The sequence below is a fragment of the Calliphora vicina genome, chromosome 5 (assembly GCF_958450345.1).
Source record: "Calliphora vicina chromosome 5, idCalVici1.1, whole genome shotgun sequence".
Lineage (NCBI taxonomy): Eukaryota > Metazoa > Arthropoda > Insecta > Diptera > Calliphoridae > Calliphora > Calliphora vicina.
In genome coordinates, this window is record NC_088784.1 from 99593851 (window position 1) to 100152469 (window position 558619).

At 29.7% G+C, this 558619-nt stretch overlaps 20 protein-coding genes and 1 long non-coding RNA gene across 34 annotated transcripts; 8 read left to right on the forward strand and 13 right to left on the reverse strand.

The window, feature by feature from the left end:
• The first annotated feature begins 3176 nt into the window (after nucleotides 1–3176).
• On the forward strand, nucleotides 3177–7933 carry GstE13 (Glutathione S transferase E13). The gene is made up of 5 exons (XM_065514336.1): nucleotides 3177–3329; nucleotides 3434–3482; nucleotides 5742–5803; nucleotides 7284–7425; nucleotides 7562–7933. The coding sequence occupies exons 1-5, from the start codon at nucleotides 3235–3237 to the stop codon at nucleotides 7892–7894; spliced, it is 681 nt and encodes a 226-aa protein (XP_065370408.1). The 5' UTR covers nucleotides 3177–3234; the 3' UTR covers nucleotides 7895–7933.
• Nucleotides 7934–10482: 2549 nt separating this feature from the next.
• On the reverse strand, nucleotides 10483–46354 carry LOC135959596 (DENN domain-containing protein 1B). Of its 3 annotated transcripts, XM_065510556.1 has the most exons (10): nucleotides 45866–46353; nucleotides 45337–45549; nucleotides 24985–25255; nucleotides 24860–24913; nucleotides 24525–24785; nucleotides 24008–24457; nucleotides 19707–19739; nucleotides 18940–19467; nucleotides 14257–15078; nucleotides 10483–11768 (listed from the first exon to the last, which is right to left on the reverse strand). In XM_065510556.1, the coding sequence occupies exons 1-10, from the start codon at nucleotides 45880–45882 to the stop codon at nucleotides 11190–11192; spliced, it is 3228 nt and encodes a 1075-aa protein (XP_065366628.1). In that variant the 5' UTR covers nucleotides 45883–46353; the 3' UTR covers nucleotides 10483–11189. The 3 variants fall into 3 exon arrangements, with proteins under 3 accessions (XP_065366628.1, XP_065366629.1, XP_065366630.1); XM_065510557.1 differs by lacking the exon at nucleotides 19707–19739 and having other exon boundaries at nucleotides 45866–46354; XM_065510558.1 differs by lacking the exon at nucleotides 14257–15078 and having other exon boundaries at nucleotides 45866–46350.
• A 1078-nt stretch (nucleotides 46355–47432) lies between these two features.
• Nucleotides 47433–102160, forward strand: Mtmr6 (Myotubularin related protein 6). 2 transcript variants are annotated; one of them, XM_065513146.1, is made up of 12 exons: nucleotides 47433–47591; nucleotides 54768–54884; nucleotides 95849–96011; nucleotides 96089–96372; nucleotides 97959–98093; nucleotides 99107–99336; nucleotides 99417–99552; nucleotides 99621–99997; nucleotides 100072–100198; nucleotides 100278–100393; nucleotides 100459–100594; nucleotides 101135–102160. In XM_065513146.1, the coding sequence occupies exons 1-12, from the start codon at nucleotides 47568–47570 to the stop codon at nucleotides 101396–101398; spliced, it is 2109 nt and encodes a 702-aa protein (XP_065369218.1). In that variant the 5' UTR covers nucleotides 47433–47567; the 3' UTR covers nucleotides 101399–102160. The 2 variants fall into 2 exon arrangements, with proteins under 2 accessions (XP_065369218.1, XP_065369219.1); XM_065513147.1 differs by lacking the exon at nucleotides 47433–47591 and adding an exon at nucleotides 52084–52351.
• A 7802-nt stretch (nucleotides 102161–109962) lies between these two features.
• On the reverse strand, nucleotides 109963–113123 carry eIF2Bdelta (eukaryotic translation initiation factor 2B subunit delta). Of its 2 annotated transcripts, none has more exons than XM_065513157.1 (6): nucleotides 112970–113123; nucleotides 112034–112666; nucleotides 111176–111613; nucleotides 110929–111108; nucleotides 110734–110861; nucleotides 109963–110666 (listed from the first exon to the last, which is right to left on the reverse strand). In XM_065513157.1, exons 2-6 carry the CDS (start codon nucleotides 112613–112615, stop codon nucleotides 110111–110113), a joined length of 1884 nt encoding a protein of 627 aa, XP_065369229.1. In that variant the 5' UTR covers nucleotides 112616–112666; nucleotides 112970–113123; the 3' UTR covers nucleotides 109963–110110. The 2 variants fall into 2 exon arrangements, with proteins under 2 accessions (XP_065369229.1, XP_065369228.1); XM_065513156.1 differs by lacking the exon at nucleotides 112970–113123 and adding an exon at nucleotides 112752–112891.
• Nucleotides 113124–113800: 677 nt separating this feature from the next.
• Nucleotides 113801–114483, forward strand: levy. Its single transcript, XM_065511612.1, has 2 exons — nucleotides 113801–113981; nucleotides 114169–114483. The coding sequence occupies exons 1-2, from the start codon at nucleotides 113891–113893 to the stop codon at nucleotides 114399–114401; spliced, it is 324 nt and encodes a 107-aa protein (XP_065367684.1). The 5' UTR covers nucleotides 113801–113890; the 3' UTR covers nucleotides 114402–114483.
• A 2629-nt stretch (nucleotides 114484–117112) lies between these two features.
• Nucleotides 117113–135395, forward strand: LOC135960560 (uncharacterized). 4 transcript variants are annotated; one of them, XM_065511877.1, is made up of 3 exons: nucleotides 117113–117254; nucleotides 121350–121714; nucleotides 135121–135395. In XM_065511877.1, the coding sequence occupies exons 2-3, from the start codon at nucleotides 121396–121398 to the stop codon at nucleotides 135222–135224; spliced, it is 423 nt and encodes a 140-aa protein (XP_065367949.1). In that variant the 5' UTR covers nucleotides 117113–117254; nucleotides 121350–121395; the 3' UTR covers nucleotides 135225–135395. The 4 variants fall into 4 exon arrangements, with proteins under 4 accessions (XP_065367949.1, XP_065367950.1, XP_065367951.1 ...); XM_065511878.1 differs by having other exon boundaries at nucleotides 117115–117254; nucleotides 121381–121714; XM_065511879.1 differs by lacking the exon at nucleotides 117113–117254 and adding an exon at nucleotides 119425–119613 and having other exon boundaries at nucleotides 121381–121714.
• On the reverse strand, nucleotides 117125–117560 carry LOC135960561 (uncharacterized). Its single transcript, XR_010576582.1, has 2 exons — nucleotides 117402–117560; nucleotides 117125–117312 (listed from the first exon to the last, which is right to left on the reverse strand). It is a non-coding gene; the product is annotated as an uncharacterized LOC135960561 (long non-coding RNA).
• On the reverse strand, nucleotides 128536–131549 carry LOC135959764 (uncharacterized). Its single transcript, XM_065510821.1, has 7 exons — nucleotides 131429–131549; nucleotides 131221–131342; nucleotides 131049–131162; nucleotides 130780–130992; nucleotides 129274–129624; nucleotides 129074–129221; nucleotides 128536–129008 (listed from the first exon to the last, which is right to left on the reverse strand). The coding sequence occupies exons 1-7, from the start codon at nucleotides 131547–131549 to the stop codon at nucleotides 128536–128538; spliced, it is 1542 nt and encodes a 513-aa protein (XP_065366893.1).
• A 1801-nt stretch (nucleotides 135396–137196) lies between the features above and the next one.
• Nucleotides 137197–142075, reverse strand: LOC135961971 (zinc finger protein 600). Its single transcript, XM_065513631.1, has 12 exons — nucleotides 140588–142075; nucleotides 140359–140468; nucleotides 140115–140287; nucleotides 139898–140050; nucleotides 139682–139825; nucleotides 139479–139611; nucleotides 139251–139421; nucleotides 138695–138985; nucleotides 138444–138618; nucleotides 137983–138218; nucleotides 137718–137902; nucleotides 137197–137655 (listed from the first exon to the last, which is right to left on the reverse strand). The coding sequence occupies exons 1-12, from the start codon at nucleotides 141918–141920 to the stop codon at nucleotides 137310–137312; spliced, it is 3450 nt and encodes a 1149-aa protein (XP_065369703.1). The 5' UTR covers nucleotides 141921–142075; the 3' UTR covers nucleotides 137197–137309.
• Nucleotides 142076–142951: 876 nt separating this feature from the next.
• LOC135961974 (odorant receptor 46a) lies at nucleotides 142952–144655 on the reverse strand. Its single transcript, XM_065513633.1, has 3 exons — nucleotides 143786–144655; nucleotides 143454–143723; nucleotides 142952–143005 (listed from the first exon to the last, which is right to left on the reverse strand). Exons 1-3 carry the CDS (start codon nucleotides 144638–144640, stop codon nucleotides 142952–142954), a joined length of 1179 nt encoding a protein of 392 aa, XP_065369705.1. The 5' UTR covers nucleotides 144641–144655.
• Nucleotides 144656–145266: 611 nt separating this feature from the next.
• On the reverse strand, nucleotides 145267–146986 carry LOC135961973 (odorant receptor 46a-like). The gene is made up of 3 exons (XM_065513632.1): nucleotides 146516–146986; nucleotides 145426–145695; nucleotides 145267–145362 (listed from the first exon to the last, which is right to left on the reverse strand). Exons 1-3 carry the CDS (start codon nucleotides 146912–146914, stop codon nucleotides 145309–145311), a joined length of 723 nt encoding a protein of 240 aa, XP_065369704.1. The 5' UTR covers nucleotides 146915–146986; the 3' UTR covers nucleotides 145267–145308.
• Nucleotides 146987–150230: 3244 nt separating this feature from the next.
• Nucleotides 150231–180059, reverse strand: gem (gemini). 3 transcript variants are annotated; one of them, XM_065514332.1, is made up of 13 exons: nucleotides 179709–180059; nucleotides 174227–174347; nucleotides 173941–174156; nucleotides 164907–164979; nucleotides 163627–163916; nucleotides 162500–162620; nucleotides 162290–162434; nucleotides 161337–161828; nucleotides 159082–159272; nucleotides 154177–154375; nucleotides 153998–154116; nucleotides 151633–151707; nucleotides 150231–151535 (listed from the first exon to the last, which is right to left on the reverse strand). In XM_065514332.1, exons 1-13 carry the CDS (start codon nucleotides 180036–180038, stop codon nucleotides 151100–151102), a joined length of 2808 nt encoding a protein of 935 aa, XP_065370404.1. In that variant the 5' UTR covers nucleotides 180039–180059; the 3' UTR covers nucleotides 150231–151099. The 3 variants fall into 3 exon arrangements, with proteins under 3 accessions (XP_065370404.1, XP_065370405.1, XP_065370407.1); XM_065514333.1 differs by lacking the exons at nucleotides 173941–174156; nucleotides 174227–174347; nucleotides 179709–180059 and adding an exon at nucleotides 166696–167013; XM_065514335.1 differs by lacking the exons at nucleotides 164907–164979; nucleotides 173941–174156; nucleotides 174227–174347; nucleotides 179709–180059 and having other exon boundaries at nucleotides 162500–162648; nucleotides 163627–163768.
• A 311-nt stretch (nucleotides 180060–180370) lies between these two features.
• LOC135962418 (uncharacterized) lies at nucleotides 180371–182119 on the reverse strand. Its single transcript, XM_065514337.1, has one exon. The coding sequence runs from the start codon at nucleotides 180648–180650 to the stop codon at nucleotides 180465–180467; it is 186 nt and encodes a 61-aa protein (XP_065370409.1). The 5' UTR covers nucleotides 180651–182119; the 3' UTR covers nucleotides 180371–180464.
• Nucleotides 182120–185010: 2891 nt separating this feature from the next.
• MED9 (mediator complex subunit 9) lies at nucleotides 185011–185780 on the forward strand. Its single transcript, XM_065511954.1, has 3 exons — nucleotides 185011–185255; nucleotides 185450–185513; nucleotides 185613–185780. Exons 1-3 carry the CDS (start codon nucleotides 185077–185079, stop codon nucleotides 185778–185780), a joined length of 411 nt encoding a protein of 136 aa, XP_065368026.1. The 5' UTR covers nucleotides 185011–185076.
• A 40-nt stretch (nucleotides 185781–185820) lies between these two features.
• On the forward strand, nucleotides 185821–186229 carry LOC135960623 (protein NCBP2AS2 homolog). The gene is made up of 2 exons (XM_065511955.1): nucleotides 185821–185993; nucleotides 186066–186229. The coding sequence occupies exons 1-2, from the start codon at nucleotides 185821–185823 to the stop codon at nucleotides 186145–186147; spliced, it is 255 nt and encodes an 84-aa protein (XP_065368027.1). The 3' UTR covers nucleotides 186148–186229.
• A 2357-nt stretch (nucleotides 186230–188586) lies between these two features.
• On the reverse strand, nucleotides 188587–193298 carry GTPBP1 (GTP-binding protein 1). Its single transcript, XM_065510602.1, has 6 exons — nucleotides 193113–193298; nucleotides 191097–191476; nucleotides 190842–191022; nucleotides 190622–190785; nucleotides 190379–190557; nucleotides 188587–190322 (listed from the first exon to the last, which is right to left on the reverse strand). Exons 2-6 carry the CDS (start codon nucleotides 191329–191331, stop codon nucleotides 189081–189083), a joined length of 2001 nt encoding a protein of 666 aa, XP_065366674.1. The 5' UTR covers nucleotides 191332–191476; nucleotides 193113–193298; the 3' UTR covers nucleotides 188587–189080.
• Nucleotides 193299–194482: 1184 nt separating this feature from the next.
• LOC135960833 (proteasome subunit alpha type-6-like) lies at nucleotides 194483–195675 on the forward strand. The gene is made up of 4 exons (XM_065512231.1): nucleotides 194483–194696; nucleotides 194774–194950; nucleotides 195007–195162; nucleotides 195220–195675. The coding sequence occupies exons 1-4, from the start codon at nucleotides 194621–194623 to the stop codon at nucleotides 195543–195545; spliced, it is 735 nt and encodes a 244-aa protein (XP_065368303.1). The 5' UTR covers nucleotides 194483–194620; the 3' UTR covers nucleotides 195546–195675.
• A 477-nt stretch (nucleotides 195676–196152) lies between these two features.
• Nucleotides 196153–198068, reverse strand: phr (photorepair). The gene is made up of 3 exons (XM_065511311.1): nucleotides 197930–198068; nucleotides 196435–197870; nucleotides 196153–196370 (listed from the first exon to the last, which is right to left on the reverse strand). The coding sequence occupies exons 1-3, from the start codon at nucleotides 197983–197985 to the stop codon at nucleotides 196213–196215; spliced, it is 1650 nt and encodes a 549-aa protein (XP_065367383.1). The 5' UTR covers nucleotides 197986–198068; the 3' UTR covers nucleotides 196153–196212.
• A 963-nt stretch (nucleotides 198069–199031) lies between these two features.
• Syx6 (Syntaxin 6) lies at nucleotides 199032–205706 on the reverse strand. Of its 2 annotated transcripts, none has more exons than XM_065513681.1 (5): nucleotides 205595–205706; nucleotides 203220–203380; nucleotides 201456–202083; nucleotides 201281–201375; nucleotides 199032–199784 (listed from the first exon to the last, which is right to left on the reverse strand). In XM_065513681.1, exons 3-5 carry the CDS (start codon nucleotides 201983–201985, stop codon nucleotides 199708–199710), a joined length of 702 nt encoding a protein of 233 aa, XP_065369753.1. In that variant the 5' UTR covers nucleotides 201986–202083; nucleotides 203220–203380; nucleotides 205595–205706; the 3' UTR covers nucleotides 199032–199707. The 2 variants fall into 2 exon arrangements, with proteins under 2 accessions (XP_065369753.1, XP_065369752.1); XM_065513680.1 differs by lacking the exon at nucleotides 205595–205706 and adding an exon at nucleotides 203506–203808.
• A 1874-nt stretch (nucleotides 205707–207580) lies between these two features.
• On the forward strand, nucleotides 207581–211704 carry LOC135962040 (phospholipid scramblase 3). Of its 2 annotated transcripts, XM_065513768.1 has the most exons (6): nucleotides 207587–207800; nucleotides 208380–208418; nucleotides 208485–208625; nucleotides 209989–210380; nucleotides 210585–210728; nucleotides 211024–211704. In XM_065513768.1, the coding sequence occupies exons 1-6, from the start codon at nucleotides 207719–207721 to the stop codon at nucleotides 211051–211053; spliced, it is 828 nt and encodes a 275-aa protein (XP_065369840.1). In that variant the 5' UTR covers nucleotides 207587–207718; the 3' UTR covers nucleotides 211054–211704. The 2 variants fall into 2 exon arrangements, with proteins under 2 accessions (XP_065369841.1, XP_065369840.1); XM_065513769.1 differs by lacking the exons at nucleotides 208380–208418; nucleotides 208485–208625 and having other exon boundaries at nucleotides 207581–207800.
• A 3418-nt stretch (nucleotides 211705–215122) lies between these two features.
• Nucleotides 215123–377287, reverse strand: shn (schnurri). 3 transcript variants are annotated; one of them, XM_065513595.1, is made up of 6 exons: nucleotides 375081–377287; nucleotides 301175–301231; nucleotides 224357–225809; nucleotides 223281–223392; nucleotides 221826–223208; nucleotides 215125–221753 (listed from the first exon to the last, which is right to left on the reverse strand). In XM_065513595.1, exons 1-6 carry the CDS (start codon nucleotides 375109–375111, stop codon nucleotides 215931–215933), a joined length of 8859 nt encoding a protein of 2952 aa, XP_065369667.1. In that variant the 5' UTR covers nucleotides 375112–377287; the 3' UTR covers nucleotides 215125–215930. The 3 variants fall into 3 exon arrangements, with proteins under 3 accessions (XP_065369668.1, XP_065369669.1, XP_065369667.1); XM_065513596.1 differs by lacking the exons at nucleotides 301175–301231; nucleotides 375081–377287 and adding an exon at nucleotides 254783–254978 and having other exon boundaries at nucleotides 215123–221753; XM_065513597.1 differs by lacking the exons at nucleotides 301175–301231; nucleotides 375081–377287 and adding an exon at nucleotides 234696–234781 and having other exon boundaries at nucleotides 215123–221753.
• Nucleotides 377288–558619: the final 181332 nt, after the last annotated feature.

A 558619-nucleotide genomic window follows, 5' to 3' on the forward strand; every position in this document is an offset into this window, starting at 1 on the left:
TACATATTACATATGTATGTATTTAGTTTAAAAAATATGTATATTTGAATCCTTAGAGGTTAATTTTATGAATATTTTTCATTGACTTTATAGTATTCTTATTTTTATTTCATTGATGTTATAGTGAAAGATAGTATGCATCTCTTTAATGCATTCACCATAGATGACAACAAGGTAACTTAAAACAAGTTTTCAACAGAATTTCCTGCCCTTTATCAATATCGAATCCGACTAACATATTCGATTTTAAACGAATTCATATGTTATGGTGTTCTGTAAATCGAATCTCGATTTACTTGTTTTATTTTCGAGTAAACAAACCGGTTTCAATTTTAAAAAATCGGGCGATTTGCATAATATCTATTTGAAATTCACTGGTTTTACTGTTGTAATTTGTGATAATAACTCATAACAAAATATGTGAATATGGTGAATGTTTGAACCGGAATAACTCTAAATATAAAAAGTTATATTTTTGTTTTTTGCAACTTTATATAAATAAAATGTGAATAGTTATTGTATTTAATTTTAATATGTGCATTTAATGATATCATTTCATAAATCTTTTCTTGCAGAACATGACCAAAATATTTTTTAACGTTGAGTCAATTGATTTTTTTTTGTTATCATACAAACAGTTATTGTTATACATATTTTTTTATTTTAAAAGAAAGTAATTACATCAACTGTATTTACATATATACCCCTTAAGTATTTTTAAGTCATCATTTATATTACTCCATTATTTATCTGTAAACAACTGAATTAATATATTTGTTTAAAGATTAAATTATTTTTAAGTTTTTTCTATTAAGAAGTGTACAAGGAATGGTACAAATTTATTTTGAAATACATACATATAATAAAAATTATGTATAAATTTAAAATTTGTTTTCTTTTTAAACTAAATGGTAATTGGCCAGTTAATATAAACAAAAAAAGAATTATGGTAAACTTGGCATACCGAACGCGACAAAAAATAGAAGTCGTATTCGTTTGTTTCTAGAAAAATGCAAAAAATCATCAAATTGGAACATAATTTATTTAAGATTTTTTTATATATTTTATCAGGCCTGCCACAGAATTCCATTCCAATCGAAAGTGGAATTCCGTATTTCGCTTCTTTAGAAAAAGTAAAACGAAAATTTCATTCGTAATGAAACTTTTTTCAAATATCAATGTTTGTAATTATTTGATTTTCTGTTCACCCAACTGAGAAATTCGGAATTAATGAAGACAAATTAAGTAAAAATTAACCTTTTTAAAAATATTTAACTCGAAATAGGTTTTTTAAAAAAAAAAACAAAGTTTTGTTACACCTTTCACCTTTACAATAAAGGAATTAATTAGTAACAATGTCAAATCCGTCACAAAGGAATTATTTCTAAAAAGTACTTTTTCAGGTTTTGTACTATGTATTTAAAAGCTTAATTTTGCATCTCTACGTATTATGTACATTAGGTTGGCCCCGTTTGTATGGAGCAAAAATAAGTTGTCGATGTTCCCAATTAAATGAATGTTTAGTCACAAGATCTTGTGACAATCTCTGAATCTCAAATATCCACAAACACTACTCCCACTAGTAGGGGTCAACGCTTGAGTAGTTAAACAAGCTAAAAAAAATAAATGTTTTACGACTTTTTAGATATTTTACGTAAACATTTTGAGTCTGGAACTAAAATCAGATCGGGAAGTAAGACAGCCCAATTATGAATAAAAATACCCCGGGAGTTTTTCCCTTTTCTCATTTTTCCTATTTAAATTCAATGGGAAAAAACTCCCGGGGAATTTTTTATTCATAATTGGGCTGAATATGTTTCAAAAATTCAAACTAGATTGAATTTCGAAAAACAGAAAGAACAGTTTCGGTGAATTTCTAATAATTTAAACAAATTAATTTGAATAATTCTATTTAAAAAAGGCTGACTTCATAAACGCATTTTGCAAAGCAACACTGCAATGTATAGTGTTCATAAACGCAATAGATTTTGACATGCGCAGCATCTGTCAAATTTGTGAACTGTTTATACCCTTCAGCTTCGTGAGAAGGGTATATATAAGTTTGTCATTCCGTTTGTAATTTCTACATTTTTCATTTCCGACCCTATAAAGTATATATATTCTGGATCCTTATAGATAGCGGAGTCGATTAAGCCATGTCCGTCTGTCTGTCTGTCTGTTGAAATCAATTTTCTGAAGGCCCCAGATATATCCGGGATCCAAATCTTCAACAATTCTGTCAGACATACTTTCGAGAATTTTGCTATTTAAAATCAGCAAAATCCGTCCATAAATAACGGAGATATGAGCAAAAATCCGAGACAACCTCTGAAAATTTCATCAAAAAACACATGCTTTGACAAAAAAGCAACAAAACGTATGGTTGGATGGCAAGCTTTGCGTATTTTGTTTTTTTTTTTGGTGTTTTGTTTCTTTTGGCGTTGTTGTTGTTTTTTATACAACTAAACGTTTGTTTGGTTGTGTGTTGGTTTTTTTGACAAAAAAACAACAAAACGTATGGTTGGATGGCAAGCTTTGCGTATTTTGTTTTTTTTTGGTGTTTTGTTTCTTTTGGCGTTGTTGTTGTTTTTTATACAATTAAACGTATGTTTGGATGTTGGTTTCATTGCCTTGCGTATTTTGTTTTTGTTTTTTCTTTTGGTGTTCTGTTTCGTTTGGCGTTGTTGTTGTTTTTTGTGTTCTTGATAAATTTAGGATGCTGTACGCTGAAAGTGGGCAATGTACATACATACCTATATACTAATTATAAAAAATAATAATGCATCCACAACAAAGGTGAAGGGTATATAAGATTCGGCATAGCCGAATATAGCACTCTTACTTGTTTTATTTCAAATATTTTTGAAAAAAAATAAAAACCTTATCCTTCGATCCAGCCCACCAAATACTGACATCAGGACAAACATTTTAAGAAACGGTATCTTAGAATGAATTAAGCTTTTATTTTTGTTGGGAACATCCGCAACTTTTTTTTTGGGGCCCCTCTATTATACATACATACATATACTTACTACATATATTTATATAAAGCTTTTATAACAAACATAATGTCTTCAACTAAATTTACATGGGCCTTGTTGTTAGTTTCTTACAAATCCGTAAACAAATAAATACTCTCGCTATTTTAAACGGACGGACTATTTGATTAAAGCACAACCAGAAAATATTCTAAAATTGTTTATAATAAATAATTGAACAAATAAATTTGTGGCAATGAGTAAACCCACATTATATTATGCCCTATTTAGTCCGCCAGCCAGAACCTGTATGATTACGGCCAAATTAATTGGTCTTGATGTGGATTTAAAGTAAGTTTTATAGGTAATTTTTTGCACAATAAATATTAAATTCATTATGATTGTTTGCTAACTTACATAATTAAACAATAATCTACATATTTTCATTTAAACAGATTTGTTGATTTTGCACAAAAGCAACATTTGAGTGAGGAATTTTTAAAGGTAAGTTAATTATGTTCATTATTTATGGTGTAATAGTGATTGTAGATTGCACTAAAAAACCGGTGGAAACTTCTATTGCGAGTGGGAAAAATTTTTCTTGAGTTTGTGATTAAAATCATTGATGGCAAATAAGTACATATTTGGGTACATTTAAATGTACCAAAATTTAATATTTATTAAGATATTTTCAGAGCATTAGTACTTGTCAAAAAATCGTTATCATTTTTTTTGGTGATACAAATTTTTCTTATTTCTTTCATGGTATACGTTGTATAAATTATAATGGTATCATCTTTTGAATAGCTCCAAGTGAGCTGCTTGAAGAGTGGCATTTGAAATACATATTTCTAATATACAGAACTTAGTATCCGAGATATAGGCCTAAATATATGAACAAAATCGTAGTTTACGCTGCAGGTCTCCTTACATGCCTTCAACGGAAGGCCTTCTAATATGCCTTCTTAACGGAAGACCTTCTATTATGCCTTCTTAAGTAGGCCTTCAACCACCGCTCTAACAGAATCGAGTATGCAAGGCTTGGTAGTGTAAAATTTAAATGATTTTGCAACAAGTAAGAAAGTATGGTCGGTCAAGCCCGACTATGTTGAATTTTGTGTGTTTACCAACATTTTTAAGCGATTTATGCACGTTAAAGTGATTTTCTGAAGCTATGACTAATTATGGACCGATCGTAACAAAATTTGGTGACATGAATTTTGTGTATATAAAACTTATTTGTAGCGGAATTTGTGGAGATACATATATAAATTAAACATTTATGACCGATAAAGTCCAATTTCGGGAGGACATTTGTATGGGGGCTAGGTGAAATAGTGGACCGATTTCAGCCAGTTTTAACAGGCTTGGTCCTTGAGCCGAAAAAATAATATGTACCAAATTTGATCGAAATATCTTCAAAATTGCGACCTGTACTCTGCGCACAAGGTTTACATGGACAGCCAGCCAGCCGACCAGACGGACGTACGGACATCGCTTAATCGACTCAGAAAGTGATTCTAAGTCGATCGGTATACTTTAAGATGGGTGTTAGACTAATATTTTTGGGCGTTACAAACATCTGCACAAACCCATAATACCCTCCCCACTATGGTGGTGTAGGGTATAATAAGGCTGGGCGTGCTTGTGTCTGCAAAACAAGTCCTTTAGGAAGGCCTATTTACAGCATGTTTTTCCCGCTGGGTACTTATTGTATTAGTACTTAGTAATATATTTTACCAATTCAAAGTTCCGCAGTTGTACAACAAATTTCAACACTATGCCATCGAAGAGAAAGGCAGAAAAAAATAATAATATGTAGAAAATAGCTTTTAAAAACGCTGATAAATAAAAGCTTTTTTTCATTGTTTTGGTGCATTTAAACAATTACCGTTAAATATTTTTTTTTAATTTGAAATGAATAAGTCGAAAATTCAAAATACTTATTAATTTTCAATCGCTTACGGTTTGAAAAATGCATTTCAACATGTTCTTAAAACCGCGCGATTTTCTATTCATTTCAGTATACACTTGCGGTTTGAAAACGCCAAATGTCAGAACACCTGTTTGGTGTTTTCAAATCGAAAACGCAAATTTTAAGCGATATGCGCTTTTCAGAACATGGGCGTATATCTGGATTACTAATAATAGATATTTTAAAGTTCATTACAACGATAAGGCTATAGTAAGTTGGACCTACAATGGGTCAAAATCGGGAAAAATATTTTTTAACCCTATTTTTTTTTCATCGAAAACATGTCATAAATTTTTTTTCAAAAAAATTTTAAAAATTAAAAAAAAATATTGAAAAAACCTTTTAAAAAACAATTTCGAAAAAAAAAATTTTAAAAACAATTTAAAAAAATAGAAGAAAATTTAAATTTTATTTATCTGAAAATATTTTAAAGTATAATTTGGTGTAGGGTCATGTTTCTGAAAGCTGAAATTAAGGATTATAGCACAAAATATACAGAGGCGACACGGCAAAAAAAATATATTTGTCTCTTTCGCTCGAAACAATTTCAACTGGTTTGGTTTTGTGCTTATTTGTATAGTTGTTTGTTTTAACGCACTGACTGTATTAAACCGCAAATTTGTTTTCTCTTTCTATCGAAACAATTTAAAAAAAGCTGATTTTAGTGTTTTTGAACTGTCAAATTTGACGCCTCTGTATACTTTGTGATTATAGTTTCCATTGTATTGTCACTCACTGTATATGATAAGAATTTATAGTTATTGATTTACACATTGTCTTACTTTCAGCTAAATCCCCAACATCAAATACCAGTTTTTGTCGATACAGATGGAGAAGTCTATATAGACAGGTACTTTTTATATAGATACTTTTATATAGATGGGGGTAGTGCACTAATTTTGTAGTTTGCACTAATACTTAGTGATAGTGCAAAATTAGTGGAATCATTTTGATCATATTTAGTGATGAGTTGAAAATTAGCAGCCTCACTAAACATTAGTGATAGTGATTTAAAAAATTTTGCACTCAAAATTAAATTAGTTGATTTGAAAAAATGCAATCTTCAGTTTATTGCAACTTTTTTGTATGCACTAATTTGAGTGCAACTTCAAATTGTGCACTAAATTTTTAAGTTCAAAATGGTTTAAGTTTATTTCTGTACACTAATTTAAAACTTAAGACTAATATTTCATTAAAAATAACAAAACTATTTAAAATTTTTATTTTTCGATTTTGGATTTAACAATTTCATGACTATTCATTTTTGAAAATTTAGTGATAGTATATTTAATGCATCTTTTTTTGATTGCAGGTTAAAATTTTGCACTAATTGTAGTGCAGATTTTTGCACTAAATCTTCGTTTAGTGATAGTTAAAGAATTATCACTATCACTATTTTTGTTTAGTGCTAGTTAAGAAATAAGCATTCAGGGTTATTCCTGTTCTCACTTTCACCATTCACCTTATTTTTGGAAGCATAATTACAACAATAGTATCTAATTTTCTCAGCATTTCTAATTATAAATTTTTACAAGAGATTTTTTTAACCTTAATTATATAATTTTCGAACTCTTATTTTATATTATATTGTTGTATTGTTGCTTTCAAAAATAGGGTGAATGGTGAAAGTGAGAACAGGAATAGCCATGATTATCACTAAATCTGATAAAAAATAGTGCAAACTAAACTTTTTGCAATTTGAGTAAGTGATAGTGCAATGCTGATTTCAATCAACATTTAGTGCACTACCCCCAACCATGATACTTATTAAGACATGCTCGTGCATGATGTACAGTGAATGTCACTTAAAATCGTACACCATCGTAGTCAAATTTTATTCATAAACAAATTGGTTAAGACTGTCAGTGCCCAGAATATCAACGCTTCATTTAAAATCGTAAAGGCACTAAAAAATAGCAAATGATACCCTACAAAGTATTAGGATTATTTAATATTAAAATTTTTTTTTAATTTTTAACGTTTTAATTATAATTTAATATAATTGTACGAATTTAAGTGAAATATGAATTTTGTGATGTTCTTTAATTTTCATCGATATTTTTTTAACGAATTAAGGTTTTGTTAACTTTTTTGTTGAAATACATATTTTTTGTTCCAATTAATAAAATTACTTTTAATTTTTTATATAATCACCTATTATTGCCTGTATAATTTCATAATATTTAAAAAAAAAATATGTTGTACGATTTTGAGTGACACTCACTGTATGTAGGTTTACTTCTGAGATAAATTAGACCACACAGAACAGGCGTTAAAAAATTAGTTTCGACGATTTCGAATATCTATAAAAATAGTATTTTTTCTTTTAGCCATGCCATAATTTGTTTTATGGTTTCAAAATATGCCAAGGACGATAAATTATATCCCAAGGATTTAAGCAAAAGGGCTCGAGTTGATCATCGTTTACATTATGAAAATGGCGTTTTGTTCCAGGTTATCAAAGACATGGTTGTGAGTATTATCAACATTTTACAATTATATAGTTGCATGCACTTCTGCTAAAATTATAAGATTTACCCTTACATATAATATTAACAAAATGTATTGGTTCACTATTCGAAATCACAATCTTTGCATTATCTTCTAGGCCCGTAATATTTATGGTGGTGAGGGAGATTTTAATCCCAAAACTATTGAAATGTGCCAGAATGCATACAGTTTTCTAGAGGCATTTCTTAAACAGGGTCAATATGTTGTGGGCAATGAAATGACCGTAGCTGATGTATCGATTAATACGACACTCATCACATTGCACAAGCTATTGCCGGTCGATGCTGTGAAATATCCCCTTATTACTGCTTGGATGGAACGTATGAAGTCATTGCCAGATTATGAAGATGTTAATGTTAAGGGTGCCGATGCCTTATGTGCACGCATCAATGGTGTTATGGCTGAAAATAAAGCTAAAAGTGGAAATTGATTTCGAAAAGTAAATGGTGTAAAATAAATTAATTGTAAAATAAAATAAATAAATAATTGTTTTTTCTTTTCTCACTTACACACTACAGTTTGTGTCGGTAAGAAACCTACCAATTGTAGTAAGGAAATGTAAGAAAAGATAAATCACGGTTTATTGTTGGTGTTTTGTTTAAGCTTTGATATTTTTACAAATAAAGCTTGAGTCTCTGTAATTCTCAAACACTCTATAGTTTTATTTGTATAATATCTTTAGTTTTTCTAAAGCCTTTTGGGAAAAGGTTTCCTGATGATCTGGCCTAAGCAACCAGTGAAATGCGCATAGGAACTAGCTTATCCCCCAACAATAAATTTCAGTGAATTTATTAAACTAAAAATTGGGAATTTAGCATAAAAACAATTTTACTAAAATACACGAATAATTGACAACCCTAAATCATACATACCTTTTTTCTTTATTCGCGTTAAAAAAGTTTGAAATTTAGACTTACCGTTTAGAACAACTACCTTTAAGGTAGGATCACACGATTTCCGCAATGCACTAATTTAATACAATTTTTATTGTGCTGAATTGGGGCTCAATAAAGAAATTGTCCCAATCAAATTCTCTGCAGTCACATGATTGCCTCATTTTATATAAATTTGATTGTCGTAAATTGTCGCAAAGTGATTTAGTGGCAATAATTGTCGCATTCCAGTCACACGATTGTTCTAGTTTACGACAACTCAGAGAAACAGCTAGATGTTAAATTTTGTTTTGTTTACATAAATGTAAAAAAATATCTATTTGTGAAAAAATTATTTGTTAATAGGGCCCATACACAACACCATCGTTATTGAGCAATCAAGTGATTGTGCAATTAAGCTTGAAGCACACAATACACCAGCATGCTGGTACAAAATTAATTTTTTTTTAAATTGTGTGGTGAGCAAAAAAATCGTATTTGGATAAAGAAATGGATAGAAAACAAAGGGGAACTAGAACATATTAAACTTCTAAAAGAATTGACAATCAGCGCAGAAGGTGTTGATGGTACATTTTCCTTCTCTGAAATTGAGTTTATCGTAATACCACAACGAAGACTCAAAAACATCATCTGTTCCAGCAGCAGATTTTTCACTTTTTTGGTCGAAAAACTTGTAATTAGTTCGAAATTTGTTCTTTTTACCACTTTTTCTCTATCTGCTTCTTGGTCCACCTGTTTTAATTGTTCTACCATTCCGTACTTTTAACATTCCATAGGCTAGGCATTGTTTACGTTCGAGAAATGCTCCCCAAAATATTTTTTCTTTGGCATTCATATTTAATTTTTTTTATTTTTTTGATGCTAATTTTACAACACACGATTCAATCATGCTGATACAATCAAAAAAACATCATACTATTTTTGATAAAGCACCAGCAGCTGGTACAATCACACCACAAGCTCATACACGGTCAATCAGCTGGCACAAGCACTTGATTGCACAATTATATGGTGCTGTGTATGGGCCCTATAAAAAAGAAAATTGCGTCGGCCTTAATTATCGTATAAAAAAATTAATAAAGAAATGTTAAAATATGTATGTGTCTCACAATTGTCTTCTTTGATTACCGCACTAGAACACAATAAATATTGGTGTATTTTTAACTTTTTTATTGGTGCATGTTGCCTATCAAGCATTCACATGATTGCCGCACGATTGACGTATAAAATAGACCAATAATTGGCGCAATCGTGTGATCCTACCTTAAGTTCGAATTCTAAAGGCCTTATTCATAATAAATTTTTAAATTTTAACGAATTTTGTGTGGAAATTTTGTTTAATAAAATTAAAAATTTATTATGAATATAAGGGGGAAAGGAATTAAATACAAAACAATATTTAAGGAGCCGCATAACAAAAGGTACTTTCTTGAAAATTTAAAAATTTTGGGAAATTAAGGGTCCTCATGTAAGCGCTTAAATGTCTCGCAAACTGTGCAATCTGTGCATTTTTACACTCTCGCAAATGAACTGTCAAAAAATGTATGGAAATTCGTTTGCACAACTCCGATAAGTTTGCGCGTCAATTTAGACTCGCAAACTTGAATTTATTGTGCATTTGATGAATCAGCTGCTTTTGTTTACTTTTATTTATAAGAAATAAAAATCAAATTAAATATAAAAATTTTGTGCATGTGAAAACTGTGTAACTTTGGAACAGAATGATTGGATTTAATGGCATTGTGTCTCAAAACATAAACCAACAGCTAGAACATAAACAAAATCTTCCAAACCATGTATAGCACCATTTGTTCCAAAGTTTTTTTAAATTAAAATTTATACAATTTGAAAATTTTTTTTAAAGCTTTTGTTGAATTTATTTTATTTGACATTTTTATCAAATATAAATTTTCTGTATAAACTTGCACAAAATTGAAAAGGTGGGTTCATGAAACACGTCGCGCAAATTTGAACATTTGCACAAATGAGAAACTTAAGCGTTTAAATGAGTACCCTTATTGATTTTCTCTAGAAGATTTCAACCCAAATATTATAAAAATACAAAAAAACTAATTTGTAAAAAAAATCCAAAAAGTACCTTTTGTTCTGCGGCTCCTCATTTAACTTTATTTTTTTTTTTAATATATTTTAAAATAATTTATTAAAGAAAATTTCTAGTTAATTTCGAAGTACATACGTCTTTTATGTGTTTTATGTGTGTATAATATTCTAATATTGTATTTTTATTTCAAATTTGTTTTCAAATTGGAATATTTAAAGTGAGTGTGACATAATAATAATAATAAAAAAGAAATAATCATTGTAAAACAAAGGAAAATCTTGTAAAAGCATTTAATAAACTAACATTTATACAAACTATACAATTACATAATGTGAATGTGTATATGGTGTGGTTGTATGTGTGAGTGTATATAAATTTAACATACAAACATAAATACTAATCACATAATTAAGACTTAAATTAGAGATACATACATACATCATACATCTTTTGATTTTTATAATTTTCTTTTTTTTTAAATATAGATTTATTATTTTTAAATTTTTTATATAAATTTAATTTAATATTTTTTCATACAATAGATAGATATACATATAATAATATATTCTCTGGCTATATATCTAACAAAATAATATTTTACATTACATTACTAGAATAAACTTAATTTGTTTACTTGCTTTTTTAAGTATTTACATGACAAATAAAATAAAAACAAATTGGAAACTAAACGGATTTCTTTTATAGGCGCAAAATCTATATATTTTATAGTATAAAAAAAAAGAATTGTTGATGATGCCACTTGTGGAAGTTCAATCAAATGTTGTCCAATTGCTCATGCCAGTGGTGGTTATAGTTGAACTGTTGGTAGTCGATGTAACCGTTGTTGTGATCAAGGTAAATTGATCGAGACCATATTTACGTAGCAATTCAAAATCTTCATCTGGTGGTGGCATGGGAGGTGGTACTGTTTTGGGTAAAGGTGGAGGTTTCTCGGTAGGAGGTTTCAAAGCAGTTGGCGGCAAATGCTGTGGTGTATAATAGGTATACAAGGGATTACTTATGCTGGATGTAGTCATTAGAGCCGAGGGATTTTTAGCATTTGTAGGCAAGGTTGTTGATTTCTTTTGAGTTATTCTACTACTAGTAGTAGTTTTAGTACCGCCAACAGTATGTGTTGGTAAAGGACGAGCATTTTGATTTAAAGGATCGAAATCTTCTAAATCAAAACTACTATTATGACTATCGTCCAGCGATATTAAATCTTTCATAGAATCTTCAGAAGCATGGGAATTAGTAGTAGCAGCTGTTGTTGTAGCGTTTGAGGAAGCTGTATTATTAATACCATTCATACCCATTGTCATATGTTGGGGCTGTAGAGAACGTAAGGACTGTTTTAGAGAGAGAGAGAGAGAAAGAAAAAAAGAGTTGGGCAAAAACAAAGCAAACAAATACAAATCAATGTTAGTTAACTTTAAACATAAGTTATTTTTAAGAAAAACAAAAACATTTCTTTTTAGTAGTTTTATTCAAATTTTAGGGAACACACTATATAATACAAAGATTATAAAATTATAAAACTAAAAATCAAGCAAATTTAAAAGAGGAAATAATGACAAGGACGGACATTTACCAACAAGACACTACAAAAATTTACTACTACAAATATGTATGTTTCAATGCAAGTTAATAGTTATGAAATGAGCTACCATGATTGTAAATGTGTTAAGTGTATAATACTACTACAGCTAAAATAATGATGTATTAAATATTGTTTTTTTTTTTTTAAATTATGTAGTTAATTCAATACTAAGTGGATATTTGATGAATACATAGGGTGAGTTTTAAAGTTTAGGTTCGAAAGGTTGTTGTTTTTTATTCGACTACACGCAGGTATGACATCAGTAATGTTAACAGATCACATCCATTATATACATAAATACATTTATATTATTGACATATACATATGTATGAATATGTATTATAATATGGTTATCAGTTATCAGATAGTAATAATAAATAGGTCATGTAATGTCTTCATTTATAAATATATTGTTACAAAGTTGTATTTGAATTTAAACATAACGATTTCTAACGACTGGTTTCAAGTTGCATTATGTTTCGCAACATTTCTATTGTGGACAATGATGTTTACCGGCCGATTAAGAGCAGTTAACATAACTGTGCAACATACAACATTGAATAAAAGCTTTGAGTTGATCATTGTAGAATTAGAACTTTCAAGAAGCATCGGTAGATGGTACTGGAAACATCTGGATGGTAATGTATTGTATATAAGGTGGCCGTGAGAACATCAACGATTCAGTCTAATTTGAAGCATCGTTAGGTAAAGATAAATTAACTGCCTTACTGTGTGCTGTATAAGTTGTGAATTATAAACGTGTATTTATATAAATAAATAGTAGTTACAATTTTTAAACTACTAAACTCCATTTATTTGCAATCTCCACTGCTTTTAAAAGATAAAAACTTAACAATATGTTTAAGAAAGGAAATAAACCACCGTTTTTAAAATCTAAAAACGTAACAATATGTTTAGAATTTTAACAGACAAAAATACAAATTTGAATTTCGATTTTGAGTTTGGGTTTCATTCGTAATCATAGAGAATAGACATAGAGTGGAAACTCTCCCGTCAAAGACCTAACTCAGTTGTCAAAAACCTAAGTGATGAGAATGTATTAGTAGAAAAAACTATGTGAAAACAAAAACAACACTCGTATGTGTGAATATTTTGAGTAATTTTTTTGTTTGAGTTTTTTTCTAGTTTCCGCTCTATGTTCTCTATGTTCGTAATTATGGAATAATACTACTCGTATAATACTTGAAACGTTATATTAAATAATTAACAAATTTCCTCTTGAATTTTAGATTTAGAAGAATACAAAGGGCTAATTCTCGTTTGAAAAAAAAATGCTCTGTATTAAATTACTTATTTACCCAGCTGTTCTACAAATATTCAGTATCCGCTGTCTAAAAGAGATTCAATTTATATACTGACACGTATGTATGTGCTCTTTGTAGTGCATATATAATGCTGGGCGTATTATTATCGGGTGCCCGATAGACTACGCGATAGTGTGCTGGACTATCAATCTGAGGGTTGCGGGTTCTATTCCCGCCATAGACTCTGAGTGTATCTGCAGACAAGCTTCGCAGTTTGTGTTTGTTTAAAAAAAAAAAATCATAATATTATCTAGAGTATATTATTTAATTATTACAATACTAATTTTTATTAAAAGGAATAATAAAATAAGTTATAAACTTTTATTCATAGACTATTTGATGTCGGTTATTTGACTGTCCTATTGTAACTGGTTTATGAAATATTGGTCTCATTGTGGTAACTATAAGGTAGTTGGAGGAAGTTTTGTTTACAAGCAATCGGGTGTTGGACTGGCTATGAGATTTCTTCTAAACTGAATATTTTATGTGAATTATTTTTCACTTAGAACACATTATAATGACTAGTTATGTAGTTAGTCAAGTAAACACTGACTCTATGGGATCGTTGACTACTTTGGACCAGCTATCAGACAGTCGCTATGTAATCTATATAGGGTCAAGCTATTTATGTAACTAGTGGTGATCCTAAATGATAGAAAAAATCACTAGTTCGGGACAGTAACCCAGAACTTCTGGGTAGTTGTAATTGAATCGTTAACAAGTTTTATATACATTTAAATTCTGTATTAAAAAAATTTCTCATATGTTCTCTGAAGCATGACGTGATTTAAGAAATCAGTTTTTTTTAAGACAAATACATTTCCCCATTTAAAAATACTACTGACAGTAGGGACGGACTATTTATCGGAAAACATTACTGTGATGAAGAAGAGTTTTGTTTGGAAAGTATACCTCTTTGTCTTTATCTTTTTTTAAACGTGGAGCTGGTACGGGCGGTTCACAGCCGGGCGGCGATGACTGATACAGTGAAAAGCGAGAAGCCGCCGTTACAAAAGACGCACTAGATGATGATGAATTTGATGTATTTGAATTGTTCGATGATGAGGAAGCGGAACTGCGTAAAGAATCATTTTGTAATAGTTGGGTCTCCGCATAATCCTGCCAGCAGTTACGCTCAAGTCGTGTAATACCAGCTGTAACGGCGGCAGCAGTTGCTGCCACAGCATTCGACAAGATATTGACACCACCACCTCCATTACAAGGCGTAGGTGTTGGAGGAGTGGCGGAGGATTGACGTCTTGGTGGCACGGGTGGTGATTGCATATCGGGCGGTGTATCGTATGAGGATTCAGTTGTTTGTATTAATTTATTATGGGGACTTGATGTGTATGAAGTTTGTGATTGTTGCTGTAGTACTAGTTGTTGCTGTTGTTGATGTGTTAAATGATTACTAGTGGTAGTGGCGGTGGTGGTGATAGTAGTAATGGTGGAAGTATTAAGAGTTTGTGATTTTGATTTTGGAATGTAAAGTGGTGCCGGTCTGGGTATAAATGGTGGTTTTCCTTCTACTCGAGGATGTGAACCGTATGGGTGATTATAATATGTCGGACCATAGAGTTGCTGCTGTTGCTGAAGTAATTGCTGTTGCTGCGGCTGTTGTTGATAAAGCTGTAATAAATGAGGTGCTGGTGGTGGTGGCCTTGCCGGGGGTGGCCCCCCTGTACGCGAGGCCGTTATGCGATGATTTGGCTCTAAACTGTGACATGGTTTAAGCTGTTTTTTGTTTAGATTTTTATTAAATATTTTATTTTAATTTATTTTATTTATTTTTTAAATTTGTTTATTTTTTTTTTTATTGTATGAAGTTCATGTTTATGAAAGAGGACGACCGCACAAAGTTATGCAACATTAGACGTACAAAATAACCATAGAAAAGAAAAGAATAATTCAAAAAATAAAATAAATTAAAAACAAAACAAAAAACAATAACAAATAAGTATGTGAGGACGTATCGTACATAAATACATATATGTATATGATATATGTATATAGTACAATTAAAGCGATAGTAATAACATATATTTTAAAACATAAAGCTTTATTGTTTATTAAACAGGCAATTTGTATAACGAATAATTAAGCAAAAAACAAAACGAACATTAAACGACCAAGAGAAACTGTGGCACATTGTAAGGCGGAGTACTAGTTAAACACAAAATCATTAAATTTATATAAAAACTAAAAAAACGCAGTTAAAACTAAAGTCTAAACTTAGTTAACTACACTATGTAGAAACTATTATGGTGGTTTTAAAGTTTAAATTGCATGAACTACACTATAATAGTTTCAAAATCAATTGCAGCTAAAGGAAAACATAAAACTGAAATACATGATGAAAATAAACTGTTTAATGCAATACATTTTTTATCTTCTATCGTTGTCGAAGTCGTTGTAGTATTTTATAAAGTCGTTTTCGAATATCGTAATAAAACGTCAAGTTTTCGACTACAACAATGAATACAGGAAATAAATAAAAATACTGATTAACTAAACCGTTCTGAGATTCAATCTAAAACTAATACCAACTATTATATTTGATAAATCACTCCACTTTGAAATTTTTTATATATATTAAATTCCATGATATATGGCATATTTGTTACATATTGGGGCACATACATTCTTTATAAAGTTATTTATATATTTACATTTTCAAACTGCAAACATTGGTCAGAGTATCTAATTTAAACTATTCATATCTTCTTAAACCGAAGACGGAATTGATTGATAAATGCGATATTTGAAAAGAGATTATATCCTTCAGCTTAAATATATAGCCATACCCAGCAAAAAAAGTGAGGAAGAAGATGCAGAATTTTCACAACAAATAGCATGCTTGATGTACTTCCAATTTTGGTGAAAAAGCTATGAATTTTACATTAGCTTGTCATTGGAGGGATGTTGTTCATTTTTGACAACTTTTTACTTAATAAATTCGATGCTTTCGATGCGATTAAATTTCGATTTTAAGGTGTTATTTTAATGTAGGTAGTGGATACCTATATTTTTTGGCATCTTGGATGGAAATATAAATAATAGAAAAAAAGTGATGTAATTGAACATTTATGAATTGATTTTAATGTAGTTATAAAATTTATGAAACAATGGTTGAATAATTTTAATGATTAAAAAATGTAAAAATTGTTTGTATACCAATTTTTACAGGTTTTAATAAATTTTATAAAATTCAAAAAATGTAGAAAACAATTACATCAACGAAATATGTATAATTCAGTGTCAAATACCCATATTTAAAATCACATCTTCAGAGGTAGAAAAGATTCATTTGCAACTTTAGATGTGATTAAAATGTCATATGTAAAGATGCACTTCCATTATTTTTGCTGGGTACTTAAACCATAGAGAATTATACATTAAAACAAATCATATGTCTGATACAACAACATACATAATACATTGACTAAAATGTATTTTGTTGCTGCAAGAGTTAAGTGTTTGATAACTATGTTTGTTACCTTATGACTTTAACACTTTAACAAATATTTTAAGTCAAACTAATAACCCCCAGTAACACGAAGTCTGGTTATGTTTTAACTAATAGTTATACTGACAGATTTCATATAAAAATAATTTTAACCGACAGTACAACTATTAGTTAAGGCTTAACAAGACTTCGTGTTAATGGGGGTAAGTGCTATATTTTGGTGAAAAATAGGTAAAACAAATCGAGTTATTTCTTTTCCTATATCTCGATATTAAATAGCAATCCGAACCAGGACTATACCTCATATATTGATGTACAATCATGGTGAGGGTACCCTCATGTTGAAGCTATATTCGGTTGTGCCGAATCTTATATACCCTTCACCAAATTAGACTTCAAAATAAACATTTTAAATATTTTTAGGTAAACTAAATTTTAAATTGATTTTTAAATTTATTAGTGAAAAAATATGTATGACAAAAAAAATTTTTTTGGTTAAAAAAAGGTTCCCCGATTTGATCCATTGTATACTTAATATAGCCTTATATATATCGTTGCAATGGACTTTGAAATATCTATCATTAGATATCCATATTGTAATCCAGATATAGATCAAAAATAGGCCAAAAATCGAGGTTGTCCCCGTTTTTTCCTTATACCTCAGTGGGACGATTTTCTCGATTTTGATGTATGTATCAATCACGTTTGTAAGTTATTTGCTGAACATCATCATCACGTTCAAATCACTCGATTTGCAGAACAGGATCTTATAGGTTCAAAAATAAAAATCGTTCAAGGTAAAAAATCAATGTGGAGAGACTTATTAATCTGGGCCCTAAATTAATTATTAAATGCACAACAAATTTTGAAAGTAAAAATATGTTGATCCGACAAAATAGTGCACGAAATGTTCTATATGAGTCCCGTAGAAATAGCAGAATATAACTGAAACAATGGGTATTGATGTGCAGAATTAGGTCATCAATTCCCTACCAGAATTTAATTTTATTTCATCGCCAATATTATAGGAAAACTGCATCTCAGGACGATCGAAATATAAAAATCATCAAATGAAATCCATTTAATCTTTCAAGCAAATTAAAACAGAATTAAAGTTAATGTTAGCGATATGATAAGGAGAAGATATCTAGAACAAAGTCCAAGGAAAAATCCACTATTAACAAAAAATACGTTTTGGAGTACGCTGGATGCCGACAGTTTTGGAAGCAAATAGCGCATATTTTGTAAACTGACGGATCTAAACTGGTTTTATTTGGAAGTTTAGGTTTTAGTTTCTGCTTGTCAAACACAGTACACTGCGAATACAGTTAAAAAAATTACAAATTTAGTGGTACTGCTATTATAATGTTCACAACTGTGTATGTGTGAAAAGAGCGTAATTATTTTCATTGACATTTCTATCTCCTTCCATTATATGTGTTTGTTTTAAGCTATAAACTCTCTTTTATTCAAAAAAGTCCAAAAGCCTTAAATTCGTTTTAATTTAAAAACATTGGAAAACATTTTGGGCAAGATAGTTGGATGCTTTTTTTTTTTTTTTAATTTTTGATGTTTCTTAAAATATTAATTAAAATTGACGGTCAAATCAAATTCTAAAAAAGTCCAAATAAGCATTTTGCAGCAGATTGATTGAGAGCCGTAGAATATTTTTGGAAAACTATTTATGCTCCAAATTCTACATTTTATCAATAATATCTTCCCCTCAATAAAACAATAGCGTTTAAGCATATACACCATTATTTTTTATTGCATAATAAGAATCTACATAACATATTCTATATGTGGTCAAAATTTGGTGAAATTCTACTTCCACAAAGTGGGACAAAAGATCAATTGAAATATAACTATTGTTCTAGATGTCTACTAACACAAAAATTTTAAACTCAACTATTGTACTATTTTTTTAATATAAGCTAAAATTTGATATTCTACAAATATCAGTGTTTAGTGTTTAGACATTTTTATTTCAATGCTTTAAACTAACTCATTAAACTTTAACTCCGCCATAGCAAATTCAAAAAAAAAAAAAAAGGTAACAAACAACAACAAAAAAATGTACAAATAACATTTATACAAAGTTTTTAAACTCTAAAAATCTTACTACTTACACTTCTATCCACAATGGGTGTCTTAAATAGAGGATGGTTTTGTAATTCTTGTGATAAATTCATTTCAGACGAGCATAACGAACTTGCCGGACTGACCGTAGGAGAAGAAGCCACATTATTATTAAGATTATAAGAACCAGTTGCAGATTTCGCAAAACCATTTGACTGTATGTGCGTACTCGAGCTAGACATGGCCAAAGGAGTTGGAGCGCGGCGTAAATGTAGAGAGGCACTTGTAATTTGTTCTTTGGACGCATACTGAAAGCCCACAGACGAAGGCCCGGCAACACCATTAACACGTTTACCGAATATAGGAGAACTGGGAGCCGAATGACGTCCCATATAGGATTTTATGGGAATTTCTTTGCCATAGACAACACCATCAATACGATCATGCTGCGAATTCGATGTTAAATGAGAACGGAAATGTGTGGTATTGTGTGCCGTGGTATGCGGTGGTGTTATATCACGCAATTTCGATTTGAAGTTTTTATAAGCATGTATAGCCGTCTGAGAACTTCCTTTCACCTGCAAAAATGTTTGTAATTAAAAATGTTAGTTAGAAGCAAACATTACAAAACAAGTAAAACTAGACAGAATACAATTGTATGTTTAATTTAAAATTAAATAAAGCCTTGTGTAAAACTACTTTATGTTGTTATGTTTTTACTAGATTAGTTTGTAACTAAATACTTAAGGACTAATGTTAATATAAGTATGTTTAAATTAAAAACATTCCTTTTAGTTATTTTTATTTTACCACTCACCGATTTAACAGCGGACTTAACAGCAGGATTAGTCTGCAAAATGTGATTTTTTTTGGATTTTGTTTGTTTTTAAATCAACATTTAAATTAGGATGATTTTGTTTTTATTTATTTTTTTTTGTAAGGAATGGACAGAGTAGTATGCAAGCAATAAAGGACAAACGTTTTAATGTTTTTTTTTGTTTTGTTTTTAAATATATTAAGTTGACGTTGTTGTTTCCGCGTAGGTACATTTCAATATGAAAAGAATACAAAAAAGTACGAGAAAAAATATATATTTGGTTTTAAAATAATTGTCTAAAAACTATAAAGCATTAATTATTTAATGATTATTTGATGTTTGAAAATGATAAAAATAAAAAGTGTAATTAAAAACAAAAAAATATCATATTAAACTAAATAAATAAACAAAAATAAACAAATTAGAAATGATCAATGCAATTAATAGAGCATAAAAACTACAATCAAAATATATTTTACGGTGCATTTGATAAAAGAATTACTGTGCTTCCAACCCAAAAGTTAGTAGAGTTACTGGATAGAAAACTAATTTAGTTTGTAAGAGTTGTATATTTGGAATTTTACGAACTTTTTCTTTATTATTTTTAAGTATATTTAACGGTAGATAAGGTATTTTGCTGATCACAGTAGAGTTGTATATAGTAATTGTTTTTTGTTTTATTAAAATATTAAATTGATTTTAGGCAAAAGTACGAGAAAATATTTAAGTAGCATTAATAGTGTAGGTTTTCTTATTGAAAACTTTATTTAAACCATGTTTTCCCAAATAATACTGGAAAAAAATTAACGAAAAATCATATTAAACAAAATTAAATAAAAGGAGGGGGAAAAAATAAAGAAGAAACATATGTGCAAAAAAAACAAATAACTAGAGAACTGAAAAGCATTAATAAAAAAAATAAAACATTTTTTAAAAGATAAATTTTCTATACACATTTTTTAAATGAAAACGATTAAAAGAAATATTTTCTTTTATGAAACTGAATACTTTTTAATTTGTATGTTTTTTATAAACCGATTTTGATAATTTGAAATATCAAGTCCCAAGTCCGTTGGTTAATTGGGAGTTTCGGAAACCCTATTACAATAACATAGTTTTGTAATACTAAAATACTAATGACTAAATGCTTGTAAATTTAAATAATAAACAAGTAAGTGTTATATTCAGCTGTGTCGAATATGCCCACCACCAATGGGCACCGATTTCTGTGCATTTCGTATAAAAACATTTATTTTGGGTGAACCGATTTGATTCATTTTATATTTTCTATTACAACAAAATATCAGTGGTAAATTTCACTATGCTAGATTCAGTAACAAAATATGTATATCTCTTCTTAATTATTTTTAGTCTTCCGACATTTTGTTCTAAATCATTTTCTATAACAAATATTTCTGATCAATAGAGAATAATTGGGGCACCATTTCATACCCCTCTAGGTCATATAGCTACATAAATCGTCTTAGAATTTTATAAGAATATACTTTTGTGGGTCTATGACCAATATTTATATTTGTTACAAACGGAATGACAAAATCAATATATTTCATTTGCAAATTGAAATTCACATTCGAAAAATAATTGAGAATAAAATATTTCTCAATATGTATTTCCTTTTTCGTAAATAATACTGTTTTTATTCTTAAATGTTTATCAAATCGTGCTCAAATATACTTAAAAATAACCAATATGCAAAATGATTCGAAGTTATCTCGAAAATTACTATTACGTTTTATTAAAGTTTGTTGTTGTTGTTGTAGCAACAGTGATTGCTGAGTTGACAGCCCTTGGCCGAGTGAACTCGTGTCATTCCGGTAGAACCGGCTGTCGTGGGAATGATTATACATATTAAAGTTTGTTCGATATATTGAGTGTATGTATAACTTAAAAAGAGGGATTTTTTTCAAATGTGAAAAATTTGTACAATATAAAATTATTCAAAGTATAGGCCATTGTTAGCTATGACCTTTTCCCATCTTTCTGCCAACATATGGATTCCACGAATCAAGCCAATTTCGGACACTCTGTTCTGAAATAAAGCGTATCACAGAGAGAGCGTTCTGCATAGATCAAAACAAATAGTACTTGGACGGGACAAGGTCTGGACTATAAGGCGGATGAGGCAAAGCTTCCTAAACCACTTCTTTTTAAATAGTTTTAACAGGTATTGCAACATGTGGCCGAGCGTTGTCATGATGGAATATTACGGTTTCATGTCTGACCGCATATTCTGGGCGTTTTTCTTACAATGATCGCTTCAAAAGAATCAGTTATCTTCATGGTTGTCAAACTTTTTTTGGCTGGCCTGGGTGATCTTTGTCTAACGTGTCAAAATCACCACTTATGAACCGCGCAAACCATGTCTCGCATGTTGTAACCAATGGAACACATTCACAATAAGCTTCGGTGAGAAAACGGTGTGCTTCAGCGGCACTTTTTTTCAAATTAATGAAGTAAAGCAAAACTTCCCGCATATGCCGATTTGTTGACACAAAATTCGACACAAAACGTTATTGTTTATACTATAATGTTCAATAACTTAATGAGAATAAATGACAGATATGTACCTTTCAAAATGACATATAATATCATAATGTGAGTGTTTTCCTATGTAGAGTTCAGAACGGACCATCAAGCAATTTCATCTTGAAATTATTCATTTTTTAAGAACTGGATATCAAACATTATTCTCCTTTTCCATTAAATATTAAAATACGATATACTAAAAAATAGAGGGTTGAAGAGCATAATAAATCCATATTTTCAATTTTAATTCGAAATAAGTTGGATAAAAAGTGCTGCCTCGAAACGTTGTATACTGGCATTACTCAGACGTGTAAAAAATTAAAACAAATAAAAGAGTTATACTCGGCTGTGCCGAATCTTATATACCCTTCATCAAAGTATGTTGAAAAATAATTTTGGTAAAAAAATATTTTTGATGAAAAAAATTATTTAGTAAAAAAAAATTATTTTTTTTAGAAGAATGTTTTTGGTGAAAAAAAAATTATTTGGCAAAAAAAAATATTTTTGATGAAAAAAAATTTATTAAATATTTTTTTTTTAAATTTTAAAAAATCTTATTAAAAAAGTTGTCGTGGTTTTTGATTATATCTCCGATTTTCCCGAATTTAAATAGAAACCGAACCAGGACTATAGCGGATATATTGATTAATAAATCATGCATTTAAGTTATCTGGGGGCTTCGAAAGCTTCAATAAACAGACGGACATGACTATATCGACTTCGCTAGATTCTGTACTGCCGAATAAGTCACTCTCAGTTGTTGAAATAAAGAATAGTAGTAGTTTTGGTTTCCTACACTCAATCAATTTGAAGTATTTTTGAAATTAAATTAAAGCATTAAATTAATTCCTTAGCACTACAACCGTATTGACTTCATTTCTTTAGAAATTCATTCTTTACACAAATAATATCTTCTTGAATCATTAAAATTTTCTTGAATTCAAATCTTTTACAAAATAGCTTAACATTTATTGAATGATTAAATTTTTCTTCAATTCAAATCTATATAATTTTTCAAATTTTTCAATTCATTTTGTAATTATATAAAAGCAAAACAAAACTTTATGAAGAAAAGATATTTTAATTCAATCTGTATTAGATTTAGATTAACAAAGGTTGAATGAATTCAGTTATGAATTAATTCAACGAATAATGAATTCTATTTAAATAAAAGCCTTTGAATGAAGCTAAAGAAATTGATTTATGAACTGAATGGCTAAAATGTCTTAATTCCGATTTATGACTTTATTGAAATTCAATTAATTAATACGATGCTCTGAATCTAATTCATTCAGCATATTTTCTATTCGATTGCAACAACTTTATTTACATTAATTTTGCTATCTCTTTTGTATAGTGTAGTGTTTTTTTCCATCTAACCACCATGTAAATTGTGAAAATGCATTTGCTTTGCCAACTCACTATGAAGCATTGTAAAGCATGTGCGGACTAAATATGTATAGAAACGAAACAAAAACACAAATATGGCTAAATAATGACAAATCAAAAGAATTACTGGAAACAAAAACATGAATTTCCTAAAATAGCTGCAAATTAAATATTAAGGCAATTCACGTCACCGTTATTTACCCTTGCTAACATTTGCGCAATCTCAACAACCATAGGTGGTATCATGTATGTTGTGATTGTGCGAAAGTTCGCATTTTCGCAAAAGTAAGAAATGGTGACATCAATAGCTTCATTATACAAAGCGAAAAGCATTTATTAGACGGGGGCAAGAAATTATTTCTTACCTTCTCCTTAAATTGATAGAAACGACCATGTTTTTTGCGCTTTTCCGCATAACGTACAGTTTCCTGTTCAAACTCATCGGAAAATCCTAAACCGGTATTCATCATTTCCAAACGTTCGTCAATAAATTGACGAAATATTTGCAATTCCATCATTTTCCGAAGAAAAGGTCTTAAATGCGATGGTCGTGAATCAATAAATTTGTCACTATTAAATGTTTTGCCAGTATCACGAAATTCTACAGCATCCCTATAACCGCCAATGAGCTGTACCAAAACGCCTAGAAATATTTTTGAAACGCGATCGTTCATATGTTCATTGGTGCGACTTAATTCTTTCTTTAAGTGGGCAACAATTTCGGGAGGCATCGAGTGGACATCATCAAAGGGACTTTCGAAAATATTTGTATCACAGTTTAAAATCACAACATCGCCTAATTCCTCCGGCATCATCTGAATGAGAAAAATATTGTCAGTAATAGAAGTTAAAAAAAGAAATGTGGAAATTTATGATAAATACCGTATTTAATACCATTGAAGGTACACCTATTAAATAAGGCATGGGTGCACTTAAATAATCTTTTAGCTTCATGGGCATCATAGGTATAAATATATGCTGCCATACCATGGGATATAGAAATGCATTGGCCGCTAATATGCACGAAGATAAACGATCTAAACGTTTAGAAGTAAAAATAATACGTCTTTCAGCTAACATGGCCGCAAATACAGCAATCATATTCTTTGGATAAACAAAATTGTAATATAGATTCAAATTGTGCTGGAAGGGAAAAAAAGAGAAAAAAACTACAGTTTCAATATGAATCTTAGTCAAACATTTTTATAGTTTCTCACATTTTGTGGTATACTGGGCAGCTGAAACTGTTTGGGATGTTCAAATATAAAAAGCTAAAAAGATAAAACATAATTATTTAATATAATTTCTATTTATTTTAGAATTCGTTTTTATCTCAACTTACACTTTGTCCTTGACTGTGTGGCAATTTCAATTGACTGCCCACATCTGGTACACCACTATTGTAAGCATCGGTTAAAAATTTATGAAAGTCTTTTGGATCAGTCCTTCTCAGCTCAGCAAGTAGGGATAATAATTTTAAAAATGTATCATGCCATGGCAAGAGTGTGATAATGACCATTGTGGTGGCTGTCTTGGGATCGTGTCGACAAAATCCAAAACGCCATTTTGAATCGTCTGTGGTTAGTACAAAGGAATATATTTGCACGGAATCACTGTAAAAATAATTGAAAAATAAAATGTTTATTTTAAAGCTTTAAAATGTTTTGTATGTTATGTTTTGAAGATCAGAGGCATAGAGAATTATACATATAGACAAGACACTCCGATTTGTCAAACAAAAATACAACAAATAATATTTCTGATACAATAACAAAATACATTGACTAGCATGTATTTTGTTTTTGCAAGAGTTAGGTTTTTGACAACAGACTTAGGTTTTTGACAATTACGTCTCGTCTCTATGTTACCCTATGACCAGAGGTGTTTAAATTTGACACCCTGTATCTCAATTTATGTTCAAACAGTGTGAAAGCTTGTGTCTTCCTGAACGATTTGTTTGTACTTCATATTGCAATCAGACTCTGACATTTTACATCGCATGAAGCTAGAGTACATACAAACATGTAGTATAAACTTATATATGTAAATGTTAGTGTTGAACTTAATTATTGTCTTAAGTAATTTATTAATTAAAACCACAGAAGCATAAATGTTTACTGCAAATTGACGAAAGTTACAAAAACCCATTTCAAAGTCATTTTAAATGCCATAAGTTAAATTTTTTGTAGCCTTGAAAGCTAAATACAGAGTGATTTTCAAAAAAAAAAAAAATACAGTGGTCGACATAAGTCTACGTACGACCACAATTTTTGCCAATTTATTAGAGAAAACCCGGTAAATAAAAAAATAAGAATACAGTTTTGTTTGAAATCTATTTTTATTGCTATGCACTAAAAAAAATTTTGTTGCAATGTAAACATGCAAAATTATTCATAAAAAAAATAAAAAAAAAACATTGACAAAAGTCTACATACGACCACCGCATGTCCTGGTTTATTTTGAATACAATTTATTAAGTCTACAGTTCAAACAATATTCAGTAACTTTGAAAACACTGGTAGAGTTAAAAACAAGCTGCGAAGTGGTCGCCCAAAGAAACTACATCGTAGAGATGTAATCTTCATTTTAAAAGAAGTCAACAAAAACTCAAAAGTAAATACCACAAAATTGGTCAAAGAACTCGCAACAAGATCAAAAGTTATTGTTCATTCACGAACAATTCAAAGAACCTTAAATAATAATGGTAATTAAAGCAGAACTCCTCGTAAATTAGCGAAAGAATCGCAAACTTAGTTTGGAATTCGCCCAAAAGCACTTTGAAAAGGAAATGGAATTCTGGAAGCGTGTTTTGTTTACTGATGAGTTGAAGTATAACATATTTGGAAGTGATGGGAGAGATAAAGTATGGCGCAAAACAAATACAGCAATGGATCCGAAAAATTTACTCGCTACAGTTAAGCATGGTGTTGGCAGTGTGATGGTTTGGGGTACTGTCGCTGCTTCTGGAGTGGGAAAGTTAGTGTTTATTGAGGATAATATGGATCGTTATCAGTACAAATCCATTTTGGAACAAAATTTGAGAGCACCGGTTGATATTTGGATTTTTCAGCAAGATAACGATCCGAAACATTGGTCTCAAATTGTCAAAGATTGGCTACTTTATCATGCCCCATGACAATTGTACACACCACCTCAAAGCCCGGACTTAAATGTTATTGTTATGTTATTACTTGTGAACAAATGTTAAAGGAAATTTTAGTTGCTTCGATGACCAGACGCTTGTAGATGCCCGTGGTGGCCCAAAGAAATATTGAATTTAATGAAAAATGTTTATTTAGTGTACAGATCGTCTGCGAGTTACGAAAATAATGGTCGTATGTAGACTTTTGTCGGTCACTGTTTATATATATTAGGGCAATGTAAAAAATATCTATGTGGATGATTAAAAAAAATCATCTATAGACATCTATATATTAATTAACAGGGAAACCAAAATATGCAAATGCATGTTTTTTCTGGTGAGTCTAATGAGCACATGGATAAGATATTTAAACGTTTCAGAACTATTTAAGAATTTTGGCATCGTTTTGTTAGTGCATATTTTTGCATATTTTACCCTTAAATGCATATTTTTGCATATATTTGTTTTAAGAGCATATTTATGTCATATTTTTGCGTTTTTAGAGCATATTTTACTGTTTAATAGGATATTTTGACTTTAACAAACAAATTTTGTCTTACTTATTTTTCGGTATTGTGTTACAGGTTTTTACTTGCTTTGTTTAAAATTCAAAATTGAAAAATAGATGGCTGTTCATCAAAAAAAAAAAAATTTAAAAAACAAAATATTTTTTTTTAAAATTAAAAAAAAACAATTCGAACATTTTTTTTTCCAAAAAATAAAAAAACTGAAAAAAAATTTTGTTTAGCTAAAAATATTTAAATTTTTTATTTTGAAGAATAATTTGGTGAAGGGTATATAAGATTGGCACAGCCGAATATAGCTCTCTTGCTTGTTTTAATATAAAACAAGCACTATTTTAATAATAGCGCCATCTAAATATCAAATTTTAGTTCTAATTCAAACTTAACCGTTCTAAGTGTTAAAGAAATATTGTCTTTTAAATTTGCTCCTATAACATCAGTTGATGTCGAAAGAACATTTTCTATGTATACAAATGTTTTCAGATCCAATAGACATCGATTTATGTTACTTTATTGTGCTCTTTTTTGAATACCGCTCTACATTGTGAATACCGCTATTGATTTTTTTTAAATAAAAGTATATTTTTTGGGTAAAAATTATATAAAAGTTTGTATTTTTAAGAGCATATTTTTTAAATTTTAAGAGCATATTTTATAGTTTTTACTGCATATTTAAAACGCTTAAAACCCTTTTTTTAGAGCATATTTCTGGTTTCCCTGTTAATTAATAATAACCAAAAATAAAACAAATCTTATATTGTATATAAGGACTGAGATCGAAAAATTCTTATATTTAAAATTATCTAAATTATAATATTCTAAACAGATTTTATTTTAAATCTATGACAGTAATGAAATTGAGTTTTTTCTCTCAAAAAACTTTGAAAGATATTGAAGAAGTATATCCTCAATATTGTTTTCAGGCTTACAATCTTGGAGCAGTCTAATGTACAAGTCTTTTACATGAATTGTATTTACATATTACAATTCATTTAAAATTGTTTACATACAAAAACGAATTATCAACCAATCTCTAAAAATATTGATTTTTACTTACTTCCTTTTGGCTTTTAATCAAGAATATTTTCTATTTAAATTGACTCCAATTATACCCACCCATTACTATTTACTATGCGATTACATTTAACCTCAAAAAAACCATATATAGAAACCAAATAATTGCCCATGTACACGTGCCAAGAAAATGTTGTAGCAAAACGTCTGAAATAAGTCAGTTTTTTTGTTTGTTTTAAGTACAAGTACAACATACAGCGGAACACAATATTTGAATTATTGAAAGTAATTTATTCTTTGTTTCTATAATATGTACAAGCGAATGCAGTCAGTCAAAGGTGAATGCCTCTTGAATTCTAGTACAAACAAACTTAAATAATGGAAATAAAATATTAAATACCTACATACATACAAACATATCTACGTTCAATGCGTTCAATTATAAAATTACAACAGCAACAATAATTTTGTACATTTATTTTGGTGTACTGCATAGATACAACAACAAATAATTTCAATTCTATTTACCACCGAGTTTTATTTACTTTATAATGAGTTTAAAAAAGTCATTCTGTGGTTTAGACTGACGTGAAAATATTTCAAAATCAGTTTGTTTATTTCTTAATGCCGGTATAAAATCATTATAATACCGTTTTTTTAGTTTTTGTTTTTACATTTTGAGTTAACACGAGTGGGCGTTACTAATATTATGTGTTTGGCATAATAAAACATTACGATAGTTAAAAAATTTGAATTTGAAATATAAAATTATATTTGTATCCTAAAATAGAAGAGGAAAAATTTGCAATATAGCAAATAAATACAACACGTTATTATATAATTTTAATAGTCTGAACTTACATTTATTAGGCATCAACATAATTTTGAATAAAACAAAAATATTTTTATGAACTTTGGTCATATCTAAATTAAAATTTTTATCTACATAAATATTTGCTTAGTACTTTTAAAAATTAATGTTGTGTTTTTAAGATAACAAATATGGGCAAGTCCCAGAAACAGTCTACCAACAAAAAAATTAAATTAAATGAATCAAACTTGTAATTTTTTAATTGTAATATTAGATTAGATATGTACATTAGGGTGGCCCCAAAATTTAAGTTGCGGATGTTCCCACCTAAAATGAAAATTTAATTCATTCTAAGACTACGTTTTGAATTTTTTTCGTCCTGGGGTCAATATTTGGCGAGCTGGATCGAAGGATAAAAAGGTCCTTTTTTGAGGTTTTTTACATTTTTTCCATATTTCTTCCAAAGGAAGTATATGTAAATTTGGTATCATATGAAAGGTCTTTGAGAGACGCATTCAATTGGTTAAAAGAAATTTAAAAAAAAAAAATTTTAATTAAAAAATTTTAAAAATTTTCGCCAAAATTTTAGTTTTTTTTAATTTTTTCATAGAATTTATTCAAATACATAGATGAAATTTCTTGATCATAAACATCATGTAATTTCACCGAAATGGTTTTTCTCGTTTTTTAAAATTCAGTCCAGTTCAATGTTTATTCAAATTTGTTTAAACCCAATTTCATCCCTATCTGTTAAGCAGTTTTTCACATGTTACTTAAAATTAACAACAACATTCCAAAGGAATAACATTAAAATAATCATTACAGCGCGATGTATAGTAAATGTTTTAGCTTAAATTTAAATATTCGTAGTGTAACAAAAGAAAAGTATAAGAATTTATACATCGATGGAAAGCTTATAAAATTTGAGTTATTTTGATGCCCATACATATACTATGAATTGAGTACAGAGATTGTCAGATAGGGATGAAATTAGGTTTAAACAAATTTGAATAAACATTGAACTGGATTGAATTTTAAAAAACGAGAAAAACCATTTCGGTGAAATTACATGATGTTTATGATCAAGAAATTTCATCTATGTATTTGAATAAATTCTATGAAAAAATTAAAAAAAACTAAAATTTTGGCGAAAATTTTTAAAATTTTTTAATTAAAATTTTTTTTTTTAAATTTCTTTTAACTAATTCAATGCGTCTCTCAAAGACCTTTCATATGATACCAAATTTACATATACTTCCTTTGGAAGAAATATGGAAAAAATGTAAAAAACCTCAAAAAAGGACCTTTTTATCCTTTGATCTAGCTCGCCAAATATTGACCCCAGGACGAAAAAATTTCAAAACGTAGTCTTAGAATGAATCAAATTTTCATTTTAGGCGGGAACATCGATACCTTATTTTTTCTCCATACAAACGGGGCCACCCTAATGTACATATATTATATTTTAAATATAAACAAAATGTATTTCGATGGTCATTCATACAAAAATTATTACCAAATCCAACTCTAGCTCAGATTTCTTAATTTTATACAAACAAAAATTTAATTTTTTTGACCATTCAATTTAAATACAAATTTATTTCACTTTGAATGGAATTTTTCACAACTTCTCACGGAAAAGGAGATAATTTTCAAGCATCTGGATAATTTGTAACGAGCGTCACGTCTTTCTTTTAGGAATAAGATTTTGTGTGCTTTATTATCCAAAATTCGATAAAATTACGAAAAAAAAACCAGGGGCCGAAAATAACGGGTTCACTTTAATTTAAATGAATTGAATTCAATGGTAAATTCTCATTCGCAGCCATTTAAAAGTAATTTTTTGTGATATATCACTGAGAGAGTGATTTATTCGAGAACAAATAATCTGGATGAGTGATTTATAATTTATTTTTTTCGTAAAGGTCAGCTTGTGACATTTATTTGCGAACATGAAAAATAAATGACAAAAATGCATTTGATGCAAATCAACGCTTAAATATATAAAATTTATCAAAAGATTAAAAACAAATTAAAAAAATTCTCATTTCTGTTACTCAGACTTCATTACTTCATAATTATCATATTATTGCCATATTTTTTTAAAAATTACTAACAATATGTTATTGTATGTAAATAAAAGAGAAAATAACAGGTATTAAGAACTAGAACAAATTAATTGTTTATCTCACATCAAACCATTAAAAAACAACAAAACCAAATAAAAGACATACCAAACCATTTGAATAAAAATCATTTTATGACTGTTATTTTCAGTGATCTATTTTTATCACAAAAATATAAATCACAATTTAGGTTTTTTGGTATTTGGACGAGTTATTTTCGATCTCTGGTATAAACATATCAGAGCTGTATATGAATCATTCTTTTTTGATTTTAATTGCATCATTGCAAATGCAAAATTGTAAATGTTTTTGTGTGTATTTTGTTATTGGATTACGGTAAAATTTTGCATTTGCAATGATGCTAGACCATTCGCACTTAACAGTGAATACCGCTATTATGAATTAGCTAAATTTTGAATTAATTCATTTTACAACAAAATCTTGATTACCCACCATAAATTTGTGGACAAATGTTGGCCGATTTTCGTCATACTTTACTGTATAATTTCAGAGTAATTAGAACTAACGGAGCAAATAATTAATCGAGGTTTAGATTTATTCTATAATATCTATTTTAATTTTAAATTGAAAATACAACCACAATATATAATTTTAATTTGTAATTGAATTGAATTGGAAAAAAATATCTTTTGATATTTTGGGTTTGTGGATAAGAGGGGTGGGAGGAGGGGAGAATTAAGAAAAAACGACGTCTTAAAAGTCATGGTGTTAATCGGCACAAAGTGCAAAAAAAGGAATTTCGGTTAATCGAAAAAAATTAATCGGTTTATTTGTTATTTGAAAATCGGCAATTTTAAATTATTCGAACAGTTAACCGTCCAAAATTAATCGGTTAACCGATTAACGGTTAATCGATTGAATACCCTAATAGCTACCAATGGCCAATACTTTTAATAAATTTATAAATTACCGTTAACGCTAAGCTACCGTTGACGAAATAACAGCAAATACCGTTACCGTTTCGAATCGGTAGCCATCATTTATTTCAACAAATTTTAAATAACTACTTCAACACCTCACGTTTCAATAAAATTTTCCATTCAGTTTTTCTATACATTTATAGAGCTTTTTAATGATTTCATGTTTGAGGTATTTTAAAATTGTACATTATTTAATTACAAATAATTATATACATTTACACTTTTAATACGTTGATAAAAATATATATCGTCACCTAAAATGCAAAAGGGCCTATCAACATTTTTTTTTTAAATTTTACAGGAGAGACAAAAAAACATGATAAAATTTAAAGTGTTGTGGTTACAAATATGATTTGCTTTTTTCAATAAAGTTGTGAAGACGTATGCCTTGATGCACCGTACCAATATCACTTAATGCATTTCAGGTGACGATACGTATTGTATATTTTACTATAAAGGGGTACTCAAACGGTTTATTATTTTCCTTAAAATGAAAATCGCATAATAACGATGTAAAAGTTAAAGAGTCACAAGATAAAAACAAGTAAGAAAGTATGGTCGGTCAAGCCCGACCATATAATACCCTACACTAAGTAAAAGAGCAAAAATATTTTTCTTTTAAAATTTCAATAATTTATATTTTTGAGTGATTTTCGGAAGTGGGCCTTATATGGGGGCTATGACCAATTATGGACCGATCACCGTGAAATTAGGTCGTGTGATTTATGTCTATATGAAAGTTTACTATGTTGAATTTTGTGTGTATACCAACATTTTTAAGCGATTTATGCACGTTAAAGTGATTTTCGGAAGCGGGTTTATATGGGAGCTATGACTAATTATGGACCGATCGTAACAAAATTTGGTGACATGAATTTTGTATATATAAAACTTATTTGGAGCGCAATTTGTGGAGATACAGCCAGCCAGCCAACCAGACGGACGGACTCGACTCAGAAAGTGATTCTAAGTCGATCGGTATACTTTAAGGTGGGTGTTAGACTAATATTTTTGGGCTTTACAAACATCTGCACAAACGCATAATACCCTCCCCACTATGGTGGTGTAGGGTATAATTATGTAAAATTAAAATTTACATATCGTTAGATTAGTGTGCAAACGTGCTAAGTCGCTTTTCACAAATTTTACAAAGGAGACCAAAAAAACGGTCAAAATCATTTGTTTTAAATATTTTTGAAATCTGTTAATGCAGTTTTCTTACTTATTTGATAAGATTAATACAACTATAATAAATGAGTAGCCGCAGAACTAAAGTCACTTTTTTGAAAATTTTAAAATTTTGGGAAATTGATTTTTTCTAGAAGATTTCAACCCAAATATAAAAATACCATAAGATCAATTTGTAAAAAAATTCGAAAAAGTACCTTTTCTTCTGGGGCTCCTCAAATACAGTTTAGAAGACTTATATGTAGATACTTTTTAACATTTAACACCTTTTCTTACTTTGTTATTTGATATGATAATAAATTTCTAAATGATCCAATACATAGAATAAACGCATAGAACGGAAGGAGAGAGTAAAAAATTACTCTCTTATCACACATACGGGTGATACAAAAACAAAATACATGCAATACATTCTCATGAATTAGGTTTCTGACAACAGACTTAGGTTTTTGGCTCTCAGTTACCTATCTAGTTGTTGTCTATGATCCAATATTTCCTTTAAAAAATTTATGATTCATTTTTTTATTGAAATTAAAAAAATTAATAAACCAATAATTAAAAAAAGTTTGACGCTATTATACATATATTTAATAACATAGTTACACTCAATTTCATTTGACTGCGACAATCAGCCCAATTATGAATAAAAATTCCCCGGGAGTTTTTTCGCTTTTTTCATTTTTCCTATTCAAATTCAATGGGAAAAAACTCCAGAGGAACAAACTCCCGCGGAATTTTTAATTCATAATTGGACTGAATAATTTTTTAATTTTTATTTTTTTTCTAGATGTTTCAGATTTTCATAAAAAACATTTTATTTTACTACATATCATAAAAGTATTCCAGTACATTTAGTTAGACATCATACCACCCACATAATTTAAATAAAATATACATACTTTTCTATCTATCTATTTTAATATTATTTATGATATGTTTAAAATTACTTAAAAATCAATAGACAAATCAATCTTTATTTGGAATGTGAACAAAATTAAAAAAAAAGAATTGTTTTTCAATTAGTATTTCATATACGAACATTTTAAACTGGCACACATACTACATATGTATAATTTATGAAAATCTCTCCATACACAACAATAAAAATTAATTCGTTAAATTATAATTAATTAGTTTTGGTTTTGTTTACTGCCTCCTTCGCCTCCTCCTGCTATACCTCTGCTCCCTTCAAAGTTAAGACTGACTCAATTATAACAGTTTGAAATTTAATGCTTCACTTAACCCAACCATATTAAAATTACATGCCCAGAGGTCTGACTTAAAAAAAAATAAATAAAAAAAAACAACAATAACAAATTTCTCAATAACGTTTTATGCAAAAATATTTCATTAGTGAAAATAAACAAATCGAAAACACACATACAGTTTATGTACATATGTACGACTTCATAAGTACCCAGTAGCTCTGGTGAATGATCACATAGCATTTAGGGTCAACACTGGCCAAGATAGAAGTCCGGGAATTCCCGCTCGGGAAATTATTATTTTAACATGCTTATTTAAATTGGCAAAACGTATACCATAATATAGAGGGAAGCAACAATGCGAAAAAGGAAAAAAAATATTGAATAAGGTGGAAAAAAAGTTGTGGTATAGAAAGTAAAAAAGAAAAGTTTGTGCCTTATTCGGCAAGCAAATATTGGGAATATCCGCAGTTAAAGATGATATTATTGAAAAAAATAAAAAAAATATTAAATAAGAAGTTTTGTTGAAATTAATTAAACTAGTACTTATTACAAATGTGACGGAAAAATATGTTAAGCTACAAATGTCGCGTGCTAAATCATTTATTCCAATACACCGATTTTTCTAGAAGCAGTAGAAATTGATTTCTATTTTTTGTATCGTTCGGGATCCCATGTTTATTGCTAATGGTAACAACTAATCGACAAAATATATGTTTTACAAAAAAAATGCGTACCAATGTCGCGTTCCGAATCGTGGAAATTCCAATATATAAATTCAGGCGTGGATTCAGGTTGTGGGGGTAAACAGGAAGTTCCCCCGCCCCCCAAAACCGAAAAATTTTAATATAAAACAGAAAAAAATGTAAAATAAATTTTATTCTATTTTTCCACACCAAATGTTTGAACTGGATCCGTGCCTAAATAAATTGTAATCAGTCAACATTTACAAAAAATACTGTTCTAAAGAGCATACATTGTCCCTATCAAAACTGAAGGGTACATTAACAAATATTAGAGTGTCTGTATTACTTATAAGTATTTTGAAGAAGACGAAAACATTAACAACAAACTAAAATGAAAATTGAATAACACTTTGTCTGATTTTCAAACAACAACGAGTGTTTACGAGTATTAAGTAGCAAGTAGTGATTACTCATTCATTCACTCCTTACTCACTGTAGATATATGTACGAGTAAATATACAGCAGCTGTCAGTTAATTAGAAACCATGAGCAGATTGCTACGATTCAGAAGTCAGTTGTGCCAAAATGAATTCCTGATCTTGATGTATATTCAGAGCATAGTTATATATGAAGTAAAAATAGTTGATAATTTTGTAGACTTATATAAAGGTATTTTACAACGTAGATATCTATTTGTTAAAATTGCAAGCATAAGTTACAAGAATATACGATTTGGTCTATAAATGACAAATGAATAAGCGAAACCTGATTTTACGACAAATCCGATTCTTAGGTTCTTGAGAAATGTTTCTGATCGCATTCATAATTTCATCCCTAATAAAGTTTTTAATTGTATTGGGTGTATGACTTAAAAATGCCTGATTTTCAAAATATTGGCCATTGTTAGCTATGACCTTTTCTCAAAATGAAGCGTATCCCTGAAAGAGCGTTCTGCATCCATCGAAACAAATATTAGTAGGACGGGGCACGGCCTGAACTATAAATCGGGTGAAGCAAAACTTCCCAACCACTTCATTGAAAATAATTTTTAATAGGTATTGCAACATGTGGACGATCGTTGTCATGATGAAGTATTACGGTTTTATGCCCGGCCGTATATTCTGGGCGTTTTTGCGACAAAGCTTGCTTAAAACGAATCAGTTGCGTTCGGCACAGGTACCCTGTGATAAGCTTTTGTGAGCAATTGGTGTGCTTCAGCGGTCTAATTATTTAACATCAACTATATAATAGTGCATTTATGCATTCATATATACATATACACATATATTTATTTGTAAATATATTTGGTGTCAGTAAATGAGTTGTATTAACTAAACAAAATATTTGCAACACTTTATAATACATGTATAGGTATTATTTTTACTGTTGGCCATTTCTAAGCCAAATATGTACAAATTAAATGTGTAAGTTTTATTTTTTCTTTTAATATTTTTTGTATTTCACACTTTTATTAAATTTAATCATCACAATTAGTGTTGCCAGTTTAGCAACTTACTGAAGCCTATAAATAACTTGCAAATAAGATTGTTACATTAATATAGCAGTGGTGGTCCAGGTTCGGTTGCTATTTAAAATCGGGGAACTAAGCAAAATACCAGGACTGCTTCGATTTTGTTTGTAACTATTTTCAACCCGAATTTTTTACCAATTAATTTTTATAAACAATAGGCATATCAAACATCAATGATTGTTGTGAAATTCAACAAGAGCTTGCAAAATCATTGGGAGCTATTCAAGCAGCAATTTCAAAACGCTTGCGAGCAACAGGATTAATCCAAAAGCAGGGAAATTGTGTAACATACTGTTAAGTTTTAACCTTTTCAAAACGTTTGTTTATTTCCTTTAAATAAACCGGATACTTTTGATTGCAAATAAAAGCCGTTTAGTAGTTTAAAAATTGTAAAAATTCTTTATTTATTCAAAATGTACAACAACCACAGAATTAAATAGCCACTCAATGTTTTTTATACACGTTTATAAATTCTCAGAAATACAAACACAATTTATAATGTACACGAATTTACTTGAAAAAACACAACATACTTTAAGGCACTCAGTTGATGTTTATTCGAAAAGCGTCTCTGATAAACTGATTCACGACTGCAACCTCTGCCAATATTTATAACACTGCCATCTGCACTCTAGATTGCTTTTTAACTGTCAAAGTTCGAATATTCTAGATCATACGCCGTCTGTGGTGTACTTTCTACAATGTTCTTTAACTGCGTTGCCATTTGAATTCGAATATTCAGTTACGATTAATGGTCAACTGAAAGCTTTTATTTAATAATGCCCACAGATATGGTACAGTTTGCTATTGCAGCACTGTTATTTGAAAGCATTATGCTACTTTTAAATCAGCCCTTAAAATCGTTATATTTGAATTCAAGTACATGTCCGTCTGTCTGTTGAAATCAATTTTCTGAAGACCCCAGATATCTTCGGGATCCAAATCTTCAATAATTCTGTCAGACATGTTTTCGAGAAGTTTCCTATTTAAAATCAGCAAAATAGGTCCACAAATAGCTGAGATAAACCAGGACAACCTCGACCTTGACCTATTTTTGACCAATATCTGGATTACTAAGTCATTAATATAGACAATATGGATATCTAATGATAGATATTTCAAAGACGGAAAAAATCGGAAAAATATTTTTTAACCCGAATTTTTTTCACCAAAGAAAACTATTTAAAAACCAAAATTTTTTTTAAATTAAAAAAAAATTTAAATTTTAAAAACAATTAAAAAATTTAAAAAAATATAAAATACCAATTCGAAAAATTTTTTTTCCAAAAAATTAAAAAAACAACTTTGGAAAAAAAAATTTTTGTTTACCTAAAAATATTTAAAATTTGAATTTTGAAGTATAATTTGGTGAAGGGTATATAAAATTCGACACAGCCGAATATAGCTCTCTTACTTCTTATACCCTTCACCAGTCGATATAGCCATTTCCGTCTGTCCGTCTGTGTGTTGAAATCAACTTTCTGAAGCCCCCAAATAACTTACATACACGAATGATACATCAATATCTCCGAAATTCTTCCGGCTCGGTTGCTATCGAGAAAATCGGTCCACAAATGACTGAGATATAAGGAAAAAACCAGGACAACCTCGAATTTTTACCTATTTTTGACCCATATCTGGATTACTAAATCATTAATATAAACAATATGGATATCTAATGATAGATATTTCAAAGACCTGTGCAACGACGTATATAAGACCATAGTAAGTTGGACCTACAATGGGTCAAAATCGGAAAAAATATTTTTAACACAATTTTTTTTTCACTAAATATTAAAAAAAAAAAATTTTAAAATTAAAAAAAAAAAATTTTTAAAAATTAAAAAAAAAAATTTTAAAAATTAAAAAAAAATTATTAACTTTAAAAAAAAAATTTTAAAATTTTTAAAAAAAATAAAAAACAATTTCGAAAAAACAACTGGAAAAAAATTAAATTTTGTTTACCTAAAAATATTTAAAAATTTTATTTTAAAGTATATTTTGGTGAATGGTATATAAAATTCGGCACAGCCGAATATAGCTCTCTTACTTGTTTTTTTACTGAATCTGTCTACAAACATTTTTTCATGTAGATAATCGGTATGAAATCTTCTGTACGATTGTGGAAATCAGTAACGACTGCCAATAATATGATAAATGTTAACTAATCATTCTCAGTTCTTTAAAAATATTGAATATCAATTTTAACAATAACTTTGTATTGCTTTAGATAATGTACTGGTTAAATTCTTTCAATACTTTATCAAAAGGTGTTTAAAACAAATTTTATGCGCATAAAACTTTAATAGAGCATATTTCCGGTTTCCCTGTTGATCACTCTTACTTCAAATTTTAGCCAACGGCAATTTTTTTGTACTGTTTTGATCAAACATTTTTACTAATAATATTTCTCAATTTTCTTTCAAATTTATTTTTTTATAATCTGTCCTCGAGGTAAACAATTGTAAGTTTTTTCATATGCGCGTCATATGTTTATGAACTGTAATGTAGGCAGGGGCGTAAATAGAAATTGTACAGAGGAGTGAAATATGATGTATTTCATATACACTCTGTAATTTTTAGGGCGAATTTTATAGTATTTTTGAGATATAAAAAAGGTTGTGAATATGCATAAATCTTCATTAGTTGATTTCAAAAAACTTTTCACATATAGAGTAAAAGATAATCTGATATATTATATGGTTTTTGGAGACTAAAATATAGATCAATATTTAGGTTTGCAACATCCTGATAAATGCTATTATAATGATTACCAACTCTTGACATATTTAGGCTTAAAATTGTTTCATTTCTCAACAACTCACAACTGAAAATTCATTTAATTTATTTTTCATCTAAGATTTTTCACCAGATCGGCTAATCGTCTAGTAATTGATTATTACCATAAAAACGAAAAGAAATTGTACAACTGCTATCCCTGACCTAGACTAATACGTACAAGGTGAAACATAAATTTTCTCGTTGTTGCAACGCCTCTGTACGGAATGTTTAAAAAGTATTTATTTTATTATATTAATGTTTTTCTTTGCTGCCTTGCCCAGTCAGTCATACAATTGTATATAAAGATATTGTTTTTGTTGTATTGTGTGCTCATTATCTTATTAAAAATATGTCTTGATTTGGCCTACAGTGTGACACTTCATTTGTGTTTTGAATTATATTCGAATACATATGTACACAAAAACAAACATACATACATATATCTAATTATATTTATTTGCCAACATTTTTTTAATAAACAAAATGGCCAGATAGCTATTAAATAAATCATATGAACTGTGTTCTATATACTTGTTTTGATTTGGGTGTTATTATTAATTCATTCGCCAGATAACAATTGAATTCAATATTTTGTATGTGTTTAATTCTTTAAATATATCAAGCAATAACAAAAAAAAGTGTTTAAATATTGAGTACGTAAATATTTGTGATGGGAGTTAATCAAATTTGAGAATAGGAAATGCAATGTGGTTTTCCTTAGCATTATGATGAATATTTATTACTTAGGATTTATCCACAATTCTGGCGAAGAGAGCTGTATTCGACTATGATCAATCTTATATACCCTTCACCAAATTATACTTTAAAATAAAATTTTTAAATATTTTTAAGTAAACCATGATACAACAACATAAGGTACACCCAGTAGAAAATAAATTCTCAATTATACAATTCTTGTAACGTCAAACAAAAGAAAATATAAAAAAAAATATGAAAAAAATCAAAGTTTGACGTTATAGGGCTAAATATTGAAAACTCTCCCTAGTGATTCTACCTTCTACAATTATTGTATCATGAGGTAAACAAAATTTGTTTTTAATTTTTTTTTTAAATTTTCGAAGGTTTTTTACAAATTTTTTTGTTAATTATTTTTTTAAATTTATTGAAAAAAATAACAATTTCTGACAAAACAATTTTTTCGTGAAAAAAAAATTCGGGTTAATATTTTTCCCGATTTTGACCCATTATAGTTCCAACTTACTATAGTACTATGTACATCGTTGAAAGTACTTTAAAATATCTATCATTGGATATCCATATTGTCTATATTAATGACTTAGTAATCCAGATATAGATCAAAAATAGGCCAAAAATCGAGGTTATCCCGGTTTCTTCCATATATCTCAGCCATTTATGGACCGATTTTTTCGATTTTAAATAGCAAACGAGCCGGAAGAATTCCCGATATATTGATGTATGAATCATGTATGTAAGTTATTTGGGGGCTATGAAAAGATGATTTCAACATACAGATGGACATGGCTATATCGACTTCGCTATCTATAATGATCCAGAATATATATACATTGTGGGATCACAAATGAAAAATGTAGAAATTACAAACGTAATGACAAACTTATATACATATAACCTGCCACTTTTGGTAAAAAAAATATTTTCCCGATTTTGTCCCTCCGAATTTCTATAGCCTTATATACGTCTCTGGAAAGGTATTTGAAATATCTATCATTAGATATTCATATTGTCTATGTTAATGGCTTAATAATCCAGATATAGGTTAAAAATCGAGGTATTCGTGGCTTTTGCTTATATCTTAGCAATTTGTGTGTCGATTTTCCCGAATTTAAATAGCAACCGAACAGGGACTGTAGCCAATATATTTATGTATCAATCATGTAAATTATTTTTATATAATGAACCCTTTATTCATAAAAAGAATATCAATTTAAATAATGTTTTAAAGCAAAATTTTCATATAAAATTTGATTTTAAAATGTTTAAATTTAAAAATTTGTTATAAATATGTCCTTAAATATTTTATTTATTTATCTTGAAATTATATAACCAAGCCTTAGGGGCCATTAATGGCTAATAAAAGCTACTAAATATATTAACTTTTATGAATGTTATTTAGAGGCTTTGGACAGTTGATTTCAACAGACATAAGGACATGACTATATCGATTCCGTTATCTGTAAGGGGTCGCAAATGAAAAATGTAGAAATAACATATTAAAAACTTATATATAATCGTATCACTCATGGCGAAGGGTATAAAAATAAACTAATTGTATTACTGAAGAGGGTATTGAATTGTCGGTTTGTGGTTAATAGGTGTATTGTCAGATAATTAGTTAACTAAGAACAGATTATTGTACTCATTGTAGCTGGTGTTCACATAGCTAATTATACATGCGCTTCTTTGACGCATCTAACAGGCTGACGAATTAAAATCTATGTTGTACTAATTGTATTTCTCTTAGGATACGCATATAGCTAATTCGATAACCAGAGGAATTGACCCGCCAAATCTCTTGTTACCGTAATCTATTTCGACGCTCAAACCACTTAGTTGGTTTTTAAGGGCAATGCTACACGTTCAATATATATTGACCGCGATCCAGTATCGCGATATTTATTAAACGTGTAGCATACTGTATTGATGGATCGCGATCCAAATCGCAGAATAACCTCATTTTGCGTGATCCATTTAAATGGATCGCGATCCAGATATCACAATATATATTGAACGTGTAGCAGTGCCCTAACAGTCATAACGATGGATGTTTGTTTAAATATTGTTCTAATAACATTCCAAGAAGTTGCTGAAAAAAATCGAAAAGTCAAAATTGATTACGTGATTCCAAAACGTCGAAAAGTCGCCTAAATCCGTTTTTCTTATTAATAAATCTAGGAACTATGTATATATTATATAACGTTAAAAATCGAAAAGTCGAATTTTCATATTCGAAAATTAATACTTTTTGTTTCAACTATACAACTCTACCAAGGAGCTAGTCTGATATTAACAATAAAACAATTTCTATTGCTATAAAAATTGTTTTTATCATGTTTATCTATGACACAGTGTGATCTAAACAATTATAAACAAATATACACACTCACTTCAAATGAGTAATTATAGTAAATAAAACTAAATTTTAAAAATAAACAATAAACAAACAATTTCGAAACTTAATATGTAGATGGCAAAAATACAGAGGCTAATAATAATATGAAAGAAAAACTTAAAATATACTTGAGATACTTGAAGCTAGAATAAATGACGTTAAACGCATAAACAAACAAACAAAAAATTAAAAAAAACAAGTAAGAGTGCTATATTCGGCTGTGCCGAATCTTATATACCCTTCACCAAATTATACTTCAAAATTTTAAATATTTTTAGGTAAACAAAATTTAGTTTTTTTTTCCAGTTTTTTAATTTTTTGGGAAAAAAAAAATTTTCGATTGTTATTTTAATTTTTTTTTTTTAAATTTAAAAAATTTTTTTTTTTTAAATTTAAAATTTTTTTTTTTTAAATTTTAAAAATTTTTTTTGTTGTTTTTTAATTTTTTTTTTTTTTTAAAAAAAAATTCGGGTTAAAATTTTTTCCCGATTTTGACCCATTGTGGGTCCAACTTACTATGGTCTTATATACGTCGTTGCAAATGTCTTTGAAATATCTATTATTAGATATCCATATTGTCTATATTAATGTCTTAGTAATCCAGATATAGGTAAAAAAATAGGTAAAAAATCGAGGTTGTCTTGGTTTTTTACTCATATCTCAGCCATTTGTGGACCGATTTTGCTGATTTTAAATAGCAAAATTCTCGAAAGCATGTCTGACAGAATTATTGAAGATTTGGATCCCGAAGATATCTGGGGTCTTCAGAAAACTGATTTCAACAGACAGACAGACAGACAGACAGACGGACAGACAGACAGACAGACGGACATGGCTTAATCGACTCCGCTATCTATAAGGATCCAGAATATATATACTTTATAGGGTCGGAAATGAAAAATGTAGAAATTACAAACGGAATGACAAACTTATATATACCCTTCTCACGAAGCTGAAGGGTATAAAAATCCAGCTAAAACGATTCAATAAATGTATGAATGAATGAATCATCAGCCACAAATAAGAGTATAAACATAAAAACAAGAAAAAAAGCAAGTAAAAAATTAATAGACCTTAAGAAAAATATAAGAGTTATATATGTAGTTGATATCAAATTTAGTTGCGAAAAAAATAACCCAAGATGTGTAGAAGGTCTTGGTAACTTGTTAATAGGAAAATCAACAGTAAACAGTGAGACAGACAACAACCTGACTTGTATATTGAGAAAAAAAAAGTAAAAGGAGGGAATCATAAACTATAAGAAACACACACAGAAAATAACAAACATTTCAGCTTAAGAAAACAAGATCTTTTGTTTTAATGTTGTTTTGTAGAGCAGCGTGCCACCAATTAAACAGTTTCGGCTGTACTACAAAAAATACAGATTTATTAAGCATTTCGAAAGTGTTTTTAGTTTAACCAACAGAGATCAGTTAAGTTTTTAAAAGTCAGTGTAAAAATTATATTAAAAATAGCAAAACATTTTTATATTTAAAAAAATAAAGCTTCTCTATATTATTAAATTTATAAAATTTGAATCCAAATTAAGATTTTATTTGTTATAATATCAATAGTAGTTTTTACACTATAGTTTCAGAACTATCTTAAGATCTATTCCTAATCTACAATATTTTAGCATTATTTCAAATATTCCTGGTACGAAATGAAACATTTCGATAAAAAATTATGAATTTTTGAAGGTTTCTCTTTTGAATTCCATGAGTTGCAAGTGTATATGTATATAAGTTTGTCATTCCGTTTGTAAATTTTACATTTTTCATTTGCGACCACACATTCTGGATCATTATAGATACGTATCGTTATATAATTTTTTTCACTCAAAAAATTTTTTCTCATATTTTTTCACTAATAAATTAATTTTTTTTTTTAAATAAGTTATAAGACTAATGTGCTGTTTTTCTATAGCGAATGAACGTTTTGAGTGAACGTTTTACATGTATTTTGTTTTTGTTACAATAACAAAACACATGTTAAATTTCCACTCAAAGTACTCGTTCGCTATAGAAAAACAGCACATAAGCCCCATTTTCTCAATCTCTGGTTATTTTTTATCGTGACCAGATATTGAGAAAATGTGACTAATGGTCCAACTCTGATAAGCATACAATTGCTTATAATTGAGTATAATCTTTAGAAAATCGAAAATACATTTTTTGAGATAGCCTTTGTTCAAGGACAATTTTTTAGTTCACTATTTAGGAAAATATATTGAAAGTATCATCATTATTATGAGACCAATATTGTAAAAATTTAATAAGCGATTCTGTTTTAAAATTTGAACTTTGAACATCGATAAAAGACAAAACAAAGCGAGTTTAAAATATTTGTTAAACTGAGTTTTTGTTTCCTTTATCCTACAATATTTAAAAAGATTTATAGATTGTTAAAATTACATAAAGTTGAATCAAAAAAATATATTCTCGGCATTTGCCAAAGAATTCGGTTGGTCAGTTTAGTTTCTTTCGTTTCATTTTGATTTGTTTTTTTTTTAATTACCGGAAGTTGTTGTTATGTTTAGAGAGAAGGGGCATCTTTATTAAATGTTTTTGTTATTGTAAACATGTGCATGTATAGTTGTTATACTTGTTGTAGTAGTTAGTAATCTTACTCACCATTCAAATTCACAGGGAAATGCAAAGGCGGGTATATTGGCAATGGTTTTTTCATCACGAAAATTTTCTGGAAAACTTTCAGTGATTACACCTTCAGGTGTTGAAGAGCTGTTACCAACATCATCGTGACCATTTAGACGCGATGAAGTATGATCAATGCCATGAGTTCGGGATACTTCGCACCAATATTCAAATAATTTCTTAACATCGGTTCTGAAAACATATAAATAAACAATTCAAAATTAGATAATAACAAACTCTAAAATTGGACTTTACATTCAAGCATATTAAGCATTCCATAAGGGAGTAGGGGGGAATCAAATTAAAAAAAAAACACACTCATAATTATAAAGTGGACAGTTTAAAGAGTTATAACACAGAACAAAAAAGACAAATAAGCATAAGCAGTAAAGCAGAACGAACGCCCACATTAATATGTAGTTAGAAATTCCCACAGTAACATGACAATACGGATTAACAAATACTGTCTACGGGTTCCTTGGAAAAATTACTTAAATCAATTACTCACTTGTTACGGGAGCTCATGGTAGTTTGAAGAAAATATATTCTTTACTTTACTATGTTAATTTATTACTGCGATTTTTTAAAACATTTTTATTATTTGCTCACTAAATTTCATTATATTTCACAAATTATCTGTGCAAATTTTGTTAATTTTTCATTACTTTATCTTAATTTTCATATCACTTTACTTTTTTTTTGTTGTATTATATTCTTTTCTTTATGTTGTTTCTTCGTTGTCAATACTTTGCAAAAAAAATTTTAATTCTCTTTCTTCCACTTATTCTCGTAATTTCTTGTTTTACATATTCCTATAAAGGAAAACACTTTGAAACTTTTATATCAAAATATAATTGCGTTTTGCTGTAAAATTTGTTTGGAATTTTTATCAATTATATTTTTTTTTGCTGAATTTCAACTATTTTCATATTTTCACAATTTTATTCGTACTACGTCTCATTAAACACAAAAACGTCTGCTCCAAAATGTTCAATGATGATGCCATAAGAATCATTTTCTGCTAACAGTTGGGGTGGCAACGTAAGCACAGCTGTTTGAGAACAATGATGCCACAAAGTAAAACAAGGCGAATTGAATAAGGTGGCATTGCGAGAGCACAGCTGATTATTGTTTATAACAGAGTGGCATCACCGCGGCTGACATGAGCGGCTGACACAAGGTGCATTTAATAAGGTGCCATCGGCAGCACAGCTGATTATAGAAATAGCACGCACAAATGTCAAACTACATATATAAAAAATATTCGCCCGTACGTCCGTATGTCAAACTCTATATATAAAAAATAAGTGAATTCGCCTGTATTTATTTCAATTCGCCACTGCTGTCACCTTGTTAAATACGCCTTGGGCTGACACAAGGCGAATTTATACTAGGTGGAGTCTATCAGCTGTAACTATCTACATATTCTAATCGTATTAACAAAATATTTATTTTTTACATAAATAAAGTTTTAATACATATTTGTTTAATTTTAGTTTTTTGACATTTGTTAAGACCAATTGTTGTATTTGTAGATCTGATAGCACCTTGTATGAATTCGCCTTGGGCTGACATTAGCTACTCTATTTTTTTTTATATTAAGTTTTCACGAGCTTGATTTGGGGGGTCATGAGCCAATCAGTCGCCATAAGAAATGCACGGTGTGTGTGTACTCATGTTGGTGTCATCGGAGAGTGGCCGGATCTGTTCAACGAACAGATAATAAAGTACTGTGTACTTCTTTTATATACAACCACTGTTACTGTAATATTTGACAGCTGTTCCATTTAGTGCAATTATTGACAGTTGGCATTTTGCACAAGTTTGTTTTGATTTTGAAATTCGTTAATTGTGGTTGTTTTTTTCGTCTGCCGTCTCTTGAAAGAAAAATTTTCTTTTTGTTTCTTGTGAGGCGGAGAAATTGAAGCAAATTTAAGTTTTGTTTAAATATTAAAACAGAATTTAAATCTATAAATTGTTCTAATAAATAAATAATCAAATAAAAACATGAAAAGTCTTACAGTTTAAAAATAAACAAATAGATTGAAAAGAAATTGCTTAAAAAAGGTGTTGCAAAAATTATTATTGTTTTTTTATATTAGCAATAAAACAGCTTGTTATTGTTGTTTTTACATTGTTTAATTAAAGATAATTAAGACGACAAATTGAAATAAAGTGAAAAATATAAAAAGAAATATAAAACCAACAATATGGATCATATAAAATTAGCAAAGGTAAGTTGAGTCTAAAACAAATGTGTCTCATGGTTAACAAAAGGGCCGTTCGTGTATTTTCCACAGCCATATATATACACAAATAAATGTATGTAGCTGCAATGAAAATTAGTTTCTTTTCTTTTTAATGTGTTCCGTATATGAGTAATTGCATTTCTATGTAATTTATAAACTATTTTACTTGTGGAATTAATTTAATGCAGATTTTATTTAGTACAAGGCCATATTAACCATCGGAACATAAGTGCTGCTCTGTTTGTGGAATCTTTCTTATTTAGTGGCAAAAGGAGATGCTGCTTTATATTGTGTTCTTGTGTGTTGCAGTAGTTTAAGGCCATTTTGGTGTATCTACAGGTGTTGTTATGGAATTTTATCGATTTTGCCAAAGTTTTAGTAAATGCATTTATCACCCTGAAAAAGTAACAAAATCTAAATGTACACCAAGATTCGGATTTCTTTTATTGTATAGGTATAAAAAGACTTAAACATTTTGTTATTTATAAAATTATGTATTGTTTCTCTATGAAATTGTGCGAGAATACTTGGTGTTGGGACATTGCGCAAGTTTGCTATAATAAGGGAAATTTTTCGTGTCAGAGTTTTAAGTTATTTTTTAAAATTATAGAAAGCTAAGCTTTTCAATGACTGCTACATACCATCTGCATTACTTATATGTAGTAAAATAATGATTTATTTATTTTCGTATCAGAATTTTAAGTTAATTTTCAAAATTGTAATCTCTAGCGAAATAAATGAATCATAATTTATATTCATATCAGCTAAAACTTGCTAATGACTTGTAATTTCTGAATAACATAGTTTTCAATGATACTACATACTTTGTGCATTACTTAGAATTAGTCGTATAATGTATGACCACTCTCTGTAATTACTGATTACAGTCATTACTTGTAAGTATTTTTAGTGATTTTCCTGGATTGATTACTATTTTTACTATTGATTTGTATTCAGAACTATGAAATTAGCTTCGTCTACGAATGATGATATTTTTACTGTAACTTTTAAATAAATCCCACAAAATCAGTTTGAAAAATATGTTTATACATTACACCTCCATAGTGCAGAAGATATAAATATTACGTTTGTGATGATGTTTGTAACGCCCAAAAATATTAGTCCGTCCTGTGCCTAAAGTACAGATCTCATTTTTGAAGATTATTTCACATATCCTCCATATAATTTTCTTACCGAAATAGGACTATTTTGTCATAAGGGTCTAATTTATATAGGTATCCTCTTAAATTCCTCCACAAATAAATTTTATATCACGGAATTCCCATTTAAAATTTCGGAAAATAATTTTATTTTTTTTTTTCATTTTAAAAGAAACTTGTTTTTGTCGGTCAAGCCCGACTATACTTTCATTCTGGTTTTCATTTAAAAATAATAAAAGTCATTGAACGATTTCAGTTCTGTGTATATTAAAATGAATTTTTATTTTTAGACCGATACAATAGAAATCAAAATTAGTTGATTGTTAAACTTTTATCATATAAATAAAAAAATAGCACAATGGCGATTACAATCATATGGTTTATATGTATTTACTAGGGTATTCAATCGAATAATGATTGTTCGATTAATCTAAAAATTTCTTACGAATAATTATTCGAACAATTTAAAAATTACCATTTTCGAATAACGAATAATTTGAACAGTTTTAGGTAGAATAATCGAATAAATGTTCATGTATAATTAAATTTATTAAATTGCTTAAAATTTTTTTATAATTTCGAATTTAAATTAGTAATAATGACTTACAAAAATTGTATTGTTTCTGAAATTCGAAAAATAACTAAAGACAAGGGGAGTCTTTCGATAGCTTTTTCTATAAATATATAAATATTACTGCAAGAAGTTACAATTCTAAAAATTTAGGACGGAATAAAATATTTATTATTTAGTAAAAAAAGGCTGAATAATTTTAGAATTGACAAAATATTAGCAGAATCGCAATTAATAATCAAAATATTAACTTAGATTAAAGTGGTGTTGAAAATGATGGCGAATTGTGATTTGAGGATGACATTTATAATGATTACGTTGAAATAGACGAAGGCCTTATCTTAAAATATATATAAGAGATGTTATTAATCGCATACGTAAGTGTTGCAAAAAATATTTAAATTATTCGATTAATTTTCAACGTGTGATCGAATTATTCGAACAAGTTAAAATCTCTTATTCGATTTATTCGTTTTATTCGAACAAGAGAAAAACTGAATAATTTGAATACCCTTGTACAGACATGTTTGTACACTGTAGCCTTTGTTTTTGATAAAAGCTTCGCATCTGCGACCCATATTTTCCACTGTTTTGCTGTATCAACTTTGACTTTTTTCCAAAGATCGTCCATAGGATTTAAGTCGGAGCTCTGAGCTGACCAATCCAAAACTAAAATTTTCTCTGTACAAAACCACATCTTTTACTACTTTAGACGAGTGTTTGGGGTCAATATCTTGCATTAATTGGCATGGAATCGATGGCATATGGCTCTATATGGTTTATTATAATATCTAAGTACTGAATTTTTATAAGGGGTCCTACGTCATGCCAAGAAAATACACTGTATGGTGCATCCGGGATATGGGCCTCCAAATATGTTGCTTTTATCCGATTTGATCAATATAAACGAAATTGGATAGCTTTCAAAAATACCTTTTATATCTTTATATATAAAAATTAAATGGTCCATGTATGTAATGGCATCACGTGAGAACGGCTGGAGCGATTTGGCTGATTTTTTTTTATTCGATTCGAAATTTTCAGGAGATGGTTTATAAAGAAAAAAAATTAGATATTTTATTTGCAAATAAATAAGAACAGGCAGGTTTATGATAGATATTTCAAAGACCTTTTGCAATAGCTTATATAAGGTCATAGAAAGTCGGACTTACAATGGGGCAAAATCCGGAAAACATTTTTTGTAAAATTTGCTTCACTAATAAATTTCCAAAAAAAAAAATTAAAAAAAAAATAAAAAAATTTAAAACAAAAACTTATAAAAAAAAATAAATTTAAAAAAAATATTACACTAACCCCCATTAACACGAAGTCTGGTTATGCCTTAACTAATAGTTATATTGTCGGTTAAAATAATTTTTGTATGAAAACTGTCAGTATAACTATTAGTTAAAACATAACCAGACTTCGTGTTACTGGGGGTAATAAGTTTAAAAGATTTTTTTAAAAAAAATAAATTAAATTTTGTTTACAAAAGTATTTACAATTTTTATTTTAAAGTATAATTTGGTGAAGGGTATATAATATTCGGCACATCAGAATATATGTAGCTCTCTTACTTGTTTTTTTATTTTTATCAGCAAATGTGTTAAAATATTTTGAATTTATTTTTTCCAAAATCGTCTACTATCCTTTTTAAAATTATTTTAAAATATAATTTGGTGAAGGGTACATAAATACGTTAAAAAAATACTTTCGATCAAGAATCGAAAATCCGGAATTGAGTCAAATAATGTGTTAAAATATTTTGAATTTTTTTTTCCAAAATCACCTACTATCCTCTATTTCAAGTTTTTGTTTTCATTTGCGCCCATAAACTAGATTTGTTCCTTTATATCAAATTTAATCTCGAATATTTTTTGGTATCAAATACATTTTGTACTACTGAATTTTCCATACCAGCAAAATTTTAATTTAATTTCTATTCTTTCACTCTCTTAATTTACAGAAAGAGAGGAATACATTTGACGATAATTTCCCTTTGTTGTAGAAATAAATTTCCCTTTTAATTTACATGGTGGGAAAACCTTAGACACTTAAATTAACAATGAGATACAAGTGAAAACAATAAGTTTCTAGTTGAACCTCGGACAAGACGGTTTTGTATTCAACGGCAAATTGTGCACGGAAAGTTTTGTATACTACAGTAATTATATTTTTTACAACTTATTTTGTATCCTCACAACAACAACCACAAATACGAAACGAAAAGGATAGCAATATATTGAATAACATACACTTAAACTTGTGAACGACGTCATAACCTAGAGACATCCTTTTTGTTGCTGTCATTTCCTTGTTGATGCTCCTGGTTCAATATCAATGTAAAGAAAACATAGAGTTTCGTTGTATGATTTGGGAGTGTTGTACTTTCATGTGTGAGGGAGTAGTGAATTTTTCTTGTGTTGTCGATGATATCGAGTGAAAGTGTTTTTGTATTTTTGTTGATGATGATGAAGATTTTCGAATGTGTTATCTGTGTAAATTAATGTTCTATATTTCATTAAATTGATACAGAAGCAAGTGAAAGAGATACAAATAATATTAAAATAAAAATCACAAAGTTTTTCAATTCACGTGACTCGTTTTTATTCCCTGGCCGTTACACATTTTTATTGATGGCTAGTCATACTTGAAAAACATAAATCACTAAATCAATATTTACACCTTCTATTAGTGGTGGTCTAAAAGTGAAAACTCAAAAAAAAAAAACAAAATCAAAACAAATTTTTATTTGTTTTTTCGTTAGTGCTTTTGATAAAATGGATTTTACCAAATTTATGAATAAATTTAATGAAATCGAGCGACAATTGTCGCCTACTTCTGCTTTACGCTTAAGTTTCGACAATATTTCACCGGAAACGGAAGAACCCGAAAATAAACGCCTTTGGGGTGTACCAGTACCACCGTTTGTCTCCGATAAAGTTGTTTCCTGGATTGAAGAGGAATTTACTGATCCACCTATATTTTTTAATGATGTTTTAGTATTGAAGAAAGTGAGTATAAATGAAAATTCTAATAATATTATGTGATATAACAAATAAATATGTTGAACAGTTGTATTTAATTGCTAATTTATTAATAATTAAATACAATACAACAATATAAGCCATAACCTTAGATAACACTGGGAAATATGAAAATATATCCGCAAAGAGAGAAATAAAAGTAGGACACCAGAAGACCGAAACCACTAATGGGATTTAAAACCTGTTGTTTTTATAGTCATTAGAAAATGTAAAATATTAAAAACGAAAAGTTCAGTTTAGCTTTTAATTTTATTAATTTTCACAAATATTTTCTATAAAACTTTTGTCTGTAACGGTATTTTCTTTAGAAATGTTTATACCAGTATTTTCAATAAAACATTTTGTGTTTAACAATATTTTCTATATTAAAATTTTTGTATAATAGTTTTTTTTTATAGAAATTCTTGTGTATAACAGTATTTCTTTGGAAAATCTTGTGTATAACAGTATTTTCTATAGAAAATCTTGTGTATAACAGTATTTTCTATAGGAAATCTTGTGTATAACAGTATTTTCTATAGGAAATCTTGTGTATAACAGTATTTTCTATAGGAAATCTTGTGTATAACAGTATTTTCTATAGAAAATCTTGTGTATAACAGTATTTTCTATAGAAAATCTTGTGTATAACAGTATTTTCTATAGGAAATCTTGTGTATAACAGTATTTTCTATAGGAAATCTTGTGTATAACAGTATTTTCTATAGGAAATCTTGTGTATAACAGTATTTTCTATAGGAAATCTTGTGTATAACAGTATTTTCTATAGAAAATCTTGTGTATAACAGTATTTTCTATAGAAAATCTTGTGTATAACAGTATTTTCTATAGAACATGATGAATGTGTGCCATCGGTTTCAACGTGCGAGAGATGATTTGTGTGGTTCAGAAGTGGTGATTTTGACACGGAAGACAAATGTCGCCTAGGTCAGCCAAAATAATTTAAAGACCAAGAATTGGAGGCATTACACCATGAAGATTGTTGTAAAACTCAACAAGAGCTTGAAAAATCATTGGGAGCTACTAAATCAGCAATTTCAAAACGTTTGCGAAATTAGGTACCATACGAATTGAAGCCGAGAGACCTCGAAAGACCTTCGATGCGAATCGTTACTTGCTTAAAATGGATCCATTACGATAGGTAGTCCTATCCTGTACTGAATTCAACTGATTCGTTTAAAGAGAACATTGACCGAAAACGCCCAGAATACTCGGACAGACTAGGGTTTTTATCCCGGGAATTCCCGGTACAAATTTCCCGGGAATTTTGCCAATTTTTCACTACCCGATTCCCGGGATTTTTAGTCGGGAATCCCGGGAATTAAAAACTGACGAAAATACATAGAAAACAAATTAGAACTCTGTTTTTTCACCAAAAACAGTGAAACGTTTTTTGCTTATATCATGACAATAATAGACCGCTTATTATTATTATTATTATTATTTATCTGGGGTTTTTCGTATGAAAATTTAAAAAGAGATTTCATTATTTATAGAATTTATTTCTTATTGAATCATTCTAATTTCTTTAAATTTCTTCTTCAAATCCATAACAAAATAGCTTCAAAAATTTATTAAATGATTAAATTTTTCTTCAATTAAAATCTAGTACAAAAAGGTTTAAGACAATTTTATCAATTAATTTTGGAAATGAGTTGATTTAACAAAAATTTAATCAATCAAAGTTTGAATAAATTCTGTTATTACTTTACTTTAAAATTAATCAATGTTGTTACTTTAAAATTAATTCAGTTTAAAAAAAGGCTTTGGAATGAATCTAAAAAATTAAATATTAGGAAGGGATTTATGGAATGAAACGCTGACATTTTTTAATTACGGATTAAGATTTCAGTGAATTAAGCTCAAATTTTATTAATTAATTCGAAGATCTGAAATTTAATAATTATAACACTAAGTTTTTATACAAAAATTTGGCCATAATATTCCTAATTTACAGTATCATTATATATTTTGGGAATAGCCGGGTACCCGGGAATGTAGAAAAAAAAATTCCAGATTCCCGGGAATCAAAAAAGGTCGGGAAATTAAAAACCCTAGGCCAGATATTTGGTTAAAACATTATTTGGTATTTGGTTAAAACATTAAAACAGGATTTGTCGAGGTCTTATAAATAAGAAATAGTCACTCGAGAGAGTAACTCGTCCACAAATCTAAGGGTTAGATTATACCAATTTTTATAATTTGTAAAAATAACTTTAAATGTGCAAGGAAACATATTCATAGGTAAAACTGAAGACACATGAATTAAATTAAGAAAAATCAAATTTGGATTTATTTAATTCTTGGAATAAACTTAAAGAAAAATATTTATAGAAATTGCTAGATTTAAAAATAAAACAAAAATGTCTTTTTTTTCTTTCAGGTCGAAAATGTTCGCATGATTGATCGTTACAATACGAAAAATCCAATTGTTGGAACTTTATATTTGACAGCAACACATTTAATATTTGTTGAACCGGATAGCAATAAAGAGACATGGGTAAGTAACGAATTATATAACATCTATACATATTTTGATTTTGCTCAATTCCGCTAGCTAATGAATGAATCAATGCAAATTTGTCCTTTACCACAAAAGTATCACATAAAGTGATTTAAAAAATTTAAAACAAGCGAGTTCATTTGCCTCTATTAAAAATAAATTGTTTACAATTGTTTAAATCGTATAAGTAAATGTATAAATTGTTTCCTTTAAACAGGCGCATACTATATCGTTTCAATGTTTAGTAGAAAATAGAGTGAGCAGCAAAAACATATTCAAATTATATAGTTTATATTACATTACATTACTTAAAAGAGTTTTTAATGTTTTAATTGATTTTATTGTTCTCATTTGTACGCATAGTTTGTCTTTAAATATACATAATCTGTATTTAATGTATTTGGAATATTTTAAAATTTCTGCGTCGCCTACTTCAAAAATTTGGCAAAAGCTAGACTAAATTTGTTTGGATATTCAATTAATAAAAACAAACCAGAATTTTTTGGCATTAAAGAACATATTTTTAGTCTTAAGTAAGTGTTTGTTTGGTGGGAGTCTATAAATTCTTATTTGTATTTTTTTTTTTAAAACATTTAATATAATTTACAACATTGAGAGAATATATATGTATGACACATACAGTGGTTGAAAATACAATGAAACCTTTTTAAAATATTTAATTATTAGGTCAAAGTCCAACAAAATTTTTAAGAAATTTTCATTTATTTATATAAGTACACAGAAAGAAAAAAGCACTTCTAAATTTAAGTTTATTTTACTCAAATTTAGTCAGAATTGTACTTAAAAATTTAAGTACGATTCATACTCATTTGTACTTAGAACAAGTATAAACGGGATTGATTAAAAAAATCAAGCGGAGATTTTCTTAAAACAAGAACGAAATTCTTGAGTTAAGTAAGAAAATTTAGTTTTAAGTACAATTGAGAAGTTAAATCAAGTTTAGAATTCTTGAAGCAAACTCATTTTAAGATTAATTTAATCTCGGCCGTACTTAGGGAGAGCTAAAATTAAGATTTTTGGGATTGATGAATCCGTACTTGAATCAAGTATTTTGTACTCGATTTAAGAAAATCCGTACTTACCCTACTATTGACACCGCTCCGGTTTGATTTAAGTATGGATTACTCAATTTTTTTTATGAGTGTATATACTTAAAAATGCAGGATTTACAAAAATGGCGTATCCTCTAAACACGGTTTTTGTTTTTAATAACTTATATGTCATTTTGAAGGGTACATATCTGTCATTTATTCTCATTTATTTATTGAATATTATAGTGAAAACAACAAAGTTTTTTTTTGATTTGAAAATGTCAAATTTTGTGCCAACAAAGCTTCATATGCGGCAAGTTTTGCTTTACTTCTTTAATTTGAAAAAAACGTGCCACTGAAGCACACCGATTAAACAATATTGTGTGTATAACAGTATTTTCTATGGAAATTTTGTGTATAACAGTAATTCTTTAGAAAATCTTGTGTATTTTCTATTGAAAATCTTGTATATAAATAGTATTTGGTATAGAAAATTGTGTGTATAACAGTATTTCTTTGGAAAGTCTTGTGTATAACAGTATTTTCTATTGATCACCGAAGATTATGGTAAATGTGTTTCAGCGGTTTCAACGTGCAAGAGATGTTTCAGAGAGTTTGAAGAACAAGAATTGGAGGCATTACTCCATTAAGATTGTTGTCGAACTCAACAAGAGCTTGAGCAAAATGATTGGGAGCTACTCAATCAGAAATTTCAAAACATTTGCAAGCAGCAGGGTTCATCCAAAAGCAGGAAATTGGGTACCATACGAATTGATGCGCATAGAACTAGAAATAATATGTTCTATGTCTGAAATGCTGCTTGAAAGCTGTAAAAGTAAATCTTTTTTTTCACCGAATCATTACTTGCGATTATAAATGGATCCATTATGATAACCTGAAGCATAAGAGATCGTATGTGAAAGCCAAATATACATGGCGCTAAGGTAATTCCCTGTATTTAGTGGGACCAAAAGGATCTCATCTATTATGGGCTGCTGAAATCTGGCCAGTAAAAGGCCTTAATAAATGCCTCATTTTGCAGATACGAGGACTTCTAGCCGCATGGCAAAATCATTTAATTGCGTCATTGCGAGCCAAGGCCTTGCATACTCACTGCTGTTAGAGGGCTGAGAGAAGGCCTACTTATGATGGGCTGCTGGTAGCCAACAAGCAATTTATTTTTGTAAATTTGTAAAGAGAGTTAATCAAAGAGATGCAGAGTATTTTATTTTTTGATGTAGACCATTGTAGAATTAGCAAGGTACAATTATTAGAAAGTATGTTCTCAATTATACATTCCCTATAACGTCAAACAAAAGAAAATTAAAAAATATAAAAAGGAAATGCCAAAAAAAATAATTGAATTAAAATTTTTATTACAAAAATTTACTAGCAATTGAAGAAAAACTATATTTTTTTTAATAAGTGTTTATAATTTCAGTTAAAACTTAACATTTTTAAAAATATCGCGGTAACAAATTAAAAAAAGTTAAGTGATTAAATACATAGTTTGACGTTTTAAGGGTGAACATTGGAAACTCTCTCTAATAATTGTACCTGGTAACTGATTGTACCATGATGTAGACTATTTTCATTTACTCACTTGTTATTAGAAGGGGATTCATAGGGCTTCTTGAACACCTTCTAAGAGCAGACAGTGTGGAATGAGTATCGAAGCTTTTAGAATGAGTAAGTATGCTTTTTAGAAGGTCTAGAAACTGAAGTCCTATTATTTTTTCACGCTGGGATCACATGAAACCTGTTCCGAAAGCAACGAAAAAAGCCCAAAATATGCGGACAGACATGAAACTGTAATATTCCATCATGACAACACTCGGTTACATGTCGTAATACCTGTTAAAAACTATTTAGAAAGAAAGTGGTTGGGAAGTTTTGCCTCACCCGCCTTATAGTCCAGACCTTGCACCGTCCGACTACTATTTGTTTCGATCGATGCATAACGATCCCTCTGGGATACGCTTCAGAACAGAGTATCCGAAATTGACTTAATTCGTTCTTGGCTTGAAAAGAGGGGCAGTTGTTTTTGTCGCGGAATCCATATGTTGTCAGAAAGTTGGGAAAATGAAATTTATTGTACAAATGTAAAGCTAACAATTTAAAGAAATCCCGCAGTTTTAAGAATACCGCCAATAGTATTGAGAAAACATTGGAAACTTAGGTTTCATTTTTGCAATTATTATCTGACCCCAAAGATAAAGATTCAGTATTTTGTTGGATAGCCCTCGATTTTTATTACTTGCTCACTGCAAAAATGCATTGAACAAATTCGATTGTGTCCTTTGAATTAGTTTGGATTGTAACCGGATGGTTACAAGATGTGTGTTTGGGGTAATTTTCGTGCTGGAATCTCCAAACTAGGACATAGTTTTCTCATCGTATGGATACATAATACAGTCCCACACCATTAATCTCCGCCAATCTTGACTGTGTACTTGGATCCAGTCTTACAAATGTTTGTATATTATCGTCATTTGTTTATTCGTTTGAAGGGCCAATCGACGCCATTATGTATAGAATATAACATTGTGCAAATGTCCGCTGCGGCTTCCCTCGGTGACGCGCATCTCAAACGTTTGATTTTAAATGACTCTGGCGCATAAATCAGGCTGAATTTGATCAATGACATGGGTTATTTTGACTTTGAATGTCGCTGTGGTTTATTAAGAAAAACCTAAAGGTTGCCAGTTCCTCCACGTGAGATGACCATGCCCTCAAATCATTCGTGTCCAATGTGGCATGAGCTGTGTAGCACGTAGCTCCGTCTTGTTGAAACTACATCTCGTTGGTGTCCATTTCATTTAATTCAGGTTAAAATAAGTTGAAAACTATCGACCTATAGCGCCCGTCGTTGACAGTGATGGGCTGTCCAATGTCGGTCTCAAAGAAATATGGACGATTGACGCCGCCAGCCCAAAATCCAAACCAAATAGTGACTTTTTCGGACTATTGACTATTGCTCTTGGATCTCATGCGGATTGGTATCGTCCCAAATTCAACAATTTTGTATGTTGACGTAACCATTCATCTAGCAATGGGCCTCATTGCCCGAACAGAACACCCATTTTTATTAAACAATTTTATCATTTGCAAGTGTTGTTCAACACTATATCCGTCCATAGTGATTTGGCAAAACCAACTGAATAAATGACAGCCAATTCGACAGATGTAGCTTCAATAATATGACCGCTATCAACTGTCAAAGTACGGAAGTCCCTATTTTTAAAGACACTTTATATTTTGCAAATGAAAGTTTGGAACACCCTTACATGTACTACACATATTTATCTATGGCTATAATCAGTAGCTTGTTTAAATACATAGTAGCAGTATAGCATTTATAGTATTGGTTACGACGCCACATATAAAAACATTGTCTAAGGATAAATAAATGAGTCATAAAAAACCGTCATTATATAATTTTAACCTTCAGTTAGTACGTATTCCTTTCAGCTCGTAAGAAGCAGCAGATTGTTTATGTTTTTATACTCGATGTTCAACGATTTTGCTCCCTTTCGTGTATAGCCATCATCAACTTGTCGCCACCAACACCACAATCGAGTAGTTTTATGGCGAGGACATGCAATATATGTTGATATATACGAGTAAGAATGTAACTTTGTAACCAACACCTCTGTGAAAAGTAACTATAACAGACATTAAATGTTTGTTTGTTATGTATTTTAGTGTTTTCAACTGGGGTTAATGGAACAAGTAATATTTTCAATAAGAAATTTACGAACTTTATGTAAGAGCAAGTTACGACTGGGGTTAATGGAACAAGAAATACTTTCAATAAGAAAAATAGGAATTTTATGCAAGTTTGCAAGACTTTAAAATATTAGTTGCAAAAAATCAAAACTGGGCATAAAAACCAAAACTGGCCACATCTTCATGATCTGAGCAAATTGACTGAGATCGAAAAAACTGAAAATAAAAAAGAAACCACTAAACCTACAGTTTTGATTTTATGTTTATTCGATTCAAATTATTATTACAAAAATATTATTTTAATAGTTCTAATCAATAGTGATGAATTTATGAACCTTTTCCCGAAACCCTTATATTAAGGTTTTTATAGAGCTTTCTGTCACTTTGTTCGAACAGGTAGTTCATCTCGGTTTAAAATTTACCACACATTTGGACACCAATTCTTTTTTAACAAGAGCCCAATATCTCTCCACTGGGATTAGCTCCAGGCAGTTTGGAGGAATTGCCTCTCTTGGTACAAAATACCACATTACAGTGCACTCGCGATAATATGAACACCCCAATATATTAACACTTTTTACTTCCATAGGGTACTCTAAAATATGAACTTAGTGAACTAAGCTGTTCGTATTTTAAAGCTTTTTAAAATATGTACAGCTTATTTTTGTTTTTTTTTCAACGTATTTTATCTATCTACAGTGAAGATTCTACACAGAGTTCAAATTTAAATCAACAGGTTAGCCACTACCCTGCTTAATCATTTTTGGACTTCCCTAGCTGTCATTCGCAAATATGAACAATCTTGCAAAAGTGAACTGGCCTGGTTTTAATTAGTTCATATTATCGCGAGTGTACTGTATTAGTCTTTAACCACTCAAGACCTTGCTTACCATAGTGACAAGATGCCAAATCAGGCCAAAAATAAGTGGACACATTAAGAAGTCTTATGAGTGAAAGTATGCCCTTTTGAAAACATTCCTTAATGTAAATTTCAGTATTTTTAGAGCCCTTTGTAACAAATGTTTGGCTTCTTTTGCCGCAACTGCATACTGCTTGCCATAACAATAACTTTTTGGGAAAATTTTCTGCTTTTGGGTGCTAAGCTTTTCTTCAACATTCCCTCGAGCATCAGCAACATAAAAATATTGACCCGGAAGCTGCGAAAAATTTTCCAGAACATATATTTCGTCATCCATTATGCAGGAGGTATATTTTATTTTTATAAAATTTGACTTCAATTTCCGTGCTCTGTCTTAGACCTCTAAATTTTTAGCAGTGCCTGTCAGGAACTTTTTGAGCCTTGTATGTTTTTAAACCAGCATTCGCTTTAACTTTTCGTATCAAATAGTCCGAGTACTGAGCTAACCGAACAGCTTTCCTACTGGATGTATTGGGGGCTCTTTTGAAAATGCTTTCTATTTATTGGCTTTCGAAATATTATGTAGACCATTCCTTCTACCTGAACCAGGTTTTCTATTAAAGGTAAAGTTCTTCCGATACTGTTTAATAACATTGGAATCAGTTTGAACTTTGATTGTTTGGCCAACAAAATTGGTTTTTGTTGATAATATTTAATAATTTTAGTACGCACTTTTTTCTCGTCACTCATTTTAATCAGATCAACAACAAATGAACCTAATTGTCATTAAACATAATAACTGACATATTTTTCCAAGGTAACTTGATAAAAAAAATATCAAATAATAAATACTTGGTTTAAAAGTTTTAAGGAAAAACGTGTGTTACGGTTTTTTCGATCTCAGTCCTTATTTGAAATCTAACGCTTTCTGCAATATCAACCGTTTAAGATTGATTGCATAAACTCCCTTCTAAAAACAAGTTTATATTAACTTTCTATGAAAAAATCTCAAATCATGAAAAATATGACCTTTGACCCCCTTACTTTTTTAAACATTGGGATTTTGTCTAAAAAAGCTAATGAATTATTTCATAATTATTAGCTTATTTTGATAAAATTTCAGAGAATTATTCCCTAAAGTCTGAAAATTCAATTGAATAACCAATTTTATTTAAATAAATTCTTTAACAAATTTATCTTGGGGTAAACAATGTCACTTTCCAGTTCCGCCATTGAAGAAGGTAAAACGTCCTTTTAAGCAGAACAAATTTTGTTAAGAAAAAAGTGCTGAAATTATACATAGATTGCTAAAATACTGTTACGAATTAGAAATAGCGATTTGAATTTAACGGTCAGTAACGACTGCCTTTACAATTCATCATGTTTACCCAGGTCTCCACGTAGCAATTTTTATTGCTAAGCACAAGCAATAACGTCGGCAGAACAACAGCAGAGCGATTGCTGATTGCTTTAGGTGGAGAAAATGTTCGTCACAAATACAAAATTTTCAACACGAGAAGTTCTATGAAAAACTGAGGTGTATTTTGCTTATATTTTGTGTTGAATGTTTTTTTTCACAAATTTTTTATTTTTTTTTATTTTTGGTACTTAAATAAATTAAATATGTATGAAAATTAATCGCACCGAATCATACAAAAAAGAAATTTTACATTAATGACAACTGAACTGACAGCTTATTGCTTAGCAATATGGATTGCTACATATGGCAATTTGCGGTCTACACTCGCAAATTTCATTGACGCAATCAAATTTGACAATTGCAGCAATAAATATTGCTACGTGGAGACCTAGGGTTAAAAACATGTCCATCAGTAGAAGCTTCTACTTATCAACAATGTTAATAGCATGCGGTTGTTTAGCGTTGTTTTTAAGTATGGCAACATTAAATGTTGAAGCTGCTAACATTAACATCGAAAGTTTTAGAATTCGAATATACGAGTTTTGACTGTTAAAAACAATCTATGCGGTTACAGTAGGGGATGAGTATAATTTGATGCATCGTTAAGTAAAGACATCAACTGCATTGCCAGTGTATACTTGCACATTATAAAGTGTGTGTATTTCTGCGAATTTATAAACGTGTATAAAAACACTGAGTGACTATTTGAATTGTTGTTGTTGAACATTTTAAATAAATAAAGTGATTTTAAACTACTAAACTGCTTTTATTTGCAATCAAATGTATCCAGATTATTTAAAGGAAATAAACCACCGTTTTTAAAAGGTAAAATCGTAACAATACCTATAGAAATGTTCCAAAATCGTACCGCCCTCGTAGAATTAAATATTTAATGCGTATGTAAATAAAGTAAAATATTTACATACAAATAAATCATAAAAATACACAACTTTCACAAACAAAAACATGCATATATACTAGGTGTATTTTATGTTCCCCCACTCCCTCAATTAAGGAAGACATCAAAAGAATACTTAAAATATTTTAGCAGGTTGGCAAGTGTGCATGCACGACTTTGTTTACATGGGTAGTTGCCACTTCGAAGTAATATGGCTTATTTTCAAAACGATTTTCTCATACCACTTTTCAGGATTTTCTCTTTCCTGTCTCGTCCTTTTATTGTTATTTGTATATACATATTTCTGTAAGTATTTTTTTATGATAAAAATATTATTGATAACATAGAGAGTGTATGAAGAAAAGGCTTTTTCATTTAGAAATTTATGTGTAAAAATGGAGAATTTGTATTTGTTTCAACATGGAGAAATTTTATTTTTCCGAATATAGAAGAAATATCAACCAGATACAAATTTTATTAAGTTAGCTTTATTTAAATTTAAAAAAATACCGGGTATTTTATTAATTCGCTTTGATTTCAGCCAATTTTTTTTTTTTACTTTTTGAAACAAAAGAAAATCTTTGGAATTTTGTTGAAGAATTATGTCAACAATTACAATAAAGTCCTCCAGTCCTCAATAAGGAGTGAGATCGAAAAAACCTTACCACACGTTTATCCTTAAATCTTTTTTTTAACCCAAGTATTATTTGATTTTTTTTTTTGATGAAGTTACCTTTGAAACGTATGTTCATTTATTGTTAATCTGATTAAAATGAGTGACGAGAAAAAAGTGCGTACTAAAATTATTAAATATTTTCAACAAAACCCAACTTAGTCCTACAAAAAGTTGGCCAAACAGTCAAAGGTCTGCCGTCAAACTGATTCCAAAGTTATTAAACAGTATCGGGAGAACTTGTTCGTTGATAGAAAACCTGGTACAGGTAGAGGAATCGTCCACATGATGTTTCTAAAGCCAATAAATAGAAAGCATTTCAAAAGAGCTCCCAACACATCCGGCAGGAAAGCAGTCTGCTCAGTACTCTGACTATTTGGTACGAAAATTTAAATCCAATGCAGGTTTAAAAACATACAAAGCTCAGGAACTCTGCTAAAAATTTAGCGACCAAAGACAGAGTAGGGAAATTGAAGTCAAATTGTATTTAAAAAAATATACCTGCTGCATAATGGTCAATATTTTTATGTTGCTGATGCTCGAGGAATGTTGTAGAAAAGTTTAGCATCCAAAAGCAGAAAATTCTCCCAAACATTTCTTTGGTAAGGCAAGTAATATGCAGTTGCGCCAAAAAAGAAGCCAAACATTTGATACAAAGTGCTCTATAAATATCGAAATTTACAGCAAGGAATGTTTACAAAAGAGAATGCTTCCATTCATAAGACTTCTTATGTATGTAAGACTTACAACAGATGGCGTATCTTTTGAACGCGGTTTTAGTTTTTAATAAAATTATATATCATTTTGAAGGGTACATATCAGTCATTTATTCTCATTTATTTATTGAACATTATAGTGTAAACAACAAATTTTGTTTTGCCTCGAAAATGTCGAATTTTGTACCAACAAAGCGTCATATGCGGAGTGTTTTGCTTTACTTCTTTAATTTGATAAAAGCACACCGATTTCTCAACGAAGCTTATGTTGAATGTGTTTCATCAGTTTCAACGTGCAATAGATGGTTTATGTGGTTCAGAAGTGGTTTGACACGGAAGACAAATATCGATCAGGTCAGTCAAAAAAGTTTCAAGACCAAGAATTGGAGGCATTACTCCATGAAAATTGTTGTAGAACTCAACAAGAGCTTGCAAAATCAATGGGAGCTACTCAATTAATAATTTCAAAACGTTTCCGATCAGCAAGATTTATCCAAATGCAGGGAAATTGGGTGTCATACGAATTGAAGCTGAAAGACCTTGAAAGACGATTTTGCATGTCTGAAATGATGTGTGAACGCTTTAAAAGAAAATAATTTTTTCACCGGCTCATTACTTGTGATGAAAAATGGATTTATTACGTTAACCGAAAATCCTTCGGATTTAGAATATTGGGGCGGGGTCATAAGGCCCCAAATGCAAAAAATCCGATCGGAACGAAAACAAAAAACTGGGATTATTTTAAATTTTGCATACACCCGAGGGGACTCATTTGGAGCCGCTTTCCGATATTCTAAAGTCAAAACTTAAACCCGACTGTACCTATTCTATAGCCATGGGACATTTTATTATAATCGGACTATTTCTTTAGAAAGTTAGATTTATTTCCAAGGTTTTTGGTTTTATATCTTTAAACATTCAAGGAAACTTTGGATGCTTTTCTAAGTTTGGAAAAAATATCCAAAAAGAAAAATGATTATGCCGAAATAAGTGGTTTCCACAGCTATGTGAATGTAAAATAAAAAAATGAGCTCATTATTTTCCATCTCCGACAACAATTAACCCATAATTACTCACTCATGTGAAACAATTGAACAATTCTCACGTAGGCGTCATTAAAGTTTTGTAAAAATACTCACACATTTCAATGAGATTACAACAACTTTGACATTTACAAAATACCCCTAACCGTTATTAAAAACAATAAAACCACATCAAGTCCTGCTTCCATTAGGATTCAGTATTAAAAGATTTTTTTTTCGAATGCTGTTGCATAATCGTTTGTTTTATTTGTTAAATAAACTTCTATTGAAATCGTTATATTATTCTTAACGAGTTTTAACATCACATGCATGCGATGACTGTCATTCCCTCAGCCACTTCAATAACATAAGATTTTGATTTGTTGCAATAGAAGATATTTCTATGAAATTCAATATGTTGCATGTTGTGTATGTGTGTTGCATACTTGATAAATTGCTTACAGCCAATAAATAATAAACAATAGCTCCTTATAAATATGTGTACAGACCTCCTTCCTCCATATAGAAGAAGATATAGCATGTTTGGACATGTCTAAGCATGAACAATAGTATGTCAAGTAGAAAATCTTACATAAAAATACTATTTATGTAATAAAATGTTAGTTTAATAGCAAAAAAAAAATGATGGAAATCCAAGATTTTATTTCCTTGTACAAATATAAAACATTTAGTCATAGAAGATAAAAGCTTTTTATACAAAACAACATATTCATTGTGACAACCAAAGTTATCGATTATATCATCAAAAATAATGCAATTTGTATAACTATTCATCAAATTCTCATAAACATTTATATTAAAATAGAGATATAGAGAATTTCAGTTGTAACCCCTTGTCTATACTTGACAAATATTTATCATAACAATTAATGACGTTTGTTGTCAAGACAAAGTTGTCTGAGCAAAAGCACTAACACACAGCAAGTTTACTTGAAGCAAGTCTCTTCGATTCTCTTTTAAACTTGCTCGTCTGTTTACACACAGCAAGTCTGTGTTCAATTTTGTATGTCAAAACCTAATAGCCGCCATAGTGAAAATACGAAAACAAAAGAAAATTGAAGAGACTTGCCAGTCCAAGCAAGTGTGTACCCCTCTTCTTCTTGCCTTTCTCTACTATAAACTCAGACTTGCGGCAAGAAAACTTGGTTGTCCATCTCCGTTTAAAATCTATCACACATCTGGACACCTTTTTTGTGCTCTTCAATTCTCTTTTAACAAAAGCCCAATATCTCTCCACTGGCCTTAGCTCCAGGCAGTTTGAAGGATATGCCTCTCTTGGTACAAATACCATATTATTGTTCTTGTAACACTCAAGACCTTGCATACCATAGTGACAGAATGCCAAATCAGCCCAAAAATAAGTGGACACATTCAGAAGTCTTATGAATGGAAGCATACTCTTTTGTAAACATTTCTTGATGTAAATTTCGGTATTTATAGACACATTGCATATTGCTTGCCATAACAAGAACCTTTTGGGAAAATTTTCTGTTTTTGGGTCTTAAACTTTTCTACAACATTCCCTCGAGCATCAGCAACATTAAAATATTGACCCGGAACATACCTTTCGTCATCCATTGCAGCATGTTTTTTTTTTTAAATATGATTTTAATTTCTGTGCTCTGTCTTTGACCTCTAAATTCTAGCAGAGTTCCTGTCAGGAACTTTTTGAGCCTTGTATGTTTTTAAACCAGTACTAAGCTAACCGGACTGCTTTCCTACTGGATGTGTTGGGGGCACTTTTGAAAATGCTTTCTATTTATTGGCTTTGGAAACATTATTTGGTCCTTTCCTTCTACCAGAACCAGATTTTCTATCAACGGACAAGTTCTCCCGATACTGTTTAATAACATTGGAATTAGTTTGACGGCAGACCTTTGATTGCTTGGCCCACTTTTTGTAAGACCAAGTTGGGTTTTGTGGAAAATATTTAATAATTTTAGTACGCACTTTTTTCTCGTCATTCATTTTAATCCAATTAACAACAAATGAACATAATTGACATTAAAGTGACATCTGTGGTTTCAGTTAGATGACGTCACAAGCCACACAACCATCCAAACAATTCAGTGTTGCATGAGAAATTTCCCGGTTGAGTAATTTCTGGATTTGACAATGCTAATTTGCCGCCTAGTTCTTCTGATTTAACGACACTGAAATATTTTCTCTGGATTCATTTGAAAGACTGGATTGAACAAACCATAAAATCAACCGATGTTGTGAACAGGTTTGTGACAAGGTTTATTATAAAGGTCTAATACTCAAGATAAAATGCCTACTGCCTTGTAGTACACACAAAATGCTAGAGACTTAGCTAACAGATCGCTTGTTTAGGATAAAGTGCGTCGTTTATGTGACAAGCGATTATGCGATCAATGCTGGTGTTCCTCAGGGAACTGATCTAGGACCAACGCTGTACCTATTATACACCTCTGATTTTCCTGTTCCAAATAATTAATCATTTCCACCTTTAGAGATGACACTGCAATTCTTAGTTCTCATGTGGACTCAAATGTAACATCTAGAAACCTAGACGTGGAGAATAAAAGTCCTGCTGTGACATGTTCAGCGATAAGGCAGAGTGGAATGAGTATCCCATCTTTTAGAATGTGTTATCACCACAAACAATATTTTCCACACATACAAGTGAATATTTACTCATACATTCGTTTGGTTTAGCCTAAACGGAAATTGAGGTTGATACACTAGTGATACGGAACTAGAAAATTAATTTCAAAAACTTCAAACAATTTTCCTGCGTAACAAGTGGACAATAGAAACTAAAACCATAAAGTGTTCTAGTTTTTTAAGTGTGGGGTACTTTTTTTTGTGTTCTATTTTCAATTTCCGTTTCCGCATGAGTCGAACGAAGTACATACATACAATTTTTCAGAAAAACTGAGCTAAAGGCTGTTTTTTTTTGCAACGATTTATTATTTGCCGCCACTACTTTTAACATTGTTTTTTTGCATTTAAATTAGTTGAAATATATACACTGAACAAAATATTCATATAAATTTTCATAAGGAAAAGTAAACCAATTTCGAACCAAAGGTTCAAAAGATTGAATTCATAATCCAATTTTCAAAATCAAATTAAATATTAATTCTTTGTCTTAATTCCTTAGTAACTCAAACTTATTGACTTTATTCCTTTAAGAATTTATTCTTGAATCACGCAATTAAAATCCATTAAAAAAGGCTTTAGTGAGTTTTTTTTATTCATTTTGTAAATGATTAAAAGCAAAACAAAAACAAAAATGAATGACGAAAAAATCAATTTGGAATAGATTTGAATTAACAATAATTTAATCATTTAATGGGTGAATGATGAATGAATACTGTTACGAAATTGCGTTATCAATTTGAATTCAATGGTCTGTAACGGCTGCTTGCAACGTTTATGTTTATCAACATTTCAATCGCTATAAACTTCTACTTATAAACAATGTTGATAGCACGCTGTTATTGTTTATAAATTAACTGTGAAACAGATATAAAAGCTGCTCGAATTTTCTAGAAGATGTCGCGGTGTATATAAATAGTAACGGCGAGTTGCTTGAAAAGTTGTCAAATATTTGACATATTCTATAGACCGGTTTTCGAATAATTCGAAAAAGCGTAATTTTTCGGTTTTTTCTATCAAAAACCGGTTCGAATAACCGGTTTTTAGCCATTTTTGTCAATTTAAGAATTGCGGTATATTAAATTATTTTTTTATTAAAACAAATTAAAAAATCCTTCAATCAAATAACACAGAACTTGAAATCAAAAGAAAGGATGTATATTAATAGATAATTTTATATAAAATTGTATTTTTTTCCTTAAATTGTTATACCCTTCACCATCGTGAGAAGGGTATATATAAGTTTGTCATTCCGTTTGTAATTTCTACATTTTTCATTTCCGACCATATAAAGTATATATATTCTGGATCCTTATAGATAGCGGAATCGATTAAGCCATGTCCGTCTGTCTGTCCGTTTGTCTGTTGAAATCAATTTTCTGAAGACCCCAGATATCTTCGGGATCCAAATCTTCAATAATTCTGTCAGACATGCTTTCGAGAAGTTTGCTATTTATAATCAGCAAAATCGGTCCATAAATAACGGAGATATGAGCAAAAAACCGGGACAACCTCGATTTTTGACCTATTTTTGATCTATATCTGGATTACTAAGTCATTAATATAGACAATATGGATATCTAATGATAGATATTTCAAAGTCCATTGCAACGATGTAGATAAGGCTATAGTAATTTGGACCTTCAATGGGTCAAAATCGGGAAAAATATTTTTTAACCCGAATTTTTTTTTCATCAAACAATTTTTTTGTCATAAATTTTTTTTAAAAAAAAAATATTTTTTTAAAAAATTTGTAAAAAAACTTTTTTCAAAAAAAAAATTAAATAAAAATTTAAAAAAAAAATTTGGAAAACCAATTAAAAAAAAAAATAAATTTTGTTTACCTAAAAATATTTAAACAAATTTATTTTAAAGTATAATTTGGTGAAGGGAATATAAGATTCGGCACAGCCGAATATAGCTCTCTTACTTGTTTTTTATTAAAGAAGAAACATGGATTATCTGTTAAAATTGCATTGTCTAAAATATTTAATTCGGTATTTTTGAAAATTTTTCCAAATAATTAAAATCTTGTTTTATTAAGTCGCTCGTTGTTGCAATATTAGTTCTTTTGTGTAGATTTTGAACTTCTTTTAATGTTAAACTGAGCTGAGCTTCTAAATTTTGCGAGTCATTTTCAATATATTCTAAATAAGAGCTTGATGAACTTACATTTAGTTCTGACCAAAAAATCTATTAAAAGTGAACTTATTACAGGTGATGTTAAAAAGCTATCTGATTATATTTTGCTCCATATGTTTTCTGACTTCTATCTGTTAAAGTTAGCTTACATTGGTTTGTTAATTTATATATAACATTTTTGTATTAAAATTTGTTTAAAATTAAAAAAGGGCAATGGGAATTATTAAAAGTAATCGCATAAAATCTTAAAATAAGTTTTAAAAAATATTCGATTTTGTCGAATAATTCGAGACAAAAAAACCGGTTTAAAAAAACCGGAAAATTGAAAAAAACCCGGTTTTCCGAAAAATTCGAAAACCGGTTTGGCAACTTTAGTTGCTGGTGATTGAGTTGAATTTTAGTTGTTCTTGTTACAATTTTAAAACTACTAAGGGATTAAACCACCATTTTTAAAAGGTAAAAACGTTAAAATACTATTTGAAGCCTTTGAATGAAGCTAAAGAATTAGAAATTGGGAAAGAATGAAATTTGTTAATTCCGAATAAAGATTTTAGTGAACTAAGCTTAAAATGAATTCTGTATGTTTAAATCAACTTCCCGATGCCCTCAAATATGTAAGATGAGGGCATCGGTATAGTCCCGGTTAGGTTGGTATTTAAGTTCGAGAATATCGGCCACAAATGGCTCATATATAAGTAAAAAAAAAACCAGACTACAATAATTTTTGACCTATTTTTTTTATCTATATATGAATTACTAAGTCATTAACATATACAATATGGATATCTATTGATATGCATTCTAAAGACCTTCCAAACGATGTATATAACGCAGTAATAATTCCGACCAACAATGGGTTGAAATCGGGAATAAATTGTTTTTCAATTTTTATCATAAAGTATATTTTGGTGAAGGGTATAAAAGATTCCGCACAGCTCTCTTATATGTTCATTTTAAATACAACTGGGTTTATGTTGAAAGTCATTTGCAGATTATTTTTTCTGTGTAGTTGGGGTTTACAGAAATTATTACCAACATTAAAAACCATCATATTTATTCTTTCTTTTGCATACCTCCCTATAACAACCATAAACCTACATTTATGGAATTTTATGTTTTCAGTATTTACTTTGAATGAGTAGAATGTGACGTGCTGAACATATACTGTGTAGAATATCTTATAAGTGTACAGGGTATTTAAATATTTTCGTTTTTAAATATGCATGTATGTAGATATATCTTTGATTATGGTTTAAAACATTATCAGCCTAACCACAAAAGCAAATTTTAAAGTTAATTTTTGATATATTTTGTGTCTGCTCTTTGTAGTGTAGATAGAAGTCAATTGGTTACTTTATACAACCCAGGTAATTTAGCGTAAAGTCAATTGTCACTTATGTGTCTCTAACTAATCAAGGGTGTAGTCACTTTAAACGTTTATTTTCTACAATTCTTTTGTGTTGAAATTATTCTCATACAGTTTATTTTATTAGTGCTTAAGTATGCTGAAATCATATCTGACCTAGCGTGAAGTCAATTATCACTTTTGTGTCTCTAAGTAAACGTTTATTTTTCAAATATATGCATATAATGATAGCTCTTACAGAGATACCCTGTACACTTAAATGTATGCACATATTTGTTCTTATTCTAATTAGTAGCAGAGAAAAGACATTTCCACAAATGCGAATAAGCTGTGGTACTTAAAATGTTCATAAAATCTTTTTCTTTATGGTTAATTACAAATGCATATTTATTGTTTGTTTAAAAAATTTCGTTGTGTTTAAATTTTAAAAACTCGACCTCTGAGCTATAGATATTATTTCTTTACCCTCATTCTAAAACATGCTAAATTGACTTAATCTTTTTAGTGTATAAAGAAAGCATTTCGTCCACACGATTTTAGGGGTCTTTAACCATATCGACATTAACTGATGATATGTGGACTTAATTAAATCAAAAGCCCAGAAATAACTGAATTTTTTTGGTTTGTTCTAAATTTTTAACAACAAAGAATTGTCCAAGATTTTCATCTAAATTGTAGTGTTTCTAGTGAAAACATTCGATATGGATTGAATACGAAACTTTTTTGAATTTTCGTAAATTAGTTTTAGTAATAAGCTTAATATGTTTTTAAATAATTATTTTAGTATAACAAACATTTAAACCCTTCCATTATTGATTTTAAAGTGCTTTCTTTCACTTTGTTCGAACAGGTTGTCCGTTTAAAATCTACCACACTTTTGTACCCCTTTTTTGTGCTCTTCAATTCTCTTTTAACAAGAGCCCAATATCTCTCCAATGGCCTTAGCCATTTGGATTTGCATCTCTTGGTACAAATACCACATTATTGTTTTTTATACCATTCAGGACCTTTCTTACCATAGTGACCACGTTTTCTATCAACGGACAAGTTCCGCTACTGTTTAATAACATTAGAATCAGTTTGACGTTTAGATGCCAAACGGGGAATCCCGTTCCCGGGATTTAAGAAATCCCGAAACCCGGGATTTCTTAATTTTAAATCCTGGGATTTTCGGGATTTTCCAAATCCCGTTTTTCTTTATTAAATAAAGGAAATTTTAATTTTTCTGTGCCTTTTTCATGTATTTTGACATTCTACATGCCCGAATATAGCAAAATGATGTTTAGAAAAGTTGTTAAGCTCAACGCCTGCGACAACATAGTTAATAAAGGGAAGCGGTATTTTTGGTTTTCGTTGAGTGGGGCTCCGGAAAATCAATTCTTCACTTTTTTTTGTAAGTTATCTAACAAAACCCAATTTAAATCCTCTTCAAACGAAATAATACCATGATACCAATAATACAGTTTGAGAGGCACTGCTGTTTGCGAAGCATTATACAACTTTAAACCAGCCGTTAAAACAGTTACATATATTTAAATTCAAGTACAGTTTCGTAACAATATTTATCCAAAAAGTCTCGACTTAAAAAAACACGAGTTTAGGGCCTTTCTATATTAAGGTAGCGATATACATATTGTTCTATAGAAATAAGGAAGTAATGCAAACAACACATTGTATAGGTTAACTGACTGATTTAAGAATTAAATATAAAATAGCAGTGAATTGAAATAAAGCAAAATAACGATGAAATTAAAGAAACGAAACGAAAACGTTAAATTGCGTAATAATGTTGTTAAACATCCATGATTATATAAACGTTACACCACCACGTTTCAATTGAATACACACGATACACCTGGTGGTATGAGTAACATTTCTAATGAGTTTATTGATCAATTAAATATCGCTTATACGTCATGTTGTTCCACTAAACAAAAACGGAAAATTAAATACAAACAATACTGCTGTAAGAATGTACAAATAATTATGATGTATTATGTTGTAAAACAATGGAAATAATTATTAAGCGAAAATTAAATGAAATGTAAAATGTAGAAAATTTCCAAAACTATAAAGAATGAATGTATGCATTAAATTTCAACATGACATTAAGTTATTTTTATTTTTTAATTATATAATTAATTTCCAGTAGTATGTTCATTTATTATATACATATTTATATAAACAATAAAACCTTCTGTTGCTGCTGTTTTAATAGTTTTTATTTTATTATTTTTAATTAAATGAAATCCTTTCAAATTGATGCCATTAAAATAATATTTAAGCCAATGCCAAAAAAAAATAAAACAGAATTTATAATGAGGATAATAGAATGCTTTCTGTTGGTAATCCCAAATATTATACACATAAAATATGTACATATGCACGACTTTTTTAATCTTTGACATTTAACAAATAAGTGTAAATAAAAAATGTAAATTGAAAACATTTTAAATCATGTTTTTCTCTGAATTGAAAACTTAAATTTGTTTTTCTTTTGAAATAGTTATATAGTAAATAGTTAAATCTATTTATATAAAAATGAAATGGTTCATGTATGTAATGGCATCACGTGAGAACGGCTGGAGCGATTTGGCTGATTTTTTTTTATTCGATTCGAAATTTTCAGGAGATATTTTATTTGCAAATAAATAATAACAGACAGGTTTATGTGGGTTGGAGAAACTTGAAGAACTAACATTAGTAAATGTTACCGGGTCGTATCCCAGAGAAAGTAAAAAATAAATTTAAGTTTTTCATTCAGAGAGGTCAAAAACGAATCAAGCCAATTTCGAATACTCTGTTCTAAGATGAAGCGTATCCCAGAGAGAGCGTTTTGCATCGATCAAAACAAATAGTAATCGGACAGGTCAAGGTCTGAAATTGAAGTCAAATTTTATACAAAAAAATATACGTTTCGCAGCTTCCGGGTCAATATTTGTATGTTGCTGATGCTCGAGGGAATGTTGTAGAAAAGTTTAGGACCCAAACGCAGAACATTTTCCCAAAAAGTTCTTGGTATGGCATGCAATATGCAGTTGCGGCAAAAGAAGCCATACATTTTTTACAACGGGCTCTATAAATACCAAAATTTACATCAAGGAATGTTTACAAAAAAGGATGCATCCATTCATAGATTTCTTAATGTGTTCACTTATTTTTGGGCTGACTGGCATCCTGTCACCATGGTAAGAAAGGTCCTGAGTCGTAAATTGTAGCAAGAGGTATTTGTAGCAAGATAGACAAATCCTCCAAATTGCCTGGAGCTAAGGCCAGTGATATTGGGCTCTTGTTAAAAGAGAATTGAAGAGTAATGCCTCGAATTTGGCAGGCCTGGGCGATCTTTGTCTTCGGTGTGAAAATCACCACTTCTGAACCGCACAAACTATCGCACGTTGAAACAGATGGAACACATTCAGCATAAGCTTTGTGAACATTCAGTGAGCATATGACGCTTTGTTGGTACAAAATTCGACATTTTCGAAGCAAAAAAAACTTTGTTGTTTACACTTTAATGTTTAATAACTAAGTGAGATTAGATGACAGATATGTACCCTTCAAAATGACATATAAGTTATTATAAACAAAAACTGCCATCTATTGTAAATCTCGCCCAATATAAACATAAAATAGGAGATATCTCGAAAACGCTTTATATTTCAATTAAATCTTTGTCAAAATCTATATTATTTACACCGCTGTTTCCTGACATTTAGCAAGATTTCATTTAATATCAAAAATAGCTGGCTAAAAAAACCCGCAGATTTTGTTTTTATTATAATTTGTATTTTCCTATGTATCACTTAACTTTTATTCATATTTGCATTCATTGATTACTATTCCGCACTTTTTATATTATTTTGTTATTTTTTTTATTGGCATCTGTCAAAATTTACGCACAGTGCTGTATTTTTTAGTATTTTATTAAGAAATTCACGGTTGAATCACTTGGTACTGAGTAGATTTGTAGATTAGATGTAGATGATGAAGTAGATTTCATTTTGTATTAGTGGAAATAGAAAACTTATTTTGAAAGTGAAAATTATACAAAATATTTGAATTAAAAGGGAGAAATTTCCATGAAATTGCAAAAAATGGTGGTCCTGTTTGTCGAATATTTTGGCATTAACAGCCTATTTTCCTAAGAATATTGAATATAGTCCCTCGATATGCTATTTCACAATAAATTAAAAACTATTTAAAACTAATTTTGAAAAACTGTTTTATCAACAAACACTTTTCTGTTCAAAATAATGAGGATGAAAGAAGGAATTGTTTTCCAAATCTGAGAGCTTAGTTGGTCACAATTTTTATTGCAGCCTATGGCATAATTTTTATCATTTGTTTTTCTTTTTTTATTTGTTTGTATTTCTTTTTTAAGTTGTCAGCAAATTGTTCTTTATTGCAGACACATAAATGCTTATGAGTTTATCACAACATTTGGACAGTTTCCAAAGATTCGGGCAGCAGTGTACAATCATGAATTTAATTCATGTCCTGTGAATAGATACAGAATGCAATCAATAAATCATAGAAAGAAACATTTAATTGCAAAGAAAAGCAAAAAATAAATTTATATGGCTTTTTTAATTTTCTTTTCAATTTAGACAAAATAGTTAAATATAATTGCATTCCCATTTCATATGCAATATGTTGAAATGTGTGTAATTACTGACAATATTTTTTCTTATTCAATTCATTATTAGGTTTCTTTTGAATTTAATGTTAACTTGTGTAATTCAAAATACTGTGTTAAAATGTTGTTTCGATGTTTCTAAATTCCAGAAAGAATTCATAGTGTGCCATTGCAACTAGAGATGGTTTAGTGCTACAAATCTTATTAGTTCTATAATCACAGGTTTTTGTTGGAAATTCCCACTCACTCATATCTACTTGAATATTTTTTTCTTATTTTAAAGTTTCCCAAGTAAATTAAAAACCCGAAAATATTTAGTTCGATTGCACAGTAAAATAAATAAAAACTTTGGTAGTGAGGGAGGGAAACTTTTGAAAAATAAATCGATAGTTTTACTTTTTAAAAGTATGTAAAATTAATTTAACATACGTTTCACATCTCATACATGCTAAGGATTATTTCGAATGGATGCACATAATTGTATTTAATACCTACCAAACATTTATTCTCTACCTACAGCCTACATATCCACACAAACATCTATTTTGGTATTCTTTTTTCCCAATACAGATATTCGATTATATATTGTAGTAATATGTACAACATGTACATTAATCGAAATTGAAATTACTACCAGGAGCTTAAAATGAAATGTAAAATATTATACATGTTTACACAAAAGAAAAAAAAATAATTGAAATAACCCAGCAGTTTTTCAAACAGTCATTTTATACGGAATAATTGCCGAATTTTTAATCATTTGATGCTCCCTGGTAGTCCAGCGTGAAGTCAATTGTCACTTTAGCCTCTCTAAGTAATCTAGAGTATAGTCTCTTTAAACTTTTTTATACAGCACTTTAGAAAGTAGTTATTTTACCCACCAAATATAAGCTATTGGAGAGTTAGTTGTCACTTAGTGTCCCTTTGTAATCTAAAGTGTAGTCTGTTTCCTTAAAATCGCAGTATTTACGAAGTTATTAACGATTTAAGATATTTGAGTTTTTTTATACTAAAACTCGATTTTTGGTATCAAATATGAGTGATCACAGATTGAGCTTAGTTTCATTAAAATCGCAGTATTTATCAAGTTATTAGCGATTTAAGATACTTGAGTTGTTTTGTACTAAAAATCGATTTTTGGTATGAAATATGAGTGATCACAGATTGAGCTTAGATTCCTTAAAATCGCAGTATTTACCAAGTTATTAACGATTTAAGATATTTGAGTTTTTTTGTACTAATAATCGATTTTTGGTATAAAATATGAGTGATCACAGATTGAGCTTAGATTCCTTAAAATCGCAGTATTTACCAAGTTATTAACGATTTAAGATATTTGAGTTTTTTTGTACTAATAATCGATTTTTGGTATAAAATATGAGTGATCACAGATTGAGCTTAGTTTCCTTAAAATCGCAATATTTACCAAGTTATTAACGATTTAAGATATTTGAGTTTTTTTGTACCAAAAATCGATTTTTGGTATAAAATATGAGTGATCACAGATTGAGCTTAGTTTCCTTAAAATCGCAGTATTTACCAAGTTATTAACGATTTAAGATATTTGAGTTTTTTTGTACTAAAAATCGATTTTTGGTATAAAATATGAGTGATCACAGATTGAGCTTAGATTCCTTAAAATCGCAGTATTTACCAAGTTATTAACGATTTAAGATATTTGAGTTTTTTTGTATTAAAAATCGATTTTTGGTATAAAATATGAGTGATCACAGATTGAGCTTAGTTTCCTTAAAATCGCAGTATTTACCAAGTTATTAACGATTTAAGATATTTGAGTTTTTTTGTATTAAAAATCGATTTTTGGTATAAAATATGAGTGATCACAGATTGAGCTTAGTTTCCTTAAAATCGCAATATTTACCAAGTTATTAACGATTTAAGATATTTGAGTTTTTTTGTACCAAAAATCGATTTTTGGTATAAAATATGAGTGATCACAGATTGAGCTTAGTTTCCTTAAAATCGCAGTATTTACCAAGTTATTAACGATTTAAGATATTTGAGTTTTTTTGTACTAAAAATCGATTTTTGGTATAAAATATGAGTGATCACAGATTGAGCTTAGATTCCTTAAAATCGCAGTATTTACCAAGTTATTAACGATTTAAGATATTTGAGTTTTTTTGTATTAAAAATCGATTTTTGGTATAAAATATGAGTGATCACAGATTGAGCTTAGTTTCCTTAAAATCGCAGTATTTACCAAGTTATTAACGATTTAAGATATTTGAGTTTTTTTGTATTAAAAATCGATTTTTGGTATAAAATATGAGTGATCACAGATTGAGCTTAGATTCCTTAAAATCGCAGTATTTACCAAGTTATTAACGATTTAAGATATTTGATTTGTTTTGTATTAAAAATCGATTTTTGGTATCAAATATGAGTGATCACAGATTGAGCTTAGTTTCCTTAAAATCGCAGTATTTACCAAGTTATTAACGATTTAAGATATTTGAGTTTTTATACTAATAATCGATTTTTGGTATGAAATATGAGTGATCACAGATTGAGCTTAGTTTCCTTAAAATCGCAGTATTTACCAAGTTATTAACGATTTAAGATATTTGAGTTTTTTTGTACTAAAAATCGATTTTTGGTATGAAATATGAGTGATCACAGATTGAGCATGGTTTCCTTACAATCGCAGTATTTACTAAGTTATTAACGATTTAAGATATTTGAGTTTTTTTGTACTAAAAATCGATTTTTGGTATGAAATATGAGTGATCACAGATTGAGCTTAGTTTCCTTAAAATCGCAGTATTTACCAAGTTATTAACGATTTAAGATATTTGAGTTTTTTGTACTAAAAATCGATTTTTGGTATAAAATATGAGTGATCACAGATTGAGCTTAGATTCCTTAAAATCGCAGTATTTACCAAGTTATTAACGATTTAAGATATTTGATTTGTTTTGTATTAAAAATCGATTTTTGGTATAAAATATGAGTGATCACAGATTGAGCTTAGATTCCTTAAAATCGCAGTATTTACCAAGTTATTAACGATTTAAGATATTTGAGTTTTTTTGTATTAAAAATCGATTTTTGGTATAAAATATGAGTGATCACAGATTGAGCTTAGATTCCTTAAAATCGCAGTATTTACCAAGTTATTAACGATTTAAGATATTTGATTTGTTTTGTATTAAAAATCGATTTTTGGTATCAAATATGAGTGATCACAGATTGAGCTTAGTTTCCTTAAAATCGCAGTATTTACCAAGTTATTAACGATTTAAGATATTTGAGTTTTTTTGTACTAAAAATCGATTTTTGGTATGAAATATGAGTGATCACAGATTGAGCTTAGTTTCCTTAAAATCGCAGTATTTACCAAGTTATTAACGATTTAAGATATTTGAGTTTTTTTGTACTAATAATCGATTTTTGGTATTAAATATGAGTGATCACATATTGAGCTTAGTTTCCTTAAAATCGCAGTATTTACCAAGTTATTAACGATTTAAGATATTTGATTTTTTTTGTACCAAAAATCGATTTTTGGTATAAAATATGAGTGATCACAGATTGAGCTTAGTTTCCTTAAAATCGCAGTATTTACCAAGTTATTAACGATTTAAGATATTTGAGTTTTTTTGTACCAAGAATCGATTTTTGGTATTAAATATGAGTGATCACAGATGGAGCTTAGTTTCCTTAAAATCGCAGTATTTACCAAGTTATTAACGATTTAAGATATTTGAGTTTTTATACTAAAAATCGAATTTTTGGTATAAAATATGAGTGATCACAGATTGAGCTTAGTTTCCTTAAAATCGCATTATTTACCAAGTTATTAACGATTTAAGATATTTGAGTTTTTATACTAAAAATCGAATTTTTGGTATAAAATATGAGTGATCACAGATTGAGCTTAGTTTCCTTAAAATCGCAGTATTTACCAAGTTATTAACGATTTAAGATATTTGAGTTTTTTTTGTACTAATAATCGATTTTTGGTATTAAATATGAGTGATCACAGATTGAGCTTAGTTTCCTTAAAATCGCAGTATTTACCAAGTTATTAACGATTTAAGATATTTGAGTTTTTTTGTATTAAAAATCGATTTTTGGTATAAAATATGAGTGATCACAGATTGAGCTTAGTTTCCTTAAAATCGCAGTATTTACCAAGTTATTAACGATTTAAGATATTTGCGTTTTTTTGTACCAAAAATCGATTTTTGGTATAAAATATGAGTGATCACAGATTGAGCTTAGTTTCCTTAAAATCGCAGTATTTACCAAGTTATTAACGATTTAAGATATTTGAGTTTTGTTGTACTAATAATCGATTTTTGGTATTAAATATGAGTGATCACAGATTGAGCTTAGTTTCCTTAAAATCGCAGTATTTACCAAGTTATTAACGATTTAAGATATTTGAGTTTTTTTGTATTAAAAATCGATTTTTGGTATAAAATATGAGTGATCACAGATTGAGCTTAGTTTCCTTAAAATCGCAGTATTTACCAAGTTATTAACGATTTAAGATATTTGCGTTTTTTTGTACCAAAAATCGATTTTTGGTATAAAATATGAGTGATCACAGATTGAGCTTAGTTTCCTTAAAATCGCAGTATTTACCAAGTTATTAACGATTTAAGATATTTGAGTTTTGTTGTACTAATAATCGATTTTTGGTATTAAATATGAGTGATCACAGATTGAGCTTAGTTTCCTTAAAATCGCAGTATTTACCAAGTTATTAACGATTTAAGATATTTGAGTTTTTTTGTACCAAAAATCGATTTTTGGTATAAAATATGAGTGATCACAGATTGAGCTTAGTTTCCTTAAAATCGCAGTATTTACCAAGTTATTAACGATTTAAGATATTTGAGTTTTTTTGTACTAATAATCGATTTTTGGTATTAAATATGAGTGATCACAGATTGAGCTTAGTTTCCTTAAAATCGCAGTATTTACCAAGTTATTAACGATTTAAGATATTTGAGTTTTTTTGTACCAAAAATCGATTTTTGGTATAAAATATGAGTGATCACAGATTGAGCTTAGTTTCCTTAAAATCGCAGTATTTACCAAGTTATTAACGATTTAAGATATTTGAGTTTTTTTGTACTAAAAATCGATTTTTGGTATGAAATATGAGTGATCACAGATTGAGCTTAGTTTCCTTAAAATCGCAGTATTTAACGATTTAAGATATTTGAGTTTTTTTGTACTAAAAATCGATTTTTGGTATAAAATATGAGTGATCACAGATTGAGCTTGGTTTCCTTAAAATCGCAGTATTTACCAAGTTATTAACGATTTAAGATATTTGAGTTTTTTTGTACTAATAATCGATTTTTGGTATAAAATATGAGTGATCACAGATTGAGCTTAGATTCCTTAAAATCGCAGTATTTACCAAGTTATTAACGATTTAAGATATTTGAGTTTTTTTGTACTAAAAATCGATTTTTGCTATAAAATATGAGTGATCACAGATTGAGCTTAGTTTCCTTAAAATCGCAGTATTTACCAAGTTATTAACGATTTAAGATATTTGAGTTTTTTTGTACTGAAAATCGATTTTTGGTTTAAAATATGAGTGATCACAGATTGAGCTTAGTTTCCTTAAAATCGCAGTATTTACCAAGTTATTAACGATTTAAGATATTTGAGTTTTTTTGTACTAATAATCGATTTTTGGTATTAAATATGAGTGATCACAGATTGAGCTTAGTTTCCTTAAAATCGCAGTATTTACCAAGTTATTAACGATTTAAGATATTTGAGTTTTTTTGTACTGAAAATCGATTTTTGCTATAAAATATGAGTGATCACAGATTGAGCTTAGATTCCTTAAAATCGCAGTATTTACCAAGTTATTAACGATTTAAGATATTTGAGTTTTTTTGTACTGAAAATCGATTTTTGGTATAAAATATGAGTGATCACAGATTGAGCTTAGATTCCTTAAAATCGCAGTATTTACGAAGTTATTAACGATTTAAGATATTTGAGTTTTTTTGTACTAAAAATCGATTTTTGGTATAAAATATGAGTGATCACAGATTGAGCTTAGAATCCTTAAAATCGCAGTATTTACCAAGTTATTAACGATTTAAGATATTTGAGTTTTTATACTAAAAATCGAATTTTTGGTATAAAATATGAGTGATCACAGATTGAGCTTAGATTCCTTAAAATCGCAGTATTTACCAAGTTATTAACGATTTAAGATATTTGAGTTTTTATACTAAAAATCGAATTTTTGGTATAAAATATGAGTGATCACAGATTGAGCTTAGTTTCCTTAAAATCGCAGTATTTACCAAGTTATTAACGATTTAAGATATTTGAGTTTTTTTGTACTGAAAATCGATTTTTGGTATAAAATATGAGTGATCACAGATTGAGCTTAGATTCCTTAAAATCGCAGTATTTACGAAGTTATTAACGATTTAAGATATTTGAGTTTTTTTGTACTAAAAATCGATTTTTGGTATAAAATATGAGTGATCACAGATTGAGCTTAGAATCCTTAAAATCGCAGTATTTACCAAGTTATTAACGATTTAAGATATTTGAGTTTTTATACTAAAAATCGAATTTTTGGTATAAAATATGAGTGATCACAGATTGAGCTTAGATTCCTTAAAATCGCAGTATTTACCAAGTTATTAACGATTTAAGATATTTGAGTTTTTTTGTACTAAAAATCGAATTTTTGGTATAAAATATGAGTGATCACAGATTGAGCTTAGTTTCCTTAAAATCGCAGTATTTACCAAGTTATTAACGATTTAAGATATTTGAGTTTTTTTGTATTAAAAATCGATTTTTGGTATAAAATATGAGTGATCACAGATTGAGCTTAGTTTCCTTAAAATCGCAATATTTACCAAGTTATTAACGATTTAAGATATTTGAGTTTTTTTGTACTAAAAATCGATTTTTGGTATAAAATATGAGTGATCACAGATTGAGCTTAGTTTCCTTAAAATCGCAGTATTTACCAAGTAAATATAGAAAATGTTCTTTCGACATCAACTGATGTTACAGGAGCAAATTTAAAAGACAACATTTCTTTAACACTTAGAACGGTTAAGTTTGAATTAGAACTAAAATTTGATATTTAGATGGAGCTATTATTAAAATAGTGCTTATTTTATATTAAAACAAGTAAGAGAGCTATATTCGGCTGTGCCGAATCTTATATACCCTTCACCTAATTATACTTCAAAATAAAAAATTTAAATATTTTTAGGTGAACAAAAATTTTGATATTTGAGTTTTTTTGTACTAAAAATCGATTTTTGGTATAAAATATGAGTGATCACAGATTGAGCTTAGTTTCCTTAAAATCGCAGTATTTACCAAGTTATTAACGATTTAAGATATTTGAGTTTATAAAAATCGAATTTTTGGTATAAAATATGAGTGATCACAGATTGAGCTTAGATTCCTTAAAATCGCAGTATTTACCAAGTTATTAACGATTTAAGATATTTGAGTTTTCGTTGTCTATTGGATCTGAAAACATTTTTAAATATAGAAAATGTTCTTTCGACATCAACTGATGTTACAGGAGCAAATTTAAAAGACAACATTTCTTTAACACTTAGAACGGTTAAGTTTGAATTAGAACTAAAATTTGATATTTAGATGGAGCTATTATTAAAATAGTGCTTATTTTATATTAAAACAAGTAAGAGAGCTATATTCGGCTGTGCCGAATCTTATATACCCTTCACCTAATTATACTTCAAAATAAAAAATTTAAATATTTTTAGGTGAACAAAAATTTTTTTTCAATTTTTTCATTTTTTGGATAAAAAAATTTTTCGAATTGTTATTTTAAATTTTAAAAAAAATTTCTGTTTTTTAAATTTTTTTTTTGGTGAAAAGCCATCTATTTTTCAATTTTGAATTTTAAACAAAGGAAGTAAAAACCTGTAACACAACAGCGAAAAATAAGTAAGACAAAATTTGTTTTTGATAAACTCAAAATATGCTATTAAACAGTAAAATATGCTCTAAAAACACAAAATATGACATAAATATTCTCTTAAAACAAATATATGCAAAAGGGTAAAATATTAAGGGTAAAATATGCAAAAATATGCACTAACAAATCGATCCCAAAATTCTTAAATAGTTCTGAAACGTGTAAATATCTTATCCATGTGCTCATTCGACTCACCAGAAAAAACATGCATTTGCATATTTTGGTTTCCCTGGTGATCACAGATTGAGCTTAGTTTCCTTAAAATCGCAGTATTTACCAAGTTATTAACGATTTAAGATATTTGAGTTTTTTTTGTACTAATAATCGATTTTTGGTATAAAATATGAGTGATCACAGATTGAGCTTTGTTTCCTTAAAATCGCAGTATTTACCAAGTTATTAACGATTTAAGATATTTGAGTTTTTATACTAAAAATCGAATTTTTGGTATAAAATATGAGTGATCACAGATTGAGCTTAGATTCCTTAAAATCGCAGTATTTACCAAGTTATTAACGATTTAAGATATTTGAGTTTTTTTGTACTAAAAATCGATTTTTGGTATAAAATATGAGTGATCACAGATTGAGCTTAGTTTCCTTAAAATCGCAGTATTTACCAAGTTATTAACGATTTAAGATATTTGAGTTTTTATACTAAAAATCGAATTTTTGGTATAAAATATGAGTGATCACAGATTGAGCTTAGATTCCTTAAAATCGCAGTATTTACCAAGTTATTAACGATTTAAGATATTTGAGTTTTTTTGTACTAAAAATCGATTTTTGGTATAAAATATGAGTGATCACAGATTGAGCTTAGTTTCCTTAAAATCGCAGTATTTACCAAGTTATTAACGATTTAAGATATTTGAGTTTTTATACTAAAAATCGAATTTTTGGTATAAAATATGAGTGATCACAGATTGAGCTTAGATTCCTTAAAATCGCAGTATTTACCAAGTTATTAACGATTTAAGATATTTGAGTTTTTTTTGTATTAAAAATCGATTTTTGGTATAAAATATGAGTGATCACAGATTGAGCTTAGATTCCTTAAAATCGCAGTATTTACCAAGTTATTAACGATTTAAGATATTTGAGTTTTTTTGTATTAAAAATCGATTTTTGGTATAAAATATGAGTGATCACAGATTGAGCTTAGTTTCCTTAAAATCGCAGTATTTACCAAGTTATTAACGATTTAAGATATTTGAGTTTTTTTGTACTAAAAATCGATTTTTGGTATGAAATATGAGTGATCACAGATTGAGCTTAGATTCCTTAAAATCGCAGTATTTACCAAGTTATTAACGATTTAAGATATTTGAGTTTTTTTGTACTAAAAATCGATTTTTGGTATGAAATATGAGTGATCACAGATTGAGCTTAGATTCCTTAAAATCGCAGTATTTACCAAGTTATTAACGATTTAAGATATTTGAGTTTTTTTGTATTAAAAATCGATTTTTGGTATAAAATATGAGTGATCACAGATTGAGCTTAGTTTCCTTAAAATCGCAGTATTTACCAAGTTATTAACGATTTAAGATATTTGAGTTTTTATACTAAAAATCGAATTTTTGGTATAAAATATGAGTGATCACAGATTGAGCTTAGATTCCTTAAAATCGCAGTATTTACCAAGTTATTAACGATTTAAGATATTTGAGTTTTTTTGTACTAAAAATCGATTTTTGGTATAAAATATGAGTGATCACAGATTGAGCTTGGTTTCCTTAAAATCGCAGTATTTACCAAGTTATTAACGATTTAAGATATTTGAGTTTTTTTGTACTAAAAATCGATTTTTGGTATAAAATATGAGTGATCACAGATTGAGCTTAGTTTCCTTAAAATCGCAGTATTTACCAAGTTATTAACGATTTAAGATATTTGAGTTTTTATACTAAAAATCGAATTTTTGGTATAAAATATGAGTGATCACAGATTGAGCTTAGATTCCTTAAAATCGCAGTATTTACCAAGTTATTAACGATTTAAGATATTTGAGTTTTTTTGTACTAAAAATCGATTTTTGGTATAAAATATGAGTGATCACAGATTGAGCTTGGTTTCCTTAAAATCGCAGTATTTACCAAGTTATTAACGATTTAAGATATTTGAGTTTTTATACTAAAAATCGAATTTTTGGTATAAAATATGAGTGATCACAGATTGAGCTTAGATTCCTTAAAATCGCAGTATTTACCAGTTATTAACGATTTAAGATATTTGAGTTTTTTTGTATTAAAAATCGATTTTTGGTATAAAATATGAGTGATCACAGATTGAGTTTAGTTTCCTTAAAATCGCAGTATTTACCAAGTTATTAACGATTTAAGATATTTGAGTTTTTTTTGTACTAAAAATCGATTTTTGGTATAAAATATGAGTGATCACAGATTGAGCTTAGTTTCCTTAAAATCGCAGTATTTACCAAGTTATTAACGATTTAAGATATTTGAGTTTTTTTGTACTAATAATCGATTTTTGGTATGAAATATGAGTGATCACAGATTGAGCTTAGTTTCCTTAAAATCGCAGTATTTACCAAGTTATTAACGATTTAAGATATTTGATTTTTTTTGTACTAAAAATCGATTTTTGGTATAAAATATGAGTGATCACAGATTGAGCTTAGTTTCCTTAAAATCGCAGTATTTACCAAGTTATTAACGATTTAAGATATTTGAGTTTTTATACTAAAAATCGAATTTTTGGTATAAAATATGAGTGATCACAGATTGAGCTTAGATTCCTTAAAATCGCAGTATTTACCAAGTTATTAACGATTTAAGATATTTGAGTTTTTTTTGTATTAAAAATCGATTTTTGGTATAAAATATGAGTGATCACAGATTGAGCTTAGTTTCCTTAAAATCGCAGTATTTACCAAGTTATTAACGATTTAAGATATTTGAGTTTTTTTGTATTAAAAATCGATTTTTGGTATAAAATATGAGTGATCACAGATTGAGCTTAGTTTCCTTAAAATCGCAGTATTTACCAAGTTATTAACGATTTAAGATATTTGAGTTTTTTTGTACTAAAAATCGATTTTTGGTATAAAATATGAGTGATCACAAATTGAGCTTGAATTCCTTAAAATCGCAGTATTTACCAAGTTATTAACGATTTAAGATATTTGAGTTTTTATACTAAAAATCGAATTTTTGGTATAAAATATGAGTGATCACAGATTGAGCTTAGTTTCCTTAAAATCGCAGTATTTACCAAGTTATTAACGATTTAAGATATTTGAGTTTTTATACTAAAAATCGAATTTTTGGTATAAAATATGAGTGATCACAGATTGAGCTTAGATTCCTTAAAATCGCAGTATTTACCAAGTTATTAACGATTTAAGATATTTGAGTTTTTTTGTATTAAAAATCGATTTTTGGTATAAAATATGAGTGATCACAGATTGAGCTTAGTTTCCTTAAAATCGCAGTATTTACCAAGTTATTAACGATTTAAGATATTTGATTTTTTTTGTACTAATAATCGATTTTTGGTATAAAATATGAGTGATCACAGATTGAGCTTGGTTTCCTTAAAATCGCAGTATTTACCAAGTTATTAACGATTTAAGATATTTGAGTTTTTTTGTATTAAAAATCGATTTTTGGTATAAAATATGAGTGATCACAGATTGAGCTTAGTTTCCTTAAAATCGCAGTATTTACCAAGTTATTAACGATTTAAGATATTTGAGTTTTTATACTAAAAATCGAATTTTTGGTATAAAATATGAGTGATCACAGATTGAGCTTAGATTCCTTAAAATCGCAGTATTTACCAAGTTATTAACGATTTAAGATATTTGAGTTTTTTTGTATTAAAAATCGATTTTTGGTATAAAATATGAGTGATCACAGATTGAGCTTAGTTTCCTTAAAATCGCAGTATTTACCAAGTTATTAACGATTTAAGATATTTGAGTTTTTTTGTACTAAAAATCGATTTTTGGTATAAAATATGAGTGATCACAGATTGAGCTTAGTTTCCTTAAAATCGCAGTATTTACCTAGTTATTAACGATTTAAGATATTTGAGTTTATAAAAATCGAATTTTTGGTATAAAATATGAGTGATCACAGATTGAGCTTAGATTCCTTAAAATCGCAGTATTTACCAAGTTATTAACGATTTAAGATATTTGAGTTTTTTTGTACTAATAATCGATTTTTGGTATAAAATATGAATGATCACAGATTGAGCTTAGATTCCTTAAAATCGCAGTATTTACCAAGTTATTAACGATTTAAGATATTTGAGTTTTTTTGTACTAAAAATCGATTTTTGGTATAAAATATGAGTGATCACAGATTGAGCTTAGTTTCCTTAAAATCGCAGTATTTACCAAGTTATTAACGATTTAAGATATTTGAGTTTATAAAAATCGAATTTTTGGTATAAAATATGAGTGATCACAGATTGAGCTTAGATTCCTTAAAATCGCAGTATTTACCAAGTTATTAACGATTTAAGATATTTGAGTTTTTTTGTACTAATAATCGATTTTTGGTATAAAATATGAGTGATCACAGATTGAGCTTAGATTCCTTAAAATCGCAGTATTTACCAAGTTATTAACGATTTAAGATATTTGAGTTTTTTTGTACTAAAAATCGATTTTTGGTATAAAATATGAGTGATCACAGATTGAGCTTAGTTTCCTTAAAATCGCAGTATTTACCAAGTTATTAACGATTTAAGATATTTGAGTTTTTTTGTATTAAAAATCGATTTTTGGTATAAAATATGAGTGATCACAGATTGAGCTTAGTTTCCTTAAAATCGCAGTATTTACCAAGTTATTAACGATTTAAGATATTTGAGTTTTTTTGTACTAATAATCGATTTTTGGTATAAAATATGAGTGATCACAGATTGAGCTTAGATTCCTTAAAATCGCAGTATTTACCAAGTTATTAACGATTTAAGATATTTGAGTTTTTTTGTACTAAAAATCGATTTTTGGTATAAAATATGAGTGATCACAGATTGAGCTTAGTTTCCTTAAAATCGCAGTATTTACCAAGTTATTAACGATTTAAGATATTTGAGTTTTTTTGTATTAAAAATCGATTTTTGGTATAAAATATGAGTGATCACAGATTGAGCTTAGTTTCCTTAAAATCGCAGTATTTACCATGTTATTAACGATTTAAGATATTTGAGTTTTTTTGTACTAAAAATCGATTTTTGGTATAAAATATGAGTGATCACAGATTGAGCTTAGTTTCCTTAAAATCGCAGTATTTACCAAGTTATTAACGATTTAAGATATTTGAGTTTTTTTGTACTAAAAATCGATTTTTGGTATAAAATATGAGTGATCACAGATTGAGCTTAGTTTCCTTAAAATCGCAGTATTTACCAAGTTATTAACGATTTAAGATATTTGAGTTTTTTTGTACTAAAAATCGATTTTTGGTATAAAATATGAGTGATCACAGATTGAGCTTAGTTTCCTTAAAATCGCAGTATTTACCTAGTTATTAACGATTTAAGATATTTGAGTTTATAAAAATCGAATTTTTGGTATAAAATATGAGTGATCACAGATTGAGCTTAGATTCCTTAAAATCGCAGTATTTACCAAGTTATTAACGATTTAAGATATTTGAGTTTTTTTGTACTAATAATCGATTTTTGGTATAAAATATGAATGATCACAGATTGAGCTTAGATTCCTTAAAATCGCAGTATTTACCAAGTTATTAACGATTTAAGATATTTGAGTTTTTTTGTACTAAAAATCGATTTTTGGTATAAAATATGAGTGATCACAGATTGAGCTTAGTTTCCTTAAAATCGCAGTATTTACCAAGTTATTAACGATTTAAGATATTTGAGTTTATAAAAATCGAATTTTTGGTATAAAATATGAGTGATCACAGATTGAGCTTAGATTCCTTAAAATCGCAGTATTTACCAAGTTATTAACGATTTAAGATATTTGAGTTTTTTTGTACTAATAATCGATTTTTGGTATAAAATATGAGTGATCACAGATTGAGCTTAGATTCCTTAAAATCGCAGTATTTACCAAGTTATTAACGATTTAAGATATTTGAGTTTTTTTGTACTAAAAATCGATTTTTGGTATAAAATATGAGTGATCACAGATTGAGCTTAGTTTCCTTAAAATCGCAGTATTTACCAAGTTATTAACGATTTAAGATATTTGAGTTTTTTTGTATTAAAAATCGATTTTTGGTATAAAATATGAGTGATCACAGATTGAGCTTAGTTTCCTTAAAATCGCAGTATTTACCAAGTTATTAACGATTTAAGATATTTGAGTTTTTTTGTACTAATAATCGATTTTTGGTATAAAATATGAGTGATCACAGATTGAGCTTAGATTCCTTAAAATCGCAGTATTTACCAAGTTATTAACGATTTAAGATATTTGAGTTTTTTTGTACTAAAAATCGATTTTTGGTATAAAATATGAGTGATCACAGATTGAGCTTAGTTTCCTTAAAATCGCAGTATTTACCAAGTTATTAACGATTTAAGATATTTGAGTTTTTTTGTATTAAAAATCGATTTTTGGTATAAAATATGAGTGATCACAGATTGAGCTTAGTTTCCTTAAAATCGCAGTATTTACCATGTTATTAACGATTTAAGATATTTGAGTTTTTTTGTACTAAAAATCGATTTTTGGTATAAAATATGAGTGATCACAGATTGAGCTTAGTTTCCTTAAAATCGCAGTATTTACCAAGTTATTAACGATTTAAGATATTTGAGTTTTTTTGTACTAAAAATCGATTTTTGGTATAAAATATGAGTGATCACAGATTGAGCTTAGATTCCTTAAAATCGCAGTATTTACCAAGTTATTAACGATTTAAGATATTTGAGTTTTTTTGTACTAAAAATCGATTTTTGGTATAAAATATGAGTGATCACAGATTGAGCTTAGTTTCCTTAAAATCGCAGTATTTACCAAGTTATTAACGATTTAAGATATTTGAGTTTTTTTGTATTAAAAATCGATTTTTGGTATAAAATATGAGTGATCACAGATTGAGCTTAGTTTCCTTAAAATCGCAGTATTTACCATGTTATTAACGATTTAAGATATTTGAGTTTTTTTGTACTAAAAATCGATTTTTGGTATAAAATATGAGTGATCACAGATTGAGCTTAGTTTCCTTAAAATCGCAGTATTTACCAAGTTATTAACGATTTAAGATATTTGAGTTTTTTTGTATTAAAAATCGATTTTTGGTATAAAATATGAGTGATCACAGATTGAGCTTAGTTTCCTTAAAATCGCAGTATTTACCATGTTATTAACGATTTAAGATATTTGAGTTTTTTTGTACTAAAAATCGATTTTTGGTATAAAATATGAGTGATCACAGATTGAGCTTAGTTTCCTTAAAATCGCAGTATTTACCAAGTTATTAACGATTTAAGATATTTGAGTTTTTTTGTATTAAAAATCGATTTTTGGTATAAAATATGAGTGATCACAGATTGAGCTTAGTTTCCTTAAAATCGCAGTATTTACCAAGTTATTAACGATTTAAGATATTTGAGTTTTTTTGTACTAAAAATCGATTTTTGGTATAAAATATGAGTGATCACAGATTGAGCTTAGATTCCTTAAAATCGCAGTATTTACCAAGTTATTAACGATTTAAGATATTTGAGTTTTTTTGTACTAAAAATCGATTTTTGGTATAAAATATGAGTGATCACAGATTGAGCTTAGTTTCCTTAAAATCGCAGTATTTACCAAGTTATTAACGATTTAAGATATTTGAGTTTTTTTGTATTAAAAATCGATTTTTGGTATAAAATATGAGTGATCACAGATTGAGCTTAGTTTCCTTAAAATCGCAGTATTTACCATGTTATTAACGATTTAAGATATTTGAGTTTTTTTGTACTAAAAATCGATTTTTGGTATAAAATATGAGTGATCACAGATTGAGCTTAGTTTCCTTAAAATCGCAGTATTTACCAAGTTATTAACGATTTAAGATATTTGAGTTTATAAAAATCGAATTTTTGGTATAAAATATGAGTGATCACAGATTGAGCTTAGATTCCTTAAAATCGCAGTATTTACCAAGTTATTAACGATTTAAGATATTTGAGTTTTTTTGTACTAAAAATCGATTTTTGGTATAAAATATGAGTGATCACAGATTGAGCTTAGTTTCCTTAAAATCGCAGTATTTACCAAGTTATTAACGATTTAAGATATTTGAGTTTATAAAAATCGAATTTTTGGTATAAAATATGAGTGATCACAGATTGAGCTTAGATTCCTTAAAATCGCAGTATTTACCAAGTTATTAACGATTTAAGATATTTGAGTTTTTTTGTACTAATAATCGATTTTTGGTATAAAATATGAGTGATCACAGATTGAGCTTAGATTCCTTAAAATCGCAGTATTTACCAAGTTATTAACGATTTAAGATATTTGAGTTTTTTTGTACTAAAAATCGATTTTTGGTATAAAATATGAGTGATCACAGATTGAGCTTAGTTTCCTTAAAATCGCAGTATTTACCAAGTTATTAACGATTTAAGATATTTGAGTTTATAAAAATCGAATTTTTGGTATAAAATATGAGTGATCACAGATTGAGCTTAGATTCCTTAAAATCGCAGTATTTACCAAGTTATTAACGATTTAAGATATTTGAGTTTTTTTGTACTAAAAATCGATTTTTGGTATAAAATATGAGTGATCACAGATTGAGCTTAGTTTCCTTAAAATCGCAGTATTTACCAAGTTATTAACGATTTAAGATATTTGAGTTTATAAAAATCGAATTTTTGGTATAAAATATGAGTGATCACAGATTGAGCTTAGATTCCTTAAAATCGCAGTATTTACCAAGTTATTAACGATTTAAGATATTTGAGTTTTTTTGTACTAATAATCGATTTTTGGTATAAAATATGAGTGATCACAGATTGAGCTTAGAATCCTTAAAATCGCAGTATTTACCAAGTTATTAACGATTTAAGATATTTGAGTTTTTTTGTACTAAAAATCGATTTTTGGTATAAGATATGAGTGATCACAGATTGAGCTTAGTTTCCTTAAAATCGCAGTATTTACCAAGTTATTAACGATTTAAGATATTTGAGTTTATAAAAATCGAATTTTTGGTATAAAATATGAGTGATCACAGATTGAGCTTAGATTCCTTAAAATCGCAGTATTTACCAAGTTATTAACGATTTAAGATATTTGAGTTTTTTTTGTACTAAAAATAGATTTTTGGTATAAAATATGAGTGATCACAGATTGAGCTTAGTTTCCTTAAAATCGCAGTATTTACCAAGTTATTAACGATTTAAGATATTTGAGTTTTTTTGTATTAAAAATCGATTTTTGGTATAAAATATGAGTGATCACAGATTGAGCTTAGTTTCCTTAAAATCGCAGTATTTACCAAGTTATTAACGATTTAAGATATTTGAGTTTTTTTGTACTAAAAATCGATTTTTGGTATAAAATATGAGTGATCACAGATTGAGCTTGGTTTCCTTAAAATCGCAGTATTTACCAAGTTATTAACGATTTAAGATATTTGAGTTTTTTTGTATTAAAAATCGATTTTTGGTATAAAATATGAGTGATCACAGATTGAGCTTATGTGCTGTTTTTCTATAGCGAACGAGTACTTTGAGTGGAAATTTAACATGTGTTTTGTTATTGTAACAAAAACAAAATACATGTAAATCGTCCACTCTAAGCACTCGTTCGCTATAGAAAAACAGCACATTAGTTTCCTTAAAATCGCAGTATTTACCAAGTTATTAACGATTTAAGATATTTGAGTTTATAAAAATCGAATTTTTGGTATAAAATATGAGTGATCACAGATTGAGCTTAGATTCCTTAAAATCGCAGTATTTACCAAGTTATTAACGATTTAAGATATTTGAGTTTTTTTGTACTAAAAATCGATTTTTGGTATAAAATATGAGTGATCACAGATTGAGCTTGGTTTCCTTAAAATCGCAGTATTTACCAAGTTATTAACGATTTAAGATATTTGAGTTTTTTTGTATTAAAAATCGATTTTTGGTATAAAATATGAGTGATCACAGATTGAGCTTATGTGCTGTTTTTCTATAGCGAACGAGTACTTTGAGTGGAAATTTAACATGTGTTTTGTTATTGTAACAAAAACAAAATACATGTAAATCGTCCACTCTAAGCACTCGTTCGCTATAGAAAAACAGCACATTAGTTTCCTTAAAATCGCAGTATTTACCAAGTTATTAACGATTTAAGATATTTGAGTTTTTTTTGTACTAATAATCGATTTTTGGTATAAAATATGAGTGATCACAGATTGAGCTTAGTTTCCTTAAAATCGCAGTATTTACCAAGTTATTAACGATTTAAGATATTTGAGTTTATTTTTTACTAAAAATGGAATTTTTGGTATAAAATATGAGTGATCACAGATTGAGCTTAGTTTCCTTAAAATATTTACCAAGTTATTAACGATTTAAGATATTTGAGTTTTTTTGTACTAATAATCGATTTTTGGTATGAAATATGAGTGATCACAGATTGAGCTTAGATTCCTTAAAATCGCAGTATTTACCAAGTTATTAACGATTTAAGATATTTGAGTTTTTTTGTACCAAAAATCGATTTTTGGTATAAAATATGAGTGATCACAGATTGAGCTTAGATTCCTTAAAATCGCAGTATTTACCAAGTTATTAACGATTTAAGATATTTGAGTTTTTTTGTACTAATAATCGATTTTTGGTATTAAATATGAGTGATCACAGATTGAGCTTAGTTTCCTTAAAATCGCAGTATTTACCAAGTTATTAACGATTTAAGATATTTGAGTTTTTATACTAAAAATTGAATTTTTGGTATAAAATATGAGTGATTACAGATTGAGCTTAGTTTTCTTAAAATCGCAGTATTTACGAAGATATTAGCTATTTAAGATATTTCAGTTTTTTATACTAAATATCGATTTTTTGTAGATTTTTAGTATAATCGATATGATCGATTTGGCTTTGAAGGCCTTTGTGGTTTGTTGCCACTATCAACTGGCCTTATTGGAAGACCCTTTAGATAATGTGTTTGTTAAGAGCATTAACTTTGGCCAAACGTTATTGCTAACTGCTAAATTACTGCTAATAAATCTCCATAAAATTTCATGTTGAAAGAAATAGAAAATAAATTAACATTTTAAATTGCCTAAAACAAATAATGTTTTTTCAAATTATTTTTTTTCTGTTGCTAAATGATGTGTTTTTATATCGATGGTTTGATTTTTATAGCCTGGGAACTCCCAGGAGTATATTAAGTCAGAGTATTGGCATTTATGTGCTCTATTGAAACAGTACCAGAAATTTAAAGCATCAATATTAAAATTTTTCAATTTATACTAAATGAAAACATAGTAATAAATAAAAAAGGAAATCGCAATAAAGAGGAAGACCATTGTGAATCCCGCTTTAACAAAAATAAACATCATTGAACATTTCATACAAATTGTATTTGAAGATGATTCACTTATTACGTAGAAGTTGTGTTGAATTTTTGTGGACTTTAGTAACTAAAATAATGAAATTTCGAAGAAAAAATATGTGAAAATTAAAAATTTTCAATTTAGAAGTAATGAAAAATATCATCATTATTAATGTAATTAACAGAGAGTATTTTTCGAATACTGTTTGCAGGAATTGACCTATGTTGTCGTAGTAAACCTAGTTTTAAATAAAACAAATAATTATTTTATTTAACCTTCATTTAATTATTATTTCCTTTTTTGCAGATACCACACATGCATATTGCAAACATTGAAAAGTTACCATTAACCACCACTGGATCACCATTACTGATACGCTGCAAAACTTTTCTCTCGGTTACTTTTGTCATACCTAAAGATTCGGAATGTCATGATGTCTACACATCCCTATTAAAACTCTATCAACCAGGTACTTTTTTTGTATTTCTTCTAAATGTTAAAATAAACCGTGTGACTAATAATTTTTTTTAATATTTTTGCTTTCAGTTTCCATTAATAAGTTGTATTGTTTTAATTATCAACCCGCCAAAGATGATTTTCCCAAAAATGCTGGCTGGGAATATTTCAAGTTGGAAAATGAATTTAAACGTATGCGTGTTCCCAATGATACCTGGACTTTGTGTAATCTGAATACGAATTATGAATTATGTGATACCTATCCCAGACAAATCTATGTACCGCAGGAGGCCAACACCGCTATGCTAATTGGTAGTTCACGTTTTCGTTCCAAAGGAAGATTGCCAGCCTTAACATATTTACATTCCAATAAGGTGAGAGTTTGAGGTGATATATTTTGTTATGAAGGTATTTGCACACACTCTGAGTTGTCGCCGTTGTCATGATGGAATATTACGGTTTCATGTCTGTCCGAATATTCTGGGCGTTTTTCGGTAAATGGTCGCTTCAAACGAATCAGTTACGTTCGATACAGGTTCCATTTGCTGGTCTGGCCAGATTTCATCAGCTCATAATAAATAGGACCTTTTTGCTCCCACCAAATACAGAGCATTACCTGATCGTTATGGATATTTGGCTTTGGTGTCGATTAGGCTGGTCGGCCGGGCTTCACATACGATATTTTACGCGTCGGGTTATTGTAATGAATCCATTTTTCATCACAAGTAATAATTCAGAGCAAAAATGCTTTTCTTTTATTGGGATCACACATCATTTCGGACATTCAAAATCATCTTTCAATGAATTCAGCTATTTGATGAATCCTGCTGCCCGAAAACGTTTTAAAATTGCTGCTTGAGTAGTTCCAAATGATTTTGCAAGCTCTTGTTGAGTTTGACAATAATCTTCATGGAGTAATGCCTCCAATTATTGGTCTACAAACTTTTTGGCTGGCCTGGATGATCACTGTTATCCTTGTCAAAATTACCACTTTTGATCCGAACATACCATCCTTCACACGTTGAAACCGATGGAAGACATTCACCATAAGCTTTGGTGAGCAGTCGGTGTGCTTCAGCGGCACTTTATTTTCAAAATTAAAGAAGTAAAGTAAAACTTCCCGCATATGACGCTTTGTTGGCACAAAATTGGACATTTTCGAAGTAAAAAAAACTTTGTTGTTTACACTAGTGAGAATAAATGACAGATATGTACCCTTCAAAATGACATATAAGTTATAAAAAACAAAAGCCGCATTCAAAAGATTCGCCATCTATCGTAAATCCCTCATTTTTAAGTCATACACTCAATATATTGATTACTAAGTCATTAACGTAGAAAATATGGATATCTAAGACATTTCCAATGAAGTGTATAACGCCTTAGAAATTCAGACCGACAATGGGTCACCAAAAAGGGTATATAAGATTCGTTACAGCTGAATATAGCTCTCTTACTTGTTTTACATGAGGAAAGGATTATTTTCGAAAATAAATTTTGAATGAAAAGCATTTGGGTGGACAAAACAGAATAATAATAAACCAGAATATTAGTAATGTGGTTTTCGGAAATTTAGATATAACGAATATCTCGTCATTTGGGTCTTTACCAACTCAGCGACAGCTGTGTCTAATCTACATTTTTTCATTGGGTACGATCTGTGGAACTGTAGTATATTAATCCAGATTTATGGACATGTGGCCTGATAAATAAACAACACCGAAGTAGTGCTTCCGTGCTCTTAAAATTATTTAATGGGCAAACTAAAACATGCTTATATCATTTTTTATTCAAAAAATTTATTCAACTTTAAAAGAACTCCTTTTATAGAGCTATAAATCTTAAATATAAATATTCAAATTTTATTACAAACTGTACTCTTTATGAGTTTTTGTTTTAATAGTTTTATTAAGGTCTCTCATACAATAAATTTTCTATTTTTATTTCCTTTTCTCCACAGGCTTCCATTTGTCGTTGCAGTCAGCCGTTGTCGGGTTTTAGTGCACGTTGCTTAGAGGATGAACAGATGCTTGAAGCTATACGCAAAACAAATCCAAATACTGACTACATGTATGTGGTGGATACAAGACCCAGAGTAAGTTAAATCATATAGAACAAAACGCAACAGAACACAACAGTATATGAAATCAATGCACTAAAATAAAAAATAAAATAAAAAAAACTATAAAATATTGGAGTCCAACCGAAACTGTATTTTCAGTCGGAAAAAAAATCATTATTCGGCCTAATCCGTAACAAACCGAAACTTTTTAAATGTACAATTAATTTTCGAAAAAAGCTTTTTTTATGTGCACCCACTTATATTATGGACTGCATTAATGTTGGTTTTTATCATGAACTGAATAATGTTGTAGGTATTGCCCCAGTCTATAAGTCTGGTGGTTGCGGGTTCGATTTCCGAAAGTGACTCTGGGGGGTTACTCTCTATTGCGATGCGAAAGGTAAATGCGATAAGAATACAATTTAGTACTCTGTATCGTCTACGAAAACGCTTTCGCAAAATAAGTTGAAAAATAAGCAACACTGGCATCACAAAATAAACAATAGCGAAATGAAATGTCAAAACTTGTAAATAAAAACATTTTAAACATATTTTTTGTGCGATGCGAAAACGCAATAAAGGGTACCAATTGTTTAGTTTTTCTTTCGCATCGCAATAGAGTGTAACCGTCCTGGTCTTTTTAACAATTAATTCCATAATCTGTCTTTCCTTTATAAAAGTTTCGGTATTCGTCCAAATTTTGAGCGAATATTTCTATTAACCCGATGCCGAATATTCGGTTGGACTCTATAAAATATGCAAAACATGCATACAAGAAAGAGAATGTATATAAATTTAAGAAATATGTACTACAAACCTACAACATTCAAACTTAACAAATAATATAACCTCCTCACTTGGGTTGTGGATTTGGGACCATCCTTTTTAATTTGAGTTGCTTTAGATTCTTGAACTTGTTTCTGTGTGGGTTCTTTGTAAAACATTTTTAGGTTGTTATTTTCTATAAGCTAAAAGTTTTTTTCTTTGAACTTTAAAATATTTCCTTATTTTTTTTTTTTTTGTTATTGTTTACATTTTAATTTTAGATAAATGCTTTAGCTAATCGTGCTGCTGGCAAAGGTTATGAAAATGAGGCATTTTATGAGAATATTAAATTCCATTTTCTGGGTATTGAAAATATTCACACACAAAGAGCCAGCTTGCAAAAGTTAATCGAAGCTTGCGAACAGAAGACACCAACTATGAGCGCTTTTTTGAATGCTTTGGAATCATCTGGTTGGCTTAAGCATATACGTTCAATTTTGGATACATCAAGGTAATTAATTTATGCATATTAGTAAAAGAGAAGGTCCAGCTTGTTTTGAATTGTTTAATAAAACCTTAAATTTATTGCAGTTTCATTTCAAATGTTGTTGATAAAGGCGTATCAGTGGTTGTACATTGTTCGGACGGTTGGGATCGTACAGCACAAGTATGCTCATTGGCTTCATTAATGCTGGATCCTTACTATCGGACCATTAAAGGTTTTCAGGTAAGTTTTTTTACTTGTAGATTAAAGATATTTACTGACTGTTCTATTAAAAATTCTTTAAATTTCAGGCTCTTATTGAGAAAGACTGGTTGGCTTTTGGTCACAAATTCAGCGATCGTTGCGGTCATGTACAAAATGATGCTCGCGAAGTATCACCCATATTCACACAATTTCTCGATTGCACTTGGCAACTGATGTCACAACGTACGGATGCTTTTGAATTCAATGAACGTTTTCTGTTAATACTGCACGATCATGTGCACTCGTGTCAGTACGGTACGTTTGTGGGTAATTGTGAAAAGGATCGTTTGGACTTGAAATTGGCCGAAAGAACATTTTCTCTATGGGGCCATATGGCCAATCATATGAATGAGTATATCAATCCATTGTACAAGCCCAATATTGATGAAACGATTAAGGCTAATTTGGCACCGCAGTGTATTAAGTGAGTTCTATTTGATCTATTTTAAATTATTGTTCTATAATTTGCAATGTAATGTTATGTTTGTCTTTTTTAAGATTCTGGCGAGGCATGTATAGTCGCTTTGAAAGCGGTGTACATCCAAGAGAACCTTTAGGCGACTTGCTATTAGCCAGTAAAGATCATACAACCTCTTTAGAAGATCATGTTCAGCATTTAACAAAGGTCTGTTTTAGTTATTTAAATTATTTATACAATATTTTATAAACATGTGAGTTTTGTTGTTGTTTGTTTGTATTATTAGCGCATTGCAAGTTTTAAAAATTATATCTCGAAATCTGCTAAAAAATTACAAGATGCTACTTCTACTAAGTCAACAACCAAAGAACCTACTAATGCCACAGATACTAATGATAACAAGTAGGTTTTGCTTTATCCGTTTTTATTATTTCTTTAGATTTAATTAGAGTTTTTTCTTCATTTAGATATAATTACGATAAAAAGATGAGTGAATTATCCTCAGCCGATGATGATCATCCTTTAAAACTTTCCGGTGGAGGTGGAGAAAGTGTTAGTGGCAGCGGTGGCGGTGGTAGCGGCATGTCGTTTGCTAGTTTGTCGGTAAGTGATTGGAATTTGACTACAGGGAAGAAACAAGAATGTTCGGCAAGTCATCGGACCTTAACCGTTCCAAATTTGTTAAAACTTCGTACACAGATTTTATGATTTTTCAAAGTTTAAGTTTTGTATGTCGATGGAAAATAACACAGATTACACAGATATGAATCAGCTGGTTATAGTAATATGGCAATAGAAAACAAACAAAAGAAAATGTCAAAATGTCTATGGTTTGGAAAGAGGGACAAATATTGAACATTGTATTTTTTCTCTCGCTCTGCAAACCATTGAAAAGTGGTTGTAAAAAGTCAAAATGTGGACTGTCTTTTGTTTCATATCTGTAATAATCTGTGGAAAATAATATCGAATTCGGAAGAGTAAAGGTTCAAAAATTCATTTCATTGATCGACATTTTTCGATTCGTCCCTATAAAATTATTTTAGTTGTTGAATTCAGTTTATTTTATTGGTAATTTGGAGGCCTTATTGTACAATTAATAAATTTGTTTCTGCTTTTAAATCAATAAATTTCTTTTGCTTACAGCTCTCCGATGAAGTTGATCCCAGTACCATAAATGAGGAAATCAATTCGGTGGCCGTCGATTGGAAGTCAATGCGCAACGTAACCGCTTGTTCCTGCTCAACACCATTCGATCAGTTTAGCAAGAAAACACATTGTTGGAAATGTGGCGATATATTCTGTGAACGTTGCATCGATAAGAGCATAGCCTTGCCTGGACAGGATAGCGGTAAACCGGTGCCAGTGTGCCGCACATGTTTTCGTTTGGTACAAAAGATTAGCCCATAAATTCATGATGAAACAAAAATTATTCGGTCAAACGGAATTCCTTTATCGCTTGTTTACTAAGCGTAAATCTGCTGTGTTAAATGTATGGGATATGTGACAATGGAGTTGGTTGTTTTGATGGCGAGGATAACGGCGATGCTAATGCTTACAAAGAACCCTTACTTACCATATATATTAATTAATAGCGCGTATCTTTATGTGTGTGTGTGTGTGAATGTCTGTGCCTGTGTGAATGTCTCAAGTGAAAGGATACTAAAGAAGAAGAAAATCAAATAAATTATTCAAATCAAATCTCAAAAATAAGTGTGTTTGGAAGATGCTGCATGAATGTTTATTTTTCTTTATTGTATAAAATCAATACAAGCTAATACGATGCGTCATAATTATTATAATAATATATGTATTATTAAACAGTTAAATTAAACAAATATAAACAAATGCATTTTAATCTGAATTATTATGAAAATTTAATTATGTAGAACATGATCTTAGAAAAAATTATTTAATATATCTTAACCATACCTATAATTTTTTTATGTTCATATTTAAATACACATATTTTTAAATACAGTTTTGTTGTTATTATCCCCCTACCCCATATATATTATGTAAAATATTAAGAAAGTTTGATGTATTTTAATCTCATTAGTTTAACAATATTGAAAACAAATTATGTTATTTTGTAGCACAAATTATAATCTGAAAATGAAACAATTATATTCCCAAAACAGTCTCGTATCAATAAAGTGTTATTATTAAAAACAGGATCAAAGACATGAAATACTTAAGAAAGTAAAGACATCTAAAAAACGAATGGGGTCAGGCACTTTTATTTGAACACTTTGATGATGAGTTTAATTGAGTTTTGCTACATAACTTACGAAAAAAAAATTATGAAAAACTGGGGCCGAATTACCGCATTCGATATCGAGTAAAATCGATCGTAACTTATTTGAGATTATGGCATTCGATATCGAGCATGAAATTTAGTACATTTTGTTATAATTACGATATCGAAACTATTTTTCGATGCGATAGTTCATTCGATCACGAGTGCGGTAATTCGGCCCCTGAATTTCCAGGGTCCCATTCAAGGAAAACCTAAAATATCGCTTTCCTTTATTGTCTATGTTGTAGCCGGAGATGGCCTTAACAACTTTGCTGAACACTACGGAAATTACCATTTAACTTAACATCGATATATCCCCCTTCCTAGACATGACCCAACGAAATACCGGGACTATATAATTTTTTTTGACCGATACAACTATTTCCGGTAAGCAGAAACACCGCCGATCACTGACCCCTACCATTTGACGCTCTGTATTATTTGACAAATGATATTAGTTTGATATTATCTGGCAGTCATAATTCAATTTGAGGTTTACTTGTTATGTGAGATGTTAATGAATTGAAAACATTATTCAATGGAAGGTTTCCAAATATGGATTAAAAGGATTATGGATCATTAGAAGCATTATAATATTCTAATGGCAATTTCTGAAATACTATTGAAAAAATCGGAAATACAATTAGAAATTTCTGGAATACAAATGGAAACTTCTGAAATATAATTGGAAATTTCTGAAATACAATTAGAAATTTATGAAATTCAATTAGAAATTTCTGAAATACAATTGGAAATGGTGTAGTTTCTTTTCCAGTACAAAATTTGGAATTTTTCTAAAAAAAAGTAGTTTAAAAAATACCGATAATCGAAGAATAATTGTCGGTTTTCGATTTTGACCCATGAAAGTTTCGTGTATAAATAACTAGCAAAAACCAAGTAATAAGTAATCGCTAAAACTAGTTACAAGTAATGACTTAAATAACTCACAAAAGCTGTTATCAGTACAAATAGAATGTGCTCATACAAATGGCAATGCCGAATCTTATATACCCTTCACCAAAGTTGAAGGTTGTTGAAAAAATATTTTTTGGTGAAAAAAACTTATTTTTTACCGATTTTTAAACATTTTTGGTCCGAATTTCTATGACGTTATTTGGATTTTTTAAATGTGTTTCATTTGATATCCATATTGTCAATTTGTCACCCATGTTCTAAAAAACCCAGCGTTTTCAAATCGCTTACGGTTAGGTTAGGTTCCATTTGCTGCTGCTCCTCAAGCAGTTCACTTTGGTCCATTCAAATCTGATCCCATTGTGATACCCAAGGGGTAGACAGCAGGGTATTTACAATACTTCCGTTGCCTCCAAATTAAACCAGTCAGATTCCCGGATGAAGGAGTAGATTCGTCTAAGATTCATCCTTGATAGCTCGTCCAAGCATGATGGAAATCCGAGGATGCGTTCCCTCAGGTTTGTAAGAGCCGGGCATTGGCAGAAAAGGTGATACACAGTCTCTTCATCTTATTCATTATGACAGATTCTACAGTAATCATTGTACCGTAGGCCCAATCTTGTAGCATGTGTCCCGATTAAACAGTGTCCTGTAATAAAGGAGACAATTAGCCTTATTTGCTCAAGACGGTATTCTATAAGTAGATTCGTCCTGTTGGCATCATATACGGACCAAGTCCACCTCGCTGTAATCGTTTACGGTTTGAAAAACGCATTTCAGCATGTTGTGAAAACCATGCGATTTGCTATTCGTTTCAGTTATACTAGCGGTTTGAAAACGCCAAATTTCTAGTGTTTTCAGTTGTCAGAACACCTGTAAAATTTTAAGAGCTTTTCAGAACATGGGCGTGTATTAGGGTAGCCCTTATTTTGTGCTTATGCTATGTTTTAATGGCCTAAAATTGTTCTCCGCCACACAGTGGGATCAATCACAAAAAAATTTTAACAAATCTGAATCTTCTAAACTACTAGCCCGATGATGTCGTAGAGGGCATTGTGGAATTAAATTTGTGGCCACCTCTTGTTAGGAAAATTTTGTACAGTTTGTAACTTGTTCAAATATGGACAGATTTTAAGGAAAGAATGAAATAAAATAATAAAGCAAGTGAGAAGGTAAAGAAATTCCTGCTTATTTCACTAAGTTATCTTTTATGGTTTAAAATGTATTTAAAATTTTCGTTTTTTTCCGGTTTTTAGCAAATATTTTCGTCAATCGTTTTCTAAAACATCCTTTTACTTCTAATAAATTCCAAAGTAACAGTTGAAAAGATTTCTGGCAATACTCAATCCTACTAGTCGTGTTTGTGTGTTTGAAAAATTGCTTAATTCTGACAAAAAGATTTTTTAAAAAAATTTGTGGTAATATTTTTAAATATTTGATTAGAACTGACCTCCAAAATAACTAATAAGGAATTTTTAAATCGATATACATATGTAGATTTTTTTTTAAATAATTATAAGTTTATCATTAAATTCAAAAAATATCTCATATAGTTTTTTTTTAGATGACACCACAAGATAAATCGGTAAAGGTTATATATGCTTAGTGCTTTTTCTTGCAATTTAAATATTCCCAATAACAGACACAGATATGTATGTACATTAGGGAGTACCCAAAATAAAATGATTGTTATCAACTAAAATTAAAGTTTCTTAATTTGTCAATATTTTTTCCAACTGTTTGCAGCTGATGAGTGATCAATTCGATAAATTTTACTTAAATTATCACTAGAACAGTGGGAATATAAGCTAATAAAAATTGTTCATTTAATTTTGTAAAGGTCTTTCTTAGGCTTAGGCTACTTGTTTAAAACAATAATCATTAAACCTGAAAGGTTCAAAGATTTTATGAAGTTGTATTTAAAAATTAATTAAACTTTCAGTATATAAAAGGAACCAACCTAATGTACATTTAAATGTAATCAAATATAATTATTTTTAGTGGCAAATAATTAAAATTAAAACAATATCTATAGATACATACATAATACCATAGATAAATACACATAGATCGGAAACTTTGCTGCCAAAGACCTATCTTAGTTGTCAAAAACCTAAATGGTGAGTAATTATTAGTAAAAAAAAACTATGTGAAAACAAAAACAACAGTCGTATGTGTGATAATTTTGGGTAATTTTTTTGTTTGAGTTTTTTTTATAGATTCCTTTCTATGTGTATTCATCTATGCATAACCTGCAGTTCTAGGAGACTGTCCTGAACTAGTGATTTTACCTATCATTTAGGGTGACAACTAGTCACATAACTTGCTACGTTACCAGTTATTTTAACACTTACATGTCATAAGCATTGACCATTTTGGAATACAATCGGGGTTGTCATACAATCCAATCATTGTCGGAATCGGTGTAATTTTTTGTTTAATCGATGAACAATTTAATTCTAGATTGAATATAAAACAGATAATTTTCTATGTCACGAGACCAATGTACCTTTTCTGTCGATTTCTGTCAAACCGATTCCGACAATAATTAGATTCTATGACAACCCCGAATGAGACTGTCTGATAGCTGGTTCAAAGTAGTCAACGCATTGTATTCACATACTGGTTACATTGATTTAGATACCTTACCAGCTACCTAACTGAGTATATGATCAGCTATATAACAAGTTATTTTAACATATACGAGTGCTAATTGACCTAAATTTGTAAGTTAAAAAAAAACATCTCATAGACAGTCCAATAACCGATTGTTTGTAAACAAACCTTCCTCCGACAACTCTCCAGTAGATTGCTTCTGGTGGGTAACTTTTTAAAGTGCTCTACAAAATAAGCTTTAAAGTGACTACACTCTTGGTTACTTAAAGACACTGGAGTGACAATTGTTTTCAAGCTAGATTACATGGGATGTATAAAGTAACCAATTGACTTCTCTTTGCACTGTAAAATGTCCCAAATATATAGAAATTAGAGTGAGCCAAGTGTTCGGACATTAGCGACAATTACTGTCTTTAGGGGATGCATTGTCTACTTGCTTAACTGTTGGGATAACATATAAATACTTTTTGATTAGATTTCCGTATAAAATACAAACAAATACGTGTTCAAGCTTCAGAAGCAATTGTAGTTTTCATTAGTCAAAACTTCTAAAATGTTATTTTCTTTTATTCACAACCGAAAAGTTCAAATGATTTTAGGATTTATTGTGGATTTTCTTAAGCATAATCCTATACATTGTACATCGTATTTGGCAAATAGATATATTCATTGGTCTGAATTGTAAGTATGTGAAATTCTACTCCTGAAAATAACTTCTACAGGCGTACTTTGATGTAAATTGATGTGTCAACTTCAAATGTCTAGCTTCAGTAGAAAGTTCTTTAAGATTTTTAACGGTTTTATGTCTACTATAGGTTTTAAATATTAAACCGATATTAATATTGAATTTTTAAGCCAGAAGTTGCGAATTACAATTTTCTTTGTATTTAGAGTGTTGTTTTTCAAGCACTGATAGCCCCTACAAACGTTGGATGGACAATCAAGCAACATTATTTATTGATTACAAGTATTCAATTTTGTATTTAATTTATATTTACAGAATGTATTGGATTTTATCACTTATAATATTTCTTATTATTGGATTCATAAGTGGTATGGATTTAATTGAAGAATTTATATCCAGAAATGCAGCTATTACAAGTAATATTGACAATGTGGATATGACAACATTATTTCCCTCATTAACGTTATGTCCACATGATATATTGGATCAAACGAAGGTTGAGGAGTTTAAAAGGTATCATTAAGTATAATTTTGGTAAAAATTTAAAATTTAGAAACAAATTTAATAATTAATTAATTATATGTACAATAAGGGTGATTAACAATTCTTTGAAAAGTTAATATTCGTTTATCGCGGTTCCATAAATATAGAAATATTTTCTACGAAAGAAGAAGAAAAAAGAATTCTAAATTTTTGAACATTTATTTGGTCAATAAAGTACAATTTATCTTTTTTTTAATTATTTTTTTTTTTAGAAAAAATATGCGATATCTACTAAATAATTTAACGTTGTTCAAGGAAAATAATAATGTGAACGGATTTCTACAAAACCTATCGAAAACAACTGCCAAAACTGCATACCAATATCCAATACCTATTAATATAATTCCACATGAGCAGTATATGCAGCTGATCTTTAAGTATAAAAAATATAATTTAAAGCTTTTAATTATTCCAAATTGCAGTGAAACACCACATAATTGATTCCAGTTGACTCACAAAAATATGTAAGGGCGGGTCAATAGTCCGTGAATTTTTGAATAAATCACAGTTTTTTGGAAAAAAATCTTTTTTCAACATAGTCTCCTTTCCGATCGGCCAACACCATATCGTGATTTTTTTGCATAGTTTCGGGTGTACAGACCTCAACTGGGTGTCCAGAACGTTCGGCATGTTCCTTGCCACAACGAAATTCAGTAAACCAATTGTTTACCATTGAAATTGATGGTACCGAGTTCCCATAGTATCAATGGCTGTCAAACAAAAACTAATTGACGCAGCTTGTTCAAATTTTGACAGGAGTCAACAGACAGAAGCAGTGTTGACCTTTCAGTTATGAGCCGAGATATTTAAAATGTCGTGGACTTATTGACCCACCCTCTTAGCTAACTTATGTGTCTAAAAAAAATATATAATAGTTGACAATTCTAATTGGAATCAAGGGAAAAAAACGAAAATAATTTAAACTATTTTTAAGTTTTAATTTGATTAAAATGTTTTTTTTTCAGTAACAAAAACCTAGGCCAAAATCTGTTACAAATTTTTAATACATTATTTTAATATATCTTATAGCTTATCGCGAAACTATGATATCAGGGTAGAAAATACAAATGTGGTGAAAATAATGACGGAAGTTGGGATTTGTTATACAGTTAACAATATTCTGAGTAAAGCACTATATACTAAGTAAATTAAATAGATAAAAAAAAAAAAATTAATTAAATATAAATTGATTTCCTTATTCGTAGATATTGGCGGGACTTAAATCCATATCCGACAAATTTTACTGATCGTTTTGAATTGAAAATTAAAACTTTTAATTTTAGCACTCGATTTCCCTTTTCCCTTGATCTAAAACATAATATTGCTGGTAATATAACAGTTTACATTCACTCTCCCTACGAAATACCTACAGTTTGGACACGACCAGCTTTAATAATAGATGACCATAATACTGAATACACCATAAAAGCAATTGTTCAAGAAATAACATACAATAGTAAACGATTTGTTGAGTAAGTAGTGGTAGTAGATTAAAAGGTTCTAGAGAGCTAATTTAAAACATTTTTAATTACACTACTTGACAGCCAAAAACTACAATATGATAACGTAAAAACTTAAATATTTTTATTTACTTTTGCAGTGAAACTACAGTTGAAAATAGACGTTGCCGGAATAGCAATGAATCAAGTTTAAAACTATTCCCATCCACATATTCGCGTAATCTGTGTCTTATGGAATGCCGTGCTCTTTACATTATGAGATTATGTGATTGCGTACCACACATTTATGCCCATACAAGTTGGAAAGATATAAATATTTGCAGCATAAAAGGATTGAATTGTTTTAACCATTTTATTGATCTCTTTCGTTCAATAAATAGCAACACTAGGTCATCGATATTTAAGTGTGGCCACTGTCAACCAAATTGTATTGAACAAATTGTTGTGGTAGGTTTTATGGGTTATTGAAAACATAAAATTATAGATTGTCAAGACCAACCTTATGATATGACTACACCAGCTATGAGCATACGTCAATTATTTTTGTATACAAATTAAATTTATTTTTAAACCGACAGCTTTAAATGTTAAGATTTACATTGATAATATTTGTATAATAAGAGTTACAGTGATTTTCAGGACCCCCAGAATTTAGTAAAGAGTTTGATATCGATATCAATATTTATGTTAAAATGGTAATCAATAGAAGGCCTGTTTATCTAAAGGAGATCGATCCTCACAGAATTTTAATGTATTAAGAAATTCATATTGGGGGATATGGACAATTAAGTGTCAACTATAGTTTTCTTAATTAGAATAATTTTCCCGGGAATATTTTTTTTTAGAAATTCACGGAAAATTTTTACAGGAAATTTCGGGAATTTCTATATAAATTTTCATCACAAAATTACAATATTATTTCTGCTCAGATAAAACAGATTCGTTGTAATTTCTTGAAAATTTGTATTAATTCGTAATAGTTCTTTGTTATTAAACAGACCAGAATCTTAATAGAAATAACAAAAATATTTAATATTTTTTTTAGAGTTCTATCCACAGAGAAACATCAAATAATACATCAACCATACTTTTTGAAATTGAATATCCACCATTCCAATCATACATAAGAAGTGTCATGTACACCAGATTAGATTATATCGGTAGGTAGACAAAACATTCATTAAAAAGCGTAGGTATTTAACAATTTATAATTATAATTTCAGTTTCATTGTCGGGAGCTTTGTCGTCGTTCTTTGGATTTACTTTATATGGCTTTTTTGATTTCTTATATTTCTTTACTGTACGAATATATTGGTTTCGTAAAGGTTTTCGAGGTACCGTCGATTTTAATTAATTTATTTTAAATGAGATTTTTAATTAAGTACTAGAAATTTAATAAAAATTGTATGTGTATTTTAAACTAGAAACCTAGTTGATTCATTACAAAAAATAATAAAAATTTTAATAAAGACGATGTTGTTTCTTTATTATTCAACAATACTTATCTTCTTAATAAGTTACATAAAAATGTTTGCAAAATATTACATATTTTGTTTATACAGCGGAATCAAGTCAAATTTTATCAATTAAGAAATATTAAATTCTTACTACACAAGCCAGTCTGGTTTCATACGCAATATAACAGGAACACTGGTGCATGGTAACACGGAGACTTCTGTAACTACAGCGGTTACTAGTTCGGGTGGTGTTATATCGTAATTTAAATTTAATGGTGACATTTTATGTTTGGCCTGCCAATTCGAAAGACAACACTTATCGTCGACCACAATATCATCGGGATTGCCTAATTCATTGTAAACTATGGCATCCGTCTGGAAACGTTCACTGAACTTGTGCGTCTCACAGCATACTAAAACGGGAACATTAAACGAACGTGCCACTAACGCCACTTGCGCTGTGCCCGTACGAGCCATAACATAACCATTGGCCAAGAGAGCATGGGCTCCCAACAGAACTTTTGTAACTTCTGGCATCACAAAACTGACGGCATTAATTAAAACATACGAGCATGGTATCTCTTTGGCAGTGAGACGTCTTAGCAACTCCTGACCTTCGCAGAAGGGACGTGAGTCAACCACAATGACACGAAAATCGACCTTACGGGCTTGAGCTTCTTCGCAGATGTAATTTATAAGAGAAGAACTAAAATGATAAATATAAATTTTGTTACTTTTATATAGTCATGAAATTTTTTTAGAGAAAATCTTACCAGCCAAAAGTCAATATAACATCACCATTATTGATTTTCTTTTGCATCATGGAGTTAATCGCCTCAGCAGCTTTGCCAATTTGATTTTCAATATAAGTGTCAATAAATGTAAAAAGTCGATCTTTTAACTGTAATGAAAATAAATACATTCATATAAAATAATAGTTTAATTAAATTAGTATAAAAATAATTTACCTCTGATTCTGGTTCATCTTTTGGTAACTGCATTAGAACTTGTTTAAGACTTTTGTGGGCATTTATAACTGATACGGCTAATGTACGACATTTTTGTAAATAGTCAACACAGTTGGCTATAAACGATTCTAAACTACGATTGAACTCTTTTTTAGGTGGTGTCTCGTAATCTTGTATGACCTTTTGGTGTAAAATTAAATCTATTAAGTAGATGCAATAAATATATTCAAAATCGTAGAAAACTTACCATTTTAATGGCATTCAAAAATGCCATACATCTGGCATTCGAACCCACAACAGTACGCTTGGCATATTGTTCACCTAAACGTGCTATGCTGGGATGTATGTGAGTGTTATTGACAAATAAATTAGCATTTGTATTGGGTTTTTCCAAGTGACTGAAAAGTTTGACATTGCCATCGTTAAAGCGTACAGTTTTAATGGGAGAATTGCTTGTGGCTCTTTTAGCAGACTTTGTTTCCGATTGCGGTGATGGCGATGATGATTTTACGGGAATTTTTAGAGATGTGTTGACAGAGGTTTTCTTTGCTGGTGCCGCCGCCTGTGTGGTTTTAACAACGGCTGATTTACCCTTGGATAGTGTGGCAGTTTGCGCTTGAGCCTTAGCTGCTCTTTGAGCTTCTTGAATTGCTCTTCTTTCGGCTTTTGTTAGTGCTGGTTTTTTCTTTAAAAAAATAAAAATTTATTGAAAGTATTATTATAATTCTATTAAATTAAATGAATCAAATCAAGATCCCTAGCACACACAAAAATAGGCGTTATTATAGACCTCTCATATATCCTGAAAGGTAAATGTGCCTTATTTTGCAATAAAATTATGAAACTTGGAAGTGTGAATAATTAGACATGTAATTTTTATCATTAATTGGAGCATGGACTTATTTAAATTATTCATTATATTTTTCACTTGTTTAGAGGCGAGAGCTGTCCAATTCCATACTACAACAAAGGTAAAAGCAATAAATACAACAGGCAGACTTTGACAGTTCCAGAAAACAATAACAAATTGCAGGTGGTTTTTGAAAATGTTGTACTATTGTAGAATCAAGACCTCCCTATTTTTTAAAAATAAATTAAAACTTACCGTATCTTCAGAAGGAGCATCGGTACTATTCACGGCATCACTTGAATTTTTGGCATTTGTTTCATTGATTTTGACTTGATTCAATTGTTCAGTTACAGCTGCAATACCACCACCACCGGCTTTTGTAGTCTTTGCTGCCTGCTTAGCCAATTTTTTAGCTTCACGCTCTGCCTTAATTTGTTCACGAGTTTTATCACTTCCATCCGCTAAATTCGGAGATGCATCATTATTAGCAATCTCAGCCTTGGCATTTGTGGGTATTTGAGGAGAATTAACATTTTCAGCCTTGGCGTTTGTGGGTACTTGAGGAGAATTATCAGCTGAACTAACACCACCAGATTTTGACTTTTTAGCTTGTTTGGCTAATTTTTTAGCTTCACGTTCAGCTTTGATTTCTTCTCGAGTCTTTTCCTTTTCACAATCTTGTTTGTTCGGCATTTCTATTGCTAAATGTGAAGGGTCTGAATTTTCAATGCTGTTTTTGGCCTTTGTTTCCACTTTGATAATAGATGCTGTTTCCAATTGTACTTCTACTTTAATTTCTGTATTAATTTCTGTTGTAATTATTTCGCCAGGATTCATTGTTTGCCGATTTCTAGATTTTCGCTTCCTCTTCGATTTTATAACACAGGGCTAAATGGAAAATGAAAATATTAATTTGGGCAACATACTTTTTAATGTATATTTAATTTGATTTTGCTAAATTTTGTTTATGTACCTTCATCTTAATATCCTTGTATTAGCATATATTAAAGTTAAGAAAATTTATTACAAAATAAACACATAAATTAACTAAGTTTTAGTTGGATGTGCCTATGAGACCCTTAAGTCTAGGCAAATTCCCAGCTTGTGGGATTTGTAATTGTAATATTTTCAAACAATACATTTATTATTACATGAATGCCAATAATATAATCATTGATTTGGTTTACTTACCTTTAATTTAAAAGCTTATTTTAATAAATTTATTGTAAATTATTTAAAGTTTGCACACGAAGACAGATTTATTCCCCAATAATATGATGAAATCGGTGATGAGATATATGGGACAATTGTTCCATTTTTAATACTTTTGCACTGTGGGTCACTCAACATTTTTTGACACTTTCTTTAGATTAGAAAACATTTTAGTTGCTTTTGATATGTTACAAGGTGGAATACCCTCTCGAACTACAACAAATTTTATATAAACTTTAAGTTTTTATAAAATTATAACCATTAAATACATGGAATTACGCAAAAGTACTATTTATAGTACATTTTTTCCGCCGCACTATACACTTCACAGGATGAAATGTGTTTAAAAAGAGAAAAATGTAAATAACAGTGTTGCTATATTTTGTACTAAAATCAATTAACCCATTACAGAATTCCGGGTGAATTGATACAAGGTGAAGTCAGTCAAACGAGCTGATTATTTTTTTGTCTTATTTGGCTATGTCAAGTATGTTTTTATATTTCAATATCTACATATTTTAAAGAAATTTAAAATGCTCCTTTTTTAATAATATTATATAGTTTTATAATAAAATAAAACCTTTTTTAAATTATTTCACTGCCCTCTTTTGATTTAGATGTTATATAGAAAAATTTAACAATAATAAATAAAAATTTAACAGACAATTATTGTCTGTTGTACAAAATAATATAAGAAATTATATATGTATAGTAATTGAATCTCCCACCACTAATTCACTGTATACTCTCATTCACAATAGTTTAATGTCATGTACAGCGACTTGGTAACCCTTGTTGCATGACAGTTCTGTGTGTTGTCAAAATCGATTTCGTAGTGCTTAGGCCTTGGAAGGAATTTATTTCATTTAATCAAAACGTAAAGCCATTGGTGTCCTAAAAATGTCTGCTATCCTGTCTCAGATTCTTCGCCGCAAGATTGCCACCTCCGCCCCAAGGTTCGCCACAGCAGCCACTGCTGGTGAACACTCAGGTAATATGAAAAAGAAGAGAAATCTCTAAAAAAAAAAACTATATGAGGTTGGGTTAAGAGATGGAGGTTATGTAATGTAAAAAAAGAAATGAAAAAAAAACAATATTCCTCCAAAACCTTGCTAAATATTACACAATAAAATCTTAACGAACTCCTTAGGCTAATGTTTTGTTTTATTATTTTCTAGGTGGCTATAAGATGTGGAAGCGTTTGACCTTCTTCGTTGCCTTCCCATCTGTTGGTTTGTGCATGTTGAACGCTTATTTGGCTCACCAAGAACACGCACATCATGCCCGTCCTGAATTTGTTAAATACGAATACTTGGCCAAGCGCGACAAACGTTTCCCCTGGGGTGAAGGTAACAAATCTTTGTTCCACAACCCCCATGTCAACGCTTTGCCCGATGGTTATGAAGCCTAAGGTGTTTTAAACATTCTGAACAGTTGAATGAAGTATTTAAAATTAATAAAAAATATTAAAAATACCAAAATAATTGTAAAAATCTTGTGATAATTGTTTGTGTCTGAATGTTAAATTCAAGGGTCAGTTCCCTGTCTTCATATTATTTTTAATGCAACTTTTCAAACTAAATCGTAATAATAATAGTGAATGCAAATTCAAGAGATTAGTAGTTTCAAAGATTTTATTCATTATCAAATTTATATGAATTACAATTTTGGCTACCGATTCGAAACGTTTATTTGGTAACTGTAGTTTAACGGTAACGATATTTTGACATATTCCAACGTACTCAATTATTGAAGTAATCATAGAGAGAGTTTCGGTAGTCGGGCTGAAAGGGTATTTTAGGTTAACGGTAGCCAACCTGGATTATAACAAAATTAGTCATTACCACGACAGCCGGTTCTACGCACCGGAATGACCCGAGTTCATTCGGCCAAGGGCTGTCAACTCAGCAATCACTGCTGCTACAACATAACAAAATAAGTGTAAATCCAACCTTGAGTCCAGTATCAAGCAATTGAAATTTGTTATTTTAAACTTACATTTTATAAAAAAGGGAATGGAAATAAACATTTTTAGGGGAAAATTTATTTTTTCAAGTTTAAAACAATTACATTTGCATTCAAGTTAAATTCCAACAAAAAGTGCTTGAATATTTTGATATTTTATGCTTTTTTAATTTTTACTCTGAGATGTATCGAAGGCCGGTTATGCTAAAAATACGATTTCTTTATATAAAAATTGTCTGAAGTACTGTTGTATAAATTCAAAAAGTATTTGGTTTACAATTTTAATAAATTGTATCATATTGTATAGGTATAAGATGAAAGGTATTTTGAGGCACCACACAATGATACCCATATTATTCAGATAAATTATGATATATGATCGGACCATTTATCGAAATAAACGAAAATCTGGACTTACAAAAAAACACGGGTTAGATCGATGCCTTTTTATATTTAGGCATCGATATTTACTTATATAAATATCAAAACTTTAAAGACCTATTATTTCTAAACTAGGATACAATTTTAAAATTATAATTAAGATAGCAAAAACTTAGTAGTTTGTCGATGCACATTTCAATTTGATTATCAATACCAAGTTTCAATACATTTTCGTATGATATATGGGCAGTTTTGTTTAAACTTGAGTAAATTTTTTAATTCACTTTACTTCACATATTACTAAAGTTACGAAAATAAATTTTTTAAAATCTCTGAAAATACCGCTAAACTCCAATACACAAATTTTTCGCGATTGAAATATATACATAAAACGCTATATTAACAACACTGAAAATAATAATAATCTGGCATTAATAGAGTTACCCAAAGCAAAGCTGTGCCGATACGAAATTTCCCAGGTTGGTGCAAAAAAATATTTGAAAGTAGGCAGTCATACTCTCAATATACATTTTCCTTAAAGCGCACCATACACTATCAAAATACTCATCAAGCACTATGGTAGTATTAGTGAAAATGTGTTTGTATGTGTGACACCGACAACGCTTGATGGAAAATCAAAAACATTTTGATTTCTACCAAAGTAAATTAATAAAGTAGACTCAGTAGAACAGCTGACTATTTTTTTTACTTTGGTCTGAACTGTCAATTCACTTGTGGTTGTTGTGGCGAAAAATACAACAAGCCCAAAAGCAAAAACAACAACAGGCAACTTTGACAGCTCAGACCTTAAACCAAAAACAAAATTGCTTGTGGTTTTTGTAAATGTTGTATTTGTTGTAGTACTGTCGCTACTTTATTAATTTACTTTGATTTCTACCATGCTTGATGTCACTTTTTGATAGTGTATGGTGTTTTCTCATCAATCACGAAGTCATTTACAAAAATATTTCAAGGCGTGAGGTTGATGAGCGTGTCGGATGAAGAGAATAATTTTTTATATTACATATTTCGCTTATTATTTTGGTTTTTTTTCTTTATTCTCAACATGTTCTCGTTATTGCAATTAAAGTTGCATCCGATATTGACATTTTTAAATACATGTTAGTGCAAATAAAAATTAAATATAATTCCCGCTATTGGTGTTAACACCACAAAATCAAAAATAAAATGCAGATTGACGAGTCATCAATCAAGTGTACATCAAAGCATCAAATTACACGTACACGAAAGTGACATCAAGCATTTTGATAGTGTATGGTGCCCTTAAGAGTTTTGAAATTGCAATAAGATAGGACTTTAAACTGTTTTTAAACACATACGAAATACATGAATTTGTATTTTGGTGGAAAACCTACTCAGCAAAATTAAAATGGTTGCTTTTCAAAATTTATCATAATTCCAGTTTTTGCGAAAACACATAATGCCACTGATTGGAGCAGGTCTGCTAGCTTTTATTAAGTTTTCATTATTGATTTTATAATTTGTCTTGAAAAGACACTTATTAACATTTAATTTAATTAGATTTTATTTAAATGTTTGATTAAAATACATATAAATTTTATGACTCCACAATTTGTTCTAGTAACATGTTGTTGGGGATTTTTGGGGATACAAAAACGTTAGTCGTGGTTGAGGACTGAAAAAATACTGACAGCACTGGTTGTATCTTTCAGATAGATTTTATTTTTCACAGACTCCATATTCAGGTTACTTTGTGTAGCATTAATTGTTCGTGCAAAAAGTATATTTTCAGTTTTTTCCTTAATATTTTACAAGTTTTCAAATTAATTAAATAACCACAAAATGGTAGAATTAACTGGCAGCTCTTCACCCTTTCAACAAAGTATTTCCAATTTGGTGTTCTATGTCCCTGCCGCAGTCGTTTTTGGTTTGGCTGGTAAGTGTTATTTTCATTTCCTTACTTTTTACATTCTTTTTTTTTTGTAGCAAATTTTCTTTGGTGATGTGGAACGAATTAGAAAGCATTTCATTGTAGTACTACTGATAAATCTTTCAACAATTAATTACATACATAAATACTTACATACACTTATGTACTATAAGTAATAAATCATGTCGTACACGCAATATTGATAATGCAGAGCATCCCACAAAAATGAGCATGTTTGTTTTCCAATAAATTATTTGTAGTTTTCATATCCACCACCAAAAAGATGGGGGTATATTGATTTTGTCATTCCGTTTGTAACACGAAATTTTCTAAATATTGGTCGTAGGCCCAAAAAATTATATATATTCGGGTTCCCTGTAATATTCTAAGACCATCTATGCTATGTCCGTCCGTCTGGGGACCTCGGCAGATAAAATTTGTCCCAAATATTCTATTGAAAATGTCAAAATTATTCAAGTAGAACCGGATTTATGTATCAAAATGTGAGACGAATTTCCAAAATAGTTGATATTTTCTTTACACATTGCTTTTTTACCTCTTAAAAATGGTGGTTTATTTCCTTTAAATAAATCATATTCTTTTAATTGCAAATAAAAGCGATCAGTAATTAAAGATTTGTAACAACTTCTTAAATTAAAAAAGTCACTCTCTTTTAATAAACAAACTTATATTTCACCCTTTAAAAAACACACTGGTAATACTGTTAAGTCTAACAGCGTCTACGATATACCAGCTCCTCTGCAACTCGCTGTTTCTATTTATATACTTCTAGTAGTTTCATAAATTATCTAACGGACAAAACTAGAATGTTTTATTTCTAGAGCTTTTAGCAGCTTTAATGTTAGCAGTTAATGTTGTCATACTTATAAACAATGTTATTAACTGCATGTTATCAACATTGTTGATAAGTAGAAGTTTCTATTTATATAGATGTTTATAAACATAATGAATGTTGCATGCAGTCGTTACAGACCGGTAAATTCAAATTTATAATGCAATTTCGTAACAATATATTGCAAATATGTATTAATCAAGTAATTTTGCAAACATTTTTCTTTTAATAAAAATACAAGGTCTGTTGAAAATGTTAAGAATCAGTGCATGATTTTTCCCAGCCCACATAAAAATTTCCTCTCGGAATTAGAATAGCAGTATCAGTACAAAATCCCTTAAATGTGCATAAATCTCTTACAAATATCGATATCAGGTTGAATATCGACAAAAATAATTCTAATAACTATATATATTTTTTTTGAAGATCGGCCAATAATTGGTCATAGTCCCTATGATTAAAGTTTTTATATAAAACGCACAAACGTAAATGGCCCTAATATATTGGTGGTGGGTACATAAGATTCGGCAATGCCGAATATAACACTCTTACTTGATTTTACTTTTTTTATGTATGTATGTGTTATAAGTAAGACTTTATTTATCACTCCGTTATGTGTTATAAAACTTTAACATTGTTTTTGAAACCTACAAAATAAAACATTTACATGTAATTATAGGTTTTTAAATAATTTTAAGTTTCACAAAACTGAAGTAAATGAAATCTATAGTTTAGAACAAAGTAATTAAAATATAGTAGTAGTTATTCAAGAATAATCTGAATTACATTCCCTTTTTTATTTTCACCTTATTCGAATATTTTGGAATTTGTAATCAAAAGAAATTACAACAAATTATGCTTGAAAATTCTTAAAAACGAATTAGATTTTTGAATTATGATGGTATTGTAGCAAATGTATCTCGAAATTGTATAAATAATATGGACCCAAATATAAATGTAGTGTTAGTCCACTTATTATAAACTAAATACTTTGTTGGGGTCTTAAATTCAACATACAATTTAAATTTGTCTGCATTTCCCTCCCTATTGATATACCTGCTAATATTTCCAAGTATTAGTAAACGTAGATAATACCAATTCATATGTACCTATGTCAGATTGTTTTGAAAAATCTTATCAAAGCTCAATATTGCTCTATACATTGTATATATTAGTATTTAATTGATAAACCACCTTGGTCATATCATCTCTTTCCTCCCCCTGCTATTTACCTAGAAATTTTCGTAAAACAAGAAAAAAATATTTATATGACGACGAAGTGACTGAAATTTTTGCTGACGTTGTCACATAACGAAGGTGTATTTTTGTTTTTAATTTTTTTTAGTTGGAATGCAATCATTTTAAAGAATTTTTATTTGACCACACTTTGATTTAAAATCATATCAAACATACAGTAGTAGTTAAGGTTGTCTGAGACCAAAATATTAAACAATAGTTTAGTCGAAAAAGTAAACCATCGCGGGCTACATTCAAAAATAAATTGATTGATTGGTATGTTAAATAGATTCAAAACAAAAGAAGAAAATTCTATTCTATTGGCTTTGGAAAATTAAGATTTAAAATAAATTTTTTAAAAAATTTTAAGTAAAAATTACTGTGTTTTGTTTTTTAATTTTGTTTATACATTTAAAAAAATAATATGTATTTCCCAATATTGATAACAATGTGATAAGAAATTGTGTATTAACAAAATTATTTGTTGTTTTCTTTTTGGAAAGAAAACATACTTAAATATTTATAGCCACGTATGCTTGATTTTTGCATGTTTGTTGAAAATAGTTAACAAATTTTATTTCAAATTACAGTGTGACAAAAAATAGTACTTCATATTTATGTATGTTTTGTATAGGCTCATGAACATATTTATAAATTTGCTTTATTAACCTGGTAAGGTCATAACAGAATGTGCAATGTTAACGTTACTAAATTATTCACACTCCAAACGAAATCTGTTACCACTTAAAATCATTATGAACTCAAAAATCAAATCAAAAACAGAAATGTGTTAGATTGATGCAGATCTCAACTTTTACAGTTAACTTGTTTCCACATTATTCATTTGCGACCCCATAAAGTATATATATTATGGATCGTTATAAATTACGGAGTCTAATATAGCCATGTCCGTCTGTTGAAATGAACTTACCGAAGCCTCCAAATAACTTACAAACATGATGGATACATCAATACATCAGGTCCTGGTTCAGTTGCTATTTAAAATGTACGGACTTATTGTAAATACCCTACTGTTTACTATTTGGGTATCACAATGATATCAGTTTTGAATGGACCCAAATAAGCTGCTTGACGAGTGGCTGCCCATTGAACCTAATCTAACCTAAGAAGGATTAAATGGGAATTTAAAATCCAAATTCTAACGGTTAATGTGGAACCGATTCTTTTTTGTTTTTGGTCAAAATTTTTTCAAAAATATCTGGGGTCAAAAATTTCCAAAATGAAATGTATTTGAAATACATTTCCAAAGGCAGACCGAAATTCGGACCGAAGATGGTCAAAATCTGGATAACTATTTTTATTTCAATTATTTTCCAGCAACACTTTTTTCACCAAAAAAATTTTATCAACAATTTAAAAAAAAATATTTTCAAAACAATTTTTTCAACAAAATTTGTTTGGTTTTCTGTATTTTTAGCACATTTATCTGTTTTTTTTTTTTAGTTAAAAAAAAATATTTGAAAACATCTTGAAAACACTATTTTATGTCATACAAAGTTTGAAAATAAAAACTCCCTTATACTCCTAAATAGATGAAATCATTACAATCAACTCCAGTTTACATGAATTATATTGTATATTTTAATATAATATAATACATATACATATGTATACAATTATCAATATATTTTATTTAATTTTTTATTCTATTTGTGCTGCTCAATTTTTAAATGTTGTAAACAAACAAAATATTTGCCTTACAAATTTTCTTACTAAGGAAATGCAGTTTATTGAACTACTTAAAAAAAATTTAACAACATCATAAACAAGCAAGTTTGTATAGAGTTCACCTTAATAAACCAAAAAATAATAATAATACCAAAAATACAATAATTTATTTAAATAAAATCAAAAACAACAGCATAAATTAACACAACACATAAATACAACACGTTAAAATACCAATAAAACACCAATTTCTACTTAAATCTCCAAAGAAAAAGTCAATAAAATCGTTTCTTTTGAATCACTTTTTTCCGATCAACAATTAGTTAAAACTTCATCTATTTCAAAATCATAAAGTTCTTATAACCGACAATGGCTGATGATCCAATAAATCAACAACAATTTGAGGAGGATGTCCTTGCTGCTGCCGGTCCAGATGGAGCCATGAATTTAGGTGACCCCGATGGCAATTTCAAATTACCCAGTGTAGAGGAGGTATGGAAGCTCATCGAACAAATGGATGGTATTAGCGATGAGGAACGTGCTAGCATTAGAGAAAATTTATATAATCCACAAGATGGTAGTGCACAGGATTTCTTAAAACGTTATACCCAACCATCAGCTGTGGCCCATTCATCGTGGGACTATATGATATTCATTGCAATGATGGTTATAATTTTGCTGATATTTGGTAAGAATTTATAAAATTAATGACTAAAAATAGTGAGTGATTTTTTTTTTAAAAATTTTGCTCTGTTACTTTGGTACGTACACAAAGATGGTATTTTTAGGTTTAATAAATTTTGATAAGCAAAAAACAGCAAAACAAAATACATATTGCAAATTTTGTTCATCGTTATAGATAATACATTTTTTATGAACTAGGGTTAATTGCAAGAAAATTATTCCATTATTTTGGCATACATACATAGGAGATCAGGGATGGTAATTTTAGTAATATGGTTTATTGCTGTATAATAATCAGAGATCGAAAATAACTCGTCCATATATCAAAAAACCCAAATTTTGATTTATATTTTTGTGATAAAAATAAATCACTGAAAATAACAGTTATAAAATGATTTTTATTTACACAAGCTGACCTTTACGAAAAAAATTAATTATAAATCACTCATCCAGATTATTTGAGTTTGTTTCTTTTCTGTTTCTCTCAACCCCAAACCTAAAATGTTCTCGAATAAATCACTCTCTCAGTGATATATCACAAAAAATTATTTTTAAATGGCTGCGAATGAGAATTTACCATTAAAATGAAATTGAACCCGTTATTTTCGGTCTCTGATAATAATAATTTGAGATATAATTCAGGAAATCTTTCAGGACCAACAGCCGCCGGAACTTTTTTCAATTGGGGAATATCTATATTTATGGTTGTTAATCATAAAATAAAACAAAATATCTCAATTAACAGTTACAAAACATCTGCTAATGTGATTTTTGTGATTTTTTTTTTACCGAATTACATTAATAAATTAGAGAACTTCTAAAATAAAAAAACATTTGGAATTAAAAACAAAATACCATCTCTGCTTAGATTAATTTTTTGTGTATTTTTGTACATATGTATGTATTTATAATTCATATTATTAAACTGACATTAATTATTGGGGCAAATTCTTAAAAAAAAAGTATTCAATTATTCTACAGTTTATAACGTTGTTGAAAAGTTTACTATAATTTGTTTAATTAAAAAAAAATATTTTGTGAAATAGCGTTACGTACAAAAGCTAATCAATCATTAACACGAAACTACTAGCTGAAATCAACAGTATTACTTTAAACTACGATAAATAACAATCAAAAATATATTTTTTTACTATAGACATTTTCCGAAAAATTTTAAATTTACTTGAAAATTTAGTGTTGTTTTTTTTTTTTTTTTTTGAGAAAAAGCTTAATGTGAATTTGTGAAATTATCTCTTGAAATATAAACAGTGGTGGCCAGCTATTTAACACAAATACTTGAATTTTTTTCATCAACTGAATTTTATGTGCGATTGAGCCAAAACAAAAGGACCTAGGGTATGAAATGGAAAAATCTGTACAACATATATGGACAAAGATATTAATAACAGCGAACATCGCCTGTTAATAACATGATATGACCGAAACTAATGGAACTAAAAATACGAAATTTGGTCCGAATATGTTATAGTAATAAAAATATAATGATATAAATGTTAGAAAATATGTTTATTTAAAAAAAAAATTTTGTTGGTCAAGTTGTAGAAAAATCTTATGTGTTCGTGGTGAATATGTATGAATTGACACAGTTGAATAAAACACACTTGTGTGTTAAAACAGTCCTCATGCATTCATATTTATGGAAATATTTGAAAAAAATAATTGAGAATCACATGGAATTTAGCAAACAATTTTTGTCTTAATTACCTGGCCACCACTGTACATATCGCACTTGATCAACAACAGGTTAATAATACAACTGAAAATTTTTAAATTTTCAGTAGAGGTAAAAAACTGTTTATGGTTACATTTTAAGAGAATGGCAATAGATGTTGTCATTCCCAATTTTATGGTGATTTGTTTGGCATTTTCTTGAACAAGAGTTCCAGACATAGGAATGTTTTGTGATCAAATATGTAGTTGCTTCAGATTTTTAAAATGAATAATATTTGAAATCAAATCAAAAATATGCAAAAACGATTCCAGATTCGCGAAATTAAACAAAAATTATGTGTGATTTTATGAAGATGTCTACATAATCAAACATGAAAATTATTATTTGCTGTTAGGTTTCAGAGTTTTTGTCCATTAAAGGGAGGTGTCCGCTATAAGGAATTTTCCCTTAATTAATTTTTTATGAAAATATACGATGCATTTCTATTACAACTTTTGTATTAACTCAAAATAATACCTTTTTGTTGAAAATGGTATCAAATGTGGTTTTCGAGATGAAAGAGTTATCGGAATATGTTGCAATTTTTACAATAGATAGATATTGATGGTAAAAAGTGAAATTTTAATATTTTTGAGTTAATACCTTTTCTTGAACAAGTGCGATACGTACATACGTATTTTTTTAAGGATTTTTTTTGTGAAATTAACAATTTTTGGAAGGTATATTATTGGAATTAGCTTTTTTGTAAAAATAAAATTGGCAAGTTTTTGTAAAATTAACGTTGTTTTGTAAAATCATTTTCGGAATTTTCAAGAGTAATATTGAATAACTATACTTCATGTTAAGGAGGGGTGAAATATTCGAGTTTTATTTTAATCGAATAAAAGTCTATAATTTGTTAATTTTTGATAATATTCGAATAATTTAATAAAATATATATATTTAAAACCAGAACAGTTTTAATAATTGTGTTAACAATGAATAAAAATACAAAATTTGCATTTTAATTACAAAAGACTCGTTAAATATTTTATGAAATACACAAAAAAACTTATACTTGAAACAAAAAAAACATATTACTCGGTATTTATAAATTTATCTACATTTTCCGGAAATCCCCCCATTGAAGATTTTATAGTTCCTTCCGTTAAAATCGAACATGTCCTGTGATAGCTTTCCTGTGTTCTTTAATTATGTTTTTGCAACATCCCAATACTTTTCCACTGGCCGAAGTTCTGGAAATTTTTTGTCAAATCTCATTTTCATGAAAATGAAAGAGATGTTGTAGGGTGAATGCACCAGTAGTCGGCAGTTTAATTTTTTTTCAGTTTTTAAAGTGATACCATTATGAGTGCGAACATGGTATTGGATGTAAATGGGTTATTGTTGTTTAGTAATTTGTATAGTTTTAGACTCAATTAATTCTTTTCAAGCAGTTTTTATTAAATTTGAGCAATTTACGTTTTTTTGAAAAAACACGATTTGTGCCCGAAGTCGGCACCCTTGATCCTAATGTCGGCAATTTGTGACCCAATTGTCGGCATATCATTTTTTATTAAGAAAATAATAAAATCTTAAAAGAATTCAAGTTATTTTTTATTTAAAATATCAGCCATTTAAATAAATACTAATAAAAAACATAAATTAGTGCATTTGAGGTGAAACCACTGTGGGCAAATATCATATCCTACGTTTTTAGACCATCATCCTCAGGATCTGTGTCCAAATCCTCTTCACATGTGCCCCTAACTCATTTTATCTTCCTTTTTTAATTTGTTTTGGTTTATTTTATTTTTCTATTATGGTCACTGTAATTATGTATATGTTTGCGGTAACCATTTATGTTTATTTTATGTTTAAGTTACCATTCACATCATTGTAGCAATCATATATACATACACCCAGAGAAAAAATGAACACATCCGTGTTCATATTTCACCATTCGGTGTCAATAGTGTATCAACCCCGTATGTGTACAAATTGTACACATACGGTGTCAATTTGACAACGATAAAATGACACCATTCCGTTGCAGAATTGACACCATCCGTTGTCGATTTGACACCGTTCGTGTACGATTTTATAACAGACCGTTGGTAATTTGATACCGCACCGTTGACCATTTGACACCATACGTTGTCGATTTGTTACCGTTCGTGTACAATTTGACACCGTTCGTGTACGATTTGTCACCAATCCGTTGGCAATTTCTCACCATACGTTGTCGATTTTATACCGTTCGTGTACGATTTGACACCAATCCGTTGACAATTTGACACCATATGTTGTCGATTTTATACCGTTCGTGTACGATTTGATACCAGATCGTTGTCAATTTTTCATTTTTGAATAACCCACTTATTATTGTATGGCGATTAAAAGAAATAATATTTTTTAAATTTTTTTACATTTATTTTACAAAAAAAATTTTATACAAAAATACTTAAATATACTTAAGTCTAAAATAAATTTTGCCGTTATTTATTGGATATAAATGAAAAGGGGGTGTTATAAATTCAGAAATATGTATTAAATAAATATTATTGTTCAATGAACCAATTTCATATGATTGAAAATGAGAATCAAAATTTTTAATATTAATTTGATTACATAAAACATAAATATCTTCATTTTGAATAATAAAACTTTTAATTTTGAAAAGTTCAATAAACGTTATATTCATTGCTAAGTAATAGTTTGCTCGATATCGTGTACCCTTAAATACAATTTCATCAGAAACTTCGCAACTCTCCAAATTTAAGTTGGGCTTATTTGATTTGTATAATAAAACCTCTCTTGATAAATTTACAGTTTTAGACGAATTTACAATTAAAATAGATTCCATGTTATCTTCATGTTTGAGTAAAAAGTTGGAAAATTTAAGTCCAGCTTTTATAGATAATGACTGACAAGGATTTACTCTTGATGTAGAGTTATTGAAATAAATTTTTGCCTCCTTATGCTTGGCTTCAAATCGCATAGTCCAAAGATACCTAAGTGGTCCACATTTCTTGATAGCAGTTGGGTAGTGGACAAGAAAATGGTGCTTTGGCTTTAAAAAACCATATAAATTCAAATAAAGTATATGGTGATTTTTAATAAGATCTTGTAATTTAATCAAATCTTCTTCATAGTACTTTGGCTTCGAAAGTAAATCAATTATTTGCAATAAAATTGTAAAAACTTCCCAATGGCGGTTACCATGAGGAATTAAATCGCCAATCATTAGTGGCAAAAAATGAATAAAGCAAATGGTTTCACTAGCACTCATTTTTAAATTATAGTTTTTTAATCTGTTGTAGTCCAATGAAATAGAATTGTTTCCAACTTCAATTTCTCCAAATTGAAATAGGGACTTTCTGCTGTTAATACAATTTAAGGTTATAATTTTGTCATTTATTAATGCAAGTAATATGTTACATACGTCGTAAACACAAACTCCTTCATAAATGTCATGCATAATATCGAAACAAAAATTTTCCGTCACATGAAAATTTGGTATAGATTCAAAAATACAATTATTTTTAACTCCTGTTTCCTGGAAATTGTTTTCTAATAAATGTTGTTGATAATTTGTTTCATTCCTCAAATAATCTAAACACTCCGATGCATCACTTTGCATTTGGTATTTAGTTCTTGTACATACACGACAAAATCGTTTAGAATTAAATGATTGAACGAAACCTAATATACTGTTTACGGCTAGATTGTCTCCAACCACTAAACCCAAAATAAAATGTACTTTACGCAATTTACCCTCAATTACAATTTCTATGCCATCTTCTAAAGTTTTTAACTCTTCTACTAAGTGGTAAAAGGCTTTTACATTTCCTTGCATTTTTAAGTCCGTAGACGATATGAAAGCTGCCGTAAATATATATTCTAGTTTAGACAATAAATGCTGTGGCATTGAGGGAAAATTAAAGTAACAACCGCATATAGAAAAAGTGTGACTTCCAAGGGGGTTATTTATTTGAAAATCATCAAAATAGATAACATAAGGAATAATTAAATCAAAATTATAATTCCGAACTTTGGTTTTAAACAATTCACCGCTCGTAAAATTAAGTAAAATATTTGAGTTCAAATTTTTTTTGGAATTTTCCAATGTGTAATCTAAGATATTAGGAATTTTAAAAATAGCTTCAATCATGAATTTCAAAGGCATTATGTAAATGTTGGCTAATTTAGGTCCCAAATTTGGATTGCCGTTAACAACGATTTCAGAAATCTGGTTGTTTATTAAAAATATTTTTGGTGCCTCATATAACCCTAGTTCTTTTAAAATTTTGAAAAGTCTATATTCAGTTTTAATTTCTTCAAACGGATTTTTACAAAAATGGAATAGACATTTCAAATCTTCATGCATTTCATCATTATTTATATATTGTTCTATTGTAGTTGATATAGATGAGATTAATATCGCTGCAGAATTTTGAATTTCTAAAACCCGATTTCTAGGCATGTAGTTTTCTTGATATAATTGCAAAGATAGACATAACGCTTTTTTTCAAATTTTCTAAAGATTGCTTGTAATTTTCTGTTCTTCTGTTATCAATAAATTCCACGTTTAATTGTGGCAAATCATTGGTGATAATTGTAGAGGTTTCTGCATGTGAAATTGCGTTAGTTTTTCTGACAGCTTGGTGTTGTTTTTCTAAATGAATTCGAAATGAAGTAAACCTAGTAAATGTTTGATTACAATCAAGGCGTATTAACAAGGTGAGTGCGTCCCGGCAACAAATACAACAATGCAAAAACAACAGGCAATTTGTTTTTGTTAAAATGTACGGTAAATGTCAAAATCAAGGCGAATTAAAATATTACTATGTTATTTACAATAACAAATGTAAACATAAACAAAGTTTGACATATAGTGTACATAAAACCACAGCGAATTAAGAAACAGCTGATTTTATGCACTCACCTTGTTAATACGCCTTGATTACAATTATTCTGAACACATTGAACTTTTAGCAGTTTTGTTGACATCAAATGATCGACTTTAAAATGTACTATCAAAATATTTGCTTTATCAAATTGTTTGCGGCACCGAAAACATATGTATATACATATTGAAATTAAATATTAAGTATTGCTATAAAAATTAATTAATTTGTTGGAATAAGATATTAATTACTGCCACAGAAATTAAAGAGAGATGTTATGTTAACTGACTTTAAATCGTATACTAAATTAATTTCATAGAAAAACTTTTGAATAAAAATCCATGGAAGTTGGCATGCTTCTGGATATTTTAAAGATAACGTTTGAAAAATTTTAAAACATGTATCCAAGCATTCAATAAATGAATTGAGTTTAAGCAAATTGTTATTAAAAAATATATAAAAACCTTTTATATCTATATCAGACAAACCTTCTACAATTATAAATGGCTGTATTGTCAAACCAGCACAATAGTATTTTTCCACGGCTGCATCAATTTGACGTTTATAATCATTGATAGTCGGCAAACGCAAAACGAAACTCTCCTGTGAATCCACTATCGTTACTTTCTTATTACGTTTTCCACTTCCGCATTCAAATCTAGCTGGTGATGGTAATACAGCGTTAAGCAATATAGTATATATATAGTCTTGTGTATCTGTAGGAGAAGTAGATATAATGTAATTGACATTCAAACAATTAATTACAATCAAGGTTACTAACCTATATTTGTCGCCGATGAAAGTTGCTTGCAATATTCGTTATGGATGTTATTTGCATAAAAGTTACGAACCTTATCCTTAAATTTATCCCATTTGGAATGTAGAAGATGTCCTTTTGATGGGTACATAATATCAAAATCAATATTAATCTAAAAAAGAAATAGTTAGCAAAGGTAAATATTAAGATTAATTAATACTCACCAATTCTGGAGCCCTTGAATCTGATAATTTAGGCCATTCCTGAAGAAACTCATGGCTGTTAAATTTCTTTAATTCTTTTTGGCGCATATGGAAAGTTCTTTTCCACTTTTCACATACCGCATCCCAATTAGCACAGTCTCTTAATAATGAAGTTTTTAATGCAACAGCAATTGATTCATCAATTTCAACAGATTCTTTCTCAGCAGATTGCAACGACCCAGTGCTTTCAGCGTTGCTTGAAGTTGGTAATGAGTCCAAGAGTCTTCTTCTTTTTAGGTTCTTGCTTCTGTATTTTGAATAAAGTTTTCCACTTGCATTATTCTTTCCTTCTCTTGAAATGTAATAGTAATCCTAAAGAATTTGGAATGTACATAAAAACATGTAAAATTATCATATATAAAATAAATGTTAGCTTTTAAAAATATGTGTCCAGAATTAGTTTTAGTTCTTTAAGTTTATGTGTGACTTCGTTTTTTTAAGTTTTTGGCTATTTTCTTTTAACTAAAACAATTTTATATATTTATATCCTTGAGAGTTTAAATAATTTGAAACGTATCAGATTTATGACTTTTGTGAGCTTGATATGTCGTTCCTATTTTTAAATATGGTTCAAACAGTGAAATAATTTCTGACAAAAAAGTAAGTAGTTTTTGTTAAGTTTACAAAAAATTATGTGTAATTAATTTCTGTTTGAAAATATACACAAAAACAAAACAAAATCATTTGTTATGTACCAGAAAATGTTTTTGATAAACTAAATTATCATTATTGCTCCAAATGAATATAAACAATTATAACCAATTATCAAAAATGTTTAACGTTTCTATTACAATGGGAATGTTTCATTAAACTATTTGCAAAGGCCTTTTGTTTATGTACATTGTATGTCAATCTCATAATTTAATAAAATTCGTTTTTAGGAAATAGTTACTTATTCTAGAATGGTCGATTCGTTAACATAAATTAAAACAATACACATGAAATGAAATCCATATTTTAATTAATGTATGTATATAATTTTTTTTAAACAAATTTTTGATTTCTTTTTTTCTGATGGCTAAAACGACTTCCATATATTATTAGAGTTGTGTCGCTATGAACTAAAATGAACTAAAACGCTCTTTTTTAGTGATTCAGTTAAAAGGTTATACTACGCCTACAAAACAATTACAAAAAAAAGAACAGCCAAATTCTTATTTTGATTGTGCTACACTAAAACAATGTGTCTGTTGTTTTTGTAATTGTTTGGTAGGCGTAGTATAACCTTTTAACTGAATCACTAAAATAGAGCGTTTTAGTTCATTTTAGTTCAAAGCGACACAACTCTAATATATATTAGAATTCATAATATATACATTTGATATTGTCGTAAATGAATATTGTATAAATTGTAAACGAAAAAATACTTGCAAATGTTATATTTTTGATACCGTCATAAAATTCACAATAATAAACTCTTCATAAATATATTGATGCAAAATATCCTTAGGTCTATATTAAACATACCTTCATAGCCTTTTCAAATGGAAAAACAGAACAAATATCATCCAACAAACGTTTAAAATCTTGTGTACATAACACAACGTCTTTGCTAAAAATTTCTTCTATTATTATATTAATTAAATCGTCTCTTTGCTCACACGTTAATTTATGATTCCTTTTAGAATAATCTAGGACTGCTTTCCCTTTCGAAGTCTGGTTTAATATTGTCTTCAAATCCTACATTAAATTGTATATAAATTAAACTATAATATTACATATAGAATATATTTTACCTGTGATAAACATCGGCCGACTTTCGACACCGGAGTGGTGGTAATAATGTCATTGTTTTTCAGCCACTCTTCCACTTTTGACGGCACTGACATTGTTTCATCATCCACCCCAAACTAAATGTAAATAAACATTAATATATGTTGCGTTTTTTAAATTGCAAAAGATAATTACCTCCTTTTTCTTCCAAGCTAAGAGTTTTTCTCGAAACTCCACTCGTAGCCCTAATGGTGGCACTGCTTCCTTCAGATCCTCTTTCTTTAAATAGCGCAAGCTCCTAAACGTTACTTGGGATTCTAAAAAATAAAACAAATAATTATTGTATTGTAGATTATATATTATCGTTAATTTGTTAATTATATATACATGTATCTCTACTTACCTTTTAAATATACAAAAATTGAAGACATGTCTATTGTTTTCAAAAAATTTTTGAGTAGCATGTCGTCACTGGATTCTGCTATCTCATTTGTTTCGTTGCCGGAATTATCATCTGCATCCATTACCAAATCGCTGTCAAACACTAACTTCACTTATATTTCGGTTTGGAAACCATTTCTTAATTTCACTTTGATTTTCCATTTTTTTTTTGTTAAAATATTTTTACTTCTAACTTGTTACTGAAACATAAACACACTTATAATTACAAAGTGAAACAAAAAGTTTCGCCGCAACACTTTGACAATAACTTGTCGGCGTTGGTTTACCTTAATCATAATAATTATAGCTTCAGCTTATAACAATGGCGGCGGCGCGACTTTAAAGAAGTAATTCAGTAGCGGCGCCCGTCGTTTAAAATACAACTAAAGTTGGGATGCGCCGGCGTTTAACTTAACAACATTGCGTTGTCGATTTGTAACCATATGTTTACAAATTGTAAACGTATGGTGTCGAAAAAAATTGACAACGTATGGTTACAAAATGACACCAACCGTTGTCGATTTTGTAACGTCGTTTTTCCCTCTGTGTATGATTGTAGTAAATATTTATGTGTTTGTGGCAACCATGTTTATGATGTAATACTTCAACATATTGTGTTGTTCTAGGATTATGGTTATCATATTCTGAGAGCAACATATTATGATAAATCATTATCATGAAAATCATTGCCATAAATATATATTTATTTACAATCATGTTAATGGTAACGTAAACATATTATGGTTACCGCAATCATATACAATATCCCAGTGACCATAATATTATTAAAAAACTTTGAAAAAATTTGAAATGTACAACTACAACTTGTTGGGATTGGACTTGAACAGTTAAAAGGCTGAAACCAATTATTTGAATAATTATTTGATAAAGTTGGAGATGAGTAGTGAACAGGTTTCAACGTTTCATTGTGATTTTCTGCAGCTAAAGTTGGCGATACTACCTTATTTTCAACTTTTCCTTGTTAATTATGAATGTGCCTGCCTCTATGGTAAGATTACTCACAATTTCAATAGTTTGATAATTTATTTTTAAGTTATTGTTCTCTTCGATAATGTCATAGGAATCAATTCTACGCTCATATTAGGAGCTAGTCGGTTGACTATTTCAAAAGCTAGATCCAAATCCGTTTCTTTTCTCATTTTCAGGCCGATCACCTACTAATAACTCCAACTGATTTAGTAAAGAGCCTGTTTATTAAGGTACCTTACATGATTATTTTAGAGAGAACGGTTTAAAAACCCCTTTATACCATTTCTTTCCGGGTAGATCATATACAAATGGTGTGGTTTGCTGCTCTTCCTTCACGATTGATTGAACCGTGTTAAGTTAATCCTCACTTTATTTGGAATTAAATAACACTGTTTGCGGCCCCATTCTCATAGGACCTTCGGAACCGTATAATTTGTCCTATATTTTTGAACGCGGAACTCCATATTGTTTACTGGCACCTAATACAGAAATCGGGCCTTCTCTCGCATAGAAAATATTTTAAGGCTTTTTCAGGATATTGGTGCATGGGTTTTTTTCTGGAGTGTCCATATTTGGAATTCTAAGATGTTAGAATTAATAATACCTACTGAATCTCTAAATATTACTCTGTTTAACGATCTCCAGTCAAATAAAAAGCTGCTGCCGAGTTCAGGATGCTTGGTCTCCTATACTCGGCAGTTCTTAAAATGCTCAATTAAAACTGTGCCGACTATTGGGTAAACTCATTTCAAACTCATTTTCTTCAAATCTATTGTCAAGAGAGATGAGTAATAAACAAATTTGTAGAATTTGAGCTTAATACAAAAAATTAGCAATTTTCCTGAAGTCGGCATCACTATGCCGACTATTGAAAATCATAGAAATTTTTGTTCCTAATGACGGCATCAATTAAAATAACCAAAAAAAATATTTTTTGTGAAAACTTTCACATTGTAGGTAATATTTAAACAAAGTTTTATCTGTTAACACCACTCTGGTAAAAATATTACTTAAATTGATATGGTTACTAACTTGTTTTAGTTGGCCTTGCCACTAAAAAATTTCTTAAAAAACAGGCACTTCCGCACCAGTTGAAAGATGGTCACTTAATGAGGACAAAAATAGATGAAAATACTCATCTCACCCAAATTTAAACATTACATAAAGATAAATGAGTGTATGTTTAATTAAAGTTAAATCTTACTTTTGTATAAAATTATCGTCATTCTTATTTATTAAGCTTTTAAGTCAAAAATGCCGACTACTGGGTCATGCCGACTATAGGAGCGTTTACCCTATTCCTTTTAATTTTTTTAGTTTTAATTTAATCTCTAATGTTAATTTTATTGTTAATGAAATATTAGTAATTAATTTCGCATTTAGAATTTATACGTTTTTAGAATACAAAAAATAATTTTCTCCTAAAAAATAACTTGTACTTTTTCGAAATAACAGTTCTTATTGAAATACCTAATGTACATGTTAATTATTTTAAACTCGAATTTTGCACACTTCATTAAACTACTGAATATTATATATATATATTATATAAAAGTAAACAAACATTTTCTGAGCACAGAAAAATAAATGAAAATAAATTAACGGCTTTAACAAATACGTGTGTAAAAAACAAACAAACATTTCCCCACACGAAAGGGAACACTAGAATTATTTACTTAATTTTCTAAGCTCTCATCGGCTTCTTTAATATTAAACAAACAAAACGTTTTAAACCCGTTTTGCTTCTTTTATTATTATTTTTTGAAAACATATGTTTAACACACATTAATTTTATTTGTGGTTGGTTCTGGAAATTAAAACGTTATAAGGGAAACGAATAATACAAGACAGATAGCAGTACATTTATTTATTATTTGTTTTATCGTCATCAATGATAAGAATTTGATAGTTATTGTAGACATGTTTCACTACACACAGCTTTACATAAACTAACATAAAGATAAGATTAAACCTAGTAAAATTGCGCGAAAAGAAAGCTTTTTTTCTTATTCGTAAACCAGAAACATGAGAGTAATAACTCACTTAAAGCTTTTAATAGTTAGTAGTACACATTCAAACTTTGTAACCAAACGTTAGCGGATGATAAATGTTTACTCGCTCATATATTCTTTCAAAGTAGAGAGTTTTACTACGAAAATCAAATATATTTAAGTTTATTAAACCAAAAATCCAATAGATACAACAATAACACCAATACAAACAACAACAACTAAAAACACACAAACATGACAGATACTAATAATGATGGCGAACATGTAATAGAACAATTAAAACAATCTGTGAAATCAATTATTGAAAAAACCGGTTCACACAAATTTGCCCACGAACTAATCGACAAGATCCATAACTTACAAATGCAATTGGAAGAATTATCGAATTCGGATAAAGCACAATTTATACATGAAATGAAAGATTCTTTTCGTGCTACCATCGATAAGATCGAAACGAAACTAATGCAACATGCTCAATTCGAAAGGGTTTATAATTATTCAATATTTGCTGCCATCATATTTTTAATATTATTTATATTTGGTGGGTTGAACATATTTTATATTGTTTTTTTTTTTATTATTAAATTGAATTGATTAATTCTATGAACTGTTTTAATGAAATGTTTATTTTAATATTTGTTTTTATTTCTAGCTCTCTTTGGTTATAAATTATATAAATCTTTAATGGAGAAGGAATTGAAGAAGCAAGAGAAACTTAAACAAAAACAATCCAAGAAAAGTAAAAAAGCCAATTAAATGAATTTGTTTCATTTATAATGCTAAAAGAGAAGACGACAATGATGAGGCTTTGTTTTGTTTTAAGCCAGAGTTTAAAGTTTAAGTTAATAATAACAATAATATGTAATAAAAACTAACAAATGAAATTGTGTAATTTAAATATTTAAATTAAATGAGATTTTTTACTTATTTGTTTAATGTGTATTTATTGTATGGTGTTTTTCCCTTTTGTAATTAATTGTATAATGTACATTACAAGGGGTGTAATAACTATTTGCAATGTTAGTTTCATAGTAATCAAGTCAAGTTACTGCATTCGGTAGACTTAGCCAGCACCTTATCAAACATTTCTAAGTGAGCATGGATTGAAAATATATATCAACCGAAACATAAAATATATATTGGTTTACCGATACAGACGTTATATTGACTCCACTATCTATAATGATCCAGAATATGTACACTTTGCGGGGTCGCAAATCAATATAGCCGCTATATTCGGTTGCTAATGGAGAAAATCGACCCATAAATAGCTGAGATATAAGGGAAAAACCAGGACAACCTCGATTTTTGGGCTATTTTTGATCTATATCTAGATTACTAAGTCATTAATATAGACAATATGGATATCTAATGATAGATATTTCAAAATCATTTGCAACGACGTATTTAAAGCCATAGTAAGTTGGACCTACAATGGGTAACAAGCGGGAAAAATATTTTTTAACAAAAAAAATGTTTGTCAGCAACCTTTTTTCACTAATACATAATAAAATTTTAAAAAATTTAAATATTTAAAATTTGTATTTGCTTGTTTTCACTTCTTTTATTCTGAATCAAGCCCTAAGCTCCAAATTACATAGATAATAACGATATCTAATGATAGACATTTCAAAGACCTTTCGAACAACGTATATAAAGCCATAGAAAATCGGATCGACAATTGGAAAAATCGAGTAAAATATTTTTTAAAACCAATTTTTCACTTTTTTTTCTTTTCACTAAAAAATTGCGAAGGTGTTACAAGATTCGGCACAGTCGTAATAAAGATGATTTTCTATATAAAAAACGTCTATGTACAAGATTAGATGGATAATCCTGTTATTCACTAAATTTCATATAGAAAATACTGTTATATACAAGATTTTCTATGAAAATACTGTTATACACAAGATTTTCTATAGAAAATACGTTTATACACAAGATTTTCTATAGAAAATACTGTTATACACAAGGTTTTCTATAGAAAATACTGTTATACACAAGATTTTCTATAGAAAATACTGTTATACATTAGATTTTCTATAGAAAATACTGTTATACACAAGATTTTCTATAGAAAATACAGTTATACACAAGATTTTCTATAGAAAATACAGTTATACACAAGATTTTCTATAGAAAATACTGTTATACACAAGATTTTCTATAGAAAATACTGTTATACACAAGATTTTCTATAGAAAATACTGTTATACACAAGATTTTCTATAGAAAATACTGTTATACACAAGATTTTCTATAGAAAATACTGTTATACACAAGATTTTCTATAGAAAATACTGTTATACACAAGATTTTCTATAGAAAATACTGTTATACACAAGATTTTCTATAGAAAATACTGTTATACACAAGATTTTCTATAGAAAATACTGTTATACACAAGATTTTCTATAGAAAATACTGTTATACACAAGATTTTCTATAGAAAATACATTGAGGAAAAATGGAAAATTACACTCTGATTTTTTTACTTTTACATTTTTTTGAAATTAATAACCTTATTAAATTTAAATTACAATTATTTTTTTGTAAAAAATATTATTAAGTAGAAATTTATGACCGATTATGGCCAATAGGTAAGGTTATTGAAATAATAAATAAAAATAAATACTGTTATACAAAAGATTGTCTATAGAAAATACAGTAGCTTTTATATATTTATTTATTTATTTATTTGATAATATCAAGCAAAATAAACAAAAAATTAACGGAATTTCAATTCATTAGTATATATTTATTTATTACAACATAATTTCTGTAGTACATTTGTAAAAATCAATCTTAAGAAGCGATAATTACTTCGTAAATAGTATATGATCAATCACATATTGTTTCATATTCATCATCACTTTTCTGCTCTTGTGATTCCAACTCCTTTTCCAATGCCAGCTCTAAAGCGTCTTCTTCAAATTCATCATTGTTTATGCGCATTACAGAGGTGATTCTAGGGCGCTTTACTTGCGTACTACTACTGTCTTCATCAATATCAAATATTTCATAAGATTTATCTTCAATTTCTACAACATATTTTTTGGATGATAGTATTTTACGTTTGTTGTTGCTGTCTTTTTTATGTTTAGTTTGAATGTGGATTTTCAATAGGTTGTAAGTAAAGAATGCAGCGTCACAGCCGCTTTCAGTTAAATATTGGGAGCAAACGTAACTAATGGATATACAAAATATACAATAAAAAAATAGGAATTAAAAAGGAAATGCATAACTTACTCTTTCTTGTTTTGATGCCTTTTCATATGTACTTGTAATAGTTGTTTTCGTCCGAATGCCTTACTACAAATTGTACATTTAAATTTCTGCTTATTATTATGTTTGTCCATATGAATCTCTAAAGATTGGGCATAATTAGTTATAAAATCGCAAATTTCACATTTATATGCAAATTCAGGATGAACCTAAATAATAAAACAAATGTACATTAAACAATTAAATATTTTGCCAGCGTAACATGTTTTTTTTTAGTTTTAAAGCTTACTTTCTTCTCGTGTATTTCCATTTCACTTTTGTGGAAATAGCCCTTATTGCAATATCGACAAAAATACCGCTTTACATTAAGGTGTACTAAATTACTGTGAGAATCTAGGTTTCGGCGATTTTTAAAAGATTTAAAACAAATGTTACATTTTATGGATACATGGTATTTATCAATGTGGTCTTGTAACAACTTTTGAGATTTATATGTTTGTTTGCAGTGAGGACAACTAATATTAGCTGAAATGGAGAAAATTATTTTCTTTTTAGTTTGTGGTTTTATTGTTTATCATTTCGTTTGCAATCTCTACAGTATTCATTTGTTACACTATAAAGTATTGATTTTCAATAAAGGTAGCACCGATGTCTTGTAAGTTATTTGAGGATTTCACCATCGTGGGGTCAAAAATGAATATTGCATGTAAAAATATTATTTAACTTGTTTTTCATATAAAATTAACTTACAATTATTATGACTCCTAGCTACATGGACGGCCAATGACATTTTCGAAGAGCATAGCTGTTGGCAAAATTGACATTTAAATTCGGTAGGAGGCTTATCGATATTTTCCTTAGTTTTATGCGGACGTTTTTTGTGGTAATATAATGAGGTCCAAATTGGATAGAACTCTTGACAATCCTATGAAAATACATTTACACAAATATCTGCTTAATAGTTTTGTTAGACTTATTGGAATATTTATGTTTTTACTTACGCCTACATTGCAAACAAAATAACGTGTTATTGGAAATGATTGCTGCCATTTTTCGTAATCTTTATGACTAATAGAATGGTTACGCATATGACGTAGTGTCTTGAAGGCACGACGACACACACCGCAATGGAATAATTCATCACTATGTTTATCACTTAAACGATGTTGTTGAAGCTGTTTAATTGTATGAAAATCTATTGAACAGTTTTCGCATGTATAACCCAAACCCAATATTTTCTCTTCAATTTCGGAAGAATAACAAGACGATTCTTCATTTGATTCAGTGTGCTCCTAAATATAAAAGGAAAATAGATTTAAGACTTATGGACAATGTTTATTCACACAATCTCTTATCGCAGTTGGCGTATGTGTTTTAGGTCTACGACAGTTTCGTACTAGATTAAAGATAAAATGTAGCTTGTTTCTTTAGTCTAGTACGAAACTGTCGTAGGCGTAAACCACATATGCCAATCGCGATAAGGGTGATTATTTCACGAATAAGTGTTGAAAACTTGACGTTTTTAGTTGTTTAGCTTTGTAACATTTTATGCTTTACCTTAATCAATTCCGAATTACTAGTCATTAAACCACATGTAGCACAAATAAAGGCTTCTACTTGAACATCAGCGGCATGAGATTTCAAGTGATTACGATATGATGAGTTATTAACAAATTCTTTTTCACAATGATCACATTTTAAGGACTTGGATTTATTATGATAAATATCCTGCAAATATAGATAAAGAGTTTAATATAATGTTTGATTAAAATTAATAACATTTACCATGTGCAGATTTAAACCGTATTTATTAGTATACTTTTTGGGACAATATTTACAGGCAAATTGATATTTTAAATCTTCGTGTAAATCCATATGACTGTCAAACACATCTTTTTCCTTAAAGAAGCGATCACAGCTAATAGCAATAATACAAATATTAAAAAACAATATATTTAAAACTATTTTATTAGGAAAAAATTACTTACATTATGCAAGCCATATCAGCATTTGGATTATGTTCATATTGAGTATGTTCAAAGAAATCATTGGAATTATTAAATAATTTGCCACATAATAAACAAACCTTTGGCCGATGGTTTGTTAAATGAAATTGCATATGAAATACAAATCTATAAATTTTATCATAAAATAAAAATACAATTTATTAATTTCTTTAATAACAATATTGTGAAAAGAAATACCTCTTTAAAGATTGAAAGTCCAAATCACAAGATTGACAATAATTAGGTGCTCCGGTTTTTCTCTTTATAGTACGACAACAAGAGTGTTTATTAAAATCTATAAAATTCGAAAATGTTTTCTGACAATCTGGACATTTGCCATAAATGGGTATGCTAAAAATAAGAATTAAATATTAAATTTAAAAATAATTGTAATTAACTAAAACATTGTATTAACCTCTCCAATTTATCATAATGTTGTAGTATTAAATGTCTTGATAAATTCTGCAAATTGTTCATAGTTTCTCCACAATCTTTAATAATGCAGCTGAATTGTTGTTCCTCTTCGAATTGTGTTATACATTCATGATTTAATACTTCTTGAAATGTATTGTATTTGTCATGGCACAACTAATATGAATTGAAATGTGTTTTATTAATTCAGAATAACTAGCATTAGTTAATTACTATTTAGTACTTACTTTACATTCCACTTTCCAATCCAATTGTAAATCTTGAAATTTTGTTACTAAAACCTTTTCCAAGTACTCATTAACATCAACACAATCAAATTCCTGAGAGCAATTTATTTCTTAAAGAAAAAATTTATAAAATAAAAACTTATAATTTATATACCTATCAATTAATGCAGTATATTTATTTAGAGGTAAGATTAAATAACATTTGAAATTAAGAAAATTAAAAAAATACCTTCCATTAAATACTCCTCTTCTATTGAATATGTATCGTCCTGGGGATCATCCACATCTTCCTCATCATTTTCAATAATGTTAGCAACATCAATATCATCTCTATAAATGATTTTGTTTCCAGTATCATTATGATTAGAATTTAATGATTCAGTTTTTATGTCTACTGAATTTTCTGTTTCTACATCTAATGAATTCAATTCTATATTATCATTTTCTAACTCATCCAATATTTCATTTAGGCATTCTTTTTCATTGTCACATGACAAATCTTCTTCATAATATACAAGTTCATTTCCCTCAACTTGTATGTCTACAATAGGTTGCAGCTGATTCTCTTCGTTTTGAGAGTTATTTGTACTAAAATCCGATAAAGCTTCATTTTCTACTTCATCTTCATAGACATGTTCTTCGATATCACTTTGTTCAATATATATACAATTATTCTCAAATGTTTCATTTCCTATCTCAGATACTTGTTCATCTTCTATAATTGCGTGTATTTGAGTATCATTTAGTACTTCAAGTTCTTCTGCGGAAATTTGATTGCCAATTATATTTGAGTTATCATCATTTTCTATATCGGAATTAAAGTCTTCTTGATCTTCTACAAATACAATATCTTCATTGGACTCCGGTTCACTTGCGTTTGTTACACTTACAGGACTGTTACATATTATATTATTATAGCATTGGTCCAAACCGATTTCAAAATTTTCTGAGGTAAAATTTTCAGCATTATTGTTAGGAATATCTTGGTCAGTAAATATAGCTGAATTATCTTTACTAATAACACCTTCCACATCTTCTGTGTATTCATTTTCTTCAACATTTGCTGTATCATTAGGCTCAGTCACAATTTCAAGACCTGCATGATGAATAGCTTCTTTATTTTGTAAAAATATTTCTGCTTCATCTTGCTCCAGATTATTTGTACATTTTAATTTATATTGGTCATCTACCACCTCCTTGGTAAATTTCTCATAAACTTGTTTTGAGCCTTCTTCACTTTTTTCTTTATTTATACCTTCCGGCTCAACAATTGTGGCCCCGGGACTTTGCAATTCTGTAAAATCATCTACCTTGTGTTTTTCCTCTTTGGCGTGTTCTTCCAAATCATATAATTCTATTAAGCGGTTAACACAATCATCACATAGAGTATGCTTGTTATCATTTATTACATTAATGTGGAAAAACTTTTCAATCAATGTGGGCAATTGTAATTCCACTCCCACTTCATCATAGATTTCATGAAATTCCTTTTCTGCATCTTTCTCAGACGTTGTTTTGCAATATAAACAGACACTGGCAGATGTGGAAACATTAACCGCCATAATGAAAACTGTTTGAACAAAGTTTAATTATTTAGTGCTCACTTATATAGAATTTGTCATATATTTGTTAAATAAAACAAATCTTTTATATTTATTTAAAAATATTTTTATTTTTTTCCACAATAAAACTAAATTTTTGCGTTTGCTTGTCAACATGCCATGTGTCAACTGTTGCCAGATTGTTATAAAATCGTCAAATTTGGAGAAAAAAATCGTCAAACAGTTTTTGAAATCGTATAAAATAAAAATATCTATTTTTTGAGTGTAATTTTTGGTTTTATTATGAAGAAACTAATAATATAACATAAATATAACTATTTAAAGCAGTGACCGTACAGTGGGGTCAATCCCAGAAAAGTGGAAATAAATCTGAATCTTTTAAACTACAATGTTTTTGTTGGTGTAAAGCAATATGGCATCACTATTAGAAAATGGGAAATAATGATGCCACCCACATCCAAAAAGTATTTATATTAAAAAACGTTAGTTTTATTTGTATTTAATTAATAACAGTACATTATTATTAATTATATTTAATTATATCCTTTAAACATAATAAATGATACAAAAATAAATAATTGTGCAATTCTACCTTAGATAAATAATTTGATATTCAATAAATCAAATCTACACCATAGGTTTAAAAAACAAAATTAATTACCCAAAATAATTCAAGTTATAATTATTTACTATTACTTATATGAGAATATCAGTTCAAAAGTGGTGTAATCCCAACCTATTTATTTAGTGGTTGTATTCAACTTACATCACTTTTGCAACATTACTTTGATATTTTAATGTCTGTGCAAAAACTATTTTTTCTGCTTTTGAATACCAAAAGGTAGTGTAAATACTGTAAGTAACACCAGAACAGCAACAGCAAAGTGGTTACACCACTTTTGCGCTGATGGCCTCATATAGGCACGAATTTTTACTCTTTATACTCTTACCCTATTATTCATAATCTATTTTTAAATTTATAAAAGGTTTATAAAACAGAATTTCCATACAAAGTGCTTAAAGCAAATAATTTAACTATTTATACGTTTTAATAAGGCAAAATAGCTGTATGAAGAATTAACAATCTGAAAATTAACAAAAAAATAAATGAATTGTAATACTAAATCTAATATATTAGTCTTACGCTACGTTCAGACATACATACTCGTTTAAAATCTTGATTTAAAAAAAAAATTGGTAAAAAAAATGTTTTTTTGCATATCTCTGCCATTTTTTGGCCGATTTTCTTTTAAAGTTGGACTATAGCGGATATATTGATGTATTAATCATGTATGTAAGTTATTTGGTGGCTTCGGAAAGCTGATTTCAACATAAGGACGGATAAGGTTATATCGACTCCCCTATATATACGATCCATAATATATATAATATATCGGGTCGCAAATGAAAAGTGCGGAAATTACAAACGGAATGACAAACTTATATATACCCTAACCACTCCAGGTGAAGTATATAAAAAACATGTATGACTGAAAGTAGCATTATAAGAAATAATGTTTATATAAATCTTACCGATGTAAATGCTGCCAAATCGAAAGTAAATGTAGGATTAAGTGATCTAATACGTATGGGTAGATCGAAACGAGTCATCATTAATAACGTTAATTTTCGGTTGAGTTTATTCCATTCGAACCATTTCGAACAGTATAAGTAATAAGAAATTTCTTGACTTTTAAATGTGACCTCACTGGAAAAATAACAGAGTATATAGATTTGCGATAACATGCACAATTGATAAATTAAAAACTTTATGAAGTTGGCATAATCACCCGGATCAGAGAGCTAAAATTTGTTCACATAAATGAAAATTTCAAGAAAATTAACAAATATATTTTCACACTTACAAAAGACATGGCATAGAAATTTGCCACCAATACCAAAACCGAACAAGCAATTTGTATTGTTATTGGAAAACTGACTAGATTTTCAACAATACTGGTAATTCTTACAATTTCCTCATAGAACTTAATACAGTTTTTTAATTTGAATGTAATTTTATTATCATCCACCACATTATTTTCATCTGAGCCCAAGTTCTCCAAACGATCACATAAAATATCCAATTGGCCTTTGATATGTATAAGGAATGATGCTGATATCGAATCAAATGCTATATTCATATAGCAGCATACTGACACTGCTAAATATTGATATAAATACATCAATAAATAACGCCACTTTTGATCCATATTTATGGGATTATAAATGGACAAAGGCAACTCCGTATTATCCACAAAATATTGAGTCATCAACACCACATGTAGGGCACATAATGAAATGCTGCAATAACTGTTCCTTACCGTGCGACTTAAATTTTGTGACTCTTTGAACAATTTCATTTCTCTTTTGTTAATTGGCCGAAACATTGGTCTATGTATAGTTTCCACTAATTCGTAGTATAAATTATTTTTTAATTTAATGGTAGAATATTTTGATAGTACTGCCAGAGCCGTAGCAAATATAAAAAATACTTTAATCACTTCATTCAAATCGGTTATATTCGTTATAAATTGTATAAAACAACTGGCATCGAATGAGAGCACCCAAAAAAATAATATATAGTAGAAATATATATTATGTACTTTACGAAATTGTGGAGTTACTGTATCCGGCAATTTCCAAAGAGCTAATAAGCGAAATATCCATGACTGATATTTGTAAAAGGTTTCCAAAGCTTTATGATGATCTCTAGTATTCATCGTGTATAACGTTCCGAATTCCAAAATACTTTTAAAATAAATTGCTATTGTTTGCGGTTTTTATAAGAAAAGATTGACATATTTGTTAGGATGACCAGTTCATTATAAATTTATTCTATATTTGGTTAAAGGGAGGAACAAACATGTTCGAAACTTATGCGTTCCAAATAGGATTTTAGGGTCATACGATATTTGAAGTTACTCAACAATTTTAAATTCGCTTTGGTTTGTCTTTTATCGATGTTCAAAGTTTATATAATAATACAACTTTTTAAACACTATCCAATTTTTACAATATATTTTCCTAAAAATCATTTTCCTTGAACAAAGGATATCTTCGATTTTATAAGGATTTTCCTTAATATAAGCCATCGTATGTTTAACAACATATATAAAATTCAGAATAGGACCCTGAAGGGATCTCGAGATATTACATTTTTGTAACCATAAGAACTTTTTGAAATAATATGGTCACCTCAATTTAAATTGTTTTATTTTACCCTTTAAATTATAATAAATAGACCAATTACCAAATATGTAACAACCAATAACAATGACAATGTTTGAAAATCAATTTTTATTAATAAGCCTCTATTTGAGCAAAATCTTTACAATAAAAATCCACGTTACTACAAATTATATTAAGTGTTTTCCATTCATCTCGGGCTTTAACCATTAATACGATTAAGAAGAGCAAAATAGCTATACGATGAATTTACTATCTGCAAAATTAAAAAAAATAAACTTTTAACAATTCTATTATCATACTTTTTCTGATAACTTACCGAAACAAATAAAGGCAAATTAAATGAATAACAACGATTTATGGTATTAATACGTATCGGTTCGTCGAAACGTATCATCATAAGCAAGACCAGTTTTCTATTTATCTTATTCCAATTATACCAATCTGACATATATAGATTGAGAGATAATTCAGAACTTTTTAAAGAAATCTCATTCGCCGAATAGCACAACATAAATATTTGTGTCAACATACAACTCTGATAGAGAGCGAATTTTATAAAATTAGCCAGTTCTTCAGGATCAGAAAGCTGAAATTGGAAAAAAATCTGCTATAGTTAATAAAAAAATGTGTTTGAAAAAAAGTTATTGAAAATGATAAATAAACTAAAGTGTTATTACGAAAACTCAACCAATAATGAAAATGTTTTTATCAATTCGATCAAAATTAAATAATTTTTGAACCTTTACTCTTTTGTATTCGATAATATTTTCCATGGACATAGAAAATTTAAAGTTTTCCAGAATTTCGAAATAAGTTTTAGTTTGGTTTTTATATGGTTCAAAGGTCATATTTTTTAATAGCAAAACCAGTGCTATATAAAATTTGAACCTCGACAAAAGACAAACCAAAGTGAATTTAAAATTTTGAACAACTTCAAATTTTGTATGATCATGTACCAAGTTTTAATAAAGCTGAAATGGTTAAAGTCCGATACCTTTTCCAAAATTTTTATTTCCTTTCTAAAGTGTGATTTCTGTTACGAAATTTTTAGTTTCAATAACTTTTTTATTAAAGTTCAAACCATACATAAATACACAATGATCGGAAACTCTCCTGTCGAAGACCTAACTCAGTTGTCAAAAACCTAAGTGGTGATAATGTATTAGTAAAAAAAAACTATGTCAAAACAAAAACAACACCCGTCTCCCGGGGAACAAACTCCAGGGGAATTTTTTATTCATAATTGGGCTGATACTTAGGTTTTTGACAACTGAGTTATGTCTTTGACAGGAGAGTTTCCGCTCTATGTATATTTCTCTATGGTTCAACCGATAATGATATTACCAAAATTTAGTAAAATAAAATATTAGCAAATTTAGTTTTTGAGTTTTCCGAATTCCACTTACCAATGACATGGCATAAAAATTAGCAATCAATACAAATACAGAACAGGCGATTTGCAATGAAATCGGTACACTGACCAAGTTCTCAATATCATGCGACAGCATTAAAATACGATTATAATAACGTACACAATCTTTTAATTGTTGGCATACAAAATCCTGGGAACAATTTGAGTTTTTCCCGATATTTTCCAAACGATGTCCCAACATATCCAATTGACATTTGATATGTATAAACAATGATGTCGATAATGAGTCGAATGCTACATTAACCAAACACAAGACTGCCAAGGATAAACATTCATAGATGTACATTATATTGTATTTCCAATGTCTATTCAATTCGATGGGATTGTAAATATTAACCGGTAAATCTTCCGTTGCACTTAAATATTGGGTCATAAAGAGGCCACTTAAAGCCGTCAATGAAAGACATGTATAAGAGATGCGCACTTTTGTACTTAGCTCAACATATTTTAGAAATATTTCTCTCTCATCCCAATTTGCCGGTAGAAATTTTATAGTGTGCATTAATTTAAATAAATTTTCAAATGATTGATTTTTTATTTTAATTCTTAAATATTTTCCCAGTACGGCAATGGCAGTGGCCAATATGAAAAAGACTTTAATAACTTCATCCATATTGTCGAGGTTGGTAATAACTTGCATAACCATGGTCCAATCGAAAAATAGCATCCAAAATGTTAAAAAATACCAATATATTTTATAAAAAGTTTTCAAATTATTTTTTGAGATTGGCGGCAACTCCCAGAGGCCAAAACATTTCAATAGTGCGTATTGTTTGTTATAAATCTCTTCGACTATTTCCCGATATTCTTTCATAGTTTAGGTTTAGTAGAGTAGTTTGTAAAGCAAATACTATTTGAGTTTATATTGTTATCTATTTATATACCAACACAGTTTTTAAACTGTTGTTGCAATAGCAAATCAATGAATTTCATCTTAATTAGAAAATAATTATTAAAAATTGTTAATTAAATTATAATTATTTGTAAAGCTCTTACCCTACATAATTTGAATTATATATATTTCGTTTGTCTTAGAATTGAGAATGGGATAACTCTGTTCTAACAATGTTTATTTTATGAAAATATCCTTTTTTCAAAACTCCGCTATTTATGGACAAAGTTTGCAGATTTCTTATAGAAAAATTCTTAGGATCATTCCTGAGCATTTTTCACATTTCGGTTTTATTTTTGTTTGTTTTTATATGGCTATAAACAACCGTTTAGGTCAGTAGCCTGGTGCAGAATAGCTTTCCATGTGCGTCGAAATAATGAGCTTTGCTCCAGTTTCTAGCACCAAGTTTTGCGAGCTTTTCCACAGCTTGATCCTTCCACCTGAGTTTGGGTCTTTCTCTTCGATGTCTTCCTTCGAATTCGAATGATTTTCTCGCCGGAACATTCTCATCCTTGTCCTAGCCAGAGCAACCATTGTACTTTGATGCGCTTAACAATGTTGATATCCTCTTACAACAAATATGGCTCGTGATTCATTCAATGGAGATACTCTCCGTCAACGCAGATTATTTTGCGGATAATCTTTCTCTCAAACACCCTAAGAACAGCTTCATCTGCTTGCGTAAGAATCCACGCTTCAGCTCCATATAGTAGCACGGGTAATATAAGCGTTCTATAGAGTGTAAACTGCTTGCTTAGCCCGAAATAGCACTGATGTTATTTGTTTGGTTTATGGCAATACATCGAATTTATAGTCACCAACGTTCACATATTGACTCAGTCTTGTTGCTACCTTGTTTTATCTTCATTTAATACCAGACCCACTTTCAACGACTCCTTTGCAGGAGAATGTTGCAGTTACCTCTCGCACAGTCCGTCCCATGATATCAATATCATCGGCATAAGAGAGTAGCATATGCTTTCTGTTATAAATTGTGCCTGCTCTATTAACTGCAGCATAACGCAGGATTTTATACAACAAAATGTTGAATAGATCACAGGTGATAGTAAGTATCACCTTGTCTAAAATCTCGTTTAGTATTAAACGTCTCTGAGAGGTCTTTTCCAATTTTAACCGATGATCTTGTATCAGTTAACGTCATTCTACATAAGCGTATTAGATTTCTAGGATCTGCAAAAATGTAAATATTTGATTTACCAGGTCTAACGCCACATTGCACAGTGGGTAGAATCAAATTTTTTTTTAAAAAATCTGGCATTTCTAAACGATTGGTCCGATCGGCATAAAATATGCCAATGAGTATTTGATCATAGCCAGGGAGTATTCGGGTTTAAGTTATTAAAAAGGGGAACTACAAATTCTCCAAGGGCGGCATTATGCGGGCTCAAAGTAGCATGTACATTTTTAAACACTTGCCATTTTTTATTAGTTTCCCATCCGATTTCAGAAATGATATTTTTACAATTTTGTCCATAGAGTCCACATTTCCTTCGGGGCTGGAAAAATACTTTGGGGATAAATAGGAAACACACGAAGGTTTCCAAAGCTGCTTCCGTTTTCTGATTCCAGCTTTGGAATTTTAGAACATGTGGCCCTATTTTGAAATTTTGATAAAAAATAGGTCAAATTCCGAAGGGGGTAGGGTCGACACATTCGAAAAATAGCACATGTTTTTATACCAAAATGTTCTCCGTAAAGATAACTTACAAAAAAACATAAAAATGGTATATGTCTTAAAGAAAGTTTTTGTTTTAATAAAAAAGAGTTAAGTCACATGTTCGTCCAATTTTTTTGAATTTTTAAATTGAAAATCGTTTATTTTTAGATCTGTAATTGATATTGCTCTGAAATCTTTTGTATATTATTGGAAATTTAGTTGTCTAACTAACAAAAAACATCGAGTCCATTCGGTCCAAAAGTACGCCCTATATTTTTAAAAAAGCGATGGTCCGATAATTTTTTAAATTAATTGCATAGATTTGCGACTTGTGCAAAATGTCCAATGTGGTATGAGCTGTGCGGCACATAGCGCCGTCCTGTTAATCCACATGTCGTTGGTGTTCATATTACCCAATTTAAAGAAAAATGGACCGATGAGCCGTCAGGAGAATATTCACACCAAACAGTTACTTTTTAGGAATGCATTGGACGCTGTTGGATAGTCCAAAATTCGGCAACAAATCAAGAAATGGAAATTGGATGATCCTTTATATAAAAATCAAACTAAAGAAAATTTCGAAATTCTGGAGAATTTAAAAACTTTAATTCTTCATCAAATCAAACTAAAGAAAAATTTTAAATTCTGGAGAATTTAAATTAAGTTCTATATGGCCATATAAAACATATATACCAAATATTATCGAATTCCGAAGAGTAAAGGTTCAAAATTTATTTATTTTTTAACGAAATTTTACGTTCTATGATGAAACTCTAAAATAATAGGGTTATTTAAATTTCGTCTAAGCTTATATATTAGCTATTATTAATTTGTTACATGTAAAAGCAAACATTTAATTCTACTTAACATACCTTGTATATGTTGAGTAAGTATCCCTCCTAAAAATAATTATTATAAAATAAATACCCAAAACATTATCTACCCCACAACTTAGATACCATTAAAAATTAACATAATGCAAAAATTCCACCGGTTATTAGGTAAAATGTTTCGTTAGTTAATTAGTTATGAGAAATTACGTACTAATATGTATACATACATTCATAACTACCTACCTCTTTATAGGAATGAAAAAATTCAAAGGAAACATCTGACAAAAACATTTAGCAGACCATTCGTTCTCTTTATTATTTTAAAAATGTTTAACGTTTACACTTTAGGGAAAATTTTTGTAACCCATTGGTCCTGTTAAACGTTTCGAATACCGTGTTCTGTACATATAATAAATTGAAGTTTGATGGTTTTTAAAAGACTTTTTCTTTGTGCTTTTAAATGGGGTCTGTTTTTTTTGTGTTTTTTTTTCTAATACTTAAAATAATTTACAAAAATTACATTATTACTACATAATATGTATAAGAAATAATTATAATAAAAACAAAATAAAGAATACATATAAAAAGTGTATATGTTACAATCATTTAAAACTTAAATTAATTCAATAATTCCAGCAAAACAGAATCTCAAAATTATAAATGTTCGGGCACATGCTTCATATTATGAGAGGTAAGAGAAATGTTTCAATAAATTTCTTAATTACACATTATTTTCCATTAGTATTTGAATATTAACGGTCTACTTAAAATGAGTTTATATAAATTTCCATTTTTAATTATAAAATATATTGAAATTTTAAAATTCTAAAAAAAAACCAATAACTAAAAAACTGTTTTAAATATTTACACTGTACATAATTTGAGAAAATTATATACATCTAAAGAACTATTTTATATAAAAAAATGCAAAATGTTAAATTAATTTGCATTAAAAAAGTATAATAAAAATTATTGAGTGAAATTCTTGTAGAACGACAGCAAATTTGTTTTGATTTCCTTATCTATGAAATAATATTTTAAGATTAATTTCATTACATAATATCGAAATGCAGAGTAAAATTGTTAAACAAATTAAATAAAAAATTAAATGCATTATTGCAAATGTTTATACATCTAAATTATATAACTACCTAACTAATTTTCATTTTTATTAATTAATTTCATAATAACTTTGCCATTTTGTACTTCTAGACCATATAAACTGCCGTCTCGAATTTCATTATTTAAAACCTCATCGGTTATGGCGACATGTATACCAGCTGGACCGGTAACATAAATTAAACTTTTATTATTGACATCATTAAAAATATTCGAACCACTGCCCGAATATTTCGAATGCATGCCCCAGCTATGAAATGGTGCTGAATTTTCCATCATGGAGTTGTTACCAACACCGCCAGCAGCAGAAGCGCCGCCATTGTGTGTCGAACTTTTGGCAACAATTTCATAAAAACCAGGAAGTTTAAATAGTTTTTGTACTAGTTCCTTAGATGTATTAGAGATAAGATATACAGCATTATAATTATTACCATCTAAACTAACGTAGATAGTTAAACGTGGTGTTATGACTCTGAAAGTAAAGTGAGATATATAATTAATTATAAAATCGAATACAAAATATTATTAAACACTGGCCGCAGGGGCTATCAGCTCTAAAAGAAACTTACTTGGCTCTTAAAATATTAAACATGCGTATACCATCGGCAAGACCACAGATTTGTATTAAATCTTCTTTAGACATTCTGAAAGACAATAAATAAATATTTAGATTAGAAAACAATACAACATTTTATATTAACATATATATAATAATAATAACCCAGGAAAATGTTCAGAACTTGTTCTAAAATAACTGCATAGTTCCAGAACGAGTGTAATCAGAATCATTGCAGATTCTTTAATAACATCTATACAGTTTTTAAGTAACTAATTATTTGGCACTAGTTATGCAGTTGTTTAAATTAGTCCTGAAAGAACTTTTGGAATCGGTTTATTAAAAATATAGTTCCGAAAAAACGCATAGGAACTATTTAGGTACATTTAAAAATATCGTTACTTTTTCAAAATATTTTATACGGGCATTTAAATGGGCATGACTTCGAATAAAAACATTGGTGGAAGAACTAGTTCTAGAGCTTTTCTTAAGAAAGCTTGTTAGTTACATATGTATATAACGCTTTCGTATAACTAGTTTCGAGGATGCCAATTTCAACCTTTTCCCATCATTCTGGCAACACATGGATTCCGAGCCAAACAAAACTGCTCATCTTTTGAGGCCAAGAACGAACCAAGCCAATATCGGATACTCTGTTCAAAAGTGAAGAATATCTCAGAGAGAACGTTCAACGGCATACGTGAGGCACTTCATTCTAAATACTTTTTAAAAGGTATTGTAACATGTGGCCGACCGTTGTCATGAAGGAATATTACGGCTTCATGTCTGGCCGTATATTCTGAGCGTTTTTCGAACGAATCGGTTGCATTTAGTACAGGTTCCCTGTTGTATTCTGCTGTCACCAAATATGTCCATTATGTCTGCTTAGCCATGCTTCACATAAGGTCTCCTACGCTTCGGGTTATCGTTATGTATACATTTCAAGCGTTCAAGCATAATTTTGGACATGCACAATCGTATTTCGTAGCCTCTCGGCTTCAATTCGTATGGTACCCAAATTCTCTGCTTTTGGATGAGTCCTGCTGTTCGCAAATGCATTGAAAGAACTAGTTCTAGAACAGTTTATAGGAATGTGAAACTTCTCTAGAACTAGTTCCGAGAGTGACAATTTCAAACACAAATGTTTGAGAACTGTTTATAATAAATTGTGCTAGTCTGCAACGCTTTTTTAGCACCAGTTCTGGAGGTGACAATTTCAAACAAAAATCATCGGTCGTAACTCCAAATTAAAAAGAATATTGGCTATATGCATGTATTCTAGAACTAGTTGAAGAACTAATTCAGTTTTTCCTGGGAATAATAATACAGTTCGTTTTTTTCACTTTTTGTATTAAAAATTTCCAAAGGTAGTAAAAATCCCAACAAGCATTTTTACTGGTATTCAAGTTGAAAGCAAGTGTAATTCAAGCCTTGAATTATAGTCAAGCAATTGAATTACAGTTGTATTACACTTTATTTCAATAGCATTCTCCAGTAAAAAGGAAACATAAATTCAAGCCATATGTTTTTTGTTTGAAAAATATTTAATTTTTCAAATATTTTTCAAGTTCAAAACATAGTTACATTTGCATTCAAGTCTAATTCTAATAAAATGTTAAAGTGATTGAATTTTTGGGACTTTGGTGCTTATTGGGATAAACAAGCAAGCAAACAAACGAACCAATAATATTAATTACTCCGGATCGATTTTCTAAAAATTTGGAAGTACAATTTTCATTTGAATCATATATGTATAACCTTCACCTTATTATAGTTTTTTGTGTTTTAAAAAAGTTTTGGTTAAAAGAAAATTAAAGTTAACAAATATTTTCCCCGAAATTGGGTCATTGTCGATCCTTAACTTTTAATTAAATTACAATTAAAAAAAAATTTGGTAAAAACATTTTTCCCGATTTTGACCCATTGTCGGTCTATGGTTTTATATAGTCGTTAGAAAGGTCTTTGACATGGCTTTCATTTGATATCCATATTATTTATGTACATGAATTAATAATTGAGATATATGTCAAAAATAGGTTAAAAATCGAGGTATTCGTGGTTTTTTACTTCTATCTCAGCCATTTGTGGGCCGATTTTCCTTATTTTAAATAGCAACCGAAAAAGAACTATAGCGGGGCTTCGGAAAGATGATTTCAACAGACTAACGGACATGTCTATATCGACTCCACTATCTATTGTAATGTGAAAATTACAAACGGAATGACAAAGAAACCACTCATGGTGAAGGGTTCTAGTTAAATTTTCCATATCGCATTCAAATTTCTAGTTCTAATTAAGTCTACAATTGTGAGGATCGGATTATACATATTTGCAATTTAAATTCCAGCTATAATCTTTATTGTAAAGTTAATATTTACCTCATAATATCGGCTCCGGAAAAATGGGCAAACGTGGATAAGTATGATGTTAAACGATGATACGTTAACCAGTGTGTAACTTGTGCCGGTGTAGATTCAGGCATGATAGTAATTGAATTCTAAAAAAATGAATAACATTTTAAATAATAAATAAATACATAAATCTATGAAATACTTACATATTCATCTATATCAGTAAGCATGGTTGGTGTATTGACCATATTATTTGGATCCATTATTTTAAGATTAGTTGAATTTGTTGAGGAAACACTATTTATAGCTATAGGACTAGCATTGGCATTTGGTGAGGCACTAGTAAATGGTATTATACCATCATATTTGGGCATATGTACAGGAGAATTAGGCCAAACTTTCATGCTACATTAAATTAAATAAAAATGTAAAAATAACCATTAATATATAATTTTATCTTATAAATATACTTCTTAATATTAAGAAAAACTGCAATTTTGTACTAAACTATCTGTCATTTATGGCAAAGCATGAAGTACTTCATAGTGAAGATGTCTTTTTTAAACTAATATAAGATTTAGTATAGTGGCTAGAAATATGTACATATTAATATCATACAGATATAAATCTTCTCTTTAGGAGAACTGCAGCAAATATTTAATATGTATCTGAACAAAAAAACAAGTAAATAAAACATACAACTTGTAAGTTTTTACAAAACCGGTTCAGATGTAAATAAACACTAGAGCGATTGGTTAAGAAACCAATTCACGTTTTTTAATGAAAATCAGTAAACAAAAAAAAAATACACTGAAGAAAGTATGAAATTTTATTTACAGAAAACGTGTTAAGTTCCAAAACAGGAAAGTTACGTCTTCAATGAACTTCTTTTAAATTGTGTATATTTTGTCTTTAGAAACCTTACCACCATCCAAGGAAAAAATTTAAAAATATTTAAAATAAAAGTTTTTAAACAGTCTCGTTGTTAATTTTAAGCTGTCACTTTTTTGTTTTCAATAACTTGTTGTTTTACCCAGAAGTATAGTTTTTTTTAAAGTGTACTTCAACTATAATTCATATTAAATTGTACACGTTTTTAACTTGAGAGAATTTATTAATCTTAACCCGTTTTATAATACATATGTGTAATGTATAGGGGTCATACCAAAGACATTTTGTTTATTTTGAAATATTATATAATTTTTATTGAACAGGACTGAAACTGGCAAATTAGGGTTCCTAATTTCCCGGACTTGTTCAATTCCCGGAAAGATGTTTAAATCTTTTCATTCCAGTAAATTTTTATACCCTTCACCTTCGTGAGAAGGGAATATGTATGGATTTCCGTTTGTAATTTCTACAATTTAATTTTCCGACCCTATAAAGTATATATATTCCGGATCCTTATAGATAGCGGAGTCGATTAAGTCATGTCCGTCTGTCTGTCTGTTTAAATCAATTTTCTGAAGTCCCCAGATATCTTCGGTATCCAAATCTTCTATAATTCTGTGAGACATGCTTTCGAGAAGTTTCCTATTTAAAATCAGCAACCTCGATTTTTGACCTAAATAGTATATCTGCATTACTAAGTCATTAATATAGACAATATGGTTATCTAATGATAGATATTCCAAAGACCTTTGCAACGACATATATAAGACCATAGTAAGTTGGACCTACAATGGATCAAAATCGGAAAAAATATTTTTTAATCCGAATTTTTTTTCCTCAAAAATAAAAAATTAAAAAACAAAAAATTTTTTTTAAAAATTTAAAAAAAAAATTAAAATTTTAAAATAACAATTCGAAAAAAAATTTTCCAACAAAATGAAAAAACAACTTTGGAAAACAATTTTGTTTTCCTAAAAATATTTAAAATTTGTATTTTGAAGTATAATTCGGTAATATAAGATTCGGCACAGCCGAATAAATAATTTTAAGGCCTATTTCATGTGGTTGAAAAATTGTAGTTGAGTGAAAAAATTCGGTTATTTCAACAATAATAAAGCTTCTTTATCAACTGACTATCTGTTGCTAGAACCGAAAAAATTTGGCCTTCACAACAAATCTGAATATTATAGCTTAAAGAAGAAAACATGTAAAGAAATTCCCGACAGAATTTCCCGAAAATTTAAAAAAAAAATATTCTGGAAAATATATTTTCACGAGAAGTACTCTAATATTTGTCATTGATATATATTATATTTCCGATATAAAGCCCAAATAATAATTAAAACTGACACATTTTTTAATAAAACCTGTAAGATATCCAAAGGTTGATTCTTATAAAAAATGTTCTCTAATCAGAATCAGGAAATTTGTATTGAAATATTTCCCGAGTGAACATTAGTCAAAGACTCCTCCAGTTAAAATTTTACACGCAAATTAACTTTGATTTATATTTACAGATCCACCATTCATAAGCATTTCTTTTTAAAGAACTGATACACAGTTGAAATTCAAAAAGATTTCATTTTCTTTAACTTGTTATCTACAGACTAGAAAATTTTGCAAAAATTAGTTTTAAGTACTCTGACATTACATATATGTATCAGAAAAATATTTTATTGTCAGATATCGATGGTGGTATACAAGATTCGGCACATCCGAATTGTTTACTATTACAAAAATGGGAAAACTAAATCCCAGTTCTTGCTATTTAAAAACATATGGCTTAAAGTTATCTTATTTTTATACCCTTCACCATGAGTGGCAAGGGTATATACATATAAGTTTGTCATTCCGTTTGTAATTTCTACATTTTTCATTTGCGACCCCACAAAGTATATACATATATTCTGGATCGTTATAGGTATCGGAGTTGATATCGCCATGTCCGTCTGTATGTTGAATTCAACTTTTCGCAGCCCTTAATAACATACATTATCAATATATCGAGAATTCAAATGGCTGAGATATAAGGATAAAACCAGGACAACCTCGATTTTTGATCTATATCCGGATTAATATAGACAATATGGATATCCAATAATAGATATTTCAAAGACCTTTGCCACGGCGTATATAAGGCCAAAGTAAGTCGGACATACAATGGGCCAAAATCGAGAAAAAAATATTTTTTACCCCGAATTTTTTTCACCAAAATTTTTTTTTTATAAAATTTGTTTTACTCATAATTTAAAACTTTTTTTAAATTAAAAAAATGTTTGTTGGAATTTTTTTTTAAATTTTGTTTACCAAAAATATTTAAAAGTTTTTATTTTAAAGTATAATTTGGTGAAGGGTATATAAGATAAGAATATAGCTTACTTGTTTATTATCAAATTAATATATTTTATAATTACAAGTTCCGAAATGTTTTTCACCGTCCGAACTGGTCTACTTTGGCCGACTGTTATGTTCCATCTAAGAACATTTTTAATATATTAAAATTGAGAAAGATCGGTGTAGCTGTTAGGAATTGTTATTATTTTTTTAAAAACAAAGATATTTCAAACAACTGTTACTTAACAGGTTAAACAAATATTTATTTATAGTCTTTTCGCTTCAAGTATTTTGTTACAAGCAGGTTTAGTTTGTAGGTTTATATTGTGCTGTTTTTAAATTTAGTTGATAAAGTATTTAATAAATATTTATAAAAAAAAATAAAAAACAATAGTCACGATTAATAAATTTCGTTATTTCGTAAAGGTCGTGTTATATTCCTGATGCTCAGATATCAGCAAGATATACCTTAAACAGTTGCACATTTCAACATTTTTATACCCTTCAGATATAAAGAAAAAAAACAGGATAATCTCGATTTTTTATCTATATCTGGATTACTAAGTTATTAACGTAGATATTTCGTATACTATATCATAATAGTAAGTTGGACCTACAATGGGAAAAATATTTTTTACCCGAATTTTTTTTCCCCCAAAAAAAAAATTGCCATAATTTTTTTTTCACTAATAAATTTAAAAAAAAAAATATAAAAAATCAATGAAAAAAAAAATTTAAAATTTATATACATATTAAAGTATAATTTGGTGAAGGGTATATAAGATTCGGAATATTCCGAATATAGCTCTCTTACTTGTTTGCTCTCTTTTATTTGACTAACACGATCTATTAGAAAAACTAAAATATTTTAAAAATCGATAAATTTGGGTTTAATTTTTAAATGATCATAAATTTAAGAGTTGAAACTAACCTAAGATTTTTTTAATTTCGAAACAAAATAAATTTCATGCCTGAATCAGAATCAATTTCAACGATTCTCCAAAATTTTTGATTTTCCTCATATGTGTTAAGATTATAGCAATCTCACTCCTTAATTATAATCATTATTAACGTTTAAAAAACAATATAAATATATCTGTGGCAATATGGTTAAACCGCATTGTTGAAAAACTTAGCTTTAAGAAATTAACAATTTTGTGTGATTAAAAATTAAAATTACATAAGTTAAATTTAATTCCAAAATAAACCAGTTTTATCATGTGACCTAAAATTTGTATAACACACAACAAATCTTCAAAAAACTCTTATGTCGAATTAAGCTGTTTTGCGATATAGCCATAGATATAACTTTATAATAGTATAATGAAAAGAACCTTAAACTAAAAGGGCTATTCATTATAAAATCAATTATTATTACGGCGCTATTTGTTTTCTTTAATTAAGCTGTCCGCATGACAGCTAACTATGTGCGCATTAAATGCAAAAAATTATTTAAAATAAAAAAAAATAAGAAATTCATTAATTAATCAAATATTTTTCTATATGTAAACTATGTTATAAGTTAATTTAATAATAATTATCAAATACTAGTACCTCGTATATAACTTGTAAAACAACAACTTTTCTACGCGGTATTATTTAAATTTATTGTAGTAAAATGCATGCAACACGTGCAAATCTTAAGTGATTTCACAGTATTCAAATTAAAAAACATTAGTTTATTGTAAATTAATACAAAACTCAATTGGCAGTGCAGCCTCACATGTTAAATTTAACATATAAAACTTGTCAAACTTGAAATCAAAGGTAAATTTTCTCTAGATTTATATAGGGAACGCAACTATTGTTGCATAATTTCAATAAAAAAAATATTTAAATTAAATAAATTATGGCTAGAAGTTAGTAATAAACAAATGTGTACTTACTATTCTGGACTAAAGCAACCATTTGTGTTGGCATTAGTAGTAGTAGTGGGCGTTATTAAATCCAATGGTATGTCTGTCATAATTGTACACTCGTAGCTGGGCTGGAATTTATCTTGTTCCGATTGTGGACGTTTTTGGATTTTTTCTCTGTCTTGTTTGTGTTTACGATCAGCACCTTTTAATTTGAAAACCTAAAGGTAAACAATGAAACAAACTCTTTTTTATAAATACCAAATAGTCAATATTTCTCAAGCGCCAAAAAATTAATAATTCAATGGTTAATAAATTTAATGTGGAGAATTTCTATTGATGATAAAAAAAAAATAATTTTTTAACCTTTAATTTTCTCAATTCTATAATATCAATGCCCAAGAGCATTTTTAGAACAGAATAGAGACTCTATCAGCCCAATTATGAATAAAAATTCCGCGGGAGTTTTTTCCCTTTTCTCATTTTTCCTATTCAATTTCAATGAGAAAAAACTCCCGGGGAACAAACTCCGTCGGAATTTTTTATTCATAATTGGGCTGGTTAATTCTGAAAGGGGCATATAGAGTAGATAATTTTTGTAGAATAAACTTATGGTCCAGCTGGTCTGAGTTTTTTTTTACAGTGGGTCGAAGTGAGCATTATACTAAATGAAAAGAAATGTTGTAAGTTAATGTCTGAGAGAATTCTTATTGTCAGATTTATATTATGGATAATATAATCCATATCTCCTCTCTTAAGACGTAAATTTAACCCCTTTTTCGAGAAAATCAAAAAAAGTCGTTCGAAAAGAACATTTAAAGATTAAAATATTCCACGAAAATGTTTGCCGGAGAATTTCAGATACCAAAATTGTAAATAATGCTTTTTTTCACTTAATTAGCTAAATTACACGCCACCTTGGGTCTCATATTTTTTAAAAAAATCGCCAAAAATTCAATTAAAACTATAAGTTTATTCTACAAAAATTATCTACTCAACATGTCCTTTCAGAATTATAGGATCGCTATTCTGTTCCAATCAAATATAATTTGTTGTTGTAAAAAAATTTAAAGTTCTCCAGAATTTCGAAATTCGCTTTAGTTTGTTTTTCATATAAAAAGGCCTTCCAATAAGGAGATCTGAATTTTGACAGTTGATAGCGGCCATATTGTTGAAGCTACATCTGTCGAATTGGCTGTCATTTAAGAATAAATTGTTTCATAAAAATGGGTTTTCAGTTTGGGCAACGTTCCGCACGCTTCGCCCATTTTACGGTCGCCATAATCGTTCTAGGCTATTTCTGGATGAATGTTCCACAAACAAAATTGTCAAATTTGGGACTATACCAATCTAAATAACAGAGTCCAATGCACAACGAAAAAGTCACTTTTTCGTGCTTATTTTAGGCAGGCAGCGTCATTGGTCCATATTTCTTAGAGAACAACGTTGGGCAGGCCATCATCGTCAATGGCGAGCACTATAGGTCGATGATTAACAACTTATTTTGGCCTGAATTGGATGATATGGACACCAGTTCATACAGTTCATACCTCATTGGAAATTGTACACGAGTGATTTGAGGGCATAGCCATCTCTAGTGGAGGTGATGGGAAGTGGCCACCGAGATTGACCGATTAGACCCCGTTAGACATTTTCTTGACGGTTTTCTTAAGCCACAAACCACAGCGCAAAGCAAACAAACCCATACCATCGGACAAATTCATCCAGATTTATGCCCCAGAGTCATGGAAAATTTGACATTTCGGTTGTGAGCCTCCCATTTGCACCATATTATATTCTGTAATCAGATTTGATCATTTCTGATCTCATGTTAATGCTAATCAATCGTAGATTTTAAAGTTTTTTTTAGAAATCAATATACAAACAGGATATAACATAAGAAATCGTCCTTAGTCAAATGATATATCAAAAAAGTCATCTTCCACTTTCCAAAGATGTTCTTATAGTATAATTCATTTATTATCATTTTATACCACTTTTTCTATCTTATATCTGTCTTTTGAGATCAATATTGTAAAAATTGGATAAGCAGCGAAAAAGTTATATGTAATTGAAATTAAGCGATTTTACACCATTCTTATATAAAATTTTATCTTCGAACCTCGATAAAAGACAAACCAAAGAGAATTTAAAATTAGTGAACAACTTAAAATTGTGTACCAAGTTTTTAACAAATTTGGAACGGCCAAGGTCTGAGGCCTTGTCGAACATTTTTATTTCCTCCCTATATTTGAAATTAATGAGACTTTAAAAACTACAATTACCTTTATTTGACAGGCTGCTGCATGGATCGGTTGTTTAGCTACACCTAGACTCAGCATAGAACTATTAGGTGTTAAATTACCGGCATGTGTAGGTGAAGATGCCGACTGTATGCTTAAAGGTGATTTAGTTCCCGTTGCCGTTGTATTGTTATTTATATTTATATTGTTGGTATTGTTTGAACTTTCGACATACGTTTCGATTTGTAGTCTAAAAGGTACACCTTTTTCACCGCCGTGTTTCTTCGGTGTAAACTCGGTCGATATGCAATTGACTTTAATGTAAACTCCCACCTCTTTCATGGGATCCCATAATATTTCCACGGTATTTAAGTAATTGGGATTTAAAGGCTGCGACACGTGACACAGACCATAAGATAATGGTAAATCAACTTCGATAATACGTTCACCGGGACGTGATGCTTGCCATTGTTGCATCTGCTCACGTTCCATATATTGTAGACGACGCTCGTGGAAACATATTTTAATTACGCTCTACGAACAACAAAGACAAAACAAAACAATTGAAATTAACGACCTCTTTAATCAATAAAATATATATATTTATGTATATTATACATATATGTATATAGTAACATCATGGAGTTCATAAAAGAATCATATCAAAATGCTTTTTTTTAGGTCTCATATACAAAAATGTGTTGAAAATTTATAACAACATAGATGATATGATACTCATCAGATGAGTAACATCTTATTCAACGTATGTATGACTGCAAACTTTTATTATTTTTTTATTTTCTTTATTTTCATATACACTTTAAGTTGAACAATTGTTTCTAATTAAAATCAATTTAAAACAATTGTATAACTGTTAATGGACCAATACACTTTGGTAGTAACAACAAATATTTAGCTATAATATGAAAAAATATTTTCAGTTCAATTTTGAAAATTTTCCTTAAGTTGAAATAAATAGGCAGGCCCATACATACCTTCAAAATTTTATCTCTATACAGGGATAAATCACCGATTTTCTTTAATTTTATTTCATAGCTTTGACCCTGATTCAAATAGGTAAGTGTGTCTTCATTATTTTTAGTTGCAATTGAAGTGGCAGCCCCTAATATATATTGAAATCTAAAAATGACAATAATAAACTTATTTTAACACACCAAAGTATCTAAAGAATAATAAAAACTTACTTGTAATCATCGCAGTTGGAAGTCGTCGATGTTGCTGTTGTGTCACGTCCTGTAGGTATTTGCTCTATTTTACTGGCATCAACTACTGTCAAAAGCTGATGGGTCATAGAAGTGTTGTGTGCTAAAACCAAATGATAATACGTTTCTAACTTTATTTGGATAATTATAAAAGAGAAATAAATAAATTTGTCTTAAATCTAGGTTTAGTACAACATAGAAGAGATTTAAAAAATAGGTTTTTAAAAACAAATAGACTTTCAAATACCCAATAAGTATTTTTACTGGAATTCAAGTTGAAAGCAAGTGTAATTCAAGCCTTGAATTATAGTCAAGCAATTGAATTATAATTGTGTTACACTTTATATCAGTGTAACACAATCATTCAAGACATATGAGGAGCCGCAGAACAAAAGGTACTTTTTCGATTGATTTTTTGGAATTTTTATATTTGGGTTGAAATCTTCTAGAAAAAATCAATTTTCCAAAATTTTTAAATTTTCAAAAAAGTACCTTTTGTTCTGCGGTATGTTTAATTATTTGAAAAATATTTTTTAAAAAATTTTTTCAATTATTAAACACAATTTATTTGCATTCAAGTCAAATTCCAACAAAATGTTCAAGTGCTTGAATTTCTGGAGCTTTGGAATATAAGCTGTGATTATGAAAAAATTGCGGCATAAGTTTATCGTGATCAAATTGAAACTAATGACATGTGTTATGTCATTACGTGTCAAGTATAGACTAGGTGTGATTATGCCTAAAAGACTACCCTTTGCTCGTTAATAATTTTGTTTATATAAAGGCTTTTAACCTTCCAATCCAAGCACGTATTTATTATAAACAATAAACTCCACCTTAATGCAATATTGGGAAATGTTGTAATATTTTTAATAACAAACATAATTAAATTTCAATTATTTCATTGTTTATTTAAGCGCAACAACAAGCACGTGTAGACACAGCTACATTCATAATGTTTTGACAAAACGTTATAACATTTTTGTAATATTATTATTAGACACACAAACAAATATGAGGTACATATATGATAATAAAAAATGTATTACAATTCTCTTTCGCCCGAAGCGGTGCTAAATAACAATCAGACATCTTAAAAGTTCACTTACCCTGTTCGCTATTTTGATTATTTGCCTTGTTTTCGTTAGCAGTTTGATCCAAAATGCAGTGATTGTCAATCAAATCATTTTTGCTGAGTTTTTCTGTTGCTGATGATGTCTCAATAATGTTGACGGACGTTGCTGCTGTAGTCGGTGGCTTATCATTTTTTGTTGATATACTTAGGTTACCCGGATCTTGATGAATGTTCAATGAACTTTTATTGTTTTTCAATTGATCTGTTTGGGGTTCTTGCTTAAGGGCGGTGGGTAAGCCCGATGCAAAACTCATAAAGGATTCACTTTAAAATAGAAAAAATTAAAAAAAATATATTTTTTTAATATAATTTGAATAATTGAAGAAATCATACAGTGAGTAACTGACTATACAATGAAAACTTTTCTTGAAAACTATATTCCGTTATTAACCAGTTTTTAAAAACATGATATTTTAGAAAATATTTACATATCGAGAGCCTATATTCAAAATGTGTTAACTCACATTTTGGGGAAAATGAATCGGATTTCTCATTTAAATAGGATTGAACAAATGATATCTCAAAAAAGACATGTTCCATTTTTTTCAAGATTTTCCTCAATCATAATCCATGGCTCATATTTAAGGAAAATTTTTGGAAAATGGAAGAATACAAAAATTGATATAATTAATTTTTAAACAGGAAACACTGCACTCGGGGACATCTAAATTTAGATCCTACTAACCATAAAAAAATGTCCTTTAGATACCACTATGATATATTTAACCCTATTAAGACACATTGGAGATGTTTCAATAATTAAACTGGAAAAATCTCCATTTAAAAGCATTACAAGAAGAAATTTTATAAATTTCAAGCAAGTTTCACGCCTCCTGACAGAAGTCTCAAATTCAAATTTGAGAATCTAAAATATTCAAAAACTTTACACAAATTCCAAAAAATTGACTTGTATTGGGACAAAGTTGTCATTTGGCTCATTTATTTTCCTAAATTAAATATTGCTGCCGCTTATTCAATATAAATATGAGTTGGTAACAATGATCAAAATCCTCTAGATGTTGTGAATGAACACCAACCAACAAATGAAACAAATATGATCAATTTCATCTTTGATTTTTTCTGAAATTTTATGGTAATTTTTTTCCCTATGTTGCCACAACTCTTATATTTTATATTTATCTCAGACCTATTCGTTAAATATCTGAAAAATATTCCATTGTATTATAAATCACTGTATATAATTATTAAAAAAATGTATTTCAATATTTTTCAAGACATTAAAATAAGACTTACTTATTCAAATAGGAGTTACTATTGAACTCGGCATTTAAATCAAATCCAATATCATCGCCCCATGTGCCACGACCTGAAAATAATATAAATTTTTTTAATTGGGTTACAAAAACACATGATGAAATTAAGATTAAAATTATTTACTCTTTTAATTATTCATTTATGTGCGATACAATATGCATATGACAGTTAATTAATATTTAATATGAATTGTTATTTATTTTGTTTTTGTTTGTATTATTATTTTTCAACAGAAATTGATTATAATTATTATCACTATAAAAAAATGCCAGTTGTTGACGCTATTTAGTAAACATTTATGACGTCAAAGTTATCAATATAACTTTTTTCACATCAAATAAAAATTTCTTAGTTTGTCTATAAGTATTAGGGTTGTCATTCGAATAAAAACTATTCGAATAATCAAGGAAAAAATATATGTTTTATTCGAATGAATAACATTTTTCAATTTAAGCTACGTTTCCGCATACACCGTAATCGGCACCGAAAACGAAATTCCATACATTTGCACCGAAAAAAAGTTCGTTTCAGAAATCGGCAACGACAATTTGGAACGAAAAGGCACCAATCAGTAACGAAAAACCTGTGATTTGGGGCCGAAACGAAAACAACTTCAAGTAGGTTGTTTTCGGTGCTGTAGTATCGAAATTATTTTAATTATTTTTTATTTAAAATTTAAAGAAAATCAAAATGAATAAAAAAAAAAATAAATTTTCTTTATTGGAAGATGAAAAAATAATAGATTTTGTCAAAGATAATGAAATTCTATTTAATGTGCGACATCCAAAATTAAAAAATAATTTCGTTTCTGTTTTATGCCGCAACGCACCCAACTGAAACGAAAACAATTCGGAAACGAGATGGTGAAGAACAATAACGTTTTTCAGTTTCAGTTTTCGTTATCGGCGCCGATTACGGTGAATGCGAAAACCCAGCTTTTGAATAACAAATTATTCGATCGAATTAGTTGATTAATCGAATAAATTTATTTTCAAGTTCAAATTTCAAAATAATAGTTTATAGAAATTATTATACATTTTAAAAATTGTAAAATAAAATAATGAAAATTTATTCGATTTAAATAAAACTCGAATAATTGACAGCCCTATTAGGTACGTTTTAAAGTGTTGTAGAACGTTATTTTATTTTCAAAAAAACTATTGGTCAATTCAGAAGGTCATATTGTCGTAATGTCCTAATATTTGCCGACTCGCCGGTTCGGCTTAACCGACTCTTAGGCGTTCGATGCAGGTCTCTACTGGTATTGCACATTTTTTGCTTGAAAGGCAATAACAACATTTTCAAACTATTGTGAAATATTAAGACATTATGACAATATGACATTATAGGAGACCTTGTGAATTGACCATATGTATTAAAGATATTCTATACAATTTTCTGAAATACAAATGAAAAGTTGAGAATTCTGATTTGAGCAATTGAATATAATCCAAAAATTATTTAAATACAATTGGAAATTGTGTTGAAAATAACTGGAACTAATTATACCATAAATTCATTTAAATATTCATATAATTATTTGAACAATAAGTAGTTATATATTGTCATAAGGTAGCAATTTCATTTAAACAATTTTGCCAACCCTCGTATCAGTTTTAATTTATTATTTAAACAAATAATATCGTTTTTTTGTGTTATCATTTTCGCTGTTGTATTTTTTGTTCTCTTTCATTATTTCAAATCCCCAAGTCTTCATCAAATGCTATATAAGTAGTAATACTAGTTGGAGAAACAAATTCATACCCACCCATCACTTGATTATTTTGGTAGCGGCAATATTTTCGGATGGTATTATCACAGTTTAGAAAATTGTTCATTGTTTTTAGTTTTTTTATTTTAGGTTTGTTGCTGTTATTTCAGTATTTGGCTAATCAAATGCGTCAGTAGACATGTTGATTATAAATAAACATGGAAACACTTTAGATTTAAATACATATTTGTATATTTATTTAGTTTCTAGTTGTACTATGAAAAACATTTTAAACACTTATAACATCCAAGAGATCTTTAAAATGAAAATACATAAATATTGAATTGAACGCTTTTGGAAATTAATCTAAAATTACAATATTTTGTTACTTAAAATTTCTCGGTGTTTATTAAGAAAGACGCTCACAAAACGACTAAAAGTCATGAGAAATTGATAATAAATGGAAAAAGAAAATTTTTACAAATAAAATTATATACAGTGGTGGCCAGGAATTTAAGACAAAAATTGTTTGCTAAATTCCACCTGATTGTCAATTATTTTTTCAAATATTTCTACAAATATGTATGCATGAGGACTGTTTTAACACACAAGTGTGTTTTATTCGAATGTGACAATTCATACATATTCACCACGAACACATACAATTTTTCTACAACTTGACCAAAATTTTTTTTTTTTAAATAAACATATTTTCTCACATTTATATCATTATATTTTTATTATTACAAAATATTCGGACCAAATTTCATATTTTTAGTTCCATTAGTTTCGGTCATATCATGTTATTAACAGCGGATGTTCGCTGAGGTGGGTCAACGTATTTCCACATATCTTTGTCCATATATGTTTTACCGATTTTTCCAAACATTTTTCAGAAACTAGAAACATTAATAATAAATTTCATACCCTTAGAGGTCCTTTTATTTTGGCTCTATCGCACTTACAATTCAGTTGTTGAAAAAATTCAATTATTTGTCTTAAATTGGTGGCCACCACTGTATATGTTTATATGTATATGAACTGATTACGAAATATATACATACATATGTATGTATATTCTAAATTAATAGCGAGAGATCAACCAATTATTATTCGGTATTGAGTGAGGTGTTTTATATTAGTAAAATTAATTTCGTTGTTTTTGTTTATTAGTTTACAAGTGATAATAACTTATAATCTCAATAAAAAAATACTTTCTAATGAACTGATTGTAGACAATAGAACTACATTAGTTTAGTTAAATAAATATTTGAAAAAACATGCACACAAAAACATATATATTTATGTATGAATAAATACATCAGTTAAATATTTCATTACAAAACTAGTTCTTGAGAGGTAAACAAAGTTCAATGAACTTTAGACATTTGAAGTGCGATAATTTTTACTAATTGTTTTGAGATTAATACAATATAGATTTTTCAAGTCATGAATACTACTTTTTGATAAAAGACTGCAGTGTGGTGAAATGTAATAAAGAAAAACCTCTCTCCACATCAGGAGAATTTAGTGATGCACTTTTAAATTATTTTTTTTTTTTTAATTTATATGTACGTTTATTATATTATTCCTGCCTTTAATTGCTAGGCCTTACAATGTGTAATTAAATCTTAAAACTAAACAATTATTGTTCTCTCAGTGGAGAATCATATTTGGAAAATTAGATGAGTGGTAAAGCAGCTTTACGCAGCCTTGAGCTATCTTGAGTTACTGTAAGTAGCCTTGAGAGCGGGTTTTTCTGAATTCATCTTTGACCAAGGGTACATCTAAGTCTCTGTGGATGTCCTCGTTTCTTATGTACCATGGAGCTCCCGTCATGGTTCTAAGAATTTTGGATTGTGCCTTCTGTATAAAATCTATACTGGTATTGCTTGCTGTTCCCCATAATTGAATTCGGTATGTCCACATTGGTTTTAAGACTGTCTTATACAGGATGACTTTGCAGTTAAGGCTTAATTTCGATTGGTGGTGGATTAGCCAGTGTAAATTAGAAGCTTTTAGTTTCATGTGGAGCCGCTTGGCTTCTATATGCCTACGCCAAGTAAGACGTCTATCTAAATGAATGCCGACGCCAAGTAAGACGTCTGTCTAAATGAATGCCAAGGTATGTAACGTGGTCAGACTGTGGGATGTTCACACTGTTTAGTGTCACTGGTGGGCAATTTCCTCTCCTAAGTGAAAACGTTATGTGCTTGCTTTTAATTTCGTTCACTTGTATTCTCCAATTTTTTAATTGGAGATAATTATCAAGGTTTCTAGATGCTACATTTAAGTCCACATGAGAACTAAGAATTGCAGTGTCATCTGCAAAGGTGGAAATGGTTAATTCTTCGGACTCGGGCAAGTCTGAGGTGTATAATAAGTACAGGGTTGGTCCTAGAACACTTCCCTGAGGTACACCAGCATTGATCGCATAGTCGCTTGTCACATAATAACCGCATTTTATCCTGAACAAGCGATCCGATAGGTAAGACTCTAGTATTTTGTGAGTACTAGAAGGCAATAGGCATTTAATCTTGTGTATTAGACCTTTATGCCATTTTTAAAACTTGAAGTTTAATTAACTTTAGAATCATTTAACTGACAACCAAACTTTTTTATTGTTAACAAGTTTGTTAATATTATTTGAAATAAATGCATAATTGGCTCCTACTTAAAATAAATTTGTTTTAAATTTTCGTAGAATTTGCCTCATCTTTTAAACTACTTACTACCTAATATGTATTCAAAATTTTTTTTTTAGTAATTTGAGACATAATGTTTTATAGTCCATGTGGCCCAATTTTTATACGATCAGGAAGGAAGTTCAGGTTGAATTTGTTAAAATGTTTTTACTATACATACAGCTTTAATTTATTTACCCTTCACCTTCGTGAGAAGGGTATATATAAGTTTGTCATTCCGTTTGTAATTTCCATAATATAATTTTCCTACCTACATGTCCGTCTGTCTGTCCGTCTGTTGAAATCAACTTTCCGAAGCCCCAAAATAACTTACATACACGATTCATACATCAATATCTTCCGGCTCGGTTGCTATTTAAAATCGGTGCACAAATGGCTTAGATATAAGGAAAAAAACCAGGACAACCTCGATTTTTGATCTATTTTTTACCTAAATCTGGATTACTATGTCATTAATATAGACAATATGGATATCTAATTATAGATATTTCAAAGACCTTTGCAACGACGTATATAAGACCATTAGACCTACATTGGCTCAAAATCGGAAAAAATATTTTTAACCCGTATTTTTTTTTTTTTTCAAAAAAAGTTTTTTTCGCTAAACATTAATATTAAAAAACCAAAAAAATTAAAAAAAAAGAATTCGAAAAATTTTTTTTCCAAAAAATTAAAACAACATCTTTGGAAAAAAAATTATAATTTAAAAAAATAAAATATTTAAAATTTTTATTTTGAAGTATAATTTGGTGAAAGGTATAAGATTCGGCACAGCCGAATATAGCTTGTTTTTTTAGATTTTATATTAAAGTGCCCCAATCGAGTCTAAATGTATGACCGACCCCCACTAATTTTGGAGGGCCGATCTACCCACGCTAGTGGCACACCCCTGGAACCCCCTGGCACTTTACATGAAACAATCAGCGAAATGGCTATGTTTGTTTTGTTTTGGAGTTTATTTTTTTTTAATACAACTTAATAATAGAAAAGAAAATAAAAAAAAATGTTGTTTCGCCATAACAGTGTCTACATTTTCTAGTATAACTCGTTTGGAATCGCTAGCTAGCAATTATATCGTTCCATTCCTTGTATATGTGACGGAAAGATTGAGATTTACATAACCTTTAATCCGTTTATACATATATAGCGTTTCAATCGGCTCAGTAGTTTCGGAGTTATAATAACAAATTGAAGCAAAAAATATATTTTTTACGTGATAATAGCAAAAAATAAAAAAATCATTAAAAATCGAAAACGGTAGAAATTGTTCAGATTTTTGGCTTTATCGCAAATCCACATGTAATAGGAACAAAATGAGGTATCATAAAAATCGATTGATTCTTTTCGAATTTATTCCCAATTAAGTGAATTCGCCCATTTTCACAAAATTGTATGTGTAATTAGATTAGATTGTTGGTAAACAATTTTAAACCCAAGTGTACCCCTAAAATATATTATAAGCTCGGACGCAGTTACGTCTAAAATATCGTCACCAAAATACAAGTTTATCGACACTCAAATAATCGAAAATATCATAATCTCTAAAATATGGTTACCGATTATAAAATCACAAATATTTAGAAATATCGCGGACCCTTGATTTGTGGTGAATTTTAGCATATTTTTTACAACATTAAACCCAAAGTTTACAGAATCAGCAAAAATATAAACAAAGGGCAGTTCTGAAAGAACGAGATAAATATAAAACTTTATGACAAAGATAATTCTACACCAATTTTCACTTCACTATATGTATTTCATTTCACGTAATTTGTTTTTAAGTTCACAGGAATATATATCCAAACAAATTATAAATAGTCTTGTCTTAAAAATTGTTTCATATTCAAGTCGTTCCACATTCGAGGGTAATACAAATACTTTAATATTTCAAATCAAAATTATTGAAATAACAACTGAAAAAGATCCATAATCAGTGTATTAAATTTCGTAAAAAGTTGAGAAACTAATAATCTGTACATATTTACAAATCTAATTTAAAAAACGTTTAAAATTATCATTAAAAATGCATCGTATTCAATTTTATAGAGCAAACATTTTTATGATCTAAAACTGGCGAAGCTGTGAAAATAATTTCAATACAAATGTTATATATTCGAAAAATCTCATATGAAATTTTTGCTGATTTAAATAATTAACATATATTTGTGAATAAGCATTTTTGCGCCTGTTTTCTATCAGTAAAAACTTTTTTAAATGATTTAAAAGTCATATTCGTATAAGTAATATTAACCTAATCTTTCGATTAAATAATTGATTATTTACATAAGACAATCAATCAATCCTTGAACTAAACTTATGGATGGAAATTTGCTTTGTTTTTGTTTTTTTTTTTTGCAAAAAATAAAGATTTCAGATATTTCCATAGAGCAAATACTTTCAGTTTTTTCCATGTATGATGCCCTCTAGATAATCTAGAACTGAGTGTGTGCGGTTATCGCTAAAACGCTTTAATAAAGTAAACATCTTGCGATAAGGGACCCGTCAGTCTTATAAACGTTATAATAACAACACAAATTGTTATTAAGTATGTAGTACTTATTTAGAATGGTGTAGCATTCGAAGACAGTTGTTTAAATATATCATAGGAACAAAACAGGTTAATAAATTTGCTTTTAATTTGTTTATTGTTGTTATTGATAAAAAAGCATATATGTTTTTTTTTTCAATTTCTTCTCTTTTATATCAAAAATTATTACGCGTGATTATAAAAAATAAACAAATTAGTCATAACAACAAGTCTAACCGTACGATATTCAATTAAAAATTGAATAACTTATTTAAATAATTAGTTTTATGTGAACATTTTTATTTAAAGGAATACAAATAATATAAGGGGGAATTTCCCGTAACAATTTTGAAATTCTTAAGACATTTTTAATTACACATAGCGACATCGTTACTAAAAATGTGTATCCATTATATCTGTATCTTAGAAAAATGTTAGTTACGAGTTGTCAACTTATGCAATTACTACTTTAAGCTTTTTTCTTATATCAGATTATATTGGAACGACCTATTTTTCCCATGTATTAAATAAGTCAATATATTCAGCGTTGTATTTTTATACCCTTCCCCTTCGTGAGAAGGGTATATATAAGTATGTCATTCCTTTTGTAATTTCCACAATATAATTTTCCGACTCTATAAAGTATATATATTCTGGATCCTTATAGATAGCTGAGTTGATTAAGCCATGACCTTCTGGCTGTCTGTCCGTCTGTCTGTTGAAATCAACTTTCCGAAGCCCCCAAATAACTTACATGATTTCTTTATTTAAATTCGGTCCACAAATGGCTGAGATATAAGGAAAAAATCAGGACAACCTCGATTTTTGATCTATATCTGGATTACTAAGTCATTAATATAGACAATATGGATATATCACTATATCACTTTGCAACGACGTATATAAGTCCATAGTAAGTTGGGCCTACAATGGGTCAAAATCGGAAAAAATACTTTTTAAACCAAATTTTTTTACGCTAAATATTAAAAAAAAATATTGAAAAAAAACAAAAAAAAAATAAAATTTAAAAAATTAAAAAAACAACTTTGGAAAACAACAATAAATTTTGTTTACCTAAAAATATTTAAAATTTGTATTTTGAAGTATAATTTGGTGAAGGGTATATAGCTCTCTTACTTGTTCAATATATTAAGGGGAACTTAAATAACAGAATTGAGTTTGAGAATATATTCAGCGACAAATTAATTTAAAGCAAGGTTGGCTGCAGATTTGAAACGGTTAAAGTTAACGCTAACTATTTCGGTAACGGTATTTAAGCGGTAACGTTAATTGCAATAATTTTGGTAACTGTAGCTTACCGGTAACGGTATTTTCTGCTATTTCGGTAAGGATATTTTAATGATAACTTTTTAAACAACACCAAATGAAGTAATGTAGGGTATGTTCTGGATTAGTCTCACTCCATAGTGTATAGCCAAGACATTAACCTTTAATTTAACGCATAATATGTACTCAAATTCCGGAGATATTACTCGATTTTACTCAATAAACCGGACTGCACAAAAAATTGGTTTCACTCAAAACTAATTTTCTACAAATACCTTTTTTCCTACTAATATAAGATTCGTCAACGTACAATTTAACCTCTAACTGTCTTTTTTTTAATTTCAAGCTAAATTCGTTTCTTAGAATTATCTGGAATATCTTTATAAGATTTCTTCTTAAAACTACAGTATTATTTCTGCGCAGATAAAATAGATTAGTTGTGAATTGTTACCAATCGAATGATTTAATAAAATCCATAGATTCATCAGTTGACAATGAAGGTTAACAATTAACAATAAACAAATTTTTGTCACTCCAAATAAAATTATTCAGCCATAACATAAAAATGTCGACATTTAGACTGAATATAATTTTTTTATAAAATGTCTGGGAAATTAGGAACGCTACCTATAAATTAGACGCTATAAATAAGCTAATTTCGTCATTTGCTAGACTATAAAGAATTGTAGTATTTTATTTGTTAAATTGAATTTTTCCAATCCAAATCATCTACTTATGTTTTAAAACTATGTATATTGAAATTTTACTGACACATTTACTTACCACTACTTAATCGCTCCTTTTTATATTTATCCTTTTCTAATATTTGATGTGCTGGAATTTTTGCTGGTAATTCGCCAGTTTGTGTAGAAGCAGTGCTTTCACTCTGACCAATATCCAATGGATCCCAATCCATTCGTCTTTTACGTGCACCACTATTTGAGTATATTGTCTGGACGTCAATTATTTGTGGACCTGGAGAATCTTTCGATTGATCGTCTATAAAGAATTGTTTACTAGATTAGTCTATTGTTTTAACATAAACTCTCTTTGTGTATTTGTAACTTACCCGGCCAAGACTCTTCGGAATTCGGGGGAGAGTCAACGAAGGTTATAACTGGTTCATATTCGGCACCAAAATGTTGATGATGAAAACCACTCATTAAATTCCGATTTGTTGAATTAGAAAGCTGTGGAAAAAAGTAATGAAAATCGTTCATGAACTAAATATCCTTTAAAACGTAAATTAAATTTTTTTTAATTCAAAAATTACACATTATATTTAATAAAGTTTTTTAACAAATATTCCATAATTATCACTATAATTTACAACAGTTTACTAAATAAACAAAATTGAATTTATTAATTAGTATAGACGATTTTTAAAATAAATATTTAAACTGTGACTATACAATATATCCGTCAATTTTGTCATTATTTCTATTAATTCAACGAAGAAACTAATTAGAGCAAATTAAAAACGTATAGAAATTTTCGGATATTTTTAATTTATAAAAAAAACTTGTATTTTAAAAGCATTAAAAGTTGTTGTCAGACTGAAATTATAAGAAAAAAACATTTGTAAATCTCATAATTTCATTGTGTGAAATTAAGCTCAACGAAATATGTATGTATAGTACAGTATTATTATCAATAAGGTCGGACGAGCATTTTGTATTGAATTAAGAAAAAAGAAAATAAACTCACTGATAATTATTTTATGAATATGAGATGCTCATAAATATTTTTTTAATCGTCTGCTTTAATTAACAACAAAATGCCACAGACACAATTCAAATGATTGGTAACTTCAGCTTTAGTTGTATTTATTCTTATCAAAAATAAAAAATAATCATAATATTAAAACAAAATAAATATACCTACTACATAGGAAAATTTAAAAAAAGAAAATGTTTAAATACATCACAAATCCCTCGTATAATACGAACATTGGATGATCTCGTGAGAGGTTCTTAGTTCTAGGAATAAAACAGACAATGCAATTCAAAAACAAACAAAAATATAAAATACGATTATATTCGTATTCCTATTAAGGTATTAAGCATATTTCATTATAAATAGTGAAATGTAACAGGTATGTTTGACACTCGCACGATTGTCAAATCGTATGTGTGTAGCAAATCTCCAAAGTTGTTTCTGCATGCTCTGAAACTCACGCGTATTACTTGTGATTTGCTCTCTGCATTTTTAAAATTTCCAATATTTTTATTTTGTTTGATTTGTTTAGGAAAAATAACTCAGTAATTGATTTAAATTATTTACAGCACTTACAAATCAAAGATTATTCAGATTAAATGGTCAATGCATTAAATGACAATACACTGAAAAAATAAACATAACCAAAGAAATTTTTTTTTAAATTTCATTTATTTAATAAAATTGTAAAAAAATTTACTAGTTTCGATTCAAATGAAAAAAACTTATTTAATTCAATTAATTCTTAATTTTATTGTTTCCTTTAAGTTTGGTTTAGTCTAAATACATCATTTCACTTCAGTATACTATTGCGATTTGAACTCTCCAAGAGTCTTGCGATTGCGATTAACAGAACACCTCTATTGCGAGTTCAAGTCAGAATCGTAAATGTCATACGAGTGTCAGAACATGCCCGATAAATATTTATTAGGTAGGCATGTGTAATAAATCAAATTAATAAATTTTATGATTAATATTCTTAAAATACATACATATTCATTTTCATGATTAATTGAATGATCATTGAATTAAATGAATAATTTTTTACTTTAATTTATAGTAAATAATTTGATATTTTGTATTTTGTCCCTTTTTTTAATTATTTTGACACACTTTACAAAGCTTTAAATTAATTAATTCAATTTCAGCTTTATTCGGAATTAAAAATATTTACACTTTAAAACCATTCCGAAAATATTAAGAGTTCTATACGGTTGTGACGAATCTTCACCAAATTATACTTTAAAATAAAAATTTTAAATATTTTTCAGGGACATAACTGTTATAACCAATATTGGAAAAAATCCTGAAATAATTGTTTATCAAGAATTTTTGAAAAATGGTCCCTGAATAACAGTTAAAAATAACCAATATTATTTTGGTCTTTGGTAACCATTATAAACGATTTTTATTTTATTTGGTCTTCAATAACCATTATGATAGATTTTTATTTTTTTAGGTCTTTAATAACCATTATAAAAGATTTTTATTTTTTCTGGTCTTCAATAACGATTATAAAATATTTTAATTTTTTTAGGTATTTGATAACTATTATTAAAGATTTTTATTTTTTTTTGTCTTCCGTAAACATTATGAGTACCAACAAAGTTTTTTGGTCGCATGGAACTGGTTTTCTTGAATTTTAATATAGACAGAGAAAGATAAATTGGTTCAGAATTTCATAAGAATCAAGAATATTTATGATTATAAACAGTTTTCTATTAAAATGTGCAATATGTGGGAGCTATGACTAATTATGGACCAATCGGGATAAAATTAAGTGACATGTCTTCTGTATATATGAAAGTTATTTGTGCTAAATTTTATTTGAATACCAACTTTTTTAAGAAATCTATACTCGTTGAAATGCTTTTCGGAAGTGGGCCTTTTATGGGAGTTATGACTAATTATGGATCAATCGTCACAAAATTTAGTAGTGAGAGTTCAGCTTATATAAAACTTATTTGTGCTGAATTTGGGTTGGATATCTATATAACTAAGATATTTATGAGGGATTATCTATTTTCAGATAGGACAATCGTTTGGGGGCTAGGAGAAATAATAGACCGATTTTAACCAAATTCAATAGACTTCGTCCTTGGGGCACTATACGCTATATCACTATGGTGGTGTAGGGTATAAATATTTGTAATGGCTGTAGTCTATCGAAGACCAAAAAAATAAAATTTTTTTATAATGGTTATCAAAGACCAAAAAAATAAAAATCATTCATAATGGTTATTGAAGACCAAAAAAAATAAAAATCTCTCATAATGGTTATCAGAGACCGAAATAAATAAAAATCTTTCATTATGATTATTGAAGACCAAAAAAAATAAAAATCTTTCATAATGGTTATCAAAGACCTAAAAAAATTTAAATTTTTCATAATGGTTATCATAGACTAAAACTTTTTTGAGTTATTTATAATTGTTATTACGGGACCTATTTGTTTGCAGTTATTTTTTCTATAACCAATTGCTTATTTAAAAAAAAATAACAGTTTTTTCGGGTCCCTGATATTTTTTGGTAAACACTATTTAAAAAAAATGTTCAACATTTTATTAATTTTTTTATTAGTGAAAAAAATTTATGACAAAAAAAAAATTCTGTTCAAAAAATATTTTTCCCGATTTTGACCCATTGTAAGTTCGACTTAATATATTTCAAAGACGTTGTAATGGCCTTTGAAATATCTATCATTAGATATCCATGTTGTATATATTAATGACTTAGTAATCCAGATATAGATCAAAGATAGGTCAAAAATCGAGGTTGTCCAGGTTTTTTCCTTATATCAGCGATTTGTGGGCCGATTTTAAATAGCAACCGACCGGGTCTATAGCGAATATATTGATGTATGAATCATTTATGTTAGTTATTTGGGGGCTACAGTTGATTTCAACATACAGACGGACATACATAGCTATATCGACTCCGCTATATATAACGATCTAGAATATATATATGGTCAATTCACAGGTCTCTTATCAGTCATATTGTCATAATGTCCTAATATATCACGACTCGGCGGCTCGGCTTAACCGACTCTTTGGCATTCGGCGCAGGTCTCTGCTGGTTGGTTACGATAACACAATAAACATAGTGTTACGAAATTGTACTTGAATTCAAATATAACGATTTTAAGGGCTGATTTAAAAGTAGCAAACTGTAACATAGCTGTGGGCATTATTAAATAAAAGCTTTCAGTTGACCATTGATCGTAAGTTGGCAACGCTGTATATTCGAATTCGAATATTCAGTTAAAGAACATTGTAGAAAATACACCACAGATGGCGTATGTATTAGTAAGATCTAGAATATTCGAACTTTGACAGTTAAAGAGCAATCTAGAGTGCAGATGGCAGTGTTATAAATAGTGGCAGAGGTTGCAGTCGTTAGTCAGTTTATCAGAGACGCTATTTGAATAAACATCAACTGAGTGCCTTAAAGTGTGCTGTATTTTTCAAGTGAATTCGTATACATTATAAAGTGTCTGTATTTCTGAGAATTTATAAACGTGTATAAAAAAAAACATTGAGTGACTATTTAATACTGTTGTTGTACATTTTAAATAAAGAGTTGTTACAATTTTCAAACTACTAAACGGCTTTTATTTGCAACCAAAAGTATCCGGTTTATTTAAAGGAAATAAACCAACGTTTTGAAAAGGTTAAAACGTAACAATAGCATACAAAGTAGTGTTATTTTAGGACATTTATTGCTTGAAAAACCATTGTGAAATATTAGGACATTATGACAATATGAAATGATGATACCCTTGTGAATTGACCAATAATATAATAATATACTTGTGGGGTCGCAAATGAAAAATGTAGAAATTACAATGTAGCAATTCAGTTTTGTTGCAGTCCAGAGAGTTATGGAAATACTTATAGTTTTTCTCGATCACTTCGTTTTAGTGAAATAACAGCATTATTAAAGTTACAACTTGAAAACATCATAAATAAATTATTTTGAAACTAATTCAACAAAATATTATAGCGCATATTAATATTTATGCGCTATAATGTATTTTTCAGATGTGGGGTTATATGGGAGCTATTGGGGATTGTCATACACTGTATCTTATATGGGAGCTATGACCTATTATGGACCGATCTCCATAAAATTTGGTATAGCGATTTCCATATACATTAAATAATTATAATCGATTTATGCATATTTTAGGGATTATATAGTCCAATTCCTAAAATCACTAAATCCATATATGGATCACTATGTGGACTGATCCAAACAAAATTTCGTTTTGTGATTTATTTTTACATAGAATTATTTGTTGTTGAATTTTGGATGGAAATGTAATTATATAGATATTTTTGTACCACAGAGTCATAATCCGGGATGACATTTGTATCATTGACCGATTCTTTCCATTTTCAACACAGTTTGTCTTTTTATCAAACGAACGCTGTGAGCAAAATATAAATAAGTATATTTCAAGAAAATAGCTAAACAATATTTGAAAAATATCAACTTTTTGGAGGTTGTCGCACATTTTCGTCTATAACTCTAGTTCTACTTGAACGATTTTGTCCATTTTCAATACCAAACATTTCTGATCCGCGTATATACGTTTATAATGACCCAGAATATATCTGGTTCTACGACCAATATTTCGATATGTTTTTAAATGTATTTTATTAAATTATTCGAATAATATTTTTTACTCGTTATTCGTACGAATAATCGAGGACATTTTTAAAAACTATTCAATCACTAGAATAATATAAAAGTTATGAACTTTTATTCGATTAAAATAAAATTGGAATTTGTGCGGGCGCCCTGCATAATATCATAATATTCATTCTTACCTGTGAATTATTTGCTGTAATGTGACTGTTATTCTGCAATGTTGTTGTAGGCGGTATGTTATTTGAGTTGAGACCGTTGTTACTACTGTTAAACTCCATTAAATCGGTGTTGTTGAAATTTGTCAAAAGGATTTTTGTAGGCCGCTGATGCTGCTGCTGCTGTTGTGTTGTTATACTCGTATAACTGGAATGCGTTTGTGCCTCTGGTTGAGTAGTAGTATCCAATGAATAAGGATCCAAAAAAGATTGTAAATCGAAATAACTGTATTGATGATGGTGTTGTTGTTGTTGTTGATGGTGTGGAATGGGAGCAACCAGAGATAGAGCCATTCGCCTTATAAATCCCAATCTTAGAGCACTTTAAAGGGCTCTTTAGATGTGGTGGCAGAATGTAAATTATGGTGGTTATACAAACGTTTTGTTGCTTTCGCGGCGATTTTAGTTAACAGAAATTTGCTTTTTATAATTTATTTTTTGCACAAACATACATATACTTGTTAGTTGAAATTTTCAATATTCACACAAGCGATTTTTCACAATTTTTCTAATTCAATATCGTCGTAGTTATCGAAATATTTTAGAACTTTTGTTTTGTTTTAAGTTATGCTTTTCTTGCTTTCTATTTCGTTTCGTTTTGTTTAGTTTTATTTTTTTTTTTTTGATTTTTTTTTTAATACACGTTTAAAGTTTAATACAAATAATTTATTTGACCGGCAACAAAGAGACGGATGTAAATTTGTTCATACCACAAACCAATTAAAACAATACAAAAAACGAATTGTAGAGTTTCTTAATACCGGTGGTCTCTCTCTGACGATGGCTACGCAATAGAGTATTCTCAACTTTTAACAGCATCTTGTTGATCAGGCACATAAAACTCTCAGGATACTCATGGATGAAGAAGGAAGAACTCATATGAAATTCTTGTTCAATTTTCTCCATTTATTGTAAACAATTGGTTTTGATAAAAATCAAATGTTTTGTTTTTTGTTGGGAAAAAACTAAATCCGTTATGTTTGTTATGTTAGAATGTTAAAGGAGCCGTTTTGAAGGATATTAATTTTCAAAGTTTTGTTAGCGTTTTGTTTGAGATGCGCAATGATCGCGTTTAATTTTTATTCTGTGAAATTATTTGTAATGTTTTCTTTTATATTAAGAATTTGAACAAGTTTAACTCACGTTTTTTATTATTATTTTTTTGTTTGTTTTATAGGTATTTGCATTTATTTGTATTTATTTTTTATAAATTCTGTTATAATTTTTGTAGTATGAGTATATATATTGATAACTTTTTTGTATTCTTTATCACACTTTATTTTAATAATTTGTTCACACTTTTTTTTTAAAACAAATTTGTTTTTACTTTCTTATCTAAGAATTTCTATTATTTTTTGCAAAGGCGTGTTTTTGGTTTTGTAACACTTTTTTTTGTTGAAATTTTTATAAAATTTTCTTTTTTTTAGTTTTTATTTTCCCCAAAAAAAGATGAAAACACGGTAGTCGGTAATATCACACGTTAGTGGAGCAATTTTAACACAACGAAGCAAGGCTTCGCATGACGAAAGGAGACCAACATCTTAGCAGAACCTTGGTTGAGACAACCACCAGCGAACGCGTACGACAGACCAAATAACGTACAAAACGGAACAACAGCTTCGAAACGAGTGTAAGAACGTTGAGAGCTAAACGATCAATGAATGTGCGGCCCTGCCACAATTTCCATTCGTATTAGTACAATCTATAGTAGTATAGTAGTAGTAGCAATATAATTGTTATTGCTATACAAGTATCTTGTGTGCAAAAAAAATATTTATAAAATAAATGAAATGATACTTGAAGCTGTTTTATTTGCTTGCGAGATAACTAATTTACTCCATATACATACATTCATATGTACTATACTAATAAATAATAGTAGATTTTGACGACGACATCGACGACGATCACCACATCTGATTCGTTAAGTAACGACTCGAGTCACACAAAGAAATATTCAAAATAACACAATTATTTTACAGTTTATTGGGCAGCTATAGAGCAAAGTAGCTATATTTGTTTTATTATTTTTTTGGAGAGTAAAATTAAAATACTCTTTCAATTCTGAGCTCAATATTAATTAGAATAACCACAGTTTAATGTTTATGCCAAACAAATTCATCACTTGAAACAATTTATCTGCATCAGATGCTGGTTGTTATTGTTGTTGTAGGCAGTCAGTTGCAGTTCACTTTAGAATTGTCTAGGTTTGTTTTGAAATTGAATGTCAATTAATATCTTAGTTCATAAATGACTTGAATTCTTTATTTATTATTGTTGTTTTTTTCTATTCAATTTATTTGTATTTTGCCAGACAAATTTCAATTCAAATAAATTACCCATCAATTGAATTGAACAAGAGTACATACATATTTATTTGAAATAAAAAAACTAATTATTGATGACGTTAATAACAAGTTTTCTGTTGTTTTTTTTTGTATCCACTTATACATATATTCACTCTTTAACACTATAGTTTTTGATAACACTAGGCTAAATTACAAGACGATTTTTTTGTTGGAATTAAGACGTTGTTACGTTAGCACACGGCGAGTAAGACTGATTTGAATGAAACCCTGCAAACGCAAAACAAGTCTCTGAACGTTTCACTTCTGAATGTATTCAAATAATATTAATACGAAAAAAAAAAATTAAAACTTCCCGCCTCAGAGTGTCAACACGTCAAAACCCAAACCAATACAAAAAACAAAAATAACCAGATATTCATACATGTATTCATTTATTAGCTCGTTATAATTATTGAGTATATTGGAGTATTTCTTAATATTCCGAGTTAAATGAGAATGATCGAACACAAGTCAGCCAACAAACCAACCTACTGAATGATAAAGTTAACTGTTTGACTGTTATACTATGTATACTACACTATATCTGAGTTGTTGTGTCTATCTCTGATAACAATTATTTAAAAAAAAAAACTAAAACGAAAACGAAAACAAGTTAAATCAACCTGTTGCTGCTCATGCATACTTGTACATATTTATCAATATTTATGAAAATCTATTGACAAAAATTTATTTTTTTCCTGATGTATTTAATGTTCAATTTTTATACATATTAAGAGATTTCTTGGAAAGCTTTTAACACAATTACCATAAAATATTCAAATAAAAAGAAACATGCATGATCCACAAGAAAAACATTTTGTTTACATACTAGTATTTTTCCTAAAAAAAATATAATTTATACAAATTTTAATTATTTTGTGTGGCTTAATTATATGAATCCAGCTTTCTGATTTTACGAAGTTTTTCTACAGTTACTCTGCTGAAAATGTCGCTCAAAATACAAATGGTGGATTTTATGTCAAGTGAACCAACTTTTGAAACCGATGTCTTCCGATCCGATTAAAATTTGCATAGTAATTTAGACACAAATATAATGTTACCCCCTGACTATACCAGACAAATAATTATCATAACAATTAATGACGTTTGTTGTCAAGACAAATTTGACAATTTTGTCATAACGAAGCAATAATACTAATAAGTGGAGACTATACTGGATAATTTTTTATCATGACTACGATTTTGACGTTTATCATGATAAAAATTTATCAGGTATAGACAGGGGGTATGTTTTCATCAAAAAAATAAAAAACACTTGCGTTCAAAATAAAAAATTTTATTTTCAATTCAAGAGCAATTAATAGAGCTATATTCGGCTGTGCCAAATCTTATATCAAACTTAAACATTTTATTGCAAAAATTTAAAATTTAAAAATTTTTTTTTAATTTTAAAATTTTTTTTTTTATTATTAGTGAAACAATTTTATGGCAAAACATTTTTTGAGATGAAAAAAAGTTCGGGTTAAAAATATTTTTACCGATATTGACCCATTGTAGGTCCGACTTACTATGGCCTTATATACATACGTCGTTGCTAAGGTCTTTGAAATATCTATCATTATTTATCCATACTGTCTATATTAATGATTTTCACGATTTTAAATAGCAACCGAATCGGGTTTGCGGATATATAAATGTATGAATCATATATGTTGGGGGCTACCGAAATTTGATTTCAACAGACAGTCAGACGGACATGGTTATAGCGACTCCGCTATCTATAACGAATGAAAAATGTAGAAATTACAAACGGAATCACAAACTTATGGGGGATTTCATGTCACGTGAAATTTTTAAAATTTTTGTCTTCCGATCTGGATGAAAAATCAAAAACTTTGTTGGCGTTTTTTCAAAATGGACCCTTTTTTAATTTTTTTTTTGCTCTAAAGAAATTAATTATTTTCAACTTTAGGAATATATTTTTTTGATTTTCGTACTAAGCAAGTAAAGGCGGTTTTTCGGTCCTTGATTTAATCTCTTTTGTTCGCCTTCAAACGGTGGAATGTATATAATTTCGTAAACTAACTTGTTTTGTAAATTAAATATTCTGAAACAAAACAAATAACTTTTAGGTTTGCCCTAATTTGTTTGCTTATGTTAAGCACCGTACTGTATATATTTATATTCCAATTTTTTACAGAACGCAACAATATTTTAGAAGTTCTTTGTGTATATACATACATTTATTTTGCGATCGATATATCTCTACATATCTCTTAATTTATAAATAGTAAAGTTAATATGAGTACTTACTTTGATAGAAACAGCATTAATTGATTTAAAAATGTACCTAGTTGTTGTTGTAGCAGCATAAACAATTTTACAATATTCAATCAGGGGGTTCTGCATGTTGTTCAAGTCCAAGCAATTGTGCTACTTCAACAGGATGAGTCCATAAATCCATAGTGTATGAAGTAAGGTTGGCTGAACAGTTGAATATGTGGAGGGTGTCATGAGACCCCTTTCCACATACTGGGCATAAGTTGAGGACGGCACTTAACAGGCATTAAGCCTGACTGACTATTCAATGTACATACCTAGTCATAGAAAATTAAACATAGAGACGAGACACTCCGTTTTGTCCTACTCACATTATTAAACGAACTTTACTATAAATTTTGTTTCAAATAAATTTTTTATATTTTCAATTCACATTATCTTAAGTTTTAATAATATTACATTTGTCACACAAAACTAATATGTAATATAAAATACGCGCCCTTTTTTATGTTTTGGTAACATTCATTTGTCAAAGTTATAAATATTGCTATAAAAATACAACTCTTCATTGTTATAAACTTCCGGTAGTTAGAGATGCCATATAATCCTCAATGTAAACATAACAACTGTCATTTCTATTTTTAGTCTGGCATTACTAACAAACATTCTATTTGTACACAGAACAGAAAATTGTTTTGCCAAATTTTGTATTTGTTTTGCGTAAATTATATACTTCTATTATTATGGAATTATCGCCCAATGGTGAACCTGTGGACAAAAAACCTATTTTAACTGCCGAGGGTCTAGTTCAATCTACTGCCCATACCGCAAACGCAACAAATAGCTCTTCGCCCGACAAAACTTTGACAGCTTCCAATCTTGACATCGAAATCTTACCTGTCATCTACGACATTATTCGTTGGTATGTATGGTTAAAGTGATTATCCAAAGAAAATACTTTTTTTTATTTTGATAATTTTGTTTTGCAATTTGTATTGTCATCTGTATCTTTGAGTGTAATTTTTGGTGGCAATTTAATTGCGATCTTTTATTGTAAATAGAAATTTTAGAAAATATTATGTAATTGGTTAAAATTAATTTTTAATGTTATTTTAGTGTGGAAAAAGATCCTAAAGATAATACGGCCAAGCAACGAGAATCTCAGGAGTGTAGTCAAAAGGTAAGTGGTCTTTGTTAAATTCTACTAATATTCCACTTTCAAAATTTGGTGGGTAATATAGGTATTGTTTTTGAATATACGGCTTTCCTTTTTTTATAGATTTTAGAACTACAAAAACGTTTTGAAGCAGCCAGAGCACAAATTCGTCTATTGCCCGGCATTGATTACAACAAAGAAGAACAATTGCAAAAATTAGAATTGTTAAAAAGTCAATTGAAATTGAAACAGCAACTTATACGTAAATACAAAGATAAACAATTTAATTAAAGTACTAAAATCAATCTCTGCGTTAAGCTATTTCTAAATTATGGTTCTACGTATATTAATGCGTTATTTTGCTAATAATGAACAACTTATAAATCGTTTGGCTGAAAGTTATCCAATGCGTAGGGCAGCACAAATGGTGGTATCTATAATGTATCGAGCTAAACATGTAGCGGAAGATAAGGGTTTGCACGAAATGACACCGGAACGTTTTAAGTGAGTAGTGAATATCTGAAGTACATAAACAAATTCAATATTAATCTGTTTACATAATTTTCTTTTGTTTAGATCATTTATGAATCTTTTTAAAAATAATATTAAACAGGAAATCGAAGGAGTTAAGGAGGAGTTGAAGAAAAAGAAATTTTAGTTTATTTTATTAGAGTTTAGTGCTAAAAAGAAATTATGAAATGTAGACTTTAGAAATAATAAATATTTAAGTAAAACAAAAATATTAATCAACTATTTATTTAATTGAGTAGCTTTAATACTTAAATTAAATACAATTATTTATATTAAAAATTTATTTATAAATTATCAATTTTTATTATTATTAATGAGATTAATGGTGTCTAATGTCATCCGTATAATGGAGAAATGCAACTGACCTGATTTGTGCAACATGTATTGTTAATGCTATGGATACATGTGAGGACTGTAGTGCGGCAAGTCTATTCTAAAAACCATCTGCAAAATTCGGTTAAAGAGATGAAAATTACAATTTTAAATGATTGGCGGCATATAAGACTACGAACACATTGTAAGTGTTGTCTTGGAAGAAAGTGCATTTTAATAGGGAACTTAGACTATGTTTTACTGCTCCGGGGTCACCCTAATTTACATACGTACAGTGACGGACATTACAATAGAATCACTACCAATATTTCATTTAAAACCAGGAGCAATCACAAGGATTGGTGTGGGCCAGAAAATATAAAAAAGTGGCAAAATGTGTTGTGGACAGACGAAACGACCATTAATTTAATTGGTAGTGATGATAAGACATGGGTTAGGCGTCCAAAAAATGGCAAAAACCAAAAACGTTTAAACATGGTTGAGGAAATATTATTATATTTGGATGCTTTTCTTGGTATTGCGTTGGTCCAATTTATTGGATTAAAGAAAATATGGATAAGCACTTGTATGTAAATATTTTGGAGAATGTTATAAAGCCACATGCAGAATGGAATATGCCCTTAAAATGGCTCTTCCAGCAAGATAATGACACAAAGCACACTCAGGTCTTGCCAAAAAATGGTTTTTATATAACAAAATTCATGTTATGGAATGGCCGTCTCAATAACCAGACTTAAATCCTATGGAAAATAGTAAAAGACAAACTCGGACTTGAAAAATTGAATAACAAGGAAGAACTTTGGCAGAAAATTCAGGAAATATGGTATGCAATTTCCCGATCTACATGCGAAAGTTTGTTAAATTCAATCCCCAAACGATTTGATGCTGTTATTAGAAATAATTGATATGCAACAAAATATTAAGAAAACAACGAATTCTTATGATTTTTTATTTTTAATCATTTTAAGACTGATTGATTCTATTTGAATGTCGCATATTTTATTTAGTCTTTTAGATTTGACATCGTTTTTAACATAAGAATGTGTTATTTTTTTATTTTGTTTTTTTTTTTTTTCTATTTATTGTTTACGTTATGAGCATTAATACATAATGAACAAATTTTGAAATCAAATTTTGTAGTTTTACCGCTTTAATCGAATTCATATGTAGTGATTATATTGCATTATCCGTCACTGTATATATATTTCGGTTAAAATTTAATGTTTTATATGCATTTATATAATTCAAAATAAAGATTATAAAAAATCTGAATAGTTTTGATATGAAGTGAATTAGTCGAAGATTTCATATCAAATTTTATATTTATCAAATGTTTATAAAACAAATTTTATATGGATATAAACTTATTTTACAAACCATAAATTTAAAAACTGGGGTCTTATTGTGAAATTTTATTCGAAAATCATTTGATTGAATTGAAGAATAATTTAATCATTCAAACATTTTGAAAGCTATTTTGTAATGGATTTGAATTAAAACAAGTAAGAGAGCTATATTCGGCTGTGCCGAATCTTATATACCCTTCACCAAATTATACTTCAAAATACAAATTTTAAATATTTTTAGGTAAACAAAATTAATTTTTTTTTCAAAATTTTTTAGAAAAAACATTTTTCGGATTGTTTTTTTAAAATTAATATTTTTTTTTTGTTTTTTCAATTTTTTTTAACATTTAGCGAAAAAAAAACTTTTGGTGAAAAAAAATCGGGTTAAAATATATCTTTTCCGATTTTGACCCATTGTAGGTCCAACTTACTATGGTCTTATATACTTCGTTGCAAAGGTCTTCGAAATATCTATCATTAGATATCCATATTGTCTATATTAATTACTTAGTAATCCAGATATACATACATAGGTCAGACATCTAGGTTGTCCTGGTTTTTTCCTTATATCTCAGCCATTTGTGGACCGAGCCGGAAGAATTTCGGAGATATTGATGTATAAATCGTGTATGTAAGTTATTTGGGTATAAAAATGTGATTAATTCAATAACGAATTAAACCTGTAAAAAATAAATTCAATAAATTTCAAGTACAAAGGAATTAAGCTTATAAATTAATAAATAAATAGAATTTAATTTGTTTTCAAAATTGGAATTAAGAATTAATTCCCTCGGACCTTTGTTAATAATATGGCGATAAGAATATTGAAATTCAATCAGCTTATTAATGCTATTCAAACCAAATAATTCCACAATTAAAACAATGTATTTTTCAAAAAAAAAAAATATTTTTATTTAAGTTTTTGTTTAACATTTTTTACTTCAAAATTAATTATGTATTTAAAAATAAAAGAATAACAACAAAAAAACTCTAAATTAGAAAAAAAAATTAAATACACTTCCATTCATTGTTTGAAAAATCAACAAAAAAAAAAGAAAATTTCATTTGAGTTTGTATTAAATTAATACATATTTTGTTTGTTGTATGTATATTAATTAAATGATTACATGTGTAGTAGCAAAATAGTTTTCTTTTGTTTACAGTTTGTTTAAAATGTATTTTTTTAAATTCACTGTTGTTGGTTGGTTGTTGTGAGGTTTTTTGTACATAGATTTTTTTTTCAATAAACAATAAGCAATTTATTTTGTTGTTTCGTTAGATTTTGAAAAATGTTTCTTATTTTTGGAGCTTTGCCTCATTTTTTGTTAAAATTTTAAGTAAGTTAATTTCTAATAAAACAAATTATTTGTTATTTAATTTTTTACTGGGTTTTACCAGAGATATGTTGTGAGTTTGAAGATTGTGAGGTAGCATCAGCGGCATTGGCTGTAGTTGATGGTACCGGCACTGGCCTCTTGGAATTGCGTTTGTTATTTTGCCGCGTGTTGTCGCGTTTATCCACAGTCACCTCTAAAACACCGTCATTTTTATGATTCTTCATTTCATTGTCATTATTAAGAGTTTGCTGTGTTTTATTGCTAGTGTTTGCCGCCTGTATATTGGGATTTTGGTTCTGATTCTGCGGCGGTGCATTATTATGCGAACTTCCCTGACCTTGGGTACGTGCTTGCATTTTATTAGGTTTCGGTCGATTTTGGGCCGCCACCGAGTTAGTAATGGGCTTCAAAACATTACCCACCGCTTTGGTACGTCCCTCGCGAAAGACCATTCGTTGACCCGGTCGTATGTATTCCGGGTGTTTAATGAACCTAAACTTGACATGAGCTTTGTCGCCAGTCCTTAAGCATTCCTTGGACATATTTACTATGGAGGCAGTTTGTCTTATGCTGCCACAATGTACCATAGCCTGATAACGTGATGATATGGTAGTGGGGTGATGTAAAACTAAAATTTCACCTTCGAACTCCCAACATGCTTGCGGCTTTAACTCTGGACTTACCATTACCATGCCTTTGCGGATTTGAGATCTTTTAATTTTCTTTAAAGCGAAGCTGGCGGTCTGGCCGCCCCTCACCTCTTTCACGTTCATTCTCTTGCGATGTATACTCTTTACAGCAATGGGCATAAAATTACCCAAAGGATCGGGTCCCAACATAAGAACATCGTTGAGTTTTATTAAACCCTGAAGACAAGTTCCAGATACAACTGTACCCACACCGGGCACAGAATAAGTATCATCAATTTGAAACTCTGCTGGCAAATTATCTTGACCAGTCATGCGAGTGGTCAAAAGATTTAAAAACATTTTCAAAAGATTTAAATTTTCTCCGGACACATTCGAAACTTGGAAGATGGGACACAACCTTTCAGATACGAAATTGGTGGCACTCAATACTACCTCATCGGGAGTTTTAACCATGACGGGTACTTTGCGACAGCCTTGAGACTTTAGGATTTTGAAGAGTAATTTCAGATTGTCTTGTAAAACATTTGGAGGACACATGTCAATTTTGGTGACGACCACAAATACGGGCACCGACAACGCCAATGCCAAGCCCAAATGCTCCTTTGTCATACCAACAATGCCAGCATTGGCTCCAATCTGAAAAATTTATACAAATTAACTATTTTATTTTTTTATTTATAGAATCAACATACCATTAACATGCCAAAATCAGGTGCATGTCCTGTCATACCGAATACGGTAGTCTTTAAATAACGTTCATGGCCGGCCAAATCAATAAAGGTAATAACCTTGGCAGATTTTTCACAGATTTTAACCCAATCCAAAGTGCCATGATCAGGCTTATTTACAACATTTCCAATACTATCAAATCCTAAAAATAAATAAGAATGAGCTTCAGTAGTTTTGTTTATATTATTGTTATTCTGCATATTTACCTAAAATATCATTTCCCACAGAACTGGTACGACCACTTTCCATTTCATGTTTATGACGAAATAAACGTTGGCGAGCATGACCGCGACCATTATCCAATTCGCCATGTGTTAATACACCCAATAGAGTAGATTTGCCAGCATCTACATTACCCACTACAGCAACTCTATACAAAACAATCAGTTGGAAAACCAGTTTTAAACAAATAATTGTAGTATTTACCTAATTTCCATAAAATCGGATGTATCCACACGTTTACGAATCAAATATTGCCCGGTTAAACCTTTTTCCACTTTACGCTGTCTAAGCAATACCATATCGGCATCAATGGTAGTGGCCAAAGACTGTAATGTAGCTACAGCAGCTTTATATTCTTCTTCATCTAAACCACTATCACCGCCATCTATTTATTTTTTTTTTATTTGAGACACTCATTGTATTATTTAAATCTCTACGAAGTAGTAACTGATTTCTTACCTTCTCCCACACCTATTTCATATATAGTTTCACCACGACTGTCCTCTGTTCTTTCCTCCAAACGTTTTTTTAACAACTCAAATTGTTCTTCCGTTGGACTGACCAATACTTTTTTCCCTCTTATTGAGGAATAATCAGTACGAGGCGCTTCTATGTCAGGAAAACAATTCACATTGGACGAAAATCCACCACCTCCTCCTACACCCATACTGCCATTTCCTATAGCCGGTTTCATATTTCCTTTTTTAGACCTTTGTCAATTACTATTGTATTTTATTTGCAATAGAATTTGTTGATTTATTTTCGCCTAAAGAATTTCTGATCTTCTGCAGCGCTGTTCAACATTTCCTTTGCACCAGTACTGTGTAAATTATTTCCAGCTTTAAATTAGAGCATGAATTAGAAAACAAATATATTTATGTATTTTTTAGTTTAACTTTGTATTTATAAAAATGTTTGTTGTGTTCTTTGCGGTAACTCATCGCTTGGTTAATTGCAAGTTGCAACTGAAAAATATTGTTTGTGTTTCAATGTCTTTATATACATTTTGTAGATTATGATGAAATTATTGTAATTTCCATTATATGATGATGAAACAAGTATTTAAGTAATGCAATATTACATTATAAGAACAAAATGTAAAAACCAAAGGGAAAATTTCATCATCGTGGTAATATGATAGGACATGTACAAAAAGAATATTATTTCCCTTTTAAATGTAGAATTAAAGAAGTCTAAACATACCACACACAAATTTCTTTTCCTTAAGTTTTAATTAAAGTTTTGTAAATATGTTAATGTCTATACATACTTGATAAATTGTTTTAATGATAAATTCAAAATGGTTGTCAAGAGAAAAGTTATCAGGTATAGTCTCCATTTAATAATTGACAAAATTACAAAATTGTTAATGCTTCAGCTCACACAACTTATGACTAATTGTTATGATAAACATTTATCAAGTATAGACATAGTTAAAATGGTTTAATATGGCCCCTATTTATACTTCTAAAATGTGTTAAGGAAGGGTACACATTAGGATTGCCTTTTTGTATGAAGTAAAAATATGGTGTCGGTGTTCCCAACTAAAAAGTTTAGTTCGTTCAAGGATACCATTTCTAAAAATGTTTTTCGTGGGGTTAGTATTTGCTGACCTGGATCAAAGGATAAAAAAGCCCTTTTTAATATTTTGAAGGAAGGGAACATGAAATATTGGTAGCATGTGAAAGGGGTTTGAAATAGGTTTCCAAAAATGCAACTACACATTTTAATTAGATTAAATTTCGAAAAACGGAAAAATCTGTTTCGATAGAATTATACGAATTATGTAAACAAATTTAAAAAATCTAAATTTTTACAAAAAATTTCCAAAGTTGAAATCACCTTTCAATATTTATTATTGTTTCCTCTGCGAATCATAAAAACTTAACAGATAACCTTTTTATTCTTTGATCCAGCTCACCAAATGCTGTTATTGTTAACGATATATTGACTAAAATTTATATGATGCCACGTAATATGTACTATTTTTAACTACTTTTTTCTCAGTGTATTCGCTAGGCACACAAAAACAAAGCAAAACAAATCCCGTACTTTTGATTTAATAATAAATTGCCTTAAGAATGATGTACAAAATAAAAATGGATAAACAAAATAACAAAATAAAAACAATCACAAAGTATAAAAACAAAAAACTTTGCTTCTTACTATTTTTGCTAAAAAAAATTACGAATAGAAAAAATAAACAAGAATCAAAGGAAAGTGAAAGGAAAGAGGGAACTGTTACTAAACAATGTTTGGGAAGAATTTAATCTTTGTGGGGGTTTCTGATGATTGTTAAATCGACAATTTATTATATTGTCGATTCGTACATACAAATTCGTCAATATACAAACATATGTATATATTATATTACAAAATAATGCGAAAAATATATGGCTAAAATGATACCAAAAAAAAGTGAAAGGATTTGTTGTTCCCTTTTTTTGCATTATAACATTTAACATCGAAATTTACCTTTTACAATCAGTCTCCTTTATAATTTTTTGGCGTCGTAGGCAAAATTTTTGTTTTGTATTTTATTCCAAAGACATTGAAACTTTATTTTGTTGGCCAAAACTTATAATATACACAAACGAATTTGTATTTTTACAATTTATTATTATAAAATATATTTTATATATATTAATTTTTTGCTTTTTAGAGGGGGTTTTTGTTTTCTAACACCAAAAACAGAGTACAAGAAAAATATATATTTTGACGTGTAGCACAATGTTGCCTACTCTTATTTAAAAAAATTTACTAAAAAACCGCCATTTTTTAATGAAGGAAAAAATCAAGTTTGGCTAACGATTAGAAACGGTAAAAAGTTAACGGTAAAAGTTAATTTGAATTATTTAGTAACTTTGAATTTAATGATTAATAAAGTTTAAAATAATCCGACCACATATAGTATTATATTACATATTAATTTAAATAGATTTCAATAAACTCAATTATGGAAATCTAAAATTAGTAATTACATAATTTTAAATTATTTATACAATAGCGGTAAGGGTAATTGCAGTTATTTAGGTGAGGAAAGCTTATTGGTAACTTTAGTTGAGCTGAAACGAAATTTTAGAACTAACGGTAGCTTAGCGGAACAGTGAATATCTTTGTACTTTGTGGCGTAATGGGCATTTCCACAAAAAGATCAACCGTGACCAAAAATTAAATTGTTCAAACAACTGATTTTTTCCAACATTATATTAAAAAAAATCTCTAAATTTGTGTAATGTATTTTTAGCTAAACTGAGTTATCATAAGAAAATTGGAGAAAAAACTGAAAATATATTTTCTCTAAGGTTTTAATGACATTGGCGCATATTCATAAATGAAAGTAACCAATTGTGAATAACTTAAATAGGTACTTAAAAAAGTCAACACTTGGTGATCGTTTATGAATATGCGCCATTTTCTTTAGTATTTATTTATTTCTTGTCCTCACAGAAATATGTTTCGTGTTGTAAAACAAATTCTTTAATAAATCATGTTCCAATTAGTTGATTTTTGCATTATTTTAGAGGCAGCTGAAACGAGTTCTATTTTTTGTCTCGTTCGGAATACCATGTTTATTGCTAATATATTGGAAATAACTAATTGCACAAAACATTGTGCTACAAATATGCTATCGACAAATTATTGAGATCTCTTATTTATTATTCACTTCAAAGGCATATGAATGTCGCATTCGGTACAGTGGAAATTCCTATATCAGATAGCGATGTTTGTATAAATTAGAAACAACACTGAAACACTATTGTGAATTACTTTTCTAAAATATAACCAATCAACAAAAACTTGGCATTACTAAGAGGTTGATTTATTTCCAGTGTCATTTTATTTTGACAGTCGTGACTGGTGGATTTTTGTTAGTAGAAATTGTTTGAAATCACTTTTTTGGAAGCCGCATATTTTTCGCATTTTATGCTAATAAATAAAACGTATATAAAATATTCTTATAATCATATTTGTAATTAACAATGTCTCGCGGTAGTTCAGCTGGTTTTGATAGACATATTACTATCTTCTCTCCTGAGGGTAGACTTTACCAAGTTGGTAAGAATTTGCTAAATCATGTTTTAATTTTGTGTGTGGCGAGCTTTTGCATTTATTTATATGTATAATAATTTCAGAGTATGCCTTTAAGTCTATTAATCAAGAGGGCATTACATCGGTGGCAATTAAGGGAGCTGATTGTGCAGTGGTCGCTACCCAGAAAAAGGTAACAGAAAAACTGATCGATCCAGCAACTGTTACACACTTGTTCAGAATAACCAAAAATATTGGATGCTGCATGACCGGCCGTATTGGTAAGTTTAAGTTAATTTGTTTTATAAACTTATTACTCATTCATTATTTCTTTTAGCCGATAGCCGTTCTCAAGTTCAAAAAGCTCGCTATGAAGCCGCCAACTGGCGTTATAAATATGGCTACGATATGCCCGTAGACGTTTTGTGTCGTCGTGTTGCTGATATTAACCAAGTCTACACTCAAAATGCTGAGATGCGTCCTTTGGGTTGCAGTAAGTATAAATATTTTTTCTAATTATCAATACACTAATTTACATTTTATTATATAGGTATGACTTTAATTGCACATGATGATGAGAATGGACCATGTGTGTATAAAACTGACCCGGCCGGCTACTATTGCGGCTTCCGCGCAGTTTCTGTGGGTGTTAAACAGATCGAGGCCAACAGTTATTTGGAAAAGAAATATAAGAGCAATTTAAATGAGGAAAAGGCAATACAGTTGGCCATTACCTGTTTGTCCCATGTGTTGGCTGTGGATTTCAAGCCAAATGGTATAGAAATTGGTGTTGTTAGCAAGGAGAAACCAGAATTTACAGTACTCTCAGAAAAAGAGATTGAAGAGCATCTTACTAAGATAGCAGAAAAGGATTAAATTGAAACACAGCAACGCATTTCAAATGTAAAAACTGTTTAAAAATAAAATTTCAAATTCTAAGAATTTCCTTTTGTAAACATGGTCAGGATTATACGGAAACATGATTAATTTTTTAAAATAATTGAAATTTAATTTGTTTATCTTAAACTATTGGGTGATCTATTTAGAATTTTTTTAAATAAAACACTTTAAATAGAATTTGACGTTGGATTGTTTATTATGACCCGAAAGAACAATATCTGACGTTTACTTTTTGAAGATAATTTCATTGAAATAATGGCCGAGACTATGCTGTAGGTAGACCATTGGAAAGAGGTTCCAGCATATCTGCCGATTTGTCGCGAATAACGTCTAATTTATAATTATCGGTCCTTTTTTGATAATTTCGTAGATAAGACTTTGAAGTCAACATTACACCCGTAATATACGGTGTAATTAGTTAGTTTGATACAGTCGTAGTTATTTGTTTATATATCAGTCATTTACGTATCGATATAAATGATTTTCAATACCAAAACTTTCGTCAATTGTGAATTTAAAGTTTAATTTCTGAGGTTGCAAAATACATATTTTAATTTCCTTTTACCAGAATTTATTATAAAAAAAACAATCGTTACAATTAATACTACCTACCACACTACTTCAACACAACTGCTGTATTTATTTACTTCTTTGTATGAACTTTGCCTCCATAGCGTGCCACAAATGCATTAACATCAAATTTACGTTTGCAACCCTGGTAATTCATATAACGAATTTTACCAAATATGGCCCGTTCTGCCCAACCCTGATCATGGATGCCGCCAATAGACCACATACATCCTGAAAACCAAACAACATACTTCCATATAATTTTAGTTTTTGTTAACAATTCCGATAAACTTACCTACATAACCATTGGGGTCTCTACCATCTAAGCTGTACTTATCATTAAGTAAAATGGCATATTCCAAAGCCTGCTCTGGAGTTTCCGACCATTCTAATATTTTTTTAGCCCAATACATGCGTAAAAAACCATGCATTTTTCCTTCTTTAACCAGCTGGATCTGGGCAGAATTCCATAAATCATCATGAGTTCGTGATTGTTCGAATTCTTCAAGTGTATAGCAGGGAGAACGTTTATCTTTGCGATGATCATTAAGAGTTTTTGCCGCCCAATCATGCAACCCTTTGAGATTGTCATAGTTTTTGTTATAGTAACAAAAATTGTCCGCCAATTCCCGCCTGACAATGGCTTCTTCACAAAATGCTTCTACGGACTCCTTAAATTTGGATTTGTACTCTTTAACCTCCAAGACACAGCGTTGAACTGAAATTTGACCAAAATGAAACCAGGGGGATAAACCTGACAAAACATTCTTGGTAGGGTCATTACGGCTATCATTAAATACTTTTAAACGTTTTTCACAAAAGCCTTGCAACTGTTTACATGCTGCCCTATAACCTGGTTTTGTATTAACCACTTCATCCACTGACATATCACATTCTAGCGAGGCAAACACTGCACTCCAGTCCACTGGAGCCAACTCCGTTTTAAAGTTTACATTATGTTTGATTAAGGGCGGAAATTCTGTTAGAAATTCAGGTAGCTTAGTGTTTATTTTATTGCGTATAGTTCGGGCGCCATATTCCTGTTTCTCCGAAGCCACCCATACTGGCACTACATTATGAGCATCCACCTGTATGAAAGGTACTTCATTAGGTAACACTTGTTTAACGTCATCTGTCCATTGCATAGGCACACGTAATGGCGCAAAATCACATATAACAGCGGCACAGTCATGAGTGGCAACAAATTCCGGTACGCGATCTTTGGCCGGACCCAATAGCAATTGAAAGGTAATATTTAAATCACTACAATCTTTTGCTACTTCCTCTAGGCCACCCAACATAAATTTATAGTGTCTTATGGTGGCATTAAGAAATTTTGGCACCAGACAGAAAACCACTACCAAAGGCAACTGCAATTTAAATGCCAGGCGTTGAGCATACAATAAAGCCCAATTATCCTGCACACGCATATCCCGTGACATCCAATATACAACTGGCCCCTCACAATTTTCACGTACTTCTTTTTCGGAACTTAAAATACGTACCCGTTTCTTTTTGAATGAGAAATCTGTAACACTGGCTGCGCATTTTAAACGTTTATCTTGAATTGATTGAATAAAGTTGTTCGATATGGTATCATCATTTGCGCTATCCTTGGATGTAGAAGCTTTGCTTAAAGTCTCATTTAAGTTTTTAGATTTTTTAGAAGAATCTTTAGCTTTTGAAGATTTGCTACTACTTGTCGGGGCAGCTCGTTTCATAGTATATAACCTTGAATTTATAAACTTTTTAAGATTTAATTTATTTTTTTGTCCCAGGATGTATCTTACCTTTTATTCAAGTACTCGAACCTACAACAATATAATCTATTTAAAAATATTTTCATTCAGAATTAAAAATAAATCAAAGAAAACGCTTTCAAATTATAATGCAAAATAATTGTAAATAAAACAATTTTATGATTGTTGCAATTTTCACAGAGTTGCATTTTCTGTTGTTTTGTTTGCGTTTTGGAATAAAAACACATACTGGAATGTATTTCACAACAAACAATAATTTCCATTGTGGAAAATTTCTTAAACAGTTATTTTATTTTAAACAATTCTATTGCATATTTTAAGGCATGTAAAAATTCCAGCCCTGAAAGTTTACATTATATTTTGTTTTTAATTTATTGTATTGCTGTATAAACAACATGCATTATATTTGGATATATGTCATTTATAACCTATAATTTGTCGTGGTGAAGTACCAAACAAAACTCATATTGGAGTACTGGGGGAGTACCAAACAAAACTCAAATTGGATATTGGTGGTTGGTAGAACCCAGGAGTGGAGTTTCGGTAATGCCGGCTTCCTATGCGAAGATTTAGGTCGAGTGGTTATTCCTGGACGATGCTCTTTTTTGGCGTGGCTTTATATCCATCTGGATCAGCCAACTAATTCTCCCATCCCTTGCGAATGTCAAGGGGTACGGAGTAATCTAAACTAACAAACAAAAATACAATAATTTTTGCAATTTGTAGTCAAAATGTGTTTTAGTCAGAGATCGAAAATAAGGGTTCGACTTTAATTTTAATGGTAAATTCACAGACTTAACCTTTTAAAACTCGAACTAAACTTGTGTAAATACATATCTCTTGAACGATACCTTTTTCGGTTCATCGTCTCGGTGTCGCTGAAAAAATTGGTAGAGGCTGAACAAAAACTTGTCGCTTGCAGTGAAGTGTATAAAAAATTTTCCGTTTATATATGAATCAAAATTTTTTAAAAAATTTATTTGTGAACTTATTTAAATTTTCTGTTTAAATTTTATTAATTTAAGTCTAAATTACTATTGTATGAATGATTGGCTGTTATTTATGAATTGCATTTAAATAAAACTATCGATTATGAAATTAGATTTACATACTTTTGAAATCCATCCTGAGATTAGTAAAAACAACGTTTATATATATATTTTTTTTATATTTTTTCCAACTGTTTATACATAATTTCTAATAATATATGTTATCATTTTAATTACACATTCTTTGCTTTTTTCTGTTACTTAAATTTATATAGTTTTGTTTTCAGGATTAAATTAAGGGGTTATAATCTGTTTTGTTTTTTGTTGTTATTCTTTATAATAAATATCATTTTGTCATTTATATAATCGATTAAGATGTCTTGTGTTGATATATATTTAGTTAGTAAGATCTGTTTGTTTGTTTGTGTTTGTCTCTTGTTATATAGAATAATTAATAAATACATTGTACAAGGTGATTTTTGACATGAAAAATTAATATCGATAATAGTTTTAGTGTAGAGTAAAATTATAATTAAAACTACATAAAGTAAATTTATAAGGTTTATATTAATTAGGAAATAACTATTGCAATGGAACGGTATTTAATTTCATTAACTAATATGTGTGTAGCTATAATTTAATAATAATAATAATAAAAAACAAATTACAGTAGAATGCTGGTTATTTGAAAAAAAAAAATATTTTCAAAAAATAGCGAAATTATTTATTATTTAGACTTAAAGTAAAAATTAGTAATAATCTTCTTTAGCGTAAGACAACTGAAAAATTAATTAGTTTGATTTGAAAAATAATATTAATTTACAAAACAATAAATAAAATTATCACAATTAATAAAACCGTTGTCAGAATTAAAATAGCAGCCCATTGACGTTTATCTATAAAATACAAGAATAATAGTGAAAATAGTATTTAGTAGAAAACAATTAAAAGTGTTATATTCGACTGTGACGAATTTTTTATACCCTTCACCATAGTATACATACTTTAAAATAAAAGTTTAATTTAAAAAAATGTTGTTAAAAACAATTTGGATGAACAAAATTTTTGCTGAGTACAAAATTTGGCAAAAAAAATTAAAAAAAAAACATGTAAGAGAGCTATATTCGGCTGTGCTGAATCTTATATATTCTTCACCAAATTATACTTCAAAATACAAATTTTAAATATTTTTATGTAAAAAAATATTTTTTTTTCCAAGTTGTTTTTTCATTTTTGTTAAAAAATTGTTTTTCGAATTATTTTTTTTAAAATTTTAAAATTTTTTATATTTACCCCCAGTAACACGAAGTCTGGTTATGTATTAACAAATAGTTAAACTGACAGTTTTCATACAAAAATATTTTTAACTGACAGTATAACTATTAGTTAGGCCTTTGTGTTAATGGGGGTTAGGGAAAAAAACTTTTGGAGAAAAAAAAATTTGTGGACCGATTTTCTCGATTTTAAATAGCAACCGAGCCAAAAGAATTCTGGAGATATTGATGTATGAATCGTGTATATAAGTTATTTGGGGGTTTCGGAAAGTTGATTTCAACAGACGGGCAGACAGATGGACATGGCTTAATCGACTCCTCTATCTATAAGGATTTAGAATATATATATACTTTATAGGGTCGGAAATGAAAAATGTAGAAATTATCAACGAAATGACAAACTTATATATACCCTTCTCACGATGGTGAAGGGTATAAAAATTGTCATTCCGTTTGTAATTTTTAAACATTTTAATATAGATAGCGGAGTCAAATAGCAATAAAATCAACTATCCGTTAGTCCTGGTTTGGTTGCTACTAAAATTCGGGGAAATCGGCCTATAAATGCCTGAGATATAAACAAAAAACCACGACTACCGATTATATATAAGTTTGTAATTTCAACATTTTTCATTTGCGAACCCATCAAGTATATACATATATTCTGGATCTTTATAGACAAAGGAGTTGATATAGCCATCTCAAAAAAAAAAAATTTGTTTTTCTCCAAAAATAATTTTTTCAAAAATTTTTCTTTTTTGGTTTGCTGTAATTTTTTTTTTTAAATTTGGTGGATAACAATGATTGATGAAAAAAAATTCTGGTATAAAAATTTTGGGTGAAAAAAATGTTGGTGGAAAATAGTTAACAAATCAGGACTATAACCGATATATTGACGAATCATCATGTTTGTAAGTTATTTATTTTTTATTTATTTATGAGCTTCGGAGAATTGTTTTCTACATTCAGACAGATATGGCTACATCGCTATCTATAACGATATAACGATATAGATATACTTTTTGGGGTAGCTAATGAAAAACTTGCATATACCACTCATTGAAGGATATAAAAAACAAAAATCAAAATCTTTGATACGCTACAAATCTATAACTTACCATTATTCATATGTAAAACTTTGGCCATTTTCTTCATAGTTGAATCCAATTTCGAATCAGTTGTTTCAAATTCATTACCAAAATCATCCAACATTCTGAAAATTAAAAGATACATTTTCAATTAATACTATTTAGCGAAACATTAAAATCAAATGAAAAATAAATAAAAACTTACACAGCTTGTTCATCTAATTCCACACCTATTTGACGTGATACAGTCTTCAAGGTTCCTATCGAATCACTTATCATATCCAGTTGTTCATCTTGTCCCTGTATCATGCGCTGTTGCACCGACACCGTTTCACCCACGAATCTGTGCGACGGACTATCCAAAGTATTATAATGTCCCGGGCTGTCTAATGCATTTTCCAATTTGGAATATTTTGCGCCACTGTGACGTACCGCTGCCATTGTGCCGGCTAAAGTACTTGCTACACTATTTCCACCACCTCCTCCGCCACTACCGTTACCAGCGTTATTTGCACCGCCGTTTAGCAAAGTATGCGATGTTAAATTGGAACAATCGACTAAATGTGTACGATCGTTTAAGTTGTGATGCTGATGATAGTTATAATTATTCGTTGAATTTTGATCGTTTTCTAAATTGTTTTCGTGTTGCTGCTGTTTATTGTGTTCATCCAAAAGTGGCTGATGTGCTGTTATATCCCTGTCTCGAGCACGATTCAGGCTCATTTTCTCTTTCATCTGTTTGACTTCATCGCGAGTGTTGTCGATGAAATGCCGGCGACTAGATAGTTCTCTATTATCAATACGAAATTTAGTTGGATTTTTTTCAACTATACGTAAAGGATTGAGATAAAGAATTTTCAAGTTAAAGGATACCAATTTGAATTGTTGTATGGATTTAAATAACAACAAATATTATTAGTAGTTTTCAACTGAAATTTAATGAAGAGTCGTTTAGAGCTTAGGCTTATAGTTCAGCAGAGCTAAATATTTTCCTAAAAATCCTTTTCTTTTGAACAAAGGATATTGAACCAAAAATTGTCCTTGAAAAAAATATTTATTTAAAAAATATATCTCATTTTCTAAAGATTTTCCTCAATTATAAGCCATTGTATTGATAACAGTACAAAAACAATTCAGAGTATGACCATGAAGGGATCTCAATATAATACAAATGTCCTAATATTTCTTAGAATAATAAAAAACATAAAATATATTTTTAGGCATATCTTTATAATTAGTTGTCCGATCTTATATAAATTGGTATAAGAATATCAACAAACCACCTTTTAGAGGGATTACAAAAATGTCAATATAATTTAAAAAAATAAGTTTATTTCTTTGAAATGTATACCACTAATGTGGTCTTCTTTACTGAATATTTCGTTTAGTCCCAACTAGTCTATTCTTATAGCTAAGTTGTTCATTAAGTTCTCATATTTCTACATGTCATTAATTCAAAATTTTAATTTTTAAATCGCACAAACAATACAAAACTAACACAATGAACCCATTCCTTAGTACAAATTCGAATTTTCTATTGAACAATCGGTCGAAGCCGATGTAATGAAAATAATAGAGTTGTAATGTAATAATTGAGATAATTTAAAAAGGATAAGTAGGTTCCATGTTCACTATATCCACTAAAATTTACAGTTATTGTATTAATATAAACAATATATTAAAAAAACAGTTTAAAATTTTATCACATTGAAATCTGAAAACATAGGAAAGCGAAACAAGAAATCAAAACAAAATTTGCAAAAAAAACATACAAATAGACTAATGCGAATTTACAGTTGTGATAATAAACACATATGAAAATTGATTTTTCACATATTTCCTTTTTGCCATTTTTAAAATGGCATCATTTTTAACAACCCGCAATTAAACATTATTGATATTTTGCCAAAAAGTACTTTAAACAGTATGCAATAAAATGATTTTTAGTATTTTTGTGAAAAAAGGATATTAATTGTATCTTCTAAATCTTCCAAGTCCCATTCAATGCTACGTAATGAGTTCCTTAATTCATTTGTGGTCCATTCAGCTTCAGCACTATTGCAATTTTCACCGAGTTCACGCCAACGTAAATATAGACCTCTAGTCTTGTTCAAAGCTTTAAAAACTTCACTAAAATTAAAAAAAAATAATAATAAATAGAAGAAAACACACACATACACAAACATTATATATTATTTATTAATCATTAATAGCTAAGTATTTAAAAATAAAACAATTTAAAATTTTGTACACACTCTTTCACCACAAAGAAGGGATCCTCCAACGACATGACCAACAACTAAACACAATTTTTCTACGCGTTTTTCTTTTGATTTGGTAATTTTTTAATATTTAATTTTATTTCAAAAATATTACAAGTTTTCATGGATTTTCTATTTACTGTTATTTCTATTTTTCCTTATTGGAGTGTGGTTACCAAATATCTGTCATTTGAAGGTATTTTTTTTTTATTTGTTATTTTGAGCTCTTTAAAAACAACCCTCCATTTCGTTTTGATTTGCTGTAAACAAGAGTGGAAATGGGGAGTAGATTTTTTGGAGAGTTTTTTTTTCTAGACAAAAACAAATATCGATACGTAGAAAATATTTGCAATGAAAAATCTTTATTTCTATATTTATTTATTTTATTTGATATTTATTATGCACTGTAATTAATTATTATATTTTTTAGATTATTTTCTTTTGTATTTCAATGGTTTTTATTTATTTATTTATTTATTTATTGTGCTCTTGACATGACTCTTTTTTCTCAGAAACTAAAAATACCGTTGTGGATGTTCTCAAAATAACTTTATACATTTTCCTTTATGCTGAAAATAAAATGGGGAGACACACGACGTATTGCAGTAACTCCCTCTACTTCCTGTTTCCATTCATATATTTTTATTTAACCCTCTAGTGTACATGATGTTAGCTATTTTGAAGTACTAATGATATCTGCAGATATCTGTACTCAGAATTTATTTATAATTTGTTGTATTTTTAAATAATTCAGAATAACAAAATTTTTTGTGTTTTCTAACTGCATAATATCGATGTATGAACTCATAGCCAGGGAAACCTGATTCAAGCAAATAAATGTTTTTCCTGTACGTCCTATAGAGTCCTGTATAAGTTATTTATCCGTTTCAGAACATTTTAAGAATTTTGTCTTCGATTTTTAAGAGGAAATTGAATAGAGGAAAATACGAATATGGATATCAGTAGCGACTGCCTATAATAAGTGAAATTTCAAATTACGCCATATATTCTCAGCCTTTGTAAGAAAGTGTCTGAAGATAATACCTTTAATAGTGGAATTGCTACTGAGACAGCATTGGAGATATCTAAGGCAGATCCCATTCTGGCTAATTCGTATGCCTGTTCATTACCGTAGTGGTCTCTGTGCGCAGGTATAGGCTTTCAGTAGGAAGTAGGAGAAGTGCCGCCTGACTGTCGACAAAAATACCATGATTGCAAAAATTTCCGCCTGGAAAACACAACACTCAAATATTGGATATATTGTATTATTGTTTTTTATTTATACGACTTGGTCAATAATTTGTCATTGGATAGTTGAGACAAATCTTACAATTTTTGAACACATTTGGAAAAATGTCTGCATTTTTTAATTATTTTATTCACAAGACTTCATTTAGGCATTTATTTAACGTATCATACATCCATTTTTACTTTCTTACTCCCGAGATATTTGTCATTAAACAAAAATGTTTTTTATGCGAAGCTGGAGTTCAAAATACCATACAAATTAAAACCCTTCTGACAAGTCGTAGGCCATCTATCAAGAAAACAATTTTATGAGACTCCGGAGTCCGACATACCATTGAGTTTAAAACCCATCCGCCCTTCAGGCGTAGGTCGGTAGTCAAGAAAATAGTTTTACAAATAACTACTAATAAAACCGAGATGTTAAATGTTATAGGGTTACATGATATCTAAATATAAAGCTATTAATCTTGCATACAATAATATTTAACATTATAACGGTGGGTCCGAATGTGTTAATAAATCCCTTAAGCATTCAAACGATATAAATAATGTTGCGATCCGATAACAAATATCAAAGACGAAAAATTCATCAATATTAATTTGAATTTATAAAGGAAAATTTAACTGAAATCTATATACCACTATTAACAGTAATATCCATTTAAGGGTTAAGTTTAAAATCATACCATCAACTAAACATCCCTCTCTCATTAACTTATTTCGATATAATAAAATAAGCCCATATAACGATGAGAAATCAACACTTTTCTGAATTTTATTTTCATTTATTCATATTTTTTTTTGTTAAATATTTATTTTTATTATAGCAATTTACCTTTGTCTTGTCCTAGCCCATACAACAGAAATTCCTGAAAAATTTGCTAGAAATCCGTTCGAAAGTGTTTGATATTTAGAAAATTAAATAATTTATTTTTTTAAATGTCTTTTGTTTATTATTAAAATTTTACTAATACGACTGCGTGAACAATTTTACAAATATTTAACAATTTTTTTTTGCAATTTCTATAATTGACAATTTACAATAAGATGTCAAAAAAAACGTAAGTCAGCTGTTGACATACTCAATAAAATAACAGCTTGCCAGACTTTAAATAATTTGTAATATCTACTAAACACAGCGTGAGGTAAATATTATATAAATAACGGTTCTTCATATCAATAAGTCTAAATTTAAATTATTGAAAATATATTTTTTAATAATTTATTTAAATTTAATCTAAAACAAAAATCCAATTAAACCAAAAAACCAATATATTTTTTTTGGAGTAGTGTTCTAAAATAAGTAAAAATAATAATACTTGGTTGTACAATGTTGGTGCAACCTTTTTAAGAGTTTCTAAATAAATAGTTGCATTTTATCGGTATTATCACACTCGTAGCTTTAATCGGTATAAAATCGGTTTCAAATCAGATTGTTTTAAGCAAGTTTAAACCACTGTTATTGTTATTATTTTCTCTAAATATTCATATCCTTAGAAGTTGTAATATTAGGCAACTTAATAGTTCCTTTAAGAACATAAATTTTCCATTTGATTAATTCTTAATGACCGAATTTTTCATTGTTGAGTGAACAAAATTCGGTTATTTCAATAATAAATATTCCCGGGTAAATGTTCCTGCGTAGAAACCCTAGTAATAATAACAACGTTTAAAATAAATATATATTCCAGTCACAGTATCTTTTATGATATGAATTGGCCACTACCTTGGCCTGAAAAACAGCCCCACACCAGAATATTGATATCGTAAAATTTAACTGTCTTATTTGTGTACTTGTCGTCCAGTCTCCCTTTGGCCATCTTAGAAATGGTTTCCCATGACTGCATCTTAAATTGTATGTATTTGGTTTCATCCGAAAAGAGTACATTATGCCATTTCTGTCTAGACCAGTTTAAGTTCCGTAAACAAAATGTCAATCGTTTGAAAAAAATTGTATGGACAAAATTTAAGTTTCAAACCTCTTTTTTGTGAATTTTTTAAACTCTCTTGCTATTAAATTATCTTGGCTTGGATTTACGGGTCTTTGGGTCTTCCTCCCAAATTTTGAGATTTACGAAATTTGTTTGTAATTTTTGAATCATCGGATTTGTTAAGTGAATTTTTATTTTTGTTTTTAAATTTTCTCAAACTTATTGTGCGAAAAAAAATTACAAAACGTAATCAAAAGAAAACAAATAACAGAGCTATATTCGGCTGTGCTGAATCTTATATGCCCTTCACCAAATTATACTTTAAAATAAAAATTTTAAATATTTTTAGGTAAACAAAATTTAATTTTTTTTAATTTTAATGGCAAACTTTTTTTTTAATTAAATTTATTCGTAAAAAAAAATTTTTTGGTGAAAAAAAAAAATTCCTTGTAAAAAATATATTTCAATTTCTTTTTTACAAAAAAATTTATTTTTTTTATTTTTACCAAACATTTTTTTAAGAATATTTTTTTTCACCTATAAATTCTTTCAACTATAAATTTGTTTGCTAAATATTTTTTTCACCAATAATTATTTTTAACATAGATCGGAATCTCTCCTGTCAAAGACCTAACTCAGTTGTCAAAAACATAATTGGTGAAGGGTAAATAAGATACGGCACATGCGAATATAACACTCTTACTTGTTTTATATCACTCTATCTATAGGAATTAGTGGAAAACGTTACTTTTTTTATAGATAAGAATATTTTTATTTGAGAACAAAATAATAATAAACTTAACTAGCAAAAATATTGAGCAGTAATCAATATGGCCTATAAGCAGGCCAACGGGCGTTATCAATAGTATAACAAAAATAAAATAACTGGCGCTCATAGCACTTTAGGCCCAGATAATAAATTAGTTTACCAATTGAAAACGTATAGAACACAAGCTAAACTAAACAATTTTTGAAACATATTTTCCAATCTTAAGTAAAACTATTAATAGAAATTAAAAAAAAGAAAAATGTTGCAAAATGATGCAGTACGCAATTTACATTTTGACAGTGAAATACGTGTGGCCCAACAAACGAGATCAGAACCAAGAGGTTAGTTGTCGATTCGTATAATCAACTTCTATTATATCGATAATATTTTGTTTAAGTAAAAAAGACAATAAAATTATAAATTAAATTGTTGAATCACCAAAAATAGTAGTAAATGTTTTAATAAAAGTGGAAATCTTTATCTTTATTTGTTTAACATTGAAATATTAGTACATATTACTATAATATTTTTAATTCCCTAAAATATATTCATACATATTAATATTTCTTTAATTAGATCTTTTGGATTTAAAGCTAAAGAAAAATATTATTTTTAAAATTGCTTAAAACCAACATTTACATCAATATAGTACATCTTATTGAAGTAGCTGTAGTGTAATATTAAATTGAAATTGTTATTGTTTTTAATATCAAAATATTTCAATATCTTATCATATTCTTGTTAATATAGCTAGCTATACTATAGCTATAGGTTTAAGGTTGAGTATGAATTTCATCATTATGTTTGTAACACGGCGAATTATTGAAATAGTATAACAAATATTGTACAATATTTGAAATTATTTCAAAATTTTTTAAATCACAAATAAATCTTGGCATATTGTTAATATAATTTTTTAGTTTTAGATGGACCAGTTAGTATAACATCACAGCCCAGAGGTAATTAAATTGAAAATATAGTTATAAAATTAAAACTTTTATTAATTAAAAAACAATTCTTTAAAGTTTCTACACGCATAGCTTTACCAGTTTCTACTGTGGAACAAAATGGTAGAACCGGATCCACCTATGTACCTTTAACAGGCTATAGTTTCTTAGTAGATCTACCCTCTGTACATATCGAACAAACATTTGAATTAAATGACTGTAAGTTTTCCGGAAACTACGACAAATACTGAATAAAAACATTTAAGGAGTGAGATCGAAAAATTCTTAACATACATATATGTTTATAAAAAAGAAACCACTAAACTTACAGCTTTAATTTTTTTTTTATTTGATTGAAATTATTATTACAATTTACAAAAAAAATTATTTTTATAGTTTTAATCACTAGTGATGAAATTTTGAACCTTTTTCGGAAACCCTTCCATTAACGTTTTTATAGTGCTTTCTGTCACTTTGCTCGAACATGTAGTCCATCTCCGTTTAAAATCTACCACACTTTTGGACACCTTTTTTGTACTCTTCAATTCTCTTTTAACAAGAGCCCAATATCTCTCCACTGGCCTTAGCTCCGGGCAGTTTGGAGGATTTGCCTCTCTTGGTACAAATACCACATTATTGTTCTTGTACCACTCAAGGGCTTGTTTGCCATAGTGACAGGATGCCAAGTCAGGCCAAAAATAAGTGGACACATTATGAAGTCTTATGAATGGAAGCAGCCTTTTTTGTAAACATTCCTTGATGTAAATTTCGGTATTTATAGAGCCCGTTGTAACAAATGAGTGGCTTCTTTTGCCGCAACTGCATATTGCTTGCCATACCAAGAACTTTCTGGGAAATTTTGTCTGCTTTTGGGTCCTAAACTTTTCTTCAACATTCCCTCGAGCATCAGCAACATAAAATTTTTGACCTGGAAGTTGCGAAAAATCTGCCAGAACATACGTTTCGTCATCCATTATGCAGCAAGAATATTTTTTTTATAAAACTTGACTTCAATTTCCGTGCTCTGTTTTTGGCCTCTAAATTTTTAGTAGCGTTCCTGTCAGGAACTTTTTGAGCCTTGTATGTTTTTAAACCTGCATTAGCTTTAACTTTTCGTACCAAATAGTCCGAGCACTGAGCTAACCGGGCTGCTTTCCTACCGGATGTGTTGGGAGCTCTTTTGAAAATGCGTTCTATTTTTTTGGCTTTAGAAACATCATGTGGACCATTCCTTCTACCTGAACCAGGTTTTCTATCAACTGACAAGTTCTCCCGGTACTGTTTAATAACATTGGAAACAGTTTGACGGCAGACCTTTGTATGCTTGGCCAACTTTTTGTAAGACCAAGTTGGGTTTTGTTGAAAATATTTAATAATTTCAGTACGCACTTTTTTCTGGTCACTCATTTTAATCAGATTAACAAAAAAATTAATATAATTGACATTACACATAATAACTGACATGTTTTTCAAAGGTAACTTGATCAAAAAAAAATTCAAATAATACTTGGGTTAAAAAATGTAATGAAAAACGTGTGTTAAGAATTTTTCGATCTCACTCCTTACATAAATTTATTTATAGCTCTTACATCTGTATCTTCCGATAATCGTTTTGTTGTCCGATCGCCCTTAGGCGATGCTATTTATGCTGCTTCAGAATACTCTTCAGCAAGAAATCGTTTAATATGGGGCTCTGCACGTCCATTCCAAATGCATGTGATTGACAAAACATTCCAGGAGGCAATGGTGTTTCACAAGAAATTATCTTTAGGTTTTATGTGTTGTCAACCAAAGAGTTTGGAGGTATGGATACCGCCTGGTAATATATTGGGACGTATTGTGCAATCACCGACCATAACAGTACCGGAATTTTATATTGAGGATGGTGCCACCAATTCGCCAATATTTTGCATTGAAGGACCATCAAATTCCGGATTCTGTTGCTTTTGTTTGCCCAAAGAAACGTATTTTAAGGTATCAATCAGAAATCAAATATTATTGACCTTGAATTTAATAATCAGCCTAATTATGAATAAAAAATTCCGCGGGAGTTTGTTCCCCGGGAGATTTTTCCAATTGAATTTTAATAGGAAAAATGAAAAAGGGAAAAAACTCCCGGGGAATTTTTATTCATAATTGGGCTGAATATATTCTTGATACTTGATTTTTATTTATTAGATACACTCTGGTGGCGACTTGAGGGCATCTATTGATCGCAAGTGGTTAGCTGGAAAATCTCAATATACTACAAATATATATTTTAGCGATTCCAAGCTAAATGCCAAGGAGAGAGCATTAATATTAGGAGCGGCTTTTCTTTTGGTAAGTATTATTAAAAATTATTTATACCTACATATTGTTGTTATTAGATCTAGTCATTAACAAAAATCTATTACGATATATTGCAAATTGTTAGAACTTTCATTTAAGTAAAAGCTTAAAGCGATTTGTAAGAAGTCGTAATACGAAATTAAAGATCCTTTGAAAAAATAATAAAAGTTATCCTTGATTTTATTTTTTTTTTCTTTGCACAAACATATTTTTACATTATACTTTATAAAATTAACATTTTTGTTAAAGTCGTTTTAAATTTCTAACTTTTTTCTTTTAATTTCAGGAATATATGTATTTTCAAACACGATTTTAATTGAAATGCGACTCTATTTTCACGATAATACAAACCGCAGCTTAAATATTTTAATAACATAAATTTGGTGAAATAGTTAAAAAGTTTTAAAACTGACATTGAGCTCAACAAGAATTATTTTATTTTGTTAAAAACGGAATGTTTGAAAAAATAATTACATTAATAAGTTTTAAAAATATTTAAAAATGCTTTAAAAATTAAAAATTATTGTACAAAAATATATATAAAATATACTATCAAGTATTTGAAGAATTTCGAAGAAATCTATCATAATTTTTAAACAATGCCTGTTATTTTGTAACAAAATGAAGTCGGTGACAAATATTAAATAATGAAGAAAGATAAATAAATGTGATAAACATTTATGTATTTAAAATTATCTAAATGAAATTTTAAATAATGGACAAAGCTTACATAATAAATGCATAAATATCGATATCGAATTCAATTTAAGTAAATATAGCTTAAGCTAATTGTAGCCTCAGTTTAGAAAATTTAATTAAATTGTTTTCTATTCTTTTCGATATCGTTTTCAATTTAAGTAAATATAGTTCACATCAGTAATTTTAAACAAAATTGTTAAGCTAATTCCAGCCAAAGTTTAAAAATTTTAAAATAAAGGAATAAATTTACTTAAAACTTTCAATAAAATTCCAAAGGATTTTCTTTTCATAACTTTTTAAAAATTAAATTTAAAAAAATGTCTAAAACAGGTTGATGAATATTCGATACATTCGATAATCGATATCGAAATTTTAATAAAATATACTAAATTTCTTGCCGATATCCAATGCCATATTCTAAAATAAGAAAATTACCATAAATTTAACTCCATTCGAATGTGGTAATTCGGCCTCAGGTCTGCAAAATGTTTCGACCCATTGAACATTTTTAAAAATTCCGTTAGGTGTGGATTACATATATTTAAACTGTACTGTTTCTGATTTCGATGCCCGTTTCTCCATGATTTAGGTATGTATAAAAGTAATTTGAGTCGAATATTATCTCAATATCGGTTTTTATAAGAGATTTATTCACTTTAAAGTGATTTTCGGATGTGGGCTTTATGTGGTTGCTATGGTAAATTTTGGTCAGACTAGAATTCCTACTAGGATTTCGGATCATAGGATAACGACTTTAGACTTTGGAGTTACACCACAATTGTGTTTCCCAGTAGGAACTGGTAGATTGGATCTGTTCAGCTATTTGAAGGGTGTATGGAGTTTTTACAGACGGAATCTTTCACTGGGAGGGAGATTAAAGTGTCATACAGACTTAGCGATCTGGAAAGCCAAGGATATAATAAGGACCCGTGACTATCTACAATTTATGTAGATAGTAAGGCGCACTCAGGCACAAAGTATAACTCAGGTCTTTAAAATGTCTTACAGTACATTCGAGCATAGTGATGGACTTCAAAAGAGATCTGATGGTAATGAGGTAGCAGATGAACTGACCAGACGGGGATCAGATCTGGAACTTATTAGTAGGGAATGGGAGATAAAGCCTACTATATGTCACTACTAGGCTGATCTTCGAAAGATTCCATGACTCTATAGACCAATCCTGGAACAATAGGACGGAGTGCAGGGTGTTCAAAGCTATTTGGCCAAAGTTGGATGCAAAGGCAATCAAAATACAGATTGGGTTGGATAGGAGAAGACTCAGGTCTTTAGTACGAGTGTTAACCGGTCATTGCTCAGTTGGAGCTCTCTTCTTAGTGAGATAGGACTTTTGTAGGACGTGCTAGAATATTGATGAGCTGAAGACAGTAGAATGATCAAGACAATCTATTAGGCTTTTTCAGGGGAATATGCTGGCTATTTTAAGTCACTGTCTTCGGAGAATCCCGGTCTATTCCTATTTTATTTCTTCAGATTGGGATTTGTATTATTTCACCTCAATTCTTTCTTTTCATTTCTTGTCTATACATCTAGGTCAATTCCTGAATAGCAAGACAATGGATCATATGGGTCACCGAGTTGAATTGTAATTTATAGTATACACAAAATCTAATCTATGATCAAGCATAGGCCGATCTTCACATAATTTGTTGGTGTAATTTTTACTAATATAAGACTTATTTACGTTTAATTAAGTGCCGCTGAAGCTCACCGATTGCTTACAAACGATTATGGTGAATATTTTCCATCGATTTCAAAGTGCGAGAGATGGTTTGTTCGGAACGAAAAACTAAGATCACCCAGGCCAGCCAAACAACTTTGACGACCAAGAATTGGAGGCATTGCTCTATGAAGATTGTTGTCAAACTCAACAAGAGCTTGCAAAATCATTGGGAGCTAATTAAGTAGTAATTTCAAAAACGTTTGCGAGCAGCCGGATGTTTGAACGCTATAAAAGAAAATAATTTTTGAATCGAATCATTACATGCGATAAAAAAATGAATCCATTACGATAACCCGAAGCGTAAGAGATCGTAAGTAAAGCTTTTGTAATGCTCTGTATTTGGAGGGACCAAAAGAGTTCTATCTATTATGTGTTGCTGAAATCTGGACAGACCATCACAGGAAACCTGTACCGAACGCTATTGGTTCATTTGAAGCGAGCATTGGCCAAAAATGCCCAGATTATGCGGCCAGACATGAAACTGTAATATTCCAACATGACAACACTCGGCCACTTTTTGCAATACATGTTAAAAAAAACTATTTAGAATGAAGTGGACCTTGCCCCGTCCAACTACTATTTGTTTCGATCGAAGCAGAAATCCATGTGTGGCCATAAAGATGGCAAAATGCCATAGCTAACAATAAAATAAATTTATACTGTACAAATGTTTCAAAATAAAAGCTAAAAATTTGAAAAAAAAAATCCACATTTTTAAGTTTAAATTTAAAGATAGGAAACGCTTAATGAAATCCCCTTACATCGATACCCTTATAAGTATGTTTACTAAATAAAGGAAAACAAAATAAAATTTATATATTTTTAAAAATTTTTTTATTTTATTTTTTGTTTGTTATTTCAAACATTTTTTTTCTTTTTAAATATTTTTCTCTTCACATACACAAACAATTACAAATAATGTAATTACATAATGATTTATAGTATATATATATAAATGTTAATATATACATATGTAGTATATATGTATAAACATATGTATATAGATTTTAAAATATATATACCAACTTCAGTTTTAATATAAGATATTACATTTATATTAAATATAAGTTTTAGTTTAATTTTTATTTTATACACTTAAAAATATGTATGAATATGTTTATATTGTTATACATACATATATTAATTAGTTTATATATACAATATATAGATTTGTTATTAAATTTATTGAATAAACTTAAAAAACTATAGTTTCTATGACATTTTAAATTGATTTTTTTTTATTATTATTATTACAGACACCTAAATTTGTCTGTGTGGTATTTATTTTTGTTAGGTTATTAATAAAATATATTATTATTTTATTTTCATTTTGTACAACATTTAATTTATATACATACATAATTATTGTATATTTATTTATTAATTTCTTTATATTAATATTAAAAATACAAAAGTTTTTTTTATCTATAAACTAAATTGAAATTATAATTATAATAATAATAAAAAAGCAAACAAAATTACAAATTATTTATAAGAGTCTCGTAGTCTCATTGGATTACTTAACATTATTGTAATAAAAACAAATGTTTTTCTTAAACTTAATAAAAAAAAGTTAAAAATAATATGAATTCAACAAAAAAATATTAAAAAAAAAGAATTTTTAAAAAACCCAGGAAGAACTTTGATTATTAACTAGAATTTTTGTTAGTTTTTTTTTTAATTTGCTGACAAATTTCTTTCTTTTTAATCAGTTGTTTGGCAAACCTTTTAGATTCGCCACGAAATTGTGAAAAGAAAGATACATAATTTGTTATTTTATAAAAAAATATCTTCTATTAAAAAAAAAAAACAGTACCACAGTGTTTATTACTAGAAATAAAAATGTATATAAATTAGAACGGCTTTTAAAAACTTTGCTACACCATTTCCAATTGAATTTCAAAATTTAAAATAAACGAATCAATGTAGTTTGTTATATTTTTTCCTTAGCCGTTTTAATATTCTAATTTTGTTACTTCTTTTTTTTGTAAAAGTTATAATTTCTTATGTACATATAGGTATAAAATATATTGTTTTATATATATTTGTTTTTGAAATTTGATTTACTTTTCAAAATGATATCAATTTTGTCTGTGTGTAAAAGTGTTCTTCTTTGTTTGTTTTTGGTTCATTTAAAGATTGTATATGTTCTGTTAGATTTGATATATGTATTTTTTAGTTATTTCAAATAAATAATCAAGGGCCGAATTAACATATTCGTGATCGAAAAATAATTTCGATATCGAAATTATTTAAAAAAAAAAAAAAAAATTTCTTGCACGATGTAAAGTGTAAAAAAAACCAAGCTAAAACTTGTGTACTTAACGGAATTGGAATTAAGTATTTTAAAATGAAAATAGCTTTTAGCTTACATACATGCAAATAGTCCTAATTTTTTGAAAAATGTTTTTTTATTCCGTACGATATGTGTTTTCTAAAAGGATATGATGAAAGTTTCATCGCTTTTGTTAGGTAGTTTTGGTCCTGAGGATATTTTTTTTTGTTTGTTTTGCGTACAACAAGTTTTAGCTGGTTTCTTTAAAGTTTTCATGGTTTTTGGTTTTTTAATGTTTTTTAGACGGTGGGGGTATATAGTGTTGATATTTTATATATGAGTCGGTACGCTTACAAATAGCGTTATTTTCCTGTACAACTGGTATATGTTGAGTTTTAGCGGGTCTTAGTGTGTGGTGGGCAGGCCAAGATAACATATCCATAATTCATATGTCGGGATAGGCAAAAACATAATGTCAGTTTGTGGGACTAGCCGAATTCAGGTGAGAATTATTGAGCTGTGCATCGCTGGGTCGCAAACGTTTGTCCTGATGTTGCTCTTGAAACTCTTTGTCACTCTCCTCGCCATTGCTGTAGGTGCCCGGTAAACGTCTCTTTAGATTGTTATTCAAAGCCATGGCTATGCTTTCATCCTCTGATGTGGAATTAGCTCTACGCGGTGTATTTGCTGCACTGTTGTTATCCAGCGAAGCTATAGCGTTGGCTGCAGCTCGTTCGGCTGCCGTAAAGCCATCTTCAGAGGCACTGTCTTGTGAAACTAAGCCCGTATTTGAGTTGTCTCCCGAGGGTGTGGTATAGCTGCCCAGTTTGGAGGTGGGATCCTTTTCGATTAGCTTTTGGGCCAATACACGCAACGAAATCAGCGAATTCTCACAATCACTGGTATCGATTTCGGTTAGACTAATGCCGGCTCTTTCAATTTCAGCATATGTACCGAAGGGTAATTTCTGCAAACATTCCAGCTTTTGAACGTGGGTTTTCGAACGCAAATGCTTGGCCAAATGCCCGTGTATGCGAAAGGCGATCTTACAATCGGTGCACTCGAAAGGTCGTGGATTGGAGGTCGTTGGCACGCCGAATGTCGAAGTCATTATGACTTTATTTTTGTGAGCCTCTGATCTTTCGTGTTTCTGCAAATGACCCTGGGTACGAAACGATACACCACATGGATCACATTTGTATTTACGCTCCATGTAATGTATATTCATGTGTAACACCAGCTGGGATTGTTTTTGGAAAGTTTTCGAGCATATAGAACAGACTGGTCGGCCATCGGCATTGGAAATTTGTGGTACACGTGGATGAACTGGCAGAATTTCGTTGTTATTTGTAGTAAAACCGTCTTCACCCACTATAACGGTGCGTGTTGGTTGATTGCCATTATTTGCTTGACTGCCTGAAGCACCGCCCGATAGCACACCAGAAAAGTCGGTGGTACCGGGCTGTAGTATGGCAGCCGGTAAATTGGAATTGTGTGCTGGTTTATCGTCTAGTTTGGTGGCCAATTTCTTTGCAGGTGGCTCTTCATCGGTTTCTTCACCTTCGTCGGAAGACTTTAAGGATTTCGGCACTTCAGTGACAGTCGTTACCACTGGCATTGTAACCGTCGCAGAGGTAACTGGTACTGAGGCGGGTACATCAGGCGTTTCTGGTGGTTCAACAATTTCTATTTTGGGCAATTGTAGTGGTGCTATTATTACTTCTTTCTTGGCCACAGGCGGCAGTTCAATTGGCGACGCTGAAGCGGTAGTTACAACACTGGAAACTACTACAGCATCGGAGACGGAGGTAACGCTGGTCAGGCCCAGCGAAACACATGTAGTAACCGCTGTGCTAGTGGTTGGTGTTGAGTTAGACATCACGACATTAGGATTTACCGTCATACCGCGGCTCAGTTGTGTCTGTTTGATTTTGTAGTACTGCAACGTCTGCTCTCTACGATAATCATACAGCATCATGTCTTCGTTCAGCTTGTGATGATTCTCCTCGTAATTGTCGGCATAATTGCGGCCGACTTTGGATGACACCGAAATCATAGTTTTCATAAAACCAGATTCGTTTTTATTAACTCCAAAGATGACATCGCGTATCTGAGCCTGTGTTTGTACTGGCCCGGGGTTTGACGAAAAGGTGGTTGGATTTTGTGTGGCAATTACATCCATGGCTCTGGGTTTCGTTAAATCCATGGGTGCTGCTTCAAAACTTGTGGCGCTGCTATTGTTTATTTTTGGTTTGGGTTCCTTCGGATTTGAATAGTACTGCTCTTGCTTTTGATAGTCAAATGGTGGTTTTGGCGATGTATATGATATCACACGCCGGATGGCCGGTGTAGGTGTAGAGGATACATTGAAACTGGAGCTAACGGTGGTCACAGCTATTTGGCTATTGGCCATAGAAGTTTCTAAACTTTGTGTATGTATGGGCGGTGTCATGGAGAGAGTGAGTAAACATCTGGCTGCTTCATGTTCCAAGTGAGATTTATTATCTTCGGCCGCCGAAACATTCAAAGTTTGTGTTGCATTCGATCTGGCTGAATCGGATTCGTTACTGCTTTCGGTTTCATTGTCGCTGGAGTCACCATCTGAGTCGGATTCGCCATTGCCCATGGAGGAGGTTCTGCCACCAGCCGATGTAGATGACTGCTGATCGAATTCTACGTCCGGTTCCAAGAATTCGCCGTCGGCTGGCATAGGTCCTGGATTTAAGCCTAATTCTATGCATTTCTTATAGTGGGTCTTGGATTGCATGTGCTTTGTTAGGTTGCCTTTGGTTTTGAAGCTAAAGTTACAGTGTTTGCAGGTGTAGGGCCGAACATCTGTGTGGGTGCGTATGTGTTTTTTCAGCATAGAGGGCTTCTTACATCTTATGCCGCATTCAGAGCATACGTATTTTCCTCGTCCCCTGCCTCTTACATAAGTATAATTCTCGTGAGATTCGTAACCGCCCTCTAAAGTTTGAGATACCGAAGTGGAATTCGACGATGACAGATCTTTCGATCTGGACTCCGACGAAGACTTATTATCTTTCAAAGGCGATGATGATAATGATGCATCCTTGAGGGCTATGGGCTTCAGTTGATGATGATAGAATTTATCTCGAGTGCTGATAAAAGGGGTCATAACTGTCTGCTGAGCTGTCACCAGTGTGTAAGTGATCTTTTTGCCTTTGGCCATGGTAAAGATGAGGGTCTTTTGTCTGGAATCGTAAAGGGACATAACCTCTTTGGGTTTTAGACCCAAAGGATGAGGATTATTTTCGGCACATTGTTGCCACATGCTGTACATGGACAACTTGTGCATATCTTGCACATAAGATGGCTGTGGACAGTTGAGGGTGCAGTAAAAGGTTTTGGTGCTGCATTTTAAGCCCAAATACGTGTATGAATTACCATTTAAATACAGTTGAACACATTCCTTAGAAGGTCTGGGGGTTTCTGGAGAGATCAAAGGCAATGTATTGGCAGTGGGAGTAATACCGTGGTGTCGTTTGGGTGTAAAAGTGCCTGGCCTTAAGGGCAAGCTGGTGGGGCGCAAAAATTTCGACTTAACTTTAGCCTCTGCACTTGTAGTATCATTGTCAGCACCAGCAGCAGCAGCTGCACTTAGCACGCTAGTGTCCACGTGTAAAGGAGTAAGCGTTAAATTGGTAGGAGACAAAGACTTGCTGATATTAGTGATGGGGGGCTGCTGTATAATCAATTGTTCTCTGGACATTTTATCCAAATTAAAATGTCGAGTTTCTGCATCCATTTGTGCAGATGAATTTGGAGTTTTTGCCTCACTGCCGTTGGAGTTTTTACGAGGACTTAAGTTGTCGGCCATGCGCATAAAATTAAAGGATTTCAAGGGTTTTGCGATTTCATTAATGGCGACTGCTGTTTTATTGTTACTACTGTTGTTGTTATTGTTGCTGTTGAAAGCGTTAGTATTAATGGCTAAAGTGCTAACTCCTGATGGCCAATTTCTAACATTGCGCATGTTGGTAGAGGGTGGCGCTCTATTAAATTCACTGGGCACATTTTGTACACCGCCAAAAGTAGGCTTGTTAGCATCCGGGCTGTTACCTTGTACAGATGTCGACATATTCATGGGACTTGGAGTTTGGTTTCTATTGGGACTGACATTTCTTGACAAATGTTTGCTAGTTGCTGCTGTCTGAGGCAAATTTAAAAGATGCTGTTGCTGCTGCGTCTGTTGTTGTTTTTGTTGTTGAGTAGGTGTTGGCGGTGCCTGCGGCAACTGAGGTTGTAAACTATTTGGTCCCGGTATACCAGGAACATAGGGTATTACCTTTTCGGTCAGGGCCAAGGTCAATGGATTAAAAGCTGTTATTTGGTTGATGGGAGGAAATTGAAAATGTTGTGGTCCATTAGAGGAGGGCAAACCTAAACTGAGTTTAGGAGTCAATTGATTACCCGGCATCAAGGGTAAGGGCAATTTAGTTTCTTTCTTGGGTGACACTTCTTGAAAACTGCCACCCGACAACAAGGGTGTACGTATCATTTTGGGACTTTTATCTACATCATCGCATTCCGATAAGGGTATCATACAACCACCCGAAGAAGTGAAGCGTTTAAAACGTTCGTCCTTTTTTGATAGTTCTTGGGCACTTAATAGCTGCATTTCACCTCCACTTGTTAGAGACGGCCGTTTCGTTGAGAACTTGTCTAGGTGTTCAAATTTTAAGCGTTTACTGGAGGGATGTTCAGCCATGTTGGCATGACTGTACATGGGATCATCGTGCATTTTAGTTATTATAACTTCCTCTGATTTGGACTTTGATTCATTGAGCGTATAATCCACTAGGGGCGTTTTTCCCAATAGAGGTCCCGGTGAAGGCAGAGGAGCATCCACAAAACGTATGGGTATATCATTCACTGGCAGTTGGGACTTGCTTAAAACTGAAGAACCAGAAGCTGAACTTGTATTGGCAGTTGTTGACTGGGAACTTGGTTGGGTCGATGTTGCCGATGTGGTGTGCGTACTAGAGTTTTTCGATGTATTGGTACCTGAAGCACTTAATTGATTCAAGACCAAATTGCTGGGCCTCGTCTTCAGTTGGGACCATGCCAACTTTGCCAAAGACAGGGGATTCTTTGAGAGAATTTTGAAATCCGGCATATTCAATGACATGGAATTTGAACGGAAATATTTGTGGGATGGTGAGGAGGCTGGTGAATTGGCACTACTATTGCTACCTTGACAGTAAGTACTGTTGTGTAGCTGTAACTCCTCGGCCGTTCGAAAGAATAAAGAACACAGGGGACATATGTAAACGGCATCTTCGCCTGTTCCTGTGGGCACCGCCAAACCACGAGCAGTAAGCAATAAATGTTTAATGATGGAATTATTATGTGGATTTTTTCCGGCTGAAGTGGATGGTTGTGGAGTACTCGAATTGGAATTTGATGAATTTGAGGCTTCATTAAGTGCTAAGCTGGGTGTTAATAATTGAGATTGTCCAGATTGCGTCTGTTCTATGGAGTGACGCTTTCGTGGAGTGACGGGCGGTGGAGCTTGTGGCAATGGCCCTTGGCAGGGTTTATTCAAGTCTAAACTATCCTCGGGCTGTTTTGTTTTGGCCGATAAATTTAAAGGTACATTAGCCAATGAGTGGTGTGCCGATGAAGTGTTAACTGAAATTGATGTTGATGATGCGGAATGAGGCTGCTGACGAGGCTGAGTTGGTGTGATTGTTACGATAGTACGATACTGCTGGAATTGGGCTTGATTGTTGACCGGTGGTGGAGCAACTGGATGCAGCTGTTGTTGTTGGACAAGTTGTTTGCCAACCAAATGTTTGGAAGTACCATTTAAAGGTAAACCAGTTGGAACTTCCTCTATGTTTGATTTTTCGTGATACAACTGTCTTTGTTTGTGCAATTGCTGCTGCTGTTGCTGATAGATGTAGTGCTGTTGTTGCAATTGTTGCTGCTGCTGTTGTTGGTGTTGTTGCTGCTGCTGTTGTTGTTGTTGCTGATGTTGTTGTTGCTGCTGTTGTTGCTGCTGCTGTTGCATTTGTTGCTTTTGTACAATGGCTTGTGCCAATTTGGCATTAGTCGGCGATTCACTCGGTGGGCCACCAGTTGTGGTCTGCAAAACCTGAATATTGCCGGCCGAATTTGTAGAAGTACTGGTACTGCTGCCGTTGTTAGTGAAACTTCTAGAACGGTTTAAAGTCTTTGGGTATTTTTTCTGCAACAATAGTTCCTTATTTTCAACAATGGCCTCATTCTGTGATATCAGTTTGTTAATGTGTTCATTTAATTTTTCTTTATTCTAAAAGATACAACAAATTCAAAAATATTTGATTAAAAAGATGATACTAAAATTGAGAATTTTCAGACTTACCAGGGTCACTTCCTGCATTCCAGAATTAGCGGATGTATGCAACAATGTGCTGGAATTGGAGCTGTTGCTAACATGTGTCGGTGTACGTTGACTAATAACACTTATGCCTTGCTCTATGATTTCAGCATTATTTTTGTGGTTGGATGGATTTGGTGGACTCATGGCTACGGAAGCCACAGATGCAGCATTGGCTAAGTAGTGTAAAGCATTTTGGGGAGTGGGATGTACAATTGTGCTACTGCTGGTTGGTGTGTTTGCTTTGGGATGATGGATATTTCTGGAATTGTTGGAGGACATCGAACCATGATTTGGATTTGAGAGCGGTGTGGATGGTTGTTTATGGTGACTTTGGGGTATCGATGGAGAAATTTGAGAGTGGGGAGATTGTGTCGGCGGAGGTGGTGGTGGTATCACTGCTGCTATACTGGAATGTGTTAATTGCAGTTGTTGTTGCTGTAAATGTTGTTGTTGTATTTGCAATTGGTGATGAAATTGCTGCTGTTGTTGCGGCGTCATCATATGCAGTGAAGCAAAAACCGGATTATAAAATGATTGCGGGGACATATGTTGGGAGGGATGCAACAAAGCACCGGCCGGTGTACCCGGCGGCTGTCCCAAATAATACGCAGCCGCTGCCAGTGGATGCGGTAGAGCATTAGCGGGTGGTGGCGGTCCCAATAAGTGATGAGGTGATTGCGATTGCATATGTTGCAATTGTTGTTGCTGCATCTGTTGCAGCTGGTGTGTACTGATGTGATTATTTAGTTTCATTTGTGTACTGGGCGATAACGATGGATGGTGTTGCATATGGGTGGGTGACTGCTGCGGTGGCGGTGGCAGATGGACACTTGTTGGCACCACAATCTTTTGCTCGCCAGCAGCAACTAAATGCTGATGTTGGTTTATACTGAGATGCGGAGATTCTGGTATCTTCTGTAATGTGACCACATCCTTTTGTGGTACTGGCGTAACGAGTGCTGCCGCCGCCAAACCAGTTGTACTCATTGTTGAGGATGTTACTGCTGCTGCAGCTGCTGCTTCTTTTGCCGTGGCATACAAAGAAGCATTATGGAATTTTGGCTTGTATGGCTTATAGTCAATGGACTGCTTATGGCCACTAGTCGCTGCTGTATTATTCGGGCCCACTGCAGCAGCAGCAGGAGGCAGTGTACCAGCAGCTGGCGAACCCAATGGCATTTTCTGAGGTTGTTGCTGTAAAAATGTTGGCTTCACAGCTGAAAACGGGGCAGGTGAGTCATTACATGGAGCTATTGATACTTGAGGCTCATTGTATTGCGCAAATGGTTGTTGTTCCGGTTGTGTTGGCAGTTGTGTTAATATTTGATTGCTTAGTTCCTCGATGGGAGATCCCGTACGACTAAACTGTAATTAAATAAAAGAATTTAGTTTTTAATAAAAAAAAAACTGTTTTATGGGAACAAAAGAAAAACTTACCATCTCAGAACTGCTGTTGCTTAATTCCGGATCAGCATCTTGGTCTGAGAGACCATCATCGGCATCAGGCGATACTTCAATGCCCTTTTGACGGGCTGCATGTGAACGAGATCTAAAATTAATGACAAACTTATTAGTTATCAATTGGAATTTATCTATCTATATAAATACAAGAGTAACGTTACTGAGTGACTGATAGATTCAACATAGCACTGCCCAAACCCCTACTTTGTGGCGTTTGGGGACATATATTAGTCGCAAAATGTTTTGCCAACATGGTTTACATTGAAATTTCAAACATGACTGTTGTTCAAAAGGGAAAAGGAAAATTTTTCTTCTACTTTCTTAATGTATGGAAAGAATCAATGATAGGAGGCTTAGTGGTATTAATGTTCCAAAAAGAGGAGCCTTGATGAAGGAAGATGAGATAGAATTCCTATTTCGACGTATAAACAACACTTTTGGTACCCATGCGGCAAGACTTGGACTGCCTCACTGTGATTTCTGTAGGAGTTGTCAAAATGAGGAGGAGGAAGATACCATTTTACACTTCTTTTGCAATTGTCCGGCACTGTGTGCTAGGTTTTTAGGGAACGCTACTTTAGCAACCTCTCCGAATTATCTGGGAAGGAATTAAGAAGCATAGATAGGAAAATCAGGTGGTTACTAAGACCTGCAATAGACATGCAAATAACACCCTATAGTGGACCGGTATTTGTCGCATGATGGTCTGCGCTTTTCGAATTCTTCTCTCTTCTAACTTCTATCTATAATTTCTTTTACAAACTCTACTTGACTTATCTCATTCCCTCTTCTTTTACTCCTTGCTGTATTATCTTCTTTATTTTCATATTTTTCAGGGAACAATGAAATGGACACACGTGAGCTGTACATAAGGCGGAAATCTTTGGACGGCTATCTGTGAACCTAACCTAATAGATTATATTTTTTGATATCTCTATCACAATTAACCTAGAAACATTAACAGAACATGTTATCCTGAATGTTTGATCAGCTAGTATATGATAAAATTGGCTTCACAATCTATTGCCATCCAGAATATAAGTGGAATTTACCTGCAGTGTTTGTACAAATTACTTTTCGTTTTAAAAGCAATGCCACATATTTCACATGGATAGGGACGTTCGTTGGTATGAGCTCGAATGTGTTTTTGGAGCACCGAGGGTTTTGTACAGCTTAAATCACAATATGGACATTTATAACGCCCACCACCGCCAGCAGTAGATGAGCTTGTCGTAGATGTTGCAACAATACCACCACCACTGCTACTAACAGATGAAACCGTTTGAGTTTTATTACTGTTACTAATCTCTGTAGAATTTGATGAAGCAACTGCAACATGTTGTTGTTGCTGCTGCTGTTGTTGTGGTGGTTGCTGCTGAGCTAACTGCAGCAACACTTGATTTTGTGAATAGCTCTTGTTAATGATCTCGCTTTTGTTGTTGCTGTGGGGAAGAGCTTCATTCAGCAACTGTTGTGTTTCATGTTTATTTAAGACTCCATTTGTTAAATGTTCGTCATTTTTAATAACACCACCAGCAGGAATTGTTAATGATTGTTGATGCTGCTGCTGTTGTGGTTGAGTTGTTGTTTTTGTTTGTGGGGGCGGTGGTGGTGACGACACTGATGAACTAGCTGAGGACATTGAGGTTTTACGCAACTTTTCGGCCTCTTGTAAAGCATCATTCTCCGTTGTGCTGGCTAATCTTTTGAATTTCTTATGCAAATATTTTGAATTATTCCAAGACATTGAGGAGGATGCTGCTGTATTGTTATCCGACAATTGCTGTGTTTGATTATCACTTTTGGTGCTGTTCTCCAGTTGCTGCTGCTGCTGATCTTTAATATTACTATTCATGCTATTATCACTTGTATTCATATTTGAACTATTATTATTATTATTATTTCTATTATTATTATTATTACTACTACTACTGCTATTACTAATATTATTTGCTGATGCTGCTGCTGCTGTAATACGCTGTTGCGTAGTACTTGTATTATTGGCATTAATGGCGGTGGTGTTTGATTTTGTTGTTGTGTTTGTTGTTGTTGTGGCAGGTATATTTGTTACATTTGATTTAGCTTCCTTCTCTTGTATCATCTTTTTGGAAGCTTCATTTTGTTGTTGTTGCTGCGGTTGCTGCTGCTGCTGTTGATTATTTGTATTACTTTTAGCATTTTGTTGTTGTGCTGCTAATTTTGCTGCTGCTTTAGCTTGTTTGGCTGTAAGTTTCTTTTGTGTTGTTGGTGCTGTTTCTACCATTTGTGGTGTTTGAGTTTCATTCGCCTCCCGATATGTTGTTTGTTGTGTTTTTTTATTTGTATTTGTTATTGTACTTGTTGTTTTATTTTGTTGATGGTTGTTATTATTTTGTAATTTTGTTTTATTGTAGTATTTTGTTGTTGTTGTTGTATTCGCCGTTGTTGTAGCTTCCATGTTGGTAATATTCACAGCCTGGCCTTGTTCCTTCTGCTGTTGTTGGTCTCTTGTGCCACCAGGATCATCTAAAAAAAAAGTAAAAATTTTGCAAAATTAGTTAAATGTTTCTTAAAGTTCTCGAGGTCTATATTTATCTTAAATAATAATAGTTTTTATAATTTGTTTTCAAAGATATTCAATATTATGATGAACAAATTATTTTTTTTAAATTCAGTTATTCAAATCTACATGCAGTAAGTACATGTAGCTCATTTTCAACAAAAGGGTCTAACTAGGGTTCCTAATTTCTCGGACTTCACCGGATCATTCCCGGAAAATAATAAAAGAATATGTTCATTATCGGTAATTCCAGGGATATTTTTTAATATCGCTCAAAATTGAATAATTTTATACTTTTATTAAAAGACTAGTTGACCCGCCCGGCTTCGCCCGGTAGCATTTACTAATGTTAGTTCTTCAAGTCTCTCCAACCCACATACACTTGCCTATTCTTATTTATTTGCAAATAAAATATCTAAATTTGTACTGCATACTTTAGGGAGCTTTTTTATTACAGTTGAATGGACTCAAAAAATTCCCAGTTTTACCCGGAATTTTTGAATTTTTTTTCTTTACAAACCATCTCCTCAAAATTTCGAATCGAATAAAAAAAATCAGCCAAATCGCTCCAGCCGTTCTCACGTGATGACATTACATACATGGACCATTTCATTTTTATATATAGATTGAAGAGGTCTGACTAAGATAAATCTTGAAACAAGTAAGATTTACATTAAGCTATTACGACAATATCTTATTCAGCCCAATTATGAATAAAAATTCCCCGAGAGTTTTTTCCCTTTTCTCATTTTTCCTATTCAAATTCTATGTTAAAAAAAGAAAAGGGAAAAAACTCCAGGGGAATTTTTTTTATAATTTGGTTTAAAAATTAATCGTAAAGCTGAGGTTGTGGGTTCGATTCCCACGAGAGACTCTGGCTGTATCTGCAGACAAGCAAAACGCTTCGCTGTTTGTGTTTGATTAAAGAAAAATATCTGGTTTAACGTAGTTTAACACTCAGTTAAGTTAAACATAAAACAAATTTAGCTGGGCTTTAACCAATGATTGTGTTTTTCAGTAATGGATTACGAACTGTCAATTAATATAGCATTATCAAGCTTTTCAGTCAAATCAGATATGCCTCAAATGATCGTTTATGATCGTTTTATGATCTTATAAACGTTAATTAGTTTAAGGGACGATTTATGTCAACTAATGTGTACTTTTTAAAACTACTAATTTATCCCTAATTGTCGGATTAGCTGTGTGTACCTGATTACCTGTTTCGTATTAGCTAATCGATAAAGTGATATGTAAAGCAATTAGTACAATTGTAGTCAGGTTAACAATAGCGATCAGCTGATTCGTAACAATACAGTTTAGGTACATTACCAGCGGCTAACTCGACAATTATTCTCTAATTAACAACAAAACCTTTACAAAAAGTTAGTGATATTCATAAATATTTATTATTAAGTACATACATAGTAGTTAAATAAGTAATAAAACATTTAGCTTTAATCTGATTTTAAGATTATGTTCACTATATTTATCACGAACAATTAAGTATTAAACAGGTTACAGAGCAATAGAGAGCGAGGGCGAATCCTGTATACCCTTCACCAAAGAATACTTTAAGAAAAAGATTGAAAAATTTTTTTGTTGAAAAAATTTTTATTTTGTGAGAAAATAAGGTTAAATTTATGGTAATATAAATTGTAGGGCAAAAAAAATTTTTTTTGAGAAAAAAAATTGGGTTAAAAAATATTTTTCGCGATTTTTACTTATTGTAGGTCTGAATTACTTTGGCGTTATATATGTCATTGGATAGGTCTTTAAAATATCTATCATTAGCTATACATATTGTCTATATTAAGGACTTAGAGCTAGTTTCTTACTTGTCAGTTAAACTCAGCTTAACACGCTGTTATATTAAACCTGAAGCATATTTTGCCGGGATTTAACCAATGATTGTGTTTCTCACTAATAGATTAATTTTGTTAGCATTGCCATACTTTTGAGTCAAATCACATGTTTATTCCTCAAATTTGTTTATATAAATATGGCAACACTTTAAATTTTATAAGAAAAAGCAACCGCGTACATAATTTTTTTTGTAAATTTTTACTTTGTAAAAGAAAAAGTAACATTAAAGTATATAAAATGTATATTAAAAATTATATTTATGTTAATAAAGCAAATAAAAACAATGAGCTGCTGTGCTGAATTGTTTATTTTATTTTTCATCAGTTTGTGCATTGGCATTTTATACTTAAGTTTAACTCACCAATGATGCTCAGTTAAACCTAGATTATATAGCATATAAACAATAAGTGAGAAACACAATTTTTAGTTTAATCTAGGTTTAAGCGATGAATGTAGATTATCTTTATCTCAGAAACTAGCTCTTAGTAATCTAGATATACATAAATAAAAAAATAGTTGAAAAATCGAGGTGGTCATGGTTTTTTCCTTATATCTCAGTCATTTGTGAACCGATTTTCTTGATTTTTAATAGCAACCGAACCGGCACTATATATTGATGTAAGAATCATATACATATGTACGTTATTTAAGGACAAGGGAATGTTGATTTCAACATACAGATAGGCATGGCTATTTCAACTCCTTTACCTATAACGATAAAGAATACTTTATGTAGAACTTAACAGAACGACAAACTTTTATATACCCTCGCCACCTATGCTGAAGCGTATAATAAATCACAATTGTCTAAACCTTTTGCAAAATTCATATTTGGTTTGAAAAAATTTGCAAAACCTTATCTCCAATTTGGTGTTATTTTTCTTTGTGGTCTATAAAATAAAACACAACAAGAAATTCCACATATAAAACTAATTAGCACGATTTGTCAAAATCTTTATGTATAAAAAAAATATAATCAGCAACAAAAACAAACACTATTTAATAATAAGCAGCCTGACTTTTAAACAAATAATGATTATTTTAGTAGAGTTTATGATAATGCTATACATAGTATAATTATTTATTTATTTATAAAAATATACATTTGTGTGTATGATATACAAAATAAACAAATAAATAAATATAAAAAAAAATCTTTATACATATACAATAAAATGAATATTAAAGACTCGATTATAGCAAAAATAAAATTAAAAAAAAAAATAAAATGAGCAACAACAAAAATTGATATAAATTATATGCATATGTTTGTGTTTCTGTTTCTGTTATGTATGAATAATTAAAGTATTTTATGAGCTAAGCTTATCTAGCATTTTGTCAAGTTTTTTTTTTGTTTTATAAAAGATTCAATACACCAGCTATAACTACAATACGCTCGACGAATGTTGATCAACATTTACAATATTAAAAGAAATTCAGATTATCGATTGAAATTTTCTGACCAAACACTCACTCACTTAATGTGAGACATACATATGTATATGAGATTGTTCGCGACAAATATTGGAAAAATCCAGGATGTCAAACTTTTGTCTCCTAGCATATGCTGGTCCCAAAACCCGGATAATTCCTTTCAAATCTGGCACAGTCTTGAATAGTGGTAATAAATCTTTCTAAAAATAAATTCTATTCTAAAACTAAATCTTAAAGGGGGGTCATATAAACTAATAGAAGTTATGTCACATGCAATTACATATGTACGTTTGAACGTGGAAATTATGAATCGTATATATAATGTGAATTTTGACATACACATGGAATTCCATATGTATCGAATAAATGTCCCAATACACAAGCAATACATGCCGTCTGACCCCCCTATTAGGGAAGGACATAAGCTTTCAGAAAATTAAAATACAACTGACCATTGCAGATGTAAATATCTAAATTAAATATGGTTTATTTATAGATTAACTAATCTTCAGTTCAAAATCACGCTCTAAGTTAGTAAAACATAGTTTAGTTAGTTTAAACATAGTTTAGCACCTTGTTAAGTTAAACATAAAACAAATTTAGCTGGGCTTTCACTAATGATTGTGTTTTTCACTAATGAATTTCGAACTGTCAATTTGTATACCATTGCCGAGCTTTTCAGTCAAATCAGATATGCATAACTAAAAATTTTACAATCTTATAATTAATTTTATTTTATTATTTTTCTATAAATTATCAAATATTTATTTGATTTTTATTTATTATCAGCCCAATTATGAGTTTTTTCCCATTGAATTTGAATAGGAAAAATGAAAAAAGGGAAAAAAAACTCCCGGGGAATTTTTATTCATAGGCTGTATATTTCCTATAGCTTTAATTTGATTTATAATTTCTTTAGCTGAGACTTATTGTACTCCATTTGATTTTGCTGAAGGAGAATCTGAATTAGTATCAAGCTTATATTCGTCTAAAATTAAGTGGAACTGGAATGTAGACAATTGGCAACGATATGCATTTAAGGGTTAAGGAACGATTTATTAACTTGCAAACAGAACTAATTTATCCATAATTGCCAGATTAGCCGATAATTTTTTTTGCACAATAAGTTCTGTCTGTTGAAATTCACTTTTCGAATCCTCGAAATAACATACAAAAATTATTGATACATCAATATCGGCTATAGTCATGGTTCGGTTGCTATTTAACATCGAGAAAATTGGCCCACAAATAGCTGAGATATAAGGAAAAAACAAGAACAACCTAAATTTTTGACCTATGTTTGATTTATATCTGGATTACTAAGTCATTATATAGACAATATGGATATCTAATGATAGATATTTCAAAAACCATTGCAACGGAATATATGAGGCCATAGTAAGTTGGACCTATAATGGGTTAAAATCGAAAAAATATTTTTCGATTTTAACCAATATTTTTTTTCAATAAATTTAAAAAAAAAATAAAAATTAAAAAAAATTTTAAAAAATTTGGAAAAAAAATATTTAAATAAAAAAAGTTAAAATTTGTTTGTCATATTTTTTTTTCAATAAATTTAAAAAAAAATAAAAAATTTAAAAAAAATTAAAAAAAAAAATTTGGAAAAAACTTTTAAAAAAAATTTAAAATAAAAAAAAGTTAAAATTTTGTTTACCAAAAAATATTTAAAATTTTTATTAAAGTATAATTTGGTGAAGGGTATATAAGATTCAGAACAGCCGAATATAGCTCTCTTACTTGTTAAACTCGGGATCGTTATAGATAGTGGGGGGCTTTCCGAGGCCCCGCAATAGCTTAAAAACATGATTGATACATCAATATATCGGTTATAGCATCGATAAAATTGGCCTACAAATGGCTGGGATATAAGCAAAAAACGAAGACTACCTCGATTTTTTTTTACATATTGTTTTTATTCTATTTAGGTATTGCAAATATGTACTAAATAATTACTATTATTTTTTGTTTATTTTTGTGTGAGAGTATAATTTTTTTATTATTTTGTACTTTGTTTTTTTTTATTTTATTTAGCAATAGTAGTTGCATTAATAATAGTTCCTCCCCATACATGTGTTGTCGTATGAATACAGTATTTTTTTTTAAATCGCTTTCTTGATGATAAAGCTAAAGAAATAAAAAAAAAATTTATAATTTCAACTTTATTTGAATACAGTATTGTATTGTATTTTGTTTTGTCATTTATTTGAGTGAGTGAAGTGAAGGTGTTGGTTGCCAAGTCTCAGACGTTTCGTTTTTAGCAAAATGTTGTTGCTTGTTTAGCTATTTTTTTGGTGTTGTTGTTGCTCGTATTATTTACGAGGTGTTTTTTCATTTTTACAATTATCGCTTTATTGCTGCATTACTGGCTGCTGACGTCAGTTAAAAATATTCAACAATTATTTCAATTTTTGTTCATTTTTATATACATAGATATAGTACTTATGTACGTAGTCTATTTTTTGTTTTATACTGTCAAATATATATTCAAGCTGATAATAAAATAATTGAAAAAAAAAACGAAATTATTTCTCAGACATTTAATAGAGAAAATGGCAAATGTCATTAATTTAGCTTGGGGGGGGTTTTGAAGAGAGTTTATCGGTTATAATTAGTAAACTATTTAATCGTAACAGCTTTTATTTTAGGTTCTGAATATTTATTTTAATAATTTCTGGTAGAAGCTGTGAAAAATGTCAGTAGCAAATTAATAACTTTGAGTTTATTGTAAGTCACAGAAATTATTAATTTTATAGGCTCTATAAATTATATTTTTTTATCAAGTATTTTAGGTATTAACATTTATTTATACTTTTACTTAATATTACTTTTATCATTTATTGTTTTATTATCAGAAATACCTTTGGTTTTCAAATATCTTATAAAGAGTAGTTATAATACAAAAAGTATGCCATATTCAAAACAACAACCGGTTTGGCTGCCGATTCATTTATGTGCGGACTTGGTTCTTAACTTCAAAATATTAACCATTTCATATATAATCATTTTTTAAATGTCAAGTTTTTTTTAATTTATTACATATGACATCAAATAAACTCATTAAGTATTTTTTATATATTTTTTTGCTACAATTCGTTATTATTATTGAGTACACTTAAAAACTTTAAAAAAGATTTCTGAAAATTGTGGCGGGAAATTAAAAATACATTTTATTTGTCAATAATATCTCATGCAGCTGAATAATTCAAAGGTCAAGTTTGTGCCTTCATCAATTGATTTTGATTAAAAAAATAATAAAGTAATAACAAGTAAAAGTGATATATTCGGCTGTGTCGAATCTTATGTACCCTTCAAAAAAGTATAATTAAAAAAAATTTTGTGAAAAATTGAGAAAAAATATATTCTTGGTTCGGAATACTAGGTGTTATATACCTCATTGGAAAGGTCTTTGAACTATTGCGCTTATAATTGATGTATCGATCATGAATGTAGGTTATTTGAAGGCTTTGGAAAGTTGATTTCAACAAACAGATATTTCAAAGACCTTTGCAAATATGCAAAAATATTTTTACCCCGATTTTTTTTTTTAACAAAAAAATTTCTTTCCTAATAAATTAAAAAAAAATTTAAATTCCAAAAATTTGTTCCCAATAAAAAAAAATTTTAAATTTTTTTTCTTTCCTAATAAATTAAAAAAAAAAATTTTAATTCCAAAAATTTGTTCCCAATAAAAAAAAAATTTTTAATTTCTTTTTGGAAATTTAAACAATTTAAATTTAAAAAAAAATTGTTTTTAACACAGATTACACAGATATGAAACAAATGTCATAAAAAGATGGAACCTTAGGTTATTTTGACGTTTTCAATGGTTGCGGTTTGCAGAACGTGAGAAAAAATACAAATTTCAATAGGCAACGAATGTGATATACATATAATTGTCCCTCTTTTAAACCCCAGACATTTTGACATTTTCTTTTCTTTGTTTACTATTGCCATATTACTCAAACCAGCTGATTCATATCAAGGTAATCTGTGGTTTTTAATATCAATTTGAATATGGACAAAGTTGTAAAAATTTTCAGTTTTGTTATAATTTTGTCATTGTTAGTCAAAGATTTCAGGATTACTATGAAATCTAAACAAATTTGTTTGTATTTTCCGTCATTATTCAACAATATGTTTTAATTTGAATACTTTTTAATTCAAAACGATAGCAAAGAATTATAATATCTATAGTTGACATAGGTACAAACAAATTTAAACTTTTATCAGTTATACCTATTTTTTCTACTGATTAAAAAAAATTAACTGTGTAATTTGTTTAATTGTGTTTAGAGTTTTTTCTAATGCAATCAAATTTAATTTGATTATTTTTGTTTAACAACATAAACAATTTTCATTTTGGCGCAAATAAAATAGCTATTTGGAAAGAAATATGTAGGTGCCTACGTTTAATTTAAACACTTAATATTGCATTCATACAGTCAGTCCATTATAACAATAACGATCAAAGTACAAAAGTACAACACCCAGATTATTGTGTATAGAATATTTAATTGTATATTATCAACAATTATTAAAACCAAAAAAAAATAATAACATTACGAGAGTATTGTATATGTAAATGTATGTGTTTATAAATATGGCCACTAATAATTGAATTATTATTTAAATTTTAAATAAACTAGAAAATTAGATATTAAAAACTCCTAGTTTTCTTGTTTTTTACACTTGTTAATTAATGGGGAAGAAGAAGCAGAAAACAAAACAAGTTATTTTTGTTGTTTTACAGTTTATTTTGATTTTATTTCAACAACAAACCGGCATCAATCATTTTTGTGATACAATACAATACAACAAAACTAAAATGACAAATAATAACAGCAACAACAAAAAAGAGTGCTCCCTAAATGTATACGTCATCTTTCTAAAAAAACAACAACAAAAAAAGCAAACCGGTTTTGTTGTTTCTTTTTGGGGGGTAAATTAAGATAATTATGTGAAAATAAAAAATATATTTGTTAAAGCCACGAGTTCTGGTGTGTAAAATTTTACTTTTATAATTTGCAAATTATTTTTAGTGGCTATTATTAGGTGAGTATAGGTAATTCACAAAAAGGTAATCAATATTAAAGAAAAATGATTCGAACAAATTTGTATGAAAACTAGGTAGGTACATATTCGAAAGGATTTTAAAAAGTGAGGGTTTTTAATACAAATTGTTACGACTCATTTTTCTTTCGACATCGTGGAATTGGCGGAGTATTTTGACACAAAACTTTGTATTTTTTTTAATTTTGAAATTGTTATCTTATTATTTTTAATATTATTTATTTGCAATAGCAAATTTGTTCATAAATATTCACATTTCATTAATATTTAAGTGTTTTTATTAAAAGTTTTGACTTTATATCAACATTAAAACAATTTTGTATTAAAAACTTAACCAAAAAAGGTATTAAATCTAATAAGAATTTTCATTTTAGGCACTAATCAAGTTAAACTGGCATTATGCCCTTTCATAACTTTCGAACCGTTTTAGATTTAAAAATATTCTTCTCCATTTCACTTACTTATTTCCCATTTATTTCACTTGAATATTGCCAACAATTTGTTTTAAAAAAATTTCATATTTAAACATTTTTCATATCAATATCACATTATTTTTATTTATTTTTGAAATAAGCACATCCACCACTCACTGATAATAATAATGATGTTTTTCTTTTCTTATTCATTATTATGAATTTATTTCAAATACAAGTTGTTGTACATTTTTAGCTTTGATAATTTTAAACAAATTTATTTTCAAAAAAGCATTAAATAACGTAAGAAAAATTAACTATTAACAAATAAACACATTAATGTATAGGTATGCCGCGTTTAAATTTTTCTCTTTTTTTGTATTTATTATTATATTTAGTTCTTTTGATTTTTATTTTATACGTAAAAAAGAGGAGGAATCACTGTCAAACGTCTATAACATATGACTTCACATGCGAACGAAACGCGACTAGACGTATCAAAGAAATTCATTCAATTTCCAAGTAAATTTAACAAAAAAAAACCATCATCAAAACAGGCAGAGAGGCAAGCAGGCAGGCAGGCAAAAAAAATAAGCAAGCAAGCAGACAGGCACACTAGTGCCCAAGGCGAATTAATACAAGGTGGTGTTAGTTCTACAAAAACAACGATTGGTCTTAACAAATGTCAAAAAACCAAAATGAAAAATTTAACAAATAAGTATTTAAACTTAATATAGTGTAGATAATTGAATAGTGAGGGCTTTACTTATTTATGTAAACAATAAATATTTTGTTAATAAGCTTAGAATATGTAGATATTTAAATATAAAAACAAGATTTGACAATTGTTAGAACCAAAAAGCGAAAAAAAAAATTATCAGCTGTTTGACTGACTCCACCTTGTATAAATTCGCCTTGCTAGTGCCAAAGCGAAAACAAAAACAAAATAAAACAGCTTTATAGTACAAAAATTTATGTACGAACATATTTGTACACACATGTGTATATTAATAACCTCCTCATACCTACTACATCATACATACATACTACACTCAATACTAACTAAAATGCTACTCATAAAAAGATATCGCTAGCAAAGCAAACCAAAGCACTACACAACAGAACAGACACACGAACAACAACAACAACACAAATTCAAATCAGAGGAAGAAGATGAAGAATATAATAGCAACAACTTAATGCAAAATATAAATAAAGAAAAATAAAGTAAAAACAGAAAATAAAAATATTTGCACGAATTTTATATATACATATGTACATTAATATGTATGACTGTTTGTATATACAAACAAACATGATTTGTATATAGAATTTACATGCATATATTAAAAGAGAAGAGTCAAAAGCAAACTATGAGAACAAAGTAAAAATAATTTAATATTAATCAGTAGTAGCTCCCATACAAAGTGAGAGTATATAAAGGCCAATTGGTATGGTCGTAGACGAATTCAAAGAATACTCTACAATAGCAAATTGTATGTAGTATTTGAAAACAGTTTTCAAAGATCATGACCTTTTAACATATACAGTAGCCCAATAAAGTCTATATACAGGAATTCAAATTAAATATTTAAGGCATTGAAGCAATGAGTTTTCAATATAGTTATGTACCTACTTGTAATAGCATTCCACTGCTTCTGAAATTCTAAGAAAAGTTCATCACAATAAAGGAATGCAATCATCCACATGTTCTCAATCGGGTTGAGATTAATCATTATCATGTTGGAAAGTCCAAGAAAGTGCCATTTCGCATTCAGCATATGAAAGCATTACTGAGCAAGAAGACCTCTGTAGATTGTGGCCGTCATGTTGTCTTTGGTGAATTGGACCTATCCGATGTCTGACACATAAGGTTTTTTAGTACATATGTAGTTCCTGGGACCATATTCTCGTGCTCTTCTTTTTATAGTCGAAAGACTAGCATCTATATCAGTTTTTAGCAACTCTGGGGACAGCTTTTGGATATTTCTTAAAAAAGTTCCTTATTTTTCGATCTTCTCGAATAGTTATGAACAGTATGAATATTTTCACTATTTAGTTTACGACAATATTTTATAGAAATATCTTTCTGCGATAGTTCATTTCGAATTTTTTTTTTAAATACAGAATTGTATTTATTCTCGTCCATTTTTTTTAAAAAATAGGGTCGCCTTAACACTCTCAATATGAAATTAAAGCACTTGCAAATGGAAATCTTTTAATAAAATGCAATTACCCAAAACTCTAAATATTAAAAAAAAATGTGAATACCGTTATTCTTCAAGGAATAAGGAAAGTCCCTTATCTACATACATATTTAAAAAAAGTACTAATCTATGTTACCAACATGAGGATTATCCAAATATAACCACTGAAGTATGTATATAAAAGCCAATTGTTGTTGCTGTTTGTAAGTAAATACATATGTACAATATAAAACGTCAGGCAATAATAATAATAGAATTCAAAACGTAGTTTCTTCCTAAATACGTATCTACGTATAATATAAAAATACACACACTTCCATACAGCAGAAAAAATATAATTAAACAAGTGTCGTTTACTGAAAAAAGCAAGCGAGCAATCGTGCAAACGAAGGCATTCCCCAAACAGTGGGGAGAAGGCTAAAGAATACACAACAACAACAACATCAAAACAATATCAGCCACAAAACACAATAAATACTAAACGATGTACACACGACGTCCGTCGTCTCACCCAACTAGCGAATCAAACAGCTAAACACAACAACCAACGCAGCAAGTATTAAAAAATTTACACAAACAACAACAACAAAAACATATTAAAAGGCGAATACCACAAATTTCGCACTTACTCATAGAGTGTAATACACAGCGAAGAAGACGAAGACTACAATAAAAACGAAAACACACGTCTAAAATTCAAAAACAAACAAAAACAGCAACACAAAGGCGAATCAAAAGTATAAACATACATACGAACACACAAACTAAATAACACAAATTGCAAATAAAAGCAAAATCCACTCGTAAATAAAACAACAACAAAAAGCTGACTAACGACTAAAACTGTTGAAGGTTCGGGGAGCACCATACAAAATACAACAGAGTGTGTGAGTATACTAGGCAACAACACGATGATGATTAAAGTAAACAACCAACAACAATAGACATGATATATATGTATGTTTATATATAAAATTATATACATATGTATACAGTTTTTTTTATTATTAAAACAAGAGATAAAAATAATAAAGGCAAAAATAAATGTCGAACATCGATGAAAAGAGAAGAGCAACAATTGTTTGTATCAAGTAAATATAAAAGCAACAACAAATATAAAATAACCTCTTATGACTGTTGTTATTGTTGGTTTTTTTGATTGTTGTTCATAATTCTTTTAGTCATTGATAATAATATACAGGCAGACATATTTACATACATAAAAATACACCCTGCAGCTTAAAAGTTAACTGAACTAAAATTCTTATTTAGATTTTCTTTTTCCATTCATTCATCCCCAAAACTTGTAATTAAGAATTTTGATTCATTGCAAAGTTAGTGAAGGTTATGGGTGTAAAAAACTGATAGTGGAGAGGGGGCACCTTTGAACAATGTTAAAAAAATCTCGGTTAAACATTTTTCCGACTCTTAACCGAGTTTTTCACATGGCAACCTGGCGTATTTCCTCCAAATTTAAACGACAAAAAAGAAGACATCAATGTGCTATCACATTAATCGATTTCTATATTCAGTAATCAAACAACGTATTGTTACCCTTAAGACTTGCAGGGTCATTATACTCATCACTATCATTATCATAATCGCGTTAATAAAACGAAACCAAGAAAATCTAGTTGGACATTTTAATTGTTGCTGTATAACTACACACATTCATACATACTTATTTGTACGAGTGTATTTGTTGTTATTTTAACTGCTGCGTCATTTTATACCAACCAACAAAAATGATTAAATAAACAACAATGGAAAAAATATACGAGACACTGTTTAACGTTAAAGCTGTTCACTCAATCGCACCAAAATTGTTCATACAGTAAAATGGTGTAGTGTATTTTTATTTTATTTGTTAAAGTTGTTTTTTTTTCTTTGCTCTGTCTCAATTATACAGATAAACAGTTTGTTTTAGTCGCTTATTTTTATTTGTATAAATTTACAAATAAACGAATACCTACAAGTCAGTCATTTAAAATGTGATCGTGTAAAGTCGTTTAATAAATAAAAAACCCGAGGAAACAAAATAAATGAAACAGATAATCGAACAAATGTACTTACATTCATACATACATATGTAAGTATTTTCATATGTGTGTTTGTATGTACATGCAATGAAACGTCAAACATGCCAATTCAGTTGAAATGAGGAAACCCTCATCTTACTAACGTTTTTGTTATTGTTGTTGTCGCTTTTATTAGTGTTTACTGTATTTCACTGGGTGTTGTGCTTGTTATTTATTGTTGTTGGCTTGTGATATTTTTGAATTCATTTTAGAGTGGCCAATAGTTTGTGGAAATCAAATACCTACTAAACTAAAAATGTTGATGAAAATTTAATCAGAAATCGATTATAAATTACATACAGTGAGTGACAATGAGTACAATGGAAACTTGTTTTAAAAACCACATTGGTATTCCGTAATTTCCGATTTCAAAAACATGACCTTTTACCAAATATAATCATTTAAAGGTACATATAGGTATATATTTCTAATATAAATTAAAATTTAATAGGTTTTCTAATAAAATACATTTATAGAATTTGTATATAGTCTTTAGAATTGGCAAAACACTGGAAACTTTTAAAACAAAGCTGACTAAAACAAAAATAATATGTAAGAGAACAATGTGAATCAAATTTTTGGTTCATGGAAAATATCTGAGATAGTTATGATACAAAAACCGGGAAAAGATGTCACGCAAGTGACATCATACCGTCCCATTAGCCTGTTGTCAATATTCTTAAAACTTTTTCATTATTCCTAACCATAAATTTAGTTTCAGTAGGAAGAATAGTACTGTCGAATAGTTACATCGGACTAATACACCAAATTACTAGATTACTACCTGCGAATGTATGTATATAAACTGCTTAAAAATTACATACAGATCAATAGATGTGATCTCGTTTAAAATAGACCCACCATAGGATATAAAACTCTCCAGTTTAAATTACTTTTCAAAACTATTGGATCTTCCAAATCCCCTTCCCAGGAAGTTGCTGTTATTTGAGGGTCATACTGAGGCGATTGGAAATAGATATCTATCAGTGTCTAGTTACTTATGGAGTATTTGAAATTAATTAACATTAATATGGAGTTACCTTACACCGTAGTTATCTATTTGTTGAAGTTACGGGCATAAGATAGTCAAGTTTGGCGGTGACAATATTATGATGTGGGGCTGTTTTTCAGGCCAAAGTGTGGATCCTATTCATATCATAAAATATACGATTACTGGAATCGGACACAGATCCATTTTAAACGATGTTATGTATACATACAATGTGGAAAATATTCCCTTAGTTTGGAGATTCCAGCACGTCTATGACCTCAAACATATATTTAGGGCTGTAACCAAGTTTTTACAATCCAATGAGGTACGTGTCTTGAAGTGGCCTGCCCCATCGCCAGATCTGAATCCCATAGAAAACCTATGAGAAGTTGCAGATCTCAAAATACGGACTCAAAATTATACCACGAAGGAAGCTTTATTGGATACGATTATAATCCAAAGGCAAAATATTTCAAAAGAGATGATTGATTATTTGTCATACACAAGACTTTATAAACAACGAAGTGATCTAGAAAAACTATAAGAATTTTCCTACTCCATGGACTTCAAATCTGAATTGCTATGTGATAACCCCTGCATATTTTTTTTAAACTTTTGTAGCACTGTGTTATTAATACGAATCTCTGATAATTTGTTGAAATAATTTCCAGGAATTCCTAAAACACCTAACGAAATTAAAAATAACTGATTACATTTAAGATTAATTAATAACAAAATATCTATAATTAAATTAATACCTATAAAATGCAACAGTGTTTTTTTTTTGTTTATTTTTTCTGCTGGAAAACAAGAAGAACAAGAAACAAAACAATAATAAAGAGAGTTTGGGGTGGGTGGAGGAGGAGATGTTGGTGAATAACACGCGCGATGAAAAATCTAAAACAAATTATGAATGTGTACATTGGCTAAAGTATGAGTTTGTGTGTGAGTTATAGGAGTAACAAGTAAAAATAACAAAACAAATGTAAGAAAAAAGAGAGTGTGAAAAATGTTATGTATTATGTAGGGTTTCCAATTTTCCATTATATATTTAGTATTGCCGGGAATAGATTTAAATTTCTACCACTATTTTATACTATTGCTAGGTTTTTATAAAATAAGTTCAGAATAGTATTACTTTTAAGTCTTGGGAGTATTCAGTGGTTGACAATACAATGGAAACTTTATCAAATATTCAAAATCAAAAAAAAAAAAAAATAAGAAATTTGTATTTTATTTACTTACATATAGGTATTAAGAAAAAATAAGAACAGACTAAATTTAATTACGAAAATAGAAAACAAAATAAAAAGTATTCGTTATTATGGTATTTACAAAACAATGGAAACTTTGGTTTCATTAATTTTTACAAAAATTGTCTGGTCGTTTTAGTGACTCAGTATTTCGATGGATATTCCTTGTTGTTTACTACTGCAGTATCTGATAAATGAATCTGATAAAGCTTCCTTTGAGGTATAATTTTGAGTCCGTACTATGCGATCTACAATTTCCCATGTATCTATGGAAATGTCCATAAATAGTTAAAGAATTATTTTATATTTATACTGATATAGAGACAGTTACATTATTATAAGGCGGATTAAAAAAATTATGTACAAATAGAAATACATATAAATAACTGTTGTTATTTACATATGTATATAGAAGATAATGAAAAATTGTAGGTGAAGGTGTAAGTTAAAGTAAAATAAATATGATAAATATAATGTATGTACTGTGCGATTAAAGCTGTTATAAAGTTAACTTTTATTTAAACAATGAATAGTGGAAATTAAATAAATAAATTCAAGCTAATATTACTGTAAAGGTGTTGCTATTGTTGTTGTCATAGTTATATTTAGTGGGGGCAATAACTTGATGTGGCTGCCTAATGATCTGAGAGTTTTGTAAAAAAAAGCATGACCGTGATTACAATAAACAATTTTGTATTAAACACCTTTTATTGTATGTAATAGGTGTTTATATGGAACTTAATTATTTACAATAATAAATAAATTGTTTAAAAATAAAATACAAGTGATCGGTAATTAACATGACAAATATATAATGTCTTAGTGTGAGAATATGTAATTTATAATTACTAATTATAAATATTAGAAAATTAAATTGTATAGATTATAATGCACAATGGGCCAGTGGCAATACAACTACTCCAAGACAAGATAACACTGTGTGTAATTTTTTGAGTCATGGAAATATAACCATATTCGGACACCTCTACGTGATAAAAGACCAACAAAAAAAGTCCCGTGTCTCCCAGATTTGCCACAAGTCATGCACATTTTTTATGGGCCCCCAAAGATTTGGGGCCTCGCTGTCACTTTTGCAAAAAAGTGATAATTTTCTCAGACTGATATCTTGCAAACAGTTCGGAATTTTGATTTACTCTCTGAGGCAAAGTTGTAGCCCTTGAACCTAAAGAACAAAAATTGTGAACATATTGTTACGAAATTGTACTTGCATTCAAATATAACAATTTTAACGGCGGTTTTAAAGTTGCATAATGCTATTTGAAAGCAGTGTCTCTCAAACTGTAACATATCTGTGGGCATTATTAACATTAAATACTTGAATTCAAATATAACGATTTTAACGGCTGATTTAAAGTAGCATAATGCCTCTCAAACTGTAACATATCTGTGGGCATTATTAACATTAAATAAAAGCTTTAAGTTGATCATTGATCAGATGGCGTATGCTCTAGGCTTCGAAAATACGAGCTTTGACAGTTAAAGAACAATCTAGAGTGCAGATGGCAGTGTTATAAATAGTGGCAGAGGTTGCAGTTGCAGTTAGTGAGTTTATCAGAGACGCTTTTCGAATAAACATCAACTGAGTGCCTTAAAGTGTGCTGTATTTTTCAAGTGAATTCGTGTACATTATAAAGTGTGTCTGTATTTCTGCGAATTTATAAACGTGTATAAAAAACATGAGTGACTATTTAATTCTGTTGTTGTACATTTTAAATAAATAAAGAGTGGTTACAATTTTCAAACTACTAAACGGCTTTTATTTGCAATCAAAAGTATCCGGTTTATTTAAAGGAAATAAACCAACGTTTTGAAAAGATTAAAACGTAATTAAATATCAACAGAGTTTAAGAAATTCTCAAAAAGTATCAATAATCTAAAATTGGAAATTAGTTCTCTAACTGTTAGCCGCAGGGTAAATGAGGCTGGTCATGGTCATCGCTCCGTAAAAAAAGAAAACTGAACTCCTCGTATACAATTAACCAAAGAATATTTAAACTGGCCTTTTCACTTAAATTAAAATTTAGGTTATGGGAGAACATTAGAAAGACTGCCGAAGGGAAAGACACTGGGATCCAAGTACACAAATAAGACAGTCAAGTTTGGCAGTGGCAATATTAAGGGCCTGGTCTGGGCCCAATTCATATCATAACATACGAATTGCAGCTGAGAGACCTGGAAACACCATTTAGCATGACCGATATTATACTTGAACGCACCGAATCATTACTTGCAAAGAAAAATGGATCCATTACTATATGTGAAGCCCGACTAACCAGCCTAATCGACTCCAAAGCCCAGAATGCATGGCGCTAAGGCAATGCTATGTATTTGGTGGTGACTAGACCATCACAGGGAACCTGTACCGAACACAACTGATTCGTTTGAAGCGATCATTGGCTGAAAAACGCCCAGAATATGCAGCCAGACATGAAACTGTAATATTCCATCATAACAACACTCGGCCACATGTTGCACTACCTGTTAAAAACTATTTAGAATGTTTCGATCAAAGCAGAACACTCTCTCTGGTATACGCTTCACTTTGGAACAGAGTATCCGGAATCCATATATTGCCAGAATGATTGGAAAAAGTCATATTGTACAAATGTTTAAAAATAAAAGCTAAATCTTTTTTTAAAAAAACAGCATTTTTAAGTCACACACCCAAATTGAGTTAAAATATTTTGTCTTTATTCAATTTGTTTTTAATCATTTACAAAATGAATTGAAAAAATATGACTTATGGGTCGATTATGGATTGCAATCGAACTTCAGTTGCGTTGCCAAAGCGCAGCCACAAAATTCTGGTTGGCAACTCGAATTTGCCTGAATTCGCCACTGCCACCACCTGGTATATAAATTCGCCTAGCACTGTATATTACTTTTTAGCCTGCATTTTCTGTGCAGATATCTGACGCGGTTAATACTCCTAATCATTGACATTTTATGAGGAAAACCGTGACAAATTACTCTACATTTTTGTTTTGTCACAAATTTCATAAATTTGCGCCAATTTGACGCATTTGTTTAATCCCTTTCTCGTCTGTACATACATACAGACATACATATTAAAATGACTTCACCTATTTTGTGTTTTGTTTTGAATATTGGTCGTGGGCCGGCAGGGAGGGGGCGGGCAGGCAGGCAGGCATTTAATATTTGAAATGTTTACATTATGAATACACATTTTTCCATTTGTTTTTGATGATGTTGATGATGATGATCGAATAAACAAAAAACGTAGAGTTTTGCTTGCATGTTTGTACATAGTAGTAAACTGCTGTCATGTACAATTATTTAGGGGAATGCCTGACTGACTGACTCGATGGCTGGCTGGCTGGCTAGTTGTTGGCCCCCGTTTCTCATTCTAATGAGTTTTTGTGTCGCCAGTGAGTCGTGCTTTGTCAAGTGCATGATGTGTTGGTATTATTAATATTGGTATTCACTTGTTGTTGTTTGTACTTTTGAGATTTTAATAAATATTAATTTGTTTAAAATACTGAGAAATATGCATTTGTTTATGAAAGGCATAAATACAGTACATTCCTAGTTAATGATGAAATTACTGACAGCTTCATTTATTAGAATGTTTCTTTTTGTTTTTGGTTTTAAATAATATTAATGTTTGTCATAATGTTAATATGTTTAACTTAGCGTAATAAATGTTTAAGGTTGAAAAATTGCCCAAATGATGAGTGCTGATCACCCTAATGTACATAAATATTATATTTAATTTAGCATTCAAAATTTTCTTTCAACTTTTAGATTTAATCAGTAAAAAAAAACATTTTCGTTTTTAATATTCATCTGAAAATACAAAATTTTCTTGTCTAAATTTTAACAGGAAATTCCCAAAACATGACGTAAAAGATGAACACATTTTTCTTCTAACGAAATAATAAAAAAAATATTGTGATTTTTAAAGATATAAATAATAATAATAAAAAAAAGATTCCGAAAAATAAACTCATTAATTTTAAAATTTATATACACTACACAATATGAGTTCATGCGAAAAATAAATTTTAGAAACACAATAATTTTTATAATCAAAATTTAATGCAAAATAGAAAAACCAACAGCACAAATCAAATAAATAAAACGTCAAACTTTTGAAAATTTTAAACAAAAATAAATTAGCACATTTTTCAAAACAAAAACAATCAGAATTTTTTGGTGAAAAATTAATTTTTAAGTGGGTGTAAAGGATGTTGTTCGTTCACAAAAACGAAGAAATATTTCAAATAATTTTGAAAAATTCACAACTAATCGTTAAACTTTTTTTATTTTTTTGTTTTGAATGAAACAAAGTAAAATTAGAATATTAAAAAGGTAAAAATCTGTATACAGTTTGCCACTTGTGTTTGCATTTTGTTTCGAAATTCAAATTTAAAATGAAATTATTTATTTTAAAGCTGCACGGTGTTGAAAATTAGATCATTCACAGACATTCTTATTCTTATTTTTGTTTTTTTTTTGTCTTAATAATATTTTTGTGAAAATCTGTTCAATTTAAATAGCAACGTTTTTTTTTTGTTGGCACTTAATTGCAAATAGTGTTCTTATTTGATTTTATTTTTATCTATTTGTCTACGTAGAAATGATAAGAAAAATTTAAACACATTTTCTATATATTACTCGTATCTTAAATTGATTTTTTTTAATTGTCTTGATGAGACTAAAAAAAAACTATTATAGAAATATTTTAATACCCTACATCGTGTCTTTCCTTTAGCAATTTCTAAAATATTCATGATCTGAATCATGTTATATTAAAAATAAATTATTTTTTTATCACTTAAAAAACTTAACGAAACTTTATTTTGTAAACCAACAAATTTTAACCCAATATTTAATTACTTTTGTTATATTGGGGGAAGATTTTATTGATATATGCAAATACAAATTAATTTGGACTCTACAAAAAAACTTAACGAAACTTTATTTTCTAAACCAAAAAAAAATAACTAAAGATTTAACCATATTTGTTTAACTTGGAGAATAATTTAATTTTGAGCATTTTAAAAACTTAACGAAACTTTATTTTCTAAACCAAAAATGTTTAACAAAAAAATTTACTCTTTTCGCTCAATTTGGAGCATATTTTATTAAAATCTGTAAACATAAATTATTTTTTATCATTTAAAAAACTTAACGAAACTTTATTTTCTAAACCAATATTTTTTAACGAACGATTTTACTCTAATCGTTTAACTTGAAGCATCTATTATTTAAATATGTAAAAATAAATTTGTTTTGCCCATGTAAAAAACTTAACGAAACTTTATTATTGAAACCAAAAAAATTTATCAAAAACTTTTACTATTTTTGTTTAATTTAGAGAATCTTTTACTTAAATATGAAAAAATAATTTAATTTTGAGTTTTTTAAAAACTTAACGAAACTTTATTTTCTAAACCAAAAATTTTTAACAAAAAATTTTACTCTTTTCGCTCAATTTGGAGCATATTTCATTAAAATCTGTAAACATAAATTAGTTTTTATCATTTTAAAAACTTAACGAAACTTTATTTTCTAAACCAATATTTTTTAACGAACGATTTTACTCTAATCGTTTAAATTGAAGCATCTATTATTTAAATATGTAAAAATAAATTTGTTTTGACCATGTAAAAAACTTAACGAAACTTTATTTTGTACAACAAAAAATTTTATAAAAAACTTTTACTATTTTTGTTTAATTTGGAGAATCTTTTACTTAAATATGAAAAAATAATTTAATTTTGGGTATTTTAAAAACTTAACGAAACTTTATTTTCTAAACCAAAAATTTTTAACAAAAAATGTTACTCTTTTCGTTCAATTTGGAGCATTTTTTATTAAAATCTGTACACATAAATTATTTTTTATCATTTAAAAAACTTAACGAAACTTTATTTTCTAAACCAATATTTTTTAACGAACGATTTTACTCTAATCGTTTAACTTGAAGCATCTATTATTTAAATATGTAAAAATAAATTTGTTTTGCCCATGTAAAAAACTTAACGAAACTTTATTATTGAAACCAAAAAAATGTATCAAAAACTTTTACTATTTTTGTTTAATTTGGAGAATCTTTTACTTAAATATGCAAAAATAATTTAATTTTGAGCATTTTAAAAACTTAACGAAACTTTATTTTCTAAACTAAAAATTTTTAACAAAAAATTTTACTCTTTTCGTTCAATTTGGAGCATTTTTTATTAAAATCTGTAAACATAAATTATTTTTTATCATTTAAAAAATTTAACGAAACTTTATTTTCAAAACTAAAGTCATTTAACTAAATTTGTTACCATATAAGTTTAACATAGTTAATCATTTATTTAAATCCAGTAAAATATTTTATTTCGAGAGAGTTTTAAAACTTAACGAAATTATTTCTATCTAAAAAGCTTTTAAATCATTAATTTTCAATATTTTCAATTAAAAAGTAGCGAACAAATTACAGTTATACAGAATTTTTTACCTAAAAATCATTAATTTTCAATAGGTATTTGTAAAATTACCGAAAAAATTACATTTCTACAGAATTTTCTACATAAAATGCTTTTAAATCATTAATTTGCAATATTTGTAAAAGTATAAAATAAGCGACAAAAATTACACTTTTACAGAATTTGTCATTTGTTTATTTCTTCCTCTATAGGTACAAATTAAACTAATTCCTATTAGGTATTGGCTGTATTTTTTTATTAAAATAAATACAAAATTTTAATTTATTTTTTTTTAATTTTTATTGTTACACTCAATTAAGCATATTAAGGCCTTTTTGCTAATAAAACATTCTACATTTCAAGCGTACCACATAGAATTTAAAGGAATTTCTTGTAAAAAGAAAAACAGACGCACATTCCCATACATATTGTATGTATTTACATATGTATTTAAATAAATGAACATGACGCAGTAGGGGGTCAAATCAATTTATGAACAAACACTCATAAATTAACGCGAAAAAACCTAATCAAACGGGTATTTTGTATGTTTTTGTTTGCCAAATACAAAAGAAACAAATACATATTTTTCAACAATATGTGGATAAAGGAGGAGGTCGGTCAAAAAGTGTAAGAGGAAAACCTAAACGCCTAAATGTTACTAAACAATATGCAGCTGTTTTTCTTCTATTTTAACGAACGAATACAATTTAAATGAGCGTGGGTTGTGTGAGTGTGTGTGAGTTGAGATGAGAGCATGTTTAATGTCTACAGTGGAGTAAGAGCAAATAAATAGGGGGTATTCCTAATAGAAGAATAATTAACAACAACAAAATTTACATATAGGTACTCAAAATGAAAAACAAGTTCTTTTTTAATTTACATGAATATTTACATATGAACTTAAATGTGTGTGCATGTTTATGTGTGTAATATGGGACAAAACGAAAAATTTCGATGAAATAAAATAAATTTTTGATTCATGTCATAATATAAAAGTTACAAAGATCGCCCAGGCCAGCCAAAAATGTTTGAAGACCAAGAATTGAAGGCATTACTCCATGAAGATTGTTGCAAAACTCAACAAGAGCTTGCAAAATCATTGGGATCTACTGAAGCAGCAATTTCAAAACGCTTGCGATTCATCCACAAGCAGGGAAATTGGGTACCATACGAATTGAAACCGAGAGACCTTGAAAGACGATTTTGTATGTCTGAAATGCTGCTTGAACGCTATAAAAGAAAACCTTTTTTTGCACCGTATCATTACTTGCGATGAAAAATGTATCTATTACGATAACCCGAACATTAAGAGTTTGTATGTGAAGCCCGGCCAAGCAGTCGAATCGACAACGAAGCAAAATATCCATGGCGTTAAGGCAGGTGCGGAAATAAAAATTTGTTCTACATATTTCTTTTTTTATTTCTTTATATGAAAAGTTTTGGGGGAGGGGGGAATTCCAATTTCTGGGACTTCCTATTTCTATTTGGTGGGAGTAAAAGGGTCCTTTTTTTTAAACAAACACAAACTGCGAAGCGTTTTGCTTGTCTGCAAATACACCCAGAGTCTCTGGCAGGAATCGAACCCGCAACCCTCGGATTAATAGTCCAACACGCTAGCGACTAGTCTATCGGGGCACCCTAACTATTATTAGCTGCTGAAATCTCACCAGACCATCACATAGAACCTGTACCGAACGAAACTGATTCGTTTGAAGCGCGCATTGGATGAAAAACGCACAGAATATGCAGCCATACATGAAACTATAATATTCCATCATGACAACGTTCGGCTACATATTGCAAAACCTATTAAAAACCATTTAGAAAGGAGTGATTGTGAAGTTTAGCCTCTCCCTTCTTATAGATCAGACCGTGCCCCATTCGACTATTATTAGTTTCAATCGATGCAGAACGCTCTCTCTGGGATACGTTTCTCTTTAGAACAGAGTATCCAAAATTGGCTTGATTCCTTATTGGTCTCTAAAGATGAGCAGTTCTTTTGGCTCGGAATCCATATGTTGCCAGAAAGATGGGAAAAGATCATAGCTAACAATTGCCAATACTTTGAATAAATTTATATTGTACAAAAGTTTCAAAATAAAAGCTGAAAACTTGAAAAAATCACACATTTTTATGTCATACACCCAATAAATTTGATGATTTTTGATTATTTTTCGAAATAATATGAATTGTTACTAAAAGTTTATAATCTCGAGATCCCCTCATGGTCCCTGTCTGAATTTATTATGTGTTATTCAAAAGAACTGAATATTGAAACTAACTAGGGTACATAAGCAGTACTAAGAGACCATTAATAATTAAAATTGAGCGATTTTACATCATTCGTATATGGAAAGTCCACCTAGACCTAAAAATTAAAAGTTTATCAATTCAAATAAAATTTTATGATGATCGGTACATAATTAGTCATAGCTTTCATATAACACCCGCTTCCGAAAATAATTTTAACGAGCATAAAGGTCTGTTTCACGATGTCGAAAGAAAAATAATTCGAAAAAATTTGTATGAAAACTATTCGAAAGAATTTTAAAAACTGAGTGTTTTTCATACAAATTTTTTCGGCAGAAATAAGTTTCATATAGACATAAATTACGCGACCTAATTTCATGGCGATCGGTCCATAATTGGTCATAGCTACCATATAACGCCAACTTCCAAAAATCATTTATGAAAATAAATTATTGAAATTCAATAAAAAAAAATGTTTCTCAGTGTAGGGTAATAAATATCCTGGTCATACTTTCGTACTAGTTTTCTTTTTCTTATTTCTTAACCAAAAAATATTGAAATGGAAATTCAAGTAACGTAACGTCACATCAGATACTAAGGCTAACAAATAAATTGGAAAATAAATTTATATTATTTCAAATCCTGCTACAAAATGTTTGATACAAAAAGTCTTGCCCAATTTGCAGAGTTATGCAATTTTGTAATGCAAGTCAAACCGCACTTCTGTTTTTGGTAACGTCACGCAATCGGATATTTTTGCTAATATGTATCTTCAACTCCTTAGGGTCAATTGTTGCAATATTTTTTCCGAAATGTAAAAAGGCGGCAAAAACAAATAATACATTTTTTTCGAAACTGTCTTGCAGAACTGCATTTGATTAGGGGGTCTACGGCGAATTTTGTGTTTGAGGTACGGTCTATGGTAAATACTTAATTACTTCGCAAATATTACTTTTTCATTATTTTTTTTTAACATTTTGTCATACAAATGCCACCTCATGCAATAATGGAAATGCCCATATAAAATTTGAACTTTGATCCTCGATAAAAGACAAATCAATGAGAATTTTAAATTTTCTAATTTAGTTTGACCATAAATAACCAGTGTACCAAGTTTTAACGGGTAAGTATCGATGCCTTGTCGAAAATTTCTGTTTCCCCCCATACTGTAATACAAAACAATAATAACAGAGCCATAAAATTACATGCACATGGACTGAGAGCAAAGTCAACAACACACAACAACACACCATACCATACACTCGCAGCAACATAATGTAAATAATCGTCGTATTTTCTCGTATGAAAATACCAATACGAGCATTAAGGTATTTCCTCACGAAACTGTGTAAATACGAGTACATATCACCACATATAATTTTATTGTTTTGTTTTGTTTGTTGTGTGGTTGTTGTTTTACTTAAAAAAAGTTTCATATTTGAAGTGTTATTTGTTTTTTTGTTGTTGTTTATTGATGTACATACATCTATGTATATGTATTTGTAAGTAGGTGTGTGTGTGTGAGTTTATGCGCTTGGGTTTAATTATCAAAATGACCTTCTTATTATACATTTTAATTATTATCTTTATGATACATAATTTACTTAGTATTCTTGTTTTTCTTCTTCTGCTTCTTGCTTCTAATACTCTTTTTCAGTTGTTAATCATTGTTGTTGTTGTTTTTTATGCATTTATGTTTTCAAGAGGTTTTTGAATTGAATTTTAACGGCTTTAAACGAAAATGGGATTAAAAGAGAATTCTAAACTAAAAGTTGATTGTACGAAACCATGGAAGGAGTAAAAAAATACCTAAACAAAATCCTATTGTGTATGTTAAAGTTATAATATTGTATTGTAGCGTAGCAGGTATCCTGGCGCCGTTTTAATGACCCGTACATGCAACAAGTCTTCTTAGGTAGACACCTACAGCCATACACCAGATACATTGCAGTGGTGTTTAAAATTATGGCATCGATTTGACTATGTATTTTTTTCTTGGTAGAAAAATGTAATGAAGGTGGAAATATTTATTTTTTCTTAATCTATTTACACTAGAGAAAAATTTTTTTTATCATTTTAGGCCTAGCTTCGATTAGAACATGTAGTTTGAAGAATATTGTAAATTTTGTTTAACTTTTTACACAAAATATTAATAATTAATAACCAATGTTGGTCACCGTTACCCTTAAAATAGCCTTTCAACACGACTACGGGTACCAATATAACTGTAATTATCGTTGCCGTTAGAATACCATTACCAATTAGAGCGAAAACTATAATAAAAAACTCAAATAAAAAAATTACTCAAAATAATCACATAGATCCTCATTCAGAAACACAAAAGGAAAACTATTTTCAGATTTTTGTATGAAAATCAATCAGTTTTTAAATAATTTTTGAGTGGTTTTCAGACAAAAATTTGAAAATTGTTTTCCTTTTGTGTTTATGAATCAGTCCGATAATTTTCACATAGTTTTTTTTACTAATAAATTCTTATCACTGAGTTTTTTTGACAACTGAGTTAGGTCTTTGACAGGATAGTTTCCGATGTACATATCATAGAGAAAACACATAGAGCGGAAACTCTCCTGTCAAAGACCTAACTCAGTTGTCAAAAACCTAAGTGGTGAGAATGTATTAATAAAAAAAACTATGTGAAAACAAAATCAACACTCGTATGTGTAACTTTTTTGAGTAAAATTTTTTAATTATCAAAATGAGTATTCGTTAGGGATCGAGGCAAATCTACACGAAGAACACAACCACTAAAGTTACATTGGTTCGTACTCTCATCATTACAACTTTCAATATTTATGACACTGAGGATTGCTCACCAATTCCATAACTAATGATTTTTAATCAAAGTTGTCACTCTCGGAACTAGTTCTAGTAACAGATCTAGATCAGTTCATTCATCAGTGATTTTTGTTCGAAATTTTATTGCGAAATTAGCTTTAAGTTTAAAAAACCAAATAAGGATAGCTTTGTTTCTATGATTAAAATATTGTTCCATAAATTTTGTGAAATCATTAGTTGCAAGACTATTATTAAAAAAATGTAAAGTAATTCTTATTACACACGTTCTAGAACGAAATAATTTAGAACAAGTTTTTAAAATTTTCCTAGGATTTGAAACAAATATTAAGAATGAACGTTTTGTTTAAGGAATCTAATGAGAATTAATGCTTTTTATCCTTGGAACTAGTTCTAGGGAAGCTGCACACAGCACTCACAACTTCTTAAAAACAGTTATAGAACTAGTTCTTTCATTTTCAATCTAGAATGCCAGATCATTAGTTCCAAGAATCTGAAGTAATTCTTATTACAATTGTTCTAGTATGAATTAATTTAGAACAAGTTTTAATTTTTTCCCTGGGATTGGCCTTTTTCTAGCTGATTTTTCAGGACATTTAGATTTTTCTGTCTCCTTTTTCGATTTTTGAATGATTCCTTTAAGAAAGATTTTTTAACGAAATCTTGAATCATTAACAAAATGAAAAGATTTCTTTGAAAAAAAAAAACATTAAGAATGAAAGATTTCTTTAAGGACTCCAATGAGAATTAATGCTTTTTGATCAAAAATTTAGCCCTCGGAACTAGTTCCAGGGAAGCTGTATGCAGCACTCACACCTTCTTAGGATAAGTTCTAGAAGTAGTTCTTTAATAAGTGATTTTTATTCGAAATTCTATTGTGAAACTATCTTTAAGATTAAAGAACCAAATAAGGATTTATTTGTTTCTATGATTAAAATAGTGTTCCACAAAGCTAAATCTAGAAGTGCATGCCAAATCATTAGTTCCAAGACTGTTATTAAAGAATCTGAAGTAATTGTTTTTACACTCGTTCTAGAACTACTTAATTAATTTAGGAGAAGTTTTAAAAATTTTCCTCGGTTTGTCCTTTTTTCTAGCTTATTTTTCAGGACATTAAGATTTGTCTGACTCTTTTTCGAATGATTCAATTAAGAAAGATTTTTTAACGAAATCTTGAATCATTTACAAATTTAAAAGATTTCTTTTAAAAATATTAAAAATGAACTCGGAACTAGTTCTAGAGAAGCTGTATGCTTCTTAGTTCTTTCATCAGTGATTTTTGTTTCAGCCAGAGATAAGAAATCTTGAAATGAAAAGATTTCTTTGAAAAAAATTTATTAAAAATTAACGATTTCTTTAAGGAATCTAATGAGATTTCTAAATATTTGCTCCTAACTGTAATACAATTCCTGTTCTATTGTGTCATACCGTATTGTTTTTGTTGTTTTCTCTTTTGTGAGTAATAAATAATTGACTAAGAGTGTGTATCTGTGTGTGTGTGTGAGTTTAGTAGATATGGGCGAGTGTGAGAGCGCATAAACTCGGTGTATAACTCAAGTGGTTTTCTCGATATGACGTATATTCATAAATTGTTGTTATTATTGTTGTTGTTTCGTTTCGTTTTTACTTCTATAAATTTTGTTTTTGTAGGGTATTCCTCTTGTTTGTTGTTTGTGTGTGATTTTGTATTTTCAATTCTGTGGTAATTTCGTTTTTGTTGTTGTTAGAACGCTCGTTTTTATTTTTCTTTTTGTTGAAGTTGTTTTTGTAGCAGTCAAGTGGGTTGTATGGAATTCAAAAGAAATTCTTAAAATTTTCTAAGAATAAAAACGACTCTACAGATCGTTCGTTCGTTCGCTGTATTGTTGTTGTTCTTTTTTTTTTTGTTGTTTTGACTTTTTCTGTTTGTTTTTAGTCTTAAAATTCACAGATTATTTTTAATGACGGTGTGTTTTTGTTGTTGTTGTTTTTATATTGTTGTTGATCTTTTAAATCATTTAAAAACTAAAAATAGATTCTTTTTTTTTTAAAGTCAATAAAATAAAAATTAAGAATATAACTAACTAACTAACACTCACTTGAATAATAGGGCAGATTGAAGAAATTATATTCCAGACATGATCAGCAGTAAGGAGTTTTTCTGATTTTTATTTAAACACTTTTAATTGAGTTACACATATTTTGTAATTACTTTTTAATTATTTGACTTTTTCCTGCCTTGTTTTATTTTGCATTAATTATTCTTTTTAATTATTTAATAACTTGATCAATAATTTTTTAACGTATTCAAATATACAAACGACACTGAAAATTATTATTATTTTTTGTTGTTGTCACGCTTGTATAAATTTATTTTTATTTATTATGAATTTTTTAAAATTTCTGTGTAATTTCTTATTAAAACTTTTTCTTAGAAATTCTTATTATACATTTTTTCTTATATTTTTATTATTTCATTTCATTGCCGCTTTATCTTCTCTCTTTTCTTTAATTATTTAAATTATAACACACATATTTCTTTTTCACAATAATAATAAAATTTTATAATAACAAAAAAAAAAAAACACGTCGGTCGCATTCTTACTATTCAATATTGTATATAAAAAGGCGTTTAAATTTATAATAGAAAATATTGAAAATTTTTTAAAAAAAAAATAAAAGAGCAAGCGAACGCGCGTTTTAGTTTCAAATTCAACACAGTGCCACTCAAAGTACGATCAACAACTGTTTGGATGTGCTACCGTAACAGTATTTGTTTCGATTATACTGCACACATAGATACACACACACTTATACTAACACTCGTACAAAAACATACAGATAACGTATGAACTGAAATGAATTGGTTGTCGTCGGTCTAGACGTCAGTCTGGCAGTCCCTCTTTGGCAACAACAAAATAAACCAAACAACCAACCAACAGGTCTATAAAGTTTAACTAAGCAGACAGACAGTCAGCCTTACAGACATCAGATTCGTTCATACACACACAGATACATATCCAAATATAAATAAACACAGATACCCAACAGAATCGAACAATCAAGCAGTTAAATCAAATAAACTACACTCAACTAAATTACCATAGTTGCCAGAGTTATTTTTTTTTTGGTTTTAAATCCCAAAAGAAAATTTTTTAATTAAAAAAATAAAACAATTGAGAGTGATATAATTAGCTATGCCGAATCTTATGTATTACCCTTCACTTAAGTATACTTTAAGATAAAGTTTGAAAAAAATTTTGAAGAACAAATTTTTTGGTGAAAAAAAATCTGGGGACAAATTTGTTGTCCTGATTTTCACCCACTGTCTGTCCGAATTTTTATGACGTTATAATCGCGGCTCTATAAGTCCGTGACTTTTTGAATTTCCCGCCTCTTAACTGAATGAGCACAACTGCTCCTCTCAACAGGCATATCTGTCAGTTGACTCTTGTCAAAATTTGAACAAGCTGTGTCATTTAGTTGGTGTTTGATAGCCATTGATAAGAAGAAGATGGAAAAAAGTGAATTCCGTGCTTGATCAATACTATGGGAACTCTGCACCACCAATTTCAATGGTAAAAAAGTGGTTTACTGAATTTCGTTGTGGCCGTACAAGCACGGAAGATGCCGAACGTTCTGGACGCTTAGTTAAGGACTCCACACCCGAAACAATTGAAAATAATCACAATATGGTGTTGGCCGATCGGAGATTGAAAATGGGAGAGATTGTGGAAGCCATAGGCATCTCACATGGCTCAGTGGTTTCAAATTTGAATGATTACTTGGGTATGAGAAAGCCTTCCGCAACATGGGTTTCGCGTTTGCTCACAATCGTTTGACAACTTGCCAAGGTGGGATGCAATTCTTAACAGGACAATGCAATAGTGCACACTTGTGCAGTTTCCATGACAAACATTCATTAATTGGGTTACGAATTTCTCCCTCATCCTCCCTATTCTCCGGATTTAGCCCCAAGTAACTATTTCTTGTTTCAAAACCTGTATAATTGTCTCGGCGGAAAGAGATTTGACTCCAACGTTGAAATCATCTCACAAAAAATATCTATTTTGATCTTATTTTTTTGGAAGGGATAAAAAAATTGGAGACATGTTTGGGGACAAGTTTGGGTTTGGGTAATACAAGGCAGGTTATGACAAGAGCCACTATCTAAGGTGTCGATATATCGCTACTCTTGTGTAACTGTATGTAGTCGTAAACAGAATGCTGTTCAGGCTCAGTGAGAAAGGCACCAAAGATGATGTAGTGCTCCTTATAAAAGTAAATTTATTCCAATGATAAATTAGCTCATGTCATCAGCTTTCGGCGTAGTACTATCTTCAGCCAAGGACAATTCCAAGGACTTCAGTCCTCTTTACCAGGAAATACAAACACACAGCTTTGGATGGATGGAGTCTAAGCCTTGTGGAAACATAATGCTGAGAGATGTGTTTGGAAACTTGTGCGGTGGAGATTGAAACGCACTTCTTTACTATATAAAAAGTGCTGAGACTAGCTAGTGTTGCGATCACTGAGACGATCCTCAGGTCAACCTGGAGACGATGTAGAAACACTTGTGACTGAAGCATGTCCGTACTGATAATACCACAATCCTACGTATCAAGGGCATGAATCGGATTATGTGTTAGCAACACTAAATTTTGAAGAAGAGAATACCGACCACAGAGAGATTATGCGATCTCAATATACTCCCATGATTTAAGGGTTTGAAAATTGTTTTTTAAAGATCTTAACTTTACTTTATCTTTTAGGTTTCCCAATATCTGGACCGGTTTTAAGCGAAAATTTACGCCATTGCGACAGTTATACTGGAATTCAATCTAGAGTCGTCGAGCTTTGATATCTACGAGAATAGCCGTGCAGCAATCAAGGCTGTGAGCTCAAATGTGGTGAAGTCAAAAAGTCTACATTCCTTAACCACGATGTCGATTGGTCCCGTGTGAAAAAAACGGCTGAGGAATGTTCAGTGATCGGTAGGTTTTAGGATAAATCAGGAATTTGGTTGCGATATCGAACATAATCTCAAAGACTCGGCACACTGGCGGTCTATAATTGCAATTAGTAGCAGTTTTTTCATAATCCTCTAGCAATTGAAGGCACCAATACTCTTAGTATGTACTCCATTAGACTCTTTGGCTCTTATAAGGGACTCAATTAGATTTCTTATACGTATAAGTACTGTTTGGATGAATAGGAGGAAGAATCGGTGCAACACCTTATATATGATTGCCCTGCACTACAGGAGCGCAGATTTATGGTAGACTAAGAAATCATGATCTGGAATGCTTTAGAAATGTATCACTGATGGATATAATCAGGCTAGTAGGACCCTCTTACAGATGGTTCTTACGAGAGCCACATGAATTGCAAATTAGTTCATTGGACATAAATGAAGGTTGGATCAGAACAGCCATGATCTCTTTTGTAAAATTTAAATATCATTCAAACTAAATGTCTTAGTTGGTTCAGAAAAAAAGTAGTTTACATATCATAAAATATAATTCTATAACTTACTCTAATTAAGCATCAAAAGAACATAACATACCTGTAAAGAAAAAAAATATATATCATTAATTTGTATTATTCAGTGCAATAATAAATTGGATTATATTCAAACATAAAAATAACACTAAAATAAACTAAAAATGTTTAGGGGTTCTCATTTAGCAATTCTATTTTAATGGAGAGTTCGGAAATCTTATAGTTTCTCCTCCCGAAATAGGACTTTTTGTCATAAATTTCTTTATAAATTTCCCCACAAATAAGACTCAATTCCGAAAATACTCAGGAAAAAAATTATTGAAATTTTTTAAGAAAAATATTTTGTAGGGCTTGACGAATAGACTTCCTTAACTTCCAAACAAAAACTTGTATGTTTAAAAAACATAGATGACAGTATTTCGCTTTAGTGGGATAGCATCCTAATTAGGTTAGGTTCCATGGGCAGCCACCTCACTTGTGTCCATTCAAAACTGATCCCATTGTGATATCCAAGAAGTAAACAGCAGGATACTTATTCGATATTCGTTGTTTTCAAGGTGAACCAACCAGATTCTCTGGCGAAGGAATGGATGCGTCTCAGATTCATCTTTGATAACTCATCTAAACACGAAAGGAAGTTTTATTTTGCTTCGAAAATGTCGAATTTTGTGCCAACAAAGGCTGAATGTTTTCGATCGGTTTCAACATTCGAGAGATGGTTTGTTCGTTTCAGAAGTGTTGATTTTGATACGGAAGACAAAGATCGCCCAGGCCAGCCAAAAAAAATTTAAAACCAGGAATTGGAGGCATTGCACCATGAAGATTATTGTCAAACTTAACAAGAGCTTGCAAAATCATTGAGAGCTACTCAAGCAGCAATTTCGAAACGTATGCAACCAGCTAGATTCATTCAAAAACAGGGAAATTGGGTATCATACGAATTGAAGCTGAGAGACCTTGAAAGACGATTTTGTATGTCTGAAAATCTACTTGAATGCTATAAAAGAAAATCATTATTGCACCGAATCATGAAAAATGGACCACTAAAATAATCCAAAGCTTAAGAGATCGTATGTGAAGCCCGGCCAAACAAATATCCATGGCGCTAAGGTAGTGCTCTGCATTTGCTGGGACCAAAAGGGTCTATCTATTATGAGCTTCTGAAATCTAGCCTGACCATCACAGGGATCCTGTACCAAACACAACTGATTCGTTTGAAGCGAGCATTGGCCGAAAAACAACCAGAATGAAACTGTAATATTCAATCATTACAACACTCGGACACATGTTGAAAACAATTAAAAATGAAGTTTGGTTGGGAAGTTTTGCCTCATCCGCTTTATAGTCCAGACCATGCCCCGTCCGACTTCTATTTGTTTCGATCGATGCAGAACGGATACGCTTTACTTCAGAACTGAGTATCCGAAATTGGTTTGATTCGTTCTTGACCTCAAAATGTTCTGACAAGGGAAGGAATCCATACACTTTTGGCTCTTAGTAGGAACTCGATTGGACAAGTCATTAAGCTTTGGTTTAATTAAAATTGTTTAGGTATCATGTTAATTAATTTAACCAAAGAATACCTCGATTTACCTTCGATCTGGTACCTCTGCTGCGATCAGAGACCAACTACATTTAACTAATAGATTGTGGTGTTTTGCTCTAGCTATTTAGCTGAGCACATTCAAACATATGTATGTAGAAACTAATAAATATAATTGTTGCATTAATACTCGTATTTAGTAGTTTGCGACTACGACGGCGACTACTTACTTGCGACTACGAACTTGTTATGTATTTATTTATTTTTTTTGCTCTAGACATTTAACAGTCGTTCATTGTCTTGTAGTCATTCAGTCAGTCCGTCACTCACTCACTAATTTACTCTGACAATCAGTTGTTGGCTGCTGCTGCTGCTGATGTTGTTGTAGTAGTGACTTTTAGCTATTTAATCAAACAGGCCATACAGTGATCAAACAAACAATATTATGCACATAGTATGTATGATGTCAAACACAAGTAGAGCTGCCACTCCTAAAAATATATTCCTAATTTTGCAGCAAAACTATATGATTAGCAGGATTGTATATTTTTTTAAGTACAATGAACTTTATACAGGATTTTAAATAAACCAAAATCCTACTTGCGTGAAAATGATCAACAATTTACATGCTTTAAGATAAGTCTTCAAAAGACCTTGAACCTGACACCCACCCTAGTTGTTTGTATACAGTTTTTAAATTATTTTAGAAATCTGCATAAACTTGCCAACGATTTTTTTTCTAAAGGGTCACAAAACAGTCGGGTTTGTTTGCATATTAAATACTTTCTATTTATTTAGGAATACAAAATATAGATACATGTTGTTTCCTGTATAACTAACTGTTGAATAATATGAATTGGGATTTCATACAATATTGTACATACATACATGCCTTTTATACAAACAACTTACGAGGTTTACTACTTATATTTTGAGATGAAACTTATGAAAACTTAGGTTTGAAATCTATACAGCTCATAAATCCATCAATTGTAGATTTTAAGTGCTCAAATAGGAATTCCCCCCCAAAACCGAAAAGTTTTTATATAAAAATTAAAAAAGAAATATGTAGAACAAATTTTAATTTCCCTCCCCCAAATGGTTGATCTGGATCCTCGTCTGTCCTAGGGGAATATGATTCCTCTTATGCAAATTTTCACACATATTTTGTAAATTTCCCACATCTTTGCACAAAAGTATTGACCCTCGTTCTAAATAAATAAATTTATTTATTAAACATATCAACAACGAACGAATATATCAACAGTTCAATTCTTATTGTCTTCAAACTAAATTGTCGTAAATGCTGTCGTTGTTTTCGTTCTTGCTAGTTAAGTGTCTTCGTTTTGGCTGATGTTTTATAAATTTTGTTGTTGTTGTTGATTTGTTTTGTATTCGTAATATTTTCAGTTTAACAGTTTGTTTTATATTTTTTGTTGTATGACTGGCTCTGACATGGGTATTCTTTAAAAGTAGACAGACGTATTGTCCATATGCACTAATAATAATACTGAACTTGGGGCGACATGTTGTAGACATTGTGTTGTCGCCGTTTTCTTTATACATCATCATATATACGAGTAAATATGTACATAATATTTAGTACAATACATACCCAGCAGTTCTAAAAGTAGTCATTCACTTTTAGACACTTGGCTTACACCAATTTGTATACTTCTGTGGCGGTAGGGAAAAACTAGGTAACTGCACTTTTTGAGAAAATTGAGGCAACACCAAAAATAGAAAGTGCATTTCATTTACTATGACTCAGTCAGATTGAAATTTTGATATAGTTTCTCAAGTTATTTTCATGTAAAAACCAGCATCGTGCTTTTTTTGAAAAACAAGGTAACTCCATAGTTTCTTAAAAAACAGAAAAACTAAAAGTTTAAAACGAAAACTAAGAGAGAAAGTGCAAAATAGAACAAATTCGGGTAAAATTTGGAACCTAAAAAGAAAAAAACTCGGGCCCTAACTCGTCTTTTTTTAATTCGAGATTTTTTTAACTAATTATGATATATGATCGGACCATTTATCGAAATAAACGAAAATCTGGACTTGCAAAAAAATACGAGTTAGGGCCTTTTTATATTAAGGCATTGATATAAAAGAATAAAAGGAAAAATATTTTTGGAAAGAATTGGGTAACTTCATTTTATCGTAAACCAAGTAAAAGAGCTATATTCGGCTGTTCGGAATCTTATATACCCTTCACCAAATTATACTTCAAAATAAAAATTTTAAATATTTTTAGGTAAACAAAATTTTTTTTTCAAAGTTGTTTTTTTAATTTTTTTTGAAACATTTTTTTTTCCGAACTGTTTTTTTTTTTAATTTTTTTTTGTTTTTTCAATAATTTTTTTAATATTTAGCGGAAAAAAAACTTTCGGTGAAAATAAAAAATTTGGATTAAAAAATATTTTTTCCGATTTTGACACATTGTAGGTCCAAAAAAATAGAATTAAGTGGTAGGGAAGATTAGCTAAACCCAGACCGTGCTCCGTCCGCAGAACGCACTCTCTGGGATACGCTGGAACAGAGTAACCGAAATTGGCTTGATTCGTTCTTGGCCTCAAAATATGTGCAGTCATTTTAGATCGGAATCCATATGTTGCCAGAAAGATGGGGAAAAGGTCATAGCTGACAATGAACTATACTTTGAATAAATTTATATTGTACAAATATTTTAAAATAAAAGCTAAAAATTTGAAAAAATCCCGAATTTTTAATTCATACACCCAATATTATTTAGGGACTAGTTATTTTAAGTACTTACGCCAAGTAATCTCCAGTTGGTCAATGTTATTGATTAAATCCTTAGCAGACAAAATTTAAGTAGATTTTAAAGGTTTATATATTTGATATCAGAGGACTGTTATTTGACTTATTGCAATCAATATCGCAAAGCACAGTGGTTGTATATTCTATATAGTCCCGAAGAAATTTTTTTTCTATCAAAGAAAAAATATATGGGCTTTATTGGGAAAAAATGTAAAAATACGGTCTTTTTTACAAGTTCCAACTTAGGATGCGTATAACTTTTTAGTTTTTTTTATTTTATTTAGAATTTTATCGCCAATATAACTGATATTTTAAAAAAATGTCTGCCCTCCGTAGGCCCGCCATATCTATAAAACCATAGAAAGATCGAGCAAAATAAAAAAAATAAATAAACCTGAATATCTCTTCTACTAATAGAGATAACCTACACTTGTAAGCATATTTTTTGCAGATCTTCTCAAGGACTATTTATATTCAAAACTTCAGCTCATTCGGATCATAAATGGATTTTTGGAGATTTTTTTAAAAAATATGAGACCCGAGGTGACCAACTTTGAGGGGCTACGTACTTGCCCCCATTAGCGCTAGGAAGCTGAACGAACGTAAATCAACTCGAAAACACCTCAGCTCAAACCATGTAAAATTTCGTAATAATATCTCCAATAGTTCCCAAGATATCGAATTATTTCCAAAAAAAAAGTTTCTAAACCAATGTGCAAAGTGCCAATTGGATTGGACTGTCTCTGTGTGTTCCCTTAGAATGAGTAGCAACTAAGAACAGGCTGTTAGACTGTCTCTTTGTAGATGATATCTGGTTGGTTGAAGATTACTAAAAGCTATCATTAAATGGACTGTCTCTTTCTAGATGCTTCTATGTGTTAAATTCTTTGGACTAGTCATCAGAAGGCATCGGCGGTTGGAGTTGGCGGCGGCTCAAATCCAAAAAACTATACCAGGTTATTGTTTGAATATAACAAGTAAGAAAGTATGGTCGGCCAAGCCCGACCATATAATACCCTACACTAAGTAAAAGAGAAAAAATATTTTTCTTTTAAAATTTCAATAATTTATATTTTTGAGTGATTTTCGGAAGTGGGCCTTATATGGGGGCTATGACCAATTATGGACCGATCACCATGAAATTAGGCCGTGTGATTTATGTCTATATTAAAGTTAAGTATGTTGAATTTTGTGTGTGTACCAACATTTTTAAGCGATTTATGCACGTTAGAGTGATTTTCGGAAGCGGGTCTATATGGGAGCTATGACTAATTATGGACCGATCGTAACAAAATTTGGTGACATGAATTTTGTGTATATAAAACTTATTTGGAGCGGAATTTGTGGAGATACATATATAAATTAAACATTTATGACCGATAAAGTCCAATTTCGGGAGGACATTTGTATGGGGGCTAGGTGAAATAGTGGACCGATTTCTGCCAGTTTCAATAGGCTTGGTCCTTGATCCGAAAAAATAATATGTACCAAATTTGATCGAAATATCTTCAAAATTGCGACCTGTACTCTGCGCACAAGGTTTACATGGACAGCCAGCCAGCCAACCGACCAGACGGACGGACGGATATCGTTTAATCGACTCAGAAAGTGATTCTAAGTCGATCGGTATACTTTAAGGTGGGTGTTTGACTAATATTTTTGGGCGTTACAAACAGCTGCACAAACGCATTATACCCTCCCCACTATGGTGGTGTAGGGTATAAAAAAAAACAAAAGACAAGTGCACATTCATATTTATCACAATAAGTAAATTGTTTGTCTCTTTACACATATTTACCGTTATAACGGGAGAATTAAGCAAATAATGCAGCATTACATACATTTAACATACCCCGCCTAAAGACAGCCTTGCTGGATGTAGGGGTCATTTGACGCAAATGTTAAAATAATTAGTCACAGAGCTAATTCTGCAACCAGTCAGTGGTGACCCTAAATTATATGTAAAATCGAACTAGTGATTTTACAGTCTCCCAGAACTGCTGGGCACTTACACAAAAATACACGACTTATTGGCATATGGATGGAATTGTACGAATCTATAGTAAGTAAAGAAGAGCAAGTAGTGTTACCAGTTACTTTTTGGGGCTACATTAAGGAAATTGATTTAGTTTTTTTATTCGCAGATTCTGGCATCCCAGTCTACAAACAGTTTAGGTATAAAGTAGAGTGCATTCGTATTGTTTTTTTGTGTAATTATCTACTTGAGGGTGTGTGTGTTTGTCACACTATAAATGTCTAAAGTAATTGTTGTTGCCATGCCTGGGTATAACAACCAACTAAGAGGGAATTCCTTCATATATTGTTGAGTTCAATGATAAAATATGTTTAAAATACGAACAAGACACACAGTTAAATAATAGTCATGGGAATTTTCGTTGATAATCCAACATATAATTTTCATGCGTTCTTTTTTTTTGTTGTTGTTTGTTTATTTTCACACAATTTTCCGAATTCTATTTCTCAAAATTTGTTTTGAAAACCCTACAGATTCATTGGTTTGAGAAAATGTCATTTGATTGTTATTTTTTTTGTTCCTTAAATGAGACTTATTGACGTTTATGTAGTACTTATGTACAAACAGTGGTTGACAATACAATGAAAACTTTTTCAAATATTCAATTAATAGGTTAAAATTCTAAAAAAAATTATAATTTTGAGTCCGTATTTTGCGAACTACAATTTCCCATAGGTTTTGAGATCTGCAGGACACTTTAAAACACGTAGCTCATTAAATTGTTACCACTCAGTTACAATCCTAGAAGTGTGTCATTGTCGTGCTGGAATCTCCAAGCTAAGGGCATACTTTCCTCAGCGTATATATTGGGTGTATGACTTAAAAATGTGGGATTTACAATATATGGCGTGTCTTTGTCATTTTGAAGGCTATATATCTGTCATTTATTCTCACTTAGTTATTGAACATTATAGTGTAAACAACGAATTTTGTGGCAACAAAGCGTCATATGCGGGAAGTTTTGCTTTACTTCCTTAATTTGCATTAACAAGCAGCATGGAGTTAAGCACAATGTTTGCGGCTATGATGGAAAAAATGGAAACGAAACTTCATGAAACATCTAGAGCCAACAATGAGAAGCTGTTAGCTGAAGTTCAAGATATTTCTAGAGTCAACAAAGAGTGACTTCTTGCTGAAGTTTAGGAAACTTCTAGAGTCAACAACGAGAAACTTCTTGCTGAAGTTAATGATGACACTAAAATAACGTAAATGAAATTTCAAGAAACTTCTAGTGCGATGGACGAGAAACTTCAGCAAATTTCGCAAGTTATAAACAGCAGAGTGGATTGAATTGAGAAAAAGGTGCCCGACTTAGACAGCTGTCTAGAAATACAAGCCGTAGACGTCAATAAAAAAGGTGTAGAAATACAAGTCGACACAGAACTATCTCACACTTAGAGAATGGTATCGATAGAAAACTACATGAACTTGAAATAAATGTAAATAATTCTCAATTAATCCAGAAGCATCTAGTAGAATAATGGCTCCTAGTTTTGATGGCAGAACACCATTTAATGTTTTCAAGTTCCAGTTTGATACAGTTGCCAAGAGAAACTTATGGAGTGATGAAGAAAAAACTATAGAATTGAGTTTGGCCTTGAAAGGAAATACAGCAGTAGTTCTTGAAAGTGTGTCAGCGAGCAACAGAAATTATTATGATGACATAATGTAGGCGCTACCATGTAAGTACGGTGGCGAATATAAAAAGGAATTATACCGAATGGAATTGCCTGGTATAGTGCAGAAGACCAATGAGACGCTACAGTATTTTGCGTTGGAAATCTATTTTGGACCATATCAAGATAGAGGCATTTGTTAATGGCATTCGCGATCCTATAATAAAACGTGCGGTTTGTGCCACACCTAAACCATCATTAATTCGCGCTAACAGAAACATAGCCAACGAATTAAAAGAGACAGTTTTAAAGGCTTTAAGTAAGAAACAAAGTAAAGCCAAAACTAACCTCGCAGTTTCGCACCAAGCACCAAGAAAGCTAACCAGATGTGTTTCACAACCAAGAAACAACCAGCATGCGAAGTATCAAGAATTACAAGAGCCACCTTTAAAACGAGCTAGCACTGAGAGACAAAATCTAACACCCACACCTGAAGTCCCTACCATAATGCAGCAGAAAAAGAAAAATCTTACTGCTAGTCGGTACAACAACGGTCAGAAACACATGTTTACTATAGACACAGGAGTTTCGCAGTCTATCATTAGATCAGATTTAGTAAAGCAAACAATTGAACCAATTTGCAATGTAAGTCTATGCACCGCTACTGGACAGCCTGTCACTGTCCATGGTAAAGTAAATGTGAAACTAACTATTGGTGGCATTAGCGGAAATCAAATCTTTGTTGTTGCCGATATTGTGGACGAAGTAATCATTGGTGCAGACTTCATGATTAGTCACAGCATTACTTTTGATATGGGTCAAAAAGTCATGAATTGGCAAAATGTTGAAATACCCCTTGACGTCGGATATGAGAGCAAGTCTCAAGTAAGAAAGCAGGAGGATTGTATAGACAATAGTTTGTGGGTGTTGGAACTAGCAGATGTGAAAAGTGGTGATGACAATGGAGGTCATCGTTGAACAGTGCGACGATGGAGTGGTTTCTGTGGGGCTGCTTGATCTGTATGAAGAGGTTGTCGGATCAGGTTCCAAGATGGGAGAATATGCTCCAGTAGAGGCAGTGAACAATTGTGAAGAAAATACTGCCAACGAATTCACCGAAGAACAGAAATGAATTCGTTAAGAGACGAATTAACCCTCTAACCTGCAAAAAAAAATCACACACAAAATTTCACGTGTTAAAATTCACAAAACAGCTGACATAACAAAAACTAGGTCAGAATGCATTTCAACCAAGGCGAATTTATACAAGGTGGAGTCAGTCAAACAGCTGATAATTTTTTTTCGCTTTTTGGTTCTAACAACTGTCAAAGCTTGTTTTTATATTTAAATATCTACATATTCTAAGCTTTTTAACAAAATATTTATTGTTTCCATAAATAAGTAAAGCCCTCACTATTCAATTATCTACACTATATTAAGTTTAAATACTTATTTGTTGAATTTTTCATTTTGGTTTTTTGACATTTGTTAAGACCAATCGTTGTTTTTGTAGAACTGACACCACCTTGTATGAATTCGCCTTGATTTCGACCTTGGAGAGAAATGTTATCAAAATTATAATTACTTTTTGAGATAATTGATGTTTTGTAATGAATGCCTTGAAGCACTCTTGCGGGTTAGAGGGTTAAAATGACCAACGACCAAAAGAAGGCCAGATATTATAGAGCAGCGAATTCTGAAGACCCGCTAGTACGACTATATAACCTACAATGTAATAAAGGTTTGTCTTCCAATCTACAAACTTACTGGGAAGGAGCATAGTAGATTTGAATTTATCTTAGAAATATGTATACTTTAAATATTTGGTAAATGGTTTTGAAAACTGAAATTACAGAACATAGTTTCCAAATCAAAGTTTCAGTTGTATTGTCAGCCACTGTATATTTTATGTTCATACTCTTTTATATATCAATTGAATTTAATTGAACTGGTTCAGGGGTTAATTTTTTGCTAATAAGGTAGCGAACTCAAATGAACAAAACAAAATATTAGTATGATTTTTAAAGATTTATATAACAGAAATATTGGAACTTTAAATTAAAGTACGAGAATATACTTTAAATCGAAATAATTGAGACTGGTCTCAAAGGCTTTCTGAGTTACATTATTTTTGAAAAATTAACGGTTTTAGAATCTTTTCATCATTACATCACTCATATTTATTAGCAGTTATTTTCAGTAAAAGATCAGTTCCTCTATGTGGCGCTAATTTTTTAATTTAATTTGCAATAACATTTGTTTTTTTTTGTCAAGTCATTTTGCAGATTAAAATCGAATGATATCGAAAAAGTGGAATAAATTAAATTTTAAATGGATTTTAATATTCAAAGCAAATAAAAAGAAAATTAGCATTTAATTTTTATTAAACTGTTGTATAAATTTTAAAGTACATACACATTTACCTACCTACATACATATATGCATACATGTATCTAGCTAAGTAAGTAGGTATACATACAAACTCATAAACATGTCACGACAAAAATACAAAAAAAATCAGCAACAAACGAAGAAAGAAAAACAAACAAACAAATCAACAATAGAGTGCATATTTTAAACACCGACAAAGTGACGACATTTCATGTTGAAAATGATCAGTTGATCGTGGATTTCAATGACACAGCAGCAGCAGCAGACAACCACTAACACATTAACAAAATCTCAAATACAATACAGCACAATGGCACCTTAACGCAACACCCCCTCTAGCAGATTTATACATATATATCTAGCTTTAAAACCTCCTCTCTCTCTCTGATCTTGCGTCCCTCAAATTGTTGTCTTAAGCCACAAATTGCAATACTGGCAAACCATTGATTAACTTGGCCAGAGTATATATATTTTGTTTTTATTAACATTGGCTTTCTGTCTGTATTAAACGAATAGATATGTATGAGTGTTTTAAGTTTTTTTTTGTTTGTTTTGCTCTAATGAAGATCATGAATCAATAAAAACCAGTTTTCTGTTGTGTTGTTTTTGAATCCGCGTATTTGTATGTTCAGTAGCTTAAGGCAACCACCGAACGAACGACCAGCCAGCCAAACAACCAGCCAAACCTCCATCACTATCCACCATTCAAAAACAACAATGATCATTTGATCATTAATGATGATCATCATTTAACAAAGTCATGACTAAATGAAAAAAAACAAGTAAGAGTGCTATATTCGGCTGTGCCGAATCTTATATACCCTTCACCAAATTATACTTCAAAATTTTAAATATTTTTATGTAAACAAAATTTAATTTTTTTTAGTTGTTTTTTTTACATTTTTTGGAAAAAAATTTATTTTAATTTTTTTTTTTTTAAATTTAAATTTTTTTTTTTTTTTAATTTAAAATTTTTTTTTTTTAAATTTTAAAAATTTTTTTTTGGTTTTTTAAATTTTTTTTTTTTTGAAAAAAAAAATTCGGGTTAAAATTTTTTTTCCCGATTTTGACCCATTGTAGGTCCAACTTAATATGGTCTTATATACGTCGTTGCAAATTTCTTTGAAATATCTATCATTAGATATCCATATTGTCTATATTAATGTCTTAGTAATCCAGATATAGGTCAAAAATTGGTCAAAAATCGAGGTTGTCTTGGTTTTTTCCTCATATCTCAGCCATTTGTGGACCGATTTTGCTGATTTTAAATAGCAAAATTCTCGAAAGCATGTCTGACAGAATTATTGAAGATTTGGATCCCGAAGATATCTGGGGTCTTCAGAAAACTGATTTCAACAGACAGACAGACGGACAGACAGACAGACAGACAGACAGACAGACGGACATGGCTTAATCGACTCCGCTATCTATAAGGATCCAGAATATATATACTTTATAGGGTCGGAAATGAAAAATGTAGAAATTACAAACGGAATGACAAACTTATATATACCCTTCTCACGAAGCTGAAGGGTATAAAAATATACACAACATATAAAACGGTTTGACGAACCGGCAAAATAAGAAAGAAAGACGGTATAAATGCTACAAAATAAAAGTATAAAAAAGCAGCTCACAAATGTATAAAAAAACGACCATCATCACACATAAAAAGACGTAGCAATAGACAGACAAACATACATTCATACTCATATAACTTACACGATCCTCATTGTACGTGATCAAACTTTAACAACAAACCCAAGAAGAGCCTGAAAAAACTAAAACTAACAACAACAAAAAGTGGTTCGATGACATTACACATGACACAACAATTCCGTAAGAAGCATAAGAAAATAAAAGCACAAACTACTAACATTTTTTTGCACAATGGGTCCGGAATTTTTATAAAAAATACTAATGAACTGATATCAGGGTCAGTTTAATCGTCCAACATAAATAGAAATTCAATTGCGAAAAGGCAGTTTTGAAAGTTTCGTTTAAAATTTTTGTTTTTTATAACTCAAAATTCAAGATTGGAATTTACGGCCAATCAAATTCAACAACATGGTTCGGATTTTGGGCTAAAGACATTATTTGGACCATACTTCTTTGAAAATTGTGTTGATTGTGTTCGATATCGCAACATGGTAACGGAGTTGTGAAAATAGAAAACAAACTAAACTGTATTCATTATTAACAATGGAAACTTAGGTTTCTGGACTCTTTAGTGGCTCAGTATTTTATTGAATATCTATTATTTTTTATTACTGCTTCACAGCGACGTTGCATTGGACTAATTAAGGAAAACATTGTCTTCTTTGAAATATTTTGACATTCCCCTATAACCGCATCTGGCTTCTTCTGTAGCCTTATCTTGGTATCATTCCAATGGTTTCTGTATGCTGAAACGTCCAGATGGTATGTAAACTGAACAACTACCAAAGTTCTACAAACTAATTAGTCTCTGCTCGTTTTTCTTGAAAACGATGGAGAAACTACTAGATAGTTGGTATGGTATGGTATTCAGGCAGCCGTCCAAAACTATGATTTCTTTCAGCTCACTTGGGTCCAATAAACGTTCCCTTTGTGATACCTGAAAGGAGATCACAAAGAAGAAAAAGGGAAACAGAAGTTAAAGAAAAGGGAAATCTATAGATTGAGTTATAGTGAAGTTAACAAGAGTAGAGTATAGAGAAGTGAGAAGAGGGGGGAGAGGAGAGGGGTTAAGAATTCAAAGAATTCGAAAAACGCAGACCATCATTGGATGGTTGCTGGGTCCCTAAGAGGTAAAGTTTGCGTAACCGGTCTTATCAACCATCCGCTTTACCTGATAAAGGCTATACACCTTAGTTCTTTCACAGATAACCGGGAGAGGGTACTGAAGAATCTCTCACCTAAGAGCCTAGCATGTAGATCACCCAGTGCCGGGCAGTTACATAAGAAGTGTAGGATGGTTTCCTCCTCTTCCTCGTTCTGACAACTTCTACAGAAGTCATGATAAGGTAACCCAAGTGTTGCGGCATGAGTACCGAAATGGGTGCACCGATAGATTAGTCGATAGTGTGCTGGACTATTAATCTGAGGGTTGCGGGTTCGATTCCCATCAGAGACTCTGGGTGTATCTGCAGACAAGATAAACGCTTCGCAGTTTGTGTTTGTTTTTTTTTTTTTTTAAAAAAAGTGCAGTGTCCGGTAATCATCGCCACCAGGTTGCTCAGTCGTATTCCTTGTAACCGAAGTAGATACGACGTGCGTTTACAGTCCAACGCAGGCCATATCATCCTCGTAGTGGCACAAGTGGGTTCATTACCCCACCTTGCTTGGGCTACTCGATAGTTACATAAGAGAAACCTATCTTTTGAAGTTTCCTGTTTGCTTATTAACCTGGTAAATCTATGGTGACAGCAATTCATCATGTGTCGAATCTAATCGAAAAGGCTTTTATTGACATTCAGGGAGCCTTCGACGATAGCACTGTATAGGAAAGGGGTTCCGTACATTATAACGAAATGGATATTGGAAATGCTTTCATCGAGAGTTATTATGTTGGACCAAGGAGGATCATCGCAAACCATACGCGCAACTAGGGGATGTCCACAAGGTGGTGTATTATCACATAACAACTTAGGATTCCGCAAATATGATTACGCCGACGACTTAGAAATTTATGTTACTAGGTGGGATGACGTAATGATCGGATAGGATGCAGATTGCTCTAAATATTACTATCAAGCTTGGAAAGAGGTTTGACCATGAACCCAGCCAAGACAATTCATGTACCATAGAGCCTCCATGATACACTCCTCTTGGTTGGTTTACGTAGTAGTTAACTACGTGCGAACAATCAAGTAGAGTCGAAGGTACCCCGTTTTGATAACACTCCTCTTGAGTGGCTCACATATAGGGCTTTCTAAGGAGATAAAATATCTTGGGGTTACACTTGATAAGACCCTCACTTGGAATTGTTACATATCCAAAACTATCAAAAAAGCTATTAGCCTGTCAACGACTTTTTGGTAAAACGTGGGGGTGATAAGGCCAAAAATGCCACCTTGGTATGGTGGAATAAAGTTTAACAGATCACTGCGATATCATTACTTGATAAGGTCTTTCGCCTCATCTGTATTTATATAACTGGGTCCACGAGGTTGTGTCCCTCTTGGTTCTGGGCAATCCTACACAGCCCACCTTTACATATATTGATATATCCATTATAATTCCGAGTAATCTGGTTGGCCTAGTATTGCAGTATCAGACTATATGTCACTGACTTTGTTGTTACAATAGGAAGTTTGGGGTCCTTATACCTGAAAGGGATAAGTGGATAAATGGGACATGGTGACAGGATAATGCCGATCAATTGTGGTTTACAGATGGTTCCAAACAAGCTAATGGTGACACTGGGACTGGTATTTATGGCCTGAATTTTCAAAGAGGTAAATCTCCCATCAATATTTCAGGCGGAAATTTACGCCATCCTTATATGCTCTAATGAATGTTTAAGAAGGTGATTAAGGAAAACATACTGGGATATTTGTTATGTCGGATAGCAAGGCTGCTCTAAGATGAACTCACCTTGTGCTGGGTACCTGGCCATGAAGGCCACGCTGGTAATGAAGGTGCTGATTGTTCTCTGTTCTCTGGCATCCTACGGGGTTACACTATGGAGCAAATTCATTCTTGGGTTCAATCGGAATTTGCCTTATTTAGGTGTAATTTACCAGGACTTGGACAATCCAAACGGTTCATTACTCTGTCCAAACGTAGAACTCAATTGCTGCTATTGCTCGAAAAGGATGACTTGAGAATACTTGCTGGATTATTCACTGGGCACTGTGGTTTTAGGTATCACCAATCTATTTTAGGTAATGTTGAGAATGAAGAGTGTAGGTTTTGTGAACTTCATGCTGAAACCTCTTAATATGTTCTATGCGACTGTTCAATGCTGGCAATGTGCAGAATAAAATGGCTCGGAAGGTCCTTTACGGCCCCGGGGGATGTATTTAATATCTCATCAAATAGAATATTTGGCTTCATACGCTTTGTGTCGCAGTGCGTGAAGTCTCGCTTATAATAACTATAATAAACTGTTGTATATAATTGTTACAATTTTTAAACTACTCATCGCTTTTATTTCCAATTAGAACAATCCGGATTATTTAAAGGAAATATACCACCGTTTTTAAAAGGTAAAAACGTAACAATACCTGGTAAATTTGAATTTATCTTATGTTTTTGAAAACTGAAATTACTAAAGACAGATTTCAAAAAAAAGTTTCCAATGTATTCGGCCCCACTGTAAACTATAAAACACCTTAATTTTAAGTCAATTGTTTATGTTTTCTGTGCCATAGTGCAACAATTTGGCGTCAAATTGTTATTTCTTTAACATTTTTTTTCTTGCCTCTGAACATTTTATTTTTAAATCAACCAAATACTCATTCACATGTGAATGATTGTAGTGTTGCCAAGTGCCAACCACCAAACTTTCAATATTTAAATGAAACCAGTAAGAATATTATATTCAGCTGTGATGAACCCACCAACAAACCATTAAATTTCGGTGATTTTTGGATTCTACCCGTCATTGTACAGAGCAACGGTTATGGGATGTACGGATGGTTTCTGTTTGACGGATTTTGTCTAGTTTCAAATGAACAGATAATATTTGCATCCCCCTGGCCTTATCGTAAAAACGATATGCTGATCTTTACGATAAACGTTGGCCAGGAGCCGAATTACCGCATTCGATATCGAGTAAAATTGATCGTTATCGTAAGTTGATTCGATATCGATCAAGAAATTTAATATAATTTCGATATCGAAATTCACATATTGTGAAAATTGGGCTAATTTATGTTTAGATTCCCCACTAGCCATTTAAAATAACTATAAACTGGGCAACACTGCAACGATCACTAACAGTGGTGATCACTATTTTAAATATTTAAACAACTTCAACCACAACAACAACGATGATCACAATGAATTGGAAAAAAAAACTCACTGTTGTATAAAAAAAGCACTTGCTTTATAGAAGAAAAAAAATATATAAATAAGATTCGAACTAACAACAATAAAAACAATACTCGTCGTATAATAATAACAAGTCTAGCAGTTTGATTTTTTTTTTGTTCATTTCGTTGCTACATCAAAATTGAGGGAATCTCGCCTAAGTGGCGACTTTTTCATCATACAAAAATACCAACTAAACAACCAACAGATCCAATATAACACACATAGATACAAAAATACACACATCCATCTATATGTATTAATGTGCGAGTATCTGTTGGTTTTTTACGACTGTATAAAAAAAATACAATATTGTATGTATAAATCAGTTTGTTGTTGTTGTTTTTGTTTTAACACATTCTCTTTCGTATGCACACGAAGTGACTGAGTGTGTTCGTTTGTACTGTATAACAACAACAACGACAACAACAATAATAATAATGATAATAGTACAAGTAGTAATAATGAAAACAAAAACACCAACAGCAACAACTACAAAAACGAGATTTTTATAGCAGAAGATCACTCAGACTTACGTCGCCACTAAAAGACAACAAAAACTAAAGAAGAAAAAAAAAATAAAGTTTAGCATGTTGGCCGTCCGTCCTTTCAACTGGCAAACGACAACAAGATTTATATTGTTGTATGATACATACGTACGTATTGCCTGTTATTGTTGTTAATCTATTTATCTATCTATCTAGCTATGTAGCTGGCAAGCTAGCAAACAATCTAGCTACAAAGCAAAACTGTTTAAATAGATTGGCTGTTAGCTGTACGAGTTAAATACTACATTCAAACATTCATACAATATGGATCTGTAGAAAGATATCTGTTTATTTAATATTTATTTATGTCTGTGTATGGTTTTCTGACTGACTGACTGTCTGTTTGTCAGTCAGTCAGTCTGTTTCTCTATATAGTTTTTGCTTTTTATATTTTATTCAGTAGTATTTATACAATAAATATTTTATATTCGATGAGTGTTCATGTGTATGGGTGATTAGTGATAGATAGGGGTTTCCGCCACTGATATACACTCAACAATTTATTTATTTATTTATTTAAATAGTTTGTCTTGTGCTAAACCAATTTTAATTAATCTATTTAATGATTTTTTTTCTTTTAATTAATCTTTTAAATGAAATCAAAACATTACGAATTCGATACTGTTACTAATCATCAGTATATTTTTAAAGGCCACTTGAATAAGAAATTGGCAAATTTTTAGCAACATTTCTAAATCCCATTAACTGTAAGGGTATATGAGGAAAATCAAAAATTTTGGCTAATCGTTGAAACTGAAAAACAAATTAGAGTCACTAGATTTTGGACATTTATAAATAATTATGGTAATAGGTACTGAAAATGGCTGAAAATTTCAAGATGGTTACAAATGAAATTAAAATTTAACGATTTTTAAATTTTTTTATTTTTCTATTGCTGTATGACTTAAACTTTAACTGATATCGTGGGGTCAAAATGAACCACAACATTAAAAAAATTACTTAATAACAAAAGGCTACTATGTATTTATATAAAAAAAAAATCAGTTCTGGTTCAGTTCTAGTTCAGTTCTAGTTCAGTTCTAGTTCAGTTCTAGTTCAGTTCTAGTTCAGTTCTAGTTCAGTTCTAGTTCAGTTCTAGTTCAGTTCTAGTTCAGTTCTAGTTCAGTTCTAGTTCAGTTCTAGTTCAGTTCTAGTTCAGTTCTAGTTCAGTTCTAGTTCAGTTCTAGTTCAGTTCTAGTTCAGTTCTAGTTCAGTTCTAGTTCAGTTCTAGTTCAGTTCTAGTTCAGTTCTAGTTCAGTTCTAGTTCAGTTCTAGTTCAGTTCTAGTTCAGTTCTAGTTCAGTTCTAGTTCAGTTCTAGTTCAGTTCTAGTTCAGTTCTAGTTCAGTTCTAGTTCAGTTCTAGTTCAGTTCTAGTTCAGTTCTAGTTCAGTTCTAGTTCAGTTCTAGTTCAGTTCTAGTTCAGTTCTAGTTCAGTTCTAGTTCAGTTCTAGTTCAGTTCTAGTTCAGTTCTAGTTCAGTTCTAGTTCAGTTCTAGTTCAGTTCTAGTTCAGTTCTAGTTCAGTTCTAGTTCAGTTCTAGTTCAGTTCTAGTTCAGTTCTAGTTCAGTTCTAGTTCAGTTCTAGTTCAGTTCTAGTTCAGTTCTAGTTCAGTTCTAGTTCAGTTCTAGTTCAGTTCTAGTTCAGTTCTAGTTCAGTTCTAGTTCAGTTCTAGTTCAGTTCTAGTTCAGTTCTAGTTCAGTTCTAGTTCAGTTCTAGTTCAGTTCTAGTTCAGTTCTAGTTCAGTTCTAGTTCAGTTCTAGTTCAGTTCTAGTTCAGTTCTAGTTCAGTTCTAGTTCAGTTCTAGTTCAGTTCTAGTTCAGTTCTAGTTCAGTTCTAGTTCAGTTCTAGTTCAGTTCTAGTTCAGTTCTAGTTCAGTTCTAGTTCAGTTCTAGTTCAGTTCTAGTTCAGTTCTAGTTCAGTTCTAGTTCAGTTCTAGTTCAGTTCTAGTTCAGTTCTAGTTCAGTTCTAGTTCAGTTCTAGTTCAGTTCTAGTTCAGTTCTAGTTCAGTTCTAGTTCAGTTCTAGTTCAGTTCTAGTTCAGTTCTAGTTCAGTTCTAGTTCAGTTCTAGTTCAGTTCTAGTTCAGTTCTAGTTCAGTTCTAGTTCAGTTCTAGTTCAGTTCTAGTTCAGTTCTAGTTCAGTTCTAGTTCAGTTCTAGTTCAGTTCTAGTTCAGTTCTAGTTCAGTTCTAGTTCAGTTCTAGTTCAGTTCTAGTTCAGTTCTAGTTCAGTTCTAGTTCAGTTCTAGTTCAGTTCTAGTTCAGTTCTAGTTCAGTTCTAGTTCAGTTCTAGTTCAGTTCTAGTTCAGTTCTAGTTCAGTTCTAGTTCAGTTCTAGTTCAGTTCTAGTTCAGTTCTAGTTCAGTTCTAGTTCAGTTCTAGTTCAGTTCTAGTTCAGTTCTAGTTCAGTTCTAGTTCAGTTCTAGTTCAGTTCTAGTTCAGTTCTAGTTCAGTTCTAGTTCAGTTCTAGTTCAGTTCTAGTTCGGTTCTGCTTTTTCCCTCATTGGCATGTCCGATCTTTTATAGCTTGATCGCTATAAAAGAAAATAATTTTTGCAACAAATCATTACTTGCGATGAAAAATGGAAAAAGCTTAAGAGATCGTATATGAAGCCCGGCCAACCAGCCAAATGACACCAAAGTCAAATATCAATGGCGCTAAGGTAATGCTCTGTATTTAGTAGGACTAAAATGGTCATATCTTTTATGAGTTGCTGAAATCTGGCCAGACCATCACAGAGAGGATTGGCCGAAAAATTGTTTCGATAGAATTAGCACACTCTTAATTCGTTCTTGGCCTCAAAAGCTGAGCAGTTCTTTTGGCTCGGAATCCAAATGTTGCCAGAAAGATGGGAATAGATCATAGCTAACAACGGCCAATACTTTGAATAAATTTATATTGTACGAATGTTTCAAAATAAAAGCTTAACAATTTACAAAAAAAATTAAAAATGAAAAAATATTTTTTTTAAATTTTTATTACAAAGTATAATTTGATGAATAGTATATAAGATTCGCACAACCGAATATATAAAAAAAGTAAGAGTGCTACTTTTTTCTGATATATGGGTTGTAGGGTCGATTATGGAGCGATCCTCACAAAGGTTGGTAGAAAGAATTATGTTCATTTAATCTATGTTTAATTATTATTAGACAATTATGAATATTCAAGTCGTTTACTGAGGGGGCCCTATTATGGGGACTAGGGACAAATGTTGCCCGATTTTCGCCATTCTTTTACAGTATAATTTCTGAGAAAGGTTTGCCGCATAATCAACATATTTATGACTGCCTTCCGTCTGGCATAGCTAGATCGTCATAAGGACTCGGAATATATTTGTGGATCTGTGTTACAAACGGAATGATAAAATCAATATAGTACCCCCCCATCAACTTTTTTGATGTTGGGTATAAAAATCACCAAAGATCATTGCCATCCTTCCAACCATCTTATAGTGACGTCAATAAATTAAGAAAATATTAGATATTTTCTGGTCTTTCCATTTTTATTTACAAAATTTATTTCCCCCAAAAATTCTTTAGAAGTTTTTTTTTTTATTTTTTTGATTAATAAATAATTTTTCAAATTTTCTATACTCGATCAACAACTTAATTAATTCTATTTTCACCTACACCATTACACATACCCTCAATCACACATTTGTATTGTGTATGTGTGTGTGTGCCAATCAATTCAATTCAAGTGGGTTGAAGCAATAAAAACAATCGACGAAAAAATAAAAAAAATAAACCAAAAAATAAAAAAAAATCTAAACACACATTCCAATCATTTAACTAAAAACAAAATAAATAAATAATAACAACAATTGCAACAACTACCGCAACAAATGGCGCTCACTTTTCTACCGACCAGTCAGCGGCTAACACACTAGGTACTAAATTAATAGAAGAAATAATACAAAAAAATTTGCTAAAAATAAATCCCAACACAAATCAAGCGAAAACAACACAACAAACAGCAATAAATAATAAAAAAAAAACAACAAAACGAAATAAACCCGAAACAGAACATGTTAAAACATGCCAAAATAGCAAATAACTACAACAACAACATCAATTGATATCCGCACAGCTAAACAGAATTTTAAATAGTGAAAAACACAATTTTTTAAAGAAAAATTTTTGCGCAAATGCCAGCCACAAAATCTGAAAACTGACGTATATTTTGTTGTACCACCACTACTGCCACAGATTGTACTGAAAACAAACAAACTGACCCTGCAGTTTCGTGTTTAACCCTTTTAGTATGTAATTGTCAGTAATCTCTGTTTACTTGGCTCATTTGATATGTTCATTTGAATGCATAGAGAATGCAATTGTTTACTTGCTACATAACAGGTAATCATCTAGCTTCAAGTCAATTGTCACTTTAGTGTCTCTTAGTAATCTAGAAAGTAGTCACTTAAAAATTTTATTTGTACGGCTCTTTAGAAAGTATGTATACACTAGAGTGTCCCTTAGAATTAAAGTTTTTGAAGTGTTGAAACGGTACCCGCTGAAAACTTTCGTAATGACCTAAAATACCACCAAACTAATTTTTAGCTTTTTCTAAGAAGGGCAACCCGTGCCGACTTTCGATTTAGTTTTGAGGTGCATTTACAAGGGGAAAAATGCATTTTTTTCAGTTTTTTTTTTTTAATTTTTGCCATTAAATAATTACTTTTGCAATTTAATTTAAAAGAATCTTCATCGGATATAGTTAACCTATTCGCAAGTATAACCAAAAAAAAATAATTTCTTTAACGGCAGTTTTAAAACTCCAATTTCAAACTTTTTAAAAATTTTGTTAAATAAATTTCAGAATTTTTTGATCATCAAATGGGGATTTATTGACAACATAATAGGGAATAAAAATGTGAAAAAAGTATGTCAATACCTCCTATAGTTTTTCCGTACCTGCGATATAAATTTTGCGATTTTCGAGAAAATCAAATTTTTTGGCCATATTTTGGCGAATGAGCCCAATTTCCTTACTGTTATTAATTTAAAGTAAAATCTGTTCAGAATATTATAGTCCAGGTAATTTTAAATATAGTCTGAAAGTTTTCCTAAAATTGGAAAACGTTAACCCTTAAATCGTTAAGGTCAAAGGTAAAATTTTTCAATATTTGGAATTTCTAATGGAAAGATAGCAAAAAAAAATAAAAAAATTGTTGGACCGATTTTGATGAAACTTAAGAAAAATATAACATGAAGTCAAAAATGGAAATTAACCCTTAAGAGCACTTGGGGTCAAAATTAATGTGTTTTTCGTGATCTTAAAAGTTCAGGGTCATTTGGACCCCAAGTGCTATTAAGGGTTAATTTCCATTTTTATACTGTTATTGTAAATACTAGACTTCATGTTATATTTTTCACTTTCTGAGCCGATCGATCCTTAAGATCCATTATTTTCAACAGAAATTCTGTTTTACAATTTTACATCCCAATTAAAAAGGTTCGAAAGTATTCATTTTTAATTCCAATTTCGAAATCAAAATAAATGTTCTCTTCTTACCATTTCGCTAATGGATTCATTATGCATTAATTCAAAGACTTAATTCCTATGTACTTTAAACATATTGAATTCATTCCTTTGGCAATTCATTCTTTATAGATTTATTGGAACTTTTTCTAATTTTTAGCTTTTATTTTGAATCATTTGTACAACATAAATTTATTCAAAGTATTGGTCATTGTTAGCTATGACCTTTTAGCTTCTTTCCGAGCCAAAAGAACTGCTCATTTATTGAGGCCAAGAACGATCAAGCCAATATGGGATTCTGTTCTGAAGTGAAGCCTTTCCCAAAAAGAGCATTCTGCTTCGGTGTGTCGGGCGGTACAAAACTTCCCAACCACTTCATTCTAAATACTTTTTAACAGGTATTGCAAACTGTTGCCGAGCATTGTCATAATGGAATATAACGGTTTCATGTCTGGTTTCAATGATCGTTTCAAACGAATCAGTTGCGTTCGGTACAGATATCCTGTGATGGTCTGGTCAGATTTCAGCAGCTCATAATAGATAGTACCCTTTTGCTCCCACCAAATCCATAGCATTACCTTAGTGCCATCTCTTACTCGTAGTGGTTCCCATTTTGTATCTAAAGTAATGATTCGTTGCAAAAATGATTTTCTTTTATAGCGTTCAAGCATCATTTCGGATATGCAAAATCGTCTTTCCCGGTTTCTCGACTTCAATTCGTATTGTACCCAATTTCCCAGCTTTTGGATGAATCCTGCAGCTCGAAAACATTTTGAAATTGCTGCTTGAGTGGACCCAATGATTTTGCACGCTCTTGTTGAGTTTTACAACATTCTTCATGGAGTAATGCCTCCAATTCTTGGTCTTCAAACTTTTTTGGCTGGCCTGGAGGATCTTTGTCTTCCGTATCAAAATCACCACATCTGAACCGCAAAACACATCTCTCGCACGTTTAAACTGATGGAATACATTCACCATAAGCTTTAGTGAGCAATACTTAAATAAAAGGAATGAATTTATGGAATGAATGGCTGATATTTTTGAATTCCGAATTTAAATTTTAGTGAATTCAGTTCACATTTTATTAGTTAATTAGAAGCTCTATCCAGTTCCATTTAAAATTGCGTTTAATTTAATTATTTTATTGGATTTTAGCTTTATACATATATTTTCAACATAAATGCAGTATTTTTTCAATCTGATAATTACAATTTTTGAATGTTATTAAATGAATCAAGTAATTATTAGATTTGGAAATCTAGAAAAAGCGACAATTACGATCCCTGTGAACTAACAATTAGACTGTATCTTAGCTGATATCTGATTGGTTGAGTAGTAACAAAGCTGTCCTTGAGACTGAGTATTAAGGGTCATTTAGCATCTATCTAGGACACGCATATGCCAAAATAACACGTTACACAGTTAGTCCAATAACCAATTAGATATCTAGTAAGATAACTGACTCTGTGCAATCCTTATCGGACTATGACTAACTTTAACAAGTGGTGAACTTAAATGATAGGTATATTTAAGTTTGGGACAGTCAACCAGAATAGCAGGGACTTTTTAGCTAAAGCCACAGTGTGGCAGATTGCAAAATAAACCATAATAAATATAGAATTTCTAGACTATTAGGCTCGTGCCTTATTAAACATTGTTAATACCAAAATTCAAAATCCGTTCATATTTAAAAAAGTAATAAAGTTGTTCACATCACACAGTGTTTAGATTACTTGCCAAATGTTCCGCTTTTAGTCATTTGAATCGCACGTCCCGTACGGGTATTATAATTTGGTTAGCGTAAAATTACGTTTGGTTCATCCCACAGTGCCAGTTCTACTTACCAAATGTGGCCCACTAGCCACATTATATCACAAACACAACCTTCAAACCAAAAAAAGGTGAGTTTCATAATTAGAATTTCATGGTTTCATTGCTGGAAATTTCACGATGTCATTTTTGGAAAGAGGGCTAGAGGTTGGCCCCAAAAGTTGTTCACATTACACACTGCACATAACATAAATAATTCGTTAGCTCGTGAACCATTGCGTATGAAATTTATGAAAGCTAGTTTAATTCGCATCTGCATGGTTTCGTAGTTGAAAAGGGAGCTAGTGGTGTTGCTGGCCCCCAGTTTATATTCGAAATAATTCGATAGCTCGTGAACGGTGGTGTATGAAATTTATGCAATTTTACATAGACAGAGCTGTTTATAAGTTGATTCACATTTACTTGTTTTCGAAGTTGGCAAGCGTCCAATGGGTCACCCTCAAAAGTTGTTTACATTACACAGAGGTTTACAAACATTTTATTTTAGATATAATTCGACAGCTCTTGAACTATTTATAATAATTTTTGTATGAAAATTTACACAGTCGGAGCTGAGTTGATTCACGTTTGCATGGTTTTGCAGTTGGAAAGACGGCAAAGGGTGGCCTCCAAAATATGTTAAAATTTCACATTATGTTTTGGAAATAATTTTTTGAGCAACTGCTGATATCTTTATGAAATTTTACACAGATGTGTTTATGAGATGATTCATATTTGCACGGTTTCGTAGTTGGAAATGGGTCTAATTGGTCGCCCCCAAAAGCTGTTCACATAACACAGTGAAAAAATACTTTTGGTACATATGGGCAATTCCACGAGAATCGCTACCACGACTGAAAACACAAAAACCCTTGAAACTTTATTTCAAGATGATTTGAATAGAAGAAAATAATAAAATATTACTATGTGAAATTATTTAGATCATATAACATAATTTTAATGACAAAAATAATAGTTTAAACTGACTATATTTCATTTATTAATTTAATTGGTATGTTTTAGGATAAAATTGCGGCGAAAACTAGGCTCCCAATTAGCTCGTAGTATGAAATGAATTTGACTCTGATTGTTTTTTGCTATTGTCAAATTGTTTATTGAAACCGAATGTATATTTTCTATTCATTTTTTTAGTTTTTGTATACGTATATTTACAGAATATATATTGTTTTATTATAAGAGAAAAATCTGTCACGTACGATATTAAATTGTATTTATTATAAAATCATCCAAAGATTGTTTTTATTTAAATATGACAGATTGTAAAGAACAAATATTTCATTTAGTGTAAGAAATTACCTCGAAATGAGTTCCGTTTTATGTCACGTACGATATACTCTTATTTCGCTCAATATTTTGGACAACAATATTTCGAAGGAACTTTTTATTATTTTAAAATAGAGTACCCTCTGAATGGAACATAAAGACCAAATTATTTTTCAGATACTCTTATTTTTGCAAAATCTATTCCACTCTATAGGCGTACAAATTTCACGTTTGATGATATGGAATTGCCCATATACAAAATTTTTTTTTTTTTCAAATTTTTTTTTAATTTTTTCAAAATTGTTTTTAAATTTATTAGTGACAAAAATTTATGAGAAAAAATTTTTTTGTTTAAAAAAAAAATCGGGATAAAAATTTTTTTTCCCGATTTTGACCCATTATAGTCCAACCTACTATAGCCTTATATACATCGTTGCAAAGGACTTTGAAATATCTATCATTAGATATCCATAATGTCTATATTAATGACTTAGTAATTCAGATATAGATCAGAAGTTCATATGGACTCAGAATATATATACTTTTGTGGATCTGCTATGCATATTTAGATATGTTGTAGGTCATCGCAAAAAAAACCTCATTTCTGACAGTCTAAAATTTGTGGTGGTTAACTTTGGCATGACTTCTAGTTAGAAATCATGTTTCAACCATTCGGTTTTCTAACAACATCTAACCCATTGTGCAATATAAATATCTAAATTACTCTATTCTGTTTATATTTAAACGTTTTGTGATCTCAGTCATCATTAGCTATTATAAATTGCTATTTGTAGTTGCTGTTGCGGTTTGTTCTCGTACACGAATTTCAATTAAATATTTTAGTTTCACTAATTTGTAGTTGTTTTGTTTACATTTTGTTTGCAGTCGTTTTATTTTTCATTTTAAATTCTATTAATAATAAAAGCCAACTCTACAGTACCTACTACATTCCGCCACTTTTGTAATGACAACAGTTGTGATGTTGTTTTTCAATTTGTCTTGTTATTCAGAAAAAAATTTACAGTGTAGTGTAGAAATCAATACATTACGTATGACAATAAAATTGTTAAAATGGCCAATTTTTTATTTATAGCAGCACACTTTTACATAAAAACATTTTTAAAGTAAATGTACAGATGGTCACCTACGTTTGTAACTGTTACTGCTATCTACCGTTATACCTAAAATATTCTTTCAGATCGACTATAGTTTTCACTAACATATCATCACTAATATATGAGGAGCCGCAGAACAAAAGTTATTTTTTTGAAAATTTAAAAGTTTTGGAAAATCGATTTTTTTCTAGAAGATTTAAACCCAAATATTATAAAAATACCAAAAAAATCAATTTGTAAAAAAATTCGAAAAAGTACCTATTATTCTGCTACTCCTCATATATAGCCAGACGGTGACATTCCCATTAACACTAAAATATCATTACCGAAATAACAATAAGCTGCCGTTAAAATATCAATACTGAAATAATTAACGTTACCGATATCTTTTAACCGTTTTGAATCGGTATATCGATTCAGTTATAGGAATACATACTAGTATATAGACAATATTGACAAAAGCTGTCAATTATGCCCTCACACCATTTAAAGGTTAAACATAAGAAATATAAATTGATTGCTATAATTTTCTTTATCAGCTATAAAAGTTTTTTTATTGTGTGAGTAGTACTGTCATATTCGTAAGTACAATTACTTTTATTATACCCTTCACCATGAGTGCTAAGGCTATATATAAGTTTGTCATTCCGTTTGTAATAGTCAGTATAGCCATGTCCGTCTGTATGTATAAATCAACTTACAGAAGCCCCCAGATAACCTAAAAACATGATTCATACATCAATTTATCCGCTATAGTCACGGTTCGGCTGCTATTTATATTCGGGAAAATCGGCTCACAAATGGCTGAGATATAAGCTAAAAACTACGAGTACCTCGATTTGTGACCTATATCCAGCTTACTAAGTCATTAATATAGATATCTAATGATAACGCCATAGTAAGTCGGAACTACAATGAGTCACAATTGGGGTAAATATTTTTTAACCAAATTTTCTCCATAAAAAAAAATTTTTACATTTTTTTCTAATAAAAAAAAAAAAATTAAATTTTGAAAAAAAATTTGCAATAAAACAAAAAAATTTTTAAACTTTTTTTAAAAAAATTTTGAAATGAAAAATAAAAATTTTGAATTTTATTTACAAAATTATTTTTAAGTATACTTTGGTGCAGGGTATTAAAGATTCGTTAGAGCAGAATATAGCTCTTTTACTTGTTTATTTTTAAAATTAACAATGTTAATTTTAAACATTTCAACTCTCATATATCAGTATTTTTCCGTTTAATTTCGCCCATTCGTGGGTCGTGTTAACTGTCAGTTGGTTTGGGCTGTTAAACTGAAAGTGTGCTGTAATCAATTGACATGTTGTATAGATTATCGTTACAAAACAATAAAATAAGTCAAGTCCGACCATATGATATCCTACTGTGCACAGTGGGGGAAATCGCAAAAAGTGGTAATAAATCAAAATCTTCTACTACTAATCCGATTGCAAAATGATATATTAAAGAATCGTAATGTTGAAAAAATAAATTTTCTGCTTCGAAAATGTCGAATTTCGGTAATAACGAATCGTCATATGCGGGAAGTTTTGCTTGAAAAAATGTGTTCTATCGGTTTCAATGTACAAGATGGTTTGTGCTGTTCAGAAATGGAAGATTTTGACATGGAAGGCACAGATCGCTCAGACCAGCCAAAAAAGTTTGAAGGCCAAGAATTGGAGACCTTACTCCATGAAAATTGTTGTAAAACTCAACAAGAGCTTTCAAAATCATTGGGAGCTACTCAAGCAGCAATTTCTAAACGTTTGCAAGCAGCTGGATTCATCCAAAAGCAAGGAAATTGGTTACCATACGAATTGAAGCCGAGAGAACATGAAAGACGAGTTTGCATGTCCGAAATGATGCTTGAACGATATAAAAGAAAATCATTTTGCTTGCGATGAAAAATAACCCGAAGCGCAAGGGATCGTGTGTGAAGGCCGGCCAACCAGCCGAATCGCCAAAAAAGCCAAATAACCATGGCGCTAAGGAAATTCTCTGTATTTGGTGGGAGCAAAAGTGTCCTATCTATTATGAGCTGTTGAGGGAACCTGTATCGAATCCAACTTATTCGTTTGAAGCGAAAAATGCGCAGAATATGCGGCCAGATATGAAACCGAAATATTCCTCAATCATAACAACTCTCGGCCACATGTTGCAATACCTGTTAAAAACTATTTAGATTGAAGTGGTTGGTTGGTTTTGGCTCAACCGCTTTGTAGTCCAGACAGTGTCCCGTCCGACTACTATTTGTTTTGATCGATGCAGAGCGCTCTCTCTAGGATAGGCTTCTCTTTGGAACAAGTATCCCATATTGACTTGATTCGTTCATGACCTCAAAAGATGAGCAGTTCTATTGGCTCTGAATTCATATGGTGCCAGAAATTGACAGAATATTTGGAAAAGTTTCCATGGTATTTTCAACGACTGTAATAAATGTGGCTGAATTTCGTGCAATGTACAGGTATTTGTAGGCTTAAACCTTCAATATAAACCAATTTAGGCAGAATGAATTGCAGATAAACCCTTAGATTGAAACGTCAAAGCGTTTTGCTTGTCTGCAGATACACCCTTAGATTGATAGTATATCTCCTTCCTTGATGTTATGTCTCAAGGGAAAATATAGGGGTCCCTGAGGCAAACGGACCTTATTCCTGGTAAGAATTTAATTCTTTTAAATTCGGAGCTGACTAGAGCCTTTATCTAGAACCATGGGGATCCATTGAACACCAGGACTTGTGCTGTTGGATCATTGGTGAGGCCACTTAGGTGAACATGTGGTTGCTGTGGTTTAGAAGATCGTTTTGGTTACTGATATTCAACTGATATTTGAGCTAGTGATAAATTTCGGGCCATCAATTGTAGCTTACAAGATGCAATCAACGGGGCCATTAAAATTAGCAGATAGCAGTTGGCTAAGTGCTTAGGAAATGTATTGGAGTGGTGGCATTCTCGATATACTGATCGTTGGGTTTGGTTCTCGGTCGTTGTCTATTGTGTCTGCTGTCAGAAGCACACACTTTGATTTTTATCGGCCGGGAGCTTTTGAAGTCAGAGATCTCATATCGGACTGGATTACCAGGCCGAATATTGCTGCTTTTATAAATGACCTGGGATTTGCTGATTGACTAGCTTGCTAGCTAGCTTCAATGACAGGGATTAGATATCCCAAGCTCTCGAGCAAGGGTTTGTGCATTGATTTGTGCAGTTTTTGCAAGTCACACAAAGGTGGTTGATTCTATCCAGTGTTAAGAATTCCGTCAAGGCAGGTACCCCCATTAATCCTAGTCTATCGTGGCACCAGTAATATTTACTGCTCGGCTAGCCTCATTTTCGAAAAAGTATGTTTCAATGATACACCCATCCCAAAATCCTCAATAGAAAGTGACACGTTGAGCATCCATTTGTTTTCCAACGATCATATGTGGGTTCTCTGTTAACAGTATAATATCGACCGTCACATTATGATCGCCAGTATGGTTAAAACTTATCAGATTATAATTTTGAAACTTTACGAATATTTATAAGTTCAGTGTTTAACGGAGTTTGGGAATGGGCTTACGTGTTAAATTACTGATCCGATCCGCACAAAATATAAATTAAATATACTTTATGTTCAGAATTTTAAATGGATACATATTGTTACGAAATTGTACTTGAATTCAAATATAACGATTTTAACGGCTGATTTAAAGTTGCATAATGCTTTCAAATAGCAGTGCCCAAACTTTACCATATCTGTGGGCATTATTAACATTGAATAAAAGCTTTCAGTTGACCATTGATCTTAAGTATGGCAACGCTGTTTGCTGCGACCGTATATTCGTATTCGAATATTTAGTTAAAGAACATTGTAGAAAGTACACCACAGATGGCGTATGTATTAGAAAGCTCTAGACAGTTAAAGAGCAATCTAGAGTGCAGATGACAGTGTTATAAATAGTGGTAGAGGTTGCAGTCGTTAGTCAGTTTATCAGAGACGCTTTTCGAATAAACATCAACTGAGTGCTGTGTTTTTGAAGTGAATTCGTGTACATTATAAAGTGTGTCTGTATTTCTGAGAATTTATAAACGTGTATAAAAAACATTGAGTGACTATTTAATTCTGTTGTTGTACATTTTAAATAAATAAAGACTTGTTACAATTTTCAAACTACTAAACGGCTTTTATTTGCAATCAAAAGTATCCGGTTTATTTAAAGATAATAAACCAACGTTTTGAAAAGGTTAAAACGTAACAATATTTATTTCAGAAAGTTCTGTTTCGGGAAGACACTTGTATGGGAGCTACTCGAAAACATGGATCGATTTCAACAAGATTAAATAGCAGCTGCAAATTTCGTTGAAATATCTTCAATATTTCAATCTATAGATTGATTAAAAGATTGAAAAAAATCTAAAGAAAAAAATAGATTCAGAAAGTGTTTGCAAATGAATTGATATACTTTAATGTGGTTGTTACTTATGAGCGTTACCAACATTAGCACAAAACCATAATACCCTCCTCAGCTATGGTAGGGTATAAATACAACTACGACTACAATATATTTTACTGATATACATACATACATAGTATATTTATATAAAGTATAGTACGTGTAGTAAAAGTACAATCTAGTAACTAGCTGTTGGTGTAGTCACTGTTTAAACAATTAAACAGACAATGTGGTGGTGATGATGATGACTGGTGGTGTGTTAATGTTTATTTTGTATTAAATTGTAAATTATTAATTGAACTTTATTTTATTTGTATTTTTTATTTATTCACGTACATTCGATTACATATTTACTCGTACTGGGGCAAATACTTATTGTAAATGTATTTGGTTTTACATTTAATTTTCTTGATTTGTTTAGCGATTTAAATTCAAGTATTGGATGCAATAATAAGTTTAGGTGGTTAGTAATTAGCTGTAAAGATACAGTATAATTAGGTGTAGAAATTTAATTTTAGAATAATTGATGTTAAAATTAACACCAAAACTTTTTAGTATCACCAATAATTTGAAAACTGTTTTAGATTTTAATTTTATTACTTAACAAGTTGGTTCAATGGTATCTATTGGTTTGTACTTATTTATGTTACAAGTACTACGAAGTAATTATTGTTTTTTTTATTATTAAAATTATTGTAGCAATTGTTGTTTTTTTTATTAATAAATATGATAATAAAGTATTGATTAATAGATTTCTATAAATAAAAATGAAAACTTGTTTAATATTCAAATTTATGTATTACAAATACTTATTAATAATAAATAAAACACTGTGCTTAAACAAATTAATAATATTTAACAGTTTATTAGTTTAAGCTATTCAAAAAAGCCCTGTGGATTTTGTATTTCTTCTTAACTTTATAAAAATTTCAAATCGTAAAAATTAAAATTTTCTGATTTTGGGCGAATTCACTTAATTGTGATTAAATTCGAAAAGCATCCATCGATTTTTATCATCGATATCTCATTTTGTTCCTATTATATGTGGCTTTGCGAAAAAGCAGTAAATCTGAACAATTTTTGCCGTTTTCGATTTTTCATGATTTTTATGAAACAAAAAAAATTTGTATTTTCACGTAAAAAATATATTTTTTTGCATAAATTTGTTATTATAACTCCGAAACTATTGAGCCGATTGAAACACAATGTATACATGAAAATTCGCAAATAGCAAGGGGAAAATGTGTTCAAAATTCAATCATTCAAAAGAAGAACATTAACTACTTAATTTTATGTAAATCAAACAAAAAACTAAAATTTTGTGAAATTGAGCGAATTCACTTAATTGTGAATAAATTCGAAAACAATACATGAATTTTGATGATCGATATTTCATTTTGTTGCTATTATATGTGGCTTTGCGATAACATAATAAATCTGAACAATTTTTGATGTTTTCGATTTTTCATGATTTTTTTAAAACAAAAAAAAAATTAATTTTCACGTAAAAAATATATTTTTTGCTTAAATTTGTTATTATAACTCCGAAACTACTGAGTTGATTGAAACACAATGTATATATGAAAATTCGCAAATAGCAAGGGGAAAATGTGTTCAAAATTCAATCATTCAAAAGAAGAACATTAACTACTTAATTTTATGTATATTAAACAAAAAACAAAAAAATTGTGAAAATGTGCGAATTCACTTAATCGTCAATAAATTCGAAAACAATCTATCAATTTGGATGATCGATATCTCATTTTGTTGATATTATATGTGGCTTTGCGATAAAATAATAAATCTGAACAATTTGTGCCATTTTCGATTTTTAATGATTTTTTTAAAACAAAAAAATTTGCTATTTTCACGTAAAAAATATATTTTTTAGCTTCAATTTGTTATTATAACTCCGAAACTTAAAGGTTATGTAAATCTCAAATTTGCCAAGTTTATTTTAATAATATCGAACTAACACTTTTTGAGTTATCATTAATTATGTGGAGAAATGTCTAACAAAATTTATAATTTAACTTGAAATTTTTTTTAAAAAAAATCTATCCATAGAATTGTAAAATTTGACCATTTTTGTACTTGAGTAGTAATGATGCTTCAAATCTATATAATGGTTAGTCAAGCCTTTTTTTGCTGTTGACCTGTGTAATACAATGGTAATTTTAAAGATTAATTTACCATATAAGTACATTGTTTTGCACAGTAAGTAAATATTTAATTAATAAATAAATATCGGACTTTTTTTCCAGAATTTCAATATAATTTGCTTTATATTAGTTTTATTTACATGTACATAATATGTTTGTTTACATTACAAAATTTTTCCCAAAACTGTTTTATTCTGAGTATGAATTATTAAATTAAACATGAAATGAGTTTTTGTGTGTTATTGAAATTGTTTGTTTTAAAACTTGCATTCGACAGAAATTTTGTAATTATTAATAATGTAAATGTTTTAACTACTAATTTAATATGCTATTTATTTCCTTCTGACTATCACAATTATAGTTCAGCAGATATTTAAAATTAACTATGTACTTGGTATGGGTGTGGCACCACCCATTTTTTCAATTCCGTTCATAATGTAAAAAAGTATTAAAAGTTAAAACCTGATATGTAAATTTTAAATATACTTGAAAATTTATATTGTTTACATAGTATTGACACACAGTAAATAATGTATTTTAATTAATAAATAAAATATTTCATAAAAATGTAAACTATTTTGTAATAAAATGTAAAATTTAAATATTGTTTACATAATTTACATGATGTAAACAAATGTATTTCAGTCATAAAACATAGTGTCATTAAAGTAAAAGGTGAATATTTTGTAAATTATAAAAGATTTAAATTGTTTACATACTTTACATAATGTAAAATTTATTAAAAATCCATAAAATATTCAATATAATTAAAAGCTTCAAAATGTTGAAATTTTTTTTTTACATTTTACCTAATGTAAAGAATGTACTTTACATAGGAAATAGACAAATATATAAAAAATATTTCATTAAAATTAAATTTTTCAAATAAAGTATAAAAATTTACCAGATTTTACATAATGTAAACAAATGTGTTGCAGTATTTGAACATAAGATTCTTAAAGTAAATATGTAAAATTTAAAGATACATGGAAAAATTACATTTTTTACATATTTTTGACAAAGTGTAAATAATATATTTTAGGGCAAAAAAAAAATCTAATAAAATTTAAGATTACGTAATTTACATGATGTCAAAAATGTTTTAAAGTTCTTAAAACATAATGTCATTAAAGTAAAATGTTAATTTTGTTTGTAGTATAACGAAAAATACATTGTTTACCTATTTTTCATAATGTCAAATGGGTTAAAAGTAAATAAAAAAAATGGTGTAAATTTAAACAAAAAGTTATTTTTTTAATTAATACAAAATGTTGAAATTTTTTACATATTTTACCTAATGTAAAGAATAAATTAAAATTTAACCCTTGCTTACATAATGTAAAAAATTCATTTCAGTCGTAAAACCTAATGTAAGTAAAGAAAATATGTAAAATTTAAACAAACATAGAAAAATTACATTGTTTACATATTTTTGACACATTGTGAAAAAAGGTATTTTAGTTAATAAACAAAATATTTCATGAAAATTTAAAGTTTTTTCTAATAAAATGTGAAATTTTTAATTTTTTACATAATTTACATAAACAAATGTATTTTAGTTTTAAAACATAATGTCATTTCAGTTAAATATGAATATTAGTAAATATGATGAAATAATTACATTATTTACATATTTTACATTATGTAAATTAGGTAAAAAATCCATAAAATTAATGTAAAATTGAATAAAACTCTTCTTCTTGAATATATTATAAATCTCGCATTATTTTACATATTTTACCTAATGTAAAAAATGTACTTAACGTATGAAAATTACAAATAATTAAAAAAAAGTATTTCTTTAAAATTTAAATTTTTTTCTAATAAAACACACAATTTACATAATGTAAAAAATGTATTTCAGTGTTCAAACATAATGTTATTAAAGTAAAGGTAAACATGGAAAAATTACTTGGTTTACATATTTTTGACACAGTGTAAACAATGTAATTTAATTATTTAATCAAATTAAATCATTTTCTAATAAAATGTACAATTTTTCATTGTTTACATAATTTACATTATGTAAACAAATGTATTTCAGTCCTAAAACATAATGTAATTTATGTTAAATGTGAATACTTTATATTATATTGCAAAATGAGATTATTTACATACTTTACATAATGTAAAATTGGTTAAAAATCCATAAAATTAATGTAAAATTGATTAAAACTTTTACTGTTTAATACATTATAAATCTCGGAATTTTTTTACACATTTTACCCAATGTAAACAATGTACTTAACATATGAAAATGACAAATAATTTAAAAAAACATATTTCATTAAAATTTAAAATTTTTTCTAATAAAATACACAGTTTACAAAATGTAAAAAATGTATTTCAGTGTTAAAATCTAATGTTATTAATGTAAAGATGTAAAATTTAAATATACATGAAAAAATTATATTATTTATATATTTTTGACACAGTTTAAACAATGTAATTTAATTATTAAATAAAATTTAAAAAAAATTAAACTTTTTTCTAATTAAATGTCAAATTTTGTTAATTGTTTACATAGTTTACATGATGTAAACAAATGTATTTTAGTCTTAAAACATAATGTAATTTAAGTTAAATGTAAATATTTTATAATATATTGAAAATTGAGATTGTTTACATACTTTACATAATGTAAAATTGGTTAAAAATCCATAAAATTAATGTAAAATTGAATAAAACTCTTCTTGTTTAATATATTATAGATGTTGAATTTTTTTCCATATTTTACATAATGTAAAATACGTACTTAACATATGAAAATGACAAATAATTTAAAAAAACATATTTCATTAAAATTTTAAATTTTTTCTAATAAAATACACAGTTTACAAAATGTAAAAAAAGTATTTCAGTGTTCAAACCTAATGTTATTAAAGTAAAGGTGTATAATTTAAATATACATGAGAAAATTATATTATTTACATATTTTTGACACAGTGTAAACAATGTAATTTAATTATTTAATCAAATTAAATCATTTTCTAATAAAATTTAAAATTTGTTTCATTGTTTACATAATTTACATGATGTAAACAAATGTATTTCAGTCTTAAAACATAATGTAATTTAAGTTAAATGTAAATATTTTATAATATATTGCAAATTGAGATTGTTTACATACTTTACATAATGTAAAATTGGTTAAAAATCCATTAAATTAATGTAAAATTGATTATAATTTTTATTGTTTAATACATTATAAACCTCGGAATTTTTTACACATTTAACCCAATGTAAACAATGTACTTAACATATGAAAATGACAAATAATTAAAAAAAAACATATTTTATTAAAATTTTAAATTTTTTTCTAATAAAATACACAGTTTACATAATGTAAAAAATGTATTTCAGTGTTCAAACCTAATGTTATTAAAGTAAAGATGTAAAATTTAAATATACATGAAAAAATTATATTATTTACATATTTTTGACACAGTGTAAACAATGTAATTTAATTTTTAAATAAAATTTTTAAAAAAATAAACTTTTTTCTAATAAAATGTAAAATTTTTTCATTGTTTACATAATTTACATGATGTAAACAAATGTATTTCAGTCTTAAAACCTAATGTAATTTAAGTTAAATGTGAATATTTTATAATATATTGAAAATTGAGATTGTTTACATACTTTACATAATGTAAAATTGGTTAAAAATCCATAAAATTAATGTAAAATTTATTAAAACTTTTACTGTTTAATACATTATAAATCTCGGAATTTTTTACATATTTTACCCAATGTAAAATATGTACTTAACATATGAAAATGATAATTAATTATAAACAAAATATTTCATTAAAATTTTAATTTTTTTCTAAAAAAATATACAGTTTACATAATGTAAAAAATGTATTTCAGTGTTCAAACCTAATGTTATTAAAGTAAAGATGTAAAATTTAAATATACATGAAAAAATTATATTATTTACATATTTTTGACACAGTGTAAACAATGTAATTTAATTATTTAATCAAATTAAATCATTTTCTAATAAAATGTAAAATTTTTTTCATTGTTTACATAATTTACATGATGTAAACAAATGTATTTCAGTCCTAAAACATAATGTAATTTAAGTTATATGTGAATATTTTATAATATATTGCAAATTGAGATTGTTTACATATTTTACATTATGTAAATTAGGTAAAAAATCCATAAAATTAATGTAAAATTGATTAAAACTTTTACTGTTTAATACATTATAAATCTCGGAATTTTTTTACACATTTTACCCAATGTAAACAATGTACTTAACATATGAAAATGACAAATAATTTAAAAAAACATATTTCATTAAAATTTAAATTTTTTTCTAATAAAATACACTGTTTACATAATGTAAAAAATGTATTTCAGTGTTAAAACCTAATGTTATTAAAGTAAATATGTAAAATTTAAATATACATGAAAAAATTATATTATTTACATATTTTTGACACAGTGTAAACAATGTAATTTAATTATTTAATCAAATTAAATCATTTTCTAATAAAATGTAAAATTTTTTTCATTGTTTACATAATTTACATGATGTAAACAAATGTATTTCAGTCCTAAAACATAATGTAATTTAAGTTATATGTGAATATTTTATAATATATTGCAAATTGAGATTGTTTACATACTTTACATAATGTAAAATTGGTTAAAAATCCATAAAATTAATATAAAATTCAATAAAACTCTTCTTGTTTAATATATTATAGATGTTGAATTTTTTTACATATTTTACATAATGTAAAAAATGTACTTAACATATCAAAATGACAATTAATTAAAAAAAATATTTCATTAAAATTTAACAAAATTTACATAAGGTAAAAAATGTATTTAATTGTTAAAACCTAATGTTATTAAAGTAAATATGTAAAATTTAAATGTACATGTAAACAATACATTGTTTACATATTTTTGACATTGTGTAAACAATGTAATTTAATTATTAAATAAAATTTAAACTTTTTTCCAATTAAATGTCAAATTTTGTTCATTGTTTACATAATGTAAAAAATGTATTTTAGTCTTAAAATATAATGGTATTAAAGTAAATTGCTAATTTTTTATTATAAAATGAAAAATTTTATTGTTTACATATTTTACATAATGTAAAATTCTTTACAAATTCTAAAACTTAATGTAAAACCAAAAATTTTATTGTGATTTCTCATTTCAATTCGAAATATTTGCTTATTTAACATTAAATAAAAATAGCAAGTACACAACATACGATTATAATAAGGCAGCCATGATGATTATTTCTCTTCGTGTATTAACATTGAAATATTTTCTTTGGCAGTGAAATCCCAAAACTTAACACCGTGTTTTCGCTAATTTGCAAAATATATTTTTAAAAGCTATTTTTAAAACAAATCAGATCAGCAAACATCAATGTGGTGATGATGCCAAAGTATCTTTTTTCTAAAATGACGAACTATTTTTTTTTTGTTTTGGCAAAAATCTGAAAATGACGTAAAAGCAAATGAACAACATATATATATAATACATTCATACCTGTACGATTATATATTGTCGTACGACTTCAGTAATTGAACATAATAGAATAAACACTATTATGACATGATTTTTACATTTATAATACAAATAATAAATGTATGTAAGTTGTTTGAAAACTTATTGAATATATTTACGTGTAATGAGAGATTTCTTTGACGTTTCTGTACAGATTCAGATAAGAAATGTCAGAGTTAGTGGTCTCATGGTTTTCCCCTGTCTTTATGTCTAAATTGTACTAAATTAGAATCGTGCCAGTAAAACGAAGTGAATTAAAAATGAGTTGTTATCTTTGTACAGTAAATACCTCGGTGTTGAACTTGATAACACATATTTTATGACTATACAAATACTTATATCTACATTTATACATATATTGTTCATATATGAAAAATATTATATTTGTCATTTTGTTTTTACTTTAATCAAAAAATCAAAGTTTATTTATTATCAGGTGTTGATTTTTATTTAGTAATGAAAAGAAAGTAAAGTAATGATATTAAATAAAATCACCTCATATTAACTAAATATACGATTTGCGTTCTTTATTTTTATCAGCATTTAGACGCACTTTAGGCCATATCTAAATGTGGGAGATTCTTATACAGAAATCTATTCGAATTACTCATACAAATAAGTAAAAATGTATTCAAAAGATATTAAATTGTTGTTATATTGAAAGTTATTAAGTATATTTGACATGGGGTCGATGGAAAAAGGGGTAATAAATCTAAGTCTTCTAAACTACTAGTCCGATTACAAAATAATGTTGGAATGAATCATAGAGAAGAACATAAGCTTTAAGCAAATAGGAATACAAATTTAGATACAGGGTGTCAAAGTCGACCACTTTGAGTACGAAAAAAATGTGTACAGCGTTCAAATAAAAGTTCAAATATGTTTTAAGATTAAATTTTGAAACTTTCTTTTTTCTTTGACTTTAATAATGCTAAAAATGGTTAAATTTTGAAAAAATAGAGCTTGATAGCTGGGGGATCAAATGGGGGAACTAGAACTGAACTAGAACTGAACTAGAACTGAACTAGAACTGAACTAGAACTGAACTAGAACTGAACTAGAACTGAACTAGAACTGAACTAGAACTGAACTAGAACTGAACTAGAACTGAACTAGAACTGAACTAGAACTGAACTAGAACTGAACTAGAACTGAACTAGAACTGAACTAGAACTGAACTAGAACTGAACTAGAACTGAACTAGAACTGAACTAGAACTGAACTAGAACTGAACTAGAACTGAACTAGAACTGAACTAGAACTGAACTAGAACTGAACTAGAACTGAACTAGAACTGAACTAGAACTGAACTAGAACTGAACTAGAACTGAACTAGAACTGAACTAGAACTGAACTAGAACTGAACTAGAACTGAACTAGAACTGAACTAGAACTGAACTAGAACTGAACTAGAACTGAACTAGAACTGAACTAGAACTGAACTAGAACTGAACTAGAACTGAACTAGAACTGAACTAGAACTGAACTAGAACTGAACTAGAACTGAACTAGAACTGAACTAGAACTGAACTAGAACTGAACTAGAACTGAACTAGAACTGAACTAGAACTGAACTAGAACTGAACTAGAACTGAACTAGAACTGAACTAGAACTGAACTAGAACTGAACTAGAACTGAACTAGAACTGAACTAGAACTGAACTAGAACTGAACTAGAACTGAACTAGAACTGAACTAGAACTGAACTAGAACTGAACTAGAACTGAACTAGAACTGAACTAGAACTGAACTAGAACTGAACTAGAACTGAACTAGAACTGAACTAGAACTGAACTAGAACTGAACTAGAACTGAACTAGAACTGAACTAGAACTGAACTAGAACTGAACTAGAACTGAACTAGAACTGAACTAGAACTGAACTAGAACTGAACTAGAACTGAACTAGAACTGAACTAGAACTGAACTAGAACTGAACTAGAACTGAACTAGAACTGAACTAGAACTGAACTAGAACTGAACTAGAACTGAACTAGAACTGAACTAGAACTGAACTAGAACTGAACTAGAACTGAACTAGAACTGAACTAGAACTGAACTAGAACTGAACTAGAACTGAACTAGAACTGAACTAGAACTGAACTAGAACTGAACTAGAACTGAACTAGAACTGAACTAGAACTGAACTAGAACTGAACTAGAACTGAACTAGAACTGAACTAGAACTGAACTAGAACTGAACTAGAACTGAACTAGAACTGAACTAGAACTGAACTAGAACTGAACTAGAACTGAACTAGAACTGAACTAGAACTGAACTAGAACTGAACTAGAACTGAACTAGAACTGAACTAGAACTGAACTAGAACTGAACTAGAACTGAACTAGAACTGAACTAGAACTGAACTAGAACTGAACTAGAACTGAACTAGAACTGAACTAGAACTGAACTAGAACTGAACTAGAACTGAACTAGAACTGAACTAGAACTGAACTAGAACTGAACTAGAACTGAACTAGAACTGAACTAGAACTGAACTAGAACTGAACTAGAACTGAACTAGAACTGAACTAGAACTGAACTAGAACTGAACTAGAACTGAACTAGAACTGAACTAGAACTGAACTAGAACTGAACTAGAACTGAACTAGAACTGAACTAGAACTGAACTAGAACTGAACTAGAACTGAACTAGAACTGAACTAGAACTGAACTAGAACTGAACTAGAACTGAACTAGAACTGAACTAGAACTGAACTAGAACTGAACTAGAACTGAACTAGAACTGAACTAGAACTGAACTAGAACTGAACTAGAACTGAACTAGAACTGAACTAGAACTGAACTAGAACTGAACTAGAACTGAACTAGAACTGAATTGAACTAGAACTCAACTAGAACGTAGAAACTCTTACGCTTGTGGTTATCGTAATGAATCTATTTTTCATCGCATGTAATGATTCGGTGCAAAAATAATTTTCTGTTATAGAGTTCAACAGCATTTCAGACATACAAAATCTCTCTATCAAGGTCTTTTCAGATTCAATTCGTATGGTACCCAATTTCCTTGCTTTTGGATGATTCCTGCTGCTCACAAACGTTTTGAATTTGCAGATTTGTACGATTTTTTGGTACAAAATTCGATATTTTCGAAGAAAAAAACAGTTGTTCTGTAACTAAGGGAGTAAGAAAGATGTGTTCCATCAAAAGACACTTCATCTATTATAAATCCCGCATTTTTAATATAATGTTCTGCAATCGTAAGCAGTCCTCTGTTTACATATATCACAATTCGACTACAATGTCTTTTAATTATATCTACACTTTAAACTACAAATATTTTGACGAAAAATTGTTTTCGTTTTTCAATTTAAATCCTTTTGACTTGTAAATTCTTCAAATACATGGGTAGGTGTAATAATATTTCATATTTTACAGCAGCAAAAAACATATGACATTTAAAAAGAATTTAAAACACATACAAAACCACTAGTACCTGTGCACACTATCAGTGGTATTTCCCAGAAATTAGTCAATTACCTTCCAAAAACTGTTTTACTAACTATCAATATCGCGCAGGTAGTTATAAACCACATAATGCAGCTTGTCAGCACTGATGTCATAACAAACACTAGGTGTGTTATTAAAGCGACAACAATAAAGAAAGATAAATCCTTTTTTCTGTCCTTTAACATTTAACGACCAACAAGTGTCCTTATTGATGTTTTAATGGGTTTTACCGGGAATTTCTATTTCTTTTCATAGAGTTTGCAATGAACACAAAGCTGCTAAAAGAGTTTATGGTAGGAGATTTAACTAAATTACATAATTGCATCTGGTGCATCTGTGTGCAAATCGAAAACATCCCAGCTAGTAATTGTCACTAATGTCTGATCACTCCAATATTATATATTTTGAGTCAGTTGCCATGTATGAGCTCTTTGTAATGCAGAGAGAAGTGAGTTGATTACTTTATACATCCAAGATAATCTAGCGTGCAGTCAATGGTCACTTCAGTGTCTCTAAGTAATCTAGAGTGTAATCACTTCAAGCGTTTTATGAGTTATTTGTACAAACTGGTATTATACCATACAAATTGTGTTTATATAATTCTCATACAGTTTATTTTCTTTTTGCTTAAGTATACTAACATCCCATGTAAACTAGCGTGAAGTCAATTGTCACTTAAGTGTCTCTAAGTAACCTAGAGGGTAGTCACTCTTAACGTTTATTAGATATAAATATATTTTCCATAATATTCTTACCTCTGAGTTTTTCACGGGCATTCTCTAAAGCTGTTTTACGTGCATTTACTGTAGATTCTGCAAAAATAAACAAAAGAAAAAGTGAAAAATATTCCAATTAATAAATTTTTGAAAATTTTTAGCTGTTAATAATTCATAAATATTAAAATACACAATTTTTCATAATTGGCGCCTCCCTCTCCGCACACATACAACACGTAAGTGAAATTTAGAAATAGAAATATGTGTGTGAGTGTTAAATTTGAAATAAATATTTTAGAAATGCAATAACAACAACCAAAAATAAAAAATTTTAAAACACCCACACATTGACTTTGACATCTAAAATACAAAAACCATAAATTCCGAATGAAAATAGCAATAATAGCAAACTTAAAATCATCATCATCATCTGTACAAGTTATTTCAATATTTTTTATATGAAACAAAAAGAGAAATAATAACGAAATTGTTAATACCCTTCAGCAAAAGAGTAGTAGATGTTGTGGGTATAAAGAGAACATGGTTCATGACTTTATCCTGTTGACATTCGTGTTGTTGGTACTCACTTAGATAAGCGACTTACTGGACGTCGTCATATAGAAACCGAGAGATTTCACATGAAGTTAAAAGCCTCTAGACTTCACTGGTAGATCAGTGACAAATCAAAATTAAGCCTTAACTATAAAGTCATTCCGTATAACAGGGGTTTAAAACCAATTTGGACATATGGAATCCAACTGTGGGGAACAGCGATCAATACCAGTAGTGCACCCTGGTACATAAAAAATGAGAACATAAACTGGAACTTAGTGGAGGATTAGTTTCAGAAAGTTCGTGATAACTAGAATAGATTTCTCACCCATACCCAAACGCAATCAAGGCTTCGTAGAGACGATCTACCACCCCGCTAGGATAAGGCTCATTTGTTCGCTATGCTCTTGGTAGAGAGAGAGAGCTATTAGTTTTAATTTTAGTTATAAGATTTAAATACATATTGTTAGGCTTAAGAAAATTAGTTAAATTCAATAAATAAAGTTAAATAATCAACCGTGAATGGCCCCTGGTGGTTGTAAGTTAAGCTTTAGAACATAAGAAGAAGAGGGTTTATGACTTAAAAATGCAGGATGTATCTTTTGAACGGTGTTTTTGTTTTCTAATAGCTTATATGTCATTTTGAAGGGTACATATCTGTCATTTATTCCCACTTAGTTATTGAACAATATAGTGTAAACAACAACGAGTTTTTTGGTTCGAATATACCTATTGATTGATGTGGGAAATTAGTTTTTATTCGTTTGAATGCACTAAACCGTTGACAATTAATCAGTGAATTTTAAACGATCTAATATTGCGACCAATATTATAATATTGGGGACAGAATAAGTTTGTTTAGGTTAATCAGATTCTTAAAAATTACCCAGGAAAATCGTATTAATGTCAACTACATATTGTATGAATTACTTAGAAGTAGTTAGATAATGGTTGGTTAATAATCTCATCTATATATATAAAAGAGTAACATTACTGACTGACTGACTGATTCATCATCGAACAGCCCAAAGCTAGAATCATGAAATTTTAACTGTGGGTTCCTCCATCCCCAAAACGATCCGATAAGAAGGGATTTTTGGAAATTCGAACGTTTAGGGGGTAAAAAAGGGTAAAAACGGGTAAATTCAGTAACCTTATATCTTAAAAACTAATAAAGATACAAAAAACTTAAAATAGCATGTTACTCTATTCAAAAAATAAGCTGACAGGTGTTTCGTACTTTTTCGAAATTCGAACATTTTAGGGGAGAAAACGGGTAAAAACTGTATTTTGGTACTTTTTTGGTATCCTATGTATCTTTTAAACTAATAAACATAGAAACAAATTTTATTTATCAAAAAATAAAAAATATGTGTTTGGTACTTTTTGGAAATTCGAATCCTTAAGGGATAAAAATAGTGTTTATTTTTGGTACTTTTTCATAAAATATGTTTTTCTATAATTTGACATAGACATACGAATATTTTATTATGAGCTCACACCACGATACAGAAATTTATTTGAATAAAATTTTACCACCGCAATGGGGATAGAAAAGGTACCAAAAAGGGGATAAAATCGGGAAAATACATTTTATTTGAAATTATTAAGCCAATTTTTATAATTGTTTTTAACATTGGTTCCTGGATTCATACAAAAATTAACTAACAGGGTGTTATTTTGAAGTCGAGTGAATAGGTGTATATTGGGCCAAATCCGGGTAAACATTTTGGTACTTTTTTTAAAACATATTTATTCTTGGGCACATTAACACAGATTTTAATATTTTCAGACATGCCTGTAGCATAAACAATTTTGGCAAAATGGAATATTTTTAAATTTCAAACTTGAGGGGTGTTCAAGGAAGAAAAGGGAAATTGGTACTTTTCTCCTAATGGTACTTTTTTAACATTTTAAATTAATTCAGTTATCGACATTAAAGTTAGCTGATATGTATCTGAGTAAAGTTAGTGTTAGGAATAGGGGATAATATTTAGGTACCAAAATGTGAGAACAGGTACTTTTTTATTGTTCTAATGGTACTTTTTGGTACTTTTTCTTTATTCGAATGGTACTTTTTGTAATTTTTTCACCAATGAACCAAGAAATATGAAATAAAGCTTACATGGGCCCGAGTGGGTGGTAATCCACAAGTGGCTGCTTTTTGGTACTTTTTCTATATTCTAATGGTACTTTTTGAATTTTCTATAATAATGGACCTAGAAATATAAAATTAAGCGTATATGGTCCTAAGTGAATGAAAATTCAAGCGGATACTTCATGGTACTTTTTCTTTATTATAATGGAACTTTTTTTTAATTTTCTACAAAAATGGACTTAGAAATATGAAATTAAGCATACACGGTCCTAAGTCAGTGAGAATTCTAGGAGGAGACTTTTTCGTACTTTTTCTTTATTCGAATGGTACTTTTTGTAATTTCTTCACCCGAGTGAGTGGGAAACTACAAGTGTGGGCTTTTTTTTACCTTTTCTATATTCTAATGGTACTTTTCTGAATTTTCTATAAAAATGAACTTAGAAACATGAAATTAAGCATATATGGTTCTAAGTGAGTCAAAATTCTAGGGGATACTTCATGGTACTTTTTCTTTAATGGATTTAAAATCATGAAATCAAGCATATAGGGTCCTAAGTAAGTTAGGATTCTATGGGGAGACTTTTTGGTACTTTTTCTTCATTCGAATGGTACTTTTAGTGATTTCTTCACCAATGAACCTAGAAATACGAAATAAAGCTTATATGGAAACGATTGAGTGGGAATCCACAAGTGACTGCTTTTTGGTACCTTTTCTATATTCTAATGGTACTTCCCTAATTTTCTTTAATAATGGACATAAAAATATGAAATTAAGCGTATATGGTCCCAAGTGAGTGAAAATTCAAGGGTATACTTTTTTGAATTTTCTATAATAATGAACCTAGAGTTTCCAAAAAACCGAAGAATTTAAAAGCCGCGGTTTCGGTTTTAAAAAATTGAAAACCGATCAGTTTCGGTTTTGTGATAATTTATTAAATATTAAATGTTATAGAAAAAAAAATTAGTTGATATATAGAATAGAGTTAATTTCAAAAATTTGATTTGCGGGTATCATCATTTTTCTGAAGGTTTTTGCGTAAATAAAAATAATGGCGTCCTTTTTTTTTGGAAAATTTTCACTCCTTGTGGTGGTTCAACGCACCTAAAGACGCGCATTTTGAGCACATTTTTCTGTAGAGCAAAAACGGTTGAATATATTGCAAATATGAATTCACCAGTCGATTCTACATCAAAAATTAATACAATTGGTGTTTTTTGAATCCTTTAAAATAGTTCCAAAAGCCCACAACAGGGGGCGCAAATCTCATAAAAAATATAAAAAAAATTTTAGATTTTTTGAATATGCTCGATGAATTCTGAATTTTTTAATTTTTTTTTCTATTTCGTAGCTTAGTGTTATAGTATGGCGCTGTAGTATGTATGCTGCCAGACTAACTAATCCTCTTGCCCCGACTATAGGGGCTGCTGCAATGAACATGATTCTAATAATCTATTTTTAAAAATTCTTTTTAGTTAGCGTACAATTTCTGTTTTCGTTTGCTTTCATTTAATTTAATTTTTTTTTAGAAATTTCTTTTTGGCAAATAATTGCAAATTTGTGCCAGGGAATTTCCAATGAAATAGAAATTTATTTTTAAACAAAAAATGTTTTTTCCTCTACTAATTTTCTTTAGGCAATACGTAGTATATTTGAGTATTTCGTAGTTGTTTTAGTGTTTATTGGGCTACACAAAATTTCGAAATAAATAATAATTGTATTTAATAGAATGGGGATTTATTGGGAAGCAATGGCTATATAAATACCTGGTATTGAGGTTTTTGTTTATATTAATACCTAATAGTTATTAATTTCTTTGGAAATTTAGAGTAATGTGTATTATTGTGATATTTGAAATAATAGTAAAGCTCTGAATTTTTGAGTCAAATCCGAGAAGTAGAAAATTTACTATTTTGTTTTAAAAATTTTGAATATTTGACAAAATTACATATTTCAAATGAATTTCTTTATAAACTGAATGAATTAAACATGGAATAGAGAAATTCATTCCCAAAAATTTCAAAATTTTAAGTATGAATTTGTTCATACTTGAAACATGAAATAGTTCTCTTTATGTTATTGATATTATTTAGTTTGAAATTGTTAATTTGAAAATCATAAAAAATTTACAGTTCATTATACAGGTCAACAGGCTTCACTAACCACTATAAAGATTTGATGCATCATGGTTACCTAAGTACAAAAATGGTAAAATTTTTTAATTCTTTGGATAGATTTTTTTTAAAATTTTTTTTTTTTGTAAAATAGTGAATTTTTGTTAGATGCTTCTTCACTTAATTTATGATAACCAAAAAGTGTTTTTATTATCTGATATTATTAAAATTAATTTAGAAAAGTTTAGATTTGAATAAACCTTAATCCGTTTATTTATTGCATTTTAATTGGCTCAGTAGTTTCGGAGTTATAATAACAAATTCAAGCAAAAAATATATTTTGTACGTGAAAATAGCATTTTTTTTGTTTTAAAAAACTCATGAAAAATCGAAACTGGCAGAAATTGTTTAGATTTATTACTTTATCGCAAAGCCACATATAATAGCAACAAAATGAGATACAGACCATAAAAATCGATTGATTATTTTCCAGTTTATTCACAATTAAGTAAATTAGCTCATTTTCACAAAATTTTAGTTTTTTGTTTGATATACATACAATTAAGTAGTTAATGTTCTTCTTTTGAATGATTTAATTTTAGGAACATTTTCCCCATGCTATGTACAATTTTTCATATATATATTGCTTTTCAATCGGCTCAGTAGTTTCGGAGTTATAATAACAAATTGAAGCAAAAAATATATTTTTTACGTGAAAATAAAATTTTTTTTGTATTTAAAAAATCATGAAAAATCGAAAACGGCAGAAATTGTTTATATTTATTGTTTTATAGCAAAGCCACAGGTAATAGGAATAAAATGAAATATCGATCATAAAAATCTATTAACTCATTTTGAATTAATTGACAATTAAGTGAATTCGCTCATTTTCACAAAATTTTAGTTTTTTGTTTGATATACATAAAACTAAGTAGTTAATGTACTTCTTTCGATTGATTAAATTTTGAAAATATTTTCCTCATGCCATGTACAAATTTTCACATATATATTGCATTCCAATCGGCTCAGTAGTTTCGAAGTGATAATAACAAATTGAAGCAAAAAATATATTATTACGTGAAAATAACTAATTTTTTTGTTTTAAAAAAATCATGAAAAATCGAAAGTGGCAGAAATTCTACAGATTTATTGGTTTATTGCAAAGCCACGTATAATAACAACAAAATGAGATATCGATCATAAAAATCGATGGATTCTTTTCGAATTTGTTCCTAATTAATTGAATTTGCTCATTTTCACAAAATTTTACTTTTTTCTTTGATATACATAAAATTGAGTAGTTAATGTTCTTCTTTTGAATGATTGAATTTTAAAAACATTTTCCCCATGCTATGTACAAATTTTTACATATATATTACATTCAAATCGGCTCAATAGTTTCGGAGTTATAATAACAAATTGAAGCAAAAAATAAATTTTTTATGTGAAAATAGAAAACATTTTTGTTTTAAAAAAATCATGAAAAATCGAAAACGGCAGAAATTGTTTATATTTATTGTTTTATAGCAAAGCCACAGGTAATAGGACTAAAATGAAATATCGATCATAAAAATGTATTAATTCATTTTGAATTAATTCACAATTAAGTGAATTCGCTCATTTTCACAAAATTTTAGTTTTTTGTTTGATTTACATAAAATTGTTCCTTTTTTGACTGATTGAATTTTGAAAACATTTTCCCCATGCTATGTACAAATTTTCACACATATATTGCGTTTCAATCGGCTTAGTGCTTTCGGATTTGTAATAACAAATTGAAATAAAAAATAGATTTTTTACGTGAAAATAGCAAATTTTTGTGTTTTAAAAAAATCATGAAAAATTGAGAACGGCAGAAATTGTTTATATTTATTGCTTTATCCAAAAGCCACATATAATAGCAACAAAATAAGATATCGATCATAAAAATCTATTAATTCTTTTCGAATTTATTCACAATTAAGTGAATTCGCTCATTTTCACAAAATTTTAGTTTTTTGTTTGATATACATAAAATTGAGTTGTTAATGTGAAAATAGCAAATTTTTTGTTTTAAAAAAATTATGAAAAATCGATAACGGCAGAAATCGATTTCTCATTTTGTTCCTATTATATGTGGCTTTGCAATAAAGTAATAAATCTAAACAATTTCTGACGTTTTCAATTTTTCATGATTTTTTTAAAACAAAAAATTTGCTATTTTCACATAAAAAAATATATATTTTGCTTAAATTTGTTATTATAACGCCAATTAAAACGCAATATATAAAAGGATTAAAGGATATGTAAATTCTTCTAAGTTTACTTTAATAGTATCGGCCTAACCGTTTTTGAGTAATCATTAATTATGTGGAGAAACGTCTAAAAAATCACAATTTTACTTAAACATTTTTTTTAAAAAAAAAACTCTTTATAGAATGTAAAATTTACACCATATTTGTACTACTGGAATCACAATACATCAAAATTGTGTAGTGGTTTAAAAAGCCTCTGATTTTTTTTTTCAATTTTGTTGCCCTGTGTTGATTGATTCCAAAAAAAGAGAAAATTTAAATATGTTTAAGGAAAATTTCAATTATTTTCCATTAATACGAACATATAAATGTAAATTCAAATAATAGTCTTCAAACCACAGTGGTTTTGGAATATATTGTAAGTCTTCTGAAGTAATATGTACAATTATTTGGTATTTTTGAAGACTTTAGAAGTTGAAAATTAACATTTTACAGACAAAAAATTTTCAAAATAAAATTTACCATAAAAACTTCCCAACTACTTCATTATAAATACTTTTTAACAGGACTGACCGCATATTCTGGGCGGTAGTAAAGTTTAGGACAACTTAATAAATTGCTAACATATATGAAATTATTAACCTGACATTACCTAACTAGCACTAAGTAATCTACATAGTATGTAGTCGCCATTAATACGATTTTGCTGGCTAAATATTAACAATCTGATTACAAAACTAAAACCACCTGTTCTCCATAAAATAAAGTGAATAAAATCATAAAGATTTATTTATCTTTTTCAATATTTTCATGCAAGACATGTTGCTTGCATTTGCAATACTTTTGCCACATGAGTTAAAGTTAAAGTACATAATCATACTCGTACATATACGAGTAGAATAGGTATAAATCTTTCAATACATTTAAACAATTCATAAAATATCTTTTCAAGGCAGACCCCAGCGAATGAGTATCTGCTGGTTGGTATGTCTGACTAAGACTTTAGGCGACTGCAAAACGCGATTTATAGGCGTCAGGAACAGACGACTAAGAATGATGACGACAACAGCCAACGGATGATGACGATGATGATGATGATGGGGCAAATAAACTAAACCAAGCCAAGTTAAGTCAAGTCAAAGCAACCAACAAGCAACCTTCTGGCAATAAATGACCAAGTTTAATACCTTAACCAACTGAAAATATTTTGCAACAAAAATCGAAACTAAATAACATGTACAAACGTACTTATGTATGTAGGTTCATGATGATCATTTTTATGTTGTTACAATGTTTTTTTCTTATTTTCATTTATTTGCTACGACTTAGTGTTGTAAGTCGCTATGTTGTAGATTTCTTTACCTTTTTTTTGTTGCAGGTCTTAAAACCATATAAAACAATTGCCATTAACATGAAGAACAACATAAAAATTCTAAAAAGTCTACTTAAATCAGCCACATTGTCGAGCTACAACAGCTATGTACATTTAGTTGGAGAGCGTGGCAAGAGGTGCGTGGGGCAGGGGTGTTTCTTTGCCAAGATGCATGGCGGCAATATGTTTGTAAATGTGTATCTAAAATGCATAAAGGAAAAGCCAAAACAAGTTTGTTTTGCCATGATGAAAAAATAATCGCAAAAAAAAAACAGAATGAAACACCATGCATTGGCAAATACAAAATTCTCATACATAAAAAAACAGCTTAATAATGATCATTATGCTGCTGCTCATGAAGTTGTTAGTATTTCGCTGCAAGTGGGTTCAGTTCTCTGACAGAGTTTGTACTGTATTTGTTAACCATTCAAAAAGGTAGAACCTGTTCTGGTTTTACGAATTCGGCTCTTTTGTGCAGAGCCCATAAGCATGATCGTGCATAAAGTGTTGCCAGAACTGTTTCAGAAAAATTTAATAAAATACAGTTTTTTTTTTTACTAATTTTCTCCCCTAAAAAGTTCGCATTTCTATTTTAAAATTGGCTACCGATTCGGAAAGATTTATATATCTTCTGATTTTTAATTCATCTGCTATCGACGTTTTGGTGTGTTATTTTCACGCACACTGAGAAAACAGATTCGTAATAGCAACCGAATTTGTTGCCAATCGAATGATTGGCAACCTTAGTGACCGAATTTTACAGTTGTGGCTACAAAAGTTTGGTTGCTTCAAACGAAATTCTTCTTTATCAACTGACTATCTGTTTAAAGAACCGAAAAATTTTATTGGCTACAAATTCGGTTGCTATTGTGAATAATTGTAAATAAAGTCGATTTTTATGATCAATATCTCATTTTGTTGTTATTTTATGTGGCTTTGCTATAAAGCAATAAATCTGAAAAATTTTTGACATTTTCGATTTTTCATGATTTTTTTAAAACAAAAAAATTAGCTATTTTCACGTAAAAAATATAATTTTTAGTTCAATTTGTTATTATAACTCCGAAACTACTGAGCCGATTAAAACGTAATATATATGTGAAAATTTGTACATAGCATGAAAAAAATGTTTTCAAAATTCAATCATTCAAAAGAAAAACAATTTTATGTATATCAAACATAAAACTAAAATTTTGAGAAAATGAGCGAATTTACTTAATTGTGAATAAATTCGAAAAAAATAAATCGATTTTTATGGTTTATATCTCATTTGGTTGTTATTTTATATGGTTTTGCTATAAAGAAATAAATCTGTAAGATTTTTGCCGGTTTCGATTTTTCATGATTTTTTTAAAACAAAAAAATTAGCTATTTTCACGTAAAAAATATATTTTTTGCTTAAATTTGTTATAATAACTCTGAAACTACTGAGCCGATTAAAAAGTAATATATATGTGAAAATTTGTACATAGAATAGTAAAAATGTTTTCAAAATTCAATCATTCAAAACAAGAACATTAACTACTCAATTTGATGTATATGAAATAAAAAAATAAAATTTTGTGAAAATGAGCGAATTCACTTAATTGTGAATACATTCGAAAAGAATCAAACGATTTTTATGATCGATGTCTCATTTTGTTGCTATTATATGTGGCTTTGCTATAAAATAATAAATCTGAACAATTTCTACCGTTTTCGATTTTTCGTGATTTTTTTAAAACTAAAAAATTTGCTATTTTCACATATAAAATATATTTTTTGCTTCAATTTGTTATTATAACTCCGAAACAACTGAGCCGATTGAAACACAGTATATATATGTAAATTTGTACATAGCATGGTAAAAATGTTTTCAAAATTCAATCATTCAAAAGAAGAACATTAACTACGCAATTGTATGTAAATCCAACATAAAACTAAAATTTTGAGAAAATGAGCGAATTCACTTAATTGTGAATAAATTAGAAAAGAATCAATCGATTTTTATGACTGATATCTCATTTTGTTGTTATTTTATGTGGCTTTGCGATAATGCTATAAATATAGATAATTTCTGGCGTTTTCGATTTTTCATGATTTTTTTAAAACAAACAAATTAGCTATTTTCACATAAAAAATATATTTTTTGCTTAAATTTGTTATAATAACTCTGAAACTACTGAGCCGATTAAAACGTAATACATATGTGAAAATTTGTATATAGTATAGTAAAGATGTTTTCAAAATTCAATCATTCAAAAGAAAGCATTAACTACTCAATTTGATGTATATGAAACAAAAAACTAAAATTTTGTGAAAATGAGAGAATTTACTTAATTGTGAATAAATTCGAAAAGAATCAATCGATTTTTATGATCGATATCTCATTTTGTTGCTATTTTATATGGCTTTGCTATAAAGCAATAAACCTATACAATTTCTGACGTTTTAAATTTTTCATGATTTTTTTAAAACCAAAAAATTAGCTATTTTCACGTTAAAAATATATTTGTTGCTACAATTTTTTATTATAACTCCGAAATTACTAAGCCGATTTAAACGTAATATATAATAAATTTAAATTTTTCTAAGTTTACTTTAATAATATCGGACTAACCGTTTTTGCGTAATCGTTAATTATGTGGAGAAAGGTCTAAAAAAAAATTCACAATTTTACTTAAATTTTATTTTTTTAAAAAACCTCTCCATAGAATTTAAAACCAGGTCGAAAGACCTTGCATGTCCGAAATGCTGCTTGAACGCTGTAAAATAAATAATTTTTGCACCAAATCATTGCTTTTGCCCTTTGAGCTCTATGCACTTTGTCCTATGTTTCTCCAATTTTTTTTATTCATTCCAAAAAATAAGATTTGTCGAGATTATCAAAATAGATATTTTTTGTGAAATGATTTCATTGTTGGAGTCAAATTGCTTTCCTCGGAAACAGGTTTGGAAACAAGAAATAGGCACTCGGGCCTAAATCCGGAAGAGGGAGCAATTTATAGCCTAATTCATGGATTTAATTGGCATGTAAACCCTGAGACATGTGAGCTATCTATGGCTTCCTCAATCTCTTGCACTTTCAATCGCCAATCGTCCATCACCATATAGTGATTTTTTAAATTGTTTCTGGTGTAGAAACCTCAATTAGGCGTCCAGAATGTTCGGCATCTTTCGTGATTGTACGGTCACAACGAAATTCAGTAAATCACTTTTTTACCATTGAAATTGATGGTGCAGGGTTTTCATAGTACAAGGTGGCTCAAATTCAATCATCCATTTCTGTTTTTCAATAACTTTTTTACTAAATGAAACAAATTTTCTTGGAGTGGTGGAAATTTTTATTTGGACTTTTAAAATTTTGTCTGTTAAAGTGCCAGTTTTATCGTATTTTCTACAACTTTCTGGTGATAACTGTTCGCATTCCTGTCGAATATTCTCCTTAAGGGCTGCGATTGTCTGAGGCTTGTTGGCATAAATCCGCGACTTCAAGTAGCCCCAAAGAAAGAAGTCTGAGATGCTTAAATTGGGCGATATTGCTGGACATGCCAAATAGTCAAAACGGGAGATTACGCGATTACGAGAGAACCACATGTTCTCCAAGCTCCGCTCATTCAATTCTTATTAATTCATTCAATTAATAAGACGTTTATAGCGTTCGCCAGGAAGCCAGTAACCGTATTGCCGATATCGTCCTTAAAATACGGTCCAATCACTACTCCAGCGTGAACACCGCTTCATACAGTAGCCTTGAGTGAATGTAACGGCTTTTCGTGCATTACACAAGAATTTCGAGTGCCCCAGAAAGGAAGATTTAGCTTATTGACATAAACGCTTAAATGAAAATGCACCTCGTCGCTCATGATGATTTTCAACTGAAAATCGTCCACTTCAGCTTACTGATGTTCAGCAGGCATTAACTGTTTGTATTCTACAGCTGTCTAGTTTACAAATGCTAAATATGATTGATGTACGACGCCATTTGCAAAATTTATAACATCTTTCGACAGGGTGATTAATTTAGCGCCACAAAGTATTTATCAAGCTTAGCCTTTATATACAAACTAAATGACGCAAATTTTGACGGGAGTCAACTGATAGATGCCTGTTGACAGGCGCAGTGTTACACTTTCAGTTAAGAGCCGGCAAATTCAAAAAATCGCGGACCCGTATTAAAATTCTGGATCATTAAGACAGCGGAGCCGATTTAGTCATGTCCGTCTGGGTTTTGAAATCAACTTGCCGCAATCCTCAAATAACTTACAAACATGATTAAGACATCAATATATCCGCTATAGTCCAACTTAGAACATAGGCCCACAAATGGCTGAGATATAGACAAAAAAAACAATATTTTTTTTAAAAAAATATTTGCCCACTGTGCGGCCAGGCCAAACTGCAGGGTTTTAGTTGGTTGGTCTGTTTTTTATAATTTTTGTATAGTTTTGTTGTTAGTTATGAAGTCATACATATTTCATATGAAGCTTATGATGTTGGTGTTGGTTTGTTTTGTTGTTTTTCTTCTTTGGTGTTGTTGTTGTATTTGTTGTCGTTGTTGTTGTGGTTGCTGTTGAATGTGTTTAATTGGGGGAAGCCGTTTTGTTGTCTGTGGTATTTTATATTTTATTCGATTTTTGCTGTTGGTGTTATTACTGCCAACCAGTTTTATTGTTGTAGTTGTAATTGTGTGGTTTGCTTGTTGTTGCATTTATTCACCTTTACGGTTTGGTTTTAATACACATTTTTATTCCACCTATTTAAACGGCAAAACAAAACAAAAAAATAAAATAAAATACTTTATTTCATGTGTATTTTAAGTTTTACTTGTGTGGCTGGCTGTGTGTAAAAAAAATTGCAGCTGTTTTTTCAGCCTGTTGTTGTTTGCAGAACCGGTATTAAATGTGTAAAAAATAACGTTTATTTTTTTAAAAATAATAAAAAATACAAAAAATATGTACCTACATATATTTATTAAAACAAACTCTAGCAAAAAAAAAAATAAAAAATGTTGAGCCCAACGCAGCGTATGAGTAATGGGGACAATAAAACAAACTTGTTGAGTTTTTTTGTGTCTAAATTTTGTTGTTGCAACAAATACCTAACAAAGTAAATAATATTTAAGTTGTTTAAAAGAAAATTTTTAATTGACTTGTATGAAAGTTATTTGGTGAAAACAAAGCGATCATGTATCAATGTCGCGTTCTGGAACCTAAGTTACTGTATGTTATCAGTACTCCGCTGAAAATTGAAAATCATAGCTCGAGTAATGATAAATTATACCTTTGATTTTGTTCATGTTTCAATGTCGCATTCTGGTACCTAAGTCACCGTTTGTTATTAGTACTCCGCGATCGTTCTAATCAAGTGGCTGAAAATTGTAATTCAAAGCTCGATTAATGATTAACTATTTCTTTGATTTTGTTCAAGTTTAAATGTCGCGTTCTGATATCTAAATTATCGTTTGTTATTAGTTGTCCGCTATCGTTGTTATCTTATGGCTGAAAATTGTAATTCAAAGCTCGATTATTGTTTAACTTTCCATTTGATTTTGTTCAAGTTTCAATGTCGCGTTCTGATATCTAAATCATCGTTATTTATCAGTACATACTACGAGATCGTTGTAATCAAGAGGCTGAAAATTGTAATTTAAATAAAAATTTAGTGTTTTGTGCATAATCACACAAAACATTTTATTTTAATTTCCAAACTGTGTCGCGTTCGTCATCGTAAGTGTTTATTATATCAAAAACAAATGTTTTTATTTTTTTAACTTGCTTATTTAGATGGGTAAAACCTGTGCCGAGAGAAGGAGGAAAGCAACAATGCAGTGCTTGGGAACAATTAAATAAAAACCTGAAACAAATTGAACCGATAATGCCACACATTTTCAGTGTCAGACTATTATATCAAGTGTCACAGTAATCATACCAGCAATTATCAAAATTTCATTTAAAAAATAACATACAAATTCTCTAGAACGTGACATTCTTAAAGAAAACTAAAATTTGTTTTCTTCTTTCCATATTTTGATGGTATTTTAGTAACACTGTCTTTAGTTTGGTTTCCAATATACTAGCAGTAAGAGTGGGTTCCTGAACGCGACAAAAAATAGAACTCGCTTTAGAAAATGGAAATTATTATTTAAGGCGATTTTTTTTGCAAATATTTCAACATGATAACTATCAACAATAACACAGAATAAAAATCGATTTCAAAATTTCGATTTTTTTTTCTAGATGCAGTCGAAAATGAGTTCTATTTTTTGTCGCGTTCTGGATCCCACTCTTACTGCTAGTATATTGGAAACCAAATTTTATTAAAAAATGGAATGTAGAAAAAAAATTTAGATTTGTTTAAGAATGTCGCGTTCTAGAGCATTTTTTTTGGACAGTTTGTTTATGAAGTACTCTATAAAATGAATGTCGAATCAATAAATAATAAATATGAAGCTATTATTGAAATTACTTGAACTAAACCTTGTTACAAACGTCAACAAGAAAATATGTCGCGTGCTAAATCATACTAAAGATTGTGCAAATATTTCAACATGACAATTATTAACAGAAAGTTTCAATAGAATCACTTTTGTTGAAATTACTAGAACTAATCTTTATTGCAATCTTAACGGAAAAAAATGTCGCGCGCTAAATCATACTAAAGGTTGAAGAAATGTATCAACATGACAATCATAGAATAAAATATACATAGAAACGTTACTGAGAGGGACAAAACCGAAATCTTGCAAAAAACAACAGCCTTAAAATTTGGATGAGAGTAAATATGATGACAAATATCAACAGAAAGTCACATTAGTTTAATAAAAAATCGCTTTTAATAATTATGCTTCAATTCGGAAACGATTTCTATTTTCTGTCGCGTTCTGGATCCCATTCTTACAGCTAGTATATCGGAAACCAAAAAACGACAAAGCCTACGCTTTAAACTAAAAACAGTGCTATTAAAATGCTATCAACAAATTTAAAGAAGAAACTAATTTAAGATTTCTTTAAGAATGTCGCGTTCTAGGTTTTTTATATGGAATTTTGAGAAATGCTGGTTGGATTATAGTGTGACTTGTTATAATAGTTTAAATCTGAAAATGTTTTGCCGCTTCGGCTCTAACGATTTTAAAAGGGTACAATTTGTTTCAGTTTTTTTAAATTAAATATTAAATTAATATAGTTATAACGGATTTGTAATCAATACAAAATTATCTTTCTGAAAAGTTATTGTTTATTGTAATTATCAAGTAATAATTCAAATTAATAAAACTAATACTGTTTAAGTATTTGTTTAAAATATTTATTAGCTCAATTGTAATCTAAAGAATACTCTTTTTTTATATGCTCTTAATTGCAATTAGCAAACCCCAATAAATTTTTAAACTCTTTCAAACCAAACAAATTTTCATTACTCTTTTTATTTTTCTCTTTTATAATTCTTGTTTCTCTTGTTGATTTGAATAAAGTGTGAATAAAAAAAAATACTATCAGTCATTAATGTTTGAAAAAGAAAAAAATACAACTGCGTCATTTTATATATTTTTTCTTTGTGGGGGGCCGGAGGGGTTTGAGAAAACCATATCTTTTCAGTAATGCCAACTATTTTTAAACCACCTTGGTTCATCGCCAAAAGTCTCCATCAACATAGATATAAATTTTAAAACGTATTCAAAACATTTAAGAAAAATACTAAATAGGAATTTGGTACTTTTTGGAAATACGAACACTCAAGGGGTAAAAATTGTATTTATTTTTGGTACAATACTTTTTTCATAAAATACGTTTTTGTAGACATTTTATGAACTCCCATTATGATACTAAAATTGGTTAGAATAATATTTGTATCATATCAATTTGGACAAAAAAAAGTAGAAAAAAACGAGAAAAACCCATTTTATTCAAAATTATTAAACATTGGTTCCTTTTGTCATACACAAATTTAGTAAAAGGTTGTTATTTGGAATATTCTAAAAAATGGAGTACTTTGATACTTCAAACTTGATGGAAGCTCAACAGGTTAAAAGTTGGTACCTTTCCTCCTAATGGCACTTTTTTAACTTTTAAATTATTTAACATATCAACATAAAACTTAGCTGATATGCTTCTGAGTGAAGTAAGTATAAGGATAGGGTGTTTGAAGGAATTACAGTACCATAAAGAGAGACAAAATAGTACTTTTTCGTCCCTCTAATAGTACTTTTTTGAATTTTGCTAAGACAACTTTGTCTTGACAACAAATGTCATTTATTGTTATGATAAATATTTGTCAAGTATAGACAAGGGGTTAAGCATATATGACACTGAATAAGTTAGAAACCATGGGCGTTCCTATATGGTACTTTCTCTTTATTCTAATGGTACTTTTTGAATAATTTATTGAGTGTATGACTTAAAAATGCAGGATTTTTTTTTTTTCAAATTTTTAGCTTTTATTTTGAAACGTTTGTTTCAAAATAAAAGCTTGGATACTCTGTTCCAAAGTGAACCTTCTTCATCAATCAAATATTAATCAAATATATGGCAAAACTTCCCAACCACTTCTTTCCAAATAGTTTTTATCAGATATTGCAAAATGTGGCCTAGCGTTGTCAAAATGAAATATTTCGTTTTCATGTCTGGTCGCATATTCTGGACATATTTTGGCCAATGCTCGCTTCAAACAAATATGGTTCGTTCGATACAGTATCCCTGTGATGGTTTGGCCAAATTTAAGCAGCTCATAATAGATAAGACCCTTTTGGTACCAACAAATACAGAGCATTACCTTACCGCCATGAATATTTGGCTTTGGTGTCCATTCGGCTGGTTAGCCAAGCTTCACATACGATCTCTTACGTTTCGGATTATCGTAATGGATCCATTTTTAATCACAAGTAATGATTCGGCGTAAAAATGATTTTCTTTTGTAGCGTTCAAGCAGCAGTTCAGACATACAAAATCCTCTTTCAAGGTATCTCAGCTTCAATTCTTATGGTACCCAATTTTCCTGCTGCTCGTAAAATTTTTGAAATTTCTGCTTGAGTAGCTTCCAATGCTTTAGTAAGTTTTTTTTTGAATCTGACAACAATTTTCACTGGGAGATCTTTCTCTTCAGTTTCAAAATCATCCCTTCTGAAACACACAAATTATATCTCTCACGAACCGATGGAACACATTCACCATAAGCTTCGGTGAGCAATCGGTGGCTTCTTTTTTTTTCAAATGAAAGAAGTAAAGCAAAACTTCCCGCATATGTTGCTTTCACTATAATGTTTAAGAACTAAGTAAGAATAAATGATTGATATGTACCCTTCAAAATGACATATAAGTTATTAAAAACAAAAAACGCGTTTAAAAGATCTATTGTAAAACCCAATAATTTTCTCCCGGAAAGGGAAAAAGTCCTTCAAATTAGGAACCCTAGTTACAACTAAAGCGAAATTTAATATTAAACAATTAAGAGAGCTATATTCGGCTGTGCCGAATCTTATATACCCTTCACCAAATTATACTTAAAAATATTTTTTTTTTACATATTATTATTTAAACAAAATTATTTTCTTTTTTTAAATTAAAAAAAAAAAAATTTTCTAATTTTTTTTTTTAATTTAAAAAAAAAAATTTTTGGAAAAATTATTTATGATGAAAACAAAATTTTTTGATGAAAAAAAAAATTCGGGTTAAAAAATATTTTTCCCGATTTTGACAATTTTTTTTAAATTTTTTTTAAAAAAGTTTTTTCCAATTTTCTTTTTTAAATTTTTTTTTAATTTAAAAAAAAAATTTATTGAAAAATAATTTTTGATAAAAAAAATTTTTTGATGAAAAAAAAATTCAGGTTAACAAATATTTTTCCCAATTTTGACCCATTGTAGGTCCAAGTTCCTATAACCTTATATACATCGTTTCAATGGACTTTGAAATATCTATCATTAGATATCCATATTGTCTATATTAATGACTTAGTAATCCAGATATTGTCCAGGTTTTTTTCTTATATCTCTGCCATTTGTGGGCCGATTTTGTCGATTTTAAATAGCAAACGAGCCGAAAGAATTCCCGATATATTAATGTATGTATATAAATCATATATGTAAGTTATTTGGGGGCTACGGAAAGTTGATTTCAACATACAGACGGACATGGCTATATCGACTTCGCTATCTATAACGATCCAGAGTATATATATTTTGTGGAGTCGCAAATTAAAAATATAGAAATTACAAACGGAATGACAAACTTATATGTATTCATATACCCTTGCCGCTCATGGCGAAGGGTATAATAACAGGGGACGAATAATTACCACATTCGATATCGAGTAAAATTGATGGTAATTTCCTTATTATTTTTCGATTCGATAGATAATTCGGCACCAGATTTTTTGCAGAAACTGAAATAAATTTTATTTTGTTTCCTTGAAAATTAATTTCCAAACTTCAAAACCAATGTAGCACGGATTAATATTATTATATTTGACTAGAATTTTCAGAGTTGGACAATCATAGCAAGTGTCACAACATTCCCAAACATAATCCTCGTAGTTCCTAATAAATTTTACTTCCAAAAACAAAAACGCCTTAATGTATGTACGAGTAAATAGGAAAAAATCGTTAAATAAATCGCCTAATTGTTAACCTTTCTCTCTTGTGCAGAAACTTTTTTAAAATGAGAGAGTGTTCCATGGGAGAGAGGGAATTCCCTAGCAAGAGACATAATCTTTTACTTATATATATGTAGGTACATATGTATATGTAGATAAATTATAAAAAGAACACAAACAAACCTGATGATACATTTTTATTATTGTATTTTTGTTGTTGATTCAATTGAATGCGGTATTTTTGTTGTTGCTATATTGTCGGCCGACATTTTACATTTTTTTTTGTAGTTAAACGCAAATTGTGTAAAGTAAGAATTTCAAGAGTATCGGTGACTATAATCTGGTTACGTAGTTCAGCAAGTATGGATAATGTTTGTTTGTTTTTTTTAATTGATTGATGTGTATAATTGATATAGTGTTAGCTGTGTATTTTTAATTTCATTTACTTTGATATTTTAGAACGTTGTTGTTGCAATTTTTGTTCTATTACAACATCCATACATATGTACATAATTATTTCAATTCGTTTTTTCTTTATTATTTGTATTGTTACGAAATTGTACTTGAATTCAAATATAACGATTTTAACGGCTGATTTAACAGTAGCCTAATGCTTTCAAATAACAGTGCTGTAATAGCAAACTGTAACATATCTGTGGGCATTATTAATTAACATTGACTAAAAGCTTTCAGTTGACCATTGATTCGAATTCAAATATTCAGTTAAAGAACATTGTAGAAAGTACATCACTGATGGCGTATGTATTAGAAACCTCTAGACAGTTAAAGATAAATCTAGAGTGCAGATGGCAGTGTTATAAATAGTGGCAGAGGTTGCAGTCGTTAGTCAGTTTATCAGAGACGCTATTTGAATAAACATCAACTGAGTGCCTTAAAGTGTGCTGTGTTTTTCAAGCGAATTCGTGTACATTATAAAGTGTGTCTGTATTTCTGAGAATTTATAAACGTGTATAAAAAAACATTGAGTGACTATTTAATTCTGTTGTTGTACATTTTAAATAAATAAAGAGTTGTTACAATTTTCAAACTACTAAACGGCTTTTATTTGCAATCAAAATTATCAGGTTTATTTAAAGGAAATAAACAAACGTTTTGAAAAGGTTAAAACGTAACAGTATTTATTTGACCAATTTATTAGCGTGCATTAGGTTGGGATTTTTCGATATTTTTTATGGAAATATTGCTACTTTGAGCCCCAACTCAAAATTTTAATTAATAAGTTGCTCCTCCAAACGATAATTATTGAGACATATAAGAAAATGGCCTGGAATTTTGTAAATTTCTTAAATTGGAAACAATTTTTAGTTCAATTGAATAAAAAACTTAATCAATTTACACCACCTATTGTACTAATTCACTTGGCAAGTGTTTATATTTATAGATAATTATCAGTTGTTATCTTTTAATTGATTCAATTATTACTTTATTCAACAATATTATTCAAATTAAAGAAACTTCCAAAAATGTGTTTTTTTAAAATGATATTCATAATATGTATTTGATATGCCACCTTTCATTATTTAATATTTATTAGTTTATTTAGCAATTTAGCACTTCTTTAATCTTCTTCGAACGCGTGTTAGCTAATAGCTGCTCTAATTTTTCTTTCTTTGTTCTTGTTTCTTGGAAATGACGTAAAAGAAGTTGATTTTTGTTATTTGCTTTGTTTTTATTTCAGTGAGATAAGGATTTATTGTATTTAATAAAAAGCGAATGTAGATAGTGTTTGGTTGCGTTTAAATCTTATTCTCAAAATAAAATGAACTTAGCAAGTTAAAGTGCTAATAGTCTTTACAGATTGGTTGAAATTAACTTTCCGAAGGCCTCAGATATCTTAGAGAAAGCTTGTATTAAAATATCAGATATAAGTTCGTGAATGAGGTTTTAAAAATCAACAAAATTGTTCCATTAATGTCTGAGATATGAACAATATAATACCAAGTGAAGGATAAAACAGATTCGGCATAGCCGAATAATGTTTTCTAATATTTGTTTTATTTAAGTAGTTTATGAACAATGTGTGAAGTTGATTAAATTTAAACAAATTTCAAGTTTAAGATAATTTTTTCAAACCCATTTGTTTATATACGGACAAGTGTTTGCTTGTAGTAAATGAGTGGTATAGGATCGGGGGGTAATTTCAAAATTAAGAGAGCGGGGAATAACAAAATTTAAAATATATTGGCAATATAAGAGGGTGAGTCAAAAAGTCCATGGATTTTTGAATGAAACACTGGTTTTTGGACATTTTCCAATCAGTCTCCAATTTTTTTTATCCCTTCCAAAAAATTAGATTATTCGTGGCCATCAAAATAGGTATTTCTTTGTGAGATGATTTCATTCCACCGAGCCATTTCTTCAGCTTTGGAAATAAGAAATAGTCACTCGCATAGTCACAGCATTTCGTAGACTAATTCATGGTTTTTTGCCTTGGAAACTACACCTGTGACTACAATTTTATGTGGTCATTCGTAATTGAAACAACTCAGGCATGTGAGATGCCAATGGCTTCTACAATCTCTCGCCCTTTTAAACTCCGATCGGCCAATTGTTTCGGGTGTAGAAACCTCATGTGGGCATCCAGAATGTTCGACATCTTCTGTGCTTGTTCGGCCACAAAAAAAAATCAGTAAACAACCTTTAAGTAATGTAATTTCCAATTGCTTTCCGCTTTTTCCAATTTTGTATGCCGTTTTAAAAAAAAAAATTTTAAATTTTGATAAAAAAAATATTTCTTTTGCCAAAAAAAAATTTTATTTCCAAAACGACTGCGCAGATTAAAAAAATGTTAAGCCTTATTTAAAGTAATTTTATTGTGGAATTTCGGTTTTTCAGTTTATTCAGTAAATTAAACCTTTTTTGAGTTACACGAATATAATGTTACGTTTTAACCTTTTCAAATCGCTGGTTTATTTCCTTTAAATAAACCGGATACTTTTAATTGCAAATAAAAGCCGTTTAGTAGTTTGAAAATTGTAACAACTCTTTATTTCTTTAAAATGTACAACAACAACAGAATTAAATAGCCACTCAATGTTTTTTTATAAACGTTTATAAATTCTCAGAATTACAGACACAATTTATAATGTACACGAATTTACTTGAAAAACACAACACACTTTAAGGCACTGAGATGATGTTTATTCGAAAAGCGTCTCTGATAAACTCACTCACGACTGCAACCTCTGCCACTATTTATAACACTGCATTACCATCTTGAAAGCTTTTTAACTGTCTAGAGGTTTCTAATACATACGCCATCTGTGGTGTACTTTCTACAATGTTCTTGAACTGAATATTCGAAATCGAATACAGCGTTGCCAACTTACGATCAAATCAACTGAAAGCTTTTATTTAATAATGCCCACAGATATGTTACAGTTTTACAGCACTGTTATTTGAAAGCATTATGCTACTTTTAAATCAGCCGTTAAAATCGTTATATTTGAATTCAAGTACAATTTCGTAACAAAAAGTTGTGCAACCTTCTCCATTTTCGAAATAACGGTATATCTCGAAAACAAAAGCTAACCTAAAAAAAAACGGTTAGCACCACTGGATTCAGCTTACTCGAACTAACTAACTAACTAGCGAACAAATTTTATGGCAAAATTTTTTTTTTATTTTTAAATATTTTTTTTTTAATTTTTACTGAAAAAAATTTTATTCAAAAAATAATTTTTTTTAATTTAAAAAAAATTTATAACAAACAATTTTTTTTGGTGAAGACACAAATTCGGGGTAAAAAATATTTTTACCGATTTTGACCCATTGTATGTCGGACTAACTTTGGCCTTATATACGCCGTTGCAAAGGTCTTTGATATATCTATTATTGGATATCCATATTGTCTATACTAATGACTTAGTAATCCAAATATAGATGAAAAATAGGTCAAAAACTATGGAAATTTAATTTCAACATACAGACGGACAGAAGGACATGGCTATATCGACTTCGCTATCTACAACGATCCAGAGTATATATACTTTGTGGGATCTCAAATGAAAAATGTAGAAATTACAAACGGAATGACAAACTTGCCACTCATTTTGAAGGTTATAAAAATGAACCGATTGCTCACCAAAGCTTATGCTGAATGTGTTTGATCATTTTCAACGAGCGAGAGATGACTTTTGCGGTTCAGAAGTAGTGAGTTTTAAAAGGCCCAGGCCAGCCAGAAAAGTTTGAAGACCAAGAATTGGATGCATGAAGATTCTTATCAGACTCAACAAGAGCTTTAAAATTCAGTGGGAGTACTCAAGCAACAATTTCAAAATGTTTGCGAGCAGCGAGATGTAACCAAAAGCAGGGAAATTGGGTACCATACAAATTTTGTATGTCTGAAATGCTGCTTGAACGCTACACAGTGGGGCAGAATCGAAATTTTTTGGAAATAAATCTGGCATTTCTAAACGGCTAGTCCGATCGGGATAAAATTTGAGTTGGATGTAGCCAAGGAGTATTTGAGTTTAAGTTATTAAAATGGGCCTTACAAATAATCCAGGGGCGGCGCTATGGGGGCTCAAAGTAGGGTACCTTCGACATGTAAAATTTTTAAACACGTGCCATTTTTTTGTTTCCCATGCGATTTCAAAGAATTTTATATTTTTGGAAAGCGCTTGATTGCGTGTGTATTTATCTCTTATAATTTTCTAGTTATAGGCATTTCAAAATTGAAATTTTAAAATTTTGCCATACCTTGGTCCGCTTTTTTAAAAATATAGGGCGCATTTTTGGACCGAATGGACTCGATTTTTTTTTTGTTAGTTATAAAACTAAATTACCAACAACATACAAAAGATTTCAGAGCAATATCAATTACGAAACCAAAAATAACAGATTTTCAATTTAAAAATTCAAAAAATAGTATATTTTTGCTGTTTTTTTTGACAAAAAGGTGACATAACTCTTTTTTTTATTAAAAAACAACTTTCTTTAAGAACATATAACAATTTTATGTTTTTCTATAAAGTTTCTTTACGAAGAACATTTTGGTATAAAAAACATGTCCTATTTTTCGAACATGTCGGCCCTACGCCCTTTGGAAATTGACCTATTTTTTTATCAAAATTTCAACTTTGGGCCACATGTTCTAAAATCCCAAAGCTGGGATCACAAAACGGAAAGCAGTTTTGGAAACCCTGATGTGTTCCCTATTTATCCCAAAAGTATTTTCCCAGCCCCGAAGGAAATGTGGACCCTATAGACAAAATTGTAAAAAATACCATTTTTGGGATTTTCGCTTCAATTTTTAGGAATTGCGGGATGCCCTTTGACGTTTTGACAAGTTTTTTTACACCTTGTTATTTAGAATGAGAAACTTAAAAAACGCTGAAAATTTCATTGAGTTTCGTTAATAAATAAAGATTTTATTACATATTACATATTCATTGAGTTTCTAAAACTAAAATTTATATCAAAATTTTAATAGGATTGCAAATATTAGGAACAATTTGATCCATATTTTTTCCGAGCTATATTTTTTTGTTTAGATAAGTTAATTTTTGGTCTTACAAAAAAAATTTCAAGTCAATATCTCAATTAGATTCAAAAATATGCCACTTTAAAACTCCGTCCTTCAAAAATATTGCACTTTTTTATACTAAAATTTTTTTATAAATTTTCTTAATATTTTTTTCAACACAAATCATTGGTTCTGACTCAGTCACATTAAGAAAATTTATACAAATTCTTTAGTATGAAAAAGTGCAATATTTTTGAAGGACGGAGTTTTAAAGTGGCATATTTTTGAATCTAATTGAGATATTGACTTGAAATTTTTTTTGTAAGACCAAGATCCGAAATTGGCTTGATTCGTTTTTGGCCTCAAAAGACTCGGATTTCATACATATGTTGCCAGAAAGATGGGAAAAAGGTCAATACAATAATTTGTATTGTACAAATGTTTCAAATCATAATTTTGAGTATAGAAAATTTGTCTAAAGAAAATTTTGTGTAGAACTAAGTAATTTCTATTGAAAATTCTGATAAAACTTATTTGAACATGTATTTGTGTTAATGTTTAATTATAATTTTGACTATAAAAATAAAGCATTAACCCTCTAACCAGCTAACTTTAAAAAGCTTAACAAAGCTGTCGAATAATTTTTTAGGGTAATTATGACTCAATAAATTCAGAACAGCCATCGGAAACTAATTTGCAAATTAAGTTTAGGAACCAGTTGCAAAAACGTGAAGAGTGCCTCAGGGCCAATGCCGGTTTAGGTGTAAAAAAACTATAATTCTGATTTTATTGAAAAACTAATGAAAAAGAACTAATAAAAAATATTTCGAATAGATCGGGCGACTAAAAGTTAGTAAAACATTGATTTAAAAAAAAAATGACAACCAAAATTTCATGTGCTAAAATTATGACATCACTCACAAAACAGCTGACAGAACAAAAACTAAAAGTCAGAATGCATTTGGACCTTCGAGGGAAATGTTAACAAATCTGTAACTAAAGTCACAGTTAAATTAAAAAAAAAATTATAATTACTTTTTTAATTTTTTTTGGTGTTTTGCAATGCATGCATTGAGGCATTATTGAGGGTTAGAGGGTTAAACAATTTCTTTACAAAGAAAATAGTAATAATAATAAATTCTGGATTAAGTAAAATTTAATTTGAAATTCTGATTTACAGATAGACATATGTACCTACATATATAATACAAAAGAAGAATAAATATAGATAAAATTATTCTTTAACAACTTGTAACTTATGAAAAAATTATTTTCTTGCAAAGAACATCATATCATCATCACAGCAACAGTGATCTTTTTTTTTTGTTTAATAAAGAAATGAGTCTGCTATAATATAACAGATTCACGCACAACCAAACCCTGAGCACTGTAAACGCAGCAACTTTAATTTCAAATGCCTCAACAGGAAGACACACATTTGCACTTACACTCTTGCATTAATGCAACAAATATAAAGTAAGAAATTTACGATTTTATTATGAACAGTTTTTGTATAAAAAAATAAATAATATTTTTTTTTGTTATTTACTTTGAAAACGCCGCCGTCGCCAGACAAGCAGACGTCGAAATGCTTTGGTAGCTTTTTATATATGTTTGTTTGTTTTTCTTTAAAACACAGCAAATTACATACGTTCATGGTTGAATCGAAACAACACTATGAATATATTCATACAAACATACATATGTACAAATACATACATATTAATGAACGCATCGTCATCACTAGCAACATCATTATCATCATCATCCTCGTATAACTTGATCATTATCATTTTATATCCACATACATCTATTGGGTGTGCAAGTACATACATACATACTTATGAGCAGTATCTGTGTATTAACAAGTACAACATGTCTAAAATACACAACATACTGTTGCTGGATACGCAACAACGTTAAGCAAACAAAAACTTTGCCACAAGTATTTTTGCAAGTTCATTTCATATAAAATTTACAGATGCGAACGAAGCCAGGCAGGAAGACAAACTGGCAGGCAGTAACACAGAAACATTTGCCACTTGTGACTGCATATGAATAGAAGCAGAAAAATATAATAAAATTCATCTGTATAAAAGATACCACAGACAATCCTACAACTTTATATTGTCCAATGCAGGGCAATAGCACCAACAAAACATCTACCACAATAAACACTGCTCTAACAACACAGGCAGAGGAGAAGAGAGAAAACAGAAAAAAACATTATTAACAAGAAAATGTTCTATATTTGATGAAACCGAATTTTATTAACCTTCAACGAAGTTATTTTTCCCTTATTTTGCTTAAAATATCGCTTTTTTCAGTGAAAATTAACATTTTGGAAAAAAGCTTTTTGTTATAAAAAGCTTTATTAACAAGAAAAAGTTCTATATTTGATTAAACCGAATTTTATTAACTTTCATCGAAGTTATTTTTCCCTTATTTTGCTTAACTTTTTTCAGTGAAAATCAACATTTTGGAAAAAAGCTTTTTGTTATAAAAAGCTTTAAATTAGTAAAAATTTCTATTGAAATATCTAATGAAGTTTTCATTAAAAATGCGTTTCGTTAAAGTCATTTTTTGTGAAAAAGCTTTCATAAGTGAAAAAACGCTTTTTTAAACTTTTTGTTAAAAACATTTTAAAAGCAGCTATTTTGATGAAAATATCTTATATTTTTAAAAATTTATAACCAAAATTGTCTTTCAAAATTTTTTTTTAAGATTTTTTACTGATTTGACATAGTTTTCTGGCAAAAGCTTTTATTAAAAAAGTGGATTTTTAACACAAAAAAATAATTGATTTCTACCAAAAAAAAGCAGAATAGATTTTTTAAAGAATATAAACGAAAACTAAAAATGTTCATAAAAATAGCTCCTTTTAAAATGTTTTTAACAAAAAGTTTAAAAAAAGCTTTTTTTCACTTATGAAAGCTTATTCACAAAAAATGATTTTTAACGTAATGCTATTATATAGCAGTATTTTTTTTTAAAAAGGCCTTCTTAAACATAAAAACATTTTCAGTTTTTGTTAGAAAAGTCATAATATTTCGATTATTTCGATTAAAATATCACTGTTTTGCTAAAAAAACCTCAAATGCTTTAAATTTAACTTGCTGTGCTGAATTCACACAAAATCTTGAGAGTTATTCAACGTGTAATACTTTGTTTAAGTAAAGTTTTAATTTTCAAAATAAATATGTCCTTAACTTCTAGAAAAACTTACTTTTTAGATAAACGAGCTTAGCACAATTTGCAGTTTTTGTAAGCGAATCATATGCTATACAACATTTGTTTCTAACTTAAGTCCTTGAAATCTTCACCATATATCCTTTTTATGCAAATGTTTTATATTTAACTTTTTGAGTTTAGGATTTAAATTTTTAAATAAATAGGGACCTACGTTCTTGAAAAACTTACTTTTTTTAATAAAAGAGTTTACTACAACTTGCAGTTTATATCAGAAAAAAAATAATCCAGCCCATATGTACAATGTCTGAGCTTTTACAAAACAGCCTTTGTGCTTTCCCACCGACAACAGTACAACAAGCAATCAGACAACAATGCTTTCTGTTTATTTTGCAAACAAACAACGTTACGCTATGTACTTTGTACTTTGAAAAAAAAAAGCTTTCAAAGCTGTTCAACACATACTCAAATATCGATGTATGAATGCCTGGACGTAACTCTTTTAGAATAAGCATTAATTTTCCGCAATTTTGGTTAAAATAGTTATATTTTTTGGAAAAAGCTTTGCTTAAAAAATTAGTTTGAAAAATCTATATTTTTTGCTTATATTCATTATTTTTAGGAAAAGTTTTTTTAAGCATAAAAGCTTTTTAAGGTGGAAAAGTAGTTATTTTTCGCCTATTTTTTTTTTAAATATGTATCACTTTTTCAGTGGAAACCCCCATTTTGGAAAAAAAGCTTTTTGTTTTAAAAAGCACTGAAATATCAGTTGTTGGTGAAAATGATGAAGTTTTTATTAAAAAACTTTTTCGTTAAGAAATGTTTTTGTGGAAAAGCTTTCATAGGTAAAAGCTTTTGTTAAAAGCTTTGGTGCAAAACTAATTTTTGTTTTTTTTTTGATAGACCCTTTTTATTCTGTTTTTTTGTAAGAAATTTTTTTATTTTTCTGCATTTTTTTTCATAGGTAAAAGCTTTTGTTAAAAACTTTGGTGGAAAACAATTTTTTTTTTGATAAACCCTTTTTATACTGTTTTTTTTTAAGAAAATTTTTTATTTTTCTGCATTTTTTTTAATAGAAATAAACTAGTTTTTGGCAGAAACCTCATACATAATTAATTAAAGAAAAAATTTTTTGGAATAATTTTTTTAGAATAAGCTTTACTTTTTTAAATTTTTGTTTAAAAAGCTATATTTTTTGAGAAAAATCTTTTTGTTTGAAAAATCTTAATGTTTTGCTTTGATGCCATCTTTTTGGTAAAACTATTTTTTTTGAGAAAAAGCTTTCTTAAGTTTTCGTGAGAAAAAGCGATATTTTTTGATTATTTTGGTAAAAACCTTATTTGTTTTTTTTGGTGAAAATTATGTTTTGGTTGTAGAAACCCTTTATTGGAGAATGCCTCATATTCAGGTCCATAGCTCTAGTTCTACTACACCGAACAAACTTTTGTAATAAACAACGAATATTTCGTGAGTCCATTTCGTATCATCAACAGACAGACAGAAGGACGGACATAGCTAGATCATCTTAGAATTGTATAAGGACCCAGGATATACACACAGCCTCAAAAGTGAGTAAACACCAGCGAATTTTTTGATTTTTTTAAGATCATGAAAATTATTATAGTCCGAATTGATTCTTTTTTTTCACAACAGAATCTATTATTCAACCGATTCTCCAACAAAGCGAAACTTTTAAATTTTAGTCGATAAATAAATTTTAGGATTTTCATTATCTTAAAAAAAATCATATTATTTTTGGTGTATACTCACTGTATATATTTATTTGTTCTACAACCAATGTTTTGATATGTTACAAACGGAGAGCTGAGTATAAGAACAGGAAGAAGGGTCTCAGTTGAATATTTCTAGATGTTACACACGGAATGATAGAGAGTTATATTTACTTTTTATGATAGATAGTAAAGGGTATAAGCAAGTTGAGATTGGCAGGCTAAATAATGTTTATATTTGTAAATATGTATGTTATTTTAAAGCAGATGAGGGGAAATAGAAATAAAAAATAGGTTGCACGTTATATTTTTAAGGTTTAAAGTAAACCAAGGGCAAAATATAAACAAACAAACATACTCTCATGAACACATACACATACATATATATTTACACACTAAATCAATCACCCAGTGGGCAAAAATTGCTAGGACTTCACTTTGTAGGCCTTATAAAATAACTGTTTATACATTATATAGCATCCGATACTCATTACACCATGCCTTCTCTAAGAAGATGCTCCAGAAGGGCTTTTCTTCTCCTCCTTAAAAAATTTCATAAACATTTTAAAAGGCATTACAAAATAAGGTATAACAAACCTTTATTTAAAAAAATTGAACATAATTGGTTTTGCAATTATTCATATACTAGTTGACCGCCCCTGTTTCGCCCGGTGGCATTTACTAATGTTAGTTCTTCAAGTTTTTCCAACCCACATACACCTGCCTGTTCTTATTTATTTGCAAATAAAATATCTAAATTTGTACTGCATACTTTAGGTAGCTTTTTTATTACAGTTGGCTGGACTGAAAAAACAATTCCGAATTTTAGCCCGAATTTTTGCATTTTTTTCTTTACAAACCATCTCCTGAAAATTTCGAATCGTTCTCACGAGATGCAATTACATACATGGACCATTTCATTATTATATATATAGAAGATGTTGTCTCTCTATAACAATGGTGCCCATTTCATTGAGCTTTAGCGCTGACTAACAACACACATATTCTTATTCTCTTTTGTTTAGTACATGTACATGATAAGCGGGTTTATTGCTATTTTTTATATTTTCTCATTATCACTGAAAGAAATATTTGGATTTTTTTAATATATTTCAAACTTTTAAAAAAGTGTTGTCTGGTTTCTTCCCTCAATTCAAAAAGGCATTTCTTGGCAGGCCTTCTTAAGTAGGTCTTCTGTCAGCCATCTAACATGACTAAGTATGCAACGATTTTGCAATATGGCCTTTAGAGAGGCCTTCCCTTCTGCATCTTTTTCCCACTGGGCAGAGTTAACCAAAACGTAAAGTAAAGGCTTTAAATTATAATGTATTGTTGCCTTTTTGTCATAAAGCGACACAAACATGGTTTTATTAAAAGCTAGCGTGCTACTTTGGCCGTTCGTTTTGTGTTGGTGTAAAAAGCCGATTAATGTTCGTGCCGCGTTGCTGAGTTTGTTTCTCATTGCCCTAAATGTAGAAATATGTGTAAGAAACTAGGAAAACCTAACAACAATAAAAACATAGTAAATGTTAGAGGCATTTGAAATGCCAAAGAAAGAATATGTCCAAAAGAATGTCATGACAAGGGCCGCTTAAAAAATAAATAAAGTTGTTCTTTTTTACTTTGCCAGCCACTCACTTAAGGTGAGAGCAAAAGAAAATAAAACTGGGTGTGTGTTTTATCTAAACATTCACTTTTAGTTGCAAACATACACACCTTATTTTTCCTTCATACAAACAGGGCCTACCCTAATGCATAGGGAAATGTTAGTTTATTTTCTTTTTTGTGTCGGGGTGGTTGCTTTGAATATTGAATTGAGTTGTTTAGTTCAAAATGGAATTAGAAAAATAAAAGTCCCTCAAGGGGCATTTGCCTTGTGCTTAAATGTTGCACACACACATACATATGCAAACGTACGCTTACACATTCATTGTCATTGTATTATATTTTTAATTTACCCAGCAGTTCTGGGTAACTAACCTCTATATTCATGGTTAAATATGTTTTAACAAGTGTGCGTTCTAGAAGAAAGTCTCCATAGGGAAAATAAGGTGTCGGTGATTCCAACTAAACTGAAAGCTTAGTTTTTTGGAGTAGACCATTTTAAAATCTTGGTTCTGGATCCAACGATAAAGTTTTTTTTTACGATTTTCTTTTTTTCATATTTTTTTTGGGTGAAACAGAATGACCAGTAATGTATATAATATTCTAAATAAGAACAAGTTGGTTTGGATTAGTTTTGTTTTCTATTTAATAGGTGAACATTTTGTGTTCAAAACATCCAAATTAAGGCACTGAAATCCTCATTTCCAATTTTTTTTTTTTAATTTTATAAAGAAGTAAAAATCATTGAAATATTTATTAAATATATTTGCAAAATGCGAATTTTGTAAATAAAATAATTAATTAATGAATAAATACACAATAAATTAGTACAATCATAAATATGGTGTGTGAGAGAGAGATAACCTTTTCAATTACAGTTCACTGCTGACGTCTGATATGTGCGTATATTTCAAAGCATTTGTTGTATTTTCTAATTCCAATTTTCGAGCTCTTAAAAATATATGAATATTAGCAATTTCAAAGTTAATAATGCGAATAAAATAATGTCTACAGAATAAAGTTATGTAGCTTAAATAAATATATTTAAAGATTAGAAAGACCCGATTTGTATGGAGGCAAAACAAAATATTCAATGACTATTTTCTAAAAAAAAACCTTAATAATCTACGATTCATTATTAGCTTTAATATGAAATATAAAATGATAAATTTTGACTAATAGTTCCAATTTTATTAACAGTTTTACTTTAAGAATTTTTCACTCATCAATTAAAAATTATATTATACAGTGTAACAGGAAAGTTATCCACCTTTTTTTATGGGTCCTTAAAGATTTGGTGCCTCGGTGTATTTTTTGAAAAAAAGTGATAATTTTCTCAGGCTCATATGAACATTTAAAATCAAAAAAACTTCGTCTTCAAGATCAAAATCGCAAAAAACTTTAAAAAAATATTTTTTACCTTTTTCCCCTGTTCAGGTCCATAGGCAGCAAACCGTTCGAAATTCAAGGAAACAATCAACTACAAAAATGTATCTAAGATCTCAATAAACAACTTTCTAGAACATATGAACTTTCTAGGAATGATCCTTAACACCGTTTAGGGAGGTCAATATAAGTTAGTAAGAAAAAACTAAAGGAATTAAGGCAGCTTAAACAAATTTATTTCGAATTTTTTAAAGTTTTATGCGATTTTGATCTTGAAGATGAAGTTTTTTTGATTTTATATGTTCACAATTTTTGTTCTTTATGACAAGGGCTACAACTTTGCCTCAGAGATTAAATCAAAATTCCGAACTATTTGCAAGATATGAGTCAGAGAAAATTATCACTTTTTTGCAAAAATGACACCGAGGCACTGTGGTTCCAAATCAAAATCTAGGTGGATAACATTTTTTTGGCGCTCTTTTTATATAGAATTGGTATCTCCGATTCAAAAAAAAAAAAAATTTAAAAGATCAATATAAACTTTTTTTCAAGTTACAGTAGGGTCTAGATCAGTGGTGCCCGAACACATACCATCAAAGCTTTGGTTGTGTTGGTAAAACAGCGGATAATTTGATTTGATTTTGTTCTCTGAGATGAAAACAAAGCAACAAACACATGATCATTATAAGAAAACGCACAAGTAAGCTTATAGTGTATGTGTATCAAAGTAACGTCAGCAGAATTTTCTTGCCCTATTACGCGTGCTAGGAAATTGTGATTTCGGGCACCACTGGTCTAGATATACATATAAAAAACATTAATAAAAAATTAAAAAAAATACGTTTTCATGTCTTTCTGTAACTAAATTTTTAAAAAGATCTGTATTTACTATATTTCAAGTTACAGTAGGGTCTAGATATATAAAAATCAATAATAAATAAAGTAATATTTCTAAAAATTCCATTCCGTAAAAATTAAAAAAAAGTATTTCGGCGGGTGCTGGCGGCTACAATTTTTTTACAAAGACATTCCCCAGAAGTTTCTTTAAATGATGTATATAGTCATTGGACGGGCTTCGACGGTCTTTTTTTTTTGGCAAGCTATATAACATTCTTAGAAAAAAAAATATCAGTATATTTGAGAACCAAGTTTAAAGGACTATAACAGGAAAATGGAGAGGCCCATAAATATAAGATATACATTTAATAAAAGCCTATATCAATGTTTATCTATGTTTTGAAGTATGAATTTCTATATGGTAAAACCATTGAGATAAATCTAATTTAGTAAAGCAGTAAAATATTAAAAAAAATAACGAAAATATGATTCAAAATTTGTTGAACTTCTGGCGCTTCTGTCGAGAAAACGAAATGTCCAATTGAAAAACCCATTTGTATTGGAGGAGACCAGATTGTCAGCTTCCGAAAAACTTAGTTTTTCCAAATTCTGAAGATGCCGATTTTCATAATTTTGTCCACCTAGATTTTGATTTGGAACCACAGTGCGAGGCCCCAAACCAAAAAAACTGCATGACTTTGGGCAAAACTGGGAGAAACGGGTCTTTTTATGAATAAAAATTTAAAAAAAACTTTAAATTTTTGGAAAAAATTGGAAAATTTGGAACAGCTTTGAAATAAATTTAAAATTTCTGATACAAAAATTATATATATTTTCTGTGCGTGGAATAGGTAAACAAAAAATCATAAAAACCTTAAAAAAAGGAACATTTTTATCCCCTGATCCAGCTCAATAAATACTGAGGACAGCACAAATATGTTGAGAATTTGTTTTTAGCAAATTAAGTTTTAATTGTGGTTGAAAACATTAATAATTCTTTTGGTCTTTCTTAATTTATTTAGCCTCTAAACATGCGTATGAGTGATATTATTAACGATATCTATTTAAAATTAATTATACGCAACGTTGAATGATGATAGAGGTTATGTAATTCGATTTTATTTCTAACCAAGATTGAATTTTCGTATTTTTTTATAAAACCAGCCCATATTAAATGTTCTTTATATTTTATATTCCATTTTTCAAAGGAATATAAAATATTACATTCAAAGGAATATAAATATTTGCTATTGTTGAAAACTTTAGTTAAATTAAATAACTTAGAACATTTTTCGGGAAATAAATCTGTAATTTCTAAACCCTTAGTCTAATTTAAATGAAATTTGACATGCACATAGAAGAAGTATTGCCAAGTTTAAGTTTGGAATATTAACAGCATGGGACTACCACAGGCGCAGCCAGGCGTTCCCAAATTAGGACACCTCGGTTATGTTCAATTTTTAAAACGATCCTATTTCTTCGTCTTTCTTCCGATTTTAAAAATCTCCTCGTTAAGCTTTACAGAAAACCTGGATATTCGCATTTGAAAATTAAATTTTCAATATTTTTACCCACCCTACTCAAGTTTTTTTATATCAAAAGGTTTTTATATTTCTCGATTTTCTCCACTTTTCTTTTATTGGACTTACAACAAATTAATATGTTAAACATAAAAAGAATTGTTTAAAAATTGTGACTGACTCCAAAGTTATATTCATTTGAATTTAAAATTTTTAAAAAAGCAATTTTTCGCTAAGTACTTTTTTTCTTTTTTAGTTATCTAAAAAATTTCTAAGAAGATGTATTAAAAATGTATACTTTTTGAAAAGCCAACTTTACAGTAAATATTTTAAATGAAAACAAAATTGTAAATTGTTAATACCGAGGAAACCAGGTCCACTCAAAAAACGCCTATTTTTTTATGTAAAATTCAAATTTAGGGTAAAAATTCTCAAATCGCATAATTGATATCAAAATATAGTAACCCGTTTTAGATAACCAAATATGTTCTTAATTATTTTGTAAAGGCTTCCGATAACCCCGACCCTTGGTATAGATATTATAGTCAAAAATCTAAAAAATCACATTTTTTTTAACACTTTTTTTGGGAATTTAAAGCGGGATTCAGGATTACAAATTTGAAAATTTAGTTTCATTTTTTAATTTTGAATAGAAAAATCTATAGTAGATTAAAATTTCATTAAAAAATATTCATAAATAAAAATTTTATTTCAATCTAAACTCAATGATAACCGGTTTTTTGTCATATTTTTCCAAAAAATATTCCATGAATTATTTAATTGTCAAAAGTTATATATAGTGTTGGAAAATAGACAAAATCCCCTATCCATTGATATATAACAGGTCTTTCTTGCGATTTTTATGTGGCAAATTAATTAGGGAAAACTTAACAACTCGCTGAGAATTCGAAATAATGTGGTGACCAAATTTGAGGGGTCACGCACTAGCCCCCATTACACTTAGGAAGCTGGACAACTGTAGATTAGCTCCAACCATGTTAAATTTCGTAATATCTCTAATAGTTCACGAGATACCAAATTATTTCCAAAAAAGCGTTTCTAAACTTTGAGTCGGTATTATTCTGAGAATATGCGTATAAGTGATATTAATTATGAAATTTATATAAAATTAATCATACGCATCGTTGAAAGAAAACCCTACAATTTAAGAAAAAATTAATTCTTTGCTAAATTTTCGCATATTTTTCAAATAAAAGGTGCAACTGAATAATATTAAAGATGTGTAGAAAAACTTTTATTTTGTTAAAGAGAAATACCTACTAAAAACTTTGTATAAAATTACAGCCAACCCACAGGAAATTCATATTCATAGATTCTCTTTTAAAGTTTATAAATCAAGTTAGACACATGTAAGCAAATAAAACGTTTAAGCCCCCCACCTAAACACACTAGCACAACATGGGGGTTTTTTGAAACCAAAAATATTTTCACAACATTCGGCACACACCTTCTAACTGTCAGGCATGCACATACATATACGTATAATAGGATGGCTCCGTTTGCAGACAAGAAAAATAAAGTCGTAAAGTTCTCAATTAAAATATAAGTTTAGTTTGTTTGATGAGACCACGTTACCTTAGAATGATTGAAACTTTTATTTTAGTTGGGAACATTCTTACTTTTTGTGGCCACCCTAATTTACAATACATATATGTTTGTATCTGGAAAGTTTTGTGTTTTTGCAAGGTCTTTTGAATGTGTTTGTTATAGATACACTCTTACACTCTTCTTTAGCTTGTTGTACATTTTGTTTTTATGTTTTTTTCTTCTTCTTCTTCTCTTTCAATTTATAACAAAACTTCAAGTTTGTGTGTTCAACAGCTGCTACAAAATACTGGCTGCCACACACACTGACTGACTGACATGTTATGTTGTCTTGCTAGCGGTGTTAAAACGGGAAACAGTTTTTATTTTTATCTTTTTTTTGCCAAAACAGTACCAAGAAAAGACATATACAAACTGTTTGCCGCCTTTGAAATTTTTAGAAAAGACACACACACACCTTACAAACATGGGTGTTTGTAATGTTGCAACAATAATGAAGCACAAGTTTAACAACAAACACCAGATAGTTTTTGTGTTGATTTTCTTGTTTTTTTCTTTCTTCAATTTAAATGGCATAAAAATTAACAAATTAAATAACAATGAATAAGATTCAATGGAAATTTATAAATAAATTTGTGTTTAACAGCAAATATATTGATCAAAGACAACTAGCTTAAGGTAATTTCAAAATTGACCATGTTTCAAACTCGATATAGCCATGTTGAAATCAACTTTCTGTAGACCCCAAATAACTTACATACATGATTCATATATCAATATATCCGCTATAGACCCGGTTCGGTTGCTATTTAAAGTCGTGAAAATCCACAAATGACTGAGATATAAAACCGGGGCAACCTCGATTTTCGGCCTATTTAATTAAATTAATAAATGAAATATAGTCAGCTTAAACAATTATTTTTGCCCTTAAAATGTAGTAATAAGCACTAAAGTATTTCAAATCTGTTTGAGAATAAACATTTTTTATCGTTTTATATTTTTGATATTAAAATCGGTTTAGAAATTACAGATTTATACCCAAAAAGTAAAAACTACAAAATATTACGTTGGTTGGCCACACTAACTAAGTTCACATGCTGTAAACAGAATCCGCTATACCAGTTTTTCTCATAACAACAATTTCGACAACAACACTGAGGCAAACACCAGCATTTGTTTGTTTTGTTTTTCTTCCATTGTTTACTTCTCCCCTCGTGTTTTCAACAAAACAGACAATTATTTCAACGAGTCCTCACGACTATATTTCGTACACAAGAAACCAAGTGTAAACGTTGTTGTTGTTGTTTTTTGCTTTTAGTTCAACTTATTGTTATTGTTTATTCTTTTTTTGTGTTGCTCTTTTTCTGCTGTTTTGATATGATTTCCGAAAAGAACTTGTTGTTGCTATGAATACATGCTGCTGCTGCAGAGGTTCACGATGATGGTGATGACGACGACAACGATGTGAATGATGATGTTGTTGTTTTTGCTCAATATTGATTGTTGATATGCTTTTGTTGTTATTATTGGGCTGTGTTGATGCAGTTAAACTTACTGTGGGTATGTGTATGCTTGTTTATTATTATTACACACTCGCATTACACACTAACTGTTTGTGAAGTGAGTGCGGGAACAGGCGAGTGAGTGAGTAAGTGAGAAAGTGTATAAATGTTTGTGTGTTTGAATGTTTTTAGTTGTTACTTAGAATGACTGAATGTCTGCTGCTTGTTTGTTAAATACAAAGCGACTGCATGCATGGCTTTATGAAATTATTTGTATTTGTTGGCGTAGGTACATAAATATACATACTTTTGTACGTATTATGTATATGTGTATGTATGTTTAAATGCCGTCTTTGCTGGTGTGTCTCTATATAAACTGCCCCCATTAAAGCAAACATTATAATACAAATGCACATACATAAAAACATTCATCTGTATATTTGTTTAAATGCACAGAGTGTGTATAAAATTTATATTAAAATCGAAACCGGTATGACGTGTTCATAGCTTTTGGGTGTTATTACTTGATATGAATTTTTTTGCAGTCTTTTATTTTTTATTTTTTGTTTTATTTAAATATTAAATATCTATACACACACACAGATACATACATACATATGTAAATAAATAAGTATGTTTATATGAATGTAGGGACATTACACTGCATATGGCGGGGATTTTTCTCAGTCTGTATGAGTTTGCATGTAAGAGATGGAAAAGTTCTTGCAATTGGACGTGTTTCATCCTGTAAATATTACCAACTTGAACATAAAAATTCTATATTGAATCTAGAACGCGACATTAAAGTGAAAAATAAAGATATCTTATAATTTTTGTTCTTTATATCATTTTGCGATATCATTTTACTAGGGCTGTTTCCAATATATCATCAATAAACATGGAATTCAGAATGCGACAAAAAATTTAACTCATTTTAGAGAATTGCAACATTATTTTTTTAAAACTAAAGTATAATAAAGTGAATCCATTGTATTTTGGAAGCAGTAAAAACATTTTCTATAGAAAATCTTGTGTAAGACAGCATTTTCCATAGAAAATCTTGTGTATAAGAGTATTTTCTATGGAAAATCATGTGTATAACAGTATTTGCTATAGAAAATCTTGTGTATAACAGTATTTTCTATAGAAAATCTTGTGTATAACAGTATTTTCTATAGAAAATCTTGTGTATAACAGTATTTTCTATAGAAAATCTTGTGTATAACAGTATTTTCTATAGAAAATCATGTGTATAACAGTATTTTCTATAGAAAATCATGTGTATAACAGTATTTTCTATAGAAAATCATGTGTATAACAGTATTTTCTATAGAAAATCATGTGTATAACAGTATTTTCTATAGAAAATCATGTGTATAACAGTACTTTCTATAGAAAATCATGTGTATAACAGTATTTTCTATAGAAAATCATGTGTATAACAGTATTTTCTATAGAAAATCATGTGTATAACAGTATTTTCTATAGAAAATCTTGTGTATAACTGTATTTTCTATAGAAAATCCTGTGTACAACTGTATTTTCTATAGAAAATCTTGTGTATAACAGCATTTTCCATAGAAAATCTTGTGTATAACAGTATTTTCCATAGAAAATCTTGTGTATAACAGTATTTTCTATGGAAAATCTGTGTATAACAGTATTTTCTATGGAAAATCTGTGTATAACAGTATTTTCTATGGAAAATCTGTGTATAACAGTATTTTCTATGGAAAATCTGTGTATAACTGAATTTTCTATAGGAAATCTTTGTTGAATATAAATTTATTCAAAGTGTTGACCATTGTTAGCTATGACCTTTTCACATCTTTCTGGCGACATATGGTTTCCGAGCCAAAAGAATTGCACATCTTTTGAGGCCAAGAACAAATTAACCTAATATCGAATACTCTGTTCCAAAATGAAGTCTATGAAGTCCAGAGAGAGCGTTCTTCTTCGATCGAAACAAATATAAGTCGGACGGGGCTAGGTATGGACTATAAGCATCCAAACCACATCAAGCTAAATATTTTTAACAAATATTGCAACATATGGCCGAGTGTTGTCATGATGGAATAATTCAGTTTCATGTCTGGCCGCATATTTTGGGAGTTTTGCGGTCAATGCTCGCTTCAAACGAATCAGTTGTATTCGGTACATGTTCCCTGTTATGTTCTGTCCAGATTTCAGCAGCTCATAATAGACAGGAACCTTTTAATCCCACCAAAAACAGAGCATTACCTTAGCGATATGGATTTGTGGCTTTGGTGCCGATTCGGCTGGTTGGCCGGGCTTCATGTACAATCTCATACACTTCGGGTTATCGTAATTTATACATTTTTCTTCGGAAGTAATGATTTTGTGCAAAAATTATTTGCTTTCATAGCGTTCAATCATCATTTCAAACATGCCAAATCGTATTTCAAGGTATCTCGGCTTCAATTCGTATGGTACCCAATTTCCCTGTTTTTGCATGAATCCGGGTGCTTGAGTAGCTCCCAATGATTTAGCAAGCTCTTTTTATTTTTTTACAACAATCTTTATGGAGTAATGCCTCCAATTCTTGGCCTTCAAAATTTTTGGCTGGGCTGGCCGCTTTCAAAAGATACACCATATATTGTAAATCCTGCATTTTTAAGTCATACCTCAAATATATGATGAAAATCAAAAATGTTAGAGAATATGACTAAAATAGTTTCATACGCATCGGCGTGGCGATACTTAGGCAAGCTAAAACTGTTCGCTTTAATAATTTTTCTCGTTACGCGGTAAAGTTTTGTTGGCGTAAATATGCCAAAGGAAAAAAATGTCAAAATAAAGCTTAAGCTTTATTTTGACTTTGAGATTTAAGTATGTATCGCTTTTTTAAATCTAACCAATATTTTTGATTTTCTCTGAATTTCCTATAGAAAATTCTATGTATAACAGTTTTTTTTGAAAATAAGTTATGAAAATAATGAAAAATTTAAATCTTAATACTCCGAGCCCCATTTTCTCAATGTCTGGTTATCGTTTTATAAATTTTATTTTGTTAAAGAATTTTCCATCCCTGAATGGAGGTCTTTCATTAAAATTTCTTGCTCTTTGTAGATGAGTGTGTGTGTATGAGAGTGAGTGTGCTAAATTATTAAGAGAACTATATTTTATAATATTTTTTGCGCGTTTTTACTCGTACTTTTTTATTTGTTGTTGTTATTGTACGTAACACTTGCACGACTTTATGTCGCCACATTTATTGATAAAAATTACACATTGTTGTTATTGTTGTCTCTTCTTTGTATGTGTTTTTGTTGTAGTGTTTTATTCTTGTTCTTTTCTAAAAGTTAAAAAAAAAACTTGAATATAATGGAATTGTTGCTGTATATTTGTTATTATTGTTTGTATACGAGTTTAATTCTCTTTTATAGAGCTTTGATTTCTTTGATAAAGTTTTTTTTTTTTGCCTTTTTTCATTTCATTTCCATTGTTATGTTTGGTATTTTAAGCCGTTTTGAGTACAATTTGAGTTTTCCACAATCAACAGGCTGTGCAATTTATATGGGTTTTTTTTCTTGTTGATTTTTAGTTCAAATGGTATTTTTGTTTGGGATAATCCTACAACAAGATTTTTGTTGGGTTACTGAATAAACATATCGTCTGTGTGACTTTGAAGTTGTTTAAAAATAACTTATTGAAAAATCGATTTTTTTTAATTAAACAAAAATTATACTTTGGTGAAGAGTATGTATTTATGATTAGTTACAGACGAATTGTAGCTTTTACTCTTACCACTACCTCTGTAAGATAGACAATTCATATTATTTCAGTATAATAACATTTCTTCTATGCAAGATTTTATCTCAAATTATTTTTATTTTTAATTCTAGGGGTGTACAAAAAATTAATAAATTGTTTTCCTGTGAAAGTTAAAGATAGAACAAAAAATCTGTGGTTTCTTTTTAAATACTCTGTTCGTCCAGCATTGAAGGATATTTCTTTTGTTAATTTTTTTCAACTAAAATAAAAAAGTTTTGAAATAATGAATGAAAGTGATGAAATTTAAATTTTAAGAAGAAAAAATGCAATATTTTTCACATTGACAAACTGTAGACAAACCAGTTATAACAACTTCCCATACAAAATTTGTTTTAAAAACCTGTAATAAATTTAAAAATTGATTATGAAAATATAATGCCTTTTAAATTTAAATCGTTGGCACTGGGAAATTATGCGAGCTGTTAATTTAATGAATTTTGTTTTTTTAAGGTCTTAAATTTTTAGAATTTGTTTAAGAAAATTTTTAAAAATTTGAGAATTTTTGGCCGCTGATAAGAATGTTTAAATGTTAAAATCATATCAGAACATTTATGATTCTTGTAGAGGTGAAAATGGCATTCGGCTATAAATTTTCCGAAAACCTTTACATAAGCAAGTTTCATCGTTTTCACAGTGAAACTGTAGTCTACAGTTTTGTTGGGAGGTCGTCTCACATACGTTTTTTAATCAGATTGAAACAAGTTAAACTTGGATTCGTCGATCCAGAGAACTATATTCCAATAAATTGAATTTTTTTTAAGCATTTCGTACAGCTTCTTACAACATTTTTTGAGAAATTTGTCTTTTTTGTGCATATGGATATTTTATTGTCTTTGTGGATGATATTTCTTCATTTATTTGCTGTCCAATTTCAAACTTTATTTCGCGCGAAGACAAAAATTGATATCTCTTACTGGTCCTACAAATGGTCTTTCGTTATCTAGACTTCCTGGCTGGGGTTTGACTTATTATGCAAGTGAAATGCCGCAATTACCTTTTCTTTGGAAAAACCTGACTTTTGTTCAATAGCTGACATTATCAGTTTTACATTCTGATGACGCTGCACAATTATTTGGTGTATGACTTAAAAATGTGGGATTTACAATAGATAGCGTATCTTTTGAACGCGGTCATTTATTCTCACTATGTTATTGAATTTTATAATGTAAACAAAGATTTTTTGCTTCGAAAATGTTGAATTTTGTGCCAACAAAGCGTCATATGCGGGAAGTCTTGCTTAACTTCTTTAATTTGTGAAAAAAGTGCTGCTGAAAAACATGGATTGCTTACCAAAGCTTATGGTGAATGTATTTAATGTGCGAGAGATGGTTTTTTCCAGGCAGACAGGTTTGAAGACCAAGAATTGGAGGCATTAGTCCATGACGATTGCTATCGAACTCAACAAGAGTTTGCAAAATCATTGGGAGCAATTACAAAACATTTGCAGGCTGCATAATTCATTCAAAATCAGTGAAATTTTTCCTTGAAAGACGATTTTCCATATCCGAAATGATGTTTGAACGCTATAAGGGAAATAATTTTTGCACCATATCATTACTTGCAATGAAAAATGGATCCATTACGATAATCCGAAGCATAAGAGATCTTATGTGAAATCAGGCCAACCAGCCGAATCGACACCAAAGCCAAATATCCATGGTACTAAGGAAATGATCTGTATTTGGTGCCAGTAAAAGGGTCCTATCTATTAAGAGCTGCTGAACTCTGGCCAGATCATCACATGGAAAATATACCGAAAGCAACTGATTCGCTTGAAACGATCATTGGCCGAAAAACGAGCAGAATATGCGGCCAGACATGAAACCGTAATATTCCATCATGACAACGCTAGGCCACATATTGCAATGACTGTTAAAAAGTATTAAGAATTAAGTGGTTGAGAAGTTTTGATTCAACCGCTTTATAGACCAGATCGTGCCCCATCCAACTACTATTTGTTTCGATCGATGCAGAACTCTCTCTCGAATAGGCTTTACTTTGAAATAGAGTATCTGATTGATTCGTCCTTGGCCTCAAAAGATGAGCAGTTCTTTTGGCTCGAAATCCATATGTTGCCAGAAAAATGGGAAAATTTCATAGCTAGCAATGGCCAATACTTTGAATAAATTTTCCTTCTATATATATAAAAATTAAATGGTCCATGTATGTAATGGCATCACGTGAGAACGACTGAAGCGATTTGGCTGATTTTTTTTATTCGATTCGAAATTTTCAGGAGATGGTTTGTAAAGAAACAAATTCAAAAAATTCTGGGTAAAAATCGGAGTTTTTTTTTGTTGAGTCCAGTCAATAAAAAAGCTCCCTAAAGTATGCAGTACAAATTTAGATATTTTATTTGCAAATAAATAAGAACAGGCAGGTGTATGTGGGTTGGAGAAACTTGAAGATCTAACATTAGTAAATGCTACCGGGCGAAGCAGGGGCGGTCAACTAGTATTGTATAAATATAAACGAACATACTTGATATAAAATATACGTTTTAGCAGCTAGAAATTTCTTTTTGACAATTTCGATAGCAATTCACGGCGTTTACTCAGCTACTTTATCGCAATATTCTTTATAATTTAGTGGATCTCTTGATTTTTTTCTGAAGTACTACGTTAGTGTATACCTCCTCGTTTCAAACATCTAAATATCCATGTTAAAATAATAAAAATATACTTACGATAGCGAACGCGACTTTAAAAATAAAATGCTATTATTACATGTGATTATTATAAAGCCATTCAATTTTGATAGGAATTACAAATTTCAGCCACTTGAGCACGATGGCCGAGTACTGATAACAAGCGTTGATGTAGGTACTAGAATGCGACATTAGAAAATTAACAAAATTTATTTTGAACAAACATATAAAATTAAATTAAATTTCAACAATGTTTGGCAAATATTGATAACGAGCTAAATTCAAAACAAAGAATTTGTCTATATTCTAGGAAGCTTTTAAAGGCTGCAACAATTCGTAGAACTGCCAAATATTGGTTACTTATTTAAGGCCACTTTAAAAGTTTTACAAATACAAATGTAACAATAGCAATCATCATAATTCAAAACACATTTTACTAATCAAGTTAAGAATATTATGGACATACTGAGAGAGACAGAAATACAGACAGACTGACTGACTGTTAAAGGAGGGGTTTATTTATAAATATTTCATTTAACAAACAACTTTTCACACTCCCCCTGCCACCTTAATGCTCATAGTAAGTATTTATGGTGTGTATCCTTGATTTGAAGTGTGTTAGGGGAAGGAGAAATACATATATTTTATTGCTTGGGAGTAAGTATTTGGTTGAATGTCTGTCTGTACCTTATGTAGAGCAGCAATAACAACAACCACCGCTAAAAACCCATAAACGTGCCGGTCTTATGAATTTTACAATTTTCTGTTGCTTTTTTTCTTCTTCATATTATTTCTGTTATAGCCCTGTCATTTAGGCCAGGGCTGTTGTATCTCTAAGCAATCTTAAAATAAAATCATCGTCTTCTTTGTCGTCATCATCACCACCTCCATCCAGCTCAATAATTGTAGCCATTCACTCCACTGTATCGTCTGAAGTTAAAGTTAAATTTGTTTTTTTTATTACAGTTGCTTGCTGTTCCTTGAATTGTTTCTGTCTTTTTCTTTTACATTGTGTTCTTTCTTATTTTTGTTTTTTTTTTTATAAAAGGACCTTTTTATTGTTGTTTAAAACTCAACTAAGCAACAGTGTATTTATATACACATTTGTGTTTCTTTATCTGCGGAACCATGTTGTTAGTACGCTACACACCGTCATAGCACTTGAGAGAAATGGAAGGAATCTTTAAAATCGCTTTATATGGGCCTTTGTGGCACCATCTGTGCTAGAATTCGATCATTCTAGTTTTGTCCGTTAACATCATTCATGAAGCTACTGGAAGGAAGATGGCTTTGTGTAGAAATAGTAGCAGCGATTGCAGTCGGTAATATAACCGCATTATTGTACATTATAAAGTGTAATTTAAGTGAATTATAAACGTAAATATTGTATAAAAACACACAGTGTCTATTTAAATTGTTGTTGTCCAAATTTGAATAAATATATGTAGAGTGGTTACAATTTTAAAGTACTAAACTGCTTCTATTTGCCATAAAAGTATTCGGTTTATTTAAAGGAAATAAACCATCGTTTTTAAAAGGTAAAAACGTAACAATATAATAAAATGTTTGTTATTTAACATATCGCAACAAATTTCTTGTGGAAAAATAATCCCAGAATTCCCAAAAAAATATTTAAAAAAAATCCAAAAAATGGGAATTTTCGGATTTTTTGCCCATTGCAACCACATTTGGTTCGATCACAAAGGCTTCTATGGCATATTAAAAATATAGTAAGGTACGAGGGTGGATCAATAAATCCACGACTTTTAGAATTTTTAGACTCTTGAGTTGAAAGAGCAACACTGCTCCTATCAACAGGCAGTTGACTCCTGTCAAAATTTGAACAAACTATAACATGTAGTTTGTATTTTACAGCCATTTCCAGCAGACTGTCTCGTGGTTTGATGAGAAATTGGGAAAAAAGGGAATTTCGTTTGCTCATTAAGCATTATTTATCGGGAACTCTGCATCATCAACATATGGATTTCGAGCCAAAAGAACTGCTCATCTTTTGAGGCCAAGAACGAATCAAGCGAATATCGGATCCTCTTTTCCAAAGTGAAGCGTATGCCAGAGAGACAGCCTTGTGCATCGATCGAAACAAATTGTAACTGAATGGAGCTGTTGAGGAAAAACTTCCCTACCCCTTCATTATAAATACTTTTCAACAGGTATTGCAACATTTGGCCCAGTGTTGTCATCATGGAATATTACTGCTTCATGTATGGCCGCATATTCCGAACGTTTTTCAGCAAATGCTCGCTTCAAACGAATCAGTTGCGTTCGATACAGGTTCCTTGTATTGGTCGAGTCTGATTTCATCAGCTCATAATAGATAAGACCCTTTTGCCTTCTCTGGATCCGTCACTGCCTTAGCACCATGGATATTTGGCTTTGGGGTCGATTCTGCTGGTTCACCGGGCTTCACATACGATCTCTTTCGCTTCGGATTATCGTAATGGATCGATTTTTCATCGCATGTAATGATTGGGTGCAAAAATGATTTTCTTTTTTAGCGTTCAAGCTTCTTTTCGGAGGTTTTTCAAGGTTTCTCGGCACCAATTCCTATGGTTCCCAATTTCCTTGCTTTTGGATGATCCCTGCTGTTCGCAAACATGTTGAAATTGCTGCTTGAGTAGCTACCAATGATTTTGCAAGCTCTTGTTGATCTGGGCGATCTTTGTTTTTCGTGTCAAAATCACCACTTTTGAACAGTACAAACCATATCTCGCATGTTGAAAACGATGGAACACATTCACCATAAACTTAGGTGAGCAATGGTTGTGCTGCAGCGACACTTATTTTTTCAAATTAAATAAGTAAAGCAAAACTTCTCGCATATGACGCTTTGTTGGTACAAAATTCGAAATTTTCGAAGCAAAAAAAAGCTTTGTTCTTTACACTATAATGCATTTTGATTCTGTATTGTATTTTTTAGTTTTTGTAGTTTATTGCAATTATAGCTCCTATTAAAGTCATTAATGCCGCTTTGTGTTGTTATGTAGTTATATTTTTTGTTTATAAAACATTTATCTTCTTTTAACGACTTCTCTCTCCACCTTTTCTTTCTGAGGCATGTCAGTTATGTTATATTGTAGATATACACATACGTTCTCTTACTTGTGTTTGTGTGTGTAAGGATTTGTTTTACCAGGACTACTTGCTATTTCATGGGCGCCTGGTACAATTGCTTTTGTTTGTTTGAATGTTTTTGTTTTGGTAATTTTTTTTGGGATATTTTTAAATTCAACAACAGCATTAAGTTGTGTGGTAAGGGTTTGTGTTATTTTGTTTCTATTTAATATATAAACATTTTGGTTTTAGGCAGTTAGGAAGGAGTATTAGTGTGGTTCGCCAGTTCCGAATTTGCCATCAATATATGGGTTATTCTATAGAGAGTTTTGCTATTGAATATCAGAGAAATCGACCTAAAAATGTCGGACTTATTAGAGAAGATATCAGCACAAGTTGCACAAATCTGTCGAAAATACTTTCCAGAATGTCTGTGCATAATTGGACGTGATATGAGCAAAAACGGATGATTATTTCACAAAAATTTATTTTGTAAAAAAATCAGGTTAAAAAACCAGATGTTCACTTTTTTTAAAAGTAGGCTTTGCCGTTAAATAATTGTTATAACGATAAACCGAAGCGTTAGAGATCGTACGTGAAGCCCGGCCAACCAGACGAATCGACACCAAAGCTAAATATCAATGGCGCTAAGGTAATTATATGTATTTGGTGGGAGCAAAAGGGTCCTATCTATTATGAGCTGCTGAAATCTGACCATATCATCACAGGGAACCTGTACCGAATGGAACTGATTCATTTAAAGTGAGCATTGGCCGAAAAAATGCCCAGTATATGCGGCCTGACATGAAACCGTATTATTCCATTATGACAATGCTCGACCACATGTTGCAATACCTGTTAAAAAGTATTTAGAATGAAGTGGTTGAGAAATTTTGCCTCATCCGCTTTATAGTCCAGATTGTGTTACGTCCCACTACTATATGTTTCAATCGTAGCAGAAAGTTCACTCTGGGATACTATTCATTTTGAATAGATTATCCATTATTGGTTTGATTTGTTCTTGGCTTCAAGAGATGAGCAGTTCTTTTGGCTTGGAATACATACATATGTTCAAAATAATTGAAAATAAATGCTAAATATGTTAAAAAATTTCTCGAAGTTTTAGTACAGGAGTTTGCGCCGACTGTTCAAGACAGAGGCTTCGGCCAACTGTTCCATACGGAGGTTTCGGTCGTCTGTTCAATACAGAGACGTCGGTCATCTGTTCAAGACAGAGGCTTCGACCAACTGTTCAATACAGATACTTTGGTCGTCTGTTCAATTTAGAGACTTCGGTCGTCTGCTCAGCACAGGGGCTTCCTGTTCAAGACAGAGGTTTCAGCCAATTGTTCAATACAGAGACTTCGGGCGTCTTCCGCAAAGGGGCTTCCACCGACTGTTCAAGACAGAGGATTCGGCCAACTGTTCAATACAGATACTTCGGGCGTCTTCCGCAGAGGCTTCGGACAACTGTTCAATACAGAGACTTCGGTCGTCTGTTAAGTAAAGGGACTTGGGCCGACTATTCAAGCCAACTGTTCAATACAGAGAGTTCAGTCGTCTGTTCAATTCAGAAACTTCGGTTATCTACTTAGTAGTGGGGCTTCCGCCGACTATTCAAGACGGAGGTTTCGGCCAACTGTTCAAGACAGAGGCTTCGGTCAAATGTTCTATACAGAAACTTCGGTCGTCTGCTTAATATAGAGACTTCGGTAGTCTGTTCAATACAGGGGCTTCGGTCGTCTGTTCAGTACAGTGGTTTCGGCCGACTGTTCAACAACTGTTATACACTGTAATGGAAAAACTGTTATACAAAAGTATTTATATAGTAAAACATTATCAAATTAGTCACAGGAGTACCACGTAACCTTTCCATCCCCGCTCTAAAGTATAATAAACAATTATTTAAATTGACTTGGACAGAAAATATTAGTGGTGAAAAAAGTAGCTAGTCTTTAAATAAACTTTATAATTAGACATTTTAAATGACTAGACTGGTCTAAAAAGGAACAGTGATGTTGACACACTTATCACTAAAGTGCAGTGCAACTCTCTAACTCTAACTCTCCAATAGAGTACTTATGATGCGTAAAATAACTACTTTCTAATATTCACATTTTTAAAGTGATTACACTCCACATTACTTAGAGACACTAGAGTGACAATTGACTACACGCTAGATTACCTGGGATGTATAAACTAAACAATTGACTTCTCTCTGCATTACAAGGACACATACATAACAAATGACCGAAAATATATACATAAATTGGAGTTGGACATTAGTGAAAACTAAAGTTTATAAAGGATACATTGACTGCTTGTGGAACTGCTGGGTATGTACGTAAAGTAAATAATGTGAAATCCCTTGGCTCAAACAGAAAAAAACTGAAATAAATTCCTCTGTTATAAAATGTTATATTTTATTGTTTTGTATATGAAATTCTATTGTACAAGTAATTTGGGGGAGGTAAAATACTAAAGTAGTAGCAGGAAAGTGAAGTATTATATCTGCACAACATTCTGCCAAAAGAACTTCCTTGAAGTTGTTGTTGTCATATACACCTACCTACCTACATACAGACCTTAAATTAAAATTGGTAAAATTGTATTGTGCTATTTTGTTTTATGGTATAACATTTTATTTGGTTGCTGTTGTTTGTGTTTTAAGGATTTATGTATGTTTTTCGAAGCCATCATCTATCTGTATGTGTAACCTGTTTTAGTCATAAAATAGAAAAGACTAAGACCCAAAAACCATGATCATAGAATGCGAGATATGATATAATTTTCTTATTTACCATATGGTAGGAGAAGGGAGTGGGTTTACACAAGCCATGAAATGATTTATATGTGGGTATACGTAAGTATGTATGTTACACTGTTGATGCTGTGGGTGCAGAGAGGAGTGGGGCATGTTGGAGCATGTTTCAATAATTTCCTATATACAAAATATGAACTTTTAAGGGTGGACTATTATTATAATATTTAGCTTGTGTTGAATTAAAAAAAAAATAATTAAACTTGTGTTTGGATTGGATTTTTTGTGGTTTTGTAAAAAATTATGTTTCCTAGAAAATTGGTATAAGTTTGGCAAAAGTTACAAGTTTTTAAAATGAAAATTTAATCATATTTCAAGTTAATTAATAGTTTAAATTACAAACTTCACTTCATAATTTTTAAGAACAAAGAATAAATACCAACGAATTTTAAAGAGATAATACTCATATTACGATTGAAATCTAATTTTGGCGAAAAAAAATTTAAGTTGAAAAAAAAACATTTTGGGGAAACAAATTTCCTAGAAAAATTGTGGGAAAAAAGTTTTTGATGAAAAAAAATTTGTTAAAAAGTATTTCGGTGAAAAAGTTTTGGGAAAAAAAATGTTTATTGAAACAAAATTTAGATGAAAAATTGATAAAACAAGCTGTGCCGAATCCTGTTTACCCATCATCAATATGTGACAATAAAATGTTTTTCTGATATAGGGGTTATATGGGCGTGTAGCGTCAATTATGAACCGATCTTCACAAAAGTGTCCAATTTCATCACGACGCACAGTGGCGCCAAACAAAATGTGGAAAAATCTAATTTATGGGTAGCAAAATAAAATATTTTTTAAAATTTTTTTTTATGTTTCTTTTATGATTTAAAAATTTTTATTTTTATTTTTTGTAAAATACATATTCTAATAAAGATAACATGTGGCTTTGCGATATAGCAATAAATCTGAAGAATTTCTTTAGTTTCACGTAAAAAATATATGTTTTGCTTAAATTTGTTATTATAACTCCGAAACTATTGAGCCGATTAAAACGCAATATATATGTGAAAATTTGTACATTGCAAGGGGAAAATGTTTTAAAAATTCAATCAATTGAAAGAAGAACAGCAACTACTCAATTTTATGTATATCAAACAAAAAACTAAAATTTATTGAAAATGAGCAAATTCAGTTAATTGTGAATAAATTCGAAAATAATCCATCGATTTTTATGATCGATATTTCATTTTATTGCCATTTTATATGACTTTATGGTAAAGGAATAAATCTAAATAATTTCTGCCGTTTTCTATTTTTCATGATTTTTTTAAAACACAAAAATTGGCTATTTTCACATAAAAAATATATTTTTTGCTTTAATTTGTTATTATAACTCCGAAACTACTGAGCCGATTGAAACGTAATATATCAATGAAAATGTGGGAAAATGTTTTCAAAATTTTATAAATCGAAAGAAGAACATTAACTACTCAATTTTATGTATAACCAACAAAAAACTAAAATTTTGTGAAAATGAGCGAATTCACTTAATTGTGAATACATTCGAAAAGAATTATTCGATTTTTATGATCGATATTTAATTTTATTGCTATTTTATGTGGCTTTATGATAAAGTAATAAATCTAAAAAAATTTTGCCGTTTTCGATTTTTCATGATTTTTTTAAAACAAAAAAATTTGCTATTTTCACATAAAAAATTAATTTTTTGCTTCAATTTGTTATTATAACTTCGAAACTACTGAGCCGATTGAAAAGCAATATATATGTGAAAATTTTTAAATAGCATGGGGAAAATGTTTTAAAAATTCAATGAATTGAAAGAAGAACAGTAACTACTCAATTTTATGTATATCAAACAAAAAACTAAAATTTATTGAAAATGAGCAAATTCAGTTAATTGTGAATAAATTCGAAAATAATCCATAGATTTTATGATCGATATTTCATTTTATTGCCATTTTATATGTAAAGGAATAAATCTAAAAAATTTCTGCCGTTTTCGATTTTTCATGATTTATTTAAAACAAAAAAAATTTCCTATTTTCACATAAAAAATATATTATTTTCTTTAATTTGTTATTATAACTCCGAAACTGCTGAACCGATTGAAACATAATATATACATGAAAATTTGTACATAGCATGGGGAAAATGTTTTCAAAATTTAATCAATCGAAAGAAGAACATTAACTACTCAATTGTATGTATATCAAACAAAAAGTAAAATTTTGTGAAAATGAGCGAATTCACTTAATTGTGAATAAATTCGAAAAAATTTAATCGATTTTTATGATCGATATTTAATTTTATTGCTATTTTATGTGGCTTTATGATAAAGTAATAAATCTAAAAAAATTCTGCCGTTTTCGATTTTTCATGATTTTGTTAAAACAAAAAAATTTGCTATTTTCACATAAAAAATATATTTTTTTGCTCGAATTTGTTATTATAGCTTCGAAACTACTGAGCCGATTGAAACGCAATATATATATGAAAATTTGTACATGGCATGGGGAAAATGTTTTCATATTTTTATAAATCGAAAGAAGAACATTAACTACTCAATTGTATGTATATCAAACAAAAAGTAAAATTTTGTGAAAATGAGCGAAATCACTTAATTGTGAATAAATTCGAAAAAATTTAATCGATTTTTATGATCGATATTTAATTTTATTGCTATTTTATGTGGCTTTATGATAAAGTAATAAATCTAAAAAAATTCTGCCGTTTTCGATTTTTCATGATTTTGTTAAAACAAAAAAATTTGCTATTTTCACATAAAAAATATATTTTTTTGCTCGAATTTGTTATTATAGCTTCGAAACTACTGAGCCGATTGAAACGCAATATATATATGAAAATTTGTACATGGCATGGGGAAAATGGTTTCAAAATTCAATCATTCAAAAGAAGCACACTAACTACTCAATTTTATGTATATCAAACAAAAAACTAAAATTTTGTAAAAATGAGCGAATTCACTTAATTGTGAATAAATTCGAAAAAAATCAATCGATTTTTATGATTGATATCTCATTTTATTGCCATTTTATGTGGCTTTATGATAATGTAATAAACCTAAAAAAATTCTGCCCTTTTCGATTTTTCATGATTTTTTTAAAACAAAAAAATATGCTATTTTCACATAAAAAATATATTTTTTGCTCGAATTTGTTATTATAGCTTCGAAACTACTGAGCCGATTGAAACGCAATATATATGTGAAAATTTGTACATAGCATGGGGAAAATATTTTCAAAATTCAATCAATTGAAAAAAGAACACTAACTACTCAATTTTATGTATAACAAACAAAAAACTAAAATTTTGTGAAAATGAGCGAATTCACTTAATTGTGAATAAATTCGAAGAAAAATCAATAGATTTTTATGATTGATATCTCATTTTATTGCTATTATATGTGGCTTTGCGACAAAGTAATAAATCTGACAAACTTTTTTCGGTTTCGATTTTTCATGATTTTTTAAAACAAAAAAATTAGCTATTTTCACGTAAAAAATAAATTTTTTGATTCAATTTGTTATTATAACTCTGAAACTACTGAGTTGATTGAAACGCAATATATATATGAAAATTTGTACATAACATGGGAAAAATGTTTTCAAAATTCAATCATTCAATTTCATGTATATCAAAGAAAAAAGTATAATTTTGTGAAAATGGGCGAATTCACTTAATTGTGAATAAATTCGAAAGGAATCAATAGATTTTTACGATCGATATCTCATTTTGTTGCTATTATATGTGGCTTTGCGATAAAGCCATTTTCGATTTTGCATGATTTTTTTAAAACACAAAAATCAGCTATTTTCACAACAAAAAAATATATATTTTGCTTCAATTTATTATTATAACTCCGAAACTACTGAGCCGATTAAAACTTAATATATAAACAGATTAAAGGTTACGTAAATTTGAACTTTTCTAAGTTTACTTCAATAATATCGGACTAACCCTTTTTTAGTTATCATAAATTATGTGGAGAAAAAAAATTGATTTCAACCTGCAGACTAAGGAATATCGTGAAATAGTATAGCGTACCAATTGTTTAATGTTGAATGTACACACGGTCTAACAAACTTATATCTTTAAACGGTTTCAAGATTTTCTTAATCAATTGGTGTTTTCACTTAAAAATTAAATTCATAGTTAAATTAAATATTACTCATACCACTCATAGTGCGTTCAATGGTTTAAATCAGTGGTCGGCAGAAACTATTATGCAACTTCATTCTCCGTTGTTATCTGAACAACAATTGTATGTGATTTTTATTTCTTATTTAATAATTTGTATGAACTTCGTTGACATTCATTTTATTTATAGGTAAATGATCGGCGTCTTGGATTTATCAGTGCCGACCACTGGTTTTAATACTTTTTGGTTACATAGTCACAACAATATTTAATATATTCACACTGTTTACAAAATTCATGGATTTCAAATTGCACTTGTAATTGATAATCTTATTTCTTCCTCCACAATGTTATGTAGGGTGTCATATGAGAGTGTTTGAGCAACTGTAATTTCTTACATGTTTCAATTTTATGTTGAAATGTTGTTTAAAAAAAGAAACTTTTCTTTTAAAACCAAATACCTCTTACTGCTAGTTCATAAAAACAAACATTTTCCTTTAGTCTTTGTGAAAAACCAAAAACAAAAAAAATAAAAAATAAACCCACTCGTACGTATGTACGTGCAATATTTGCAAACATACAACACACTTTGTTAAACTTTCTGCAATCATTTTTTTATTTTGTTTCTTTGTACACAAACTTTTTAACTTCACTTAGAGCTAGGGATGCCGGCAGAAATTAAAAAAAAAACAGCAGGACAGAAATTTAATTGGGAGTATAATTTAAAAATGCGGGATTTTTTTTTTAAATTTTTTTGATTTTTTTTGAAACATTTGTACAATAAAAATTTATTCAAAGTATTGCCCATTGCTAGCTACGAGATTTTCCCATCTTTATGGCAACATGTGGATTTCGCGCCCAAAGAACTACTCATATTTTGAGACCAAGAACGAATCAAGCCAATTTCTGATACTCTGATCTAAAGTCAAGCTTATCCCAGAGAGAGCATTCTGCATTGATCGAAATAAGGATCAGACTCGCAAAGGTGAGATCGTTGACATGATGGAATATTAAGGTTTCATGTGTGGACCCATATTCTGTGCGTCTTTCGGTCAATGCTCTTCAAACGAATCATTTCCATTCCGTATAGGTTCCATATAACGGTCTGGCCAGACCTTAGAAGATCATAATAGATAGGACCCTTTTGCTCCCACCAAATACGGAGCATTACCTTAGCATCGTGGAAATTGGGCTTTGGAGTCGATTCGGCTGGTTGGCCGGGCTTCACATACGATCTCTTACGCTTCGGGTTATCGTAATGGATCCATTTCGCATCGCAAGTAATGATGTGATACAAAAATGTTTTCTTTTACCGCGTTCAAGCTTAATTTCAGACGTACAAAATCGTCTTTCATTTTCCCATTTTCCCTGCTTTTGGATGAATCCTGCTAATCGCAATAGTTTTGAAATTGCTGCTTGAATAGCTCACAATGATTTTGCATGCTCTTGTTGAGTTTGGCAACAATCTTCATTAAATAAAACCTCCAATTCTTGAGCTTCAAACCTTTTTGGCTGACCTGGGCGATCTTTGCCTTCCATGACAAAGTCACCACTTCTGAACCTAACAAACCATCTCTCTCGCATTTAAACCGATGAAACACATTCACCATAAGCTTTAGTGAGCTATTGGTGTGATTCTATTTCAAATTAAAGAAGTAAAGCAAAACTTCCCGCATATGACGCTTGGTTGGCACAAAATTCGACATCTTCGGTGTAAAAAAAACGTTGTTGTTTGCACTATAATGTTTTATAACTAAAAGAGAATAAATGACAGATATGTACTCTTCAAAATGACATATAAGTTATTAAAAACAAAAATACGCCTTCGATTTTAAGACATACACCCAATATATCTGTATATAAACTGCAAATATTAAAATATTTTTGTTTGTATCTGATAGTATGTCTATTTTAAAATTAAAATTCGACTGAAAACTTACTGCTGGGTACAGTTTTCAACAAAGTACAGTTCTATGAATATTCCTACATAAGAACCTGGAATTTCCCAATTACACAGATTCAGAGAATTGGTATTGGATAAAATTGGAGAGAATTGGTATTAAATTGGAATTTGGCAACCCGACAACGAACAACTGCGTGAGAGTGAAGAGCAGTGGGGAAAACGGCAAAGGACGAAACGATAAAGTGAAATGTTGTAAGAGGTAAATTTTATTTTTTTTGTTTGAGTTTTTTTCTCTCTGTGCTGCTTTGTAATAAAGTATGTCGACATTGCTTTATATTTGTTTGTTTGCTATTGTTGGCATGCTTAAGTTCAAATTAGAATCATAAAAGTAGCAGCAACAACAACAACTACAATAATAAAAACAATATTGTAAATCCTTGCCAAAGCAGAAAAAGTACTCAAAGAATATACAAACAAATAAACAAACGAACGAACAAAAAATAAATAAATACAAAGATATTAAAAAGGAACGAACAAGAAAATAAAAATAAACTAATACAAATACAACCAAGAGCCAGGAGCAAAAACAACAACGACAACAAAAATAAAAGAAATATTATATTAAATAATATAAGGAAATATTACATGCACCCAGTGAAAATATGCACTGTGGGACTGTTTGCATTCACGAGGTCTCTTATCATGTCATATTGTCATAGTGTCCTAATATTTTACGACTCGACGGATCGGCTTAATCGACTCTTAGGCGTTCGTCTCTGCTGGTAACACAATAAATATAGCATACAGAAAAGTATTATTTTGGGAAATTTTTTTGCTTGAAAGGCATTTTCAAACCATTGTGAAATAATAGGACATTATGACAATATGACATGATAGGAGACCTTGTGAATTGACCCTTTGTATATCATTAAATAAACGTTTAGAATACTCAGTTCTAGTTAAAAAATCAAACAGTGTTTGCAAAATATCAGCAATTCCTTTGAATTTAATGTATGATAATCATTAATTAAGCAGGTCAACAGCAAAAAAAGGCTTCACTAACCACTATATAGATTTGATGCATAATGGTTACCTAAGTACAAAAATTGTATAATTTTTGAATTCTATGGATAGATTTTTTTTAAATTGTGATGTTTTTTAGATGTTCCTCCACATAATTTATGATAACTCAAAAAGGGTATGTCTGATACTATTGAAATAAACTTAGAAAAGTTCAAGTTTACATAACCTTTAATCCGTTCATATATTACGTTTTAATCGGCTTAGTAGTTTCGGAGTTATAATAACAAATTGAAGAAAAATAATATATTTTTTACGTGAAAATGGAAAATTTTTGTGTTTTAAAAAAATCAAGAAAAATCGAAAACGAAAAAATTGTCCAGATTTATTGCTTTATTACAAAGCCACATGTAATAGGAATAAAATGAGATATCGATCATAAAAATCGAAGAATTCTTTTCGAATTTATTCACAATTAACTGAATTCGCTCATTTTCACAAAATTTTACTTTTTTCTTAGATATACATAAAATTGAATAGTTAATGTTCTTCTTTCGATTGATTGAATTCCGAAAACATTTCCCCATGCTATTTACAAATTTTCACATATATATTGCGTTTCAATCGGCTCATTGGTTTCGGAGTTATAATAACAAATTGAAGCAACAAAATATTTTTTTTACGTGAAAATAGATAATTTTTTTGTTTTAAAAAAATCATGAAAAATCTAAAATGGCAGAAATTGTTCAGATCTATTACTTTATCGCAAAACCACATATAATAGCAACAAAACGAGATATCGATCATAAAAATCAATTGATTCTTTTCGAATTAATTCATTATTAAGTGAATTCGCTCATTTTCACAAAATTTTTGTTTTTTGTTTGATATACATAAAATTGAGTGTTAATGTTCTTCTTTTGAATGATTGAATTTTGAAAACATTTTCGACATGCTATGTACAAATTTTCACATATACATTTAATTTCAATCGGCTCAGTTGTTTCGGAGTTATAATAACAAATTGAAGAAAAATAATATATTTTTTAAGTGAAAATGGAAAATTTTTGTGTTTTAAAAAACTCATGAAAAATCGAAAACGGCAGAAATTGTTCAGGTTTATTGCTTTATCGGAAAGCCACATGAAATGGGAACAAAATGAGATGTCGATCATATAAATCGATGGATTCTTTTCGAATTTATTTATAATTAAATGAATTAGCATATTTTCACAAAATTTTAGTTTTTTGTTTGATATACATAAAATTGAGTAGTTAATGTTCTTCTTTTGAATGATTGAATTTTGACAACATTTTCCCCATAATATGTGCAAATTTTCACATATATATTGCGTTTCAAACGACTCAGTAGTTGCGGAGTTATAATAACAAATTGAAGAAAAAAAATATATTTTTACGTGAAAATAGTAAATTTTTTGTTTCAAAAAAATCATAAAAAATCTAAAACGGCAGAAATTGTTCAGATTTATTACTTTATCGCAAAACCACATATAATAGCAATAAAATGAGATATCGATCATAAAAATCAAATGATTCTTTTCGAATTTATTTACAATTAACTGAATTCGCTCATTTTCGCAGAATTGTGTTCGGCGATGAGGCTAATTTTTGGCTGAGTGGGTTTTGTAAGTGGCACCAATAAACAACAGACCCTACAGACTCCATTATATCCAGAAAAATTCATTTTTTGATGCAGTTTACATGCTGGTGGAATCATCGGACCTTATTTCTTCAAAAATTAAACCGGAGCTCGCGTTTTGGTCAATTTTGATCGTGACTACACCATGATCAATGATTTTTTGTTTGATAATATGCAAGACATTGATCCGGCGAAATATTGTTTAAATCAAAATTTGACGATAACTTGATTTCGAGAAAAGTAGCTGTCAATTGGCCTTCAAGGTCATGCGATTTGACACCTCTCGATTATTTCCTGTGGGGCCCACGTGAAGTCACTGGTTGATGCTGATAAATAAGCAAACAATTGACACCTTGCGTCATAATTGCTCGAAAAAGTGGCCCAAAATTGAACTTCCAGAAAGCGCTTCGTCAAACAAATTCAATGTATGAAGCTGACGAAAAACATCGTTTACAGTCAATGAGAACTAGTGTATTAGCTTGTCAATGTCAAGGACATTCTAATACAGCTGATTGAAATTTATGAAAAACTGGGATTTTAAGCTTGATTAGTATTGTTACGAAGTCCATTGAACGATTTGAATTTACGTTACAGACCGAACGGCTGTGTTTACGCCAAAACAACACTTAGCGATTTTAATCATTTCCCTGCAATCCCTATTTTCCTCAATATATATTAATGCAGAATTCTATATTTTGCGGTATACTTTCATTTGTCATTTAGTTCTAAATCAATCGTAAAGAGTCGTAAATACTTCTTTTTAGCGGAGATTCAAATCTAACTCTGAACTGTGCACTTCGTTATTCTACTCATATTGTTCCTAATTGGTAAGAATCCATTGTCCAAATAATTTAATAAATAATTAGAAAAATTCCTAATCCTTTGGTTTTATTAATTTCTTTCGATTAATTTTGTTTGTCAAATTATTTTGAGTACAAAGTCTAAACGATTTTGTTTTGGCTCAGAGAGTTTGAACAACCTTCCAATTCATCCAGCCCTTTCTAGTTTTATCCCTTAGATAGATAATTCATGAAACTACTAGAAGATGGCACTGTGTATATAAATAGTTACAAAAATAGTTACAATTAGTCAGTTTTATCATAAGCGCTGTTAGAAATAACTGCATTACCAGTGTATTCTTGTACATTATAAAGAGTGTAATCTAAGTTTGTGTATTAAAAGAAAGTGACTATTGAAATTGTTGTGTAACTTTAAATAAATAATGAGTTGTTACAAATTTACAACTACTAAACTGTTTTTATTTGCAATCAAAGTATCCGATTTATTTAATGGAAATAAACCAACGTTTTTAAAAGGTAAAAACGCAACAATATTATTAAATGTTATTGTATTCAGAAGAGTAAAGGTTCCAAATTATATTTTATTTAAGGAAATTTTTCGTTTTGCCTCTAGTATTACTCATGCACCCCTGGTATTATTCATACTGCATTTTCATAAGGTCTTTTTGTAGCTTAGTTAATTAGTATTTATATTTAAAATGTGTCCACTGTGCCTCGTATGCATAGACATCATTACGTTTATAATACACCCACTGCAAACCATAAATACTATTGCCATCTTAAAAATAAGCCATAGATTCTAGTAATTTTCAAAAAAAGAAACAAAAACTAAACATAGAAACCAGTAAAACATAACACACTCAGACACTAAAAGTTTTCTTGTTCTTTGTATGTAAGCCAGTGGATATAGAAGTTCCAGCAGTTTTGGTGACTGTCCCAGAACTAGAGATTTTAATAAACATTTAGGGTATTATGATTAACCTTCGCTTTACCAATACCCACCCGGGTGACCACTCGGTTTTTGTTAGCTTAATAATTTTTTTCATTTTGTTTCGATTTAAATAAAATTTAGACTCAATGAACAAATTTTAGAGTTCCATATAATTTAATAAAAACATTTTAAACTTTTATAAGGTTTTTATGATTTTTTAAAATGTTGTTCGTCGGATATATGTAAGTATAGAAAGAAGTGCAGTATCACCCGGTTGGGTATTGGTAAACCACGTACATAAAAAACCTTTGGTAAAGCGAAGGTTAATTAGCTTTGTGATTAGATAATTTAACATGTGGGTAACTTAGGTGGATGTCAATTGACCCTATATAGATTACAAAGAGTCATTTTGGTAGCTAGTTGTGTCAGTTGTTTCAGTCAGTCTGATCAGCCACAATACAGTGAAATAACCAGTGCCAAAATTTTTTAACATTTTTTATTCTAAGCTGAAAAACCTAATGTAATTAATAGGTTACTACAGAAGTGCATTAAAAGCAAAAAGTTTAAAGTGACTACAGTGTAGATTACTTAGAGCCAGTGAAGTGACAATTGACTCTACGCTAGATTACATGGGATGTATAAAGTTATCATTTCTTTACAATCAATTAATTAGACAATTAGTGAAATTTACCGTCTAGTACTGCTGGGAAATGTTTAGTCGTTTGAGTTTGCATGTAAGAGTGGGTGGCTAAAGAGAGCTAAACTAGGATAACGGTAAATAACCAGGGGGAAAAGAAGAGAGCAAAATAAATGAGAACAACATGCCAGCCATGCTTGGAAATTATTTTTTTGCGTATACATTCAACAATAAAAAAAACATTTGAAATAAATCTGAAAACAAAAGCAGAGAGAAAAACCCCCCTCTATAAGGAAGACAAAGGACACACAGAGATCAGGGAAGATAGCAAAACAAAGGTATGTAAGTATAAGTTTGGGTATAAAAAAGTTTATAAATTTCTGACTGTATTTATAAATATTATAAAATCATTTACCACCATCCTGGTAAAAGAAAACAGAGGACAAGAGTCTAGGCATGTCGTAGTACGTAGATGTTGTTTCTTTACTTTGGCAAGGAAGTTTTTTTTTTACTTCTTCTCATAAGAAAATAAAACTTTTACGTTTGACATGATTTAACAGAAATTGCAACAAAAATAACGAGAATATTATGTGTTATTGGTAAGAGGTGAATTTTTCTTTACCCTTTAGTTGGGTAAATATAAAAGGTTTGTGGAAACGAGATACACGTTTCATATTACATGAAATACTTTGAAATGGGGGGAATTTTATTTGTTTTTCATATGTATGAGTATTTGTTTATCGAAGACTTTGAATTTATTGGGTCATGAGATACATTGTTGTATCTGTTATACTAAATATTTCTTTAGAAAGTGATGTATACAGAAGATTTTCTATAGAAAATACTGTTATACTGATAATTTTTTAAAGTAGATTCTGTTATACTGAAGTTTTCTGCAGAAAATATTCTTATACTGAAGATTTTCTATAGCAAATAACGCTATACACAAGATCTTCTATAGAAAATGCTTTATCTATAGCAGAAAATCATTCTGAATCTATATAAATGTGTAAATTTATCCTGTTACATAAAATACTGAACATTATCAAATGAGTCGCGGGAGCAATAAGGTAATTTTGAATATGAAATATGTTATTTGACCACCCTGATAGCAAACAAAACTCTTCAAAAATTACCATTTTATCCTTTGATCCAGCTCAACAAATACTAACGACAAACATTTTGAGAAATGGTCTCCTCAAACAAACTAAACTTTAGTTGGGAACAACGACTCCTTACTTTTCCTTCACAAAAAACGGGCTACCTTAATAATGCATGTATTTATATTTCCATGTTTTTACTTTAGCCTGGCTGTAGGCAGAGAAAAGTAACAAGCAGCAGAGGAAGAAGCAGAATAAATGAATTTTATTAAACAAAAAAACAAAACAAAAACGAAAAAACAGTTCATGACGCCAACAATTGTAAGTTCCATGGCATACAAATATTGTTGCTGTTGTAGTCATTACAGTTTTTTTTTTGGAGCAAAACGAAAGCACACGAGTAAGAGCGAGAGAGTAAAAGAGTGGGTGATTGAGGGTGATGTACTTTAACGGTATTTTTACTTATTTTAGTACGAATTTATTCTATGTAGTGTTTTTTGTTGTTGCTGGTGATGTTGTTGTTTTTTAATTATTTTGGTGGCTTTGTTTTCTTTCATCTCTTACCAGTCTGCCATTTTTTTTATTTTATTTTTTACTTTAGTTTTTAATGTTATTGTTTTTGTTTGTATGATTAAATGGTTGTGTTGTGTGGTTGTTGTATTTATTAAGTATACGTGCCAGTGTTTGGGTATGTCAGGGCTGATGCAGTGCGAAAATTACTAATTGTACCAACAATGCTGACAAATTGTACTTTGTTGGGCCAAATTGTATTAATATTGTGATTAAATAATAATTGGCAATAAATAAGCACATACAAATAATAAATAATATTTAAAATAACACTCGCCAAGTGAATTATTGTAGGTTATCAATCGAATAAAAAAATTATTCGAATAATCAAAGAATATAAATTTATTTTTTATTTCCTTTATTTGTAATAAATAACACTCTGCTATAAAATGACAATTTTTGTCTGAACTTGAAAAGCCACCTAGTGGAGGTTGTAGGCCTAGGTGAGGACATACTAAAACCGTTTTCAAAGATTTTGAAACACCCTCAACATTTTTAGTTATTTTGAAAAAACTGTTTTAGGGTAGGTCGTAGTACTTTAGTACCTCTAACTCATACAGTTTTAGTCCGATTTCAAAATATTAAACAATTATAGTTAGGTAAAGAATTAAGCTTTCATATAATGTTTGTATAAGATCTATATTCCTAGAAATTGTTTAAGTTTTTATAAATAGTTTATTTTTTTCCTAATTTTTCAAATTCAACAATTGTTATTTTAAATTTTGTCTATGAAACCCTATTTTTTGCACAGTAATTTATAGACAATTTTATGTAGACAAAAACGAGATATTAGTTGTTAAAATCGGTTTATACTTGCAAAAGTTATTAAACTTTTTCGAAAAAAGTTCCACAAAATTTATCTTGTAAATTAAAAATTGTAGAAAATTTTTTTTTTATAGTTTTTTGTTTTTTTTTTTCATACATATGGGCTGGGGGCGAAAATACTAAAAAAAGGTGTTAATGAAAAGTTGAATAACTTTTACAATTTTCATCCGATTTGAATTTAGTGTTTGTTAAACACTAAATTTCATTAATACATTGGTATAAATTTGTATAAGCTTCCATATCAAAATAAGCAATGAAAAGCGATTAAAATCAAAAAAGTTGATAAATTTTGTTTTTCTTTTAGATATTCTTAACAAAAGCAATACTTATAACTAACAAATGTATAAAAAAATGCACGTCATTTTAAAGCGTAATCAGTTTTCTTTTTAAGCCCGTTAAAAAATTTAAAGTCGGACAGAGACTGACTGAGTTACAGATCGATAAGTTCACGGACATAACTGAAAATGGTTTTTTCAGAATAACTTCTGAATTTGAGGGTGTTTTGGAAATTTTTTGACACAATTTCTAATGTACTCAGCAAGCCCTATAACCTACGCTAGGTCGTTTTCCAAGTTTTTTCCATCGTAGCACCGTGTAATTGTCGAATAATCGAACAAAAAATATTTTTTAATCGAATGAATAATATTTTTCAATTTACAATAAAAAATTATTGGATTATTCAGTAATTGTCGAGTAATCAAATAAAAAGAAATTAAAGAAAAAATTCCAAAGAAACAAAACCATTAATTACTAATGTTATTAGAAACGAATTTCTAAATTTATTTTCCAAAAGATTCTAGATTAAGACATCAAGATAACAACATTATCAAAGCATTAATATCTGTTATAGAATTTGCATGATTAGAATGATGATTGTAAGTAATGATAGACAATTTATATAGAATTAATAAACTATTTTCTATTAAAATGTCTTATAAATAAACTGTGAGCCTTATAGGGATGAAAAATATCGATTTTTGTGAACTGAAAATTCGGAAAATTCTTTTCATTTGATTCTGGTTAGTTGGTTACTCCAATTTCTATATTTTTAGGTAATTTAACACTGTATATGTCCTTTGTAATACATATAAAAGTCAATTGGTTACTTTATACATCGCAAGTAATCTAGCTTAGATTAAATTGAAACAATAATGTTCCTAAGTAATTTGTACCAAGCAGCTGTACCACCATTCGTATTGAATGAGGTCTAGGGTTTTTATCCCGGGAATACCCGGTACAAATTTCCCGGTGATTTTTAGTCGGGAATCCCGGGAATTAAAAACTGTCGAAATTACATATAAACAAGTTCGAACTCTGTTTTTTTTACCAAAAAACAGTGAAAACTTTTTTACAGTTTTTTGCTTATATATTGGCAATAATAGACCGCTTATTATTTATTTGGGGTTTTTCGTATGAAAATTTAAAAATAGAATTCATTATTTATAGAATTTATGTTTTGTTGAATCATTCTAATTTCTTTAAATTTCTTCTTCAAATCCATAACAAAATAGCTTCAAAAATTTATTAAATGATTAAATTTTTCTTCAATTAAAATCTAGTGTAAAAAGGTTTAAGACAATTTTTTCAATTAATTTTGTAAATGATTTGATTTAACAAAAATTTAATCATTCAAAGTTTGAATAAATTCTGTTGTAATTAACTTTTAAATTAATTATGGAATGAAAAGCTGACATTTTTTAATTAAGGATTAAGATATTAGTGAATTAAGCTCAAATTTTATTAATTAATTTGAAGCTCTGATATTTAATAATTATAACACTAAGTTTTTATATAAAATTTGGCTATAATATTCCTAATTTACAGTATCATTATATATTTCGGGAATAGTCGGGTACCCGGGAATGTAAAAAAAAATTTCCCGATTCCCGGGAATCAAAAAAGGTCGGGAAATTAAAAACTCTAATGAGGTCATTCCATGAGTAACACTGAGAAATATTCATCTAAGACCCAACAAAGTAAAATATAGAGCCTTAAGAAATTCTATGTTGATTTAGATATGTCTGTCTGTTTGTCTGTGTAAAACACCTAATAAATAAGATATATATAGACATTTTTATCATTGTTGTAAGCTGATTTGAAAATCATTAAAATTAGTTCAGTTGAAAACAAGATATGAAGTTGTCGAATATGCCATTCTAACTTGTTTCTTGCTTTATATCGTAATTTAACAAGTACTTAGTTATTTTGTTCACGAGAAATAATCAAGTGTTGCTTAGTTTATTACAAAATGTTGAGTACTTTATACCAGCTACCAGATTGTCTCTTAGTAATCAATGTATGGTCATATGAATTACTCCTAGGTTAAGAACATGTTAAAATAACTAGACACCTATCTAATTAGGCAACCAGTGGAGAGTGTAAATGTTAAATAACTTTCACCTGAAATTCTGAGTACTTTAAGAACTGCAGGGTTGGTTTATGGGAGTATGACAGAGCTGTGTAGAATTGTGGTTTGAATATACATACATATATACCTGTGTATAACATTAATGTGTTTATTTTCATTGTGTACGTTTTTATTTGCTTAGTAGATATTACGTAAGGGAATCCCCAACATTGAGTGTGAGGTACATACATATATTTATACATACCAACACACATTGGCTGACACATTCACTCATACCATCATTGTAAGCAAATATTTTCAACATAACATTTTTGAAAAACAGAGAAGAGCAATAAAAACAACCAGAACAAAAGCAAATGAATATACCAGCATTTGCTTGGAGGGAAAATAAGGTGACGATGTTCGCAACTCAAATTAATGTTTAGTTTGTTTGGGCAGACTATTTTCCAAAATGTTTGTCTTGGTATTTAGTATTTTGTTAGCTGGATCAAAGGATAAAAAGGTCTTTTTTGAAGGTTTTTATAAATTTTTTTATATTTCTACCAAAGGAAACATATGAACTATTGGTATCATATGAATCGTCTGTGCCGTATCAGAATTCTCCAAAAATATTCGAAGTTTTGTAAATTTTTTTTAAATTTTTACATAACACAGGGCAACAAAATCGAAAAAATTTTAGAGGCTTTTTAAACCACTATACAATTTTGATGAATTGTGGTTCCAGTAGTACAAATATGGTCCAAATTTTAAATTCTATTGAGAAGTTTTCTTTTTAAATTTTTTTTTGAAAAAATTTTGAATTTTTTTAGACATTTCTACACATAATTTATGATAACTCAAAAAGGGTTGGTCCGATATTATTAAAATAAACTTAGAAACGTTTAGGTTTACATAACCTTTAATCGGCTCAGTAGGTTCGGAGTTATAATGATAAATTGAAGCAACAAAATATATTTTTCAAGTGAAAATAGCAATTTTTTTTGTTTTAAAAAATCATGAAAATCGAAAACTGCAGAAATTGTTCAGATTTATTGTTTTATAGCAAAGCCACATGTAATAGGAACAAAATGAAATATCGTTCATAAAAATCGAATGATTATTTTCGAATTTATTCACAATTAAGTGAATTCGCTCATTTTCACAAAATTTTACTTTTTTGTTTGATATACATAAAATTGAGTAGATAATGTTCTTCTTTCGATTGATTGAATTTTGAAAACATTTTCCCCATGGTATTTACAAATTTTCACATATATAGTGCGTTTCAATCGGCTCAGTAGGTTCGGAGTTATAATGATAAATTTAAGCAAAAAATATATTATTCAAGTGAAAATAGAAAATTTTTCGGTTTAAAAATATCATTAAAATTGAAAACGGCAGAAATTGTTCAGATTTATTGCTGTATCGCAAAGCCACATGTAATAGGAACAAAATGAGATATCGATCATAAAAGTCGATGGATTATTTTCGAATTTATTCATAATTAAGTGAATTCGCTCATTTTCACAAAAGTTTAGTTTTTTGTTTGATTTACATAAAATTGAGTCGTTAATGTTCTTCTTTCGATTGATTGAATTTTGAAAACATTTTCCCCATGGTATTTACAAATTTTCAGATATATAGTGCGTTTCAATCGGCTCAGTAGGTTGGGAGTTATAATGATAAATTAAAGCAAAAAATATATTTTTCAAGTGAAAATAGCAAATTTTTTTGTTTTAAAAAAATCATGAAAAATCGAAAATGGCAATAATTTTTCAGATTTATTGCTTTATCGAAAACCCACATATAATAGCAACACAATTAGATATCGATGATAAAAATCGAATGATTCTTTTCGAATTTATTCATAATTAAGTGAATTTGCTCATTTTCACAAAATTTTACTTTTTGTTTGATATACATAAAATGGAGTAGTTAATGTTCTTCTTTCGATTGATTGAATTTTGAAAACATTTTCCCCATGGTATGTATAAATTTTCACTTATATATTGCGTTACAATCGGCTCAATAGGTTCGGAATTATAATGATAAATTGAAGCAAAAAATAAATTTTCAAGTGAAAATAGTAAATTTTTTTTGTTTTAAAAAAATCATGAAAAATCGAAAACGGCAGAAATTGTTCAGATTTATTACTTTATTGCAAAGCCACATATAATAGCAACACAATTAGATATCGATCATAAAAATCGAATGATTCTTTTCGAATTTATTCATAATTAAGTGAATTCGTTCATTTTCACAAAATTTTACTTTTTTGTTTGATATACATAAAATGGAGTAGTTAATGTTCTTCTTTCGAATGATTGAATTTCGAAAACATTTTCCCCATGGTATGTACAAATTTTCACTATATATTGCGTTTCAATCGACTCAGTAGGTTCGGAGTTATAATAAATTGAAGGAAAAAATATATTTTTCAAGTGAAAATAGGTAATTTTTTTGTTTTAAAAAAATCATGAAAATCGAAAACGGCAGAAATTGTTCAGATTTATTACTTTATCGCAAAGCCACATATAATAGCAACAAAATTAGATATCGACCATAAAAATCGATTGATTATTTTCGAATTTATTCATAATTAAGTGAATTCGCTTATTTTCACAAAATTTTACTTTTTTCTTTGATATACATGAAATTGAGTAGTTAATGTTCTTCTTTCGATTGATTGAATTTTGAAAACATTTTCCCCATGGTTTGTACAAATTTTCACTTATATATTGTGTTTCAATCGGCTCAGTAGGTTCGGAGTTATAATGATAAATTGAAGCAAAAAATATATTTTCAAGTGAAAATAGCTAATTTTTTTGTTTTAAAAAATCATGAAAATTGAAAACGGCAGAAATTGGTTAGATTTATTGCTGTATCGCAAAGCCACATGTAATAGAAACAAAATGAGATATCGATCATAAAAGTCGATGGATTATTTTCGAATTTATTCACAATTAAGTGAATTCGCTCATATTGGAATGGGTAAGGTCCGATGCCTTGTTGAAAATGTATGTTTTCTCCCTATAGAAAGGTATGGAAATGGTTTTCGAAAAATTCAAAAGATGAGTAGTTATTTTTGGTTCGGAGTCCATATATTGTCAGAATGATGGGAAAAGGTCATAGCTAACAATGGCCAATACTTTGAGTAAATTTATATTGTTTCAAATGTTTCAAAATAAAAGCTAAAAATTTAAAAAATAAATCCCGCATTTTTAAGATATACTGCTTTTTCCTTGCTATTGCTGTTTTCTGTTTAGTCATTTCCTTTATCGTAGATATTATCTATATGTTCAGCAAATCATTGGGATTTTAAGAACTCACTATGATCCCTGTTATTATTTCTAGCAAGAACTGCAGGGTAGTGTGCGTCTGTGTGTATCTATGAGTACGTTTGTAGATTTTTTTTTACAAAGAACAAGTTCAGTTACGTTATTATTTTTTTCTTACATTTGTTGCTTTGTTGATGCTTTTACAATTGTGGGTTTGAGTGTCTGAACTTTTCATTTGAACATAAATGTTTTTTAACATTAAAATATGTATTTTTTTTGTTGTATTTCTTTCTCTATAATATCCTTTATTTACATAAAACTGAGTTTTTGTTATTTATGTTTTCGTGCATTTTTCAACCTAGTACTACAATATTATATAGAATTTGAGGTTTATTTTTCATCTGCTTCTTTTGTAATGTTTTGTTTGAGTCAAGTGAAATTTTTGTTTTCAACTTTTTTTTTTTTTTGGGTGAAAACAATAAATTGTGCAGTTTTTCTTTTCTTGTAATAAATTATAATTTTTCTCAGAGCTGAAGATACTTTACATTCCTATATAGGTTGGTGTGTGTATATGTACCTTAAATCCCTGTTCCTAAAAGAGAAAATATCGTGGTTTCAGGTTCTTTAGTATTTTGCACGAGTTTTTCATGCGAACATTTTAACTAACAATTAAAGAACAGGAAATTGTATACAAAATTTTAGCATGAAATTTTTTAATGAACAAAAAAATCTATGTTATTTGCCATTTCTTGTGAAAGTAAACGGACACAATTCGAAAATTTCTTCGCAAATGATTCGCTTTAAGCCAGCATTGGCCGAAAATGTAATATTCCAACATGACAACAATCGGCCACATGTAGCAATATCTAGTTAAAACTATTTAGAATAAAGTGGCTGGGAAGTTTTGCCTCACCCCCGTTCTTTTGGCTCGGAATTCATATGTTGCCAGTAAGACGGGAAAATATCATAGCTAACAATGGCCAATACTTTGGAAAAATTTATATTCAACAAATGTTTCAAAATAAAAGCTACAAATTAAAAAAAAAAACCCGCATTTTTAAGTCATAGACCCAATATGTTTTTCTCAAGTCAAATATATGTAGGTATATATTCCAAATTGACAACATACATACAGGAAATTAGATGATTCTTGTCGTTTTGTAATATAGTTTTTGTTACTGCTTTACCTTCTACGGCATTACCAACTGCGAGTTATGTACTTTGCAGCCATTAATCAGACTAATGGAAATGATAAGATTTACATATTACACCGTACGACACTCAATATTAGACACGAACCAGAAAAACTGCGTTTTCAGTTTTTCATTTCATGATTCTGTTTCCTTTTAAAAGAACTTAAAATTTTCAGAGGAGTACATTTTTAAAAAAATGTTTTAAAATACTTCTGATCATCCTACTATATCAAATTTGGTGTCAAATGATCAAGAAGAGTTGTAAAATATTTCGTATTATTTTTATTTTATCCTGTAAGGATCAAAGGATATCAAAAATGTCCTTTCAAATTTTTATCCTTGAATATCCTTTTAGATTTCAAATAAATTTTTTTAAAAAAATAGTGAGTTAAAGATCCAAATATTGAATACCACATGCCAAAATTTCATCCTTCTATCTTAACTATATTAAGTGTAAAAAATATTTTAAATTTGAATTATTTGATTTTTTATATTTTATTTTAACATTTCACTAGAAAAAAATATAACAAAATCCGTTGTGAAAAGCAACGAAGAAGCTATTTTAATAAACAAGTAAAATGGTATAGTCGGGCAAGTCCGACCTTATGATACCCTACACCGGGTATATGATTATAAAGAGTTTTCTTTTGATATGAAACATATTTGTGTTGAATCTTATTTGAATACACACATTTTCGGTAGTGGGCCTTATATGGGAGCTATGACTAATTATGGACCAATCGTTACAAAATTTGGTGGGCTGAATTGAGAATATATGAAACATATTTGTGTTGAATTTTGTTTGGATACTGACATATTTCAGAGATTTATTTATATTAATGACATTATCGAGAATTTTGCTTATATGGGAGCTATGAAATATTGTTGACCGATCGTCACGAAATTTGGTCGTGAGAGTTCGGCTTATATAAAACTTAATTGTGCTGAATTTGGTTTGAATATGTTTATAATTAAGATATTTATGAGAGCTTAACTATTTTCAAATAGGCCAATTGTATGGGGGCTAGGATAAATAATGGGCCGAGTCTAACCAAATTCAATAGCCTTTGTCCTTGGGGCAATATAAAGGTTTGTGCCAAATTTTGTCGAATTATCTTTAAAATTGATTACATGGTTTACATAGACGGACAGACGGACGGACGGACATCGCTAAATGGACTCAGAAAGTGATCCTGAGCAGATTGCATACTTTAAGGTGGGTGTTGGGACAATATTTTTGTATGTTGCAAACATCAGTGAAGTTTATAAACATGCACTTTTCTTAATAAAACTTTTTTGTATACTAATAAATTATTTTTTTATATTTTAATTTGACCTTTATATATCGAGCCCTTAGCGCCAAATTATCGTAAGCGACATTTTCTAAATTTTTTTGTATAGCAAAAATTAAAATTTTATGGACCGACTGATGTTTTAGCTTTCTCAGAATATAAAAATTGTTAATAACTTCAAAATTATAGGGGGTAAGATTTTATCGTAAGTCAATGTATACATTTTACAGTAAACGAATTTTATCGTAAGCGACACATAGTGGTATAGAAAAAAAAGAGGGAAATAAATCTGTAACTTCTAAATGGTTAGATTAGTTTGAATGAAATTTCACATGCTCAAAGAAGAAGTGTTCTCGAGTTTAGGTTCTGAACGTGGACCTCATAGGCCACGTGAGGGCCGCGACCAAGGGTCCTCAATGTATACACCTCGGGTATATTACATTTTTAAAATGATTCTATTTCTTCGTTTGTGTTCCGATTTCAAAAAACATACACACATAAAATTTTTTCATCGAGTGCTACAAAAGACCTAGTCGTAGCTATCAATTGTCTCTTATACCTTAGGAGATATTCGCAATTGAAAATTAAATTTTCAACATTTTTACACAACCTACTCCAGTTTTTTGATAACAGCGTATCCAAATATTTTCCGATTTTCCTTCATTGGACTAACAACATACGTATGTGTCAAATAAGAAAAGAACTGTTTAAAAATAATGACTAAGTCCAACGTTATATGCATTTGAATTTAAAAAATTTTGAAAAGCCGATTTTTCGCAAATTTTTTGGGAAAAAAGAACTTTTTTTCTCTTTAAGTTATCGCAAAAAATTTCTAAGAGGATGTATAAGGAATTTATACTTTCTAAAAGCTAAGTTTTCATAAAATATTTTAAATGAAAAAAAATTAAAAATTTTTGTTACCGAGGGGACCAGGTCCATTCAAAAAACACCTATTTTGTAAGTAAAATTAAACTTTAGGGCAAAAATTCTCAAATCTCATATTCGATATCAAAATATAATAACCAATTTTAGATGGCCCAATATACTTTTAATTATTTTGTAATGGATTCCTATAACTCCGACCCTGGTATGGATATTGTAGTCAAAAAACTAAAAATTTACATTTTTGGGATTTTTCAACACTTTTTTGGGAATTGCGGGATTGCTGAAAAAAAATTTCAAAATTCGTTTTTATTGTTCCATTTGAAATAGAAAATTTTACATATCAGTTAAATTTCATTAAAAACTATTCATAAATAAATATTTTATTTCAATTCGAAAAATTTGTATCTATGCAAAAATTTAATAAAAAATATTTTTTGTCATATTTTTCAATAAAGTATTCCATGAATTTTTAATTGTAAAAAGTTATAAATATTTTTGAAAAATAGACAAATAGCTTGAACGAAATTATAATATATCGCGTCATAAAATGTTTAATTCTATGTATAAATTTCAAAATAATCGAAAAAACCTTCTCCTGTAAAATTTGTGTTTTGTCGCTTACGATAATTTGGCGCTAAGGGGTCGATATATAAAGGATGAAATTTTGACATTTAGTATAGAATATGTGGGTCTTTAACGCACTATTTTTTAAAAGGAATTTATTGGCAATCTTAAAGGATATTAAAGGATAAACATTATAAAAGAACATTTTTGATCCTTACAGGATAAAATAAAGATAATACAAAATATTTTACAACTAGCTGGAGTATTTTTAAATAATTTTTGAAAAATGTGCTTTTTGAAACTTTGAAGTCTTTAAAAAAGGATACAGGATCACGAAATGAAAAACTGAAAACACAATTTTTCTCCATTAAATTTATAGTTTCAGACGTACTATATCATCCGATTCGTGTCTAACGAATTTTTTCTCTATTTGTCAGACGGTGTTATATATCAGAGTGTAGGAAATTGTGTCTTCTTTTAAAAAATTTATAAAAATTTTAAGAATTAAAAATTTATTTGTCCGACTTAAATCTTTTTGTTTTCAGAGCCAAATCTCCTACAAATCGAAACTTTTAAATTTAATAGATGGATAGATTTTAGGATTTTCATTATCTTAAAAAAAAATTAAATAATTTGTGGTGTTTACTCATATTTGAGGCTGTTTTTAGAAATTTATTTCATTTTATATTAGTAGTAAAATTAAGAAATAAAAACAATATAGACTTACTTCCTCTACTGCCTCCTTTGCGTCTTGCCATTTTGAAATATTTATCGTTGTAGCTGTAGATTTTCTAATAATAACCGCGTTACTGCTCTTCACTTAACTGCTGATCGTTTGTTTCTATAAATATGAAAATATTCCGAAAATATTTTCCTTTATATGTAAGTATTTTCGTATTTAAGGATAATTAATCAAAATTCTTGTTATAGAGATTAGCTGTTAATGGGGTTTTATTTTGGCTTTAGCTGATGATATTAGAAATGGAATTCTAGTAGGAATTTCCTGGTTTTTCTGTTGAAGTCCAAAAATAGCAGAAAATTTGTAAGTTTCCACAGCAGACAACCAACCATGCACAAATAGATTACAAACAAATGTAATTTAATGTGGAAATGGAAGTGGAAATGATGATGTAAGGAAGCAACAGTGTGTGGGTAATGATGATGATGTAGTAGAGAGTGTATGTTATTATATCCTGCACGTTACGTTACGTTTACTTTATTTTGTTTTTGTTGGCCCTTAATAGAGAGAGCGAGTATTTTTGTGTGACTATTTTAAGAACAAAAAAACAAGTGGTAGTAGCTGGGTTTTTTTTTTGTTACGGGAGTACAGGTTTAAGGAAATGTCCTTGATGGTTTGTTCATATTTGTTTTAGTTTTTTTTTTGTGTTGGGATTTAGAAATAACTTTTTATTATTTTTATTTTCTTGGATTTTCTTAAATTTTTAAAAGATTTCAAAACTTTAGCATCATTTTTTGTTTGTGTTAAAGGATTTTGTTTAATGTTCCTTGAATTCTGTTTTGTATTAATGAGTTGATACATATTTTTTGATTTGGTTTGGTTTCACAATATTGTAAATGTGATTTACAAATTTGTTAGATTTTTGATTTTTTAATTATGCTGATATGTTTAGTTGCCTAGTTTGACCCCTTTTTTGTTGTTGTAAATTTAACTTGTTGTTGCTGGATTATTCCTTTGTAAATCTTGATTTATCACATTTCTTTGCTCTTTCTCTTAAAGTTCGTTGAATTCAGTGTAAAACAATTGTTTGTTGTTTTTAGTTTTATTGTGGTCGTTGTTTTTTTTTCTTACGATTTGCGCGCGCACTTGTTTTATTTTCTTTCTAAAATACTTTATAATTTACTCTTAGATGTTTTGCTCTCTTTTGTTTTGCTAAAAGGATATGAGTGAGAGTGAATAAAGTCACTTTTTTTTTGTTGCTTAAAGCTATTTCCGTTTACGTGTATTCTCGCCCGTTATTACATGTCTGCACGTACCGTTTTGTTGTTGTTGTAGCTGGTTTTGTTTTTGTTGTTGTTGTAGTGACGTTTCAACTCTTTGTCATTTAAACTGGAGCGTGTGTAAGCCAATGTTTGTCAAAGGGATCTCCCCAAAACAAAATAAAAAAAACCATTTAGTCTTTGAGTGAGTGTGTGTTGTTTGTTTTCAACATTCATTCAACTTTTGTTGTTGTTATTTATACTCATATTGTGTGTGTGTGTGAGCAGAGAAGATGGTTTTTGCCCATAAGGCTCTCTCGCTCATTATTTGTGTGTAATTATGTTGGCACAATAGTGGGTGTGTGTGTGGATTAGGCTTCGTTTTGTGTTGTGGATTTTTTCCCTACTCTCTAGCTCTCCTTTCCTTTTACAAAAGGTATTTATTAAGGAACTAAAAATCCCCTGTGTAATTGTAATTGTATGTATAAGTATTTGTAGCTGTGTAAATGTTACAAAAACAAAGTATATGTACTTAGGAGGGGATTCCTTTGTAAAAAAAATTTAATATCTAATAAAACTTTTTAAAACATTTAAAACTTCAAAAAAACACTTTTTTTTGTATTATTAATTATATATTATTTTTTACATTTTATTTATTATTTTTTCTTCAACTTTTTCAAAATAAATTAATATTTCTTTATTTTTTTTTCTTTCTTAAAAAAAAACTTTTACAAAATTAAAATTTTATTTTTTTCTATTTGGTTCACATTTTTTTTATCATAAATATTTTCTTTGCTTTTTAATAAATAAGCCATTTAATTTTTTTTTTGCTTTTTTTATATTAAATATGTATAAATATAGTGAAACACGTTTTATTTCCGCTTAATATGTATCCGCACGTACGTCTTGCTCTAACCACGACAAGCGACGAACAAACCAGAGTATTTGGCAAATTACAAACTCATCATTGTGTCAGTCAATTTAGCAAATATAATAACAAATTTAAACCCCTTTTAATAAACCATCTCTCTTAAATATTTTTATTTTTAAGAGTTTCATATTTACTCAGAGTTTTATAAATTATGCTCTTTTATCATGAGAATAAACATATAGCTGGTTTTGTTTGTTTTTGTCTTATCAGCACTGTTTCCATTTTGCCATAAATTTGTTTAGCGCACAGTGGGATCAATCATTAAATTGGTAACCCTCTAACCCGCCAGAGTGCCTCAAGGCATGCATTACAAAACACAAAACAAAATTTAACGGTGGGTGACTTTAGTTACCGTTTTGTTAACATTCTCCTCGAATGTCGAAATGCATTCTGACTTTTAGTTTTTGTTCTGTCAGCTGTGATGTCATAATTTTAGCAAGTGAAATTTTGTGTGTGATTTTTATTCCCTTCACCTTCGTGTGAAGGGTATATATAAGTTTGTCATTCCGTTTGTAATTTCCACAATATAATTTTCCGACCCTATAAGGTATATATTCTGGATCCTTATAGATACCGGAGTCGATTAAGCAATGTCCGTCAGTCTGTCTGTCTGTTGAAATCCACTTTCCGAAGCCCCCAAATAACTTACATACACGATTCATACATCAATATCTCCTGAATTCTTCCGGCTCGGTTGCTATTTAAAATCGAGAAAATCCGTTTACAAATGGCTGTGATATGTATAAGGAAAAAACCAGGACAACCTCGATTTTTTACATATTTTTGACCTATATTTGGATTACTAAGTCATTAACCCTCCGTTACTCGCAACTGATCTAGTTGATACAGGCAACATTTTTTTTATTGTAAATATTTTTAAACACACTAAGTTTTAAGCTATTTTTTGATAAAAATTTTTACTGCAATTTAATTTTTATTATTCTTTTAAATACTTTGAATTTAATATTGTTTTTATGTTTACGTAATAAAAAGTGAAGAGATTATTTTCAATGGCGCATTTCTTTTATTGATATCAATTTGATACATTGCGACTAGTCTCGATTGAAAATGATTGCGACTAACGGAAGGTTAATATATGGATATCTAATGATAGATATTTCAAATACCTTTGCAACGACGTATATAAGACCATATTAAGTTGCACCTACAATGGATCAAAATCTGAAAAATATTTTTTAACCCGAATTTTTTTTTCACCAAAAGTTTTTTTTTTGCAAAATAATAAAAAAAAATTTTAAATTAAAAAAAAAATAATCGTAAAATTTTTTTTTACAAAAAATGAAAAAAAACTTTGGAAAAATTTTGTTTACCTAAAAATATTTAAAATTTTTATTTTGAAGTATAATTTGGTAAGGGGTGCCTCAGGGCACTGTTGCGGTTTGCGGCTATTTTCTCGGCGTCTTATTATTTCTTATATACAACAAAATTATAGGAATGCCAGATAGAGACCGCAGACGGATTAAATTATCCGCCTTAACTCATGATCAGTTGGTACTCCACAAGAAGATCCACAGCCAGAAAGTTCAAAAGTTGGCGAAAAAGCAAAACATCCAATTAATGATGTCCGTAATGACAATATCTACCACTTTCCAGACTGGTTAGGCACAAAAGATGATCAAAACTATGCAAAAAGTCGCAAACACTGTATGTATGCTGAAAATGCGATATTCATTTATGCTGCTAAATTCCAAAAATAGTTTTTATGACTATCATAAGAAAATAATACATATTTTCTTACTTTTTGTATCCTTTTCATTAGTTTTTCAATAAAATCGTATCATAACTAAATTTTGAGAAAAATGGAGTTTAATTGTTTTTAATATTTCTCAAAGATTTTTTTAAAAAAATTTTAATACTTTTACATACATATTTGATAAGAATTGACTTCGTCAATGGCTAATTATAAATTCATAAATCGTTTAAGGCATGTACCCTACGTCAGGCTATGGTCGAAAATAATGATTCTTTTAAAAAAAATTAATTGATCATTTTCTTTTAAATTATAATAAACATTTGAATTAATCTGGCATTTAAAGTGCACCTAATGTGTCAACCATTCGAAGATTGGTCAACAAATTTAAAGAAACTGGGTCTGTTATGGACAGTAAGACTCCTGTTCGTCAAAAAACATGGCTGCTGTAACCCGAAAATATAAATTCGGCATCGTTCTCAACAACTTCATATTTGCCCGAAGCATTGCTTAGAGGAATATGATCCACATCTCTCTGAAAAAGTCATGGAAAATTTCATGAAAAGAAATTTCATGCCTATCACAAGAGGCGTGGGGGCCTTTTGACGGGTATTTTATTCCATACTTAATCGGAACAACAAAAAAAATTACAACTACATATCTGAGAATAAAAGTGTTTTTTTTTTTTTAAATAAAAGTGTGTTCTTAATCGTGCAATGTCTTAAAAACATACAAATCGTTGGAAAATGGATGATACCCTTTTTGAGATATCTTTTGTTCAATGATTATTTTCTACACTATATCCTAACCTATATTCTACACTATTTAAAAAAAAAACAAGTAAGAGAGCTATATTCGGCTGTGCCGAATCTTATATACCCTTCGCCAAATTATACTTCAAAATACAAATTTAAAATATTTTTAGGTAAACAAATTTTTTTTCCAAAGTTGTATTTTTAATTTTTTGGAAAATTTTTTTTCGAATTGTTATTTTATTTTTTTAAATTTAAAATTTCTAAAAAAATTTTTTGTTTTTTAAATTTTTTTTGGTGAAAAATAGTTTTTCCGATTTTGAACCTTTGTAGGTCAAACTTACTATGGTCTTATATACGTCGTTGCAAAGGTCTTTGAAATATCTATCATTAGATATCCATATTGTCTATATTAATGACTTAGTAATCTAGATATATGTTAAAAATAGGTCAAAAATCGAGGTTGTCCTGGTTTTTTCCTCATATCTCAGCCATTTGTGGACCGATTTTGCTGATTTTAAATAGGAAACTTCTCGAAAGCATGTCTGATAGAATTATTGAGGATTTGGATCTCGAAGATATCTGGGGTCTTCAGAAAATTTATTTCAACAGACAGACATACAGATATTACTTAATCGACTCCGTTATATATAAGGATCCAGAATATATCTACTTTATAGGGTCGGAAAATTATATTGTGGAAATTACAAAAGGAATGACAAACTTATATATACCCTTCTCACGTAGGTAATATATTATAAGTTCTCAAATTCCAACAAAATGGTCAAGTGTTTGAATTTTTGGGCCTTTGGTGCATATTGGGTATGGATTACGGCCTCTTGAAATTGGTCCAAAGGTTATCTATCATCTGTTAACCGAAAATGATAAAAATCAGAAACTTAAATTAACAAATTTGGGTTTTTTCAGTGTTCACTGCTGGAAATTAATGTTATGTATAAATATGTGTAGTTATTGTTATCGATAACAAAATAAACTCCCTAAAGTATGCTACATAATTATAGCGCGCACTTGGTTAGCATGTACACCAACCATTGAAATAAGGTGGTTGAACACAATAACAATACAGCCATAGGATAACACAGAGACAAGGTGTAATTGTCAAAAATTAATGTGGTGAGATTCTAAATGGTAGTATTTTCAATGTTATTTTATAATTGCAGTATTTATAAGTAAAATAAATATTCAGTAGAGAGAGGTCGTCGATAATTTACTTACAAATCAATAAATGATACTATGGACAATTAATCGTGCTATGATGAAGAGTGAGCCAGAAAAAAACTTATACAAACTCATTAAAATATTGGCTATTACTTGGTATCTGGAAGTCCTCCCACTAAAGATTCTATAGTTAAGCTTACAATTGGACCTGGGATACCTTATCTGTGTTTTTTTATTCTTTTTTTTTACAAGAGCCCAACAATTTTTTCCATAGTGTCATGATGCAAAATCGGGTCCGAAATATGACGGACGGCACTCAGTTCGGTTTTATGAAAGTTTAATGTCGTTTTTGTAGACACTCTGTAATATATATTTCTGTGTATATCGTGTCTGATGTCACAAATGATTATCTTGCCACACAAGAAACTTCTTGGGGAATTTGGTTTGTTTTTTTTGTCCGTTATTGTTCTTGAACATCCTCAGCCACATAAAAATCTTGACCCAGATGTTGTGAAAAGTGTGCACAAAAGTACATAAGTTTCATTATCTATCACACAATAGGTGTATTTTTTCGTTCTTTTGCGATCTGGAACTTTCTGAACTTTATACGACTTCAACTTAGCATTAGCTTTGGCTCTGCACACCAAATAATCAGATCATTTAACTTTATGAGCTGATTTTGCTGTCCATAGTAAGTCGGACCTACAACGAGTCAAAATAGCGAACAATATTTTTTAAACCGAATTTTTTTTTCACCAAAAAAAAATTTTTTTGTCATACAATTTTTTTCATTATTAAATTTAAATAAAAAATTTTGAAAAAAAAATTAAAAAGAAATGTTAGCTATAAAATATTGTTCACTAATAAATTAGAAAAAAAAATTTTAAATTTTCTTCACCTAAAAATAATTAAAATTTTTATTTTCAAATATAATTTGGTGAAAGGTTTATATATCGTTGATTCTTAAATAATACCTTTCAATGTTGGTTAAACTCTACCCTACATTCCAGCGGCAAAAATATGCAATAAAGAGGCCTTCCTAAATGCCTCATTTTACAAGGCGAGCCAAGGCCTTGCATACTCGATGCTGTTAGAGGGCTGTGAGAAGGTCTACTTAAGATGGGCTGCAAACAATTTATTGTTGTAAATTTGTAAATTATCCGTAGTACAAAATGACATATAGTGGCAATTGTCTTTCCAGTAGATAACTTCTGGTGGGTAAAATATCTACTTTCTAAAGTGCAGTATAAATCAAAAGTTTGAAATGACTTCAGCCTAGATTACTTATAGGGGGGTCAGACGGCATGTATTGCTTGTGTATTGGGACATGTATTCGATACATATGGAATTCCATGTGTATGTCATAATTCACATTATACATACGATTCATAATATCCACGTTCAAACGTACATATGTAATTGCATGTGACATAACCTCTATAAGTTTATATGTTTATTGTTTTTAACAATATATTTATTTAAAACATTTTTAAATCACAATAAATATATTTAATGCAATGAAACTTATTTTATTATGATTTTTCTTTACTCGCTTTTGTTTTGTTTTTTTTTATTTTGCACTCACACAGTGTTGTATTTGAAAATACAACACTGTTATATACACGAAAATAGAACATGCTCTAATTGCCAAAAATGTCACGAGTAATACACATGTATTTTACATACACAAAGTTTCATGTGGATCACACGTTTCAAGCTAAAGTTAAACTGACAGTTTTCATAGAAAAATTATTTAAGTTAACACATAAAAGGACTTTGTGTTAATGGGGTTAAAAGGAATATATTAACTACTGAAGTAGTAAAAGTTTAACATCAGGTTTCGTGGCTTAACTTTTTTAGCAACCGCGGAAAATTAATAGGATTTTTTTTGTAATAATCTTAAATGCTCAAGCTTTCGAGAAGAGCCTTTGCACAAGGACATGGGGTCCTTATTATGTATTTACAATTTGTATTTTATTCGCGTTTTTTGTTTGCATTCAATTTGTGTCTACGGCATTAAGAGTTAAATCCCTGGACCATTTGCTTTTAGGCAGTGTTGTATATATTTCATGTTGCTATAGTAAATATTTTTTTATTTATTCCGCACTTTAGTTTATTTTATTTGTTTGCAAAGTTTTTTTTTTTTAAGTATTCAAGGTTTTTTGGTATATATATTTTTTTTTAAACATTTGTTCATGTCATTTCCATTTTATTCTGCATTAGTTAGTTTCTTTTTGAATGTTCACTCTTGTTAAACACAATGTCTTGTGGGCAGACATTTTGTTTTTTTCAGTTTGGTCTAAATGAAAACGTATCCTTATTTTTTGTTTGGTAATTCTTTACTTTCATTTAAGCATTATATATCTGCCTTTTTTAGGATTAGCCATGTGTTACGACTGCTGTCTATGAATGATGGAGCTGCAAGTTAAATTTGTTTTAATTGTAGCTGAAAATTTAATAAAAGTAAAAGAAATTTTGAAATAAATGGGAAAATAATTACTTGAACAACTTTATTGCGAAGCATTATTTCATTAATTTGGCCTATTATTTCTAATTATAGCTCATTTATTATTTATATTTGAGTTCTTCTCCTGTAAAAGCTTAACTTTAACTTGACCTCTACTTTTGTTATCAGTTGAAACTGCTTGCAGCTAAAAGCTTAAGCAAAAAATCGGGAGCGGTTATATTCGGCAGCCAATAAAAATTTCTGCTTCTTGAAGTAATGCGTTTTCAAAATAAAATTCAATTATTTTACATCAACGTTTCAGTAGTGTACCTACCATTTTCAATTTCCCAAAACATATTTACAACCATTAGAAAATCAAAAGAATATCGATTCAATATCCCCTATCTTCTTTTTTCATGGACCAGCACTTAGGGTATGACCCCTACTCATGCAACTCATTGTCTTGGAACTAGGAAAATAGGTTATGATAGGAAGTAGTATTTGTGAACATTTGATTTGAATTTTCCTATATTGAAAGTGACAGGAAAGGCTTCAGCAGGAAGCTTATTCCATATACGGACTGTACAGCTAAAGAACGAATTTTCCCCTGTAGTGTGTTGTGCGATCCACTGCTGAAGAACCAACTGAGCTTTTCGGGAACAAGTTCCCTAATTTCTGCAGAGCACATTCCATTGTAGTAGCGGTAGAACAGTGAAACACAAGCCACATTGCGACGAAGTTCCAAAGAGTCAATAAAGCTGGATACCCTACAGAGTAGTGTGTTGTGCCATCCACTGCTGAAGAACCAACTAAGAGTTTCGGGAACAAGTTCCCTAATTTCTGCAGAGCACATTCCATTGTAGTAGCGGTATAACAGTGAAACACAATCCACATTGCGACGAAGTTCCAAAGAGTCAATATACCGTAACCGATAAGCACCATCTCCCTCTCCTTTACGAGGTCGAGTATAGACTTCGAAGCATCGGCCCATACATGAGAGTTGTATTTCATTTTGGTTCGGAAATAAGTGGTGTAAATATTAAGGAGATCAGATGGAGTGAAGTATTTCCTACACCGTTTTAGAAAACCAAAACATTTGAATGTTTCCTTCGATACTTGGAAAATGTGTTTTGTCCAGCGGATATCACACTGAATACTCAAGGCTAGAATATCAGGAGTTTGTGATTCTAAAAACAGATGAAGCAACATGATTTTTCGTGCGTTTGCATGCATTAAAATCGACTTTATTCGCACAACCCCATTTAGAGATTGTCACAAGATCTTGGTTAAGCGTAACATTCATGTTTTGCATCATTGCCGCAGTCTTCGACAGGCTGGTCTATAATTGAGTGAATATGAATGGAAAATGTTGACGTCATCAGCAAAAGAATAGATAGGATTAGAAGCTTGACATAGAAGGTCGTTTAGAAATTTAAGAAACTTGATGTCCCGGCAAACGTTGTTCTGCCATAGCTTACACAAAGTTTGAAGTCTCCCACTATAATAGTACTCCATATATGCAATAATACATTTTTACTTCGTATGGGAGGTGCAATGCCCATTGTGCCTATATAGGTCAATTGGGAATTTAAACCATCCAGGGACCCACTCAAACACACACAACAAATTTCATCGAAATCGACCCAGCCGTTAAGGAGGAGTCCAGTTACTAACACACGTACAGATGAATTATATATATAAAGATAAAAAAAGATAGATTAGGAGAAAGGACGAAGTCTTGTGGTATCCCTGAATTGATATTGAACTCGTTTGATGAGATCCCATCTACAACAACTCATACATAGTGAGATCTCTGAGAAAGCTCGATATAATTGGAGAGAAGTTATTACAGACACCAAAAGCAATATGTTTTGATAAAAGCGCGGCATGCCATACTCTAGCGAACGACTTAAAAATATCTAGAGCCACCACGTTACATTAGCAACCTTCCAACGTTGAAGGGTACGGCACCATTTTTCCGATAGGAAACCTAGCAAGTCTCCCGTAGAGCGTCCTCTACGAAATCCATACTGCCGGTCGCAGAGTAGATTGTTGGACTCTAAATATTTAACAAGATGTTAGTTAACCATACTCTTCATAACCTTGGAAAGTAAAGATAATTTTCCGGGTTGTTAGCCTTTCCTTTTTAGGAATTGCCGTAACATTAGCAACCATCCAACAGGAAATTTGCCAGTACGGTAATAAAGTAATGAAAAGTGTAGCTAATGAACGAGCTAGTGTGGAAGAACAATGCTTCAAGACCAGTGCTGGTATACCAGGAGACTTGTTTATGTTGACATCTGTGCGATCGCGAAAAAATATATTCGGCATAGTAGCTGATTCTCTTTCGAGCTCGGTTAGCGGTTGATTGGTTTCCGGTAGGTTCGATTTGGATATGCTGTTCACTAATCCAGATATCGCCTTTTATATTCATATACAAATATATATTGGAAACAGAATAAATAATGTATTAACTTCATATATAGAACGATCTTAAGGTATCTGAATCAAGATCTCTTTTTATCTTCCAAATTGTAGCATAAGTATAAATCACTTGGTGTCGAGTTAAATATATTTCATATTATTGAAAATTATACTACCAAGTACTGCAGTAATCGGTCCATAATTACATATAAATATATAAAACTACCTTTCCTTCTTTATTTCTCTGGCTAAACTTTCAATTGTAGAACTGTACTTCTCTTTCTAGCTTAATTATTTCATCTTGGTTGCGCTGCTTATCGTAAAAGCTCTGTCTCGTTAAATAAAATACTTCTTCCAATTTAAATTTATTCAAAAAACTTTACATTTTATTTACATGTTACTTAAATAAACAATAATTCAAAATACTCCAATGCGATCATTAGGAACATTTACACTTGTCACTCTGAGTAACTCTCACTTAGTGACTGATCTCCACAACTGAATGATAACTGTCCAAAATGTTCATCTTTTATACTTGTGTTCCTGTTCCGTCCAGTCTCCATTCGTCTTAAACTCAACCCCTTAAACAATCTATTGTCTCTGTCATGTCAACCTAGCCGATCGTCCTGTCCCTTTTCCCTGTCAAACACTGTATTCTGACCCGTTCCTAAACATATTTTAAAGTTTATCTAACTTAACTGTTATAGGTCATCTTATGATTGGTCTTGTTTTGTTTTTTTTTGCGCATGAAATACTTTTTAGTTTGATTTACGATGATTTCATGACATGTTGGTTTACATTATAACATTTTTCTTCCAGATACTAGTTTGTAGTTTATAGCTGTCTTTTACATATTCAAATTAACGATGCATCACGAAACAATGACGCCATTTAAAATGGGAAGTAGACAACAAATAATTTTCAACCACAAAATCTTTGCTTTAGCTTGAGTCAGTATTTGAAAGAAATAAGAAATAAAGTGCAGTGCAGTGGAACTGTGTTGTTTCCTTAATCACAAAAGCCTTTGTCAAATTTCTCTATTGTGTTGCTCTATTGTTGTGAGTTATGAAATCCAAATGAGAATGAGGATTATAGTTCTGAAACGTCATACGAATATAAATGTTGACGTATATGCAGCAATACGCTTGTATTCGTTTGTCTTTCTATTGCCAATGAAATTTCGAACAGCGCACAGTGGTATGAGAAAAAAAAGAGGGAAATAAATCTGTAACTTCTAAACCCTTAGTCCGATTGGAATGAAATTTCACATGAACACAAACGAATAAATAGGATCATTTTTAAAATTGACCATACCAGAGGTGTCCTAATTTAGGGACCTCTGGTCCAGCTCCTAGTGGGCTCATGAGGTCCATGTGAAATTTCATTCCAATCGGACTAAGGGTTTAGAAGTTACAGATTTATTTCCTTTTTTTTTCTCATACCACTGTGCAGCGCTCTTGAATGATTCTCAGAGTTATGTCAGGCATGAACGACATCGTTCATTTAAACGATTGTATTGGGTGCATGGCATTGTTAGCTATGACTTTTTCCCATCTTTTTGGCAACATATGGATTCCGATAGAAAAGAATTGCTCATCTTTTGAGGCCAGAACGAATCAAACCAATATCGGATACTTTGTTCCGAAGTGAACTGTAGCCAAGAGAGACAGAGCGTTCTGCATTGATCGTCCGTAGTCGGACGGAGCACGGTCTAGCCTATAAAGCGCATGAGGTAAAACTCCCCAACCACTTCATTCTGAATACTTTTTAACAGGTATTGCAACATGTGGCCGAGCGTTGTCATGATGCAATATGCGGTTTCATGTTTGATCGCATATTCTGCGTTCAAGAATCATTTCGGACATGAAAAATCGTCTTTCAACGTCTCTCCAATTGTATTCGCATGGTAACCAATTTCCTTACTTTTTGATGAATCCTGCTGCTTGCAAACGATTTGAAATTTCAGCTTTATTAGCTCTCAATGAGTTTGCAAGCTCTTGTTGAGTTTTACAACAATCATCATGAATAAACGCATAGAAAGGAAGGAGAGAGTAAAATATTACTCTCTTTTCACACATACAAAAACAAAATACATGCAATACATTCTCATGAATTAGGTTTCTGACAACAGACTTAGGTTTTTGGCTATCAGTTACCTATCTAGTTGTTGGCTATGGAGTAATGCCTCCAAATCTTGTTCATCAAACTGTTTTGGTTGGCCTGGGCGTTCTTTGTCTTCCACAGTTTCCAATATCATGGCAGACTATTAAAAATTGTGAAATAAATTTTAAATTTACTTTCATCCAAGAAAATCAAGATGTGGAATTAAGTGTTCCATTCTAACTTGAATTGTTAAATCCCGGAAATTAATCTTCATGTAAACCATTACAGAATCATTAAAATAATGAACAGAATACTTGCAACTGAAAGACATTATAATAATAGATTTTTTAGAATGATACTTGTGAATAAATAAATCTTTATACAGATTTGATTGTTGACTTTTGCAAATTCAAAATAAATGAAAATATGTACTTAAAAACACCAACAGATATTTTAAACTAAATTACTGGTAAATTATTTTCAAATAGTCATAATGATTAGTGAAGAAAATAATAATATTGAGTTAAAAGTAAACTTGTCAAATAATGCTGAACTAATAAGAAGAAGAAAAGCAGTCAGTTAGTCTGTTGGTTGTTATTCTTAAGACTGTCGTTTTAAAGAAAACAAATTCGTTAGAAAATAAAACGATTTATATGTCTGCTTTAAATATGCCAAGAAAAATAGAGAAATATAAGGGAAACAAGTAAATAAAAGTGTTATATTCGGCTGTGCCGAATCTTATTTACTCACCACCAATAATACCAACCATTTTTGCTCAAGTTCTAGTCGTTCCTACAAAATGTTTGAACTCTCCCCAACTCTTGACACTGATATTTATTTCGGTCTTAATCTGTATTCTCCATGTATGAGCTGGGCGTCCCCTTCTTCTTTTTCCTTAAGGGTTCCCAACATCCTTCCTTCGAAGTCCGATCGTTCCAACAACAGACGAACCAACATAGCTAGATCGTCTTCAAATTTTATAAGGACCCATAATATATATAAATTTTGGTTCTACGACCAATATTTCGATATGTTACAAATGGAATGACAAAATCTATAAACTCCCCAGCTTTTTGGTAGTGGATGCAATAATAGAATACATGGAAATATCGAGCCCTTAGCGCCAAATTATCGTAAGCGACAAAACACAAATTTTACAGGAGTAGGTTTTTTCGATTATTTTGAAATTTATACATAGAATTAAAAATGTTATGATGCAATATAATAGGTCTGTTCATTTACTTTTCCAGTAAATACTTGCAACGAGAGAATAAAATCAAAATTTACAAAATTACTCTCTTAAATTCTCAAAAATAGTGAAAAGTAAATGAACGCTTTTCCAGTAACAATTGTTTCATACACACAATTTTCTTATTTTATTCCTTTTAAAATGTATAAATACTCACATTTTCTTAAATTTTGTTGAAAATTCTTTTTTTTAACATTTTTTCACCACAAAAATAAAACTGTAAATAAATAAACAATAACACAAAACATATGAAATATAATAAAATAGAACTTGTAATAGTTTGCAACGAGAGAACACTTTCTAAAATTTTTTGAGTTAATGAACGCTTTTCCAGTAACAATTGTTACTAACTAGTAACAACTTTCAGTTACTGAACATAGCTAATATAATTTCGTTCAAGCTATTTGGCTATTTTTCATAAATATTTATAACTTTTGACAATTAAAAATTCATGGAATACTTTATTGAAAAATATGACAAAAAATGTTTTTTATTGAATTTTTGCATAGATACAAATTTTTCGAATTGCAATAAAATTCTTATTTATGAATAGTTTATAATGAAATTTCACAGTTATGTAAAATTTTCTATTTAAAAAGGAAAAATAAAAACGAATTTTGAATTCGTTTTTATTTTTCCTGAAAGTGTTGAAAAATCCAAAAAATGGAAATTTTTAGATTTTTTGGCTATAATATCCATACCAGGGTCGGAGTTATCGGAACCCTTTACAAAATAATTAAAAGCATATTGGGCCATCTAAAAACGGTTACTATATTTTGATATCGAATATGCGATTTGAGAATTTTTGCCCTAAAATTTAATTTTACATAGAAAATAGGTGTTTTTTGAACGGACCTGGTCCCCTCGGTAACAAAAATTTTTAATTTTTTTTTTAATTAAAATATTTTATGAAAACTTAGCTTTCAAAAAGTATAAATTCCTTATACATCCTCTTAGAAATTTTTTGCTATAACTTATAAAGAAAAAAAGTTAATTAAAAAAAAATAAGCGGAAAATCGGCTTTTTAAAAATTTTTAAATTAAAATGCATATAACTTTAGACTTAGTCATTATTTTTAAACAGTTCTTTTTCTATTTGACACATACATATGTTGTTATTCTAATGAAGGAAAACTGGAGGAAATCGGAAAATATTTGGATACGCTGTTATCAAAAAACTGGAGTAGGTTGGGTAAAAATGTTGAAAATTTAATTTTCAAATGCGAATATCTCCTAAGCTATAAGAGATAATTGATAGCTACGACTAGGTCTTTTGTAGCGCTCGATGAAAATATTTTATATGTGTAATTTGTTTTGAAATCGGAACTCAAACCAAGAAATAATATCGTTTTAAAAATGTAACATACCCGACGTGTCCTACTTTGAGGGCTCTTGGTCGCGCACCTTGTGGGCCCATGAGGTCCACTTTCAGAACTTAAACTCGACAATACTTCTTCTTTGCGCATGTGAAACTTCATTTAAACCAATCTAACCATTTAGAAGTTACAGATTTATTTCCCTCTTTTTTTCTATGCCAGTATTTGTCGCTTACGATAAAGTTCGTTTACTGTAAAATGTAAACATTGACTTACGATAAAATCTTACCCCCTATAATTTTGAAGTTATTAACAATTTTGATATTCTGAGAACGCTAAAACATCAGTCGGTCCATAAAATTTTAATTTTAGCAATAAAAAAAAATTTTGAAAATGTCGCTTACGATAATTTGGCGCTAAGGGCTCGATATATTCTCATGAATTGGGGTTTTAACAACAGACTTGGGTTGTCATCTATAGCAGTCAATCAGATGTTCTTCAAATAAAAATGATTTAAAATTTTCGCCTTAAAAGTGTCTGCAATACATGTTAAAATATTTGAAGGGATTGAAAGTGTGGCTGGCAACTTAAATAAAACCAATTCGTTAGAAAATAACGTTTTATTGTGTCTGCTTTAAATATGCAAAGAAACACAGAAAAATAAGTTAAAAAATGTTAATAACTTTAATAACACTGTGTGTAAATCTTTGAGTCATGGAAATATAACCATATAAGGACGTCACGTGTCTCCCAGTCATGCACCTTTTTTATGGTCCCCCAAAGATTTGGGGCCTCGGAGTAATTTTTGCAAAAAAGTAATCATTTTTTCAGGCGGAATTTTGATTTACTCACTGAGGCAAAGTTGTAGCCCTTGTCATTGTGATCATATAAAATCAAATATATTCATTTTCAAGATCAAAATCGCTAAAAACTTTAAAAAATTCGAAATAAATTTTTCAAAGCTGCCTAAAAGATGATGAAGTTTATTTCATTCCATCGGTAGAAAGATAGTTTGTGCGGTTTAGAATTGGTGAAGACAAAGCTCGCCCAGGCCAACCAAAAAAAGTTTGAAGACCAAGAATTGGAGGCATTGATCCATGAAGATTGTTGTCAAACTCAAGAGCTTGAAAAATCATTAGGAGCTACTCAAGCAGCAATTTCAAAGCGTTTGCGATCAGCAGGATTTATCCAAAAGCAGAAAAATAGGGTACCCTACGAATTGAAGCCGAGAGACCTTGAAAGACGATTTTGCATATCCGAAATGATGTTTGAACGTTATAAGAGAAAATCGCTTTTGCAACGAATCATTATTTACGATGAAAAATTGATCCATTACCATAACCCGAAGAGTAAGAGATCGACACCAAACCCAAAGATCAATGGCGCCAAGGTAATGCTCTGTATTTGGTGGGAGCAACAGGTTTCTATCTATTAAGAGCTGCTGAAATGTGGACAGACCATCACAGGGAACCTGTACCTAACACAACAGATTCGTTTGAAGCGAATAATGGCCGAAAATTTCGAGAATATGCGACATGAAACAAATATTCCATCATGAAAACACTGGGCCTCAAGTTGCAATAGCTGTTAAAAACTATTTAGAATGAAGTGGTAGCGAAGTTTTGCCTCACCCGAGTTATAGTCCAGACCATGCCTCGTCCGACTACTATTTGTTTCGAGTAATGCAGAACGCCTTTTCCGATATTGACTTGATTCGTTCTTGGCCTAAAAAAAAAATGAGCAGTTCTTTTGGCTCGAAATCCAAATGATGCCAGAAAGATGGGAAAAATTCATAGCTAACAATGGCCATTACTTTGAATAAATTTATATTGTACAAATGTTTCAAAATAAAAGCTAAAACCCAATTTTTGTTTTAACCCTTTAATGCATATTGTTGCCAATTGTCTACATTCCAGTTCCACTTAATTTTAGACGAATATAAGCTTGATACTAATTCAGATTCTAATTCAGAAAAATCAAATGGAGTACGAAAAGTTTCAGCTACCGAAATTCTAAATCAAACTAAAGCTAAAGGAAATATAATAAATAAAAATCAACTAAATATTTGATATTTTATAGAAAAATAAAAGTAAAAATCATGTATTTAAGGGTTAATTTCATAGCGATTAAATAAAATTTTATTCAAATTCTGAGATTTAAGTAATTTAAGTCGATTTTTGAACATTTCATTTCAAAAAGTTTCATAAAGACTTTTCATACTGCCGCGCCCATTTAATCGCGCTAATGTGTTTAAATTTAAACAAATAAAAAAAATATGCAAAAATAAACATTTTGACAGGAACATAATAATGAAACCATCAATCTGAAATATACACAAATAAAACCAATGATTTTCAGTCAACTAAGTAAAACAATTTTATAAATACATATGTATGAAGTGTAGTGTATTGTTAGCCATTTTCCATTTAGCTACTCTATGTATAGACATTATAAGAATGATTCTTTGGCATGGTATTGATAGATTTATGAATGAAATTTATGAGAATAGAACAAGACAATGAAATTGTACAAACAACAGCAACAATATAGTAATAAAAAGGGTAAAAACACACACAAATACAGTGAGCCCTTTATAAATGCTATTCTTGATTATAGATTTATTCAAAGTTAGATTTTTTTTACTGTAGGTAACTTAATTTTTGCTGCATAATATCTTGGAGATAAATCTAGGTTTTTATATTTATTAGTTGCAATAGTTGTGGTATTACTGTACTTACTCTATATTTCAGTGTTTGCTTGTATTAAACATTGGCTAATAAATAAATGGTTTTTGTTATATATTTATGATGGCGCTAAAAGTATTTGAAGCAAAGTAAGATGTAAACAAAAATATCAAATATAAGAACATTTCAATACAAAACAACAATCTTTTTTACACACCTTAGAAAAATATGACACAATGACCTTATAAATGACAAATTACTTAATAGTTCTAGATTTAGTTTTTATTAGTTTTTACACTCAAAAACTTTAACTAGATGAAAAGTCTGATAAATTAGCTTGAAAAGTTTATATATGAAAAATTATTCAAACTTTAATATCTTTTTAAGCATAAAAATCGGGTTAACCTTTAACTTATGACGCGAACATTTTTGACATAGTCACAGATGTGGTGTAAATTTTACACCTTATAATTTTTGCAAAAAACTTTACTTTAAAAAACATTTTTTCTTTAATATTTGCTTTTCAAAAATAAGATACAACAATTTTAATTTAAAAAAATTAAAAAAAGAAAGCAAAATGTTATTTGAAACAAAATTCCAGGCACTTTATTTCGCAAGCCTTTTTGATAAAACTTCAAAAAAAATGAAGAGAGGGTGTAATATTTACCACCACCTCATAAGTTAAAGGTTAAAAACCTCTAAGCCGCAAGAGTGCCTCAAGGCATGCATTACTAAACACCAATTATCTCAAAAAGTAATTATATATATTTTTTTAAATTTAACTGTGACTTTAGTTACAAATTTGTTAACATTTTCCTCCAAGGTCGAAATGCATTCTGACTTTTAGTTTTTGTTCCGTCAGCTGTTTTATGAGTGATGTCATAATTTTAGCACGTGACATTTTATGTCTGACCATAGTGGGGAGGGTATAATGCGTTTGTGCAGATGTTTGTAACGCCCAAAAATATTAGTCTAACACCCACCTTAAAGTATACCGATCGACTTAGAATCGCTTTCTGAGTCGATTAAACGATGTCCGTCCGTCCGTCCGTTTGGTTGGCTGGCTGGCTGTCCATGTAAACCTTGTGCGCAGAGTACAGGTCTCAATTTTGAAGATATTTTGATCCAATTTGGTACATATTATTTTTTCGGCCCAAGGACCAAGCCTATTGAAACTGGCTGAAATCGGTCCATTATTTCACCTAGCCCCCATACAAATGTCCTTCCGAAATTGGACTTTATCGGTCATAAATGATTAAATTTTAAATGTATCTCCACAAATTGCGCTCCAAATAAGTTTTATATATACAAAATTCATGTCATTAAATATAGACCCGCTTCCGAAAATCACTTTAACGTACATAGATCGCTTAAAAATGTTGGTATACTCACAAAATTCAACATAGTAAACTTTCATATAGACATAAATCACACGATCTAATGCCATGGTGATCGGTCCATAATTGGTCATAGCTCCCATATAAGGCCCACTTCCGAAAATCACTCAAAAATATAAATTATTGAAATTTTAAAAGAAAAAATTTCAACGAGAGAATAAACGAGAGAATAAAATCAAAATTTACAAAATTACTCTCTTAAATTCTCAAAAATAGTGAAAAGTAAATGAACGCTTTTCCAGTAACAATTGTTTCATACACACAATTTTCTTATTTTATTCCTTTTAAAATGTATAAATACTCACATTTTCTTAAATTTTGTTGAAAATTCTTTTTTTTAACATTTTTTCACCACAAAAATAAAACTGTAAATAAATAAACAATAACACAAAACATATGAAATATAATAAAATAGAACTTGTAATAGTTTGCAACGAGAGAACACTTTCTAAAATTTTTTGAGTTAATGAACGCTTTTCCAGTAACAATTGTTACTAACTAGTAACAACTTTCAGTTACTGAACATAGCTAATATAATTTCGTTCAAGCTATTTGGCTATTTTTCATAAATATTTATAACTTTTGACAATTAAAAATTCATGGAATACTTTATTGAAAAATATGACAAAAAATGTTTTTTATTGAATTTTTGCATAGATACAAATTTTTCGAATTGCAATAAAATTCTTATTTATGAATAGTTTATAATGAAATTTCACAGTTATGTAAAATTTTCTATTTAAAAAGGAAAAATAAAAACGAATTTTGAATTCGTTTTTATTTTTCCTGAAAGTGTTGAAAAATCCAAAAAATGGAAATTTTTAGATTTTTTGGCTATAATATCCATACCAGGGTCGGAGTTATCGGAACCCTTTACAAAATAATTAAAAGCATATTGGGCCATCTAAAAACGGTTACTATATTTTGATATCGAATATGCGATTTGAGAATTTTTGCCCTAAAATTTAATTTTACATAGAAAATAGGTGTTTTTTGAACGGACCTGGTCCCCTCGGTAACAAAAATTTTTAATTTTTTTTTTAATTAAAATATTTTATGAAAACTTAGCTTTCAAAAAGTATAAATTCCTTATACATCCTCTTAGAAATTTTTTGCTATAACTTATAAAGAAAAAAAGTTAATTAAAAAAAAATAAGCGGAAAATCGGCTTTTTAAAAATTTTTAAATTAAAATGCATATAACTTTAGACTTAGTCATTATTTTTAAACAGTTCTTTTTCTATTTGACACATACATATGTTGTTATTCTAATGAAGGAAAACTGGAGGAAATCGGAAAATATTTGGATACGCTGTTATCAAAAAACTGGAGTAGGTTGGGTAAAAATGTTGAAAATTTAATTTTCAAATGCGAATATCTCCTAAGCTATAAGAGATAATTGATAGCTACGACTAGGTCTTTTGTAGCGCTCGATGAAAATATTTTATATGTGTAATTTGTTTTGAAATCGGAACTCAAACCAAGAAATAATATCGTTTTAAAAATGTAACATACCCGACGTGTCCTACTTTGAGGGCTCTTGGTCGCGCACCTTGTGGGCCCATGAGGTCCACTTTCAGAACTTAAACTCGACAATACTTCTTCTTTGCGCATGTGAAACTTCATTTAAACCAATCTAACCATTTAGAAGTTACAGATTTATTTCCCTCTTTTTTTCTATGCCAGTATTTGTCGCTTACGATAAAGTTCGTTTACTGTAAAATGTAAACATTGACTTACGATAAAATCTTACCCCCTATAATTTTGAAGTTATTAACAATTTTGATATTCTGAGAACGCTAAAACATCAGTCGGTCCATAAAATTTTAATTTTAGCAATAAAAAAAAATTTTGAAAATGTCGCTTACGATAATTTGGCGCTAAGGGCTCGATATATTCTCATGAATTGGGGTTTTAACAACAGACTTGGGTTGTCATCTATAGCAGTCAATCAGATGTTCTTCAAATAAAAATGATTTAAAATTTTCGCCTTAAAAGTGTCTGCAATACATGTTAAAATATTTGAAGGGATTGAAAGTGTGGCTGGCAACTTAAATAAAACCAATTCGTTAGAAAATAACGTTTTATTGTGTCTGCTTTAAATATGCAAAGAAACACAGAAAAATAAGTTAAAAAATGTTAATAACTTTAATAACACTGTGTGTAAATCTTTGAGTCATGGAAATATAACCATATAAGGACGTCACGTGTCTCCCAGTCATGCACCTTTTTTATGGTCCCCCAAAGATTTGGGGCCTCGGAGTAATTTTTGCAAAAAAGTAATCATTTTTTCAGGCGGAATTTTGATTTACTCACTGAGGCAAAGTTGTAGCCCTTGTCATTGTGATCATATAAAATCAAATATATTCATTTTCAAGATCAAAATCGCTAAAAACTTTAAAAAATTCGAAATAAATTTTTCAAAGCTGCCTAAAAGATGATGAAGTTTATTTCATTCCATCGGTAGAAAGATAGTTTGTGCGGTTTAGAATTGGTGAAGACAAAGCTCGCCCAGGCCAACCAAAAAAAGTTTGAAGACCAAGAATTGGAGGCATTGATCCATGAAGATTGTTGTCAAACTCAAGAGCTTGAAAAATCATTAGGAGCTACTCAAGCAGCAATTTCAAAGCGTTTGCGATCAGCAGGATTTATCCAAAAGCAGAAAAATAGGGTACCCTACGAATTGAAGCCGAGAGACCTTGAAAGACGATTTTGCATATCCGAAATGATGTTTGAACGTTATAAGAGAAAATCGCTTTTGCAACGAATCATTATTTACGATGAAAAATTGATCCATTACCATAACCCGAAGAGTAAGAGATCGACACCAAACCCAAAGATCAATGGCGCCAAGGTAATGCTCTGTATTTGGTGGGAGCAACAGGTTTCTATCTATTAAGAGCTGCTGAAATGTGGACAGACCATCACAGGGAACCTGTACCTAACACAACAGATTCGTTTGAAGCGAATAATGGCCGAAAATTTCGAGAATATGCGACATGAAACAAATATTCCATCATGAAAACACTGGGCCTCAAGTTGCAATAGCTGTTAAAAACTATTTAGAATGAAGTGGTAGCGAAGTTTTGCCTCACCCGAGTTATAGTCCAGACCATGCCTCGTCCGACTACTATTTGTTTCGAGTAATGCAGAACGCCTTTTCCGATATTGACTTGATTCGTTCTTGGCCTAAAAAAAAAATGAGCAGTTCTTTTGGCTCGAAATCCAAATGATGCCAGAAAGATGGGAAAAATTCATAGCTAACAATGGCCATTACTTTGAATAAATTTATATTGTACAAATGTTTCAAAATAAAAGCTAAAACCCAATTTTTGTTTTAACCCTTTAATGCATATTGTTGCCAATTGTCTACATTCCAGTTCCACTTAATTTTAGACGAATATAAGCTTGATACTAATTCAGATTCTAATTCAGAAAAATCAAATGGAGTACGAAAAGTTTCAGCTACCGAAATTCTAAATCAAACTAAAGCTAAAGGAAATATAATAAATAAAAATCAACTAAATATTTGATATTTTATAGAAAAATAAAAGTAAAAATCATGTATTTAAGGGTTAATTTCATAGCGATTAAATAAAATTTTATTCAAATTCTGAGATTTAAGTAATTTAAGTCGATTTTTGAACATTTCATTTCAAAAAGTTTCATAAAGACTTTTCATACTGCCGCGCCCATTTAATCGCGCTAATGTGTTTAAATTTAAACAAATAAAAAAAATATGCAAAAATAAACATTTTGACAGCAACATAATAATGAAACCATCAATCTGAAATATACACAAATAAAACCAATGATTTTCAGTCAACTAAGTAAAACAATTTTATAAATACATATGTATGAAGTGTAGTGTATTGTTAGCCATTTTCCATTTAGCTACTCTATGTATAGACATTATAAGAATGATTCTTTGGCATGGTATTGATAGATTTATGAATGAAATTTATGAGAATAGAACAAGACAATGAAATTGTACAAACAACAGCAACAATATAGTAATAAAAAGGGTAAAAACACACACAAATACAGTGAGCCCTTTATAAATGCTATTCTTGATTATAGATTTATTCAAAGTTAGATTTTTTTTACTGTAGGTAACTTAATTTTTGCTGCATAATATCTTGGAGATAAATCTAGGTTTTTATATTTATTAGTTGCAATAGTTGTGGTATTACTGTACTTACTCTATATTTCAGTGTTTGCTTGTATTAAACATTGGCTAATAAATAAATGGTTTTTGTTATATATTTATGATGGCGCTAAAAGTATTTGAAGCAAAGTAAGATGTAAACAAAAATATCAAATATAAGAACATTTCAATACAAAACAACAATCTTTTTTACACACCTTAGAAAAATATGACACAATGACCTTATAAATGACAAATTACTTAATAGTTCTAGATTTAGTTTTTATTAGTTTTTACACTCAAAAACTTTAACTAGATGAAAAGTCTGATAAATTAGCTTGAAAAGTTTATATATGAAAAATTATTCAAACTTTAATATCTTTTTAAGCATAAAAATCGGGTTAACCTTTAACTTATGACGCGAACATTTTTGACATAGTCACAGATGTGGTGTAAATTTTACACCTTATAATTTTTGCAAAAAACTTTACTTTAAAAAACATTTTTTCTTTAATATTTGCTTTTCAAAAATAAGATACAACAATTTTAATTTAAAAAAATTAAAAAAAGAAAGCAAAATGTTATTTGAAACAAAATTCCAGGCACTTTATTTCGCAAGCCTTTTTGATAAAACTTCAAAAAAAATGAAGAGAGGGTGTAATATTTACCACCACCTCATAAGTTAAAGGTTAAAAACCTCTAAGCCGCAAGAGTGCCTCAAGGCATGCATTACTAAACACCAATTATCTCAAAAAGTAATTATATATATTTTTTTAAATTTAACTGTGACTTTAGTTACAAATTTGTTAACATTTTCCTCCAAGGTCGAAATGCATTCTGACTTTTAGTTTTTGTTCCGTCAGCTGTTTTATGAGTGATGTCATAATTTTAGCACGTGACATTTTATGTCTGACCATAGTGGGGAGGGTATAATGCGTTTGTGCAGATGTTTGTAACGCCCAAAAATATTAGTCTAACACCCACCTTAAAGTATACCGATCGACTTAGAATCGCTTTCTGAGTCGATTAAACGATGTCCGTCCGTCCGTCCGTTTGGTTGGCTGGCTGGCTGTCCATGTAAACCTTGTGCGCAGAGTACAGGTCTCAATTTTGAAGATATTTTGATCCAATTTGGTACATATTATTTTTTCGGCCCAAGGACCAAGCCTATTGAAACTGGCTGAAATCGGTCCATTATTTCACCTAGCCCCCATACAAATGTCCTTCCGAAATTGGACTTTATCGGTCATAAATGATTAAATTTTAAATGTATCTCCACAAATTGCGCTCCAAATAAGTTTTATATATACAAAATTCATGTCATTAAATATAGACCCGCTTCCGAAAATCACTTTAACGTACATAGATCGCTTAAAAATGTTGGTATACTCACAAAATTCAACATAGTAAACTTTCATATAGACATAAATCACACGATCTAATGCCATGGTGATCGGTCCATAATTGGTCATAGCTCCCATATAAGGCCCACTTCCGAAAATCACTCAAAAATATAAATTATTGAAATTTTAAAAGAAAAATCTTTTTGCTCTTTTACTTAGTGTAGGGTATTATATAGTCGGGATTGACCGACCATACTTTCTTACTTGTTTTTTTTTTAAATCAAAGTTTTACTAACTTTTAGTCGCCCGATCTAATCGAAATATTTTTTATTAGTTCTTTTTCATTCGTTTTTCAATAAAATCGTTTTAAAAATATTTTTTTTACACCTAAACCAGCAATAATGCCCTGAGGCACTCTTCACCTTTTTGCACCTGGTTCCTAAACTTAATTTGTGAATTAGTTTCTGATGGCTGTTCTGAGTTTATTGGTTCATAATTACCCAAAAAAAAAAAATTATTCGACGACTTTTTTTTAGCTTTCTAAAGTTTGCGGGTTAGAATGTTAACAAAAATGGTTTTAGAGAAAATACGGATTTTAGAAAAAATTTAATTTTTCTTTCTTTGTTAGTGTTAGTTTATGACTTAAAAATGCGGAAATTTTTGGAAATTCTTAGGTTTTATTTTGAAACATTTGTATAAAACAAATTTATTTGAAGTATTGGCCTTTGTTAGCTATGATGTTTTCCCATCCTTCTGACAACATATGGATTTCGCGCCAAAAGAACTGCTCATCGTTTGAGGCCAAGAACCAATCAAACCAATTTCGGATACTCAGTTATGAAGTGAAACGTATCCCAGAGGGAGCGTACTGTATCGATCGAAACAAATAGTAGTCGGACGGTGCAAGGTCTGGAATATAAAACGGGTGAGGTAAAACTTCCCAACCACTTAATTATAAATCATTTTAAACAGATATTGCAACGTGTGGTCTGGCGTTGTCATGATGGAATATTACGGTTTATTATCTGGCCGCATATTCTGGGCGTTTTTCGGTCAATGCTCGCTTCAAATGAATGGTCTGACCAGATTTCACTAGATCATAATAGATAGAACCATTTTTCTCCCACCAAATATATAGCATTACCTTAGAGCCATGGATATTTGGCTTTGGTATCGATTCGGCTGGTTGGCCGGGCTTCACATACGATCTCTTACGCTTCGGGTTATCGTAATGGATCCATTTTCCATCGCAAGTAATGAATCGGTGCAAAAATGATTTTGTTTTATAGCATTCAAGCTGCATTTCAGACATATAAAATCGTCTTTGAAGGTCTTTCGGCTTCAATTCGTATGGTACTCAATTTCCCTGCTTTTGGATGAATTGTGCTGCACGCAAACGTTTTGAAATTACAGCTTGTGTAGCTCCCAATGATTTTGCAAGCTATTGTTGATTTTTACAACAATCTTCATGGATTAATGCCTACAAATAAGAAAATTTCGATCAGTTTTACTTGAGAAAAAATTTATTTTTGGGAAAAAAGGAATTTATACGAGTAGAAAAACAGAGACAAAATTTAAAAAAGTAAGAGAGCTATATTCGGCTGTTCCGAATCTTATATACCCTTCACTAAATTATACTTAAAAATAAAAATTTTAAATATTTTTAGGCGAACAAAATTTAATTTTTTTTTTTATAATTTATTATTGAAAAAAAAGTTAAATAATTTTTTTTATATTATTTAGTGAAAGACATTGTATGACAAAAATGTTTTCTGTGATAACAAATATCGGGTTAAAATAAATTCTCCCGATTTTCACCCGTTGGCCTTTCATTCCATAAATCCATTTCAAATATTTAATTTTTTAGATTCATCCCAAAGCCTTTATTTAAACTGAATTAATTTTAAAGTTAATTAATAACAGAATTTATTTAAACTTTTACCCCCATATGCATAAACAGTTTATACATTTTTCAAAGGTTTATGAAACAGATTTTGAATGAAATTTTGTTTTATAAAGCTTTGATAAATTTATAAACTGTTTATGCATATGGGGGTTAATGATTAAATTTTTGTTAAATCAAACCATTTACAAAATTAATTGAAAAAATTGTCTTAAGCCTTTTTCTACCAGATTTAATAACTTTTTGAAGCTACTTTGTTATGGATTTGAAGAAGAAATTTAAAGAAATTAGAATGATTCAATAAGAAATAAATTCTATAAATAATGAATTCACTTTTTAAATTTTCATACGAAAAACCCCAAATAAATAATAATAAGCGGTCTATTATTGCCGAGATATAAGCAAAAAAATGTAAAAAAGTTTTCACTGTTTTTTGGTGAATAATATAGAGTTCTAACTTGTTTTCTATGTATTTTCGTCAGTTTTTAATTCCCGGGATTCCCGACTAAAAATCCCGGGAATCGGATAGTGAAAAATTGGCAAAAATCCCGGGAAATTTGTACCGGGAATTCCCGGGATAAAAACTAATAATATTGTCTATATTATTGACTTAGTAATCCAGATATATGTAGATCAAAAATAGGTAAACAAAACCGAGGTTGTCCTGGATTTTTCCTTATATCTCAGCCATTTGTGGGCCGATTTTGTCGATTTTAAATATCATCCGAACCGGGTCTATAGCGAAGATATTGCTATACGAATCTTCTATGTAAGTTATTTGGGGACTACGGAAAGTTGATTTCAACATACAGACGGACATATCGACTTTCCTATCTACAACGATCTAGAATATATAAACTTTGTGGGGTTGCAAATGAAAAATGTAGAAATTACAAACGGAATGACAAACTAATATACATATACCCTGGATCAGGCATGTATCTGGGGGAAATTCCCCACCCCAAAACCGAAAAGTAAAATGTAAAATAAATTTTACTTTATTTATTTGACATTCCGTTTTATACACTTTTCACTTGTGACCCCCATAATGCTGTATGGTATAAAAACGAAAGTTTTATTAACATTAGATACTTTAGTGGATATTCAAGTCAGCTGTTTTCATTTATTAATAAGTTTACAACTGCCACATGTTGCCGCAAATGATGACGTAAACAATTGTTAGAAAATGCGCTTGCGTCGAAAAGACATGTTGTTACATATGTTTGTAATTTTTTTGATGTAGTTTGTTTTATTATTAAAAAAATGTTGCACGAGAAAATGTTTTATTATGCCAAAACTATTCAATAGCCGTTTCGGAGTTGTTTTGGTTCATATTATGTACAAGATTTGGTTCCGAGCTGATTGCAAATTTCTATTTACATTTTCTTCTTTAAGTAGTCTCAGGCACATATTAATCGGAATTTCTAATAACTCGGAATTCGAAATAAAAAAACAATGTATATAGACTTTTAAAACAAGTTGAACAAATATTCGAGTAGTTCTGTGTTATTTATACAAAGGTTTGAATGTATATTAAGAAGTGTTTTACGTTTAATTTTACTTTGCACAGAAAAAAAGTTGCTAAAATTCTAGGTATTAGGCCATGAACTGACATAAACTTTTGTAGGTGCTCCAACAATGTTCAAAAAAACTGAAAATAATAATAAAAAAATTTACATTTGATAAAGTCCATGTAGATTTGAAACAAACACTCATACCAATCACACTAGTTACATTTTAATTTCGTGATATTTTGTTCTATTTCAAAGTGAGCGAAATTTTAATTTCTGCTTTTTTAAATTGTGGAAAAGGATCCCAGATCCAATCGGTTATTGTATTTTGATATCGAATATGCGATTTGAGAATTTTTGCCCTAAAGTTTAATTTTACATAAAAAAATAGATGTTTTTTGAATGGATCTGGTCCCCTCGGTAACAAAAAGTTTTTAAGTTTTTTTTCATTTAAAATATTTTATGAAAACTTAGCTTACAGAAAGTATAAATTGCTTATACATCCTCTTAGAAATTTTTTGCGATAACTTAAAAAGAAAAAAAGTTCTTTTTTCCCAAAAAATTAGCGAAAAATCGGCTTTTCAAAATGTTTTAAATTCAAATGCATATAACTTTAGACTTAGTCATTATTTTTAAACAGTTCTTTTCTTATTTGACACATACATATGTTGTTAGTCCAATGAAGGAAAACTGGAGAAAATCGGAAAATATTTGGATACGCTGTTATCAAAAAACTGGAGTAGGTTGGGTAAAAATGTTGAAAATTTAATTTTCAAATGCGAATATCTCCTAAGCTATAAGAGACAATTGATAGCTACGACTAGGTCGATGAAAAGATTTTATGTGTGTTATTTTTTGTTTTGAAATCGGAACACAAACGAAGAAATAGGATCATTTTAAAAATGTAATATACCCGAGGTGTCCTACTTTGAGGACCCTTGGTCGCGGCCCTAGAGGGCATATGAGGTCCACGTTCAGAACTTAAACTCGAGAACACTTCTTCTTTGCGTATGTGAAATTTCATTCAAACCAATCTAACCATTTAGAAGTTACAGATTTATTTCCCTCTTTTTTTTCTATACCACTATGTGTCGCTTACGATAAAATTCTTTTACTGTAAAATGTAAAAATTGACTTACGATAAAATTTTGTCCCCTATAATTTTGAATTTATTAACAATTTTGATATTCTGAGAACGTTAAAACATCAGTCGGTCCATAAAATTTTAATTTTTGCAATAAAAAAAAAATTTAGAAAATGTCGCTTACGATAATTTGGCGCTAAGGGATCGATATATTCATAAACTAAATCGATATGAAATAAAAAGGATTTCAAAGACCTTTAAGACAATATAGAAGAAATTCGGTAAAATATTGTTATACATTAGATTTTCTATAGATAAAACTGTTATACACAAGATTTTCTATAGAAATTACTGATATACATTATTTTCTGTAGAAAATACTGATATACACATTATTTTCTATAAAAAATACTGTTATACACAAGATATTCTATAGAAAATAATGTCATACACAAGATTTTCTATAGAAAATATTGTTATAGACTAGATTTTCTATATATAAAACTGTTATACACATTATTTTCTGTAAAAAATACAATTATACAGACTATACAGTTATACACGGGATTTTCTATAGAAAATAATGTCATACACAAGATTTCTATAGAAAAATCTGTGTTTCCGAATTTCTTCTATATTGTCGTAAAGGTCTTTGAAATCATTTTTATTTGATATCGATTTTGTTTAATTAGTTTTGATTAGCTAAATTGATAAAATATATTTCGTAGAGATGCCAAAACCCTCCTCTTCCATTTGGGATCCCTTTCCACAATTTAAAAAAAGCTGAAATTAAAATGTAGCGTGATTGGTATGAGTGTTTGTTTCAAATCTACATGGTCTTTATAAAATGTTAATTTTTTTTATTATTTTTAGTTTTTTTTTTGGAACATTGTTAGAGCAAATACGAAAGCTTATGTCGGTTCATGGCCTTATACCTAGAATTTTAGCAACTTTTTCTCTGTTGCTAAAATTGTATATAAAACACTGTTTAATATACATTCATACATTTGTATAAATAACACAGAACTACTCGAATATTTGTATATACTTCAACTTGGTTGGTAAGTCTATATCAATTGTTTATTTTATTTCGAATTTCGAGTTATTACAAATTCCGATTAATATGTACCTAAAATCACTTAAAGAAGAAAATGTAAATATAAATTTGAAATCAGCACTGAACCAAATCTGGTACTAATATGAACCAAAACGACACCGAAAAACTTGGAATCTTGGATTTGAATTTGCCACCATTTTTGCAGTATCGTGTTGCCAACCAACAAAAATGAGTTTGTCAGCTGTCAGTTTAACGTAAGTAAAAATGGAGCATTACACGAGAGAACAACACGTTTTCATAGCTGAACAATATTTCAATAATAATGAAAGTTTGCCGACAGCAGTTCGAATATGTCGTGCACAATATGTTCGGAATAATGATTTAACTTCGTCTTCTTGTAGAGTGTGAAGACCGAGAATTGGAGACATTACTCCATGAAGATTGTTGCAAATTCTAAATCATTGTGAGCTACACAATCAGCTATTTAAAAATGTTTGCAAACAGCAGTGATATTGGGTATCATGTTAAACAGAATTTTCTATAGAAAATAATGTGTATAACAGTATTTTCAATAGAAAATAATGTGTATAACAGTATTTTCTATAGAAAATAATGTGTATAACAGTATTTTCTATAGAAAATAATGTGTATAACAGTATTTTCTATAGAAAATAATGTGTATAACAGTATTTTCTATAGAAAATAATGTGTATAACAGTATTTTCTATAGAAAATAATGTGTATAACAGTATTTTCTATAGAAAATAATGTGTATAACAGTATTTTCTATAGAAAATAATGTGTATAACAGTATTTTCTATAGAAAATAATGTGTATAACAGTATTTTCTATAGAAAATAATGTGTATAACAGTATTTTCTATAGAAAATAATGTGTATAACAGTATTTTCTATAGAAAATAATGTGTATAACAGTATTTTCTATAGAAAATAATGTGTATAACAGTATTTTCTATAGAAAATAATGTGTATAACAGTATTTTCTATAGAAAATAATGTGTATAACAGTATTTTCTATAGAAAATAATGTGTATAACAGTATTTTCTATAGAAAATAATGTGTATAACAGTATTTTCTATAGAAAATAATGTGTATAACAGTATTTTCTATAGAAAATAATGTGTATAACAGTATTTTCTATAGAAAATAATGTGTATAACAGTATTTTCTATAGAAAATAATGTGTATAACAGTATTTTCTATAGAAAATAATGTGTATAACAGTATTTTCTATAGAAAATAATGTGTATAACAGTATTTTCTATAGAAAATAATGTGTATAACAGTATTTTCTATAGAAAATAATGTGTATAACAGTATTTTCTATAGAATATCTTGTGTTTAACAGTATTTTCTATAGAATATCTTGTGTTTAACAGTATTTTCTATAGAATATCTTGTGTTTAACAGTATTTTCTATAGAATATCTTGTGTTTAACAGTATTTTCTATAGAATATCTTGTGTTTAACAGTATTTTCTATAGAATATCTTGTGTTTAACAGTATTTTCTATAGAATATCTTGTGTTTAACAGTATTTTCTATAGAATATCTTGTGTTTAACAGTATTTTCTATAGAATATCTTGTGTATAACAGTATTTTCTATAGAATATCTTGTGTTTAACAGTATTTTCTATAGAATATCTTGTGTTTAACAGTATTTTCTATAGAATATCTTGTGTTTAACAGTATTTTCTATAGAATATCTTGTGTATAACAGTATTTTCTATAGAATATCTTGTGTATAACAGTATTTTCTATAGAATATCTTGTGTATAACAGTATTTTCTATAGAATATCTTGTGTATAACAGTATTTTCTATAGAATATCTTGTGTTTAACAGTATTCTCTATAGAATATCTTGTGTATAACAGTATTTTCTATAGAATATCTTGTGTTTAACAGTATTTTCTATAGAATATCTTGTGTATAACAGTATTTTCTATAGAATATCTTGTTTATAATAGTATTTTCTATAGAAAATAATGTGTATAACAGTATTTTCTATAGAATATCTTGTGTACAACAGTAGTTTCTATAGAAAATAATGTGTATAACAGTATTTTCTATAGAATATCTTGTGTTTAACAGTATTTTCTATAGAATATCTTGTGTATAACAGTATTTTCTATAGAATATCTTGTTTATAATAGTATTTTCTATAGAAAATAATGTGTATAACAATATTTTCTATAGAAAATAATGTGTATTACAATATTTTATATAGAAAATAATGTTTATAACAGTATTTTCTATAGAAAATAATGTTTATAACAGTATTTTCTATAGAAAGTCATAAGTATACCAGTATTTTGACTTCGTATTCACCACAAATGTAATAAAAAACATTCCGATCATTGTTACAGCCTGTGCCCGATGAGGACACAATGTTAAAGTAAATTAATTTACAGAAATGTACGGGCACACGAATTTACTTATGATAGCCCATATTGAAGATAAAGGTAGATCTAAAGCACGTAGAACACGTTGGAAACAAAATTAAAAACATTATTGATGTTGTCCGGCGAAACAACTCTCTGTGGCTCTGTACGTTCTCGTTTGAGTGATCATAATTGGCTCCCATTGGATTTCGTTTGATGGGGTTATTGAAATTCAAAAGTCTATGCTAATCAGTTTTCAAATTCGAAATACTATAGACAGTTGGACAAAAGATCCAGATGAATCCGTTTAATAACTGAATAAAAAGCTGTTTTTGGAATGTTACTGGTTATCCTAGTTTCCTTTCATATCTTAGGCAACCTATCTAGTTTAGGTTTTATATAATAACACGGTGCTACGATGGAAAAAAACTTGGAAAACGGCCTAGCGTGGGTTATAGGTCTTGCTGAGTACACTATAAATTGTCTCTAAAAATTTGAGAAACACCCTCAAATTAAGAAGTTATTCGTCGACTTATGAAGTTCGTCGACTTAGTCAGTTTTTGTCCGACTTTAAATTTTTTAATGAATTTGGAAAGAAAACTGATTACGCTTTAAAATGACGTGCATTTTTTGATACATTTTTAAGTTATAAGTATTGTTTTTGTTAAGAATATCTAAAAGAAAAACAAAATTTTTGATTTTAGTCTTATTTTTTTTAGCTTATTTTAATATGAAAGTTTATAAAAATTTATACCAACATATATAGGAAATTTAGTTCTTAACAAAACATGGTTTTAATTATTCAAAGCGGATGAAAATTCTAAAAGTTATTCAACTTTTAATTAACACCATTTTTAGTATTTTCTCCCCCAGTGCATACAAATAAAAATAAACAAAAAACTACAGGAAAAAAAATATTTGGAAAATTTTGAATTTACAAGGTAAATTTTTTCGAACTTTTTTCAATAAAGTTTAATAACTTTTGCAAATATAAAACGATTTTAACAAGTAATATCTCATGTTTTCCCATATAAGTTGTCTTTAAAACACTGTGCAAAAAAGAATAGGTTTTCATAGAAAAAAAATAAATTAACTATTGTTGAATATGAAAAATTACGAAAAAAATAAAAAATAAAGCGAAACTTTTTATAAAAACTTATGCAATTCTTTTTGATATACATATGGAATGAAAGCTTAATTCTTTGTCTATCCATAATTTTTTATAATTTTGAAATCGCTCTAAAAATGTGTGAGTTAGAGGTACTAAAGTACTACGACCTACCCTAAAACAGTTTTTTCAAAATATCTCAAAATTTTAAGGGTGTTTCAAAATCTTTGAAAACAGTTTTAGTATGTCCTCACCTAGGCCTACAACCCCCATTAGGTTGCTTATCAAGTTCTGACAAAAAGTGTCATTTTGTAGCAGAGTGTAATCATCTAAATTTTTCTCTCTCTAGGCATACAAACATTATGCAAATTCAAGCTTCAAAGCGGCATTCCAAAATTATTTAGGATTTTTCAAAAACCAAAAAGTACAAACATTCACATTTCTACTGCACCAATGAAAGAGGCCATTTGTGAAAAGCACATGCGTTGAACCAACCTTCTACGTACATGTTGGATCAAACATTAATGTTTGATTATTTGCGCGCCTAAAATAACAGGTTGTCGGGCAAACGTTCAAACTATAGACTAAATACATAGAAGGAAAGAAAAAATTAATGTCAATTAAAAAAATTTTACTCTCTTTTCATACATAATATGTATGACTTAAGTTGCAATAAGAAAATACACGGCAATACCTAGATTCTCATGAATTAGGTGTTTGACAACAGACTTGGATATTTCGCTCTCAGTTGCCTCTATTTGGTTCAAACAGTTGAATTTAGTTGATCATACGATTCGTGGCTGAACGTTTGATAAAAACCGGTTAAAACAAAAGGAAACAAATGTGAATTATTACAATGTATTGGAAAATCAGCGTATTTTAGGAGTATCACAAATTGAATTTAAGGATTTAAAAGGCGACAATAGAAAAACAAATCTATCATAGCAAAGCTATAAGTATTTGTTAGTGGTTTTCGTTTCCATTTTTGATAAATGTTAAAGTTTTGTGCAATTTTATAATTCTGCAAGTATTTGTTACGAAATGTTTAAAACATAAAATACAAATTTAAAGAAAAATTACATACATAAATACATATTTAAATAAGTGGAAAATATTTAGCAATCTTTAAGAGCTATTTTCAATTGTAATAAAAATCTAAAAAAAAAATAAATGTTTAAAAAAATACTCAAAATTATATTAAACTCAATAAAGTATGAAAGTTACTTTAGAAATTTAAAATAAATATTTAAATAGCTAAAATAAATTATATTCAATGTTACATTTTGTGTTGATAAAAAATAAATATTAAAGTGAATTCAAGTAAAAATTAAAACAAATTGTGTTAAAAAAGTGTTAAAAATTTTTTCTAGAAAATACCAATTACACTAATAAAGTAATTTCTACAAATTTCCTTTTTCATTTACAAATGGAATTTTTCCAACATCCATTTTAAGATTCAAGGAAAAATGTAAAGTACTACATGTTAAAGTATTTCAAAGAAACTTAATGCTAATTTGTTTCAAAATGTTCAAAAAAAAAATAACTCTTAATTGGTTTCATTTAGAAGTTCTGAAAAACTAGCGTTTTATTACTTTAATGTGGTAAGTGAAATTTTACATTCACATGTCTGTGTATTATTTTTAGATTTTAGGATATAATGAACTTTTTCATTTTATTAAAGGTTTATGTATAAAACAAATTTTAAGGCCATTTTTGTTTTATAAACATTTGAGCTACATTCATACACAATTTATTATGAATAAGACCTTAAGCATTTAGTTGGAATATTTTAATAACTTATAGTTGAGAGCGTCTTTGTTCTTCAAACAAAACCAAAAATGTATAGCAAATAATGTTAAATGGGGTGCAGAATTGAAACTTACAAAATAGTTAGGCAATTAAGCAGAAATTTGTAGTAAAAATGTTTAATATTTTGTTAAGTGTTTTGTCAATTTGACTAATTGAGTTTTTAAAGTTTTATCATTCAAAAAATTGTTAATTTGGAGACGATAAGAGGGTTTCTATGCGGAAAATGTTGCCGGGAATTCGGGAATTTCTATATACCATTTCTTCTTAAGGTAGGATCACACGATTGCTGCAATGTACCAATTTAATACAATTTTTATTGTGCTGAATTGGGGCCCAATAAAGAAATTGTCCCAATCAAATTCTCTGCAGGCATATGATTGCCTCATCTTTATATGGGGCATTTCATGTCAAGTGAACCAACTTTTGAAATCGATGTCTTCCGATCGGGATGAAACCAAGGTTAGCTCTATTGGATAGTAACTCAGACACAATTTTTCAACAACATCGGTCGAGAACTCTCTGAGTTATAGGGGGTAAAATTTTGACAATTTGGTCAAACAGGGGTTTTTTCTTATCCATGTAACTTATTACCTATTGTTCTTAGCAAAATGTGTCCCAAATAGTATAGATAGCTATTTCTTCGATCTTTCGAAAAAAAATATTTAAAAAAAAAAATAAAAAAATTTTTAATATTTTTTTTCCGAAATCAAAAACTTTTTTGACTTTTTTTTAAAATGGGTCCTTTTTTTTTTTTTTTTTCTTAAAATAAAGTTTAGATATTTTCCTTGAACACCTACTTGGTCGCTTAGTGGGATGCGAGTGGGATATCTATCAAAATAAATATTTTGTAACTCAAAACATAAAATTTTTGACTTTTTTTGCAAAATCAAAAACTTTGTTGACTTTTTTTTTTCAAAATGGACCCTTTTTTAATCTTTTTTTTTAGGTCAAACAAAAGCTTAGATATTATCCTTGAAGACCCTTTTGGTCGCTTAGTGGGATGCGAGTGGGATATCTATCAAAATAAATATTTTTTAACTCAAGACTTACAATTTTTGACTTTTTTTTTTGCAAATACGATTTTTTTTCCAAATGGGCCCTTTTTTTAAAATTTTTTTTGTAGTCAAAAGAAAGCTTAGGTCCATTCCTTTAAGATATTTTTAGTCCCTTAGTGGGATGCGAGTGGGATATCTATCAAAATAAATATTTTGTAACGCAAGACATACAATTTTTTAATTTTTTTTTGCAAAATCAAAATTTTTTTCCAATATGGGCCCTTTTTTAATTTTTTTTTTTGCTCAAAAGAAAGCCTAGGTCCATTCCTTTAAGATATTTTTAGTCCCTTAGTGGGATGCGAGTGGGATATCTATCAAAATAAATGTTTTAACACAAAAATTGTATGTCTTGAGTTACAAAACATTTATTTTGATATATATCCCACTCGCATCCCACTAAGCGATCAAAACCATCTTAAAGGAATAGGCCTAAGCTTTCTTTATAGCAAAAAAAAAAAAATTACAAAAAGGGCCCATTTTAAAAAAAAGTTTTTGATTTTGCCAAAAAATCAAAAATTGTATATCTTGAGTTACAAAATATTTATTTTGATAGATATCCCACTCGTATCCCACTAAGGGACCTAAAATATCTTAAAGGAATGGACCTAAGCTTTCTTTTGACTAAAAAAAAATTTTTAAAAAAGGGCCCATTTTGAAAAAAAATTCGAATTTGCAAAAAAAAAAGTCAATAATTGAATGTCTTGAGTTACAACATTTTTATTTTAATAGATATCCTACTCACATCTTCCTAAGTGACAAAATAGGTCTTAAAGGAAAAGACCTAAGCTTTCTTTTGAGCAAAAAAAAAATTTTAAAAAAAAGTCCCATATTGGAAAAAAATTTCGATTTTGCAAAAAAAAATTAAAAAATTGTTACAAAATATTTATTTTGATAGATATCCCACTCGCATCCCACTAAGGGACTAAAAATATCTTAAAGGAATGGACCTAAGCTTTCTTTTGACTAAAAAAAAATTTTTAAAAAAGGGCCCATTTTGAAAAAAATTCGAATTTGCAAAAAAAAAAGTCAATAATTGAATGTCTTGAGTTACAACATTTTTATTTTAATAGATATCCTACTCACATCTTCCTAAGTGACAAAATAGGTCTTAAAGGAAAAGACCTAAGCTTTCTTTTGAGCAAAAAAAAATTTTTAAAAAAAAGTCCCATATTGGAAAAAAATTTCGATTTCGCAAAAAAAAATTAAAAAATTGTTACAAAATATTTATTTTGATAGATATCCCACTCGCATCCCAATAAGGGAATAAAAATATCTTAAAGGAATGGACCTAGGCTTTCTTTTGAGCAAAAAAAAAAAATAAAAAAGGGCCCATATTGGAAAAAAATTTTGATTTTGCAAAAATAAATTAAAAAATTGTATGTCTTGCGTTACAAAATATTTATTTTGATAGATATCCCACTCGCATCCCACTAAGGGACTAAAAATATCTTAAAGGAATGGACCTAAGCTTTCTTTTGACTACAAAAAAAATTTTAAAAAAGGGCCCATTTGGAAAAAAAATCGTATTTGCAAAAAAAAAAGTCAAAAATTGTAAGTCTTGAGTTAAAAAATATTTATTTTGATAGATATCCCACTCGCATCCCACTAAGCGACCAAAAGGGTCTTCAAGGATAATATCTAAGCTTTTGTTTGACCTAAAAAAAAAAGATTAAAAAAGGGTCCATTTTGAAAAAAAAAGTCAACAAAGTTTTTGATTTTGCAAAAAAAGTCAAAAATTTTATGTTTTGAGTTACAAAATATTTATTTTGATAGATATCCCACTCGCATCCCACTAAGCGACCAAGTAGGTGTTCAAGGAAAATATCTAAACTTTATTTTAAGAAAAAAAAAAAAAAAAAAAGGACCCATTTTAAAAAAAAGTCAAAAAAGTTTTTGATTTCGGAAAAAAAATATTAAAAATTTTTTTATTTTTTTTTTTAAATATTTTTTTTCGAAAGATCGAAGAAATAGCTATCTATACTATTTGGATTTTTAGATTTTTACGGTAGAAATAATCGAATATTTGTCACTAGACTACACAAAGAAAACAGGTTCGTAGTAGCTAACGAATTTGTGGCTGTATATTCCTCTATATTTGGAAATACCAATAGGCTACTTTTTATTTAGAAATTTTAAGTGGGCGTGGCTCCTCCCATACAAAGTAAATTGTTATTGTTTGGTGAACTATCATTGTGAAAGCTGTAAAACTTCGAGGGATTTACTTCGGCATCATTGTGCGCTGCTTGGTGGAAAATGGGCGGGATTTGATAGATGGGCATGGCACCACCCATACAAAGTAAATAGTTATTTTCGAATATCTGCAGAACTATAATTGTAACAATCTTCATATTTTATACGAATGAATTTCTAATCACTACATGAAGCATAGAGAATAGACATAGAGCGGAAACTCTCCTGTCAAGGATCTAACTCAGTTGTCAGAAACCTAAGTGGTGAGAATGTATTAGTAAAAAAAACTATGTGAAAACAAAAACAACACTCGTATGTGTGATTATTTTGAGTAATTTTTTTGTTGGAGTTTTTTTTCTAGTTTCCGCTCTATGTTTCTCTATGGCATGAAGTTTAACAGAAAAATGTGACGGATCCGAACAGGGAATGTGACAACTCCCATACAAAGTAAATAGTTATTTTCAAATATCTGGAGAACTATAATTGTGCAAGTCTTCAAACTTCATATGAATCAATTTCTTATCACTGCATGAAGTTCAACCAAAAATGGGAACGATCAGAAATGAGGATAGGTCACCTCCCATACAAAGTAAATAATTATTTCTAAATATTTTGAGAACTATAATTACGAGATTCTACAAAATTTGTCCGAATAGCTATCTTAACATTTTACGTGGTCTGGCTGAAAATTTTGCGGGAGTGGTGGATTAGTGGGCGTGGCGCCTCACATGTTAAGTAAATAGTATTTTCGAATATCTGCAGAACTTTATACGAGTTAATTTCTTATCACTGCATACGGTTTAACCAAAACAACGCGAGAACCATAATTGCAAGATTTTTCAAACTTCGTCCGAATACCTCACTTATCATTTTACATAAATTGTGTGAAAACGGTCGGGATTAGATTAGTGGGCGTGTCATTTATATCTGGAGAACTGTAACCGTAAAAGTATTTAACAGTGGTTGTGGGCCCTTTTCATACAAAGTACTTAGTCAATTTTGAATAACTAAAATTGCAAAATTCTTGACTTGAACATTCATAATCGTCTCCACGTAAATTTTTCATTCTATTGAAATTCCTAATAACTCTTATATTCCCCAGAAATTTTATTTAATTATAAATATTTAATTCTAAATACTAAATAATGTCTGTATAAGGTGTTCGTACTAAATGTATTTTTGTATGAGTATTTCACATTCCTTACCACAATCTAAAGAAATTTTATATTTTAAAGAAATGTATTCAATTTGTTTTCAACCACAAAGTGTAGTAATGTTGTCCTGACAATGAATCCAACCAAGTTAAACAATAAATTCCAAGTAACTTGGTCAAAGAACAAAAAAAAAGAAAATAAATATATATATTTAATGTTAAGCAATGAGATAACAGAATCAAGCTTATTTTATTTTTGCTCTATCTGACAGTATATTTACAACATAAATCTGTTTATTTAAAAGCAACAACTATAAGTCAAAATTACTCCAAATAAAAACCAAAAATATTTTATGTTGAAAATAGTATAATTTATAGACGAATTTTATATAGCCAACACCTTGGTACATATTCTTGTGAAAAAAAAAATGTTGGAAAAATTGTTTGTAATAGGAAAATACCTGCTAAGTATTATTCTTTAAATAAAGTGTTATGGAAAAAGTACATATTTGTGCACGAAGCTACCACACAATTGTCATCATTTAAGAACAAATTAAGAAGTACCTATTATGTATATAATTTTGTTCCCTTTTTCTGCTAAATATTTAATTTCGAATCCAAATTATAAGACATGATAGAAATGTTTACCGTTTTTATACCCTTCACCATGAGTGGCAAGATATCAAAAATCAAAGACCTTTGCAACGACGTATATAAGACCATAGTAAGTTGGACATACAATGGGTCAAAATCGGAAAAAAATATTTTTTAACCCGAATTTTTTTCATCAAACATTTTTTTTTGTCATAAATTCTTTTTCCAAAAAAATTAATTAAAGAAATTTAAAAAAAAAATTTTGAAAAAAATAATTTTTTTTTAAAATTTTTTAAACATTAAAAAAATATTTTTGATTTTGTTTAAATAAAAATATTTAAAAAAAAAAATATTTTTAAGTATAATTTGGTGAAGGGTATATAAGATTCGGCACAGTCGAATATAGCTCTCTTACTTGTTTTACAGCTTAACTTGCCCCAAATGCTTGATGAGTCTTTGTGTTGTCTATTATACTGAAAATTTTATTTCTGTAGATCATTTATTAAAAATAAAGACAAAATAAAACATTTTAATACTTAGTCAATATTTTAAAGGGTACTTCTCTAACGCATATTTTTAAAAACAAAAGGTACCAATGTACTGTTTACTCTCTTTTCATTCCATTATAGTTCAAGTTTTGAAAATTCCCAGTAATAGACTATATATGATCCAAACTTCAAATAAACACACAACGATATATATACATAATATTGTTACGTATTCACCTTTTAAAAACGGTGGTATATTATCTTTAAATAAACTTCATATATTTACAAACAATGTTAATAACAGCGTGTTATCAACATTGTTGATAAGTAGAAGTTTCAAGCACTGGAAATTTTTATAAATATGATGAATATTTCAAGCAGCAGTTACAGACTGTTAAATTCAAATCATTAATATAACAATATTTGTCATAGAAACTATTGTAATACACTAGATTTTCTACAGAAAATACTCTTATCACAAGAAAATATTGATATGCACAAGATTTTCTATAGAAAATACTGTTATACACAAGATTTTCTATAGAAAATACTGTTATACACAAGATTTTCTATAGAAAATACTGTTATACACAAGATTTTCTATAGAAAATACTGTTATACACAAGATTTTCTATAGAAAATACTGTTATACACAAGATTTTCTATAGAAAATACTGTTATACACAAGATTTTCTATAGAAAATACTGTTATACACAAGATTTTCTATAGAAAATACTGTTATACACAAGATTTTCTATAGAAAATACTGTTATACACAAGATTTTCTATAGAAAATACTGTTATACACAAGATTTTCTATAGAAAATACTGTTATACACAAGATTTTCTATAGAAAATACTGTTATACACAAGATTTTCTATAGAAAATACTGTTATACACAAGATTTTCTATAGAAAATACTGTTATACACAAGATTTTCTATAGAAAATACTGTTATACACAAGATTTTCTATAGAAAATACTGTTATACACAAGATTTTCTATAGAAAATACTGTTATACACAAGATTTTCTATAGAAAATACTGTTATACACAAGATTTTCTATAGAAAATACTGTTATACACAAGATTTTCTATAGAAAATACTGTTATACACAAGATTTTCTATAGAAAATACTGTTATACACAAGATTTTCTATAGAAAATACTGTTATACACAAGATTTTCTATAGAAAATACTGTTATACACAAGATTTTCTATAGAAAATACTGTTATACACAAGATTTTCTATAGAAAATACTGTTATACACAAGATTTTCTATAGAAAATACTGTTATACACAAGATTTTCTATAGAAAATACTGTTATACACAAGATTTTCTATAGAAAATACTGTTATACACAAGATTTTCTATAGAAAATACTGTTATACACAAGATTTTCTATAGAAAATACTGTTATACACAAGATTTTCTATAGAAAATACTGTTATACACAAGATTTTCTATAGAAAATACTGTTATACACAAGATTTTCTATAGAAAATACTGTTATACACAAGATTTTCTATAGAAAATACTGTTATACACAAGATTTTCTATAGAAAATACTGTTATACACAAGATTTTCTATAGAAAATACTCTTATACACTTGATTTTCTATAGAAAATACTCTTATACACTTGATTTTCTATAGAAAATACTCTTATACACTTGATTTTCTATAGAAAATACTCTTATACACTTGATTTTCTATAGAAAATACTCTTATACACTTGATTTTCTATAGAAAATACTCTTATACACTTGATTTTCTATAGAAAATACTGTTATACACTTGATTTTCTATAGAAAATACTCTTATACACTTGATTTTCTATAGAAAATACTCTTATACACTTGATTTTCTATAGAAAATACTGTTATACACTTGATTTTCTATAGAAAATACTGTTATACTGCATTAACACTCCCATGAGGTATTGGTGAGTTCTAAGTATGTGAACAAAAAATAAATGGTATTTTGATAAACGTGACGTATCTTGTAAACAAGAACTACATGTAGTACAGTCGGAATATCTGGGTTAAACACCAGGTTGAATATGATGTACATATATTCGATAGCCCTTTTAAATAATACTCCATATTGTATAGCTGGTTTTGGGATAAAATGTAAATAGGTTTATTTTGAGTGGGGTAACAAAATCACTTGATTTTGCTTTGTTTCCATTAAGTATGTTTTATTGGCTACATAATATCAAACAAAAAATAAAATATCAAAAAACATAATACCCGGGTCAAAGGACACTTTATGAAATTATTTAGTGACTTTTGATGGCAGAAAAATGGAACAAAATTTGTAAATCAGTGGCTTTTGTTATTTAGAACTTGTATTATAATTCTTTGTACTTATTCATAGTGAATTTTTTATTAAAAAACCTTTAATAAAATACACATTTCATTATGGATAAGAGCTCTTGAGTTTAGCCTAAAATGGACAATACTTTACTTTAATACAACTTAAGCTGTTCTACCAGATTCCTAAACAAATTTCTTGTTCAATGTTGCCTTGACTTCTGCTCTCTCTTTCTCTGGCACAGTCTTCTTATTAATATTTCGTTAGGGGAAAATAAACATAAATATTATACATATTTTTACATTTGTCTGTTGTACATTATTATGTGTAGCTGTTATGTATTGTATGAGTGACTTGGTAAATATGTAACTATATCAATCACAATATTTACTTGTTTCGAAATTTCTATTATGAATTCATAAAAACATTTAGTGTTTTCCATCTTACTCTTTAGGGAAATAAGTCAGTCATCTATGAAATATGAAGTAAAGTTTAAAAATGAATTAAGTATTGGATTTTTAAATCTTTTTACGTGACCATTTTTAGACAAACAGATTATATAGAGTTAGAACTTGAGACTTAATTTTTTAGCAAACAAAATAATAATAAGACAGAATACTTTGAGTGTGAAAAAGGGAGTGTGGGGTGATATAAGATTTCAAAGAAAAAATCACTAGTAATTTTTTTGAAACACGTGTATAGATAAAGTTTTGGAAGTTGATAAGGAAATTTTAAATGTTAAAAATTTTTTCAGTTTAATTTTTAGTTAATTTTAACTCTTTGCAGGCGAGTACTTACCAAGTACGGTTACTAATGATTGCGTAAATAAGTAATTACAGGGAATGTCAGTTTGGACCATATGAAGATTGGACAAAAATAGATGGTGTTCGCCTAACATGTTAAATTTGGTATGCGTTTATACATATATGACGTTTATAAAAGCAAAGTCAGCTATATCCATTTTAAAAGCTTCCATTTAACTTGCAATGTTTGTTTAGATCAAAATTTCTAACTGAAAATGCAACATAATAATCCAAATCAATTTCCAAAATTCGAACTTATATTCGAAAAATTCTTAAAATATTCATTAGATCTGCAATATTATATTCGAAATTTTTGAATACAATTCGTAAATTCTAAATAAAATTCCATTATTCAAACTTATGTTTGAAAATTTTAGAAAGAATTCTCTAATTAGGGGATTCATAAAAAAATAATTTTAGTTTTATTTGAGTTTAATTTCTTACATTTTTATATACCCTTCACCAAATTATACTTCAAAATACAAATTTTAAATATTTTTGGTAAACAAAATTTTTTTTCCGAAGTTGTTTTTTAAATTTTTTGGAAAATTTTTTTTTTCGAATTGTTATTTTAAATTTTTTTTGATTTTTTAATTTTTTTTTTGTTGGTGAAAAAAAAATTTGGGTTAAAAAATATTTTTTTTCAAATTTTGACCCATTGTAGGTCCAACTTACTATGGTCTTATATATGCCGTTGCAAAGGTTTTTGAATATCTATCATTAGATATCCATATTGTCTATATTAATGACTTAGTAATCCAGATATTTTTTCCTCATATCTCAGCCATTTGTGGGCCGAAGATATCTGGGGTCTTCAGAAAATTGATTTCAACAGACAGACGGACGGACGGACAGACATACGTACATGGCTTAATCGACTCCGCTTTATATAAGGATCCAGGGTCGGAAAATTATATTGTGGAAATTACAAACGGAATGACAAGATTATATAACCCTTCTCACGAAGGATAAGGTTATAAAAATAATTTTCATGCTTATATGGGATATTCAAAACATACTAGGGTATATAAATCTATATTACATTGGGGATTCCCTGTTTTGGAATTTCAGAACATATAGGCTAAATCTGAAATTTCGACATATGATTTAATTTAAAGTTTATTTTCTTCTTTTTAAAAAAGCTTATTCTTTAAATTTTTTTTTTTCAAAACTCTTATTTTTGAAATTGGAAAATTTAAGAAAATTGTACACAAATAAAACAAATTTTTTTTAAGAATCCTCATGATTTCTATATTATTTTAACAGCTTTTTTAAACAAAAGTTCATCAGGATTATGCGTGATTTAGAGATTATTTTAATTCGAATTTTCGAACATAATATTACATTGTCACCAGGTCTAAGCCTATTCGGGCTATGAAAATTGCTTCAATATTCAGTGTACCAATAACATTTTTGATAGAAAATGTAAAGGTGGAAACAAAATTACGATTTACAAAAAGAAAATCCCTCAATTCCCAAAAAAAAAAAACAAAAAAATTTCGTATATTTCCGATTTCTGCTTATAAAGTCCACATTGGATCCGAATCTGGTAAAATAATAATATACATGATTTGCAATATATCATAGTATCTAAAATGGATTTGACCGTTTTGGAATACCATCATTGGGATTTTATCTTAAAAATTCTTTAAAATTCATTAATTTTTTTTACAAAATTTTTAATTTCGAAATTGAAAAATTTAAGAAATTGGCCATAAATAAAACTAAAATTGTTTTTTTTTTTAAAAAAACTTATAACTTCGATATTATTTTAACAGCTTTTAAAAATTTTCGAACTTATATTCTAATTTTCGAACATATGCACTGTGGTTCCAAATCAAAATCTAGGTGGACAAAATTATGAAAATCGGTATCTTCAGAATTTGGAAAAGCTAAGTTTTTTCGGAAGCTGACAATCTGCTCTCCTCCAATACAAATGGGTATTTCAATTGGACATTTCGTTTTCTCGACAGAAGCGCCAGAAGTTCAACAAATTTTGAATCATATTTTCTTTAATTTTTTTTTTATATTTTACTGCTTTACTAAATTAGATATATCTCAATGGTTTTACCATATAGAAATTCATACTTCAAAACATAGATAAACATTGATATAGGTTTTTATTAAATGTATATCTTATATTTATGGGCCTCTCCATTTTCCTGTTATAGTCCTTTAAACTTGGTTCTCAAATATACTGATATTGTTTTTTCTAAGAATGTTATATAGCTTGCCAAAAAAAAAGACTTCTGGGGAATGTCTTTGTAAAAAAATTGTATCCGCCAGCACACGCCGAAATACTTTTTTTTTAATTTTTACGGAATGGAATTTTTAGAAATATTTCTTTATTTATTATTGATTTTTATATATCTAGACCCTGCTGTAACTTGAAATATAGTAAATAAAGATCTTTTTAAAAATTTAGTTTCAGAAAGACATGAAAAAGTATTTTTTTAATTTTTTATTAATGTTTTTTATGTTTATATCTAGACCCTACTGTAACTTGAAAAAAAGTTTATATTGATCTTTTAAAGATTTTTTTGGAATCGGAGATACCAATTCTATATAAAAAGATCGCCAAATAATTTTGTCCACCTAGATTTTGATTTGGAACCACAGTGATATGGTCTAAGACTATTCGGGCTACGAAAATTGCTTCAAAATTCATTGAACCAATTACATTTTTGATAGAAAATTTAAATTTAAGGGTGGACACAAAATTACGGTTACAAATGGAATGACAAATTTATATATTCCCTTGCCACTCATGATGAAGGATAAAATTTTATATTCTGCTGTGCTGAAACTTACCCACCCACCACCAATGTTGTGTAAACGTGATTAATACACCTACAGAAAGATGATAGGCCCTGGTGTTTTCAACATGCACGCAGAGAAAAAACTTGTTTCGACATGGTTAAAACAACTATACTATGTTCTTTGGATCATAATATGATCACATCAAAACATTTATGATCATGTATGATAATGATATTAAGATTATATTTGATCATAATATGATATATTATGATAGTAATAATGATCATAATATGTTTGGACTACAATCATAAATCGTATCACAATATGTTGCTCATACACTATGTTTACCACAATCATGTTTTTTTCTCTGCGTGTGGAGTATGTGGACGGAGGGTTAAGAATTCTACGAATTCCAATTTAAATACAATTCATACAAATTCTTCTTAAAAGATGATTAATTTTTGTTTTATATCAAACATTGCTTGTTGTATATGAAGAGCATTTATATTGAATTTCATCTCGGTAAGTGCAATTCTTAAGACGGAGAGTTATATGTGGTTATATAATGTAAGAGATTTTTAAGAACCCACAGCTCAGTTCAAGAAAATCTCAAAGGATAGGTACGCGACAATGTGTGAGGGACAGCCAGAACAAATAGTTAATTTATTTTTCGAAGAAATGTCACGTGAAAATCGTGAACGACTAAAGCAATGTACAGATGTCAGATGTGGCAATGTGTTGGCAATGTACTGGCAATGAAAAATTGCTAGCAAAAGGTAAATGTGTTCCAAAAACTGAGTTTTTTTTAAGAAAAAAGTGCCTACTGTGACATTATTTACCGTGTGATAGTAAAATAACTTTGTAAGTAATTAAGAAGAGCTTTTTTCGAGGATCGATGCTTTGTCATTTTATAATTTTTTACTCAAACCTATTTTTTTTTGTGTCCGCTGAAGTGAGCCAGATTTTACTTTATATGCTTTTGCATTAAGTTTTCTTTCCGGATCATATAAAAACTATATATAGTCCTGAAGAAACATTTGTTCTATGACTGAAAAAATATATAGGCATTTTTGGGAAAAAAAACTGAAACAAATTCGGGCCTTTTTACATTTTCCAACTTTGGATGCGTGTAATTTTAGGGACTAGATAACTGTTAGCAAATATAGCTGATATTTTAAAAATAAATTTCGACCCTCCGTAGGTCCGGCATATCTAAAAAACCATAAAAAGATCGAGCAAAATTAAAAAAAAATAAATCAATAAACCTAAATATCTCTTAAACTAATACAGAAAACCTACACATGTAAGCGTATTTTTGGTAGATCTTCTCAAGGATTATTTATATTTTAAATTTCAGCTCATTCGGATAATAAATGGATTTTTGGCGATTTGTTTAAAAAATTTGAGACCCGAGGTGACCAACTTTGAGGGCAACGCACTGGCCCCCTGAACAAGCGTAAATCAACTCGAAAATACCTCAGCTCCAATTTCGTAACAATAGCTCCAATAGTTTCCGAGATACCGAATTATTTCCAAAAAAAAAACGTTTCTAAACCACTGTGCAATGTACTGACAATGATATTTATGACAACGTTACAAGGCAAAAATTGTAAGTTCACACAGTTTTTAGACATTTTCTGACATTATTGTAAAATCTGACAATCATCTGCATGCAGCTTAAAAGAGCGACAATGTCGCTAAGTAAGTCGTTCACACAGTAATAATAAAAAGTTCGCCCTAAAGTTGGAAAAATACCACATTCAAAACAATGTCGCTCTTCTTGTCGTCAAAGACAATGACGATTTGTCCAACTAAATTAATATCTAGCATCAACTTTATAGTAATGGATCAGAATGGCGAAAATCCATTACCGGTTCGTTTCAATTTGAATATGTATACGGGAAAATTGGTGAAAGAAATTTAAAAAAAAGTCGAAAAATATGTGATATATAGGACATAGTAACCTGCTTATGTATCAATCATGTATGTACGTTATTTGGAGGCTTCGGAAAGTTTATTTCTACATACAGATGGTCAGAACTTAATCTGTATGAAGTTGAGTCTATCTGCTGATGTTTGTAATGCCTAAAGATATTTAAAGTATACCGATCGACTCAGAATTACTTTCTGAGCCAACTAAACCATGTCCATTCGTCTGGATGTAAGTTATTTATTTCAACATACAGATGGACAGAACTTAACTTAATCTGTATGAAGTTGAGCCGGTCTACGGTACATGGGGAGAGTATACTGTGTTTCTGCTGATATTTGTAACGCCCAAATATACCCATCTTAAAGTATTCCGATCGACTCAGAATCATTTTCTGAATCAATTAAACCTCCATCCTCCTGGCAGACTGGCTGTCCATTTAAACCTTGTGCTCAAATTACAGGTCACTATTGGTTGAAGTCGGTCCATTATTTCATCTGGCCCTCATACAAATGTCCTTCAGAAATTGGATTTTGTTTTGTCATAAATATCTGATTTATATATCTAGGTATCTACACAAATTTCTCCACAAATAAGTTTTATATAAAAGGAAATCACATTAAAATTTTTATGCAAATAAATCCATAATTGTTAAAAGCGATATTACAATATTATTCAAATTTAAAAGAAAAGTTATTTATACTCAGTGAAGCATCGGGTTTGACCGACTATACTTCCTTACTTGTTTTTAAATACAACTACTGCACTGTTCTTGCTCTTAAATACAGATTTTAATTTATTACATTCATGTGTATTTCAGTAAAATTAAGCAAAATTTGGTAAATTAATGGTAAATTAATTATTCCTATTAAATGATGAATGAAACCAACTTAAATTTCGGGTGAATTTCAGATGAATTTCAAATGAATTATAAAGTTCTTCTCTACCTATACTTTAGTTCTCAATAAGTACTGTTTGTAATAATATTGTTCCTAGTAAATGGATTATAGATTTGAACTCTCCAGAGTTCAGGACTATGGAGTGTATGATTTTAACACTGTAGGTGTTTATGACTTTGAAGAACTTCAAAAGAAGCTTAAAATATGAACTTTGTATGTATGATATTGAATGTAAAGACTTGTCATAAAATTAATGTTCTTTTATTTTGATTCATAATTTATTGAATTTCAATTTGGCATTATGCCATGAAGGTTTGTGCAGATGTTTGTAACGTCCAAAAATATTAGTGTAACACCCACCTTAAAGTATACCGATCGACTTAGAATCACATTCTGAGTCGATTAAACGATGTCCGTCTGGCTGGCTGGTTGGTTGGCTGCAAGTCCATGTAAACCTTGTGCGCAGAGTGCAATTTTGAATATATTTCGATCAAATTTGGTACATATTATTTTTTCGGCTCAAGAACCAAGCCTATTGAAGCTGGCTGTAATCGGTCCTTTATTTCACCTAGCCCCCATACAAATGTCCTCTCGAAATTGGACTTTATCGGTCATAAATGTATAATTTATATATGTATCTACACAAGTTTCGCTCCAAATAAGTTTTATATATACAAAATTCATGTCACCAAATTTTGTTACGATCGGTCCATAATTAGTCATAGCTCCCATGTAGACCCGCTTCCGAAAATCACTTTAACATGCATAAATCTCTTAAAAATGTTGGTATATACACAAAATTCAACATAAATAACTTTCATATATACATAAATCACACGACCTAATTTCATGGTGATCGGTCCATAATTGGTCATAGCTCCCATATAAGGCCCACTTCCGAAAATCACTCACGAATATAAATTATTGATATTTTAAAAGAAAAATATTTTTACTCATTTACTTGGTCTTGCCTGACCGACCATATTTTCTTACTTGTTTTTATTTCTTTTTTGTCAAGTTTACACCAATTGTGAAATACAATTGCTTAATTCGTAACACCCCTTGTATCCTTGTATCGAGTGAAATTCAATATTTTAAAAGACAATAGTGTAAGCTTGCTGTTGGAAATTAAAAAAAAGATTAATGTGGTGTTTTTCTATAGCGAACGAGTACTTTGAGTGGAAATTTAACATGTGTTTTGTTATTGTAACAAAAACAAAATACATGTAAAACGTCCACTCAAAACGCTCATTCGCTATAGAAAACAAGTAAGAAAGTATGGTCGGTCAAGCCCGACCATATAATACCCTACACCAAGTAAATGAGTAAAAATATTTTTCTTTTAAAATATCAATAATTTATATTTTTGAGTGATTTTTGGAAGTGGGCCTTATATGGGAGCTATGACCAATTATGGACCGATCACCATACAATTAGGTCGTGTGATTTATGTCTATATTAAAGTTAACTATGTTGAATTTTGTGTGTATACCAACATTTTTAAGCGATTTATGCACTTTAAAGTGATTTTCGGAAGCGGGTCTATATGGGAGCTATGACTAATTATGGACCGATCGTAACAAAATTTGGTGACATGAATTTTGTATATATAAAACTTATTTGGAGCGAAATTTGTGTAGATACATAGATAAATTAAACATTTATGACCGATAAAGTCCAATTTCGAGGGGACATTTGTATGGGGGCTAGGTGAAATAATGGACCGATTTCAGCCAGTTTCAATAGGCTTGGTCCTTGGGCCGAAAAAGTAATATGTACCAAATTTGATCGAAATATCTTCAAAATTGCGACCTGTACTCTGCGCACAAGGTTTACATGGACAGCCAGCCAGCCAGCCAGCCAGCCAGCCAGCCAACCAGACGGACGGACGGACGGACGGACGGACATCGTTTAATCGACTCAGAAAGAGATTCTAAGTCGATCGGTATACTTTAAGGTGGGTGTTAGACTAATATTTTTGGGCGTTACAAACATCTGCACAAACGCATAATACCCTCCCCACTATGGTGGTGTAGGGTATAAACAGCACATAAATACACTTATGTGCTGTTTTTCAATAGCGAACGAGTGCTATTTGTTGTTACAATAACAAAACACATGTTAAATTTCCAATCAAAGCACTCGTTCGCTAAAAAAAATTTTTATCATTCTTCTCAATAACTGGAATTCACATTACTACATTGAAATCAATGTGCTGTGCTCAATAGCGAACTCAAAGCTCTCGTTCGCTATTGAAAAACAGCACATTATACTTTCATATTTTATATTTTTTTTAAAAAGTTGTATTGATTAACTTTTTAAAAAAATATAAAATATGAAAGTATAATGTGCTGTTTTTCAATAGCGAACGAGAGCTTTGAGTGGACGTTTTACATGTATTTGGTTGTTACAATAACAAAACACATGTTAAATTTCCACTCAAAGCACTCGTTCGCTATTGAAAAACAGCATATAAATGTATTTTTTTTTAAATTTCCAACAGCAAGCTTACACTATTGTGTTTTAATACATTGTATTACACTCGATACAAGGGGTGTTACGAATTAAACAATTATATTTCACAATTGGTGTAAACTTGACAAATAAAAAAAAGATTACATTTAAATAGATAGATTATAATACTTTTTTATATATGCCGTGCATTGTATTCATGTTAGGAAGTAAAGTTATGGGAAGGAGGAAATAGGATGTAGGTTTGTTGATGTTTGACTTGAATTGATAAATATGATATGCCACCGGGATTACGTTGGCATATCATATAACCATACGTATGGTTCGATCAAAATATGAATTTTCCAGGGACCGTAACGGTTATAAGGGATACCAAAAAAGTTATTTTATAACAGTTATTTTGTGACTTTAAAAATAAAAATCCATCTAAAACAATTATTTTTCAACTTAAAAATAAAAGTTCACATGAAACTTTTAATACATTGACTGCCACGTTGGACACATATGTGTGACACTGCACTATTCGGTTTACGCCACGTCGGACACATATGTCCGACACGACTTTTATTCTCTCTAGCCATGTCAGACAATAGTGCTGGATTTTAAGAATTTTTTCGATGTTGTCTGGAAATTCCTCATCAAAACTATAATCTTCACATTCTTCATCATTTTCTGAACTTGTACTGAGTATTTTTTCTAACTCAGTATCCCATAAAAAATTCCTTTTCGCCATTTCGTAATTCCTTTTCGCCATTTCGTATTTATAAAAAAAATCTGTTTCTAAGCAGTAAATATTACTGTCAGTAGCCTAAATTCCAATATTGACGTTTTTGAAGAGATTACGCAAAGAAAATGCTGTGGCCCCCAGCATCTTATTTGCTGAAAGTGCCTTGGCAGTCAATGTGTTAAAAAAAGAGTTTTAAATAGCTGTCATAAAAAAAAACTCATTTGAGGACTTTTATTTTTTCCATCAGAAAAAAAAACTCATTTGAGGACTGTTATTTTTTCCGTCAGAATATAAAACTCATTTTATGTAAATTGACACCTACAGCTTGTTGCTGGTCAGATCATTATAATTTGTAAAGCCCCTTGCATTGCAATTGAATAATTTTTCATTAAAATAAAATCAAGTGGAATTTTAATTTGTTATTGTTTGATTCCTATTATCAAATTGTTGTTTTTTTTTTCTTAAACAAATAAATTACTACAAACATTCTATCAGATAGACTCAATAAAGAAAGATACCGAAAAAAGTAGAAAACAAACGAAAAGAGTTTTATTTTCTGACGGGAAAAATAAAACTCCTCAATAGACTTTTATTTTATGACGGAAAATATAAAAGTCATCAAATGAGTTTTTTTTTACGGTCCCTGGAATTTTCCCTATAATGTGTCGTGTGGTCGATATTCAAGTTTATAGCAAATGGGTGCGATGTGTGTGATAGTCCGAATGAATTGCTCCGAAAGAAAGTGCACGTATTAGGTGTGAGATAACTTATGTCTGCTGAACAACACCCGTGATAATATCTATAAAATAAGATTCAGCGGTTCTAGACTAGACCTAGCTGGACGAATGAAAGTCGGAAGAGGAGAAATATGTCCGACACCGTTCTCAACACACCCAAGCACCTATAAGTTTCCTTCGAACAGGTTATCTGAAATTCTGAATTGATTGTGGTGAAATCTCAAGACGTTTTAGGCAGCACTGAGTTTTGAGTGCGTTGAAATTAACTGGGTTCCATTCAACCCAACTGGAAAGTGTTATAAAGTCACGATTTATCGAGTCTTCATATTCATTCTTAAGAGATTGATCTTAGAAAAAGTTGGTATATGGTCAAATGAATATGAGTGTCAGATATTACTGTCATCCGCGAAAGAATAAATTGGTTTTGAAGTGATTGTTAGTAAATCATTCATGAACAGAACTCTTTTAGTAGGTCCACGAAGCAAACTAGAAACAAAACGAGAAGATTCAATCCCGACACCGAACGAGATCAATTTCGAAACTAGTCCATCATGCCACACACGGTCCGATACTGAAAAAAAGAAAATTGGAGCACAAATGGCATAAATATAAGAAAAACACCGCGACGACTATTTCGTTTTTTTTTACCAAAATTTGTTCATTTAATTTTTTTTCACCAAAAATTTATTTTTTTAAAATTTTGTTATAACAAAATTGTTTGTTCACCAAAAGTAGTTTTTCGTATTTATCTTACTTGTTATACCCTTCACCTTCGTGAAAAGGGTATATATAAGTTTGTCATTCCGTTTGTAACATTTTTCATTTCAGACCCTATAAAGTATATATATTCTGGATCCTTGTAGATAGCGGAGTCGATTGAGCCATGTCCGTCTGTCTGTTGAAATCAATTTTCTGAAGACCCCAGATATCTTCGGGATTCAAATCTTCAATAATTCTGTCAGACATGCTTTCGAGAAGTTTGCTATTTATAATCAGCAAAATCGGTCCACAAATGGCTGAGATATGAGGAAAAAACCAGGACAACCTCGATTTTTGACGTATATCTGGATTACTAAGTCATTAATATAGACAATATGGATATATACCCTAGGGGAAAAGAAACTAACACCAAACTTATCACGTGACAGTTCCAAAGTAGTAGGGACCGGTTCCAGTTCTAACACTTTACATGAAGGGGACCTGTCACTTTAACATGGGGATGTCCTAGGAAAGGGTTAATTGACACCTTTTTGACACTTTGTGACAGGTCTCTGAACTTATCTAAATGGACGTATCACTATAGTGATAGATATTTCAAAGACCTTTGCAATGACATATGTTTTTTGCTAAACATAAAAAAAAATTAAAAATCAAAAAAAAAATTTTTTAAAAAACAATTGGAAAAAATTTTTATTCCAAAAAATTAAAAAAACTGGAAAAAAAATAAATTTTATTTACCTAAAAATATTTAAAATTTTTATTTGAAGTATATAGTAATTTGGTGAAGGGTATATCAGATTCGGCACAGCCGAAAAAGCTCTGCAATTATTCGTAATTTTGAACTAACTTTGAGAAAAACATTTAAAATTTATTAGGCACTAATTTTATACTCAGTACAAACAGTTTTTCATTTGTTCTCTTATAGAATGAACTAAAAAATCCTGATTTTTAATTTTTTTTCTTGGGAAAATTCCCCTCAGGTAGAAAAGAAAATGAAAAAGTTAAAACAAAAAGCTAGTAATTTAATATTTATTGATTTTGACAGACATTTTCATCATCTCGTCTTGTTATATTTACCATCGAAAGATACTGGGGATACATTGATTTTATCATTTAGTTTGTAACACATCAAATTGTTGGGTGTATGATTGCGGGATCTTTTTGATTTTTAGCTTTTATTTTGAAATATTTGTACAACATAAAATTTATCTATTCTAGCTATGACCTGTTACCTGTTATTTTGATGGCAACATATAGATTCCGAGCCAAAAAAAACTGCTCATGTTTTGAAGCCAAGAACGAATCAGGCCAATATTGGATACTCTGCTCCAAAGTGAAGCGTATTCTAGAGAGAGCGTTCTGCAGCGATCGAAACAGTCGAACGGGGCAAGGTCAGGACTATTAAGCGTGTGGGGGAAAATTTCCCAATCACTTCATTCTACATAGTTTTTAACAGATATTGCAACATGTGGCCGAGCGTTACAACGCATTGTCATGATGGAATATTACTGTTTCCTGTGTGGTCACATATTATCGCTTCAAACCAATCGGTTGTATTCGATACAGGTTCACTGTGGTGGTCTAGCCAGATTTCAGCTGCTCATAATAGATATGACCCTTTTACTCCCACAACATACGGATCATTACCATAGCGCCATGGATATTTGGCTTTGGTGTCGATTCTGCTGTTTGGCCCGGCTTCACATACAATCTCTTATGCTTCGGATTATCGTAGTGGATCCATTTTTCATCGCAAGTAATGATTCAGTGCAAAAATTATTTTCTTTTATTAATTCGGACATTCATAATCTTCTTCCAAGGTCTCTTGGCTTCAATTGGTATGGTAGCCAATTTTTCTGCTTTTGGATGAAGCTTGCTACTTGCCAACGTTTTGAAATTGCTGATTGAGTAGCTCACAATGATTTTGCAAGATCTTGTTGAGTTTTACAACAATATTCATGGAATAATGCCTTCAATTCTTGGTCTTCAAACTTGTTTGGCTTTCTTGGGTAATCTTTGTCTTCCGTGTTAAAATCAGCACTTCTGAACCAAACAAACCATCTCTCACAGCTTGAGAAATAAAGCAAAACTTTCCCCATATGACGCTTTGTTGGTACAAAATTCGACATTTTACACTATAACGTTCAATAACTGAATGAGAATAAATGACATATATGTACCCTTCAAAATGACATATACATTATTAAAAACAAAAAGCGTGTTGAACAGATACACCATCTATTGTAAATCCCACATTTTGGATGCTCATAACGTAATAAAACGATCTACCTATGTCCGTCTGGTTGTCCGTCGATTGGAGCTAGTTGGCTCTCTGTTGATAAGGTTTGCTTGTTATTGAACCTAAATCATTCCAGCAACTTTTGTGAGGATCGTTGCATAATTGACCCTACCTCCTATATCAGAAAAATATTTATGTATATCCTACTAATGGTGGGTATAAAAAATTCGGCACACCCGAATATTAAGCTCCTTCTTGTTTAATATGCAATTGTAGCTTAAAAACTCAATAAAAAAATATTATTTTTTTGACATCAAAAGGACAATTATGATGAGAGATTGTTTTGTGGGTCTTGTTTTTATAAAAATTCTATTGATGTCCCACTTTATGGTTTAAATGATTTGTTCTTGTTGCTCCCGCTGTTGATGCTCATTTATTATATTTTTTATGGTTCAATGTCACAGTTTGTGTAAGCTTTAGAAATCTATATTTGAATTTCTGTTTATACTTTAAAAAAGAAAAGAAAAAACACACAAATATAAGTTAAATAACAATAAAGTTGGTTTGTTTAGAGGTTTCTGTGGCAAATGATACCACAGGCAGGCAGCATAATGATATTTTTGAGCCTTAGAATCTTTGTGGAAAGTTTAATAAAAAAAAAAATACAAAATTATTGGTTGTCACGTCATCATTAGCATAATTATGTGAAGTATGTAAGTTAGTTCTTCGAAAATTGTTTTTGTTATTCATGAGAGAAAAAAAACCAACATAAAAACATGAAATTGATGCTGCTGTCAGTAACAATGCAAATATGTACATGAGAAAAAACAAATAATGATAGAAAACAATAGCAACCAGTTACACACGCATCTATAGTTTCGATAACAATCAAAATCCAGCTTTAGTTTCTTTTACATTTGGTTTTAGTCTTCTGGTTTTTATTTATTATTTATTTGACTCCTTTAACATCAAGTCAATTGTGTTTCCAGCAGTTTTATCCATTGTATCCATTTTAGACAGTAATTTTCTGTAATTCCAAATTACTTGGCTGTCTTCAATTTATGTATTTTTGATTTATTTTTGGAGGTCTTTGTAATGAAAAAAGAATAGATAGAGAGCTCTTTCTTCAATCTTTCGAGAAAAAAAAATTTAAAAAAAAAATTTGTTTTAATATATTTTTGCCAGATGTGTGTAACACCAAAAAATATTGGTCTAACACCCACCTTAAAGTATACCGATCGACTTAGAATCACTTTCTGAGTCGATTAAACGATGTCCGTCCGTCCGTCAGTCTGGCTGGCTGTCCATGTAAACCTTTTGCGCAGAGTACAGGTCGCAATTTTGAAGATATTTCGATAAAATTTGGTACATATTATTTTTTCGGCCCAAGGCTGAAATTGGTTCATTATTTCACCTAGCCCCCATACAAATGTCCTCTCGAAATTGGACTTTATCGGTCATAAATGTTTAATTTATATATGTATCTACACAAATTTCGTTCCAAATAAGTTTTATATATACAAATGTCATGTCACCAAATTTTGTTACGATCGGTCCATAATTAGTCATAGCTCCCATATAGACCCGCTTCCGAAAATCACTTTAACGTCCATAAATCGTTAAAAATGTTGGTATATACACAAAATTAAACATTAATAACTTTCATATATACATAAATCACACGACCTAGTTTCATGGTGATCGGTCCATAATTGGTCATAGCTCCCATATAAGGCCCACTTCCGAAAATCACTCACGAATATTAATTATTGATATTTTAAAAGAAAAACATTTTTACTCATTTACTTGGTGTAGGGTATTATAAGGTCGGGCTTGACCGACCATACTTTCTTACTTGTTTTTTAAATGGGTCTTTTTTTCTTCAAATAAAGCTTATATATATTTCTTGAATACATATTTGGTCGCTTAGAGGGATGCGAGTGGGATATCTATCAAAATAAATATTTTGTAACGCAAAACATAAAATTTTTGAAATTTTTTCCTATATGGGCCCTTTTTTTAAACATTTTTTTTCCTCAAAAGAAAGCTTAGGTCCATTCCTTTAAGATATTTTAAGTCGCTTAGTGGGATGCGAGTAAAAAAAATCCTCAATAATTAGCTTCGTCTTGTTGATCCTTCCGGAATTTAATACCATGTCTTAAGTGAATAGAACCGACACGTAAATAATCTATATACAATAGATTGTCAGTTAGACCTTGCAATAGAAATTCCAACAGATAATGGAGAAGCTTGCCTTATCAACAGTCGTATTTTTCAAAACAAAACAATAAATTTATGCAGTCGTTGTGTCGATTTTTCGGTTTCCACTGGTCACAAACGAAATATTGTGAACCAATTTAGTTAAGAGGGAAATATCCAAAAAGTAGTTACGACATGAAGTTACATATTTAGTTACTGAAGACAATATAAACACATCAGAACTCGTTTGCACATTGCTAAACTTTCTACCTAAAATACAGTAGGCTATCTGTCAGTTAGCACTGATAAACTAGAAGGTTACTCCTTAACACTATACCAGAGAAAACAAGTTCGAATTACGATTCATTAAGCATGCAAATTCAAAAATTTTCTTCTCTACTAATAACACTATGCGACAAATGGTAGGGGTCAGAAATTAAATATGGATTATTGCCCTTATCTTAGTTGATTGTATCAAACGCCTTTTCAAAATCTTTAAAAAGGGGATCTCTTTATTCAACGGACTGCTCGATTATTATCCTGAGACTGTTGACATGGTCAACACAGGATTTTCCATAGCGGAAACCGGCTTGTTCTCTCCTCATACAGGAAGAGATTGCATCACAAAGCCTTTTCCTGATGATAACTTTCAGCATCATATTCAAAAAAGTGATACCCCGCCAGTTGCTACGTTCTGATAAGTCTCCTTTTTTCGGTATTTTTATGATTACACCTTCAAAGAGTGAATCTAGTAAATAATTGGAAGGCCAAAATCCATTCATGAGTGGTAGCAGTAGTCTTGAGCTTGTCATTGGATCGACCAGCAGCTGTTCGGCAGGGATATTATTCAGACCTGGAGATTAGTTGTTTTTCAATTCCATTCCTTCCGTCCCTTCTCTGAAGCCTATATTTTTAACGGCAGTGTCGATCAACAAGTGTTCATGTTTCGGCCAGAAATATTCAGGGGAAGTGATATAGCTTGGCATTACAGTTTCCAATGTTTCGGTGTAATTCTTAGCAACCCCGGGATCCTTCAGTTTGGGTGAATTCCAAAACGTCTGTATGCAATGCAACCTTAAAAAGTCGAGCGATTCTTAGCGCAACCGTGTAAACTTTGATAATGTTTCATATCGCAAAATGTATGAAAAAGTAAAAACAGGCAGTATGCTAAGTTTTTTTTTAAATTTTAACTACGCGTTTGCTTGCTTTGTCTTGATCAAGATATGACTGCATTGCATACAGACATTTTGGAATTCACCCTTTATCGATTTTGATGATGTTTTGTTCTTCCTTATGGCAGTGACCTTCATTCGGTGTGTGGCAATTACTAAGTGGTGATCACTGAATCCACTATGATAATCCGAAGCGTAAGAGATCGTATGTGAAGCCCAGTCAACCAGCCGAATCGTCACCTAAGCAAAATATCCATGACGCTAAGGTAATGCTTTGTATTGTATGGGAGCAGCTATTATGAGCTGCTGAATTATGAAATACGGTATTTCCAGGAATCTGTATTGAACTAATTCTTTGGAAGTGAGCATTGGTCGAAAAACGCCCTGAATATGCATGCAGACATGAAACCGTAATATTACATTATATTAAAAAAATATTTTGAATGAAGTGGTTGAAGTGAAGCTTTGCTTATAGTCCAGACTTTCACCCGACCGAATAATATTTGTTTCGATCGATGCAGAACGCTCTCTCTCATTTCACCTTAGAACAGAGTATCCTAAATTGCACTGTGGTTCCAAATCAAAATCAAGGTGGACAAAATTATGAAAATCGGTATCTTCAGAATTTGGAAAAACTAAGTTTTTTCGGAAGCTGACAATCTGCTCTCCTCCAATACAAATGGGTTTTTCAATTGGACATTTCGTTTTCTCGACAGATAGCGCCAGAAGTTCAACACATTTTGAATCATATTTTCGGTAATATTTTACTGCTTTACTAAATTAGATATATTTCAATGGTTTTACCATATAGAAATTCATACTTCAAAACATAGATAAACATTGATATAGACTTTTATTAAATGTATATCTTATATTTATGGGCCTCTCCATTTTCGTGTTATAGTCCTTTAAACATGGTTCTCAAATATACTGATATTTTTTTTTCTAAGAATGTTATATAGCTTGACAAAAAAAAAAAAAGACCGTCAAAGCCCGTCCAATGACTATATACATCATTTAAAGAAACTTCAACGGAATGTCTTTGTAAAAAAATTGTAGCCGCCAGCCGAAATACTTTTTTTTAAATTTTTACGGAATGGAATTTTTAGAAATATTTCTTTATTTATTATTGATTTTTATATATCTAGACCCTACTGTAACTTGAAATATAGTAAATACAGATCTTTTTAAAAATTTTGTTTCAGAAAGACATTTTTTTTAATTTTTTATTAATGTTTTTTATATGTATGTATATCTAGACCCTACTGTAACTTGAAAAAAAGTTTATATTGATATTTTAAAGATTTTTTTGGAATCGGAGATAACAATTCTATATAAAAAGAGCGCCAAATAATTTTGTCCACCTAGATTTTGATTTGGAACCACAGTGAATTGGTTTGATTTGTTCTTGGCTTCAAAAGATCAGCAGTTTGAAAAAAAATCAAGCATTATTAAGTAACTTATCAACACTAATTGATCCTAAGTGATAGCTAAAATCACTGGTTCGAGACAGTCACCAATAACTGCTGGGTATTAAGTAGCGCCATGTACAATGTACATTTTATATATTCATTCATTCATTTCGTGGAATTTTTGAATATTCTTTTGAGCTTGAGTCATATGTATAAAAAAAGCAGAACAAATGTCGGAACATTGCCTTGAGGAATGGAAACTGATACAAAAGTTGTTATGTGACTGATTTTTTTGCGGAGGTAGAGATTATTTTGTAGTTCAAACACTTCGTATGAAAGTTACAAGTCAATTTAACAACTCAGTGGGAAATATGTAAAAATTGTTTTAAGCGGACTTACTTCGAGAATTAAGCAGCCTTTTGTTATGAAATATATATTGTTACGAAATTGTACTTGAATTCAAATATAACGATTTTAAGGGCTGATTTAGAAGTAGCATAATGCTTTCAAATAACAGAGCTGTAATAGCAAACTGTAACATATCTGTGGGCATTATTAAATAAAAGCTTTCAGTTGACCATTGATCGTAAGTTGCAACGATGTATTCGAATTCGAATATTCAGTTAAGGAACATTGTAGAAAGTACACCACAGATGGCGTAGAATATTCGAGTGCAGATGGCAGTGTTATAAATAGTGGCAGAGGTTGCAGTCGTGAGTGAGTTTATCAGAGACGCTTTTCGAATAAACATCAACTGAGTGCTTTAAAGTGTGTTGTGTAAAATTCGTGTACATTATAAATTGTGTCTGTATTTCTGAGAATTTATAAACGTGTATAAAAAACATTGAGTGGCTATTTAATTCTGTGGTTGTTGTACATTTTGAATAAATAAAGAGTTGTTTCAATTTTTAAACTACTAAACGGCTTTTATTTGCAATCAAAAGTATCCGGTTTATTTAAAGGAAATAAACTAACGTTTTGAAAAGGTTAAAACGTAACAATATTTAAAAAAAAAATAGTTTAACTTAAAACAATTTTAACAAACACTGTATGACTTAAAAATGTGGGATCGAAACAAATTGTTTTCGGACATGGAAAAGTCTGAATTATAAGGCGGGTGAGGCAAAACTTCCCAACCACTTCATTATAAATAGTTTTTAATAGGTATTGCTACATGTGGTCTCATGTCTGGCCGCATATTCTGGGCGTTTTTCGGCATATGCTCTCTTCCAACGAATCAGTTGCGTTCGGTACAGGTTCCGTGTGATGGTCTGACCAGATTTCAGCAGCTCGAAATAGATAGGACCCTTTTGCTTCCACCAAATACAGAACATTGCCTTAACGCCAATGATATTTGGCATTGGTTTCGATTCAGCTGGTTGGCCGGGCTTCACGTACGATCTCTTCCGCGTCGGATTATCGTAAAGGATACATTTTATATCGCAAGTAATGATTTTCTTTTATAGAGTTCAAATGCAAAATAGTCTTTAAAGATCTGAAGGCTTCTATTCGTTTGGTGACCAATTTCCCTGGTTTTGGCTGAATCCTGCTGCTCGCAAACGTTTTGAGTAGCTCCCAGTGATTTTTCAAGCTCTTGTTGAGTTTTACTGCAATCTTCATGGAATAATTCTTGGTCTTCAAACTTTTTGGCTGAATTGGGCGATCTTTGTCTTCTAAACCGACAAAAAGAACATTTTTCTCACTTTAAAACCGATGCATTGGAGAGCAATGGTTATCTGCTTATATCTCTGTCAAGATATTTGAAGGCTACGGAAAACTTATTTGAACCAATACAAGGAACCTTAGTTTTAAATAAACATTGTTAAATAGAGGCAGAATATATGAATATCCTTTATCAAATGAATATTAAAGAAATTTCAAATAGAATTACAGACATACTTATACTATATACCCACACAAGGTCTTAAATGAAAATGTTTTATGTTGAGAATTGTTCAATTAGGTTAATTTATGTAAAATTAAACATCAGTTTAATTAGCAGTGATGCAAAAGCACATTACTTACTTGTACTTACAAGCATGTGGCCACATTTAAATTCATTTTGAAGATTTTCTACAAAGAAAATTAGGTTGAGTGAATTTAATTTGTAGGATTTTCCACTCAGTGGCTTTATATGTATATAATGGCAGACAGTAAAAAGGGTTATACATAAATAAATTGGTAATATTTTAAGATCTACCTACAGCAGCTAGATTTGTTTGTACAAATGGTAAATTTGTTACGCTAATAATTATTATTATTATTATTTATTAAATTTATAATAAATTATAAATCTAATATTAAAGAATGAGCACTAGCTACACTGGCTATCGGCTCCGCTAATAATTAATATTTTCCTTTCATTTGCATTTTATTTAACAAATTAACTAAAACAATATAATCATTTGTTTGGCAACGATATCAAAAATCATAGATAAATACATATAGATCAGAAACTCTATTGTCAAATACCAAACTCAGTTGCCAAAAATTTAAGGGTTGATAATGTATTAGTAAATAAAACTATGTGACAACAAAAACAATAAGTGATTTTTTGAGTCATTTTTTTTGTTAGAGTTATTTTTCACGTTTTCGCTCTATATAAACTTTTCTATGATCGAAATCATAATATTAATAGGCAAGTCGATTTCTTTAGACCCCTTTTACGCTCACATTATACATTAAATTTGGGCAAGAAATATACCATTTTAAAGGGATTTATTCACAGAAGTGCAGAATATATATTTTATTGAAATCGGTTCAGTTTTTTAGGAGTTATAATCGTTTAAAGATGTTACTAACACATATGCAAAAACGTGTACATGTGAACCTTAAGCTAAAAAGTAAACAAAGCTATGCGTAAATAAGAGAAACAATTAAACAGTATTGATTTCGCTCTGTTTTAAGTGAGAGTTGTATAGAAAACAAAAAAGAAGACTTTAGTAATTTTAATTCGCTTTAATAAATATACATATTTTGCAGGTGTTTTTTTTTATTTTCTAACTCCCATATGCATAAACAATTTTTAAATTTATCAAATTATCCATTCAAAATTTGTTTTATAAACCTTTGACAAATTTAAAAAACTGTTTATGCATATGGGGGTAAATATGTAATTGTAGATAAGTAAATAGTTATTTTATAATTGTGACGATTTTCAACGGTTTATCACTGCATGAGGTTTAATGAAAAATGGAACGGGTCGGAAAAAATGGTGAGTCGCCTCCCATACAAAGTAAATAGTTATTTCTAAATATTTTGTGAGCTATAATTGCAAGATTCTTCAAACTTAGTCTAAATGGCTCTTTTATAAATTTTCATAGTTTCGCTGAAATTGTTCGGGATTGGAATAATGGGCGTTGCACACCCTATACACACGAATATCTGTAGAACTATAATTGTAAAAGTGTTTAAACTTTTAGCGAATTAATTTCTTATTACTGTGCGGAGTTTAGTTGAATATAGACGGAATTAGATTAGAGGGCATAGCACCCAAAATGGGAGAGGTCGGAAAAGGATGTAAGTCACCTCCCATACAAAGTAATAATTGCATGGTTCTTCAAACTTTGTCCGCATAGCTCTCTTACCATTTTACACAGATTGGCTGAAAATGGTCGGGATTGTATTAGTGGTTATGGCGAAAAGTAAATAATTAATTTTGAATATCTGGAGAGCTATAATTCTAAGAGAATTTAAACTCTGTATCAATCAATTTATTACCATTCTAATGAGGTTAGCTAAAAACGAATTTATTCCTGATCCCTGTTCGAAGTTTAGCTAAGCATGATCGGCTTAGTAGGAATGACCCCTCCCTTATAAAGGAAACTTAAAGTAAAGCTTGATATTTACATAAAAGGTTTAAAAATGGGTGGGATCAGAGCAGTGGAGTGGTATCTCCCATACAAAATTAGTTATTTTCGAATATCAAGTGAACTGTAATTGAGAGATTCTCAAATTTTGTATGTGTTATTTTCGTATTTCCATTCATATTTTTTTAATTTTACTAGGGTAGGGGTAGCGAAGTGAACCGGGTTATGCTAGTAATTAATAATACAAATTTTATTTTTTTTTTCGAAATTTTAAATGAAAATGCGTAATTTATTCAATTGGGGTATTCACACGGTCTGCTATCAGTCATATTGTCATAATGTCCTATTATATTATAATAGTTGTTGTTGTGTTTTAAACAAAAAAAGTATTATTTTATGAAAAAACAATAAACATAGTTCAAATAGTCTTATTAGCTTAGAACTTTTTTGTTTGCAACACAACAAAATTTTGATTAAACTTTCATAATATATTAGGACATTATGACAATATGACTAAATAGTAGACCGTGTGAATACCCCAAATATTTTTCTAGTCATCCAGATATAAAAGTTTTTTTAAACAATATTATGGTTACTGTAATTATGTACATATATGATAGCAGTAACCATAATATGTATAAATTACCACGACTGAAAACACAAAAACCCTTGAAACTTTTTACAGGATGATTTGAATAGAAGAAAATTACAAAATGTTACTACGTTAAAGTATTTAGATCATATTACAACATTTTAGAGACAAAAATTATAGTTTAAACTGATTATATTTAATTTTTTAATGTTTTAGGTATGTTTTAAGCTAAAATTGCGACGAAAACTAGGCTTCCAATTAGCCTGTAGTACGAAATGAATTTGACTCTGATTGTTTTTTTGCTATTGTCAAATTGTTTATTGAATCCGAATGTATATTTTCTATTAAATGTTTTTAGTTTTTGTATACAGGATATTATAGCCCAGGTAATTTTAAATATAGTTTGAAAGTTTTCCTAAATTCGGAAAACGTTAACCCTTAACGTGAAGGTCAAATGTTAATTTTTTCAATATTTGGAATTTCTAATGGAAAAATGGCGAAATGTTATACATTTTTGGCCGATTTTGATGAAACTTAAGTAAAATATAACATGAAGTCTAGTATTTACAATAACAGTACAAAAATGGAAATTAACCCTTCAGACTATATTTAAAATTACCTGGACTATAATATTCTGAACAGATTTTACTTACAATTAATAACAGTAAGGAAATTGGGCTCATTCGCCAAAATATGGACAAAAAATTAGTTTTTCTCGAAAATCGCAAAATTTGTATCGCAAGTACGGAAAAACTATAGGAGGTATTGACATACTTTTTTCACATTTTTATTCCGTACTATGTTGTCAATAAATCCCCATGTGATGATCAAAAAATTCTGAAATTTGTTTAACAAAATTTTTAAAAATTTGAAATTGCAGTTTTGAAACTGCCGTTAAAAAAATATTTGTTTTGGGTTGTACCTGCGAATAGGTTAACTGTATCCTATGAAGATAAAAAGTCATATACAAGTAAATATGGATATATTTTAAGTAAGAATAAACTTTTGTTTTAATATTTCTCAAAATATGTTAATTTTGTTCCTACATTTCTTGTTCTAGTGTCCTGAAACACGTTAATGGCCTGGCGATTTTTTAATAACTTCAACATTTTTTAACCAATTTGTGTCATTTATATCTCATTAGAACGACAATTACGTACACATTTCGATTATTTTAAATTAAATTGCAAAAATAATTAGTTAATAGCAAAATTTTTAAAAAAACTGAAAAAATTAATTTTTTCTCCTTGTAAATGCACCTCAAAACTAAATGGAAAGTCGGCACGGGTTGCCCTTCTCAGAACAAGCTAAACATTTTTTGGTGGTATTTTAGGTCATTACGAAAGTTTTCAGGGGGTACTGTGTCAACATTTCAAAAAATTTAATTCATAGGGACACTCTAATGTATATGTTTATGGTAACCTTGTTTATGATGTATTATTTCATATCATACTCTAAGTATTACATATTACGATATAATTCATCATGAACATGATTTCCACAAACATATATTTATTTACTACAATCGTATATACGATTGCTATAATAATGTGTATGGTTACTTAAACATATTATGGTTATCGCAATCATATACATAATTACAGTAACCATAATATTGTTAAAAAAAAACTTGTTAAAATGTTGAAATGTTTATAGATTGTGATAACTTTATTATTAGAAGAGCTATTGGTAATATATTGGTAATTAAGTAGACAATAAATAAGCCTAGCGAATGAAAAATAAACAAAATTCTAAAAACTACACATAGAACATAACCTTTTTACCCGCTAGACAATGAATATTAAATTCATATTAATATATTAAATTACATATTACAGCTACTTGTTCTACTCTAATGAGCTGTTCTACTATTTAATATATTCCATGGAAACTGTAAATAAACCTATTGTTAAGATACTGATGCTTTTCTCTTTCAACACACAGTGGTTAAGAAATGTTTTATTTGCAAAAAAATTTCTAGACAGGACGAATCGAAAAATTTCGTTGAAAAAAATTTGATTTTTTTAACCTTTACCCCTCTCGATAATTAGAGAGCTATATTTGGCTGTGCCGAATCTTATATAACCTTCACCAAATTATACTTAAAAATAAAAATTTTAAATATTTTTAGGTAAACAAAAATTTATTTTTTTTATTTTTTGAAAAACATTTTTTTGCAAAGGTCTTTGAAGTATCTATCATTAGATATCCATGTTGTCTATATTAATGACTTAGTAATCCAGATATATGTTAAAAATAGTTAAAAAAATCGAGGTTGTCCTGGTTGTTTCCTTATATCTCAGCCATTTGTGGACCGATTTTCTCGATTTTAAATAGAAACCGACCCGGAAGAATTCCGGAGATATTGATGTATGTATCGTGTATGTAAGTTATTTGGGGGCATGGTCATGGCTTAATCGACTCCGCTATCTATAAAGATCCAGAATATTTATAGGGTCGAACAATTATATTGTGGAAATTACAAACGGAATGACAAACTTATATATAACCTTCTCACGAAGGTGAAGGGTATAAAAATGATCCATTTTGTCAAAAAAAATAAACAAAGTTTTTGATTTTGCAAAAAAAAAATTCATAAATTGTATGTCTTGAGTTACAAAATATTTATTCTGATAGATATCCCACTCGCATTCCACTAAGCGACCAAAGAGGTCTGCAAGGAAAAGATACAAAACATTTATTTTGATAGATATTTAACTCGCATTCCACTAAGCGATCAAATAGGTCTTCAAGGAAAATATCTAAGCTTTCTTTTGAGATAAAAAGGAGCCATTTTGAAAAAAAGTCGGAAAATTTTTTTTTTTTTTTTTTCGAAATATTGAAGAAAAGCTATCTAAACTATTTGGGACACATTTTGCTTTGAACAATAGATAATAAGTTAAATGGATGATAAGAAACTCCAGTTTGGCCAAAATGTAAAATTTTAACCCCTTCTAACTCAGAGAGTTCTTGAACGATCTTGTTGAAAAATCTAACCTTGGTGCAAATTTCATCCCGATCGGAAGATATCGATTTCAAAAGTTGGCTCACTTGATATGAAATCCCTTATATATAAAATGAAAAGTATAAAAATAACTTTCCTAGACCACTGTGCATAATAAATATGTTTGCTCTACTTAGTATTCACAATGATACGTTTGTATTAGTTGGTTATCAAAGCTTGTTAACAGCCTCCAAACACTTTCTTCGTTTGCAATTGCCTCTTCATTTTATTTATTTTTTTTTTGCAATAAAGTTCACAAGACTTGAGGCAATTAACATATGTTTTAGTTTTTTTTTCTCCCTTTTACTTTGTTAAAGATACTAGCAAATATGTTTCTAGTCAGTTTGTTTCATTTACAAACACTTTTTTTGTTGTATTTTTCACCTTGAATGATTGGTAAGGGAAAATCACAGACAATTTTAACATCAATTAAACTGTCTCGTTTAAGTATTTATCTGCTTTATTAGCAAGTAATAAAAACAAGTACTTGACTTAAAGTGAGGGATTTTTTTTAAATTTGTATCCGAAATTGGCTTGTTTCTTTCTTGGTCTCAAAAGATGAGCAGATCTTTTTGCTCGGAATCCATATGTTGCCAGAAAGATGGGAAAAGGTCATAGCTAACAATGATCAATGCAATGCTTTGAATAATATCGCATTTTTAAGTTAAGCACCCAATAATTTGTTTGTCCATTACCCCTCTTGTATTTTTTTGTTATTTGGTATCAGTTTTCGTTAATCGGTTTTTTGCTCCAGCTAAGTAGATGATTGGTCTGCTGTAGTTGGTCTAGGATAATGGTGCCAAATGTCGTTGCCATTTGGTGTAGTGGTGGGCAACTTTGATTCCTACCTTTTTTTCCCAGGGGTTGGAGGTTTGCCTGAACTTTGCCTTGATGTTATCCTCTTTTCCAAGGGGAAAGGTGGTCAGGGGTCTTCTTGGATGGATTGTTTAGAGGGGTGTTAATTTTTAAAATCGAGATGAAAATTTTTCGTTCCCTACCAGGGATCGAACCTGGGGTGCTATGTTTTGTAGGCAAGCACTTTAGCCACTACACCATTATTTTAAATTTCTAGGAAAACTTGATTGCTGGTCAAAATTAGTCCTCTACACTAAAAATATTTTCAAAAAAGAATATATGAAATTTGTATATTAAAAGCAATTTTGTCATTCCTCCTTTACCCATTAAGACCACAGCACTCTGTAAATCCCACTTTTAAGAAACGATTTGTACAAATTTCAACATAATTGTGACCCAAATTTGGTTTCTTAGTTCTTTGCTGGTCTATCTAAAAACCAATTGTTATTATAAGGAATATATAATTAAGTTCTTGTTTTTTTTGAGGGGGAGGGGTGGTTTGGCAAACGAAAACATCCTAATCAAAGTGTGCAGAATGGAGACAAAAAATACATTTCCACATACTTTTCATTAAAGGAATTTATGAAATATAAAAATGTAAATAAGTAGTAGTACCAAGAACAACAAAAGAAAGAAACAGTATGAATAAAATAAAACTGAATAACTACCTACACACAGAGAAGAAATATAGTTGTGCATGTTTACAGTAACCATTTCAATTTTGTTACAATGATTGTGGTAACCATAATATGGTTAATTTACGATTCACATGTTTGTGACAACCATATTTATTATGAATAATTTGATCATATATGTTGTTCTCAGATTATGATACCCAAAAGCCCAAGAGCAACATGATATGGTAAGTCCTTCATCATATAAATGGTTGTCACAAACATATACTTGTTTACTGTAACCATATATGGTTTATACAATCATGTGAATCGTAAATTAACCATATTATGGTTACCACAATCATGCAAATAGTTACTGTGTCTATAATATTGTTAAAAAACTTGTAACAAAATTTAAATGGTTACAGTAAACATGCACAACTATATTTTTTATCTGCGTGTATGACAACTACGAGTACCTACATACATACATATGTATTTAGAATAACTAAAATACTTTCAGGAATCATTTGATATGATGTTGTTTTACATACTACAAGTATATTTTCATAAACACACATGTGTATTATTCGTGGATTTGTATGCAAATTGATTCCAAGATTTAAATTCAAATCATGTTCATCGACTGTAAATATGTAAAAAAAAAAATATGAAAAAGCAAATAAACAACACCCACGGCATCAGTAGAAAAGAAAATAATAATAAAAATTATTATTAAGGACATTAATAAATGTAAGCATTAAATTTAGGGAATGACAACTTATAAAAATTATATTTTGTACGAACTTTCATTTCATTACACTTGAAATAGTGTTTACAAATTAAAATCCTAAACTGTCAGCTGTCAAATTCTTTTATTTAGTTTTTGTTGGTTGGCAAAACTGTTTTGCATAAATGGCTGCAAATTTCAATATTGTGCGAATTGTATGGATCCACACACAAGTTATTGTTTAGAACTCCAGCAGGATGAGGTAAAAAGGGATTTTCCCTTTTTACCCTAGAATAATTTTGCTACTTTTTTTAACTTAAGTTTTCTTAAACAAATTAAAGTAGATTCCTATGAGAAATTTACTGAAAATATTATTCAAATAGATAATTTTTTAATATCAAAGTACTAAAATTTGAATTTTTAATTATATTCTTACATACTTAAGATTATCTATAAACATGTAAGAGAGCTATATTCGGCTGTGCCGAATCTTCACTATACTATACTTCAAAATTTTAAATATTTTTAGGTAAACAAAATTAATTTTTTAATTTTTTTTAAATTTTTATTTTTTTCTTTTTTTTGGTGAAAAATTTTTTTTCCGATTTTGACCCATTGTAGGTCCAACTTACTATGGTCTTATAGTATACGTCGTTTCAAAGGTCTTTGAAATATCTATCATTTGATATCCATATTGTCTATATTAATTACTTAGTAATCCAGATATATGTCAAAAATCGAGGTTGTCCTGGTAACTTCCCGATAGCATGTCTGACAGAATTATTGAAGATTTGGATCCCGAAGATATATGGGGTCTTCAGAAAATTGATTTCAACAGACAGACGGATATGGCTTAATCGATTCCGCTATCTATAAGGATCCAGAATATATATACTTTATAGGGTTGGAAAATTATATTGTGGAAATTACAAACGGAATGACAAATTTATGTATACGCTTCTCACGAAGGTGAAGGGTATACAAATATAGTGCGAACTGTACAGAATTTGATTAATTTCTTAAAACTTTAAATGACTTATGCCAACATTTATGTTAATATTATTAATATAATAGGTTGGTAGAAAGATTTAGGTTCATCAAAAACCTAAAATAAAAATTTTAAATAATTTTCAAAATTTATTAGCGAAAAAAATCGTTTGGAAATTTTATTTTTTTTTTAAATTTATTTTTAATTACTTTCTTAACATTTTTTTTTAAATTAAAAAAAAAAAATTTTATGAAAATAATATTTTTGGTGAAAAAAATTCGGTTTAATAAATATTTTCCCGATTTTGACCCATTTTAGGACCAACTTACTATGGACTTATGTACTCCATTACAAATGTCTTTGAAATATCTATCATTATATATCAATTAGAGTGTCCCATGAATTAAATTTTTTGAAATGTTGAAACGGTACCTGCTGAAAACTTTCGTAATGACCGTACATACAACGTAATAACAGTATAAAAATGGAAATCAACCCTTAAGAGCACTTGGGTTCCAAATGTGCTATTAAGGGTTAATTTCCATTTTTGTACTGTTATTTGAAATACTAGACTTCATGTTATATTTTTCATAAGTTTCATCAAAATCGGTCCAAAAATATATAAGATTTCGCTAGCTTTCCATTAGACCTTCACGATTTAAGGGTTAACGTTTTCCGATTTTAGGAAAACTTTCACCTATATTTAAAATTACCTGGACTATAATATTCTGAACAGATTTTACTTAAAATTAATAACAGTAAGGAAATTGGGCTCATTCGCAAAAATATGGCCAAAAAATTAGTTTTTCTCGAAAATCGCAAAATCATATCGCAGGTACGGAAAAACTATAGGAGGTATTGACATACTTTTTTCACATTTTTATTCCCTATTATGTTGTAAATAAATCCCCTAGTAATGATCAAAAAATTTGGAAATTTGTTTAACAAAATTTTTAAAAATTTGAAATTGGAGTTATAAAACTGCCGTTAAAAAAAATATTTTTTTGGGTTGTACCTGCGAATAGGTTAACTGTATCCTATGAAGATAAAAACTCATATACAAGTAAATATGGATATATTTTAAGTAAGAATAATCTTTTGTTTTAATATTTCTCAAAATATGTTAATTTTGTTCCTACATTTCTTGTTCTAGTGGCCTGAAACACGTTAATGGCCTGGCGATTTTTTAATAACTTCTACATTTTTTAACCAATTTTTGTCTTTTATATCTCATTAGAACGACAATTACGTACACATTTCGATTCTTTTAAATTAAATTGCAAAAGTAATTACTTAATAGCAAAGTTTTTAAAAAATTGAAAAAAATGCATTTTTCCCCCTTGTAAATGCACCTCAAAACTAAATCGAAAGTCGGCACGGGTTGCCCTTCTTAGAACAAGCTAAAAAATTGTTTGGTGGTATTTTGGGTCAATACGAAAGTTTTCAGGGGGTACTGTTTCAATATTTCAAGAAATTTACTTCTGATTTTGTAAATCAAGACATACAATTTTTTTTTTTTTTTGCAAAATCGAATTTTTTTTCTTTTAAAATTGGCGCTATTTTTTAAATATTTTTATTTGCTCAAAAGAAAGCTTAGGACCATTTCTTGAAGACCTATTTGGTCGCTTAGTGGAATGCGAGTGGGATATCTATCAAAATAAATATTTTGTAACTAAAGACATACAACTTTTGTGACATCGATTTCAAAAGTAGGTTCTCTTGGCATGAAATCCCTCATATATTAGATGAAAGGTATTTTAAAGACAGTGGCTCTATTTCGGCAAAAAAATCTCACCTTTTTTGTAACTAAATTCCCAACGAAATGGTTAATTTTGAGAAAAATGTTCAGCAGATTTGTTCAAAAAATTTTTAAATTGATTATAAATAAGGCATTTAAAGTGCAACCAAAACCAGAAAACCTTGAAAAGTTCTTTTGTCTACAATAAATATACAATAAATTTTAAACAGATCCCCTGATTCCTGTAATAATCATTGAAATTCAACTTATATATTGAAAATCTACTAACGATAACAAATACCAAGCACTGGGATATTTTTATTTAAACAAAACAAAATTGTTTCTTTATTTTACCCAATAGCAATAAAAGTAGCTTAATAAGTACTAAACAAATATGAAATATTATATTGCAAAGCCACACACATTCTAATAAAGGGTGATTTTTAAAGAGTAGAAGAACATTAAATTGAAATAAAGCTTTATTATTAGGGGGAAAAAAATATTTCACACTCATTATTGCCGAACCACAGTCTGATTTATTGCGAAGGGTATGTGAGAATTGTAGCTCCACATGCCCGAAATCATATTTAAACATTAATGCCTTAAAATTATCTAACTAATAAAGAAAATTGGATAAATAATAATCCTCTGTTTTATTTCAATGTAAAGTTCTCCGTCTGATTAAAAAAAACACCCTTTATATTAAAAAAAAAAGTATAAGAGGAAAAACGTTAAACAAACCAATAAACGGAAACATTAAAAAAATATAAATACATTGAAGAGTTTGCAGAGGGTTGACTGAAGTTGGATGGTTGCAAAATGAAATAATATTTTTGCAAATAAAGTTCAGGGAGGTAATTTTAGCTTTCATTTTATAGGGTGTTTGACTTAAAAATGCGGGATAAACAATAGATGAGGTATCTTTTGAACGCGGTTTCGGTTTAACTAACTTAGGCTATATATCTGTCGTTTATTCTCACTTAGTTATTGAATATTATAGTGTAACCAAAAAAACTTTGTTTGCTTTGAAAATGTAGAATTTTGTACCATCAAAGCGTCATATGCGGGAAGTTTTGCTTAACTTCTTTAATTGCTCATCAATGCTGCTGGTGAATGTTTTCCATCGGTTTCAATGTGCGAGTAATGGTTTGTGCGGCTCAGAAGTAGTGATTTTGACACGAAAAACAAAGATCAACCAGGCAAGCCAAAAAAATTTTGAAGACCAAGAATTCCAGACATTACTGCATGAAGATTGTTGTTAAACTCAAGAAGAGCTTGCAAAATCATTGGGAGCTACTCAAGCAGCAATTTCAAAACGTTGGCGAGCAGCAGGATTCATCCAAAAGCAAGGAAATTGGGTACCATACGAATTGAAGCCGAGAAAACTTGAAATATGGTTTTACAAGTCCGAAATGAGGCTTGAATTTTAGCACCGAATCATTATATGCGATGAAAAATGGATCCATTACAATAACCCGCAGCGTAAGAGATCGTATGTGAAGCCCGGCCAACCTGCCGAATCAACACCAAAGCCAAATATCCATGGTAATTCTCTGTATTTGGTGGAAGCTCAAGGGTAATACTATTCATTATGAGCTGCTGAAATCTGACCAGACCATCACAGGACACCTCTACCGAAAGCAATTGTTTCATTTGAAGAGAGCATTGGCCGAAAAACGCCCAGAATATGTGGCCAGACATAAAACCGTAATATTCCATCATGATAACGATCGGCCACATTATGGAATGCCTATTAAAAATTATTTAGAAAGAAGTGTTTGGGAAGTTTTGCCTCTCCCGCTAGATGGATTTGTTTCGATCGATGCAGAACGCTCTCTCTGGAATTTGCTTCACTTTGGAACAGTGTATCCGATATTGGCTTGATTCTTTCTTGGGCTCAAAAGACGAGCAGTTCTTTTGTCGCGGAATCCATATGTTGGCAGAAAGATGGGAAAAGGTCTTAGCTAACAATTCACAATAAAAGCAAAACATATGAAAAAGTCCTGCATTTTTAAGTCGTACACCCAATAATATACAGAAAGCTGGCTATTTTGAATTAAATATATTCTTTTATTATGAATTTCCCTGATTTTACAAAGCACAAAATATGTTTAAATTTAATTAAATTTGTATTGAAGTCAACAAAAAACAAGTAAGAAAGTATGGTCGGTCAAGCCCGCCATATAATACCCTACACTAAGTAAAAGAGCAAAAATATTTTTCTTTTAAAATTTCAATAATTTATATTTTTGAGTGATTTTCGGCAGTGGGCCTTATATGGGAGCTATGACCAATTATGGACCGATCACCATGAGATTGGGTCGTGTGATTTATGTCTATATTAAAGTTAACTATGTTGAATTTTGTGTGTATACCAACATTTTTAAGAGATTTATGCACGTTAAATTGATTTTCGGAAGTGGGTCTATATGGGATATATGACTAATTATGAACCGATCGTAACAACATTTGGTGACATGAATTTTGTATATATAAAACTTATTTAGAGCGGAATTTCTGGAGATACATATATAAATTAAACATTTATGACCGATAAAGTCCAATTTCGGAAGGACATTTGTATGGGGGCTATGTGAAATAATGGAGCGATTCCTGCCAGTTTCAATAGGCTTGGGCCTTTGGCCGAAAAACTGATATGTACCAAATTTCATCGAAATATCTTCAAAATTGCGACCTGTACTCTGCGCACAAGGTTTACAACCATGGTAGGCGTTCATATTGTTCAGGTTACGATGATTTTCGTCAAACAACCCGAATGTGAACAAAAGAGCGTAAAAATACACACATTTCATTCAGTTGCTTGATGTTGTTGTGGATATTTTATTTTTTACCCAAAAAAGCACACAAATTAAATGCCTCTATTTGCCTACCAATGGTTTACATGGACAGCCAGCCAGCCCGACGGACAGATATCGTTTAATCGACTCAGACAGTGATTCTACATATTATTTTTTCGGCTCAAGGACCAAGCCTATTGAAACTGGCTGAAATCGGTCCATTATTTCACCTAGCCCCCATACAAATGTCCTCCCGAAATTGGACTTTATCGGTCATAAATGTTTAATTTATATATGTATCTCCACAAATTCCTCTCCAAATAAGTTTTATATACACAAAATTCATGTCACCAAATTTTGTTACGATCGATCGGTCCATAATTAGTCATAGCTGCCGAAAATAATTTTAACGTGCATATATCGCTTAAAAATGTTGGTAAACACACAAAATTCAACATAGTTAACTTTAATATAGACAAGAATAACACGACCTAATTTCATGGTGATCGGTCCATAATTGGTCATAGCCCCCACTTCCGAAAATTACTCAACAATATAAATTATTGAAATTTTAAAAGAAAATTTTTTTTTGCTCTTTTACTTAGTGTAGGGTATTATATGGTCGGGCTTGACCGACCATACTTTCTTACTTGTTTTTACTTGGTTTTGTTTTGTTTTGCTTACATATTCCTCCTCCTTCTAACCTAAATTTAGCTTATCCCCCAACAATTCATTGCAGTGAGTTTATCTAAATAATATGTATAACTGGGAAGTTGTTTACGTTGTTTAGTAACAAAAACTTATGAAAATATTTTTGTCTTTTACAAAAAAAAAACAGTCCCTCAATAATTAAATTCCACTTAATTCTTTTCTAAGGTAGGGGATACTTTTGTCAATATTTAAATGTCCTTTTATGTAATACACATACACATACATACCCAACTATTGAAATCATGACTTAATTTTTAAATCATAATCATATCTGCATAAAGACCTACCCAGCAAAAATTTTACTTACCTAGTAAGCCAGCAAGTATAATTGGAGCAAAGCGATAACTACTTATTATTTGACTGAAACACTACTTACCGTTGTTCGAGATTTTTAAAAAATTCAGGGGTCAAGCTTACAAATGTACTTACAATCAGTTGAGAAATAAGTAGTAAATTCACAACAAGAATATGTAGCTAAAAAAAAAAACACAAAAAATATTGCCTTGTGTGGGAATCGAACAGTCACATTATTTGCTTGTGTTTGATAGTCAAGCTGCTAACTCACTGCTCCATGTACGAGTTATTTTATTGGAAGTTAACAATAGTTTTAACATCAACATATAAATGAATATGATATGAACAAAAAAATTAATGGCTTTGACAGGTGGCGAACCACTAACCTCCCGTTTTCCAGTCAAACACACTAGATAGCTGTGCTAAATGCAAAAGTTCTTTACCAGCCTGCATAAAAATAAGTACTTATTCTAGTAAATAAAATAATGTGCTGGGTAACCACCACTCCTTACAAAAGAATGCATGAAATAACTAGTTGTCATTACAAAAATTCACAAAATTTTTGCTGGGTATGTGTTTTATTTAAAAACTTTTCAGTTTTCAAAGCTCACAATACGAACTTTAAATTGTTCTTAATGTTAATTTTAAATGTACATATGTCGAATGTTTATTTTCACCAGCAGGTATATTTATGTTGGTAATTTTTGTTTGTTTTGTGAAGTAAACTTTTTCTTGAGCCCTTCTCTCTGTTTAAAACAAGCTCATGTCCAAACTAGAACATCTAAATTAATTAAATTAATTAGTAGTAAATACAAGGAAGTTTGCTATAGCAACTCAACAACATCAGTGAAGTAGAATTAAATTAAGGGAGAAAAAATTGTATTTTTTTTAATAACAAAGAAAGGTTCACCAAGAACCTCATATTAAGCAATAATTTGTTATTAAATAAACAATTTTTTTTAAGACTACATATAATGTACTTTCAGCCTATCTTAAGTTATTATGAAAAAATTCGCCTGTAAATATATATATTTTTTAGCTCTTGGAAACTTGTTTAAGATTTTTCTCGTTACTATCTATTATATGAACCTTTCTAACCACAGCGAATTAATCCAAATGAACAGATGCCGAACAAAGCACGATTTAATTTGATTTGTTTTAGTTCATATTCCAATGTCGCGTTCTGGTAATTAAGTCACCGCTTGTTAATAGTACATCGCGATCGTTGCAATTAAGTGGCTGAAAATTTTAATTGAAATAAAAATTTAGTGGCTTCCTGGGTGTCGCGTTAGCTATTGTAAGTTTAAAAAATGTATTCATTATTTAAACATGCTTAATTATAGGATTAAAACGCGTGAGGAATGAAATAGGGCTGCGATAATGCAGCTGAAAAGGCGGTATAAACAACAATTAAAATGGGCAAAAACAAATTGAATAAAAGTTGTTGTATGAAAAGAGGCAAAAATATCGTATAAGACGATAAAAGATGCCCCATGGAAAGAAAAATTATCAAAAAAAGAGAAGTTGATGCCTTGAAGAAGACAGAAAATGCATTACCGGTGGACTTAGCTAAAGAGTTAAAGTAATTGAAGCCCTACATAAAAAAGTATTTAGAACCAAGAAATACGAAACATTTGTTGAAATTATTTCAACTAATCCTTATATGTCGCGTACTAAATATCGCATGTTTAATCATACGTAATATTGGCTAATAACGAATGCAAATATTTTAAAATGCCAACTATCAACAGCAAGTCACATAATTCTACTTAAGTTTAAAATAAAACACCCTAAATATTATCTATCAATTCTAAATGCAGTCGAAAACAACTTGTATTTTTTGTAGTGTTCTGTCTCCCATGTTTTCTTCTTTATATATATAATTCTTCTGTACGTGTATTAGTAACTGAACTCCTCCTTAACGGCTGGGCCGATTTCGGTAAAATTTGTTGTGTGTGTTTGAGTGGGTACCTGGATGGTTTAGATTCACAATTGACCTATATAGGAACAATGGGCATGGCACCTCCCATACAAAGTAAACATTTATTAATGCGTATCTGGAGTACTATTATAGTGGGAGTCTTCAAACTTTGTGTGAGCTATGACAGAACAACATTTGCCGGGAGAGCTAGTTGCTTATATATTCAAAATGACAAAACCTACCTTTGGAAAACGAGTTCTTCATCCCATTTTTATCGATAATATATTGAAAACGACAAAACCTACCTTTCGGAAACGAGTTCTACTTTATGTCGCGTTCTTCATCCCATGTTTATTGCTAATATACTGGAAACAACACAACCCCTAAACCTATATTATGTATAAACATAGTAGGAAACTGGTATCAAAGGCGTAAGAATGTCGCGTTATGGATCGTGAAAATGCCGTAATGGCTCTAATTACCAAGTAAGCTGAAAATAATATATATCTTATAAACTATTCGTTCAATTAAAGTGCAGTGTATACAATTATTACTGATAGAGTAGATGCACTGGTAGAGTTAAAAACAAGCTGCGAAGTGGTCGTATGTAGACTTTTGTCGGTCACTGTATGTATAACTGAAATTGAAATTATATTTTTCAAGCCTTCTAGATTTAATTTGAAAACATTAAATATGAACAAAATCTTAATATTTAAGAAATTATTTATAAATGTTATGAATTGAAATCAATGAAATCAAATCATAATATTTATGCTGCAACTTTTTTCTGTGTATGGAAATTCTATGTACTTTTTGTTTCTTGGAATTTCTTTTTATTGTTTATATTCTTTGGAAAATACTTTTTTGATATTTGATTGTAGGTATGAAATGTTTTAAAAGCTTTTGTTTTAAATACTTCTTATGGTAGTGAGGAAATGAAAGTTACATTGCAGAATAAAGCTGTACTACAACTACTATTCAAATATATTGTTTTTGTTTGTATTATGCACTGTGGGATAGAATAAATATCTAATTGGCAGTATAGCCAACAGTTATACCTTCAGTATGACTTTGTTTATCGAAAATCACATGTTCAGGTTCTCTGAATCCTAATTAAAAAATTCATCAGTTTGTTAATGATTTATATATACAGTGTCATCTTCCAGCAGTTTCATGAATAATGTTAACGTATAAAACTAGATTGTTCTATTTCTAGAACTTTTAGCAGTTTCAATGTTAATGTTAGCAGCATTTAATGTTGCCATAGTTACAAACAATGTTTATAACTGTGTGTTATCAACATTGTTGATAAGTAGAAGTTTTTACTGACGGAAATGTTTATAAACATGATGAATGTAGCAATAGAGTGCTCCAAGATTGTATGGACGAAAAAAATTTTCTAGGTACATGCCGCCCCCCCCCCTCTAGAAGTGTTCTATGTACTGTAGAAGCCCGTTGTGTACAATATTAGGATGATAGGATAACGCTAACTGGTGCCGCAACGACGCTGAAGTTTTGAGGTGCATTTACAAGGGGAAAAATGCAATTTTTTTCAGATTTTGTAAAAATTTTGGCATTAACTAATTACTTTTGCAATTTAATTTAAAAGAATCGAAATGTACACGTAATTGTCGTTCTAATAAGATATAAAAGACTAAAATTGGTTAAAAAATGTTAAAGTTATTAAAAAATCGCCAGGCCATTAATGTGTTTCAAGCCACTAGAACTAGAAATGTTGAAACAAAATTAACATATTTTGATAAATATTATAATAAAAGTACATTTTTACTTAAAATTTATCCATATTTACTTGTATATGAGTTTTTGTCTTCGTAGGATACCTTTAACCTATTCGGAGGTATGACCAAACAAATTTAATTTTTTTAAAGACAGTTTCAAAACTCCAATTTAAAATTTTTAAAAATTTTGTTAAACAAATTTAAAAATTTTTTGATCATCACATTGGGATTTATTGAGAACATAATAGGGAATAAAAATATGAAAAAAGTATGAAAATACCTCCTATAGTTTTTCCGTACCTGCGATTTAAATTTTGAGATTTTCAAGAAAAACTATTTTTTTGGCCATATTTTGACATATTTTGATTATTTTGACAATTGAATATACAATTTTCGTTATTGGTTGAATTTCAAATACAAAAATTATTGAATAAATAATTTTCGTAATTGAAAACACATTTTTGTTATTTTTTGTGTTTCAATTACGAAAATTATCTATTCAATAATTTTTGTATTTGAAATTCAACCAATAACGAAAATTGTATATTCAATTGTCAAAATAATCAAATTCAAAACTCAAAATTCAATAGAAAATATCAAGAAATTTTGTTTTTGAGCAAATAAATACTTGATTTAATTATGAAATAATTGAAACCAGTTCAATATGGGACAAATGTTTTAATTGAAATATAATTTTTTCTGTGAATGACAACTAATAATTTAAATTTTGAAAACTATTACTAGATAACTTAGCACAACAAGCAGAACTTCTCATTGCATTAGTTGCTGGTGTAGAAAAAGTTCAAAATCAACACAATTGCAAATCCTTAGTTGTAAATGTTAGTAACTATTAAAGCTCAGCTTGTATTAGAACATTGTGGTTACAAAATTAATTTTCTGAATGAGAATATTTGTATAGACTGCACTTCAATTTAACCAATACATTACAAGATATATATTATTTTCAGCTTACTTTATAATTAGTGCATTTTTGCGGTACATAACGTGATATTGATACCTTTTTTACGGTAGCACTATGTTTAGGACAAAATATAGGTTTTGTCGTTCTATTGTTTCCAGTATATTAGCAATTAACATGGGATCAAGAACGCGACATGAAGAAGAACTCATTTTCCAAAGGTAGGTTTTGTCGTTTTGTTGTTATGAATATAATAGCGATTCAAATTGGATACAGAACATTACAAAAAATAAAACTTGTTTTCGACTACATTTAGAATTAAAAGATAATTGTTAAGGGAGTTTTATTTTAAACTTAAGTAGAATTATGTGGCTTGCAATTGATAGTTGGCATGTTAAAATATTTGTATTCATTTTTAGCCAATATTACGTATGATTTAGCATGCGACATTTAGTACGCGACATATAAGAATTGGTTGAATTAATGTCAACAAATGTTTGGTAGTTGTTTTATATAGTGCTTCAATTACTTAAAAGTTTTAGCTAAGTCTACTGGTAATGAATTTGTTGTCTTCTTCAAGGCTTTTACTTTTTCTTTTTGGCATATTTTTTCTTTCCATGAGTCAACTTTTTTTCGGTTTATGCAATATTTTTGCTTCTTTTCTTTCAACAAATTCTATTTTATTTGTGTTTGCCTATTTTAATTCCTGTTTAGCCCGACTTCTCAGCTGCTTTATCGCAATATTATTTATATTTTAGTCTATGTTTAGCATTTTTGCTTCCCTATTTTTTTCGGCACGCGATTTAAACATATAATAAATTTTCTACACTTACGATAGCTAACGCTACACCCAGGAAGCCATTAAATTTGTATTTAAATTAAAAATTTCAGCCACTTAATTACAACGAAAGCGATGTTCTGTTAAACGGTGGCTTAATTACCAGAACGCGACATTGGAACATAAACTAAAACAAATCAAATGAAATCGTGCTTTGTTGGGCATCTGTTTATTTGTATTAAGTCGTTCTGGTTAGAAAGGTTTCATATAATAAATACTAAAGAGAAAATTCTTATGAAAAGTTTCTAAGAGCTAAAAAATACACATGTATTTACATTTTTCAGGCGAATTTTCTCATAATAACTATAAAATTTAAGGCATTTGTTTTAATATAATCTTAAAAAAACTCTTTTGTTTATTAACAAATTAATGTTTATTATGAGGTCCCGGTGAACCTTTCTTTGTTGGTAAAAAACCATAATATTTTGTTTCCCTTAATTTAATTCTACTGAAATGATGTTGTTGATTTGCTATAGCAAATTTCCTAGTATACTAATAAAAACTCTAGGTAAATTTCATTAGTTTGGACATGAGCTTGTTTTAAACAGACATATGGGCTCTGGAAAAGTTTACTTCACAAAAAATAAATATTTCTGCTGGTGAAATTAAACATTTCAATCAACATTAAGAACAATTTAAAGTTCCTAGTATGAGCTTGCCACATTGAAAATATACATTTTTATTTTGCTCTTCTTAAACCAAACTTGATACTAAAAGAAATCATAAAATTATATGCAAATCTCAAATCCCAAATTTTGCATTTTCAACATTTTTTTTAATGAAAATTTAAAAATATTTTTGAGGATTAAAAATGTATATTTTAACGATTAGGTTTAGTTGAATTAAAACGGTTTGCCCTTAAAAATTACGAAGATACACTAATTGACAATAAATTAGATAAACTAACTACTTGCTAAAGTGGAGTACAACAAAGAAAGATTAAAGTGATTACTAGGGGGCGGATTTTCATGCATTTATTATTGGAAAATATGCGCCTAAAATATGCTTCAAACAAATCAAAATATGACCTAAAGATTTAAAAAATATGCACTTATATTTTTGTGCAGAAACATAAAATAATTAAGTATGGATTTCGAAGTGTCCAAAAAATACACAACACTGTTACCAGCAGTTAGAACTCTTTAAATTATACCAGGAATTAAACCATTAAAGTTCTAAAACTATTTTTAAAATAACTTTTCTTCTGAAAAAACGATGGATATTTATATTAATTGTTTTATCTTGGTATGAATACTTGTTTAAATCCATAGAGCTTCTATATTGTAAATTTCCTTTTAAAATCATCAATATTTTGATCGTGCTGTAAAGTAGCATCCAACCTTAGTTTTTATCTCGTAATAACCCAGCAATTAAGCAATTAGTAAATGTATCCCTTATAGACGGAAATTGTTAATAATGTCTGATCACTTGGCTGACTCCAGTTTATATATTTTCGGTCATTTGTAATGCAGAGAGAAGTCAATTGGTTAATTTATACATCCCATGTAATCTAGCATAAATACAATTGTCACTTAAGTGTCTCTATGTAATCTATAGTGTAGGTACTTTAAACGTTAATTGTGTAGTGCATTTGTCTCTAAGTTATCCAAAATCACTAGTTTACGACAGTCTAGTAGAACTGCTTGGAAATGACTGTCAGAAGTGGTTGCTGTGTAGGTGAAATTACAAAATCATTCGATAACGAAATCTCTTATAAATCGAATTTGCAATGAAAACAAATATGAATGTTTTCGGCACATTTAATGAATTTTTGATACTTGAAAAAAACTGAACTTTTTTGAAGAAAAATGTTTTGAAATGATAATTTTCAATTACTGATCGAGAAATAATGAACTTAATTCCAGTTTCTCGATGTCGAAAGAAGTTAGTCGATAAAATTTACTGCTATTTTTATAACAAATTCGACAAAAAAATTTGTGTCGAAACAATGTATGCCCATTAACAACAAAAAATTATATTTTTATTAAAAATTGGCATAATACGCATATAAATCTGCAAAATATGCATTATCAATAAAATATGCAAAAATATGCACTAACAAATTGATGCCATTTTGCAGCAAAATGTGCGATTCGAATAGATAATTAGTCTACATTGTATTTGGACGTTCGAGAAAAAACATGCATTTGCATATAAATCCGCCCCCTACTGATTACACTCTAGATTACTTATAGACACTAAAGTGGCAATTGACTTCATACTAGATTACCTAGAAGTTAAGAAGTAACCAACTAAATTCTCTTTAAAAGAGGTCATATGGAGTTCAAAAATATATAAATTTGAGTTAGTCATTAATGAAATTACTTTTTGAAAGGACTATTAAACTAAAGGACTACTAAAGTAATGTAATACTAAGAGCTAAAAAAAAACTTGTATATTGAATAAATTTAAACAAAACATTACTTCTTTAGTATCAAATAGGATGTGGTAAGTTTTTAACAATCAACTTAATTAAATCACAATTTTCACTTCACTTTTTTTAGTAAGTACGAGGGCACAGTGGGGCAGAATCAGAATGTTTTGGAAATAAATTTGGCATTTCTAAACAGCTGGTCCGATCGGGATAAAATTTGACGTGGGCGTAGCCAATAGGGTATTCGAATTATTCGATTTTTCTCTTGTTCGAATAAAACGAATAATTCGAATAAGAGATTTTAACTTGTTCGAATAATTCGATCACGATAAAATTCGATTCGATAAAATTAATCGAATTATTCGAATAATTTAATTTTTTTTAAAAAAGTAAAGAATGAAGTTTTGATGTCGGGTTTATAATACTTTTAAAGTTAAAGTTAACAATTCAAGTATTGATAATATTAAAAAACATTCGAAAACAAAGTCCATCATTAAATTTTCAACAGAAATATTCTGGTCAGATTAACTCCCGAAGAATCTACAAAACAATTGACTAGCAAACCCATTAGTTTCCGTTATGGAGTTATGCTTTAAAAAATTTGAGCTAGTTGGACATGATCCTGAATTCAAATACAATATTCTTTAATTTGGGTTTCAAATTGAGTAACTAATTCTTTAGTAAATTAATTATTCACTATTTCTAAATTATTTATAACAAATTGTATTATCAAGCTCTATCAACGTTGCCGAATCTTTGCTTAATAAAGTGGTCTTGGGGAATTACACAATAAAGGGAATCTGTCCAAAGTTTGATATCATTGTCAGTGAACGTGGCTAATTTGAAGTCAGGCAGTGTTAGACAAAGATTCCTAAGTTAAAAATTTTGAAAGATTTGTTTTTAGAATTGTAACTTCTTGCAGTAATATTTTTATATTTATAGAAGGAGCTATCGGAACACTCATCTACAGTGATCGAACGTCCCTTTGTCTTTAGTTATTTGTCGAATTTCAGAAACAATACAATTTTTGTGAGGCATTATTATTTATTTAAATTTGAAATTATGAAAAATTTTAAGCAATTTAATAAATTTAAATATATATGAACATTTAAGTATTCATTTTATTCGATTATTCTACATAAAATTGTTCGAATTATTCGTTATTCGAAAATGGCCATTTTTAAATTGTTCGAATAATTATTCGTAAGAAATTATTCGATTAATCGAACGATCATTAGTCGAATGAATACCTTAGTAGCCAAGGAGTATATTTGTGGCATATTTTTGAATCTAATTGAGATATTGACTTGAAATGTGGATCAAATTGTGCCTAATATTTGCAATCCTATTAAAATTTTGATATAAATTTAAGTTTAAGAAACTCAATGAATTTGTAATAAAATCTTTATTTATTAACGAAACTCAATGAAATTTTTAACGTTTTTTATGTTCGTCATTCTAAATAACAAGGTGTAAAAAACTAAGAGAATCCCGCAATTCCTTAAAAATGGAGCGAAAGTCCCAAAAATGGTATTTTTTTACAAATTTTACCTATAGGGTCTACATTTCTTTTCGGGCTGGGAAAATACTTTGGCGATAAATTGGGACCACAGCAAGGGATTTTAGAACATGTGACCCAAAGTTGAATTTTTGATAAAAAATAGGTCAAATTCCGAAGGGCGAAGGGGCGACATATTTTAAAAATTTTACATGTTTTTTATACCAAAATGTTCTCCGTAAAGATACCTTACAGAAAAACATAAAATTGTTATATATTCTTAAAGAAAGTTTTTTTTTTAATAAAAAAAGAGTTAAGTCGCCTAAAAAACAGCAAAAATCGACTATTTTTTAATATTAAAATTGAAAATCGTTATTCAGTGTTGCCCTTTCAGTTAAGAAGTGCAAAATTCAAAAAGTCACTGACATATTGACCCGCCCTAGTAAATTAAAAACTAAAAAATCTTGCCCATTCATGATTTTATAGAAATACAATTTGTTATTAAAATATCAAACCAAATAAAATTCTAAACAATTTGGGTTTTGATACATCTTCTCTTTGACTTAAGAAATTTAATTAATTAGTTTTGAATCAAATACAAAAAAACACACATGCATACAAATTTGGTTATTTCAAATGTCAATGATGACAGTCATACATGAGTAGTTTACCACCGCAAAAGATTTATGTAAAACAAAAACCAACAAAATGAAAATGAAAATTATAAGGAAAAGTATTTCGATTTATTTTTCTACAACATATTTCCATTGTTATGCTTCTAATTTTAATTATAATTAATATTAGTGGATTTTTGTTTTACGTCATGTCATGTCTGGGTATGAGGTTTACATAGTTATTTGATATTCCATTTTTGTCTTTGACACAAATGTATTGTGCTCTAGACGTATGTGCAATAATTATTTATTTTGTGTCTTAATATTAATCATACGTCTGTCTGCCTACTAATACATAGTATGCGACTGACTCTTAACATAATTAATTATACGTATTATGTTGAACAATTTGTTTTGTGAGAAAGAAAAAAATAACATTTTAATCCAACAAAGATTTTTGTATTTATGTTATAATCGTATTAACCCAGCAGTTCTAGTAGACTGTCCAGATGTGGCGAATTTATCTATAATTTAGGAACTAGTTAACCAGCTAGATCGAAAGTAGTCAACGAATTGGATTTACTTACCGGTTACATATAGTCAGTTACCGCACTAGCTACCTAACGAACTGGTTACTTGATCAGCTACATAACCAGTTATTTCAACATGTACCGGTGCTAATTTAAAAGACATCTCCGACAACTCTCTGATAAATTACTTCTGGTGAGTAAAATAACTACTTTCAAAAGTGTGGCACAAAATGAACGTTTAAAGTGACTACAGCCTAGGTTACTTAGAGACACTAAAGTGACATTTGATTTCATGCTAGATTACATGGGATGTATAAAGTAACCAATTGACTTCTGTCTGCACTACAAAGAGCACATGCGTGGCAAATGAACCAAAATATATAAATTGGAGTCAGCCAAGTGATCAGACATTTGTGACAATTTCTGTCTATAAGGGATACATTGACTACTGGCTTAACTACTGGGAAGTTAGAGTGATACTGTGTGAAATCTAAAATACATTCTACCTAGTCAATCGTAAAAAATATGGTAATAAATAATAATCTTCTAAATGATGTATGAAGGAGTCGTAGAGGAAGACATAGATTTTCTAGGCACCCTTTTAGAATTTAAGGTGAAATACAGTGTATCAAAGTTGACCTCCTCGGATTAGGATAACTTTGTAAAGCTTGTAACTAGAGCAAATTAAAACTCGTCAGAGAAGAGAGCCTTGATAAATAAATGGGCCCCATCTGTGGTAGATCGGCTCTACGAAGCTTTGATCATGTTTGGATCTGTGAGAGAAGCCTTGCAAATGTGTTCGGGTGGTTTTGTAATTTCATAATGTATTTCTCTCCTATGGCTGTTCCCATTTCTTGTGCACCATGGTGCACTCGTCATGGTTATAAGAATTTTCAATTGGGCCCTCTGTATAAGTTCAATACTAGAATTACTGGCCGTTAACCATGAGTGGAAAGGGTAGTCCACAAATAACTTAAATACATGATTCATACATCAATATATCTGCTATAGACTCAGTTTGGTTTCTATTTAAAAGCGAGAAAATATGCCAACAAATATCAGGGATACAAGGAAAGAATCAGGTCAACCTAGATTTTTGGCCTATTTTTGATCTATATCTGGATTATTAAGTCATTAATATAGACAATATTGATATAGATATTTCAAAGTCCTTTGCAACGACCCTTATAAGGGCATAGTATGTTGGACCTACAATGGGTCAAAATCGGGAAAAATATTTTTTAACACGAATTTTTTTTTAAACCAACAAAATTTTTTTCACTAACACAGAAAAAATTATATTTCATTTGTCCCATATTGAACTGGTTTCGATTATTTCATAATTAAATCAAGTATTCATTTGCTCAAAAACAAAATTTCTTGATATTTTCTATTGAATTTGATTATTTTGACAATTGAATATACAATTTTCGTTATTGGTTGAATTTCAAATACAAAAATTATTGAATAGATAATTTTCGTAATTGAAACACAAAGAATAACAAAAATGTGTTTTCAATTACGAAAATTATCTATTCAATAATTTTTGTATTTGAAATTCAACCAATAACGAAAATTGTATATTCAATTGTCAATATAATCAAATTCAAAACTCAAAATTCAATAGAAAATATCATGGTAGAACCAACCAGGTACAATTATTAGGGAGAGTTTTCAATATTTACCCCTACAACGTCAAATAACGCATTTACTCTCATCACTTTTTATTTTGTTTTCGCAATGTTTTGCACTTTATATTAAAACTAACACATATTTATTTAGAAAAAATTTAATTTGAATTGAATATTTCACGAAAAAAAGTAAATACACAAAAATTTGTTTAATTAATTTATTTTTGTATTAGACATTTCGTTTTGTTTATTTCTAATTTTCTTTTGTTTGACGTTATAGGGAACGTACTTTTTAACATAGTAGAAAAATAGAAGGTAGTTTCATTCTCTCTTTATTTTTTAAAATTCTACGTCTGACATGCTTAAGGATTTTGACGTTTTCGTTAAAATAGTAATACCATATTAATTAAAAATGTTCCCATATATTCTTTGAAGTTTGTGAAAAAATTAATACATAATTTTCATTAATTTGAAGAATATTAAAAAAAATATGAAAAATATTTACTATCTAATTGGGATCAAAGGTAAGATTTTCATTTTCAAATATTTCAAAGCTAATTTGTGAACATTATTTTAAGATTTAACAAACATGAGTTGCATTTTCCCCAACTGCGAAAATACCAAATATTTTTGCAAAAATTCAAATGTAAATTTTTTTAAAGTCCCTACATTACCTAACAAACGACAACAGTGGCTGGGTGTATGTAAAACTTGTCAGAGGGTGGATTATACAAACCAAACACCAGTTTTTTAAGCCTTTTGGAACGTTTAAATTAAATTTTTTTAAAATTTAATGAAAAGTTCTTTGTCAGGTATCCCAAATTATATAGCGAATGTTAGGAATTGAATCATTAACTTCCAACACAACATACTTAATACATTTTTATTTAAATACTAAATTATAAATTTTACATTTTTTGTAAAAAATGTCACTAAAATAAAAATCATTTTTAGGAATGTGGCAACGCTTTTTATAATGCTCACAAAATAAGGAAACTTCAAAAAACCTTATTTGAAAAAAAAAATTTTGAATGGAACTACCTTCTATATTTTTATCATGCTTTTTAATAATTGTACCTTGCTTGTTCTGCCATGAGAAAATACTTGATTTAATTATGAAATAATTGAAACCAGTTCAATATGTGACAAATATTTGAATTGAAACGGTTTAAGAAATAGATTTTTCTGTGTAATAAATTCGAAAAAAAAAATTTTTTAAAAAAATTTAATAAAAATATTTTTTTAAAAAATAAAAAAAAAAATTAAAAAAATGTTAAATTTTGTTTATCTAAACATTTTTTACAAAATATCAAACAGCTGTCAGAGCTTTCTTAAATTAAATGCAGTTGAGTTTTGCTCTATTATATGGAGAACAAAAATTAACCGCCATATTAATAAATAGTTTTTAAATTTATTAAAAATTTCCATACAAAATTTAAATATAAACCTTTGATAAATTTAAAAATTGTTTATGAATAACGCCTTAAGTATACAAAAAGGTACCACAATAAAGTTTTATCTATTTCTACCTACAAAAACTGCCGAATTTCTAAAAAGTACCAAACTTACACCAGCATTCTTTTTTTATTAAATGAAAATGTGTTTTACCCAAATACAAAAATAAAAATAATAATTGTTTGTTTCAACAAATAGGTACAAAAATATGATGTTACTCAATTTCATCCCCTAAGCAGTAAAATATCTAAAAAGTACTTTTTAAATTATAAGATGTATTTTACTCTAGTGTATAGAGAGCAAAATTAATGTGTATGAAAAGGTAACAAAATACAGTTTTTAAATACAAAAACGGACCAATTTCTAAAAAGTATCTATAATACATGGCAGTTCAGAGTACAAAATGAAAACACACAAAACGCTATTGTGTTAAACGCTTTCACCAGCCCTAAACGGTCGAATTTCTAAAAAGTATTAACATACTGACAGCTTCTTTGGCTTAGATAAAACTGTGTTTAGATAATATAATTTATATAACGATGTCCGTATGACGGTTGAAATCAACATTTCAAAGACCCAGACCTTAAAGCTTTTTCTTAGGATTGTATGAAACTGTGTTTTAGCCTATTAGATATATTTTTATTGTAGACTAGCTAACCCGACATACGTTGTACTGTCCAAGTTATTAGCGATTTTAGATATTATGAGTTTTTATATAACAAATCGATTTTTGTTCAGAAATATGAGTGTTCGCATATTAGCGTTTAATCAACTGCTTATAGGCGATGTTATTAGAGAATTTAGATATTTTGAGTTTTTATATAAAAAAATCGATTTTTGATCAAAAATGTGAGTGATCACAGATCGAGCTCCTTTTCTTAATTTAACGTTTATTGGCTAAGTTATTATCGATTTAAGCTATTGTTATTTTTTATATAAGTAATCGAATTTTGGTCTGAAATATGATTGATCACAGACCGATGTATTTTGCAGATGTATTTAATAAGTGGGCATATTAGTGGACGTGGACAGTTTTTATTTATGTAAAAACTTTTGCGGACTATGTATTGGAAACATTAAAAAAAATTAGTTAAATCGGTCCAGGCGTCCTGCGATTTTAAATATATCGAAAAAAAAATTGGCGTGGTCAATTATTCTTTCAGTAAAATCTTAAATTGGATTACTATCATCATTTAAACAAAAAATTAGCCAAATCGGTGAAGCCGTTTTCCGATTTTAGATAAATCGAAAAAAGTGGGCGTAAAAGTAGGCGTGGTCAATTTTTCATTTCGTAAAAACCTAAGTTGGGCTATGACCAACATTTTAAAACAAAAATTTGTCTAAATCGGTCCGGCCGTTCTCTACTGATGCAATTACTAACGAACGACATTTGATTTTTATTTATATAGATTAATATATTGGATATACGCTAGTATATTGATGTTGAAATATGAGGAAAACCCACGACTACCTCGTTTGGTTTTTATATACACTTAAATCATATTGTAACGAAATTGTACTTGAATTAAAATCTAGCGATTTCTAACGGCAGGTTTAAAGTTAAATCATGTTTCTCAATATTTCTATTTCTTTAACATAACTGTCGAAATTATTAACATATTATTAGGCATTTATAGATAATGCTGTTAAAATCTGGATGATAATGCTGTGTATATAAGGAGGTCGTGAGAACATCAACCTACTTTGAAGCATCATTAAGTAAAGATAAATTAACTGCCTGACAGTGTTCTGTATAAGTTGTGAATTATAAATTTGCATTTGTATAAAAACACATAGTGACTATGTAAACTGTTATTGAGTAAATTTGAATAAATAAAGAGTTGCTTTTATTTGCAATAAAAAAAGGTAAAAACGTAACAATATGTACAGAGAGCCTCAAAAGTGTGTAAACACCAGTAAATTTTTATACCCTTCACCTTCGTGACAAGGGTATATATAAGTTTGTCATTCTGTTTGTAATTTCCATAATATAAGGAGTGAGATCGAAAAATTCTTAACACACGTTTTTCATTACATTTTTTAACCCAAGTATTATTTGAATTTTTTTTTGATCAAGTTACCTTTGAAAAACATGTCAGTTATTATGTGTAATGTCAATTATATTAATTTTTTTGTTAATCTGATTAAAATGAGTGACCAGAAAAAAGTGCGTACTGAAATTATTAAATATTTTCAACAAAACCCAACTTGGTCTTACAAAAAGTTGGCCAAGCATACAAAGGTCTGCCGTCAAACTGTTTCCAATGTTATTAAACAGTACCGGGAGAACTTGTCAGTTGATAGAAAACCTGGTTCAGGTAGAAGGAATGGTCCACATGATGTTTCTAAAGCCAAAAAAATAGAACGCATTTTCAAAAGAGCTCCCAACACATCCGGTAGGAAAGCAGCCCGGTTAGCTCAGTGCTCGGACTATTTGGTACGAAAAGTTAAAGCTAATGCAGGTTTAAAAACATACAAGGCTCAAAAAGTTCCTGACAGGAACGCTACTAAAAATTTAGAGGCCAAAAACAGAGCACGGAAATTGAAGTCAAGTTTTATAAAAAAATATTCTTGCTGCATAATGGATGACGAAACGTATGTTCTGGCAGATTTTTCGCAACTTCCAGGTCAAAAATTTTATGTTGCTGATGCTCGAGGGAATGTTGAAGAAAAGTTTAGGACCCAAAAGCAGACAAAATTTCCCAGAAAGTTCTTGGTATGGCAAGCAATATGCAGTTGCGGCAAAAGAAGCCACTCATTTGTTACAACGGGCTCTATAAATACCGAAATTTACATCAAGGAATGTTTACAAAAAAGGCTGCTTCCATTCATAAGACTTCATAATGTGTCCACTTATTTTTGGCCTGACTTGGCATCCTGTCACTATGGCAAACAAGCCCTTGAGTGGTACAAGAACAATAATGTGGTATTTGTACCAAGAGAGGCAAATCCTCCAAACTGCCCGGAGCTAAGGCCAGTGGAGAGATATTGGGCTCTTGTTAAAAGAGAATTGAAGAGTACAAAAAAGGTGTCCAAAAGTGTGGTAGATTTTAAACGGAGATGGACTACATGTTCGAGCAAAGTGACAGAAAGCTCTATAAAAACGTTAATGGAAGGGTTTCCGAAAAAGGTTCAAAATTTCATCACTAGTGATTAAAACTATAAAAATAATTTTTTTTGTAAATTGTAATAATAATTTCAATCAAATAAAAAAAAAATTAAAGCTGTAAGTTTAGTGGTTTCTTTTTTATAAACATATATGTATGTTAAGAATTTTTCGATCTCACTCCTTATAAAGTATATATATCAATAAAGTATATATATTCTGGATCCTTATAGCTATCGAAGTCGATTAAGCCATGTCCGTCTGTCTGTAGAAATCAATTTTCTGAAGACCCCATATATCTTCGGGATCCAAATCTTGAATAATTCAGTCAGACATGCTTTCGAGAAGTTTGCTATTTCAAATCAGCAAAATCGGTCCACAAATGGCTGAGATATGAGGAAAAAACCAGGACAATCTCGATTTTTGATTTATTTTTGACCCATATCTGGATTACTAAGTCATTAATATAGACAATATGGATATGTAATGATAGATATTTCAAAGACTTTGCAACGCCGTATATAAGACCTCAATAAGTTGGTCCTACAATGGCTCAAAATCGGTAAAAATATTTTTTAACCCGATTTTTTTTTCACAAAAAAAAAAATTAAAAAACAAAACAAATTTTTTAAAATTTAAAAAAAAATTAAAATAACAATTCGGAAAAAAATTTTTTTTCAAAAAATTAAAAAAACAACTTTGGAAAAAAAAAATTTTTGTTTACCTAAAAAGATGTGTTTAAAATTTGTATTTTGAAGGGTATATAAGATTCGGCACAGCCGAATATAGCTCTCTTACTTATTTAAGATCAAGAAAATCATTATAATCTATTATTCAGCCCAAATAATTTGTGTTGTTTACTCACTTTTGAGGCTCTCTATTTGATATAGAAATAATAGGTATTTTTAAACTCTTTCCAAATCGCTTGTTCCCTTTAAAAAGATAGATTACTTATGAAGAGTATTTAAGATTCGACATTGCCAAAATTTCACAGTTAGTGCATGTTTTTTTAAATTGCATTTATGTATATTAGGGTGGCCCTTAATAAACGAAAGTTGGATTTTGGCCATTCTCACCCTCCAGTTTGGTGAACATTAGTAAAAAATCATCCTGAATTTTTTTTAGGTAAATCGGTTGGGGATAAGACGTGCCGCAAGCCCTCTGAAGACAAGGGGAAAAAATGCATTTTTTTCAGTTTTTGTAAAAATTTTGCCATTAAAAAATTACTTTTGCAATTTAATTTAAAAGAATAGAAATGTGTACGCAATTGTCGTTCTAATGAGACACGAAAAAACAGAAATTGGCCAAAAAATGTTAAAGTTATTAAAAATTCGCCAGGTCATTAACGTGTCTCAGGCAACTAGAACTAGAAAGGTAGGTACAAAATTAACATATTTTGATAAATATTAAAATTAAAGCTCATTTTTACTTAAAATATGTCCATATTTACTTGTATATGAGTTTTTGTCTTCGTAGGATACCGCTAACCTATTCTTAGGTATGAACAAAAAAATAATTTTTTTTAACGGCAGATTCAAAACTCCATTTTCAAATTTTTAAAAATTTTGTTAAACAAATTTCAGAATTTTTTGATCATCTCATTGGGATTTATTAAGAATATAATAGGGAATAAAAATGTGAAAAATTATAAAAATATCTCTTATAGTTTTTCCGTACCTGCAATTTAAATTTTGAAAATTTCGAGAAAAACCAATTATTTGGCAATTTTTAGGCGAATGAGCTCTATTTCCTTACTCTTATGAATTTTAAGCAAAACTTATACAGAATATTATAGTCCAGATAATTCTAAATATACTCTGAAACTTTTACTAAAATCGGAAAACGTTAACCCTTAAATTTTTCACATTTTTATTCCCTATTATATTCTTAATAAATCCCAATGAGATGATCAAAAAATTCTGAAATTTGTTTAACAAAATTTTTAAAAATTTGAAAATGGAGTTTTGAAACTGCCGTTAAAAAAATTTATTTTTTTGTTAATACCTAAGAATAGGTTAGCGGTATCCTACGAAGACAAAAACTCATATACAAGTAAATATGGAACCTATTTTAAGTAAAAATGAGCTTTAATTTTAATATTTACCAAAATATGTTAATTTTGTTCCTACATTTCTTATTCTAGTTGCCTGAGACACGTTAATGGCCTGGCGAATTTTTAATAACTTTAACATTTTTTGACCAATTTCTGTTTTGTATATCTCATTAGAACGACAATTACGTACACATTTCGATTCTTTTAAATTAAATTGCAAAAGTAATTTTTTCATGGCAACATTTTTACAAAAACTGAAAAAAATTCATTTTTTCCCCTTGTAAATGCATCTCAAAACTTCAGAGGGCTTGCGGCACGTCTTATCCCCAACCGATTTACCTAAAAAATGTTCAGGATGATTTTTTTACTAATGTTCACCAAACTGGAGGGTGAGAATGGCCAAAATCCAACTTTCGTTTATTAAGGGCCACCCTAATGTATATACTTGACATGAAACAGTTGGGACTGGACAATGATGAATCAGCCAGTCACTCAGTGACTTTACTTTTAGGTTAAAAGTTTTTGCCAAATTTCTAGCTGCATATCTTTTTTTTCAATTACTGACAATAAATTCTATAACTTTTCCTGCAATTTATTATGTAAATTTCCATACTTTCTTTTGCATTATAGTAGACAACTGTATAGAAAGGCAGGTGAGATAGAAAAATATATATTTTGACATATATTTTGTTAATGTATGTGGAAATGGCGTAATTTTATTAAATTTGTATGCATACATATATTTTGCACACCTTTCAGCAGTGTTGTCTCCAATAAAGATTGCAAATTACACATTACACATTATAATGAATATTAACGTCATTAATAAATTGCACAGAATTTCATATTTTATTACGAATAGCTTATCACAAAATCCAGCAGTGTGATTTCTTCGTAAATGCAAATTATAGATGGATATGTATAAAATATGTTTGGGCGTTAATGTATTATTCGGAGTAATTTCGCACTGTTTTTTAGCACTTGACAATTATAATTGCGGAACTTCATTAACATAACGATATTTACAAGAAATGTATGTGTGTTAAATGGATTCATGGAAGTGGACTTAATGTGATAGCTATGGCCAATTATAGATTCACAATAGTATAATTGCTGTATACATGAAACCGATAGTGCACAGAGAAAACAGATTCGTAGTAGTAAACAAATCTGTTGCCAATCGAATGATTCGATTGCATACATAGAATTTTTCGGTTATGTAAACTGGTCACCGATATCTTGCGATTTAACCTCGTTAGGCTCTTTCTTAAGTTGCAGCTCTCTACCCACAAACCACAGCGGCCGTCAAAGCCAACATAATCCATGCAATGGGTCAAATTTAAACTGATTTATGTATCGATTATATATCATCTCTAGTGTGTGGTAAAAAAAGTACAATTATATATCCCCTTGCCATAATATTACCCCTTCCCTGCAACCAAAATTTAAGTTGAATAGCTTTATTTTAGACTGAATATTTTATTTTACATGAAATCCAATCAAAGTAATTATTATGGTATGAACATTGAACAAAAAATCATGATTTAAATTTTTTCCACAAAACCCGCAATTTGAGTTGCCTCTGTTGTATATTTTCATTTTAATAATATTACAATAATTAATTTAAATCACACAAAATTCCATTGCATTGTTGTGGTATTTATAAGAATTATATGTAATTTATAAGAATTTAATTTAAGGAAACAAAAATAATCTACAAAATATTTGCAATTGTAGGAGGAGCGCTAATAAGGGCGTATAGAACAAAAAAAATCCATAATTTTTAGAAAGAAAATAACTGTGATGTTATAATTCTGTCATATTTTCTGTTTCACTACACATATAATATTTTTATGATTATTTTTGGGATAGACAACTCTTCATCATGAGTGGTAAGGCTATATATAAGTTTGTCATACCATTTGTAATTTCTACATTTTTCATTTGCGATCTCAAAAAATGTATATATTCTGGATCGTTATAGATAGCGGAGTCTGTCAGTCTATATGTTGAAATTAACATTCCGTAGCCCCCAAAATAACTTACAAACATGATTGATACATCAATATATCGGGAATTCTCCCGGATCGATTGCTATTTAAAATCGACCCACATATGGCTGAGATATAAGGAAAAAACCGGGAAACCCTCGATTTTTTATGTATATCTGGATTACCAAGTCATTTATAGACAATATGGATAACTAATGATAGATTTTTCGAAGTCCATTGCAACGATATAAGGCTATAATAGTAAGTTGGACCTACATTCTGTCAAAATCGAGAAAAATATTTTTTAACACAATTTTTTTTTACCAACAAAATTTTTTTGTCATAAATTTTCTTTCACTAAAAAATTTTGAAAAAAATTAAAAAAATTTTGAAAAAAATTAAAAAAATTTTTTAAGAATTTTGAAAAAAAAAATTAAAATTTTTGAATAAAATACTATTTATAACAATCTACGTCTACCTCTATTTATAACAATCTGCAAAACGAATCTGTTTTCTCTATGTAAGTACATAAAGGTCCCCATATAAGATCTGGTTTGGGAAATCGCTTTCAGGCTCAAAGAAGAAATAGCTCAATAAATATGTTATAACCAGGGAAACCGGAAATATGCTCTAAAAAAATCGTTTTAAGCGCTTTAAATATGCAGTAAAAACTTTAAAATATGCTCTTAAAAAAACAAACTTTTACATAATTTTTAACCAAAAAATATACTTTTATTTAAACAAATCAATACAATTCATTTCTAAATAGGTAAAGTAACATAAAATAAACAAAAATAACATGAACTAAAACAAGTATAACAAAAAATAAATACAACATAAAAACAATAATTCATAGCTTATTGGCATCGAGAGGTATTTTTTGATGATATTTTATATAAATATAAAGTCACTTCTTCAATTAAGGTTATTATTGCAATAAATTACAAAATATTGACTTAAATTTTCAAATAAAAATCGTTGTCTATTGGATCTGAAAACATTTTTATACATAGAAAATGTTCTTTCGACATCACCTGATTTTATAGGAGCAAATTTAAAAGAATTTAAAAGACAATATTTCTTTATCACTTAGAACGGTTAAGTTTGAATTAAAACTAAAATTTGATATTTAGATGGCTCTATTATTAAACCTTCACCTTCGTTTATATATACCCTTCACCTTCGTGAGAAGGGTATATATAAGTTTGGCATTCCGTTTGTAATTTCTACATTTTTCATTTCCGACCCTATAAAGTATATATATTCTGGATCCTTATATATAGCGGAGTCGATTAAGCCATGTCCGTCTGTCTGTCTGTTGAAATCAGTTTTCTGAAGACCCCAGATATCTTCGGGATCCAAATCTTCAATAATTCTGTCGGACATGCTTTCGAGAATTTTGCTATTTAAAATCAGCAAAATCGGTCCACAAATGGCTGAGATATGAGGAAAAAACCAAGACAACCTCGATTTTTGACCTATTTTTTACCTATATCTGGATTACTAAGACATTAATATAGACAATATGGATATCTAATGATAGATATTTCAAAGACATTTGCAACGACGTATATAAGACCATAGAAAGTTGGACCTACAATCGGTCAAAATCGGGAAAAAAAATTTTAACCCGAATTTTTTTTTCAAAAAAAAAAAAATTTAAAAACAAAAAAATTTTTTTTTTAAATTTAAAAAAAAAAAAAAATTAAATATAAAAAAAAAAAATTGTAAATTTAAAAAAAAAAAAATTAAAATAACAATCGAAAATTTTTTTTTCCAAAAAATTAAAAAACAACTGGAAAAAAAATTAAATTTTGTTTACCTAAAAATATTTAAAATTTTGAAGTATAATTTGGTGAAGGGTATATAAGATTCGGCACAGCCGAATATAGCCTCTTACTTGTTTTATATTAAAAAAGCAATCTATTTTTCGATATTGAATTTTAAACAAAGGAAGTAAAAACCTGTAACACAACAGCGAAAAATAAGTAAGACAAAATTTGTTTTTGATAAAGTCAAAATATGTTATTAAACAGTAAAATATGCTCTAAAAACGCAAAATATGACATAAATATGCTCTTAAAACAAATATATGCAAAAAAATGCATTTTAGGGTAAAATATGCAAAAATATGCACTAAAAAATCGATGCCAAAACAAATCGGTACAAAAAAACGGGAAAACTGGGTTTGTACGTGCATTTAAATGCACATTTTTTTAAAATTTATTACATGTTATGAAGCTTCTGAACCTTAAAGTTTTTTTTGAAATATATATTTCAAAAAAAAAAAAAATCCAGCGCTATCTGGGTTAAATAGTTCTGAAACGTGTAAATATCTTATCCATGTGCTCATTACCAGAAAAAATATGCATTTGCATATTTTGGTTTCCCTGGTTATAACGTTTTTAAGGTCTCTTTTAAAAATTTTCAGAAATGGTTTATACGCCCTTATTCGTGTTCAATGTTGTTTAATTAATAAATATGAAACAAAGAGACTACAATTAAAAGCAGACATTTTTAATTAATTCAGTTGGTTTTGTTTTCTATTTATTGTTTCTTTTTTTACTAAAGAAATATTTAAACGATTTACATAAATAAATACATCGTTAGTAGTAGCCCAACAAACACGGAGGTTTGAAATCAAATTGAGAAAGATTTTTACCGATTCGAAACGGAAAAGAATTAACGATAACTTGAATTATTTCGTTAACTGTATTTCAGCCTGACTTAAATTCTTAAACAAATTTACAATAAGTTGACAAATGTGGCTTTATTTTGCATTTAAACTTTTGTACATTTCCATGAACAAAACTAAGTATTTTCCTAATTTCAAATTATTTCTACAATAAGGAAAACACTATTCCTAATGGTAGTTTAGCGGTAACGTTAATTGCAATTATTAGTTAAGCAGCACGGCTATTTCAGGGCTAACGATTGCTAAGCGGTAACGGTAACTAACCTTGATTCTTGATTCCTTTGGTCGATTATTGGTGCTGTCAACTTTTTTATTTAATTCAATCTTAAAGTTGAAACTCAAATCTGTGCTAATTTTTCAATTAGTTTTGAGTATCAAAGGATTGACATTGTGTTTGTTGGGATGGATATGATATGTATAGGTGAAAATGTATGTGCGAATTTAGGTGTGAATATGGGTGAGTGTTATGTTTCGGTTGAAATACAAAATTAATAGGAAGCTATTTTTAAATCGGTACATTAGGGTGTCTACATTTATATGGCATTACCCACTGCTGGTATATATAAGTTTGTCATTCCGTTTGTAATTTCTACATTTTTCATTTGCGACCCCATAAAGCATACATATATTCTGGATCGTTGTAATTGGCGAAGTCAATATAGACATGTCCGTCTGTATGTTGAAATCAACTTTCCGTACCCCCCAAATAACTTACATACATGATTCATACATCAATATATCGGGAATTCTTCCGGCTCGTTTGCTATTTAAAATCGACACAATTGGCCCACAAAAGACTGAGATTAAAGATGCCAAACGGGGAATCCCGTTCCCTAAAATCCCGGGGTTTTTGGGATTTCTTAAATCCAGAGGCCCGGGATTTTTTAATTTTAAATTCCGGGATTTTCCAAATCCTGTTTTTCATAAATAGTTAGGGGAAATTGTAATTTTTGTGTGTCTTTTTCTTGCATTTTGACATTCTACATGCCCGAATATCGCAAAGTGATGTTCAGCATAGTTGTTAAGCTCAACTCCTACTACAGCATAGTTAATAAAGGAAAGCGGATTTTCCAGGCTCTGGAAAATCAATTCTTCACCGTTTTTTTTTTGTAAGTTATCTAACAAAACTCAATATAAATCCTCTTCAAACAAAATTGATTTTATCACAGATGAGGAGCTCGAACAAAATGAAAATATTTCGAATGTTCAAAGGCTAAAAGATACTATTATTAATAAATGTAAAAAATTTACATTTATTAATATCGGGATTCTTTACCAAATCCCGAACCCCGGGATTTTCAAAAATCAGTCCCGATTATCATCTCTAGCTGAGATATAAGGAAAAAACAGGACAATCTCGATTTTTTATCTATATCTGAATTACTATTAATAGGTATTTCAAACACCTTTCTTTAATATAATGCCAAAGTAAGTAGGACCTAAATCGGGAAAAATATTATTTACTTCGAATTTTTTTTTAGCAAAAAAAATTTTTTTGTTATAAATTTTTTTCGCAAATATGTATTTTTAAATTTTTTAAAAAAATAAAATTCCCGAACAATTTTTTCCTCTAATAAATTAAATAAATATTTCAAAATATTTAAACTTTTTGTTTAAAGTATAATTTCGAGATTCGGCTCAGCCGAATATAGCTCTGTTACTTGTTTATATTTTATTGGATGTGAGACTTATAAATGCGGGATTTTTAAAATTTTTAGCTTCAAATCGTATTGTATTCCATAAATGCTGCTGCTCCCAATGATTTTGCAAGCTCGTGTTGAGTTTGACAACAATCTTCATGGAGTAATGCCTCCAATTCTTGGTCTTCAAACATTTTTGGCTGGCCTGGTCGATTTTGGTCTTCCGTGTCGAAATCACCACTTCTGAACCCACATTCTTTGATACAAAATTCGAAATATTCGAATTTTAAAATGAATAAAATTAAATAAATAAATGAAATAAATGACTGATATGTACTTTTCAAAATGACATATAAGTTATTGAAAACAAAAACCACGTTCAAAAGATACGCCAGCTATTGTAAATTCCGAATTTTTAACTCATACACCCACACAGAGAAAACAGATTCGTGATAGCAACCGAATTTGTTGCCAATCGAATGAATCTACCTTAATGACCGAATTTTACAGTTGTGGCTATACAATTTTGGAAGGGGTAACCAAAGGTTAATTGCTTCAACCGAAATTCTTCTTTATCAGCTGACTTTCTGTTGATAGAACCGAAAAATTCTATGTGTGCAACTATCATTCGATTGACAACAAATTCGGTTGCTATCACGGAGTTGCTTTACGAGTTGCTCTATAATTTCAAGGAACACTTTCTACACGCTAATTTTGGACAAGAAAAGTGGTCATTGATATCATAGTATACAATTATTACATATACAATTTACTTATCATATGAGTAGTATATGACAACAGCATTGTTAAGTTCAGTAATAACTGAAATTTTTTTATTTAATTCAATTTCCGCCACCCTAATGCACATTCTCATTATGTGCATATGTTACATATATATTTTATATAGCATGTAAAATAAATACTTATTCATTTTGTATTTCTACGCAAACAACAGGCTCTTATTCAAACTAATATTTGCGTACGTATGTACTTAAACATCCATTCAAATATCACGTCCATTCATTTAATATATGTTTAATATACAATCAATTTGCACAATTAATAAAACAACAAAAATAAACAAGAACAACAAAAAAAACAAGTAAGAGAGCTATATTCGGTTGTGCTGAATCTTATATACCCTTTTTACTCTTATATACCCTTATATTTTAAAATATAAATTGTAAATATTTTTAGGTAAACAAAATTTTATTTTTTTTTTAATTTTTTTAAATTGGCTTGCTTCGTTCTTGGCTTCAAAAGATGGGCAGATCTTTTTGCTCGGTATCCATATATTGCTAAAAAGATGGGAAAAGGTCATATCGAGCAATGCACAGTGGTTAATTTACATTTGTTCAGCTTTTAGCGCGTGTTTGGCCCCTCAAAATTGGTCACATCGGGTCTCAAATGTTTTAAAAAAATCACAAAAAATCCGTTTATTTAGTCCTTGAGAATATCTACGAAAAATAAGCTTATATGTGTAGGTTATCTCTATTAGTTGAAGAAATATTTAGATTTATTGATTGATTTATTTTAACCTTCGCTTTCAGTTATCAAAAGTTGCCGAATTTTTAGAAAACAAACAAATAAAAAAATTAAAGTAAGATTATAGAAGTTTTTTTATATTTTATATTTTTGTGTATACGGGTTTATGAATATACATATACCGTGGTAGATACATTCAAATTTATGATAATTTATATTGGTTTTGTTACCTAACTAGCTTTACTTTATACTATCATCAAAAATTATTCAAAAGCTTATCTTAAATACATTCAATTGCTGTCTTGTTAAAAAACACCATCGTATTTTCGGCTCGAGATTTATTTGTGCGATGCAAAGATTTGTACCCAAGGAGTTCAAGAGTAATCTACGTCCAGAGTAATATATTCCCGTACTTTGTGTGTTGTTTTTGTCATATACTTTAAGCTTCTAGGGCTGAAGAATCCAATGAATTGAAAAAAATCGCCACAGACCAACGTATTGTTGCTCTTTTGGTTGGATATAGAGACTCATGTTTTCCCCGTATCAACGCCTCCTTTAGTTTTATTGTAAAATTGGATGACTTCAGACTTCTGTTTTTTACCCGAAATATACGAATCGCGATGCATAGATGGCTGTAAAATTACTTCTTATAATATGTATTAGATATTTTGATACAAAAAATTAGTATATAAATAAAAATTCTAACACAAATTGAATGTATAAAGTCATTATCTACCCAGGTAGATACCATGAGTTCACGTAAAAAACTATCTTTATGAAAGCGAAGGTTAATTTTGTTTGATCATTTTATAGTTTGTAGATATGGCAGGCCTACGGAGGGTCGAAATTTATTTTTATAATATTGTCTATATTTACATTATATTCTATTATTGAAATTAGAAAATTTAAGTCAAAAAATTTGTACACAGAGAAAACAGATTCGTGATAGCAACCTAATTTGTTGCCAATCGAATGATTCTACCTTAGTAACCGAATTTTACAGTTGAAGCTATAATATTTTAGAAGCGGTAACAAAATTTTGGATGCTTCAACCGAAGTTCTTCTTCTGTTGATGTAACCGAAAAATTCTATGTGTGCAACCGAATCATTCGATTGGCAACAAATTAGGTTGCTATCACGAATCTGTTTTGTCTGTGTAACAACTCATTATTTATTAAAATCTACACAACAGTTTAAATAGTCACACTCTTTTAATACACAGTTGTTATCGATAACAGCGCCTTCTATAGACTAACTGCTCTTCAAATCGCTGTTACTATTTATACACACAGTGCCATTTTCTAGAAGTTTCATGAATTATCTAAGGGAAAAAACTAGAATGCTCTATTTTCACAATGATCAACTAGAACTTTTAGCAGCTTTAATGTTAGCAGATTTAGCAGTTACCATACTTATGAACAATGTTAATAACAGCGTATTATCAACATTGTTAATAATTAGAAGTTCCTACTGATGAAAATGTTTATAAACATGATGAGTCTGATGCGCAACTTATAGACGACTTCCAGATTTGTATGGCGCACATGAACGTCCATCCGTCGAACTGCAATACTTGAAAAAGTGGCCCAAAATTGGACGTCCAGAATACGTTTCTTCAAGAACAACCGCGGTGGCCATATGCCCGAAATAATTTTAAAATTTTATTAAAATTTATTTTTTTGTGTTATTTTTCTTAGAATTTTGAATTTTATCTAACTGGCTTAAAAATCACCCTTTATATACACGAATGTCACACATTTACAAAATTGTCTTTATTTTTAGCAAATTGAAAAATGAATGTTTTTATTTTTGCAAACACTTCAGAAATTCATGAAATTTCCGTCTGACGGAATAGTGAAATCTGTAATAATTGTAATTGTTTTTCCATGAATTCAGTTATGCAAAAATATACATTTGAGTAAACATTCAAGTTATTAAATGAGAGTCATCATTAAGGGCGTAGCTGTGTAAGAGTTCAACAGGTTAAATAAAACACATTTATGTAAATAAAACTGTAACAATGAAAACACTTAATACCCAATAAGCATTTTAACTGGAATGCAAGTTGAAAGCAAGTGTAGCTCAAGCCTTGAATTATAGTCAAGCAATTGAATTACATTTGTATTACACTTTATTTCAACAGCATTCTCTAGTAAAAAGGACACATAAATTCAAACAATATGTTTTTTGTTTGAAAAATATTTAAATTTTTCAAGTTGTGCCTGCGACCATGAAGCTTCTGTAGTAGTATTTCTATACCAGTAATTGAAAACTTTAATCACTAGAGGCTAAATGAGATTCTTTAATTATATTTACACAACAGGAATCATAAGGAACACAAACATATGAGAACAAAAAAATATCCATTAATTGCTTTTTAGAGAATAATGCTTAAGTGCAAAACAGGTCATTGGCACATACCTACTGTGTAATAGAACATTTCACATTGAATATTTACAAACCAACTCTGTAAAATTTGTTCCCTTTTTAAAAGGGCTTAGCTACGCTGGACTTTAAACAAAAACAAAAAATAAATAAAAGAAAACAGTGTAAAGTCAACACCCAGAAGTCCTTCTTGCCATTAAGCTTTCAATACATTGAAACCAACTGAATGGGAAAATGCAAATTAAACAAGTAAGAAAGTATAATCGGTCAAGCCCGACCATTTAATACCTACCCCACACCGAGTATAAAAGCAAATTATGCAAAATAATTTAGTAGCATATAAAACTTAGTTGAGTTAAAACAAGTAAGAGAGCTATAGTCGGCTCTTATATACCATTCAAATTTTTTTTTTTTTCAAATTTTAAATTTTTTTCAAAATTTTTATTTTATTTTTTAAAATTTTTTTTTTTAAATTTATTTGTGAAATTATTTTATGATACAAAATTTTTTTTCTGAAAAAAAAAATTCGGATCAAAACAAATCCCGATTTTAACCCATTGCAGGTCCGACTAACTACAGCGTTATATTCATCGGTGCAAAGGTCTTGCAAAGGAAATATCTATCATTAGATATCCATATTGTCTATATTAATGACATAGATATCAAGAGATCAAAAGTGGATCAAAAATCGAACTTATCCCGTTTTTTCCTTATATCTCAGACATTTATGGGTCGATTTTTTTGATTTTAAATACCAATCGAACCGGGTCTATAGCGGATATATTGATGTATGAATCATGTATGTAAGTTATTTGGGGGGTACGGAAAGTTGATTTCAACATACAGACGAACATTGCTATATCGCCTCCGATATCTATAACGATCCAGAATATAATTTTTGGGGTCGAAAATCAAAAATTTAGAACTTACAAACGGAGTTACAATCATGGTGAAGGGTATATTTAAAAACTTAAATGTGCTATGCAAATTAAAGTTATATCCGGCAGTGGGCCTTATATGGGAGCTATGACTAATTATGGACTGATAGTCATAAAATTAGGTGACATGACTTTTTTATGTATGGAATAAATATGAGCTGAATTTTATTTATCTATCAGCATTTTTAAGACACTTATAACACCGTCCGACAAATAGAGAAAAAGTTCGTTAGACACGAACCGGATAATATACGTCTGAAACTATAAATTTAATGGAGAAAAACTGTGTTTTCAGTTTTTCATTTCGTGATCCTGTGTCCTTTTTTAAGGACTTCAAAATTTCAAAGAAGTACATTTTTCAAAAAATATTTAAATATAGTCCTGCTATTCCAACAATGACAAATTGTATGTCAAAATTTTTGGGTATAGAATAGGTCTTTAACGCACTATTTTTAAAAAAAAAAATTATTGGAAATTTTTATCCTTAAATATCCTTTTCAAGGATAAAAATTTGAGAGGACATTTTTGACATATTTTGATCCTTACAGGATAAAATAAAAATAATACGAAATATTTTACAACTCTTCTTGATCATTTGTCACCAAATTTGACATAGTAGGATGATCAGAAGTATTTTAAAACAGTTTTTTTAAAAATGTACTCCTCTGAAAATTTGATGTCCTTTTAAAAGGAAACAGGATCAGGGAATGAAAAACTGAAAACGCAGTTTTTCTAAATTTATTTTATTGTTTCAGAAGTATATCATCCAATTCGTGTCTAATATTGAGTGTCGTACGGTGTAATGGTGTAATTGGAGCTTTGCCTAATAACACTGTGCAACAAATGAAGACTTTTGGAAAAACACACGGATTGTACAGACCATATTCGATTGTTTTACCAACGGCTAGTAAGACCCTATATTCCGTTAGGCGATTTTGGTGACCAATTTTTTTATGGGACTCCAAAGATTCTGAAAATCAGTAGGCTTTCAAAGAAAGATGTCATCAGCTTTTGGCCAACAGCTAATTCAGACTTGCTGTTGCCGCTTAACTATATATGGCAATAATATAGCTAAGAGTCCACCGCTTTTTTGAAAAAAATTTAGAAAGAAAATTTTTCTTTTTTCACTTTTTTTAAAATAGCTTAAAGGGACTCCTAATTATACCCTTCATCTTCGTGAGAAGGGTATATATAAGTTTGTAATTTATAATAATTCCGTTTGTAATTTCTACATTTTTCATTTCCGACCCTATAAAGTATATATATTCTGGATCCTTATCTGTCTGTCTGTTGAAATCAGTTTTCTAAAGACCCCAGATATCTTCGGGATCCAAATCTTCAATAATTCTGTCAGACATGCTATCGAGAAGTTTGCTATTTAAAATCAGCAAAATCGGTCCATAAATAACGGAGATATGAGCAAAAAACCGGGACAACCTCGATTTTTGACCTATTTTTGATCTATATCTCATTAATATAGACAATATGGATCTAATGATAGATATTTCAAAGTCTATTGCAACGATGTAGATAAGGCTATAGTAAGTTGAACCTACAATGGGTCAAAATCGGGAAAAATATTTTTTAACCCGAATTTTTATTTCATCAAAAAATTGTTTTTGTCATACATTTTTATTCCAAAAAAAAAAAAAATTAAAAAATTTGGAAAAAAAACATTTTTTAAAAAAATATTAAAAAACAATTTCAAAAAAAAAATTAAATTTTGTTTACCTAAAAATATTTAAAAAAATGTATTTTAAAGTATAATTTGGTGAAGGGTATATAAGATTCGGCACAGCCGAATATAGCTCTCTTACTTGTTTTTAACTAACAATATTTGGCAAAGTTGTAGCCGAACAAAGTTAAAGCTGAACATCTCTTGTAAATATATGAATTAAATCTGAACCTGTGTAGACCCACTAAATAGCTCACTTTGTACCTTAAAAATTTAATTTTATTTTAAATTATTTTTTGAAGCTAAAACATTCAGATTCTTTGTTAAAATAGTATGATCAAGTCCACAATTCTATGCTGTGCTGTATTATTTACTCGACTGAGGTGTTTTTGAGTTGATTTACAGTTGTTCGGCTTTGTAGATGGAATAGGGACCAATGAATCTTCAAAATTGTGACCTGTACTACCAGCCAGACGGACGGACGGAGGGACATCACTAAATCGATTTAGAAAGTGATACTGAGTCAATCGGAATACTTTAAGGTGGTAATGTTTTTGTGTGTTACAAATATCAGCACAATTGCATAATACCCTCCTTCCACTATGATGGTGTATAGGGTATAAAAAACGTGTTAACAACATGATAAAATGTAAATAATTTTGTAATTTTATTTTTTTTACATTCCTGTGAGGGTTATGGTATTGTTAAACACATTATAAAAAATTAATTACAAAAATATCAGCATGTAAATTAAACTATACATACTATGTATGTAAATTAGGGTGTATTTTTCTTTGCGGTGGGTGTTGTGGGTCGGATTATTCTGCAAAGCATTGCAAATTACACCTAATATTATCAGAATCTTTTAAACATTCAATATTAAAACCATAGAGAATTATACATAGATACGATACACTACGATTTGTTAAACAAAAATAAACAGCTGGTATAAAGAAATTTGTTTATAGGAATAACTGTTATACATACATTTTTCTATAGAAAACTCTATTATACGCACATTTTTCTAAAAAAAAGTTTTGCTGTAAAAATAACTGCAATTTGGTTTTATTGTTATATACAAAGTTATACACAAAGTTTTGTATAGGAAAACCTATTATACGGAAATCTTTATATAGTTAAAACTGTTATACACTATTGTCATGATATATACACTATTGACATTTCAACATGAAATATTTTTTTTAAAAAAAGTACAATTTTACACACTTTACTACATCTGTGTAGGTTGTAATAAAATGCAATTTGAATTTCAACAAAAATTTTAAACAGATACAAATTTAAAATTCTATTTTTATGTTGATTTAATTTAGAATTTTTAATACTGTTATAATACAAAGAATAACAAATATTGTAAATTGGATTTGAGGTGGGAATTTATACAAAAAAATAAAATAAATCAACTAAACAATTCAATGGAATTGAGAAATTTAATATTTCATATTAATGATATTCACAATGTAGACGACTTGGCCTGTCATTATGGCAAAAGAGAATGAAAATATTATAACTTTTTTGTTGTTTTTTTTTCGGGGAAATTTGTGAGTTGATTGAGTGCAAATAAGACTGATATTCTGCTGTGTCGAAACAAAGTGTGACAAATGTGACACGCTCAAATCAAAATGAAATTATTATGCAATAATTGCTTTTAAAGATAAGTCCACTAAATTTTAATTTGAACTAAAGTCACTTGATTAGAACGATCGCAGCGTACTGATAATATATCTTGTTTTGGTTACCAGAACGCGACAATTGAACTTCAACAAAATAAAATGAAATATTTATGGTTACAAACGTTTAAAAACGGTGCATTATTTCTTTTCGTGGTGTTTGTGGCATCGATTTAATTCGGCGATAGTTTTTTGACAGCAAATCTTGTTCCGTGGCACAATTTTGGTGGATCTATGTGCATCAACAGTTAATCATATTTTAAAGTTAAAATGTGTGGTGATATTCCAGATAGTTTCTAAGAGTTAAGAAGGCTTGTTAAAAAAAGTATTTTTGTAAAAAAAGTACCAAAGCGAAGAATCAATTCTAAAATATTTGAAAATTTAGCGTAAAACAGGAATCGTAACGGTTATAAGTGATTTTATAACAGTTATTTTGTAAATTTAAAAATAAAAATCCATCTAAAACAGTTATTATTCAACTTAAAAATAAAAATTTCTCATGAAACTTTTCAAAAAAGAGTTTTGAATAGCCGTCATAAAAAAAACTCACTTGAGGAGTTTTATTTTTCCCATCAGAAAAAAAAACTCATTTGAAGACTTTTATTTTTTCCGTCACAAAATAAAATTCATTTAAGGAGTTTTATTTTTCCTGTCACAAAATAAAACTCATTTTATGTGAATTGATACGTAAAGCTTATCGCTGGTCAGATCATTACAATTTGTAAATTTGTAAAATAAAATCAAGTGGGATTTTAATTTGTTATTGTTTGACTCCTATTATCAAATTGTTGTTGTTTATTTTTTCTAAAACAAATAAATGACTACAAACATTGTACCAGATAGACTCAATAAAGAAATATACTGAAAAAAGTAGAAAATAAACAAAAAGAGTTTTATTTTATGTCGGGAAAAATAAAACTCCTGTAATGAGTTTTTTTTCTGACGGGAAAAATAAAACTCCTGAAACGAGTTTTTTTATGATGGCTATTTAAAACTCTTATTTCTCGCATAAATTCAGATTATGTTGGATTTTTCATGCTGATTTATTAGTTCTGAAGATGTATAGATAACGTCTTAACCATTTTTTTTACCCATTTTTACCTCCTTAAAATTTGAATTTCCTACACAGAAAAAATTATATTTCAATTCAAACATTTATCCCATATTGAACTGGTTTCAATTATTTCATAATTAAATCAAGTATTCATTTGCTCAAAAACAAAATTTCTTGATATTTTCTATTGAATTTTGAGTTTTGAATTTGATTATTTTTTTTTTGACAATTGAATATACAATTTTCGTTATTGGTTGAATTTCAAATACAAAAATTATTGAACAGATAATTTTCGTAATTGAAACACAAAAAATAACAAAACTGTGTTTTCAATTACGAAAATTATCTATTCAATAATTTTTGTATTTGAAATTCCACCAATAACGAAAATTGTATATTCAATTGTCAAAATAATCAAATTCAAAACAAAAAATTCAATAGAAAATATCAAGAAATTTAGTTTTTGAGCAAATGAATACTTGATTTAATTATGAAATAATTGAAACCAGTTCAATATGTGACAAATATTTGAATTGAAACGGTTTAAGAAATAGTTTTTTCTGTGTAAATACCCTTAGTGGATTTACACATCGGAAGAGGTGGCTACATACATTCTAAATTTCAAAACATAAAAATTTTCAAAAGATCAAATCGTGAAATCAAAATCGCAAGTGCTTCACAAAATGGCTTTTCTAATGAAAAACTGTCCGCTTTTTAATAGGTGTCCTTCACAGGTTCTTCCAAAATTAAACCATTTTATGCCGAAATTTCGTTCTAAAAAAACCAAAGTAGTTATATAAAATCTTGTGAAAAGTTTAGGTTTGAATGACATAACTCTCGTAACTAGCATTGACATCGGCTTGCTGCTCGCTTTTATTTGAATCCCTCCTAATATAAATCAACTTCTGCAAAAACAAATTGTATCTATTTCTACTATAAAAACACAATTTGTATGAAATTTTTAATGATGTTTAATTTTATTTTAAAACATTAAGTTTCAATAATCTGTTTGAAAAAAAAAACAATTATTTAATATAATGTTGCATTGTAGCTAATAGTGCAATCTGTGGAGGCGGCTTAATTCTTATACTTTTTTTAATCTGAATATTTTATATAAAAGTAAATTAAGTTTTTTTTTGTTTTTTAGAGTTTAAATAAACAAAGACTAATAAATATTATTGTAATGTGAAACTGCAGGAAATCCTTTATATAATAAAGAAATAATTATGAATGTTCTGAACATATTTTTGTTTTATCATATAATGTTTGACTTTAAACAAAGCCAAGGATTGTTGTTATAAGCTATGGTTAAACAAATAATTGTTATATTAAAAATGCTTGCAGCAAATGTACAATTCAATTATAACCAGGGCAAGTATTTCAAACCAAAAGTAAGCTTTTGCTTATTTCGTTGTAACAAATAAAGATAACTTAATTTTGGGAAGTGGAAAACAATTAATTGGCTAGGGTTATAGGTCTTGCTAAGTGCATTTTTTATACCCTACACCACCATAGTGGGGAGGGTATAATGCGTTTGTGCAGATGTTTGTAACGCCCAAAAATATAAGTCTAACACCCACATTAAAGTATACCGATCGACTTAGAATCACTTTCTGAGTCGATTAAACGATGTCCGTCCGTCCGTCCGTCTGGTCGGCTGGCTGGCTGTCCATGTAAACCTTGTGCGCAGAGTACAGGTCGCAATTTTGAAGATATTTCGATAAAATTTGGTACATATTATTTTTTCGGCCCAAGGACCAAGCCTATTGAAACTGGCTGAAATCGGTCCATTATTTCACCTAGCCCCCATACAAATGTCCTTCCGAAATTGGACTTTATCGGTCATAAATGTTTAATTTATAAATGTATCTCCACAAATTGCGCTCTAAATAAGTTTTATATATACAAAATTCATGTCACCAAATTTTGTTATGATCGGTCCATAATTAGTCATAGCTCCCATATAGACCGCTTCCGAAAATCACTTTAACGTGCATAAATCGCTTAAAAATGTTGGTATACTCACAAAATTCAACATAGTAAACTTTCATATAGACACAAATCACACGACCTAATTTCATGGCGATCGGGCCATAATTGGTCATAGCCCCCATGTAAGGCCCACTTCCGAAAATCACTCAAAAATATAAATTATTGAAATTTTTAAAGAAAAATGTTTTTGCTCTTTTACTTAGTGTAGGGTATTATATGTTCGGGCTTGACCGACCATACTTTCTTACTTGTTTTTTATTAATTTTTTGTTTTTGTTTGACAAAAAACTTACAACGCCACGATTCCGATTGTGAATTGGGCAATTGTTTTACTATAAGAGAAAAATCTGTCACATACGGTATGTCACGTACGATATTAAAGATTGTTTTTATTTAAATGTGACGGATTGTAAAGGAAAAATATGTGGTTTAGTGTAAGAAATTAAAAGAAAACATAACGACTCTCACGATTCGCAAATTATCGCATATTTCTATATGTACTTCAAAATTACTTCCCTTTTATGTCACGTACGATATACCCTTATTTTGCTCGATATTTTGAATATAGTACCCTATGAATGGAACATAAGGACCAAATTATTTTTCTGATACTCTTATATTTGCAAAATCTATTCCACTTTATACAACTTAAAATAGCAACCGAGCCGGAATAATTCCCGATATATTGATGTATCAATCATGTTTGTAAGCTATTTGGGGCCTACAGAAAGATGATTTCAACATACAGACGGACATGGTCGACTTCGCTATCTATAACGATTAATAATATATACTTTGTGCAATATGTTTGGAGGACGGAGTTTTAAAGTGGCATATTTTTGAATCTAATTGAGATATTGACTTGAATTTTTTTTTTTGTAAGAACAAATTGTTCCTAATACTTGCAATCCTATTAAAATTTTGATACAAATTTTAGTTTTAAAATCTCAATTAATATGTAATAAAATTTTTATTTATTAACAAAACTCAATGAAATTTGCAATGTTTTTAAAATTTTTCATTCTATATAACAAAGTGTAAACGTGTCAAAAGGTCAAAGAAAATCCCGTAATTCCTAAAAATTGGAGCGAAAATCCCAAAAATGGTATTTTTTATAATTTTGCCGACAGGGTCCATATTTTCTTCGGGACTGGAAAAACATAGAGCACATAGAGCGGAAACTAGAAAAAAACTTAAACAAAAATATTACTCAAAATAATCACACATACAAGTGTTGTTTTGTTTTCACATTGTTTTTTCTACTAATACATTCTCACCACTTAGGTTTTTGACAGAAGAGTTTCCGCTCTATGTCTATTCTCTATGTGGAAAAATACTTTATGGATTAATAGGGAACACATCAGGGTTTCGAAAGCTGCATTCCGTTTTCTGATCCCAGCTTTGGAATTTTAGAACATGTGGCCCATAGTTTTAAATTTGATTAAATAGGTTAAATTCCGAAGAGCCTAAGACCAACATATTCAAAAATTTTACATGTTTTTTATACCAAAATATTTTCCGTAAAGATACCTTACAGAAAATTATAAAATTGTTATATGTTCTTAAAGAATCTTTGAAATCATTTATTTTTGGATCCGTTATTGACATCGGGACCATTCGATCCTAAATTAGTACCTATATTTTAAAAAAAGCTGACCAAGGTATGGCAAATGCCTATAACTCGGAAATTATAAGAGATAAATAGCACATGCAAGGCCTAGCCAAGCGCTTTAAAAAAATATAAAAATCTTTGAAATCGGATGGGGAAAAAAATGGCACGTGTTCAAAAATTTTACATGTCGAAGGTACCTTACTTTGTGCCCCATAGCGCCGACCCTGGAGCATTTGTAGGGTCCATTTTAATAAGCTAAACTGGAATACTTGTCTTGTCTATGCCCACGTCAAATATTATCCCGATCGGACTAGCCGTTTAGAAATGCCAGATTTATTTCCAAAAAAATTGTTATTCTGCCCCACTGTGCGTAGCGAAACCAACAAATCTCTTAACGAATTATGATTACTAGCACGAAACAGAAATGACTGAAAACCTTTTGTAGAAACCTTAATCCCAATTCTCACGATGCAAGTCTTATTGATCTGCTTGTAAGTTTTTAGGCGAGAGAGATAACTTGCATCGCGATAATTGGGACTAAAGCTCCTAAATATGGTTTATGGATTGTAATAATAATTTGAATGCATATTTTGCCGTTTTTTGAGCTATTTTAATATTTTGTTGTGCATATTTAAACTTGCCATGATACTAATACATAAGTATATATAATAAAAAAAAATTCTGATAATTATTAGATAATTATACAGGAGCACACTCACATTTTTCCATGAACTGAAATAGAAATGCTTGTTCCAACAATTGTTTGGTCATGTAATTACTGGTTAGCTAATTTAAAAAGCATTTAAAAAGAAAATATGTTTCCCTTTTACTACACTGTTAAGCCAAATAAAATTCTAAGGACTTTCATTTCAAAAAAAGGGAAAATTGCACTCTGATTTTTCACACTTTTACACAACAAAAACATGAACAAAATTCCACAAAAAAAATACAACTTTTTTTTTATTGTTTTTCTTGTGTTTGTTTTTTAAAATGTATAAAAATCAGAGTGTACATTTCCATTTTTTTTGAAATGAATACCCAACCTCTCTCTTTAAATTTCCAAATTTCTTAAATCAAGTAAAATATTGTTTGATTTCGTTGCAAATATGCAAAAATGTTAGTAATGTTACATGAATACACTGGTAATACAGTTGATGTTAACTCTAACGGCGAATTCTATATATTGACTTTTCTGCAACTTGCTGTTACTATTTATATAAACAGTGCCATCTTCTAGTAGTTTCATGAATTATCTGACGAGCAAAACTAGAATATTCTATTTCCAAAATGATCTCCTAGAGTTTTTTGATGCTTTAATGTTAATGTTAGCAGCTTTAACAGTTAATGTTGTCATACTTATAAACAATGTTAATAACAGTGTGTTATCTACCATGTTTATAAGTAGAAGTGGCTATTGATGGAAATGTTTATAAACATGATTAATGTTGCAAACAGCTATTGCAGACCGTTAAATTCAAATTGATATTGCAATTTAATATTATAAAAATAATAACAAATTCAAATTAATTTCAAATACATTTTTTAACTAAATCAATAATGCCTATGATTGGAATTTTAAAATTTCAGCATTTGCTTTTACTGAAAATTGAAAAAATCCTTTTTAAGGGCCTGCCTAGTATAATTGTATTCACTTTGATATTTATGAATTTAAATTTCTTTAACATTGCTTCTGGGTTAACACCTGCTTAGCAGACTCATTAAATCTAGTTGATTACAAAATTACTTAAATTTCGTTAGATTTTAATTTCCATAGTTATTGTTGATAACATTCTAATTTTATAAAAACAATGCGTTCCTTTCATATTTTTTTTGTTGTTTTTCAGCGGTATTAAGAAGCTGTTTATATTTTATTTTACTAAAAATTAAAGTAAATTTTAATTCAAAGAAAAAATTATAATAATTATAAACCTGAATTACATTGCATATATGTAATTAGTTGTTGGCAAACTTTTAAAATTATTATGACGCCTATTTTCACAAAATAATTAGTAAGTAAAACATTCTTAATTTACTTTGATAAAGTAAAAAGGAAGAGTAACTAATAAATTATTTATAACTGTTAGCATCAGTGGAAATGCTTAAACATTAGACAATTTTCAATTGCAACCCTATATAGTAAAGGGTCTTCCGACTTCCGAATATAACTGATAGCGGCCATATTGCCGAAGCTATATCTATCTAATTAGCTGTCATTTATTCAGGTCTGCGCTCTGCGCCCATTTTAAATTGAAGCTAATTTCTGGTTGAATGATATTTAGAATTTTCTCATAAAAATCATAATTCAATCTAATCTAAGAAAACAGTAAAACATAGTAAAAGTATGTAATTAAAATGTCTCATTAAATTTTTATCATTCCATACATATGTATGTCTAAGAGGATTTAGTTTGTAGTATTAGGAATTTACGTTTTTTTTTCATCTGATTTAATACTGAAGTAGAATTGAAAAATGTGTTCGTTAGAAAACATACTTTCCCAAGAAATCAATCAATATATTATGTGTATAGACTACTCTAAGTTTCATTGGTTAATTCTACACCATTTCCAATTGTAGTTCAGAAGTATCAAAATTGTATTTCAGAATATTCGAATTATATTTAAATGCTAAAATGTATATAATTGCTAAAATGTATATTTCAGAAATCGCTTTCCATTCCAAAGTTAAATAAATTGTGAAAAAAGGTATTTTTTTCCAAAAAACAATAATGTGCTTAAAATGGCTTTCATTTGTATTTCATAATTCAATTTGTATTTCTAATAGCAATAACAATGTTACGAATTTGCAATATCGATTTGAATTTGCCTGCAAGATTCATCATGTTTATAAACATGTCCATCAGTAGAAGGTTCTACTTAAAATTCGAATATACGAGTTTTGGCCGTTAAGAACAATCTAGGCTACTCAGATGCAGATGGCAGTGTGTATAAATAGTGAGTGCGGTTGCAGTAGTAAGTGAATCTAATTTGAAACATCGCACAGTGGGTTGAATGGTACCCAAAGTGGCGATTAATTCATAGAAGCCGTAGTTTTAAAATATTATATTTTTTTATTGATGAGTTATAATAAGCACATAAAATAAAGGGTTAAAAAACCCTTTTTTAACCCTTTTAAGCACATTATTGTTTTTTGGAAAAAAGACCTTTTTTCACAATTTATTTAACTTTGGAATGGAAAGCGATAAACTATTGAATAAAATTGGAAATTAAAGCATGCTTAATGTGCTATTAAAAAATTCAAAACATAAATGTATAATATGTATTTACATTAGCATAAATTTAATTTAAAATCCAATTTCTGTTTTAAACAAAATTGTATAAATTTACAAATTTTTTCAAAAAAGTCATAAAAGAGAATATTATAATTTTTTAGTAATGAATAATCATAAATCCATAAAAACACAGCACTTTAGAAAAAAAAAAGTTTAAAACATTTTTTTTTTAACCCGTTAAGTGCATTATTGTTTTTCGGAAAAAAATACCTCAGCTCACAATTTGTGGTATAACTTTGGAATGGAAAGCGATAAATTAATGAATTAAATTGGAAATAAAAGCATACTTAATATGCTATTAAAAAATTCAAAACATAAATTTATAATATGTATTTACATTAGCATAAATTTAATTTAAAATCTAATTTTTGTTTTTCACAAAATTGTATAAATTTACAAATTTTTTTAAAAAAAGCCTCAAAAGATAATATTATAAATTTTTGTAATGAACAATCATAAATACATAAAAACACAACTTTAAAAAAATGTAAGAAAAAAAATTTTTAACCTGTTTTTATCAGAATATGTTTTTTAGCAAGATGAGTTCTTTCACTATAACTTAAATAAGTAAAAAAGCTCAATAAACCCGCATATGTATATATAAGCTGAAAGTTCATATTTTAAGAGCATTTAATGAAATTTACCCGATCTCGCCCTGAACTTTTTTAAACTCAATCTATATATCGAAAAAACCCCAATAATGGAGAACTTTAAAAAAAATCTTAAAAAATATTTTCAAAACATTTATCTAAACAAAAATTATTTATTTATGTTCTCAAATACCTGAAGTTGATGGTTCCATTTTAATATTTCTACTTTTAACAGATTTAACAAAAAATATAAGCTCTCGAAATATCACAATTTTCAATTTTAACCACAGCACGCAAAATGTGTAAACAGTATTTGACTTTGACCGCTCACTGCCAATAAAGTAAGTTACTCACAACTGTAATTTTAGCAGTTTGTGATGTATTATTTAATGCACTTTAACCCAATACCAAACATGACTGAAACAGATAAACTTCAGCTTTTGAATTAATCCCCACTTTTGGCATCGTTAAGTAAAGTAATCAACTGCATTACCAATTGGAAACTTGTACATTATAAAGTGTGTCTGTGACTATTTAAATTGTTGTTGTACATTTTAAATAAATAAAGAGTTGTTAGAATTTTAAACTACTAAACTGCATTTTATTTGCAATCAAAAGTATCCGGATTATTTAAAGAAAATAAACCACCGCTTTTAAAAGGAAAAAACGTAACAACAGTGAATATGAAATGAAATAGAAATTTCTGAAAAACAATTGGAAAATTCTGAAATTCAATTCTGAAATACAAATGAAAACTAATCAAATATAATTGGAAATGGTGTAGTTATTATGCTGCACACAGTGGTTTAGAATTTTTTTTAAAAAAACATTAAAAAAGAGCTTTTTGGTCGCTTAGTGGTATGGGAATAGGATATCTATCAAAATGCTCCATTTTTTAAAATAAAAAAGGGCCCATTTAAAAAAAAAATAAATAAAAAAATGTGTGTCTTGAGTAACAAAACATTTATTTTGATAGATATCCCATTCGCCTTCCACTATGCGACCAAAAAGCCCATTTTGAAAATAAAACGTCAAAAATATTTTGGTTTTTGGCACAAAAAGTATTTTTTTAAAATTTATTTTTAAAAGACTGAAGAAATTGCTATCTAAACTATTTACGAGAAATATTGCTAAGAACTATAGGTAATAAGTTACATGGATGAGCAAAAAAACCAGTTTGGCCGAAATGTAAAATTTTGACCTCTTCTAATTCAAAGAGTTCTTGACCGATCATACCGATCTGAAGATATCGGTTTCAAAAGTTATGTCACTTGAGATGAAACCCCTCATAATTATAATATCGTTAAACCGATTTTCGGAAGTTGGCCTTATATGGGAGCTATGACTAATTATGGACCGATCGATACATATTTGTATTGCATTTTATTTGGATACTAATCAGAGATTTAAGCTCATTAATGAAATTTTTTGGACCGACCGGTACTAAATTTGGTAATACGAATTAGGCTTATATAAAACTTATAATTAAGATATTTAAGAGAGCTTAACTATTTTCAGATAGGGCAGTTGTATGGGGTCAAGGATAATAATAATGGAATGATTCTAACCCAATAGATTTTGTCCTTTGCTCAATATACAAGTTGAATAGACTCTGAAAGTATTCCTGAGCAGATTGGTCTACCAAACACTGATCATGTGAAATTTCATTAAGATATCTCAAATCTTTCATGAGCTACCGAATTATTTCCAAAATAAGAGTTTCCAAATCACTGTATCCTGTACATGCAAAAAAAGTGCTAAATCGATAATTCAAACCAACACGAAACTGGCCCTATGCTATTGTATGTATTTAAGTGCGAAATGTTCTTAACGAAATGAGTGCTATCCCAGCAGTTAAGCAAGTAGTCAATGTATCCCTTCTAGACAGTAATTGTCACTAATGTCTGATCACTTGGCTGAATCCAATTTATATATTTTGAGTCTTTGTAGTGCAGAGAGATATCAATTGGTTACTTTATACATTCCTTGTAATCTAGCGTGAAGACAATTGTTACTTAAGTGTCTCTAGGTAATCTAGAGTGTAGTCACTTTAAACTTTTATTTTGTTAGTTACTTTTTTGTGTGTAATTCGTACTGATTTTATAATAATTGTGTTGATTCTCACATAGTTTATTTTCTTTTTGCGTGAAGTCAATTGATACTTTACTGTCTCTAAGTAAGCTAGAGTGTGGTCACTTTAAACGTATATTTTGCATTGCACTTTAAAAAGTAGTTATTTTACCCACCAGAAGAAATCTATTGAAGAGTTGTCGGAGGAAGGTATGTTTACAAAAAATCGGTTATTGGACTGTACATTTTTCTCGAGGTCAATTTGCACCCTTACATGTTAAAACAACTAGTTATGTAGCTGATCAAGTAACCAGTGAGGTAGCTAGTAATATAACTGACTCTATGTAACCGGTATGTGAATACAATGCGTTGATTAGACAGACTCATTGTAATCAAACAATTAAAATAATTGACCTTCCACTTACGACATACACGTAACTAGTTATGTAACTAGTTGTCACCCTAAATGATCACTAGTTCGGGACAGTCTCCTAGAACTGCTGGGACGTTACAATCTTTCGTTAGTGTTAAAGTGACAGGACTCTTTCACATGAGGCGTTAGAACGGGTACCGATCACATGACTACTTATGTATTATCTATCCTAAGCAAATGATTTATAAGTATTTGTATTTATTTCCTTAAAAATTGGCATAAAAAACTTAATATCAACATATTAAATACAACGAAGACAGACAATCAATTTTAAATTGAGTTATCTGCTCGTGAAGGGAAAACTAACAAAAATTCTTGTTATATTTTTTTTGTTAGTTTTCCCTTCACAAAGACTTTCTCTTAAAATTCTAGACAAGATTGTTTGTATATATAAAATAATAATTAAAATAAAAAGTATCCCAAAAACTTTTATTTTGTTGTGAACGAAAAGTTATAAGGATTTTTCACAGCAGGGACGGTAAAAGGAAATTTTTGTTCGATATCATAACAATACAGTTGTTTGCGTAGGAGCAAAATATGAAAAGGTAACAAAGAAAAATAAAAACACAATAGTTTTCTTCAATTTCTAAAGTTGATGTACAATAGAATGTACAAATGAATAGAAATTCAAAGAAGTATAGAAATAGGAGTTTATAAACAACTACTAATTAGTATTACCCAACAAACCAACAACTATTGTTAAGTTTTTACCTTTTAAAAACAATGGTTTATTTTCTTTAGACCATAGTTTAAAATTTGTAACAACTCTTTACTTATTTAAATTTACACAACAATTTAAATAGTCAATCTCTTTTACAACATACACTTTATAATTTATAAGAATACACTAATCATCTGCAACTTGCTGTTACTATTTATATACACAGCGCCATCTTATAGTAGTTTCATGAGTTATCTAACGAACAAAACTAGAATGTTCTATTGCAAGAGCTTTTAGATGATTTAAAAGATTTAATGTTAATGTTAATAACAGCATGTTATCAACATTGTTGATAAGCAGAACTTTGAAATATGGGAATGTTTTCAAACATGTTGAATGTTGCAAGCTAACTACTGCCTGCAACATTCACAAAGTACTTTGAATATGAAATAATATGCAAAAAACAATGCAATATTCGGCAGTAATTTATACCTTTTAAATCAGGTTCAATTTCACCGATAGCATGCGTTATGTTGGCTTTGAGGGCCGCTGTGATGTGTTACTTATTTACATAGACCTGCGGCTTAAGAAAATCCCACAAGAAAAAGTTAAACGGGGTAAAATCGCACGATCTCGATGGCCAGTTCATATCACCTCCACGTGAAATGACCATGCCCTCAAATCGCTACAGCAGAATGTCGAATGTGGTATGAGCTGTATTGTACGTATAGCCCTCGTGTTGAAACCACATGTCATTGGTGTCCATATCATGTAATTAAGAGCAAGAGGTTGGTAATCATCGACATATAGCGCTCGCTATTGATGGTAATGGCCTGGACCACGTCGTCCTTAAAGAAATATGGACGACGTGGGCCAGCAAAAATTCACACAAAACAGTGTCTTTTTCAGGATGCCTTGAATCTGTGATGCATTAGTATCTAATATGGTATTCGAATTATTCGATTTTTCTATTGTTCGAATAAAACGAATAAGAGATTTTAACTTGTTCGAATAATTCGATCACACGTTTAAAATTAATCGAATTATTCGAATAATTTAAATTTTTTTAAAAATGTAAAGAATGAAGTTTTGATGTCGGTTTTTTAATATTTTATTGTTAAAGAAATACAAAAAATAACGTTAAAGTTAACAATTCAAGTATTGATAATGTTAAAAAAAACATTCGAAAACAAAGTCCATCATTAAATTTTCAACAGAAATATTCTGATCAGATTAACTCCCGAACAATCTTCAAAACAATTGACTAGCAAACCCTATAGTTTCCGTTTTGTAGCTATGCTTTAAAAAATTTGAGCTAGTTGGACATGATCTTGAATTCAAATACAATATAAACGTATAAAGAACTTTTTTATGACGTTTATATTAATTCGGGTTTTAAATTGAGTAAATAATTCTTTGCAAATTAATTATTCACTATTTCTAAATTATTTATAACAAATTGTATTATACATCAAGCTCTATTGATGTTGCCGAATCTTTGCTTAATAAAGTGGTCTTGGGGAATTACATAATAAAGGGAATCTGTCCAAAGTTTGATATCATTGTCAGTGAACGTGGCTAATTTGAATTCAGGCAGTGCATGATTGACGCATTTACAAATATGCAAAAAGTTTATTACCATGTTAGACAAAGATGTTCAACGATGTTCAAAATCATGTATAAGACGAACTCTATGTTTTTCTTGCAACAAAACGTTAGTTTGCAATATTTGTGTTTATCATTCGATTTATTAAATATTTTGCAACACTTACGTACGTGGTTAATAACATCACTTATATACATATATTTTAAGATCATGGACTTCATCTATTTCAATGTAATCATTATAAATATCATCCTCAATATCACTTTCGACGACCATTTCAAAATCACATTCAACTCCACTTTAATCTAAGTTAAAATTTTGATTATTAATTGCCATTCTTCTAATATTTCGCCAGCTAAATAACAAATATTTTATTCCGTACCTATTATTTTCATTGGTTCAAGTCCTAAGTTAAAAATTTTGCAAGATTTGTTTTTAGAATTGTAACTTCTTGCAGTAATATTTATTATTTATAGAAAGAGCTATCGGAACACTGAATACAGTGATCGAAAGTCCCTTTGTCTTTAGTTATTTGTCGAATTTCAGAAAGAATACAATTTTTGTGAGTCACTATTACTTATTTAAATTTGAAATTATGAAAAATTTTAAGCAATTTAATAAATTTAAATATATATGAACATTTATTCGTTTTATTCGAATATTTCTACATAAAATTGTTCGAATTATTTGTTATTCGAAAATGGTCTATTTTAAATTGTTCGTATAATTATTCGTAAGAAATTATTCGATAAATCGAACGATCATTAGTCGAATGAATACCCTAGTATCTAACCATTTTGATAAAACAATTTCATCATATGTACGCTACATACATATACAACGTATCATCAAAAAAATCGAAATTGATTTTATTATTGATTACGATTTACTACATCATATTATATATGTGTACAAAATTTTAAACTTGTACTATCAAAAATAACCAAGTTATAACCAAAATTGAAACTAAAGTATCATCAAGTATATGATTTTCTTAAACAAAATAACGTATACGCTTTGAGTAATTAATCAATAAATAGTTTTTACCTTATTTTAGGTAGTATCCTTATTTTTTTTAATAAATTAGTTGCAATTGAATATTTTTTGCAGTGCTTTGAAAAAAATTAGTTGTTTTTCATAAAATATATTTCTAGAGTCATTGTAATTCAGATTTGAAAATTTTGTTTCAATATCTCAAGTAGTTTTCATTTTATATCGTTTTTTGCTCCTCCTATAAACTTATGAAAAGTGATGTTACGTTATTTTACATTTTAGGTGACGATATCGCGATTCTGCAAAACAAACTGAAAAAATTACAGCCAATTCGTCAGATGTAACTTCAACAATATGACCGCTAACAACTGTCAATGTTCCCTTTGGAATACCCTTTATACTTGACTAAAGCAAACACATTCACCTCTATTTGAATTTGGTTTATGCAGAACAATAGTTGAAATAGTCATACACACATTTATAATGCACACACTTAAATTACACTTTATAATGTAAAAGACAGTTGATGTTAACTCTAACTCACGCCCGACTACAACCTCTGCCACTATTTATAGACAGTGCCATCATTCATATAGCTTCTACAATGATCTTAACAGACAAACTAGTATATTCGAATTCTAGAGCTGTCGATGTTAATGTTAGCATCTTAAACATGATTAATGTTGCAGGTAGTCGTTACAGACCATTAAATTTAAGTCGCTATTACAAATTCGTAACAATATAATAAATATGAGAATCTTAAGACATAAAGGTTATTGTTATTTATTACAGAAATAAGAAAAAAATTGGAGATTGCTCCCTTTGGGTGCTTCCGAAAGTTGCACTGTGGTTCCAAATCAAAATCTAGGGTGGAGAAAATTTTGAAAATCGGTATCTTCAGAATTTGGAAAAACTAAGTTTTTTTCGGAAGCTGACAATCTGCTCTCTTCCAATACAAATGGGTTTTTCAATTGGACATTTCGTTTTCTCGACAGAAGCGCCAGAAGTTCAACAAATTTTGAATCATATTTTCGTTAATTTTTTTTAATATTTTACTGCTTTACTAAATTAGATATATCTTAATGGTTTTACCATATAGAAATTCATACTTCAAAATATAGATAAACATTGATATAGGCTTTTATTAAATGTATATCTTATATTCATGGGCCTCTCCATTTTCCTGTTATAGTCCTTTAAACTTGGTTCTCAAATATACTGATATTTTTTTTTCTAAGAATGTTATATAGCTTGCCAAAAAAAAAGACCGTCGAAGCCCGTCCAATGACTATATACATAATTTAAAGAAACTTCTGAGGAATGTCTTTGTAAAAAAATTGTAGCCGCAAGCACCAGCCGAAATACTTTTTTTTTAATTTTTACGTAATGAAATTTTTAGAAATATTTCTTTATTGATTTTTATATATCTAGACCCTACTGTAACTTGAAATATAGTAAATACAGATCTTTTTTAAAAATTTAGTTTCAGAAAGACATGAAAATGTTTTTTTTTAATTTTTTATTAATGTTTTTTATATGTATATCTAGACCCTACTGTAACTTGAAAAAATTTTTATATTGATCTTTTAAAGATTTTTTTTTTGGAATCGGAGATACCAATTCTATATAAAAAGAGCGCCAAATAATTTTGTCCACCTAGATTTTGATTTGGAACCACAGTGAGTTGGTTCAAAAAGACAGATTGACTTCGGCTGTATCGTCTCCGCCATATAAAATGATCCAAGATATACTTTATGGGGTGGAAAATAAAAATCAAGTTTTCCATCCCTGTTCACACTGTATGAAAGCGTAATATAAATGACAAAGAAAATAATTTACATCTTTAGGATTTAGGAAGAACATAAAATTGTTTTTAATGCCTTGAGGGCTAATAACATTTCTTTATAAATTTGTGTTGTAAGACAAAGTGTGATGTATTTTATATTTTATTAAAATATAATTATCTATCAGTTAAAAGAACAGATTTTAATAAGTTGTGTGAAATATTTAGGTATACTATAAGTAAGGAGTGAGATCGAAAAATTCTTAACATACATATATGTTTATAAAAAAGAAACCACTAAACTTACAGCTTTAATTTTTTTTTTATTTGATTGAAATTATTATTACAATTTACAAAAAAAATTATTTTTATAGTTTTAATCACTAGTGATGAAATTTTGAACCTTTTTCGGAAACCCTTCCATTAACGTTTTTATAGTGCTTTCTGTCACTTTGCTCGAACATGTAGTCCATCTCCGTTTAAAATCTACCACACTTTTGGACACCTTTTTTGTACTCTTCAATTCTCTTTTAACAAGAGCCCAATATCTCTCCACTGGCCTTAGCTCCGGGCAGTTTGGAGGATTTGCCTCTCTTGGTACAAATACCACATTATTGTTCTTGTACCACTCAAGGGCTTGTTTGCCATAGTGACAGGATGCCAAGTCAGGCCAAAAATAAGTGGACACATTATGAAGTCTTATGAATGGAAGCAGCCTTTTTTGTAAACATTCCTTGATGTAAATTTCGGTATTTATAGAGCCCGTTGTAACAAATGAGTGGCTTCTTTTGCCGCAACTGCATATTGCTTGCCATACCAAGAACTTTCTGGGAAATTTTGTCTGCTTTTGGGTCCTAAACTTTTCTTCAACATTCCCTCGAGCATCAGCAACATAAAATTTTTGACCTGGAAGTTGCGAAAAATCTGCCAGAACATACGTTTCGTCATCCATTATGCAGCAAGAATATTTTTTTATAAAACTTGACTTCAATTTCCGTGCTCTGTTTTTGGCCTCTAAATTTTTAGTAGCGTTCCTGTCAGGAACTTTTTGAGCCTTGTATGTTTTTAAACCTGCATTAGCTTTAACTTTTCGTACCAAATAGTCCGAGCACTGAGCTAACCGGGCTGCTTTCCTACCGGATGTGTTGGGAGCTCTTTTGAAAATGCGTTCTATTTTTTTGGCTTTAGAAACATCATGTGGACCATTCCTTCTACCTGAACCAGGTTTTCTATCAACTGACAAGTTCTCCCGGTACTGTTTAATAACATTGGAAACAGTTTGACGGCAGACCTTTGTATGCTTGGCCAACTTTTTGTAAGACCAAGTTGGGTTTTGTTGAAAATATTTAATAATTTCAGTACGCACTTTTTTCTGGTCACTCATTTTAATCAGATTAACAAAAAAATTAATATAATTGACATTACACATAATAACTGACATGTTTTTCAAAGGTAACTTGATCAAAAAAAAATTCAAATAATACTTGGGTTAAAAAATGTAATGAAAAACGTGTGTTAAGAATTTTTCGATCTCACTCCTTACTTGTATATTTGATTTTATGTCAGTCATTACTACAGATAGTCTGCTTTTACACACTGCAAGTTTACTTGAAGCAAGTCTCTTCGATTCCCTTTTAAACTTGCTCGACTGTTTACACACAGCCAGTCTGTGTTCAATTTTTTATGTCAAAACCTAATGGACGCCATAGTGAAAATGAGAAAACAAAAGAGAATTGAAGAGACTTGCCAGTACAAGCAAGTGTGTACCCCTCTTCTTTCTTCTTGCCTCTCTCTCCTATAAACTCTAGACTTGCGCAAGAAAACTTGCCCTGTGTAAAAGCAGACATATAAAAATACTAAAATTGCCAAAAAAAAAAATAGAAATTTTTTTCTTTGAGAAGCCCTTAATACCAACTGAAACAATAAAACCTTAGTGTTAACAAGAAAACCAGATATTTTATTTGTTTTTTATCGAACAACATCGATTAGATCAAAATCCATTGGAAAATGTGGCTGTAATGATGAATAAAAAAATAAGACATATGTGTCCCATTCGTCGTCAAAGGGTTAAATTGTTTCTAAGTAATACAGACGATATCCTGCCCTTAATAAAACAATAATGTATAATTTTTTTGTTTTAGTAGACATCTAGAACAAAAGTAATATTTCAATTGATATTTTGACCCACTTTGTGGAAGTAGAATTTCACAAAATTTTTATCACATATAGAATCAGTTATGTAGATTCTTATTATGCAATAAAAAAAATAATGGTGTATATGCTTATACACTATTGTTTTATTGAGGGGACGATATGTAGTATTGATTTCAAAATACGTTAATTCTACAAATCGTCTGCATTACTTAGAAGTAGTATTCATTGACTTATAATCAAATATACAAGTACACACATACGTTAAACTACTGCACGAGTATTCCTGATACAGAACTCACAATCATTCATAACATTTATGTTTGAAAGTTCTATTGTTCCGTCAAATATTGAAATAGTGTGTGCTTTTGTTTTACGGTAAGTTCCTTGTAAATACATCTGCAAATAGTTTGATTATAACATGAATTTAATATAGTTAGCTGTGCTTCATCTTGAATATTAAGAACATAGAGTTGGAAGACAATAAAATTCTGCATAAATATATCAGCATATGTTGGTTAACTATTGCCATTTATACAGTTCCGGCAATTTCTGACAAATAAAAAAAAAACGTTTCTCTCATTGTCTTCCTTCTGCAAATTGACTAATTTATTTCCATCTCCGCTCACATCTAACACAACACATGATGTGGTTGGTGGTTGTCCATTAATAATGTTCATGTTCATATTATTTCCGGGTCACGAGCTGGTTGGCGTTCAGCTCAATCAATTGTATACATATATTTATTGCCGGATATATACAGCTTAAGATAAAGCTGTATGTAGTATTGTCATAAAGAGTGGCACTTAGTTTTGCAGAACAGGATTTTTGATTAAATTTCAAACACATTTTGTTATTCAAAATCAATTGTTGCCAGCAAATACTTACAATTCTTAAAGCTTTGGAATTTCTTTAACAAAATGTTTACAAGTTTGAAAATTTTAAAAATTTTGATCAAAAAAAGTCTCAAAGAAATGGAAATATGATAATTTTTATTGGTGTATGACTTTAAAATGCGGGGATTTTTTAAGTTCTTAGGTTTTATTTTCAAACATTTGTACAGTATAAACTTATTCATCTTTCTGGCAACATATGGATTCCGAGCCAAAAGAACTATACACATTTTGAGGCCAGGAACGAATCAATTGAATACTATGTTCCAAAGTGGAGCGTATCCCAGAGAGAGCGTTCTCAATTGATCAAAACAAATAGTATACAAACGGGGCACGGTCAGGACTATAAAGTGGGTGACGCAAAACTACCCAATCACTTCATTCTAAATACTTTTTAACAGGTATTGAAACATGTGGCCGAGCGTTGTCATGATGGAATATTACGGACGTTTTTTAGCCAATGCTCACTTTAAACGAGTCAGTTGGTCTGTCCGGATTTCAGCAGCTCATAATAGATAGGACCCTTTTGCTCCCACCAAGTACAGAAAATTACCTTAGCGCCATGGATATTTGGCTCCTAAAAACAATAGTTCATTAGCTTTAGAATTAATTTTATCAATAATGAGACAACCCTACTAACAGTTGAAAATTTAGTTATCAGCAACTTAACTTAATGTATTTCCAACCAACAAGTAATATAGTAATATAAACTTTGAATTTCTATAAAACCCAAATTATGTACGAGTAATAAGGTATAAATATACACATTCCCAAATGATGCTCCTCTCCAATGTATATTTTATACGATGAAGAACTTTTTGAAATACACACACGCAAATTGTAATGAGCCGATTACAATTAATCATTATTTTATTATGAATAGCATGAAACAATTTATTCAGGATCAAATTTAAATGAATTTCTGAGAAAAACAATTAAACTGTATGTTAACAATATCAATGAATACTGAAAATGTTTGTATTACTATTGTTTTCATTAGTATTCTTGACATTGCAATATTATGCTGGGGGAGTTATTTGATTGGTTATAAAATTTGTTTTTTTTTATGTTTTATACATAAAATAATTTCTGAAAAGGTAACAAATCGCAAAGAAATATTCTATAAACATAAAATATATAAAATCGATATTTGGTTAAAAGTATATACTTAGTCACGTTTATGTTTTACTTGATTTTTATATAAAAAATAGTTTTGGGTTGAAAATATAAGTGATCTCAGATGATCGTCCTTTTTCCATTTGGACCAATATTTACCAAATTATAGCCAATTTTATATTTGACTTGATTTTCATACAAAATATTGATTTTTGGTTGAAAATATAAGTGATCACAGATGATCGTCCTTTTTCCATTTGAACCAATATTTACCGACTTATAGCCAATTTAAATCAATTAAAAATTTTCATATAAAAATCGATTTTTGGTTGAAAATATAAGTGATTATAGATGATCGTCCTTTTTCCATTTGGACCTATATTTACCGACTTATAGCCACTTTTATGTTTTAATTGATTTTCATATAAAAATCGATTTTTGGTTGAAAATATAAGTGATCACATATGATCGTCCTTTTTCCATTTGGACCAATATTTACTGAATTATAGCCAATTTAATGTTTGACTTGATTTTCATATAAAAATCGAATTTTGGTTGAAAATATAAGTGATCACAGATGATCGTCCTTTTTCCATTTGGACCAATATTTACTGAATTATAGCCAATTTAATGTTTGACTTGATTTTCATATAAAAATCGAATTTTGGTTGAAAATATAAGTGATCACAGATGATCGTCCTTTTTCCATTTGGACCAATATTTACCGAATTATAGCCAATTTTAAGTTTGACTTGATTTTCATAATAAAATCGATTTTTGGTTGAAAATATAAGTGATCACAGATGATCGTCTTTTTTCTATTTGGACCAATATTTACCGACTTATAGCCACTTTTATGTTTTAATTGATTTTCATATAAAAATAGATTTATGGTTGAATATAAGTGATCACAGATGATCGTCCTTTTTCCATTTGGACCAATATTTACCAATTACCAATATTTATAAAAATCGATTTTTGGTTGAAAATATAAGTGAATACAGATGATCGTCCTTTTTCGATTTGGAGCAATATTTACCGACGTATGGCCACATTTGTGTTTTACTTGATTTTCATACAAAAAATCGATTTTTGGTTGAAAATATAAGTGATCACAGATGATCGTCCTTTTTCCATTTGGACCAATATTTACCGAATTATAGCCAATTTTAAGTTTGACTTGATTTTCATATAAAAATCGAATTTTGGTTGAAAATATAAGTGATCATAGATGATCGTCCTTTTTCCATTTGGACCACTCTTTACCGAATTATAGCCAATTTAATGTTTGACTTGATTTTCATATAAAAATCGATTTATGGTTAAAAATATAAGTGATCACAGATGATCGTCCTTTTTCCATTTGGACCAATATTTACCGACTTATAGCCAATTTTATGTTTTAATTGATTTTCATATAAAAATCGATTTATAGTTGAAAATATAAGTGATCACAGATGATCGTCCTTTTTCCATTTGGACCAATATTTACCGAATTATAGCCAATTTTATGTTTGACTTGATTTTCATATAAAAATCGATTTTTGGTTAAAAGTATAAGTGATCACAGATGATCGTCCTTTTTCCATTTGGACCAATATTTACCGACTTATAGCCACTTTTACGTTTGACTTGATTTTTATGCAAAATATCGATTTATGGTTAAAAATATAAGTGATCACAGATGATCGTCCTTTTTCCATTTGGACCAATATTTACAGACTTATAGCCAATTTTATGTTTTAATTGATTTTCATATAAAAATCGATTTATAGTTGAAAATATAAGTGATCACAGATGATCGTCCTTTTTCCATTTGGACCAATATTTACCGAATTATAGCCAATTTTAAGTTTGACTTGATATTCATATAAAAATCGAATTTTGGTTGAAAATATAAGTGATCACAGATGATCGTCGTTTTTCCATTTGGACCAATATTTACCGAATTATAGCCACATTTGTGTTTTACTTGATTTTCATACAAAAAATCGATTTATGGTTGAAAATATAAATGATCACAGATGGTCGTCCTTTTTCCATTTGGACCAATATTTACCGACTTATAGCCACTTTTACGTTTGACTTGATTTTTATGCAAAATATCGATTTATGGTTAAAAATATAAGTGATCACAGATGATCGTCCTTTTTCCATTTGGACCAATATTTACAGACTTATAGCCAATTTTATGTTTTAATTGATTTTCATATAAAAATCGATTTATAGTTGAAAATATAAGTGATCACAGATGATCGTCCTTTTTCCATTTGGACCAATAATTACAGACTTATATCCAATTTTATGTTTGACTTCATCAATTTTTGGTTGAAAATATAAGTGATCACAGATGATAGCCTTTTTCCATTAGGACCAATATTTACCGACTTATAGCCACTTTTATGTTTGACTTGATTTTCATATAAAAATCGATTTATGGTTGAAAATATAAGTGATCACAGATGATCGTCTTTTTTCCATTTGGACCAATATTTACCGACTTATAGCCAATTTTATGTCTTAATTGATTTTCATATAAAAATCGATTTTTGGTTGAAAATATAGGTGATCACAGATGATCGTACTTTTTCCATTTGGACCAATATTTACCGACTTATAGCCACTTTTATGTTTGACTTGATTTTCATATAAAAATCGATTTTTGGTTGAAAATATAGGTGATCACAGATGGTCGTCCTTTTTCCATTTGGACCAATATTTACCGACTTATAGCGACTTTTATGTTTTAATTGATTTTCATATAAAAATCGATTTTTGGTTGAAAATATAAGTGATCACAGATGATCGTCCTTTTTCTATTTGGACCAGTATTTACCGACTTATGGCCGCATTTGTGTTTTACTTGATTTTTATAGAAAATATCGATTTATGGCTGAAAAAATAAGTGATCACAGATGATCGTCCTTCTTCCATTTGGACCAATATTTACCGACTTATAGCCACTTTTATGTTTGACTTGATTTTCATATAAAAATTGATTTATAGTTGAAAATATAAGTGATCACAGATGGTCGTCCTTTTTCCATTTGGACCACTATTTACTGAATTATAGCCACTTTTATGTTTGACTTGATTTTCATACAAAAAATCGATTTTTAGTTGAAAATATAAGTGATCACAGATGATCGTTCTTTTTCCATTTGGACCACTATTTACTGAATTATAGCCAATTTTAAGTTTGACTTGATTTTCATATAAAAATAGAATTTTGGTTGAAAATATAAGTGATCACAGATGATCGTCCTTTTTCCATTTGGACCAATATTTACCGAATTATAGCCACTTTTATGTTTGACTTGATTTTCACATAAATAAGTTGGACCAATATTTACCGACTTATAGCCGCTTTTATGATGGACTTGATTTTCATATAAAAATCGATTTATGGTGGAAAATATAAGTGACACAGATGATCGTCCTTTTTCCATTTGGACCAATATTTACCGAATTATAGCCACATTTATGTTTTATTTGATTTTCATATAAAAAACGATTTATGGTTGAAAATATAAGTGATCATAGATGATCGTCCTTTTTGCTATTAGGACCAATATTTGCCGACTTAAAGCCACATTTATGTTTTACTTGATTTTCATATAAAATATCGATTATTCGATTTTTGGTTGAAAATGTAAGTGATCGCACATGATCATCGCTTTTCTATTTGATGATCGCACTTTTTTCATTTGGACTGCATGTATAGGTTCAATCAAGAGCTTTATAATTATATTATAATCCTTGGATTTGAACAAACAAGCAAACAAATTTGAAGACAGTTAAATATAACTTAATTTCTGCTACACCTATGTGTTCATGCCAAACGTATTAGCCAATCACTGTGCAGTCTGTGAAATATACTCTTAAAGAGAATTAGAAAACCAACCAAAAATACCTCACTCACAATTCTACCTTAAATATACAAGTACTTGCTACAAAAATAAAAAAAACATTACATAATCGCTAACAAATTGGCCAAAATGGCCATTAAATCCAGCTTAAAGAATTTAAAATACTTTGAAAGTACCTACAATATTTTTTGGTAAAGATGGACTGGTGATTACAGCTTTGATCAACTTATGTGGAATTACAGATTTTTTTATTTAAATCTTTTGTATTAAAATAACCGAGATTTAATGTAAATACAAGGTACAAGTAGTTAAAAAATATCTGCTATAGAACAACATACATTCTATGTAAATTAAGGTGACCCTAAAAAGAAGGATGCGAATGTTGTCAACTAAAATAATAGTTTAATTCATTCTAAGATAGTGTTTCTCAAAATGTTTGTCCTGGGTTTAGTATTACTTTCATAAAGTTTTTATGATTTTTTTTTTAAATTTCTCTCAAAGGAAGGATATGAACATTTATTTTGAAACATTTGTAAAATATAAATTCATTCAAAGTGTTGCCGGTTGTTAGATATCACCTTTTCCAATGTTTTTGGCAAAAAAGGACTGCTCATCTTTTGAGGCCAAGTAACGAATCAAGCCAATATCGAATACTATGTTCCAAAGTGAAGCGTATCTCAGTAGTCGTACGGGTGAGTCAAAATTTCACAACCACTTCCTTCTAAATAATTTTTAACAGGTATTGAAACATGTGTCTGGCCACTTATTCTGGGTGTTTTTCGGCCAATGCTGGCTTCAAACGAATCAGACCCTTTTGCTCCCATCAAATACACAGCATTACCTTAGCGCCGAGAATATTCGTCTTTGGTATCGATTCGACTGGTTAGTCGGGCTTCACATATGATCTCTTACGCTTCGGTTTATAGCATTGGATCCATTTTTAATTGCAAGTGATGACTCGGTGCAAAACTAATCTAATTTTGTACCGTTCAAACAGCATTTCTGACATAGAAAATCGTCTTTCAAGGTCTCTCAGCTTCAATTCGTATGGTATCCAATTCCACTGCTTTTGAATCCTTCTGCTGGCGAACGTTTTGAAATAGCTGCTTGAGTAGTTTGCAATGATTTTCCAAGCTCTTGTTGATTTTGTCAGCAATCTTCATGGAGCAATTCCTCCAATTCTTGGTCTTCAAACTTTGTTGGCTGGCCTGGACGATTTTAATCTTCCACATCAACATTACAATTGCGGCTTTAGTTAATCTAAAATTTTGTTTCTAACCAAATACTGAAGCCTAAACAACGGGGCCAACCTAATGTACAAACATACATATATTTGCCATCAAATATTTGTACAAGGTAGGCACTACCTACTCATAAAAGTTACCATTTAACAAGTATTTATTTGCATATGTTGTGTATTTAGTTCGACAACTGGAGATTTTAGCAATACCTGTGAAATAAATAAACCTAAAACATTAAAACTGAGAAACCAACTAAAGTATCTACTGTAGAATTTAAATAAAGGAATATTACAAAAAAGCCTTAAGTGCATTTATATTCGATATAAAATGAGCATTTTATTAATGAAAGTTTATTCTGGTTACTTACTTACATATGTTTCACTATAACATGGGATAACGTCTTTAAATATAAGTGATTTTATACCCTACAGCATCATAGTTGGGAGGATTATTGCGTTTGTCAAAGATTGTTAGAAGTTTCTGAAGATAATACTTTTAATAGTCCCCAGTGGAATTGCTATTGAAACATCATTGGAGATATCTAAAGTGGATTCCATTTCGGCTAATAGATAGACCTAGCTTTGATAGAGCATTCTTACATTGGCTGACTAATGAAGGCGAAGTTGTATTGCAGCCCAATTATGAAAAAAAATTCCCCGGTTTTTTCCCTTTTCGTTTTTTTAACATAGAATTTGAATAGGAAAAATGAGAAAAGAGAAAAACCTCCCGGGGAATTTGTTTTACATAATTGGGCTGTAGGCTTTCAGTGAGGGAAGTGCCGCATGACTGTCGACAAAAATATCAATATTGTAGAGAGTATTAGTATTACCCTCAGCCTGAAAAACTCTACATTCTTTTGGAAGACGATATGAGATGCCTATCTCAAGTTCGTTGCAGCCCAATAAGCACCAAAGCTACAAAAATTCAAGCACTTGAATATTTTGTTGGAATTTGACTTGAATGAAGTTTTCAGACAAAAAACTGGAGAATGCTGTTAAAATAAAGTGTAATACAACTGTAATTCAATTGCTTGACTATAATTCATGGCTTGAATTACACTTGCTTTTAACTTGAAGTCGAGTAAAAATGCTTATTGGGAGAAAACACTAGAACCAACACCACAGCTCATTTCAGAACCATCTGTATATATTTCGGTGTCATATTCGTACACAATATTACCCCTACACCACTTACTCCTGGAGGGAATTAAGCCCTTGGAGTAGTGTAGTGCGAAGATTGGTACACGATCGAAGGCAGTAGATCCAGAATCCCAGCCATATGTTCTCGATCTCCAACATATAGATGAGTGAACCTTCGCTTGGATGCAGGCAGAGGTTGCCATTATATGAAGGTCTATTGGAACAAGGTGCAGTATAGTGTTCAGTGCCTCTGAAGGATTAGTTCCTAGTGCGTCAGTTATGCTGATCTCTGGACTTTACATAGTTGGTCTAAAACATAGTTCATTCCAGTTGCAATCCACCATTCAAGAGATCCACAAATAATAACTACTATAGCCGTGTAGATCCATTTAACTATGTTGGGACTAAGCCTACATCTTATAGGAAACATCTTACGACGTTGTCCTCTTAAACTGATGTTGAGTATTTAGTTTCCACGTTAATTTAGAGTCCAGGCTAATACCTAGATATTTTGCATTATTTGAAAGAGGGATTTCGCAGATTTTTAAACGAGGAAGTCTGAAGCTTGGAATCTTGGTCTTTGTAGTGAAGAGTACGAGTTCTGTTTTGCTTGGGTTTACCCCAAGACCACTTTCCGTAGCCCAACAATCCAGATACAAGTATCATAACATCGTCCCATTATCCCATTGTTGTCTAGCTCAAAGAGAATCGAGTTAATAAAAATCCATAGTAGTGGAGAGATTACACCTCTATTTCAGGCTATAATTTATGTATTGTAATTAGAGGTGCTAATCGGGACTGATTTTTGAAAGTCCCGGGGATCGGGATTTGGTAAAGAATAGCGAAATCCCGACCCGGGGTTTCGCGAAATCTAAAATCCCGAAAATTATAAGAAAGAAACGTATATAATTATGTCTTTACAATTGAAAGTAAATTTTTTATTTAGCAATTAATTTTTATTAGACACTAAAAATTAGCATCTATGGTTTCGTCTGCCATTTTGGAACGAATTCTGTTACCGACATATGCTGCTGCCGAAAAACGTCTTTCATATTGGCCAAACCGTTTGCAAATACTTATAACAAATCTGCAAGTATTTTCCTCTTGTTCCTTCAGAAATAAAGTGATCTATTTCTTTTGCAAGTTGCAAATCTACATTATAACTTTGTTTCGTTATTGGTATTTGGGTTTTTTACATTTATTAATAATATCTTTTAGCCTTTGAGCAATCGAAATATTTTCATTTGGTCGAGCTCCTCATCTAAAATAAAATCAATTTCGTTTGAAGAGGATTTAAATTGAGTTTTGTTTGATAACTTACAAAAAAATGTGAAGAATTGATTTTCCAGAGCCCCACTCTAGGAAAACCAAAAATACCGCTTTCCTTTATTAACTAATAGTTGACCGCCCCGGCTTCGCCCGGTAGCATTTACTAATGTTAGTTCTTCAAGTTTCTTGAACCCACATACGCCTGTTCTTATTTATTTGCAAATAAAATATCTAAATTTGTACTGCATACTTTAGGGAGCTTTTTTATTACTGTTGACTGGACCCAAAAAAATAAATTCCGAGTTTTACCCCGGAATTTTTGATTTTTTTTCTTTACAAATCATCTCCTGAAAATTTCGAATCGAATAAAAAAAAATCAGCCAAATCGCTCCAGCCGTTCTCGCGTGAGGACATTACATACATGGACCATTTCATTTTTATATATATAGAAGATAGATGTTGTAGCAGGAGTTGAGCTTAACAACTATGCTGAACATCACTTTGCGATATTCGGACATGTAGAATGTCAAAATGCATAAAAAAGGCACACAAAAATTACAATTTCCCCTACATATTTATTTATGAAAAACGGGATTTGGAAAATCCCGGGATTTAAAATTGAAAACCCCGGGAACGGGATTTCCCGCTTGGCATCTCTGTAATTCATTTATAATGACTGTTAAGTGCTTAACAGTGCTATGTTGACTGTAACATGATCAATGCTAAACAATTTGGTTTTTCTCTGTGCTAACTACTGTTCTAGCATATTAAACCTTAAAACCCTTGACTTCATCTTAAAATATTGTAGTAAAGCTGTTTTTGCTCCAGTAACATTAACATTTCTTAGGCAAACACAACTTTTAATAAAGTCTCGTAATAAAAGATTTTGTATTATTAAATTGTGGCCACAAAGGAAAGCAAACAATTTTGATAAAAATCTCTCATACTTCTAAATATACACATTTGCTTTTATATGACTTTATATGGCTTAATAAATCCAGATATTTTGCTTGTTTGATAAAATTTAGTACTTTGATAAAAATCACACTTCCTTCGGGATATTTATTTTACTTATATGTTTTTGTTTATGAGTGAGACTTTATAGGGTTTAATAAATGTAATTTATTTGTTCTACTTAATTCCTGGAAATTGTTTATTTATTAGTGAATTAATTTGAAGTTTATTACGGTTTGGAATCTATGCAAAATTTACGACAATATACAATACATATGGGTAATTCCATGAGAATGACAACCACGACTGAAATAACAGATTAGGAGAAAACACTAAAATGTTACTAGGTGTAAGTAGCTTAAGAGCTTATTAAAACATTTTAAGGGTAAAAATAATAGTTTAAACTGACTATATTTAATTTTTGGCGGCGAAAACTAAGATCCCAATTAGCATGTTGTATGAAATGAAATTAACTCCGACTTGTTTATTGAAACCGAATATACATATATTTTCTATTTATTTTTTTAGTTTTTGTATACATATATATACAGAATATATATTGTTTAGCTTTAAAAGAAAAATCTGTCACGTACGTTATGTCAAGTATGATATTAAATTTTATTTATTATAAAATCATCCAAAGATTGTTCTTATTTACTAAATATGACGGATTGTAAAAGAATAATATTCGGTTTAGTGTAAGAAATTAAAAGAAATCATAACGCCTCTCACGATTCGCATATTTCTACTTGTACCGCAAAATTACTTCCGTATAATGTCACGTTCGATATACCCTTATTTCGCTCGATATTTTGGACATTCATGTTTCGAAAGATGTTATTATTTCTTACCCTTTGAATGGAACATAAAGACCAAATTATTTTTCAAATATTCTTATTTTGGCAAAATCTATTCCACTCTATAGGCGTCACGTACGATGACATGGAATTGCCCATATGTACATAAAGTCAATTGAAAATAAAGACGTAAGGATGTCTATGGTTTTAGGCGGCATGTAAGAATCTTACATTTACTTGACTGCTTCACAAAAGAAAATATGTATAAGTATTATCAAAAGTGATGTACGTACATACAAAGTTAATGCGAACTGACACAATAAATTGCTTGTAAATTTATAAATGAAGTAAATAAATTATGTATTAAAATGTATTACATTTAATTAAGTAAACTACAATAATTTAATAAATACATATAAACGTAAATTACACAGTGCAACACGAAAAACACGAAAGTCATGCACTTTTTTTATGGTCCCCCATAGATTTGGGCCCTCGGTGTCATTTTTGCAAAAAATTTGTAATTTTCTCAGACTCATATCTTACAAACCGTTCGGAATTTTGATAAAATCTTTGAGACAAAGTTGTAGATCTTGACATAAATAACAAAAATTGTAAACATATAAAATCAAAAAAAATTCATCTTCAAAATCAAAATCGCAAAAAACTTTATTTTTTAACTTTTTTCCCCTGTTCAGGTCCATAGGTAGCAAACCGTTCAAAATTCCAGGAAACAATCAACTACAAAAATATACCTAAGATCTCAATAAACAACTTTCTAGAACATATGAACTTCCTAGGAATGATTCTTAACACCATTTAGGTAGGTAAATATAAGTTAATAATAAAAAAACTAAAGGAATTAAGTGTTTTGGGCCATAATCTATTAAATTATTATAAACTAAAGCATACTTTTAGGCAGCTTAAAAAAATGTATTTCTAAATTTATTGCGAATTTTTTAAAGTTTTTTGCGATTTTGATCTTGAAGATAAATTTGTTTTGACTTTATATGTTCACAGTTTTTGTTCTGTATGACAAGGGCTACAACTTTGTTTCAGAGAGTAAATCAAAATTCCAAACTGTTTGCAAGATATGAGCCTCAGAAAATTATCACGTTTTTGCAAAAATGAGACCGGGCCCTCGGTATAATTTAAAGGAAATTAACCACCGTTTTTAAAAGGTACAAACGTAACAATATTCCATTCAAATTCAGAATGGGACCATGAGGAGATAATTAAAATTTAGGGATATGTTAACAATAAAAGAAATGTATTTACATTTTTATGTATATTTTTATAACTAATTATGGAATTTTGATAAACTTAGACTTACATTAATTCTTGAGCGTATTTTATTTTAATGTGTTACTCAAAAAATACTTAAGGAAATGTTTATTATCTCGAAATCGCCTCATGGCCCCACTCTGAATTTTGTATGTGTTGTTAGCCACATAATGGTTTATTATTAAGGAACATCTGTAGAAAATGGAAGATATTTCTATACCCTTAACCATAAGTGGCAAGGGTATATATTAGGGTTTTCATTCGACTAACAATCGTTCGATTAATCGAATAATTTCTTACGAATAATTATTCGAACAATTTAAAAATGGCCATTTTCGAATAACGAATAATCCGAACAATTTTATGTAGAATAATCGAATAATACGAATAAATATTCATGTATATTTAAATTTATTAAATTGCTTAAAATTTTTCATAATTTCAAATTTAAATAAGTAATAATGACTCACAAAAATTGTATTGTTTCTGAAATTCGACAAATAACTAAAGACAATGGGACTTTCGATCACTGTAGATGAGTGTTCCGATAGCTCCTTCTATAAATCATAATATTAATAGGCAAGTCGATTTCTTTAGACCCCTTTTACTCTCACATTATATATATAATTTGGGCAAGAAATATACCATTTTAAAGGGATTTATTCACAGAAGTGCAGAATATATATTTTATTGAAATCGGTTCAGTTTTTTAGGAGTTATAAGCGTTTAAATATGTTACTAACACATATGCAAAAACATGTACATGTGAACCTTAAGCTAAAAAGTAAACAAAGTATTGCGTGTTTGTTCAATTTGTTGTTATAAATAAATAGGAGAAACAATAAAACATTATTGATTTCGCTCTGTTTTAAGTGAGAGTTGTTATAGAAAACAAAGAAGAAGAATTTAGTAATTTAAATTCGCTTTAATAAATATATTTTGAAGGTGTTTTTTTATTTTCTAACTCCCATATGCATAAACAATTTTTATATTTAAAAAACTGTTTATGCATATGGAGGTAAATATGTAATTTTATATAAGTAAATAGTTATTTTATAATTGTGACGATTTTCAACGGTTTATCACTGCATGAAGTTTAATAAAAAATGGGACGGGTCGGAAAAAATGTTGAGTCGCCTCCCATACAAAGTAAATAGTTATTTCTAAATATTTTGTGAAATATAATTGCAAGATTCTTCAAACTTAGTCTAAATGGCTCTTTTATAAATTTTCATAGTTTCGCTGAAATTGTTCGGGATTGGAATAGTGGGCGTGGCACACCATATACAAAGTATATATGTAATTAATTTCGAATATCTGTAGAACTATAATTGTAAAAGTGTTTAAACTTTTAGCAAATTAATTTCTTATTACTGTGCGGAGTTTAGCTGAATATAGACGGAATTAGATTAGAGGGCATATCACCCAAAATGGGAGAGGTCGGAAAAGGATGTGAGTCCCATACAAAGTAATAATTGCAAGGTTCTTCAAACTTTGTCCACATAGCTCTCTTATCATTTTACACAGATTGGCTGAAAATGGTCGGGATTGCATTAGTGGTTATGGCGCAAAGTAAATAATTAATTTTGAATATCTGGAGAACTATAATTCTAAAAGAATTTAAACTCTGTATCAATCAATTTATTACCATTCTAAGGAGGTTAGCTAAAAACGAATTTATTCCTGATCCCTGTTCGAAGTTTAGCTAAGCATGATCGGCTTAGTAGGAATGACCCCTCCCTTATAAAGGAAAGTCAAAGTAAAGCTTGATATTTACATAAAAGGTTTAAAAATGGATGGGATCAGAGGAGTGGTATCTCCCATACAAAATTAGTTAGTTATTTTCGACTATCAAGTGAACTGTAATTGAGAGATTCTCAAATTTTGTATGTGTTATTTTCGTATTTCCATTCATATTTTTTTAATTTTACTTGGGTAGGTACTTTGGTAGGGGTTAGCAACAAATTTGGATCGAAACGTATCTGTGAATTCAGGATCATGTCCAACTAGCTCATTTCTTAAAGCTTAGCTCCAAAACGGAAACTAATGGGTTTGCAAGTCAATTGTTTTGTAGATTGTTCGGGAGTTAATCTGATCAGAATATTTCTATTGAAAATTTAATGATGGACTTGGTTTTCGAAGGGTTTTTAACATTATCAATATTTGAATTGTTAACTTTAACGTTATTTTTTGTTTTTCTTTAACAATAAAAAGTTAAAAAACCAACATCAAAACTATGTTCTTTACTTTTTTCAAAAAATTTAAATTATTTGAATAATTCGATTAATTTTAAACGTGTGATCGAATTATTCGAACAAGTTAAAATCTCTTATTCGAATTATTCGTTTTATTCGAACAAGAGAAAAATCGAATAATTCGAATACCATAGTATATATATGGGGCATTTCATGTCAAGTGAACCAACTTTTGAAATCGATGTCTTCCGATCGGGATGAAATTTGCACCAAGGTTAGCTCTATTGGATAGTAACTCAGACACAATTTTTCAACAACATCGGTCGAGAACTCTCTGAGTTATAGGGGGTAAAATTTTGACAATTTGGTCAAACAGGGGTTTTTTCTTATCCATGTAACTTATTACTTATTGTTCTTAGCAAAATGTGTCCCAAATAGTATAGATAGCTATTTCTTCGATCTTTCGAAAAAAAATATTTAAAAAAAAAATAAAAAATTTTTAATATTTTTTTTCCGAAATCAAAAACTTTTTTGACTCGCATCCCACTAAGGGACTAAAAATATCTTAAAGGAATGGACCTAGGCTTTCATTTGAGCAAAAAAAAAAATTTAAAAAAGGGCCCATATTGGAAAAAAATTTTGATTTTGCAAAAAAAAATTAAAAAATTGTATGTCTTGCGTTACAAAATATTTATTTTGATAGATATCCCACTCGCATCCCACTAAGGGACTAAAAATATCTTAAAGGAATGGACCTAAGCTTTCTTTTGACTACAAACAAAATTTTAAAAAAAGGGCCCATTTGGAAAAAAAATCGTATTTGCAAAAAAAAAAGTCAAAAATTGTAAGTCTTGAGTTAAAAAATATTTATTTTGATAGATATCCCACTCGCATCCCACTAAGCGACCAAAAGGGTCTTCAAGGATAATATCTAAGCTTTTGTTTGACCTAAAAAAAAAGATTAAAAAAGGGTCCATTTTGAAAAAAAAAAGTCAACAAAGTTTTTGATTTTGCAAAAAAAGTCAAAAATTTTATGTTTTGAGTTACAAAATATTTATTTTGATAGATATCCCACTCGCATCCCACTAAGCGACCAAGTAGGTGTTCAAGGAAAATATCTAAACTTTATTTTAAGAAAAAAAAAAAAAAAAAAAAAAGGACGTATTTTAAAAAAAAGTCAAAAAAGTTTTTGATTTCGGAAAAAAATATTAAAAATTTTTTATTTTTTTTTTTAAATATTTTTTTTCGAAAGATCGAAGAAATAGCTATCTATACTATTTGGGACACATTTTGCTAAGAACAATAGGTAATAAGTTACATGGATAAGAAAAAACCCCTGTTTGACCAAATTGTCAAAATTTTACCCCCTATAACTCAGAGAGTTCTCGACCGATGTTGTTGAAAAATTGTGTCTGAGTTACTATCCAATAGAGCTAACCTTGGTGCAAATTTCATCCCGATCGGAAGACATCGATTTCAAAAGTTGGTTCACTTGACATGAAATGCCCCATATATAAGTTTATCATTCCTCTCGCGCAATGCTCCATTTTTACTAACCATAACCTGCCAGCTGTTAACATACTATTACCAAAGTAAAATCAAATAGCGTTACAGAAATAATTCAAATTAGCGTTAACGTTTCGAATCATTAGTCAACCTTGATTAGAATATACTATATAGTCGCATATAAATTTTCGCTTTTGAAATCACCTTTTTTTTTATTTTTCAGCTGTTTGATATAAAACCATTTGGTTGCACACATGATTTGCGGTGGCATGCTGTGTATCACTCACTCACCCAGTATGAATATGAATTTATTAATATACACACATGTCAAATTTAGTTTAAAACAAGAAACTAACAATAAGAATTATTCATAAATACATACAAATATTATGTTGTTTTGTTTAAAGCAAAAGGATCATCAAGTCAAGGATGAGTAGAAAGAATTGTAATCAGATTTAAGGATTTACAGGATAGAAGATATTATAATTTGCACAAATAAGCTTTTTTCCAAAAAATAAAACTAATACTATTTTTTAAGCTATGACGACTGGGAAAAAACGAAAAATTTCAATAAAAAAAATAAATAATTTTTATAAGCTTTACTCTTCTGAATTCAATAATATCTAGTTCTCCATAATTTCGAAATTCGCTTTAGTTTGGTTTCGTATTTATTAATAGATGCTTGCAAAATAGCTAAAGTATAACTGTTAGATTTTAAAAGTTTTGGTCTCATATTTTTACACCATTCATTATAAGTAGCAAGTTCGTCATTCCGTTTGTAATTTCTACATTTTTCATTTGCGACCCCATAATGTATATATATTCTGGATTGTTATAGATAGCGAAGTCGATATAGCCATGTCCGTCTGAATGTTGTTGTTGAAATCAAATTCACGTAACACCCAAATAACTTACAAACATGATTGAAACATCAATATATCGGGAATTCAAATGACTGAGATATAAGGAAAAAAATCGGAACAACCACGATTTTTGGCCTATTTTTTATCTATATCCGGATTACTAAGTCATTAATATAGACAATATCTAATGATATATATTTCAAAGTCAATTGCATCGACGTATAAAGGCTATATACATATATACTAAGTTGGACCTGCAATGAGTCAAAATTAGAAAAAATATTTATTAACCCAAATTTTTTATTCAGCAAAAAAAAATGTTTGTCATAAATTTTTATTCACTAATAAATTAAAAAAAAATTACAAAAAAAAATTGTTAAAAAATTTAAAAACAATTTCAAAAAAAATATTTTAAAGTATAATTTGGTGAAGTGTATATAAGATTCGATACAGCCGAATATAGCTCTATTACTTGTTTTTCAAATTTTTAGCTTTTATTTTGAAAAATTTGTACAATGTAAATCAGAGACATAACCATAGAGAACTTAGAGCGGAAACTAGAAAAAAACTCAAACAAAAATATTACTCAAAATAATCACACATACGAGTGTTGTTTTGTTTTCACATAGTTTTTTCTACTAATACATTCTCACCACTTAGGTTTTTAACAACTGAGTTAGGTCTTTGACAGGAGAGTTTCCGCTCTATGTCTATTCTCTATGGACATAACTGTTATAAGAAATATCTAAAAAAAATTTAGCCATAACTGTTATATTGTAGAAATAAATTTTTGTTTCTTTAAATAATAGTTGTTCTCAATGAAAATAAGTTTTGCTTTTCAATAAGTGTTATTCATAATAAATATTTTTTTTCGTTACTCATAACTTTTATTTTCGATTTAACTTCACCACTAGTATCTCCACTTCAACCAATACGTCATCGTTGTTTGGAACATCAATTAGAGAACTTGAAGTGGATTTATCTTCAGAAGATGACAAAGCCAATACATCGCGAGAGTTATTAGCAGCTATAGCTGAAATAGAGAGCTTTAAACCTATGAGACTGGACGTAGAAGCCGATTTGTTGCAATATTAGGAAGAGAAAAAGGATACTTTTGCAATTTTTAAATAAATTGGTTCATATTCTCTATGCACTGCCGGCTAAACGGCTTTCTGTTGAAGGAGCATTTTCTGCTTTGCGTATTTTGTTGACTGAGAAAAGGTGCAACTTGGCGGACAATACGTTTGCTAAAACATTGATTGTGAAACAAAATTATTCATAATTAAAAAACACACAATAAAAAACATCAATCTCATACCAAGCTTATTTTTTTACTTTAAAAGTTAAATTCAATGTTTGTACTAATAAAATGCAACCAAGGTGGCGAAAGAAACTTCTTTTGAGTTATGAGCAACGAAAAAAATATATTCTTTAGAATAACTCTTATTAGGCAACTTAAAAACATACAAATTGAAAAAAAAAGTTATGAGCAACGTAAAAAAATATAAATCGAAAATAAAAGTTATGAGCAACGAAAAAAAATATTTATTATGAATAACTCTTATTTGAAAAAGTAAAAAGTATTCATTGATTTATGCCTAACTTTTTCAGTCTCAAAAAATTTAATAACAGTTATTTTTGGTCTCTGATATTAATTTATTCATCTTTCTGGCAACATATAGATTCCGATCCAAAAAAACTGCTCATCTTTTGGAGGCCAATAACGAATCAAGGAAATTTCTAATACTCTGTTCTGAAGTGAAGAGCGTTCCATCGATCGAAATAAGTAGTAGTCGGACGGGGCACGGTATAAAGCGGGTGAGGTAAAACTTCCAAACCACTTCATTCTAAATACTTTTTAACAGGTAGTGCAACATGTGGTCTAGCGTTGGCATGATGTAATATTAGTTTCATGACTGGTCGCATATTAAGGACGTTTTCGGGTAATGATCGCTTCAAACGAATCAGTTGTATTCAGTACAGGCATCCTGTAATGGTCTGACCAGATTTTAGGAGGACATAGCAGATAGGGGTTTTTTGCTCCCATCAAATACCGAGCATTACCATAGCGCCAAGTATATCTTGCTTTGGTTTCGAATCGGTTGGTTGACCGGGCTTCACATACGATCTCTTACGCTTCGGATTATCGTAATGGACCTATATTTCATCGCAAGTAATGATTCGGTGCAAAAATGATTTTCTTTTTAAGCAGCATTTCTGACATATAAAATCGTCTTTCAAGGTCTCTGGGCTTCAATTCGTGAAGCAAACATTTTGAAATTGCTGCTTGAGTAGTTCCCAATGATTTTAGCGTTAACAGTAATTGCAGTTATTTAGGTAAAGATATTAAAGAGGTAACGTTTGTCGAGCTGAAAGGGTATTTCAACGATAACGGAAGCTTAGCGGTAACGGTAACCTACCACAATTTACTAATTTATAGGCATTGAACACATTTTGATTGCAAACAGTTCTCATTCGTAAAGAATTTCGTATTTTTCCCAGATTAAAAAAAAGAAATTGCTGAGATTTGGAAAAATTTTGCTTTAATCAAATATTTTCCCATGGGAACACTGTTTGCAATATTTTTGAATAAAAAAAAACATAGATAAATACACATAGATAGGAAACTATGCTATCAAATACCTAACTCAGTTGTCAAAAAACTAACTGAAATCAAAAAATACTTTCTTATGTGAAATGTTTTTGATTGAGTTTTTTTTTCTAGTTTCCGCTCTATGGGTATTTCTCTATGACTAAAACTACCTCAAGAAATGGCAAAACATAGCAACATGTTCGTTCGACGCAGACGCTTTTTCTGCACTTTTTTTACGTCATCATTTGATGGCAACATGTGGCAGTTGTAAAATTATTAATAAAAAACAGCTGACTTGTATATTCGGTATTGTTTATTTGATGATGTGAAAATTGTTGTTGTTGTTGTTATTGTTTTTTTAATGTTCCTGGGTGCCTGATCTAATCAACTAATGGATTTTATGGGAGTAAGTTGATGTGGGATTTAGGAACTGAAGCACAAACATTGTTCAACAATCTAGTATATAAAAATGAATGTATATATGTATGTTTGTTTATTTATTTGTTTGTGGCCTATAGGATCTTTTTGAAATTTCAATTGGGCGTGGCACATCCCATACAAACGAAATATGTGCTGATCTGAAAACGCTCACTTCGCTGTGTTGAGTGAATAGTTCAATTGAACTAGGTCATCTCATGAACTACACAAATCTACTGACTCACAGTTCTAAAGTTATTGACAGTTTTATGAATGAACTTTGAACTTACATATATTAAACAAGTAAGAGAGCTATATTCGGCTTTGCCGAATCTTATATACCCTTCATCAAATTATACTTAAAAATAATTTTTTTTTAAATATTTTTATTTAAACAAAATCAAAATTTTTTTAAAATTTTGACCATTTGTTTGACCCATTGTTGTCCAACTTACTATGGTTTTATATACATCGTTGCAAAGGTCTTTGAAATATCTATCATTAGATATCCATATTGTATATATTAATGACTTAGTAATCCAGATATAGGTAAAAAATAGGTCAAAAATCGATGTTGTCCTAGATTTTCCTTATATCTCAGCCATTTGTGGACCGATTTTCTCGATTTTAAATAGCGATCGAGCCGGAAGAATTTCGGAGATATTGATGTATGAATCGTGTATGTAAGTTTCGGAAAAGTTGATTTCAACACACAGACGGACATGGCTATTTTGATTCCGCTATCTATAACGATCCAGAATATATATACTTTATGGGGTCGCAAATGAAAAATGTGGAAATTAAAAACGGAATGACAAACTTATATATACCCTTACCACTCATGGTGAAGGGTATAAAAACAAAACTAAAACGAATTTCGAAATTATGAAGAACTTTTAATGTTGTTGGCCATGGAATACATGTGTAACAAATTTTATCGAATTCTGAAGAGTAACAGTTTTAAAATAATTTTTTTTCATCGAAATTTGTCGTCACGTCTCAGTCTCCATAGCTTAAAGAAGTGGCCACTTAAAATCCGGACGGATTAAAACGAGCATAACTTTTAAATGAAACAACGTATCTTAACATTGTATACATGAAATTAAAGGTAAATTATAAAGCTTTAAAAAAAATATAACTGCAGGTTTATGTGTCTTTATTTCGAATATATTTTCTGGCCTTTCTTTTTATGCCTCCTATTAATAGCTGCACAACTTTACTTCCCACTTTTACCGTTATTCCAGCATAATTATTCCACTTTGTTCTCATCAAAATCTGGTTATTTATTGCAGGTACACTCTTTTTCAATTTACGTTTAACAATTCTCCAATATATCTCGATTGGACGAAGATTTGGGCAATTTGTTTAATTAATGTGTTTTGCTATAACATCAATATTATTCTCATTATACCACTTCATAGTTGTATTTGAGTAATGACAACTTGACTAAAACTTTGTATCAGATGTGTGATGTCTTATAAATGACAACAATCGCTTTTCCAAACTATCTTTTTCTATATAATTCTGAAAATTCTTTAAAAACATTTCTGAAAATCTTGACTGTTCTAACATCAACTGCGGATTGCCTGTCAAATTAATAGTTTTGTTGAATTTTACGTATTCATAATTAAAGACCACACAACCTCGAGCTGCCGAGATGTAAAATTTCTGACCTGATATCTTCCAAAAATCAGATTTTGGGTTTCTTTTAACACGAAAAAGTCGGATTTTCTAGATATTTGTGCACAATTTTATCACTAGCTTATTTTTCCATTGTGTCTACACTTTTTAAAACTAAACATAATGACTTGCAATTCATTGTAGAAAAGCGGTAGATTTGTTGTTAAAAACATGTGTAAATATTTTTCCATTTTGTTAACCGGGAGCTTTGTTATGATTACCACAGTGCGTACGGATTTTAAGTGGCCACTTCTTTAAAAAAAATTTTTTTTTTATTTTGGAAAATAGCTAATAATTTATTTTTGTGCAAAATATAATAACTTCCATTCTATAAATCTTTAAATCTGATTACAATTCTCATCCTTGATTTAATAATCCTTTTTCTTTAAACAAGATTACCAACTTTATTTGGATTTATGAATAATTCTTATTGCTAGTTTCTTACTTGAAACTACATAAATATGATTTGTAGTACATACACAGAGAAAACAGTTTCGTTATCGCAACCGAATTTGTCGCCAATCGAATTTTGTCGGTTGCAGGTACTATCATACAATTCGATTGCGATTACTGAATATATTGATACTCACAACTGTTCATAAAAAAATATTTCGGTTGGAATAGTCATTAAGTATACATGTGTTTTGACTTTAGGCTTTCCCAATTAAAAACCATATATTTTTTTTATTTTTAAGATATATATTTCTTTATTATTCTTAGATTTTACCTAAAATAACTCCAAAAGAAAATACATGGAAAATAATGTCCTAACTCGTGTTTTTATGCCTTGATTTTTTTGGCTAATTATGATATATGATTGGACTATTTATCGATTTGACTTACAAAAAAACACGAGTTAGGGCCTTTTTATATTAAGCCATCGATATGTATAATGGATTCGAAAATTCAATTCTCTTGATGGCATGAGTTGGAAAACATGATATCCTTGATAGCAAAGTTTAAAAATTATTCAGTAACTAAAAGTATTTGGTATTCTTGAACAGTTTTGATATATCTATAACGAATGGTACAGATCGATGGTTCTCGATATCTAGAATTTTTAAGATTTTTAAATGTAAATAATTTAATGATCTTATACGATTTATTGACAAATTTCTTACCGTTATCGGTTGCATATAAAAGCTGGGAGTATATAAAATCTACAATCATGGGTCAAAGGGACTTCTGTAGATGTTTGGCAGCATAAACTGATACCGATTGTATCTTCTAGTAATCTTATGAAACCTGCAATCATTGGAGGTCTTTCTGCATTGAATTTCACATAAGGACAAGACCAGTTAGCATCGGTCACCAAATGCTAAATTCAACATCGGATTATTTCATGAAATGCCTGCCTATCGTTTCCATCATAGTCCAAGTCTGTTGATAAAATGGATGAATTTTCTTTGAACTTTTTTAAAAGATTCTATCTACAATGTAAACAATGCACATTTCTCAATCAATTACTTACTTACTTTTACTAACGCTGTTGATTGATTATCGTCGTTTATATGTAAATATTTTTGAAATTTTTTATCTCGTTTCTGTATAATTTTTCTGAATTTGAATATTAGTTTTTATTTTATAATTAATTTTTCAAGAATGTCAAAAAACATTTTTTGATTAACATAATTATCAGTCAGTTCAGAACACCATATTATAAGTTGTATGTATTAAAATATGAATTCAATTAGGTTGAAATTGTCGATTCTATAAAATTTATTTTAATCAGACACAAATTGATTATGCTAACTCATCTAACAATGCTACGAACCAAATTTCCATTATAAGAATGATTTTACTGCTATAATTCAAGAATATTTGTTAGAGTTATACATTTTCGATAATTAATATAGAATTTTGGATAACTGTACTATATTTTCGTAATTGTAACCATTTCTCAACCAATCCTTTTTCTGTGTGTATGTATGTAGTTATTTGAATAAATTCATATTCATACTGGGTAAGTGAGTGATTCACAGCAGCATGTCACTGCCAATCATGTATACAACCAAATAGTTTTATATCAAACAGCTGAAAGACAAAATTTATATACATTCTAATCAAGGTTGAATAATGATTCGAAACGTTAATGCTAATTTGGATTTAGTATTTCTGTAGCGGTATTTGTTGTTATTTCGGTAAAAGTATTTTAACAGTATTTTAATGTTTAATTTGTACAATATAAATTTATTTAAAATATTGGCCATTCCTAGCTATGACATTTTTCTAACTTTCTGGCACCATATGGATTCAGAGCTAAAAGAACTGTTCATCTTTTATGGCCAGCAATGAATTCAGCCAATATCGGATACTCTGTTCCAAAGTGAAACGTATCCCAGAGAGAGCGTTCTGCGTCGATCGAAACAAATAGTAGTTGGACGGGGCAAGGTTTGCACTATAAGGCAAAACTTCCGAACCACTTCGGAAAAAAATTGCTTTAAACGAATCAATTGCAATCAGTACAGGTTCCCTGTGATGGTCTCGTCAGATTTCAGCAAAATACCGAGCATTTTACCAAATACAGATCATTACATTAGGGCCATGGGTATTTGGCTTTGCTGTCTATTCCGTTGGTTGCCCTCCATTTTTCATCGTAAGTAATAATTCAGTGCAAAAATAATTTTCTATTATAGCGTTCAAACATTATTTCGGATATGCAAAATCATCTTTCAAGGTTTCTCAGCTTCAGTTCGTATGAAACCCAATTTCCTTGCTATTGGATGAATCGTGCTGTATGCAAATGTTTGGAAATTGCTGATGAGTAGCTGCCATTGATTTTGCAAGCTCTTGCTGAGTTTGACAACAATCTTCATGGCTGACTTAGGCAATATTTGCCTTCCGTTTTATTGGCACAATTTTTCAACAAGATTGGTAGAGAACTGTCTGTGTTAGAGGTGGTCAAAATTTTAAATTTTGGCCAAACAGGTGTTTTTTCTCATCCATGTAACTTATTACTTATTGTTCTTAGCAAAATCTGTCCCAAATAGTTTAGGTAGCTTTTCTTTAATATTTCGAAAAAAAAACTAAACATTTTTTAATTTTTTTTCCGAAATCAAAAACTTTTTTGAATTTTTTTTGTGACAAATTTTCAAATATTTGTTTAATGCATGTAAGACCCTACATGCAAATTTCTAAAAAAAAACATTTTTATATTTTAGGGTGTTAAACAATAAATACCCAAAAATAATTGTCTTAAGCAACCTTAACTTTTAAATTTAACATATGTATTTGTTTTGTTTGATTTTGAAATAATATGAAATCTTAATTAATGTTTTTCATTTTAACCTTTATGTCAACGGCAACATACCTGGGTATGTTTTGCATTTTCAAAATTCTGTATCTCTGAAATAGATAATCGGATCGACTTGACATTTCTTGATATCCTAGCCAAAACTATCCCAAGTTTGGTTAGGATAGAATCACCCCTTTGGAAGATAAAGACCATTTACAAAGTTGCACCCTTACGTCAATAGCATACATACTAGGGTATTCGAATTATTCGATTTTTCTCTTGTTCAAATTAAACGAATAATTCGAATAAGGGATTTTAACTTGTTCGAATAATTCGATCACATGTTTAAAATTAATCGAATTATTCGAATAATTTAAATTTTTTTAAAAAAGTAAAGAATGAAGTTTTGATGTCGATTTTTTAATATTTTATTGTTAAAGAAAAACAAAACATTACGTTAAAGTTAACAATTTAAGTATTGATAATGTTAAAAAACATTCAAAAACAAAGTCCATCATTAAATTTTCAATAGAAATATTCTGATCAGATTAACTCCCGAACAATCTACAAAACAATTGACTAGCAAACCCTTTAGTTTCTGCTTTGTAGCTTTGCTTTAAAAAATTTGAGCTAGTTGGACATAATCCTGAATTCAAATACAATATAAACGTATTAAGAAGTTTTTTATGTCGTTCATTAATTCGGGCTTTAAATTGAGTAACTAATTCTTTAGTAAATTAATTATTCGCTATTTCTAAATTATTTATAACAAATTGTATTATACATCAAGCTCTATCAACGTTGCCGAATCTTTGCTTAATAAAGTGCTCTTGGGGAATCACACAATAAAGGGAATCTGTCCAAAGTTTGATATCATTGTCAGTGAACGTGGCTAATTTGAAGTCAATCAAAGATGTTCAAAATCATGTATATGACGAACTCTTGCAACAAAACGTTAGTTTGCAATATTTGTGTTTATCATTCGATTTATTAAATATTTTGCAACACTTACGTACGCGGTTAAAAACATCACTTATATACATTAGAGTGCTCCAAAAAAATAAAATTGCGAATTTTGACCGTCCCCCCTCTAGAATTGTTCTATGTATTGTAGAAACACATTGTGTAAAATATTAGGATGATAGGATAACGTTAACTGGTGGCGCAACGACGCTGAAGTTTTGAGGTGCGTTTACAAGGGGCAAATATGCAATTTTTTCAGTTTTTGTAAAAATTTTGCCATTAAATAATGACTTTTACAATTTAATTTAAAAGAATCGAAATGTGTACGTAATTGTCGTTATAATAAGATATAAAAGACAAAAATTGGTGAAAAAATGTTAAAGTTATTAAAAAATCGCCAGGCCATTAACGTGTCTCAGGCCACTAGAACAAGAAATTTATGAACAAAATTAACATATTTTGAGAAATATTAAAATAAAAGCTTATTTTTACTTAAAATATATCCATATTTACTTGTATATGAGTTTTTGTCCTCGTAGGATACCGTTAACCTATTCGCAGGTATGACCAAAAAAATTAAATTTTTTTAACGGCAGTTTCAAAACTCCAATTTCAAATTTTTAAAAATTTTGTTAAACAAATTTCAGAATTTTTTGATCATCACATGGGGATTTATTGACAACATAATAGGGAATAAAAATGTGAAAAAACTATGTCAATACCTCCTATAGTTTTTCCGTACCTGCGATATAAATTTTGCGATTTTCGAGAAAAACTAATTTTTTGGCCATATTTTGGGGAATGACCAGAATTTCATTACTGTAATGATTTTTAAGTAAAAGCTATTCAGAATAATATAGTCCAGGTAATTTTAAATATAGTCTGAAAGTTTTACTAAAATCGGAAAACTTTAACCCTTAAATCGTGAAGGTCAAAGGTCAATTTTTTCAATATTTGGAATTTCTCATGGAAAGATAGCGAAATATTATATATTTTTGGGCCGATTTTGATGAAACTTAAGAAAAATATAAAATGAAGTCTAGTATTCACAATAACAGTACAAAAATGGAAATTAACGCTTAAGAGTACTTGGGGTCAAAATGAATGTGTTTTTCGTGATTTTAAAAGTTGAGGGTCATTTGGACCCCAAGTGCTATTAAGGGTTAATTTCCATTTTTGTACTGTTATTGTGAATACTAGACTTCATTTTATATTTTTCTTAAGTTTCATCAAAATCGGCCCAAAAATATATAATATTTCGCTATCTTTCCATGAGAAATTCCAAATATTGAAAAAATTGACCTTTGACCTTCACGATTTAAGGGTTAAAGTTTTCCGATTTTAGTAAAACTTTCAGACTATATTTAAAATTACCTGGACTATATTATTCTGAATAGCTTTTACTTAAAAATCATTACAGTAATGAAATTCTGGTCATTCCCCAAAATATGGCCAAAAAAATAGTTTTTCTCGAAAATCGAAAAATTTATATCGCAGGTACGGAAAAACTATAGGAGGTATTGACATACTTTTTTCACATTTTTATTCCCTATTATGTTGTCAATAAATCCCCATGTGATGATCAAAAATTCTGAAATTTGTTAAACAAAATTTTTAAAAATTTGAAATTGGAGTTTTGAAACTGCCGTTAAAAAAATTTAATTTTTTTGGTCATACCTGCGAATAGGTTAACGGTATCCTACGAGGACAAAAACTCATATACAAGTAAATATGGATATATTTTAAGTAAAAATAAGCTTTTATTTTAATTTTTCTCAAAATATGTTAATTTCGTTCATAAATTTCTTGTTCTAGTGGCCTGAGACACGGTAATGGCCTGGCGATTTTTTAATAACTTTAACATTTTTTCACCAATTTTTGTCTTTTATATCTTATTATAACGACAATTACGTACACATTTCGATTCTTTTAAATTAAATTGTAAAAGTCATTATTTAATGGCAAAATTTTTACAAAAACTGAAAAAATTGCATATTTTCCCCTTGTAAATGCACCTCAAAACTTCAGCGTCGTTGCGCCACCAGTTAACGTTATCCTATCATCCTAATATTTTACACAACTTGTTTCTACAATACATAGAACAATTCTAGAGGGGGGGACGGCCTGTACCTAGAAAGTTTTTTTCGTCCATACAATCTTGGAGCACTCTAATATACATATATTTTAAGATCATGGCCTTCATCTATTTCAATGTAATCATTATAAATGTCATCCTTAATATCACTTTTCACTTTAATCTAAGTTAATATTTTGATTATTAATTGCGATTCTTCTAATATTACGACAGCTAAATAACAAATATTTTATTCCGTACCATTTATTTTCATTGGTTCAAGTCCTAAGTTAAAAATTTTGAAAGATTTGCTTTTAGAATTATAACTTCTTGCAGTAATATTTATATATTTATTGAAGGAGCTATCGGAACATTCATCTACAGTGATCGAAAGTCCCTTTGCCTTTAGTTATTTGTTGAATTTCAGAAGCAATACAATTTTTGTGAGTCATTATTACTTATTTAAATATGAAATTATTAAAAAATTTAAGCAATTTAATAAATTTAAATATATATGAACATTTATTCGTTTTATTCGATTATTCTACATAAAATTATTCGAATTATTCGTTATTCGAAAATGGCCATTTTTAAATTGTTCGAATAATTATTCGTAAGAAATTATTCGATTAATCGAACGATCATTAGTCGAATGAATACCCAGATACATACCTAAGTATCCATAGTAAAACGCATGCAAATATAATGATAAAACTGAAAAGTATAGTATTTTTTCAACGTTTTTACCCACCCAACTCCACATTTTTGGTAACAGCGGGACCAAATATATCCCGATTTTCTCCATTTTTCTTTTATTGGACTAACAACAAATGTATATGTGAAACAAAAAAAGAGTTATTTAAAAATCGTGACTGACTCCAAAGTTATATTATGTATGTATTTGAATTTAAAAAAATTTAAAAAGACGATTTTTCGCTAGTTGTTGGAAAAAAAGTACTTTTTTTATTTTTAAGTTATCTAAAAAATTTCAAAGAAGATGTATTAGGAATTTATACTTTTTGAAAAGCTAATTTTACACTAAATATTCTAAATGAAAATAAATTTAAAAATTGTTTATACGGAGGAGACCAGATCCATTCAAATAACGCCTATTTTTTATGTAAAAATCTAATTTAGGGAAAAAAAATCTCAAATGGCGTAGTCGATATCAAAAAAAAAGTAACCTATTTTAGATGGCCAAATATGTTCATAATTATTTTGTAAAGGGTTCCGATAACCATGCTCCTGGTGTGGATATCATAGCAAAAAAACTAAAAAATCCCATTTTTGGGATTTTTTTTAAATTTTTTTGAGAATTACGGGATTCCTGATTATAAATTTCAAAACATGTTTTTATTTTTCTATATCTAATAGAAAAGTCTATATAACTGTAAAATTTCATTAAAAACTATTTATAAATAAAAAATTAATTTTAATTTAAACAAGAGAGCTATATTCGGCTGTGCCGAATCTTATATACCCTTCACCTAATTATACTTTAAAATACATTTTTTTAAAAAATTTTAGGTAAACAAAATTTAATTTTTTTTTAATTGTTTTTCAAAATGTTTTTTTTTGAAATTTTTTTAAAAAAAGTTTTTGGAGAAAAAATGTATGACAAAAAAAATTTTTTGATGAAAAAAAAAATTCGGGTTAAAAAATATTTTTCCCGATTTTGACCCATTGTAGGTCGAACTTATTATCTACATCGTTGCAATGGACTTTGAAATATCTATCATTAGATATCCATATTGTCTATATTAATGACTTAGTAATCCAGATATAGATCAAAAATAGGTCAAAAATCGAGGTTGTCCCGGTTTTCTGCTCATATCTCCGTTATTTATGGACCGATTTTGCTGATTTTAAATAGAAAACTTCTCGAAAGCATGTCTGGCAGAATTATTGAAGATTTAGATCCCGAAGATATCTGGGGTCTTCAGAAAATTGATTTCAACAGACAGACGGACATGGCTTAATCGACTCCGCTATCTATAAGGATCCAGAATATATATACTTTATAGGGTCGGAAATGAAAAATGTAGAAATTACAAACGGAATGACAAACTTATATATACCCTTCTCACGAAGGTAAATGGTATAAAAATTTGTATCTTTGCAAAAACTCAACACCAACACAACTAGTTTTTTCTAAAAACAATGACTAAATGTAAGGGTGAAACTGGTTACCATAAAATTTTTGAACCTTTTGTCTATTTCTAAGAAAATAAAAAAAAATAATACAGATATTCCAACAAACGAGTTAAATATTAACATTTTTATGCATTCACCATACAAAACGTATGAACATACCCAGGTATGTTGCTGTTGACGTGCGTAAAGCAGTTCTGCTGTTGACATAAAGGTTAAATTATTTGTGTGTACCAGCAATATATAAGCAATTTAATTAAATCAACGAAAAATTATGTAAAGAAAAGAAATATGCAACAAAAATATGCGGTTAAGAGTCAAATATGCTATAAAAAAGAATGCAAAGAATGTTGCTTTGACACAGTAGTGATTTTTAAACTGTTATTTTTGACGAATAATTATAAATGTGATGTTAATTAAGAAAATATATTTTAAAAAATCCTTAAATATTTGAATTGAGCTATTAGCAAAAAACTAAACTAAGGTTGTTAAAGAATCAAATGAAAATATCTCGTAAACTATAAGCAATAACTATAGGAATCTACACTTCCTCTATACTCATTTTATTATTTCCATTTTTTTCAGTTTCCCTCACTTTGCATCTTTGCTGAATTCTTCAACAGATGAAGAATTCAGTAAAGCAAATTTATTTCATATTCATGTCTCATGGTTATGAAATAAATAGTGTACAGATTTTTTCATTCTTTTATTGTCGTCCACTAATGGATGGATATTTATAAAAATGTACAAAGCAAGCTTATCCTTTTCCAGGAACTACTGCTGACATAAATGGCATTTCTGGTTGTCCATAGCAGCACTGTTGGTAGGTTCAATGTCTTTTTAATCAAAATTCCCAGTAAATAACTGAGCTTCCAAGACAAAATGGTGGCAACTATTTCTAAGTATGAAACACATTGAAATCTTCAAAATATCAATTCTAAGAAAAGTTATTTTGAATTTTTTTCATATTCTGCCATTTGTGTAGTAAAGTTTTGACGGTTTAGGTTTAGTTAAAATGAAAAATTACACGAGAGAGAAAAAAAGGAAAACTAAATGTAGACGATTTTTTGTTGGAAATCATGGTAACAACAACCAGCTGGAATTATTAGGGAGAGTTGTCAGAAACAAAGCAAAATAAAATGTTAGATTGTTTCTTTAGAATTATACCACTTGCATCACAAAGCGTCATGTGCCGGAAGTTTTGCTTTATTTCTTTAATTTGAAAATAAAAGTGCCGGTGAAGCACACCGATTGCTCACCGAAACAAACCATCTGTCCGAAGCGAGAGATGGTTTGTTCTGTTCAAGAGTGGTGATTTTGACAAGGAAGTCAAAGATTGCCCAGGCTAGCCAAAAAGTTTGAAGAGCAAGAATTGGAGTTATTACTCCATGAAGATTGTTGTCAAACTCAACAAAAACTTGCAAAATCGTTGGGAACTACTCAAGCAGCAATTTCAAAACGTTTGCAAACAGCAGGCTTCATCCAAAAGTAGGGAAATTGGGTAACATACAAATTGAAGCTGAGAGACCTTGAAAGACGATTTTGCATGTTAGAAAGGCTGCTTGAACGCTATAAAAGAAAATCATTTTTGCACCGAATCATTACTTGCGATGAAAAATGGATCCATTACGATAATCCGAAGCGTAAGAGATCGTATGTGAAGCCCCGTCTGCCAGACGAATCAATACCAAAGCTAAATATCTATGGGGTATGGACCCCAATACCAAAGGGGTCCTATATGAGCTGTTGAAATCTCGCCAGACCATCACAGGGAACTTGTAGTGAATGCAACTGATTGGTTTGAAGCGAGCCTTGTCCGAAAAACGCCCAGAATATGAGGCCAGATGTGAAACCGTAATATTCCATCATGACAACTCTAGACCACATGTTGCAATACCTGTTAAAAAGTATTTAGAATGAAGTTGTTGGAAAGTTTTGCCTCACCTGCCTTAGAGTTCAGATCTTGCCTCGTTCGACTACCATTTGTTTCGATCGAGGCATAACGCTCTCTCTCTGGGATACGCTTCACTTTGGAACAGAGTATCCGATATTGGCTTGATTCGTTCTTAGCCTCAAAAGATGAGCAGTTCTTTTGGCGTGTAAGCCATATGTTGCCAGAAATATGGAAAAAGGTCCATAACAAACATTGGCCAATACTTTGAAGAAAGCGCTTAATGAAAAACCCTTTAGCTGAAGGTGTTAAGTCCTTACAAAGCAGTCCTTCTATAAATAGCTGTCGCAACTTTGCGGTACATTTATTAAAACTTCTCTGTTGTACAATGCTTATCCTTTCATATCCTAGGCAACCTAAGTATTTTTGGTTTTCTATTATAATTATCTAAAACTTTTGCACTAAGCATTCAAACGTTTCAAGCGGCATTTCAAAATTACAATATAAGGAAAACTTTTTTAAAGGATTTTAAAAACCACTAACTAAGTACAAATAAACAATTGAATGTGAATGCAAAAGTTTAGATTTTTTGTAAATGCTGCACACAATTTACTGTAGCAATGAAAGAGTGCCATTTGGAAATGCTCATGCGTCGAAACAACTCTCAACACACATGTTGCATCGAACATAAGTGTTTGATTATTTGCGCGCCTTAAACAACAGGTTGCTTTGCAAGCATTCAAACAGCTGAATTTAGTTCAACATACGATTCGTGGGAGAACGTTTGATAGAAACCGGTTAAAACCAAACGAAAAATAAAAATCTTCCTCAAATAATGTGATTTATTAAAATGTGTTCGTAATTTACGAAAAACAAAAATTAGCTAAAAAAAAGTTTAAGGATTTAAACTTGTACTTTTCGTTACTTGTGGGAAAATTTCCAAATTTTGTGAAAATGTAACAAAATTGTACAAGATATAATTATTATGTAAAATACTTAAATAAGTAAAAAAAAAATAATTCAGTAATAATTATAAGTTTTATTTAAATGTAATTAAAAAATAACTCAAATATTTACTGAAATAAATAAATAAAGTAAAATTTAATAAATGTTTACCTATAGAAAGTTAAAATATATTATGTAAATGCAAACAGGAATTAATTAAAATTCAATGTGAATTTCAATAAAGTGAATTCAATTAAAATACTTAATTAGAGTGTTTAAAAAAAGTGGAAAACCTAAATAACTCAAATATTTACTGAAATAAATAAATAAAGTAAAATTAAATAAATGTTTACCTATAGAAAGTTAAAATAAATTATGTAAATTCAAACAGGAATTAATTAAAATTCAATGTGAATTTCAATAAAGCGAATTTAATTAAAAAATTTAATTAAAGTGTTTAAAAAAAGTGCAAAACCTAAATTAAACAAATAAAATATATATTTTAATAATGAAATAAATGTAAATGAAGAAATTAAAGATTCTTAAATAAATAAATGTAAAATAATTTGTAAATGTTAATGAATTTAATAGGCAATTAAGGTGTAACAGTTTAAAAATATAAAAAAATGCTTAAATTTTGAAGACATGAACAACTAGGGTAAGTGTAATTAAAGGTATTTACTAGGGTATTCAATTAATCGGGTTTCTGGTTTAATCGGTTAATGGAGCAAATAATTAATCGAGTTTTAGATTTATTCAGTTAATAATCGGTTAATTTAAAATTATTCGATTAACCGAATAATTTCTATTTTCATTTCAAATTGAAAATACAACAACGAAGTTGGTTACAAAAACATAAAAAACAGCAACTAATGGATTTCAGATCATTTTTGTAAACATATCGCCTATTTTCTGCAACAACGTCATAACTCAAAATCCGTGTTTTTTGAACTGAGTAATACAAAATATGCGCTGTTCTATAATCTCTAATATAGTTTTATCAGTTTTCAAAAAAGGCAATTATTTTTTGTGTGAGAGTGTTTTTTTTTTTATAAACATCAAAATTAAATTTAATTTTTTCTCGTATATTTGATAAGTAAAAATTTGGGTTAAATACAGATTAGAAAGATATTAACATCTACTATTTATATTTCTGAAATCGCATGATTTGTTGAAAATTTATTTAAGAAATAGTAAAATGTCATAAATATTCTAAGAGGTTTTTCTCGAAACGACTTTTTTGAATTATGACGTTGTTGCAGCAAATGAGCGATGTGTGAGTTTTTTAGGGTTTTAGTGAGATTTTCTGAAATAATCTTTTATAAAAAGAATATAATTTAAACGTCTTTTTTTTAGATTTAATAAAACTTTTCTTGAAAAAAACTGTCTCGCTGATTGTATATGTTGGAGAAATCAAAAGCAAGATAAAGAATACATATTCCTTTTTAGATTGCTTTAGATTTGTGATTAATTTAATAGTTTCGTTTAGTTATGATAAGAGACTCATTTCAAAAAAAAGTTTCGTCTATATATGTAAATACAAACAAAGTTTCAAATACATGTAAATTAAATATGTCAGTTGTTATACATACTCACTAATCATGTTAATTGGATGTTCCAAAAATATCAAATTTTAATTTGAAATTTGTATTTGAATTGAAACGGAAAAATAAATACAAAAAAATTGTTTAAAGTGCAAAAAAGGAATTTCGGTTAATCGGTTAATCGGTTTATTTGTTATTTGAAAATCGGCAATTTCAATAGGTTAACCGATTGACGGTTAATCGATTGAATACCCTAGTATTTACAGACTTCATTACTGCGTATTAATAATTTTCCAATTTAAGATATTTATAAATCCATTTGGATTTGTCAAGACATCATTTTTGAAAATGGGTGTAGAACTTGGCGTATTTTTTGAACACGGTTTTTGATTTTAATCTGTCATTAATTTTCACTATGTTATTGAACATCAATATGTTATTGAAACATTATTACAGTTTTTTTTTTGTTTCGAAAATGTCGAATTTTGTGCCAACAAAGCGTCATATGCGGAAAGTTTTGCTTTACTTTTTTAATTTGAAAAGGTGCCGCTGAAGCCAAACAAAAAAGTTCAAACAACAAGAATTGGAGATATTACTCCATGAGGATTATTGTCAAATCTGCTTGAACGCTATAAAAGAAAATAATTTTTGCACCGAATCATTACTTGCGATGACCCGAAGCGTAAGATATCGTGTGTGAAGCTCTACCAACCAGCAGAGTTAATGCTCTGTATATGGTGAGAGCTGCTAAAATCTGGCAGACCATCACAGGGAACCTACACCGAATGCAACTCATTCAAACCTGAATCCGTAATATTCCATTATGACAACGCTAGGACAAATGTTGCAATGCATATTAAAAACTATTTAGAAAGAAGTGGTTGGGAGGCATTGTCGTTGCTGTAAGGAGAGGGAAAAAGGGGGAACAATTTTCCACCTTCTCTGCGAATGTCCAGCCTTGAGTGTCAAAAGGCATAAATTCCTGTGTAACTACATATTGGCAAACCTTGATGAGGTAGCCGGGTCTAAACTTTAAGACCTACTGAGATATTTCACGATTACAGATTGGATCTAACAAACTCGACATTCTAATATACAGTGGTGGCCACCAATTTAAGACAAATACTTGAATTTTTTTCATCAACTGAATTTTAAGTGCGATAGAGCCAAAATAAAAGGACCTCTAAGGGTATGAAATTTATTATTAATGTTTCTAGTTTCTGAAAAATGTTTGGAAAAATCGGTAAAACATATATGGACAAAGATATGTGGAAATACGTTGACCCACCTCAGCGAACATCCGCTGTTAATAACATGATATGACCGAAACTAATGGAACTAAAAATACGAAATTTGGTCCGAATATTTTATAATAATAAAATTATAATGATATAAATGTGAGAAAATATGTTATTTAAAAAAAAATTTTTTTGGTCAAGTTGTAGAAAAATCTTATGTGTTCGTGGTGAATATGTATGAATTGACACAGTTGAATAAAACACACTAGTGTGTTAAAACAGTCCTCATGCATACATATTTGTAGAAATATTTGAAAAAATAATTGACAATCCCGTGGAATTTAGCAAACAATTTTTGTCTTAAATTCCTGGCCACCACTGTATATTACGATTAGGGTTTTTAATTTCCCGACCTTTTTTGATTCCCGGGAATCGGGAAATTTTATTCTACATTCCCGGTACTCGGCTATTCCCGAAATATATAATGATACTGTAAATTAGGAATATTATAGCCAAATTTCATATAAAAATTTAGTGTTATAATTATTATATAATAACTTCGAATTAATTAATAAAATTTGAGCTTAATTCACTAAAATCGTATGTGCTGTTTTTCTATAGCGAACGAGTACTTTATTTATTTAACATGTGTTTTGTTATTGTAACAAAAACAAAATACATGTAAAACGTCCACTCAAAACACTCATTCGCCATAGAAAAACAGCACATTAATTAAATTAAATTTTTTACAAAATTCATTGAAAAAATTGTCTGGATTTGAATTGAAGAAAAATTTAATCAAAAAGTTATACGGGAATACGAAATTATTTTTTTTGTTAATAATTAGCGTGCTGAATTCCCAATAATTGATAGCATAGTGTAGCATAGTATTCGGAGTATTCAATTTTTCATCGCAAGTAATGTTTCGGTGCAAAAAATAATTTTCTTTTAAATTATTGTATGAGAACCCCTGCATATTTTTTGGGTGTAGCATAGTGTTATTGATGTTTATCTGCAAATTTTATTTATTTTTTTTTATATTTTCTTTACATTTATTGTTTGCCTTATTTGTATTTATAAATACACACCCGATGCATATGCAAATACAAAGTTTTTGAATTGTTTTAAACAATTTATGAATACCGACCGTAAATAAAAACAAGTAATAATTAGGTTATATTAGGGCTGTGCCGAATGAAGTTTGTAGGACTAGGTGAGGACATACTAAAACCGTTTTCAAAGATTTTGAAACAGCCTCAAAATTTTCAGATATTTTGAAAAAACTGTTTTAGGGTAGGTCGTAGAACTTTAGTATCTATAACTCACACATTTTCAGACCGATTTCAAAATTTTAAACAATTAAAGTTAGGTAAAGAATTAAGCTTTCATATATGTATGTAAAAAATCTATATTCCTAGAAATTGTGTAAGTTTTTATAAATATGTAGTTTCGCTCACTTTTTTATTTGTTTCGTAATTTTTCAAATGCAACAAGTTATTTTAATTTTTTTCTATGAAAACCTATTTTTCTTTGCAAGGCTTTTTAAAGACAATTTTATATAGACGTAAATGAGATATTACTTATTAAAATCTGTTTATTCTTGCAAAAGTTATTAAACTTTTTCGAAAAAAGTTCCACAAAATTTACCTTGTAATTTTAAAATTGTAAAAACATTTTTATTTTGTATAGTTTTTTGTTTTTTTTTTCAGAAAATACTAAAAAAGGTGTTAATGAAAAGTTGAATAACTTTTACAATTTTCATCCGATTTGAATAATTAAAACTATGGTTTGTTAAGAACTAAATCTTCTTAATATATTTGTATAAATTTGTATAAGCTTCCATATCAAAATAAGCAATGAAAAACTACTAAATTCAAAAATGTTGATAAATTTAGTTTTTCTTTTAGATATTCTTAACAAAAACAATACTTATGACTAGGAGGCGAATTTATATGCAAATGCATGTTTTTTCTCGAACGTACAAATACAATGTAGACCAATTATCTATACGAATCGCACGTTTTGCTGTAAAATGGCATCGATTTGTTAGTGCATATTTTTGCATATTTTATTGATAATGCATATTTTGTTATATTTTATTTCAAAATGCATATTATCCAAGTTTTTAATAAAAATATAATTTTTTGTCGACAATGGGCAATATATTGTCTGGGCAATATATTGTTTTTTGTCGACTTTGTTATAGAAATATCATTGAATGTTATAGGCTTACTTCTTTCGACATCGAGAAACTGGCATTAAGTTCTTCATTTCTCTATCAGCAGTTGACAACTATCATTTCAAACATTTTGCTCCAAAAAAGTTTAGATTTTTTTCTAAGTATCAAAAATTCATTAAATATATCGAAAACAGTCATAATTGTTTTCATTGTCATTCCGAATAATAAGAGATTTCGTTATCGAAAGATTTTTTAACTCCACATACACAGTTACAGCTCCTTACAGTCATTTCCCAGCAGTTCTAGGATACTGTCCTGAACTAGTGATTTTCGTATCATTTAGGTTGACAACCGGTTATATAACTAGCTACGTGACTAGCATATCGTAAGCTGGGGAATAATTGACCCTTTTGGATAACTTAGCGACAAATGCAGTACACAATTTAAAGTGACTACACTATAGATTACTTAGAGACACTTAAGTGACAATTGTCTTTACGCTAGATAACATGGGATGTATAATGTAATAGCACATACAAATTTACCCAAAATATATAAAATGGTGTCAACCCCGATAAAAATATGAAGTTGGATAGAGACTGACTAAATTACAAATCGATAAGTTGACGAACATGAATTTGAGGGTGTAACTGAAATTTTTTGACACAATTTCTAATGTACTCGGCAAGCCCTATAACCCACGCTAGGTCGTTTTCCAAGTTTTTTTTCCATCGTAGCACTGTGTTATTTTTAATACCAAACATTTCTGAGCAACAAAATATATTTAAGGACAATTTCATTCCCCTATCCTGCTTTCAACAGCCGGGCGGACATAGCTTGATCGTCTTAGAATTTTATAAGAACCCAGAACAGGGTCTATGATGAATATTTTGATGTGTAACAAACGGAATAATAAAATAAAATATAAAGATTTGTTATGCTCAGTGGTTTAAATTTTGAATCATCACTTGGCTATGAGAACAGGCTACATGTAGTGTAATTCAAGCAAATATTTCATTCATCAAAAGGGCGGTACACTGGATGAAGTTACTACAGGTTATTTGGTCTGAATATCCGAATTTGTACTGACAAACATGCTATTAAATCCATCTCTGCTGTATATTCGACATCTAGACATATGAATGCCGGGTGTCTCTTAACGAAATGGCGAGACATTATAACCTGGAGTTATTTTGGGTGCCGGGTCACTCTGGTGTGCTTGGCAATATTATCACGTATGAACTGACCAAAGCAGGCTCACGTCTGAAAGTCGACGAGATCGATCATTTGGTCATAAAGTGCAAATTTATTGAGCCTGCTCAGCTGCATCGAGACTTACATGCCCCATTTACAACCATCATAGGTCGAAGTGCCTTACGTGCCTATCACGGACTCGGCTATTTTAATAGCCGTGCTTACAGGACAATGCTAGGAGACTGAACATTCCTTATAATGATTTATATAAAACTTGTCTTGACGGAGTCGAGGAGGAAACGGTTGAATAACTCCTCCGTCTTTGCCCTGCTCTATCGTGGACCCGAAATACAGCAATGCGTAGTGCTTTTATGCACGGTTTAGCGGATATATCGAGGATGAATATTAGGAAGATGGATTCGTTTATCGAACCCGTTTCCGACATGTGAAGGACATATGTATTGGGTATCACAAAGCGACCAATTCATGTATCCAAGTGAGTAATTGAAACACAAAAAATAACAAAAATGTGTTTTCAATTACGAAAATTATCTATTCAATAATTTTTGTATTTGAAATTCAACCAATAACGAAAATTGTATATTCAATTGTCATAATAATCAAATTCAAAACTCAAAATTCAATAGAAAATATCAAGAAATTTTGTTTTTAAGCAAATGAATACTTGATTTAATTATGAAATAATTGAAACCAGTTCAATATGTGACAAATATTTGAATTGAAACGGTTTAAGAAATAGTTTTTTCTGTGTATTTAGAAGACTACATTTTTAAATGCAAATTCTTAAAGCTAATTTGAATACTTTATTGTAATACCAAAGATTTCACGCGATTTCAAAGTAATCGTACTTATTTTTGTTCATACAAAAATATATTGATGTGCTAAGCACAAAAAAAATCTTGAAACAAATTTATTCAAATTTAAACAAAAATTCTGTATATGGGGGATTTAATGTCAATTGAATCAACTTTTGAAATCGTTGTCTTCCGATCGATATGAAATTTGCAACAAGGTTCGTACTATTGGATAGTATTCTTACTATTCACAATTCTTCAACCTTATCGGTCATGAAATTTTGGCCAAACAGGTGTTTTTTTCTCATCTTCCGATCGGAAGACATCGATTTGAAAAGTTGGTTCACATGACATGATGAAATCCCCCATATATAAACATGAACGAAATAAGTAATTGTTTTTGTACAATGTATAAAGATCTTTTTTTGGACGAATACAATGAGGAGACAATACACAAATAAAATCACATACATTCATATGTATTTTCCCCTTCAGTTCTGGTAATGGTAATAAACCCATTTTAGTTTAGTACACTTTTTTAATATGAGTTTGCTTGTCGGACACCAATTATACATTCGACCTTTTTCCAAAACTATAATCGAATCACTTGGGTGAAACATTTGTACAAAGTATTCGCCATTGTTAGCTATAACCTTTACCCATCTTACTGGCAATATATGGTTTCCGAGCCAAAACAACTGTTCATCTTTTAAGGCCAAGAACGAACTATGTTCCAATATGAAGCGTATTCCAAGGAGAGCTATCTGTATCGATCAAAACAAATAGTAGTTGGACGGGCCAAGATCTGAATTATAAAGCGGGTGAAGCAAAACTTCCCAACCACTTCATTCTAAATACTTTTTAACAGGGATTGCAACGTGTGGCCGAGCGCACATTGGGGCAGAATCGAAATTTTTGTCATTTCTAAGCGGCTAGTCCTATCAGAATAACATTTGACATGGACGTAGCCAAGGAGTATTCGAGTTTAAGTTATAAAAATAGGACCTACAAGTGACACAGAAGCGGCGCTATGGGGGTTAATAGTGCCATTTTTTCCTCATACGATTCAAAAGATTTTTATATTTTTAGAAAGCGTTCGTCTAGGCCTTGAAAAAACAAGCTTCCGTGTGCTATTTATCTCTTATAATTTCCAAGTAATAGGCATTTAAAAAGTTAAATTAAAAAAAATTGTGCCTTACTTTGGTTCGCTTTTTTAGTTAGATATTAGTCCAACACCCACCTTAAAGTATACCGATCGACTTGTAATCACTTTCTGAGATTAAACGATGTCTGACAGGCTGGCTGGTTGTCTGTCCATGTAAACCTTATGCGCAAAGTACAGGTCGCAATTTTGAAAATATTTCGATCAAATTTGGTACATATTATTTTTTCGACCCAAGGACAAAGCCTATTGAAACTGGCTGAAATCGGTCCATTATTTCACCTAGCCCCGATACAAATATCCTCTCGAAATTGGACTTTATCGGTCATAAATGTTTAATTTATATATGTATCTCCACAAATTTCACTCCAAATAAGTTTTATATATACGAAATTCATGTCACCAAATTTTGTTACGATCGGTCCATAATTAGTCATAGCTCCCATATAGACCCGCTTCCGAAAATCACTTTAACGTGCATAAATCTCTTAAAAATGTTGGTATACACACAAAATTCAACATAGTTAACTTCCATATATACATAAATCACACGACCTAATTTCATGGTGATCGATCCATAATTGGTCATAGTTCCCATATAAGGCCCACTTCCGAAAATCACTCAAAAATATAAATTATTGAAATTTTAAAAAAAAAATGTTTTTGCTCTTTTACTTAGTGTAGGGTATTATATGATCGAGCTTGACCAACCATACTTTCTTACTTGTTTTTCTATTAAAAAAAAAACTTTCTTTAAGACCATATAACAATTTTATGTTTTTCTGTAAGGTAACTTTATAGAGAACATTTTGGTATAAAAGATATGTTATATTTTTCGAATATGTCGGCTTTACGTACTTCGGTAATTGACCTATTTTTTATCAAAATTTCAATTTTGGGCCACATGTTCTAAATTCCCAAATCTGGGATCACGAAAAGCAGCTTTGGAAACTTTGATATGTTCTCTATTTATTTCCAAAGCATTTTCCCAGCCCCGAAGGAAATGTGGACCGTATGGGCAAAATTCTAAAAAATACCATTTTTGGGATTTTCGCTCCAATTTTTAGGAATTGCGGGATTCCCTTTGACCTTTTGACAAGTATTTTAACACATTGTTATTTGGAATTACAAATTTAAAAAATGTTGAAAATTTTATTTAGTTTTGTTAATAAATAACGATTTTATTACATATTACATATTTACTGAGTTTCTAAAACTAAAATTTATATCAAAATTTTAATAGGATTGTAAATATTAAGAACAATTTGATCCACATTTATTCCGAAATATTTTTTTTGTGTTTAGATAAGTTAAAAATTTCAAGTCAATATCTCAATTAGATTCAAAAATATGCCACTTTTAAAACTCAGTCTTTCAAAAATATTGCACATTTTCAGATTTTCTTTGATAAAATTTTTTTATATTTTTTACAACAAGCCAATGGTTCTAAAAGGCTGAGTTTTGAAAGTGGCGTATTTTTGAATCTAATAAAGATATTGACTTTTTGTAAGACCAAAAATTAACTTATCTAAACAAAAAATTAGAGATATGATGCTTTATTGGCACAGAATTCATAAAACTTTAGAAAATGTAGAGTTGGGATTTGGAGATATGCGTGAAATTTTCTGGCAGATACTATTTCGGCAGCAGTCATCAGAAATGCTGGGATATGTCAGTTGAAGTTTCGTGTATTTGTGTGTTTTGTGATTGTGTTCGAAAACAGTAAATAAGTCAATGGAATAAATAAGTAACAGCTTATTGACAAAGCTGTAGTGTTAACAGTCACCATTGTAAAAAAATATATAATAAATTGTTTTGTAGATAATGGAAACGTTCACAGTGACCGTTTTATAACCACCATCATAAAGATTTGTCATGCTATTTGTAACACATTGAAATATTCAATGCAGAATATGCACAAAAGTATATAAATATATTCTGGATCCTTATAAAATTCTAAAACGATCTATCTATATCCGTCCATCTCATAGTCTGTCTGTTGAATGCGCAATATGGCCTGCATGGAAGGACTTAGGTTAATTACAATTTTCTCAATTATTCTTAGTTTTTTTTTTTTTTAGTTGATGAGAAATGTTTGGTATTGAAGATGAGCGTAATAGGTCTATTCGAACCAGCCTGAGATAATAATTTATTTTAATATATAGTAGATAATACATTGCAATTTTGCAAACGTTATTCCTTTTATGGCCCATGATTTATCCTAGCACTTATACAAATATCTTCCCGGAATATGGCTCTATGATACAAAAATGTCTATAGAATAGAGGTATCCAAAAAAAATGTTGGTATTGAAAATAAGAAATAAATTTACAAACATCAGTGGCCTGCAGTCTTATATTGGTGGTGGGTATATATTATTCGTCATAGCCGAATATAACACTCTTACTTGTTAAAATTGACTTTTTCATCATCGTTTTATTTTTAAGATGTAATTGTAACTTTAAAACTTATAAAACACAATAACAAACACACATTTTTTTGACATCAAAAGGACAATTATTATGAAATATTGTATTGTGAGGCTGGCATAAAAAATCTATTGATGTCCTACTTTAGGGTTCAAATAACACAAGTTTACAAAAAATAAATATGTATGTCTTTTTTAGTTCATTGAATGAAATGTATTGTGGGGTGTATGTGGGATTTACAAAAGTATCTTTCGAATTCGATATTTGTTTTTAATAATTTATATGTCATTTTGAAGGGTACATATCTGTTATTTATTCTCACTTAGTTATTGAACAGTAAACAACAAACTTTGTATACCCTACACCAGCATAGTGGGGAGGGTATAATGCGTTTGTGCAGATGTTTGTAACGCCTAAAAATATTAGTCTAACACCCACCAGAGTAGCAAGCCGTAACGGCGCCGAAACTACCGGCTCATCGGCGGCTTATTTTCTAGCTGATTTCATCGGCTGAGTCGATTTTAAGTATTTTTTTTGTAAACTTAACTATGTACTCAGCGTCTTTACAGTATATAATATCACTAAAAACAACATTAGAAACTAAAATATTGTTACGAAATTGTACTTGAATTCAAATATAACGATTTTAACGGCTGATTTAAAAGTAGCCTAATGCTTTCAAATAACAGTGCTGTAATAGCAAACTGTAACATATCTGTGGGCATTATTAACATTGAATAAATGCTTTCAGTTGACCATTGATCGTAAGTTGGCAACGCTGTTTGCTGCGACCGTATATTCGAATTCGAATATTCAGTTAAAGAGCATTGTAGACAGTACACAACAGATGGCTTATGTATTAGAAACCTCTAGACAGTTAAAGAGAAATCTAGAGTGCAGATGGCAGTGTTATAAATAGTGGCAGATGTTGCAGTCGTTAGATAGTTTATCAGAGACGCTTTTCGAATAAACATCAACTGAGTGCAGTGTTTTTCAAGTGAATTCGTGTATATTATAAGGTGTGTCTGTATTTCTGAGAATTTATAAACGTGTATAAAAAACATTGAGTGACTATTTAATTCTGTGGTTGTTGTACATTTTAAATAAATAAAGAGTTGTTACAATTTCCAAACTACTAAACGGCTTTTATTTGCAAACAAAAGTATCAGGTTTATTTAAAGTAAATAAACCAACTTTTTGAAAAGGTTAAAACGTAACAATATTTTATTTCAATTATTTTAAATTTTACCAGGCTATTTAGTGGAAGAATTATTATACATATATCCCAGGAAAAATTGATTAGTTCTAGAACGCATGATTATAGCCAGTACTCGTTCTAGTTAGCCGTTGCACAGTGGATTTTATAAGGTGTATGCATCTCATAAATGATTTTTACAAATGATTGAAATTAACCATAAAACAACTTGTATCGTAAAGTTTAGATGTCAAGCAATAATTATTTGCAGAAATTATAGTTATTATCTCAACAGAAGTATTCGAAAATGGCGACAGAATACACTACTTTCCACTTTAAAAATTTGGGGAGTTAAAATTATACCTTATTCAAGGGCGTATTTTTAGTATTTATAAATATTTTTTTCAGAATTGTTATACCTTGTTGGAAAGGGTATCTTGTTCGGATTCAATATTTGTAAAGAGTTTTGAATATATTATTAGCAATGTTAGCAAACGTTTCATTAAAGACGGCGCAGCCGAAAATAAATTTAAGCCGGTAAAAACTCAGCGTTAAGCCGAGGCCGCCGACAATTTTTACCCCTTCAGCCGCCGCCGAAAAAAATAAGACGGCTTGCTTCTCTGACACCTTAATCACTTTCTTATTCGATTAAACGATGTCTTGTGCGCAAAGTACAGGTCGCAATTTTGAAGATATTTCGATTAAATTTGTTACATATAGTTTTTTCGGCCCAAGGACCAATCCTGTTGAAACTGGCTGAAATCGGTCCATTATTTCATCTAGCCCCCATACAAATGTCCTTCCGAAATTGGACTTTATCGGTCATAAATGTTTAATTTATAAATGTATCTCCTCAAATTGCGCTCCAAATAAGTTTAATATATACGAAATTCATGTCACCAAATTTTGTTATGATCGGTCCATAATTAGTCATAGCTCCCATATAGACCCGCTTCCGAAAATCACTTTAACGTGCATAAATCTCTTAAAAATGTTGGTATATACACAAAATTCAACATAAATAACTTCTATATAGACATAAATCACTCGACCTAATTTCATGGTGATAGGTCCATAATTGGTCATAGCTCCCATATAACCCCCCATTTCCGAAAATCAGTCACGAATATAAATTATTGATATTTTAAAAGAAAAATGTTTTTGCACATTTACTTATGGTCGGTCAAGCCCGACCATACTTTCTTACTTGTTTTTACTTGGAAAATGTCAAATTTTGTGCCAGCTTCATATGCGGGAAGTTTTGCTTTAATTCCTTAATTTGAAAAAAATTAGCCGCTGATGCACACCAAGGTTTCAACTTGCGAGAGATGGTTTGTTAAGTTCTGTAGTGGTGATGTTGACACGAAAGACAAAAATCGCCCAGACCAACCAAACAAGTTTGAAGACCAAGAATTGGAAATTCATTGGGAGCTACTCAAGCACCAATTTCAAAACTTTTGCAAGCAGCAGGATTCATCCAAAAGCAGGGAAATTGGGTACCATACGAATTGAAGCCGAGAGACCTTGAACACCGATTTTGTATGTTCGAAAAGATGTTTAAAAGCTAAAAAAGAAAATAATTTTTGGACAGAATCATTACTTGTGATTAAAAATGCCCAGAATATGCGGCCAAACACGAAACAGTAATAGTCCATCATAACAACACTCGGTCAGATGTTGCAATACCTGTTAAAAAGTATGTAGAAAGAAGTGGTTGGGAAGTTTCGTCTCTCCCTCCTGATAGTCAAAAGCTTGGCCCTATGTATTCGATTTATTAAAAGTAATGAGGTAATCAGAAATGGCTACAGATGCCGGACTATCATCTAAACATTCATGAAGAATCATAACATATTCGCCAACTCATCAGTCTCAGCTGCTAAAAGCTGTAGAAAGAGATAATTCATGAAACTACTAGAAGATGACATTGTTGGTCATTTCACAAGGTCTCTTATCATGTCATATTGTCATAATGTCCTAATCAGAGTACGGAAATAAACAAATCGAAACGTTTGCTATCGTTTTGTTTTGTTCTTTTCAGTGAGTAAAACAAAAATCAAACACATACAATGAGAATGATTGTCCCATTATGTTTTGTATTGTTTTTGCTCATGAGCGCAAGCTGTACATTAATATAAACGTACGCAGCTAGAAAAGAAAAGAGTATGAACAATATTGAAACATTCTGATAAAAAACGTTTAACAAACGTTTGGTAATTGATTTACTCATTATAATAGAGAACACAGTACAAAAACAAAACAAAACGAATAAAAAATACGTTTCTCTATCTGTTTTGTACTCAAATGTACGATTGTAACGGTAAATTAAATAATGCAGATGAGTGAAAAGCTAATCGTTTCGTTTTCTCTCTTTGTCACTTGAAAAGTTTTTGTTTTGTTTTTGCTCATGTACAATACAATATAAAAATTTTGATTTGTTTTGTACTTTTTGCAAACGTTTGCGAAATGTTTTGTTTGTTTTCATACTCTGGTCCTAATATTTCACGACTTGGTGGTTCGGCTTACCTACTCTTAGACGTTCGGCGCACAATGAACATACAGAGTAGTAATTTTTTAGGACATTTTTTGCTTGAAAGGCAATAACAACATTTACAAATTATTTTGAAATATTAGGACATTATGACAATACGACATAATAGGAGACCTTGTGAATTGACCATGTGTATATACAAATAGTAACAGCAAGTTGCAGTTAGTTAGTTAATCATAGGTGCTGTTAGAATTAACATCAACTGTATTAATTACTAGTGTATTCTTCTGCATTACCAGTGTGTAATATAAGTGTGTTTTTAACGAGTGTGACTATTTAAATTGTTCTGTAAATTTAAATAAATAAAGAGTTGTTACACATTTTAAACTGCTGATCGCTTTTATTTGCAATTAAAAGAAAACAGTTTATTTAAAAGAAATAAACCACCATTTTTAAAAGGTAAAAACGTTACAATAAGCTAGAAAACTTGTGGAAAACAAATGTTCACTTTTAATTTCTTGTTCCAATAGTAATGTTAGGAGTATTCCTAGTATTTAATAAATATCACCAATTTGTATGTCTTGAATTTTTTTCAATAATTTTTGTAAACTAGTGTAAATTTTGCTTTGCGGTTTTCTGCTTTTACTCCCTCTGTTGATGTTCATTTATTTTTTTCTTTTCTGTTTCAATAGAAATCTATATTTGAATTTTTTTCTATTATTTTTTTTTAAAAATACAAATATAAGTTAATTGACAATAAAGTTGTTTTGTTTAGTGGTTTCTGTGGTAAATGATACCACAGGCAGGCAGGCAGCATAATGATATTTATGAGCCTTGAAAATATATAATCAATGCCATTATTGCGGGAAGTTTAATAAAAAATATCAAATTATTGAGTGTCACAACATTATTAGCATAATTATGTGTAGTAAGATTATTAGAAGAGTGGTTTTATAATGCATGAGAATCAGGGGATGAAATATTGTTTAGGTGGGGTCTAAAAAAAACCGTAATAACATGGAAATGATGCTCGTGCTAATAACAATGCAAATATGAAAACAAAAATACTGAAAGAAAACAACAGCAAATAGTCAGTCTCACATTTTCTGCTATAGTTTTGTTAACAATCAAAATTCTGCTTTACTTTCTTTTATATTCGGTTTAATATTCTGGTTTTGATTTAGTGTTTTGTTTAACTTCCATGTCAATAAGTTACCAGCATGTATAAAGTAGTCAATTGATTACTTTATACATCCCATTTAGGGTTCCTTATTTCCATTCCCCGAAAATATTAAGAAAATCGTTTCATTGTCGGGAATTCCCGGGAATATTTTAATACTAAACTCAAAAACGGTTAGTTCGATATTATTAAAATAAACTTAAACAAATTTAAATTTTCATAGCCTTTAATCCGTTTATATATTGCTTTTTAATCGGCTCAGTAGATTCGGAGTTATAATAACAAATTAAAGAAAAAAATTATTTTTTACGTGAAAATAGAAAATTTTTTGGTTTTAAAAAAATCATGAAAAATCGAAAACGTCTCAAATTGTGCAGATTTATTGATTTATCGCAAAGCTACACGTAATAGGAACAAAATGAGATATTCATCATAAAAATGTATGGATTATTTTCGAATTTCTATACAATTAAATGAATTATTCCCAAAAATCCTAAAAAACATTAAGGAATTTTATGCAAAAAAACATCCGTTGCAGGTAGCCAACAGAAAAGAGCGAATTCACTTAATTGTGAATAAATTCGAAAAGAATCCATAAATTTGTATGGATTCGTCTTCGATTATTCATGATTTTTTAAAACAAAAAAATTTGCTATTTTCACGTAAAAAATATATTTTTTTGCTTCAATTTGTTATTATAACTCCGAAACTACTGAGCCGATTGAAACGTAATATATGTATATGTGAAAATTTTTACATAGCACGGGAAAAATGTTTTCAAAATCCAATCTATCGAATATCAAATAAAAAACTAAAATTTTGTGAAAATGAGCGAATTCACTCAATTGTGAATGAATTGGAAAATAATCCATCGATTTTTATGATCGATATCCCATTTGGTTCCCATTACATGTGGCTTTGCGATAAAGTAATAAATCTGAACAATTTCTGACGCTTTCGATTTTTCATGATTTTTTAAAACAAAAAAAATTTCTATTTTCACGTAAAAAATATATTTTTTGCTTAAATATGTAATTATAACTCCGAAACTACTGAGCCGATTGAAACGCAATATACATGTGAAAATTTTTACATAGTTTGCGGAAAATATTTTCAAAATTTAAGCAATCGAAAGAAGAACATTAACTACTCAATTTTATGTATATCAAATAAAAAACTAAAAATTTTGTGAAAATGAGCGAATTCACTTAATTGTGAATAAATTCGAAAAGAATCAATAAATTTTTATGATCAATATCTCATTTTGTTCCAATTACATGTGGATTTCCGATAAGGTAATAAATCTGAACAACTTCTGCCTCTATCAATTTTTTATGATTTTTTAAAACAAAAAAATTTGGTATTTTCACGTAAAAAATATATTTTTTTGCTTCAATTTGTTATTATAACTCCGAAACTACTGAGCCAATTAAAACGCAATATACATGTGAAAATTTGTTCGTAGTATGGGGAAAATGTTTTCAATATTCAATCAATCGAAAAAAGAACATTAACTATTCAATTTTATGTATATCAAAGAAAGAACTAAAATGTTGTGAAAATGAGCGAATTCAATTAATTGTGAATAAATTCGAAAAAAATCCATAAATTAGTATGATCAATATTTCATTTTGTTCCTATTACATGTGGTTTTACGATAAAGCAATAAATCTGAACAATTTCTGACGTTTTCAATTTTTCATGATTTTTTTAAAACAAAAATTGCTATTTTCACATAAAAAATCTATTTTTTGCTTCAATTTGTTATTATAACTCCGAAACTACTAAGCCACTTAAAACGCAATATATAAACTGATTAAAGGTTATGTAAATTTTAATTTTTCTAAGTTTATTTTAGTAACATCAGACTAACCGTTTTTGAGTTATCATTAATCATGAAAAGAAACGTCTAAAAATATTCACAATTTTACTGAAACATTTTTTTTTTAAATATCTCCATATAATTTAAAATTTTGACCATATTTTTACTACTGGAACCACTTTACATACAAAATGTGTTGTGGTTTAAAAAGCCTCTAACAAATTTTCGATTTTGTTGCCCTGTGTAATATTTAATAATGTGATGAAATTGGACATAAACAAGTTTTATATGAACCTATATCTTTCTACCAACTTTTGTGAGGATCGGTTCATATTGACCCTACATCCCATATTGATGATGGCTATAGAAGATTCAGCACATCCCACTATAGTTCAAAGTATCACTTTTTCCGTGCGAAATTAATAACTATTAAAGTATTTTACTGTTTGATACCAAAATTGGACCATAGGTAAAATACTTATATTTTCAACAAATTTAAGAAAAAATTAACCCTTTGTCAACCATTCAGGAGAAAAATAAAGTAAATTCATTGCTTTTGATTAGATAAAATTTATTTCATATTAGTTTTCAGTCAAATTAGTTGAATCAGTAATTCATTTTGTAAACACATTTGATTCAAAATATTAACTGAAGTGTGAGATAAAACTTCGCACAGTGGTATATAAAAAAAAGGGAAATAAATCTGTAATTTATAAATCCTTAGTCATATTTGAATAAAATTTGACATGCGCAAAGAAGAAGTGTTGACGAGTTTAAATTTTGACCGCATGGGCCCACCAGGAGTGCGGTCAAGGGTCCCCATAGTAGGACACCTCGGGTATGTTAAATTTTTAAAACGATCCTATTTCTTCGTCTGTGTTTTCTATCATCTGCTTCGAATGTATTAATACCTTGTGTACTGTGGATGTCATTGGTAACCAAAGATACAAATCTGAAAACATATATCACCATTGTTTTCATTTCGAAAATTATCTTCCTTTCTTCTGCATTTTTGACATTTTACTTTTAAATAATTGTAGACAAAATGGCGGACTTTTTCATCCAATATTTTCTTACAGCCCTTAGGAATAACAGGAGCACTAATTTATATATATTTAATATAGCATCATACTTTGTGTCTTTTGGGCGTTCTTTTAGCCAAATTTCTAAAAGTTGATTTTTTTTTTTGGACAGTAACCTAGAAAAAATTAAATTACTCAGAAAGCGCAAAAATGCGCAGTATGAAATAAAGTGAAATGAATTCACAACATTTCAATAAATTCATTTCTTTTTATTTCAAGTTTAACAAACGTTAACATTTTTTTAAAAGCTTCTATAAAGTTAAAGTTTTGTAATCAAAAGAAATTACTTTAAGGTTATGTTTAAAAATTGTAATTTTTAATATAAAGGGAAATAGTTTTCAAATATTTAGGAAAGAAAAATTAAGTACTTAGACGTCTCGTTGTTTTCCATTTTAAACATTATTTAAATTATTCACACACTTTCCACAATTAACTGTTAAAAGTTGCAATATAATATTGATTCTATTCACAAATTTTTAAAAATGTATCGAAACTTTGACTTTGAAGGCGTGCTGTCAAGCAGTATTTTGTATTTTACAAAAACCAATTGAGAATTTGATTGCTTTGGAGTTTTAGTAACAGGTTGACAACAAAAAATAATGAATAATAACAACTTCGAAATTTGAATTTCGCACGAGAAAAGTGATACTTTGAACTATAGTGCATCCGAATAATTTTGTTGTTTTATTTTTATTTACGCAAGAAACTAAATTTTTAATGACGCAGAACAATTTTAGACATTGGAAGCATTTCGAATTGTAAATGTGCGTAATTATTGCCAGCTTAGTGAACTATTAATTCGTTTCGTTATAGTTTTATTGTTACAATACAATCTATCTATTTGTAAGTTACATTTGAAAACATTTGTTAGTACAATCAAATATTTGTTGTGGGTGTAAGTGGTTTGTTTTGTAAATTGAAGCATTAAAGCGTAGTCTGCAAAATATTTTTAGTTTTCTCATTCACCCTGGCAAACTAAAATATGTGTAGTTATACAGTGCAAATGGCCGGTTTTGCTTTAAAATATTTAATGAACCGTTTCTGTTGTTAAATTATTTATATAAAATTAAAATTGTTGTTACACACATACAAATAGTCAAGGATTATCTGCCCCAAACCGAGAGTTGAACTCGCGACCTCATGCTTAGATTTCTATTTGGCTTGATGATGATGGCTTACAATATAATGCTTTAAGAAAGTAGTTATATTTAAAATTGGATCAATGTTTTTACTGTGTATAAGGCAAAATTTTCTTTATCTAACATAAAACTCTTAGAACTCTGGTATCTCCAAAAAAAAAAAGAAAAATTCAATACAAAAAAATTACAAATATAAAGAATTCACGCATGATCGGCCCATAAATAGTCATTGCTTTCATAAATAAAAGGCCCACTTCCGAAAATTTAATTTGAAAAATATTTATGACATACAACTTACAACGCTACGACTCCGCTTGTCAATTGGGCAAATATTTATATTTGTTTTATTCCAAAAACAAAATTACAATATGAAAAGTATACAACTGAAAACAACTTATGACAACTACGAAGAATCACTAGCAAAAATTTCTGGAATTTAAATATTTAAATATGAATTTTTGGATGTCTGTTATCATTTGATATGATGTATTTTGTATATAGTACTACGAATAATATTTACATAAACACACATAATTATTTTTCGTGGATTTGTATGCAAATTGATTCCAAGATTTGAATTCAAAACATGTTCATTTACTGTAAATATGTATAATGCAAAATTGAAACATAATGTAAAAAATAAATAAACAACACCCACTTCATCAATAGAAAAGAAAATCATTTAGGGCACTAATAAATATAAAAATTTGAGGGATGAAAACCTTAAAAAATTTTATTTTAATAAATTTTTGTATCCTTTGTATCCAGTAAATGAACAAACATAGCAATTAAATTTTCCATGACAAGGTCACTAGGCCTCAAAGTAAGATGATCCCAATTTGTATGCATTCAATTTGAACGTTTATACGCATCGAAATATTCATGTCTGTCTGTCTGTCTGTCTGTCTGTCTGTCTGTCTGTCTGTCTGTCTGTCTGTCTGTCTGTCTGTCTGTCTGTCTGTCTGTCTGTCTGTCTGTCTGTCTGTCTGTCTGTCTGTCTGTCTGTCTGTCTGTCTGTCTGTCTGTCTGTCTGTCTGTCTGTCTGTCTGTCTGTCTGTCTGTCTGTCTGTCTGTCTGTCTGTCTGTCTGTCTGTCTGTCTGTCTGTCTGTCTGTCTGTCTGTCTGTCTGTCTGTCTGTCTGTCTGTCTGTCTGTCTGTCTGTCTGTCTGTCTGTCTGTCTGTCTGTCTGTCTGTCTGTCTGTCTGTCTGTCTGTCTGTCTGTCTGTCTGTCTGTCTGTCTGTCTGTCTGTCTGTCTGTCTGTCTGTCTGTCTGTCTGTCTGTCTGTCTGTCTGTCTGTCTGTCTGTCTGTCTGTCTGTCTGTCTGTCTGTCTGTCTGTCTGTCTGTCTGTCTGTCTGTCTGTCTGTCTGTCTGTCTGTCTGTCTGTCTGTCTGTCTGTCTGTCTGTCTGTCTGTCTGTCTGTCTGTCTGTCTGTCTGTCTGTCTGTCTGTCTGTCTGTCTGTCTGTCTGTCTGTCTGTCTGTCTGTCTGTCTGTCTGTCTGTCTGTCTGTCTAAACAAAAGAAGGTAGGTAGCTGTCTGATCAACATTAGTCCCTAGTCCCCATACAAGGTCACCCTCAGAAAATGACTTCAACACGAATATTTGTTTTATTTTTTGTGAATAGTTGTTGATATATTTTAATTATTTAGGTGTTGTTTTGTTTATAACTTTATTTTCTATGAGCACAGAAAAAATTGACAGCGTAGATGAATTTTCTAATTTTTAATACTGATTAAAAAAAATCGAAATTTTGCAAAAAAAAATATTTTATTTTTTGCCAAAAAAATGTATATTTTAAAAACTACTGCGAGGTTTAAAAA

Excerpts from the sequence above, each read along its gene's own strand:
- LOC135961971 (XM_065513631.1), bottom strand. The coding sequence starts at position 141,920 with ATGGCGGTTAATGTTTCCACATCTGCCAGTGTCTGTTTATATTGCAAA. Across the intron at positions 138,986-139,250 it reads GTAATTCGGAATTGATTAAG|GAGCACACTGAATCAAATGA; the intron begins GTAAAGCATAAA and ends TTTTATATTTAG. Across the intron at positions 138,219-138,443 it reads AGCTAGGAGTCATAATAATT|CTAATATTAGTTGTCCTCAC; the intron begins GTAAGTTAATTT and ends TCTCCATTTCAG.
- LOC135960623 (XM_065511955.1), top strand. The coding sequence starts at position 185,821 with ATGGTTCTACGTATATTAATGCGTTATTTTGCTAATAATGAACAACTT. Across the intron at positions 185,994-186,065 it reads ATGACACCGGAACGTTTTAA|ATCATTTATGAATCTTTTTA; the intron begins GTGAGTAGTGAA and ends TCTTTTGTTTAG.
- LOC135961973 (XM_065513632.1), bottom strand. The coding sequence starts at position 146,914 with ATGACCCAATATTTAAGTGCAACGGAAGATTTACCGGTTAATATTTAC. Across the intron at positions 145,696-146,515 it reads ATTTTTATGCCATGTCATTG|CTTTCTGATCCTGAAGAACT; the intron begins GTAAGTGGAATT and ends TTCCAATTTCAG. Across the intron at positions 145,363-145,425 it reads ATTTGCCTTTATTTGTTTCG|ATAGTAAATTCATCGTATAG; the intron begins GTAAGTTATCAG and ends TTAATTTTGCAG.
- gem (XM_065514332.1), bottom strand. The coding sequence starts at position 180,038 with ATGGCTCTATCTCTGGTTGCTCCCATTCCACACCATCAACAACAACAA. Across the intron at positions 162,621-163,626 it reads TAATCAAAATAGCGAACAGG|CACACAACACTTCTATGACC; the intron begins GTAAGTGAACTT and ends ATTTGGTTTTAG. Across the intron at positions 151,536-151,632 it reads TTTAATATTTTAAGAGCCAA|AGTCATAACACCACGTTTAA; the intron begins GTAAGTTTCTTT and ends CTTTACTTTCAG.
- GTPBP1 (XM_065510602.1), bottom strand. The coding sequence starts at position 191,331 with ATGAAACCGGCTATAGGAAATGGCAGTATGGGTGTAGGAGGAGGTGGT. Across the intron at positions 190,786-190,841 it reads TCCGATTTTATGGAAATTAG|AGTTGCTGTAGTGGGTAATG; the intron begins GTAAATACTACA and ends TGTTTTGTATAG. Across the intron at positions 190,323-190,378 it reads CTGATTTTGGCATGTTAATG|ATTGGAGCCAATGCTGGCAT; the intron begins GTATGTTGATTC and ends TAAATTTTTCAG.
- eIF2Bdelta (XM_065513156.1), bottom strand. Across the intron at positions 111,109-111,175 it reads TTTTGAATGCCATTAAAATG|GTCATACAAGATTACGAGAC; the intron begins GTAAGTTTTCTA and ends TTACACCAAAAG. Across the intron at positions 110,667-110,733 it reads GTTATATTGACTTTTGGCTG|TTCTTCTCTTATAAATTACA; the intron begins GTAAGATTTTCT and ends TTATCATTTTAG.
- LOC135961974 (XM_065513633.1), bottom strand. The coding sequence starts at position 144,640 with ATGAATACTAGAGATCATCATAAAGCTTTGGAAACCTTTTACAAATAT. Across the intron at positions 143,724-143,785 it reads ATTTCTATGCCATGTCTTTT|CTCTCTGATCCGGGTGATTA; the intron begins GTAAGTGTGAAA and ends AACAAATTTTAG. Across the intron at positions 143,006-143,453 it reads ATTTGGCAGCATTTACATCG|ATTGTTAATTCTTCATACAG; the intron begins GTAAGATTTATA and ends GTTAATTTTCAG.
- LOC135962418 (XM_065514337.1), bottom strand. The coding sequence starts at position 180,650 with ATGGAGAAAATTGAACAAGAATTTCATATGAGTTCTTCCTTCTTCATC.
- shn (XM_065513595.1), bottom strand. The coding sequence starts at position 375,111 with ATGGCAAGACGCAAAGGAGGCAGTAGAGGAA. Across the intron at positions 301,232-375,080 it reads CAAAGGAGGCAGTAGAGGAA|AATCTACAGTAAATGCACGT; the intron begins GTAAGTCTATAT and ends TTATTTTTGCAG. Across the intron at positions 223,209-223,280 it reads GCAACAGCAGTTCTGAGATG|TTTAGTCGTACGGGATCTCC; the intron begins GTAAGTTTTTCT and ends ATTTAATTACAG.
- LOC135962040 (XM_065513768.1), top strand. The coding sequence starts at position 207,719 with ATGTTGCAAAATGATGCAGTACGCAATTTACATTTTGACAGTGAAATA. Across the intron at positions 208,626-209,988 it reads AACATTTGAATTAAATGACT|CTCTTACATCTGTATCTTCC; the intron begins GTAAGTTTTCCG and ends ATTTATTTATAG. Across the intron at positions 210,381-210,584 it reads CCAAAGAAACGTATTTTAAG|ATACACTCTGGTGGCGACTT; the intron begins GTATCAATCAGA and ends TTTATTTATTAG.
- levy (XM_065511612.1), top strand. The coding sequence starts at position 113,891 with ATGTCTGCTATCCTGTCTCAGATTCTTCGCCGCAAGATTGCCACCTCC. Across the intron at positions 113,982-114,168 it reads CACTGCTGGTGAACACTCAG|GTGGCTATAAGATGTGGAAG; the intron begins GTAATATGAAAA and ends ATTATTTTCTAG.
- GstE13 (XM_065514336.1), top strand. The coding sequence starts at position 3,235 with ATGAGTAAACCCACATTATATTATGCCCTATTTAGTCCGCCAGCCAGA. Across the intron at positions 5,804-7,283 it reads GGAGAAGTCTATATAGACAG|CCATGCCATAATTTGTTTTA; the intron begins GTACTTTTTATA and ends TTTTTCTTTTAG. Across the intron at positions 7,426-7,561 it reads AGGTTATCAAAGACATGGTT|GCCCGTAATATTTATGGTGG; the intron begins GTGAGTATTATC and ends ATTATCTTCTAG.
- phr (XM_065511311.1), bottom strand. The coding sequence starts at position 197,985 with ATGAAAATATTTTTAAATAGATTATATTGTTGTAGGTTCGAGTACTTG. Across the intron at positions 197,871-197,929 it reads TTCGAGTACTTGAATAAAAG|GTTATATACTATGAAACGAG; the intron begins GTAAGATACATC and ends TATAAATTCAAG. Across the intron at positions 196,371-196,434 it reads AGACCCCAATGGTTATGTAG|GATGTATGTGGTCTATTGGC; the intron begins GTAAGTTTATCG and ends TTTGGTTTTCAG.
- LOC135959596 (XM_065510556.1), bottom strand. Across the intron at positions 19,740-24,007 it reads TCTATCAATTTAAGGAGAAG|ACTAATCCTGCTGTTAAGTC; the intron begins GTAAGAAATAAT and ends CACATTTTGCAG. Across the intron at positions 19,468-19,706 it reads TTAAGTCCGCTGTTAAATCG|GTGAAAGGAAGTTCTCAGAC; the intron begins GTGAGTGGTAAA and ends ACATTTTTGCAG.
- LOC135959764 (XM_065510821.1), bottom strand. The coding sequence starts at position 131,549 with ATGGATGCAGATGATAATTCCGGCAACGAAACAAATGAGATAGCAGAA. Across the intron at positions 131,163-131,220 it reads TAGCTTGGAAGAAAAAGGAG|TTTGGGGTGGATGATGAAAC; the intron begins GTAATTATCTTT and ends ATTTACATTTAG. Across the intron at positions 129,009-129,073 it reads TTCATCGGCGACAAATATAG|ATACACAAGACTATATATAT; the intron begins GTTAGTAACCTT and ends CTTCTCCTACAG.
- MED9 (XM_065511954.1), top strand. The coding sequence starts at position 185,077 with ATGGAATTATCGCCCAATGGTGAACCTGTGGACAAAAAACCTATTTTA. Across the intron at positions 185,256-185,449 it reads ATCTACGACATTATTCGTTG|TGTGGAAAAAGATCCTAAAG; the intron begins GTATGTATGGTT and ends ATGTTATTTTAG. Across the intron at positions 185,514-185,612 it reads CTCAGGAGTGTAGTCAAAAG|ATTTTAGAACTACAAAAACG; the intron begins GTAAGTGGTCTT and ends CTTTTTTTATAG.
- LOC135960560 (XM_065511877.1), top strand. The coding sequence starts at position 121,396 with ATGGCTGATGATCCAATAAATCAACAACAATTTGAGGAGGATGTCCTT. Across the intron at positions 121,715-135,120 it reads TATAATTTTGCTGATATTTG|CTCTCTTTGGTTATAAATTA; the intron begins GTAAGAATTTAT and ends TTTTATTTCTAG.
- Syx6 (XM_065513680.1), bottom strand. The coding sequence starts at position 203,540 with ATGTCGTTGGAGGATCCCTTCTTTGTGGTGAAAGA. Across the intron at positions 202,084-203,219 it reads AGATTTAGAAGATACAATTA|GTATAGTTGAAAAAAATCCA; the intron begins ATATCCTTTTTT and ends TCAATCCTTTAC. Across the intron at positions 201,376-201,455 it reads GAATTAGATGAACAAGCTGT|AATGTTGGATGATTTTGGTA; the intron begins GTAAGTTTTTAT and ends TTTAATTTTCAG.
- LOC135960833 (XM_065512231.1), top strand. The coding sequence starts at position 194,621 with ATGTCTCGCGGTAGTTCAGCTGGTTTTGATAGACATATTACTATCTTC. Across the intron at positions 194,697-194,773 it reads GGGTAGACTTTACCAAGTTG|AGTATGCCTTTAAGTCTATT; the intron begins GTAAGAATTTGC and ends TAATAATTTCAG. Across the intron at positions 194,951-195,006 it reads CTGCATGACCGGCCGTATTG|CCGATAGCCGTTCTCAAGTT; the intron begins GTAAGTTTAAGT and ends TATTTCTTTTAG.
- Mtmr6 (XM_065513147.1), top strand. The coding sequence starts at position 52,118 with ATGGATTTTACCAAATTTATGAATAAATTTAATGAAATCGAGCGACAA. Across the intron at positions 96,012-96,088 it reads ATTAAAACTCTATCAACCAG|TTTCCATTAATAAGTTGTAT; the intron begins GTACTTTTTTTG and ends TTTTGCTTTCAG. Across the intron at positions 96,373-97,958 it reads CATATTTACATTCCAATAAG|GCTTCCATTTGTCGTTGCAG; the intron begins GTGAGAGTTTGA and ends TTTTCTCCACAG.